The sequence below is a fragment of the Caloenas nicobarica genome, chromosome 1 (assembly GCF_036013445.1).
Source record: "Caloenas nicobarica isolate bCalNic1 chromosome 1, bCalNic1.hap1, whole genome shotgun sequence".
Lineage (NCBI taxonomy): Eukaryota > Metazoa > Chordata > Aves > Columbiformes > Columbidae > Caloenas > Caloenas nicobarica.
The window spans coordinates 173,640,583-174,217,298 of record NC_088245.1 but is presented as its reverse complement, the minus strand read 5'-3'; the positions used below and the strand labels follow the sequence as shown (position 1 = coordinate 174,217,298).

Here is a 576,716-nt window from a genome sequence, read left to right as displayed (position 1 = left end):
TCAGCGACCTGCTGGGCTATCAGATGCTGGCTCCAGTTACTGCTCCTGCCAACACAGGACATACTGAGACCCTGTCTGGCTGCTGGGTTGGCCCTGACTGTGGTACTCTGCCACTGCTGCTTCTGCCTGGTGTCCATTCAATGGCCTGGATTTCTTGCTGCATCACTTCGTTTGTCTCAAAAAAAAAAAAAAAAGACCCAGAAAATTTCTGAAAATACCTGTGCAAGGAGTCTATATAGTGAGATACCTTTGGTCATCATGTTGGACTAATTCATGCCTACCTTTCTATAGGTCTCCTCTGTATTTGGTTCTTGATATTGGCTATGCACCGCATGATCTCCTGATCTGAACAGAAATAACAGCATGTTTGGACTTTCACTAGAATTTAGCACTGCTAGGCTAATGTAGCTGAAAAAGAATTGGCTGAACACTATTCCAGCATGTGTATTAGCCACAAAACTGCTATTTGCAATAAGTTCCTTGTTATAATTTTATGTTGAAGAATCCCAAAACTACTGTTTCCCTTTCTGCTTATTAAAACCAGAAAAGTTTCCAGAGGCTGAGAGATCAAGCAGATATCTATCTTCAGAGTAACTCTACTGTTCACCAACAACAAGCTCACTCCTCCAAACAGTTAAAATGTTGAACAGACAAAGCTACAGCTTGGTACACATTGCATCAATATACTTTCCTACCAAGTTCTGTATTCAGTAGAAAAAATGACATTTTCCTGGACCTTATGGAACACAAAATCATTTTTTTTAATGAGTCAGATGCTCAGTTAGTGATTGTCCAAACTACATAGGACAACATGAGAGGGCAGAATAAACAATTTTCTGGAAAAATTTACTTGTACAAATATTGTTTTACAAATGCTTACCCTATAGATTAGGAAAATCAGTGATAAAGAAAAATTTATGGAATAACATATATTTGTCTATATATATTCACACTCTAATTCTGTGTCTATATCTAAACACATTTATTTATGTATTTATTTTTATTTTAAGAAATAATTTCCTCAGAGTTTAACTATGTTTTTATACTGTAGATGTTCATAGAGTGTGCAGTTTATACAGCATATAACCCAGTGACAGATCACAGAATATATTACTTTCGAAACCCATTGGTTCAGGAAGTTAAACAATTTAATTATTAATTCTAAAAAGTTACATGGCCACACTTTTCCCCATAAATTTGATTCAGTCTAAATAACACACCTGTTGCTCTCACTGTGTGGTTTAGCTAGGTTTATTGCTTCTTGAGTCCTAGCAATATATTTTATGCAGTAAAGATAGAAGAGGAATATGCCCTAAGATTCTATTGCAAATTGGAGTTAGTGTTGTCCTAAGGCCTTAAAAATTCTTTTTTTCTCTTGAGAGGGGATTTTTTTTTTTAATGGGATTCTGTGAAAAAGCCCTGCTGGACATATGGGTCTTATGACTACAGGAATCAGAGTTGTCAACAGCATGCATTTTAAAAAATACATTTTCAATTCTCTGTGTTTGTGTAACGGTTTTGAGCCTCCAGGGTTTACATTTTCACAGGTTTACTTCTTCTAGCCTAAGCACTAGAAACCATACTCTTTTTTCATGACAACAGAGATGCTTCTATAACTAAATCATCTAGAAGCTAGGAATTAAGGAAGACAAATTCGTATATGTGTTTATGTATTTTACATAAATATTTATATAAATAATATACATATGTATGTATATATCAATCCTAAATATCCTAAAAATATAGAGCTACAGGCCATAAATATTAATACTACTCTCTCTTCCTTAGTGATAAGTTACTCATCAACACCACCACCACCATCACCGTGGAAATACCCTTGGTTCATAATAAAAATGTTTTCTTCAAAATCAGTAAAAGCAACTGTAATGACAAACTGTAAACTTTAAAATTTGAGAGAGAAAGATATTTATGTATTTTAGAAATTTTCAAACAGTTTTTCTAGTGCTCTAGGTTTACATTATTCCCAAATCATATAATGTACACGAATAAGAAAAATCTACAAAACCCATAGTGTATCATTGTCATGAATGACAATGATCATGATACTAATCGTGACTGCTATTTGATTATGTCCCCTATATACTCTCTGAGCTCAGCCAGAACAATCCTGTTGCTGGAGTATATCTATCAGCTTGTTCTGCGTTATGGCAGAAAGGAAACTGTTTTCAGGGAAAATTACTATTTGACACAGAGAACAAAATACTGGAGTTTCATTACTTGCTCAACACACAACAAGTCATAAGTTTTAATTTATTTTTTTCCTTTTTTTTTTATTTCTCTTCTGAGGAATAAATATTTTGGTGTCAGCTTTATTAGTTTGTAAGAGTAGACAAGATTTCGAGATGCAAGGGTTTTGCTTCAGCTGTAGTACTTAAACAAATAAAAGATAGTACTCATATTTGCAAGCTTCATTTCCCTACATCCCTTGATCATCATAGATACATCCCTACATCATTAAATCATGAAAACTGCAATAGTTCAAACTTTCTAAATGTAAGTAGTCACCTTTTTACATTAGGATATACTGTTCCCAATATGTAAATCAAGAGTGAAAAGGTTTTCTTTTCTGTGACTTATTAATAATTAACAGAAAGTAAAGTATATGTGTATATATATATCCATATACACATACACAATTTGGTATATCACAGGTTCCTATAGAGCTTTGGAATCTTTTTATTCCAATTTGTGGTTTCTGAAAAAGAATTGACTTCAGGTCCTGAAATCATAATAGTTTGACTAATGTTGTATACAGTATGCAGACTATCAGATGGTGTCTTCCATAACTGATTGCCTTTCCAAAATTTCTTCCAAAGTAGGTTATAGTATCTGATAGGCAATAAATTATCATGAAGTCAGTTTTGTTGCTGAATTCAGAACATGTCTGATCCTTTTGTGTATAACTTTACAGTAAGATGCCAAAGGATCATTTACTTGAGGGCCAACATTTTTGCTAAAAATGTCTTCATCAAAATGTATTGTTTTAATTTATGGATTAAAATTACACATTATGTAGAAACGAAATTAAACTGAATAGCTGGTAATGCTTGATTGTTGTTTTATTTTAAAGGTAATTATAAATTTGGGTTTTCACTGATTGACTAAGTTGTGATGTAAATGTTAAATTCACTAAGAGTGAAGCTCTTAATGCTCAGGGCCACTCTGGCACATGCTTTGTATACGAGCAGACCTCAGTGTCTCAAAGCTGACTGCAAAGAGCTGGGCTACAACACCAGAAGGAAAAATAACGGTAAGCTTGCTTTATACATTACTATCTCAGTAGATTGCTCAGTCTCAAGACCCCCAGAAAGGCTTTTTATTGGCTGTGAAGAGTGCAGGCAATGGGCAGTGTGTTCCTCTCCTCGACTGGCTATCAAGGAGCACTGAGTGTGGTGCTGGATCTCAGTGAGGCAGCTCCTCTAATCCTCCTAAATGGTAGAGTGCCATCTTTTTCCAGTTAGCTTTCATTTCTTTCAAGCAGTTGATCTTTGAACCCATGTTGTTGTACTTCTAAATACTAAGTAACATGTACTAGTTTAGACTATAACCATAGGGGTAAAATACTCATACACAAAAAACAAAGATGGTTTGGTCCTTGGTTTTGAAGATGAAGGAAGAAGAAACTGTATCACCTAAAAGATACTCCAGGAAGGTCTTAATTTCTTCCATCTAGAAAGATCCAAGTTACAAAATATAAGCTAATACGTATTAATTTGATGTTATCATTGGCAAAAAGGAAGCTGACTCAGTACTAAATGTTGTGTTGACTTTTCTGTATTATTTTAATTTAATCTTTAAGTCAATATATCTCTGGTAATAATGTCTGATAATAAATCTCTGATGAAAACAGAGCAAAGCTCTGGTGATAGCTCTGACTGATAACAGTATTTCAAATGTATTATTCTTTTCCTAATTATCACTGACACTGATGAAAATCATTCCAGAATAAACTTTAGTGATATTTTGAACATGGAAAATTTCTGCAATTGCTGGCACACTGCAATGCAGAGACGTGCACACGATATTGGATACAACTATACGTAACAACTTGTCATTAAAGCACTTAATCTAAGGTTTGCTCTTCATTTAGCCTATGGACTGAAAATCAACTGTCCTGAGATGTATCTAAGATAGACAAGATTACTGAAGATGCCAATGCTCTATTAGCTACAGAAAGATCTAAGAACAGAACAGACATTTAACTTTCAGCTGGTTAAGCCAAAATAAAATAACCCATCATCTTCTATTTAACAAAACAATAATGCAAAAAGCTTCTTGCTAATTTTCTTCACAGAGAACTCTGCATTAGTGCTCAGGAATAGTTGTTTTCTCAGCAATGCTCCTGGGAAAATCCATTCACTGCTTTGTGTCTCTTTTTCTGTCTTCTGCTTTCCATAAAATCTGGAGAAATTCAGGTGCTAAATAATTCTGGTTACCAAATATCATTGTAACTCACATGTAGTCCTACTTAAGAATAATAAAAATACTCTTACGTATTTTTTTTTTATTCCAACATAGAAAGCAGTCTTTTTGTCCGAACAACATGAATTTTCCAACTCGCTAATTCAAACACAGAGCAAATTGAATCCCCCTTCACGGTGCATACTATGAGGGAAAAATTAATATATAAAGTGGTTGAATTCCAAATGCTTTGAAGGCAGGAACAGGAAGAATTTGCAGTTAAAAATATCTCCTTTAAAGGTAATGTGAATAGGTAATAATAGGATTAAGGATTAATTTTCACAAGGTCAAATATTACAGGTATGTGATTTATAATGAGTCTTTGTTTCTATTTCAGACTATCCTGTCATTGCAAACTGGGCCCCAGACCAGGTTTATCATTTCTTATTGTCTTATTATCTTTCTTAGATCAGTAGCCTTTGTTCTTCATTCCAATATTTAATTCCAAATTCTTGCATTTTTCTCCAGCTACAGCTGATGCATATCATGGGGCAAACATAAATATTTTAAAAGCTTCTAAATTTGAGCTGTCTGAAAAAAAGGGGGGAAAAAAAAGAAAAAAAAGAAAAAGAGGGTAAAGTCCAAGAACAGACTGCAATTATATATTATTTGGTTTTTATTTTAAAGTGAAATCTTCCAAATGCCATCAAGGTTTTGTGGGTTTTTTCATGGTGTATTTGGAAGACATGGTTTGGAAATCCTTCTAACTGTAAACTAAATTAATAAACATAGGAATATTTTTGTACAGAACCATGCAATCAGCAACACTATGAAGATACTGTCCCGTGTAGATCTGGAAGATGCAGTGTTTTGAGAAAGCCGAAAGGTCTTCAGAGCACCACAAGAGAGTAGGTAGATTGCCTCACTGATTGATGAATTTTGACAGTCTCCTCACCTCAGGGAAAATAGTGCTGGTATGGGGAATAACCTCAAGTAAATAAACCAAAACAAAACAAACTTGGCAATGGGAAAAATCAATTAGAAATCCAAAAATTAAGTATGCAACTTTAAGCAGCGATTTCGTTTCCCAAGCAGCTCTCTGTTATCCATTAACAGCACAAGAAATTATGAAACAATAAGGAAAAGGAATATAGCCACCAGGCTTTGCCATATACACATCCTGGGATGATATCCAATAGATTTATAGCTATGATTCTTAAAGTAAGTAATCTAAAACCTATTAATGAGAGTTAAACCCTTTTGTCTGTTACCACAGAATAAAATAAAGAGTAGAATTTTTTTCAAATGTTCATGTTGCATGGGAAATGATAAATGTTAAGAATGCCTTACCTCTGTTTGGAGAATATGAAATTCTTATGCATTTGACAACAACAAACCACAAAATACTGTTGGGAATATTTCAGTATTTATGCATTAGCTCTTCAGGGAGAAGGGTTTTTTTTGTTTGTGTTTGGTTTTGGTTTTGCTTTTTTTGATATATTTTTGTCTATTTTAAAGACTAAAACTGAAGTTTTAACATTCAATTCTTGGTTGGTTTCTCTTTTGCTTTCAAGACACAACACATATATCTCGTCTAAACAGAGTGTTATTCAGTATGGAAAAAATTACAGGAAAGATATATGTCATGTCAAAAAGGACAAGAGGCAATCATTTTACACTGAGAGTAGATTTAGACATTGTCCCACCCCACATTGGTGGGCTGAGGGAAAAGGTTAAGTTTTGAATACTCTGCATGGTAACACAAAATGATGAGAATCACCCGAGAGGTTCAATTAAATCACAAATTTACTAGAAAGCACACAGTGGAATTACAGTGAAAAGTGGCTTCCCAAAAGCTGGTATCTGTATCATAAAACTTAGCAAGACTTTAACAATAAAACATGCAAGATATTACTCTTATATGCCCAGAATAAAGTTAGAAAGAGAGAAAGAGAGAGAAAGAGGAAAAGGAGAGATAGGTTAAGATATCAGAAGAAAGGTAAGATCTCACCACTCCATTGTTCCAGCTTGTGATGGGTACGAAACTTCGTTAATGCCACGCAGCACACACACACACACAAACACACACACAAAAACACACACCAAAAAAGTGTCCCAAATGAAGAGTTTTAGAACACAGTCTATTTGCATGTGAGATAGAAAAGGATGGTTTGTCTCCTCCATCTGCTTGCTCTTCATGCTAATTAAGAAGATTGTTCTAGAAATGATATGGTGGTCAAAAAATTAGAGGAATTGTTGCAGTGCTGACCAGAAGTGAATTGTTTTGTCCATTAGGAGTAGGTGGTGGTTCGTGATTTCTCCTAGCAGTTGATTGCCTTCTAGATGACCCATCTTGGTCCTCCCAGTTAACCAGGAATGAGGACTGAGACCTTGGTAGACTTCAGGAAGAATTGTCTTTATCTCAAAAATTTATGCCTTTGTTTGTCAAAGATCTTGAGGGAAAACTATAGAGTATCTGCCTTCCCAGACACCTATCTTTTCCTGTCCAAAGATGCAAAAACCAGCTGTTTAAGGCATAACATATTTAATGAGTCCTTTGTTTTGCAAAGGATGGGGGGGGAGGTGCTTCATGGCTGTCACAGACATAAGGCAGAAATACTTTACAAGGGTGGTGAGACATTGGAAGGTTACCCAGAGAACTTGTGTATGCCCCATCCCTGGAAGCTTTCAAGGTTGGATGGGGTTTTGAGCAACCTGATCTATTGGAAGATGTGTCTGCCCGCAGAAGGGACACTGGAACTAGTTGAACTTTAAAAGTCCCTTCCAACCCAAACCATTCTATGATTTTATGAAATGTACTTTCAAGAGGAGAAAATTGGTTGAAATAACTGAAAAATACCAAGGAAACTGAAGGAAAATATCTTCCACTCTGAAAGTTGGTCTTTTCATTATTTTATGATATCTCACAACTTTTCCCATATGTTGTACTGGCTGTTTCAGCTCCAAGAAAAACAATAGCTGAAGGAAATATCTGAAGGGTGTCAGACAGCTACTGTTAGATAAATCACAGTATTTTAATTGAAGACAGAATTCAACACACTATCCTATCCCCCAGCTCCCAAATGTACCTATATTTCTTCCGTACCCTTCTCCTGGTCTTAAGCAAAGTTGTGTGGGGACTATGTGCTATAAATCACAACATTAGATCAAGGTTTGTACCCAGTTCTGAGCACAAAGACAGAATCACTAAATATACATCTAAGTATTATTCACACTCAGATGTCTAATTCTCTTTGTAATTTCTCAGTGTTCTGAATTGCACGATGTATAAATATTTACAAGTAAAAGCATATCTACTAATAACAAAGAGAATGAAGACATGCCAAACTTTGAAAGATTGCTTCTCGGATTCCAAAACTTAGATAGCAGCCACAAAAGATTCATTGGGCTTTAGGTCTGCCTTTTCATATGCTTACTAGTCTTAAATGTTTTTAATCAAAAAAAGTAAAAAAAAAAAAAAAAAGCTAAACTTGCAATCTAGCAGATGCTCAATACAGTTGTGAGATATTTCACTATGGTTACAAGATCATTGCCACCTGTTTCAACATTTACATTTGCCCGTAAGTATGGAGTCTTCTTCAGTAACAGTTGGCGATATCTTAGGAGCAAGACTTCGTGTCTTACTTTTTTCCAAAGCTGGTTGCCAGCTAACGAGGCTAAACTGGCATGTACTGCTTACAGCAAAAATGATTCTGCACTTATGTTGTACTTGTTAATGTATTCAACTTTAATAAAGTAGACTGAAGTGTTCAATACAGTACGGATCTCTAAAAAGATCTTAATCTGTTGATATTTAGATACAATTCTCACCTCTCAAATAAAAACTTTAGTAATTAAACTAAAAAGGTTATTAATCAACAATTCAAAACCTAAAACCCAACAACTGATAGCTAAGAACATTCTTGCCAGCTTTGTGTTTAATTTTAGTAATGGTCTATTGGAAAAATTTCTGCTGGCATTGTTAATTCAAAAACTATGTTAGAAAACTTCAAGAACTTAACTCTGAAGTGTATGTACTCTGATATACATATATGCATATAATTTTCTATGAGTCAAATATATCCAAAAAAGTAATACAAGGAAATCTGAATTGCAAAAAAAACCAATATATGGTATGGAACACCTTAATAAAACACAAAAGTAATATAAAAATTAGCTTACTTTTATGTTCAGAACCATAACATTTATCAAGTTTGCTATGGAGAAAAAGTAACAACCACAAATTTTACTAATATTTTGTGCATTTCATAAAAAAGGAAGTATTTTGTAGTGTGTTTTTTATTTTTATTTCTTAGTAAATTATCTTGGATGAATGCAACCAAGAATAGTAAATGTTTTCAATGTAAGTTATCTAGTTACTGTTTCCATCTAAGGCAAGTGAAGAAAATAAAAGACTTTAAGTTCCCCACATAAGCAGATTTTGTATATGAAGTAGCTATTGGGCATATAATTGAAATTATTGAACTCTTCCTGTTACAAAAGCTAGGTTAATATGTAACTTTGCTAACCATGAACCACTTAGAATGAAAATTTCCATTTTGTGTGAAAGTCTCCAGCTGAATTTATTAGGAAGAAGACAGTACTATGTGCCCTGAAGCAACCGACCAGATAGTTCCCATGCAGATAGTTTCCTCCAGCTGAGGAAAAGCTGACCTTGTAACAAAGGCATTTAACCATACTCAATGACAACATAAACTGGATCGGGGTAGTTTGAAAACTGCAGTAAGTTCATTGAAATGCGAAGTGAGGATTGACTGTCTATGGCACGTCTGAAATATGGTTGGATAGTACAAAATAACTCTAAGTAGTGCCTAGAAGAATAAAACAGGCTGACTAGCAGGGACAGAAAAGTGGATGAAAAAAGAAAAGCCCTGACCTAACAGCACTGATCAGTCTCCAACAGCAGGGAACGCCAGAATTAGTAGCAAAACAAGAACCTGGAAACTATTCTAGAAATGTATGACATAGTCAAACATTGCTTAATTGTAGCCTTATTTATTTACTTGTTGATAACGATGTCACAAATAGAATCAGAGACATAAAGAGTTCATCTATTAGTGCTTTAAAATGTCACAATAAGTTTTGATTTCACATAAGAGAAGCCCTTGCCTATGGCTGGTAAGCAATATAAGTTTGATGTTTTAAGCCTCATGTACTCACCAAATACACTTTCATATACAGTCCATGGCACATAGCACACTTTCTTGTCCCACTTTGACAAGGTAGAGACAGGTAAAATACGTTATTTGGAATGCTTTTTTAAAATTTTACAATTTCTCATTTCTACTTTGACATCGTATTGTTTCAGGGCCAAATTAGAGTCTTGCCTAAGAAGTCTGTAATATGTCATTTCTTCTTGTAACAGAGTAAATCTGCAATAAAGAAATTGCCTTCATTGCAAACATCCAGATTTTAAATAGAATTTCACAGACAGCTTTGTAGAAAGTAGGTCTGGAGGGAGGCCTGAATAGATTGCTAGTAGTTGAAAAAAACATAAATATTTTTTTCTTTCCTGTAATACCATCTAATCAGCATTTGTTATTATTTATGTTAGAGTATGATTTTTCCTTTAAAAATATATAATTTTATTTCTTTTACTTCTCACTCATAATTTCAGAGGCCAAGCTATCACAAAATATACTGTCCAAGCAAAACAAGGTTTGGATGGGAATTTCTCTTATTTAAGATTAGAGGAAAAAAAAAAAGTATTTCCAGTTAGTATAACACAAACCATGCTATTTTCTGATGAGTTTGCTGCTATAAATGGATTTCCCTATAAATGTTACTACATGTAAACAAATTAAAACAAGCCTTATCTATTAATCAAGCTGAAATTCTGCCATATAGGCAGACATCTGATTCATCATGCAGAAGACATGCACTCTCCTCCTTTACCAGATATTACCACACTTCCAATTACTAAAGAAATAACACAGATGCAATATCTCATCCTGAATAGCCTCAAACTTATTTAAAATAAAAATTTTAATTTGTCAGCAATATTCTACATTGAATTTACACTAATTTCCAAGAGCAGTATGAAACTTAAAATAGATTAAACTAACCTACACTATTTTTTCCCCTTGGAAACATGCTAGTAGGAAATTATGTTCTTTGTATATCACCCCAAGCATGGCAGGTTATATATTCCAACATATGCCACGAAATTCATTAATATGGAGAGTGTGTGAGGATTAATTTATCTTTTTATATTTTCTATGATTCCCATTGGTATAATGTTATTATTAAGTATCTTTATTCTTGCACGGGATTGAAAAAATGTTGTAACCATTCTGTACATTTTATAACAGAAAGTTGAATGTACAGACAAGTTGCACAGAAAGCTTGAATTTCAAGTAAATACTGACAGCTAGGGAATGTCTTATATTTAATTTTTCATTTATCTAATTGAAGTGACATGTCAAACTTTTCACATGTAGCTGATATTGCTGTAATAAAAAAAGTTTTCTTGAAAATATGATTTTGCAGTCAGGAAATGCATTTTCTTGATTTTAGTCCTGTCACATAATTTAAAAAATAAAGATAACCTATTTCCATTTTCCCCTAAGATTGCATAAGGTTTAAATGAACCTGTCATGACAGAAATGTAAACTGTGAAGAATTGTCTAAAAGATTACAAAAAGCTTTCACTTATGCTATGGCTCTGCCATCAGAGGCTATTTGTTCCAATTTTCATACTAGTAGATGATACAGTGTATGTCACCGTGAGTAGAAAAAGAACAAAATGGATAGGAGACTGTATGGGACAGAGAAAAGAAAAATATTGTAGGATTGATCTAAAAAAAAACCCCAAAAAACCAAACCAAGCAAACCAACAAATAAACCATTTAAATATAATAGCTTCCCCTCAAAAATTACACTGTTAGCTGTCCCCAAATTTGAACAAATAAAATCACAATGGAAGGGTGTGATTCTGCCACCATTAGGCAACTGTCAACAGCTCTTTATTTTTTTTTTTCTCTCAAAACACAAGATTGCATGTCTAAACTGTGTTTGAATTTGGGATGTTGTGATGAAGGACAAATAAAAATTCTGTGCTTATCTGGGTTGACTTTGTTTTCAGAATGAACTGTCTCGCCAAGTAGCATGATCCCTGATTATACCAAACTGACACAACCACTCTTTTATTCCATGCATCAGATGCAGCTGGTCCATAGGTTATAGCATTGACTAAAATTTGTGAGTGTGCTGGTTTTAGCTGAGATAGAGTTAATTTTCTTCATAGTAGCCAGTATGAAGCTAGGGTTTTGATTTGTGCTGAAAACAGTGCTGATGACACAGGGATGTTTTAGCTGTTGCTGAACAGTGGTTACACAGAGTCAAGGCCTTTTCTGCTCCTCACACAGTCCCACCAGTGTGTAGGCTGGGGTACACAAGAATTTGTGAGAGAACACAGCTGGGATAGCTGACCCTAACTGACCAAAGGGATATTCCATACCATATGATGTCATACTAAGCATTAAACTAGGAGGAAGATTCACTGGGGAGCCACTGATGGGGACTGGCTGGTCATCGGTCAGTTGGTGGTGAGCGATTGTTTTCATTTGCATCGCTTGTCTTTGTTGGGCTTTATTTCTCTCTGTTACTTTCCTTTTCATTACAATTTATTATTGTTGTTGTTCTTCTTATTACATTTAATCTATTAAACTGTTCTTATCTCAATGCATGATTTTTCTCACTTTTACCATCCCAATTCTCTTTCCCCGTGTCCTGCTGGGCGAGTGGGGAGAGGGGTGCGGTGTGAGCAAGAGGCTGTTCTGTGCTTAGTTACCATCTAGGGTTAGACCATGACAGTCTTTTTTGGTGCCCAAACAGAAACTCAAAGCGTTTGACATAATAACACATTGACCAGAGCATTTTAGAAGGGATTTATATCTGTCAATGGTTGTGGGTCAAAATATTGATATTTATTTACTTGATCTGTGCCATGCTCTTCTTGCTGTACATGTTAAAGATTGGTGTTGGCTTTTGCAGTTTGTTGTGCTCTTTAGTGATCAGTAATATTTTTCCTCGGAGATTTGCTATTAAAATACTGACCTTGAGCATTGTCTGGTATTTGGGCTCTGTACTGAAGCCATTACTATACCTCATCTGATAGAGAAAACTAAATATTACACTTCTTCCTCCAAGAGCGTTTTTGTGGAGGAAATACAGAATCACACATTCACCAGCTTCTTCTGTGATGTTTTCTCCCTCATTACAATAACGTCTCAGTAGGTTGAACATCCTAGTTCAAATGCCTCTGTTGGTGTTTCTTAGGAATATTCCTTCACTTTTGTCTAAGGTTAACAAGCAATTCAGGAATACGACCCAGGCTTCACAAGAGTATGGTCATGGGTGGCACAGCTGAGAGAATATGGGCAGGTATTTAGAGAACTTCTCACCTCCAATTGTTTGGAACTTCATTCCCAAACAACTATAAGATCCTGATAGAACGTCTGAAAAAAAAAATCCCATGGATATCCCAAAGAGGCACAACTTACTGCACTGTGTTGGGCCTTGGCCGGCATCTTCCAATCACTGCTTGATATTATGCAGCACCCTCAGGGAAAAGAGAGAGAAAACAGATCAACAAACACTATGGCTAAACCAGACATTATATCTGTCACCACAATAACTAAAAAGAAACCATGGAAGCAGAAGTCAGCTTGTTTAGTAAGGGTAAAAAGGGTAAAAAAAAGGGTAAAAAAAAGTAAGGAGAAGTAAGAAGCTTCTCCTAAGAGGAAGAAGAGAAAGAATCAGAAGAGGCATCCTATTCTGCAGCAAAGCAGTCACAGGAAGAGAAGGGGAAAGAGATTGAAATCATAAATAAGACAGAAACCACCCAATCCCTATCCCTAAGTGAGCTGCGAAATATGCAAAAAGATTTTAGCCATCAACCAGGCGAGCTAATTCTCAGGTGGTTGCTGCAATGTCAGGGGTATTGAGGCCAGCAGTCAGAAATTAGAGAGTAAGGAATCAAGACAATTAGAATCCCTTGCTAGGGATAAGGCCATTGACAAAGGGACTGGAAAAAAAGGCAGGAGTCCTCAACCTTTGGCAGTGGCTCCTGTTAAGTGTGGAGGACAGGTATTCCTTCAAGGAAGAATATGGAAATTCACGGAGCAAACAGATGAACCTTGAGGGAGGTATCCAGTATCCAAGGGAATTAGTTGTGTTGGAAGTGATCCGTAACAACCTGGATAACAACCAGGCATCCAAAGACCTGGATGAAATTCGATGTATGTGGTCCATTTGTTGAAAGTTTGTAGAAATATACCCATATCATACACCCTGGAGATAATGAGCTGGACAGACACAGAGGCACCAACTGTAGATGAGCTGGCCAGACAACTCTGAGAATATGAAGATAATGTCACTTCCTACATGTGAGCCTATGTCTTGGCTGTGGACACATTGCCCAAAAAATATCTGAGCAAGCCAAGAAGGGTGAGACTACCTCATGCACTCTAACCAAGGCCTCAACTATTAAGAGTCAGCCATTTTTGGTTCAAGGGAAAGGGTACTGGTAGGGCATACCATGTGCAACCCTTTGGTTCTTCCTGTGTGACCAGGGGAAATCACAAGGAAGTGGGATGATGAACCAATCTGGAGACTAGAAGCTTGGGTACAGGAACTGCAAGGAAAAAACAGCCAAAAAGCATCCATCCAGGAAAACTGGTCTGTTGAGCAGAGTAGAAGGACTGATCATACTTTTAACCCTGATGAAGCGACTTCTGTTTTCCAGTTACAAAAATCAAGTAATAGAGACTCTGGCCAGGTGGAGGAAAGGGACAACCCATTTTACCAGCCAGTGTCAATTCAATAGCCTGACACATGAGCCCCATGGGATTATAGCACTCTCGTGGATACCAGTTTGCAGTATACTCTAATACCATCAGATTACAATGGGGCAGAATCCATCTGTTTTTATGGAGCAAGAGTTGTCTGTGTTGGAGACTGAGGTAAGCCTAACTGTGAATGAGTGGCAAAAGCGTCCTATTGTGACTGAATCAGGGACTCCATATGTCCCTGGCATAGTGCACCTCAGGAGAGGGTATTTCAAAGATCCCAAAGGCTACCAGTGGGTTTTTGGCATAGCTGCCTTGAGTACGGAGAAGATTAAACAACGGTCTACCTTGCCTGATCTCTCAGACAATGTCTGTGGTGGGGTTGCTGAAGGTTAAAGAACAGCAGATGCCAGTTGCTACCATGACAGTACACCAGTGACAATATCTCACCAATTGAGACTTCCTGCTTCCCATCCATAAGTTGATACAGTGACTGGAAGCTCAAGGAGTGATCAGTGAGACTCGTTCACTCTCTAACAGTCCCATATGGCCAGTGAAAACACTCATCTAATGGAGAGTGGAGGCTGACAGTGGACTATCGAGGCCTGAGTGAAGTCACACCATTGCTGAGTGCTGCCATACCAGACATGCTAGAACTCCAATATGAACTGGAGTCAAAGGCTGCCAAATGGTACGCAACAACTGATATTGCCAAAGCTTTTTTCTCCATCGCTCTGGCAGTGGAGTGCAGATCACAATTTGCTTTCACATCCAATACACCTGGAATCAACTGCCCGGGGGGTGGACAGTCCTACCATTTATCACGGTTGGATATAGACTGCACTGAAACAAGGTGAAGCTCTCAAACACCCGCAGTATACTGATCATTGTGTGAGGCAACACAGCAGAGGAAGTGTTTGAGAGGGGGAGAAGAATAATCCAGATTCTTTTGAAAGCTGGTTTTGTTATAAAACAAAGTCAAAGAACCTGCACAGGAAATCCAGGTTTTAGGAATAAAATGACATGATGGGCATTTTCATATCCCAATGGATGTGATCAATAAAGTAACAGATATGTGTCCACCAATTAACAAAAAAGAAACACGAACTTTCCTAGGTGTCATGGGTTTTTGGAGAATGCATATTCCAGACGTTATAGTCACGTCATAAGCCCTCTCTAAAAAAACCTCTAAAACTCCAAACCCTAAAAACTACACTGTGATACAGTGGGTGCTGGGACACTAAAGCATTGGGATACACATTTAGCAGAAGCCACTTGGCTAATTAAAGCTAGAGGATCTGCCAGTCAACTTGTCCCTGCCTAATCAAAACCCCTGTGCACTGTGGAAGGAAAGAAAATCCCCGCAGTAACTTCAAGTAGTCTGTAATAAATACTCTTTATTGTGTATCTGTTAAAGTTACCCACCAGATCATTCTCAAGCCTAAGCTATCCTCTTTCTTATGGAGTCAGTTTCCAAGCAACCTCAGGAACAGTTTTCCAGGAAAGTTTTCTGGATCATGTGGAATCAGTTCAAAGAGAGCAAGAGCTATCTCCTGTGGTCTTATCGGCATGATTTGTCTACTCAGGCATTGTATATGGTGTCACCTAATTGTTCCTGGAGCATCTTGGGCATTGGCACGAGACTGGTAGACACAGTACCTTAACTAAAGGAGGTTTGTGTCCTCCTGGAGCAGTGGCTGTCCTGTCAAATAAACCCTGTCTTTGGTATTTGAAGGATGATCTAACTAATATGTACCAATCTATATAAAACCAACTTTTGTTTTTTCTCTAATATACACACAGGAAACATCAATTGAAGCATAACTGCCACTACTATAGAAGTGAAATTATTGAGTGTTCACTTAGCCCAACTGTAGAGGGGTCTGTGTCTGAAGACAGTTCCTTAAACTGGGCCTATCTTGCCTGTATACTCAATGCTTTACCGGAAATGTTACATTATTCATTTCAGGTAGTTCATTAGAATGGATGTCCCCATGGAGATAAGTTTTTGATATTAATTGTAGTTCATACTGCTACCATTCTATGAACTCTGTGAAAAGAATCAGTATTAATTATACAAATTCTTTTTTCAAATTCTTTGATAAATGTGTTAGCTTGGTAATGCTATTCAATTTACAAGCAAGTATTAGCTACCTTCTTCCAGACTATGTTGCGATGACTAGTGCCAGGCATTTAGTATGTTGTTTCTTTTGATTTCTAAATAGCATAAGCAAAACTAGTGCAGGAGTAAACATCGAGGTTCAAAGAATAAGAATGACCTCTCTACAGGGTACGTGTCTAAACCTACTTCTACTGCAATATTAAGTTTCAGAATTAAAATTTACAATTATTCGATAATATGTGGAAGAGCAGCAAATGCTCCAAATTGTTTGGGCTTTGTTGAGGTCATGAACTCCATGAACTAGAAGAATGTAAAATTCAACTCTGCTAAAATGAAATTAGGCCATCATGTTTCAAGGGATGAAAATGGAAATACATAGGGTATAAGTCAGTGACAACTACTTTTGAGACATTAAAAGAAAGGCAATATTGCACTATTTTGTTTTCTTTTACATATTTTCATTTAGATTTGATATATAGGGAAAATTCTTAATAAATTGGAAAGTCAAAGCTTCACAGGCCTCTACTTGACATGTACACAATACTAGAGCTAAATACACTATTCAGTAAATTAGGGGTCCTCATTCTGCAAAGATATTTCTTTGCATTCTTATAGATATTAACTTCTCTAGTCTTCCTTATTCTAACCAACTAACCATATCATTGAAAGTGGACAGGAATAGAAATCTTTACAATGAAGTTGGATTTTTTTTTTTTCTAATTTGTCTGGGTATCACGTAACATGTTGCAGGCACTATTGTAAAGGACATACATCTAGAACTTTTAGCCAAGGGCTCAGAAGATAATAATTTCACCTATTTTCTAAAATGTATGCAAAAGGAAAAAGTAAAATAAAAACTAAAATAACAATGTATTGGCTTAAATGTAATAATAATGCTTAATATGTTACTATTGCCATCAACTCGAGCATAACATTTTGCCATCATCAGGCCTTACAAACAGATGTGGTGTCTATTTCCTCTGTTGTATCATTTTTGTCTAGCCACAACATTTCCTGAACTGAGCATGGAAAGATTGAATAGCACTGCTATCCATCTCTACTTTCATTTTATAAGCATTAGAAACCAGTAAAATCAGCTTAGAAATGTTATTTATTCAGCAGGGACACTACTAAGGAGAGTACAAACATTACTGTGAGTGAGAGGTTTTATAAAATGTTTTTTCATTCAACACCAATCTCATTATGACTTCTGAAATTCAGACAAAAATGACATATTCTTCAGCAGAAAGAATATCCATCAGGACACATCCTAAACTGAGTAAAAGAAAATGCATGTGGCTAGTTTTCCCTCATGCAATTAAAAAAAATCACCCCTCAATATTTTATTTACTTTTAGAAGGGAATTGGAAAAAAAAAGTCTCTTTACCAGTACAAGAAGAGTATTGCATTGGATAGGTTTCATGGAAATTAACTTGTACCAAATGTGAAATTAAGCACAATTGGTATGTTTAGTATTAACAATGAGAACCACCTGCTTTAAATAGGCTGATACACAGTTAAATAATTTTCCATTTTGATATCTGAAACAGGATTTACCGTTATAATTATCTTCTTATAAAGAAAACCTGCAAGAAATACTGAATGCAAGGAAGGCGAAGAAATTTCTGCTGAAATTACAGCTGAAACACATCTGGGGGAAAAAATAATACTGCATCTTCACAGCACACACAGTACCCAAACACCTATAATTTTCTTAGTTTTCATAGATAGGTAGTTTTTTCTCATTCAAAATCTTAAAGGTTTCTTTAATGTATCTTTTCAATCAGAAAAGTAGACAAATAGTAGAAAAGCCACTAGACATCAGATCAGTCCTTTTATTCACAGTTTCTCTGTTTACTATATTACTTTTAACAAAACTGTGGTATTTGATAATATTTTTGGTATCACCTTCTACTGGATAGCATAGTACAAAGTGTGCCTGCTGCTTTTGTTAAATAAACTAAAAGGCCATTACCAAAAATATCACTTTTGGTGAAGCTAATATCTATTTCAGTTATTATACTGAAAAATTACGACTTAAATTAGTCTTGATTATTCTTCAGCTTATAAATTAAAAACTGGGCCTGTCAAAAGGGTCTTTGTGAAATTTAAGGTAACACTTGAAATAACTTTATTGAGCTGTATATCAGTGGGAAGTAACTATTTAGATATTTACAGTATAAATGTGTGTGTGTGTGAGTGTGTGTATTTGCGTATGGACTGTTTTTGTATCACTGATAAAATATTGTATATGTATTTATTTAATTGATAAAATACAGATGTACACATCTGGCTTCTAACAATAATTCTTTTATAGACACAGCCTGGGAGCTGAAGTAGAATATTACTCATTCAGTACTCACAACTGCTAGATAAATTTACAGCTTGAGTATAGGATTAACTACTGTGGCATTTATTTAAATTAAATTAAAGTCTTCTAAATGTATAAAATCAAAGAACCAGTATAAACTATAACCAAAAAAGAACTTTTTTTTGGTACAGGCTGCCTCCACAGATGGAGAGTTTTCTTCTACTGCAATATTTTTAGTATGTTCAGATAACAAACATATACTAATCAGAAGCCAACTAAATTCTAAAATTTGAACACTAGGAATTTTAAGAAGGTTTTGGCTCCAAATCATAAAAACATAAATTTAGTTTTCAAGTGTAGGTGTCTATGTGGGAGAAAGGCAGGAACTCCCGCACTGTAATCAGTTGATGTCTAGGGAAGAATCCAACTGCACAAAGTCAGCCACGCTTCAGAAGTAGTCCCTTCTTTTTCTGACTGTCTCTTTCTCAGTAGTTAGTATAGGTCAATGTGCTGGTTTTACTGGGATCATATTAATTTTCTTCATAGTAGTTAGAATTTCTCCTTTTTAGTAGCTAGTACTAGCTGTTCTTGACTGGGGCACTCTCTTTTTTAGGACAGATTGTTTGGCACAACTGTATTCAAGTGCAAGCTGCTGCCTGGATCTCCACTCTTCTGGAACGGCTATAAAGGAACAGCATTCATGAGACTTGTGCATAATGTATTTTCTATATGCATTTTTTTCTCTTCTTTTTTTCTGTCTTATTAAACTGTTCATACCTCAACCCATGAGTTTCTCCCTTCCCTTTCAATTCTCTCCCTCATGCCACTTGGTGGGGGGTGGGGACTGTGAGTGAGTGGCTCCGTGGTTCGAGCTGCCTGCTCGGTTTAAACCATGAAAATCAACTATATGAATATTTAACAGTTAAACTTCAGGTGAGTTTAGTTGTGAACATACAGAAAATAATGAAGGTGAAGTAACATCTGTGTTGCTCATGTGTTCACTTTAAGTGACTTCTTCATTTGTCATTGAATTAATTGTAAACAATATTTTCACAGTATAAAAATTATCTTCACTCGATTTTTTTTTGTTGTTGTTTTTCTTCAACTGAAAGACTTTAAACTGAAATGAAATGTCAATTCTGTTTAAAACGCATTTTGTTCTAGAAGATTAATTTTTTAAATGTGAGAAAAGAGAGAAATTATATATCTTGTCCAAATAACTTCTTCAGGAGACATTTCTCTTATAGAAATTCTTTTCAAAAACTGCAAAGATTGCCATCCATTGAAAATCTGTATTTTTCATCAGTTATTTTCTTTTTTTTTTTTTTTTGCTAAAAAGAATGAAAGGCATTGTAATTTCTTGTATTTTTCTATACTTTCCTCCATGTGCCATATCTGCTAACTCACTGTTTCTATGATTCCTTACCACAATTTTTTTTTTCCATGAAAAAGGTATAGGAGACTATGGACATAAAGTATTTGAATGGACAATCTGTGAGACGTCTCGACTTCATTTATTCCAGGGTAAACCTAACTTTTTAATCAAAACTCTTCAATAAAAAAAGTTTTCTAAAGTTCTAAAATTTTCCAATGAAAATGGAAAAAAACACAACAAAACAAGACAAAACCTCAATGACTGTCCCAGACCATGCAGGCTATTATGGTGTCTCAGTTTCTACATTTTTATACATTTCTTCATATTAGTTCCTATATTTTCTTCTGGATCATCTTTACTCTTCCTTAACAGAAAGTAAGGTGACTACTTTGTCCTCTTGACTGAGTAGTATCTTGTGGCTATGCTGTACTCCACTAAAGTATGGATTTTAAGCCACACTAACGTGCAATTGCATAAATGCAAACACATGAAAATACTACTTAAGAAGCAATTTCAACTATTGTCCAAGTGAGGACTAGACAGAAGGTATCTGGATACGCAGCACTGCAAGCCTAATTGAATAGACAATTGCCAATGAACCTTTAAAACTAGTTCTATTGCACATATAAAATAATTGCAAATACAATTTCACTTTGTCTTGCATTGTGCTTCACAGATTTATTTTTAAATAATAGCCCACTTATTACGTATTATTTTGCTTTGAGGAAAAAATATTCTTTCAGGTTTATTTCTGTGCATTTGGATTTATGATTTCTTTCTTTTCAGTTCTGATATGACAGCAATTTTCTTCAAAGTTATGGAAAAAAAAATACTGATGGGGAAGACTGTACTAAATATGTATGTGTGTTTATTTTCATCAGTAATATTGTCGCAATCTTCTAAAAATCAGTATATTTAGATAGACTTTCACAATTGGTCCATAGGTAAATACAGAAAAAAAAAAATCTATATTTTTGCCAGAATATATCTTTTCTTCTATCAGAACACATACAAATCCAAAGAACAGAAACTCAAAAACACTTCACATTGGATTTTTTGGAAAAAATATAGGTATCGTCATCGGAGCAGTAGGAGCTCTTCTTGACAATAAGTAGTTTTAGTCCAAAAGTGAGATGTGGAAAGTAGTCTCAAAAAATGTTGTTTTGTGGCACGTACTGAGACAAACAAACAAAATAGCTTAGCAGGAGGAATGCACTAGCCTGTACCAAACTGTCTATTTTGCCCTGTCCAATGCCTAATCACAACATGAGAGCATTTACAGAACTGGTAGACTAGATTTAGCTGTTCAGAACTAGTCTTAAATGGAAATTCCCTGTTGCTCAAGCTTGTTTTTTGCCAACACTAGTGAGTACTTCAAATTACACTACTTTAATATTTTAATTTAACTTTAACAGAGATACCTTGGGTAGATGCAGATATAGCCGACTTAACCTGCATTAAGGTAATTGAGAGAAAAACAATGACTGAGAGTTCTTCACCCCTCTTTCTCTCCCCCATGTCCCTTTGACATGCACACCAATGTCATATGATACAGATGAGGCTGCATCTATTCAGCCTTCCCAGTAACATCAGGACTGTGTCTATTCCAGGTTGAGCAATCTGAAAAACAAAGATGTATTTTGGTTCTGCCTCTTAAGTTCTTGTTTAAACATGAACAAATTAATCAACTCCCTCTTTAGGCAGGAAATGTTCCATTCAAAATTGCCACTGACAAATGTGCTTCAGGAAGCGTGATGGTAGTTTGGGTTGTTTTTCATTTCTTGCTATTTGCAGCTAAGGAAGACAGGGAGAATTAATTTGGGGCAGAAGAGATGGGAGATATGAGATGGAGCTAATTTAGAAGCTCTCTAAAACTGTTTCTCTCTTTTCCTTATACGACTTACAACGGGAAAGCAAATGCATACTCATAATAATGCTGCTGGCGTCAATGGAGTTATTCTGTGGAATAATTTGACCTTCAAAATCCAGTTTTCCATTTCCTTACACTTTTTGATGTCACATATACACGCCCTGAATAAACACAGAAATTCTGGTATTTTGGTGGTTTATATCTGCTCCCCACGTAGGCTGAATTAAGTTATTAAGTGGTGAGTTTATTAAAATGTGGGATGGGGGTGACTGGACCACCTCAAATCACGCCACTCAATGCTACATTGCAATTAATATTGTTTAAAATATTGTAGTTCTGTGACACTGATTAAATAGTGGCAAGGCGTTACATGAGATTAATAAATGCACTTTGAAGGCTTCTATTGTCATGTGACTCAGTCGTCGAGGTCAGCTGATCGGAACCAGCTCAGCCGGAGCCGTTAGAGCGATCTCGAGGTAAGGAGAAGCGTGGGGGTGGGTTTCGGTTTCACGACCTGGAAGCCCCGGGCGGCCCTTGCGAGAGCAGCTGATGTGGCGTGGGCGTTACCACGGGGACGGCGATCACACCCCTGCCCCTCGCCTTGAAAAAGCCTCTGAGAGGGCAGGGATGCAGGGAAAAATTTAGTGAAATATAACAAGAGAAAGTGTAGAGTCTTACATCTGGGCAGGAACAACCCCAGGTTCCAGTATAGGTTGGGGAATGACTTATTAGAGAGCAGTGTAGGGGAAAGGGACCTGGGCGTCCTGGTGGACAGCATGATGACCATGAGCCAGCACTGTGCCCTTGTGGCCAGGAAGGCCAATGGCATCCTGGGGTGTATTAGAAGGGGGGTGGTTAGTAGGTCGAGAGAGGTTCTCCTTCCCCTCTACTGTGCCCTGGTGAGACCGCATCTGGAATATTGTGTCCAGTTCTGGGCCCCTCAGTTCAAGAAGGACAGGGAACTGCTGGAGAGAGTCCAGCGCAGGGCAACGAAGATGATTAAGGGAGTGGAGCACCTCCCTTATGAGGAAAGGCTGAGGGAGCTGGGTCTCTTTAGCTTGGAGAAGAGGAGCCTGAGGGGTGACCTCATTCATGTTTATAAATATATAAAAGGTGGGTGTCATGAGGATGGAGCCAGGCTCTTCTTGGTGACAACCAACAGTAAGACAAGGGGTAATGGGTTCAAGCTGGAACACAAGAGGTTCCACTTAAATTTGAGAAGAAACTTCTTCTCAGTCAGGGTGACGGAACACTGGAACAGGCTGCCCAGGGAGGTTGTGGAGTCTCCTTCTCTGGAGACATTCAAAACCCGCCTGGACGCCTTCCTGTGTAACCTCACCTAGGTGTTCCTGCTCTGGCAGGGGGATTGGACTAGATGATCTTTTGAGGTCCCTTCCAATCCCTAACATTCTGTGATTCTGTGATTGATTCAATTTTTTATTAAAAATACAGGTTTCAAATATACATACTGATGTTCTGATTTATCTTTGATACAAATGTAACACTTTATTAGGTTATTGTTTGTCACATATTAAGGTGGAAAAGATTCTGGAGGCCACATAGGATACTGCTATGTCTTTTCAGATACCACTAGGTATCTGTCCTCCTTCAGTTGAACCCCAACATGACAGTATTGTTAGCATCTCCTGAGGAACCCACCTAGCTCTTCAGCTGCACAGCCTGTTCAGTCTCAAATCAGCTGACCACAGTGCAATGTCTAGTGTTATTTGAGGTTCCCCTATAGATGTCCCATGACTTTCAGCAGTTGCACCAGTAATGCAAGGGTCTTTCCAGGGCTCTGCACTCTTTCCACCACTTCCATGTCAGTATGTCTGGTTATCTCTAGAGCACCTTGACTGGAACTGGACATTGATGTTTAAGCGATCAGCAAATGACTAAAGAAAGGTTTGTGTACAGGCAAAGTATCTAGTTCAAGGTTTGAAATCCCGGTAATTTCTGAGTAGCCACCACTATTTGGTGACAATCTCTTCCCATTTAACTAAAAACGTCTCTACTTACATAGGATACCTCTGCTAATAGTTATTTAGACCACAATTTGAATATTGAGCTCTAACCTTGATACAGTCACAAATACTTGGCATTTCTTCTGTAGCCCATCTAGGGTATTTCTCCACTTGTTCTCTTGAAGGTCATTCCATTTAGCACTATATCACCAGAGAACTCCTAACATATACTGACAAGCTGAACACAATTTGTTTGCATTTTTGTACGTAATTAGTGACGTATAAGGTATTCTAAGGTATCTTGGTGTCATGGTCCATTCGGTGATGGACTCGTGATGGTTTGTTTACCTTGATCTTGAAGCGCAAAATTAAGGCGACCAAAATGCCAAGAGGTTATAATTCAATCAAACAATGTTAACTTTATTATTTTGCCCATAAAGTGGCATGCGATAAAGAAAGTGGAGAAAAGGGAAAGAGAAAAAAAGGGGGAAAAGAGAATTAGCTACCACCACAGGTCCAAAGGAGTCCCTATGGTCCCAGGTTCCAAAACAGCGTCCTGCCAGTCCTCCGTCGTGATCTGTGATCCTTTGGTGGGGAGATCTCAGTGATGCTCAGTCGGGAACCACCTTTTATGCTTCTTCAACAGCGCTTCACCCCTCCTCTCTCCCATGGATTGAGGCCAATCTCTGCCTTTGTTTCGCAGTCCAGACTTAACTGCGCAGGCCCAAAGAGTCCACGCTTCACTTGCCAGAACCTGTCTGCGCTTGCGCCGCATCGCATTCAGGGGTCTGTTACTTGTCTGCTGGGTGACCACGAGACCCTCTGTGAGCCTCTGCACATGCTCCTCTTCGTTGGCCTTAGTAACAGGGAGGAGGTGGGGGCAAGTTTGGCTGAGGTAGCAGGTGAAATCCATCTTCTGGACAGAAGCTATTGTTACCTGTAGTCCCAGGTCGGAGAGTCCTGCACAATTCTTTCTCTCAGGGAATCTGTTCTCCAAGTCCCTGATGACAATGTTGAGGCAAATACTGTTCTTTGGACCAACTCTTACACTTGGTATCGCACCTGGCTGTCACTTTCCACTCTAGTAGGTCTTAGTCTTCCATACAACTAGCACTCTATTGACCACATTTTTGGTGAATTTCTTGTGTATAAGAAGTCCCATAAAAATGTGGATTTCAAATCTACCTATGTTCTGGATTTTTTTTTTCTTGTTGGCTAAGATTACATCATTCTCTTGTAGCTTACTGATATTTTGTACATAGTTACAGCCCTATTATACAAGAAGCCAGATGTACACATTCCCAACAGAAGTTGGTAGCTAGAAGAGAAATAGAAGAGTACATCAATTCACTATCTGATCTTTGCATTTTCCATTCCACATATAAACTTTTCATGACTTCAGTCTACTTCTTCCTAATGTTTACCTTGCATGGTGAATGAGTATTGCATTAATTGTTCATGTACAAGCTGTTCTGACACCTGGAGAAAAGGAGATCTCTATGGCAATCCCAAATGATGGAAATCTATCCAGACTCCTTAGGATTTGACAGACTAGCACTTCAGAGACTGGATAGTTATATTAAAATCTACCATTGTGATTCACTCACTTTTTACACTAACTTTGCATAGAAGTGGATAAATATCTGGACTGCAAGTTATGAAAGCAAAATAAAAAACTTAATATTTTGTTTAACAGCTTTTGCTTATTGGGATTTGCCAACAGAAGTAAAGAGTTTTCAATGTAGAATATTTTAGAAAAATTGTACCTTTTGGAAAATTGTAGTTATTCATTTTTCTCAGTCCTCCAAAATAGTATGTTGAGGAACTATACTAAACACAGCAGGAAGAAGAATACTTGTCAAAAATACTCTCTAAAGATGATGTCTTATTCACTCCCTCAAAAATGACATGAATAAATGCGTTATGTAATCGGTAGATAACAGGTCTTTACATTTCTTGTACTACATGAGAGTTATATTATGAGGTATTAATAATTATGCAAAAAGATTTTATGTCTGCTTCAAAGATCAGAGTTGGATAATTTGAAATTCTGGATACAAATGATTTCTCATCAGTTAGTGACTCTGCTTTGCTACCACTGTCTCAGTACACTGCCATTCAGAACTATTTTACATGGTTTGGAGGAATATAAAGATTTTTTTTAAACCTACAAAAATGTATGCTATTTATGTAGTTTGCAATTACTGTCCTTTGTAAAGTGAAAAAAAAATGCAGCTGTATAAATATGTATCATTTGAACAGAAGAATTTTGTTGTTCAGGGCTGTTTGTAAGCAATGAATTCACTGCATTCATAGAGCTCCACAACATTATACCTTTGTGCTACTATACAGAAATTGTGAGCAGGAAGGAAAGATTTTGCAAAATAGTATTTTAGTTTTCTACTAAAATGACAGAAACCACATCTTTGATACCTTGAAAGTATATTTATAACATGAGACATTCTACTACACTTAAGTTTCTCCTAATTCAATACCAAAATACAGTAAAATCTTTTCTTAAATATTCCAGTTGACCTGTGTAATAATTTCATTTTACAATATATGTAGCACACTCATTAGGAAAAAAAAATCCCAAACTCTTCATAAAAGGTCTATTAAACATTTAGACTTGCATCAAGTATTCAGATGTTCACAAGTTATCCAGATGTCTGTATGCATTTCCACCATAATTGCAGCCACATGAGCTGTGTTTGGGTGTTAGGGCACTAGCTGCTCAGAATCCATGTCCAGTACAGACTGCAAATGAAGTCAAGCTAGATCCTGAAGGCCTAGCAGATTTTATGGGACTTGCTGTATTTCTAATTCCAGTAAGATCATTGCCCAGAGACAAACTGACCCTCATCTTATTTTTTATGCTATAGCAGAATCTTAAAAACACTAACGAGAAAACAAACAAACAAAATTTATTTTTACTGCACATGCATTGTTGTTTAATAGATTTTCATTCTTAAGAAGCTGTGAAATGCTAAGTTGCTGGAAAGAAGTATAATAACAGTTTGAAGATGAAACCAGATTCATATTGTTCTATGTTGCTCCATTTACGGCCATATAGATTCAGAGTATTGAGATCCACTAATATTTTTACATATGTGTTTTTTCTACTGAAGTACCAATTTAAACAAGACTCCTTTTTAAAGTGTGCTTACATCACACATTTTTATAGATTAAATGAGGAGACAATTAACACAAAGAGGATTATGAGACAAATTTTAGCTACTAAAATGAATGATAGCTGACAAGGACTGGCATTGAAAGACCAAATAGGTCAAACAATTTTAAAACAAAATTTAAAAAAAATATATAAAAGAAGAAAAAATCAGAAGCCAAAGGAGAGAGAACATGTTGTAAAGGAAACAGTTGATAAAACATGGCTTCTGACCTTTTGGGAGGACTAAAGGGGAATGGAGAAAGATACAGTCACTCACTGTTTCTGCCTCTGATAATAGCAAAAAGGGGAAAGTGAGACTGTCAGTACAGTGTTTTCGGTAAATAAATAATAAATACAAGCATGTTGGCAGCAGTCAGGATGCGTTTGATATGTTAAGCCATTTTAGAGGAGACTGCCACTGAGATTTCCAACCTGCTCTTCTGCCTTACAGGGCTGAGATAACATTTATTAACATATCCAGACTTTGGCAGGCTTTTCTAAACTAAAAGGCCAAAAGGAACCTGTGAAACTTTAGAATATTACCTGTTACTGCTTGAATGCTCTTCTTCCCATAGATTTTTAAACTTCTTTATGTTGATTTCATGTCTGCAACTCAAGATTATTTCACCTAGCAATTCAAGGGAACAATTAGGGTGATGTCATAAAGTCATATAGCACCTTTGAAACTACTAAAGTGTACTCAACACACCCATGGGGCTGGCAGACATGACACAGGTCCTGCAGAACTGGGCCATCTGTGGATGGCAGGTATCAGCCACATGCATTAACATATGCTATCTAACATGTCACCATGTTCAGGCACTAGAATTACACACCTTACTCACTTTTAGTAAGACTCATGTAGGTAACAGATGTTAGCCTCAATTACTCCCCAAAATATCCCTCAAGATTAGATTTTTTACCCATGGTAATAGTGACTATGCTAGGATGGCTCTGTGTTTGGATTTTTTAGCACAAGCAGGGCCAGAAGATAAGCAGGCTGCAGTATAGCACTAGGACCACAAGGTTTGCCCAGGCAGGGTGGTTGTTTGCTGTCTGCAAGGTTCTTATAGGTAAAACACCTCTCTTTAGAAAGCTGTTTGGACTTCAGCTCTGAAGTCTGTAAGGCAACCCTTCAGACAGGCATGATGATAGCGTGACTTATTGCACAGCACTGTAATTTAGGGGTGATATCACTGAAGTTATTAAGGTCACACATATCCAAGCCACTAGCAGAAGAAAAAAAGAAACAAGCCTAATGAATTGTGTAAAAGCAGTAGTTCTGTTGCAATTGCTGTTCCTCTGTTTTCTGAGTTAAATATTTCTCAACAAATTGAACATAGTTCAAGATTTCAACAAGACTGTATGCATTCCAACGTACTCCTTTTTGTAGAGGAAGTATTGAATTTATTACTGAACAATTTTCCATGTTCAGAACTATATTGAGCAGGTTATCTATAATAAGGAAAAATATGACCCCAAAATAACTAATTAGTTATACATTGTGTCACTCTGATGATGAATATTCTTCCAGAAAAAAAAAAGTAATAACACATCAACAAAATGTATAACATTTTCAACTGGCAATAGATCTATTTTTGGATCCAAGCATTGTACGTCATCTAGATAATGCTATCATTCAATCTTGATAATCAGATGCAGTCTATTCTGCCCCAGCTACTAATGTCATCAATTTGATATCTCCTTTTTAAAACACCAGTTTTCCCAGGAGAGTTAGAGTAATGTCTTTGAAGATTGAATTTGACTGAAAAGTTTAGAACAACAAAAAGAACACAAAGAAAATCAGAGAAGTTTGCCAAGATAGCTATCCTAGATGAGTTAATGACATTAATTTCCTTCTGGAGGTGCATTATTTGCTCTAACCTACGCCAGGACCAATCTCAAAATTATGACAAAGTCCCCATTTAGAAAATCATAAGGAAAGCATCTTTAACAGCAGGACTTCAGCCTGAAAGAGTAAAAGAGATATTTTTTCACTAGAATATTATACTATTCCTTGTTACAACTTAGCTTTTGCTTAGCTGTCTATGACTCCTATTCACAAAGAGATTTTGGCACAGAGTTGAATTTACAAACACTTTGGATACCTGTAAAATACAAGGAAAGATTTTAGTATCTATTATTGTGATCGATAAAGCCTAACTGGATGAGTTTGAAATCAAAATAAAACACAGAGAATAATCTAAATACCTGTTCTCGAATGAACAGAATCCAATTTTCATGGAAGCTGTGTGGGCTGCATCTGTGCTAGCAAAGTAGGCTAGCACCAAGGCAACGTAGCACAGAACAGCCTATGCTGATAGTATTGAACTCTTTGAATTTCCAAAACAAGAACTACTGCTGCAGGGCCCATACCTTCTCCTAAGTTATGCTAATGAGCAAAACTCATCTTAAAGACCCTCATAAGAGTGCAGAAGGGTAGCTGATCAAATTTCAGGGCCTGAGAAGATTCTCTGCCACTGTCACAAAAATACTAAATTTCTATGCTTTTTATTTTGATAACAGGTAATGGTAAACATAGTCTGAACTCCTACAACAGTGACTCCTTTTCTGGAATTAGACATCATGACTTTTTCGGTCCTTTCTCACATTGCAATGATTGATCTTACTTTACATAACATTCAACGTGTATGAGCATAGATACCAGGTCTAGTCATGCTGGTCACAGACCATTGTGTATCAAGGAATTAGTGATCCATGTAACAGGTAACCTGAGCAGGTCTAGGTCTGTGCTGTGCCAGCAATTCTGACACCTGTGAGGTCTTGACTTTAAAAACACAGAAATAATTTCTCATGTAAACTTCCTTTCTATTTGACAGCAGGGATGATAAATAAAGTTGGTTTATTGTAAGAAAAGCTTAAAATAGCTCAAAATATCAAAAAGGAGGAGGTTCCCTCTGTGGACGGGATCTGCTCAGCATGCCATGGGTAAATCCATCTAGGGTCTGTCTGAAGCTGCATGAACATGGGGCTCCCAGCATCTGAAGGGACATAAGATTTACTCGCTCTCTACACAAGATTTACTCACTATCTGCATTCCTCTTTCAGTCTGCTTTATTAAAGTGTCTATTTTATTAAGTCATTTGTTAGTGGGCCTTTCTCAATCTATTTCCAAGATCCAGTAAGAGCCCTGCACTGTCTCTCTCTCACACCACGGCCCCGCTCTGGGGCAGAAAACCTTGTTTCACAGTCAAAATTACAGTCTTGACTACACCTCCAGTGCAGAAAACATCAAAATTACCATAGATACCATGTCAAATGTTTTATCATAGCCAAACTACCTTGGCTGAGGGGCTCAGCTGTGCCCTGTGGTGGGTGAGTTGAAGCCGGCTGGAACCCACCGTGTCTGGCACAGGGCAGCCCCGGCCTCTCCTCACAGAGGCCACCCTGCATCACCCCCACTACCAGCACCTTGCAACCTGCAACCAGAGCTGTTGTAAACACCAGTTCCCTCAGCTGCAGTACACACAGCAATGTGACAGTGGATGCGACATTCAGGACGGTATAGGACGTACTACCTGATCCTTCATAGGAAAGGGCCACATATATACCAAGCCTGCAGGGTTAGACTGAGGAACTACATGGGAACTTTTTAAATATAGATGTGCTTTCCAGTATGGTAATTTTTTTTTTTTTTTTAAAGGCTATGTAAGGAAAAAAATTCAAAGTTGTCATGTCATCTGTTTCAACTCCCTCTCCTGTGAGCCACACTGAAGGCTGGCAATGTCCTCAGAAATATCTCACTGAATATACTTGAGCACCCCAGAGATAGAGGGAACCATCTGCTGCAAGTTCTGAGCCTGACAAAGGAGCAGGAACCGAAGCAGAAATTTCACTGTATTTTCCTTTTCGCCTTTGTAATTACCGCGTTGTACTTCCTCCTAGAGACAAACAACATCCCTGTTCAAACAGAAATGACGGATGTCGGGCCTCTGAACACATAGACAAACTTCTACTGAACCTTTAAAAAACAATCTAGACAATTTTTCTGGAAACTAAGTTGATTTAATAATATCCTAACACTTCAGAAGGAGTTTTTTTTGCGTATACAGTATCTCTATGCTTCTTAAATCTCTAGTACAAATAACAGATTGAAGAATGTACCTCTGCTGTTATTAACCACTTAAAAATCTTTTCAGAAATGACCTAAAGCCCTTCTTAGATGTTTGTTATTATGTGGAAGGTGTGTTGTTTATGCAAGAGTAGATGATTTACCAGATGCCTACAGCCTGTAACACATTAGGACAGCTAAAGAAGTGCTCTAGAACACACTTGCTAACAGTTGCCTTCTCTTCAGCAGCAGTAAAAGGAAACTGTAGAAAAAATTATAAAGGACTCAGGAGTATAAAGGTGTTAGGCTAGGCATTAAATTATTTAGATGTACATCTCTGATTTCTCTAAGTTTACAGTTGTAGACTGTAAAAGGTAGGTCCTTTATAACAAAGAGCAAATAAGAACTAGTTTTTTTGTTTTCTTTTTTTTTCAAAAGACTGTTATGGAAAAAGAGATCCTTAACTAAAGGAAAGAGGAGTTGCTTGGTTTTGTTTTTTTATTGAGGAAGGAAAAAGGAATAGAGAAGGTCCACTTCAATTATTTCGATGTCTGAAAGTATTTTCAAAATGTACAAGTCATAGAAATTTGGTGGAACTAAAAGATTTTTTGTAAAATACTGACAGCTCATAAATCATTCCTGTTTTTAACATGAAACAGTCTACTTTATGGAGGAGTTAAATACTATTTTTCCCAGAATTGCAATTGAAATATTGAATAATTGAAAGGTCCAATTTCAGATCTAAACTTTCTTTACTTTAAACAGCTTGATATGAGAAAAACGCATACATGAATTAATGCAGCAGTTGCAGGCAAAGTAATTCTATATGTGACTCCATGCATATAGATTTCATAGGCTTTTCTAAAGATAAAGAATGCTCCTTTGTGTTTTCTCTTAGATGTGAGCAATAAAAAGCACTGGAAAACTGGAGTAGGGGCATAAAAACAACACAATAAGTAGTACAGATTGCATTTGAATATAATTACCATGGGTTTAGGTATACAAGGGGTTTTTTTTAAATAATATCAATCCAGCATAAAACAGAAGAGTTCAAAACATGGAATCACCTTTACAAATACAGTAATTTTCATCCCTCGTTAAAGCTTTTAGAAGTGGCCTTGAATTGTCTGCCAGGAGTTTCCCTTATGTTTCATCAAATTTGAAACTTCTTTCAAATATTTTTTTTTTAGAAAACCTTCATCCATGAGCTTTCTTAATAAAACTTAGACTTCTATGCTGTCTGTATACAGCATATAAATTCATTCCGCTGTATACAACCAAGCCTGTATTTTCTTGGTCCCATGTCTGAATGTCATCTGAAGAAATTTAAATGAAATACTGATTTAGCAAACGGAATGTCTGATATTCATTTTTATACTATTCAGGAGAGCTGGGGCAAAATTCCAAGCATATACCTACAATTGAGCAAGTCTGTTTAGGCTTCTGTATTCAAAAGTGAACAATTACTGAGGAACAATTGATACAGTCTATTTTAGAAGCCAAATTTAGGATATCATGAATTGCATCTTGTAAGTACTCATTTTACTGTGAAAGGATCCTATGTAACTAATCCGAACGTAGGGTATGTATCTGACTTCAAGTTCTGTCATGGTGTTTATTTGGAAAGGCAGAAGCAAATGAAGAAGTACTATCTGCTCTGAGTGTAGAAAACTGTTAATGATTCCTATAAAAGTTGTGTGTCTTTTTAAGGAAGTATTATTAAATGAGGACTTTGATTTCAGGTGTGTCTTTGAGAAAAGGATCTTATGCTATTACTAAGAATGATGAGGAGAGCTACAGTTTCAGCCTGTCACAGACTGAACAGGTAGGAGTGGAGGCATGACATGCTTCAGGATGTTAATTCTTCCTTCATATTTATGTCAGATCAAGTTAGGAAGAGACTGTAAAAATGACTTTTCTCTGTCAGATACTGATTTGGTATGTTCCAGTAAATTAGGTCTTTTTCTCTTACACGACCTGTGTGCCCATTACTATGAATTTCACAAAGTCATTTTTGAAGGAAATGAAAAATGCTATCAACATTTAATTTCTTGATCTTTTATTACATTTTGTCTTATAGAAGAGATGTAATAAAAGAAATTTTCACATTTGAGATGGATTTGGAGATGTTCTCTGATAGCTGCTTTCTACCTTTGTCTTACATGATGCTGGATTCAAACTACTTTATTCACCTGAACTATAGATATCTAAGTCTTAGATAAACAGCTTGGATTAATGAAAAAAGCAAGCATATCCAGGTGATAGTAATGATTCATTTTACTTCTTTCAGATGCCTACGTTAATAGGAGATACATCTCCCCTTGGAGGTATGTATTTCTCTGAAGTGACTATGGGGAAAGTCTAAAGTGACTTATTTGGATATAAATGCTTAGCTATTAGACAGCAGAATTTAAGTGGGATGAATTTCATTCCGTGTGAGATGAAAACAAAAAATATTTACAATGAAAACACCAAATTTGTCAATTATCACATTTATATATATATTACATTGTGTGTATTTATAGTGTATATATATATAAATAGTTTTATATAAACATATACATACGCTTATATAAATAGTTTGCAGTTAGCAACTCAGAAGATAAACTTATTATCTGTTATTATTTAGGAAGATAAATAGATGTCTTATCCAAAATTAGCCATGTTAAAGTACAGCTAAATTATTGTAATATTCCTTGCACTGAAATAATTTTATGGACAATGACATGACTATGAGTTTCCAACAGAATAACACCTGTCCAATACAGCCAGTGGCTTTAACATACATGTTTCTCACAGCTGTAATTACTCACAGCTGCACTCAGTTCTTATTTTTCAATGGAGAAAGCTGGCTTCTAGAAGCAGGCTCTGCTGAGCAGACTCTGCAGGTGTGCTAGCAGACACACATTAGGTTATATGTTAAGAGCTTGTCTGCAAGCTGACAACAGAGCACAGAAAAATAATATAGGGAGGGGGACCCCAAACAATACTCTGCCCTGGCTACTGTCTGACCCATCACAGGACCTGTCAGCCCATCAAAGGCCATCCCCCACAAGCCCAGCAGAATGCAGGGACACCATGGCAGGCAGGAACATAATTTAAGGACTCAGAGGAAGAAACACCTTGTCTGGCCCTGTCCCAGTGCTATCCCAGGGGGCCCTAAGACCTCATGTTTATGTGTGAAACCTCCAAAGATAAAGACAATGTTGGAGCTCCTTTTGGACTGAGGTGGATTGCCACCTGGGGGTGTGGGACACATGGGTGCAGGAGAGCATTTCAGGCATGCACAGGACTGATTATGGGACGTTTTGAGGAGGAACCAAAGGAAGGAAAATGGATTTGGATGATTTGAGGAGGAACAAGGCTGGGAAAATAAATGTATAAGTGGGTGAAAAGGGCCCAGTCATGTGTCAATAGTTTGCTGGCCAGTAAACTTGTCTGACCATGCCCTGTTCCTGGTCAGCACAGTCTACCCTATTTATTTATTATTTGCTTTCTAACTCCTTCCTTGATGAGAGACTGGGGAAAAGGAGGGCAGGGGTGGAGGAGCGTATGAGGGTCTTAGTGTAGCAACTGGAGTCAGGCCCATGTGTCCTTAGTAACAGTGAAGAAGCTGGACTGAGTCGACCTGACTGTCAGCCACTAGAGTAGGACCTCAGAGCATGAGGCTCCTGTGGCAGTGGTGCCAGCACCTGCAGAGAATATGGGCGTGCAGGTGAGTGTATGATCGCTAGCAAACATCATGCTGGACTAACCAGTGTGTAGGTAAAGTGACCAGGACTCTGTGTGTGTGTCTGTGTGAGTTAGGAGGTCTATACCAGCAACTAACGTGGCGCTACGCCCTCAGAGGTTCATATGTCCAAATGCCAGCACTCAGGGAGACTGGGATCCAGGAGCAGCTACTGAGGTGACTGTATCTGAGCCCACCTGCTGGAGGGACCCACCCTGTGCATATATATAGACATACATACTGAATAGCAGACCATTCTGCTCAGCCAAGGAGGGGAGCAGGATGAGTTTCCTGGTTGGTGTCTGTGTTTGTATGAGTGCTGAATGTCTCTCTGTCTTGATCTGCGCAGTCAGCCATATATAAATATGTACATATGTAGTGAACATATGTGCTCTGTATGCATGTGCCTACTAGGAAAGTGTGCTCAGCCTCGCTACAGGTTGCACTTGGGAGCACGGAGCCACAGCAGCCTCTGTCAGGTTGTTGGATCTGGCCTGATATTTTTCCCTTACAGTGCACACTTGCCTACATATGTGCTTCTGAAGTCCAGCTCAGTGCCACACCTGACTGCTCAGGTACAACCCGGTGAAAGCATAGAAATGCTATTAGAAGAAAATGCCCAGGTAAATGCTCACAGCTGTAGCCCTTCACTGGTGGATCCACTGTTCTTAGAACACTTGGTGTGCAGTATTTCATCAGTTTTCTAAGTAAATAAAGCAAGGATAAAGCATATTGAAGTATGACTCAGTCTTTCTGACATGTTAACGACATTGCACTGTATTGTGTTTTCACATGTTTAACAAAAATAGCAGCTTAGATTTCCTGTCACTTTTTACAATTAAGGGCAAGTATTATGTTGTCTGTCCTCAGGATGAAAAAAGTATCCTATGAAAAGTATCCTTTCCTCATGCCACTTCCATGCTCTTTTAACATTTTAAAATTCAAATATTGGTTCTATGAAAAGATTCTTCCAAAATCCAGTAAAATGATAAAAGTTCAAATTTTAAAATGTCATGTGAATCAATTCACTTAGAGGATTTATTTCAAGTACCATATGTCTCTTGAGCCATTGAAAACACAGAAATTTTGTTCAGCATACATTATAGCTTCCCAAAAATCCAAGGAAAATAATGCATCAACTACAACATAAAACCAACCCATAATTATCAGTTGTAGCTGTTATTATATACTTTAGGCTTAAAAACATTGGATGTCTCTTACACATTTTATAGTGGCCAATATTATCTCAGTATTTATGAATAATAAAAAATAGGCATAATTCCAATGTGAACTACATGAATTCAGTTACTACTGTTGTTCGAATTTGAGTTAGGAACTCACTCAGAAAGCTGATTGTGATGTTTCTTTTTTTGTGTTAAGTGAATATGTAGGGATACAGCAGTCTGGGTTTAAGGCCTTTATAGGCACTAAATAGAAGAACATTTGATACAAGTCAAATGATTGGTGGACAGAAAATATGTTTTATTACTCTCTCAGTTTTTCCTTCTAATGAAATAGCTTCCTCTCTCCCTCAACTCTCTCTTTCCCTCTTACCCCTCTCATTCTTTTCTCTCTCATACTAAGTGGCTACATGGAAGGAAGGAAGGAAGGAAGGAGGGAAAGAAGGAAGGAAGCATGGAAGAAGGGAAAGAAGGAAGGAAGGAGGGAAGGAAGGAAGGAGGGAAGGAAGGAAGGAGGGAAGGAGGGAAGGAAGGAAGGAGGGAAGGAAGGAAGGAAGGAAGGAGGGAAGGAGGGAAAGAAGGGAGGAAGGAGGGAAGGAAGGGAGGAAGGGAGGAAGGGAGGAAGGGAGGAAGGAAGGAAGGAAGGAAGGAAGGAAGGAGGGAAGGAAGGATATCCTAACTGCTTTCAGGATCTGACATAAAACTCTGTATTTCTTCCTCCATCTCATAAAGCCAAGAAGGCACAGGATGCGAAATCCATGGTTGTTGCCAGTGGAGTCACTGATCTCAAACAGGCCCTGTTTTTAAGCAGGGCCAGTTACGATGAGACAAGAGATAATAGTTTTAAACTAAAGGAGAGAAGATCCAGGCTAGACATGAGGAAGAGATCATTTAAAATACTCATGAATGAAGCAATGCACTGTTAGAAAATGAATCGGCATTCAGGAGCACTCCTCAGTGTTGTAAACTCAAATAACTCATATCCATTAAAAAATAATGTGAAAGGAGTATTTTCTAGTGTTTCTAAACAAAACCAAAGCAAAATAGCTGACTGGAGATTTAAGTTTGAATTTACAAACTGTGGAATTTACAATCACTAAATAGTTCACATTTTTATGGTTTACAGCTGTGTTTAAATAAATCTGTCTAATTATATTGAAGGCTGCATTGTAATCACAGCCTAATTCCATTTGCCTGCCTAGAATGTGATAACAACAAGCTCCATTGGGTTTTTAAGATTTACAAATGGAGTGGGTTTTACATTCATCCTAAGGTTCCTTTCTTTCTTTTTTTTTTTTTCCCTAAATGTGATGGGCTTTCTGCTTCAAAAGAGTCATGTTTATGACCTTAAACCAAAAGTAAGAAAGACAGATAAGTCAATTCGTGACACTTTCCCACAAAGAGCAGACCATCTGGACACTTTGTATTTGTAACAGGTGCTTCTGGGACTTAGAGCCTAATTCTGGCCCGGATTCTGTTCTGTATGGGTGACTCCATCACTGTGTGCAACTGCACATTGCATTAATTGAAGGGACTCAAAAAGGCCAAGTACAGTAATTAGTCAGTTGGTCATGCAGAAAAGAGACCAGTGGCTTAGTGCCACCAAATGTTGAATGCACAGATGTACAGCACCATCAACTTTTGCTCTCTGTGGTACTCTGCTAATCTCTGGCAGGTAGAGCAAAGATCTGTCTTAGTCCAGGTTTTCAGTCTCCTGGAAGCAACAACATACATTTTATATCCTCTTGGGAGAGAAAATCATGAGCTTGAATGACCTAAAAAAGAAGCCACATCAGCATAAAATTTTCAGAATAGTAAAAGTGCCAGATGGGCTAAATATGCTAGTTAGGTTTTTAGGTTCCAGTCTGAGTTTTTAGGTTTATCCAACAGTAACTAGCATATGTAATAGAAGCTATAAAGTGTGTGTGATTTCAATTTTATAAGGTTACTTTTTTTAACTATATTATTTTTTTTTGCAGGTACTTGACTTTTTTATATGCTTAGCTATTCTGAGATAGTGGTCAGAGATTGATCAGAATTATTAGCTAGGGTCACCTGAAAAGTTGAGAATACACCTGCTGTGCTACGCATTTCCACAAAGCAGTACAGCTAAACGTGGGTGGTGGTGGCATTCAAAAAGGATATGATTGAAACTCATTTGTATTTGAGTTTTGCCTGGTTCACAACAGGAACTCAAATCTTTTTTTTCTGCATCTTTTGTGGATGCCATGTATGCTGTTGCATTTTACGTATACTCAGAGTGGGTTTCATAAAAAAGTCTGGATTGTTGCGTTTTACTGTAATGTAAAATTTCTAGACTAAACTTTTATTTTGAAAAACATATTTTTTTATGTTCTTGTCAGAACAACCAGAACTAAGAACTTGTAAATTGAAATAATAGTTTTCTTAGGCCATTATTTTCATGATTATATTAAGTCTTACATACCTTGTCCCCTCGAAATCAATATCTGCACCTTCCATTGCAGGGATATACTTCCATTGCCTTCAGTCAGAATGGTCACTACAAAAATTACTTATAATAGTAAAATGTAATGTCTGAAAGATTATAAAAACTGGTTTTAAATTTTTTATTAATTTGAGTAATCTTAGAATTCTGCTATATTTCACATCTCCCATGATTACCAAACAGCAGTGTGATCATACAGGTATCATACAAGACTGGTCGGGGAAAGCTTTTAACAAAAAGGTTTTAATCCCCTTTTTTAAGAGAAAGACTTTAAAAAACTATTGCAAACTTGCCTACATTTCTATATTTTCTGATAAATATTGATAATTTGTGGTATACCTAATACTTGAGTCCTTTTGTTTCATTAATGGGAAAATATTATCAAGACTTTCTAGTGTAGTAAATCATTATTGGTGCAGTTATAGCTGCATTGTTTTACTCCAACTATGGACTGGGTTCATAAAATTGTCTCTTTTCCAAGCTCAGAAGAACATTTCCTTTCCGAAGTAGGGTTCTGAGAAGTCAGGAGTGTAAGATTCAGGAGGTATTGAGGAGGAAATATTGCCTTATTCTTTGTCACTTGTTGAAATAGACAGCTTTTTCCTACTACTTATATTCCTCAATTATAAAGGGAAGTGACCTACATGTCAAAATAACCAGTGTTACTTAAACTTTACATTTCGACATGAAAAAACCTACAACAGGTAGTGACTTACCTGAAGTGTTTTTGCTTAATTATAATGATATTTTTAAGGGATCAGAAGAGAAAATTAATGGAGCTATGATGTTCAGACTTATACTGGTGATAAGCATGGAAGATATAAGATTTAAATTGTTCCTGGGGAGCTAAGGTGAGGAAAAGGACTAAAAAAGATACATGAACCAAAGATACTGATCTTGTTCAATATTACAGATTTCATATGCTCATATGCTTTGCCTATTTAATTTGCATGAGCAGGCAGGGGAATCAAATATCCTGGAGAAAAGAATTCAGAGGGCTGATCATCCTGCAGAGTTTTCAGTGGGAGTTGTATGTATTCATCTCCTGGGATTACTAGAGCATTTTACATGCCATATTTCAGTCCCACACCTAATTAACATACAGAACAGAGCTGAGAGACAGCAAATACTGATGCTGTGATGTGTGCAGTGATTTAAACAAAACTATTAAATCTTATTTTAAGCTCACTGGACTTGAAAGTGCCTCATCCACTTCTTTTTTTTTTTTTTTTAATATCCTGAGCACATAGTGTATTACTAAAAAAACCATATTGGTTGCTTCAATCTGATAACAAATATTGAAAACAAGTTTATACTTTAGTTGAAATACAGCATTCTTCTGCCCCCAAAATTCGTAAAGAGTGGACAAGTTACTGATGTAATCTAAATGTGCAGGTGTCTTAAGTAACTCATCTTCTCATTCGAACAAAGCAAAATCATTGTCATAGAATGCATGGATTTTGTTCGAGTTGGAAAACAGGGACGTTTTCTGTGGGGCAATGAAGATTGCAGACAGCCTGCCATCACGCTCTTCTATTATTTAATTCTCACTTTCCATGTACATTTACTCAAACATTTGTAATCCCCAATACTAATGCAAGTCTTACTTACATAACATAAAGACCCTATATATTTTCATTTATGGAATTTCTGTAATTTAGAAATAACTCCAAGTACATCTATCCCAAATTTATGCTTCATAGTTAGGAGTAAAAGCTCACTTTCAGAGTCTATATATGAACATATTTAATGGCATCCATCAACATCAGTGGCAAGAACCATTCAGCCAGCTAGACAATAATATTTTGAAAGAACATAGTATATGAAGAAACGTGAAAAAAATATTGAGAAGTACAAAGAGTGTCTTGCTAGAGAATCTTAACCCTACAAATACTTATGCTTACCTTCAGATGGTCACAACTTTTATGCTCACCAGTGCCATTCATTGTTGGGTCACTGATGCTATGCATTCCAAAATGACATAATTGAGGACAGTGTCATCAGACAGCTCTGCCATGAGCTGCCAGGTGGCAGACCGATTCAGGGATAACACGACAGCAAGTACTGTATGATTTCCTTTATTTATCATAATTTTCATAGAATCATAGAATGTTTTGGGTTGGAAAGGACCTGCTAAGGTCATCTAGTCCAAACCCTCTACAATAAACAGGGACATCTTCAACTAGACCAGGTTGCTCAGAGCTCCATCCAGCCTGGCCTTGAATGTTCCAGGGGTGAAGGAATCTACCACCTTTCTGGGCAACCTGTTACTTTGTTTTACCACCCTCATTGTAAGAAGTTTCTTCCTCATGTCTAGCCTGAACCTTTCCTCTTTTAGTTTAAAACCACTACCCCTTGCCCTGTCACAACAGGGTCTGATAAAAAGTCTGTTCCTATCTTTCTTATAGGCTCCTTTTAATATTGAAAAGCTGCAGTAAGTTCTCCCCAAAGCCTCTCTTCTCCAGGCTGAATGCCAACTCTTTCAACCATTTCCTACTGGATACTCCACAGATATAATGTAGTTTCTCTGAACATCTGGTAGTTTCTTCATTATATATATATACAAATGTATATGTATTTAGCTGTATATATGAATTATATATTTAAGTGACATAGTGGCTAATTTTTTAGAGTTTCTTAGAAAACACCAGGCATATATCAAAAACATGCCTGATATTACAGTGTTGTCCTGTGTATAGAAATTAGGCTCCTAAACATCCTACTTAGCCTGTACTTTTACTCCAATCTGAACAATGTAACATTCTTCCAGCAGGGTAGAATAAGGAATAAACAACAACAAAAAGTGTTGAATTGCCCCTTATCTCAGTTATAGGATGGAGTCTAAAGAGAGGAGCTCATCAGCTCTAGCTCTGAAAGGGTTATAGATAATTTTTATCACTTTATATATACATTTTATTGGTCTTTATTTCTCTGAAAGATAAGGTAAGCTCAAATTCAAGGTTGTCCCTGGCCTAGATCAAGATAGTTATAATAGCAACAGCATTAAGAGCAAATTCAAGTGTAAGTAAGGTGACAAAGGTCACCAGTTCTAGAAAAATAAATACTTAATGACACAGTAAAAAAAAAAAAAAGGTAAAAAAGAAAAGCAAAGAAATTTACAACTAAAGATATATGTTAATGATCTGGATTCCTCCATGAATGCATATCACCTTGCTATATGTCCACGAGAAAGACTGTCAAAGTTTTAAGACTCTGAAAGGAAATATCCCTTTTTTCTTCATTATAATTAACTCAGTCTTGTGAAATTTAATTTGCTGTATGTATTTCAGCACACACAAAAATATACAATGCTTGTCAAATATCAGTATTCTTTTACCATTATTTTCATTTCACATTTAGTGTTACATTTATTTATTTATTTACTTATTTATATGTTATTCTGAGCAGAGTCTTATGAGCCCTTAACCTCTATTCTCAGTTCCATGACTACTGAATATGAAAGCTGGAATCACCCAGCTACACCACAGCACAGCCCCTGAGTGGTTCAGCTAAGTGACAAAATGGCTGACTTAAAGGAAAAAGATCCCTCAAGGGACGTCAGCAATCTGTCTCTGCCGCCTGCATCTGCCATCTCCTCTTGCATCACACGATTTAGCCGAGCACTCTGGAAGGAGAATCAGGCCCTTCGAGAAGAGAATCAAAACCTTCAGCAAAAGAACAGAGCTTTTCGTATGGAGAACAAAGCCTATTATAAGGAGAATGAAAGTATCCAAAGAGAGAACAAAGTCCTTTGGGAACAAAATAAAGTCCTTCAAAAGAAGCATAGAGACTCTCCAGAGGAGGAAACAAAGCACCTTGAGAAACAGCAAAAGGCCCTCCAACAACAAAATAAAGCCCTTAAAGAAGAGATTAAGGCTCTCAAAACACAAGAAAGAGCATTTGCAATGGAGGAAAAAGCTCTTCAGCAAGAGATTTTAGCTTTATGGGAGGAAAACAAGGCCTTCAAGGAGCAGCTTAAGGCTCTTCAAAAAGACGACAAAGCCATTCAGGAAGAGGAGAAAGCTCTTCATGAGGAAAAACATGCCCTCAATGAGGAGAAACTTGCCCTTCAAGAGGAGAACAAGGCCCTTCAAGATGAGAAAAAGGCCCTACAAAGTCAGGAGGAAGCCCTTCAAGAAGAGCACAAAGTCCTCCATGAATGGCAAAAGATGCTTCAAGAGGAGGAAGAAAGCAGTATAAGTAAAGAATCAGATGCTTAGGGAGATTTAGCAGGATGAGTAAAGAGTTTACAAAGACAGGAATTTTCATTGTTAGTCAGATATTACGGCCTCGTCTTCATTACAGAACATCAGCAGCAGGTGATGGATAAACTGAGCCATAAAGCAGTCTGTTAGGCTTAGTGCAAAAGCCTAGGAAGTTGGAAACTGCTGAAACATGCGTGTTGGTATCTTGAATCCCTGAAGCCTAATAAATTACTGCTGGCAATACAATGCATATCTGCAGATGTCTTCTTTATTGAAGTATTGAATACCACAGAAAATAAGTGTCTTATTATAGTATTTCAAAGTTTAGATTAACATAATTTTTTTATTATAGAATTCTGGAATATATTCATAGAAAATGGATCTTGATAATAAACGCTTAAGTCATATACAAGTAAGACTGCATCAGACTTCCAATTTTACATCTAGATTTAACCAGTAAAACAATGTTTCTGAAAGTACTTGGTATGAAACACTTTCAGATTGTTAATGAATCATTTGCCTCAGAGTTTTTTCCTTCGAAGATCCAGTTTAACATGAGTTCGGGAGAAAAATTCAATATGTCTGTGTTACTAAACAAAGAAGATTGGGAAGCAAGCTTGAATGCAGTCTTCCTGATCCGTCCACAGTGCTACTTTTCGCTATTTCTGCTTTGTGCAGCTCCAGCAGACAATTTCCAAGGCTATAGGTATGCACAATTACTCCCAAAAGCAATGGTTACATGAGCCAGGGTTTTTCTTTAATCTTATACATTCCTCCAACATCAGCCTTGTAGGCTTTGTACCCTTGGACACTTGCACAGGCGTTTGTGTCACGTTCCAGTACCCATAAACGAAAATTTTACTATCATATGATAAAAACACTGCCCTTGTGGTGTGAAAAGATATTATTTCAATATCTTGGAACTGGAAAACCACACCAGAATAAAAACAGCACATTAAGACTACCTTGTGTGCACAGGAAATCAGGGACAAGAACTCACTGTGTGGATCTGGCTAGTCCACTCTAGCTGCACATACCCACAAGCAGATTGCCACAAATGAATATTTGAAACTTGGCCTTGGGTCCAGGTCTCTGGAAGATATTTCCTGTTCTCCCAGGAAATCAGGTTACCAACAAAATGCAATAAAATACAGAATATTTGTTAGTGTAGAAACAAAATTTCTAGAAAAGGAAGTTCTCTAGTCATGGCTCCAAAATCTCAAAGAGAAGTGATATTGCAGGCAGTGGAGCAAAGACATGTATAGGTAGCACCTGAGACAAACAAGTTAATATTTCTTTTCTTTTGCCAAATATTAAACTCTTAATATAAAGGCCAGAGAGGTTTTGGAAAGCTGAGCACAGTGATGTACTTGTGGACATCTAGCCTGATAAATCTAATGCAAATTGGAAGGCATATTGTCCTGAAGAAACATTAAGAGGTTTTTTTCTTGTACAGATGGTTTCCCAATTAGAGCTCTGATGCATCTTCAGTTTAAAGGTTTGGATTCATACCCTTCCTCTTGATTCAGGTACTTTGCATGTTGGAAGCATTCTTGGCAGTCATCTGTCACACACATCTTTATGGTCAGAGAGAGCTAAGAAGAGACATACAGTGAACTACAGTTCAGTACATGAACATTTTCTGGATGCAGGCTAAATCACATTACTATGTAAATATCGTATAATAATTGTTGAATATGTCGTGAGCTAAAAAAATTTAAAATGCTGTATGACCATAGAATGATTTAGGTGGGATGTGACCTCTAGAGGTCAACAGGTCACTCACTGAAAGCAAGGACAGATTTCAAGTTACCTTAGAAGGAAAACATTAGGCAAGGTTACATCAGAATGGGGGAAAGACAACGTCTCATATTTGCCTGGTTCCCCTGCTTGGTTCATCCATCTAGTGTTGGACAAATCAGATATTACCAGATCATCAACCCATGTAGGTCTGTATTACTTTGTTTTCTGCAGCAGGAATGTCAAACTCATTTTCACCAGGGGCCACTTCAGCCTCATGGTTGCCTTCAGAGGGCCGAACATAATTTTAGGATCGTATAAATGTAGGAGTAGTTACATTTATACATTCCTAAAATTACGTTTGGCCCTTTGAAGGCAACCATGAGGCCGATATGACCCTCAATGAAAATGAGTTCGACACCCCTGTTCTACAGCCTCATGTTACTTCACATGTTCTTGAATGATTCTGCTGCCTGATGGTTCACATTACTAATTTCTGGTTCCACCTATGACTAGTCCTGCCTCACTCATAAAGAATATATTGGACCCAAAATTTGTTAATGAATGAAACAGTTTGTCTTTCTACCAGTTCAGGTGTCATTTCAGCAACAGTCTTGTAGCTGTTTCCAGATTTCTCTCCTCCTCTGCAGTGTGCATGGTAGGCCAGGCACCTCAGGTATGGTGTGACAGATGTTGTGGACAAAATGATCTCAACTTGGGGAATTTTACTTGATTGAATTTATTTCTAATTAATACAAAATTTTCATTTTTATTCACTTATTGAAAAAAATGAACAAAAACAACACATAAATTAACAAAGAAGTACCTTTCCTCCTTGTGCTCAGCTTGAGAACTCCGCCTTCCACATCTCAGCCTCCCTTTGTTTTCATCTCACATTGCACTTACTCTTCTCCAATTCTTGTGGCCATACATGAGAGTGGGGTCAGTGAGTAATGTTTTCTTTCTGCTGGACCTTGCTTCTTCCCCATTTGTATGCATGGATTACTCATGGCTGTAGTCCCTTGCTGGTCTCTCTGCCCTGATGTGTGTTGCCTGCAGTCTGCAGTCTCTCAGAGGTACCTTCTCTGGCATAGAGTGTTTCTTTGCAATAGTGCAGCTCTGGCTGTGTCCTCGATGACGTCTTCTTCCATGTGTCCCCTCCATTTCTCTGGAGATATTTTCTCCTTCATTTTATCATGCCTTCAGTAACTGCTGTTTGTGGGAGTGGATCGTTAGGACGAGCCTCGTTGGACGGAAAGAGTCGGCCAGAGTAACGGCACCATCCCAATGTGGGTTAAATCATTCACCTTTACTCAACATAACAACAAAGTCTATATAGAAGTTTTTCCCTGAGCACACGCTAAACAAACGGTAATGATTGGGTACAATGCACCGATCACGCGTCCCATCCCCATGTGATCAGCCGCTGTCCACGCGCCGTGATGTTCCATGTCTCTGCCAGTAGAGGACGGCAAGTGGCAGCGCAAGTCTAAACCGCGGCCATTTCAAGCCCTGGATTGTTCACCGCACATACACGTTATGCCCTCTCTCTCCTAAAAGTTATCCACAGCTGTTCTTTCCTACACAAGTGTGGATCAGGGCATGGGAGGCTCCCCTGCCTTGCTGTAGTTTTGGTGCAAGATGAGGTATCTACAGCAGTGTCAGAAGCCGACAAATCCAGCTGTGACTGGCCCAGAGCATCTCAGAACCTCCTCCACAGAGGCCATCCTGCAGCTATCAGCTTCCCAGCCAGCCTAGCAGTTACACCCAGTACAGTGTCCCTGTAGCCAGTTTGTCATACCACCAGTATGAGTGAATGGTCCTGTCCCTGAGCCTGGATCTTGTGTCAGATAACTCATGCAGCTACATAAAAAATACATATGTGGGTACATTTTGATTATGCCTTTTTATTCCATACTGAATTTATAATTAGCATTTCTGTGCCATTCAATTTCCAGCTACCATTTTTCACCTCCCCTTTTCTCCTATTCTGCCCACTCAGAGCTGAAGTGCAACTGATTCCTTGAACAATGCTTCTAACTAGCATTTGCAAAGCTCAACGACTCACAGTTTGGGGTTTTTTGCACTGCAGTAGGAAGTCCAAAGAAATAATTCCCACAGTAGACAAAAGAGTTTGTGACTGCAGTGGAAAGACTTTAAAATTTCCATGCAGTCAAAAATTGTTTTCTGGACAAGGAAGCAGGGTAGTAAGCTGGGGTAGTTAAGGCATATTCTGAGTCAAACATGAGACTCATGCACGTTAGACAGCCCTGGTTCACATATAATTTCTGTGATAGCCTGTGCTTTGGCTGTCAGATGGGGCATGTAAGGAGAAAACACTTATGCACACATAGGACAGTTTGCTGTCATGCAGGAGAAAGTCTCTACCTTTGTTTTTTAGTGTGGTGACCAGCTGATGGACAACCACTGCTTTCCTCTATGGTAACTTGTTACACCTTCATATGTTCTGATAGTCTGATATTCTGATATATTTCAGCCTCTATTGAAGTATATGAGGCTGCTCTCCCCAAGCTGCTTTCTCTAATCTTTTGCTTCCCTTGGTTCCCTTGGAATTTTATTATGTGTTTACTCAGAATTAGGAACTATAATAACTTGGCAAGATTATGTGCTAGTGATGGTAATGTTACTTGGGGAAAATGCTGCATTTACTTCTAATTACATTAGGGGTTATTTCAATTCAGAGTTTGGATATTTATAAAATGAAGAAATGCAGTGCTTTAATTTGTCTTTATAGCATTAATATGATTGAATTTACTTACAGATGAATAAATTAATTATTCCATAAATACATTATGTTTAAAACATTACAAAATTGTTGTGTGCAATTAGATACTTCAAGTATGATCAACAGTGTTTCGAAGTATTTTGAGTTAGCTGTTTTTTTCTTGTGAAAAATGAAACACCTGTGGCATTAGGAGTGATGATAGAGCTTCAGCTAAATGTATATAAGCAGCTATATACTGACTATTGTGTGATGCTGAAGCTCTTGTGTTATTATCGGCAGAATTAAGTCTTGTTGGAGGCCAGTCACCAGCAATGTGTGTAAGGGATCGATATTGGTGCCAATACTGTTTAATATCTTCATTAATGACCCAGAAAATGGGGTGGTATGCACCCTCAGCAAGTTTGCAGATGACATACAACCAGGAGGAGTGGCTGATACACCCAATGGATATGGTGCCATTCAGGAGGACAGGCTGGAGACTTGGGCAAACAAGAGTCTAATGAAGTTCAGCAAAATGAAATGCACATTTCTCTAGGGAAATTCCTGTAGAGAAATAACCTCATGTAACAGTAAATGCTTATTGCTAACTGCCTGGAAAGCAGCTTTGTAGAAAAGGACCTGGTGGCACTGGCAAACACCAAGTTGAACAAGAGATGGCAGTATGGCCTTGCAGCATAGAAGGCTAAGGATATCCTGGACTGTGTGATGGACATGATATGCACCTTGTTATGCCTTAAACAACCGGTTTTGCAACTTCTGGCAGGGAGGAAAAGATAGTGCTGCGGAGGCAGGAGGGTATCTCTTCCTTGAGGCCTACCTATTCTTTGTGAAACGAAGGCACCAACCTTTGAGATAAAGGCCTTAACTGGACTTGCACAAAAGCAGGGCCACAGAGTGATCACTGACCAGCAAGGGGGAAATCACGAGTCACCAGCTAACCCCTACAGGACCAGCCGACTCACTTCTGGGACCAGCTGACTCACTTCTGGGACCACCAGCTCATTTCAGGAGCAGTCTCCTTAATTAGCATGAGGAGTGAGCAGAGGGAGGAGATGAGCTGCCCTCTCCTATCTCACATGCAAATTAACTAAAGAATAAAAAACTTATCACTCGGGACACTAGCGGCATGTCATGGAAGTTGCATCACACTCACCACCTTGAGAACTATAGAATGCGTTGCACCTACCACCCTGAGAACTACAGAGATTGTCACTGGATTGACTGACCTTTGAAATGGTGAAATCTTAACTCTCTTCTGATATCTGTCTCTCTTTTTCTCTCTTTTTCTGTCTTTCTAACTTTATTCTGGGCACATAAGGGTAACATCATTGTGAGTTTTGTTGTTGAAGTCTTGTTAAATTTCATGATATAGTTACAAACTTTTTCCAAGCCACTATTCACTGCAATTCCACTGAGTTTTAGATAAATTTGTGATTTGATTGAACCTCTCAAGCAATAGTCGTTACTCCCAGTTACTGCACAAAGTATTTAAAAGTTAACTCTGCCCTCACCTCACTGAGTAGGATGGGACTGGCTGCATTAAGAAAAGTGTTGCCAGCAGATTGAGGGAGGTGATCCTTCCCCTCACTGTGGGTGAGGCCACAACTAAAGTGTTGCATTCGGCTCTGGGCATCCGAGTACAAGAGAGCTATGGACTTACTGGAGAGAGCCTAACAGAGGGCCACTAGGATGTTTAAGTGACTGGAGCATCTCTCACATGAGGAGAGGCTGAGAGAGCTGGCAATGTTCAGCCTGGAGAACAGAAGCTTGAAGGAGGTCTTATGCATGTGTAGAAATACTTGATTGTGGGGCTGGGGGGAGGAGAGCTGTAAAGAATTTGGAGCCAGACTGTTCTTTGTGTTATCCAGTAAAAAGACAAGAGACAATGGACACAAACTAAAATACAGGAAATTCCGGTTAAACATAAGAATAAATTTATTGTAAGGGTTGTTAAGCTTTAGAATAGGTTGTCCAGTGAGACTGTCGAGTCTCCATCCTTGGAGATATTCAAAACCTGACTGAACATTGTGCTGGACAACCTCCTCTAGCCGTTCCTTTGAGCAGGGGATCGGATGAGACAATCTCCAGAGGTCCCTTCCAACCTCCGCCATTCTGTGATTCTTTAACTTACTGTACTAGATATCAAGTTCATTGATGAATACTAAGTACATTCCACTTCTAAACTTACATCGAGGATTCATTTCCTTTTGTAGGGTTTCTTTAAGTTTTCTGTATGAAGACAAAAGAATCTCAGAAACATCAAAGAGAAGTTTTACAGAGAGGGTACTATTAGTATTAGCATTAGCATTGGTATTGCTATAGCTATTGCTATTGCTATTACTATTATTATAATAATCATCATTATAAATCAGCTCAGATCAAGGTTAGGAAAAAATGCCAAACAACTATTTCTGAAGATCATTTCAATTGCGCACTTAGCATATATCTAAATGAATGGGACCTGACCAAATTGCAACCCTTAAAAACAAAAGAAAGCAAACAAACAAAACCAAATGAGTCTCTCAATGCAATTAAAATGTGTAAGGCATTCACTCTTAAGATAAACCCTGTAACAGGATCTTTTTAAATATTATTATTTTATCCTTTATCCCTTATCCTTCTATCCCTCTTAAACTTTTCTATATTATCCTTTAAACACGCTTAAAAGTTTAAGATGTTTAAGTATCATAAATTGAATCTGCCTTAGAACAGATACTTTTAAAATTTTGGAAATCTCCAAGATTGAAGTTAAACAACATGCATTATATATTTCCATTGCCACAATGACAGAAGCGAGCAATTACAGGGAAAGTAACTGCAGTGTAATAGTATTGCAATTTTCCTTTTCAGGGAGGAAAGTTTCTTGCTCAGTTTCTTTTCTCCTGATTGTTCTAAGTTTTTCATGTGTTTCTAAATGACTCATGAGTATGTGATTGTGAATATTTGGTGTTACCTGCATAGACACTTTTAACATACAGAAAGGACATTTTTTTGGTTACACATTGCATGAGCTGTGTAAAGGAGGATGCTAGCTGTAGAGACTGCAGGCACATAAAACAGAGATAGATATGCTGCAGGTATAGGACACAAGAGGATCAGTATCAAATGCTAACATTGGAGGTAAAGGTGAAGTGTAAGCTGAAAGTCTTATTTACGAACATTCAAACAGATATGTTTGTACTATGAATTCATTTTCATAATGAAATACATCTTCAAAGAATGCTTCCAGATAAGGAATATTTCTGTAGCATGAAAACCATCAGATTTGAGTGTTGTGTCGTGAACAAAATCATTATTAAGAGAGGAAAAGTAGACTAAATTTCAAATATCAACAAAATGTTATACATCCTGAAGTAATCTTGGGATGTCAGAAATTATGTCACTATCTAGAAGTCTTTGAGAAATAACAGAAAAGTAAGAGAGCTCTTAGATCCCAGGAAAGAAAACTGCTACTAGCAGAATCACACCAAAGATGCAGAGAGAATGCACATCCCTGGGACTTTTTGAGGCAGCAAACATGCCAAAGAAGATGAAAGTACAGCAATGAAGAAGAGGACTTGTAGGCGTCTTACAAGAAATTTACAGGAAAAGTACATCACCAAGATGATGAAGCAGATGATCTGCAGGGAAGAAATCTTCAGTCTCAGTAGGGCTTTACCGAAAAGCCGCATCTATGGACATTAGTGAGTTTTAGCCTCACGCTACTCAGTGTCAATACCCTCTTGGTTTCAGCAGCAGAAGAGCAAACTGAATCCTCAGCATGGTACCCACTATGGATGGACTTAGTTCTGCCAAATGTTTTCCATGCAGTAGTGAATCCAATAAAAGTCATAATCTACCAAAAGTGAAAAATAATTTCTAGAAGAGTCTGGAATATCAGCTTGGAACATTTTCCTCTGCATAAAAATTATATGCCTTTCACTGCACTGCAGAATAGACCTTCTGTTCTCGTCAAATGTTAGGGAAAGTTGAAGTTACCACAGCAGAAAAGTGTTTAGCTCTATATGTAGCTCCTACAAAGTAGTCTTTTTAAGAAAGTTTGTGCAAGCTTAAGGCAAATTTATGAAAATATGGGTTTGTGTTAATTGTGTGGAAAAAAAATATTGCTAAGCTTTGAAAATACTACATTTTGATTTGCTCCAGGATTTTTTTTTCAACTAAGTAGATATGTCATTTAGACCTCCTCATGGTGTTGATTTGGAATGTTAAATATAATATAAAATAAAATAAAACACAAAATCAACAGGAGGTCCAGGAGGCAGAGCTAGGTGCTAAAATAAGGTTTTGATGCTTATTAAAATGGTCAAAACATTGCAAGCCAATAGAATGAAAACTATTGATGTATAAATTTATTATACAAAGTTTTTGTACTAAGGAATACATATCTCTTGTTTGACATAGTAGTACAGCTTCAAAACGCTCTTAGGCAGAGACATATTTTCTCTTTCTCCGCTAGAACTACAGATCTTGGATATGCTTCAACTCAATGTAGCCAGGAGTTTGTAGACACATGAATTAATGGCATGCTCTTAGGCAGAATTTTAGGAAGATGGAAAATACACTGGGGTAGCTTTCACTGGATTTCCACATGCTGATTACTTTACCTGAAGCATAATATTAACAATATTTCTGAGTGAGGAAAGCTGTTTAGAAGCAAGCTAAATTAAAAAAAAAAAAAAAAAAAAAAAAAAAAAAGGAGAAAATAGAAAAAAAGAGTGCTTTAGTCTAAGGATGCCCATAGGGTGAAACACTTTTTCTTAAATCTCCTGTGTGAGAGCAGGAAATTTTAAAAGTACAGTTCTCTTGCACAATGAGAGATAGTTTGATCAGAAAAATATCTAACAGACCCAGGATACTCTGTGTCTCTACATGTATAAAGAGGAGCGTGAGCATGAAACAAGAAGAGGAGAAAAAAAATTGATAACCAATAACATTCATGATCAGATTCCTCAGAGTGGCAGACTGGAGCAAAACTTAAGATAATCCTAATACTGTGTTCACAGAGGGTATCAGTGTTTACACAGATTCTAAGATCAACTTAAATCCTCTAGAGTGAAATATGACTAACAAACAAGTCTAGACTAAATTGTAGGTGATAGATCATTCTATATTACAGTAATTAGATATTTCCTCTAGATCATGTCTCTGTACCACTTGCTTGAAGGTCCTTTTCACAGTAAACTGCAGTTCAATCCAGTATTCAGTTCATATTGATTTTCCCTCAATATTTGATTCACAGAGTATATGGTCTATTGTCTTTTTTGTCTTCATTATTGGGGTCAGAAAATTCATGCTTTTAGCTCCAGAGGTATCCAGTTCATTCCTCAATGTGCTGATCAAGAAAATAATCATTAGCCGTCAGAAAAACACTGAATTATTATATTTGTATACTGCAGATTAATGATGTGTATCATTAGTAGTAAGGTGTAGTAAGGTGGTTCAAGATTAGTCTGAGAATAATAGTATAAAACTGAGTAGTGGGAAAAAGAAGCTGAAAAATCCAGGAAACTTTCCAAATTAGAACATGTCTAGAGAATTTTTCTCCTAATGAAAACTGTGGAAATATCAAAGCTTGAGTCTCATAAAACATTTCAGTCACTCCAATATGTACTATACTAAATAATTGTTAATTTACAATTTCATGAACATGCTAGCTGTCAGAAACTGGTCTTTCTGAAGTTTGGTTCATGTTTTTAATCATTAGTAAGTTAAATGAAAGAGCTACTATCCAGCCATTAGAAAAAAGTTATTAGGAGTCATGGGAGCCCAATAGTTTACAAAACAACTGCATTTACAAGTCAGTCTGCATCCAAGCTTTTGCAGGGTTCATTCAGGAATTATATCCGTTCTCAGCCAACCCAGTAGGAAAAAATTTGTACCTGAGACCTCCTTATAATATGTTGTTCAGGGTTTCAAGATGCATTTAACTCAGGTTTACTTTATTAGTATGTGTAAGAGTCTTTGCAGAGATCACTAAATGTGTACTAAATGTGTACAGAATTTACTGTTTACAGGATTACTGGGAGGAATAAACAATTAAAAAATAGACTAAAATAGATAATCTGTAATGAAAAGATAAATGACAGAGATTATCCAGAGTACCTGAAGCACTCTGTTCAGTTCTGGAGTTCCCAGTACAGCGCAGAACTGGCCATACTGGAGAGACTCCAGTGAAGGGCCATGGAGATGATGAAGGGACTAGACCATCCCTCCTATGAGGAAAGGCAGTGAGATGAGTGAGATGAGACTGCTTATCCTAGACATTAGTAAATCCTAGAGACATGCAGATCCTCCACCTTAGGAGGATCTTATCAATGTACATAAATACCTGAAGGAAGGGTGTAAAGAAGATGGGGCCAGGCCCTGTCTAGTGGTCTCCACTGAGAGGACAAACTGAAACACAGGAGGTACTGCTGAACATCAGGAAACACTTTTATTGTGAGGGTGACCAAGCACTGACACAGGTTTCCCAGTAAGGTTGTGGAGTCTCCCTCCTTGGAGATATTCAAAAGCCACCTGGACATCGACCTTGGCAACTGGGTCTAAGTGTCCCTGCTTGAGCAGGGTGGTTGGACCAGATGACTTCCAGAGGTCTCTTCCAACCTCAACCATTCTGTGGTTCTTTGACTCCTTGAGTCTATGGTAGGACAGCTGTATCTCAGAAGTTCAACAAGCAAAATTTGAAGGAAGAACTAAAGAAAATAGAGTAGAAAATAGAAAATAGAGTAGAAAGATTCTCCACAGATATATAAGGAAAGAGGATGAAAAGATAAATGGACCAGAGTCTGTGGAGGGAAAAATACAGATAGGAATTATATAGGTGTTGCCAGCATACTAAATACATATTTTGCTTCTATGTTCAATAAGGATAATGATGCTTATAACACCAATGGAAAAGTAATCTAAATACCATGAGAAAAGGCTATTAGAATATCATAGTTGAGCTGTGAATAAAGTTTGGACTGCTTGTAATGATTGTGTTGGATGTCTGAAAAATCTATATCCAGACTACTAATAAAACTAACATATTAAATAACACATTAGCAGACCCAAGCAATATAATAGAAGAATAGGGAAAAAAATACTCAAGTGAAAAAAAAAAAAAAAAGGCAGATTGAATCATGTATAAGTCTGTTACTGTATTTTAAGGATCATTAATTTTTTTGAGAGAGAGTCAAAGAGACACCTTATCTGAGATAAGGTTAATACAAAAGACTCGATATATAAAAATATATAATATTTTTACAAATATTATTCAATTTGGAGATTTTCCATGGGTTAATAAAAGAATTATGAAATTAATAAAGAGACTTTTGGTAGGTATTAAATGCAGGTTACTGAAATGAAAGTGAGATTGCATTGTTCCTTAGGTTCAGACTTGCAATAAATATTTAATATTTTCATAATTGGCTATGTTTCCAGGCATAAGTCATGAAATCCATGTAAAAACATAAGGCTGAAGAGTTTGATCAATACTGTGGAGAGCAGATCATGACTCTGGAAGAAAGAAATTACACTGAAAATTGGGATAACATAAATTGTGATGCAATTTCAAGTACATAAGATATATACAAACTAAGGCAGTTTTCTCAGTGAAGTTCTAGAACTTCAGAGTAAAACAACAAAAAAAAACCCCAACAAACAAACAACAACAAAAACTGAAAAATTGAAATTCTAGTGTTATCTTTGTAGACAGCATTGTTAGTCTACATGTAGTTGCATTCAATTCTGGTCACCTATGGTCAAGAAGCACAAGTTTGAACTGGAAGATGTGAAGATGAATAGAGAATCTATTTTACAATATGAGAGTAAAAATCTACGTCTAGCTTAGTCTAGCAAAATAAGTGTTAAAAACATTATTCATGTGAATGAAAAACACAAGGGAAGGTGGTCTTTTTTTAGTACAGAATCTGTGGACATACATTGCTCATAAATTACTACCAACTATTGCAAAAACACTTCTCACTATAAAATTACTAAAATTACTGAGTACCCCTTCAACCGTGATAATTACGAGCAAGGAACTCATTGCTTCACATGACCTAAGATATACTTCCTGTAAAGGCTCTTATTTGTTATTTATATTGCTCTTAATATCTAATACTTAGGTGATTCTTCTGGTTTCCAAACAGGATTAAGAGGTTTTCTGCTCCATACCTCTCAGTGTATTACTTGGCTTCTCTTTTACTACACTTACGTAACCAACTGCTGCATTACCAAGTGGGAAGGACCAGTATCTGACGTGACATCATAAATTATAGTTCTTGGATGATATGTCCATGTGGCATGCTTTCCAGGGATGCAGTCTGTAACAGTTGTATCATTCCCAGGAATGACTGATACATCCAAAAGAGCTAAGCTCTGGAGGACCTTGCATTTATGTTGCTGGTGGTATGCCCTAGATATGTCCCAGAAGTGACTTCAAACATGACTCCACCAGGAGGGAAATCGCTTGAGTGCACCACTGTTGTTGTGCTCAAACACCTACTGTAGAAGTACAGATAACAGGTGCAAGGCATATTCACCCCTGAAAACAGCCTAACACAGATGCATGTGTTGAGGATAGAAATACCAGGGTCTAGCCGTAGCCAGGATTTGCCGACAAAATTCACTGTTGTTATTTAGCACTACTACAAGCATGTTTTCACACATTTTGGAGGTAGGAAGGAGCTTGACTGACTGATACTCAGTGTTCTGAAAAGCTGCTAGAACTGAAGAAGAACCTTGAAACCAGACACAAAATAAGTAACCAGAAAAATAAACTAGACATCCTGTAACTCATCATTTTCAGCATAAATTTTAGCAGTTACCATGGTTTAGCCTGACTAGCTTCAAAGATTTTTAAGACTCAGTATGTGATCTATAGAAGGCTTATACTCATGTTAAGAGACTTCAAGCAAATGTGCAATTGCATTTCTGAAAAAGGGAGGCTGTTTCCTTAAATTAAACCCAAATGAAAATAACTTTTTTTTTTTTTTTTTTTTTTTTTTGCATTAATCGTGTATAAGAATATATCATAAAGATTTCTGGGAAGAGAAAGGAAACCTATATTACAGCTTCAGAGGATAAAAACAGTCCATATATGACCAAAATATCTGAGAAGGAGATGACAGTTAATGAACAGTAAAGCATACAGTGGCAAAAAATTATGCAGCTTTGATGACAGGTACATTGAATATCTAGTAACTTTTGGCTTTAGTGTCAGCAGCAGATTCTCAGTAACTTTGAAATATGGACAATTTTTAAGCTGTCTGGACATGGATTTAAATGGACAATTCCTTCTGCTTTGGCTAGACACTGAAAGTTTGATGTCAATAAATCATACAGTCTGAGTTTTGTGTTTGATAATGTATTCAGTGATGTACCTGTGTTTTGGGATTTATACATGTTCTATAAATACCTCTAATTAAACATCTACTTTATTGATGTCTGTAGTTACTGAATATCATAAGCCATGCAGTCTTTTCTGGTCCTGTGATTCCATCTGCTATTCAGCATCAGTTATGGAGTGAAGGGTTTTATTTCTAGACTCAGAATTTAGTGATCTGTATTTAGTGTGATGTCTCTATTAGGGAAAGTGAAGTCTGGTGATGTTTTATTTAAAAGAAAGAAAAATATAAGAAAAGTCTTTCCATTCAAATAATAAAGCCCTCAGAAGTCAATGTATGGAACACAAATGTAACTTTAAATACATTCCTAATTGCTGTGAAATTATTATACATCATTAAGGAAAAGCATCTGTTTAAGTACTTGGGTGAATTGTGGCTACCTTGGTCATAAAGGGAATGTTGACAGTATCTGATCTGTAGATTAAAGGTGCAAAAGTCTTTTGTGTGTTGCATCAAATGACAACAATTCTCCATCATTCCTGTGCAAAAGGGCAAAACTACAAATTAATTCCTGTCTAGACAGAAGAAATAATGGTTTTTACCTAAATTGTCTTGGGCCACTGCTGGGACATTCAATAAAAAGCTCTACTACTAATGAATAAAAAGACAATTTTTTTACAACTAATGAGTCATAGATATTTTAAGCACTGCAATTCAGGGACAGAAAGCTATTAGATTTAGAGGAAGAATGGAAGAAAATAATGAGATCAGAAGAGTGAGCTATTTTGGTACCTGAGAAAGGTTGTTATTCTAATTCAATATTTATCATGCAGTAGCAACTTTAAAATGAGGAATCTAAAGAAAAGATGCTTGAATCTTGGGTACCATCTGGAAAGTTTAGATGAAGAGAATCATGTGTAAGGAAACTAATAACATTAGTAACTGAAAATATGTCTGTAAAACACATTTTTTATTCAAATCAGAAAAATAGAAAAAGCAGATGGTAGAATTTGGAAGGGAAGATTAGAAATTAACATATTAATGGCCAGATCCCACAGTGACTGAAATAAACAGAGCTTTGCCATTGATTTTCATGAGAGTAGAATAAAGTATGCCATCAAAAGTGATGGAAAAAGGTTGCAAGCATAAAAGACCACATTCTCCAAGTGATGCAGTTTTCTGCTTCATAAACAGAAACTGGACTTCAAGGGGCTAAACATAACCACTGTCCAAGTCCTCTAGTCAGGGAAACAGTTCTCTGGGAAAAAAGTTAACAAAAGTAGCTTCATTCCTTTGGATATAAATGAATTTTATGAGGGCAAGATGTGGCAGAGACAGATACTTATTTATACTGGTTCAGTCACAGACACAAACTAGGGCAGCATTGTACTTTGATCTTCAACAAATCTAGGTAGCTCAAATCAAGAAGGAAGATCTAGCTCCCCTGTGATCCTGTGCTCTCTCTACAAAGTTCAGTTTGGTTTTGAACAAGGTAGGATATCTTTCACAAAGATATAATAACTGCTAAATTGCAGAATTCCGTTCGGTTACGTGATTATGTGTATCATGTTCTATTCTACATTTACAAAGCGTCCTCTGCTAGGACATTATGGAGAGGTAGGTCCTTCCAAGGTCTCAAAGGTGTAAGCCTGTATTTAAGCACCCAAAAAGGTACAATTTAACCCACAAAGGGTATGAGGAAGAGTTTATCTAATAGAAATCCTTTTCTATAAAGCAAATACATTATTGAGTTTGGAGCTGCATTTTCATATTGAATTGATATATTTTATCTCTGAGGATCATAGTACTGTGTAAGTGAAGAGTAAGGGATGAAATGTTAGAGAAAATATTATTGTGTAAAAATACTTTGTTGTCATGTCAAAAAGAATGTAGGTACATACATGTTATTTACTAGTTCCTGGCTTTAATTAAAAACAAATAAAAAGGTGAATATAAATGGAATTGGGAATACCACGCTCATTTACATCAGTGTTTAATCTGATGAAATACAATAATTAAAGTAAACACTAATTACTAAAACTATTTTCGTTGTTAAAGTGCAAAATGTACTTATTTCTCAAGCAGTCATATGTTTTTACAAGAGCTCTCTCTTGTGGCTATAACAGTTTCTGCATGGTAACTAGTTCAAATATTTTGAGGAGTTTTTTAAAAAGAATTCTATACTACAATTTAAGGTAATAGGAAAAGCAATAACCTAACTTTGTTCAACCATGCAGTAGATAATGATAATATGACTATAGATTTGAATAAATCATGTAAAAATCTGTTTATTCACCAAGGCGTAAAGACTGTTGAAAATACATTCCTATATTTCAACCTAATAGGAAGGTTTAAGATGATAGCCAGCCTAGAAAAGAAGGCAAGAACCAAATATAATCAAAACATTATGCTGCAAAGCAAAGGTAGGATAATCAAAATAAATATAACATATGGGAAGGAGGGCTGGTCAGTAGTCACACAGCACTGGAGAACTCTTTAAACATGGTGAAGGAAAATGACAGAGATGAAATTGCTTCTACTTCTTTTGTGTAGTGATATACTTCTGTTTATCCACTCTCTATAACAAGAATATTCTTTTAGCAGGTGAGACATGCTCAGAAAGAGGTTTGAGCCAAGTTGTCCAGTGGTTTCTCTGTTGCTGTTTTTGGTAGCGGCCATCCTATAGCAGGTACTTAATAAAGTGAACTGTGCTGAGGACCTGGTCCACACCATCTTCTGGCTGCATTCATGCCTCACCCAAACCTTCTGCCTGCACAAGGGTGGCATCTGCCTCATTCCCCTGGTTCTTCTGGGAATCTCTTACTGGCCTGGGTGTTTGGACTATCTCCTTTTTCCACCTGGAACAGAGAGATTTTCAATAGTAGAGTGTGTTCATCAGGAGAGAATACAGAGCAAAACAGCTTTGGGAAATGATGCCATAAAGGAACTGTGATTGCTATGAAGGATTAGACACCTCATCTTTAATGCAGAACTTGGACATATTAATAACGGGGACTAAAGCTCTTTAATAGGGAGAAAATAGCAGTCTGGAGTATAGTACTAATGGGAGTTACACTCACCAATGTTTGACAAGTAGATTAATTACACTTTACTAACCTGCTCTCATCGAATGATGATGAGATGCCTCTTCAGGGAGGCTACAGGGGTTTTGTTTGACACTGCTATTCTGCTTCACAGAGCTGTGTACTGATATGTAGTTGCACAAATAATTAATAAATCCAGCTCTCAGTCTTCCCTGGCTCACTAATATGTTACAAAGTTTCACTGACTCATTTATTGATGTTTTAGCAATACTTTAAAATCCTCAGATGGAAGATGCTGTATCAAAAGAGGTTATTTTCTCATGAAAGGTATCTGAAGAAATTAAGTTAAAAATATCTGCAAACCCTTTTATGATTTTAGTGTGCTTATAAGTTTCCACATAGCTAAAACAGATTTTCCTACACTAGAAACTAAAAAGTTGTTCCTTCAAATTTGTCAAGCTGTCTAAAGTACACCAATCTGTAGTTCAGATACCACTAGAAGAACATGATAAAAGAAAATCTTCAATCTCAGAAGCTAAAGCTATGTCAATAGCAGTAAATTAAACAGAATTCAGAAACTTCCTGAGCACAGGGTTAAATGTAATGACCCACATCTATTAGTAAATGCTTTCAGCCGCAGAAAGAGAGTGGCTTCATGCAAACTGCTGCCTGACATTTAGACACAGTAGCTGGAATATTCAACTTCCTAAAACATATCTGGGAATTAGCTAAGAGCTTGCTAGTTGGCCCAGGTCAAAATTGTTCCAGAGTATGCTCTCAAAGCTCAGAAACAGAGACAAATGTATTTCAGACCTGAAAGCATTGCCTGCCTGTTTAAGTTACTTAGATGTCGAGTACAAAGTGATTGTGTATGGAATAGATCTAAAAGCTGAGGTCAGATGAGAGAGTTGAAAGAATTTATGGTGTGATTTAAGTGGTTTTTTCTAACCACTAAACCTTTATCAAGCTAGTTTGAAAATATATGTCATTAAACTCTTGGCTTGAAGTAATTCCTTTATCAAAGTTGGAGAAGAAAAGACGAATGGAGTTAAGCCCAACTGCTGTTGAGTTTCCCAATAAAGGTAAAATTATATGCAAAATAAATGAAAGAAATGTCACAATTCTCAAAATATGTTGTGATTTGACAATAAATAATAGCAAATTGTCAATAGCTTTTTTCAAATGAGTAGTTTGACTGACTTCAGAGGATATATGTCTATGGATTTAAAATGTTTAAAAAGTCAGACTGACAAGCCTCAGTCCCAAGGCTATGCAAACACAATACAAAGCCCGTGGCTTGATACTACCAATGGCATGACTGTATATACTGAGCTACAGGACAATGCTCTCAGACTCCACCCTCTGGCCCTGATCTATCATTCTTCTACTGTACCTATACGTGGAACCTGCTCAATGTGGAGAAATAATGCAATGTCCTGATCTCTTCAAAGTGGCAAAAATTCCTCCAAGACCCTCTGGTGGCAATAACAGCTTTTTACTGACCTCCACTATTTCTACAAGTGCTTCTGATTCAGTTTAAAACTGGACCATAAACCAGGGAATAAGAGCAGAGAATGAATATTTCCTGTGTTGAAGCCATTATGTACATTTTGAAGCTACATCCTTAGTAAAAAGCAGAGAAAAGGAGTACTGGGCCTCATCAAGGGAGGTAGCATGATTACCATTTTCAGTAGGGTTGAAAGCACATGAAAGTACAATAATCAGTTGTCAGTGTTGTCTGTGAGATTGTACTGGAATTTCATTTTAGGTTATATATCACACCTTTTAAAAATTCTTACCACTTGATCTGTTTTGTTGGGCTGGTGATAAGAGCTATACTCAATGCCCTCTTTGCCTCCATCACTACTGGTAAGATTTGACCTTAGGGACGTGGTTTCTTTGGTTCTTAGGGACAAGGTTTAGTGCTAGAGTTACGTTATGGTTGGACTCCGTGATCCTAAGGGCCTCTTCCAACCAAGATGATTCTATGATTCTCAGGTGCTACAAGCAACTGAGACCAGTAGAAAAGTCTAGTACAAGGAAGGCATATCTTTGATGGAGGAGGATCAAGTAGGGAAATATTTAAACAAATTGGACATACACAAGTCCATGCAGCCCAGTGAGGCAGATCCATAAGTGCTGAAAGTACAACAACATGAAATGCATGCCAAGATTTTAAGCCATGTCAATGGTAGTCAGCAGCAGTCCTGCTTGTTTTTCACATGTTAGGCAGATGTTCTGAATTTCAGAAGTGTGCTGCCTATCCAGAGATGCTGTATCCTGCTTCTTGCTCTCTCTGATCTGTGAATACCTGATCATTGCATGAGGCAGCATGGGTAGGAGCCTTTTCACAGAATCACAGAATGGTTATGGCTGGAAGGGACCTCTGGAGATCACCTAGTCCCATCCACCTGCTAAAGCAGGTTCACCTACCGTAGATTGCACAGAAATGTGTCCAGGTGGATTTTGAATGTCGCCAGAGAAGAAGACTCTACAGCTTCTCTGGGCAGCCTGTTCCAGTGCTCTGTCACCCTCAAAATAAAGAAGTTTCTCCTCATGTTTAGATGGAACCCCCTATGCTTCAGTTTGTGCCCGTTGCCCCTCATCCTATTGTTGGACACCAGGGAAAGGAGTCTGGTCCCATCCTCTTGACACCCACCCTTCAGATATTTGTAAGCATTGATAAGATCCCCTCTCAGCCTTCTCTTCTCTAGGCTGAACAGACCCAGTTCTCTCAGTCTCTCTTCATAAGAAAGGTGCTCTAGGCTTCTAATCATCTTTGTAGCCCATCCCTGGACTCCCTCCAGTAATTCCTTGTCCTTTTTAAACTGGAGAGCCCAGAACTGGACGCAGTACTCCAGATGTGGCCTCATCAGTGCAGAGTAGAGGGGGAAGATAACCTCCCTCAACCTGCTGGTCACACTCTTCTTAATGTATCCCAGGATACCATTGGCCTTCTTGGCCACAAGGGCACATTGTGGACTCATTGTTAACCTATTGTTGACCAGAACTCTCAGGTCCTTCTCCACAATGCTGCTTTCCAGTATTTCAGGTCCACCCCTAAGCTGTACTGGTGCCTGGGGTTATTCCTCCCCAGGTGCAGGACCCCACACTTGTGTGGTGGGTGCACATGACCCCCCCAGCCAAACCACCAGCAATTTGGTTCAGGCTTCAGAGGAGGCCTGAGGTGCAGCCAGGCCAAGAACTCCTTTTAGGAAACCCACAAGAAAGCAGAACGGCAACTGAACACAGATAAGTTGTGGGCACAGGGAGTCTTGTGCATATTTTTCCCACTGTATGCAGGTTGACTATGAGTCAACCACTTTATTCTATAAATATGACAGCCTGGGTGAGCCTACTTTGAGCTCTCTCTGCTAAATAAGCTGGCTGTATGACACTGATTTTACTACTCACAGTTCAGTGGATGAACCCAATTTAAGTTTCATATAAATCATTTAGCTTAAGTAAATGCATACTAAATATAATGAATCATCTAGAAATATAAGGTTGTATGATGTTTAATATTCTCTCTGCTTCATGTTGCTTAGTAAGCTGTATTTGCTAAAATCTTAAGCTGTAAAATTCTGCTCATATTTGCCAAAAGCAACTACAAACTATACTGAACACTTGCAAGATAAGGCCTAGTTTGCACTTTGCTGGTAAGAATGGAACTGACTGGGGAAAAATAATTATTTCAAGGCTAACATGCAGACATTACAGACATCTATAGAACAGGGCCTGTTTTGCGCTTTGCTGAGAAGGAAAGGATTTTTTTCAGACAAAACAGCACCTGCAAGGCCATGGACCATAAACAATGCCTGCAGCCAAACAAAACAGAGGCATATATGAGATCAGTGAAAAATATCCAATGAGAAGCAAGAAGAGCCCAAAGTGAAATATTGCTATTGGACTGAATCATGGTATGAATGGTCTGTAAAGATATAAAAGTCTGTGTTTTTCCATGCTCGGATTGGACCTCTGTGCAGGTACCCAGCCTGAATCAGCCCTCCTGCTATTCTACTCCAATAAATCTTTATTTTTCTAAGAATTTTGTTTCCTGAAAGTCTGCTCTGCATATGGTTATCAGACCTCCCCTGAAAGTTAGCTTTTGGAGCTCTAAAATACAGACTCCAGAGCGAACAGTTATCAAGGGAGGGAAGATGCCTCAAAGTTCGCTTTGCAAATGGGTACAGGCTCCTGGAGAGAAGGTCAGCAGCATTCAGCTTGGCATATTTCCCCCATGCAGTAAATAATAGACTAAACCCACTACCGAACTCTTTTAAGTTGCATTTCTCTTTGGGAAATCTAAACATTGTTCTACAGTAAGCAGAACCCTGAATTACTCTGCTGTGACAACTTGCCCTTGTTGAATTTCATCAAGGTATTTTCTGCCCAGTTCTCCAGTTTGTCCAGGTCTCACTGAATGGCATCACAGCCTTCTGATCTGTCAACTCTTCTTCCCAGTTTGGTATCATCAGCAAACTTGCTGAGGGTGCACTCAGTCTCTTCATCCAGGTTACTGATGAACAGGTTGCAGAGGACTGGACCTAATATTGACCCCTGGGGAACCCCACTAACTACAGGCCTCCAATCAGACTCTGCACCATTTATCATAACTCTCTGAGCTCTGCCATCCAGCCAGTTCATGATCCATCTCACTGTGCATTCATCTGATTTTTGATGTGCCTACTACAGATCTGAGTCTTACTTAGCCACTCTGTGCCTCCTTTTTTTAATGGGATGAAAAAGTCACTCTCAGAGTACCATTCAGTCGCCCAAACACAAATGTTCATTTTATCATAGAATCATCATACGATCATAGAACAGTTTGAGTTGGAAGGGAGGTCATCTAGTCCAAATCCCCTGCAATGATCATGGACATCCTCAACTTGATCAGGTTGCTCAGAGCCTCATCCAGCCTGACTTTGCATGTGTCCCGGGATGGTGCATCTACCACCTCTCTGGGTATTTACGCTTCCCTTAGCAGAAGTAGTTATTCCAAGACATGTTGAAGCTGCCCACATGACACACTGGAAGCATGGACAATCTTGTATGACCTTTCTAGTTTTCTGAGAAGGTAAGAAGCCGGAGTAGAAGCACAGACAACAGGCAGCCTTGAATAGCTCTTAAACACAGTGTCTTCAGCTTCTGCTGCACACAGAGTATGAAACCCACCCTGAAGCTTGCAGTAATAATTGAAGAAATTGCAGAATGGCAGTAGAAAGTGCAGAAAATATACACTTATGGTATAATTTAAAGCAAACAAACTCCTACTTCAATTCAAGGATTATAAGATCAACTGCTCTATGTTTTTCTCCTTAATTTCCAAACTAAATCTAAAAAGAAATATATTTCCATAATTTTTTTAATATTGATCAAAAAATCTTTGATTAATGAGTTCATGAGTGAAAACATCCACAGCTTTACTGTTAAATGTAATATAATTAAAATTCTCAGCATACAACTAGGAACATATTTTTTCTTTCTTGAAGTAATTGCAAGTAATTTAGTTGCTCAATAATATTTTTTTTTTCATGTTCAAATCTGACCTCGTGGGTCTATAATAGGTTTTCATTACTATCTAAATAGAACTTTAATTAGCTTCTTCCAATGTGGTCTTCATAGTATACCTTATACATTTTTTAAAATTACTTGTCTAAACCCCTTTCTTTTTTACTTAAAAATAAATTAGTTTTGTTAAGAAGAAAAATAAATAATTAAGCCAAATGAAATATAGGTGGCATCAGTTAGTAACTCTGACTTTTTACCATCATCTGCAACTTTATTGTGCTATTTTACATATCAAATGTATTTAAATGTTTCTGAACAATATGGAAAATCTTTTGTTTTGTTTTGTTTTTAAAAAGAGATCACCTACAGAGATGTAGACAGATTTATTAAAAAAAAAAGAGACAAAAAAAAGATTATATATAGATATAGAGTATTTCCTGCAAGAAAGATTCCACCATCTCTTAGCAATCTATTCTAATGTTGTTTTCATGGTGAAGAATTTTTTTTCTCATGTTCAGAGCTATTTCCCCTGAACAACTTTTGTCCATTCTCTCTTGTCCTTTCACTGTTGGTCCTTGTGAAACGATCATCTCCATTTTCTCTATATCTACTCAGCTACTTTTTTGTGATAAGATCCCCTTGAGCTTTCTGCTTTAACATTTTTAAGCCAGTTGCCCGAATCCTTCAACTTTTCTTCAAATATAAAATTTTTCAGACCTCTAATTCCCATGGTGGCCCTCCTCATGAACCATCTCAATTTCTTCAGTGTCATTCTTGAACTATGTGAGACCAAAACTAGGCACAGTGTTCCAGGCATGGCCTAACAAATGCTGAAGTAGATCCCTTGACTTGCTGGATATATGTACGTCTACTATTGCGTTATATGGTATTTCCAGGTCCCATGCACACCAAAGGAGGCATAAGGCATGTACTACCACATACAGTATTTCCAGCATATGCACACAAAGGAATGTGAGGCTACAATTGCTTTATATGGTACTTCTGTCCTCAGTTCACACCGAGGACAGACCTGGCACAAAGAGGGAGCAGAGGCAGATTGTGCTATTTGGTTAAGAAGTCCAGATAATATTTCAGTGACTCAGCAAAAAAAAGGGCAGTCTGATCAGGGAATTCAGAATTCCCTGATCCCATCAGCTGGTCCAAGTTGCTCTTCTGAAGAAGAAGCTATGCCCTGGTTCCCGCCTGCTTGCCTGATAGCCATGATCATATAAGTCTTTGTATGTCCAGATGTTGTGTTTAGCCCAGTATTGGTGGATTTCTCTTGTTTTGACCTGGATAATTGTACTACTGATCTGTATTTGTTACTGTACTATGATTTACAGATAAACTGTGTATCTCTGAAGCTTTTGGTCTGTGTCTATTGACATATCCTGAGCCCATGAATCATTGGGGCAGCCTTAAGTCTTAGTAAGTACTATATGCTTAGCAATGCTGCTGAGAGTACATCGAGTGCACTGGTGACTCATGTTCTACTTGCTGTCCATCAGGATCCTGAGGTCTTTTTTGAAAACCTACACCCTATCCAATTGGACCCTAGCCTGTATTTCTGGTTTGGACTATTCTGTCCTAGGTGCAAGGAGCACCTCTCCTATGAAGACAGTCTGAGAGAGTTGGAGTTGTTCAACCTGGAGAAGTCTCTGGGGAAACCTTATAGCAACCTCCCAGTACATAAAGGGGACCTACAGGAAAGATGAAGTGGGACTTTTTATAAGGGCATGCAGTGATAGGACAAGAAGTAATGGCTTTAACCTGAAAGAGGGTAGATTTAGATTAGATATAATGAAGAAATTCTTCACCATGACAGTGGTGAAGCACTGGAACAGGCTGCCCAGAAAAGCTGTGGATACCACATCCCTGTGTTAGAAAATAGACTGCCTTAGCTTATTGAACTATTTGGTACGCTGCTTCTTACAGAACTTGTTTAGAAACTCCTTATATAGAACTTAGCATAGCTTGCTTAGCATAAGTAACTAAGTTTCCTTGAGCTGCAAAATGTGAACTTTCGAACTTTCTGCCTAGAAGGGCCCCAGAGTCAGGTCAAGCTGGAAAACAGAGGAGCTTTTGATCATAGAATCATAAAATTGTTTTGGTTTGAAAAGAGCTTTGAGATGACCAAGTTCAACAGTTAACCTAGCACTGCCAAGTCCACCTCGAAACCATGTTCCTAAGAAACATATCTATACATTTTTTAAATACCTCCAGGGATAGTGACTGCACCACTTCCCTGGGCACCCTGTTCTAACACCTGGCAACCCTTTCCATGAAGAAATTTTTCATAATACCCAATCTATACCTTCCTTCTTGTCCTATCACTTGCTACTTGGGAAAAGAGACCAACACCCTCCATTCTATAATCTCCTTTCAGGTAGCTGTAGACAGCAATAAGGTCTCCTTTCAGCCTGCTTTTCTCCAGGCTAAACAGCCCCAGTTCCCTCAGCCATTCCTCATAAGACTTGTTCTCTAGACCCTTCACCAGCCTTGTTGCCGTTCTCTGAACACACTCCGGCACCTCAATGTCTTTCTTGAGGTGAGGAAATCAAAACTGAACACAGTATTTGAGGTGCAGCCTCATCAGTGCTGAGTACTCTTTCAACCAGCTGGTTATACTGTGTTTGGTGCACCCCAGGATGCAGTTTAACCTCTTGGTTGCCAGGACAAACTTCTGACTCATATTGAGCTGTCAACCACCACACCCATTTATTCTTGAACAGCATGTGTTGCATGATCAGGTACTCCTTAAACACAGTCTCATGGACTAGCAGGCAGCAAATGCTATAACATGGGGCTTTTTTGAACTAGAGATGTGCTAAGCTATGTCATATACTTCCAGCTGGAACTACATGAATATAGTCATGTCTCCAAATGGTCTGACTTGCTGTTGTATATGTTTTAAAAGGTGCATTTTTTTACAGAGGAAAATAGAAAATAATTAGACTTTGTTTGGAAATCTGTTCTTCCCAAATGGCATGACAGAAACAGAAATCTTGTCAACAAAATCTTTACTCAGGATTTATTTTCTCGCATAAATGTTGGAAAGAAAACTCAGAACTTATGCTATGAAAAAAACTGCAAGCACTTTCTTTGAATGAACAGGACACTAGCATGTATTAACAGTAGTACCACTTTCTTTGAGTGTTCGGTTCGTCCACCAGATGTCAGCACATACTTGCATAATCGTCTAAATTGTGCCACAGAGATGTTTCTGATACAAATCTGATCCTTCTGATATGTAATGCGGAAGTGCAAAGTTGCATGTCACTGATGGTGCTGCCAAAAAGTGCAAAATAGTGCAAAAAAATTCCTTATACTTCATAAATGACAGACAAAAATAAGATACAATTTTGATTTGGCATTGTTCTATATCTAGCACTTATTTGGCTACTGCAATAACTAGTTAAAAATACTCTTTATTTGTGAAAACAGAAAATAAGAGGCAGAGAACTACATTGCAGACTGTGACCATTCAGATTCTTAAATGTGAGGAATGATGAAAAATTGAGAGATCTAGATTTCTTCAGTCTTAATAAAATAAGGCTAAGGAATAATTTTATTGCTGCCTTCAAATATCTCATAAGTTGGTATAGTGTAGAAGGAGCCAGACTGTCCCCAGACAAGCACAGCTATAGGAGATAGGACATTGGGTATAATTTGCAATAAGGAAAATTCTGATTTGACATCAGGAAAAAAAAAATCAAAACCAAACCCACAAAAGAAAGTAATCTAAAACTGAAATGGATCACTCAAAAGCTTGAGGAATCTGTCTTCGGAGAGATTAAAAAATCCACTGAACAAGATCATAAACAACCTCATCAAAATTCAAAGTCAGATCCACCTTCAAAGTGAGTTTAACAGGGTTTAGACCAGATGATCTCCAGATGTTCTCTCCAACTTAAATTATTATCTGTTTTTTTCAGTAACATTTCAGAAAGAGGATACATTAAGACATATTAAGACGTCATGAGGCTCCAATCTACTGGCAGTTGTCGTTGTTTGTTTTATTTTGTTTTTCTTTTTGGGTTTGGTTTATGGTTTTTGGTTTGTTGCTGTTGGGTTTTTGTTTGTTTTAAAGCTAGTTTATAAAAACAAGCAAATGAGCCTCCTGACTATCACACTCAGATATTTCTTTCCTCTCAGGCATGTTGGCAGCTGTACTAAGATGCCTCAGTGATATTCTGTGTTTCTTTGTATGAGGTATCTCCATATACAAAAATCAGTATCAGGTAAACTCTTCTCAGCGACAGCTTAGCTTTTGAAATGTAACCATTTGGTTTTGTCTCATTATAAAATTGACAGTTTTATTTCATTAAACAGCCACAGTATTAAACAGCCACATAAATCCAGTGATTTTTAACTATGACTTCAGTTAGGAAGTTGTTTCAAGACATAGTTTCCTTGTTTGATGAGTTTAAGAGTATACACTGAAACTTCACAAAAAACACAAACAAACAAACAAAAGCTTAAAGTTACTATCTGCCTTAAGTAAACAGATATTTTCACTGAATGTAATGAGAACAACTAAAAAACTGTAACAAGACTTTAATAGGAATGACTTTATGGATGCTTAATGATGATCAATACATTTTGCACTGAAAATCTTTGAAAGTATTACAGAATTTTTTTTTCAAGTTACTCTTAAAATTCTTCAGATAAAAGTTAAAATTCTGAGTATGTAATTAATTTCCCATCATTTCCCTAATTTTGTGAATGATTATTTCCTGCCATCTTCAATATTTCTTACAATACATCATGTACAAATTAATATGGATTAGTTATCATGGCTTTGAAAACTTTGGTATGTGGCCCAAGAAGTTTGGCAACAACATCGCTATTGGTTTTGATTTGCCTTTTCATGTCATTTTTACAAGAAAACACTATTTTACCTGTAAGATTTATCAATGCTTTATATGACCTGAAACCAGATAAAGGCTATCAGATACACAACGCTTAACTGAAATGTGAGACAGACCTTAATCATTTTCTTTTAGAAGTAAATGGAAATTGCATTTTTTTATATTTTTTTCTAAAACAATAATGTATTTTTTTTGATTCATGGAAGACATATACTGTTTTCTGATGGTGATCCCTGGAGGCACAAAACAATCTCCATAGAGGCCCTGAACAGTTGCAGTATTGCCCACTACTGATTTTCTCCACAGAGGACAAGAACTGCTCAGTGTAGCAGTCAAAATGTTTAATAGTGGCTGAGAATAGAGTGTGTTGTATTCCAGGGATGTATTGATTCAAAGTCTAACAGCTTTTGTTTGCAAGCCTTAGGCAAAAATTAAAGGTATTAGGATAGTGTCCTGACAAAACTGGAGCCTGCTTCCCCACAGGGATGGGTCCTCACTGGTTCAGTATGAGATGACAACCATTTTATCTCATTTATCACATTGTTCTGATTCTCTGGATTCCAGCTAAAGCCAGTCTGCTGATTTTTGGCAGTCAGAAGCAGCAGACTTGAGTGTTCATGTATTCTGTTTAAGGAGGGAAAGAATTTTTTTTTTTTTTAACTACTCAACAGTTCTCATTGCTTTCAGCATCAGGATAATTGAAATCCCATATGATTAGTGTTCCAGCCATTTCACCGTCTCTGCTTATCTGCATACACAATTCATAGTCTACTTCCTTGTTTTGCCCTGGAGATATAACAGGTTTTGTTTGAAACGCCTCTACAAAATCTGCCTATCTCTTACTTCAGTCCAGTTTGCCATTAGAGTTTCCAAGAGCATTCTGCCACATAATGAGGCTTTCATTTACTTTTTATTATTTTATAAAAATAATCAGATCTACAATATTTTTGTTTTCTACCAGAAAGTACATCCATTGAAGAATTTTACAGCATTTGCGAAGACAATCATCTAAGCTGTGAAGTACAGTTTAAGACCCTGGTTTTCAGATATACCTTGTACCACATAGGTACAACCTATGTGTGTTTACCAGTAATTAAAAATAAATACGTGCATTTCTTAGCGCTTATGTGAAATGAATTAGACTCAATAAAATAGGCAGTCTAATCAAAACATTCAAATTTGATTAATTCATCAGAGTGTGGCAGTTGCACATCCCCCTGAGATCCGAAGCCTTCAATGGGGCAGTTGATGGCTCTTTTAGCACCTTTTGTGCCCCACTGTGCCTGTGCCCACATACACACCTGGGGTGGTGCTGACAGTCACGTTCTCCCCACCTGGGAACAGGGTGACTTCACCTCCCCCCAGCTGGGGGGCACAAGGGGTGGGACCCTCAGTTGATTGAGAGGGTCCTCAACAAAGGAGGTGCTGAGAGGAGCGGAGAAGCTTCTGGAACATGTTGTACGCCCACAGCCAGACGCCCTTTGAGTGGTCTTCTCAGAGAGGCTTGTCTGTGAACTGAAGGCCTCCCCTTAGACTGGGACACCGTCTTAGGAGACTTATTGGGACTGATTGTGCCTAACCTGCTCATCTCGTGAGTGCTTATTTTTCTCTACTGGGTATATCCTTGAATGAGTCCTTGCCTAACCCAGGCAAGTGATTATTTCTTCTGGGTACCCTTGAGTGGTCAGTCCCATCTCTTTCTCTTTCATTCTCCTGAATTCTTACTGAAGTTATTGTGTGTGACTTGTGACAAAGTATTTTCTTCCAGGAAAAAAAAAATACAAATTAGTTCAAATCTTGACATTTTGAGTTCAAGTTAATATGTAAATACATAGACATATTATAGAATTCTTTCATAAGCTCTATATGCACTATGCATTTAACTTATGCAGACTAGATTAACCCAAGTGTTTCACATATGTATAATGCAGAAAATGCTTCTTCCATTCAGAATTCCCTTTTGTCGACATTTTTGTAGAATTTAATAGCTTTTTCATGAAGAAATCCCACCAACTGTATTGTGTGACTCAGAATTAAGACTACCTTCTCTGTAATGTAAAACTCCTTGTTGTAATATAAACTAAATTAAACTCAGTTCCAGGCAAACTTAAGTCTTTGCATATTTATGAGGGCTCAAACTGTTTAGAAAAAATATTTCAACCTGGTTGTTTTCTATATTTTAAGTACCTCAAGACAGCAGATGTTGGCAGTACACAGTGAGCATTGCTGCAGGACAAAAGCATGGCAGTTTCCTGACACGGCTTGTGACTCTTTCTGTGATTTTTTTCAACAAGTTTTGCACAATCGGTTTTCAAATCTCAATTCAGGGTTAGCTAAGAATTGAGCTTGGGTTTCCCCTGAGCCTATCAGTGAAACAGACATTTGAAAGCTGAGAAACCACTTCTTGAAAAACTCTGCAGAATTAATTAGATGGACCTGCGTAACAGGAGAGATTGAAGGTTGGTGCGAGAGATTATGCTTACTCTTAGGACAGTATGGATGGAAAAATGATACTGTTTCACAATACAACATGCTCATTGACATTCCAGCTGTATAACAGCATAATAACTGGAGCATTTGCTTACAAAACAAAATACCTGCTTCCAGGTCTTCCAAGCAGGCAGATTGTTCATAATTACAACCAAAGTTAAGGTCTTCCCAAACACCAGTGTGTCCTCCAAAGCGTCACTGGGTTTTTTCATTTATTTGCTCTGGTTTCCTTCAGGCTATGTTATAACCAGTATTAGTAAAAAATCTGGAATCACTAAACAGAGGGGAAAAAAAGTGCGAGGTCACTAGTACTGATGCTAGCAACAGCTTGTCAAAAGGACATTTTAAAGTTCACTGTTTTCATTTTCAGATCTATGGAAACAGCTCCAAGACTGTCCTTGTTTACTGTTTCTCATTGAAGCGATTTTATAGTTATTGTTCTATTTCACATTTTGTTTCAGGAGAATTGCAAAGAATGGAGAGATTAAATGGAAGCATTCAAGTAACGTTCATGCTACACAGAAAATTGAGAGAGAGAATGAAGTGCAGTAATGGGTAACAGAAATACCATTTATCGATACCAGATTGGATATAGCTATAAATTATTACAAAAAAAAAATAAAAAGAAACAGAGAAAGATAGAAAGAAAGAAAGAACCAAAACACATATATGATAAAAGACAGGAGATAAATAACATTCATTCTGGAAAAAATGCAGCAAAGACTTATATTTCACAATGGTATATATACATGCAGACCTCTAGGTTCACGTGCGGATCTATTGATTTAATTGACACATTACACAAATGTAGGTGTACCCGTTTGGGTAGATCTGGGACCATTGCAACCTATTAATGCAAAATAATATCCAAAATCTAAAGTGATAGAATTAAAATAAAGCTACTTATATGTTTAGCTAACTCCACCTATCAGTGCTTTGATTGCTTATGAATCCTAATAACAATATCCACACACAACTATTTGCTGAATATCTTGTCTGCTAACACTTCTTTTTCATTCTTCTTCTTCAGTGAAGCATCAGAAGTGGTTTTCACCTAACAAATTTTCTTTTAATAAATCGTCCACTGTGTTCAGGCCTGTAAAAATATTTCTTTGATGCTGTGTAATAAATAAAAGCTAATGAAAAGTGAAACTAAAAGAAATAGCAAACAATTTCCAATGAATCACACAAAAAACTTATAAACACTGTTTTAGTTTATTTAAATATCATTCTTTCTCTGAGCAATTCTGTTCAGACAGGTCTAAAGATATTGAGTTCCAATCATTTCATTACCAGATAAGTATAGACAGTTTAGAACATAAGTGCATGAGGTTGGAGAGATCACTTACAGAGGAATTATTTCAAAGTTATATATCTGGGATAAATAAGAAACAACATTTCAGCATCTTGAGTGAGAAGAGAGTGGCAATTAAGATAATAATAATAATAAAAAAACCTCCCAGTGATTTATAGAAACAACAAATATCAGACTAAACTTAATAAAAACTTCCTTGCAATAAGCTCTCACAGCCACTACAGTCTCCTGTGGGAAATAGAGAGAGTTATTTCTCTAGAACATTTAAAACTAAATTAGGCAGAACTCTGTTGAAAACACGACAAGGAGCAATTATGATTCACCAGACTGATGAACCATATGACATAATACATCTTTTCCCCTAGTTAAATTCTATGATTCTAGTACTTAAACTGTGTTCTTCCTCATCTCTAAGCAGAAATCTTCCTTGCAATGAGTGCTTTGTTCACAATGGAGATGTCAATCATTTTTGTCTGAAATGGCAGCTTTTCTCCCGAAGCCACATTCTTTCATTTATGTGTTTGGACTTCACTGCAAATGTTTTTTATCAATCTATTCATTTTGCAAGGCTCAGCAGAGAAGAATTCACAATGCTGCATCATACATGTATGCAATAGCCATCCCTGTTAAGTATATTGTTTGACAATCGTAACTGCAAAGACAGCAAAATATTAATGCTTAGTCCATTTAAATGAGAATTACAAAACACATATTTATTTTTGTTTGTTCTTTTGAACATTGTACTAAACTGTGATACAGATATTAGTAATTTATATAATTTCGTGATGATTTAAAATCATATAAGCAAAACTTTTATAACAGCCATCTTATTTCTTCTGCTCTCACAAAATCTTTATGATATGCTGCTAATTATTCATTTCAAATAAGTTTCAGTTTTTAGTAAAACAGCGAAAGTCCTTCAGAAACGGAACTTTAAATAAATTGAGAACAACAGATCAGTGTTTGTTCACTCCAGCCAAAAACTGAGTCTATTTTTTTTGACCTTTCATTTCATAGATAACTTCTAAACATTAAGACAGCTGACTAAATTATATCTTTCTGGATATGAATTAATATTTCATGACCTTAAATATTTTCAGTGAATATTCTACATTAAAATCAGTTGTTCTTTGCTTCCTTTAGAGTTACTAAGTAGGAGGGACCTATTTTGATATGTGATTCATTTAATCCACTTTAGGATCAAAATAATAATATTTAGATCTTTTGACTATTAAAATCAAGCAAGGTAGTAAGTTCAGGTGTACAGATTTATATTGAAAGCTCCTGAAATTAAGGGAGAAACAAGAAAATAAATGGTCAGATGGAGCACTGTTCTTGTCATATTATTTCACAAATCTCAAAAACATGCATTATGAGTCTATACTTAGAACGTTAGGATCACAGGCAGGAAAGGACCTCAGGATGCCTGTTGTCCAACCTCCTGCTCACTGCAGGTCAGCTGTGCAATCTGACAGTGTTTCTCAGGACTTTATCCAGTTAAATCTAGAAAATCTCCAAGGCTGGATACTGCATAGTGTCTCTGTGCAACTTATTCCACTGCCTGACTGTCCTCATGATTAAAGAAAAAAAACCTTCAGAGACTTTCATCTAATTTTACGCCCTTTGTAACTCATCTTCTTGCTGTGCACTGCTGTGAAGGTCCTAGATCTGTCTTCTCAGTAGCTTCCCTATAGGTAATGGGGAGCTGCTATTAGGTCTCCCTACAGTGGTCTTTTCTGCCAGCTAAACCAGTCCCCCTCCCTCAAATTCTTCTCACGGCTTCAGCCTTGACCATCCTGGTCTCCCACTGCTGAACATGTTCCATCCACTCCACCACTGTCTTTCCTGTAGTGGGGGTCCCAAAACTAGTTGCAATGCTCTAGATGTGGTTCAATGAGTGCTGAGCAGGGGGATAATCCCTTCCTTTGATCTGCTGCTTGTGCTTTTGTTAACACAGCCTTGCATGCTGTTGGCCATCTCAGCTGCCAGGCTACGCTGATGGCCAACATTTGTCTCACTCTCACCCAAGGGTCCCAAAAGCCTTTTCCACGGAGTAGCTCCCCAGATGATCTTTCCACGGATTGTGTTGTGGCCAGGGAATCTTCTTTCCCTGGTTCAGGACTTTGCTTTTGTCCTTGTTGAATTTCACAGTGTAACTAGATAGAAAAATATTGTGGAAGATTGTGTTGAAAATCTTACTTTTCAAGTGACATCTGCTTCTGTCCTGTAATGCACAAATCCAGTCTTTTTGCCTTAGAAGGCAGTTTGGTCAGACTAATGCTTGACAAATCCATACAAATTGTTTTTAGCCATTATCTTCTTCATGTGCCCCAAACTGTGTTTGAAGAGGATTTGCTTCATGATTTTTCCAGGCAACAAAGTGAGGCTGCAAACAAAGGAGTAAGAATATGCAGGGAAGTGGAAATACCTCCCGTATAGATCATATTGACTGAAGTTCACCTCTGTGCAGAACATATATATTTATCTAACCTGGCTTTAGGTATCTCTGGCTAAGAAATCTCACATCTGATTTAGTAACCTTTACAGCCAAGGCCTAAAAATAGAAACTCTAGACAGTTATTTTCTCTACAATGCCTCCAGAGGTTTCTATTGCTCTCCATTGAATATAAAAGGACCTTATGTTTCCTGTGTAAGGCATCTGGAGGGGATTTATCTCATAAATTTTCAAATGTATGGTCAATGAAAATTTTAGAAATTGGTATGACTGTCCTGATACAGGGTTATATTGACATTTAAGATGCCCTAGGGTATCTGAGATATTCATAACCACCTGTAACACAGGACTTAGTGGAGTTATTTTTGTATTCGTGTCCTTCTCAACTGGTAGTTGAAGGCCAGACAGGATACCCCAAGGCATCTCAACTAACACTGAATAACTGTGTGGAAACTGAAATGAGTCACTAATCAACAGTTAAGGGGTCCAGAGAGCCAGTAACTTAATCTAAAGTGTAGAAATGTATATGCAGACATTGACATTTAAGTTTCTAAAATCTAAAGCTGCATCTAACCCTTAAGTTTCTCATGTCAAAGTTGATGCAGATGTATCTCAAATACAGATTCCCCCAGGGGCATTCACATCCTACGTCAACCTTCTACACTTCTGATCATGACGTATCATTGAAGAAACACCATAAAATGTTCATCTTGAGATAAAGTTCTTCCCCTTACTTCTCTCTCATGTAAAGGACCAAATTGGGATGTACCTGGAGCTACCTCATGGGGAAAACCATCATAATCTGAAATTCAGAAAAGGAAAGTGTCATATGTTTAATGTCATGCTCATTTTATGACAATGCATACAATTGTACGGGTATTTTTTGCAAAATACTATTTTTATTTGTACTTACAGATCCACCTTGACTTCAGTGGTGAGTGTAAATGTGCAAATGTGAATGTAAATAACATCAGTGCCCACATTTATAGTACCAATATAAACTGCAGTGTTCTATGAAAACTTAAATTGGAAAAGTGCACTCATTCTATATGAACAACTTGTAACTAAGTGTGATGCATCATTGTTTTAAAAAATAAATATCTTATCTGTTAAAATCCAAGAAAATAAATGCTTTAGCAGACGATTCAATTAGAACTGATTTGTCGTTATAATATTTTTTAAATAAACAATAGTGATATTATAGTGATATTATAGGCAAAAAAGCACTTCAAAGAGAATCTGTTAAAATCTCACATTTTTTGTGTACATTAAAAATTAGATTGTTACTATCATAGAAGAAATAATAATAATAGTAATGGGGAAAAAAGGTGAAACATGAGGGAGGGAATCACGCGAGGTCCTTGATTTTACAAAGTGATGACATATTAAGAACCCTACACTTTCCTGGATACCTTGATTTCCAAGCCACATCTATTCAATAACTAAAATGTTCCAGCGTCTAATCTCCAAGTTGTAGGTCAAATGGCACAGAGTGGCTCAAATCTATACATTTAAACTCACTTCTGTGTATATCTCTTATTACATCTTGCTAATAGTTCCAGGTCTCTGTAGCCACCTAAATTGAGTTGAAGCATCATCTGAGTGCCAGCTGTCAAGGAAGAGACATGCAGTGCTGGAGAAAAGCAGCATGTATGACTTTAGGTCTGTTCTCAATCACATTCCCCGACACTCTTTAGTTTATTAGTATAAATATAATTCCTCAGCACTCTGAGATTCCAGTGTATTGATTTGGAGAAAAGAATATCAGTAGAACAGAATCAAGAATATTTACAATTCATAGGAAATTTTTACATCTGGAAGGTTTATTCTGATTCAGAATGAAAAATATTTTTTGTAACATAGTACAGTCCTCCACACAGGAGAAAAACTGTTGTCTGTATTGCTTTCAGAAACATTTCAGGGACATTCACTACAAGAAAGTTTGTCTGGATCAAGGTTCAGCATTGGCGTTTAAAGGCATACTTTGGTACTAATTCTAGCAGAAAAAAACATTGTACTTTTACACTTTACAGAGTACTGAATTTTAGGTTAATTACTAGAACTACTCCTTGAACTTTAGAGGGAATCCAAACTATTTGAAGTTTCAGATTTCAGATCTTCATGTCATTTTAAAATCACTGGATGATAGTATGTTTTTGTAGATACTCGGTCAAAGATGGTGAACTGATACAGAAAAATGTATATCTGATACAGAAAAATGTATATCTACTGATGGATATTTTCATATTGCAGCATGCTGTGGCAGAAAACAATCTAACTCATCATACTTGCAGGATGTTGTCTTATGGGATACCAGATGTAATGGTTCAAGGTGCAACTGTGAACCTCGTCAAATCAACACAAGAAATAGTCATCAATGGAGCCCAAATTTAATGCTCAAATGGTGTATATATTTTGTACTAGCAAGTAATTGATCAATTTCTGAAGTCTCTCAGTTTATGTTATTTTTTTGTCCTTGTTCTCAGACTCATGCATTTCAGTCAGGAATGCTGTTCTCATTGCCCTTCATGAATGTCAGGTTATCTCTGTAGCAGAACTGTTTGGTCTTTCCTCTTAAAAGATTCCAGGAAGTTGGAGACTAGATCACAACAGGAACTAATCCAATAGGATTATGTGTAGAACTGGAAAAATGGCAAGCATGCCTCCAATTGTCTTCTTTATTGCAGTAGCACTAAAATACTCACGTGTCCTTCCAGACCATTTCTCTGCATGCAGCGCACATCTTTGATGGGTGAAAACAGAAATGCTTTTATCTGGAAAAAATCTTTTGCTATCTTGAGTGCATTATAAAAAAAGAAGAACATGAAACAAGTCTTAGGCCCAAGAAACATCTTGGCAGGTCCAGCAAAGACCCAGAATTTTGTAGCAGTTTCAATTTGGTTACCAGAGAACTGGACAGGAACTTAAGAATTTGACAATCATGTAGAGCTGCTTTCTGCTAATGCATTCAAGTGTAGACCCAACCAATGCTGCTCAAAATCTAATCAAAGAAAACAGAAACAACTTTTTTTTTTTTTTTTTTTTAATATACCTAATATAAATTGTAGAGTAGTTAAGAACTCTTTGTAACACGCAAAATGTATTACAGAAAGTAGTGGGATTAAAAAAGTTATGCAATGCAGATATAGCCAATATATTCCCAAGATGTTATAGCACTGCTAGAGGATGTGAGCATCCCCCTACAGTCATTTAAAAAAAAAAAAAAAAAAAGAAAAAAGTCAAAAAATCATTTGGCAACATATTTTCAAGTTTATTGTAGACAGTGGAATCAATAAATCACAGGACATACTGAACAGAGGAGATTTATGGATCAGCATTACTTAGGCCATGGTGGCTTAGAAAGTGTGTTGATATGACTAATAGGGAAGGAAACTTATTCTCAGAACAGTATCAATCTTTATGAATTTACCTCAATGTCATGCAAGATATCAATTTATTCTGAATCTTACCTTCAGCAAGCCTGAGTCATATCTATAACAAACAGTATAGAAGGCAGTTTTCCTATAGTCCAGATCTCTCTGAAGAAGTTAGTGAGCATGTTGAAGAAAACAAGGTATGATAGGGTGAAATAGAAAATTGTTCTCAAATGACTAGTAAAAAGACTAGACACAAATTTACAGGAGTGGATGGCAGGCTTCACAGTGGGAGAAATTCACCAGTGGAATCCTATGAGGATATCTGTGTGTATCCTTGCTAAAAATGGATACATTTGGCAAAATATGTGAATGTTGTCATTTATGACCTGGAAAGGGGCCATAAATGACAAAATTTATATATTTTGCCAAATGGTAAAGAGATACTGAAGGATCTTATACTATCGATTCATCAGAAAATAAAATGGAGGCAAATTTTTTTGAAGGTAATTCCAAAACTGTTCACATAGAAAAATACGATCTTTTTTTCCTAAACACACGGTGAGGAGTTCTGAACAGGCCTTTGCCACTGAAAAATGACTTTTTCAATGTAAAAATCCCCGATTTTATGAATATGCTATCTCTATATTCAAGGTTGACAAAAAATATAAAAACAAACAAAGGACACAGAATGTTTGGAAAAGAATAACAAACATAGTAGAATAAATATTGTTGGCCTGCTGTGTGAAACATATGTCTATGTTAGTGTATACTACAGTGTATGCAGCTCTGATCCCCCATCTCAAATAGGATCCAGAGATATGAAGAAAAGTATTAAGAGTAGCAAAGTTGACAACAGATTGGAAATGGCTTCTGTGAAAACAACAATTAAATAGAATAGAACTCTTAACCCTGAGCAGAGATAACAAATGTGAAATCCATAAAAGCCTAAATAAAATGTTGTCATTCATTTTCAGGTTAAAAAAAGTTAGTTTTTATTCTCACTGAAATACATTACCATTTGTGGTGCATAAAAACAATATCCTCATCCTTTTAACTGAGAAGAAGAAAAATATCTTCTTATAAATACTACATTTTGTGATATTTGTTTGGGATTTATTTTTGTAATATAGTACAGCATAGTCTCACTAAACATTTTTGGGTTTTTTGTAAACTTGGTTTGCTAAGAAAAAAAAGTTTGCATATCACTGCACTGTCTGGTATAGTGATGTACTTATATTCTACATAAATCTGATAAGAATTAATTTGATATCATTTCTTTATTAAGCAGGCATGGTCCTATCACCCTCAAAGAAGCTTTCTGCTTTTCTTACACTACAAAAAATTAGGCTTGCTTTGTCTGTTCACTGACTATTCAGCCCTAAAAAAAGGTTTTAATAATAACTTGTTTGAACCAAGAAGCCAAAGATCCTTTTTTTCTGTTTTGTGTAAGATATAGTTCAAATGACAATTTATATGACTGTGCCATGGGTCTGGGTTTTTTGTCTGTATATGTTTTTTAAAAAACATGACACCAAATATTTAATGTATTTACTAAATTAAAGTTTAATTTGACCTAAAGTACCAATTTGTAAAACTGTAAAAAATTGACCCTGAGATTCAGACTCAGTGTATGAAGAGCCAAGCATTATTCTGGGGGGCTGGAGGGAGTGTGCGGGTGTGCTAGCAAAATCAGATACAGTAACAGTCAGACTTAGTCACTAGTGGCATTAACTACCAAAGAAATCAGAAGAGAAAACATAAAAATCTTAGGGCAAGAGATACAACACATGACAAATATTTTGTCAAAGCTTTTGTACTCACTTCAAACTGAACAAAAAGTTCTATAAATATATGTTTCAGATGACATTTTAGAGATGTATATAATTAATTTGAAATAAAAGAGAGAGAAAGCCTTTTGCCTTGAAATATCTTCTGATCTGGTGAATTTGTGTGCACTTCCGCGCTTCCATGCTTGGGAACAGCTGCATCTTGATACAATTTCAGTTTGAGACTTAGGAACTACCTCCTTATGCACAACTTAATTTACGTTGAGAAGAAAAAGGCCCAAAAGTGAAGGCTGTAAATAGATGCATGCATTACTAAAGTCAGTTGCTTTTTCTGGACAACTGAAAGACTGCAACCTCAAAGTAGTTTATAATATATATCCATTCTCAAGCTTATTTAAAATACAAATTTTCTAAGGGAAAATGGATTTGCTGTATCACTAAATATTTTTTTTTTCTTCTAACTGTTTACTTCCTAATCACTTGGACTGTTCTTTTGAAGATACTTTTACTACTTAAGGGTTTTCTTTCCTCAAGAGTTACTGTGTGTAAACACTTTGAGCTAGCTGTGTGTCAGACAGTCTTGCTGTGGCAAGAAACGCAGAATGACTAAATGCTTTACAGAGTATTTCAAAATTTTCTTCCACACAAATTCAAGAATGTTGTATCTTACACACACTTAAATTTCGTATTTCTGTCAGGTGAGATGCACCACTTATATAGGTATGTTAGTGTGCACACAGGAGATTTATGAGGGGCACAGGAGAGTTTCTATCTGACCCCACACCATGGGAGACATAAGTCTTTCCCATTAAATAGTCCTCCGAAGTTGTTCTCATGCTGAAAACATAAAAAGAATTCTGGTGTATTTTTTGCTACTGAAAGCACATTTGGAAGTTATAATGAGTCATTATCCTCCACTTGGAATAAAGCATGGCTTGAGTTCACAAAGCTTTTATCTTATGTGTCTTTACACAGAGCTCATTATTCCAACAAAATACAAAAAGGTAGCACAAAATAATTTTCTTCTTTGAAAAGATCTTCTCTATTAGAAAATGGAATAGGACTTCAATTAAAAAAAAAAAAAAGACTGCATTTCTTTTTTTAGATTGATAACTAATTGACTATTTTATCGTGGACATTTTTCTTTTGGTTCCTGTAAAAGACTATTCAGAAAAATGGTAGTACAAAGCAGACCTCAGAAGTTATCTAAATAATAATAACATTTAAAAAAATCTGATAGAACTAATTTGTATTTTACTTGTTTGACTAAGAAAAAAATATGTAGAAGCTGATTTTATAGAGAGAACCATTATAAAATGTTCTGCTGATTTATGATAGGTCTGATCTTTGTGTTCTTGCTATAATAATTTTTGACAATTTAATATCTTTTTCACTTCCTTTTGAAAGTACAGTCTTAAACAACTCACTGAAAAAAAGGAACTCTGCTAGATCGTGCTATCACAACAGGAAATATTACTGTGATAATTTGTTACACACTGAAATGTAAACCAAGAAATGCTTATAGCTTGTGGTATTCTAGGAGGTTATATTAGATAAAACCAAGAGTAACAGCATGATCCTTCGATTATTTGGTTATTAAAAAGCATACCTGCATGTTGGCTAGAAATTTCATATGACTTTATTTTCCAAGTTCTGATTTTGGTTCTTTCAAAAGTACGTAAAATCATACTGGGAGATGACAAATTCAATTTAATCTATATAATCCTTTAATTTACATGATCCCAGTTCTATGCCTCTCCCTCTGTTTTTCCTTTCACTTTCTAATTGCGCAAGTTTGGAAGTCAAATTGGCTATGCTGACACAATAAAAAAGGCTTACCCTTTGTCAAGTAATAACAAAGTTTTCAAGTTGTTACTAGACAAAAAGAGCGAGTAATATCACCAAGCAGTCATACATTTCTAAGAAAGCCAAGAAAAGGCTGCAAAAGCAATTGAATCATTTAATAGTAACGCTTAATGTACTACTTTGGCAGTCTTCATAACTAAAAGCATAGTAGGAGGACCCCTGGTCCTCCAGTCAGAAAAATGTAAAATTTCTTGTGTCTGCATTCGTCAGTTAAAGTCCACCAGGGGGACTGGCCACATTTAACTACAAATAACTTTCCCAAAGGCTCTCTGTACCCTCAGAAACAATCAACATTTCTTCAGTACTTTTTCAGCTGGGTACCTGTAAAAATTACGGGATTCTGTCACAACTAATTAAAATATTATTATCGTTCCAAATATGTACATAACATGTCCTGAAGTGACTATTGAGAGCATGTAGTGATTCCTAAGGGTGCATAGCTTGCTAATCTTTAGGGTAAACGGAATATCTTGAGGCAAATTTATCCATACTGTTTATATGGGGAGTGCCCGTGGAGTAATCTTTCCTGAGAATTGCAATGGTGTTGTGCCTTAAAGATAACATGTTGCTTTAGTCCAAGGGACAGCTTTGGACTAAATAAGCATCCACTGCAGCTGATCAGGAGATAAGGACCCAAGAGCAGACTGTAGATTCATGCTATCTGATGGTACAGACACACTCAGATTTATTTTATGAAATGCTCAAGTACTAAGAAATATAAGAATGTTATCAGTTTCCCTTAAGTGGTATGAAATAATATATAATTTCAGTTAAATTATTTTTAAGACTATTATTTTTACTATGTTATATTTTTCTGTACTTTTTCAATCTTTAGGTTTCACTGTAAAGGAGGATGGTTTCCAAGTATCCTGAAACTCACCAGTGGGTTTCATAATTTAGGTCTGAAAATATTTAAATTTTTGATATTAATACTCACCATCAAAGAAAGAAAAATTGCTATTCTAATTTCAGCATTGTGTTAAGAAAACTCAGCAAAAAAATATGTGACCTTATATTATGAAATTACAGTTTGCTTTTTAAACATGCTATGTGAATTTTAAGAAACTTTTACATTGCAAACTTAGACATTATTTAGCATTTTAACTATGTCACTATTTCTTCTGACAATACCATATCAAAATTTTAAATAGCCACGTTTCTTTGTTTTGGTTTTCCTTCTTTTTGCTTAAATAAACAGCCATAGGGAATTTCAGGAAGATTCATCATTATCACCTTCATCTAGCAAAGTAAAATCATTATTCACCACAGCAGGAGGTGTAGAGCAGGAAAACTTCTGAAGGTTCCCCCTAAAAAGATGACAAACATTCAGCATGCCTTGCAATGACTTAATCAATTACAGGGCTAGCAACATTCTCAAATGTATTTTGAAAACAGAGAAATAGGTACCTCAGAAAAACATGGTGGAAAACATAGTGTTTGAACATGGTCTGATTTTCTCCTCAGCTGAAAAATCATACCTCAAACTCACATATGTGAAAATTATGCCCTTTTTTTGAACTTTAGATCAGCCTGCCTGTTATAGATAACACCTGCAAAAGTAGCACAGCACATAAGAAGCACCCAATACAGCCCTCAGAGTGATTGTAACGTATACATCAATATTTACTTACCTAGTTCTTTTGTGTACATTTTTAACATGACAAGAACTCCAGATAAGGACTAGGAGTTATCGTGTATGCTAAATTGTATGAAAATGTTAAGTTGTAGCAGTAAGTTTATACAACCTGTATTGAATAGGGAAGTGTCAAATGCATGACAAATCTGATTCATTCAACCTTTCCAGTGCAACCTTGAGAACTTTCTGGCTTTTCGTATCAAATGGTTAGACTATAGCTTCAAGTATGTACTTACATGCAACGTGTCAAATGTATTTTTTTTTTCCTGAGCACCATAGTGAAATGGATAATACGAAATGACTTGCACTGATGGAAGAAAAAAAAGGACTGGAAACTTAAAATGCTATGGAGCTCTTAACTGTGCTGTTTGACACCTGCAGCTCCTTGGGATTCTCACATCAGCAGGGAGCCTCTCAGAGATGTAAGGCACTTCTTCAATGCTTCTCATTTTGTCATGACAAAGAAGTCAGGTTGAATAGATACTGCCTCTGTATATCTAATAGACCTGGCAGAAGTACAGCTTACCCAAAACTTGGTGACAGAACATTTTCTCTATCTCCCCAAGCTGGGGTAAGAACATCTGAAGGACTGATAACCTATTCTCTTGCCTGTCATCTCTGTCTGCGCTGCTTTTATGTTTAAAAAGTGGTAATATATAAATCTCTAAAGGAAGCCTTTCTTCAGTTAATTTGTTGAAATAATCTCTGAAAATATTTTCTATTAATAATTATCCCCAGGCAATATTCCCTATAGCTACATCTGTACTGATAAATGCAGTGAACCTGGGGGCACACTCTGTCCTCAAGATTTCCAAAGAAGAATGGTTTCCAGACACATTTTTCAGGTTTAAGCTCTGAAGTCAGATGATCAAACTACAGAACATTTGGTCCTGAGTCTTCTCAGCCCTCATGGCATTCCTGGGACCTTAAGGCATAACCTCTTCAGTTAAAAATGTCTGAAATAATGTAAAACATTTCCTCCCTCCCTAACTGCCTTTCTACTTTCCTTCCTCTCAGTCTGCTCATCTGCCTGTCTTTCTTTCCATCCCTTTCCCTCTTTCTTGCTCTTTTTGTCTATTTTTCTTTCCATCTTTCTCTTCTCTTTCTTTCTTTCTTTCTCTCTCTCTCTCTTTCTCTCTCTCTTTCTTTCTCTCTTTTCTTTCATCTTTGTTCATCTGCCTGTGTCCTTTTCTTCCCTTCTTCCTTTTTTTTGTTTTCTGTTCTTCCTTCCCTTCTTCCTGCACAGCACTATTGCCTGAGGAGTAAACATATGTTTAATCTCCTGGAGCAGTTCCTTAATGTAAATCCATTTGTTTATTAATGACTTTTCTTAATGCATCTCTAGGAATTGGTGAATAATATTGTAGAGAGGAAAGAGCCCACATCAGGTTGAACTTATTTTTTTACTGATTTTAGAGAATCATTCTTGGTGTGAAACATGCCCTCAAAGTCATCTTCTTGGGATTTGTTTTGTGTGGAATTAGTTAGTTCACAGCATTCTCCTGGAGAAGCTGGCAGTTCATGGCTTGGATGGGTGTACTCTTTGCCGGGTGAAGAACTGACCGGATGACCAGGCCTAAACAGTTGTGGTGAATGGAGTTCATTCCAGTTGGTGGCCGGTCATGTGGTATTCCCCAGGGCTCAGTATTGGGGCCAGTTCTGTTTAATATCTTTATCAGTTATCTGGATGAGGGGATTGAATGCACCCTCAGTAAATTTGCAGACGACACCAAGTTGTGTGGGAGTGTTGATCTGCTGGAGGGTAGGAAGGCCATACAGAGAGATCCGGACAGGCTGGATCGATGGTCCTAGGTCAATTCTATGAGGCTCAATAAGGCCGAGTGCCAGGCCCTGCACTTGGGTCTCAACAACCCCATGCAATATTACAGGCTCTGGGAAGAGTGTCTGAAAAGCTGCCTGGCAGAAAGGGATCTGGGGGTGTTGATTGACAGCCATCTGAATATGAGCCAGCAGTGTGCCCAGGTGGCCAAAAAAGCCAAGAACATCCTGGCTTGTATCAGGAATAGCGTGACCAGCAGGCCTAGAGAAGTGATTGTCCCCCTGTACTTGGCACTGGTGAGGCCACACCTTGAATACTGTATTCAGTTTTGGCCCCTCATCGTAAGAAGGACATTGAGGTGCTAGAGAAAACTCAACGAAGGACAATGAATCTGGTTAGGGATCTGGAGCACAGGTCTTATGACGAGTGGCTGAGGGAACTGGAGCTGTTTGGCCTGGAGAAAAAGAGGCTGAGGGGAGACTTTATGACTCTCTACAACTACCTGAAAGGAGATTGTAGCATGGAGGGTGTTGGTCTCTTCTCCCAAGTAGCAAGTGATAGGCCAAGAGGGAACTGCCTGAAGTTGTACCATGGAAGGTTCAGGTTGGATATCAGGAAAAATTTATTCACAGCTAGAGTTGTGAAGCACTGGAACAGGCTGTCCAGGGAAGCAGTTGAGTCACCATCCCTGGAGGTGTTTAAAAGACGTATAGATGAGGTTCTTAGGGAAATTATTTAGTGCTAGAGCTGTGGTTGGACTCAATGATCTTAAGGGTCCTCTACAACCAAAATGACTATGATTCTATGAAAAAAGACACATGGGTGCATTATAAGTTGACGTTGACCTGAAAGACAATTGTAACCAAGTAACTTGATGGTGAGTATGTGTCAAAAGTCATTCCACCCTAGTACCCTGCCAGTAGAGTATGATGTTTTCAGCCGGGGCGCACTGTTACTCTTCAAATGTAGTTTTCCTTCACATACAACTTGGAACATGTGAAAAGAGAACTGGATAATGGAAGATGTGAAGTCAGGGCACTACCAGAGAGTGACAACACTTAATCACAGACACTAGGAAGCCCTATGTTTGTTTTTCTGTACTTCAAGGTGAGATTAATGCACAAAACAGATTTACAAAAACTACATAAAATAATTTTATTCCTTCATACTAATATAATATTCGGTACTGAAAAATCAAGCTGCTGTCTGAGGTAAGTATTTGACATTTCAGTGGCCATTGGGGGAAGGTAAAGGAGTGGTAAACATCATCTCAACATTGCCAGTTAAGCTGCATGGTTTCCCTGAATTATTTGATTGGTCTTTTAACATATCTCTCAGGTAAAGAGGGGCTCAAGAAGCTCAGCAGGAAAGATAGCATAATGCATTCACCCTGGCTCATTAAACTTTAGAAAGAGTGTGCTTTTTTACCCACTCTTGGGCATGGATTAGAAACTGTATTATCAGTTCTGCAGATGTCAGACACTGAAGCTACTGTTCTATTCATACCTTGAAGCTTTCTATCCCTAAGGATACCTTCTTTACTGAAACTATTGATTTCTGCCATCTAATGTACAGTCACTCACAAAGTATTCTAGTTTTCTGTTTGCCTGCATGACTTTTATGGAGGCAACCATTGATTTTTGCTTTTTTTTGTAATAGGTTATTAAAATAGTTCTTTAAAAACTTACTTTTCTTCCTCTTTGATGTCAGTAGAAAGAAAAAAAGTGAAGAATATAGAAGGGGTGCCTTGTCATTTAATCCATGATGCGTGTGGGGTGCAAATATGCATATTTTATAGGACTATTACACACTGTAGTTGTAGTTCTCTGAAAAATTGAGCCTATTTTGTGTGGAAAATCTTCACTATAAAGGAAATTAAATTGCAAATATTCTTTTTATTTTGTTATCATGTAGATTTCATGGCAACATATTTGTTCTTTTATAAAAACTGCTTTGTGTAGCTCAGGCATGCTCATTATGAATTTCTCCAAGTGAAGTTTTACCTCAAGATGCTTATTAGATAAAGCTCAAAACTGTAAGCTTGTATTCCGTTTTAAGTTAGGAAGATCTCAACCTTTTTTTTCTTTGTTTTGCTCTTTAGAATGTCTCTTTAGAACCAGTAACATTTATTCTATTGGCTTGACAGACATTAGCAAAAAGGTAATCAAAAACTCTTTAATGAAATAAGCTCTATAGGGAATTCTTCAAACCATGAAACCAACAATAATTTAACACGTTTTGGAATATAAAGACCCTACCAATGAAATTATTTCTGTCTAAAGTCATTTTAAGCTCCGGCCTGTATGTACTGTAGCCTTCTTAAAGATCTGGAGGAATAACACAATAGGAGTTACTTGGAAAAACACACATAGAAACATAAGCAGAAATAGCTACATTTAACAAAGAAGTTGACAAATTAGAAAAATGTAACAATGAAAAATGACAAAGGAAAAAAGTCAAAACACTGCCTCTCTTTTGTGCTTCAGAAGGGTACAACTGCAGCTTCTGTCACGTACCTTTTTAAAAGTGTTGGTTCTGTGCTGTAGGATCATTGATCTCCTCACTAACGAGAAATCTAGAGGTTGTTTGGCCCTAAATGTTCACTGAACTGCAGAAAGACTTTATATTCATAGAATATGTTGAATGTCCATGAAAATGAACAGGATGTTATGTGATGAAGAACAATTTATTCAGTGGTTTAAGTCAGATTAAAACCATAATACCATTCACCTGTCATGTAGATAGATGAACAGACAGACAGATAAGACAGTAAGTCTTCTTACTTGCAGTGAACCTTGCATAAAAGCAGAGTTCCATAATCAATTTTAGGACACAACCATCCAAAGTACTGTGTGATTGGAGAATAATCACGCAAAATGCTTAAACATTTGCTCAGCTTTCAGTGTGAGAATATTTACTAATGACTGGAAAAAGAAGGAGATATGTTAAATGATGAAAGAGCCATAGTATGACAAAAGTAATGGTTGAGTTTTCAAAATACTTATATTCTCCTTCAAATTAAATTGCATTTAATTGTAAAATTTGTAGCCATCTTTTATTATGAGAAAGTTCCATCCCTTTATTTTGCTTTCTGCTAGATAAGTCAGCTAGTGTTTTAGAGATAAGAGAGGAAGGGTCATGTCTCACAGCTGTTTATCAATTTTTGTCTCATTGAATATCAGCTAAAAAAGGAAAAAAACCTAGATATTAGACGTCTGTTTTTTCTCAGTTTTTCCCTTGTGTTTTTATTTTATTTAAACATGGCTTATATCATGTATCTGATTCTTCCTGACTTCTTGTATATGCCTTGTGGGCTTAAACTTTGAGTTCTCTTCACACTATACTCTGTATACTTAGTATTTCATTCTCTCAATATTTTGGAGACATTTTCCACTTTGTACAATTTCATCTTCCATTCTTACTTTTCTGACTGCAAAATATGTGTGCACATGGAAAAGTTCCTTCCCAGCAGACATTATTTGTGGAGGTGGATCTGTGACACCCTGAATACAAGAGAGGTTTTCTAGTAATGTTATTATTTGTCTTTACTAAGGAGAAAAACTGAAAATGAGTACGTTCTTATCTTAATGTGTTCTTTTCCTTATGTTGTATTCTTCAAGTCCAATATATTGGGGTCTTTAAGGTGAACATGGCAAGAGGATTGCCCTGTAAGATCTTGTAGATTTACCATTATACTCCTTTTTCCCCATTCACTGCATTTTCTAGTTTTGCCACGACTGGGAAGTCTCTGATGCTCCCTCATGGCATGGATGACCAGTATTTTGTTCAAGGCCTTACTGTACCCAAGGGACATAAGATTCTGTTATTAAAACTCCCAGCAAAATGCTCACTTGAGGGAGTTTAAAGAGGCAGAATACCAGGTCCTCTCCACAGTTTTCTAGTATGACTAGAAGGGATGGTGCAATAACTTCGGGACAAACTACATACAGGTTTCCTCAGTATCCTCATTTCTTGTTATTATTTCTCTGGCAAAATGGAATTTTGTTTTTCACTCCATTTCTTTTCTCTCTGTAATGTTGGTGTAGAACAGGTCTTTGCTCCTGAATGTAGAGAAATGGCAACTGTAACAGAAAGGGAACATAACCTTGACACACCAAGCTTAATTAAATGCCCAGTTCTTTAGGTCAGATTTAGGTATTAGTCAGATGACCTTGCTCTAGAATGCTGATAGATCAGATTTCTATTCCTTTTTTTCTGGACATACGGGTGAAAATACAGAAAGCAATGATTTAAAATATCTCGGTTATATGGAAACGAGTTTGCACAGGAACATTCCAAGTACTTTCATAGTGGCTATCTCAGTGCTTTCAGCACTGGAGGGTTGCATAAGAAGGCTGAAGGGTCCTCAGGAGGTCACTTGAGCCACCACTCTCTTTCCAAGAAAGGTTGCCATACTCTTTGACTCTGACAAATTTTGTGTTTAGTCTTGCAGATTAACAGCTGTTTGTCTTTGAAGAAGTCCTGGCTTATTACCACAGCTTTGGAAGTTTCTTCCATATCCTTAAAAACAAATTAATTTAAAGACTGTTTAAAGGTTAGGCATCTAGTTCAAACCTGGAAATGCATGGTCTGTTTAAGCAGTAACAGGAACCTTTAGTATAATAGTTCTTTTTTTCCCATTCTGAGACAGAACTCTTTCCTTTTTTTGGCTAAATACATTCAGATAAGTCAAATATCTTCTTTATCTAAGTAATTTTTCCTCTTGAATGCTGAAAAAAATCAAAGTTGATATACCCTTAGTTCTCTCCAGGTATATTTGAATTTTCTATTACCTTCTAAAGGTCAAGAATCAAGTGTCTGTGAAGTATTTTATGTTTGATATAACATTATTTCTATTTTAATTGGTACTTAACACTACCAAGACCTTTCCATTGTGTAGTGAAAACCTGTGTTTGATTATAATTACCATCTTATTGTGAATAATCATTTCATCCACTCAAAAATGCAATTAGAATATTCATATTTGATTAGATATTTGATAAGAAGCACTGGACTAATTTCATATTCTTTAGGATGAAATCTTATAAATCAGACAAAAAGAGTAAATTTAAGTAAGTTGTATGTAAAATAGTTTAAGCTTGTACAAATGTTCAAGTTCAAGTATTAGACAGCATAATAATGACCAAAGATCTTGATACTATTATTCATCAGTTTTTACAGTATCAGTATCAAAAAATTACCCAAAGAAATATTTCTCCCTGAGGAGTGGGAATAAATATAAATAGATCAAAAACCTAAATATTTGCTACCTTTTGGTTCTGTGTAATGTTTTTTATAATAAGAAAAGTAAAATATGGAGGCTACATATATACAACTGTAATGGTTAGAAGGTATAGTCGTAAATTAATCATACTGTTATGTTTCAGTAATTATTTGTAACATATGCCTTACCTTTGTGTTTTGGTTTAGTTCAGGACAAACTAAACATGCATTAACTGCTATGCAATAATTTGGTCTGCGTGAAGGAGTTTGGATATTTATTGCCGCTGTAACAGAGTGATTAATAATAATGCAAAGAACACTGCAAAGTTACAGGAAATTGTCTTTCCCGACCTTCCTTGTCCTTGATGACAAAAGCTGTGGATGTGAGAGGCCAGGAGAAGCAAACAGCTGAACATGAGAATATCACAGCTACAGCCATGAGAACTTGGTCCTGGGAATTCTCGGAGGTCATTCACGCTCAAGTATACCCAAAGGCAGAGTCATAATGCTCCCCTTTGGGCTGGGCCTGGTCAGTTTTATGGGGTGGAGAGCACCTTCCAGATAGGTTGACCTTTGCTAGTTGCTGGGCCATTGAGTTGTTGCTAACTGGCTGGTTGCTGCAAATTGCTAGGCATATATTCTTGTATAGCTTTACTTCTTCAGTATCTACCAATTATTTTGTTTTGTTTTTTGGTGTGCTTGGTTTTTTTTTGTTGGTTGGTTAGTTGATTGGCTTTTTTTTTGGTTTGGTTTGGTTTTGTTGGTTTTGGTTTTGTGGGATTTTTTTGTTTGGTTTGGTTTATTTCTATTTTTATTTATTCGTATTTCTTTTCCCATAACACCTGCTTTTAAAATTCTGATTAATTAGTCATGCTTTTCCTAAATATATCAGCTGCAGCTAAACCTTTTCAGGAAAAGTATTACTAAATCTATGGCAATGTTTCTGTTTAAAACTAATGATAGAAACTAGAACAACCAATAACATATAGCTGTGCTACTTATGGTATTGGAAAGACACCTTTTAGATCCATAGTTTGCCTCACTCAGAGCCATGATTTGACATGGATCTAAATTTCAAGTGTATTCCTGTTACATGAAAATGCTTTGAAACACCTTAATTTTTTTCACTGATTTTTTTTTTTTTTCAAATTGTAAAAAAAATTCTCAGCATGGAAAGCCATTTCCCATTAAGGTCCGCTTATAATTGATTGATCTAAAGGCTATCACACTTCCGAGCTACAAAATATCCAGCCAGTAAAACAGCTGACATCCACCTTTTTTGACAGTATTGTTTAAGAGCTCTTCAAATAAGTTTCACTGCTGTCCTAGGCAGATCATCTCTTCTTTTGCAGATACAGCTCACCATCATCTTTAAACAACTTTAGCTTTTCTGTTTAAGAAAGCCAACTGAGATTACACTTCATGTGACATTTCATATGCACAGCAGTTCTCACAAGAGTGTTGTCTCACTATGAAGAAAGAGAACGCTGAACTTATTCCTGCAAAATTGCTGTTGTTTGGGGAAAGATGTGTCAGATAGAATTTAATAAGAGCTAAAATGAAACTCCAGAAGTTTTATATCCTTCTCCACTACCTTTTTCAGCCATTACAGTTCCAGACCAGAACAGCTGAGAACGTTTTGTTTTCATATTTTTCTTTACCTAAGGAAAAATAAAGAATTATCCAAAAGATTACAGGGATATATGCCATAAGCACTTTTCCATCTTGATGCTTCTGATTACAGAGAAAGTTTAAATCTCTTGGGACCGTAAGTAATTTTCTTTTTAATAGTCATTCTGCAAAAGGAAGAAAAAATGTTGTGTAACTGATTCTTTGATAAATACACACATGTAAAATAGCACCAGAGAAAGAGACACATGATAATTATTGCTAATTGAGAGAGGGATCAATTCAAACTGAGACTGGCAATACAAGTTGCCTAAAAGTATGAGATAATGTCTGTAGTCAATAGTGATCTGCACCCCATTTCAGCTGCATAAACATGGATATTTAGTACCATCTGTGATGCCATATGAGATTATCACATAGGACTGGAGATATGACACATCCTAGAGAAGCTGTGTATTCTGTGGACTGGTAGCTACTCTAAATGAGACAAACGAAATGGCACTACAGACCTCTCAGACACCCAAATATACGTGATTACCACAAACAGAATAGCATTCCAGATTCCCCTTACTGTATCAAATGGATGTCTACGATTTATAATGGAGCCCTGCTCATTTTAGGGTTCATGGACAATACATCTTCATGTCTGAGTTCGGAGTTGATTCCCAGTCTTAACCAGAGGGTGAACTCCATAATTAACTTCAAGTATGCAGATTACATGGAAACAAAATATTTTGCAACTCAGTAGTATATTTTCATATGAAAACACTTTAAATCCTGGAGTGGCATTTGAGATGCCTGGAGGCTCAAGAAAACAGTGGCTCATTAAGAAAAAAAACCAACAATAAATATGAGGAACGTGGATAATGAAAAAGAACAGCAATCAGGTTTAATGTGTACATAGAGCAAAGTAGGAAGAATAGGAAATACATTCTGAAAGTCAGGAGACTGCAGTTGTATGAAAACTTTAATGTCCCATAAAAATTGCACTAACATAAGAACTTATTTTAAAATGGGACTATATTACCTGCTTTGTTTTAGAATGGAAAATAAAGTAATAAATAATTTCTACATAAACGAGAAAGAGAAAATGTATTGAAATAAAAAATTACAGGCTATTATCATTTGACTAAAATAAGGACTATTAATTATAATGAAGACTAAAGCTAGCAAAACTGAATTACTTTTAAAAAGTCTTTTTTCATAAATAGCTAGCAGTAGGAATTTACAAATATTGTTTCAGAGAAGCTTGATTTATTTTAAATATTTCTGTGTTTGAAAAAAATAAATGAGCTAAAATGCAGTTTGTGGATTCTTACTGAACACAGATTACTTATTTATTTATTTTGTTTTATAGGCCTTGATAGTAAATTCTGCATGCAAATGTGCGGGATTTTTTTAATTATATTGCTTGTGAAATGATATATCAATGTATTTATCCACTGCCCATCCTAATCATAGTCATACAACTTTTTTTCTTCAAGCTGATCTCTCTTTAGTCGATTCTTCATCTAAAGCTTATTTATCAATGAACAAAGTCCCAGTAATTTCAATATTGCTTGAAACGGAGCATTAGGAAACAAAAAAAACACCCTACAGTTTTAACAATATTATTGCAGATATTAGTTATCACTTTAAATAATAATTTCAATTTCTCCCTGACTCTTTAATTTATGTATGGAACTAGTTAAAATGAAAAATACAGAGTATTACTACCTGATGAGCTTTCTATGACATAGTCTAGATCCTACTTTGTGCTTTATATTTTTAGCTATTTTGTGAATACTAGAAAAAAATAAAGAAATTAACCAATCTCTTTTAAGCATTTCTGTGTAAACTAGTTCTCCATAAGTATCCTTTATTTCACTTATGTAAAGAGTTTCAGAGTGCTACTTACCTCATTATTCTTGACTCTTGAGTCTCCCTGGGTGAGTGTAATACAAACTTCGAGCTCCAATTGTTTCCCCATGTATAGATTATAAATTTCTGATGAGTAAATTTATTGTATAGGTACAGACTGGTCGTGAACTAAATTGTACCATTATAGATGACCTATACTAGCCTTTCTGCCAGTTCTGGCTTCTGCGTCTTTGACATTCCAGCAAGCTTTTCCCTCCCTTTTCTACCTACAATTTCCTTTTTACTGAGGCAACTTTTTACTTGGTTTTATGGTATTCTTCAGCTGTGTCCATTATATACATCTATAGCCAGGTTATGAGAGAAATATCTAACTTTGAAGACCTCCAGAGGGTGATTTAATCCACCTAAATTAGTACTTCAGCTGTCAGTAAGTTAAACATGCTGAGAAGTGTTTTCTGCCACTGAGGCATCCAGCCCCATATATCCACACTATTAAACAACTATCTTAACCTCAAAAACATTTTGGCAACATCCAAACTTAGTATGGAAGATGACCTTGGCCCATAGCAGATCCTGACATCTGCCCAAGAATATTCACAGTGTTATTTATTTCAGTCCAAAATTGTGCTAGGGTTTGTTCAATTTTTTCCCAAAATACAGATGACTGAATTACATTCTGCAGAAATGTTCCCCTGCTCTGTTAATGTACTAAGATAGAAAATCTGAACCTGGAACAACAGTTTTGTATTTGCTTGTTTGCTTGGGAGGTGTCAATGACCAGAGTCCAGTTACATGGATGAATGGCATGTATGGCAAGATGTAAAAGTTTGTTCAGTGGCACTTACATGAAGGGCACAATAGGAGAAAGGCTATTTTTCTTCAAATAAAAGGAAATACTTATTTGGGATTAGTCCTTTTAAATCAGAATTCATAACTAATTTCTGCTAGTTATCTGATTACTGTATCCCCCCCACAGCACCAGTATAATATCACCATGTAATACCCCAGAGGATCTGAGAACTCAAGAATTCTGTTCTAAAAGCACCAAGTGAGACAAAAGATAGTAATTCCTCCCTGTCTCTGAGAACTAGTGTCATTCTTAATGCACAGAGGAGAGTGGCAAATGTCAACCGATGACAACTCATATATTGAGTGGCGGCAGAAACAGATAGCTGAAGTGGTTATTCACACTATCTGCTTTGGGCTACTTTAAACATGTAACTGAGATATGATTGAGATTTGGAAATTAGTTCTTCATTCCCTATGTAACTAACAGTGAAAGAGAATTATCAACAAATGTGTCATCAGAATACTACAACTGGATGATTAAAATTATATGATATGGATCTCTAATACAAGTCAGTAAAAGTCAATAACTTCTAAACTTAGTGTGAAAGGGAAAAGATTTTCTATCCATTTTTAAATACATTGGTCATGTTATATTAGTCATCCTAATCACTGAAAATATGCTTTCACTTGCAAAACAGATTTGATACTAACCACTTGTGCAGAAGGACTGAGTAAGAGAGATGTGAATAATGAGAAGAGGCATTCATTCTGACTGAAAGTATTGACGTCTGTTGCATGGGTATATTCAAGGGAGAGCCAGAAAATAAATTGCAGTAAGGGTAATGCAGGTGATTTTTCATTTAGTAATACTGGACAAAGCCCTACAGCTTTTGCACTTTTTCTTTTGCTGAAGGAGGAAATCAGAGGAGCCAACTTAGGATGAAACACATGACGTCTAAGAAAAGTCATATAGGATTAAAATAAAATCAAACAATGTATTTTATTGTGTTGAAATATAAGCTGTTTCTGGGTGCTTACCCTCTCCTGGAACAGAATTTTAGGATAAGAAATGGCAACACTTCCCTTCGCATTTTCAGTTGGTCACTCAGAGGTTTTTAGGAAGATACTAATTTTATCCTGGCAAAGACTACAAGACTAGGATAAAATATGATCACATCCCTTTCCGGCACTGAGAGCCACCTTGAGAGGAATTACCCTCCAACACATGTTTTCACTTGTTGAATGATTTGAATATGCATTTCAGAATTAGTCTTGTAACTCAGAAATAAGTTGAAGAAGAGTTCTTGGAGTTCCCCAGAAGATTTTTAAGATTTCTTTCATATGTGAAAAACTTATGATCAGGGTAGGATTGCTCTAGGGGGGACAAAAGACTTCTGATTCATCAGGGACTTATGAAGAAATGAAATAGGAAACTTTGGGGATTTTTAATTATTTTTTCAGATATCTATAAATGTCTTTATGAAGCACAGCTACTAGAGCTGTTGTGTTGTTGATTTTTTTTCACTGAGGGTGTCTTTTATATAGACACTCAATCCACAGTGAAAACAAGAGGATACAAAGCACAATTTGATTTTGTTCTAAGTTTAAATAATTCCAAAAAAATACTTCTTACAAGTGTTACTGAAATATGGCTTCTAAGAATATTACTTCAAATCAAGCCTATCCATGGTCCAGTGATCATATGGAAAAGAGTTTACAAAATGTTAAATGACCATTTCACAAATCTGAATAATAATTTTTTTATACAATCTCATTGGCATTACTCCAGCATAGGACAGCATCTCTAGGGCAGCTCACACAGCCCATTACTAGCAAAAACAGCTGTTAAGGTAGAAATGAGGGTAAAAACTAGAGTGTGAATTAAGCACCCAAAACTCTCTGGAGGGTGTCTGCCCAAAGACAAGTTATTATATGTAGAAAGGGAAGCTGGCCAGTTCACTGGATTAAACCAGGCGATTACCAAGAGACTCCATTAACAAAAAGAGAGGCAACTTGAAAATAAATCAGAGACCTTGCAAAGGAAGAAGAACCAGTCAAGGAGCTGGCTTGACACTGCTGGAAGGCACCTTGCAGTGCACCAACCCTTGCCCACGCAGGACAGAAGAACCATGGGATGGCGTGAACAGCTGCACTCTGGTGGCACTGAGGGGTACAATATTCAGAGTGACAGTGCAGACACCACACCTTGTTGTTCAAGCATGAACTCACGGGGTGCTTTCGCAGCAGTGTGTGCATCGACAAGATGTTGGGAGTGTCAGAGGTGAACTTAAGGACAGAGCACCCTCATGTCCCACAGGAAACTTGTGCATGGATGAGAACCCACCTTCTTATAGTGGTTGAAAATATGTTGCCAAAACAAACAGCAAAACAAAAGTTCTTCCGTTTCTAAATGTCTTTCAATCTATTTGTTATGGGGCTTTTCCGCAACAACTGAAGAAAAAATTGACCTTAAAATTTTAATTTTAGAGTAATAAATACTATTATTAAACCACAGAATCATGCAATCATAGCATGGTTTGGGTTTGAAGGCACCCTTAGAGATGATCTAGTACAACCCCTCCTTCATGGACATGGGCATTTTCTAATCAGGTTGCTCAATGCCCCATCCAACCTGACCTTGAACACTTCCAGTGATGTGGCATCCACTTCTCTCACCTGGGACATGGCAACCCTGACTGCACATACAGATTAGTGGACAGGATGCTGGACAGCAGCTCTGTGGAGAGGAATCTGGGAGTTCTGATCAATGACAAGTTGAACATGAGCCAAGAGTGTTCCCTGGCAGCCAAGAGGGCCAACCATGTCCTGGGGTGCACCAAGCCCAGCATTGCGAGCTGGGCAAGGGAGGTGACTGTCCCGCTCTGCTCTGCACTGGTGCGGCCTCACCTGGAGCACTGTGTGCAGTTCTGGGCACCACAGTATATGGATATGAAGCTACTGGAGCACATTCAGAAGAGGGCAACAAAGTTGGTGAAGGCTTTGGAGAGGAAGCTGTATGAGGAGCAGCTAAAGTCACTAGGTCTGTTCAGCCTGGAGAAGAGGAGACTGAGGGGAGACCTCATCGCGGTCTACAGCTTCCTCACAAGAGGAGGAGGCGGGGGAGGCTCTGATATTTTATCTCTTGTGACAAATGATACGACTCGATGGATTGGCAGGAAAATGTACTAGGGGAGATTTAGGCTGGACATTAGGAAAAGGTTCTTCACCCAGAGGGTGGTGGAGCACTGGAACAGGCTCCCCAGGGAGGTGTCACGGCCCCAAGCCTGATAGTGTTCAAAAAGAGACTGGACAAGGCCCTCAGACACATGTGTGAACTGTGGGGTTGTCATATGCAGGGACTTGGTGATCCTTGTGGGTCCTTTCCAACTCGTGGTTTTCAAACTCTTTTTCCAGTTACTGAGGATTTTCCCTGACTACCATGACTTTTCATATATGATGGAGACTGGCTCAGTTCCCTTTGGACCCTGTGATTCATCTTGTCAGGTCTCATGGACTTTTGTATGTTTAAGTTCCTCAGGTGTTTTCAAACCTGATCTTTATTTATGATGGGAAAACTTCATTCCCACACTCCTTGCTTTGAGATTCAGGGTTTTGAGAGATACTGGAAGAGACATTACAACTGAAAACTGAGGTAAAAAAAAAGCGTTGAGTACCTCAGGCATCTCTATGTTGCTTGTCACTAGTTCTCCTGTCTTATGTGTCAAGGGGGAGTACATTTTCTTTAATCTTCCTTTTCTGGCCAACGTAACTATAGAAGCAGCCTTTCTTATTATTCTACACATCACTTACTAAATTCGGCTCCAACTGTGCCTTAGCTTTCCTAACCCCATCCCAGACAGTGTCCATATATTCTGCTCAGGATACATGTTCCTGTGCATTTCATTCTTCCACTTTGGTTTTACCACGAGGTCTTTACTGAGCCATGCTGGGTCTGCTGCCTTCCTTGCCTGATTTCCTGAACATGGGAATCCAGAGCTCTTGCGCTGCAAGGGTAATGTCCTTAAAGAGCTGCCAGCTCTGTTCAGATCATATTCCTGTGAACAGATGAAACAAAATACTCTGTTTAAATAACACACAAACAAGATGACAGGACTGTTTTATTTTCTTTCAAGGTTAAATTTTGTTACACAGACATCCTGTTCTTTGTTCAGAATTTTGTGGATTTTTTTTTTTTTTTAACAGAAAAGTACATAGGGATTAAGCCTCTGATTCACCTTCAAATCCAGTAATAATACCAATAAATCCCCTTGGATGCCTTTGGAAACTCAGCCTCTAATCTTACGTCATTAAAAACTGAGCTGTGAAGTAGCTGGCACCTGAATTGCAGCCAAATACTCATACTTCACAAGTTTATGGTATCACAAGATATATATCCCAAACCCTCAAATTTCTACAAGGTTGTCATTTCTCCTCTCAAAGTATAAAGGAAGTGAATTTGAATGAAACTGAAATGCAAGATTTTTCTTCATTTACTGAGAAAGCCTGATCTCATGACACCTGTCACACCAAAACATAAAGTGCGCTATTAAAGTATGCCATTAGAAGCAAGCAAGCAAGCAAGCAACCTAGAAGGCAAAATAAATATTTTACAAAAGATTCTTTATATAAGTCAGCTGATGCTAGTGATGAAAAAAAGTGAATTTAAAGAGTTTTAGTAGGCACTGCCCAGAAACTAAAGATTCAGTTGATAAGATTTTGAGCATCTGATTTTAAATAAAATATCTTTTATTTAATTTTTCTGATATACTATTTTAATATCAATACCTGTTAATGTTCCATGTTTTAAACCTATTATGATTTTTATGGCATTTTATTATCCGGATGTAAAAGACATCTTCTGCAATAAAAAATACAAATTTGCATGTATGTATTTGGCATTTGGCCATATGCACTTCATCTGGATCTGCCATTTTACTTCATAATCATTGCTACAATAAAAAAAAAATAAATCCAGGTCCCACCAGCAGTGACAACTCTTTTGTACTTTTGTAGATGGAGTATTGCAATGTTAAAATATGCTACTCTCAAATACATTTTTGTACAGATGGGTTTTGTCTGCTAAGACATTTTGTTATCTTCATTTGAGAGACTTCTTGAAATACAGAGAATACTGAATTAAAATGAGCTGAGTGCATTCTGTATGTGACATCTCTACAGCAATGGAAATAACTAATTATTTGTTTGAGAGAATTAATCATGCTTGACAGGAACAATCGATAGTAATACATTTAGTTTCCACATTCATCTAGTAAATGAGGCTAATATTACCTTCCTTAGTAACAAAGCAAAACATTTAATATATTTGGCTTAGAATTTATCACTAGTGAGCCTAGACTAAAATAACTTCTAAACTTGAAAACCTGAATTGTAGAAAATCTTGACATATGATCCTATTAAAACACTGAAAATATAAAAGCTGTGACTGCAATTGAACACACTGTTTTCATAGGAAAATTTGGTTTTCCGGATTATATTTGTACATAACGTACTTCTATATTTGATTAGTACAAATGAAAAATAAATGCCCAACATAATAACATTTATATTAACTGCACTGTGTATTAATCCAAACAAAGTGTTTTGTCACAACATTTCATTTGTACTGCTACAGTTGGGGAAATAAGAGATTGTATCTGCTGCAGGAAATACATTACCAACTCCAAAAACTTTTTTTATCTCCAATTTATGGCTCTTTTACTCTATTAAAATACTTTTCAAATACTATCATATTATTTAAATGTCCTACTTTCTTCTGTGGATTGCAGTAGATGTTGCTGTCTCACTTGTCATAAACTCTGACTCAATGGCCTAATTATGCGGATGCAGAGAGCGACGTTTTTGCAAATTCTTAAGCTCTGAACAAATCTAATAGACTGCAGGACCTGAGGCACTTGTCCTTCCTGTTGTCCTACCACACAGACACGTGCACACACACACACACCTTCTACAGACATGGTCAAATGCCCATAGACTAGCAAATAGCAGTGCTGTTGGTGACAGCACATTGCACCTAAGCACCATTAACATAAGCATGAACAACAGGAATGGCCTGTTCTTGCTCTTACTTGCTGCCTGGTCAAAGCCTGCTAGCAGATATCAACATTCCCCAAGGCACATACACAAGCATGGGTCTCACCGGACCTCGGACCTATCCCTCCAGCATCCAGCCCTCAGAACCCCGGTCTCTGGATCATATAGCTAAGGCCTTTCTGGTAACTCAGACACCTCAGCTGCAGGACAATTACTCCTCTCTTGTGTGTCTGTGCCACCAAACACGTTGCATCAATTCATACTTGTAGTGAAGTAAGGAGACAGTTGCTTGTTTATCAATACTAGAGACAGACCAAGTTCAAATACAGGAAGAATAATTTGATATCATTAAAATTCCTCAAATGACTCCCAATTCTGCTAATTCTCTGCTATCTGTCACCATCCTATAGATCAACCAGACCCATAAATATAGCCAGGCCTCTCAGCTGTTAGAGGAATCTCACTATAGGTACGAGTGCCTTACTAGAAATCCACTTGGCTGCCCTATTGGCTATTCAGACTTTGTTATCACATACTCTTCTGTCAGCACTGCTTCAGATGCTGAACTTTGGGCATATTCTTTGAACTGGCCAGCTACAGTATGGCTTGTACATGAGGTTACTAAAGGGTCTAGGGCTGTAGGAGTCCTTGTCTATGGCAAAACGTGATTTTATCATGCTTTCTTTCAAAATCTTCTCTCACATGCCATGCTTTCATTGAATAGCTATGCAGTCATGCAACCTCTAACAGTATTATCTTTGCCTGCCATATCATTTTGCCTCCCTTTTCCATTTCACTTGCTGCCTGTTATAATCAGCTGTCTCACTGGTATGAATGGATAGCAGAAGAGGTTAAATGCAGGCTGTGCACTTCAGCTCCTTCTCCATCTGCCTGCACTGCAAACATGATGGGGAAAATTGTAGTAAGGTTGACTGCGCAAAAAATCCATATCCATTTATTATTCATTTCAAATCATGCAACTTTGTTATTTTGTGACTTGCGTTTGAGTGGGCTTATAAAAGAAGTAGGGTGGGGGTTTTGTTGTGATTTTGTTTGGTTGTTTTTGTTTGTTTGCTTGTTTGTTTTCCGAACTGCTCTGTACTTCAGTCAATATAACAGATCCCTGCTAAGGGGTTAGCTGGTTCTAACCACTCCCAAGAATCAGGGAGAGCCCTTGTGAAGACGCTGTCAGTATAAACACGTTTTGCCTTCCTCCAGTAGAAGTACATTAAAGCCAGCTACCCAAAAAGAGCAATAGTTAAATCTTAGTTGTACCCTAGGGGACCGGTATTTCCTATGGAGCTGTATCGTCAAAATACTGTACTCTAGAATTTCAGTTCTGGAAGTTTGAACGGACTTGATGCTTTCCAGAGATCACTCTTCTCATCACAATCATATTACTTTAGATATAGTGAGGTCCCATAGGAATAAAATACGATCAAATATTTTTTTCTAGTTTTTATAGTTCTTTTCTGTGGCACATAAGGAGTGAAAGTGAACTGAACATTTGGTTTGCCTAAGGCAATCTTATGAACACAGCTTCACACTTTTTGCAGCTTATATTGTCTTCTGTTTGGATCTGATAACTCTTCAAAACAAGCCTAGGTTCACTTCTTTAGTGTAACTCTCAGGTTCTGTAGTGATCTCCTCTGAACTGATTCTTTTCAACAAAATGATATGGTGTGAATTCACAAAACCATATGTTCTTGGAAGAAATAATGAGGGTGTGCTTCAAAGAAAATTAGTAAATTCAATCATAGAAATAATTTGGTTTACATTCAGTCTCAGTATTTAGACTCTAATGTTTCTACTTAAGTACCAGGAAAAAAAAATCATCATCTTCCATATTAATTATCATGTCATTATACAGCGTAAAATTTTTCTCTTTGGTATAGAATAAAAGAAAAGATTGACAGTTTATTTTTCTGCCTGGAGCTTAAGTTTCTTTGCACCAAACTTCACATTAAATATTTTAAATGTATAGTAAATCCTCACGCTTCTATGGAATGAAATATATCTTTTAAAGGACTTAACCTGGCTATATTTTCAGCTTGATTTCCAATGCAAGTTGAGCTAGGAATGAAGTTTTAATTAAATAATTTTGCTCAAGACCTGGAACACTGATCACAAGGGGTTTTTTTGCCTTGTTTTGGGGGATTTTTTTGCAGGGTGAAGAGACATGGGAGGGTGTTCCATTTTATAAAAGAACAAAGAAAGGGAATATTATTTGAGGGAAAAAAAGATCTCTGGAGTCATGTCCTGTGTGAGGTTTTTCTTTGCATTACTAAAATGCTGCATTTGTAGATATATACACGCACATATATATGTTTACATATATCGTTATAGGTACTCCAATTGCAGTCTCTGTGATTAAAGAATTATGTCTCAATATTTGATTTATCATATAAACAGAAATACTAAAAGAAAGAAATAAATTCATAACATATAATATCACAAACTGAAGGCAACTTTTTGTCAGGTTTGTATCTATCTCAAAAGCAACAAAAATCCACTTATAGGGATTCAGCCGTTTGCAATTTACTAATATTATACCAAGTAAACCTTTCTTATCCTAAAGAAATGTTTCATACTTTGCATTTTTTCTCAAAATATATTTTAGTATAATTATTCCATGCTGTGCCAAATAATATTTTATGTTTTAATTTCTTTGTGAATAAATTTCTATTTTCAGTTCATATACTGTCAAACATTGTGAATTTCTATGGTATCACTTATGTATGAGAATTAATGACAACAGCATATGACAGTGCCATAAGAAGAACTGTAAAGTCCTACACCTAGGGAGGAACAACTCCAGGCACCAGTATATGCTGAAGGCCACCCAGCTGGAAAGCAGCTTGGCAGAAAAAGCCCTGCGGATCCTGGTGGACACCAAGTTGAACATGAGCTAGCAATGCACCTTTGCTGCGAAGAAGGCTAACGATGTCCTGGACTGTACTAGATAAAGTATTGCCAGCAGGTTGAGGGAGGCAATCCTTCTCCTCTATTCAGCACTGGTGAGGCCATGCCTGAAGAACTGTGTGCAGTCCTGGGCTCCTCAGTACCAGAGAGACATAGACATACTGGAGCGCGTCCAATGAAGGGTGACAAAAATGACGAAGGAACAGAGCATCTGTCCCATTAGGAAAGGCTAAGAGATCTGGAACTGTTTGACTTTGAGAAGACAAGGTTCAGGGGGGATATCATCAGTGTATATAAATACCCGAAGGGAGGATGGAAAGAGGATGGAGCCAGGCTCTTTTCAGTGGTGCCCAGTGAGGGCCAGAGACAACGGGCACAAACTGAAACACAGGAGGTTCCTCCCAAAAATCAGGGAACACTTTTTTACTCTGAGGGTGAACAAGCAATTGCCCAACGGTGTTGTGGAGTCTCCCTCCTTGGAGATATTCAAAAGCTGTCTGGACATGGTCCCAGGTAACTGGATCTAGGTGGCCCTGCTTGAGTGGAGGTTGGACCAGATGACCTCCAAAGGGCCCTTCCAACCTCAACTTTTTTGTGATTTTGAGATTCTGTTGCATCTTTCCTCTATCATAGATATTTATTTTTTAAAACTAAATACTACTTTTTGATCCAAGACTAAAGATCCTGTGAAGCTGACAATATTCAAGTTGTTTTCAGAAAAGTAAAGGAGTTCATACATGTGTTTGAAATCAGCAAAGCTGAGAGTGTGGCAAGATAAAATGTGGGTGTAATTTTTTTTTTTTTCAGAGAACAAGAAATAACTACTAACATATACTTCAAAGAAAATTCAGGATGTTAGAAGTAATGTCTTTGACTCATCCACCGGTTTTGGAACAGTTTATCCCCAGATTGTGAAATACAATGAAGACTGAAGTGTAACTCGTGGATGGGAAGCTCTGGTACAGCTCAATGGCAACCTCAGTCAGTGAAATGGTTATGCAATATGGTTGTGAAATTTAGTCTCTAATGGGAGGCACTAAGGAGATTTACCAAAATGCAAAAGAACTCAGTCTCATGCAGGAGAGGTTCCTCATGTGAACTATAGAAAATATATATTTTTAGTGCCATTTTTAAACAAAATTACTGTAAAAGAAGATGAGTGATTAAAAAAGTAACGTATAGATTAGCGAATAGCTGCATGACATGACAATATTGGTGGAATTTTCAGAAATTCAAGTTATTTTATGATATTAGTTAACCAGGCTTCATCTCAAAAATTACAAATGTGAATCAAATTTTACAAATCTTTTGTGACTGGAGAATTCCACTTACAAATAAAGAATAGAATTTAGAATAATTCAGGGCTTCAAGGGTGGAGGGATGATAAAATCTACAACAGCATTGTGAGATTTTTGGATTTTTTTTTATCGTTTGCTACTGGCTGCTCAAGATTCGGATGGGAGTACTCTTTGCTGGGTAAAGAACTGGCTGGATGGCTGGGCCCAAAGAGTTCTGGTGAATGGAGTTAAATCTAGTTGGTGGCCTGTCACATGTGGTGTTCACCAGGGCTCAGCATTGGGGCCAGACCTGTTTACAATTTTTATCAACAATATGGACAAGGGGATCAGTGAATCCTCAAGATGACATCAATACATAAGAGTATTGATCTGCCTGAGGGTAGAAAGGCTCTACAGAGGGATCTGGACAGGCCGGATCAATGGTCTGAGGCCAATTCTATGAGGCCAAGTGCCAGGTCCTGAACTTGGGTTACAACAACCCCATGCAACATTACAAGCTCGAGGAAAAGTGTCTGGAAAGCTGCCTGGCAGAAAGGGATCTAGGGATGTTGATTGACAACCATCTGAATATGAGCCAGCAGTGTGCCCAGGTGGCCAAAAAGGCCAAGAGCATCATGGCTTATATCAGGCATAGTGTGGCCAGCAGGACTAGAAAAGTGATTGTCCCCCCTATACTCATGTCTGGTGAGGCCCCATCTTGAATATGGTATTCAGTTTTGGGCCCCTCACTATAAAAAAGTCTTTGAGGTGCTGGAGAGAGTCCAGGGAAGGGCAACAAAGCTGGTGATGAGAATAAATCTTATGAGGGGCAGCTGAAGGAACTAGGGTGGTTTATTCTGGAAAGAAAGAGGCTCAGTAGAGACTTTATAGCTCTCTGCAACTGCATGAAAGGAGGTTGTAGCCAGGTGGGTGTTGGTCTCTTCTCCCAAGTAGCAAGTGATAGGCCAAGAGGAAATGGGCTCAGGTTGCACCAGGGGAGGTTTAGGTTGGACATTAGGAAAAATTTCTTCACCAAAAGGTTTATCGGGCATTGGAACAGGTTACCCAGGTTGAGTTACCCAGTGGTTGAGTCACCATCCCTGGAGGTACTTAAAAGACGTGTAGACATGGTGTTTAGGGACATGGTTTAGTGCTGGATTTGGCAGGATATATAGATCCTAAAAGCAGGCGTGTACAGTACAGAATGTAAAATAAGAAATGTTTTCTTTTTCAGATGCTCTAATTTCAACAGCATCTTCTGACTTGTGTTTTCTTCATCTCAAAAAATGCTAAATCTCAATGAAAGCATTAAAAATAAAGATTAAATAAATAATAATACAATAATAAACTCTGAAGTAATTTAGAATTGACATCCTCAGAATTAATTGTCGGTTATTACAGATTATACAACTGAGTGCAAAAAATAGAGAACTGGAACCTGAGAACCAAGAGGATTTTTCCGTCTGATTTTCAGTATTAGCTGGAAAGAATACATAAAGCAAAATGAGAATGAATTGTTATTTTTCTGCATAGTTGCGGTCAAAATGGTTCAGTTGATTTCAAGACTTTCAATAAGTAAGGGAAGATCACTGAATTGGCTTCCTTGCTTTAATTTTACAAATTGTTTGGTGAATTCATGCAACACGTATTAGACCTTATGGCCTTACTATATATTCCTGATTTATATTCTAATATTGGGGGATAATCAGTACAGATCTGCTGAAACTGTACTTTTTATGTTAAGTAGGTGCCAAAAAGAAGTTCTAAGTTAAAATAGCTCATGGTTTTAAAGATATGAACTCCAAAGAATGATAGGGCATTTCTTTAAATGATAGGTCTTTACCACTAAAGTATATTAGGTCATAATAAAGTTTATCCCTATTAGGCGGTTAAGTATATGACTAAAAATAGATGTTGTTCCTGTATTCTGTAAATGTTCTCTATGTCACTGAGTCTCTATTTTAGCAACAGTTTAATTAGTTTTGAAATTGTAACATTCACATAATTTTCCCTCACTGAAATAAAATATTAAAAGATCTCCAGTTATGGCAAGAGTTTTGACAGCCAGTACAGTGGGCCCTAACTGGTAAAAATATGAAGAAAATCCAAATATGAATAATAACTTTTCCAATTTTTCTTTTTTTTTTTAACAGATAAGTATCTCCAGTCCTACTAAAGACTGACATTAATAGTAGCTTCTCTTTAAAGATCCGGTCCCTAATATCTACCAAGCAAAGTACTATATTTTGAAATTGTGACATTTATTAATGAAATAAATTATTATTGACCTAAGGGAGCATTTTGCTGGGATCAATGTCTTCTCATTGCAGGAATTTTTTGCAGCATGAAAGCAATCAGCTATTACAATAAATGTCTAAAATAATAATCAGGATTCAGGAAGGGTCAAACAAAATCTTTCTGAGGGAAGAAAAAGTCTGTGACTAATAATTGCAAGTTGCTTATTCACCTCACCAGTAGGCTTAGAAATCCATACATTTCCATGTTATCCTCAAAATGAAAAGGATGCAAACAACTACTAAGAAAAATGGCAGTAATAATTTCTGATGCAAGACAGTGGTTATTGTTGTTACTGCCCTAAGACTAAGAGTGGTAGAGATATTTAGCTTAGACTCTGCAAGGCAGCATTCTCCTCATTCTGTCAGCCACTTCTATGCAACTCATAGTAGTTTGAAACATCCTGGAAACTATACTTGCTCCCAGATTATTTGAGAACTTTTTCAAGTTTCTCCTCATTCTACTTTGTAAAATTCAGAAGCAACGTAGTAAGGAAGAATAATTTGCAAAATTAAAGCCTAGGATCAAAAAACAATAACAAGATGCTGAGAGTCTCTCTTTTATAGAAGAACAGGTTAAGAGGAGAGGATATGTACTTTTTCTTGTTTCTTGAGGTGTACAACAAACAAGGCTTTTTGACTGAAAGATTTTCCAAACTTTTAGGGTCATCCCTGAAGATGTATATCTGTATTGGAAAGGGAAGTACTGTGAAATGTAAGTCTAATGCTTCATCAGGCTTGCAAACAAAAGGTATATGGTCATGTCAAAATGCTCTGCAGTGACTGTGACACAGACAGCAGTGCAGATATAGTAGTAATTCTTTCATCACTTGTGATTGTCTTTGACTGAGTAGATGGGAACTTCAGTCTTCTTGACAGTTCAAAGAATGTAAAGTTCAAATTCATGCCACAGAGGCTAGAATACTGTATGTCCAGCCTACAGATTTTTCCCCAACTGGGACTCCATACAGCATCTTTCTGTTTTCACAGAAGAGAGACAATCTTCTGGATCTCAGCCTGAGCTGCTACAGTGAGTGTATTTGATAGGAGATATTGCTCATCCTGACTGCTCACATTGTACCTGCTTATCGTCCTTTCTTTCTATATAGTTTGTACCACAACTTCATTTAACACGTATCAGAAAATTCTTCAAATGACAGGTTTTTTGAATCAGTATCTTCACCATTCCTTTTGCAGCATCTCTTTCTGATCATTACTGTAGGAGGCAGTAATGATTTTCTCAGCACCTTTTCCCTTAATGATGTTCACAGCGTTTCAGCCTCACCATAGGTCACTTGCATCAGGTAAACTGAACCACGTATATACTGAAACAATGCAATTCAACTGTTGAATTCAAATTAATATTATAGGCTATACACGATAGGATGTTAAATTCTGTTTTAGTTTAACGTGCTAAGGAGAAAAGGTAGTAACTTTGTAAGATAATACCTCATGGAATATGATATTTAAATAATCTAAAAAAATACTGTGAAATCCATATTCTTATATTTAGTGGCAATGTTTTACAGAATGTTTGCATAGAAATAGTAAGCTTAAGTGATATGTGAAATAAGCCTAGCCTTCTGAGACTTGGATTGCAATATATCTTGTTAAGGTTGTTCACCCACTACTTTAATAGATTAAAAATATGCCAAATTCTTTACTTCAGAATAATCTTATTTTACAGACTTCTACAGAAAACAGACAAACAAAAACCAAACAAACAAACCACAGTGGCAATTCAGAATGTACAGAATTTAAGCCTGCCTATGGTAGTCTTGACTTTCTCAGTAATGTTCACAGGCCCTTTAGAAGTCATTGATCAACCCCTGATAGTTCACACTCCCAAATCTGTAAGCCACTGCCCAGAGGTCTGAAATGAAATAGCATATTATTTTACACAACATTTTAATATGGGCTAGTACAGCAATTGTTTTCTATTCTCAGCCTTTCTTGCTGCAATGCATCACTGACTTTCCCTGAAAGGCTGTTGATTTCCACACAAACAATGAAGGAAAAAATATTGGAGCTTGACAATTTGCTGAGCATTTCTAAAAATATTATATATATATATATGTGATTTATATATGTCTGCATCTTCATACATATATAAATAAGATATACTACAATTTCTATCGCTACCCTTTGCATTTTAAGAACAGGAACATATATTATTGCTATTATTTTGAAAAAATAAGAACTCCATTATTGAGTGGACTAAATATACCGATCAGAAGTATATCACCATGGAAACAATTTCTAACAATGACAAAAAGAGATTTGCGAATTTAAACACTAGGTTTCCAAAGATAGGAAGAAATCTTAAAAGAATTAGTACTCATTTTGCCAGTTATTTTATAAAATTTGAAATGTTTGAGAAAATAATACATTTCTTTTTAATGTGATGGCCTACTTAAGTGCATTTCCAACTTAGTGCAGATACAAAGAAGATGTATAGATTAGCCAATAGCTATTCTGAGAGATACACATGAAATACATTTCAGGAAAACCAAATAAACAAGGAAACAAACAAAGATTTCTATCCAAACAAATCAGAGAAACAATAGATTAAACAAAAACTCGGGCTGATATTAAAGCAAGAAATAGGAACACCCTGCAAATAGTTTTGAAATGGTTACAAAACACCAGAAGTAACATATTGAAGTAGATTTTTTGCAGATTGTACAAAAGGTTTTAGAAGCACATTAAATAAACATTAGAATACTTTATAGAGTCAAGTACTTAGCAGACAAAAAATGTCAAAATTAATGTTAAATGTGAAAGGCTGTGAAACTTGAATTCACTGTTTTAGTATCCTTGTGTTTTACATGAAAATGAAGACTTTGCTTACTGAATTGACTTAATTTCTTCAGACAGTTCACAACATGTTCAGAGCAGATGGAAGTGTCACACTCAAAAATTAACAATTCCTTATTTTCATTTAGTCATATTGATTAATATTAAACATGATTTCATAGAAACTTTACCACTTCAAACTTCCCATAGAAATTGCTCAAAAACGAAATTGAAAATTTTATTCTGAGTTTTTGTGTGGCTTTCATCAGTAAATGATTAGAATCTATTTACATATCTTAACAACACTCATGTATGCTCTTGAAATAACATTGTTCTGTTTTTACAGAGTGGAAACTGAGGTGCGGACAGATTATATTCCTGAGTTTCCACTCAGTTTGGTTGAGATACAAACAGGACATTATTTTTTCAGTAAATTTGTGATTATTTAGTAGCAAATGCATTGATGTTGCAGTTTTCAGCAGTTATATCAGTGAATAGTCAGGATTCAGACCTGAAAGACTCTTCCAGAAAAGAAAGAACACAATACTAAGGACAACTGATTAAGAAAAGTCTGGAGTGACTTGCTTCATATGTGGGAAAAGGAAAAGAGAATATAAATTATTAAGGCAGCAAAAGGTTACTCATGGCTACTCATGGATATACACAACCTCTCTGGCCAACTGTTTCAATGTTCGACCATTCTTGCAGCATCCTTATCTTTAAGTGGAAGCTCTTACATTTCAATATATGCCCCTTGCATTTTTTCCTGTCGGTGGGCATCACTGAGAAGAGTTTGGCTCTTCTTCAGTCCCTCTCAGCAATTATGTTTTCCAGGATAAACAGTCCCAGCTCTCTTAGACTCTCTTCATGTGACAAATGGTCCAGTCCCTAAAGATCTTATTGTCCTTTTGTTGGACCTGCTCCAATATGTCCATTTGTCCTTTGTGCTGGGAAACTGAGGCCTGGACTCACCACTCCAGACGTGTCTCACCAGGGCTGAGAAGAGTAGAAGGATCACCTCCCTCATCCTGCTAGTAATGTTCTTCCTTAGGCAGCTTAGTTTGCTGTTGGTCTTGTGTGCAGAGGCATTTTGATGACTTACATCCTTACGATCTTAGCACTTCCAGCATCAACAAATAGCATCAGGTTCCCATGGATAATAACCTCCTTTATTCTGCAAGGACAACATTTAAGAAAGAAAAACAAAAACAAAAACCCACAAACGAACAAAAAATAACCAACCAACCAACCAAAGTAGAAACACACCCATTTCCTCCACTGAGGACTCCTTCTTTCAAAAGTAAATTACAGTTTTTTAAGCATGAGGAGATGTACCTTGTCACCCCAATTAAAGATTGTATCTTTTAATATTTGTGTGTACAGAATTCAGCTTTGATTTTTCAACAAGTTCTGCTAAAAATGAAATTGTTCTTTCTTACGACTGATGTCACTAGCAACTGAAAAGTCTGAAAGAAATTTATTTTGAAACATTTCATGTGGAACACAAAGTGTAAGTAATACGTGGGTCAAAACCATTTGTGCTTATGACAGAGCAGCTCTATATGATGTGTAAATTTGGGTTCCATGGATCTATAAGGGCTGGTATTTGTCTGGGCTGCTACACTGCCAAGTGACTCATTAATTCTTCAGTATGGGATTGAGACATCACCTGTTCCAAACTCTAATTCTCTGGTGAATCTCCTCTGTCCTTTGATCATCTGATTATCTAAATCTTGTATTGCTGGAAGACAGTGTTGATCTTTTTGACTACCCACACATTTCCTAGCAGTGAAAATCAAGGTGAATAATAACCATAGAGATCTCCTTTGTTGTGTGAGCTGGAAGTGAATTTTTGAATCCCAGGTGTTAGAAAGTGCTCCACAGCTCTAAGGTTGTACAGTATTGATGTCTTTATATCACCTTAAGAAAATATCTAACTTCTTTTCAATTCAGTTGCTCCCTTTGTAGCATGGACAAAACATGGGTATGTTATTCTCAACCTCATTTATCTCTGCTTCAAAAAAGTTTTAACATCCTTCTGGCTTCCTCATTTCCTTCACTCCCAATGGATGGAAAAATAAGTTGTTCAAATATGAATGGTCCATAACACATTGAACTATGCTGCAATCTTTCAATGTTTTAAGTGGACTTTGAACATGTTAAAAATTGTCTTGAATCTCAATCTGCAACAATATTTCAGAAAAATAAGTGATTTATAGGATTGCTAGATAACAATGTGTATCATCCATGTACATAATCACATAATGACATACCTGGCTCCTAAGGTGATCTGAGTGAAGCATATGGTGAATGTTTACACAGATACATCTACAATTTAGTCAAATTTTCAGCTTAAAAAAGAAAAAAACAACCAAACAAACAAAAAAACCACAACCAAACAGAAAAATCACAACCAAATAAAAAACCATAAAATCAGCCCCCCATGAATATTGCTTTATTCTAAATAAACTGTTTGTTTTCAATGTAATATTGGTCTGTATATGGAGGCCGGGGGAAATACCATAACATTGCTGCTTAAATAAATAAAACTATTATTTTTAGTTGCATCTGTCAAGATGGAGGTAAAGTTGCCCTATTCAATGAGCATATTCTACCTTTTGGGACTTCGATATTTGTGGAGATCTGATTTGTATTGGAGAAACTTTGACGTTGTACAGCTGAAAGCTTGTGGGATTTTTTGTTTTGTTTTGTTTCTTTTTTTTTTCTCTTTGTGTATGACTCACAAAGTATCTCCTTCAAACAAACCTGAGGCATGGGCGTGGGTGTACTCCTCTGTGATCTGAGATTTCTTTTCCAGTAGCTATGTCTGAAAGCTTTGATGGATCATCTACTGGGAAGTCCTGCCACTAATCAAACTGCAGTCTGGAATGCTGACTTCTTTTTTGTATTTGTTTAATAGAAGTTTGAGTAACTTTAATAATGACAGAAAAGGGATAATTTCAGAAATATAATTAATAAAATACCAAATTAACCTGGTAAAAAACGTCAAGATGCTTTAAAAAGGTTTTGTAATACTTAGAGTAATATGGAGAAGAGGAAAAAACCAAGCATCTGAAAATACAGCAAAATATCTTTTGCTTAATAAATATTAGCCACAAAAGAACAGAAATATAAAATGAGAAAATTGTATGTAAACATTTACTTACAATTCCGTTTGTAAATAAGCATCAATGGTTCGTTTGCAGCATGACTCAAAGACAAGCAATCATAGAATCATGGAATTTTAGATTCATAGGATGGTTTGTGTTGGAAGGGCATTTTAAGATTCTATAGACCAACTTCCCTGCAATGAGCAGGGACATCTTTCACTAGATCAGGTTGCTCAAGGCCCCATCCAATCTGGCCTTGAACACTTCCAGAGATGGAGCATCCACAGCTTCCCTAGGTAGCTTGTTCTAGTGTCTCACCACTCCCATAGTATAGAGTTTCTTCCTCATATCCAACCAGATCTACCCTCTTTTAGTGTAACACCGTTATCCCTTGTTCTGTCACTACAGGCCCTCATAAAAAGTAACATCAGGAACCCCTGGACAACAACCTCCTTTATTCTGCAAGGAGAACCTTCAAGAAAGAAAAAAACCCCAACACCCCCCCCCAACAACAGCAACAACAACAACAAAGAAAACAAAAAACCAACCAAACAAAAACCAACAGCAATAACAACAAAAACACAGAAACCACAAAAAAACCCAAAACCAACAAACCAAACCAACCAACCAAAAAAACACATAAAAAACCCCCACCTGTCCAGTCCATTGGCTTCTCCAGAAAAATTTTTGAGAAACCTGGTACCATATTTGGTGTAGAATCATGTGAAAAATGTGATGTACAGTTACACATTATATGATCTTTTAAAATAAACTGGACAAATAGTGTCTATACTAATATTGATATCCACCTAAGCAGCTTATGATTTTTACAGGTTTGTGTAAAGAAAACTTAAAATTTTCACTAGTATTTCTGAGTTTATTTGGGTTTCAGTGATCCAAGACCACAGGTCAAGTCTACAATATTCAATAAGAGAAGGAAACTGAATGAATATCTTCTGTAGCTCAGTGAAGAATCTAACCTACGCATAGTATAGGTGGGAGCCTCACTAAATGTAAGCCATCTAAATGTAAATCAAGTTGAAACTAGTCACCTAGTCTTTTTTATCAGCAAAGGAAGGGGATAAATACCCTCAAAGAATGATGCAACTACTGTCCCACAATTCAACTCCACACTGTAGCAAAAAATACCTAATATCAAGCTCTGACTCAGCAGTATACTCTCATTACAAACTCACAGCAAACCTAAGAGGCCAGGACTGGAGTCTTAGCACTTTGCAAAGTTAAGATGCAGTGTAAGGCTTATAGTTATTTTACTAATAAGAGCTGGCCATACTGGTTTTTTCTGAATCACTGTCCAAAAAGATGAATCAAAATTTCTGTGATTACAATTTTCATTTAAGAATTACATATATAAGACAGTGTTAGAATCAAAACTTCCGTAACAGTTTAAACAAAAATAATTTCTCTCCTTCCACTACCAGTGGAAGAGTTGCTATTAAACCTAAATAAGATCACTTGCTACCATTGCACAATTCCAGTTCTTTTTGGCTCTCATTCTCTGCAAATGGTGGTAGGGTGCTGGAGAAGAAGGAATTATGGCATTCTTAGAGAAATGCAGAAGCAAACAAAACTGAATCAGATTTCTTTTTTACTCAGGTTAAAGCATGTCTTTCCTTTTCCAGCTATACAACCCCTCAAAAAGGGTATTGAACAAAACTATATTCTTCACAGTGAAGTGAAAGTTTGTCCATCAGTATTGCAGAAAAAGATTTTTGGAAGCTTCTAGAAGAACAGACTTGGGTTCTGATATTGACTGGATCCATTTGGTGCATGATTTAGTACAAGCATTTCTTTGTATAGAGTTTTAGAGTAGATAGTAAGTTTTATCCAAGGCTTTATTACTCAGAACTGCTGATATAAAGTCAGTGTTTTTCATTAGGAAATATCAAGCAAGCATTGGTGTTTTAAGAATTTTCCAACTTACGATAGTTCGAAACCTTTCTATTGCTAAAAGCAAAAAATATTGAAGTGGCAGTTTAAAACAATGCTGCATACAAATGCAAAAGTCAAAAAACTTACAATAAGCTGATCAGTGAACACTGTAAGTTGCTTTACTGTCAAATTTGTTATTTGTAAGAGTTCATTTCTAGCAATTTACCAGTCTGTGAGACTCTCTAGAAAACTGTATTTTTTTTTCTTGACACGCTATTGAAACTACAACAAAGTTAATGAAATGCTGCAGTGTTGCCTCTCCAATGAGACATAATTGTATGGTTGCACAAGAAATGCATGGGACTAGAGCTCAATAGATAAAATAAACCTCAAATTCATCCCAATTAAATTAAGTGCTTAAGTAATGCAACTGGGCACCTTATATAGCAGTCCCACAAATTCCATTGAAATTCAAAGCAAGACAGAAATGAGAAAATCTTCCTTTATGCGAAGTGCGACAGTTAAACTGAAGTTAATTGGAGACAGATGCATCTTTCAAGACCTGTGCTTTGATTGCAATTCATAGTACCAGTAGGTACCATTTAATATATGAAGATATACAAAATGCTGGTAATACTTTTATTTTTTATTTCTTTTTTTTACTGAGATAAAGTGCACATTAGCTACTTCCATGAGATTCAAAAGGTATCAACAAGGTTTCTTAGTGCTATTCCTATATGCACATTTTTTTCACAAACCAGCATCAATATGACAAATGATTTCTTTATTTGTGTTCCCTTAAGGAAAAAATGAGAGATCAGGTGGACCTCCTGGGTGTCCAAGGAAGCCTGATGTGTTTCTACAGACATTTTAGCATGCTTGGGGGAAAGGTTTTCCTAGGGCAGTGAGAGAAGAAATGGGGAAATTTTAGCACAGAACAAAGAGTTTGCCCATCATCCACAAACTGAGAAAGAAAGCAGACAAAGGGGCTTTGGAGAACCAATTGCAAACAGAAGATGGCTTCAGGAGAAGCAAGTGGGACTGCGTAGAGTTAGCTTCCATGCAGGAAGCCACTGACAGGCTAATATTAACACCAAAGCTAGTCTGGAAACAGTGATTTCCCTTCCCACAATATAGTGAAAATTGTTTCTTAGACTTTTACTCGGGTGTTTCGTTTGTTTGTTGTTTTTCTTGTTGTTTGTTTGTTTGGGGTGCTTTGAGGTGGTGGGAGGGGGGTTAGTTTTAAAGCCTTTTTGGTAATTTTGGAGTACTCCTCCAAGAAAAAATCTGGACAGATCTCTTTTTAAAGATCCAGCTAAGTAAGATTCTCATTGAAATTAGTCAAGATAGTGTCACTGTTCCAGAAGACATGAATCTGGTCGCCTGGAAAGGTTCAGAATAAACATGATTATTTTGCCTAGAAAGACTTTGCTTACCCGTAGATTGGCCAGCCATCTAAATGGATTTCTCCAACTCAGAATTATATAGGGAAAAAAAAAAAAAAAAGCTATGTTTCAGTTATTCAAGATTGCAGTCAGAAGAGGTCACCTAGGGTAAAAAGTAAGAACCTATGACGTACTGTAAGGTCAGCTGACATGACCAAATTCTGCTGAGAAGTGGAAAATTCTGGATAACCTTTCATAAACTTACAGTATATTTTCCTTGGAAGAGAGATAAATGTTTGTCCAGAGAAGTCCATGAGTCATTTTACTGCTAAAGAAAAAAGACACCCAGAATAAAAGTTCACGAGGAAGTATTGTCAAACATAGTAGTAAAATCCTCTGCAGAAGTATTAATCCATCCCAGAAGTCATATGTTCTTGTCAAAGTACAATTATAATGTTTAATCCTTCTTTTGTCTCCTCAGTGAATGTCACTACTGGGGAAATGTATGTCCAGCAATGTCAAAGTCACCACAGTAGTCTATGCAGGGAACATTTATCTTTTCAGATGTTCAGCGAAGTGCAGCAGCATTAAATCTACATTTATATATAGGGTTATATCCAGGATGATCAGGAACTCACAAGGACTGTATTCAGTTTTTACTCCTTATTAAAGAAGAATGTGCTTCTCTACAGAGATAAAGGGTCTGAAGGACAAAAGTAATAAAATGTAAAATTAAGAGAATTTATGTGGCAGCAAATGAAGGGAGGTGAGGACAGAGCTGCAGGGAACTGTTCCACTGCAGTTCCACTGGTTTTACTGTTTTTGACTTTGAAAATCTGATCTATTTGTGAGCTATTCTCCTATGGAGTACAGCTGCTTCTCAGAACTTACTAAGCATAATACATACAGAAGGAGGAGGGAAATCCATAAAATAAAAACCAGCATAACTGAAGATCAAGTATTCATGTTAAGAAGTGTATTACTTTAGTAGTTGTCTGTCTTGCTTGAATACAAATTTTGAATGACATGACTGTTCAGAGTAATTATCACAATTTGGTTTTCTCTGAGTTACAGAGAGTTGTAGTATTCCTATCTGACATTGTTAATTTTTTTCTTTTTTTGTTTGTGTACTGTTCCTGAGTCCATTAATCTTCACATATTATGTGATATAGATACAACATCATACCTCAGGCAGTTAGAGAAGAAAAACAAACACCAAAAAAAAGAAGTTAACAAATATTACTTGCCTTTGTAATTATGAGTTTGAAGGCTCTAGAATTTTCACGCCTGTTGCCAAGTGAATGGAACTACTGTATGTTCTATATATGTGAACACAGAAGGCTAAATGCGGCATTATAAAATATTGTCAGTTATTAAGTACTTACTGAATAACGTATTTTACTTATATATCCTAGTTAAAAGGCTTCCAAGACACATCAAATCAATATAGAATCATAAATCTGTGGGTTTTTTCATAGTAGATTATAATCTGTCAGTTTATTTACCAGCCAACAGGCCAAGAAGAAAAAATCCATCTTTAGATGAAACCTGATGTCATAGAATTTAAATAAATTATTTTCCCAGATAAGCAAGAGTTCTTGTTCGTGGATGGTTTCAGAATACCTCCAAAGGATTGTGTTCAGTTCTTTCTAGGAATTCAGACAATAAAATTGAAGATTTCCCTTAAAAAAATCTTATGACACAAGCATTGGCTTTAATTTGATGGAATTTGTGTAAGAAATTCAAGTAAGAAACAGACACAGTGGATCCATCTTTATACACTTAAAACTTTCTGTGCTAGGTCTTATGAGGATGCCTATTAGGAGTCATTGAAAATTAGTCAGGACAGTTTTATGGCTCTACTCATCATATGATGTGTGTTAGTGCATGATATCCCTCAAAGCTGACACAGGGAACCATGTGAGATTACCTTGGAACTACATCTGCAGCTACTCAAGTTTCAGCCAGCACCTTGGAATGAGTATAGTCTATATTCTTATATATATACATATATATATGTGCACAAAGAGTAGTTGTATACAAAACAATCATACATCTATAAAAATTGTATTTAAATATTCTGTAAATCTATACAAGAAAAGTGAGACATCACCAAAATTCAACTAGGAAAGTTATTTACGAAATCCAAAATACTTGGCATTAATCTAAAGTATAGGTCAATTTAAGCATGTTTTTTTATCATATACCCTTGCATCCATCTTAGAAACAAATATTTGTCTGATCTGCGTTTGAGTTCTGCAAATAAATTACTTCTTTACATATTTTATTTAAAAATTTTGCTATTAGGTTAGGTTTCAGGGATATTAGCAAACCCCAAATAATTCCAGACCAGTGTCTGAATTAACACCAGTTCTGGCCTTTTAGCCTTTTTCAGAGGGTGTCCATGTGAACGGTACTTCAAGGTCATACTGAAGGCATAACAAGGAGAAACTCCTGTATTTTGCTGCACAAGTTTTCAAGGCTTCTGGTCTTGTGAGTCTCCATGGCATTACAGCAGTGGGGAGAATGAGACTATTACATGAGCAGTACAGAAGTTATGTCTGCTTTTCAGACTGCTTTACATAACAACTTTCTCATCTCTGTATTATGGATGAGTAGCCATGCTTGAAATCCTCTACTGCTGGTTGTCATCTTCATTCTCCAAGTGAAAACTTAATATGTGGTAACCATAGTTTAAACCGAAATTCCAGAGCGGGTGAAAGCTTTTAAACTGAAAAATTTAGTTTCCAAATATTCTCATCTTTCTTGAGTAAAATGATAACATCCTGATTCTTCAGAACCTATGTGGGTCTCACATGTCTGCATCTTCTAGGTTTTCACTTGCAGGCCCTAAACATTGTAATTTCCTTCCTCTTTCTTCCCAATGGGATTTGTGGTTTGTCACTTGCATGACTGTCTCTACCAATGCAGAGTGTCTCCATAAAGGAGTCTGACTGTTTCTGTCTCTCTTACAAGAAAAAAAGGACTGTTTTGATCCCTTCTCTAATGAAGTGATACAGCATATTGTCCCTGTTTTGGAAATGTAATAATACTACACTCTAATTTTATTTTTGAGGTACGTATCTATTTTTTAAATACTCCAATTTCATGTAATAAATTTCCTTGCCGTGGCAAATTTTTTCATCAGGAGTATTTGTCCTCCAAGTGGAGCAGCTAAGCCATTCATTGCTTGGAAGAGGAAGTAACATCAAGGACAGAGAAATACTGGGTACAACTCATAGAAACATGCGTTTACAAATAATTGCACAGAAATTTCCTGTTGCCATTATCTTATTGTAATGAACATTTCTGGAGACTAATTTTATGACTGTCAGTTTTCATTACTGTAAATGATTCTGAAGTCATAAGCTTCTCTGACTCAAGAGATTTACTATCAAATTTAATGGATTTGATTATTAAAGATAGCCACTATATTGGTTTTAGATTTGAATCTTAGGATAAAAGTTGACATTTCATGCAGTATTGATTTCACTTAGGTTTAGTTGTCTACAGCACAGCTCACATCTGAGCTATTTAATTAGGCTCCCTATATGACTAGTAAAGAGAAAGAAAGAATTCTAATATTATTCCTCTTTTCCTAATTAGCTAAATTATTTAGCCTAATGCAAGAAAGCACCCTCAGACACCCTTCATAAAATATGAAATATTCTTGTTACTATGAAATACTCTTATTACTTCTTCCTTTTCAGCTTAAAACAGTAGTTTGCTTAGAAAAATATATTTTCCCTCCACACCTTAACATTAAGGAACTAAAATATAGCTGAAGAGAGTTAAACACTAGCGAAAGGAACAGGAAAAGAAGGGAGAATTTTTGCGGAATATGGAGTGTCAGAGCAGAATATAAGTTGGAGGAATTTGAATACAGGAACTTTACCTTTAGTGGTAAAGAGGAACTGCAGGAATGGAAGACTGAAGACCTAAGGGAGGGAATGACAGAGATAATGAACATAAGACTGAGAATGACTGTGAAAAGTGGTCATCTGCTGAGGGCTGCGTAGGGAGTGGAAAGAAATACAGTCATTGAATAAAATAATATAAGTTTACTTGTTTGCAAGCTCATTTCTCTTTTTCTTCTTCAATAGGACTCTCACCATAGGATTTTTAAAATAGCAAACATGCGTAGCTATTCGATTTTTCATTTACATTTTAAAATACTTAATTTATTATATTAATTCCTTAAATCATTTTTGTCTAGGGCCAACATGTCTAAAAGGTCTAAAAAAAATAATTAATTTGTTTAATATATAACTATTTGAAATAACCATACTTCCTAATAATCCACTGTAGCTCCTATAATGCTTTCTCTACTGTCTGTAGTCAATACAATGTTTCAAGATGATTCAGAAAGTCTCAAGAAAAAGGCTGTGCAGAAAGAATTTTGTTTTTCTGAGGTCTGCTATGTATTCCACAAAAGTATCTAACAACTGTTCTAATGCTAAGACTTCTGTTTGATCCATCAGACCCACACTTAGGCCAAAAACATGACCTATTTGACTCTTCCTCTACTGTGCTGGTACCAGATGTACCCCTATCTGATAGCTTACTATTCATTTTAAGAAACTGGTCTCAAAGTTCTGAAAATACAAGCTCATTTTTATGGTCTTACAAGTTTTTACGTAAGCATATTTATTGAAAATATTCTGATAAAATGTCATACTCAGCTCATATCCACATACAGGATAAGTAGTCAGCTTATCTTACTCAAATTACATTTTTCTTTTGTTGGTTCAAGTCAACTGACTGAAATGAGATGAAAATTCTATGTATTGTGTGTTTCATGCATCAGAAGTCTTTTCAACATTCATTATTAACTTTGATAGCAAAGGCTATCATAACTATGCTGCAGTATTTGTTTTGTATTAGGGTTTAAAAGCCTTCAGCCATTCATATTACATTGCTAGTATGTTTTTAATATTTTCTGCTTAAATAAAATTAAATAAAATACTTTCTTCTTTTTGATCCAATGGTTTATGGAACCATTGCAACTATTACAGTGTTCTGCCCCTTGAAATCAACATACACTTGACCTAATATTAAAAATACACTTTTTCCTTTGAAACAGTAATTGTCATTGCTAGCATTAATGTCATTAATCTTAAATTAGTACTTATGTTTTACCACATTTTTGTAAGTAAAGCAGAAGTGTAAAAGATAGCATAATTGAAGTCTAAAAGAATGACATAATTGAAGCTATACAAGATTTTCAAATGCATATCATACTAATTTGAACCAAGTAATATCTTCTTCATTCTACTGGAGATTTTCACACAATTGCAAAGAAAAGGAAAAGCACTAACATGGACAGAAAAACTCTATTATATGACTTCACAAATTACAGCATGCTGAGTAAATCTCATGAAATGAATATACAAATCACCTTTTTATCTAATTTCTGTTGACATTTTGTAAGTATCTCATAGGTCATGTGAAGGAGCATCCACTAGTCTTGGTATTCATCAGCCCTTTGTGGCAGAATGAGAAAAAAATACTTTCATAAATTATTTTGCACTGACCTAATACCATATAATTAATGAGAAACAGCTAGGCAAGTATGACGGCTTTGAACTTAAAGTCAACATCCTTAAAAGGAAAAAAAATCCTCTACTGAATAAAACCCTAAGCCACATATAAGGGAAAGAGAAAAAAAAAAAACAAAACAAAACCAAACACAAACAGACAAAAAATTCCCCCCTCCCCCGAAAGACAACAAAGCAGATAAAAGAAAATAAAATGCAAAAGCCAAAAGGATAAAATATTGGTGAGTGAAATATATTATTAGAGACACTACCCTGGCATGTCAATGGAAATGTTTACTACTCGTATCAACCAACTCAAAAAATCTAAACTGGTGAAACAAAATAATTAAGTATGTGTGTAAAGTAAAATAAATCTTCGTTTAGTAAAAGATACAACGGAACAAAGAAAACAGCAAAGACAATTAAATCTAAATCTCTAATGAATGTGGTCAAAACAAATTTTGAGAAAGTACTTGTCAAAAGTTTAAAACTATTAGTAAAAACAAATTTAAACATCTCAGAGTAACGAAGAATGACAAAAATAATAAAAATAATTTATTGAGTGTGCAGATGATCGTAGTATAAAATAACATATAAGAAAAGTGAAAGAAAAACAAAAACAAAACCACACCACACAAACCAAAAACAAACTAACAAACCACAAACCAAACACTAAACTTGTAGAAAATTGAACTATTTCAATGTTTTACATTTCTTGCGGAAAAGTTCTAGAAATTTGTCACACTGAATTCTTCATTTACTGGAAGGGAACTGTCATTAAACATGTGTCATCAGAATAGAATAAGTGCTAATCAATAGAATAAATCACTCAGATTCCCAGAAGCAAGTGGTATTCATCCGAGAGTATTAAATGAATCCAGATACAAATATATTGAAATATTAAGTGTGGCTTTAACTGACCTTGGGGAATGATGTGTGAAAAATAAAACATGAGCGACTGAAAAGACTTGGGAGCATATGAGTATCTGCACATCATTAGGTCTGAGTTTTGAGTGATTGAGCGATCGTTAAAAATTGTGCTAAAGGATAAAATTATTAGATTGACAAAAAAATGAGGAAAAGTCAACATAGCTTTTTTTAAAGGAAGTCACACCAGACAAATAAATTAGAAATCTTTGACATAAAGTGTACCCAGATTTCCAAAACCTTTTGGGATGATCCCGTAAAACTTACTAAAGAAACTAAATCATCATGGGATAAAACCAAGAACCTGACAGGCATAAAAAGAACAGTGAGTGAATGATGATGATATTGGCAACTGATAAAAAAATTATTCTGGACAGTAAATCCAAATCCTAGCTATTTAGAGTTTTAATGAATTGGTAAATGACAGATAAAATTAAAGGTGAATACATATCATGGATGTGCAAAAAATGGCCTTAATTACACACAAACAAGAAAAGTTTGCAAATTAGCTAGTCTTAGGGAAGAAATCTTATACTCTTCATAAAAAACTCTGTAGTAGCATCAGCATAATGTGCAGCCATAGGCGAGAAGTAAATATGTTATAGATTCCTACTAAAATAAACAAGAAAATGGTAAACGTACTGATGCTGCTGTGAACCTTCAGAACATACTTAAATTTTGAATATTGAATATGGTTCAGGAACTATGATATTTAATATGATAGTAAAACATCCTTTGAAAGAGTAGTACAAGGCCGACAAAGATAACTGAAGTTACAGAACAGTTACTGTACAATGTAAAGAAAATATATCTCTTTAGCCAGGAAAAAAAAGATACCAGGGATGAAAGATAGTGAATTATGGAAAATAATGAGTGCTGTAAAATGAAAAGAGACTGAGAGGACAAGGAAAGATTATTCATTCTTTCTCTATTATAACTCAGGAATTATTCCTTTTTAACAACACAAGAATTTGGATTGTCCTCTGAAATTATCAGGCAGTGGCAGAGGTTAGGCAGGAGTAGGTGAGAATATAACCCTATAAACTTTTTTTTTTTTCCTGAAGCTGCTGCTGGTGGTCACTAGTCAAAGATAAAATTTGGAGGTCAATGGTCCTTTCAGCAGAACTGGTGCAGCTATTTCTATGTTCTTATAGGCCAGGTTTTTTTGTTCTTTTTTGAAACATTCCATACCATTGAAGGTCAGTGATGGTGCATTTCTAACTAATTTCCACCATATGGCCTATATTTTTATTTCTGAAACAACAGGAAGCCCTTCATTTCATTCTTTCTTATACACTTGAGCCACTGTATAAGGAAATTTTGTTGTATTTTACCAGTAATACAGATGTATCAGTAGCAGATGTGTTTTGACGTTTATTGTAAACTGTTCAACACAGGCCTGTGTTACTCAGTAAAGGTCTAGACACCTTCCTACTGTCATACTGAGCAATTCTGACATAATTTAGCAATCACTATTGTGTTTATGTTATACAATCATGGGATTCTTCAAACCCTTCAAAAGTAGTTTGAGGGAGTCTGAACTTTGACTGTGTTCTTAGTTTGTCCTGCAAATCTATTTTGGTGCAATGGTACCAGGCATCAGATGAAGGCATCTGTCAAGGTCTGGAGCATTCCTTTGCCTGTGGTCAGACAACCTCTCTCTTGTGCCTGCCTGTTTGATGAAGGTCCTTGACGTGCAATAGAATAATAAAAAGGGAAAGAAAGTGTGGCAGTTGCACATCCCCCTGAGATCTGGAGCCTTCAATGGGGCAGCCGGTGGCTCTTTTAACACCTTTTGTGCCCCACTGTGCCTGGCCCCATGTACACACCTAGGGTGGTACCGAGGTGTTGATAGTCACATCCTCCCCTACCCCAGGGCAGGGTGATTTCACCTCCACCAGCTGGTAGGACAGGAGGAGTGGGACCCTCGGTCCTTAACAGGACCCTGAGTCAATTGACAGGGTTGTTAGCAGAAGAGGTGCCCAGAGTGGCTGCAAAGCTTCTGGACCATGTTGTAATGCCCACAGCCAGATCTGACCAGACTATAAAACGAGGTTCCCACCGAAGGCCCCCTTTGGAGTGGTCTTTTCGGAGCAGCGGGTCTGTGAACTGGAGCCCTCTCCTTAGACTGGGACACCATCTAAGGAGGCTTCCTGGGATTGAGAGCGTCTCACCTCCTCATTTGGTTGAGTGGAGATATCCTTGAATGAGTCCTTGCCTATCCAGGCAAGCGTGAGTTCTTGACTAGCCCAGGCGAGTGATTATTTATTGTGGGTACCCTGGAGTCAGAGGGCTCTGGTTTTATTTCTTGTGAGTGTGTGCATGCACTCTGCGGATCCTCATTATTCTTATTTTGCTGTATCCCAATAATCTCCTCAACTGATATCCGAACCTGTATCTTATGTTGTCGGAGCACTAACTAATTGTATAAACCCTGTTTCCAGTCGGTTTATTTGCTGCACTTTTCTGGCTAGACTAAAATCTGTTTTGGAAATTGTTGTCCACCTAAAACTGACTTTGGGGTGCCTCTGTGACAGAAAGAAAGAAGGAAGGAGAGACACACCAATTTTCTGCCCTTTAATGCTCTGAATTAGAAGAATTGGCTTTGTTTTAAAACTAACACAAATAACACCTGCATGAGTGAGGAACATAAGTACTTAGGCTATATAGAACACAATACAGAACCAAAAATAACCCCTATACCCATTTAGCCCTCTGGCTCACTGAGGGTCACAGGGCGCCATTATAGATGAGAGACATCATATTTTTTTAATACAAAGAAATTAATAACTTCCATTTCTTCCATTAACTTTTTTTTTTTTCAACTGCTACCCAAGTTTTATAGTTCATACAATCTTTCTTTGCTTTAGAGATTTACCAGTTGCCTGGTGGTAGGTTAGAAAATGCATGAAAGCATAATCAGTGCAAAACACAGTCTTACCTTCATCTAGTTTGGATAAAGTCAAGGAAATTTATTTCCAGCACTTCAAAGCTAGCATATTTATGTTCAGAACTCTAGCCCCAGTTTTCTTTTCTTAGGCCTTTAAAATTCTTGGAAACTTCCTTACATGTGTAAGAAGACTACTTGTTGCCAAACTGCCATTTTTACCTTGTGTTCATCCATTTATGAATTTGTCAGGCTACTTAATATAATACTATACCAACTTTAAACCTCACATCTACAGTGAAAGACAGATTTTTTGGATGTCAGTTGCTAAGAATAGATTTGTATAATATTTATTGGGTATACATGAAATTTCTCTGATCAAGTGCAGGTCTGTGGGATTGTGTTAGAATGCCTTAGAATTTCTACCAATAAATCTCCTGAAAGCCAAATATTTGGTTTCAGGTTCATCAACTTGCTTTAAGTAACTTGTAGAAAAAGTAGAGCAAGAACATATCTGTCCAGGCAGGTGTAAACATAAGCTCATGAACCTGGAACTGCCCAGGACCAGGAATCTAGGCTAAAAACGCAGTGTACAAAACCAATCAGCATGCAGGTGAGAACTATCTAAATTAGCAGAGATGAAATGCTGAAAATGGGAAGATCCAGGACTTTGTTTCATTGATGGCTATTTTGCCTAATATCTTTTTAATGTTAAAGGATCATAAACTACAAAATGTAATCTATAAAACATCTTATGCAGAGCCAAAACTCGGGAATTTTGTATGATGAATGCCCAGATTAATAGATTAGAAAGCCATATTTCTTCTCACACTTGTGCTTATCCTCTTTTTCTCTGGCCCAATGAACCTTTCATTCTTTACTGCCTAATGACACATTTGCAGCAGTGTATAGATTCTGTTCTCTGAAATCCCCTAATCATAGTTTGTGAACCAAGTACAAAGCTGATGGGTATAGCAACTCTAAAAGTTAAACATGAGGTTATAGGGAGAATGTAACTTCATGAATTCACAAAGTAACACATTTTTCAGTCCTTGGGCCAAAGGAATTTGTGGATCAAATTCCCAATGTAATTTGTCTCTGTTTTCTTCGAGCAGAATTAATATGTTGCTGTGAAAAGAGGACAACAGAGAATTTTGTGGAGATTACTAGCTTTTATATTTATTTACAAATCTTGATTTAATTTTGCAATTTGTAAAGAATGGCATCAGCTTTAGGTACCTCTCATTCTCATAATTTACTTTTCAAAGTTGCTGAGTGATAAGAGTACTCTCAGGACATTTGGGGGCCAGGCCAAAATGGTAAGAAATTGGCTTAGTGGTAGCAAGAGTAAGGAGCTCTGAGACAGGAATAGAGTGTGTTATATACCCTATAGAGTTGATGAATCAATTTTCCAGTTAGCTTCTAAGCATTCTTGTTAGAAGGTAGTTCCATATCTTTAGTCTTCTCCTACTTAAACTTCTTGTTTTAGTTTCCCTCTACAGTTTATTCTTAACCATTCTAAATATATTTCTTCCATGCCCAATATGATCCTGTAAATAATAATTTTCTCTTTGTTGTTTATCCATGTTTCCTAATTTCCCTTTGCAGTCCATGGTCATAGTCTGTCTCAGTCTCACTGTACTCAACACTGATCCCTTATACAGTAGATTCTGAATCCTCCCGTCCACCCCCTTGCAACTGATCCAGCATGAAATAATACTTTGTTAAACATGAACGATCAGATGGGGAAATGTACAGATACAGTAATAACTGTTTGTTCTTTACGCATATTAAATCTTTCTGACAGGGAAATTATGCAATGTGTTGTGCAATATGGGTCCTTGACCTCTGGACAGTAGGAGAAAAAAGAAAAAGCCTGTATGATGGCATATTTAGCAATTATTTTCATTTTCCGCGGGTCAAGACTACAAATAATTCATCTTCATCAAAATAAATATAATTCTCAAATGCTTATAATAGGACAAAAGGAAAGGCTTTTAAAGGATAAAGAGCTGTAATATCCATTTCTGATACAAAGTAAGCAGGACTTCTTAATGAAGTATATATACACAAACAAGAGAAAGTTAAAAGAAAAGTACTGAGAGGAAGAAAACTATGAGTTCTAGTAAGCAGTAAGAAAATTTAGGTTCCTGGAGGCTAGGTAAACCACAACAATAAGAAGAAAATTGGAAAAGAGGAGGGAAATAGAAACCAATATAACTTATTACGAGGAAGAAAATTATGATATGAATGGGAAAGTGGAAGTGAGAGCAGGATGTAACATGGATAAAGAAAAAGAAGAAAAGATTCCTAAAGGTGTAAGTCATAAGAGAGCATAAATGTAATTTTTTTCCAGGTCTTACATTTCTATGCAAGGATTCAAAACTTAGTCTTGAACCACAAAGTATTAAATAATGTAATATGTCTTGCTTAATAAATAAAACCTTTCCTCCAATAACAGCATGATTTTTGATTCTAAGACTCTTGGTATATGATTTAATTTATGATCTGCAATTCAGTGTTCAGGGCTCAAAACCTATCATACTACTTTTGGAAAGTTATGTTAGCATGCCAGACAGGTTTCACCATGTGGTTTATTGGTATATCCAAAATTACACGAAATAGCAGGATGTAGAATGTAGCTTATGGCCACTTTTGTTCATTAGTTTGAATTATAAAAAATTACCCATTGTTTGACTGTATATTACTCAAGAGAAATGTTGAGATAATGAGAAAAAATATTTCTTTGGCAAAGGTTCATCATATCAAAAGTTAAACTCAGCTGATCACAGAGACAATTCCTTGCTTAAATATTTGCTAACATCTTTTATAAAAAAAAAAAAAAAAAAGACACTTCAGCCCTCATCTATAATAGATTAAGATAAATGTTAAAGAGAAGTATGTTCTCAGCAAAGTTTCCTCATTTAAACTGTTCACCTTAGAAAGTCTGATATCCGTTATTTAAAATTCATGCTTATTGATGCAGTCATGTCTAAAGTATTTGTCCCTCCCAGGAGTCTGAAATCCCTTAATGCAAATTCAAGTATATGCATTCTTCATGCTTCAGGAGTGTCTATTCAAATGTAACTTTAGCAGAACTTTTAGCCTATCTGTCATGCATCTCTCTCATATCTTCGTCAACATATTTTAGAATATCTTCTCATGAATCCTTTGTATGTGAAGTATATAGTATGGTTCATGTTTCACGGGGTGGGGGATTTTAAGAACAACGAATACATGATTCGCCCAGGTTACACATGAAAATAGAGGAAACAAATGTATCGAATCTTGGTCAGTCTGAACTGTCCAACCATCAGAACTGCCTACCCATACAGCACAGAGTGTAGCTGGCTTTCACTGCAGGATGAAGTCAGAATAAATCTGGATGGTACAGGTGGACCAAAGAAATGTGAAGTACTCCTACATCCTGTAACACAGATTTTGTTTATACTCCAGGTTAACATTTTTTACACTAACCCATTCCAACTGTACGTGATTCAAGCTAGCTCTTTCGCCTGAACAGGTATAATTTTTGCCGCTTAGAATTTCTTTTCTTATTGATCATCATATTAAACAGCATCCAGACTGACTTGCAGTTCATGTCTCTTACTGTAATTAAATTTTGGACCACATAGTCGTGCATGTAGACTTTTTTTTTTCTTTTTGAGGAGTTCTTAAATTATATTTCCAGTAAAAGGAGATAAAAAAAAGTTGAAGTCTGAATTGTTGATGACATTACGTGTCATTCCATTATACTCTTGATAGTCTAACTTAAGAAACAAATAAATTACTTAAATATTAATGTTTATGAGCATTTTAAGGTTCCTGACCTTTGAATTTACATAAGGGAAACCCTGTATGGGCAATTTTAAAACACACAAGATAAAACTCTAATTGTGTTACCATATCCACGTAAAAGAATCAGCTCTGCAACACATAAAAACAGGCATATTTATTTTTGCACAGTGACATTTTCAGGATTCAAATTCCTTATAAACAAGTTGTGTCAAACAAAGCCAGGTTACAAGTTTAACATTGTGCTCTATGTTTTCATTTGCATTCTATACACACATGTCCAAGATATAAGGGAATCATGGTAAAAGCATAACATTCAGTAAACTGCTCTGCAAATATTGCAAAACTTAGGACAGCTTAATTTAATATATTTACAACCATATTTGTACATTTTCATAATCTATTTATTCTCTTACATTCCAAACCATTGTACACTTATTTTTCTCTGTAGTTCCTTACCATACTAAGTATACCCAAGATACTTCTTAAATACTAGTTTTGTTTTCAACTAAAATTTCAAAACTTCTGACTGGACTAGTTTGACATGAAAGTCGTATAATACATCTGCAAACAGTTGCACTGTTGTATGACAGCACTGGGAAGTTCGTATTTATGACAGCACTGGGAAGTTCGTATTTATGACCTTGTTAACCACATCATTTCTACTTCAACTGTGTCTCACTTGCAGGATAGACTCAGTCCTCAGTTTCCAGCCTCTTACACAGAGCAAGCAGCCATCATCTGATACAAACTCTTTTGATATGCAAGGTGAGGGCAGAAGATCTTCAGTTAAAAGATAAATCATTCATTAGCATAAACCTGCTGACACTGTATGTTGATTTGACCATTCTAGAAAAAAATATTATGCACATTTTTTGTTTGGTTTGGTGTGTGGTGGTTTTTGTTTGTTTGTTTGTTTTGTTTTGTTTTGTTTTTCCAATTAATGAAATTCTCCATTCTATGTATAACAGTTACTTCTCTGCCATTTTAGTTACTGCTCTTCTTCTGTCTAATTCTAATTTTGCAATTAATTATAACTTATGACAATATAAATTAGTGAATATACACTGAAATTAAAAAGGACTTATTATTTGGTAGGTCTTTTTGGTTAGTTTTTTTATGGTTGCTTTTTAGGAGGAAGAAGGGAAAGACAGCAGTCAAGCAAGTAAAGACGTTGGTTTCATTATCTTTATAATTTAATACCTCTGATTCAGTTCCCCAATGTCAACTGAACATAAACAAAAATATCTTAGTTTCCTGCCATATCAAATGTTTTTAAAAGATTATGTGTTCTTTTGCATGTCATTTGGCAGTTCAAAATTATCCACTCTCTAAAGACCATAATGTTGCTTTATTTCAAGAGCAGGGAAATGGTATTTGTTCAGTATGTAGCTGAGTCTTGCAGTTATGTTCTAAGTGGAATTCCTGTCATAGTTATTTGAAATAAATGTTTGTGTGGCCAGTTCCTTCTAGGCGTTTATCAGATTTTATAGATTCATATCACCCAAGTTAAATATTTATCTTGAGAAATGTAGGTGTCCACAGTGTGAATGTCTGCATCTGAACTAGTCATTTTAGGCACCTTTCACAGTCAATGGAGAGAAACACACTTTTAAAGTGTGATTTATTTCACCTTTAGAATGATATGAATCGTGTCCGAGAAATACTGATTTTGCTACTCTAGCTATTAATATAAGAAAAATCTTAGGATGTATAATTCTTATGTGGACATTTACACAGTACATATCTATATTTGAGAACACTATTTATGAAATAAAAAACTGGATATTCATTTAGCTTGCTATTGCAAGTCTTCTTTCTCTTTTATGCTTTCATATGCGACAAATGACCATTTTAAATTCATTGATATTCTGGAAAGTATACAGATGTAGAAATAAGAAAAAAAAAATCATTCAAAAACATACACAAAAACTCCAAACAAATAACAAAACCAAAAAACCTAAAACTCAATATACTCCCTTTCCACACTATGCCTACATATGAGATTTTTCACTATGTGACTGAAATAGGCCATCCAAATCTTTACAGAATTGCACTGAGAAACATTTTACTATTAAACAGAAAAATAAACAAAAGAACTCTACATTAGGCAATAGTAACTACTGTAGTAAATTTTTTTAATAACTGCTGAGTAAGGGTAATTTACCCATGACTTTCTTACAGAATAAATTTCTGACTGAAGTGATGCACAAAAGCTAATTTTCATGATAAAGAGAATATCTCCAAGTTAGCATTCCCCATACTTATCATGCCAGTATTAATAAGTTAGTTGACTGTGCTCTCACAGCTATGTTCACTATATGTGTCAGTCACTGGATCATCAAGGTTAATATTTTCAAGCTAAAGCAACTGAAGTAAAACATCTTTAAATTCAGCCTTTCTTATTACCGAAGTGGGTTGGAAATTGCCACCTTCAATCTAATGACATTGGATGCATCTATAAAAAAAAAAATATATATATGTATATACATATATATCTGAGGGATCATGGATTCTAATTGCCTACACATAAGCCTACAATGGATTCTAATTGCCTACAACTTAATATCATCTGGTATACATTAGAGCTTCCCATTTGAACTTCTGTTGCCACTCCAAAACTTCATCTGTGTCACACCTGCCAGCCTGCTGGTGATGTCTTAGATAATTTGGGGCATCTCAGATGGTGTTAAACACTTATGTAGGAGTAACTAAACTGAAAGTTCAAACACTTAATTTAAACATCTCAGTTTTGGAACAATATTTCTTCCCGGAGGCCTTCAAAGGCAGCCCTCTCCAGTGACTTTTTTAGGGGACAGGCATCAGAAATAATTCACTATGAATACCAGACTTTACACATAACTTAGCCTTCCAAGGGAAGAAGACTGAATATGATCCTGGTTCACAGACCTAATTCTGAAGAGTACTAGAATTTTGCAAGAACGGATTTTTAAATTTTATTTATTTATTTATTTATTTATTATTTTATTTATTTATTAAGCATCATGTCATCATGGAAAATCTGGGAAAATATGGGGTGGTGGAAGTCTAAGTTACTTATACCTCATCTTTGATTGCTTTTGAAACCCTTAGATCAGGGGTGTCAAACTCATTTTTGTTGGGGGCAACATCAGCCTCGCAGTTGCCTTCAAAGGGCCGAATGTAATTTTAGGGTCGTATAAATGTAACTACTCCTGCATTTATACGGTCCTAAAATTACATTCAGCCCTTTGAAGGCAACTGCGAGGCTGATGTAGCCCCCAGCGAAAACGAGTTTGACACCCTGCCTTAGAGGGTGATGGATTCAGACTCTCCATAGTTCTGCAAGGGGAAGCTGTGGATAGCCAGTTATTACAGGCTGTATTGATTCCTGACACTGCATTTCTTACCTCTGCTAGTAATTTTCTTCATGGTTTAATTTCCAACAGCTGCAGTCCTGCACATGGAAATCAAAGTTTTGCTGATTTAAGGATTTTGAGCAGTCTCTTTACCCCTAAGTGTACCTGATCCCCATGTGCTATGAAGCAGAACTATAATGAGGGAATTTGCAATGAAACGTAAGTTTATGCCAATCTGAGCAGCTTTACACTGGATTTAGAATAAGGCTGGAGAATAATTATTCTGTTGAATATTTTATACATTCTCATTTAAGTTAGAACAGATATACTGCAAGGATAATCTATTTTTAAACATAAATACTTCTGAAGTTACTTTCACATAATGAGATTCTTTTCTGAATTGCCAGCGAACTTGTATTAACTAGTATATGTACATCTGCTTGGAACAGTAGATGCAAAAATGTCTGAGAGCCTGATAATCTCCAAATTTTAAGTATGTAACTAGTTACTGAATTCTAAGATATATTAGAGCTGCTGTTTTTCAATACTGACATTTTAAGTTTTACTTTGGCATAAATAACAATTTTTCTTCTTTTATGGTGAATGTACAAAGTCAAGACCCAGTTTTACAAGAAAGAATATAAAAAATGACTACTTTCAAATAGCATTTTAATTTATGAGCCAGTAGATTGGTTGTAAAGTTTTTTCCCTAAAATCAAATTGCTTCTGTTGGGAATAAAATATAGTACCTTTGGGGAACGTCTTCTTGCAAGTAACAAACATATTTTCCCTATTTTTTTTTTTTTTACATTTCTGAGCTACTGTTTTTCTACTTATTATCCTTCACATAATATTTTCTATTCTGATAGTTTGATAAACATTATACTGATTACACTGGATGCTATATTTGGTAGAAAAGCTAACTTTGAAATAAACTCCTACCAAAGCTGAAAACATGCTCTATGAGCAATCTGAGATTCTCATTTCTGATTTGTGCATACAATACAGAAGCTTCAAATGTGAGCTGTAAATATTGCATTTGATATTTTATTCATTCAACTGGAGATGTGCTTTGGATTAGAAAAAATTTGGAGGCAATGAGACACATTCACAAACATGAACATCTACAAGAGATCTGGATGCCAGCACTGGGATCATGATAACTATGCATGACTAAACACACAGTTTTGTAAAGTTGGAGTAGTGTATGAATAGCTAGAAGTGCTCTATCAAAAATCTTCACATTTTTAGAAAGTTTAAGTTTCTTTTTTTCAGTGTGCGGATCTTCAAAAGACTAAAGACATATCAAAAAGTTTTACTTCGGAAAAGAAAAATAACCCTTTCCGTTTTATGTCATGCACATCCGCTCTGTATATAGTGGGGTAAGGAGTTGTTTACCAGTACAGTGTACTATTATACTTGCTGCTTCCACCAGAAACAATTCTGTGAGAAAATGTGCCTAATGGTAGAAAGCCTCTGCTATATCAACAGAAACTGGAGGTGGGAGGGAAGAAAAGTCAGAAAGTGGTATTGTACAAAGAGCCAATGTGAAGTGGGATTGTAAGAATACAAAAGTCAAGTGTATGTATGGGAGATGCTAACGGCAACAAAGTGCACCATTTTATATCCAGAATTTGAAATAGGTAAATAGTTTTATACCTGGTTTTGTACCATCAGATTCCATACATGCACATAGTCAAATGTCTACATGCCCCACAATATTACAGAATTATTCATCTAATTTATTACGGCTGTTTGATTTTTTAAGCTTTTGCAGAAATGCCTTCTCTATTTATTCCTAATAAAATAACTAATGCAAAGTCATACATAATGGATACATTTTGTTATGCCCAGTTCATTATGAGCACAGTAATAAGGAAAGAGTGTGAATTCCATTGTGGGAAACCTGTTTTTCATTCATAACCACAGTTCACAGTGTTTCTGCTGTTTGCTCACAGACATAAGGTCTCAGCCATTAAAACCTGCATAACTTTAAAATTATGTGTGAGTTATTTTTATTAGTCATTGAAAAGTGTTTAAGTTATTGACAAATATATTCAAGAGAAGTTACTTGTGTCATCTAAACATACAAAACAATCTGAATAATGTATAGAGCTTTCTAGATACATTATAACATGAGTAACTTTTTAAATAATGGCCAGTTGATGGCAGTTCTCTGCAGAATAGAATGACACTAAAGGAAATCATCCTTTGTCTATGCCAAAATGCTTCCCTTATGACAATCAATGTTAGCTTAACAGAGTAACATTAGGAGACAGGCAACTCCCTGAAAGAATCCTTAAATTGCCTTAATAATTTGAGAAGTTTCATGTGATTAAAAGTCTGTTCTATGTGCAACAGGATTTTTTTTAAATTTACTTTTGCTTTTAAACAATATTGGTATTTTGATTGCAAGGACACATATACAAATATATGTTGAACAAATATTATTGAAGTCAAAGTAACAAGTCTTAACTTCAGATCTTTTTGTTGCCTTATATGTAACTTTGATTTCAGTGCACAACTTTTGAATAAAATTGGACCAAAAATTTCAGTAACAAAGAGGTCTATCAATAACGACTATTACATTAATTTTTTCTTTCTAGATCTTTACTAATACTGGTTATATTTCTAGCATCCCTCACTGTCAATAATAAAAACTGTAAATGTAAAAGTAACTCAAGGAAAGGTCCAAAACTTCAAGGTAATCAACAGTTCCATAAACAACAGAGGATCAAAAGATTAGTCTTTCTTTTGCAAAGTGGATTTTTTAACACTACTATATTTGTAGAAAAAATGGCACCCTTAGAGTCATAGGAAAATATTTACCTATTTTGTTTGTTTAGTTTTTCTATTGAGTTCAACTTCTATTATATCGTGTTTATAAAGCCTCTAACGTTCTCCAGAAAACTATATTCTTGGAGTTTAACTATGTAGCATTTTGAGAGGACTTAAATCAGGAAGACTAATTCATTTGAAAAACAGAGATATATGTTATGTTTCTTGATTTTGTTTTCTTAAATAACCAATCAAAACTCTGCAAAAATGTAATTTCTTCTATGATTTCTTTAATAATTGTACTAATAAACATTAACAGAACTGCCACAGCCATTCCCTCTTGTGAGGAACCCACTTGTTTTATCTTTTAGATATTACTTCTATTAGCAATTAGGAGACTTTTGTCTTTTGTGCGGCTTTTTTTTTTTTTTTTTGGTTTCATTCTCATTAGAGAAATAATCAATAAAAAGAAAAAGAGAAAACAAAAATTCTGCATCACAACTGGCTGACACTGACCTGTAATGTTGCAGTGCATTTGAAAAGAGTTGGGGAGGGAAACTGAAGAGCATAGACTTCATTTCTTTGCATCCATCCAAGCTTTTGAATATAAATCCTTAGGCAAAAGAATGACCACTTTCTGCCAGTATTGTTTTCTTTATCTTCATATAAAAATATGTATAGACTCATCCATTTAAAAGTAGCTTTTCTAACATTCGTGTGCTTAACCTTGCTCCTATCTCAAAACTAGTAGCAGCAATAAGAAAATTAATAAAATATCTAATAAACAATAAAAACAAACAAAAAGGACTTTCTGACACATGGAACAAAGAAATGTGAGGCTTCTCAGTAGTCCCAGAGGATCTTAATTTTAATTACCACAGAGGACCTTAATTTTAAATATTTTTACTTATGTTAGATTAATACAGAAGATGTTCATATATAAGAATGGGCAACAACAGGAAAAAATGGATATAACAGGCTAATGTGAAACAAAGACTTTCTAGTAAAACTGGTTGACGTTTTGGAAGAAAATAAAGTTACAATGAATAAAAAATTGGAACTATAGAGAAAATGCTAAAAATTTAGAACGTACTTAGAATATTAAACTACAAAATTTACAAGAAGCATTTTGAGGAATTCAGTTGTTGATTTCATTAAAATTAATACTTCTTGCAGATCTGATTCCACTGTTATTTTCATACTGTGAAACCAAAGGAACTATTGGAGAGAAAAGGTACCATGCTAGATTAACAATGATGAGATAATCTGGGTTTTGAAAAGACAGCTGGTTTTCCTGTAAATGTAATACTGTTTAGCACAACTTAGCCTATCAGAAGTGATTGTAAGTCATATACATAAAAAGGATCTTAATGGATCACAGAAACCAAGATTAGATACCATTTCAATTTAAATCCACTACGTTTGAAGTCAGAGGTAAAAGTTTGTTTTTTTTTTTTTTATATAAGAGCAAACGCAATGGTAAGAAAAAATTAAAATTTAATTAAAAAATGATCCCTAAATTCTGTTTAGAAGAAACTCCAGAATCTATTGATGTAGGTGTATAAAAATAATCTGAATGACAAATTTAGCTCTTATTGTGGCTAAGTTTTACATAATCTAAATAAAACAAGTTAGTAGTTCTATTCTTTCAGCATAAGAGGAGTAGTCTGAAATTTTTCACATGACAATATTGTTTCATTTTGGATAAATAAAGGCCAATTGAAAATGTGTAAAAGGAAACTGAGAATAAAAAATAAAATTGAGGATAAATTGAAGACAAAAATGATCAAGGCACATAAAAAATCTGCCATGGATTGCAATTAACAGAAGTAATCCTTTTTTGAAGGTCAGTATATAAGTAAAATAATCATAACTACTGTGTGTGAATGTAATCAAAAGGAAGTTCTGGGAACAGAATTAAAATTCAATTTCTAAGTTCATTAGGTATCTGTGTAGTAGAACTGAAAGCTACTGTCTACATTTAACTGCAATTATATTATAGAATTTTCTTGGTTTGGTCTCAGAAGCTTATGTTTATGTGAAGCAATATTTGTAGAGAGAAACATCTTTTATTCAAGAAGTTGTAATAGCTGGGTGAAAATGGACATGCCTGTCTGTGGAAGAAAGACTAATTGCAACTCAAAACCCAACTGACTGTGGAAAACTAGTATTGAATATTTTGCAGCTGATTTCTAATTAGGACAGAAAAGCATATAAAAAGATTTAAACCAGTGAACTGAAGTTCACTTTATGTCAGGAAACAAAGATCTCCATGCATGCTGATGCTGTTAGAAGGAAAGACATCTTCAAATCAAATGTCCCGAGTAGGAGGCTATATGTATTTTTTCATCTCAAGTGGCTTCAAAAGTTTCCACTAGGAAAACGCTTTTAATTACAACCAGAATTCCTTCCCAAAATTGCTAGTCATAGAGGACTGTGAGATTTCTACTTTTGGGCCATGAAGTTTCCTAAAGGATCAGCAAGACTTTAAAGAACAGGTACACTTGGTAATCCTGTTCCCAGAGCCTGTGCCTCCCTGAGTAGCAGAATTTCATAATCCATTAGTGTCCTTAGGATGCTAACTGACTCAGCTGAGCAGATAGAAAGCATCAACATCAAATCTATGGCCAAGGCAAAAGTTCAAAGTATCATTACTGCCAGAAATTATCAGCCCTGAAGGGAAGCACAGATGACACTATTTACCATACGAACTTCAGTAGATCAAACGGTCTAGTTTCCCTTATTCCACTTGCATTTATTCTGAATTTCCTACTTGCAGCTATTCTCAGACATAAGTGGAAAGTCTAATTAGGTGAAGTTGTGTACGTATAAGCATCAGAAAGGAATAAAACGTAGGACTTGTATCGCTCTTGACATGTTAGAAGAGGCTCTATAGACTGTTCTGGTCGTGGTTCATCTGTTACACGATGCAGTGAAGGAACAGTATCAATTTTCTAGCTTTTCATGAGCTTCCAACATGCAGAAGATGCATTAAACAATGACATCATAGCCCACATGCTTAAATTGAATATAAGAAAGAGTTAGGAAACTTCTTTTGACTCCCACATTTGCAACAAAAGCCCAGTGCAGCCAAATGATAGTTTTGTGTATCGTTAGATTAACACAGTCTTCCTCTTCAATGGACTTACTTATAAGATGTATTAACACTGTCAAGGAGGTACAATCTGAAGTTACAAAAAAAAGTCATCTTAGAGGTTTTGTTTTTCTTCGTGCTGTAGAGCAACAGCTCAGTCATTATGAAAGAAACTTGAACATCCAGACTTTTCTACCTCTTCCCTTCAGGAAGAACGAAACTGCCTGATAAAATGAGAAGGCCATAACCCAGTTGAAGACAAGACCTGAACAGAAAAAAATTGTATTATTATCTACTTTTCTTTATTTTAAAAAACACAGTTTAAAAGTAACTAAATGTATTTTGATGTTTCTGTAGTTAAAACTCTTGCAGTCATGAAAACTGTTCTCGTATTCCTTCACACTCCTTTTGTAGAGCTGTCCCTTGATTATTGAGTTCTCCAGGACACATTCATGAGAACAGTACCTGAACCTACTACTCCACATTCACATATTTATGCCTAGAACAGCTTGATTTTTTTTCTTGTTCACTGAATGTGAACAGTTTTTATGACTTTATAGGACATAAATACTTAATCCGTCTCACTTCCAAACTTCTTCAAGTTTGTGATCAACAGAGTATTCACTGTGTAAATCCTTCTCATGAAGTTGTCATTCTTGTTGTCTGATTAAAAAAAAAAATAATTTCACAGCCAGTAAAATCCTCAGCAGTACTGACATTCACGGCTGTTTGATGACTACAACACAAGCACCAGCTCTTCCAATATTTAGAGAAGCCATCTGCAAAAGAAAAAAAAAAAAAAGATACAAAATAACTGAACAGGAACAAGCCATGCAAGAGGTTGCCAAAGTAATGTGTCAACATTATTCTAAAATGGTCAAAACTAATGGGAATATAAACCGCTAAAAATAAATACAACCTACAATATCCTAGTACTGTACTTTAAAAGTTACTTAATCACATCTGACATCTTTCACTTGAAAGTGTAAGAACAGGAAAAACAAAGTGATTTTAGACCTGTCATCAATTTTGTGAACTCTTGATATGCAAGGAGTTTCTATAATATCTAGACTGTAGCTGTAGCTGATACTTCCGCTTTGGTCCCTGAGGCAAGGTCAAAGCCACCAACACCAAAATTGTATGGTTCCCATATTCCTAAACAACTTTGAGTGTCCTTTAGAATAATTTTGGTAGCTTTAGACACTATTCAAGACAACACAAGGATTCATTACTTTAGGAGAATGTATCTTGCTGAAACTAGCACAGCAGAGTAAGCTTATACACTATATAATAATAGTAACAATAATACACTGTAATTAATGGTACTATACATATCAAAACAAAGTTGTTACAAGTTTCGTAACTATCTGACCAAATGATTTTTCATGGTGGGTTTTTTGATTGTTTGGTTGGTTTTTTTCATGTGGACTGGTGGATATGGCAAAAGAGTCTTTCCAATTTGATTTCTTATTTCCTACAGAATGTCATAAAAATGCTCTCTTGTCATTTAGTTAATAGTACAAGAAAAGGTGGGCCTCTGCATTAACTTTATACCATGTATGTCTACATTTAAACTTGACAACAGAATCATCCATTTACAATCATAAAAGAAATAGGCATTTTTGAATAATACATCTGGCCTATTTGAAATGCTTATTTTAGGATAAATTCATGCTTTTGAAGTATGTATTTTTCTTCATTAACTTTAAAGGGAACTTAGAGTGACTAATTCAGACGTACTTTTTCAGAAAGTCTTAAAACATAATTAGTAAAAGAAGGTGTTGAACAATCCTTTGTTTGAGTCCTTACTATAAATCCAAATCTTTCCAAGCACTACTGTGACATAATAAAATACCTTCCATCTACAACAAAATCACTAGTCCCCAGCTTCCTGGGGGAGAAAATGGAATTCAAGAATGAAATTAAACGAGAACTTGTTTCTCTACATAAAATAAACAAATTTTCATATGAAGGCTTTTCAGGATATGCTGGTTACCAAAAAAAATTCCTGGTCCATTTTGATACTTTTAATGACATTTCTTCTGCATGAAGAAAGATGAAAAAAACTAATTTGCTATAGAAATTGATTAGAACAAGAATTTTGTCTGAAAAGTAACAAGATAATATTTCTAATGACTGCTTATTCTGTCTTTTTCAAGTCTCTTTGGATCTAATTCTCTCCTGTCTCCAGAGGAAATTCCTGACATAGTACTTGATAAAATACTAGGACTAGTTTTACAGTTATGGCAACATCAGATACTACACTTTTTTTCAGAAAAGTAAAGTTTTTATGTACAACTGGCAAAATATATTACAGACAAAAAAAAACTTTATGATTACCTGTGTCCATTCATTTGTTTGAGGGTCATATGCTTCCATAGTGTTCAGGTATGTTTGGCCATCATAGCCACCTACTGCATATAACCTGTCACCAAGAAGACAGACACCAACAGCATCTCGAGGCATACTCAGCGGAGCCACCATTGTCCATGTATCAGTTTTTGGATCGTACCTGAGGAAAGAGAAAGGAAACTGAATGTCTAGGGTGAAGATAAGTGTCAATTAATGCTCACCTTCACTTGAATACAGTCCTTTTATTCTGGGGAAAAAAAAATAAATCCTTTAGCATTGTATCCAAAAATAGTCTTCCTAACAGCAAAAATAAAACATTCAGATTTATTGCGTTACCAATTCAAATCTCTACATGTTGACTAGGAACTTTTGCTCAGCTAACCTTTCGTAATAAACTAAGGTTTCTGTGGGATAAGGTGTCATAAAAATAGATTTTAGAAGGATATAAGAGCAATATCCCCATGTGTATACATTTTAATGTCTATATTTTAAACATAATATATTCTTTTTAAAATTATATTACACTATATTTTAATTTATAAAATTATGCTATACAATTTTCACAGCCAGAAAACCTCCTAAAGAATTCAGGGGTTATGCTTAAATGCATTAGAATTAAATTCCCTTTCTGATATTTCATAAAGTGAAGAGAGTAGTACTGTTTTTAAGGCGTAATCACCAAAGAGTTTTTAAAACTGAGGGCAAAATTCCTTTTGAATAAAAACAGTCATTTAAAAATTAAACATTTGGCTTAAGCCATTAATTTAGATATTCATTAACAATGTAAAAAATAGTTAATTTCAGGAGCCATTTTATTTTATCTCTTTTAGACATCTGTAAAATAGAAATGAATTGCCTTTTGATAGTGTCACTCAGTTTGTTATGAAAGATGTCTGGAGTATAAGGTTAAACTAGCTATCTCATTATTAGATGACAAATATTACTAAAATAGAATACTGTATCACACTGTGAGGGAATTAATTTCATCTGCCCTTAAGCATCTCTACTATGTAGTAAAATAAATTGACAATCAGTGTAGGTAATAAACAGTTTAAGGATACAAATCCTTTGATGACTTTTGTCAGTTGCCTAAGTGTAAGGTAGAGCACACTTCGGGCATGATAGTTCCTGTAAAATAATTATAAAGGAACCCTACAACGGATAAAAATCTTATTTATTTAGAAGTCCTTTAACTATATACTCGTATAAAATTAAGCATGAAACCACTTTCTTCTGCACCTTTAAGAGACAGTGTTAGCTCTAAGTTCATTTTTGGGCGGGGGAGTCAAGTTCATTCAAAATATTTTCTTGTAATCTAAACTTTATTTATTTATAAGCTTATTTATTTATTTAGAAGTTGATCATCCTACAGAAAGTTGTATATACAAATGCTTTACAAAAAGGAAAATTCTATACTTCTACTATGAAGGCTGACTGTAAGAACACCTGTAACTATTTCTGTAATTTGTTTTTTCAAAAAGCAACTAGTAGGAATACTGTCTGAAGTCCAAAATTATATTTGAACAATGGATTTTTAAAAAGATGTTTTAATATAAATATTGCAACAACAGTGTTACAGTGCTTAGCTTGTAACTGACTATTGGTTCATAAATATGACCTTCAAATTGAGCAACAACAGAATTGGTTTTAGCCTTTATTAAATTGTTCTTGACAGCTAAAAACATTTTGGGAGAAAATTGTGCTCATCTACCAGCTGCTAATCCTTCTGGCTTTATAGCAACTTCTCAGAAAACAAGATTTTAAAATGTTGTGTTCAACTTTTTATGTTCAAAATCCAATTAAACTGATTGTGTTGTTATATTTTTAAAGCTTGCTTTATTTTATTTATTCACATTCTTTCATTTTGCTGTTTTTTCCCAAGAAGATTTGAGTAAATATCTAGATATGTGGAAGGGAAATGCATAAGTAACAACCAAAAAAAAAAAAATTTCACGTGGATTTTTTCAAAGACTGTATGACTTTTTCAACAATAGCGTCATATGCCTCTGAGTTTCCCTACCAGCAAAATGCACCAGCATATATTTTATCTTCACCTGTCTGAAGGCAATCAATTCTAACAGGCTTTCTGATACATTGCTTTAGAATTACAAGGGCCAAGGTGAGGAGGTGAAAAAGCAGGTAAACAAAATACAATTGACATCTTTGGCCTTTTTTTTTTTTTTAATAAACAGGTATGCAAGGCTAAAGAGAATTCTTGTAACTCTATGCTGTCAACAAAACGGAACTGCACAAGAACTTGTTTTTTGTAATTGCCAGGAAAATATCTGAGATAGCTTATACCCTTTTGTCTGCTAAAAACGACTGTGTATTTCATCTTTATAATAACCAGGTATGCACTAGAGTGAGAAGGGTTATGATGAAAGGTCCTGAATCTGGAAAGAAGTCAATTTGAAATCAAGGTGAGACAGAGGGGAAAAACTATACATCACTTCCTTATGTTTTTAATAGCTGTCAAGCTTTGAGTAACATTCGGAAAAGAAAGCTAGTTTATAAAATCTTCCAAAATATCTAAAAATTTTTGCGATTATTAAAAAGGAAATAGTTAATTTATTTTTAAAAAAGCATACAATGATGTACTTTCCCAGCTTGTGAAGAGCAAACAAACATAACATTTTATTTTAGAATGTTTGAATCCATAGGAAATCCATAGGATTTCAGCACTAGCATTTAAAATACACAGATCTGTCCTCATTAGATCTACATAATCTCAAAAACAAAATTTTAAACATTATGTCTGGTTTGACAATCTTCCAGAAACAAATTGTTACTTGAATAAAGCACATCCTATCAGAATGTATCAGAATGACAAAATTACTGAAGCAGAGACCCATTCTTGAAGAACAAACTTAGTTAAAAAAGATGCCCTAGATATTTACAGAAAGTAAAACTTTGAGAGAGAGATAAATTAACTTACTATAATAGACCTCATTATCACTTAGTAATCTTTAATTTCTTAAGTTATTGAGATGTTTTTATTTTTTGAAGATGAAGCATTATTTTTGAAAGTAAAAATAGACACACTAAGTCACATCCCAGCTACCTTATAAACTTATAAATCACTGGAGGCCCATGAGAGTTTTTCATGTTTTAGTGGAGGCCAGTGGTTAATTCACATCCACTCTATGCTAGCTAATAGCCTTACAAATTCTGATTTGGTAGTCCCAACTTTTGGTGTGTAAGCTAACTGCCCATGCAGTACATTATGCACATTTTTTGCTATAAATGCAAGAATACCTAGAGGAGGAACACTGTATATTGTCATTCAGATACAAGTACATAAAATAGTTTAAGGATATGTGGTTTAGTTCATTGTTATAATCCTCTCTGAGAAGAACAAATGTGATGGGATGTGATTTGTCTTCAACACCGGAAGGGTTTTCTTCTCAGAGACTGAAAAATGAAAAAGTATCTCCCTTACAAGTATCAATTAGCAGAAGTAGTTGGAAAGATTTCATACTTATTAATATTGTCACCAGTAGTCTTAAAATATATTTATTTAATTGAAAATTCTGATTATTGTTCCTTATAAATGTAAGCCCATGAGGGTAGGACCTGTAAGTACAGACATCATCAGATTTCTCTGATGAATTTTCCATCTGTTGGAGATGAGAATTATTTGGCAATCTGTGATCTTTGCTTACATAAGTAGAGATGGGAATGAGTCTAAGACGGAGCAAAATAATGTGGATAACATAAGGAATAAGTTTTAACGTATAAATTTTGGATCGCATATTGGGTAATCAGTAAATGACAAGCCAGATTCAGCAGAAGCAGCAACTGACATTTAATTGAAGTTTAACCCCTTCAGAAAATAATTAAATAGATAAATCTCTCTCAGTGCCTATCTTGACTTGCATGTTAAGATAAACCAACTACTCAAACATACCTACTTTAAACTTTGCAACATGTACATATTTAGAGAGTATATTTTTTTATTCTATTTTCAAGCACAGAGAAACAGAAAAATGTCAAGCCTTCATAAAGCATTTGAAGAGTACCTTCAAATTGAAAGCTATAATCACTCCAACTGTGCCCTAATACCCCACTAGGTATTCTTGAATTTGTAGAATATCCACTTGCAAAATTCAGGGTACTATAAATACAGTGTTTAAGGCTTATATTTACATGTCAGGAAGTGGCAGTGTGGCTAAAGGAAGCAATGTCATGTACGGTAAACATCTATCACTTAAACAGTTCTCTATTTCTTCTTCGCTCAGCTATGTTTTAAGAATTACAAAATACTGGTGTTATAAAATTATTTCAAAGCTATATTTCTCTCTCTGCAAAGTTTAGTTTATGAGTGTGCAATGTCTAATATTATGTCTTAAAACCAAAGATTTCTTAAATGAGATGTGAAAACAGTGAATTTTTGTATCCATGGTAATATATAATAACACTGTTGAAAAAAAAAGAAAAAGAAAATAGCCTTCAAATAAACTGTCTTCTGCAAAACTTTATGAAATTTTTCAAGTAAATAATGATTTGGCATTTCATGGGGTAAAACATCTGTTTAATTTTACAATTAACTGTCTAAAAAAATGATGCTACTGGACATAATTCTATATTTGTCCTGGTTTTGTTAAAAACAAGACAAGTTTCTCTTTTAGTGAATTTTCCTTTCAGCTAAAGTCTTCTTAGTAACTGCACTTTTCTAAAGTTGGATACATATTTTGGTAGACATAGCAAGGAATGCAAGGTCGCTGATAAGGATGCACATCTTGTAAGTGAGAGGGGCAAGAAGGAGCGAACTGAACAGGTGACTAAAACTGACCAACTAAGTATTCCATCCCATTCATGTGATGCTTAATATAAAAGTGGGAGATCACAAGGATCTTGTCCCTTTTTGTCCTCTTGGACTATGGCCAACATTAGGAGAGGACCTTGTGAGTTGTCCCTGCGAACTGAGGCCTAGTGACAGACTGAATCCAGTTCCAGTTTGCTGCAGAATCCAGTCCAGGACTGCCGGAGCAGTTGCCAGGGTTTTCAAGATTGGTTTTGTATATTTTGTATTATTTTCTCTATTTCATTAGTAGCATTAGGAAAACATTTAAATTTTTTTCCAACTCTGTCTCTCTCTGTCCTTTGCCTTCTAATAGCCTGTACTTAGTGGGAAGGGGAGGCCAAGGGGGTTGGGGAAGAGAGGGGGTTAACAAAGCATCTGCCACGGTTTATTGTCACCCTGCAATCAAACCTTGACAGTATTCAAAAAAATGCACATATAATAGGATACCTTTCTACATAGTCCAGCAGTCGAGAACAATGGTTAGAAGCAGGAGCATCATGGCCTCCAACTGCATAAAGAAAGCCATCACATGTAGCAACTCCTACACCTCCTCTTCTCTTACACATAGGAGCACACATATTCCATTTATTTGTGTGAGGATCATAATATTCCATTGAACTCAAACACGAACTTCCATCCCGACCTCCAACTGAATATAACCTAGGGAAGTCCACACAAATAAAAATGTTAATAAAACAAGAGCTCAGAACTGTAGAAGTAAAAACAAGTAGCATCTGGGGGTTTTTATCTGACATCAGCAAATAGGAAAAAGAAAAAAATATAATCTCTCAAAATCATACAAATTTCATATGGTCAGCAAACATAGATGATTCTAATATTATTACCAAATTCACACACTACTTAGTGCTTAGCCCACCTGAATAGAAAAGGTGATATTTTCTTTCTGGTAATGGATATTTTCATTCTTCAATTACTGCGTATACTGCCAAGAGTGCCATAAGTGACATGCAGATTTGTCTCTATAGATTTATAAATCATACAAGCAAGGTTGGTTCCTAACCACTCATCATCTGTGAGGTGGAAATGAAAATGCTAAGCTGTAATTGGTAAACCAGACAAACAAGAAATATGCAATCCATTCATTATAGTTTCTCTGTGTTTTTATTGTGTATCGAAGTAGTGGGAATTAGTCTGACAGCTGCTGTCCTGTATTTTAATATTCTATCTTGTACAATTCTTCAATACTGAATAGATTCACAAGCTTCTGACTCTCCCATATTATAAAAAACCAAAAAAACCAGAAAAACAAACCACCAAAACCAACCAAACAAACAAAAAAGAGGTACTGCACAAGCTCTGTATGGTTAAGTGTGTTTGAAAAACTGAAAAGTATAGTCAGTCTTTGCTCTAGTATTCAGCCTGTTCCACACAGAAAACCGTTAACGGGACACTCATGTCCAGAATGAATTTTACACTTACTGTAGAGATCAAATATGTAGTGTATTGCAGAAAATAATATCCCATTATGTTTTAAACATGGATTTTTAAAAAGGTACTACCTCAGCTTAAGGGATCTTGGTTATACTGAAGAAAAGTCTTGCCCACACTAACATTAACATGTCTGCTCAGCAAGTAAGATAATTACACCCCCAGGCACTGCATGTTGGTTTTCTTCATCAGAATATATTATGAGGATTGAGTTCTGCAGACAAGTCATGGAAAACTTCTGAAAATATTTTTAATTCCAAATGGTAAAAATGTGGTTTAACAAAAGAAAATGTTATATTTGTAACTACCTGCAGGCAGGAAACTTGTTTCCTTCCTCCCTTTATAATGTTTTCCATGAAGAAACAGTTACGATTATTCTTTTCCATTATTACCATGTTGCATTCATTTCTTATACGAACTCTTTGGCAGTCTGTTGCCTTTCCTACAGTGCCTGGAGATTAACTAATAGAAACACAGGCTATTTTCACGTCCAACCACTGAACAATTTAGGATGCAAAGGCTGACTGTGTGAAGCAATAATTTATTTGGAAGCTTTTACTGTCCTAAGCACTCCATGAATTCAGATCTACTTAAATGTGCATTTACCATTATGTTTTGTTGGCATGGATGCTGATGAATAAGGATGTACTATTACAACAACTGAATATGTCACTGAAGCCATAGAACATTTTGGTATTGCCTGACAGATATACTTGTGCTCCAACTAAAGTAGCCAGGAGAATCCACACACCTCTTTAAGAGACGTCAAAGCAAATACATTTTTTTGCAACTATTTCTGTGGACCCAGGTGGGATGTAGTTAGAGGTTAAGACACTTATATGTAAGCGTTAATCCCTGGGTGTCTGCAGCGTCTAAATTGCTGTTATGCTCAGGGTAGTCAGCCTAGCCTAAAGAATGACTGGGTTCACCAGCCACAACTATAATTTTTTCTTCAGCAGAAGTGCAGAATAGCACTAAAAAAAATTAAGCACGTGATCCAAATACATCTATTATACATTAACAGTAATGTAAATATAAGCATTTACGTGTAGGTGTTTGCAAGGATATTATCTATATTTTCAAAGATGGGACTTGGTTCAGATGGCCACAGACAGTGATCAGATGTTAGTTGTGACATCTAGGGTATGGTGACATTCCCAGCAAGCTGACAGATATGACAAAGACTACACAGGAGAAGCAGGAGCGATTGTGGGAAGTCAAGCAGGCTATCCTAAGGCCATCCAAATGGCAGTAGACAATTACATGTAGGTAAGTGAATTGATCCCTGAAAATGAAGATCATGGTTAACAAGCCTGAGGTTTCCACGTAGACTTCTAAGTAAATATTTGGACAGCTAAACACTTCATACAATATGAAAAAATGTGAAGTGCCAACACTTTTGCAGAGTTCAGTGTGAATAATCATGTATTCCCCTAGTCTAAATACTTGCCACTTTGTTTATTTATTATGGTATGAAAAGTTCTTAACTATCGAATTATCTTTCAAATGAAATAACTCTATAAGCTGAAAGTGAAGCACACTTTTTCATTCATCTATTTCAACTAAGACAGCTAGTAAAATACAGCTAGAGGCATTACTGAGTTGCTGGTAAAGAGACAGCAAATACTATTCATAAGTAACAGATACAAATTTCATCCAGTGATTGGGACCTATGCTATTCAGAACAAAATAAAATTAATTTCCAAAATCAGATTTTTGAACTATCATTTTAGGATTTGATTGTGTTTATATCTCAGCAAGGAATAGCTCGTAAGACTAAAAATAAAATTTTATTTCACAAAGGTCTAGTTCAGTCAAATGAAAGTTGGAAATTGAGAAATTGTCTTAAGGCTATGGTTGTGGCTGAACCTGAACACCTCAGTCAGGAATTGCTTCCAGTCTTCAGCTGAGTTTCCCAATACATAGTCACAAAGGCCAAAAATTGCTGCAGAACAACTCTGCAACCAGTGCTGAATATTCAGGATACTGTACAGCCGAATGAAACTTTTGCAATACTTGCATCCAAAGATATTTAGTAGCCTTACTTCCATCTTAGTGTTCAAACTCCTACTTTATTAGACGACTTGGAATGAATCCATTTTTTCAGCTTTGTCTTTCTTGGTAACAGTTTAGAATAAAATTTTCTAAAGGGAAAATTATAATGTGTTTCTCTAGAAAGTCTGAAAATCTTGAATTACTGAAATCAGATATCAGTCCTGCAAGTGCAAGTGCTACTCTTAGGTCTCTTAACTATATTCAATTCTATAACTTCAGTTACCAGATACTACCTCTGCTCTGAATGATCTGTTGAAAATACTTGTAAGTAGACTTCCATTTTCTTGTGCAAGTACTTGCAGAATTCAGACATGATAGATAATCCAGTAAATCTGAATTTAGCAAAGTCAGGTTCCTCAAATTTTGCTTTGTTTGTTAATCTGACATTGTTAATTTACAATATTATCTTAGTAATTTTACCTTAACTTACATACTGCTTCTGTCTGTTCTTTTACTGTACATCTACCATCAGGATAGTATATATATGATCCCCAAAAGTCTAAGTTAGCATCAAACACATAGCTGATTTTTTTCTATTTCTCACTGATTACTGGTGTCTGTAGACTTCTTGTAGATGTCATCTCTCTTAATAGTTTTCAGGACCTACAATATTGTAAGACTTTTATTTTCAAAATTGTGCAATTAAAAAAAAAAGAGCTTGAGAAATAAACATAATCAAGATCACAGGATAGTCATATCTGCATTCATTTTTGACTTGGGAATATTCTGTTAACTTCATTGCACCTCCTTGTGTATCCCATCAAAATTGTTGGGATTTCTACTATAATTATCACTGTTTAGAGGGGAAGAACTATAAGGAAAAGAAAGCATCCAGTAGTGAGTACTGATCACATCAAATTTTTTGCCTGGGGAGATATTATAGATTTCTATTCCCCAATGGTCTATATTTCATCTTATTCACACACCGTGCATAGATATTAATTCAGACCAAACTCAGACTCCTCTGTGCTGGAAATTTGTCTTTTCAGGGTTTGGTCACTCCTTTTTGTATTAAGATGGATACAGATTCCTAAATATTTCTGTGTATATATATGTATAAAACGGTTAGAAAATGCAAGAGATGTTTCAAAGTATGAGACATTTGGAAAAATCATCACCAGCTGGATCAAAAGCACTTATCTCAGTGCTACCATTACAAAACTTTGATAACTAATCAGAAAAGCCATTTTTAAATTCAGTTTGACAAGTCAACCTCAAAAGACCAGACTGCCTTTGATGTGAGGTAGTATGGCTTGTGAAAACAGTTGAATCATCCCTTTGCTGCATTTCTTAATGAAGTTTCACCTTTCAAAATTCTTTCACTGTGAATATCAAAGGGCATATCCAGTCTTTTCTTTAGGCTCCTTTGTACCCTTTTCTGCCCTTTCAGCGTGCCTGAAAGAGCAACAGAGAATTGCTCTTGCACAAAGGATATCTGCCTGGTAGAAGTGAGGGAAAGGTAATAATTGTAATTGGTGCTGGACTTCTGTATTGCTCAATCAGTCCATATCTGATCTAGGAGTCAGACTGTAGGAGAGGAAAGATATCCATGCTGCCTTACTTATACCAATAAACAGTAGTTCACTGGCAAAAGTTGAAAAAAAACAATAATTTGCCAAGTCTTGGGAAACGGGAGGGGTGCCTGAGGACTGGAAGAAAGCAAATGTCACTCCGGTCTTCAAAAAGGGCAAGAAGGAGGACCCGGGCAACTATAGACCGGTCAGCCTCACCTCCATCCCTGGGAAAGTGATGGAACACCTTATCCTTGGTGCCATCTTAAGACATATCAAGGATAAGAGGGTCATCAGGGACAGTCAACATGGCTTCACCAAGGGGAAGTCGTGTTTGACCAACCTCATAGCCTTTTATGAAGACGTAACAAGGTGGATTGACGATGGCAGAGCAGTGGATGTGGTCTACTTTGACCTCAGTAAAGCATTTGACACCGTCTCCCACAGCATCCTCACGGCAAAACTGAGGAACTGTGGACTGGATGATCGGGTAGTGAGGTGGACTGCAAACTGGCTGAAGGAGAGAAGCCAGAGAGTTGTGATCAATGGGGCAGAGTCTGGTTGGAGGCCTGTATCTAGTGGAGTGCCTCAAGGGTCAGTTCTGGGACCAATACTGTTCAATATATTCATCAATGACTTGGATGAGGGAATTGAGTGTACTATCAGCAAGTTTGCTGATGACACCAAGCTGGGAGGAGTGGCTGACACGCCAGAGGGCTGTGCTGCCATCCAGCGAGATCTGGACAGGCTAGAGAGTTGGGCGGGGAAAAATTTAATGAAATATAACAAGGGGAAGTGTAGAGTCTTGCATCTGGGCAGGAACAACCCCAGGTTCCAGTACAGGTTGGGGAATGACCTATTAGAGAGCAGTGTAGGGGAAAGTGACCTGGGGGTCCTGGTGGACAGCAGGATGACCATGAGCCAGCACTGTGCCCTTGTGGCCAAGAAGGCCAATGGCATCCTGGGCTGTATTAGAAGGGGGGTGGTTAGTAGGTCCAGAGAGGTTCTCCTTCCCCTCTACTCTGCCCTGGTGAGACCTCATCTGGAATATTGTGTCCAGTTCTGGGCCCCTCAGTTCAAGAAGGACAGGGAACTGCTGGAGAGAGTCCAGCGCAGGGCCACAAAGATGATTAAGGGAGTGGAGCATCTCCCTTATGAGGAAAGGCTGAGGGAGCTGGGTCTCTTTAGCTTGGAGAAGAGGAGACTGAGGGGTGACCTCATCAATGTTTATAAATATATAAAGGGTGGGTGTCACGAGGATGGAGCCAGGCTCTTCTCGGTGACAACCAACAGTAAGACAAGGGGTAATGGCTTCAAGCTGAAACACAAGAGGTTCCACTTAAATTTGAGAAGAAACTTCTTCTCAGTGAGGGTGACGGAACACTGGAACAGGCTGCCCAGGAGGGTTGTGGATTCTCCTTCTCTGGAGACATTCAAAACCCGCCTGGACGCCTTCCTGTGTAACCTCATCTGGGTGTTCCTGCTCTGGCAGGGGGATTGGACTGGGTGATCTTTCCAGGTCCCTTCCAATCCCTAACATTCTGTGATTCTGTGATTCTGTGAATAATTTTCTGAATGGGAAGCATTAATGAAGTCTTATTTCTGTGTGTAAATGTGGAATGGTATTTCATGCACTTGGTGCAGTAATGCAGTAGCAGAGTAAATAAAAAATATATACAGTTTGGCCCATGGAAAAAAATGAAGATAAAAAAGCCATAAAGTAAGCACTTGCAATTAAAGAAAGAGTAACCATTGAAAGAAAATATTGACAGAAAAACACACATTGCATGGATAATATTTACACAAATTTCTACTTCCTACACTAGATGTAAAGTATTGTTTCCTAATAGAAAGAACCTGTTTCAAGTAAATGTAATTCTAATCAAACTTATATGGACTAAATTATCTCTGCAAGACTAATTATTGAATGCAGATTTTACCAGTTAAAAATGTTCTTGACTGTATCAGGCTAAAAGACAGTTAGGCAAAATAGTCTTGGTAAATTAAATATTTACTACAGTATGAGTTTAAGGCCTTTTATGTGCTCTCTTATTTATTTAAAAAATAGTGAATCTGTCATTAAATAACAAATTGTTATTGAAATAACAGAATTACTCTGTGCTAGACTGAGCTGATGTGTTTACAATATTCATCTTCTTTGTGAGTTTAATAATTTTAGACCACACAGCTGTTCCATTTTGCTCTGTCTCAGTATCCATTTATTGCACAACTTTGACCAAAATGTTAAAAAATTTCTACATCTTTTTGTAGTTTCTACATCTTTTTGTAGTTTCTACAACTAAGGAAAAATATTTTCAACATATGTCCCCTCTTCCCTGCAGTAGGAGGCAGAATATCTGCCTTTTGAGAAAAGAGTTTGATCAAAAGGAGCAGTTAATAAACAACGTATTTATAAAACAGCAGCAGTGTCAAAACTGTCATAAAAGAACCTGAAATAACTTCTATAGGATTTAAATTAATGTATAAATTTTGTGTATAAGTCAAGTTATATTTAGAGTAAAAGTAAGAACAGAGACAAGATTTTTAAAAGTTTCTACAAAAACTTTCTAAGGCTGATGAGTTAGTCCTTGAAATTTGTTTGCCATTCTTCCCATTGCAAAAGGGTTTGGTAAAATTAATTACATTTATAAAATACCTGGTAAGTAATTATTATTACTGTAAGTCAAACTTCATGTTATCGTCTAGTTGAGTAGATAACATATGGAAACACGTGGAAATAGGAAAGCATTATTTTTTTCGACAAGAGAAAGCACTGATATATTTCAGTGTAAGGCAAAATATTCATTCATAAAATATTGATTTAAAAGTTATTTGTAGTCAGTAAGAATACTGTGAGCAAAAAGCATGCAGCATGAAACATTTTCTCTCTTTACATGACTAATTACGCATGCCAAGTATAATATTTTTCTTAGTTCAAATGGATTACTAAAAGAATAACTGGATCATCGATAAGACATAAAAGCAAAGAAACCCTCAAGCAAAAAAAAAAAAACCAAACAAAAAACAAACCATAAAAAACCTGCTCTGATGGGAAATATAATTGTTTCAGTCATACTTTTCTATCTTGTTAGCTTGGCATGAAATTTCAAAGTGTTACTTCAGCTTTAAAAATCACAATTACAGCATATTAACACTTAATTTATTTAATAATATTAAGCCAGATCCCTAGTTTTTACTGAAGTATGAAAATTATCAGTGCATTGGAATAATATGGGTGACTTGAAAAAAGACTTAGCTCATTTAGTTTGTGACCTTCACAATGAATAAATCCTTCTCAATTCAATGAATTCAACCAACAGTGAAAGATTCAGCTGAAGCTGGTCTACTGAATAAAAAGGCGTTTCATTTTACCCCAATATTAGTTATTAAGAAGTTAATCAAGTTTCAAATTAGAAAAACTGAAATATCAGTTAACAGTGGAGATGACAGGATATTCTGTTCTGTTGAGTACAGTAGATATTTGATAGCTGCTGTAAGGGCTGTTGTCCATAAAGATACTTAGTTGACTATCAAATTAGATATCTAGCTTTCTTCAATTTCAGTAAGATTTAGATGTTTAAATAACCTTCCAGATTTACACACATGTGGAAATAAGAAAGTAAGCATATGCGCATGTGTATACATGCACATGGATGTATGTGTGTATGTAATTTGAGTAAATGCATACATTTGGTCAGAGGAATATCTCTAAATTTCTCCAACTGCACTGAACAAGAGCTTCCCTCAGGACCTAGTCAATAGGCACTAAGTGCTATTTGAGACAGGCTGGGATTCTCATACTGCATCTCCCACAAAAGATAATAGTTAAAAGCCAGACTTTCAGAAGTCTGCATATGTGTCTGCCTCAGACTATAGGAAAAATATCAGTTTTACTGTAAAGTTTAATGATTTTTCATTGTCCTTTTCTAAGAGTCACATATATTTACCTAACTCATCTCTGTTCTAGCCCTTGTTAAGGCTAGTCTAGCCACATAAAAAGAAGCCTCTGTAGAGACTCCTAGTTTACAGGCTGGATGTAAAAAACAAAGTTAAATCTTGTTTGAAAAAGAGAGAATATGATGCATATTTAACTGAATTGTATGTTCACCGAGCTGCATGGGACTCCCACATAGGAAATATTAATTTGTGTGCAAAAGTACAAAAGATCAGACCATGACACTGAATAAGTAATAAGCCTTAATGATTCTGCTAAGAGAAAATGCCACAGATAGTTTATTATATGATGCATGAAAGGCAAAGAAGCAGAACTCCTAGAGGAGTATGTAATCAGCCACGCAATCAAGTTTTGTAGGTGGTTATATGAATGTAATACATTGCTAATTCTCTTGTGCCAAACACTGAACTGCTATTAAAGACTTTGTGGAATTATTAACCTATGCCTTTCTGAGGTCAGTACACAGCGAATATATTCACCTGTGAGTGACTTGCTACAAGACAATTTTGAGAACCTTTCTTGTGCACCTATTAATTTAGCTCGAGTTTTGCTATTTTCTTGAAAATAAAGGTTCAGCAAGCTAAATTTTCTGGTATTCACTTTGTAATAACGCATAATAGTCATAAGGGACATATTAAACTAAAGCAATTGCTATTTACCACAGGCACAATATTGATATAAATAACAGAAGTTTCATTTCATCTTTGTTTCATTAAATGACCTGAAAACAAAATGCTCCCTTGCACATTTGCTGACATCTGCATTGGCCAGCCCTCTGTGGTTCCCATTCAACATGAAACAGAGAATAGCTGGAAAAGTGCTGCTAAGACAATAATCAAATTTATGGAAATCCATTACTAAATGAATTAAACTATTGCAAAACTGGTGGAACTGAATGAATGTAACTGAATTAAATAAAACCTTTTTTTTTTAAATAAAGCTAGATGTTATTAAAGCTTCTCCACATAACAAGTGAAACTGAAACCATAACAAATGAATTTATATGGATGGACAAAATATGGACAAAATGGACAGAATAGTAAATATGTATATGCATATATGTTCTTTTTAAAAAAAATCATTAGTATGCTCTATTTCTATGAATTCTTATGTAGAATCCAGAGAATGTGGACACCATTTTAAATTGGATCAGCTATAATCAAGCAACAGACAAAATCTGACATTGCCAATTGATAAAAAAATGATTTCATAAAGGACAAAACACCAAATCACATTTTAATGTTGGATTATCTTTCAATAAAGATATGAAAAGGGAATACATTCAAATATCGGCGATGAAGATAAACAGGAAAAAGGAAGGAAACCTAATTGATGGAGAAAGATGAGGCTTCCCAAACAACTCCAATGTTAAATGTGTTGGATTGGATTAAGAGTATCTGTGTTTAGGGTTTTGTTCCTATAAAAGAAAATACCTCTCAGTCAGTTTAAGCATCTTGCCTTTAGTACTTGCATTGCATTTTTGTGCTTGAATAAAAAAATCATGAGTCATAATTTTGACATCTTTCTTGAAATTATAAAGTGTGACTCCTCTTCAAGAGTTTTTGAGCATTTGGTTGTTTTCTTTGGTACCAAATTTATGAAACAAGAATCACTGATAGAGTTTTGGCACCAACTTCCTGAAAGCTCCAACATTTTGAAAGTGTTCAACTTAGCTTTTTTCAAAATTGCTATAAAAATAAGGTGAATCCTGGTGAGAGCTGTCCATTTGACCCAGAGTAGACTTGCTGCTTGGGTACTTGAAGCCCATCTCCATTCTTCTTCTTTTACTTTTGCCTAATTTAAATGGCTTCCTTACTCTTTTCTAATAATCCTTTATTTTCCAAGCTCTATCTAGACAACATTTTACAGGAAACCTGATCTCCTAACTCAACACAAAGATGTCCAGTATGTGGCAACTACTTCATGACTTAGTGTGGAAAAATCAATATTGCAATTTTACTGGCTGTAAGTGCCCAGGTGCTGGCAGGGGGGGCTGCAGGAGCCCCTATGTGAAGAGGCCAGGGCTGCCTCATGCTGGTGAGGGGTCTGGAGCACAAGTCTGATGAGGAGCAGCTGAGGGAGCTGGGGCTGTTCAGCCTGGAGAAAAGGAGGCTGAGGGGAGACCTTATCGCTGTCTACAACTCCCTGAAAGGACGTTGTAGCATAGAGGGCGTTGGTCTCTTCTCCCAAGTAGCAAGTGATAGGACAAGAGGAAATGGCCTCAAGTTGCACCAGGGGAGGTTCAGATTGGATATTAGGAAAAAAATTCTTCACGTAAAGGGTTATCAGGCATTGGAACAGGCTGCCCAGGGAAGTGGTGGAGTCACCATCCCTGGAGGTGTTTAAAAGGCATTTAGACGAGGTTCTTAGGGACAAGGTTTAATGCTAGAGTCAGGTTAGGTTATGGTTGGACTCGATGATTCTGAGAGTCTCTTCCAACTGAAATGATTCTATGACACAGCTAGTTCCAGCCGGCTCCAATCAATCCAGCGCAGGGCACAGCTGAGTCACTCGGCCAAGGTGGTGGTGCCTTGGGGAAAAGGTATTTAAGAAAAGGCAAAAAATGCCACACAGAGTGAGAAGGGGAAAAAGAGAGCGAGAAACAGCAGAGAGAACACCAAAGTCAGAGGAGGAGGAGGAGGTGCTCCATGACAGCAGAGCAGATATACCAACTGCAGCCTATAGAGGACACCACGCTGGAGCAGCAGGATGTTTCCTGAAGGACTGCAGCCTATGGAGAGCCCATGACAGAGCAGGGGAAATGTGAGAGGAGGAAGGAGCAGCAGATAGGAGCAGTTGTGGACTGACTACAACTCCCATTCCCCATCCCCCTGCACAGCTCAGTGATGGCAGCAGAGGAATCAAGAATGAAAGACTTGACTGAGCCTGGGAAAGGGGAGAAGAAAGATGGTGTTTTAAAATTTCTCTTTGCTTCTTACTATCTGGAATCTATTTTTATTAGCAATAAATTACATTATTTTTCCCCAAGTCAATTCTGTTTTGCCTGTGATGGTAATTGGTAAGTGTTCTTGCTGTCTTTATCTTAACCCACGAGCTTTCTCATCCTGTTTTCTCTTCCTGTCTGATAAAGGAAAGTGAGTGGCCAAAGCTAACTCACTATAATAATGCATAAGTACCTCCCAGTTTACAGCATCCCCTTTCTCCTTCCCTTATTGTACAGTGCCTAAACACAGATGGAGACTGTATAAACAATTGCAATAGAAATACTAATACTATTGATAATAAAAAAATACATTGCTGCTTCTCTGTTACGGGAATCAGATATAAGCCAGATAGATATTGATGGAGAATAACGTTCTTCTGAAGCATTTCTCATTTCTCTTTTGCTTTTCTTCAGAAAAAAAACCCCAAATACTTATAAAGCTTTTTTTTTTTTCTCAAATAAAGGAAAAGATGATTTGAAAAGGCACTTAGAATAGTTCTATTTTTAAAAGCTAAGATTAGACAATTCATTGTTTTTTATCATCTATCATTGATCAGCAATAGTGTGTGATATTTGATATAAAAAACAGCAGCAGGTGGAAATATCAAGTTCACTTAAGCACATCTTTGAGGATTAATAAAGGGCAGAACTCCATTCTCCTTGGTTCCGCAAGATGCTATCCTGTGAATGAACTGCTTCCCAATGTGTGCCGAAGTCATTATATTTGATGCTTAACTCAGTGTGCTGCTGTGATGTTCTACCATTTAAAGTCAATCCACAGATCATATTAATAGCTGAGTAATTTTTCCTTCTGTAGCACAGACTTATTGATATCTGTGAGAACAAAACTAAAGGGCCAAACTTTCTGCTGGGAAAACTATAGTTAAATAAAAAGAATGTTGATAATTTCCAACATACAAGTAAAAATTCAGAAGTTTATTTTTATAATTTCATTTTTAGGGCCATATAATAGGAAAATCTAAAAAAGATTCAGTTGTGCTTGTGTCACACAATTACTATGATACAGAAAGCCTCTTTTAGGTAGATATTCCAGAGGAGAGTTTGTAAACTTAATTTCATTTTTATTTACAGTTGCCCCGTTAAGAATAAAATTTGTTCTGAAATTAAATTGCATGACAAAGTAGTGTGAAGGTTCAGTATTCTTAGGGAATGCATGTTTCATATACTAAAGACTTCTTAATAGAAAGCTAATAAATAGCTACTGCAGTCTTGGAGGCAGCTACATTTTAAGTTACTGAAAAGATTAGTGTTTATTGGATTGAAACTGCCAACTAGATTTTTGTTGTTGTTGTTCTTGATTTTAAAAATGAAGAAATGAAGACATAATCTTGAAACAGTAAGTGACAATTTTTAAAAGCTTCTGGAAAATACAATTTTTTTTTCGGTACTTCTGGTTCCTTCGTGCTTCTAACTTACCCTGCAGAAAAAGTACTATGGCTTTAGCATTATATCCTGTAAACTGTAAAATACTAGCACTACATAGTATATACTGCATACTAGTTATATGTTGTTTATGGCGGTCCCCAAAGAACTATTCTAATAAATCATTCCAAGTTCTGATTCGTCCTATTATCATATATAAAAAGCACCATCCTTTCCCAATTTGTTTAAACTTCTAAGTTAGTGCAAGTCTCCAGTCCACAATTAATGTTGTAACACCCGTATCTGTTTCTGATGTGAGAGAGTTTGTGCACTCTTTCTCTTCCAATCTATATAACAGAGTTGTTAACAGTAACAAGGCAGAAAAGATTGCATTTCCACATCAGGAGGAGATACTGACCATGTTTCCTGCCAGGAAATTCTACAGTCATGGCAAGTCCTACAGTAGCTACTGAAATATGTTAAAAATTAATATTGGCATCAAGCTTAAAAAAAAAAAAAAAAGATAAAAAAATATATATACTAAGGCTAACATCTTTAATATCTTTCACACTTCCCTTATTGTTTAACTATAAGAAACGTATGAAGATTGAGGAGACAGATTTTCCAAAGGCTCAGTACGATCATTGCTACACAGCACCAATTGCTGATTTGGGAAAACAAAGACATGTTACTGAAAGGGAAAATTATTGGATTCCAATCTTTGATGTCACATGAAAACAGATGACAAATCCTTTCTATGAACCAATAAACATACATTCAGAACTCGAACAGAGTTTTGTGTACACCCTCTTTACTCCCTACCATTGTTATTCTATCTCTACTTTCCCATCTGAATTTTACCTATTTGTATCCATGTGTTCCTTTGCTAATTGTAATACTTCTGTTGCTTTTTTTTTTAGGTATGACAGGCATCCTTTATAATCAACTATTCAAACTTTGCAATTTCAGTTAAACTTTCTTTGATACGCATGACCAGAATTGAACACAGTAATCCAAATAACATAAATATTTCCACAATGAAGAAAATGTTATGTATTCTTCAGCTGCATTTCCTTTTTTCACAGACTTCTCCTACTACTTTTTCTATACTAACAAGGTACAGAGCTTTTTTCCCTCTTCTGCCACTTTATACTATTAGTTTTCTTCAAACACAAGACTTGTTCATTCACATATAAACTATTAAATATCCCATTTGTGTTGCTTCTTAAGGTCATCCAAATATTTCTGTAGAATAGTTCAACATGCCATATGATAATGTTCCCTTTCTTGTCACTTTGAATGGCCTGATAATTTAACTAGCATGATCCTGCTCTTAGACTCCTTTATTCCAAGGCTGATCTTTAAAAAATTCCAACAGTAACTTTGTGATGTCTTAGTTGTCATATGCATTTCTTTACTTCTTCAAATTCCTGTACTATTCACCTTTTTTTCTGTCTTAGCTATTTTTTTCCTTCGTAACAGCAGATCAGCTGCTTTACTGAAATTCTGGTAGAATAAATCAGCTGTGTGTCGTACTTTTATCTAGAAAACCACCTATCCCTTTTATTATTTGTTCTAGCTGCACCTTAGGTTTAGAAATCTGCTTAAGAAAAGGAATATTGTACTGCAAGCTCAAAGTGTAATAATGCAACCTGATTATACAAAATAATGTTGTCAACTGGACTAAACTTTTGAAAATAAACAAACAAACAAAATACTTCAGATATTTATTTTTTTCTGAATAGATCAAGATTTTCTAACTTCAAGAGTTAAAAGGTTTTTTTCAGATTGGATTATGATGCATGTGTTGACCAATCCTTTTCAGGTTTTTCGAAATATTTTGATAGTATTTTCAGCTTAAATTTAAAAATGTATTTTGGTGAAACAACATACATTTCTATTTGTCAAATTCAGATAGCATCATTTTCCATTTGCTTGAGAAGCAAAATAATTGATGATTTACTTGCACAGACTATATAAGTGAGCTTCAAAAACATAAATAAGCATAAAAGGTTGAATATATTAAGAACGAATAAGCAGTTACTTACAAATCCATCATCCCAAAGCCTAAAGAGATCAGAATCTTAAAGTTTTTATTTGTTTTTATTTGTTGTTTACTTGTTTATGGGGGGGTATTTTACTTTGTTGTTTATTTTTTTACATATAAAAAATGCAATTTTCATCCAGTTTTATGGTAAAATGTTTCCATTTTTTCTGCTTAAAATGGTTTCAGCTGGAAAACCAATGAAGCAGTCCACAGAGGTATAGGTGATCACAAAGGGAACAGTTTTCATCATTAAAACACAAAAGAAGAGACTATATTATTCAACTATTTGAGAAGTTCACATCTGAGATATTTGGCATATAGTATCCTTTTTATGTAAAGTGCCCAAAGCACTGTGGGAGATACACACATAAAATAATTTCTAGCTCTCTCACTTCAAATATAGTCTAACTCTTCTGCATTTTATTTATCTACTTATTTAACTCAGTGTAGAAGAAAAGAAACATAAGGAATAACCATGAAAAGACTCCTCAGAACTCCCATATTAAAACAGTTTCTCCTTTGTTGAATATTAAAGACAACATCTTTTTTTGCATTGAGACATCCATTTTTAATATTCCTAGAATTTCTTTTAAAAAAATCCATAACTGTTTGCCTATTTCTAAGTGAAAAGCTCAGATGAGGAATGCAGCATATGTCAGTTGTGTGAAACAGCAGTGTAGTTAAGAATAGCAATAGACAGTTGAAAGGTTTGGTACTTAGACATGTTTTCGAGGTTCAGTTCTTGACATATGGGATGTTTTTTAAAGATGGTTATTCAGATTAAAAAAAAAATCAGTAGTGTATTTGCTATTTGCTTCAGTGAGACCGCTGCTTTTCCGTTTTCAGTGATGTCCATTTCACCTTTCACAGATAACTCTCTTCATTTAACAGTCTGCTATGGAAGTAATGCAAAATTCAACCAAGCACTTACTAACTGAGAAGCATTAAACGCATGCTAAACTGTGAAAAAGAAACATACCTAGAATATATATACATAATCATATAGAGCTCTTCATAATTTTAGATCTATATTTGCAGGGTTATTTGTCTAGATCTTGTCTCTGCTAGTTTGTTGCATGGCCCATACACTATTGAAACCAGATTCTTTCAGAGTAACAGGGTTATTAAAACAGCTTTGTCCATTTGATGCACTCGAGAACATTTCAATGCCACGGTGACTGGCAACAGAAAGCAATGACAATTAAACTTCAGTGGTTTGCAGATGATTTCACAACATAAAACTAACTCCTAATGTCATGGATGAGAAGTAGATCACCTGAGTATATGATACCATGAATTAAATAATTTAATATCAATAATGCATGAATCCAATAAAGCCTATCTAATTCAGAGCTACTCTGCAAGTAGGGCACAACTGTAATACGATAAACTTATAAAATTAGCTAATACTTTTAAAGCCTGTAGTTTTAATTAATATGAGATTACACAGACAAAAAAAAATCTGCATATTGTCATAATGATAGGACTATAGATATTCTGTCAGGCATCCTGCTGCTGCTACAGAAAGGTACACTATCTCCTATAGGTCTTGTAACAGTTGTTTGTGGGCTAAATTAAGCTCCTTGTTTGACTTTTATATTCAGCAACTTGTACAGTCAGTGGAAAGAGTCTGACAATCCCAGAAATCAGTTGAGCCTACTTATTTCAAGCTTGTACCTTAGGTGTATTAAGCGCAACCCAATAGAAAAGATTTTTGAGAGTTTATCCAACTGTATAATCAAAGCTGAATGATTTGCAATTAGAAGAAATCGAGTGGGCAAAATTTAGTGGGTTTTTGAATTGTGCAATAGCATGGTCTACTATGAAATGCAATAGCCTTAATAAGTCCTTCTTTTTTTCCCTAGGTACATTTAACTTAACTTTTATCAACTATTTTTAAATGTCATTTACTCTCATTCCATCCCACATCTGCAGCTGTTTCTCATCCTTTCTTCCTTGCTGTTCAGTAGCAATAAAGTATGTGGAAAATAATATTCCAGAAATTTGCCTTACTCCATTGCTCCTACCATTCCCAAGGGATCCTTTACGGACTGCCCTTTACTTATGTTTAGTTGTCTACAGGGGTTTCATCTTCATCACTTAAAATATCACAGCCATAGAAGTCAGAATTTGAGACAGAGTCCTCGGGTTTCCTATATAGTTAATGGAGACAAACAGGCACTTACAGAGAACATTTCGTGTTGTCCTAACATAAATGTCTCAACTAAGTAAGACAAATTATATCCTAAAAGTGTGTATTTCTTCCATTGACCATAAGGCAAGCTTAGGACTATTGGATCAGTTGTAGATGTCTATATAAAAATATCTGAATTTAGGTGTGATGAATTCCTCCCCTATCTCTAAATTATTGTGGTTCACGTCACATTCCTTTTAGCTACATAGTTAAGAGCAAGTACTTCAAAAGTAATAAGCAGCAAGTAGCACATAATATCACATTACTGTAAAATGAGTTTTAATAAATGCCACATTAAAATTTTAGAAATGGAAAGTTAAAAAAGAGAAACTTAGAGTCTGAACACAATTAAAATTATATGTTTAATGCGGTCTGACTGGTTTGACTAGGATCAAATTTCTGTTTAATTCCTGTGTGAATGCGGTTGCCTTCAGACAAAAAAGGTTTCATGGGTCAATGTTTAGCTGAAATAAGGTGCAAGATGCATATACAACAAATCTTATCACTTGGTATATGACTATATGAGATGGATAAAATCAGTTTCTTAACTAGAACTGACATATACAACACATAAAAGTCAGACGAATCAACTGAAAAATTGTCCTGAATTGGTTTATACCATACACAGTGAAATTATAGGTCTATATTCTTAAGCATTTGATATAAATATTAAACAAAAATAATGTAGAAAAATATCTATAAGTTATTTATTTCAAATGAATGTAAGAGCCATGAGATATAGGAAGGTATGCACAACTATTTTAAAAGATACACTTTATTACAATATGCTAAAAGTTACTAACTACTGTGTGTCAGTTATTCATCCCTCTAAGAAATATGTTTCAACTGTATAAGAATACCCTACTCACTTGCCATTTAATGCTGCTACTCCAACGGTGCTTCTGGCAATTGACATACTTGCCACAAATGTCCACTGCTGACTTTGAGGGTCCCACCTCTCAACTGTATTCAGGTAACTCCAACCATCATGTCCTCCCACTGCATAAATAGGCCCTTCAAGCACTGTAACTCCTGAAATGGAAGAGAGAGTGAGAGAAGGTAAAAGTAAGTTTTCTCTATAAATAGTAAAAAAAAAAAAAAAGATTTTCAAATTGCAGTGAACAACTTGCATATTCAAAGTCAAAATGGAAACACCGATTTCAGATTTGATTAATTAAGGATTAACAAACAGGAATAAAATGAATTCCACTCCACATGGCTTTATGAAAAATAGCTCTTGTCAAACAAAACTAATTTCATTCCTTCAGAAGATTGTTTGTTTCACATAATAACCTGTCAATGATGTGATAGTCTTAGATTTCTGTATACAGCAGGGGTGTCAAGCTCATTTTCATTGGGAGCCACGTCAGCCTCGCGGTTGCCTTCTAAGGGCCGAATGTAATTTCAGGACTGTATAAATGTAACTATTCCTACATTTATACAGTCCTGAAATTACATTCGGCCCTTTGAAGGCAACCGCGAGGCTGACGTGGCTCCCAATGAAAATGAGCTTGACACCCCTGCTGTATACTATTTAACTCGATATCTCCTAACATTTGGATCATGGATTAGCTCTTTAGGATATCAGTAGAGCACATTCTAAATAAATTATGGACTGGATACCTGACAGATCTCAAATTATTGTCAACCTACGGGGGCATTTCACTGAATGGAATTGCCTCTATCAGAGTTCCACAGGGAAAAGAAAGAAGTCTGATTTTTTCAGCTTTTTTGTCACTTATGTAGAAGAAAATATACAATTTTTCACTAGCAGGAAGCTTAGTGGACTGACACAAAATCAAAAAATATATTCAAAGGCTTGATCAAGTAACTTGCAGGGAGCAACTTAAGCTGCTTCATCAATTTCCTTACCAAAAAAAGAAATAACAAGAGAATGGGTACCTTCATACGAAAATAATGTTGAATATATAAGGATTCTTTTATCTAGTGAAGAAAAGTAAAACAGAATGGAGTGGAAATTGAAGTAGGAAAAATTTAAATAAGAAACAAATTTTTAACTATGAGAGTTTTTAATCACCCATTCAAAGGAACTGATGAATTCTTTATCTCACAGTATCTTCAGTTCAGCTTAGGAGGCTCTGGAAAATAAGTTATAGCTAAGCCTCATTTGTTACAATACAGTGAGCTCAGTAATTCCACTCTATGAATCCAAGATTTCAAATGAGCATTGTTCTGAAAAACTCAGGCTAAATCCGAGCCTATTCTGAAGTCAGTGTCTTTTTTTTTTTTCCTACTCCATTTCACATGATTCAAATACATCAAAAAGTCAGAAAACAGTAGATCATTAAAGTTTCAGAGAATGGGTTTATTTTTTTCTTGCAGAAAAGTCTTTCATTTAAAACAATGTAAAGTTTCTACTTTCTGTGGAGAATTGTGTTTTCTTCTATTTCAGAAAAGTCATTTGTTCAAAGCTTGATTTGACATTAAATGCTGTATTTATCAATGAGTTTGGACAAGTCTTATCTCAGTGTTGACAGAAAATGTTCTTGCACTTTCGGTGTTGGTTTTGTTTTGTTTTGTTTCAAACTTGGGAACAAACAAACAAAAAATACTTACCCTTACTGAAATTTTCTTTCTTATAACGACTGACTCTCATCTTTTTTCTGTAGAAGCTTCTGCAAACTCATTCCCCAATTTCTTCAGGTACAAAAAGCTTATAAATGCTTTTTATTCAATCACATGTTTCGGCTCTCATTTTTCCAGAATATTAAAGTGGATATTAAATTGAACTCGTGATCTATATAGCTCAATATCTTATCTCAGAACACAACCAGTAGCAAACGTGGGAAGATGTATCTATGTTCACACAGAAAACCAGGAGATAATATGTTATAGTTGTGGGATGTTGTTTGGAGTTTGTTTGTTTGTTTTTTCTTTCTGTTTGTTTGTTTTAGTTTTGTTTGTTTTATTTTTACCCTAATATCTGATAGGTATAAATATACTTAAATACTGAACCAACCCATTTACATTGTCAAAAAAGTATTTGCTGCAATTTGTTTTAATGACACTGTACTCTTTAGCTTTTCATGTATATACTCTTCACTTAATGCAAAGTTAAATAGAAAATCAGATTCTTGTTGGGATAAAAAATTAATCGTATTCAAATAAAGTTTAGGTATGTGAATGTTTCTATACACATACATGCATATATAATCAGTGTCTAGATAAACACACAAACCCTCTCTCACCTTCACACACAAGCAAAGTTGTACTCTTATGCAGTGAATTTCAAAGTGCAACTACGAATGTCAAAACATGTAATCAGTTTTGAAATTTTCACTTTTGCTTCCTTGAACAGCTTATTTGCTCTTTCATTAGAACATGAAGACTTGTCCTCAATTTACTCTTCTTATCTCATTCACTATTTTACACTTTTTGTCATATCCTTTCATATTTGAATTTTATTCCCAGCTGTTTTCCTTCTGTAAATTAAACCATCCCAATTTTTCCAGTCACTTTTTGTAGAAAATATGCTTTCTTCTTAATACTGTTTTTCCTGCATTTTCATTGATTTTTAGCCTTATTTTTTAATGACAATGAAAACTGATAAGCTCACTGCATTGATACAATGGTTTTCTCTCCACATTTCCTGTTGTGCTCTTTAACCAGGCTTCATACAGAAAACAGTTCATACAGAACTTCACTGGGTTTGTACAATGCATGTAGAACCCTGTAAGATGCACGATTCTTTTAGATTTTTCCCCTTGTGCCTTTTACTTTGCATTTACCACTTGCTGTTTTGTTGTGAATTCAACTGGCTTTTAAAGTTCATCTGAACTTGCCTGAATAACTTCCACACACTTTGCAATGTTGATGTTCAATTCCATTTCCACATAAATTAATGTTACACTGACACAAGGAAATGTTGTAATTAGAAAACTGTCAAAATAAGAATGTTAGTTTGATGTGAGATTCATGTCATGGTCCTCTCCCAAAAGGTGCGAATATAGTTACAGCTACACCTATGAAGAAATCTGGAAGTTTATTTTGCTTGGAAAACTTTAAAGGATTCAATATAAGATTGCCTGTTTGAGTTTGCCAGTTCACATTGCTTCTATAGGAGGAAAATTTACTGGCAAAGCTCTAGGAAAATTATTCTTTCCATGCAGGACCATGACAGAAGGGCTTCTGTACAAAACAAATCTATGCTGCTGACTATAGTACATACTAGCTTGCTATGGGTTTACACTTTTCAAGTCTCTTCTCTATTGAATACCTAATACACTGACATCCTTACATTTGTTCCTTAAGAGCTGGTCCAAATCTGGCTCGCTGTGCTTTAAAATTCTGGACAAATACATTCTGCAATATTGAATTTTATTCTGTTTTGGTATATATGTGTACATATGGCTTTATAGAGAGGGCAAATAATAGTTTTGGACTGCTCTAATTCAATATATTTGTGTTTGAAGTCTGGTTCTCTAATAAGTAAACAAAACAAAACATAACAAATCCACCAAAGTGCTGCATTCTATGAAAGTAGTATTATGTCTATTCTATTTAGTCTCTTTAAAGAAAAAAAAATGAAAAAAATGCTTTGATATTTGTAGATATATGAGAAGCATAAATGCAAACTGTAACAGATTTAGAAACCTGTAGCCACAGCTGGTAGTGAGTTCCTCTAATGGTACACCCATGAAAACTAGTGGATGCAGATGTTGTACATGAAAAGAATGTAAATAGTATGGAGTAACTTCAGAAAGAATTAAAAAAGAAGCATTAAAAATCTGGAAAACCTGCTGGAAATGCCATAAAAGATATAGGGTTTATCAAGATATTTTTTTCCAAGAGATAACCCAATCATATTTATAAGTATGTGCACTAAAAAAAAAATTAAAATGTATGATTAACAGGCTAGATTTAAGATGAATGGTAAGATCTAATGACTAGAATTAGCAACCTGATAAATTTAGCCTTGGAATAATATTCTATATTTTAACCAATCCTGGTACGGTTGTATTGGAATGATGAATTTAGGAGTGTGCTAGTTTCTGTGTTGCTTGAAATTTTCATATCTACACTGATACATTTTTAGACAGACACGCTCAAACTCCTTGAGGTGGCATGTCCTCAAGGCAGAAAGCACAGGGAGATATTCTGTGTTTCTCTTGCTGAAAGTCAGTCTACATGATCACAGCAGTACCTTCAGGCCATAAATTTATGAGTCTGTAGAAATTCGCTAGATTTTGGAATGGATATCACAGTCTCTTTAACTTTGGTATAGACTTTCTCTGTCAGTATTTGTTCTGGATGGAATCTGTCTTGTTTTCCCAAGTTAACTACTCTGAAGGCTGGATAGACAAACCCGTCGAGCTGATAATTGCAGAAGGACTATTGATGACAGGTTGAAACGACAGAAATGTAAAATTTAGCACATAATTTAATATATTATGACATAGAGAGTGAGATTCGAGGCCTCTATAGTGAATCTAATTGCATAATATTTTTTTTTATTTCTTGTTATTTAACAGTCGATCTTACAGGATAACTTAGTGACTCATAGAGACAGCTCTGATGTTTCCAAAGAAAAAACATTGTGCTTAAATTCTAGACATCTTTATGAGAGTCAAGTAAATAAATAAATTAATATGCACCTTGCAATACTGGTGAATCAAGTACTCTTGATTAGCCTTTGCAACATTTGGAAGCAGCCAAAAAAAATATTTTCAATAAATTTTCCATTGATTTTGTTTAAGATGTCTTTTTTTTAAAAAAAAATAGTTCCTTTTAACAATGGAAAATGGAAACTGAATAATCACTCTCAAAATATTGCCTTCTCAGGTCATTGCTACTGCAGAGCTGTTGTAGAGTTTGCTGAATGTATACAGATTTTTGTTATTAATGCGATATGCATATACAGGTATAATTAAAACTTACGAAAGTAGAGTTGAGTGTTCAAGAAAAATGTTTCTTCCCTAGTATATGCTTTCATTCCTTTAAAGAACCAATAATTTGCTTTATGAATAATGTATAAAATACATGGTTTCAACCATAAAATAATAATTTTATGAAATAACCTGATGGTCATTTTAATCAAATAAAATCAATAAAGGCTGTTATGCCTGTGCTGCAATACCAATAAAAAGCTTTCATTACCTCTTCACTATTAAAGCGATATTCAATATTTGTTAATAACAATACACAACGGCATATATATAGTTTTAGAGGTGGAAAAAAATTACTTCATACATATGTCAGACATCTATGCTTGTGTGACAGAAAAAGCAGCTAAAAAGCCCAGAGTAAAATCCTAGGGCAAATATAAGCAGGCAAATTCTCATCAATCAGTAACTTGTTTTGATAGAAATGTTTGGGTTTTTTTTCTCTTCTTTTTCTAGGTACTCATATATTTTTGGTTTTGATTTGGTTTGGGGTTTTTTTTACAATTATTAAAACAGTGAAAACACTAATCACACACTCATTGAAAAGTGGAGACACAGAAGGCTAGACTTACAAAATTTAAAAATTTGTTTCCTTGTAAGTCATGCTACGAGGCACCATTAATTTCTTCAACTACTTTTTACTCAGACTCTTGTCTCATAGGTCACAACAGTCTGTTTGACTTTCCCCCATTCTTAGAGTGAAGCTGATGATATTGATTCTGTTTTGCTGATGATTTCTCCTAAAAGGAAGAATGCCCAGAAAGAGACATTCAGTCTTGCCTGAAATGATGATGATAGGAAGCAGGAGAAATACTAACTGTGATCCCTTAATATGCTCAGCTTTCTGGTTAAGAAAGTAAAACATCTCCAGATTAGGCAGTTACATTTTGAAAGACTGGACTAACTGGACCAGTTTCCCTTTCTTCTATATGCAGCAGCAGCTTGTTTACTTTCAACCACTTTCAGCTTACTTTTCAATACAAATAGCATATGGGAATGCTAAGATGATACCAATTTAGTCTTAAAGAGTATGCTGAAAATGAAAAGACCATTAAAGGCTCCTGAAATAAATCTGTATTTCCTCTCTAAATCTCTCTGTCAATTGTATAACCACCATCATCCTCTCCACTCCTTTTATTTCACCTCTTTTCTATCATCTTTCTCTCATCCATATCAGCTAGCAGATATTTCTACACATTTCTTGGGTAACGACACATTACCTGACAAGATACAAAATCCATTCTGAGAGAATGAAAATATAATACTGAAAAAATCAGCATCTAAACTTCATTTCAACTGATGAATCAATTTTGATTTAAAATGAAGAAATGAGGCCAACAAGTCCCTCAAATTTTACAAAGTCAGTTTCACAGATTTAGTGAAACATATGGTTTTGGTTTTGTAGTTAATACTTTATAGAAAATATACCAAAATGCAAATTATAAATAAATACATTTTAAAAATTGCTAAATGAGATGACCCTTTTTTAATCTAAATGTAGAACTGCTTAAATTAAACCATAACAGTGAAATAAAGCAATGCAAAAATGGAAATCTCAATATTACTGATGACATCCATTTAAGAAAACAAATTGGTTCATTGAATCATCACCAACTGACTAGATTCAGTGATGCACTTCAAAATGAAATAGTTATTTAAGAACGGCTGATAAGCATAAGTCACAATGACTAAAATTTATGAAATGTGTTAACTGATTGTCTTCAACAAGCAATATCTGAAGTTATTTAAATATACTGTTAAAACTGACAAAAAATAATCATTTGGTGAAGTCCTGTCTGCTATTGTCTTCTGATCTTACATGGTGTTCAGTGGGCTTTAGTTCTGTTCCCATTGTCCTATGGTAGTTGAAGACTCCCAAAATCACTTACAGTAGATCTGTCACAGAGTGGCTGAGGTTGGCAGGCACCTCTGGAGATTGTCTAACCAACCCCACTGCTCAAAGTCACCTACAGCCAGTTACTCAGGACCACATCCAGATGGCTTTTAAATAGCTACTAGGATAGAGACTCAACAGCCTCTCTGGGCAATCTGTGCCAATGTCTTTTACATTTATATGGCATTTCCTGTATACAAGTCTCTATTTCACTCGATATCACTGAAGACAACCTGGGTCCATTTTCTTTACTTACTCTCATCAGGTGTTTATATACATTGATAAGAACTTCCTGAACCTTCTCTACTCCATGCTAAACAGTCCCAGCTTTCTCAGATTCTCCTCATGTGTGAGATGCTCCAGTCCCATAATCATCATTGTGGCCTTTTGCTGGACTCACTTGAGTAAGTCAATATCTTTTTTGTACTGGAGAGCTCAGAACTGGATGCAGCTCTCCAGGTGTGTCTCATCAGGGCTGAGTAGCAGGGAAAGATTGTCTCCCTCATTCTGCTTGCAACACTCTTCCTAATGCAACACAAGATAATGTTGGCTGCCCCTGCTAGAAGCATGCATTACTAGCTCTTGTCCAACTTCTTGTCTACCAGGATCCCTGAGACCTTTTCTGCAGACTGCTTTCCCATCAATTAGCCTCCAGTCTTTACTTGATCCTCCCCATCTGAGGGTGTTTTCCTGCTTTCAGACATCCCCTTTGGTTTCAGGGACCTGGGATTCCCAAATCCAGTCTTAAAGACTGAGGCAAAGAAGACATTGAGTACCTAAGCCTTTCCTGTGGTTTCTCATCAGGTGCCCTGCCCCAGTCAGGAGCAAGACCACATTTTCCCTAGTCTTCCTCTTGCTATTGAAAGACCTGAGGAAGCATATCTTGTTGGCCTTCCAGTCACACACCAGATGCAATTCAAAATGAGCTTTGGCTTTCCTAACCTGGTCCCTACAAGCTCTGTATTTCTTCTGTGTGACTTGTCCATTTTCCACCTCTTGCATGCTTTCTTTTTTAGTTTTAGTTTAATCAGGAGCCCTCAATCCATCTATGTAGGCCTCCTGATACCTTTGTTTAATCTCCTGCACATCAAGAGGGAACTTTCCTGAGCTTAAAGGAGGGGATCCTTGAAAAATCTCCCAGCTCTCCTGGGCCACTCTTTTCCCCAGGGCTGTATTCCCTGGAGTTACGATCGCAGAGCCCACATATACTGCCCTCAGAAGAGTTTCTGGGCCCCTTTTGTGGAAGCTGCTGCACAAACTGTTGCATCTGTTGGCTGCTTCTATTACCTGTGCTCAGACCTGCCTATCTATGAAATCCCACAGTCTAATTCTTGCATAATGTCTTCTAAAAAGCCAGGCTGGGAAAGTTCTAAGCAATGCAGCAATATTCAGTCTCACCATTAGGTAGTGCTTACATCATATGTTTAAAAAAAATACATTGAGTAGTAGCGATAAGGTAATAACCACCCCCAAGCAAATAAACAAATAAATATACCCTTTACATTACAGCACACTGTGTCATATATGAAGAATTCAAGACCATATTGTGTCTTGTAAGAGGAATTCAATATTCAAGCATTACTGGTACTTATGGTTTGGTCTCAGAGCTTAGATGCCAGTACTTCTATGTGATTTTTATGTCACATATATAGATTTAGGAGTAGTCCCAAAGATGTTTCTTTTAGACTTTCCGTCACACAGAACCATGGGCAGTACATCTCACGTCTGTATCAAAACCTATACAGAAGTTACTGAACAGTCCATGATAACTGCAAATGGCAATACCACAACAGAAATCTTGAGGGACACAGCTTACTAAGCTCAGAAAGCAAAATATTTTCCAGTAAAATGAATGAAACAAGACTATTCTCTTTTTTGAATGTTCCAGGTCATTTGTTTTAATAGAAAAAAAAAATCAATTTCATTTTAAGTAGTCTGTGTTGAAATGTCAGAGTTCCAATCCTATTAGCACACTGTACATTTCCTCCTTATTAAAGAGCAAAGGTACTGAACTCCATATACATTTTATTTTTTCTAAATGGTGCAGCCAATTTCTGCATGGTCTCTTGAGATGAGATTATTCATCTTGTAGTCAAGATACCGACCAGTGTGTTAGAAGATCAGAATTTATCTTGACTTTAGGAAACAGGCTCCCATGTTCACTCTAAGTGTCCTACACTAAATGGATGTCAGAGTACATAATTTTATTTTCTGTGTTCTACACCCATTAGATAGTAAACATCCATCTAGATTTACACTCGGAATGTATATAGTGGTTTTTTTAAAATATATTTTATAGACCAGGTTTTCCTGTTCCTAAATGAGAAAATTTCCAGCTGACACTTGAAGTTTTATTGTCATTAAGCAAAATACGCACAAGAATATTGTCATCTCTTTCACGACTGTTTACTAAGAGAAGAGAAAGGAGACAAGGCCCTCACAGCTTTTCTTCCTGCACCTCATCTTCAGCAGTTTGCCAAAAACAATTTAAAGAAAAAAAAATCCTCTTGGATTTAATGTTCCACATGATACTCATGCTGTATTGTTGTTTGCTGAGAAAAGGAATCATACATCCAGAAAGGGAGGCTTTTATTGTAAGAGAATTACATTACATTTATCTGAATAAAGAAAATGGAAATTGGTGGAATCAGATCTTACATTTTTTAATTTGTAGAAAATAATACTTCTAGCAATGAGGGACTAATTTATCCTATCCAGCTTTTGATGAATTTTTTTCATTTTCAGGACATTCTGAACAGTTTGGCTTTGCTAGTTTGCACACAGTGACTGGAATGCTGAGACTGGAAACCCAGCTTCTAGGAAAGGAAATAACATTTTTTTCTTAATAGGAGATATGTTTTCAGTAATAAATTGAGCTGTTAGGTGCAATAAGTACAGTAGAAAGAAATCTTAATGTTTCCCTGAAAATAGTGAAAACCTTAATAGCTCAACGTTTGTTATTTATCCAGTCATACAGAAGTGAGTACCTATTAAACTTTATTTCCAGCAATAAAGATGCTTTTTTTGAGGAATATGTATAATTTGATTAAAAAGGGTCCTCGCAAAATTGTGTGTCAACGTATTGCTGTTCATTGATACAACTGGAAACTGGCAGATTCCTGAACTAAAAAAAATGTTGAAAATAGTAACAAAAAATCAAATTGTACAGACAAAAGGAAAAAAAAACCCACAAGAAATAAGGATAATAAGTTGCAGCACCATGGTAGTTACTATATACTGGGAAGAACAATCTTTTTTTTAACCTAGAAAATTATTCTCCTAAGCATTTAGACAAAGGAATTTATGAAAGCAGTGTTATTTTTTAGCTAAATGGGATCTAAAAATGAATACTGTCCAGTATGCAATGTCAGGCATTTTCCTTTTGATTGCTTTCACAAAACTATGTAGCAAAAAAACTATTATGTCTAATTAGGTGCTAAGATCTGTACAGTTTCAATTATTTATACTTGGAGATTGGAATGGGATTTTTAAATTACTTTGCTGTGATGTTACAAAACATTGGAACACTGCCTATCATATTTCTAACTCTGCATTTCCTTATCTGCATGGTAAAGCTAATTTCACACACTGAAATTTTAAAAAGTGACAGGCTTTATAAAATAACAGGAAGTATAGTTTCATACTGACAATTTTGGATACGAAATGACAAAGAAAAAAAATTCTACGGTGTTAGATTTACTGTAGTCTCTACATTTTGATATTTGTAGAGACACAGAATTTTAACTGGGGAGGATAAACTTGTATCCAACAACTAATATTTTAAATAAGAAAACTACCTTTTAAGAAAACGGTAGACATATGCTGTATCATGACATTGAAGGTATGGAGACAAATAAATCAGTGACTAATTATCCAAGTACTAAACTTGATTAAGTAACACCCAGTCTTTACTCCACCATTTTAAGCTCTGCAGTTATTTAGCTTCCAGGTATCTGTAAATTTATAAAAATCTCCTTTCTCACTCACATCCACAGAGCATACTTTGACAATTCTGTACTAATTATAACTAACATTGCTGCTTTTCCCTACTCTGTTCTTGCCCTCTCTAAGTCTTAAACCACTTTTCTTCCATATTACTGTTGTCAACAAAAATAAAATTTTCACAACCATAATCGTAACTGGGTGTGAAATACAAGTATAGTTCTTTGAATGCTACATATAGGGCTGCCATAAGCCAAGCTGGGTATTTAGTATGTGATAAATTGGAGAATTAGACCTGACCTAACCCCCTTGGTGAATATTCAGTGACACATTGTTGAAAATACCTATTCCTATGTTTATTCACAGGCAGGTATCAAGGCTGATTAAAAGAATTATAAAAATGCCCCTGCCCTCTTGGGCCAGATGGTATTATACTGACATGCTAACATAATGCAAATGTACAGAAGTAAAGATCTGTCTGCTGTTGCCTCTTTATTTACATTCAATTTTGTAGATCAGACACCAGATTCTCAAGCCTGCCATGCTATTATCCAGAGAATCTGACTCAGAAATTATTGTAAGTGTTTCTATTATGATTTGTAGCTCTTTAGTGAATTGGGTCATGATCTACTACTTACTAAGGGTGCAAAGTACAATGACAAGGTACTTAATAATTCAGAAAAAAAAAAAATCCCTGTAATACTCCTGATGATTAGGAGAAAAATCCAAAGCAAAAGCCTAATATACATGCAAATAGATATTGCAGAGAAAACACTTTAAAAGACACTGGTCTTCTGTCAACAGACAGAAAAAGCTTGAATGACATATTTCCCCTGAGATTTCAACATTAACAAATAACAATAATTTAACTATGTAGAGGTACATGGTACTAGTCAATATTGCATAAAAGAAAGATTCTCAAACTAATCTCTAAACAGCTGCTTCTGAAAGGGTAAACAATACAGCTATGTCATAGCATTGCTGTGCTGTCTATGTTGAAGAACTCTACTTAATGCTTAGGTCGTTATAGGTTTGGGGTGTTTTGTTCATTTGGGGGTTCTGGGGTGGGGTTTTTTGTGTTCATTTGTTTGTTTGTTTGCTTTGGTTTGGGTTTTGTTGTTGGTTTTGGTTTTGGTTTGTTTCGTTTTCTTATCTGTGGCAATGCACAGGTATCACCACATAGAGAAGGAGAACACACATTTCTGGCATAGTATTGCCTTGTGAGATGTTGATGTACCCAGGAAGATTTACCACTGCATAAAAGCAAGATATTTCCAACACATTCTTGACTCAAAGAACCTTTTTGCCACAGGACATGAGTCTGTTCTGTCAAACTGTTAAATTAAAGTGGATAAACTTTTGTACAAGAATGTAAATGAAGAAAGGACAGATTCAGGATAGGAACTGTTTCTTCATGTTACACAAATAACAAAGTGGCAGACATTTTTCTTTGTACTCATGAAGCAGATACACAATATACACATGTGTTCTTCATGACTGAAAGTATTGTTTATGACTGTCAATATGTCAAGGTCCAAAAGCATCTCAGGTTTCCTGCATGAGAAGAATATACTGCAGATTTAACATGTATAGAATAGATCAAACTCACAGCTCTGTTGAATTAAGCTTGATTTGAACAGATATGCTCATTTGCTCAGACTATTTATGTGTCCAACAATTGAGCTGTATACATCTGAAAATACGGAATGTCATTGCCTAATGCAGTAGAATTTGGTCTGTACTATACAGCCATGAAAGTCTGTATTATTTTCAGGGTGATTACTGAGGTTGGTTGATTTTTTGTTTCAAAATAGACAACATGCAATGAGCACATCTAGAACTATTGATCAAAAGCATCTGTGGAATTATCAGTCCAAAATGATGCATATTTTTTGAATTGATCACAAGGAGTTTTTGATCATGGTGCCATCTCTGTTGTCAAGGGAAAATTTTTTCTCTGTCAAGAACTCCCTAATGTTTTAATAATTCTTTCCTGTGTTATGAAGTTTTTTGCACTTTTATCACCCTTGGGAATACCATTGAATCTAATAATAGATTCTGTAAAATTCTGAAACACTGGTAAAAAAGACATTATATGTGTTTCTCTAGCATTATAATTAAATTTAAACAATTGGAACAATTTCCAATAAGAGAGCTGTTTAGTGTCCTGATGCCATTGGACACAGATTGCCATCACTACTTTTTATTGTAAAACAAGTTTAATAGCAAAAATGCATTATGCCAGCCACTGTACAAATGCATATTATGATGTAAGTGCCAAATGGTGGGAGGTGGAGGGAGGGATGGAAAGCACCTTCATTTTGTGAGATACTGATACAGTGGTATATTAAAGGACTTGCTGTTGATTGTAACTCAAGGGAATGGACATGATAACCCAGCATGTCTTTTCCATATCTATTTTTTATGATGTTGTAATCATTCTATCACACCAGGAGATTTTAGCAGAACAGATAATGTACAGTTCCGTTTTCTATACCTTGTACAAGTTATATTCTGGTGGGTATGTTCTATAGATTCTAAGTTCCTTTCTTTTTAAGCAAGTAACTCTCATAGTTAAAATAAAAAAGGGTATTTTTTAAACATCAAAAAATTACTTATGTAATTGAATAAGTTAGACATTTTTCCTATTGTATATATATGATACAGATAACAGAAAGATTTTTTTTCAAGGAAACAACATAACATTGTTTTGCTTAGTTTAAAAACAATTAAAAAAAGAAATAACCAAATGTAAATTTTTTTGAGTAGAGAACAGGGACACAACATATCTTAATTAATGCTGACAGTGGTATGGATAATACTATTAAAAAAATAAATAACACCAAAACTTATCTGAAAACAGTCTATGGAGAAATATGCTTTCAGTCATGATGAAACTATTGCTATATATATTTTGTAAAGTTCATCAGTCCATCATTGACATGGTGTTTATAACCTTTATTTCCTATCACACTGGATAAATGAAAAAACATAATGTTTGATTAAAAGCAAATAATACCTAGATTATTTGATAAATAGAGATGTCCTTTTTCAAAATCAGCACCTACAAACCTGAATTTTCTCACTAACCTGTGTAATCTTCAAGGTTTCTTTCCTTGTTCCTCTGCCTTTACTGCTTATTCATTGGTGGTGGTGGTTTATTTGTTGTTGTTGGGGTTTTTTTGTGTGTGTCTGTGTTAAGTCAAAAGTACTGAGTTTTCCATCACAAATTACATATTTGGAAAATTTGCTGTCTTTTAAAAATATTTTTTTTCCTTACCTAAGCCATGCCTGTGTGTTGACATTGGTGGTAACACAGTCCAAGCCTTGGTCTTTGGATTGTAACATTCAACAGTGTTTAATGTCTTTAAACCATCCCGGCCTCCAATGACAAACAGCTTGTCATCGATGACAGCAACACCAAACTGAAGCCTTCTGCCATTCATCACTCCAGCCTGGATCCATATATTTGTTCTGAGATCATACTTTTCAATAGTTGTAGCACCTAATGAGACAAAATAATAGGATAATATATTTTAAAAAGTATGCAAAATTGGCATTGGCTCACTTTTTTTTTATAGAAGAGTCAAAACTTTAATATTATGTTTTTATTACTTCCAACATCTTGACAAATATTTTCTGTTTCTCTAGATAAAGTAGTCCCTGGAATATATATGTTTGTGTATATATATACTTAAATATATATATATTACTTTTTTCCCTCACCAAGAAAAGTGAAAAAAAAGCTAAATGGTCCCTATAAAATCAAAGTTTTGCAAATCTGAAAGTATGCTCTAACTTTATGACATTATTTTTACATTTCAATGGAACAAATATCTATGATAACGAATCTTGTTGCAGTTGATTCCAATCTCCCAAAAAGAGTAAAAAAAAGCCTGTGAAATTACATGATATTTTCATCAAAGATTAGAAGTTGTCTTTTAATTTAGGTTCATATTTTCTTTCTTATTTTAGGTACTCGTGTAGTTTTTTTCAGACATGTTTCTGCTGGAATTACAGAGTGTTGTACTTACAGTCCCAAACCAATAATGTTTAAAGAATGTTTCCACATACAGTCAGAACCATTTCCTTCTGAACTTAGTCATTTGGTTTACTTTCAAGGATTAATTCAAAAGCTATTAAGAGCATTATGTATAAAATAACTTACCGGTTATTCATGAAAAAGTCATTAGGAAGCCTCTGCTATTATAATAACTTGCATGTAACATACAAAAACGAAATACAAAATGGAGAGTTTATTAACAAAAACAGAGTGTACTGGGTTTGCTTGGAGAGGTTCAGGTAGCGCGGTGTGCTGCAGGGGTGGCTTCTGTGAGAAGCTGCTACAAAACTCCCCTGTGGCCAATAGAGCTGCTGGCCAAGGCTGAGCTAGTCAGAGATGCTGGCAGTGCCTCTGTGATAATGTATTTAAGAAGAGGGTCGGGCAAATGCTGGGGAAAACAGCAGCCAGAGGGAGGAGTGAGAATATGTGAGAGAAACAACTTTGCAGACACCAAGGTCAGTGAAGAAGGATGAGGAGGTCCAGGCACAAAAGCAGAGATTGCCCTGCAGCCTGTGGTGCAGACCATGGTGAGGCAGGTTGTCTCCCTCCAGCCCATGGATGTCCACGGTGGAGCAGATAACCACCTGAAGTCTGTGGAGGACCCCACGCCAGAGTAGGTGGATGCCTGAAGGAGGCTGTGACCCTGTGTGAAGTCCACGCTGGAGCAGGCTCCTGGTAGGACCCATGAAGGGAAAAGCCCATGCTGGAGCAGGTTTGCTGGCAGGACTTGTGACCCCATGGGAGACCCTCACTGGAGCAGTCTGTTCCTGAAGGACTGCACGCCATGGATGGGACCCACACTGGAGCAGTTCATGAAGAACTGCAGCCCATGGAAAGGACTCACATTGGAGAAGTTTGGGGATGACTGTCTCCTGCGGGAGAGACCCCACACTGGAGCAGAGGAAGACTGTGAGGAGTCCTCCCTGTGAAGAGGAAGGATCAGCAGAGACAATGTGTGATGAACTGACCGCAACCCCATTCCCCATTCCCCTTCCACCACTGCAGGGGAGGATGTAGAGAAAACTGGGAGCAAAACCGAGCCTGGAAAGATGAGAGGGGTGAGGGAAAGCTGATTTAAGGTTTAGTTTTAATTTCTCATTACTGTAGTCTGATTTGATTTGTAATAAATTAAATTAATTTCCCCAAGTTGTGTTGTTTTGCCAGTGACAGTGTCTGTCTTTATCTTGACACACAAGCCTTTAGTTATATTTTCTCTCCGTTGTTCATCTGAGGAGGGTGAGTATTTAATAGAGTGGCTTTGGTGGGCACCTGGTGTATAGCCAAGGTCAAAGCACCACACAGAGTGATAAAGGAAGCATAATTAACTTAACTAGATTCCAGAAAGTGAAAGAGTAATGCACCCCATTAATTGTAATATGACTGTGGGAAATGTTAATTTAAAGCAAAAGCACGAATATTTATGATGAGTTTAAACTAATCCTTAAGAGAGATACTTGATAATTCATCTGAAATGTAACTCCTAGTTTTACATACACGTAACAGTGCTTCATTTCTAACATTTAAATATCCCTACAGAAAGAATCAATACAATTATTAAGCCTTTCCAACTAACAATTTGGATTGTAATAAAAGGTTAGAATTCCATGGGAAACAATTCTTTTAGAGTTCATTCATTCTTTGGAACAGAAGAGCAGTCAACCAAGTGGAAACAAACATCATGAAAGCAATACTTTTGTTAATTGAACTAAAAGAGATATTATTTAAATTCAATCTGTATCTAAGTGGAGCAGAGTGGCAATAATGTACAATTCAACAGCATGTATTAAATCCCCTGCTAGTTTTATGAAGCTATAAGACATATGAAGCAATTTTTGCATTCGTTTGAGAGACGTATTTATTTATCTTCCTGCCCATAATTTAAAACTGAGAACTGTGTAAAAGCATTAATCTTTAGGTTAGAAAGAATAAAAATACAGATTATTTGATACAGTTGTCTGGTGGTGCTGCAGGGCATATTATAATGATGCATATTAATAAAGTTTTTTTCTAATGCTTAAAAAAATTTATATGTGGAATCTATTACTCTTGAAAGTTAGAACTGTAGTGTAAGAGTTCTATATCACTGTCTACTTCCGTGGTAAAGAGCACAGTTTAAAAGCTTTGTCATTCTGATTTCAGAAAATCTTAATAACACAACAAATACAGTCTTCGAATTATGCTCGACTATGTATTTTCTAATATTGGTTAAGTCTGAATTTTCCACAATGTTTTATCAAATTACATATTGAGCATCTAATCCAACAGTTCCTGGAGTTCCCGAATTCTGTTTATTCAGTAAGGTGCCTTGCTAATCTATAATAATAAAGAATAAGAATAATACAAAATGGAATAGGTACTGGTCCTATGAAATTGTCTTAGTATCTGGAACATGAATATAATACATTCCAGACTGAAATGTGGACAAGAACAGAAGGCGTCTCAAGCTACCTGGATGAAATCAGCTCATGGATGAAGAAGAGATAACTGAATCAGCTAAAACATTGTAGAAATCTTGTCAATGGGGTAAAAAGCATACTTTCAATCTTTTTTTTGGCTGAATTCTTCTTCATTTACCCCAGTCAGTTCAGTTCCCAGCACTGGAATGCCCATCTCCATGGATGCTAAGATCACATGAAGAAGAATTTGGAAGTGACATCTTTTTAACTATTTGATGACAGTCTTCCTACAGGAAGAGCTCTAAGACTAGAATTTCTTATCAGAAATCATTAATTGCTACAGGTGTACATACCATCACTGTATTCAGGCCAGCTGCATCATTTCATACGAGTATTGCATTCTCCTGACATTTTTCCAAAAACATTGACCCAAGTTAAAAATCTCATTCCTTGACTTCAGTGACCCTCAGCATGACTGATCAGTCTGCAAGTTTTAAAGTGAGTAAACCTTGCAGAACAATCCACCAGCTGCAGCTGTACACAACAAAGTCTAAACAGAAAATAGCCATGTAGAAAACACATACAGTGTCTCTCTTGTTCCTGCAACAAATAATGAAGCAGCTGTGACTTCTGCTTATAGCTCCAACCACAAACTTCAGTAACATCTATTCTCTAAACACATCAGTCCTGTCATAGAGAAGTCTTAGTACACAGATGGATATGGGCTTGTCTAAACAAACAAACTAATGAAGATGGTCAAGCAAATTGAATGGTTCTTCCATCGAGGCTGGGCAGTCTTCATCCTTGAAGGCTTTCAAGACCAAAATGGAAATGGTGGAAATGGTCTGCTCTCATAGCTGACCTTGCTTTGAGAAGGAGATTGGACTACAGAATTCCTGAGATCCCTTCCAACCTGAATTATCCCGTGACTTTCTGATTGCGCAATATGGAATGGAGTCTGTGGCCATCAATTTCTTTCCCTAGGCATGATTATCTTTCAGTAAGAGAAAACCTCATCTATGATACAGTTTTATTTAACATTGTGAAATCAAATATTAAATAAAAGGCCATTGAAGTCCTCTTCATCTTCCACTATATTTCTTTGAATTTCTTGTTATTTATTTACACAAACAACTAAGCTTGAAAAATATGCATAGTCATGAACTAAAACCTTAACAATTCTTTTCCGGCTTTCACTCTCAACAGAACTACTTTAAGTCCTTTGCTTAACTTGAAGACCCTATGTAGCCATTGCTACATTTTCTTGTCACGTAGAGACATGCAGGTAGGTGAGAATTTGAACGTGAATGCAAACATGAGTTCAGGTTAATATTCTATATATATACATATGTTTATATATAAAGCACACATTTTATATAGAGATATATGCATATATTTTTTAAACATACATGTCAAATTTTCATCTGTAAATAAAACAGGGAAAGTAGAATAGAGTATTTGTCTACCTTTAAGTCTCTATTTTAGAGATATATAAATTAAGTAATATAACAACAGGGAGTATAAGAGTTCCTAAAAGAGAATATCATAAGAGCAACTCCTGATTGCCATTTTTTTCTTCCAAAATTGATAGTGGGTGTTGATGTCTAGTCCCTGAGATACTAGAGTGACTAGAGCTATCAAAAAAAGGATGAATAAACAGAAAAGGAGTCGCTCATCAGTCCAGTTGACAGTCAACTTGCAGCATAACACTGCAACAAAAGCTCACTGCACAAAGCTTTATGAAAGTATACCAGTCATAAATACATCCTTAAACATACAACAAAATTCCAAGTCATAGTCTTTGTCATCATGGATTAAAGTGTACCTTTTTTCCTAAAAAACTTTAGATAATAATAAACTAACAAATATTTACGAAAGACTAGTTTTTCACTTAAAAGAGTAGTGGGGCAGTAACCACAGACTGCAAGTGTACTTAAACAAGTAAAAATAATGTAAGAATTTCAGACAAATATGAAATATGGCAGGTATTGCATCATTTTACCGTGAGGGACATTCTTCCATATATATTCTCAATAAAGGACGCTCAGTGACTTTAGGCAGTCAGTGGTATTATAAGTATTACAAGATTATGCAGGTCAAAATGATTATGATGGACATCTATCTTTACAGAAAGCAATCAGTAAGTAATTAAGAGTAAATTATGAGTCACATTAAACTTAACCTTTGTATGTGCTTCAATTTTTTATTGATTTTCCATCTCTCTACTTGTTAGTAGAAAGTTGATACCATTTTACTCCCTTGTTCATCTTTAAATATGTTCCTTTTTTGTTTTTAGCAGGAAGCATGTCCTTTGCTTGGTTGCCATGTCAACTACCAAATTTGTTCTCTAGAAACTGATAAAATATTTACATAACTGGAAAAAAAGGAGAAATCAGTAAGTCCTTTATTAAACTAGTATGATATCAGAAAGAAAGCAGGAAACTGGAAACATTACTGAAACAGAGAGACCATAAATGGTCTAACATGCTTACAAGTCATGAAGGGTCTATAATTGTCTAACCAACTTTATAACTTTTTTTTCTCTGCAGGCTTTTCGCAGTAATATACACACACATATGTGATCTCATAGGAGTCTTTTCATAGTATAGTTAAATAACTTAGGCACACATCACAGTGATAGTTCTGTTGGAGGCCTCATGACGTTAGATTAAGCCACAGGTTCAGGAAACTATGACTTTCTAAGATGTCACAGAAATCTGTCAGAAGCATAGGAAAAAAAAAGAGCAGAAAGAAGAAACAAACAAACAAAAAATTTCAACACTACTGTGTTGAAGCTGCAGAAAACCAAAATTATCAATGAAGAGCTTATTGTTGAATTTACTGTAATGCTGATCTGACTTTATTGTCTTAATAACAATATGGTGGTGCATTTAGAACTGTCAACAGTCATAAACTCATTACTTTTGATTTAAGTAAATGAAATCAAATAAATGCAGGATTTAAATAGGCTGTGGATTTCAGGGACAGAATAATCTACATTAATAATCACCTTTACTGTGGTAGCACATAAAGAGCTACTCACAAATACGTCCCGTTGTGCTGCAACAATGAATGTAAAAGTCAACTCCATATATTTCAGACTGAGAACCAGACATAGGCAGAAGAAGTAAGGCATACAAAAGAAATAATGTGATAGCAGAAAATATTGGTTTATTCTATGGTCATATGTTTATTCACAAGATTTAACTAGGTAGAGGTAAATTAATTGGGGAAAAAATGAAAAGGATAAAAGCAGATAGATGAAAGCGAGATTGTGCAAAGAAGACGATGGTGGAAACAGACATGTATTTTTGCAGAGCAGGAATGATGTCACACAGAGATAGGTAGAAGATGAATTTAAAGAATAATAATAGAGCAGTGATATTCCACTACAGCCAGAGTGCTATAATATTTTCTAAACAGACACGGTTTCTTCCTTTGTTTAATTTCCTGTCTGTGTTTGGTAACTAGGATGGATTCTGTTCATCCCATTAGGAGTGGGAAAGGATACAGCTTCAAACATGAAATGGAGGTATCTGCCGTTTCAGGTATTTGTAAACGCTCACAAAGTACAAATTGTTAGATAACATTTTTATGCAGTATCATTGCTGGATGTTCCCTAAAGTAACTAACTTAACTTTTTCTTTCAGTATTCACAACCCATGATGATTCCATCATTAGCACTTATTGCAGTTTTTCATTTTCTTGTTTGAAACAGATACAATGTGTGAAAATAAAATGTTTCTTTGTCAAGCTCCTTAACTGTCTGCTATTGTACCATATTCCCTCTTCCTGTGCTGCTATAGTTGAACACTTCCTTTGAAAAATTAATAAGATACAAAGATGAATCTTCAAAATACATAATTTTAAAGGAGGGGTAGTTATTTGGTTTAGAGAACTTAAATGTTCCAGACTATATTTTGTATATATGGGTTGTAGTATCCTCTCCAGGTAAATTCTCCAAGGTACCCAGGTGCCAATGGACTGTTCATTCCCAGTACCTCACAGAGCATTTGGAAGGTGCTTTATAAAGAACTTGAAGATAAACTTTCTGTCCTGAAAAGCTGTTATTCTGGAAAGTTTAACCCTGCCTTCTGAGTGGTAACTATAATAATTACTAAATTTTAAAGCAAGTATGCAATTTGCAAAGTGTGATTCATAGCAAATTTTAAAACATACTTGTTAATATTTCACAATTCTTCTACTTTCAAATTAATACCACCCTTCATAGTGATGGTCCTACTTGTGCTTTAAAGTGAATATGGCTTTGAATTTAACATTGTTTTAAACATTACTTAGAATTATCCCCAAATAAAATTATCATAGTCTGCACATAGACATTTTTCATAAATTACTGACCCACAGTTTATAATTTTTAAATTATGCAAATCTATGTGGTTTGATTAATGACTGGCCCCAAAACTATATAACTGTAAGTTGCATATGGCTGTCTAACCTCTCTTCCCATCTGTTTCTTTACATGCCGTGTCTGTATTTTCTCTCTTACAGCAGCCTTTGCAATTGCCCCAGACACTTATTAGATTTTAGCAGTCTTTCCAAGTTCAAGTACCTCTACGCAATTTTAAACATCCAAAATCTGATAAAAAAACCACCATTCCAGTTGTCTATGATGAAGGCTTCACTTTATTTCACTAACTCTGAACAAGTGTATACCTAACCAACAATTACATTGCAGGGCCATAAGGCTAGTTTTGTGGTGTGGTATGCATCCTTGAGCTGTGAGACACTTTTTGCCTCCAGATCTGAAGTTACTACACAGTATCCCTTAGACAGACAGCAGATGGAGAGGAGGAATCCTCTCTCCATTCACATTCGCCTCTTCTAAGGTAAGATCAGTACCTAGAGTCAAACAACTTTTTTTTTGTTTTAAACCACTGTGGCATTGCACAGTGAAGGAACAGTCACTCAGGGAGATGCTGGTTCCAGTGACAAGCAAAAGTTAACAGCATCACATCCCAGTTAAGATCAGAAAGTCGTCTCCTCTCTGCCATTACTAGTAGATGGCAGTCAGCAAAGCCTACTCCTAACGGAAGGGCTTTCCAAGCTGTGCAAACTCAAAGAAATGAGCAATGTTGCTTAATACTGCTGACCGCAGTCTACACAGGCTGTGATACGCTGTCTCACCAATGTTAGAAATCTGTAGAAAACTACTTTTTCTTTTTTTAAATCCCCATGGACAAACCAAAATAATTATGATTAAATGTTTCAGAAAACCAGAAAATCCAATTTCCTAATAACAGGAGGATGGAAGGAAGCAGCTGGGAAGACACTATGATATATTTTCTTAGGGAAGTGGGTTTAATGTGAAGATATGAATAAACTAAGTACAGCAAAAAATCATTATTCATTTTTGGCTGCAGTGTATGTGCTGATTATGCAGAGCTAGACATATTTTCCTATAAAACAAACCAGATGGAATACCACAGTATAACACACAGAGGCTCAAATTAAAATAATGCTAACTATATAAAGAATTATGTGAAATTACATTAAAAAAGTATTCTAGTATAGTTTATTTCATTCATGTATCACTCCAGTGGTTTTTTAGTCATCTAAAGATAAAAGGAAAAACATGACTTATTAAACTGTCTTTAAGCTATTGGATATGAAAATGCAATGATAAATGGAATGCAAATACATAGAATATCGAGGCTCTTATTATAAATATACTATGCCTTCAGACAATTCCTCTATACACACACATGTACAAACTCCTAGTTTTCAGATGGACAGATCTCTAAAAAAGCCTGAGTTATTTTAGTTAGCAGTACTGAAGACAGGGTATATGAAAAAGACATAGACACGTGAAACAGAATAGATATAAGCATGATAAACAGCAATGTGCAGTAAATTTAAAACCTATACCATGACTGTGGCAGCACGAATGATTTCAGATAAGAAGTTAAGGATTTTACTTGATGTTCTGGATACTTTTCAACTTTTTTTTTTTTAACTTAAATTCTACTTATGATTCTGCTGGGTATTGGATGAGATTAGTTCTGTGTATTGTGCACACTTTCATGGGCATTATAAACTCTGATTAATCAAGGTTTATGTAGTAATGAGAGATTTACAAAGAAAAACTTTAGAAATGAAAGTACTGTAGATGATGAGGGTAGTTTTGCATGAAGGTCCAACTGCTGCTTAGAACTCCCATGTGTATGCAGCAGGGATGTATGTGATTCTCCCATCCAGTGTTTATGATGAAGCAATAAAGTATCAGATTTCATAATTCTGCCTTCATCTACAAATCAGTACACCATTGCAAAATACAAATTTATATTCTTTGTTTTAGTTATCATTTGTAAGGTTATGAATTGTGAAATTGTTTTGGTGCAACCTTTTCAAGTGATCTTTTAGTTATCTTTCTATAACACTCTTTTTATGAAGTTAAGCATATTACATTTCCTTGTTAATGATTTGTAAATCAAGAATTTTGTATAAAGCTCATTGTCATTCTCATATTTTTGCATAGTTGATTATTGAAGAGTAAACATATAGCAAAGTCATTGCATGAAAAAGAATAAATGCACCGCAATATTGTTTGTAATTCAGTGTTTTAAGTCAAATGCAGAAATATCTAGAGCATGTGTTCCAATTATGTTATTAAGTATTTTTGAACAATCTGTTGCAGGCTGCATGAAGACAGATAAACTTCATGAAGTTTAGTCTGCAACTACAAGAGCAATGTATTCATTTCAGTTAAGTAAAAATGCACCAATTTTTGTATAAAAAAAGTGAAATTTTTTTCAGAAGCATATCCAAATGCTTAAACATCTCCTCCTTGCCCCAGACCCCACCTTTGTATTCAATGTAGACATTTCCACTGTAAAGGTATTATTTTTTTTTCTCATAGTTAGAATGATTCAGTATTTAAGCCCTGGAAGAAGGGTGGGAGTTCTATATTTACCATCACAAAATTTCTACTTGTTTTTTCCCTGTAAGACTTTCTGATGATTTTGCTATTACTAAAGCCGTTGCTGACATGTACTTTGACCATTTTGTTCAAGATTTAGAGCTGCTGCTATGAGTAGGTGTGAAACAATGACCTTGATCTAGTGATCTGCAACATTACATTTTGAACTGAAAAGATGGTTACTCAAGAGAAATGAATGTGACCTAAATAGGTTACTGACACAGATATCAAGCAGAATTTCTTGGTAAAGAAAGAGTTATACAGAAAACAGGGTAGCAGTTAAATACTCTTCTCTTTAGTTAGGCTGTAAGAAATTCCTTTAAGCACTCCAAAAAAATTATAATTTCTACACAAGAATTTTTACATTTTTTTACTAAAAAAAATTGAACTAACACAGGGATTTGCTATAAAGTAACATGAACAAATATTAGAAAGCCTTTGGGAATATTCAATTATTCAATATTATCAGAACTCTCTAAAATTAATACAAGTGTTTTCTACTAATGTTTATATTTTAAAAACTACTGGAAATGACAGCTTTTTGACAATGATTTTAGGTAACGCCTTTAGTGTTGGGTGTTCTGTTTTATAATATAGTGTTATGTTTAATAACATAAACATTCTTGTTTTATTTTCTGTTTTTGTCTGGTCTAAAACTTACAAATGTCCCTTTTATTAATGTTTTATATAATCCAAAATGCTAGTCTACCTTTGCTCATCAACATAACACATGCCTCTTCTTTAAAAGCGGTTCTGTTCCCATTGGAACTTGTGCAAATAAGTTGGTCTGAACAATAAAAAAAAAAAGTTCTACATGTGGACAGCAGCAAATGCTGGGGCAACTGCATCTCCTGCAGGAGGGGTGTGCACCCTGTGGAGCTCCCACTGCTGGGGAGCGGGTGATGGTAACCTGCACAAACTGTGAGAGACACGGGGCATATATCTGTGTTTGTGTGTGTGTGTATGTGCACAGGTGTGTGTGTCTGCGACTAGAACTTTTGGAGATTTTGCTCAAGAAGGGTGTCCAGAAATTTGAAGAAGTTAATTCATATTTTGTAAGTGTTTAGGACTGCAGTCTTTCTACTGCATGACTGATATTGATCCTACACACATAGTTCATCTGATTGCCGGTCAATTATGTATCATAGATAAATCAATAAGCTGTTTTGATCATGATTTGGTTTAAATGATGTCAACTGAGCAGTTTGGCGCTGCAACAGCACCAATTTCCCATTTCTCCTAGCTTTCTTTTATCATTTATCATTATAGCTGTACAGATGCTCATCCACACTGCTTAGCTCTTGGCTCATTCCTGGGAGATTCTGTTTTGTTGCAACTACTTCCATCTAAGGCAAATCTGTTGTAAAGGGTGCTGTCCCTAACTTGCATAAGAGCATAGGAGCCAGGCAATGCCCAGTATCCACTGGGCTCTAAATGGTGCCTTCTGTAGCCTGAAAAGATGTGTTTGTTTATTTCATTTTCCACTTCAGAGTGTTAAAAACAAAGCAAAAGGTGTACCGAAGCTTGGACGTTCTTATGCCTGAAACCACAGCCTTTTGAAGTATTTTCTAGAATGTAGCATGAAAATTTATGAGGTGGTGGAAGGTGAAAGACAGAGCTGGAGGATTTCACAAGGCAGGAGGTGCCAACATTTTTGAAGCCTTATCCATGGTGGCTATTGAGGGTGGTTACAGCGGTGAACTGCCTCCAGAACAACATCCAGGATTTGTGCTGGAAGAAACCATTTGGTTTACTGCAAAGCCAACTCCAGCAGTAACAGTGATTAATGAAACTTGAGTGATCAGGGAACATAAATTGGTTAGTGTATGGAAAAAGCTAAGGTTTCTGACAGTGTAGAAGTTCTCTACATCACCTAGCTGCCATGCATGTGTCTCCTCTAGATCATATAAAATGTTGGTTTTGTGGGGGTTTTTTGGTTTTTGTTTTGTTTTGTTTTGTTTTTTTCACTGTATACTTTATTCAGTGATAAAATATCTGCACTGGAAATGTCAAAAAATAGTTAGTGGGGAAGTAATGAGGAGGGACACAGGGGTGTTCTTGGGAGAATAATCCCCCAAATATTCTCAGGAGGGCAACAACCTTTTGTACTGTCTTCTTGACTCCATAGGTTGTACCAACAAGTGTGAATACCAAGAATGGCAAGGTGGGGAGTTTGTGGGATGACAAAATTTATCTTCTGTGTGGTAACTTTGGCTCTTCCCTTATATTTGAAGATGTGGAGGTTTCAGAACAGATCACTTCAGGTTCTTCTCTTTATTTCTAACTGTAAATGAATCAGCAATTTCAGAAGTCAACTACACTGAAAAAATGACAGAAATGAAGGGATGTAAAATAAGTACTGAAAAACTACCAGATGGTGTTACAATCTGAACCTTTTTCTATACAGAAATGCATGGGTAAATCAAAGTATTGTAACTGCAAATTGGCCTATGAGGCTGAATGTTCTGGAACATATTGAAATTCACAGGAGTGAAAAGAAGCAAACAATGATGTTAATATTTACAAGAACTGTGAGAGAATTTTAGTGTGATGTATACATTTACTTATCTCATTAGTCATTAGCCAGTGTGCTTCATATCCCTCTGGTGAAGCAATTAACCAAGCTCCACCTTTACTCTAGAATTACACAACCACGTTATCATGTTACAGAATCACAAAACAGTTGAGGGTAGAAAGGACCTCTGGAGGTCGTCTGGTTCAATCCCCCTGCTCAAACAGGGACACCTACAGCCAGTTATCCAGGATCTTATCTAGACAGTTTTTTACTATCTCAAGGACAGTGACTCCACAAAATCTCTGGGCAGGGTCATAGGCTCAGTCACCCTTACAATACAAAAGTGTTTCCTGATGTTCAGAAGGAAACCCTTGCCTTTCAGTTTTTGCCTGTTGCCTCTGGTCCTGTCACTGGGCACAACTAAGAACCTGTTTTCTGTCCTCTATGCACTCTCCCTTCAGTTATTTATACATATTGATGAGATCCCCTCCTTGAGCCTTCTATGGGTCAAACGGTCCCAGCTCTCTCAGCCTTTTCCTCATAATGGAGATGCTCCAGTCCCTTCACCACCTTTGCAGCCCTTCACTGTACTCTCTAGCAGCTCCTTATATCTCTTATACTGGAAAGCCCAGAACTGCACACAGCACTCCAGGTGTGGCCTTGCCTGTGCTGAGGAGAAGGATTGCCTCCATCCACCTGCTGGCAATACTTTGCCCAAGGCAGCCCAGGATATCATTTGCTTTTTTGTGGCAACAGAACACTGCTGAGTCCTGTTCAACTTGATGGGACCAGGACCAGGACCCACAGAAATCACAGAATGGTGGAGGTCGAAAGGGACTCCTGGAGGTCACCTTGTCCAACTCCCCTGCTCAAGCACAGTCACCTACTTGTCAGTGCTCAAGCCCATGCCCTTAATTTACCAGTGTACAGGGATCCTTGGTAAGGTCCTGATTTTTCCATCTCCAGAGGCTGAATCACCCATGTAGTTTCCGTTCACTTGAACTATCTGAGATGTTGGATGGCTTGTGGTTCTTGGCACATGAACACGATTTAGAGGGGCAAGAAGGTTGGCTGTAGTTGGTGAATCCTGTTTTGGCTGGGAGTATATGGGATACACATAAATAGTTCGCCAAAGATGCAATTAAATACCTCTAAATATCCCATGAAAATTGCATGACTAAATGAGCACTGATGCTCATCTTAAAGGTATCTAAAGACCCTTTCAAATCTCTCTGTAACAGAAGGTGTAATGAAATGCATGTAAAATAGCTTAAGGCCAACTTTGGGGAGTTTCTTAAAGACTTGAGATTAAGTCAGATCTGTTAAAGGAATGACTAGTATTTCCAGTGAGATCTGACCAGACCGGGAAAGAAGTAAGTTTTTTGGTGGCTGAAGAGAGAAGAGAGAGAGGGATCATTTCAAGCTCAGTTGGAATAAAGGTGTCAAACTGCATAATGAAAGGCTGATAAAGAATAATCTTAAGAGCCTTACACAAAGAATATGCTGTGATCTTATCTCTGATGTCCACATGCTATGGGTCTTGGGCGTTGTGCTTCAAGCTAGAATGGACAATTTTGGTTACTACTTTGACTCTCTGACAGTGGAATTAAGTCAGTAATTCCCAGAATATGTGAATACATGTCCTCTATACCCCTCACTCAGCAGAATAGGCCAAGCATCACCCAATGCCTCTGAAAATAGAGGTATTTTGCACAACATTTTTTTCTGATAACTACACAGGAAAAGATTGATTCCTTACTCTTGATTTAGTCCCAGCCACCGAAGAGATGCACTGCATTGTGTAAATAGGGAGGTATGTAAAGTCACCTCACATGCTGCCACATGCCATTGGGGAAATTGCTAGGAACACCTATACAGTGAGTATCAGGGCAAATCTTTGTCAGTGTCTTGAAGAGAAACCAATCCCCCCATGTCTCCCTCTCTGAAGGCAGCAGATGCTTTAAAATTCACCAGGCAAGTTCTGCCATGTCTCAGACAGTGGATCAGAGAGGGTGGCTGCTCTGTGTGGCTTGCTCTGCTCCCTAGGCCTGCTACCAGGGATCACACCTGAATGTGCAATTTTTGGCATTTCCATTTATCTGAACAACTGCTATGCAGGTCTTAGCTACAGGGGGCAAAAGGACCTCAGGTCCTTTTCTGTCAAACTGCATTTCAGTTGGGTGGCCCTCAGCATATATTGGTGCCTGAGGTTGATCTTCTCCAGGTATAGGACTTGCACATCCCCATGTTGAACTTTATGAGGTTACTTAGTATTATTTATTTAATTAATTATGATTTCTCTCTCCAGAATGTTGTGTTGCCAGCTAAATATAACATATATATAGTTCTTAGGATTTGAAACAGTTAATTTCGGTTTCAGTTTATTATTGTGCGAATTGAACTAAAAATCATACTCTCTTTGTAGTTTATCAAACATATATCCAGTGATGAACTCTTGGAATATATTATCTGAAATGACTGAAAATATCTGCAATAGATAAACTAAGGCTTCTAAATTCAGTTGTCTTGTTTTCTGTTTTAAAAAGTAGTGGATTTTTTTTTACAAACAGCTAATTTTTATCTGTTCCGCTTAAGCAATCTAAAGTGAAAAGTAAGTTTTAATGCACAGTTGCAACATAGACACTGAAAAAATCAGTTATTCATACTGATAGCCTGCTTTCCTCTTAATCTGGTGTTCTAATTTTCTCAATAAAACCCACCATGATGACAATCTCATTACTGTTATGTTGATGACTCTGATGCAAGACACTTTTTGTTGCTGTTTATATATTGCATTATTCTTTTCCAGAGATGGCCATTGGTACACAGTCTTGACCTAAAGCTAATGCAATATTACTTGTTTATTAGTGCATTTTACAACTGAGGTAAATTATGCTATAACTGTTTCCCATTGCTAGTTAGAGAATGGCTGGGAAAACACTGGATTATACCAACAACTATTTCTATTTAAAAACAACAACAAAAAACCCCTCAAAAACCTAAATGTGTTCGTTTTTTGGAAAAAATGGACTCCAGAAAGTATAAGAAAGAATACTAAAATATATTACATGCAACTGAATAAATGTCACATTACAATCATCTATCAGTAAAATCACTCACTTAAGATATTTGAAAACAGATATTTGAGACAGAACTGTTACTTAAATAGAGCAGGCAAGATTTCAGAAGACAGCTGTAGATATCTGAATAAAACTTGTAGGCAGACAGCTGCTTGGACTGTCAGAGGCATAATTTATTTTGGCTTATCATCCTCCGAAGGTATTTGAAAGCTATGACTACATGATTCTTTAATTTGACATAACAAATGTCCTCATGGAAAACACACAGGTGAAAAACTAGCACTAAAGGCAGAAGAGCCTCATACAGTGGACAGATATATGATGTTATCAATAAAAAGAGTGGGATTGCAAAAGGGACAGTTCGTTTCTCACTTGTCAGTTCATCTTTTGTGAACATCTACTTATCTCATGAGTAATAACAGCACGTTTATGCTCCTGCTTCATAGGGGCTGCTCCTAGAGCCAGACTGGGACTGTGGACATCCCTGGTCTGTGGTGTCAGCTACTGGAACCAGTTGGGCCTTTAACCTCCAGCCACTGAGGCTGCATCCCAAAAAACAGATGCTGGGGGGTTCCAGTGTAAGTGAGGAGGGCAGAGGGGCTGTGCTGGTGCTTGGGGGATCTGCAAATGTGCATGTGCTTGTGAACCTGGAGAGGGTGGTGTGTGTGCTGCGCTAGTGACCTTCTGCCTCTGCCAGTCGAAGAGGAGGAGGGGATGTGGTTGCCTGTGCCTGTGTCTGATGCGAGTCCTGAATGTGGGGGCTGCTAGAGGCAGCACCTTGTCTATGGCCACCTGTATAACTGGCCGTATCCATGTCCACTTCACTTCTGGTTGAACCCACTAGTGGGAAAATAGCAGATGGATGCACTCCTCAGCCCAACCAGAGACCCCAGGTACCAAGAAACACCAGGCTGGGCTCCAGCAACAGGGCAGGAGGGTCCTGGGCTGGGGTGGCTGGAGCCAGTGGCTGTTCCAAACTTCCTTAACCGTTTGTAAGCATGAGACTATTTACTTGCATTCTAATATCTGAATTGGAATAAGAAAACGCACTATTTTCTTATTAAAAAAAAAACTTAACAAAAATATATTATGATGTATCACTAAATGCAGGAAGCCTGAGCCATTAATTCATTTGCATGCTACATTAAGTACAGTACAGTGCTTAAGTACAGCACATAAGGTGGTGTGTTTTACTATGCTACAGCCTCAAACTTTTAAGACAACACCTCAATAATTCATATTACTTATACATATGAATATATATACACATACATCTATGTATACTTACAAGAATTCATACTTATATAAAACTTTTTGAAAAGTGCATTGAGAAGAAATGTTCTGTAATAAACACATTGGACATTTTTTCCTTTTTTTTGCTTTGAAAAGAAAATACTATACCTTCTTAAGTAGGTTTTGCTGTTTGTACACGATACAAATACAAGGATTATAAGCACTCACATTCTGAAAATTAAACTCAGTTACCGTACATTGCATATTGTGAATGAAAATGCAAGTAAGGTGTAGATAAGATGTTTTCTCAAGATAGATAGTTATGTACATCAAATTAATAGATAATCAATGCTCTCAAGTGTTTTATTTATGTGAAGGCAAAGGGGTTTGTAGTAATTTCCACAACTTGCAAGGTGCCACAAAAATCTTGATTAATTTTACTTTTTACACTAAAATGAAGATGAAGGAGGTAGATAGATTTTCAAGTTATGGACATCTCAGACACATATTTTAAACAGCAAGAAGAATTACATAAGAGGAAAAACATGACCTTTCCCTATTTTTTGCCTTTATTTACAATACTTACAAAAGACTGTACAATATTTCTTTCAGTATATAAAAAGTATGCCTATATGGGAATAAAAAATATAAAATTAAAGTAGGTTTAAATGAAGTGTGCTCTGACAAAATAAAAAAGCCCAGTAAAATAAGGACATCTTTGAATCACCAGAGCAAAAGAGTAGCTTCATGTAGCTATGTTAGATGACATTCCTGTGAAACGATATATAAGTAATAAATGACATTTGCAAAGATAGTAGATTTAGATTAGATATAGGGAAGAAATTCTTCACCATGAGGGTGGTGAGGCACTGAAACAGGCTGCCCAGAGAGGTTGTGGATGCCCCATCCCTGGAAGTGTTCAAGGCCAGGTTGGATGGGGCTTTGAGCAACCTGGTCTAGTGGAAGGTGTCCCTGCCCATGGAAGGGGTGGCAGAACTAGGTGATCTTTAAGGTCCCTTCCAACTCTGACATTTATATGATTCTATGATCCTCCTAAAACACGTATAAATAATAATGAAAGGACTTTTACACTGCTTGATAAAGACTAATGATGCACCTCACCTATTCACCAACAGAGCAATTTTTGTGATAGGTTTTATATCTAGACACAAGTTTAATGAAAAACACACATTTAATATCAATCTTTCAGTAAATCAACTGTTACTTCTCCTGTTAATGACCTGTCACATTTTTATGGAAAAGTTTCTTGCTCACATAATTTTTCATTTCTTTTTTCCCTTGTATTTATGTAAGACTGTAAATAATGAACTATTCTAAGACTTTGATGAACTAATCTAGGACTATTCCAAAAGTAGGATATACTAGTGGTTTTGGATCATGGTTAGCCTGACACTTTTGTTTTCTTTTGTTTTCTTTTTCTGCAGATCTCCTTGTCCCTTATTATTCTACCTGCTAGCTAGTTGTGCTAGTTTGACTGAAAATGGGTTAATTTTCTTCCTGCAGTTAGAAACTTTTATTTTTCATAGCTAGCACAGTCATCATTTGGACTTAGTTTGAGAACAAGAGATAACACCCTGGGACAAAGTTAATATTTTTAATTGTTCTGGTCTGAGAACCAATGACATTCTGAGTGCTCTGCCCACAGGTGTGAGGCATCAAAGAACAGGGGGCATGGAAGGGGCAGAGCTTGACTGACATCCAGGCTGATCAATAAGAGTATTCCATCCCACTAGCATCATGCTTCATATTTAAGGAGAGTCGGGATCTTCTGCTCTCTCTCTCACGTTCTCTTAGCTTTATTTGCTCTTTTTGTTGGAGCTGGAGGAGTTCTGTTTGGGACGTTTAGATTGGCCTTTGCCATCCTGCCATTTTGCAGAGGCCTCTAGGCCTTTCTGCCTTTTTTTTTTCCTTTTTTTTTCTCTTTGGGATCAGCTGTTTGGGACCGGGTGCTGCTTCCTGAGAATGGCTGCTTGGTGTGGACGGAGTTTGTGAGGAATTGCATTGAGTATCTTTCATATTCTATTTCTATTTTATATATATATATATATATTTACCAATAGTGTATTAGTATTTTGTTATTTTATTAAACTGTGTTTATCTCAATCCAAGTTTTTCCCTTCTCGTTTGATTCTCTCCCCTGTTTGGTGGGTGGGGAGGGGGATAAGTAAGTGGCTATCATGGTTATATTGCTGGCTCAGGTTAAACCACACCACTAGTGAGACAGGTTAGAAAAACTCATGAGAGACCAATCAGTATTCTGCCATCAGTACAACACTGCTCAAATATTTATACCAATCTCCTCTTGCTGTGCAAGAATATCTTCCTCAAGATAATTTTCCAAAGCACTGTCTAACATCTAGACTATATACATCATGTTCTGTCACATGGCTTTTGTTCTGCATTTGGGATTCCAAGATGGCTGCAATAAGTCAGTGTTTTACCATTCTAACAAGTTGGTGTATGTGCAGTTCTTGCATTTACTCATTTATTTCAGTCTAGCATCCTCCTTTATATGTAGACTTAGACAGACTTTATATACTACTAGATTATTAAATCCTGCTAATCGGAATGACAGAAGTCAGTGTAATGATATGAATGGGTAATGTGAATGGAACTTTGTCAGATGTATATACCTCTAACCTATTAATACATCTCATTCTATGAATGTAAAAATATAGAGAAAATCTGTTTCTTATATATGCTTTTCAAAGTAAATAAATAGCAAAGGTGTGTGGAAACAGATATTTAAATGTGGTTTTGTACATTTAGAAAATTTTTTAAAATTACTTAACTTTCTTCCTTTGAATTCTATCCAGTTAGTACTATGCTGCATTAGCTTTTCAGATGTCAGGAATAATCACTGACTGCTGGAGTTTAGTTGTCACCTCTTTTTTTATGGAAAGGAAGATAACTACAGAATAGATTACAAAACAAACTTGATTTAGTATGCTAGGCTACTTTTTATGTGATGGCGCACATAACCTTCAAATAATTTCATAATACTAGCACTTAGCCACTGTTTTATATGCCAGCTAATAAATTGCTAATTTCCTCAGCTCATCTAATTCTTATATGTAACTGTTTCTTACTTGGTAGCAAGCACCAGGAGGCATTAAAAATACATCATTGTGCAACTCAGTCATCGATGTCAGCATTTCAGTGGAGAAAGTTGTGGGAAAAAAAAAATGAGGAGAGAGAATACAGTGTCAGTATCATCTCATGGCCCAAATATTGAAGTGTGCTTTATGGACTCAGTGACTTTTAAAAGCGTGCAACCAGCACTCAGGTCTCCTGAACTGACATGTGGAAGCAAGACTCACTGGGCATAAAAGTTAGTCAAGGACGCAGCAGCATTGCAAGATGGATGGGCTGAGCAGATGCAAGTTGAGGCCACACAACTGCAGACCCTGAATTATCCAGAATGTCACACTGGCTGTAAAAGAGGCTCCTACTATGCACATGCTGCTATGCCATACCAGGCCCCCTCGCAAAGCAGGTTTTTTTCTGCCGTAAATGCATATAAGTCTCGTTACTTTTCTTTTCAGTCAGTTTGCACTGACAGAGGGCTGAACCTCTGTCACGCTGCATTCCCTCCTGCTGCTATAGAAATGAACTGGTTCTGCCTGACCTGAATACGTAAAATAGGCTGTGTGTTGACACTGCAATGGTGCTGAACTCTGTGCTGTCTCCCTAAATATTTCTATATTTTGATTTGCTATACAAACAAGGAACAGATCTGTATAGAAAGCTAGAAGAAATACAGCTGCACCTAGATTAGGTTTATGGTCATTTCTACTACCTGAATACTTAAAGTGTTTATCATAAATTGTCCTAAGTAAGAGAAAAATTGTATTTGAGGTATTTTATGGTCCAAAGGCAATTTTCTGTACAAATCCATGCCTAACATTTAGCTACACAAACATTTACAAATGTTAAAAGAACAAAAATAATCCACAGCTATAATAAGAAAATATACATATTGGTTCTTTCCTCAACATTTTCAAATTGTCATACATCATTCTCATTGGTGTAACTTTATGGGAAAAAACTTACAATGTCCTTTTGCAGATCCTGTCATGGCTCTTTAGTGAAAAAACCCTGCAATAACTATATCTAGAAACAGAGTTGTGAAATGCTGAAGATCTAATTTTATATTATACTTTTTTTTTTTTAGAGTGTAACCTATTTTATATTAGAACTAATTTTTCTGAAGGCATATTCTTCAGTATAAATATGGACATGAAAATGTAAGAGACTGTAGAACTGTTAGTGAATTTCAAGAAAAAAACAGTCTTTCTGAGTATATAGGCTTATAACACAGCTAGCTTTTAGTTCAAATGTTTTATTTAATTCCATTCAAGAAATCAGTGGATTAGACTTCTTACCAGAGATTAAAGCGCATTATCATAATTCTTATTCCCAAGAAATAACAACAAAAGAATAAAATTTCCACTGTTTCCTACTTTTCTTCACAGTAAAATGGGGATAACTTCACCTTCCTTTAGCTGTTGACGAAATAGTAATCTAGTTTAAGATAGTTGTCTAGATTTTTTCTCTACAATATTGATAAATTTCTGCATTGGAAGACCATGAATATTGCATGATATTTCAGATGGAATACACTGCATAACAAAGTGCCTTTTTTCATTGATTAGAAAAGGTTTATATCTATTTGACTTACTTATAAATGGAACGTAATTTCTAGAAGGCTAAAATTAAGGTAAATGAATGTCACTGTTAAAATTCTTTCTGGAAATTATAATCATTTTGAACAAAGAATGAACACAAAACTCAGTTTCTTTTCTCTAACATTATAATACTTTTCCTTAACTGTCAGTAGATTTTAATTGGACCAAAGGTCTTGGCAGCATTTCTTGACTGATTTAGACACTCCCAGTCAATTATTGGAACAGAAAGTTATTGCAGTATTTACTAATAAAGAAAATGCAAAATATAACTTTTATAAAGTAAGTAATATCCTCTAATACCTTTGTTGTTATCCATTCCTCCAACAGCATAAAGTGTCCCAACTGTAGATTTTCTAGGTTTAGTTCTCGGACTTTGCATGAGAGTTCTTCTCTCTGGTAAAAGATGGTATTTCATGGCTTCCAGAATAAGCTTTTGGCATTCTAGGTCATCCTTAAAAAGCACATGGTTTTCCAGGTCAGCCAATATCTGTGAACAACACGATCATGAATCAAAAATGTTAGGAATTCATAGAAAAGCAATACCATGCAATGAGAGATCATGAAATTGGTATCATATCACTTCATTGTAGATTACAGATGTTTGCAGGACTGTTTTTCTTAGAGAAGGGACAGGAAGTAAATATTTAGTTGATTTTTAAAAGAACTTTTAGATCACTGTTTCACCATCCCCTAAGACTACAATCTGACTACTCTTTTACTGAAGACATTGAAAAATATTAGGTATTGACCTGTAGGCTACAGACTGACTTATTTTAATGGTTCCCAACATAATGCTGAAAGGACCCAAAGGCATCTCTTTGCAAGCATCTTGAATGCGAAGTCATATAACATAACAACATTCTACAGTATTTTACATAACAGTTTCCAGGAACACTCCTTACTTCTAAAACCAAACCAAACAAAAAAAACCCCTAACAACAACAACAATTACAAAGACAAAAACAAAGGAACCTGCTTGTGCAAAATTTGAATCTATTTTTCTGCTGTATTATTGGAAAAAATTAAGGATTAATAATCCAGATAATGTACCTATCTTTACAATTGGCATAAAAAATCCCCCTATAATCAGTAGTGACCAAGTGAGATGTTCAGTGCACACACCTGAAAGAATATTCTGTTACTTTTCCAAGGAAGAAGGCTGCAAGTTTTAAATGTTTGATTCACTTTCCTGTATGTACCTGTCTACTGGCTTTTGAGATGCTGTAAATCACCCTATAAGCTTGTGAGATCCCATTGGACTAATCAACCTGGTCTAGCCTCTTAGCTGACACAGCTTTGAGCAGGAGGTTGCACTAGAGACCTCCTGAGGTCTTCTCCCACTGGAATGATTCTGTGATTCTCTGATCCTACTGATGTCAGGCTGGAAGAGTGCAATGCTTATGCAGATTTTGTGCCATACCTGCCAGACCCATGTAGATATTTCAGATATCCTAAGGCATCAGAATTCAAACTCTCAATGTTTGTGCTTAGGCAGGAGAGTATCACCCCTAGATGCTGGTCCTTATATTCTGCTGACCGTCAAATTAGAGCACATTTTAATTGCATATGGCAGCATATCTGTACAATAGATTTCTAGATCTTACAGAACATCTATTTGGGACACCGAATCATTTTCAGAGAAGTGGCTGAAGGCCAGGAAACAGGATAATTTTAATTTCCAGAGTCTACGAGGAAGTATCTCCCTCATGGACACATATATGCAAACCTATGCAAACTGCTTTGCAGTTGCCTAAACACAGGCATCTAGATTCCTTTTAAGGACTCTCAGCTACTTCATCTGGACTTCAACAGCTGCTGAAGAATGCGTGAATGTCCCTAGCTAGGGTCAATAGAAGAACAGTAGAACAACCACTTGATTTGTTATGATATTTCTTAATCTAAGTTCTGGACCAGGAAAACTGAGCCTATGATCAAAGTCCAATTTATTTTCAATTTTATTTACTTTACCTGGTGTGTAGAGGAATACACAATTATCAGGAAGTTATTTAAGCTATTATTTTTAATAACTTCCAAAGAGTGTATCCTTATAATCTTGTCACCCATTACATCAATGGAAGGGCTCAGAAATTTCAGATTATCAAGAAATAAAAACCAAGCGTTTTTGTATGGTAGATATGATAAGGATTTGTGTGCATGTGTGTGTCTGTGTTTTGGTGTTGGTTATTATGCAATTAATGTTACTAAATAAGAATATTAAAGTATCCTAATAAGAAATGGTATTACGCATATTTCCTAATACTAGGTTAATTTATATTTTATAATAAGATTTTTAATATAACTTTTTTGTGGTTTTTATGTGAGCATGTTCAGGGTTTAGGCAGGATGATTTCTTGTCTTGCAAAATGATTTAATGTACATTTAGGACTACTGAACCAAACAGTATATTCTGACAACAATTAATTTAACAGAATACAGGCACGAGAAAGCTGAGAAATCAAATTAAGTTTCTCCTGCACAAATTTGAGGTAATATAATAATTTATCTATACTTTCTAATGCTTAGTGGAATTGATGACACTTTTTTATGGCAATCTTATTACATTAGTGAGGATCAAAGTCATATTTGGCAACTTCCTATCAGACAGCTACTTCCTTATTCTGACGTTCCAAACTGTGCCTAGGCTCTTAAAGCAAATATTTATCTCTATGAGATCTTCTAACTGAGTTTTCAGGTGCTTCAAATAAAGAAGTATTGATCAGTGAACACTGTCTGTTCCAAAATTCTGAGATTTCATGTACCGACCACAAATAAAGGCAGAATCTCATTTTTTTTCCTCTTAGAAATTAATCCTAGAGTTAAAAATAAAGAAAGAAAGAAACAAAACTTTAAAAACATACAGAAACCTGTTTTCATTTTTCTCAAAAAAGAAAAAAAATTCTCAATGGCCAAATCATTTTTTTTTCAAAAAAACCCTCAAACCAACTAACTAACCAAAAAAGTAACAGCAAAAATAAAAATAAAATTAAATTAAAGAAAATCTTAGGGATTATTCCAAAGCCTTTTCCCAACTGTGAAGATATGGGAAAAATAATTTTGGGAAAATTATTCATCTCTCCCTCCTACCTACTTATTTTAACACATGAGCTGACTTGCGATAAGTACTCTATTTCTGAATGTCCTAATGGCTAAACTCTGTCAGGAAAAAAAAAAAAAAAAGAAGAAGTTGAAATTAAAGCTGCAGTTTAGAAACAAACTCATATAGAGCTAACAGTTTCATGTTGTCTAAATGTTTTTCTACTCCATAGTTATCTTTTCTTATTACATCAAAATAATCAATATATTTTTATTAAATCAGGATGGACTTGATCAGGAAATTCGGTTAATAAGGACGTTTCCCTGGAAACCACATTATGTTTAGCTTCTCTTCCATGGCTGGACATATATCGTTAAGAGAGAATTGTATCTAACACTAAAAGAAGATTTCTGAGGTTTGTAACCCTCAGAAACTCACAGAGCTGTCGCTTCTCAGAAGATGCATGTCATTGCTACTTTAGCATAGTTACTTCTAGTACTGGTAGAACTTCTCAGACTAGCAGTATCCTGAGAATTTTTAGCAACTTTGTGTCATCATGCTCCTCATTTTCCCCAGTTAAAACCCCCACCAAGGCCTTTCTGAGCTGTATTTCTAAATTACTTTCAACACCATGCTGGAGAGAGCAAGCATGCTTCAACTCTAAGTGACCCTGCTTTAGCAGGTGGGTTGGACTAGATGATCTCCAGAGGTCCCTTCCAAATCCAACCATTCTGTGACTCCGTGATTCTGTAACTCAGTGAAGCACATGCAGTTTGAGATCTGGAGTGAAAAGAACTCAAGTACTGCCAAAGAGGAAAGTCAACTCCAATGAGCACAAAAGGAGTTTGGTACTGGTGCAGTGACTGATGGTCGGTGCATCATGGGACTGCAACCTTATTGCTATGCCTTATTGCTATTGCCTTGCTATGACCCTCAGCTCCAACCTTCTCTACTTCTGCTACTTCCTGACGGATGTCCCGCAGCCCCTCTTTTATCCTATCGATTTGCAGCTACAATGCTGTTTACAGTATAAGTGATTAGATTACTTGATTTGAATGATATAAGGTTAAATTTCAGATATTCTAGATAAATGATCAACTGAGAGATGTGGTAGATCTCATTTTCCTCTGTTGAAAATGTGGTATCTAGGATGAAATTCACCCACTACTAGGGAAAAAGAGGATACCTCCTGCCTGAAAAGGAAATAATCACTCTCCTCTATCCTGCGCGCCACTCTTGGAAGAACCTACAAGACAAAGGCGGAGCCAGAGAACTGCCTCACCAAAACATTCATAGTATCTCCATCCTTCTGAAGAGGCACAGAACACATCCAGGTTATTTAGGTAGGGCTTTCTACCTTGTTAAAAGTGTGAGATGTGACAAAATTTGCTCAGTTGGTATGTGCCTCAGACACAGTAGCTACCCAAAAGGGGAGAGGAGAAAACAGGTGTTTCTTCAGGACAGTGTTCCTCCAGAACAAGTGTCAGGGCTATAAAACTGAACAAAGTGAGAAAGTGTTCCCTGCATGCCAAAGTAAGATACTAAGCACCTGCAAGTTTTTATCTTCTTTTTTATTCAAAGTGATAGTGCCAAAAAGGGCACAGCACCATTCAAAATCATGGTTACGTGTTCTCTGTTTGCCCGTGTCTATTTATTGTGATTTAGAATTCTGAATAGCCCTTAACAAAACATAATTATTCTCTACTCTGAACAGTATTAAAATTCAAAACCCAAACACATTAGTTTTATCATAGACAGAAAGCAATTTCCAGTTCTTTAAAATTTTTCCCAGTATCTGGATGCATTCTCCCTGTAAAAAACCTTAGAGTCATGTGTCCTCAGAAACTTACATGCCAATGTTATGTGGATTAGCCTTATCTTAATAGTATTAATAATCATAACAGAAGAACAAAAAGCTTAAAATCCCTTAAATGAACTGTGAGTAAATGAAATGTGGATTTTTATGGCACGTTTTGTTTAACGAAGCCCATGAGTCTCTTTCTTGATCCAAAATGCATCTGAAGTCACTTGACAACCTTGAGTCAGAGAAGCACATTACCATATGAAACAAAAATCCGAAGAAGGAATGACCTAAAGTTTGCATATTGAATGGTTTTCAAGAGAGATATTTGATTAGCCTTCACTGTCCTTTTATGTGTCTTCTCTGTACGGATTTGTTACGGCTGGTTATTGATGATGATCACAGTAATGCAGCTACCAGGAAAGAATAGAGGCTTCTGAAATGTAAGGTCATGATTGTTCTTTGTACAGATTAAAATGAAAAACAAATAAAAGGTTTGTATTAATTCCTGGTAAGTATAAAAAAAAAACCTAACCTGCTGTAAAACTCTATTTAAAAAAATTCTCGGTCCACTTTCCAAGTCTTACCATGCTGCTGTAGCTCTTTAGCCAGAACTCTGACTGGAATAATTTTTATCTGTCTAAAGCTCGTAGATGAAGCCATTATTCCTACATCATTTCATTGGTCAATTAATGGAAGTATTTTAGTTATCTGATGTGGTGAAAGGACTAAATTTTTTGACCCTTTGTATTTTCTCTCTATAAGACAACTGCAAGAAATGCCTGTAAATACTACCGTAACTGCAGATTTCAACTTAGTTCATTGTTATTCTGATTAAAATTCTATATACCCATTTTTAAAAATATCAGTTAGGCTATTTATGCTCCACTGCAAACATGAAGGAAAAAAAAAGTCCCCCATAAAATGCTACTTGTTTTTTACAAAACCAATAATCTCTGAGCTACTTCTGTTGTATACAAACCCTATTGTTATAAAGACTTATTGTTTAATAATGTTTAAACTTCATATCGTTATTTAAAAGGTTTTGAATCTGTGATAAAAAATAGCGAGTTAATTACTTTCTTTCTTTTTTGTTTTATCTTAAGGGTTTGTTGAAATGCTCCATTTTCGAAAAATTTATGTAGACTTCCTTGAGAGAGCTGAATGTAGGTTCTGCAACTGGCAGCTGATCTGCAATCTTCATGTACAGTTTTAATAGGTAAATTGATCTTGGAGATCGTATGTTTCTCAGGACAATTCTGCAATGATTGTAAATGGTTTTCTTATTTATTTTTCCAAGAACAGCCTGATGTCAGACTTAATTATTACCACTTAAACTAGAGATAATAGGTAGAAACAACAGTATACTGAGCTAATATCATTACCAGCATACCAAATGGATCTACTTCTGTATGAATACATTTGGTCATGCAACAATTAATTCAGGATTCTGGCTGAATTGAAATATCCATGCCTTCTCTAGGATTAAAATGATGGCTGATGCGAACAAGATCTTTGGTTTAGGCCACATGTATTGAATAGATATCAGCCATTATTAAAAACTTAAATGAAATTGATGGCAGATAATTTAAATGCTAATCTCCCTAAGAAGGTTTAAATCAGGAATAATAGGGTTTCATTTAAATTGTGATTTCATATTATTATGAATCTCATTCAAAACTAGCTAGAAAAGAATGAATGCTGCTCATCATGATCTAGGTAATAAAGCACTTTAACTTTCTTTTCTAGAAGTGATGGAAGTTTTTGTTTGTTTGTTTTTCATTAAAAGTCCAATAAGGTTGAGAAATGAAATGGCATGTGAAAGGTGTTGCCTTTTTTCTGGAAGGCATGAGAGGTTTTGCTCAAATTAATTTGATTTGCCTGATATAGAGTCCTAACTTTTTACCTAGATTAACACATTCCAGATGATTCCCAAACCTCACTATGTTAAGCTTTATCCTAATAATTTTATCTACTTAGTGTCACAAAATATAGTAGGAAAATCATACTGAAAATTCTGAAAATAAACATAATATGGACAGAGAAAAGTCAGCACCTCCTGCTGGGAAGTATGATACTATAAGTAATCTTGAGTTAAGAGTTACTAATTAGTCTTCACAAATGTTTTTAAGAGGCCATGTAAGTTTTTCACATTTATGGTGATTATGTACCAGACATTACAAGCAGATTCAATTGAATTATTTGACTCTCTGACATATACCCAAGAACAAAAGTGTACATGCAAACACTCTTTGTGGGGCTCAGAAAGATACATGAATAGGCTTCCAATGACAAGAGACACAACATCAAAAATTATCAAACTCTGCCTGCCTAGTATGTCAAAATAAAATAAGTTATTTTCCTTTTTTACTATCTCTTTCATAGACAAAGCCTTGAAAACATATACATAGTACTCCATACATTACAAAAAAGAAAGAAAACTAATAGTGATTTTTTCTTTTCTTTTTTTTTTTTTTTTTTCCTCCAAGACAGAAAGCATTTTCTACGAAAAAATAGAACTTTCAAATTAACAGTTTTTTGGGGTTTGAACTGATATCTTCAGAATCAAAACATTTTACAAAACATGTTTGTTTGTTTGGCTGGGCATTTTTTTAGTGGGTGAATTGTTTGTTTGTTTATGTTTTCTGCAGAAAATATATCACAGTTTTTAGTAATTTTTCTTACTTATCCTATTTCATTTGAAAATTTACAGCCCATTTTCTGACCAGTTTCTCCGATACAAAGATCCTTACTGCACAGCTTTTTGCATGAAGGTGCCTATATGCTTGAAAAAGTGAATAAAAGCATCTCAGAATCAACAGTTCTCCAATACTATGGGTTAGTTTTAAAATAATTTTCTTCCTTTGTCCAAGGTAAAAATGAAGGATAGCTGTGAAATTAACTACGCAAATGTACTGAGGAATGTAGCTAAAGTTTGGCTTTCTTCTTTCAATTTCACTTCAATTTTTGCTCTCACAAAATTTAGTGAATTTTCTGCTTAACATCTGTACTTGAAAATAATAGATTTAAGTAAGCAAGAATTACGGCTCTCTTGACAATGCAAGATATTCATTTAAATGTGAGCATTAAAACTTAAAATGGTTTCCATTAATATTACTATTAACTATTCTCAAGTAAAATAAGTAAGATATTTCAGTCATCAGTAATATTTTCTAAAAAGAAAAAAATATTTTTATTCATAACAAGTTAATTTTTCATGAAAAAATACTAAGACAGCAAGAATGAGAGCAGCAGATTTGCACTGTTCATATTGAAAGTATTTAGGGCTATTGATTAAGCATGCATTATTACCATGTTTAAAAATTATATTCAGAGAAAAACAATATAGTAAAAGAAAACTTTTACATTTCAATTAAAATTTAGAGTAGTGCTTAGAAAAAGACATCGGAAATTATATATGAGTTTGAAAATTGTGCCAGTTTTGTACAAAACCAATTAATTTTGCATAACAAAATGAACAACTTCAGGAATAATATAATTATTAATTTATTCCAAATACATTTTAACACTTCTTTTAATTTTAAATTAGTATATTTTGAAAGGAAAATAAAAATGTACTGCAGTCATAAAATTATTTTCCACCATTTTTTGTGTCTTTGAGGATATGCTAAGGTGTCACCAACAGTGTTATTCTTTATCCAGCCCTTGATACTCAAATAGATTTTAACTAAAGTAGATTAAATCACTTAAATATTCCCTCAGTCTCTCCTTTAAGTCTTTTAGAAAATGCAAAGTTTGTTATCTTATCTGGACTCCTAAAAGTAGAGATCACAAGGTCATGAACTGATCATGCATTGAGCTGAAGTTTAAACTCCTTTTCTAAATCCCATTTTATCCAACTGAACCTTAGTGATATTACTTAAAGAACTTTTTGTTTTGCTAGAAACTGAATGAATTGAGCTAAATCCAACATAATCATCTGCTTTACTCACTTGATATTTTTGTAATTAGGAGGCTTACATTGAAATTTTAAAAAATGCTTATACCTAACTTATCAAGTTTTTACTTATTTTTCAAACAACCATTGTCTTAGAAATACATTGTCTTAGGAATAAAATAATGAAATGTCTTTGCAATTAGTAAGTTCTCTAGTCTAGCATGTCTCATTTTGCTTTGTTTTCTACCATTTTCTTTCAGCTCATTGAATGTTCTGGATCTGTTTGGAATTCTTTCTCACTTATTCATGCTTAATTAATGATTTCAGTAAACCTGTTTTAGCTCAAAGATGATTTCTATGCATTTTTCTATAGTAACACAAATATTCAGTACCTGAAAATCAATATTTGTGTTGCTCATGGAGTTAATTATTCATAATGTGTGAGTTAGTCAATGCAGCTGCTTCAACCAACTCACAAAAAAGAGACTATACTAAATCCCTCTGATTTCTGTATTCTCAGAGAAAGGTAATTTTTTCCCCAGCAATGAGATGCAGCAGACTTCAGGATCTTTAAGAAACTCTAGGCTAGTTCTTTCTTGAAACATACTGCTAATAATTTCTGTCACAATCTACATTAAGATTTACCACTTAGACACAACAGGCTTTCATTAGACTGTAAGTCTGTGATCTGTGTATGCATGCAGGTGATAATGTATTACAAAGAAATCAGTCACACAGCAATAATAGTGAATGGTTTTGGACTGGAATTTTTGAAAGAAATCTGACCGTGTTATCTGTCTAACAACTGACCTCTGACACCTACTAAGCTGGTATTTTTGGTGATCGCAGTCACTGGCAGACGAAATGTATTCAGTGTTTAATTGATGTGTAATTTCAGCTTTTTCCCCACATGCTTAAAATAATTTAATACACAGAAGAAAGTTTAAACTGGCCTTCTACCCTTCAGTCATAATCCTGAGTACTCATTATCCCTCCCCAACATCAGGGTACAAAAAACAAAACAAACCAAAAATGAGATAGCATAGTTTAAGTTTGTTTTCCTTAACCTATCGTTAGGCTACCAAAATGAATACATTAGATAAACAAATAATCATACACACACACATTCTCTAAGGTTTTACCTTTGATATAAAAATGAAGAAACTTGATTTTTTTACCCAAATCTCTTGAATAAACTAAGTAATGGGATTGGAATATTCATTGGTAGCATCTGTGGAAAGTAATTAAACTGTGGTGTTGAAATCACTTCCACATCATTAATGCTTCCCCAAACCTTATGATTTAATGAGCCCATTTATTAAATTTTTCAATATTATTTCCTATAAGTGGTGCCTTGTTATTATTTATCATCCTGTTAAGAGTTTTAACTGAATTTATAAATATACCCACACTTTTTTGGCATACATACTGACTTTTGTTGGACTACTAGTACTACTGGGCCTGTCTTTGAGACTGGTACTAATTTGACCAATTTACTTATCACCCTGATGTGTTACTGATTCAAGTGTGATTCAGTTTAGGAAAACAGTAATTGTTTTATTTCCCTCTCCAGCCAGCCTTTGCCTCTAGTGATGTCTCTTCACCATTCTATCCATCTATGCATTTTACATAGTGGCAGAAATAAGGAGTGCAAAATCTAAGATACAAGCTTTTTACACAATTATACTGATGCAGAGATCTACATTTAACCTCATCATGGTAGGTTCTCTAGTAAATTAAGAAAAATATGTTTATTTCAAGATAAATGCCTTCTTAAAGCAAATACCTATCTCATATGTTCGATGTTTATTTTCCAGATGTCTAAAGTTAGGTGAGATGAATCTCAGAGTATTTGTAATTTTTCTTCTCTAATCCTTGAGGAAAAAAGTGATATCATAATTCTGAGACCCACGCATGTTTTGCAATAGTGTTAAAATACTACATAACAAATAAGAAAAGTTCTAAAGGTCAGATTGCATTCATAAGGAAGACGATTAAAAAAAAAAAGACATAAAAAAAGAAAAAAAAGGAGAGAAAATTAAAAAAATAACCCAACACTAGAGGTAACACCCAACACTAGAGGTAACAGAAAGGTTGAGCTATGACAAAATATTCTTATTTTCTGGTGTCCTTTCGTTCAAAGGCAGATATTTTTATTTGAAGCTCCACTGAATCAAATTACTTTTTTTTTTCTTTTCAAAGTGATAAACTGAGTAGAAGATTAGGTAAAAGCATGACAGATGCCAACAAATGGAACACAAATGTTATTAAGTCAATAATAGGTAATAGCCTACATTTGAAAATTACTGGTTTCTATTTTTAACTGTACATAACTGAAGTCTACCAAAAGTGATGTCATTTTCATAAAACTCCTATAAGAGAATAAGTACGAAGAAATGAAATACAAAACAAGCATCTTTTCCCTAAATAATGTTCTCCTTTTTCAAATAGGATCTTCAAGTCTTAGAAACAGTGAAAAGGATGGATAAGAAATCCTCACATGAAAAGCTGTGTGGTGCAATTGACACACTGGATGGAAGGGATGCCAGCCACAGACACAGAATCACAGAATGTTAGGGATTGGAAGGGACCTCAAAAGATCATCTAGTCCAATCCCCCTGCCAGAGCAGGAACACCTAGGTGAGGCTACACAGGAAGGCGTCCAGGCGGGTTTTGAATATCTCCAGAGAAGGAGACTCCACAACTCCCCTGGGCAGTCTGTTCCAGTGTTCTGTTAACCTCACTGAGAAGATGTTTCTTCTCATATTTAAGTGGAACTTCTTGTATTCCAGTTTGAACCCACTACCCCTTGTTGGGGTTGTCACTGAGAAGAGCCTGGCTCCATCCTTGTGACACTCACCCTTTACATATTTATAAACATTAATGAGGTCACCCCTCAGTCTTCCCTTCTTCAAACTAAAGAGACCCAGCTCCCTCAGCCTCTCCTCATAAGGGAGATGCTCCACTCCCTTAATCATCTTCGTTGCCCTGCGCTGGACTCTCTCCAGCAGTTCCCTGTCCTTCTTGAACTGAGGGGCCCAGAACTGGACACAATATTCCAGATAAGGTCTCACCAGGGCAGAGTAGAGGGGGAGCAGAACCTCTCTCGACCTACTAACCACCCCCCTTCTAATACACCCCAGGATGCCATTGGCCTTCTTGGCCACAAGGGCACAGTGCTGACTCATGGTCATCCTGCTGTCCACCAGGATCCCCAGGTCCCTTTCTTCTACACTGCTCTCTAATAGGTCATTCCCCAACCTATACTGGAACCTGGGGTTGTTGCTACCCACATGCAAAACTCTGTACTTTCCCTTCTCACATTTCATCGAATTTTTCCCCACCCAACTCTCCAGCCTATCCCGGTCTCACTGGATGGCAGCACAACCTTCTGGCGTGTCAGCCACACCTCCCAGCTTGGTGTCATCAGCAAACTTGCTGACAGTGCACGCTATTCCCTCATCCAAGTTATTGATGAATATATCGAACAATACTGGTCCCAGTACTGACCCTTGAGGCACTCCACTAGATACAGGCCTCCAACTAGACTACGCCCCATTGACCACAACTCTCTGGCTTCTTTCCTTCAGCCAGTTCACAGTCCACCTCACTACCTGATCGTCCAGACCACAGTTCCTCAGTTTAGCAGCAAGGATGCTGTGGGAGACGGTGTCAAATGCTTTACTGAAGTCAAGGTAGACCACAACCACCGCTCTGCCATAATCTATCCACCTCGTTATGTCCTCATAAAAGGCTACGAGGTTGGTTAAGCATGACTTCTCCTTGGTGAGGCCATGTTGACTGCCCCTAATACCCTCTTATCCTTGATATGCCTTGAGATGGCACCAAGGATAAGTTGTTCCATCACTTTCCCAGGGATGGAGGTGAAGCTGACCAGTGTGTAGTTACCCAGATCCTCCTTCTTGCCCTTTTTGAAGACTGGAGTGACATTTGCTTTCCTCCAGTCCTCAGGCACCTCTCCCATTTCCCAAGATTTGGCAAAGATGATGGAGAGTGGTCTAGCAATGACCTCAGCCAGCTCCCTCAGCACCTGCGGGTGCATCCCATCTGGACCCATGGATTTATGGATGTCTAGATTGCTTAATTGCTCCCTAACCCAGTCCTCATCAACCAAGGCAAACTCCTCCATTGCCCTGCCTTCCTCTGGGGCCTCAGGGGTACAGGGCTCCTCAGGACAGTCTCCGTCAGAGTAGACAGAGACAAAGAAGGCATTCAGTAACTCTACCTTCTCTGTATCCTCTGTCACTGGGGCACCCACCCCATTCATCAGTGGGCCTACATTGCCTCCCGTGTTAGTTTTATCTGCTATGTATTTGAAAAAGCTCTTTCTATTGTCCTTGTCCCCTCTCGCCAGGTTTAACTCTAAGGAGGCCTTAGCTTTCCTAGTTGCCTCCCTACATCCTCTGACAACAGCCTACTATTCTTCGCAAGTGGCCAGCCCCTCCTTCCATGATCTGTAAAGTCTCCTCTTCCACTTGAGCTTACCCAGCAGTTCTCTGTTTAACCATGCAGGTCTTCTGGCTCCCTTCCTTGACTTCCTACGTGTCAGGATGCTCTGATCTTGAGCTTGATAGAAGCAGTCTCTGAATGCTAACCAACTATGTTGGGCCCCTTTACCTTCAAGCAGCCTTGCCCATGGGATTTCCCCTAAAAATTGTTTGAAAAGGCCAAAGTTCGCCCTGCTCAAGTCCAGGGTTGCAATCCTGCTTGTATTCTGTTCCCGCCACACAAGGAATATGGACATGTCTGAGAGGTGGGACCATGCAAAGCTTATTAAGTTCCACAGGGCCAAGTGCAAAGTCCAGTACATGGGTCAGGGCAATCTCAAGCACAAATATAGGCTGGGTGGAGAATGGATTGAGAGCAGCTCTGAGGAGAAGGATTTTGGGTTGTTGGCTGAGGAGAAGCTCAACATGACCCAACAATATGAGCTTGAGCCCATAAAGTAAACCATGTCTTGGGCTGCATCAAAAGAAGCATGACCAGTGGGTCAAGGGAGCCGATTCTTTCCCTCTGTTCTGTTCTTCTGAGACCCAACCTGGAGTATTGCATGCAGCTCTGGATACCCCTGTATAAGGAGGAGGGCCATGAAGATGATCAGAGGGCTGAAGCACCTCCCCTATGAAGATAGGCTGAGATACTTGGGGTTATTCAGTCTGGAGAAGAGAAAGCTCTGGGGAGACCTTATAGTGGCCTTTCAGTACTTAAAACGAGCCTACAAGGCAGGTGGAGAGAGACTTTTTACAAGGGCATGTACTGACAGGACAAGGGATAAGAGCTTTAAACTGAAAGACAATAGATTTAGATTAGATAGAAGGAAGAAATTCTTCACCACGAGGGTGGTGAGGCACTGGAACAGGCTGCCTAGAGACGTGGATGCTCCATCCCTGGAAGTGTTCAAGGCCAGGCTAGACAGGGCTTTGAGCAACCTGGTCTAGTGGAAGGTGTCCCTGCCCATGGCAGGAGTGGCAGAACTAGATGATCTTTAAGGTTGCTTCAAACCCAAACATTTATGTGATGCTATGATCCTTCTAAAACACATCTAAATAATAAGCTATACAGAGCAATATAGAGATTATCCTACAAGCTTGCCCAAACTCTCCTATTTTTATGGACTGACAAGTTACTAATTCTCATTGTAATTAATTTATTTCTATTTACTTGAAGTTAACATAAAAATTACATTAAAAATATTGTCAAACTTCCTCACATTCCCGAATTTATATTATTCTGATATCGACTGACATTCAAATCGAGTTATTGCTTAACTCACTTGCATTAAAACCAGCATTTAGCACCATCCGAGAAAGCACATGGCATCTAAGAATGCACACAGGGCCAGTAAATAAGGCACTGGATTTATGTGGGAGGACTTCTAGAAAATTTGCCGGGAGCCGGGCAGCATGATAATCCATGGCACTTCTCAAATCAGCACGTTTCTGTTCCTATGTGCTGAGAACCGCACTAGATCTTCATTGCCTACAGTGGAAGGTCAGAAATCTAGCTGATGTGGAGAAACCTACACCCACAGGTGAATAAGAAACTGAATCATGCCTTCAGTCCTTTCAGGTGCAACTTTTAATCTCTTGCCATCCAATTCATTTAAAAATTATTCAAAGAATTCACAAAATATTGTAGAGAATAACTGAATATATGCACATGCTTAGCACTTACCCTAGACCTATAGGTGAGAACCAATCTAAAAAACCTAAAACTCTGGTCTGATGTGAATTCATATCAGCTGTGCTTCTTTAGTGATTCTACAGATGGTCAGAGAACTGAAAAAGGTTATAACTTCATATTATCAATCACACTGCTCTGAAGGAGAAAGTTAGACTGACATAGAGTGGATACTCTCTGTTTCTGCTAAGCAAAGGATCCTTCAATTGTTTCATCTAGCCCAATATATATCAAAAAGGTCAGAACTTGATCAACCTCAGTCTGACGTCTGCCTGGTTGGTTTTTTAGCAGTACAGAGAAATATCTCTTTGACAAATGACAGCTGAGCTGTGGAAGGAATTCACAAGTTTGTCTCACAATGTCGATCATCCAAGCTAGGATTTAAAGGGTTGCTACTTGATTATTATATGCAAATTCATATACACCTTAAGAATCATGTATATCCAGATGCAACATGTGCTTTCTGAGAGGATTTAGAGGCTTAGCATTTCCTACAGGTTCCCTACAACATCTCTGTATAAATAAGACAAGAACCCAGGTGGATCAGTTCACTTCGTCTCCAGTGACTTACAGAGTATTTAAGCATTTCACTTTATAAGGCCTGGATTGTTTCTGCCCCTGGGCAAGAGCCCTAATTTAGATGCCTATATTAGTTTCACTGGATCTAAGCCACAGTGTGTTTAATAATCAAAGACTATGCAGTATCCTACTGATGTAATTTGCAAGCCTCTGAAACTGAAATTATTAAAACTGTTGCAGAGAGAAAGTCAATAATATCAATGCTTTACCCTATGCTATTTTCTAGCTTTCATAGTTAACCAATGATTTACTATTACAAGCAATTGCAGAAAACATCCATTATAAACACAGCACACTGGTGGAGTACAAGTTATCTTTAACCATTTCTGCAAGTAAATATTTGTTCTCTTTTTATCATGCACATCTTTGCTGAGAAACATTAAAACATAAATATAACATGCTCATTTTTTACTAGTCATGCTATTCTAGGCACTCAATATAAAGTGTTAACTCCTAACTCTTGCATTTAAATGCCTTTAGCAGCCTGTCATTGGCAACTTCTCACACTCTTAAGAAACACCATAAAAATAATGTTTTGCCCAACAGAAGCTGCACACATCCTTAGCTCATGCTGTGGCCTGAACATTAACAGATACATCACACTCTGTACAGACAATCAGCAAAATAAAGCTTTTCATCTTTGTAGGTATAATCACAGAATCGCAGAATCACAGAATGTTAGGGATTGAAAGGGACCTCAAAAGATCATCTAGTTGAATCCCCCCGCTGGAGCAGGAGCACCCAGATGAGGTTACACAAGGAGTCCAGGCTGGTTTTGAATGTCTCCAGAAAAGGAGATTCCACAACCTCCCTGGGCAGCCTGTTCCAGTGTTCTGTTAACCTCACTGTGAAGAAGTTTCTTCTCATATTAAAGTGGCACCTCTTGTGTTCCAGTTTGTAACCGTTGCCCCTTGTCCTATCATTGGTTGTCACCGAGAAGAGCCTGGCTCCATCCTCGTGACACTCACCCTTTACATATTTATGAACATTAATGGGGTCACTACTCAGTCTCCTCCAAGCTAAAGAGACCCAGCGCCCTCAGCTTTTCCTCATAAGGGAGATGCTCCACTCCCTTAATCATGTTCATTGCCCTGCGCTGGACTCTCTCCAGCAGTTCCCTGTCCTTCTGGAACTGAGGGGTCCAGAACTGGACACAATATTCCAGATGTGGTCTCACCAGGGCAGAGTAGAGGAGAAGGAGAACCTCCCTCGACCTACTGACCATCCCCCTTCTAATACACCCCAGGATGCCATTGGCCTTCTTGGCCACAAGGGCACAGTCCTGGCTCATGGTCATCCTGCTGTCCACCAGGATCCCCAGGTCCCTTTCTCCTACACTGCTCTCTAACAGGTCGTTTCCCAACCTATACTGGAACCTGGGGTTGTTCTTACCCAGATGCAAGACTCTACACTTGCCCTTGTTATATTTCATTAAATTTTTCCCCACCCAACTCTCCAGCCTGTCCAGGTCTTGCTGGATGGCAGCACAGCCTTCTGGCATGTCAGCCACACCTCCCAGTTTGGTGTCATCAGCAAACTTGCTGACAGTGCACTCTATTCCCTCATCCAAGTTATTGATGAATATATCGAACAATACTGGTCCCAGTACTGACCCTTGAGGCACTCCACTAGATACAGGTCTCCAACTAGACTACGCCCCATTGACCACAACTCTCTGGCTTCTTTCCTTCAGCCAGTTCACAGTCCACCTCACTACCTGATCGTCCAGACCACAGTTCCTCAGTTTAGCAGCAAGGATGCTGTGGGAGACTGTGTCAAATGCTTTACTGAAGTCAAGGTAGACCACAACCACCGCTCTGCCATCATCTATCCACCTCGTTATGTCCTCATAAAAGGCTACGAGGTTGGTTAAGCATGACTTCCCCTTGGTGAAGCCATGCTGACTGCCCCTAACGACCCTCTTATCCTTGATATGCCTTGAGATGGCACCAAGGATAAGTTGTTCCATCACCTTTCCAGGAATGGAGGTGAGGCTGACCAGTGTATACTTACCTGAGTCCTCCTTCTTGCCCTTTTTGAAGACTGGAGTGACATTTGCTTTCCTCCAGTCCTCAGGCACTTCTTCCATTTCCCATGACTTAGCAAAGATGATGGAGAGTGGTCTAGCAATGACTTTAGCCAGCTCCCTCAGCACCTGCGGGTGCATCCCATCTGGACCCATGGATTTATGGATGTCTAGATTGCTTATTTGCTCCCTAACCCAGTCCTCATCAACCAAGGCAAACTCCTCCATTGCCCTGCCTTCCTCTGGGGCCTCAGGGGTACGGGGCTCCTCAGGACAGCCTCCAACAATGTATACAGAGACAAAGAAGGCATTCAGTAACTCTACCTTCTCTGTATCTTCTGTCACCAGGGCACCCACCTCATTCATCAGTGGGCCTACATTGCCTCCAATGTTAGTTTTATCTGCCATCTATTTGAAGAAGCTCTTTCTGTTGTCCTTGATTGCATTAGTAATAAACAAAAAGGGGCTAGGCAGAGGCTCAAACATACTGAATGCATTTAATGTTTCCAGGTATAGCTTGAGTCCGGGAACAGGAAGTACAAGCACAGAAAAAGAAAAAAAAAAAGAAAAAAAAATCTGTTTTGGGAAAAGAGGAAAGAAAGATAAGGAGAATTCAGTGATTTAAACTCTTCTATATTGTTTGCCTTGAGGGTCAGAAGTTAATGTGTTAGCTTCAACTGCAGACAAGGTTAGGCTTTTGCCTATATAGAATTAGTGAGGATTCAGATTAATCATTTAGCCCCCTGAGCTGCGAGGATGGTAATCACTGGATCACACATCATAAGGAAAGTAATGATTAGATGATGGGTCAGGACAGTCATCAGGGAACTAGGAGAGAACATCTTTAGCTATTCCAGCCAGACCTTAATGTGTATATCTTTCCACAAATATAGATTTTCAGACCTAAGTAAAAGGTTCACAAGAACATTCTACTATAAAAGAATGAAATAAATATTTTCATGTTTATGTATATGCCCATGTGCAAGTGCATGCACCAATATATGGTGGAAAGGTGGTTCCGTCTGAACATCAGGAAACGTCTTTATACTGTGAGGGCGACTGGGCCCTGACACAGTCCTTGGATGTATCAAAAAACATTTGGACATGGTCCTAGGCAACTGGCTCTAGGTGGCCCTGCCTGAGCAGAGGTGTTGGACCAGACGACCTCCAGAGGTCCCTTCCAACCTCAGCGACTCCGTGATTCTGTGATTATGTATGTGTTTATCATATCATGTCATAAAAGAGATCCACAAACTGTCTTTAGTGGTTTTGGTTTTGTTTACATGTATTATTTTTGTTTGATTTTTTAAAAATATTAAAATGATTTTATTCAAATTTCATTTAAAAATACTGCTGAAAATTGAGGGCAACTGTGGTACCTTTTGGCCTTTTAGCCACAAAAAGTAACTTCATAGAGTTTTTGCACAACTGAAAAAATGTCAGCTTAACGATATTTTTTATTTTTTTCTTAACTTGTTTATTTGTTAAGTTAGTGAAGAATGTTATTAAAAATCACGAGAAAAATATTTATTATAAGTTTGTAAATGAAAAATTCAAGTAAATAATCTGAAATACTTGAGTATTCCCAAATGTTTACTCCCCTGAATCCTTTAAGAGTGAAAATGAACATAATAAATTTGTATGTTTTCTATATAAATCAACACAAAATATTTGGAAGACCTATTGAAAGGAAGTCACCAAATCTCACCTCTGCTAGTTTCACTTGAATGAAGGAATATGAACTGGTTCAGTTTAGCAGATGGTTTCAGGCAAATCAAAGGAGCAAAATTAAACTAAAGTTCTATGGCCACGTTGTAAGTTCTATTATTTCATTTTCAGCTCCATGATACTTTTCTTTTAATATGTTAATACTGATTGGCATCTCCTAAATTATTCTATTGAATTCTGAATTACACTATTTGATATCCTATTATGCAAGTCTGACTACATCGCCAATATCATTCCTGCACCTTGACAGTTAAATGAGGTATCATAAAAACTCATGCTATAAATTTAAGCCTTCATTTTAAGGGGATCTCAGTACAATATTTCCAATCTGTTAGTAATTATTGCAGTCTATGACTTCATCTTTTTTAGTGAATTTAGAAGTAAGGAATCCAAGTGGGTTTTTTGTTTGTTTTTTTTGTTGTTTGGTTGCTTTTTGTTTTTTCTCAAAGGCGCAATGAATAGCTTTTCATTTTGACCTGGCTTCTCTCCAGAGAGCTCTTCAGTTAATTTTCAGTACAATGAAAATGATAGTGTGTTTTATTTGATTTATACTTAAATATAAACTATAGGAGGAAAAAATTCACCTTTTGGTAATAAGTAGTAAATTTTTACCTCCAGCTCTCGATAATTTTCTGTTGAAACTTTGTTTTATCTTAATTTGGAAACACTTTTAAAATACTTTTTTAGCATTATAGAAAACATTTCTATGACACAGTACTCAATTATAGACAAGCACCAGTGCATAAGGGTCAATTTTCAGATAAAATTGAACAAAAAATACATAGAATTGCCAGAAGTCTATCACTCTAAAATAACTATTTTTGAAACTCCTTACAAACAGTTTTGAAACTACTATTAATTTGGGGTTTGATTTGGTGGGGTTTTGTTTTGTTTTGTTGGGTTTTTTTGTTTGGTTGGTTTTGGCTTTGGTTTTGTTTTTTGTTTTGGTTTGGTTTTTTTCATCTACTCTACTCACTGGTTACCTGCTTCCTGACTCTTCAGAAAGAAATGCGTTCTCTCTGAAAGTTAGACTTGAATCTGAAGAAATAAATTTTATGAGAAATTTCTAAAAAATACACAATGAAATTACGTTTGAGGTTAACACAACTGTTTTAGCAATTTATAGGTGGGTGTCAATGATGTGAAATACCAATGATACACGTTTACATTTGTGATGCTTATCTATGATAGGCAGTGGAAATCTAGGATTTAAATCTGTTGCTAAACATGGGATACAATGATATTTCATATAACTTAAGGTATCCAGGATGATGTATAACAAAGTGGGCACAATTCAGCTGCAGAAATGAGGGACATCAGTGCTGTTGGCAGTGTCTCAGAGTATCCTTATGCATTAGGGCCACAGAGGAAAACCAGAAGCAGGTACTGTGGAGTGTGGACATAGCTACTCAACTACAAAGGGAATTGCCTTTAACACTGTGGATTAAGAGCTGCAACACTCAACTTGGTAATGTGGGGATCACTGGTTTACATGCAATTAGGAGTGCAGAGGCAAGCAAAGTATGTGATGCCTAGATTAAGTAAACTCCCTATTGATTGGAGCAATGCAGATAAATTTATGAGCCTATGACCTACCGGCAGTAGCGGTGTAGGGAAGAGAGAAAGCCTTGATGCTGTGTAAGCACTGCTCAGCAGTAGCCAAAACACTGGTGTGTTATCAACACTGTTTTAGCCACAAATGCAAAAGTACAGCACCATACAGGCTGCCTTGAAGAAAGTTAACTCCACCCCAAACAGACCCAGTACACCAGCTGAAAAGAGAATGATTATCTAGAGGTATTAAACAGAAGAAAATGACTATTTGCTTATCTGAGAAAAAAGGAGGTAACTGAAACCTGAATCACAGAATCATAGAAACATTCACAGGAAGGCAGCTCCAAAGGACTTCCAGTGGTCAACTAGTTCAAACTCTCACTCAAATCACGGCTAATGCCAACATTGGATTTGTTGATCATCTGATCTAGCTAATTCAGAAAAACCTTCAACGAAGAAGATTGCTTAACCTCTGAAAAATTTGCTGCAGTGATTCAATGCTTTCCAAGTGATCCCCCCGACAGTCAATGTCAAATCTGAAATGTCCATGCTACAAGCTGGTGCGTTTGCCCCTTCTTATACTTCGTGGTGCTCTCAAGAAGAATTTGATTCCATGATCTTCGCTTCAGAAGTCTTAAGGTGCCACTAGTTCATCACTTAGCCTTCTCTTCACCAGATTAAACAAGCCCACTTCCTCAGGCTCATCTCTCCTAGCTGACATACCATCTTGGTAGCCCATCACTGGATCTTCTCCAGTTTCTTCCTATGCCTTTCAAATTGTAAAGTGCAACATTGGAAACAATATTCCAGCTGCAGCCTTAGCAGCAGCAGGTATTGTAGGTCTAACAACTTTATGTAGATTGCTGACAGAATTTTTTCTGACGTAAATCAATACACAGTTTTCCTTGCTCATGTTTGTGGCTCCTACTCAGCCTGGTATCTGTCATAATCCCCAGCGATTTTTTTCTGACAATATTTACTATTCTGCCTGTCTTTCTTAGCATGTTATGATAGCTGTAGTCACTCCTCTTCAGTTCGACAGCTCTGCACTTCTGGAGTATCTGTTGGCCCAATCCTCAAGTTTATTGAGGTCACTCCAGATGAAGGGCTGTTATTCATTTTTTTCGAATTCTGAACAGTTTTGCATTTAAACACCCACAGCATTCGGCAGTCACAGATTATAAATTCATGAGCATTTTCACAATAATGGTGATATTATTACTAGGAAAAAGAAAAAAAAGAAAAAAGAATACCTGAGGTGGAAGCAGTGGTAATCTGATATAAGCAAGTAGCATACTTAGGTCATTGCATCGCCTCTGCATGTCATACTTCACCCACATCATTAAGGCATGGAAAATGGTCTCTTCATCAGGAACATTCACATCATCACTAGCAAGAAGTTTATGGAGTTCTTCAGCAGGTAGAAGTAAAAATTCTTGATTTCTTATAACTTCCATTATATTCTCCTGAGAAGAAAAATGTATGTCAGATTCAGTAATACTGGAAGAAAATAAAGGCAGCTGTTAAAGCTAATAAACCCATAGGATTAGTCAATATCTTCTATAATCAGCCCTCTTACATCTCATAAGAAAAATAAACCAAAGATGATTAGAATTTAACAGGTGTAGCTGTAATTCATATATTAATATATTCAGAAAACAACATGAAGATTATATGGCAATATTGTAATTAAAAATTGTGAGAATTAACAAAGTCTAGGGCAGATCTGTATATTATTTGTAATTTTAATAAACTCAGTTGTAATTGAGTACATTCAATACATTGTAAATCTTTACATACACATACTACCTTTTCCTGGTTTTTTTTCACTATCTGATCTATTTCTTAAATAACTTGTCAGTCATATACAGTTATATTATTGATATCCAGGTGGTGACTGTCTATACACATGACAAGCCTGAGAGGAATATCAACTCCATGAACTTAGCATTACTTCTTGAACTTGTTTAGAACAGATTGTTAAAATCCACCTAACATGTAAAATGTATACAGCAATTAATCTCACAGTATTGAAATTTATAATGCTTATAACTATCAAAACTATAAAAAGCTATATAAACTATATGAAACATATAAGCTACATAAACTAAACAAAAATGTTTCATTTAGTTGGCTGAATCGTAAGGACTGAATTAAGTGCTCTCTGAACTACCTACCCTACATTACCAGGACACAACAGAATCATAGTTCTGCAGGGAATCATTCTCCAAATATTTCTTTTAGGGTACTCGATCTCTGTGGAGAAATAGCAAAAGCGTTCTCATATTCTTGATTAATAGACAATTGTAAGAAGAAAGTAGAGTAGGTATAGACTGGAGGCACGAGACCCTCCTCCTGGAAAAATATATTTAATTTTTGACAAAAAACAGAAAGTTACAATTTCTGATAGACAAAAGATAATAATGAATTTCATCATGATATTTTGGATATATTTTGTGAGATCAAGATGAGAAGCAGAGAAGGAATGACAAAAGATCAGTCAAGGCCTTAACTGTAAGAACATCAAAATCAAGGGAAGCGGATAATTCTACTGCTACCCTCACTAAATTCAGGTCTTAGCATATCAAAATTCAAACTAAGGCTGTCTATAATTGCTTGTTTGAGTCTGGGCCAGGGGAAAGACTGACTGGTCATCAGGAACTGAAATATAAGTAACAGTATTACTGAGACAATATAACTGCTACAGGAAAAAAAAATGTTGCAAGACTTAAAAGATCAGAATTATACTCCAGCCCTAGAAAATCACATGTTGTCTTCCCCCTGCCCCATGCAATACAAGAAAATTATGTTTTTAATTTTCGAACGTTATTTTTTAAATTTTTGCTTAAAAGGATCCATTGAAAATCAACTGCATAAGATTTTGTAGAAGGTAGCAGAGATGAGTAATAGAGACATAGACATGACAAAATCATGACAAATACAAATTCATTGAAATGTGTAATGCAATTACACATCAAAAACATATGTGCAAATAGAATAAACTAGGTAAAGTTGAAACTGATGCTTATTATTAGGAATGTGAATACATTTACATGTAAAACTTAACTTTCAATGAGTAACTTTTTAACTCTACATAAATACCCAAAACAGCATGCTGACACAACAGACAATCAAAGGTATATGTATGGTCATGGTCTGTATTAACCATGCTGCTTAGTTGTCTTTACATGACTGATAATTAGATAAAAACTTGAGTCAGTTCTTTTTTAAAAATTGCTTGATTAAATGTCAACAGGTACCTAAAAAGATTTTTATGGCCTAAGCTGATGACTCCCGATAAAGTTTAAATTGTGTGACTAGAACATTTTACAATGGCTTGGAAATGTAAGGGAACTAGTTTGCAGGCACCCAATCACAAATTGGCTTAATTCATTTTAACTAAAAAGCTGTAAAACTCAGAAAATTTCATTGCACTTCTCAATAAAATTATTTATAAGCCAAAGTTTAATTAAAACTGGTTAAACTGACAATAAATCCCTCTATGAAAAAAAAAAAACAACCCTCTAATTCTTAATAGGAACCAGCATCAAACTTTGCAATAGCATATTAATCCAAAGACCTAATATTATTGAGAAGCATTGTGATGGTGGAATACATTTTATGAACTCACAGAACTTAATTAATTTTGAATAACACTCAGAGCAGGGGCTGTACATTCGGAATAATATTTTTAGGTTTGATTAAGATTTTATATCATTTTTAATTGTTTTTTCATTTGGATACATGCTTAAGGAGAACATATTCCAGTCTCTGTACTGATTTACAATTGACTGAAAGTAGAATCCAACAAAGTTTGCAGACAAAACATATGAGCTCAAGTCTGTTCTTCTAAACTTCTGGTTTGATGTTACTCAGAGTCAAGTATTGTAGAAAATGTTATTTAATAAAAACTATGTAACTGTAATTTCTGTATATATATATATTTAGATGGTATATTTATATATATTTTATACATATAAAATAGCAACAAAATCCAGGTTCAGTGCTAAAAACCCTGTCCTTCAAGTACTTAACAGTCTTGCTTTAGTGAAGTGCTTTAAGAAATGTTTAGGTCCTCACAGGCTGAGAAACCTTAGTTTTGAGAATAAGGGTACTCAGCATTTAAGCATGTCCTGGCTTATGTGACATAGGTGTGTGAGTTTTGAGGACCTGTAACTTTTGACTCTGATACTTAAGAAGCTTTGCAGATCTGCTCTTCACTGTCTCATAAGTCCCATAAGATCAACTGAGCTGTGAATAATGCCTCTCCTGCATGGGTCATTCACTTAGCCTTTCCCTTCAGCAAGAATTGTAACATTTTAATTAAGTGGAGTAGTGGATTTTCTTTTAAATTACAAAAGGTAACTTACAGTAGGAAGTATGAAAGTCTCTGAACCCACTTGGAGAAAGCTATGTCTCACTTGGTTGCCTTTCCACTTTCTCAAAATGATCATGTAATAACCATTGCTGTGGGGTCATAGCATTTCCATGGCAGAGCTGTTTCACTTTTAAACCTTTTCAGGAGCACACAGGATTAGAATTAAATGACCATAAAATATTAGCACAGTAGAGTCACGTAAACAAAACATATCTGTATTTAAAGGTAGATAAGCAAGTACCTGAGTATCTGATTCTGACAGATTATGCGTCATAGGAACATAAATGCTCTAATGAAATTAAAGTTTTCTCAAATGGAATTTAATAAAAATAAATTCTACTATATATATCCTTATAATCATGTTATCAATACAAATTAATTTGATTTTTTTTAATCAAGACTTGTAATGATCATTATTTCACATGGAATCAAATTATCTTGTAAAAGTTAGTTGTCATTGATGTTTATGTCACTGATTTCACTAATCAGCAGGTACCAATTGTAAGGAAGAACCTAAAAATAATTTTTTGGTATTACAAAAAAAATGAAATAATTCCACACCTTGAGAAAGAATGTCATCTTCCAAGGGTGCTATTTAGAATGTGCTACATCAGACTTGCCATAGCAATGAGATTCTTGGCAGTTTTTTTGGTTTTGGACGTTGAGGCCTTCCTTAAGAAATGTAACACTTTATTGATTTTGATGACGTGGCCTTTCCAATACAAAAATGAGGAATGCCTAAAATAATGCTGAAAGAAAAAGGTATCTATACTCTAGCCTTTCACTTAAATAGTACATGACTAGTGTCAATGAATATTTTAAGCCCACACTGCTCTTACTTTAGAACCTGAGTTTTCATGAGAACATTTAAATGAATGGATAAACAGAACATCTAATTTCCATATTAAATCATATACTATACTTTCTAACATGCCAAGGACCTGAAAGTCAATTTTGATTTTGGTCAAGCCTCAGACTGTTTCAGTTTGGAATTATTGTTGCTGTGCTACATTGAATTCAGCCCTCCTGTTCTGTACATACAGTTTCCTTATCAGCTGTGTATCATACAAGACCATATACTCTTTACAAAAGCTATCCTATTGTGTCTTCTTTCCCAAGGAGAATGGGCTTTTCAGGTTCCTGAACTCTCATTGAACAAAGGACTAGTACTTATCCATATGCTTATGGTCTGGTTCTCTAGCAAAATCCCAGATTTTGTCTGAGAGTGAGCTCCATCTGCCCTATGTAATCCAAAGATCTATATGTTTCTTCCAGTACCAGATGCTAACCTGACGTCACCATTATGAAAGGGATATAAAGGCTGGGGCATTCAAAGTATTGGCAGCTATTGGAAAGAGATCATGTAGATGTACGCTCCTCCGCACTTTGTCAGTGGGGAGATCAGCAACTGCTGCTTTTTGGGGAGAGCACACAGGAAGCTGAGGACAGAAGAGACAGTGACTATGGATACCAGCAAAGTTAGAATACCAAAATCTAAATATTTTCCTTTTTTACTTGCAACTTTTTTTTTTCAAAATTTTCAGATTGTAGGATATTAGTCTGCAGAATTAGCCAGATTATAGTCTAAATCATCATCAATATCATGCGGCATTCTGAGATATCACAGCCTAAATGTAGTTCACAACCAGTTGGTCATAGACGTTTGCCAATATGCAGGTTCGTCGTAATAAACTGGTTAAAACTTTCAAGCTAGAGAGCCTTAATCTTGCAGATTTTCCTAACTGTGTCAAACTGGTTAATGTTTGTTTCTTGTTTTGTTGAAGGATCTTGGCTGATACATAATGCATGTATTCTTCTTCACATCTAAAAGATCCAAAAGCCTAAACCTTTATACAAAACAGACACAACTTGCTAAATGGATGAGGACATCTACACCTTTCTCTCCCTGATTGAAAGAGTCTTCCAACACTTTTCTGGAAGGTCCTGTATTCCATAAAGCCTGGAACTTCTAAGTGCTAAGCCCCAGTGCATACATAACATGTTCATCCCAGCATGGTATCTAGGAAAAGCTTGTAGCCTGTAAACCAGTTCTCTTGTTATTTATTACTCCATCTTCCTTTTTTCTTCTTTTTTTTTTTTTTTTACTTTTTTTTCCTTTTTTTTTCGTATTTCTAAATGCTATTTTACCTTCCCAAAATAAAGTTAATAGAACCAAGGCGGACAATTTGGGGACCTAAAAAACTGGAACGTTTCTTTTCCATGACTTGAATTGTCAAAGATTGAGATATGTGTCATTGCAAGGGTTCTCAGCACACTTTCAAGAAATAGCAAAAGAGTCTAGCACTGTGAATATTTTGTGGTGTTTTGGACTGAAAAAGCTAAAAGTGGCAAAAAATAGAGACTCACAGTGCAAACTGTCACACTGGTGCAGTATTGTAAAGTGTGGATACACACTTGTGCTGACTCTGGTGACTGTCTTGTTTTGCTTTTAATTGTATCAGATGTACCCTTGACACTCTTCAAATCTGGAAGAAATGAGCTGCCCAAACTTTTTCAATTGTGCTGTTTGCACAGCAGGAATGAAACCCTTCTCACCTAGATAATAGAACAAAAATTTTTCCGGGTTTAAATTACAACACTCCAGGGAAGTGGTCATGATGACACTCTCACTTTCTCCCTCTCCTAGCATGACTTTTCTTTCCTCCCCACCCTGCTCCTATAATTATGTTTTGGTACAAGTTTGCTGCCCCAATCCAGTACCATAATCCAATTTACAGTCTGGCAACAGTAGCTTCCCTAACCTTCAGGTCACAGAATCACAGAACCATTTAGATTGGAATGGACCTCTTGAGACCATCTAGTCCAATGCCCTTGTTCAAGCAGGTTCAGATAGAGCAGGTTGTCCAAGACCGTTTAGTTGTGTTTTGAATATCTCCACAGAAGGTCACTCCACAGCCTCTCTTTGCAATGTATTACAGTGATTGACCACCCTCTGAGTAAAAAAGTGTATTCTTATGTTCTGATGGAATTCCATGGTTTTTTATCTTGTGTCCATTCCCTCTTGTCCTGTCAGTGGGTGCTACTGAGAAGAGTCTCCCTCCCTTATCTTCAAACCATTCCTTCAGGCATTGGTACACATTGACAACATTCCCCCTGAGCTTTCTCTTCGCCATGCTGAAGAGTCTCAACTCTCTCAACATCTCCTTACATGAAAAATGCCCCAGCAACCATTGGAGCAACCACTGGAGATAAACCACTCCAGAACTGGTACTGGGAGGAGAAACAGAACCATTTTGTAGGATAGGAGGACATAAGGATCATTTCTTACAACATCATGCCGGGAAGGATAATACCAGGGTAAAATAATGAGCTTAGGGAAGATGGATATCTTCCACTAAGGGCCTCATGAACACTCCCCACAGCTTCTGGCCATTGCTGGAATACTCTATCCATGGATAGATTAAAACTCACTCAGGATGGGAACATACATGAATGCACATTCTGTAGTAGGTACAGTAAGTATTAGCCCATATTGATCAAATTGGGTCAGGTAGCACACTGTATCAGATCACTCATGGCTGCGGCCAAGAGTCAGGAATTGTGGTTTATGGCATCTTAAGCAAGATAAGTAAAGACAAAATTACTGTTAGAGAAATCTTAGAAGCAGCACTGTTAGGCATCGGGTTGTTCAACAAAGGTTACAAATGTTTCTCAAGATTTAATGTAATTTGCTGTGCATGACCATGGTGTATACCAGAGCCAAGGCCTGTGGATTAATAAAACCAGTCAGTAATACTTTCAGACACTGTGCTATAGTTTACTCTGCTCATTATTCAGAATGTACAACCAGGGAGGATGCTGGTATTCAGCTACAGAGATGTGTCACAGCCTGTGTAATCTGGCCTCTGAACCATATCACAAACAAAGTTTGGATGCAGAAAAGCACAAGAGTAACCTTTTAATGTTCATGTCAAGATAAGCACATATATTTAGGTCCTAATGGAGGCCCCATCTTGTTTACTCTTATTACAGGCATAGAAAAGGAAAACGAGGAAAATGGAGGGTAACAAGCCTAACAGGAACCTCGCCAAAATCAAATCTGATTAAAAGAAAGCTGAAAATCAGAAAAGAAAAGAAAAAAAAAATAGGATGCCGTTTACAAAAGGGATTACATGAAGTGGTTTCCCCGGACAGCACCAAACTGCCTTGGAATCTCTTTTAGTTTTGTTTTAACCCAGTTACCCTTCTGTTGAACCTAATAACATCTGATCCACTGAAGATTGCTTCCTATAAAGGTATCATCTCAAAGACATCTGGAGATGGATAATTCACCACTTTTGCAGTAGCTTTCAGAAGTAATCATCCTCAACACTAAAATATGTGTCTAATTTCCCATTTGAACTCGTCTGTCTTCCACTTACACGTATTGGGTATTTTCATGCATTTCTCACTCTGATTAATGAGTCTATTAGCACCAAAAGTTAAAAAAACTCAAAATAATCTCTTGGGTCTTTAATAACTCAAAGGAGTCGAGTTGTTATGGCCTTGCTTTTACAATTAATTCACAGTACTGTGTCCTGTAACACCCTGTTGTAACATTCAGGAGTGAAAATAAGATACTTAATCATTAGGTGGTAGCACCTACAAATTCAGTGGTAACCTCATAATCATTCAGACCTATCCTGACCCTACTTAGCCTGTGAAATGTGATGGAATACAGCACAAAGCAAAAGCTGAAGGCATATGCAAGATCATATCTATTAAAAAAAGCTTCTACTTTCATAAATGATTAATAAATACTGTAATTAAGATAACATTCCAAAAGGCAATTGAAACCTCAGTCAGAGCATTAGAGTGAAATCTTTTCTCATATTCCTGTACTCCAAATTTGAATTAAAAATAAGGAGCCATTTAAATGAAAATGCATCTAACGAACCATGGGGAATTGCACGATCACATGATCACATGATGCCTTGTTCTATTACTCTTCTGTCCGCGGTTTGCAGCAAGTGTGTTTCTTCTATCTTAATCAGTTGTCTCAAAGCATATATGTTCTGTGTCACATGCGGTATGTGCTGTTGCTGGAGAATGTTTTAGTTACAGTTTTGTTTGAGGAGTGAAATGCTTAAAAATGGAAGTTTATGTTAATATTAATATTTCAGATTCAGTAGTAATTTTAAGTGAAAGCAAATATTTAAAAAATCACATCAGAGACATACGAAAACTTCAGCATTTCTGATTAATTTACAGCAAATCAAAATATTGAAAAAGTAAATACCTTCCAAGAACATTCTAGAAAACATATAACCCATTATAGAGAACATATGAAGTTCGGGAAATGCCTGAATCATTCTCTCACACAGTTTGTTTCTCATTGTCAAACTTTAATCTACTTTTCACTAATATCCAGCATAACTTGAAGCATTCCTGACAGTCTTAATTACTATGAATGAAGAGAATATATTCCAAATTAGAAAAACATTGGAACACAAAAAGGATTCTGAGAACTGGCTCTCTATGTAAAGAGAACTTCCAATGACTTCCACTCCATAAGCAAGTTTGAAGAAATTCATATGGTAATTACTTTCTGAAGCACTTACAGCCTTCAAGCACATTATTAAATGCAGATTAATTCTAAAGACACAATTTTATCCTACAAAGTTAATTAAAATAGCCACACATACCCATCCCCTCGACAACAGAAACATTTTGTAGTCCACAGTATTTCAAAAAATAGAATAATTCACACAAAGATATCTGATAATTAACAATGTTGATTTCCATACTCCTTCCAACAAAATAATGGTATATATTATAATGTAAAATTACCACTGTATTTAGATATTAAGTGATTTGTCAAGATGCAAGGCTGCTGAAAACTTGTCACATTAAGTTGTTGTCTTTGATAGAACACTTAAAAAACCTGTTAAATGAATGTTGAAAATACGTTAACCTACTGTGAGAATCCCAAAAGGTGAATTTCAGACTGAAGTGAAATTGTAAAACATTTGTCATCCTGCACATAGTATTGATTAAACTGACAGTTACTCTCATCTTATCGGTGTTTTGGAAATTACAAATTTGGAAGGAACAGACATTATGTTTCGCTCTCTCTAAGACTTCATGTTGCCATTAAATAATCTCATGCTGTCAACTAACTATAATATATAGTAATTTCTTAGCGTCAGTTCTTTGTCAGGAAGGGTGAGGAGGCAGAGAGAACTTTATAGCTGTGTCTCACTCTTGGTTGTTTTGTGTTTTTTCTGTTTTATTTCATTTTCATTAGCTTGTGTTCAAGATCTCACTTAATTCATTATCATTATTTTCTTTTTAAAATCCACCACTTAAAAAATAATCTGTATTTTTAAAAAGAATGATCTGAGCAAACTGTACCCAAACTCAACTTCCCAAGCTATTTACTACAAAAGCAGTGTTTCCTTACATAATTAAACGTTCCCTATATAATAAATAAATAAAAAAGTAACATCTAGAATACTTTTCACTCTTCTAAAATCTAATTTACTTCTTGTCTTTTTTATTAATCAACACAAACAAACAGATAATTTCTTCTGGAAATAAACAGAACAGTACTAAAGGAGATTTATATATGAAATTATGCTGCTTCACACAGCTGACTTTGAAGCAGAACAGAATTATAAATATTCTTGAAGATAAAGAATTTAAAACAACATGGGGATTTGCTAAATTTTTAGGATTGGATTTCCTGATACCTGAATGCTTTAGAAAGTACTCATTACATTAAAAATACGGTATTTATTCAAATAAGCATATTGATAGCTGATACAGTCTTGCACAGAGTTTAGGTACCTAGAAGTTACTTAACAGAAAAAGAGCTGTACTGGTTTAGAACAAGCAAAGGTCCATTTGTGACCAGTGACCAGACATTGTCACTTGACAATGATTAGAAGGAATTTTAAAATGTAAATGTTATATCTTCTCTACATATCATAGATTTTGGAAATTTTATATTTTAGGTATTTTCTATATGAGGTGTTTAGAAGGCCTTTGTGGACTTCTCTTCAATTTATTTCATAGCACTTTGAATCTATCTAGGTTTAGTCTCCATAGAATCCCTTGCAGTTAACTACACAACTTAAGCACACACCTGTAAAAAGTAATATTTCCTTTTGTTTGCTTTTAAATCTTTTACTCAAATATATTTAATGCTTGGTTCTTGAATTGAGGGAAATATCCCACTCTCTCTTTCTATGCCATTTGTCTTTTGCATGTATTATAACCTCTCTAGCAGTCATATCTTCCCATTACCAAAAAAAAAACCCAAACAAAAAACCAAAAAAAACCCCAAACAAACAAAAAACCCCACAAAAAAACTAAAACGAAAAACTTCAAAAAACTGAACAACCCAAACCAAACCACACAAACAAGACTCCCTCCCCTCAAAAACACAACCAAACAAAAAACCACCACCAACAAAAAAAACCACCACTACCATGAAAACATTTTTCTTCTTGTAGAGATAGGAGGCTTTCCCACATTTTCAATCATTTTTTTGTTATTATCCTTAACTACAACTAAACAGAGAGCCCTGGTAATGCCACTCCAAGATGACTTTATTCCAGGTGATCCAAGGAGAGAGAACATCAACCAGCCTCAACTCACATGCTTCCCCCATGAAAAGGAGATCTAGGATGCAGGATTTACATTTGGTTTGTATGGCAGAGGATTTAGACAATCATCACTGATGCTTTTTTTAGTGGTTTTTAGTTTTCACACTTTATTTGTGAGATTAGATAACTAGATCTACAAGCAGTATTAAAGGTGCAAACAAACAAGGGAGTAGGATTTGTCGTTTCCTCTTTCATCGTGTTTCTTTCCTAATACTCGCCAGCACTCCGCTTCTTTTGTAACCACCCTAAGTGCTCAGCATACATTCTCATAAATAGACAATTGATCTCAAAGAATATGTTTGTATTTTTTTCCCTCCCTGATAAGAGATAGTTAAGATTCCATCATTAAATTTCTACAGATTATCACTCCACCTGTATTACTTTTACCTTATCAATATTTTATTTGATATTATATGATTAGCATCACAAGATCATTTTGCAACTTCTTAGAGACAGTTTGCGGCTTTTACTATCCTCAGTAATTTTATATTGCCCATAAAGCCATTTTATTTCATTATTTACTCTTTTTTCTATACAATTTATGAGAAAGTTTAACCGAGTAATTCACAACATACTTCCCCTGTGACATCTGTACATTCATTCTGATACTTCATTTCCTAATTGTTAACCAGATATTAATCCACAGCAGCATCTTTGCTCTCATGCCTTTAAGGCTACATTTCTTTAAGAGTTGCCAATAAGAGACTTATCAAAAGACTTTTGGAAATGCAAGTACACAATAAGAAATTTCTCCCCAGATTCTCATAGACTTGTGAAATAGGGTTTGCTCTACCAAAATTTCTTTCATTCCTTAACACTTTTTAATCCATCTTTCTGCCTGTTTTCCTTTATTACGGTATAACTGATTTATACAGAAATCAAGCTAACTGGTGTCTGGCTCTTTGTGGGACTTCTCTTTCTTTTTTTCCTCTATGCTCCCTCACTGCTGTCACATTTATCAGCTTCCGTCTTTCTCTTACCAAGGGCAACTTAGATGTTGGGTTACACATCATAGCTAACACTTCCTTCAAAATACTTAGCTCAGTACCAAACGGTCTTAGTGATCTGTCAGCATTCGTATCATTTTGAGATATTCTGACTTATCTACTTAGAAAAAAAAAAAAAAAAGTTAATTTATGGTCTAAGACCCTTGGTAGCAAATATGAACATGAACAACTCATTTAAATTTCTGAATCTTGCCTTAGCTACCTTGAACATTTTTTTGAGAAGCACAGAATCCAAAAGCCAGACTGGTTGCTCAGGTTCCCTACACAGTGCATGTGCAAAGTCAGTCACTAAACGGCAAGCCAAAATCCTGTACAGTACAGAGGATGGTACTTTGAACCTGCCAAAAGGAAATATGGCATCTAGTGACAGAATAAATTCTATTGGAAATTGAAAATTACAGAATGGTACAAAAAATTAAATCTGATTATTTTGAGAATATTACATTTTGCCTTGATTGGACAGCAATGAAATATAATAAATTCAGACTTAATGCATCAGGTCGACTGATGCAACAGAATCATAAAATTATTCAGGTAGAAAGAAACCTATGGAGGTCATTCGGTCCAACCCTTTCTCAAATCAAGGCTAATTTCAAACATAGGTCAGGATGCTCACAGCCTTGTTGAGTCTAGCTTTGAGTATTTCCAAGCACAGGGACTCCACAGCCTCTCTGAGAAAGCTGCTACAAGTACCACTATCACTGTAAACAAATGTTTTTCACATGGAAATTGCAACTCAGGACTGTTGCCCAGTGTCCTCTCATTGTGTACCTTCAAGAAGAAAATGATCTTATCTTTTCTACAACCTCTGATAGGTAGCTGAAAATACTGTGTCCCTTTTAGATTTCTTTTCTTCATGAACATCCCCTCAGGTTCTCTTCATATATTATGTGCTTCCTGCTTCAGCTGCATAGCTGGTTCAATTTGCTCTTGAATTGAAATGCCACCAGCTGGAAAATGCTTTCCAGTTAAGGCACCATCAGTCCTTGGTAGAGGGGAATAATTATTTCTTTCAATCCACTGGCTAATACAACTGAGTGTATGGTTAGTCTTCGCACAGATGTAGCACAAAATTTCATCAGAAGAAAAATTCTGAATAGTTTCAGTAGAGAGCCTACACAGTTAAAAACCGATAATGTTGACTAGAGCTGCATATCATTCAGATGGTCTGCAGACTGTGTTGCTCTTCATTTGGCAAAATAAAGACCTGTATAATACATTTTTGTTAAGTTAAAACTTAGAGCAAAATAGTTCATGTAATAGACTAAGATAAACCCCCAAAAACTGAGTATGTTTTACCAACATGAGGAATGGGAACACTGATTAACCTTTAGAAGCATTCCAGAAATTCCAAACGAAACCCAAAACAACAACAAACAACAACTAAAAAAGCATAAAAATACCTGAGATATAATAAAAGAAAACCATCCTCAACTCAGCTAGAATTTGTTCATAGCAAACTACAACATTACTGCAGGGTGATTAACAGCCTGCTGTGTAAATTAAATATATAGGGGGAATGATGCATCAGCACCTTCCTGGCACATACTGAAAGTTTAAGAGATGCTACAATAAGGATATATTTGTCTGAATAACAGGAGAGATTATACACGTCACATATTTATGTAAATACATATAGTGTATGCAGAAAGGAATTAATCCAAAACACGATTAAGGCTTTGCAATTATTAATTTACTTAATCCATATCCACAGTTCTGTAGTATTTTCCCTTTTTTTCTATTTCAATAACGTGAACCATATCACTATATTTTCTTTTGGCTTTTCTGCTATCCATATGAAAACTAAGATATTTTTTTAAAAAGTAAATTTTCTTTACTTTCACTTTACAAAAAAGTAAACCAAAAAACAGCAAAAAATCATAAGAAAAGTTTCTTGTGATTTTTCCTACTTTTTTTTTTTGTCCTATTTTGATTTTTTTCCTAACATCTTCAATCTTCACACATTCACGTAAGGAAACAAACACCAAAAACTTTAAAGAGTAACCTGAACACTCTTGTTTTCCTTTTTAGTCAATACAATTTTCAGTAGAAATCTTTGAAGGTAAAACACCACCGAAATTATTAATACTGCAAAACAGAGAACAAAATAACTGACCTGTATGGTTGCAAAATGAATGTGTGCCAAATAAGCTCATTATTTCAAGTGCAGTATAGAGAGAAATTCTCTATTTACATGTTTATTCCAAGCAGATCAGTTCATGTCCATCTAAAATAGAAGTTAACTCTCAATATTACTAAACAAATCTAAAAAAAAAAAATCATTGGAAAGGAATTTTAAATCAAACTCGTCAATCTTTTTATTTCCACTAACCTTCTCTTAAAATGAGCAAAGTTAAAGAAACTGTGCCTGACAGGTCCCAGATGCCAAATTAACACTGGGCCATTAGAGTGAGCTCAGAGCTACCCTAACATAAGCATGCATCAGGCTGCTTAACAGATGGTCTTGCCATTGAAAACACCCTAGCAACCTTCTTTCATTTTCTTTTTCATTATTTTCTCACTCATTTTAAGAAAGCTCTGATGTGCTGGGTAAAGAGAGCTTATCCTGTTAAGTCAATATATTTTCCAATTACTCGCTACTATTTGTAGTACATCAGTGAACTTAGAACATTTTCATGAAGGTATGCACGTAAAAAACCCACCATACCAATGACTAATTCAGGGCTCTTTTAAGACTGTTATATACAACCTGGAAGGCAGTCCCCAATATTTTCTGTACAGAAGGTCATCTAATTTAAATATATATATATATCTGTATTACCTGAATTTTAGATTACTGCTATTAAAAATATTAAGTATACTTACGTAAACAATTGAATGTGCAATGGATTCTGTTGTTATGAACTTGTAACTAAAAGTCTTAAAAACCTAATTCTGTGTAGAATACAGAAGAAGGGGATTGGACTATACTACCTGTAGGGAAATCTTTAATGAAATACAATTGAAACTATTAATCCTCTTTAGCCTTTATATTTTTGGGAGAAGCAATTTTCTCACCCATCTAGCTGTGATAGCAGCATCATAAAGGCTTCGCTCTGCTTTGTTTAACCCTACTGCAAACAGCAGCTACACTGACTGGACATAACTCTGACGAAAGAGGTTGAAAAGTGGGATTTTTTTTTATTAATGTTAGCAGTCCACAGTACTTCATCTTCTGAACAATTATGTTTCTGTCAAGCACAAAACATTGTTCTTACAATGATGAAAAAATCTGACAGGTCTAGACCTATTGAAGACTTTGCACTAGGCTGTACTAATCCATCACTGCCACTGGCACAATTCGTTTTTGTGAAACCGTGGGTCTAAACAAATACATTCTGCTAATTTACATGACTTCATTTTTTTTGTTTGTTTTTGTAAGTTATCTAACATAAACAGAAGTCACACCCCAACTCCTTAACTACAATAGGAAGTAATGCATAAAATAGCCAGACATACCTTAGTTTCACAAATGGAAAAGAGTTTCTGCAATTCTATTAAACTATCCATTTCTGGAATGACTTTGGAACAGAGCTCTGTCTTGCCACACCCTCCCAGAGTGGATAAAAAGAATTCCCCAGCATGTTCCAAAATGCAATTTTGCACATCAGTACATAAGAACATCTGTAGTTATGCCAGAAGTTAAGAGTATACATGTGAACCCTCCTGCATTTAGGAAGATCAATTTAAATTATTGAAAGTATAAAATAACACGTCACCATTAACAGAACATCAAATTAACGTAATAAAAATAGATGAAAAATCTTGTGATTTTTAATACGTGTCTTCTCAGTAGGATCTATTTTATAAATCATGTCAGATTAATTTCTTGATCAGCTTTGCCTAGGCAACTCATTTAAAGTAAGGAAGACTACAGATTTCTATTGCAGATGTAAGAAAATAAAATACAACAGACATTGATAGAACCACACTTCTTAGAGGGGGTTCAGAAAGGTGAGTTGAATTTGCTTCACATTTTCGTTATCGTCTTCGCAAATATTTACAGACTTCACTAAGTAAATCATTGGTGAAATGAAATTTTAAAAAAAAAAAAAAAATTGTGATATCAAAAAGAGTACTTTTAAAAATAATTTAATGAAGATGTAGTCACAGAATAAATTGGTAGAATTTTGAGTCCTTTTTCCCTATTTAATCTAAAGATGATGAAATATTCCAGTGGACAGAAAAGCTTAAGCTCTGCACCAGGACTGTAGATTGGATCCATAATAAAAAGAATTAATGAAATGAAAAATTTTGAACAGAATTTCTGTATTTACAAATTAACACTCTTAATCTTGCACAGAATAGTCCACAAATCTGATTAAAGTAAAATTCTACCTGGAGTCAATTAATAAATTAAAATTAAACCAACACTGGGCAATGTAAAAATAAAATATTTTGTTGGTACAATCACATTGAAGAAGCACCACCTAGAAGAGATCACAGCCTACAAGAAAGAAAATTATGAAAAAGAACAACTAGGAAATAAGTTCTTGTTTACATTTATCTATTAAATCTACATTAACATGAACTAATGCAGAAGGTTTTGTCTCTTGCATTCATTAGTTAAATAAACCCATAATCTTCCTTCCTAAAGCTTTCTTATCCTAGGCATCTCTGATCTCAGCATGCTAGAAACCTGTTAGATAAAATTTGCATAATTATAAAGCGTATGACAGTGTTATACTGAAAAAAAAAGAAATCTTATTAATAATAAGAAAAGAAACATTAAATAGCTGTACATTTTTCAGATTTACTGTATTCTAGGTACTGGCTAACATTTGTGTTTATTTAAAGTATGTTGTGTAGAGACATATATAAAGGAAATGAAAAGGATATTTTTTGTTCTAAGCTAAATCAATGTACAGTCTTTACACACAGCTGTTGACAATTGAAAATGTAATATACATGACAGTGTTTACACCTCACTTTTCTTAAATCAATCCACAAGAACTCTTCTATTACAAAAATGAGTGAGTGAAGTTATAAGCTGCTCCCTTACAAAACAAATACATGTGCTGAATAAATATTAAATTACACCAGTGAAAAAGAAATCGCTGCTTACTCAACTAATGAAATGGAGTACCCGTCCTTGTTTATGTAGAACTATATGCACCATGAGAATTTAATATCTTTGTTTCAAAGAATGCCCTTTTCCACCAAAATCTGAAAACATTAAAAAGAACTCAAGTACTTTGGCAACTTCTTAGATACCCGGGACCTGGAGAACAATCCAGAAGCTTGTGTTTGGTGCTTAGGATTCCTATATGTACCTAGCAATCTAAACAGTGAAATCCAAACAGTTGTAGTGAGTGGGGCTATATCTTGCTGGTGACTGGTCACCAGTGGTGTTCCTCGAGGCTCAGTTCTGTGGCCAGGACTCTTCAACATTTTTATCAATTATCTGGATGCAGGCATTTAATAAACCATTAATACCAGGAGAAACTACCAGTGCTTGCTTGTCTCCATAAATTAGGGTGTGGAAGCCACCTTTTATATAATAATTAGAGTATCCATTGATGATCTTGGAGACTCAATGTTAATTGTGGTTTCACATCCACATCTACCAAATTCTAGAACCGCACCCAAGCCAGCTGAAAAAAACTAGCGTAACTCCAAACATATGCTATGTGGCTTGGTATTTGAAGGTTTTGCCCAAATGCTTAAATTATGCAAAATAAATCACAGAACATTACACAGAATCACAGAATCACAGAATCACAGAATCACAGAATGGTTAGGGTTGGAAGGGACCTCTGGAGATCATCTAGTCCAACCCACATGCTAAAGCAGGCACACCTAGAGTAGATTGCACAGGAATGTGTCCTGGCAGGTCTTGAACGTCTCCAGAGAAGGAGACTTCACAAACCTCTCTGGGCAGCCTGTTCCAGTGCTCTGGCACCCTCAAAGTAAAGACATCTCATATTCAGATGGAACCTCCTGTGTTTCAGCCTGTACCCATTGCCCCTCATCCTGTTGTTGGGCACTACTGAAAGGGGTCTGGTCCCATCCTCTTGACATCCATCCTTGAGATATTTATAAACACTGATGAGATCCCCCTCAGCCTTCTCTTATCCAATCTGAACAGACCCAGCTCTCTCAGTCTCTCCTCATCACAAAGGTGTTCTAGGCCCTTAATCGTCTTCATAGCCCGCTGCTGGACTCCCTCCAGTAATTCCTTATCCTCCTTATACTGGGGAGCCCAGAACTAAATGCAGTACTCCAGACACACAGAATCACAGAATCACAGAATGTTAGGGATTGGAAGGGACCTCAAAAGATCATCTAGTCCAATCCCCCTGCCAGAGCAGGAACACCTAGGTGAGGTTACACAGGAAGGCGTCCAGGCGGGTTTTGAATGTCTCCAGAGAAGGAGAATCCACACTCACCCTGGGCAGCCTGTTCCAGTGTTCCGTCACCCTCACTGAGAAGAAGTTTCTTCTCACATTTAAGTGGAACCTCTTGTGTTCCAGCTTGAACCCATTACCCCTCGTCTTACTGTTGGTTGTCACCGAGAAGAGCCTGGCTCCATCCTCGTGACACTCACCCTTTATATATTTATAAACATTGATGAGGTCACCCCTCAGTTTCCTCTTCTCCAAGCTAAAGAGACCCAGCTCCCTCAGCCTTTCCTCATAAGGGAGATGCTCCACTCCCTTAATCATCTTTGTGGCCCTGCGCTGGACTCTCTCCAGCAGTTCCCTGTCCTTCTTGAACTGAGGGGCCCAGAACTGGACACAATATTCCAGATGAGGTCTCACCAGGGCAGAGTAGAGGGGAAGGAGAACCTCTCTGGACCTACTAACCACTCCCCTTCTAATACACCCCAGGATGCCATTGGCCTTCTTGGCCACAAGGGCACAGTGCTGGCTCATGGTCATCCTGCTGTCCACCAGGACCCCCAGGTCCCTTTCCCCTACACTGCTCTCTAATAGGTCATTCCCCAACCTGTACTGGAACCTGGGGTTGTTCCTGCCCAGATGCATGACTCTACATTTTCCCTTGTTATATTTCATTAAATTTTTCACCGCCCAACTCTCCAGCCTGTCCAGATCTCGCTGGATGGCAGCACAGCCCTCTGGCGTGTCAGCCACTCCTCCCAGCTTGGTGTCATCAGCAAACTTGCTGATAGTACACTCAATTCCCTCATCCAAGTCATTGATGAATATATTGAACAGTATTGGTCCCAGAACTGACCCTTGAGGCACTCCACTAGATACAGGCCTCCAACCAGACTCCGCCCCATTGATCACAACTCTCTGGCTTCTCTCCTTCAGCCAGTTTGCAGTCCACCTCACTACCCGATCATCCAGTCCACACTTCCTCCGTTTTGCCGTGAGGATGCTGTGGGAGACGGTGTCAAATGCTTTGCTGAAGTCAAGGTAGACCACATCCACTGCTCTGCCATCGTCAATCCACCTTGTTACGTCTTCATAAAAGGCTATGAGGTTGGTCAAACACGACTTCCCCTTGGTGAAGCCATGTTGACTGTCCCTGATGACCCTCTTATCCTTGATATGTCTTAAGATGGCACCAAGGATAAGGTGTTCCATCACTTTCCCAGGGATGGAGGTGAGGCTGACCGGTCTATAGTTGCCCGGGTCCTCCTTCTTGCCCTTTTTGAAGACTGGAGTGACATTTGCTTTCCTCCAGTCCTCAGGCACCTCTCCCGTTTCCCAAGACTTGGCAAAGATGATGGAGAGCGGTCCAGCAATGACCTCAGCCAGCTCCCTCAGCACCCGCGGGTGCATCCCATCTGGACCCATGGATTTATGAATGTCCAGATTGCTTAATTGCTCCCTAACCCAGTCCTCATCAACTGAGGCAGACTCCTCCATTGCCCTGCCTTCCTCTGGGGCCTCAGGGGTACGAGGCTCCTCAGGACAGCCTCCGGCAGAGTAGACAGAGACAAAGAAGGCATTCAGTAATTCTGCCTTCTCTGTATCTTCTGTCACCAGGGCACCCACCCCGTTCATCAGTGGGCCTACATTGCCTCCAATGTTAGTTTTATCTGCCATGTATTTGAAGAAGCTCTTCCTGTTGTCCTTGACCCCTCTCGCCAGGTTTAACTCTAAGGAGGCCTTAGCTTTCCTAGTTGCCTCCCTACATCCTCTGCCTTATATTCTTCCCAAGTGGCCAGCCCCTCCTTCCATGATTTGTAAACCCTCCTCTTCCACTTGAGCTTACGCAGCAGTTCCCTGTTTAACCACGCAGGTCTCCTGGCTCCCTTCCTTGACTTCCTGCGTGTCGGGATGCACTGATCTTGAGCTTGGTAGAAGCAGTCCCTGAAAGTTAACCAACTATCTTGGGCCCCTTTACCTTCAAGCAGCCTTGCCCACGGGATTTCCTCCAGCAACTGTTTGAAAAGGCCAAAGTCGGCCCTGCTGAAGTCCAGGGTTGCAATTCTGCTCGGTATTCTGCTCCCACCACAGGAGATTCTGAACTCCACCATCTCATGGTCACTGCAACCAAGGCAGCCCCCCACCTTTACTGCTTCGACCAGACCCTCCTTGTTAGTGAGGACGAGATGCAGCAGCGCACCTCTCCTAGTCGGCTCCTCCACCATTTGCATCAGAAAGTTATCGTCAATGCGCTGGAGGAACCTCCTAGACTGAGGCTGACTGGCTGAGTAGTCCTTCCAGCAAACATCAGGGTAGTTAAAATCCCCCATAACAACCAGAGCCTGTGACTGTGAGGCCACGCTCAGCTGCCCGTAGAAGGCCTCATCAACTTCCTCACCCTGATCTGGTGGCCTGTAATAGACTCCCACAACAGTGTCACCCCTGCCAGCCTGCCCCTTAATTCTCACCCACAGACTCTCAACTTGCTCCTCAACCGCACCTGGACAGTACTCTATACATTGTAGTTGCTCTCTCACGTAAAGAGCAACTCCACCACCACGCTTGGCTGGTCTGTCTTTCCTGAAAAGGGCATAGCCATCCATGACCACATTCCAGTCATGTGAGCTGTCCCACCATGTCTCTGTAATTGCCACCAGATCATAATCTCCTGACCGAACGCAGGTTTCCAACTCCTCCTGCTTATTCCCCATGCTTCGCGCATTGGTGTACAGGCACTTCAGGGAGCGAGCCGAGTACACCAATTTCACCCTAGGGGCCTGGGGGGCCTCCCGGTCTTTATGTATTCCAGCATGCTGCCCCACTGATGCAAGCCCAGCTACAACCCATCCCCCTTCGAATCTAGTTTAAAGCCCTGCAAATGAGCCCTGCTAATTCCTGTCCCAGCATCTTTTTACCCCTGTGGGATAAACCTTTCCCACATATCACTGACCGGACTGGTGTCTTATAAAACCTGCTGTTATCAAAGAACCCAAAGCCCTGCCTGTAGCACCAGTCCCGAAGCCAATCATTTACGGACTCAATTTTTCTATTCCGTCCCACATCATCATCCGAAAATGGAAGACACGGCCTCACCAGGGCAGAGTACAGGGGGAGGATAATCTCCCTCAACCTGCTGATCATACTCTTCTTAATGCACCCCAGAATAGCATTGGCCTTCTCGGCCACAAGGGCACATTGTTGACTCATGATCAATCTGTTGTTGACCAGAACTCCCAAGTCTGTCTCTGCAGAGCCACTTTCCAGCAGATGCGCCCCTAACCTGTGCTGGTACATGGGGTTACTCCTCCCCAGGTGCAGAACCCTACACTTGCTTTTGTTAAACTTCATTAGGTTCTTCTCTGCTCCGTCCTCCAGCCTGTCTAGGTCTCGCTGAATGACAGCATAACCTTCTGGTGTATCAGCCCTTCCTCCCGGTTTGGTATCATCAGCAAACTTGTTGAGAGTGCACTCAGTCTCTTCATGCAGGTCATTGATGAGCAGGTTGAACAGGACTGGACCTAACACTGACTCCTGGGGAACCTCACTAACTATAGGCCTCCAACCAGACTCTGCACCATTGATCACAACCCTTTGAGCTCTGCCATCCAGCCAGTTCATGATCCATCTCACCGTGCATTCATCCAGCCCACACTTCCTGAGCTTGCCTATGAGGAGGTTGTGAGAGACGGTGTCAAAAGCCTTGCTGAAGGCAAGGTAGGCAACATCCACTGCTCTTCCCTCATCTACCCAGCCAGTCATACCATCATAGAAGGCTATCAGTTTGGTAAAGCACGATTTCCCTTTAGTGAACCCCTGCTGGCTACTCCTGATAACCTTATTTTCTTCCATGTGCTTGGAGATGATGTCTAGAATGAGCTGTCCCATCACCTTTCCAGGGATGGAGGTGAGGCTGACTGGCTCATAGTTTCCTGGGTCATCCTTCTTGCCCTTTTTGAAGAATGGAGTGATATTGGCTTTCCTCCAGTCCTTGGGTACCTCTCCTGTTCTCCAAGACCTTTCAATGGTGATGGAGAGTGGCTTAGCAATAACATCTGCCAACTCTCTAAGCATTCATGGGTGCATCCCATCGGGGCCCATAGATCTGTGTATGTCCAGATTGTGTAAACGATCTCTAACCTGTTCCTCAAACAAGGGAAAGTCTTCCTTTGGCCAAATGTTCTCTTCTATCTCTAGGGTCTCTAAGGATACCTGAGGGCCAGTCTTAGCAGTAAAGACAGAAGCGAAGATGGCATTCAGTAACTGCCTTCTCTGTTTCATCCGTCACCAGGGCAACCCCCTCATTCAGTAGGGGACCTACATTTTCCCTAACCCTCCTTTTGCCACTGATATACTCGAAGAAACTCTCCTTATTGTCTTTGACATCCGTGGCCAGATTTGCTTCCAAGTGGAGGCTGGCTTTCCTCACCGCATCCCTGCATACTCTAACAGCCTCCTTGTATTCCTCCCAGGTGGCCTATCCCTTTTTCCACATTATATAAACATCCTTCTTCCACCTGAGTTTTGACTGGAGTTCCTTACTCATCCATGCTGGCCTCCTACTCCCTTTACTTGGTTTCTTCCTCATAGGAATGTATCAGTCTTGAGTCTGGAGGAAGTGATATTTGAATGTTAGCCAGCTCTCTTGGATCCCCCTACCTTCTAGAGCCTTATTGTTCTAAGCAGGGCACTGAAGAGGCCAAAGTTTGCCCTGCTGAAGTCCATGGTTTTAGTCCTACTTATTTTCCCTCTTCCTCTACGCAGGATCCTGAACTATACCATCTCATGGTCGCTGAAGCCAAGGCTGCTCCCAGCCATGACATCTCCAACCAGTTCTTCTTGGTTTGTTAGGACATGGTCCAGCAGCACGCCTCTCCTTGTTAGGTCTTCCACCATCAGTGTCAAAAAGTTGTCATCAATGACCTGTAGGAACTGCCTGGACCATACGTGCTTAGCTGTGTTGCCTACCCAGCAGGGGTCAGGTTGATTGAAGTCTTCCATGAGAACAAGGGCATGTGATCGTGAATTTACTTCCAGCTGTCTGTAGAAAGCCCCATCAACTTCCTCCTCCTGGTCAGGTGGCCTGTAGTAAACACCCACAACAGTGTCCCCCTTGTTAGCTTGTCCCTTAATTTTTACTCATAAGGACTCAACTCGTTCGTCATCCCACCCAAGGCTGAGTTCAAGACATTTGAGTTGCTCTCTCACAAAAAGTGCAACTCCTCCACTTCGTCTTGCTGGCCTGTCTTTCCTAAAAAGTGCATAGCCTTCCATGACAGTATTCCAGTCATGTGAGCTGTCCCACCATGTCTCTGTAACAGCAATGAGATCATGGCCCTGTGAACGTGCACAGATCTCTAATTCTTCCTGTTTATTCCCCATGCTATGCGCTTTGGTGTACAGACACTTCAGGGAAGTACTCAAGCATGCAGGTTTCTCATGAGGGGTGCAGAAAGATCTACCACAGCCATGTCTATCCTTGAGGTGGTTGGCCTTCTAGTTCTCATCTTGGGAGGCAGCTAAGAAATATTTGTCACTGCTCTGACTGGTCTGGCATGTTCCTCAGTTGGACATGATTATGTGATCATCACCACCACTTTGGTTCATAGTTTTTTGCTTAATATGCTTTGATATTTTCCACTCTCAGAAATACTGATGTTTTATTTACGTAAAAATCAATCCTTTATTCTCTGGAGAGGTAGTAGCCTTATGTGGATTTATATGAATTTACATACATCTGTAAAAAAGTTTCTTACCCCATGTATTAAATTATTCTTTAAACTGAATGAGATTTTTAGCTTATTTAAGGCTACATAGGATATGCATGAGTATCATACCTTCATGGTACTGAAAGCTTGGCAATCAAGGCTTCAAAAGAATGGTCATACACTAAGAAAGGCTAGAGAATCAGCAGAGCATTGAGTTAAATTCCTTGCATCTTTCCCTTAGTAAGCACACCAAAATAAAATATCCTTCTGTTGACTGAACTGCAATATATGTGCTGCAACAAATTCTACATATCTCCTGTGAGAAAAAAGGTTTTTATGCATTGCTTCAGGTGACTATCTGCTTCCTATTCAGCTAAGGAATTTTCTGTCCTCTCTGATACTGTTGATTCCTTGTTTTGCAAAATCTCTCTAATGACATGTTGGATTCCAAAATGTTCACTCTGCTGAGCTACCTGTTAAGGAGAATTTGGCCTTTGTCCCACCCAGTTCCACTTTATTCAGTTTTCAGTATACATTTCATATACAAAAAGGCAGCCTGCTTTTCTGTTGCACCTTTTTAACAGGACATAAGATATATCAAGTGCTAACAAGGAAACAAATAGATCAGCATGTCACATATTTAGAATTAAAGCCAAGAAGACTGATTGGATCATTAATCTAATTTATTGTGTTTCAAATATATTCTGCACATAGAGTTTATCAATTAGTCTGAGCCTAAGCATAATTTTTGCTTTGGCTAGATTTTATTCAGATGCATTCAGTTTTAAGATTATTATATTTAGATTTGGAGAATTCAACACTTTTCTCTGCAGCGATTCCCATTTATTCCAGTGTTTAAATATTCTTCTTGATGGAAAATTGTACTTTATTTCCAATCTGTCTAAACTGAATTGGCTCTTGCTAAGATTTCTCAGCTACATTAAACAGCTCGTTAGTTCTCAGTAGTTTCTCCCTGTGGAGATACACTGAAATCAAGTACATTGTCTTCTCTTCTTTTTAATGAGCTGAAACAGTCTGAGCACTCTAAGACGTTTGTTGCAAGACATTTTCTCTTGTCCTGTAATCCTTTGTGTCTCTTTTCTTCACAGCATCTAAAGGTCAAGCATTATTTAAAATTGGTGACATGAGAACTACACAAAGTATTTCGAAATCCACTGTCACATCCAGACATAAGCCCTTTCTTTTGCCACAGCACCACACTTGATCTTCTGCAGCTAAAATGTCCAGACAGCACATATTGTGTTTTACCAAAATCCAAATGCATTATTGCTATTTTTTTTCCAGTTTTTCAAAGAAATCTCAGAGACAGATGTTGAATATGTCTGGTGTGATCTCACCTTGGCAAACCTCATGTGTTTGTACATTTAATGTGTATATATACACACACATAGATATGTCTAAAGTTATACATACACACATCTAAATATGTATATGGCATGAGTATACGTACGTACGTACAAACTTTAAAGATCTTAATCTCCTCAAGATCTTAGTCCTTAATCTGCTGGATCCAGTTAACTAGTTTATTACAATAACATTTTTCCTTTTGCAATTCAAAAATGTTAAGTACCACCCACACTTTATCTTTCATTTTAAGTAAAGTTTGCTCATCATCATATGAGTCAATCAGCTTGTGTTTCAATGATGCTCCTGCATCATGAGGTCATGAATTTACTTGCCTTGTAACTATTTGGTAAAGAAACCTGACAGCTACTACATCTAGAAATGACTGGCTCCTACTTTTATCAACTATATTTATTTCCTACACTTTGTACATTAGTGAATTTCAAATCTTCCATAATGAAAACCCCTAGTAACATCTCTCACTTTTACAATTTAACAGACAACAGCATCCATTTACAAATCTAGTCTGTTAGCCTCTAACAGACACTTTTCTCTACTTTAATCTTCTTCCCTTTTAAGTGTATCAGAACCTGTTTTATATGTGCTATCCCTTATTATTTCCCTGCCTATAACTCCATTTATCACTTTTATTTCTCACTTCCTTTCTTTAATGAACAAGCCATACCCTCCCACACTTTTGGAAGATGTGCACAATAAACAAGTTGTGTTTACCTATATCAAATCTAGTTTCACACATGAAGTAATAAAAGCTTTTCTAGTGAAATGTTCTGTCTTAACACTGGTACATAAATAATTATGTATCACTAGAATTTGAGTTTCTTGTCCATTAAAATCCCCCATGTTCTAGCTTTCTTCACTTGGCCCTCCTTATCTACATTTCCATTTCAAATTCAGACCCTTCTTTCTTCATCTTTCTGCTCTAGGGTATATAACACACTTGTGGGAACATTAAAAAATAATTAGTTTGTTAGTTCTAAGTAATCAGTCCAGGCTATTCTCAGTGGTTGCTGTTTCTCGTGATTATTTATTGCCCTGCCAATTTTGTATCATCCATAGACTTTATCAGCAGTGATTCTACTTCTCTTCCAAATTACAGATGATGAAGATGTTGACTAGAACCAAAATCAATACAATACTATAATAATACCATAGGATAACCAGATGGACTTTCTCTCAAGGAACTTACTTCTCTATTGACCTTAGAATCATAAAAATGTCATGGATGGAAATCGTCTTTCTGTCAATGCTCTGCTATCTGTCAAATCAGGCAAGAATGGAGACAAAATTGTATGATGGGAAAAGGACAGAGAGAAACAGGAATTTGGCATAAAGAGTAGGCATAGCCTTTGTTTTCCTTAACTAGAACAAATAATTAACATCAATGTGAGATCAGTCTTCATCAAGCTTTAAACATTGTAGAGAGTACCTCAGTTTACTTTCAGGTTACTAGAGTTAGACTATTCTGTTTATTAGAACTGGGGTTTTTTTGTTTGTCTGGTTTTTTGTTTTTTAAAATAAACTCTCCTTTGCATGGTAGAGGATATCAACATTATACATCTGCAAAAAAACCCTAGATGTATTCTGAGAATTACTATAAAGGTAGATCATATGTATAACCACTAACAAGATAAATTATATATATATATATATAAAATGCTAACTGAAAACTTCTTAGTACTTAAAGTCATAAAATTAGCCTCTAGAGTCATATTCTTTAGAGATTTTTTGTTATAACAAAAAAAAATAAACCAAGTATGTTCATATTTTAAATAATCCACTAGAGGGAGTTCTATTAATAAAATAGGAGTACTGACAACAAACATGAAGCCTTTGAAGAAGAGCTTAAATATGCAACTGCCATAATTTGCACTTTTTATCAAGCGCTAAAACTTTTAGTTGAGCTTGTGTTAAGAAAATGGGAGTTGAGTAACTATGGATTCACCTTGAAGTTGAAATTTCTAGTGTTCCAAAACTGGTATAGGTGAGAATGAAATGCAATTATCTGATACTGAGTCTAATGTTTGGTGGCATGAGTATTTTTGAGTAATTACTAAAGCAAATTAAATTTAATCTAATCATAAAAGTCAACTGTCAGTCTTTTATCATGGGCTCTACAGTGGTACAGAATATCCTCCTATGTTCCTATTTTAGCACCATCAGTGCTAAGTGGCAGATTTCCCAAACATTTTCATCCCAAAGAAAAGCCACAAGAAATGTCCCCACAATTCTCTACATCTTCCTCTTGGCAGTGTTTTCCTTGTGGAAGACGCTCAGATTATACCAATAAACTGAACACTATAAACCACTAGCTAAATAAGTTAGCAGTAAGTATCATGTTTATATGGCACCATTTTGAACAAAAAATTCCAGGGGTTACATACAAAGATAAAATATATGAAGAGCTATGAAGGAATAAATAATACACAAAAAAGTTGAAACAATCTTAACAACAGAGTGATTCTAGAAGTACAAATGTTTGATTGCCAGCTGGTTTTAACCAGCATAGGTCTAATGACTTTAATGAAATCAAGTCGGTTTAAACTCGATGGTTTTTGCTACTCTAACTACTTTTTTAGTAGTTGATGTAATAGTGACCTCAAAATCAAGTAAGGCTATTTCCTTCTAAGAAGCGACTGATGTTCCTTCTTTTGAAAAATGTTTTAATTTCTGAAGTAATTCAGAAGCAGTCATCTTCAAACAGGGTTTTGGAAATGCAATTCTGAATTATTAGAAATCATTTAAGGGCATCACTCAAACACAGAGAGATTATTTTCTTCTGTCTTGTTTTTCTTCTTTTCTTTCCTTTTATTTTTTTGAGTCACTTCTCTTATGCTATTGAACAGTTTCTCTTTGCTGCTAGGCTACAAGTCCACTGGGTGTCACAAAAGTGGGGTCACATATAAAGCGGATCATAAAGTGATAAAACAAGCCTCATCACGAAGAAAGACAACAAATCTCCAGACATGGGAGGAGGGATTAGCTGTAATTATCAGTTGAAAAGTGTCTTCTCTCCCTAAGGGAATGCGAGCTATCTCTAACTGATAGAAGTTATCCATTCTCTGGAAAATGTAAACCCTTGCAAGAGAAATAATGACTTCTTTCATTCCAAGTCAGAATGGGTCATATTTACAAAAAAATTGAGAAACATTTTTATGAGCGTTTTGAGTCATGAGGTTAAGCAGTTTCTCACATACATTTAGAAACTAAGAAACTTCTTGGTTGTACTGGTTTTGGTGGAGATAGAGTTAAATTTCTTCATAGTAGTTTGTACAGTGCTGTGTTTTGAATTTGTGCTGAAAACAGTGTTGATAACACAGGGATGTTTTAGTTACTGCTGAGCAGGGCTTACACAGGGTTAAGGAATTTTCTGTTTCTCACACCACCCCCCCAAGCAAGTAGACTGGAGTTGCACAAGAAGGTGGGAGGGGACAGAGCTGGGACGGCTGACCCAACTGACCAAAGGGATATTACATACTATATGATGTCATGCTCAACAATAAAAAGTTGGACAAAGAAGAAAGAAGGAGGATGTTTGGAGTGATGGCATTTATCTTCCCAAGTAACTGTTACATGTGATGGAGCCTGACTTTCCTGGAGATGGCTGAACTGGTGGGAAGTGGTAAATTAATTCCTTATTTCACTTTGCTTGCATGCACAGCTTTTGCTTTACCTATCAAACTGTCTTTATCTCAACCCAAAAGTTTTCTTACTTTTACCTTTCTGATTCTGTCCCCCATCCTACCAGGGGAGAGTGAGCAGCTGTATGGGACTGAGCTGCTGGCAGGGGTTAAACCACAACAGGTGAATTAAGTCACAGTAGAATGAGAGGTCATATATCTTTTAAAGTGTGTGGTTCTTCAATAGAAAGAACATTTGAATTCTTTAGTATTTGATGGGATTAGGTCAAGTAATTTCAATTACTTATATCTTGGTTTCATCTTCCCTAAGTTAAAGATAAAAATACCCACTTGTATTTATATTAATTCATTGAGAGTTTTACTAAATACTATTAAGGGCGTAAGGTAAGGGTGTAAGGTTCAGTTATAATGGGGAGATGCAGTAATTTAACACCTTTTTATAATACTATTTGGTTTCAAGTGTACAAGTTGCAAATAGTGATAAAGATTAATATTTGCCCAGAAAATCTCAAAATAAGGCATCATTGCTATTGAGAGATATTTGAAAAATCCCACTGATTTCATTTGGATTCCCAAAGAAATTGATGTAGGCAATGAAAACATACCATAAAGAGCAGAAGAAAGGAGAGGAGGCAATTAATGTACAGCATACCCAAACAGTGAAGTTAGCAAATATTGTAATTGCCAGTAATCTTTATTGATTTCTCTGTATTTTCTGCCTTTCCAGCTTAATCTTTAAGTTTTCAGTTACATATTCTTTTTGTAACACACAAGTACTACACATAATTATCAAAGTGTGTTGCTACTTTAAAGTGACCAAGAGGTGAAACATCCATACAGGATGTATGGAAGCAGAGTAAAGACAGGAAACCAAAAAGAAGGGGAGGAGGGAAGGAAAGAAGGAAGGCAACCAGGAAGAAGGGAGGGCAGGAAGGCAGGAAAGCAGGAAGAGAAAGAAGGAGAGAAGGAAGGAGGGAGGGACACAGGGAAGGTGAAAGGGAAGGAGAGGCAGAGAAAGGGATAAAGGAAGGAAGGAGAGAGTAAGAAAGATATTGTGAAAGACAGGGAGAGGTAAAAAATGAAATTATGTAATTCATTAGATATAGCTAGAATTCTTGGTCTACCCTTGTCTCATATTTTAAATGTTTTTATATAAAAATCACATGTTGATCTTATTGGTGCTGTCTGTATACATTCATTGTTTCCTTTCCAGAACTGGTTACATGAAGAAAGCAAATGCATCAATGCAGTTGATGAGTTTCTTAATAAAGAGGTAATTGTGCCTTTCTGATTTTTAAATAAAAGTACATGGTTCAGAATATGTCAAAATACATTTTTTTTCCTATGGCACACTTTGTCAAAGGTATCCGCTATTACATCTTTAACACCTTTAAATCTAAATAAGTTCTAAAAATGTAACAGTTTTTTCATCATATATTTCCACAAAGAAATAAAAAAAAGAAAAAAGAAAGAAAAAAAATTATTTCTGCTAAGGAACATTTCCAGTCAAAATAAGACAATAAGACCTACTGCCAAGGAAAAAAGCATGATGAACAGTTGTCAAGGGGGAGGGGGAAGGGAGAAGGAGCACCAGACAGTGTGATGCTGCGAAGTTCAATTTAATAACTGAACCAAAGCAGTGGATAAGCTGTGTCAGGAAAAACTTCACACTCCCACACATACAACCCACACACAGTTCCAGTTACTGAAGCTGGCCCTAAATGTGAGGTGGCACAGTGGAGCCTGGGGAAATGCAACACTTGCTCCAGCTCACTGTTGGATCTCTGCACAATACTCCCCTTCCCCTGCACTTGTAGTCCCAATCTCTGTTACTGGGGAGGTGTCGCAGAGGCTGCCAATAAAATCAGTCCATGATATGTTATGCATCTTTCCAGCAATTTGAGGTTTTGCTCTCCTCTTGCTTGCGGCCCCACAGCTTGTACCATGGCTTATCACACTCTGTGTTGTATTGTCAGCCATAGCTCATTATATTCAGTCCCACAACTCTTTATTAAGGCAAGGTCGTGATGCTTCCATGACAAAAGTTCAAACTCTCTGAAAGTCTGCAATACCACAAGAAATGTTCTAAATGGGAATAAAATATTTTGTGAACCAGCATTCATAACAATTTTAAGGCTCAGGCTGGAGTACATGCCAATGAGATGGAAAGATACATGTCTAGTCTATTAATAATGAATATATATACATATTTTTTTAATATAGATTGTCTAAGTGAGAACATGCACCTTTCTGTTCCCCTGGCTCCAGTTAGGAAGAAATATTTGCAGATGATATTTTTTCACCTGTATTATGATTCTCTAATATCTGTCACTACTGTATTGAAGGGCACCTGTACTTTGACAGAGCACTGCAAAGCTTCAGTTTCTGATTCTGCTTCAGGGAAGAGCAAGGCTAACCTTAAGTTTGAACTGTTCTCTCTTTTTTTTTTTTTTTCCTTTTTTTTTTCTTTTTTTTTTTTTTTTTCCCCCAGAACTGAAAGCATAAAAAAATATCATTCTTTGGAGACTTTATTGCCTTTATTTTTCTCAACTTGATCAATAGAGAAACAAGATGTCTGTCCTGCATTGTACTGTAAACATTACTGTCAGACATGATCAGAATGAATACTCTATCACTCTGAAGTCTTTGCTGTTATCACCAAAACTTAGCCATTGGTACGTCTTATCCTTGGAAATGAGGAGCACCATCTCTGAATCAGTAACTCAAGATGCCTTTTCGCATTTGAAAGAGAAATCACACAGCCTCACCCATCACTGACAATAAATACTCCTTAGTATACCACCTAGTGCTTAAGAGATAATCTTGTAAACGGTGAGTGTTGTATATCAAAGCTTAATGAAAATAATAGTAAAACTAAGTTGTAAGCTCTCAAGATGCACCATTTTAAGAATGGGAGTCACTGATGACTGCAGAAAGCAGAGCAATGACTAAAGATGAGAATATTGGTGATGGAGTTTCTAGAGAGTAAGATTTCTACTGGTCATATACTCTTCTGTTTACTTCCTCAAGCATCACCTAATGCCTAAGACTGACTTTTCTATCGTGTCCCACTCTTGTATCTTCCCTTCCTTTTCTTCCCCAGGTGCTCCTCCATAATATGTTTGAGGCCCTGGATCTTAAAGAAGAGGTAGGTGATGATGTCATGCAAGGGCCGCCTACAAGGTCTCATAGAAAGAGGCAGTTGACTCCACATCTCAAGACTGCCTCTGATAAGAAAGAAAGAAGGGTAATTGTAGTAGGCAATTCCCTTCTGAGAGGGACAGAGGGCCCAATATGCAGAGTTGACACTCATCACGTAGGGAAGCTTGTAGTCTACCCGGAGCCCGGATCAGGGACATCGCCAGGGCACTCCCCAACCTGGTGCACCCAACAGACTACTACCCACTGCTGATCTTCCAGACAGGTGGGGAGGAAGCTGCATCCCGCAATCTGAGGGGAATGAAGAAAGATTTCAAGGCATTGGGAGGGATGGTGAAAGAGTCTGGGGCTCAAGTGATTTTCTCGTCCCTCCTTCCATTTTCGGGTGACGATGTGGATGGAATAGAAAAATTCAGTCCATAAATGATTGGCTACAAGACTGGTGCTACAGGAAGGGCTTCGGCTTCTTTGATAACGGCTGGTTTTATAAGACACCAGTCCAGACAGTGATACGTGGGAAAGATTTATCTCACAGGGGCAAAAGGATGCTGGGACAGGAATCAGCAGGGCTCATTGGAGGGCTTTAAACTAGATTCAAAGGGGGCGGGGTTGTAGCTGGGCTTGCATCAGTGGGGCAGCACTCTAGAACTGATGAAGACCAAGAGGCCTCCCATCCCCCTAGGGTGAAATCGGTGTGCTCGGCTCGCTCCCTGAAGTGCCTGTACACCAATGCACGCAGCATGGGGAATAAGCAGGAGGAGTTAGAAACCTGCATTCAGTCAGGAGATTGTGATCTGGTGGCATTAACAGAGACATGGTGGGACAGCTCACATGACTGGAATGTGGTCATGGATGGCTGTGTCCTTTTCAGGAAAGACAGACCAGCCAGGTGTGGTGGTGGAGTTGCTCTTTACGTGAGAGAGCAACTACAATGTATAGAGTACTGTCCAGGTGCGGTTGAGGAGCAAGTTGAGAATCTATGGGTGAGAATTAAGGGGCAGGCTGGCAGGGGTGACACTGTTGTGGGAGTCTATTACAGGCCACCAGATCAGAGTGAGGAAGTTGATGAGGCCTTCTACGGGCAGCTGAGCGTGGCCTCACAGTCACACGCCCTGGTTGTCGTGGGGGATTTTAACTACCCTGATGTTTGCTGGAAGGACTACTCAGCCAGCCAGCCTCAGTCTAGGAGGTTCCTCCAGTGCATTGACGATAACTTTCTGATGCAAATGGTGGAGGAGCCGACTAGGAGAGGTGCGCTGCTGGATCTCATCCTCACTATCAAGGAGGGTCTGGTCGAAGCAGTAAAGGTTGAGGGCTGCCTTGGTTGCAGTGACCATGAGATGGTGGAGTTCAGGATCTCATGTGGCAGGAACAGAATAGCAAGCAGAATTGCAACCCTGGACTTCAGCAGGGCCAACTTTGGCCTTTTCAAACAATTGCTGGGGGAAATCCCGTGGGCAAGGCTGCTTGAAGGTAAAGGGGCCCAAAATAGTTGGTTAACATTCAGGGACTGCTTCTACCAAGCTCAAGATCAGTGCATCCCGACGCGCAGGAAGTCAAGGAAGGGAGCCAGGAGTCCTGCGTGGTTAAACAGGGAACTGCTGGGCAAACTCAAGCGGAAGAGAAGAGTTTACAAATCATGGAAGGAGGGGCTGGCCACTTGGGAAGAATATAAAGCTGTTGTTAAAGAATGTAGGGAGGCAACTAGGAAAGCTAAGGCCTCCTTAGAATTAAACCTGGCGAGAGGGGTCAAGGACAACAGGAAGAGCTTCTTCAAATACATGGCAGATAAAACTAACACCAGAGGCAGTGTAGGCCCACTGATGAACGGGGTGGGTGCCCCAGTGACAGAGGATACAGAGAAGGCAGAGTTACTGAATGCCTTCTTTGTCTCTGTCTACTCTGCCGGAGACTGTCCTGAGGAGCCCCGTACCCCTGAGGCCCCAGAGGAAGTCAGGACAATGGAGGAGTCTGCCTTGGTTGATGAGGACTGGGTTAGGGAGCAATTAAGCAATCTGGACATTCATAAATCCATGGGTTCAGATGGGATGCACCCGCAGGTGCTGAGGGAGCTGGCTGAGGTCATTGCTGGACCATTCTCCATGATCTTTGCCAAATCTTGGGAAATGGGAGAGGTGCCTGAGAACTGGAAGAAAGCAAATGTTATTCCAGTCTTCAAAAAGGGCAAGAAGGAGGACCCAGGTAACTATACACTGGTCAGCCTTACCCCTATCCCTGGAAAGGTGATGGAACAACTTATCCTTGGTGTCATCTTAAGGCATATCAAGGATAAGAGGGTCATCAGGGACAGTCAACATGGCTTCACCAAGGGGAAGTCATGCTTGACCAACCTCATAGCCTTTTATGAAGACACAACCAGGTAGATAGATAATGGCAAAGCAGTGGATGTGGTCTACCTTGACTTCAGTAAGGCATTTGACACAGTCTCCCACAGCATCCTTGCTGCTAAACTGAGGAACTGTGGTCTGGACAATCAGGTAGTGAGGTGGACTGTGAACTGGCTGAAGGAGAGAAGCCAGAGAGTCGTGGTCAATGGGGCGGAGTCTGGTTGGAGGCCTGTATCTAGTGGAGTGCCTCAAGGGTCAGTACTGGGACCAGTATTATTCAATATATTCATCAACAACTTGGATGAGGGAATAGAGTGCACTGTCAGCAAGTTTGCTGATGACACCAAGCTGGGAGGAGTGGCTGACACGCCAGAGGGCTGTGCTGCCATCCAGCGAGATCTGGACAGGCTGGAGAGTTGGGCGGGGAAAAATTTAATGAAATATAACAAGGGAAAATGTAGAGTCATGCATCTGGGCAGGAACAACCCCAGGTTCCAGTACAGGTTGGGGAATGACCTATTAGAGAGCAGTGTAGGGGAAAGGGACCTGGGGGTCCTGGTGGACAGCAGGATGACCATGAGCCAGCACTGTGCCCTTGTGGCCAAGAAGGCCAATGGCATCCTGGGGTGTATTAGAAGGGGGGTGGTTAGTAGGTCAAGAGAGGTTCTCTTTCCCCTCTCCTCTGCCCTGGTGAGACTTCATCTGGAATATTATGTCCAGTTCTGGGCCCCTCAGTTCACGAAGGATAGGGAACTGCTGGAGAGAGTCCAGTGCAGGGCAATGAACATGATTAAGGGAGTGGAGCATCTCCCTTATGAGGAAAGGCTGAGGGAGCTGGGTCTCTTTAGCTTGGAGGAGACTGAGGGGTAACCCCATTGATGTTTATAAATATGTAAAGGGTGAGTGTCACGAGGATGGAGCCAGGCTCTTCTCGGTGACAACCAACAGTAAGAAAAGGGGCAATGGGTTCAAGCTGGAACACAAGTGGTTCCACTTAAATATGATAAGAAACTTCTTCTCAGTGAGGGAGACAGAACACTGGAACAGGCTGCCCAGGGAGGTTGTGGAGTCTTCTTCTGTGGAGACATTCAAAACCCGCCTGGACACATTACTGTGTCGCCTCACCTGGGTGTTCCTGCGCCGGCAGGGGGATTGGACTAGATGACCTTTTGATGCCCCTTCTAATCCCTGTCATTCTGTGATTCTGTGATTCCTCTGTTTTTCCTACCAGAGCTCCCCGTATTTGTTTCAGTTCAATCATTGCATCCAACATTATTTCTTTGTCCTCACCAAACCTCTGTGTGTTCCCGTTAGGTTATCTCCTCTGTTATCTGAGAAGCCCACAGAAAGCAGTAGTGGGTCTCCTTTTTACTCTAAAGGCCCTCTTCTCAATCCTAAAGTATTGGGAATAGCAGACAGAAAATGCATTCAAAGGTTATGTCAATGTTTTCTTGGTACCTCTGAATTGGAACTTCAATATATTGTCAAATAATTTAGCCCTCAACTTCTAATTTTCTACTATAAACATAACCTAAGTATTCTAGAGGGTTTTTAAATTTAACTACTCTTTGATATCCTTTTCTGAAAACAAAGAATTTTTATTCCAAGTAGTGGGACATATCCTTCACTCTTACCAAAGACATGTACAAATGTCAGGTATTTGATTTTACACTAGTTTGTGAATTCAAAGGCTTTGAATTTACAGCTACAGAGTTCAGCTGTCTCCATTCTCATCTTTGCAGTTTTCCAGGAATGCCAAGAAAATCCCTTAAAATTCACTGTCTTTGGAATGCTTTTTAAGTGTGAAATATGTGCTGACACAGATTCATGCTAACTGATTTTAGGCACCCACCCAATGCTTTTTAGTTTAAGAGTCTGCTTGCCCAAAGCTACCTCTATGGACAGTAATTTATTTATGCCTACAGTTCAGTGAGATGAAGCAGGATTCATAAATTGATGTATTCTTCACTTGAGAGATTGAGATGTAGATCTGCTGACCTGACAGACAAACCATCACCAGAACCACTGATGAAAGAACAGAAATACCAGAGTAACCCTAACATGAAATTACATTTCTGCTAGCACTCTGAAGCACAGTAAGTATTAGTTTGATGAGATACTAATGTTGCTGCTGAATATTCACGTTTTAGGAAATAGAATAAACTTGAAAAACAAATTAAGACCATAGAGACTGTCGAGTCCTGTGTACAATGTGAAAAGATCATTCAGATGAGAGTGCTACTTTTCATAGCAGCACTCTCTAGGAATAATACAGCATTCTGCCGTACTAACCTTTTTAATGTGGCATTTAGGCAATAAAATGGAAGTTCCTGATGATAAAGAAGCTATCAAATTGTGATTAATGCACTATAGACTATTTGCTTAACTATTTTTCCTGTAGATTTCACAGCATTTTACTACCAGCAGTTGCCCTCTCTATTTCCTATTAATTATCTTGTTGTCCATATGCTAGTTCTTGAAATGCTCTTACTTTCGTCTTCTCCTACTGTGTCTTGATGGAGTGGTACTGTAACTTGCCATGTCACAGCTGTATTAAGGAGAACTTATAAAAAAGCAGCACACTGTGCTAAGTGCTGATTATTACTTTCAAGCAAGCATCTTAAAAAAGAGCAGAAATATGAAAAGTTATCTATGAAGTACAATTTCTTCTCAAAGAAGAAAATGAGCAAAAAGAAATTGGAAGAAAGAGTCATAATAATAATCATAAGAAAACTTTAATATTATGACTTTAAAAAAAAAAAAAAGTACGATGGGTAATGTTTTAAGAAACTCATACTATCCAGAAAAATAAACAAGTCTAAGCCTAGTTTTGTATCTAAAGATCATTTTTTATGTTTTGGTTGAAAGCAAGATCATCATAAGCATTTTAAGATTTGTTTTTGTTTGCACTGTTTCTGTCTTTTTCACTTTTATTTATTGCTAGTACGGCTTTACTGGAGAAAATTCTAAACCTCAAAGAATATACTTCCAGGTAAGACCTAAGTGATACAGTGAGTTAAAAATGTTTTCCTTTCTCATCTCTGCATCTCTGGTTTTATTATTTATTTCAATTATTCTGAATATTTGTCTGAATATTTTCAACTTAATTTTACTAGTCCAAAGGATGTTAGAGAGAGAAAGGAGCTTAAAAAAAAAAAAAAAAGTGTAAAAATGACAACTATAATAATCAAAATTTAACTAGAAAAGTTAAGGAATCTGATTTCTTCTATTAGCATTCTATGTAGACCTAAGAAGTAGAGACATAATTAAACTTTTTACTCCAAGCTGGTGTAGTTAAAATTAACTCATTTGAAAGGAAAATATAGAAGCAATTTGAAAACAGGAAGCCATACTTTTCTGTGTCCATATGTCAAAATGTATAAGATTCATAACATATTTTCCAGGGACACCTTGCCATGTGTAAATGAAGAAGGAAAATTACTAATTTAGAAAGAGTCCCAGAGACCCAATGATCAGTGACATTTCAGAAAGGTTTTGACCCAGTGTCTTCCCACTTCTGTTGTCAGCGGTGCAGAAACTTTGTGTATGTGCACAAATATGTAACCTTTAAGAATACGTGTAACTTTTTACAGTACATGATCTTTTTAATACTGAATATTCTAAATTTGTGATTAGAATTCACAAGGTAAAAAGCATAAGCCTGAACAATTACAGTTTTCTACAGTTTGGTTCCAATACTCTCTTCCCTTGAAAATAGATTTGTATGTCCATTTTAGTCATAGGTATATGGAGTAATTTTATTTTCCAATTAAATTACACTGATTTTTTTTTTAACCAGCATGTCCTAAGATAATTTCTTGCACATATTTAATTTATATTAAACTTGAATCGAAAATCTCAAAAGCTTAAACGGTTCTTACAACCCCAATTCACTTTTAAAAGTGCATGCATTGTGCACTAAAACCAGTGTTCTCACTGCACTACAGTAGCTGAAACATTTCCAGTTGAGTAAGCAGTAAATTAGTCCAAGTAAAAAAACCAAATAAATACTGCTTTGGATGGAAATGTCTTTAACATGTTTGGTACTTTTTTGGTTTAATTTGTTTTTTCCTGTTTTGTTTTTTTCTTAAATTGTTTAATTATTTTCCTCAAAACATTCCTTTTTTTTTTCCTCCAAGTATTAATAACATAATGTATTACATTTTTAGGCAAATAAATGTTCAGCAATATGATTAACAATATCACGTTCCTGCATGTGACACAGTCTCTTCCATAGTCACTCAAGTGCAGTAATCTATCACAATATCCTCTCAGAAGGCTGGACAAATATTTAAATAGGTCTTTTGAAGAAGCAACAATAAAATACAAAATAAAACAAATGAGAAAAAGTTCTGTTGTTGTCTGGAGTCACTTTAGTTTTCAATGAACACTATCTATCTTAAGAAAAAACATCTTACAGATCATCCATTAAGTGTAGGATGTCATAAAGTCTGAACACAGCCTGCACAGGCCTTCTTGCAGATTTATATTTGCTATTTACAGTGCAAGTAAGACATTTTGTACAATAATATATTTCGGAAATGTATGCCTGACAGAGCATAAGAAACAGAAAATCACAGAACGTTTTAAACTTCGGTATGTTACTGATACGTTGTTGTTAACATGTTACAAATAGCTTGTTGATAATAAAAGTCAATTAAATGTTAGCTCTGGTAATCCCATCTGTTGCATATTGCTTAAAAACAACATTAAAAAAATAGAAAATACCTGAAGTTTTGCTTCATGTTGTCCCTGGATACACAGCTCATATCTAAGACCACTGAAAATGTACTGGAGACATATTTAATAGCCTCATAGAATAATTTTGTTTCAAAGTGATCTCTGGGGTCATCTAGTCAAACTCCCTGCTCAGTGCAGCAACATTTTCTGTCAAGTCTTGAATATCTCCAAGAACAGGTCCCAAAAACTCCACCGGTTGTATTTGACTATTCCCATGGTTAAAAAAAAAGAAATCCTAATATCCAGTCGGGATTTTCTATGTTCCGATTTATGTCTGTGTGTTGCCTATCGCTCTGCAATTCCAACAACAGTCTGGCACTATCTTACCTGTATCCTCCAATCAGGCATATACAGAGAGCAGTAAGGTCTTCCTCAGCCCTCTCTTACCTAGGTTCAACAGGACCAGCTCACCCCACTTTCCTCATATGCCATGCACTCCAGCATCCAACAAGCTTGGTGACCTCCACTTGACTTACTCCAGTATATCCACGTCTCTCTTTTACTGAGGTACTCAAAAGTAGACACAGCACTTCATACGTGGTGTCATGGGTGCCAAACAGGGAAGGATCACTTTCTTCAACTTGCTCGCTCTCACTAATACATCCCAGGATGTTGTCGGCCTTCTTTGCTGCCAGAGTACATTGCTGGCTTTTATTCACCTTGGCATTCATCAGGACCCCCAGGTCGCTTTTCGCAGCACTGCTTCCTGGACAGTTGCTCCCCAGACTGCACTGGTGCATTGGCGTTATTTGTCCCCAGATCGCAGGACTTTGCATTTCTCTTTGATGAACTTCATCATGTTCCTGTCGGCCCATTTCTCCAGCCTGCCCTTTAAATAGCATCTCTGTCCTCAAATATTGATCATCTCCCCCTGCCAATTTGGAGACATCTGCAAACTTACTGAGAGTGAACTCCATCCTGTCACCTAGATAATTAATAAAATTGTTTAACAGTGTTGAATCCAGGAATGATCCCTGAGGAACATCACTATTTACTGGTCACCAGCTGGACTTTTTACTACAGATCATGACTCTTTGAGCCTGTCTGTCCAGTCAGCTTTCCACCCATTTTATTGTCTATTTATCCATATGTCACAAATGTGGTGATAAGGAGGTCGAGGTCGTGAAAACAAAGCATGATATGAACTTAGCAAAGTGGTTATCTGGTCACTATCTATTGACCAGTATCTGGTCAGCTATTTTAAATAGTATAACGCCAACTGATGATCCTGTGTATAAATGCTATTAAACAGTATATGTTAAAGAACTCTTAAATTACAGTACTAGAGAGTTTGCTTGCCCCACTCGTTATATGACCTTAGTTAAAGCCATATTAACATCGAAAGAAACCGCAGATGTCTGAATGTACAACCACAACTCATTAATGATTGTCACCACCATCTATCAATATCTCAACAATATTTTTCTTAATTTCAATATGGAGTTTTGCTACAATATTTCAATATGCTTCAGGATGAGCTGTTGTAAATGGAACTGGATAGGAAAGGTTTTCTATATCACTCCTTCCCCACCCCACCCCACCAAGTTTTAACTCTGAAATTCTGCGGCTTAGACAATAAACATAACATGATCACTGAAGCTTTTCACCATATAAGACCATTTGAAAATTTGCATAAGGCACACACTTCACATAAATGAAATGGTCGCTCCATCTGGAGTATAATTAGAATTCTCAGTAAGTTAAAGGGTCTATATAGAGTCAGTACATGTCACTGAGATTACTCATGTGCTTATAATTAAGTTTGAATAATATTTTGCTGTGCTGAGACTAATGACCCTTGCAGTGTGAAGCACAGAACTGCATCTATGAGAGATTAAACATCTTCTACCACTTCATTCAAAGGCACTTGAAAACATTCTGTATCTCCCAGGCTTGGAACTGTAACATACATTAGGCTTCTTTATATTGCTAACATTTTGACTGGGTTACAGACACATCATTCACTTTATTCATATATGTTCTTCTGCACAAGGAAATTTTACTTATGGCCATCCTCCTACTTGATGTCTCAAAGTAACTTGAAAATTTTCCAAGTTTATGTTTGGCAATTCATCTTGGAATATGGTGAAATAAAAATGTGGAACAAGCTCTATAATCTCAATTGTCAAACTGCAGCTTCAAGATGCAAAATGATCACTGAGGTTTGAGTTTCCTGAGAGGTAAAACACTGACAGATTAAATAGATGTATCTATGAGGTATTTCAATTTCCCATTAAAAAAAAATGGCTGCAGTCAAATGGCTTGATATTGAGATGAAGTAACAGGTAGCATAACTTGGAATGTCACACCGTAAATTTCTAAGCATAATCTATATGTCATAAGACAAGCAGAACCATGTTCTTTATGGTAAGAGAGAAAGCAAACTACAGTTGTAATCAAAACCTTACCAAGTATCAATATTTTTTTTAAGAATTTCCCATGTTTTAAAATCAAACTGAAATTATCTCTTTAAGGAAAAATATGACAAACTTTTCATGTCTCAATATTTACTAATGTAGAAAAGTAGTTGTTATGAGAAAGGCTAATGGTACATCAACGTCACAGAGTTCATTAAACTAGCATGGTCTATTACAAACTTCCAGGAATAAACACATAATGGTTCAAAGTACGTTGTAAGAAGTCATATATTCTAAAAAGAATTGAATCTCAATGAGGTTGCCATGACAATCTTGAATTAGACTTCATGCTGTTTTATAAAGAGACAGGTAAGATCATACACTACAACTCTAATTTCTAGCAAGTATGACAAGCAGATTAATTGTTGACTTTAGAGGTTATCTTCCCACAGATGAAACACCTGATAATTAGAAGAATAAAGAACTGTCACTAAAAATGCGTTAAAAGAATGCATTTGCTTTACCTTATTGATGTTTTCAATTTTGCTGTTTTTTATTTAAAGATATCACATGTGCATTTCACTGTACTATCATATAACTCTGACAAAATATTAGGAGGTTAATGTTATCAGACATATGGTTTTGCAGATTGAAAATTTACAGAACTTGAGAAGCTAGTAAAAACCCAGATTGTAATTAAGAAGTACAGAAATCTTAAATCAAGTGATACATGGATATTTGTGCTGCCATTTAAATTACTGGATTCATTTAAACAAATGGACAAATAAATAAATAAATAAACAAATAAAAAATAAAATTTGAAAAAAAACCCACACCTAAATGCCTAAAAGAATAAACCAATGAAACTTTGTATTTTTTTCTCTTGTTTTAACTTCTTGCTTCTAAGGCTCTAACTTAAAATGTTGATATCCAAGTTCCATTTATAAAAAGTGCAGGGAATGCAAAGATAGAAATCTCCAACTTTCTTTGTTCACTAACTTTTTATTAAGTTTACATTCCCCTCATGCCCCACTACCGTCATAACTTGTTATTTGGCAAGTGTATTTTCTAAAGATTTTTCAAATGTTCGCTGGTTTTCCTTCACTGCTGTTCTTATCTTCATTTCCTTGTTGCCTCTCTTCCTCCATGCACACATTTTATTTTCCTCACTTAGATTTTGCATTTCAAAAGAACAATATGATATTTGACACCAAAGACCAAATATCTCAATAAATACCAGGGATATTATGCCTTTGTTTACGGAAAGGGTTATATAACTGTACAGTTAATTAATTTTACTTCCATTAGAAGCTTTCTCCAGGCTCAGCAATGACTCTTTGCATTTTGAAAAAAGTTTGACACATCTGAATTAAATCCAGACATACCTGTGTCAACTATGCAAATAAAAATTTGTATTCATGGCTACCACAGATTTCATGGTTGAGCAGAATTGAACAGTTATCTAACATGACAAAAACATGTGTTGGAAATGTCATATCTCCTGAAGTCAACAGGATTCTTAAATTCAGTGGTCTGCTCTCCAGCAGCTATTTGTTCTTCAATATAAAGAAAATTCCAACCTCAAAAGTCTTGTCCTCATAACATGTTATGTGAAAGCCCAAAGCAAACTGAATATATATATAGATATATAAACTATTTTTTTAATGAACAACACTGTAATTTAGATTTCATAAAATAACAAGTCTGACACTAGGCAAGGGAATTGCTTTGGAAAAATGAAGAACATTTATGGAGATTCAATGAAGCAAACCATTTCCAGGAAAATACATTGGCATTCACAAAAATGCTAGTGCGAAGGCAACTATGAATGACTTTCTAATTAAAAATAATTGGTGGAGGAAAGGTGTAAGATATTTGCCAGGTACGATTAAGTCAGAGACTTATGCTAAGGTTCCAGCCACTTTAAATGAGTACCTCAGCTGCGGGCTGCAGAGAATTAGTCTTTTTTTTTTTTTTTCCCCAGGAATCAATTAATGCTTAATTTCACCTATGTAATTAACTAAGAAGCAAAATTATTCCAAGATGAGATTTGAGTCATGTCTCAAAACTATTACACATTCTATAGCATACGCAATGTCTATAAATCTATTTTTGCAAGATGTGTAGAATTATTGTTTCTTTGATTTTTTTTTTTTTTTTGTCTCAGAAAACTTTATGGTACAGCACTATTATTTCTGATCAGGCACATCTGTATTTCTCTATAGCATTATGGTTAGTAGATTTTTTTTGACAATTTTTGGCTACAATATTTAACTGACATATGATGGGGTCAAAAATAATTTCTTGTGCTTAATATAGTGTAGATATTTTTGTAGATGCACAGAACAAGATGAAAGGTAAATAATTTCAGTCACTTCCTTCATTGTTTTTCTATTTTGGGGACATATATATCTACTTCATTTAGCTTCGTTATTTGTACTCTGTTAAAAAAAGGTTTGTTATGATGATTAGCATTATAGAACAAGCTATTCAGATAGTCAGCTATAATTCCCTATTCACTGAACTAATATATCACTAAAAGACTCTGGTGCTATAGTTCTAGATACCCAGAAACTCAATAGCACTGAAGACTGAAAAAAAAGTAGAAAGAAACAATATTATTTCACTCTTCAAAAACCACTAGAGTTCACTCAAATGCTGTCAAAACTTCTCTCTCTCCTCCACATTTTTCCCTAAAAGTGCTTTTCATATATCAGAGAGATTGATTTTCTGGTAAGTCCACTATTTATATGAAAAATAATTTAAGTAACTATTTAAGAAAACTGGCAAATTCACTTTGCTTCTTTTATATTTCACATTTTCATGGACAAAAATGATTTTTCCTTAGAAAGCAGAAACACTCAAAATTTGAAAGTTGCATTCACTAATCTGTTATTCTGCCTTCATACCAGAAACTTCTTTACTGTTTATTTTGCACAGCTTTCAAAGAATGGTAATTTTTTACAAGCAAATGACCACACAATATGACAGAGTTGAGGGAGTACCATTATTTCCTGTTCACAACAAATGAGCTTTTGCAATGACACCTTGGAAGAAGCTCCACAGAGCCAGAATTTGAGATGTATCACTTGCAACTCTTGAAGAAAGCACCCTGAAAATCTTTAAAGAAACAGCCTTGAAGTTCTCTTGAAAGCATAAGGACTTTTTTAAAACAAGGATTTTCCCATCCTTTTTAAAGAGACCTTCCCCTCAAATCCTCTGCATAAGACAGGAGGAGTTTGTTAACAAACTCCCCCTTGCCCAGTTTTAGGTTTGCTCTCATCACAGTCTGTACTATTTCCCCGGAGTCTGAAGGTAAAAATAAAGCTTTCTGTCACCTCAGAGACTGTGCATCTGCTCTTGGCTCTGCTCATCACTTTCCTACCCTTTCTTCACATTACAAGGTCTCTGCTGTTCCTTACCACACTCTCCAGGGTATATACCTCACACTCCAGAAGTTTTTCCCAGTTATACATGCATGTAGAAGAAATATTTACTTTTCTCTTATGTAGATTCTCTCTGATCTAGAGTGTTGTAGTCACGACAGGCAATAAGGCACCCTTCCTCCACTCACAACTGCTCATCCACAGCCTTTGACACCAAACAGTAGATCAAATAGATGTGAGCTGCCTCACACTTAAATTCAATAACATGCTGCCTATTAAAATATCATGCACTATGAAGCTTAACTTTTAGGATTATGTTTTGACTGTGTCAGAAGTTTAAACCTGTAAAGAAAAAAGATCGTAACTGCATAGTTCAATAGATGAGAGCAAAAAGAAAGTGTGACTATTGTGCATGCTTGCAAATGTAATTGTAGTTATGTCAGAACTTGCTTATTAATTTCTACTGACTTCCATCCTACTGATCCACCATCTTTTACTGGTGATTTTTCCATTACACATAATTCAGATTTTAGACATAAACATTAAAACCAATAATAGGTTATATAGTACAACTAATATCTTAGAAATGGGAACAAATCTTTGTGATACATCAAATATCTATGTCACAAGTTTTCAGAGGTACTGTAATAAGTAATTTCATTCACCAAAAAATATTTCAATAAATTGACTTAAAGAATAATGAGAATTTTTTAAACTCAAGGTTTTTCTCTATTAGCTGTTTTAATTTTTTTCTTTGTTGTTTCATTATCTTGAATATTGTTTCATTATATTGCTTTTCACTCATAAAAAAATCAAAGTACTATATAAACATAAAAATATGTTGATAAATAAGGCTGAGTTTTTTCAGCCCATACCTATTCACTTCAAAAACAATCTCATTCTAAGGTAGATCATATGAATTCTGCTCTGACAGCTTATTTTTCTCCACTGACAGAACAAGGTTAAACTAACTAGATTGGACCTGGGAAACTACATTTTAGATGGCTAAATACACAAAAAATTAAAACCAGCCACAGAACTAGCTCCATAAGTATAACATGGATATAACTACCTGTGCTGTAGTGGTAAGATAAACACAGTTAAAACTGTGAATCACAATATGGTATTAATTACTGACAAGAATAAATAAAATAAGGATATAACTGCTGGACAAGCAAAGCAGATTCATTGAAACTTTCTACATTGCTTCAATAATAACTTCAGTATAGACCTTAAGGGACTATTATTTCTTAGAAATTATTTGCGATCTACTCTATATGTAAGCTTAATTTCATGAGCCAGATGTTTGTATTTTTGTCAAACTACTCATAATCAAATGGCTACCAATATGATTTAGTTTCTGAATAAGTAGCATATTCTTACTTCATTGATTCTGATTAATTTTCAATATTAATGCCATACCTGTTCTGTCAGGTGTAACTGGAAAAAAAAAATATTGTCAAATAAAATTCTTTATGTCTTCAACTTTCTGTCTGAATTTACTTCACAGATGAATATAAGGTGGGATAGTTCTTGACCAAAAAAAAAAAAACCAAAACAAAAAAACCAAAACACCACAAAGCCAACCAAAACTTCCCTTTATATTGTTCCCAGGCACTACAACAGTTAAAGACCTTCCCTAAAGATAAACAGAAAGGAACAGTGATTAAAATATCCTAATGATTTACAGACAATTTTCCTATTATAATATCACCTGTATGTGACTATGCATCTAATTAAGTTATATACTCTTCTGACTCAGCAGATGGTGCATTTGGCATAGCAAGCCAATTCATACAACTTCACTGGAGTTGAGGGGAGTCACCACTCCTGCGGTTTCAAGAGGACCATTTATGAAATAAAGTTCCAAGTACAGAACAATTTTAAGCAGAAAAGTAACGAGGTATTTTTACTTACAGAAGATATAGAGGATTCAAAAGTTCATAATTTAGATCTTCTAAAACTGCCTTACCATGGTGTAGTTGTGAGCCACCTTCATAAGCTCTGTGCATCCTTGCGCATCAGCAAACGCACGTATTCCCAAACAGTTGGACGGATGCAAAAGCTTCATTAGGAAATGGCAGCAAACCTCTACTACTTGTGGGAGCTGGAGGAGGCAGGCAGCTGCTAGAAGATTTTCAATGGTGTCTTCTTTCAATTCCAGGCAGCCTAAAAAAAAGAGAGATTGATAACACATGCTGACTTACTTGGTATTTACAAAACATGCAGCATCAAAAAAACTTTTATAAATAATCCTATTTTATAAATAATCCTAGCATTATATAAATAACTCTAGAAAAAAGTGAAGAGATGGGGCATTAGTCTCTCTCAGGTTAGAGACCATTTACACAAACTGGACATCCACAGATCCATGGGCCCCAATGGGATGCAGGCATTAGTGCTGAGAGAGTTGGCAGATGTTATTGCAAAGCCACTCTCCATCACCTTTGGAGAGTGAATTGTCTTGGAGAACAGGAGAGGACTGGTAAGAAGGACAACCCAGGAAACTACAGGCCAGTCAGCCTCACCTCCATCCCTGGAAAGGTGATGGGACAGCTCATTATAGACATCATCTCCAAGCATGTAGAGGAAAATAAGGTTACCGGTAGACAGCATGGGTTCACTAAAGGGAAATCATGCTTTACCAAACTGATAGCCTTCTATGATGGTATGACTGGCTGGGTAGATGAGGGAAGAGCAGTGGATGTTGTCTACCTTGCCTTCAGCAAGGCTTTTGACACCGTCTCTCGCAACCTCCTCATAGGCAAGCTTAGGAAGTGTGGGCTGAATGAATGCACGGTGAGATGGATCATGAACTGGCTGGATGGCAGAGCTCAAAGGGTTGTGATCAATGGTGCAGAGTCTGGTTGGAGGCCTATAGCTAGTGAGGTTACCCACAGGTCAGTATTGGGACCAGTCCTGTTCAGCCTGTTCATCAATGACCTGCATGAAGAGACTGAGTGCACCCTCAACAAGTTTGCTGATGATACCAAACTGGGAGGAAGGGCTGACACACCAGAAGGCTGTGCTGCCATTCAGTGAGACCTGGACAGGCTGGAGGATGGAGCAGGGAAGAAGCTGATGAAATTCAACAAGGGCAAGTGTAGGGTTCTGCACCTGGGGAGGAATAACCCCAGGCACCAGTACAGGTTAAGGCAGACATGCTGGAAAGCAGCTTTGCAGAGAAGGACTTGGGAGTTCTTGTCAACAACAGGTTGACCATGAGTCAGCAATGTGCCCTTGTGGCCAAGAAGGCCAACGGTGTCCTGAGGTGCATTAAGGAAAGTGTGACCAGCAGGTTGAGGGAGGTTATCCTCCCTCTGTACTCTGCCCTGGTGAGGCCGCATCTGGAGTACTGTGTCCAGTTCTGGGCTCCCCAGATTAATAAGGACAAGGAATTACTGGAGGGAGTCCAGCAGCCAGCTTCGAAGATGATTAAGGGCCTAAGACACCTTTCTTAGGAAGAGAGACTGAGAGAGATGGGTCTGTTCAGCCTAGAGAAGAGAAGGCTGAGAGGGGATCTCATCAATGTTTATAAATAGCTCAAGGATGGATGTCAAGAGGATGGGACCAGACTTCTTTCAGTGGTGCCCAACAACAGGATGAGGGGCAACAGGCACAGACTGAAGCACAGGAGGTTCTATCTGAATATGAGGAAAAAACTTCTTCACTTCGAGGGTGCCAGAGCATGGGAACAGGCTGCCCGGAGAGGTTGTAGAGTCTCCTTCTCTGGAGACATTCAAGACCCACATGGACGGATTCCTGTGCGATCTGCTTTGAGCGAACATGCTTTAGCAGGTGGGTTGGACTAGATGATCTCCAGAGGTCCCTTCCAACCCCAACTATTCTGTGATTGTGATACTGTGATTCTGTGATTCTGTGATTCTGATTCTGTGATTCTATGATTCTGTGACTGGACTCCTCAGTGTCCTGAACATTACAGTATTAGAAACATTTATTTTTAAACTGTTATTAATTCAAGTATATAATAGGGATACAAATAAAGACTGTAAGATGTTGAAAGGAAGACAAGCCTTAGGAAAAGTGGTCTTGTTTCTACAATGAGACTAAAATCTGGGTATCTGCCTATCAACCAGGCTGTGATTTTTTTTTCCTAAAAATTGGTGACAAAATTTGCATTATCTACATTGGTACAGAGCAAAACTCACAGCCATTTATCTCCCTGCAAAGAATCAAATAACTGGCTAATGTAGTATGACTAAAACCATGCAACTATCTTTAAATTACACTTAAGATCTTCAAACTTTGTATTGCTTATTTGTAATGTGACTTTGGGATTCATTTTATCTGAGTAATGTATGGCAGGCCCCCCATAGCATATAGGTATTCAAAAAGACTTCATACTAGCTAAAAAGCCATATGTGGATGCATAATATTTATATTCAATTAATTAATACTTATATTTAATTTTGTAATTTCACAAATTATTATATTTATCTTGCAGGCTGATACATTTTAATAAACTGAAGGTGAAACAGACAAAATAAACTTTAAAATAATTTCTTTTAGTGAGGAATAAGTGCCATTCTTGTCATCACGATCACTCCCCAACGTGTCATTTTTAAACAATTTTTTTTACATAATTAACTCTTACAAATCTCTTACATTAATAACTTAGGAAACTATAAATTAGAGATTACAGAAATGTCTTGGAGAACCAGAAGAAAAACAGGAAATTATGATGTGCAAAAATAATATAAATTGTAAGAAACTAACACTTCTGGTTTTATTTTGCTGTGCTTGGAAAAATAATTTCAAACTATAAGAGGATTAAGTGTATAGTGATCTTTCTATTCAAAGTAATATAGTTCAACTGTTAGATAAACTCGATCTTTTCCTCACACAAATTTTGTATCTGTTGACACATAAAGAGAAATCTACTCATCTTAATAGTTCTATCACATGGTATTGAGCAGTTCTAAAATCCTCAACTTCACAACAGAATGTCATTGAAAAGAAAAGCTGCTTTATATTAATATTGCAATACCAAGCCCAAAATACAATAACCATAACACTGAAGATCTGACCTTTTCTCCTTCTTTCACTGTATCTGGAGCTTTTAATATAAGATGGAAACTGGGAAGTTACATTTTACTATATTTAATTATAATACACCCTTTTGGAAAGGTTAGAGCACCAGATCAAGTACACAGCATAATTTCATGGTTTTCCTCTGGTCATTTTTATACATCTATTAATGTCACATGAGTTTCCCTTTATGTTATCTGACATTTTCTCACGATTTCTTTTCACCATATGTTTATGCAATGTGGGCAGAAAGCACGCTTAGCAGCTGATTCTTGGCTGACCTATGTATTTATCAATGACACTCCCACATTTGTTGCACGCTTGCAGGTAACCACTGGCTCAACACACTATTATCTAGAATGTAGTTCCACTGTGTCATGTGGAAGCTATCAAAACCCAGTTGTTTTCAGGTTTAAACTGATCGTCCCAGTACCAAAAGGGAAAAAAATGAAAATATGCAAAAAAGCCATGAACAGCAGATTGACCGAGAAATGTGTTGATGGAAACAAAATTAGAAAAAAAAAACCTGCTTTTCTTATATGCTCTTTATTTTTTCAACAACAAGCTCAGAGAAGTTTCTGGCCATACAAAGTTGATCGAGATAACATTCGCAGAATGACAGAAGTTTTAAAAGAGTAACCATCCTTTATGAAAAAAGGTAATAATGTCACACTTTGGCTGTGACAGTTTGGCTCCTAAACGTAGCCTTAGGAGAAGAACACAAAGGAAACAGTTGAAGCCACATCAATCTATTTATTTTCAAATTGAAGATTTTTTCTGTTATCTGTGAGGAAAACTTGGGTACTAGTAGTATTAAAATAAGTTTAATTCAATAAAAATTACTATCTGCTTTATAAGTTATATGTTTCTTTGTGTAACCAGCATGACCATTTTGAAGATGATCCTTCACATTTTTATGGAAGAGAGTGAAGTTTATGCCTTACATGTTAATCAAGGGAGCAAACATGCAATGGTTTCTGGGACACCTGGGGATATGAATACATTATAGCTTGACTTATTCAGAAACACCAATTTATTACTTAATATATCTAGGATAAGAGCTAGAAAATTACACTCAACTTGAGTTAGAGAGGAATTTACTGTGATTTTTTCTTTCAGTACTGTCTAATCCTGCTTTTTTTTTTGTTTTCTGTACAAACATTATAAGAAGTAAGATAGGACTCTCCAGGATCCTGTTTTTACAAAGTATAAGCTTCAACAGTAGATAAGTATCTAATCCACCTCAGTGCTTTCCAGGTCTTAGTTATCTTCATTTTTAAACATCAAGACACCTTCGCAAGTTTGGTCACAAGGGCTGTATTCACTTTTTCAGAAGAGCTCTGTGACGTTTTTATGTAAGTTCTCTGGGATATCAAGTGTTTAGCATGGTAAAAGTTTCTAAAAAAAGCTGTTAAGAGGCTCAGTTTATACAATGTTAACTCTTCAGACAGTTTCATATAGACAATTAGAAGATCCATACATCTGTTAAAAATGTTTATTAGGGTATTCAAAGGGGAATTTTATTACTGCTTCTTCAGTTCACCTCCCCTTCACATTTTTATGCAATAAGGAGCTTGCACCAGTACTTCAGCCTGAACAAAATAAATTAACCAAAGCTTAAAATCTCATTTTGTGTTACATTAATTAGGATTAAAAAAAAAAAAAAGAAGGAAAAAAACCCAACCAAAATAACTTTAATGGATGCTAATTGTTATTCTAAATTATAGTTCTATTTGTGACAAATTTTATGTGTATTGCTTATGCAGAAATTTAAATGTCTATATTTAGGATGAATTCTTATAATGAATATATAAATTTCATTACCTAATTACCAAAGGTGAAGCAGAGATAATATATAAAAATGCATGACGTTAATAAGATCAGTGTGTGTCACAGGAATCAGTCTCCCACAGCTGTTACCTAATAGGTATCAATACAAATATGGTGGGACCACTCAGTAGGTACTGTTCACTTTCTCTATACATAAGCAATAAATTTTAACCCAGATCTGTAACACATGGTAATATAATTTTACCTCATGTTCACAGTATTTTTTTCTCTCTTGTAATTACACGTTTATGCATTCCTAGCAAGCCTCTTCAACATACTTAAGAGAGCTGTAAGGTTGCTCCAGTGAAGTCATGGGAAGTGTCGAGGAATTAGAAATAATGGCTAGTACTAATTCCTTTTAATCAAGTATTTATCATTTCAACCTTTATGTTTCATGTGTCTTGATCAGTTGTGTTGCAGTTTTGAAGAGTTTTTGAATTGAATTATTTCCATAGGCTAACCAGTCATGAGAATGTACTTGATCTATGAGGTCTCCATTTTTAAAAAGGAAGGTAGTAAATGGTATCAAGACAATATTTATTCAGATTTTTCATAGTAGATAAATCTCTTACAGTTATGGTTACAAGAAAAAGTTGCCTTTTGGAAACAGAATCAAATTCCAGTGAAGACTAGAAAAAGCCTATAAAAAGGTGCTATGCTTCATATTGTTATAATAGACCTTTTTGGCATTGCTTATCATTAATCTTACCAAATCTTAGGTATCTGCCAGGCAGCCATCTGAGCTAATAATCTGAGATATCTTTCTACAGTCTATTGAGAGAAATATGAGGCATTAGAGCAGCCTTCGTCTGCCCTGGTTTAGTCAACTACTTTAGAATGAGATTAATCACTCCCAAAGAGTGGCTATTTCTTGCTTTTAACTCCAAGAAGAGCACCTTCATTTGACTTACTGTGACACTGTTGATATTTATATTTGCTGATATGAATTCAGTTCATCAGCTCCCAAACATACAGCACTGGAATAATCAGAATCATCAGGTATCAGGTGATGAAGTGTCTGGAAACACTTTACACCCTTTAAACACTCGTTGGGTCCAATTCCGATGATCACTCTCTCTGTTACTGTCAACTCCTAGTAATGACGTAATGTGTACTAATCACCTCTTATGTCCATCTCTGAATAGCAGCCAATGAAAAACACAATAGAAGGTTGAGGGGTTTTTGTGTTTGGTTTGTTTTGTTTTGCTTTTGGTTTGTGGGGTTTTTTTGTTTGCTTGTGGGGTTTTTTTGTTGTTGTTAGTTTGTTTTGGTTTTTGTTTTGTTTGTTTGTTTGTTTGTTTTTGCTGTAGTAGAACATTTTTTAGTCCCCAGCTGACTTCTGAAGTGAATGTTAAGGTTTTGATTTTTACCTATGCCTTAAAAGATAAATTCTACATTGTATCATCTCCAACACTTTTCGTAAAGGTGAAGTTATTTTCAGAAAAGAAAACATGACCGACAGTATATTCCCTTTGCAAAGGTTTCTCTTGATCAAACTCTATTTTTTATTAATTATTTCCTGCAGACCATGGTCATTGGCTGCAAATGAGGAAGACGGGCACTCTATGGCTGATTGTATTTATTTTCTTACAGTTTGGCATTTAGCATCAGTAAAAATTTAGAAAGGCAGCTCATTTTTTTCTGTAGAAATTCAAATAAACAAATAAATACTACCCCAAAAGGGAGTAAGTAGTCTCCTACACAAACAAATAGTGCAATTTAAATGGAAAAAATGCCTACTCCCTCTTATCAGACTATTCAATTTATTTACTAGCAGCCAAAACTTAAATCAAATACAAATTAACACCAAAAGCATGTATGACCCAAAGATGTATCTACTTGAGGGTGCTGATGAATCACTTGATTTCTTTGGCAGCAATTTTGGCATCAGCCACCATAAATAAAAAATGAGTTACATCATATGATTTAACTAAGAAAATTATTTTTTCCCCAGTGGAAAAAAAAAATTTCTTAACAGAAAATTTTGCCTGTCCTGAACAACTTCAGTCCCCTTCAATTCCAAAGTACACTGGGCCATCTTATTGGAACAGATTGATTTTCTGTTCATACAACACCTCTTTTTATAATCCCTGTGGGTAAAATTCAACTCTTGAAAAGGACAACTTATTTTGACTCCTCTTCACACAGGAGAATTAATGCAATTTTTTTTTTTAAAGAAATTTTAATTTACATTTCTATTAAATAATCTCTAAAAACATTTAAAGTTAATACCAGGAAAGCATTCTCTTGATTCGGATATATAACTTTTGACTATGATTAGATACTCAATTACATTGTCAGTTATGGTGCTATTTTTTAAACTCTTCACTACCAAATATGACTTCAAAATTATGAGAATTTGCAATTTGAAAGAATTTGTATGTGAATTTTGTATGTTAGTATTATGTGTAAAAATAATTTCATAAATTATTCTGCAGCCATAAAAATATGTAGTTTGCCAAAAATGAAAATTCCTCAATCACAATAATATGAGAGTTCCTATAAATTAAACAGCTTCACTTTAAAAAAAAAAAAATGAAGATACATTTTCCAATGGCTATGGAAAAAATGTTAAAATATGGATTTCGTTGTTGATATTATTTGCTAAAGACTACTAGTTTGCACTTGCGTAGATGATCAATATATTAATAATTACATCACCAATGATTCAACTAGTATAGTCATATTTGGAAATTTTAAGCTTAGTTTTATATATAAATAGAGGAATACAAACTTACAGGTTAAAACAAAGAAAAAGATCCCACAATAAAGGTTACCTCAAAAATGCACAAATATAAACAGGATTTAGTAACTAAATTTCCAACAGTGCAAATCTTGCACTCATTTGACAAATAGGGAGGGAGATGACATGAATTATTCCCAAAAGCTCATTTCAGATGTAAGGCCTTAGTTTCCCTTAATTCTTTTTAGTCCATGGACTTCAATACTTGGGTTTGCTTCTAGACTGTAGGTCCTGCCCACCATGCTGCATGCATTGAAAACCACTCCAGGAATTCACCTGCTGAGGACTGCAGAGGAATCTTGTTCCAAAAGACCTGTACCGAACAGCAGGTACATTTCAGGGAGTTTTTATTCCAATGATCACTTTCTGTTAATGGTGTGAAGGGAAGCGTACCACCTTTAGCTTCCAGTCGCACTACCCAGGTTTCCAGAACTATCCCAAACAACCTGCATCACACAGGACCTTTTGCTACAATCAAAATAACACAGTACGCACTCTCAGTATCTATATCTCAATGAGATACAGCCTTTCTACACACTGAACGCCACCAAGCCCTGACCTCTGGAGAGATTAAAAAAAAAGAAAAAAATGTCTCAAGGACAAAGGAGCTCAGCTTTCAGGTTTGAAGAAGCAGTATTTTATTCTCCATATCTGAAGCTATGTCAGAAGCAGGAATACTCATCTCTGCCCAAATAATCTTCTCAACTTTTCAGGCAATGATTTGGCAGCTCAAATCGACATGCAAATAACAAAAGGTTACAGAGATGGAGGCATCAGGTGCCAACAAAAGATTTTTGTTTATGAGTCCACCTTACAGCCTAATGAAGTCTGCTTTGCTTGGGTCTGGATTCCACTGCTGGGAGAAGTGAATACTACAGTTGCATCCTGTTCTGTGGATACATTTCCGCACAGTCGTTCTGTGATGGGCACAGAACAGAAAGGGAAAGAAGGTACATTTTAAAATGGAGTGACAGGAGCAGAGAAATGTGTGAAAGGAGAGGACCTCTTTCACGAACTGCATTGTGATTTTCCTGAATTTTTTTCTTTCTTTTGGAACTGTGGATACACAGCAAGGCAGCTGAGCTCAGAAGAGTGCATGTGGGCCTGTCTCCACTGCAGGAACTCCAGAAATGCACATTAAAGAGGTAGCCCATGTTGTATCAGCCGGTCTGATCACTTCACTGGTGCTGTTTAGGTAAGAGCATGGCATGCACCACACGACAACACAGGGGCATAGCACTTCACTCAAACCCTCTCACTTTTCAGGCGCGTCCTATATTAACATTCAGCACTTGGTTTATTCCCTCTTTGGAGACGGAGGCATTTAAAAATGCACCTTGCGGTGCACTCAGCCTAACTGTTCTCCCTCTCTAGACTCACTGCTTCCCTGAGTCTGCCTGAATTTATTCCTACTGACTTCTTAAGAGCAGCAGGTTTCACCACAGTACAAGGAAACAGTCATTAGCTATGTCACCATAACAGTCTCGATCATTCTAAATACTCAAAATTTATGGGTATCCAGTTCAGAGCTCTTTTCCAAGTAATTCTCATACACGGCATCAAAAGACTGAGAAAACAGCTAGTCCCTAATACATAATTGCAATCCCTAATTTTGTCCCATAATTTTGTCCCTTAATTAAGTATCCCGGGTAAAAGGAGGAACAGTAAGAGTTCATTCTACTGCATAACTCCAGAAATGAGCAAGGACTTAGTGTATCAGTGACAGGACTGGAAAACACCTGCTCCAGCTGGACACAAGATTCTCAGAGCAGGGATTGCTCAAAACAAAACAAAACAAAACAAACCACCACCACCAACAAAAGGCAGTCAGTCTCTGCAGTTCTTTAAGCTAAATGGATCTACGAAGATCTTTCCCACAGACCTGAATTACATGAAAGCCCATCGTTTGTTTCAGTATCAGAAAGCCATTCAGTGTAGGAAGGCATTAGACTCCAAGCAAGCTGATATCCACAGGTGGGGGAGGATGACAGTCTAATTCTATGGTTACAGTGAGGAACTAGTATTGCACATGTGGACAGTATAGCTGATAATTCAATCCAGGAATAATCCTTGATGTTGTGCTAAAGCTTTGTTGATAAATAAATAACGCCTCCAACACTAGTAAGAAAGTTAATCAGAGCAAAGGTATGTTACGATCTTGGAAGTGTCCTTTTATCACCCATTCTGGGTTTCCTGGAACAACTGATCTCTCATCTGAAATGAATTGAAATGTGAAAGTGCAAAGTCAGTCATCAAGTACATGGCAGAACAAATATAGTGGGACAGCAGCAGGTAACAGTCTCCTGCAAAAAGTGTTAGACAGAGGTGGTCCATGTTCCCTTGAGGTCTCTAATATGATACCACAGAACAAACAACTCTTGGATTTACTCAACATGTCACAGAGGTACAGGGAAAGACCTTCACAATACACACAGTATCAGGGGTCACTCCAGTTCTCAATGTGATGAGTATCTCCTAGAAAGGAGTAGCCTGACATACTGTAAACAAGCTACCATCACCTAAAAGCCAAGGACTGTTTGAGAAGATGCCTTTAATAATATATATACAGCCTTGCATTATATCTATTAAGTTAAGCTTGTCTGGGACTTCCCTCTATCACTGAAGCTAACTGTAATGAAATTACCTCAGTTTGACTAAATTGTCATCCTATTAATTGTGTTAGTTACATTCAAACTGCATGTTGAAGAACAGCCCTGCGGCTACGACAACCCATGGACTATATGAACAGCATAAATTGGCACAGGCAAAAACCATTAAGTATCATTCTCACTGTTTATTTGTATAGACAACTGAGTCTCAGCAATAAAAGAAAACAAAACACACACACACAAAGAAACCACAACAAAAATCCCCAAACCAAAGTAAAAAAATCAAACCTCCCTGGGATATTTAATTAATAAAGCTTCTGTTCTGAAGGAACCCAAAGGTCCTCGTGCTCAAAGGCAGTTTCTTTCTTGCTACATCCCTGCTGTCTGCCCTGTGTGTTATTAGATATAATACTGACAGAGAAGACACTTGACAGTCCTTTAATTAAAGAAACCACCAAAGAAAATCTAATTAAAATCTATGCAGTGGGGCTTGAACCTCTTCCATGTAGGATCCATACTGTTTTTTTTTCAGATGTGCATAAATAAATCAAGGACATTTTGTTTTCTATTAGTTAACTGATTTTTGCTTTTTCAGTTTCATTAATGGTATGAAAGCACGAGCCTGTTCTTCTGATCACTGTTGGGAATGCATACTAATTAGATAGACAGATGCAGTCTGAGGAAATCTACAGTAGCTTCACAGCTCTGTTTTAACTTCAAAGGAAGGCTCCCAGAGTCACCAATTGCAGTAAAATGCCAGAAGCTCAATATCTAGTTCCAGTCCTACCTAAAACATTTAAGCATAACTGAAAATAATGAAAACTCAAGTTTTAAGATCAAGAAATAAGCACTACCTAAGAAAGTGAGGTAAAGAAATACTCCTCTGTATTACCGTTTATCTTGAATTCTAAAAGTTCAAAGAATACATATCCATGTATCCCAGGGCACTAGGATCTAAATCCTAGATTTCATGCCATCGGTAGTCTTGCTGCTTGAAAAATGAAACATACTTTAGCCACTGCATAAAAGTGTTGGCTTCAGAGTTTCTGAGCTGGCTCACATGAAACATTTAACTGACATGCAAAAGAAGCAGCTTTGTTTCCTCTAAAGTTATAGTTCTGTTATCTCACAGATCAATCATCCTTTGTTTATTCAAATAACCCAGCCAAATGCAGCAACATGTGGAGAGACTAAAACTCTACCTTGTATTGAAATTGTATCTTTTTTACCGGTCAAATATACCCTTCACATAAAAACAGTGGGAAAACCTTTGTGGTTTACCCATGTGAATCTATGCAAACTACAAGAAGCACATGATTTTGATGCTGCATATTACTTATAAATCTACATCATATATATATCATTTGAATAATGCAACTTGTAATTACATTCTAATTTAGCTTATGTAATTACAAAACTTACTTCAGATAAAACAATATGCAGCCACTATCTTATTAATTGATTCACAAATTTAAGTCATTCAGTTATAATACAAAACAAAAACCACTTCCAAAAGAATCCCAAAGTTCATCTAACATAGAGTTTATACTACATATTTTTACACATCTCATTTTTTTCAGCTTTAATCAAATTGTGTTTTATGGGTACATCTATCACATCAATTTTATAATTAGTCATGCTGCCTCTTCACAAAACTTTAGCACATTTTACTATCTTTAAATCAGTATTTCTGGTAGTCTAATTGTCTGTCTTCCTGTTACTACTCTTGGATGGACACCTGTACAAGAACTGATGCTTTACTGGTCACCTTGTAATTCTACCTTTCCAATTATTTAGAACTGTATTTGCTTATACATGGGTGAACACAGTCCAGCTTCACAGTGTGTCATGACTCTGTCTTCTACTTATGTAGGAGATACAGAGAGGACAATTTACCATCGTATAAAGTCTTCCATAATATAATTAATTACTGTGACTTTCTTTAACAAAACAAAACAAACAAACGAACAAATAAAAAGAAAAAAGTCCAAAAGCATTTCCTTTTAATCTGTAACCTGAAGCATAGAGAGTCTAGACAGAATATCTGGCACTGAAGAGAGACTTCCGAAATTCTGTCCAGAAAATCACGCCCTTTTGGAAGCATATGGATATTTCTGGAAGGACAGGTAAGAACGGTTTTAATTAACAGGAGCGAAAAGGAAAGACTGAAGATACACAAAGCAATGTGTAACTAGTTACCAAACTAATATTATTCCCTTTTTTTTTGCACCAATGGATATGGCAGATTTTAACAACTCTCCTTTCAGATAAATATACCTATTTTTCTTCAGGTCTCTCATGTACAAAACTTCCCCATGTCTCAACTTAAATTTTGGTGTTTTGCAACAGTATTTGATCTTACTGCTGCAACGGAAGGGTCTGGTATTGGTACAGGATACGTTTATATATAGCAATACTTTTCATAATTATGCATATTTTACATTTTTGAACTATTACTTAAAATGTATGATTCATAGTAAAAAATAAACAATTTCACTAGATTCCAAAAATTCTAAACCTGACTGAATTAGAGTTAATATAAAGTGGAAATTGTTTCCTTTTTAAAATCACATCTAAAAATATTTGCAGTATAATACTCTTAACTTCTAAGTTTTTGCAAACAAGCCCATGTTCAACTGTATTTTCCTGAAATGTTCATTTGTCTCCAGGGAAAATTTATCTCTAACAGCAGCAACTATATGTGAATTTATTTATTTATTTTAATCTCCTTGAGCCAGAAGGTAGTGACAGGAGAAAGAAAATGGAAGAAGAGTGAATAACTGTCCATTGTCAGAATGTTTCGCTGTTCCTTGGGTAAAAGTACAAAAGCACTAAACAAGCCACAGACATGAGCTGCTGAAAACTTTTCACATATTATGAGGTCAGTAAATGGAATTTGGTAGACAGATTCTCCAGATATTCTGTCTAGACTATCTATGCTCCAGTTTACAGAATAAAAGGCTGAACAGGAATTTCTGCTGGTTGCTACATGGTTGGGTATGAGAATAGTGCCTGTTTCCTTTACTTTTCAGTGTTCTACTGAAGAAAGTGAACTGACTCAAAGCAAAAGGGGGCATGAACTAGACTGGTGGTAAATAAGGAATCAGAGGGCAAGAAAAGAGATAAGAAATTATGTAGATAAATCATGAGAGATGGTTGAAAAGAAAGGGAAAGGAAAAAAAAAATAAGGTTTAAAGGGACAGGTTTTGATCTGGCAAAGAACATGGGAAAACAGAATTATTAACCAAGGAGTAAAGACTCTTTAATTTCAATAAACTGAACAAGCTTGGGACCATGTTCTAAGAATTCTCTGGTCACCTGTGAGTGATCACTGAATTGTCCATAGAAGTGTTGAATGCTCTGGCCCTCTGCACAAGGATGGCCACATTCATGACAAGCCTGCATATCCAGCCTATATCCAAGGTTTCTTAGGGATTACTAGTTATACTTGGCTAAAACTGCCAGGATCAATACAGATAATTCCAATGCCTGAAAATGTTCCCTAGAACTGTTTAATTTACTATCATAACTGTAGCGAGGAAATTTAGGAGTTTCATAAGACATCCGATGTGGAGAAAAGGAATAGAGAAAGAAGCAATGTAATATGAACCTGAATTTATCAAACATGATGCTCAAAAAAGTATTTTTAACTTTAATTATGTTTATTTGCAGTTTCTGTTTCCTGTTAAGACAGTAGAGTTATTATGGCATAAAATAAACAGCAAATATCCTGATTAAATATATCAAAGCAAACAGCAACTTATGGTTAAATTAATATATGTGTATCCATTTAAATTGAAGCTAAATTCAAATATTCACTAGAAACATTATGATAAAATATTGTTAATTTAAACATATGAGGATGTCTTTTAGGAAACAGAATATAAAACAGCATATATTTAATACTTTTGTGATTCATAGGCAAAGGGAGAAGAATTCAGAGTGCAAATCTTATTATTGGCATTTCTTTTAGTTAATTTATTTTGTAACTTTAGTATTATTTCATATTAATGCACTTCAGATATATCGTGCATAAGAGCTTGTTTAAGATGCATAAAAGCCAAATCTATTACGCATTAAAATATAATAACTATTCAGAAGGAAGTTCTGAGTTATTAACTCTGCATTATGAGTCATTCATAAATTTACACAACAGAGTAAGAGCCTATAACAGGAAATGAAAGTGAAAAAGTCCAGCTCAAATGTTTTATTATTTAAAATTTTAAAATATTAATGTAATTATTTAAACTGAAATTTCACTAAGACAGTAACATAGGGCTATTCTTCAAAAAATACAGCTGTTCCTTCAATGACCTCATGTAATCTGAATCACATGCATATGGGGAAGTCTAAGTATTTGAAAACCAAGAAATATATATCATTTCCTGGACTGTCTTCTTGTACCTACCAAGTCTGAAATATTTAACAGTTTGGAAACAAAAGATAACAATCTGAATTCAGCCCTAGAAATGGTAAATAACTGTTTTGATTGATTGAGACTAAAAATAAAAACATTTAGAAAATAAATATAATTCATTGGCAGTCAGCAAACAAAACTACCAACATATTTCTCTATACAAAGTATAACGTGTGCAGTACAATACCTGTGTATGCAAACTGAACAAGATCCCACAGTGCATTGGGGTCTATGCCTTCCATTTTGATCTCTTCTTGCTTGGCTTCACAAACATCACTTGTAAACATGGCAGCAAAGTAGTCAGAGACAGAACTGAGGACAAGTCTGCAAAAAAGATAGAAACTGGTGTCATTTACATTGATTTATGTGTTATAAATTTTGTATATACATTAAAAAAATAAAATCTTTTCATAGTAATTATAAATTAACAGAAGCAACATATTATCAATGCAAGCAGGTAGCAAAATACATCATGACATTTAATTCTAATTTGGTTTTGCTTTCCGTGATGTGAACCAAGCGGCACATTTGCATATGACTGTAGAACAGACATAGAAATTAGTGCTCAGTCTTTCTGCTAATTTTCCAGTCATGCAGATGTCCCAATTATTAACCAGATAACCTCTTGGTATCAAAGACAAGTTATTAGTGAAACACATTTCATATTCTAGAGGTACTCTTCATTTCTCTTAAAGGCCTATTTTTTATAAACTTTACTAACAGCAGGTAGCTTTACACAATCCTTCAAGCTTCTATAAAAGTGTTAGTAGCTTAACATGCTATTCACTAGAAAAAAGAAAGTCATTGTCTAATGCAATGTTTTTGTTAAGAAACATTTCCAAAAGAAAATAATTTCAAAATTCTTACAAAATGTGAATGACTTCTGTAGGGATCTGATTTAGATAAATTAAAACCACAGCAAGTACCAGGTATGACTGCCATTACTGGGACCTTAAGCTAAAGCATTCTCCTAAATACCACCTAGAGTAATATTATGATTTTGTTAGGAGAGAATATTCACAGATGATCTTGAGCTAGAAATGTGGTACAGCTATAAATAGTGTACCACATGCTTCCATAAAAGACGGTCACATTTCTGGCTTCATTTGAAAAGATAATATATAAACACATTGAGAAAAGACACAAGAATCACAACTGGAGAGCTTGGAAACAAAGATAAAATATTTAGCCATTTCTATACAGTTAACTATTTTATACAAGAAAAACAAACAAACAAACAAACAAAAACAACAACAACAAAAACCCACCAACAAAACAAACCAAACCCAAACAATAAACAAGTTACTGCTTATCAGATTGTGGTAATTGATTGCTTTCGCTCTCTTAGCTCATCCCAATAGCAAAGTGAAATATGACAGTTTGAATTGGCTTCATAATTTCGCAGTGCTTTAAGCTATCATATTTTACCTGCAAGTAGGGCAGCTTGAGAACAGATATATGAACTTTACTCTGGCACGAATTATGGACAATGACTAATTAGGTGTAGTAGCTTTGTCACTTCTCATGTTGTGTTAAACTCTAGCAAAAACAAACTTTAGAAGTAAAAATCTTAATTCACAAACAGTTAACATTTATGTTCATGTAATTAATAAAAACAGGAGATGTCTACAAAAAGATTAATGTAGAAATATACTTCATTGCTACCTTCAAAGACATCCAAATCATTATTTATTTATTTATTTTGCCACTGAGGAACATTTACTTTTATGTGTGGTTTATTTATTACCTCAACTGAGTATCACAAGCATGTCTTTAGTCAACCAAGATAACTGTAGAATTCCAGAAAACTAAAAATCTCATAACACTTCCTCAAATACTTGTTTTGACCACTTATTTAAAAGTGACTTGATTCACTGTTATTAAATGCTTGATTTGAATTTAAAAAAAAAATACCACAGTAAAAACAAAACCAAAACAAACAAAAAACCAACTACCAAACAAAACCATAACAAAATTATTATTTTCTATGAGATACAATCCCTCACAGCTAGCAGAGATGTAATCTAGGTCTCTGATAAAGATGTCTATTTGAGAGCATTTTGCATCACCTATTGCTTCAGATTTATGATGACTGTGGTACTCTCCCTCACCAGGTTACCCAATACAGAAAAAGCTATAAGAGCTTTGCAAAAATATAGCTAACAGTAAATTTAATCTAGTACACAGACTATTTCCTGCTCAGTACCAAAGATCCTTACAAAAATTGTCCAGATGCCTGTATCTTTTTGAGAACAAATATTCCCTGCCAACTTTAAATTGGCATTTCCTATCTCAGAATTCTAATTTGTAGTTAATTGGGATCACTGACTTCCGTGTTGACCATAATTCAGAACCAGATATGTCATGTCTTTCCTTTTTTTTCACTCAGTCTTTCCCTCACACACTATTACAATTGGCTTTAATACACATGAAGTACAAAACGGTGTCATTTTCAACTCAGATTCAGTAATACAGCACAAACCTAAATCTTATTGCTCCATACTCCCTAACAGACTGTGCAAAAGTAAGTACATAGTGTTTGCTGTAAAAGCTATTCATACCTTGAGGAATTTTGCTTGTCAAAACATCCATTCTATGTTTTAACAATGGTAATTTATTTGTTTTGCAACATTTTCATTTTGATTTTCTTATCTGTTAACTATGTTCTTTAGACCCTATTTCACTTAAGAACAGCATGAAATGTGTACTATCCATTCTCTGTTGAAGAATTTGCCACTGCATGTACCTTCTACCTCCACCTGTCATCTAGTCAGCATTTAAAATCTAGAATTCTTTGCCATCTACCTTTCTTCCTTTGCAGTCAGGAAACCGACATGTTAATTTGGTTTTATTACTGCTATTTATTACTGCTCTGTTTTCTGAATTTGTAAGTACGCAAAGAAAGACATGAGATATAAATTATTCCTGTCCATAAAATTCTAACAAGATCCTTCAATCACGTTGTGTATCTTGTCTCTAAGAAGAGAACAAAAATATCCCATTGACCACTTATATATTGCAAGATTTTCTTTTACTTTGTACCAACAGACATTGTTCACAGACTGTTTTCTCTCCTTCTCCTGTAGTATAGCCAGTTTTCATTCCATTAACTAATTTGAGGATCAGAGACATTTTCAGGAATTTCCAAAGCGACAACACAGTAAAAATAAGGTTAAAAGAGTGTCCGTGTTGCTTTATGCAGTCTCTCCAGGATTCCCATTTTGCTTATCCTCTCTCAAAACCAAAATTGTACTCAATCTCTAGGGAAAAACAACATATTCAGGGGAGGAATGTTATATACAATAATAGGGAGGTACCACCTCTGTTTTGGAAGATGCTGAGACAAAATTCACCAGTGGATGATGAAGTGTTTATGCTCTCTATGTTTCAAGATGTGGAATTCAAAAACTACTTTTGGTAAAATAATATTGGGAACTAATAAAGCATCTCTTACTCATTTCTATTGCCTGTGAAGAGTATGTACAATCAATCATTGTCTATTCTGCCCATTGTCTCTGGTTTGCTCATGAACAACTCCTTCCCTTCTTGAATCTGAGTTTTCCTCTAGTCTCAGACATGTTTGCCAACAAACTGTCAGCTACATCAATTTTCTACATTGTCATTACTTGTTCCTTCAAAGCAGAAATAATCTACTTTTTCAGAGTAAACAGGCGAAGGACACAGGTGCTATCTCAGGGCAAGAAAGAAAACATGGCGTTTCTAATATATGCTATCCCATTGCAAGCCATGAGAGTATTGAACATTGAGCAGTTAGAAAGAAAAGCTGATGAACTGCCCGTTCTAACTTTGTAGAATGACATTAGTTGATGAAACTATGTATCTATAGACTCCAAGTGAATAATAGGCCCAATTAGTAGTGACAAAAAGCTCAGATTACATATCAATCATCTGAACAGCACACAAAAGCAACTAAGTCTCAATAATAACATGCATTCAACTGACTTCTCAAAACCACGTTTTATGTGAATCATTACACCTTTCACTGAAAATGATTTTTTATTTCTTTCAGAATTTGAAACTTAAAATTGCAGCTTTTTTAAATGTTCATATTTATGAAGGCATATGTATGACTGTGTCCTGGTTTCAGCTGGGATAGAGTTAATTTTCTTCCTAGTAGCTGGTAGAGAGCTGTGTTTTGGATTTAGTATGAGAAGAATGTTGATTATACACTGAGAGGACACACAGTCAGGACAGCTGACCCCAACTGACCAAAGGCATACCCCATACCATATGATGTCATGCTCAGTATATAAAGCTGGAGGGAGAAGTCTAAAAGGGGCGATGTTCAGATCGATGACATTTGTCTTCCCAAGTAGCCATTACATGTGATGGAGCCATGCTTTTGTGGAGATGCCTGAACACCTGCCTGATGACGGGAAGTAGTGAATCAATTCCTTGTTTTACTTTGCTTGTGCATGCAGCTTTTGCTTTGCCTATTAAACTGTCTTTATCTCAGTCCATGAGTTTTCATACTTTTACTCTTCCGATTCTCTTCCCTCACCACGGGAAGTGAGCAAGCAGTTGTGTGGTGCTTAGGTGCTGGCCAGTATTTTGAACGCTATGCTGTTTTGAATCAGTAGAAAGATTAAAAAAAATATTAATCCAAGCAGCTTCTCAATATTTGGGAATGGGCGGAAGAGGCAAAATGTGGCAGTGATAGAGATAAGAGTTAACGAAGATCCATCATAATATAAATACAAAAGAGAGCTCAGTACTTTTCTCCAGAAGAAAAAACATATTCAGACATAGCATACACATTTGAATGTAGAAAGAACACAATCAACTGCGATCCTCTATTTGTGGGCTTAATGATTTTGTTCATTCACTGTAACTCCACAAGAAAAAGGAGGAAAAAAGCTTTCAAGAGGAGGAAATTTCAGTTTTAGCTCCTTTGAACTATCAGGAGAAATGTCAGAAACACAGGTTTGGTGAAAGTATAGAGGTAGATATTTAAAGTCATTAGAGTAAGTGACAGCTTAAATATCAAGACTTTTTACAAGGTCTATTTGTCATTCTTGTCTTTTATTCTAGAACTCCTTTGTACAAAAACAAATAACAGAGCATCAATATCAATTTATCTTCACAATGCATTCCTCCATAGAGCTCAGTTTGGTCAAACCCTTGTGTGTGACCTTCAAGCCCTTTTTTGATAGTGGGCTGTCAGTTCTTGCTGACCCAACTGACCCAAGCTATTCTTGTACAACCTCCTTTGTCATTCTGATTTTATTTGTTTGCTTGTTTTATTTATTTTTTTTTAACCATTCAATTTGAAAGGGGAACCAATCCCCTAAACATAGATATCAAGGGCCAGTTTCAGAGATTTTGGAGTATCTGATTCATCAGCATAGGCCTGATGCAGACCACTGAAAACTTTGGACTCTTCTGGACCACATACAGAAAGCCAGGCATGGTACTCCAAGGCATCTCAGGAGAAACTAGGCAGCTGAACACTGCTTTTTACTTTCCTCCTAAGACATCTCACGCTTCTTTCTTTCACCCTTCAAGGTTCATTTCAGTTACTGCACCTATGTCCACTCCATAAAGTAATAGCATTAGTACTCTGGTTTAATAGAATCATAGAATATCTCGAGTTCACAGGGACCCATAAGGAGCACTGAGTCAAACTTCCTGCTCCTCATAGGACTACCTAAAACTAAATCATATAACTAAAAGCGTCATCCAGACACTCCTTGAACTCTGACAAGCTTACTGCTGTGACCACTTCACTGGGGAGCCTGTTTCAGCGACAGACCACCCTCCTGGCGAAGAATTCTTTCCTTATGTCCAGTCCGAACTTCCCCTGACGCAGCTTCATTCCATTTCCTTGTGTCCTATCTGGAGCAGATCTCCACCCTGCAACCTGTGGAGGACCCCACACTGCAGAAGGTTGATGTGCCTGAAGGAAGTTGTAGCCTGTGAAGAGCCAATAGTGGAGCAGGCTCCTGACAGGAGCTGCGGACAATGCAGAGGAACCCATGCTGGACCAGGTTTTCTGGCAGGGCTTGTGGCCCACAGGGGATCCATTCTCCAGTCTGTTCCTGAAGAACTGCACCACATGGAAAGGACCCACGCTGGAACAGTTTGTGAAGCACTGCAGCCTGTGGGAAAGATCCATGCTCCAGAATTTAGCGAAGGACTGTCTCCTGTGGGAGATATCCCACACTGGAGCAGGGCAAGAGTGTGAAGAGGAAGGAGCAGCAGAGACAACATGTGACGAACTGAACACAACCTCAATCTCCTGTCCCCCTGTGCTTCTTGCAGGGAGGAGGTAGAAGAGTCAGGAGTAAAGCTGAGCCTGGTAAGAAGAGAGGGGTGGGGGGAATATGTTTTTAGTGTTGTTTTTTATTTCTAACTATCCTACTCTGTTTTTAACTGGTATTACATTATATTCCCTCAAGTCAAGTTTGGTTTGCCCCTGATGGTAATTGGTGAGTGATCCCCCTACCTTTATCCTGACCCATGAATGTTTCCATCTGATTTTCTCCCCTTGTCCTGCTGAGGAGAGGGAATGACAGAGCAGCTTCGTGGGCACCTGGTGACCAACCAAGGTCAACACACCACAATCAGACACAGGTGTCTATGTAACTTAAGCCATAGATCTCCACTGATTACAAGATTAGACACATGGCCACATCAAAACCAAAACTCATCTGGATAACCAACTTCAAATTATCAGAAATTATCTTCAAAACTCAAGGCTCATTTCTGCATGTGCAAAATATTTAACTGGTATATACTCAAGAGGTACAAATAAAACCAGAAGAGTTCCTTGTGGCAATCACAGAACTTGCCTTTAAAATATTAATCCCATTCTCAGTATCAGGAAATATTCTGTACCTATTACTCCTTCTTCTTAAAAGGAAAAAAAAAAAAAAAAGTTGTCCATCCAGGTTAATATTAAAAGCTTATCTAAATTGCCTCACTACTTTCCTACTGACAGCAGGATTTTTTGTTGTTGTTGTTCTGTCCTAACCATACTACTTGAATAATTTGTTTTTAAACTCATGGACAGTAGGTTGTGTTAAATACCACAGTTTAGATGCAATGTTTGACTCGGGAAGTTCCTCAAACCCTAATTACAGATATCCGGGAGTGAACACAGGGCAGTTGTACTGTTTATACATGAGCATCTGTTACTGACTAATTCAAGAAAATAAGCTGAGTCTTAGAACCACATATTGTGCACTCTGCTTCTTTCACCCCTGCCTTTACACTGTCTTTCCTTCTCTTCCTGGTTCTTTATCCTTTCATCTCTGCTTTTAGCTTAACTTTGTGTTCATTTTTTTCATTTTATTGATACTGTTTTTTTCTTAAACTGCACTTTTCTATAGTACAAAATACATTGAAAAAAGATGGCCTCTGTTGCCTAAAAAAGGGAACATATATTATAGTTTGCTGAAAGATTTTTATTAAATTTATCTGGATGTGTGGTCTTCCAGCATTTATCAAGATGCTGTACGTCAGGTGCCCATCAAGCTGCTTTATCACTCCCCCTTCTCAGCTGGACATGGGGAAACTAAAGAATGTATTTGTTTTATACATAACTGGTAATTTTCTATTCATTTTGTGCTACCTTTTCTACCACAGTGAGAATCCTCCCTTACCTTTATCTTGAATATCACAATGAACAATAATGCCTATGTTTCTTTGATATTAAATGAAAACAGCAAATAAAGAACTCAGATTTCTCATTATAAACTCAGCTATACTTGACAATATTAAAATAACAACAACAAAAGTAGATTTCTTAGTTTCTTCTCATTCACAATCTTGGGTTCTCACCAAATGCAATGAAAGTCAGAATCGCAAGTTGAACATGTAACTCTTATCCTATATTTTTGCATTTTCTGTTTGTATTGAATTTTCTGGTTTATTGTTCAGTCTCTGCTATATAGGAGCTTTTTTGTGTTTCTTGAATAGGGATAGATAAACTCTCTGCTTATATAACTTTTTTTTTAACTCCAACACTGACTTCCTATATTGATTCATGCACATTCCTAGTCAAAATCCAACTTATGGTTTAAACCTTAGTCTGAATTTAGAGCTGCGTATATTTACACAATCCTGGCTAGAAGTTTTAATGAACTCTCCAGCGCAAAACTATTATTTGCATTGACTTCGGCCATTTTCTTTGCAGCATTTTTGATGTTTATTCAGCAGCTGTAGAATATGGTATTTCAGGTATTGTACTTAAAAACAGTGCAACTCAAGTGAGTTGTCTTCACTCAAAACAACCAAATTATTTGTGGCAAAGAAATATATTTAATTTCATTTTATTGCTTGATTAAGAATTTTCTTCTACCTTGCTTTGATCATGTCACTATTGTTCTCAATAAAATTTACTTCCATGGTTTTGTGCTTCACACGTCATTTACTTCCTGCAGATTAGTTAGATTTCTAGATACAACTACATGTGGCTGATTGTAAACTGGATAGAAGAAAGAAGAGTTAATTATAGTGGGTTGGGTTTATTCAATTGTTTGTTTTGTAACAGCAATGCCTGAGTTCCTTCTGTTCCAGGCATTGTGAAGTTACAATGTTTCTTGTCTTAAAAAGGTTATATTCTACATGAGAGGTACAGAAAATGAGAAAAATATACATAGCATGAATCTCCAGAGTAAGTGGAGAAACTACAAACTCCATGTTCATAACATTTTAAAATTAGATTGGTCTGCTACTAGTGCAACAGCTTAACTGAAGGGAAATTACTATTTTAGCATTTTTCTCTCTTTAAGGTATTTTACATTTTTACATTTGATTGTTATCTATACATGTTACAGCAATATAACGAAAAAAAACCCTGAGGCTTACTTAATTTTTCAAACTAATTAAAATGTCAGCTGCTTTACACCTTGGAAACGCCTGCTGCAGAGGTCTTCCTGTTTTCTCAGTATCCTTTTTGGTTGCTTGTTCATCATTACAATACTTGGTTGGTTTGTACTTCCTTTTGCTATTCTTTCTTTTGAAAGATTACACCTGCAACCTACTTAGTGGAAGATTAGATTACACAAACACAATGTTTAGAAGACAACAAAGGTCTTAAGCACATTATAATTTCAAAGCTGTTTGAGTCACCCGAACAGTGAAAAGCAGCTATAATAAGATTGAGAGTTTGGCATGGTGCCTCCAAGTGGGGAGCTAAAGCTCAGTGATTATGTTTTATGATCTCCCTTCTAATTTGGGAGATCTACGCAACTACCAGGCGTGCATAAAGTGCCAGATGCATAATACATTTAACAGTGGCAAAAACCCTGGAACACAGAAGTTGTGTCAGTTGCCAAGTCAGTGGGTAGAAATTGCTGGGGACTTTGCTGGCATCTGAGAACCCAAGTACATCAAGGCAAGGGAGCAACACCAAAACCAGAAGCTCCTAGAAGACAGGAGAGTAGAAACAAAGTCTTAAGAATGAAAAACACTGAAATAAGAGAAAGATTTCTATGGTTATTACAGCTACTAATCTGAAACCAAAAGGACTCTGCTTCACATGTGCTGCGAACTACCTAGATCAATCTAATTGTTACTGCTTCTTAAGTGGAGTTATTTTCTCATTTGTTATAATTATGGGAGCAATTTCAATATTGTAATGAAAGTTTCTGCCTGGTTTAACTTATTAGTATTCAAACAATGGCTTTGGATTTGCAGTCTTGCATATTACACATTCACTATTATTACTGGAATTTGAATTGAAATAGAGAATATACAACTTTTCTCTAAAACAGAAAAAAAAATAGTCTCCATGTCCATCTTCACTTATGGCAGAAACACTTTGTAATGTCCAAGCTGCCAAGATGACCTTATAGTATTCCTCTACACCAGAGAGTTAATTTAGTAATTCAGAAATACATTGGCTGTGTTTCGGTTTTCTCGTTGGGGAGCCATAGCCCTGTTCTGGATTTAGTACCTCAGCAGAGAAACCAGGGCACCAGCAGGTAATAGGGCACCCTTAGTTTGCAGCCTTGTATGGAGTTCAAATGCAAAAAGGCTTGCTAACCTGGAAACTCAAAAGTATTCTCTGTATTTTAATCTAAACTTTAGGACTGAATCTTTTATTTGCATGCACTAAATCAAAGGCTATAATTAAGACCAAAATCTCAATGAAGAATAACTATTTTAAGCTCTAATTCAATCCAAAATCAAGATTAGCTTCATTTATACTGGCCGCTTTAACACCCGACAATGTTATAGTGTTCGGTATCATACCACTATAAGTGTCTGAGAGACTCTGTATGACAGATCAATCAGAATACCATGAAAAGAAAAGATGCTGTGTGTAGTGTAGCTGTACAGCATCACATTTCAGAAGTTTCCATTCTCCTTACATATGAACAGAGTCACAGCAGAGAGAAATGTTTGGTACACCCACAATAAAATGTCAGCTAGTTGAGTGCTACTTGAACTTTTGGAACCTGTACAAAAAAGAAAAAACACATTCAAAGGCCCAGCCTTCAAATATCATCTTTGGCAGCTACTCACATTTGTGATGTTTAAAGCAAGAGAGAAGCAGGCAGACGGGCCCACAGAAGAGCATTGTTCTAGGAAATAAGCATACCCAAAACATTTACTTTCATAGTTTCAATATCTTATGTCTATATCCTACCTATGCGCAGGTATCTTGCGATTCCCAGCGATCAGGATAACATCACAGAGCTGCTGTTGCTTCAGGTAGCTCTCCATCTTTCTGAAGGTTTGTTCCGCGTGGTGAACAGCCTGGTAGAACTCCTCAGAGCTACATGAATCCATGTCGCAGTGCGGTGGCAATGGGTGGCTGGCTCCTGACAGTCTGTAAACCACAAGAGAAACTCCACGTTGATAAGATGTGGCCAGTTGTCTAGACTTCATCGCAGGCTGCTAGAAACTGCCATAAGTAATCAATGCATCCTTCCCAGTTCCCATAACTACATGTACGAGATGGAAAAATCTTACTGCATTAGTAGGGATAACTAGAGTTGTAAGCCTTGTAGCAATGAAATGGGGTTTTTTTAATGTTTTTTTTTTTTGGCACAGACATGGAAGTAATCAATTTCTGTCTTCTTTGATAATGTTATTAAAATATAAATATGAACAACTAACAGAAATTAGTGTATTCATGTTAAGGTTAATAGCATAGCTATGTTTTCATTATTAAACTATGATTGAGCTTTTTAAATTTTTAGCATTTTAGAGTAAAATTATTTTACAGAATTAAACAAAATAATAATAATAATAATAATAATAATAATAACAACAACTTCTTCAAATTCACATCTATTTTCCACCATTTGGGAAAGAAAAATAAAGCTCTAATTGACTAAATTTGTAATGATTGGGAATATTCCACTATGATAAATTGCATGCTTTTTAACCAAAAGGCTCATTAATACAAAGTGTATTTAGCCTACAAAGATAATAATGTCTAAAATTAAAAAAAAAAAAAAGAGGAAAGAAAAAAAAGAAACAGGCGAAAAATACAAATATATTTTTTCAATATATTTGTCTCTATATTCTTAGTTCAGATTTACTCTGTTCAGTATTTCTCATTCAGACTTTTACAGAAAATAAGAAAATGTGTCAGCAAGTACTAGCCCTTGAGGAAACTAATGCTATTGTTTCAAAATAATTCACGACAAAGACAATACCCTTTTCTTTTACAAAACTGTCATGAGACTGTTTCAAATGAAAGCTATAAGATTTTATTTATCTTGTACTGCTGAAAATGAAGGATTTCATAGAGGAAGCTGATTATGTTTTTACTTCAACTAGGTACATAAAAAATGGCTTATATAATCAATAGCAGAGCATCAGGGAACATATTTTAGTCCAGCATCTCAGATGACATTATCGATTCATTCAAACCAATCTTTTTTATACATATTCTATTGAAAGATAAATATTAAAGAGCACGTTTTGTTAATTCACAGTAATAATACAACGGTTTCATTATATAAGGTTTAAATTCAGTAGGTACTATATTCTAAGAATAATATTAATAGATCTGTAAGATAACACAATCTGCACTCCTTGTACTGGCGGGGGGGGAGTTCATAAAGATAATATTAAAAAATCAGCTATTGAAATGAAATGCCATTACCTTAAAAAAACCAACCAAACAAACAAAAAATAAACCAAACAGCTTTAGTATTTTTTGTTGGCTCTTGGTAAAGTAAAATATAGTTCAGAAAAATAGTATTTCCTTTTGACATATCCTAGTGATTTACTTTCGAATTAGTTTTTGTCCAAAAGTGTTCCACATACTCTCCTACAGTCATTGTACAAAGGTCCAGAGGGAACAGGAGAGGCTAGTCCATCTTTCTATCACAGTAATTGCCAGGCTTCACAGCATGCCTTTAAAGTAGCTAGAAGCCTGAATAATTGAAGGTGGCCTGCAGATAATTTTACAGAGAACCAACTCAGTTACCTTGTATCTCACTCCACCATCTATACTATGCTATATACAGGTACTAACTTACTAGAACAAGTCACCTTTTAAAATTATTACTCACAGTAACTTCACTTGTGCAGCATTAAATTGGATCCCAAGAAACCATCAGCTGGTTTAAATTAATCAATATTGCCATTTGTATGCTGGTAAGGTTACAATACGTGTGAGCCTGTCTATAGGAAATAGAACTGGCAGAATTTTATTAACCATAATTCCTCAACAGAAACAGTTATGAATTGGTGATTCAGAAAGGAACATTTCCTTAATTCTGTTATATTCAATCTTGTTATACAGTAAGTAGTTTATGCTAGCTGCCTCTTGCAAACTCCTCCGAAAGGATAAAACAAACATGTTAATTCTGTGTGACACAATCCACTTGTGTGTTCCTATCCAACCCGGACTACCAACCATGTTGATCAGAAATCCAAGTTTATTTTCATATCTTTGGATGATCAACAAATGCTTTCACATAAAATTATAAAGATGGATCTAAGCTCATTAGTATGGGTAGTGGGTAGATATTTCAGCTTTTTTCTTTCATTTCCCCCCTGCCCCCGTCCCCCTGCCTTTGATTGTAGCCCTACACAGACTGCGTTTATTGCTGAAGAAGTAGAATGACACATAATTTACAAGAAATAAATCAGCGCTTAATAAACGAGGTTGCTAAGGTTAAACAGACACATTTCTTCCCTTCCCCTGGGGAATTCAGAAGTGACAACAACAGCAAGTCTGAATGGGTTCATATTGTTTGTTAATTGAGAACTTAGGTCTAAGTCAGTCTACATTTGAACAGATAAGGTACTAATTATGCCTCTTCTTGGCTATTCAAAACAGGCTGCACTTTTCAGGTCAGAGAAAGACAAGTACCCTGACAGAATTTATACTAGTCCTATAAAGATTGGGCTGAAATGAGCTTAGTCTATTTTGTTCTTGAATGACTAGGCAGTGTTCGCCAGAAATTTTGCCCTCTTTCCTGCTTGCCATTTATAAAAAACCCTTTCCACCCTTAAACTCATCGGTATATCTGTCACTTAGCAAGTCATTAAATGACTATTCAAATGCAAGCCCTGAAGGCCCAGCACATTTTAAATTATTGTCATGTAAACGGGAAAGTAACAAGCTTAGTAGAACACAATAAGTTAATCTTGTATTTATTTTCTAAGAAAGCCCAGTTAAAATGTCTTCTACTCATACTATTCAGGAGCTACCTCGTTTTCATCACAAATGCTCTGTCTGCATAATCAACACTTTAAATTCAGTCAGCAGCTTGTTAAAATAGGAATTAGCTAACAGAGCTTCAGCCAGCAAATACCAGCTATTTTCTACCAGTTCATGAAAGGCACATATGGGTACTTAAGACCTATTAGCAAAATGGAAAATAACACTTTCCGCTTGCATATATCGAGGGTTTTTTTAGGTGCTGGCAACTTGAACCACACATGCTGTGAGATGCTTGTTGAGCGCATGCTGCAGGAACTCCAGCACAACTTCACCTGAAGATTCCCTGAGTCTTTCAAAACCCTTTTTAGCACTTGTGTACCTTGAAAACCTGTAATCAGTGAATACAACAGACTCCAGAAGGGCTTTTTCCATAATCTTTCTTAGTTGGCAAATGCAAACCCACAACTTATTGTAAGAATTTCAAAGGAACCACAGAATCACAGAATGTTAGAGATTGGAATGGACCTCGAAAGATCATCTAGTCCAGTCCCCCCGCCTTTCACAAGATTACAACAACTTTACTGAAGAGTAATACTACAGGATGAGGCTCACAAAAACTATCAACATCCCAAAAAACCAATAATCTCAAATGTTCCTTTATGAAATAGCAAACCAGAGTGCATGTCACATTAAGAAAAGAAAAAAAAAAATCCACCTCAGCAACTTTGTAGAGGCTAATTTTCAGTGTTAAGAACACCATATTGTCATAAATAAAGACATGTTTTAAGAAGAGCCCAAAAGTACTGATGAAAAAATTCAGCCTTTGAGCCTTTATCTTAACCCACAAGGTTTAGCTTTTTCTTTTTTTCTGATTCTTTCCCCCATCCCGCTGGGGAGGGGGAGCAAGCAAATGGCGGTATGTGATGTTTAGCAGCCTGCCAGATTAAACCACAACAGCATCTTATTACCAGCCTCAATAGAGAAAGTATTATCTACCAGGTTATCACGTGACCTCAGACAAATCAAACAGCTCTTCAGAAACAGAAGAAGGACAAAAAGAAGGAACCAAAGTGCTACACTAAACTGCTTCTATAGAGAAGAAATATTTTTCTTGTTTATTAGCTGATAGAAAAAAGTAGAAGTAGGGTGAGAGAATGAAGAGTTTGTTCAGACTGTGATTTTTTCAGGTTACTAATAAAATATACAAGGCAAGACTTTTGGTTTGATTAAGTTCAAAATACTCTCAGTTGGAATTGTTCTTATCTATTGCCCTTCACTAGTTAATTATCTAACGTAAGCTACAAGCATAGACCTTTCTAATGTCAGTGTTGAGAAACTAACATATGTAAGGATTCTGTAGGCTCCTTAAATACTTGTGGTTTATTTATTAAATCCTTTTAAAATTTATTATTTTTGCCTTTTTTTTTTTAGAAATAAAAGGTTAAAGAAAAATAATTCAATTATGGACGATTAGTGAAAGATCTCATGATTCTGCAAGAAACTACTTACTGTATTCAGTTAAATTATTGACAAATGCTTTATCTTCCCTTCAGTCTTTTTCCAGAATTTACTACATTTATTAATGACATGAGTTCATCCTATGTCCTATGCCCTTGGAACCACTTAAACTGACAGGGAGTTTGTGTTTTAAGTATTCTGTTCAACTGATCCTTTCTTCTCACTTTCCCACCTTTCATCCTTTACAGTCTTTTAGACAATGACTTCAGGCTTTTTCTATTTCATCTCTTCTTTCTCCACAGTCATTTATGTACAGTCTTAAAAATTACTTAACGTTTTGTTTCTCTCTCACTAGTACTTCCAGTACCTGCCTATCGATATTGTGCCCTACCTTCTGTCAATTTTACTTTCAGCTTCTCTCTCCAATACTTACAGCTTCCAGCAATTTAGGTGCTCTTACACGGATGAACAACTAAATGGGCTCAGCAGTCCAACACAGCCCTGACTGAGAGTCAAAAAATGGAATTTCTAGATAAAGATTGAGATTGAGCAGCCACAAATATTAACAGACTGTTATTAAACTTTGGGAAAAAAATACGGAAATAATGTAAACTACATATAATATTATTTGTAGAAAATTTAATTATTTTTTTTTTTTTTTTAATCAAGAAAAAGATGGGGAGTGGGTTGGGATGGTGGGGGTTTTTCCCTCATAGACAGAAAAATGCAACATTGTAATGCTCTTGTTTGACAAAGTTAGAAAGTTTAATTTTGATATCATTGTCTTACATTATACCTATACTGTCTTAAAAGGCATACCAAAATATTTATCTCTTAAGGAAAGCTTTGTTTCAGTTATATCCACTTATGAGAAACTTTATGTATTCCATTCTTGTGAAGATGTAATACATAAAAGTATCCTGACATAGAAGTTGCCCATTGAAAAATGCCAGATCTGTGCTACTACTGGGTATGTTTACTTTCCTGAATAGCTATTCTAACAGGTAAAATGAAAGGTAGTTCAGATAGAAATGGTGCCATTACTGACAAAATATCCATTTTATATACCCCTCCACATCAAAAAACCTGTTAGCAACTGGTTTTCCTGAAGTTACACAAAATTCCCAACAAACCATACTTTTATTTAATAATAGGTTTGCAGAACTGACTTAACTTAGTTTTGTATATGTTAATTTATTTGCATAGTTAACTTTTTTTTAAAATTTAAGAATGTCAGATCTCTTTTTAATAGCTCTTGAAACACGTGATTTTATTTGTATGAGATGACTAGTTCATGTTCTTTCAGATTTTAGTAACTGATAGTTGTTAATTTAAAAGTTATTTCTTCAAATCCTCACCGTCTGCAAATAAGAACTGCATATTTATTTTAACAATTGTAATTATAATTTTATATTTGTTGTAAGTATTAATTATAAGTATTTGTAAGTGATGTTGATATTCAAACACTTTCAGTAATGTCCATGTATACAGATAACGTCAGTTGGAAGGTTAATGATTCTGCTTCAAATAATATGCCATTCAGAAAAAAACTACAAAAAGAGACAACATAGTAATAAAACAACTGAAAGGAAACAGTGGTGCCATAACAATGAAAATTTATCAGATGATATACGTTAAAAAATGTCAAATCACTCAGTTAAGTGCAGACTGGAAAGTCTGATTCCTTAGTCCATTGCAAGAGGCCTGGCTGGGACAGGGTAAGAGTAAAGAAAGGTCTGGTGCCCTGAGAGCCTTTGCAATGGCAAAAGGCAGAAAGAGACCACACATCCTGCACCATACAACAGTAAAACATTTTATACTGTTTCTATTTTCCCTATCAAATCCAAAATCTCCATTAGTGACTAAAAAATAATAGATAACAGAGAATAAAACTTTTTTTTTTTTTCCTAACAGCTGATTTGTCTCACGGTCTCTATGTTTTGTACAACCTCCAACAATCAAAGCAAGATACTATCTTTTCCTTTTTAAAAAATTTTTAAAATCTATTTTGTTCATTTGCATAGGATAAAAAAAATAATAATGATTAAAAGTGTATGCATTTCTTTTCCAAATCTATATATTGCTTTTTAAGATGTCTTTGAAACATAACTAAGATGTCCTCCTGGTTTTTATCATGTCAAAATACAACAATTTATTGCAGTGTAACACAGTGGAAAATTCTTTCATACCTAAAATCAGTCTCATTATCCTTTCCAAAACTGATTTAAACATACAGATAGTCCTTATATAAAACCTATTTCAAGTTCCCATCATTTCCTCAAAGCCAGAGCAAATTTTTGAAGTAGATCTGACTTTTTAAGGTTCATCATCCCAGTCACATGAGGCGCCTGGCAGCTATAGTACTAAATGTACCACTACAAACGACTGCCATGAGTTTACAGCCTTCTTACTTCCTTGACAAATTACACTTTTTTTTTTTTTTTTCTCCATATCTTTGACCTATTCTGCCTCTTAACAATCTTTCTATGCAACAACAGAGAAAAAATGCTCACTATCTGCTGGACTGCTCTCTACGACTCACAGCTAATTTTGCATCCAAGGAATTTTCAGCTTTGCATCCCCACATGTGGGGAGCAGTTTGTTCCAGCTGTTCTTGGAAAACCGATGATTAACTTAGATGAACTTATAATTCTCCTAGATACATACAGACATATTGTAATGACTTGGAAACTTACTGGTATATTTTCCACATTCACATTGCTAACAGAGCTTTTTGTCATATTGGATCTTGCTCTCTGAATTTATTTTCTGTATTTTGGAGGATACAGGAGCTTATAAAGCCCTGCAAGCAGATATTAGGTGCATATAAATATACACGATGAATCGGCCTCCTGAAAAGAGGCGAGCCATTCTTCTTGAAAACAGAAACCAGGAATAATGTCACAGGAGATCTCGATTTTTAAATACATATGCCTTTGGAGAACAACCCAGAAGCATAATCACCTTCTCTTAAGTTACTGTCAGTAGTTCTTCTCTATTTGTAGCTCAAGACTCCAGAGAGCCTCGTTAACTAAAATATGACCCAGCTGCTCTGCTTTCTTTCCCCTCCTCTCTTTCCTTTATTGTTGGAGAAGCAGACAAAATTCCTACTGCAAGGAATCAGCCTAGCCTCAGACCAGGATTAAACTTACTACTTTTTCAGGTAGCCATTCTTTTACCCTTCCTTCTTAACCCAACCAAAATAATTGTCCTTATTCACTGTGCATTTTCAGTTAATGAAGATTTTTACTCCAAGTAGAAATAGTAAAACACTAAATTTGTGCCACTGCACAAATTAAACCCCTCATATTTCTGAGACTGCTTGCTCCCTAATATTAATAAAAAAATAAATTTATTTTTATTTTCTTATTTATTTTATTATTGTTCATTTACAATCTTCCAAGCCTCTTATTGCAGATAAACACAAAAAAGAGGAAAGTGTCTTGCATTCGTCATAAACATCAAGCAGCTGTAATACATTTACAGTACATTCATATTTTAATTATGCAATTGGTAATGCAATAGGGAAATACTCCATTATGAAGACAGATTGTCATCACAAAACTTTTTTAATACTTTGGTTAAATATTTTCTGGCATACATGATTCCACGTTTCTACCAACTGGAAGTTGAATGAAAAATATTATTATGACTCAGAAATTCAAAACTGCAGTTTTAACCTAAGCTCTACTTCCCTGCAAAAGTTGAAGTCCTCCCATTTCTAAAATGTAACATCAAAATTATATCCTTTCTGCGTTGTTCATGACATACATGAAATTTTCTGTAGTTTATTTTAATATTTTTTCCTAATAATAATCTACATTAATTCCTTTAGGATAGATTATCCACTTTCTTTGATCCTATCCATTAATGAATGTAGGCAAATAACAAAGGTTCATGAGGCAGCTGTTCATAGCAGACAAAGCCACCAATGAGGTTTAAGTTGGATGAGAAGGAACTTTGTGTGTGCTGTGGCATTTACAGTGGGAGTTATTAGCTGGGGAGACTGAGACAAAGGGTAAACACTGTTGGAAAGGAGGCTGATGTTACCAGCCTGAGCAGTTAAACAAGACAGATTGGAGATGTATTTTCCCATCTTCTTGCAGGTGTGAAGTGCTTATGATAACTACTCATTCCTCTGGCTGAGATGCAGCAACAAGCAGACAGGTGCAGGAAGAAAACAAAAAAGCTGATGCCATAGTGGGAATGAGAGAGGTGTGATTCCTTTTATTTTCTTAATAGCTCAAGAAATTTATGATGTTGTATTGTGTATCACTGTGCACTACCAGCTGAGCAGTTCTAGCAAAAAAACAGACTCTGCACTCTTACAATACATAGACTTTCACAGTTTCCTTGATGTCCAGTTGTTATAATGCCTTATTCCAGGTGACAATTCGTACTGAGACTTTTTGAACTACTTAAGTAGCCAAACATAATATACCAAAATAGTTCTCCTACATCTTACAATAATTCCTTTATTCCTCAATGCTACCACTTACCAGGTGGCAAATGCCAAACGTGTCGGCACTTTATAACTTGGCTATAAAAAATGCACTAAGTGTGCATAGATATTGTTACATACATCTGTCTTAGTACCCTTTGTAGAGGGGGAAAAATTGTGAGCAGCTGGGAGGACTACCCTGGATTCCAGGTATAAAGAGACTCAGGTCATATGCCTGGTACCAGATGTGCTTCTCATTAAAAAAAATAAACTCCTGATGATGCTAGTTAAAATCGAAAGGTTTTTTTTATTTGTTTGGTTTTTGGGGTTTTTTTGGTGTTGTTTTTTAGGAATTGGTATTTCAATGAATGGTAAAAACTTTCACAAAGAAAAAACAGCAGCATTAAAATCAATGTGGATGGGCTAACTTTGGTTCATTTAATAAATACAAAATCCTGCTGAGCATTTCAGAATAATTCTTAAAACATAATCTTTGTTCACTGATTCTATTTTTTATTAGTCAGATTTACTTAGTCATAGATAAGATTAAGACTTTCACTAAGTGTGACTTTAAGTCAAGTAAGTGAATAGAAAGAGCACAAAAGGCTACCAAGGTGAAAAGCTAGAAATTAAAAGACATTCACTGCCTTTGATAATAAGGCCTTAACAATATATATTGACCATACAAAACGACATTCACTGACAGTTTTTTAATTTCAAATCATTCAAATATTATGATAAATGCAACTTTATTAAATTGATTTACTTTTCTGATTGTTATCATTAAAATAATAAATATTAAATCGTTTCCTTTCCTATACTATACAGGTACATGACAAACATAAAACAGTATAACTCTGAACTCAATTTAACTGAGGCAGAGCAATTAAAGAGGATGGATTCAGACAAGAATAACAAGGAGCTGACATCAGCTAGCATTTTAATTCAGAAGTGATGTACGTAAAATAACTTGTCGTTTTATCATTTCATCATTCATGCACAGACTTCCACACAAAATGATAATTTTACAAATACAGGCACTGAAGACTGTACATTCAGAAATTGCTGAAGCAAACAACAGAAAAAAGACTCCTCACATATACTATGGAGGGGGAGCTCCCATATCTGTCAGGTGGCTCTGCCTGTAAATCCGTTAGTTGCTGCTGTCAGTGGTGTGTAATTCTCCAACAATTGCTACTTCATAAACTTCATAAAACTGACGCCAGTGTCACTAACATAGCAGCCCTCTTCTACTTTATTCCCATAACTGTTCTAGGAATAATGCGACTTCAGAATATGAAAGAGCAGTGTTGGATTTACCAGTGGGATGGCTAAGAGAGAAAAGGAGGAGGGGGAAAAAAAAAAAAAGGAAAAAAAAAGGGAGGAGAGAGAAGAGGTGCAGAGCACACTCCATGTTATCTGACAGGAGAAAGGCTTTTCCACCCCAGCCCCAGCCAATGCCTTTAAAGCTGTTTTTACTTCCTTCCTTCCACCAGTGCTGTATTTTCTGAATGGATGGCTTGCATTATGCCTGAGAGGGATGCTAGTGTCATGTGTTAACTATCTTGTCATGACAAATGGCCATATCTATTTGGAGAAACCAAGTAAATTAGCTGACAGTTACTCATTCAGAGTGTGTGCACAAATATATACAAGGATGTAGATCTCTCTTTTTATTAAGAGACATTTTCTGCCAGCATTTAATTTATGATATAGGCACTTTATGTAAACGGAAGTCATATATGTGAATGATGCTAATGGCATACAAAAAAGGACAAGCAAGTATTTTATTACTATTGCATTTAGCATATATTTCAGTAAGATTTCTGTGTGTTACTGTATTATGCACTGATATTCCACCGCATAGGTAGCATCTCAGAGCTTAAATCGCCCTATGACTGCAATGGAAATCATGTCAAAGACCACAGGAGGCTGAACCTTTAAAAATCTCAGTTTAAAATTCTGGTTTGGTTAAGTACTGTGGTTGGTGAGGTGGGAGATCACAACATGCATGCATGCACACTCAGCCCTCCATGCCCCCATTCAGTAGGCTGTATGAATGATGCTTTGATCCATCTCCTATTGCAAGACAAGCTTTTAGGGAGCTTGCACAGCATTCAGTAGCAAGCAGTATACAATTTCTTACTGTTATTTGTTATAGCCCTATCGAGTGTCTCATATCTTTCAGTGATGCTCACGAATTTCATGGTCCTGACATGCTTGCCTGCCTCTGCAAACCATTGGGAAACATACATCTGAAATAAAGGAATAAATGGTAGGCCATTTTGCCACACTGTTTTGAAGTGTCAATACATTTTTTGGTAATCTCGAAAACAGCAATTAAGACTGACAATTTGTTGAATCCTGTCTAAGATGAATTTGACGGATTCAGTTTCTACACTACAGAATCACTACAACCCTGGGAACTTAACTAGCAAGTAATTAAGAACTACATATTCCATAACAGCCGTCACTCATTAACCCTGCACATACCCAAGCTATGTTCTTCATACTCTGTTCAATATGAAAAAAGTCTTCTAACAAATTTTTCATACACATGCATGGTAGCACAAAAACCTAGCCATTAATATTAGTTTGATCTGCCATAGTATCTGTAAAATTATTATCTATAGAAGCTGAAATCAAGCAATAAGATTTATATATTAGACTGCTGTATTAAAAAGGTAGGTACACATACATCCAAGTTAAATACTGCCCCTAACTGGAAAAATCGTAGATATAGAATCTCCAGCCAAAGCCACAATGTTATGTACATTTACAGAGTGCTACAGGGCAGTCTGTGGCATAATTAGTGCTTTACCTTATAGAACAGAAAATACACTATTTTTTCCATATTTCTGTTTGTGATTTAAAGATTTTCTACATATTTTATCCAAAGTGTGACACAAACTTAAAATCAAAACCTGGAATTCAGTTGGTTTTGGTTTGTTGGTTTTGTTTGTTTGGTTGGTTGGTTGGTTTTTGGTCTGTGTTTTGTTTGGGGTTTTTTTTCTGTCAAAGGAAAGTTAATTCTTTGTAACCCTCTGCCTGTGGCTTAATTGTTCTTGAAAGATGAAGTAGCTGAGACACTTTCACTCCACAGACTAGTCTGTAGACCCCAAAGTGGGTAAGACCTTCCCCTCCACAGACAGAGGAAGAATCAAGTCCAGACCATGAGTGCTCTGACCACAGAGCTAACTGCAAAAAGCAGAGAGAAGCCAGACCTTTTTAGGCAGGCACTTTGCACAAGGCATATGCAAAGGTATTACAAGAGACATGAATGTTTAGCTTCTTTAAAGAGCTACAAGGATTACACACTCTTGCTTGTGACTCCCACGGAGATGAAGATTCTTCCAGAAATACATATGAAGAAAGCAAGATTTAAAGAAAGGCATTGCTTTTCTTCACCTGCCCTACATTGGCTAGTTTACAAGGACTCACACTCAGTATGATGGCTTTTATGGATCACCCTTTCGTGATACTTAGCTTTTTGCATTAAACATTTAAGGAACCTAGGTATATTTTTTTAATTGTAGGTACCCAATATTTAGGCATTGTAGTACTTAACATTGCAGCAACAAAGTCTCCTTTGGAAGCTGAGCTCCAGGAACAACAAAAGGCATTTCTAGATTTCTCATCTATGCTTATATCTATATTCAATTTAATGCAGCACTGATGTATATGAAGTGGGGTCTTCAGTAGTATTTTGTAACAATACTAAGATTCCTGCTTATGCTTCCAGTTTTTTTCAGAGCAATATTTTTTAGGCCATTGTCATTCTATTTTTCCCCTACTTTTTATTTAGATAGAAGACAAGAGAAACAGACTACAAGTCATATTTATGGAGATGAAAACTATTCACATCTTTTGCAAATTTTTGATGACTGTGGACATAAAAGAAATGCACAAATTCCCTTACTGTCTCAGGTCAGTGTTAAAGAATGCCATCAATGACTAGTTGGCTATATTTTACATGTGGAATATTCACGAGCTTGTAAGAAGTTAGAAAAATCCCCTACTTCTATAACAAAATATGTAATTGCTTATTTTTTCAGGTCTACAGGATTGTAAGCATGCACTTCCAACCAGTTTCAGTGAACCCCACAACACTTCAAAATTAAGACTTTATAATTAGAAAAATATTTATTTTAACCAGTCTTGTTATAAACCAGGATAATCTATCCTGTCACTGTTTGCATCTCAAAAAGTGCCTGCCTACTCAAGTGTAAAGCCTACTTGATTTTTTTTAATAAATGTGCTTGATTTAGCTCTCTGAACATGTGCCTTCGAATGCCAAGCTAATTCCAGTCCATATGTACTAATTTGCAGAGCCTTCCCTTTTGTAATTATCTGAGTATAACTCTAGTTTATAAAGAATAGTGTAGCTGTGAATTATATTATTATTCAAATAATAGTTAAGACCTGCTATTTGGCAGGTTTTTTCCTACTTATGTATTTCTTTAACTTTGGGGTAAAAATAAAATTCTAGTTGAACCATACTTGAAAAGACAAAAATTTAAATTTCATGTCAGTCGTTTAAAAATGAATTTAAAAAATGACATCTTCAAGCACACTGCAACCTTCCTAAAGGTATCAAATAGCATCAAGATAAGATTACCAAAGCCAATTTCTCAATAAGTTCTCAAACTCTTTATATTATTCAGGAATCAATTACATAGTTTTGTCATGGGTTATTCTTTTAACATAATTAGTGTGATATCCATCAAAATCCATATCTGTGGAAACATACTTAAAATGACCAATTATTGCAGATTATATCTTTAATTACTTCTACAATTTAAGAAAAAGGTCTGAAAATATGCAATATCTTATACAATCATTATTCATGAATGTTCTTCTCATGACAAGATATTAAGTTATATTACATTAACTATATTCTATTATAATAATGTCATAAAAGAAAATAGTGCATTTGAATATGTTAACTTACATAGTCTTTCTTGATCAATCTAATATTAATTGGAAAGGTGAAGAATAAAAAAAATAGATAATAGAAATGTCATTCTAAACAAGCTACTTTAAAAATATCTGTAATGCTGCCTGCATCTGCACCACCAGATTAGAAAGATTTTCATCAATTTATTTGGCATTCTCCACCTAAAATGCAAATACAACAGCCAACATCTGACTGCATTAAAAAAACGTACAAAGGCAACTTAAATTATATTATAAACTAAAAGTTAATGTAAATGTTAACTGAATTAAATGGAAAATTCCATTTTAAAGTCTATTTAGATTAAAGTATATCTTACTTAGATAAGTGAAGTCCTGGGAATACAGTAGTGCTGTTGCTCCACGTGAATAAGAAGGTATGGAAAACCTTGCCTACTGCAAAGAGCACATCTTCTGTGTCTCAGACTTTTTGAAGAAGCTACTCCACACTTCCTTCTGGACTTAGAGAAAAATCAGAAAGAATGCAAACAACTAGGTACTACAGTCTTTTAGATTTATATTTAGATTTTTTTTCCTACATTAGTTTAAATAGATGCTAAGCATGTATACTGGCTTCACTTGTGGTTTTTAGTACACCTTCACAGCTCCCAAAATGGTGATGAAAAACAGTTGTTCTACTTATATAAGATACACAGAACTACATAAAAATTGCTTTTTCGAAAAATCGAACATGGAAATCTAGAGAACAGGAATACTGAAGCTCAACTAAAATTTTTCTTCCATCACTTTAAATCCAGTCAATCCACAGACATAATACTATAAAACTGCTTTCATTACAATGAGTGAGCAACAAAACCAGTCATAATTTCATGCCTGGTATCACCATGTTTCATATAGAGCCCAAATGAGTGTGTTTCCATAGGGTATCTCTGAGAAATCTTTTAATCTGCAAAGTCATTGGGACTGTTCACTTCTAGACTTAAATTTGAATAGTTCTAGGGCAGTCTTATTTCAGCAAATTTGAAATGGTGGGTTTAGCTTCTCAGGAGTTTTGCTTTGAGGGTTTTTGGTGTTCTTAGCTCGTTTGGTTGGTTTGATTTGGTTTTGTCTATGTTTAAAAAAAGAGGAAGGGAAGGGAAGGGAAGGGAAGGAAAGGGAGAAAAGAAAAGAGAGAAAAGAAAAAAGAGAAAAGAAAAGAAAAGAAAAGAAAAGAAAAGAAAAGAAAAGAAAAGAAAAGAAAAGAAAAGAAAAGAAAAGAAAAGAAAAGAAAAGAAAAGAAAGGAAAGGAAAAGAAAATAAAAGAAAAGAAAAGAAAGGAAAAGAAAATAAAAGAAAAGAAAAGAAAGGAAAGGAAAAGAAAATAAAAGAAAATAAAAGAAAAGAAAAAAAAGGAAAGGAAAGGAAAGAAAAGTGGTATAGATGCCTTTCTAGTCCTGTGCACTGTCTTGGTAGGTTCATTTTTTATTTATTTCAATAGCTAATATTCATTAACTATTGCGAGTATTATCTGTTGCCATATATCCTTATTCAGATGAGATTATTTTGCTGAAAAGCCATTTCCATTCATGATCAAACGTTTCCATATTTTTGGCAGGTATAAGACAAAGAGAAGGCATTAATGCCGTAATTACTAGCCTACCTCTAAAAGCAATATAGATGTGACAATTTTTCACTAGTGAAATTACTGCCTGAGATGAGTAGTTTACACAAGGTATAGTTAGAGAGAACTTAATTGTGGAATTAATTTCATTTAGCTGTCACTTAAAAATCCAATTTGTATAAAAAGGTTTTATAACTGGAATACATCAAACTATCCTACACATGCTTCAGGGCAGAATGTGACAATTAGGTAACGTTATAGCTTAGTCTCTTGGCCAAAAATGTCTGCAGGCTAATAGAGTTTTACTGTTGGCTTTTTTCCTACACCTGAGCAACTTACATAAACGAACATGGAAGGTAAATCAATACCTATGAGCATGCCTTGGGTTTCATCAGGGGTGCTGTAAAACAAACACAAAGGTTTCCTCCAATCTACTTGTTCCAAAGTCAAGGTAAATTTTCTACCACGTTGCACTATGCAATATTTTTTTTCAACAGGAAACCATGTTAACGATAATTACTTGATTTTGCATTTCTTTCATGGTTTCTTAATAAAAGACTGACACTTTCAGCAAAAATTCAAGAATCTTTACCCCACATTAGTAAATTCCGAATTAGACCTTTTTTTTCTCACTTCATGAAGATCTTTAACTCCTCACTAATGAAAGATTAAGGCAGCACACCTATACTTCTTAATTTATGCTACGGTGGAGTACAATGTCTTTATTTCCAAATTATTTTGACAAACTTAATATTAATTAGCATTACATTTTAGTAGCCACACACTAAAGTAAGAGCTACTAGCAAACAGGGCAATGAACCTGTACATCTTCTCTGTAGACTGTGTGAGACCTTAATAATGCAGTTATTAATAAATGTGTGTTGGATAATCACAATCGTTACTTAATGCATATCAGTTTTGTGTGAGACTGATTCTTATTAATGAACTACACCTGCTAATGACTTTGATTTCTGCCAAGCTTTGCTATGATGGAGTGTTCAATTTAAAATGTTAATATGTGCATGCACACTAATTTCTGGGATTCTCAGCTGTCATATTTGGACATCTGTCAAGTATGCATTATGCTATTGATGGGCCACAGATTTCATGGAAATAATATTTCATTGAATCTTTTCCATTGTGCTTGACATAATCTTTTTTCTCACTGTCAAAAAGAGGGATCCATTTATCTTACAACAATATGAAAACTCTCAATTGTAACATGTAATCGCAGCACATCGCAAAATATTATTCATTCCTCTTGGACAGACCTTTCCTATTTAAAACACCACCATTGACAGCACATCACCAGAGGTTATTTCAAAGGTATGTGTTATGCTGGGGAAAAAAAAAAAAAAAAGTCCAGCCTGTGAGTCTGAGCACCTTTCAAACTTGTGCTTATTCGATCTTATTCTATTTGTGGTTCTCTGGAAGAATCTAATCCTTGAAACACCATCAGTACACCTAAACTCCCAAAAAACCCTGAGTTACAATGGTTATGCTTGCCATTATATGCCGTCTCTTTATCAACTTTAATTTTCTTAAAATTACATTTCATTAGCACTTTCCTTATTTTTAAAATAGTATGGTACCTTCCTTAAGCAACTAGTGATATCTTTACCATTATGTGTTCAATCCAATGTAAATTTATTATTATGTCATATATGTGTATGGCTATGCACAAGTACGTAACTAAAAAAATATCATGCACAATATCATCCTGTTTACAATAAAAAGGACTAAAAGGGTATTTGGGGTTTTTTACTTGTTTGTTAGTTTTCCTGAAAATACCTCTTTTGATTTATAAAACAGTCGAAATAGAAATTAAGAAAAATCTATTTAGTGCATAATTTCACAAGCATTTCAGATTATGAAAATATTCAGGAAATAATGTAATCCACTAATGTATTTAGCAAGAAGTCACCCTCCTACATGACAGAACTCTTAATTCTCTGGTAAACATACTTTGGTGTTCCTGAAAAGCAGATTAAGTTTAAACTAAACAATGAACTCAAAAGTGTAACTATTCTATGTTCTTATGTTGCAAATCACACATCACAAATTTACCTTGATACTTAAATGCTTTCAGTTAAGCTTTTTTCAATTCTCATGCTGCATTGTTACATTTAGGATACAACTGCAACATCTGGAAATACTTTGGTTCTAATACTAAAGTATGTTTTAAAATTTAGATTGAAAGAAGAAAGTAATTCCTACCACACAGAATGCAAAAATAGAAATCAAGTGGGCATATTTATATTTGAAGTAAGGCAAACATATTTTTTAAACCATAAGATTCACATGGGATAGAGCACAGGAGACTAGTGTATTATTTCATAACTTTAACTGTGAAACTTCAGAAATAACCATGTTGTAGACAAACAAATACTCTTAGGAAAAATCCCAGGGCTTAAAAACTTTAAATGAAAAATTTAGCTTTCAGAGCAACAAAGTCTTGACAGTAATTAAAATCAGCAAAAGCTTTTTTTCCCACAAGAGGCAGCTAATTAAAGATAAGACAATGGTAATCACACTCAAAACTCTTTGGAAGATCAAATTGTTGCTCACAAATTTGGAAAAATGTTTTGATTATGTTGTAATGCAGTCTTAGTAAAGAGATAAAACCAAAATTCTAACAGAAAGCTTTTAATATACACTGAATTTATCAAGATTTCAAAACAATCCACTACTGTGCTTTGTACTTATGATATTTTTTGAAAACTATTATTATTATTAATATTACTGCTAAAAGTGCTAATTATTATTACAACAAATAATAGTAAACCAGACTAAACAATAAATACATTGTATTTTTTTTATTAAGAAAACAAGAGAATATTTTATGGTTTTCTTAGAAGTACAGCATCCTTCTGGAGAAACCAGCTGCTCATGGCTTGGACAGGCGTACTCTTCACTGGGTAAAGAACTGGCTGGATGGCTGGGCCCAAAGAGTTGTGGTAAATGAAGTTAAAGCCACTTGGTGGCCAGTCACAAGCGGTGTTCTCCAGGGTGCAGTACTAGGGCCAGTTCTGTTTAATCTCTTTATCAATGATCTGGATAAGGGGATTGAGTCCACTCTCAGTAAGTTTGCAAGTGACATCAACTTGGGTGGGGGGTAGGAAGGCTCTACAGAGGGATCAGGACAGGCTGGATCGATGGGCTGGGGCCAATTCTATGAGGTTTCACAAGGCCAAGTGCTGGGTCTTGGGTATGCTGATTAACAGCAGTGTGCCCAGGTGGCCAAAAAGGCCAATAGCATCTTGGCTTGTATCAGGAATAGTGTGGCCAGCAGGACCAGGGAAGTGATTGTGCCACTGTACTTGGCACTGGTGAGGCTACACCTCAAATACTGTGTTCAGTTTTGGGCCCCTCACTACAAGAAAGACATTGATGTGCTGGAGTGTGTCCAAAGGAGGGCAGCAAAGCTGATGATGTGCCTAGAGATCAAGCGTTATGAGGACTGGCTGAGGATACTGAGGTTGTTTAGTCTGGAGAAAAGGAGACTGAGACCTTATTGCTAACTAGCGAGGTGGATGTCAATCTCTTCTCCCAAGTGATAGGACAAAAGGAAATGGCCTCAAGTTGCACCAGGGGAGGTTTAGATTGGATATTAGGAAAAATTTCTTCATTGAAAGGGTTGTCAAGCATTGGAACAGGCTGCCCAGGGAAGTGGTTGAGTCACCATCCCTGGAGGTATTTAAAAGACATGTAGATGTGGTGCTTAGTGACATGGTTTAGTGGTAGACTTGGCAGTGTTAGGTTAATAGTTGGACTTAATGATCTTAAAGGTCTTTTCCAACCTATTTCTATGATTCTATGATCCATTGAAAAGATAAAGGGAATATAGGGTTCAATCAATGCTTTTAAATAAGCATCTTCTTAGATATCCTAGACCTGAATGCCAAAACTTGTCTTTTAATGAAATAATTTCACAACATTTTATTCTGTTTTCCTTCTTCTATCTCAAATATAGTCTAAATATACTTAAACACGTAAATACGTAAAAAACCATGAAGATGGATCTTCTTTTAGTAGTACTTCATATTATAGTACCTAAATGCCTTGACCACAACCCAGAAGTCTATTTATAAGCACTTCATGAGAAGATTTTTGCACCGACAGACTACCTTCAAGGCCTCAAGTTGCATGCCTGAATAACACAGTTGTACTATTTTCTCCACTGAGTCTATTCATTGACAGTTGTATCCTGCCAGCTCAGAGATTTTAGGGTCATGTAAAACAGGCTGAGGTTTTCAAGAGTAAATACAAAATATTGCGTTACGTGGTCACTAATTTAGGTGTCTGTCAGCTGTTCATTTTGCTGAGGGCTTGGCTAGCTAGCTTTATTTTAACAGACATCCAAACACATAGTACATGATGAAACTATGAAACTGTTAGGCCTCTAACTTCTACATATTTTTTTTTAATGTACCTGTTCCACACACCAGATTTCCTCATATTGTACTTAATGGAGTTCCTCATGCAATAGAGGAAAAGGTTTACCAACATAGCATTAACATTATTCTTACGGTCTTTCAGTGTTGTCTTGAAATGTGGAAGCTACCAGCTGCATTTTCTTAAAAGAAAGGTAGAAACCTAGCCTTGCACCTTTGATTTTTCACACTTGTGACAAACTATTGAATGGAGAGAGAGCAGCCTGGTATATCTGGTGAGCCTGAACACTTCTGGTGTTTTCCATTGACTCGAATCCATTAGGCTTTTGTTATTAATTTTATATATTTTGTTAACATCTATGTTTATATATTTGTGTGTGTGTAATACCTATACATTTTGTATGTGTGTGTTTTCATATTTATATATATGCATATGTATGTATATATGGGTGCACACATGTACACACACATACAGATACATATATACAATTAACTCAGCAAAAGTTTTTGCATTTCAGATTTTTGGTTTCTAATTGTAACTGTTATTGCACATCATTCTGTTAAATTTAAATTTAAGCCAAAAGATGATCAGTGCAATTAAAAAGAAAGAACTAAAGTAAAATTTTGTCAAATACTGTGCTAGCAGCATTGCTGAGTTACACATGTAGGAGAAATTCAATAAGAATAAGGTCAGTGATCATCTGTGAAGTTTCTAGTGATTCACGGCTAAGTTCACATATTTCACATGCATTTTGTGCAATAATCATGATCACAGCTGTCAGATTAGAGCATGGCTTTGTGACCTCCTCTAGACTGGATAGCTGTAATTAGTTATTCTTAACAATGCTTTGAAAGGCAAGCAAAAACTTTCAAGGATACACAGTACACTGTGACCCAACTGCTTTGTGAACTGCATCATCTGCCTATTGACTTCCTGGTACAGTTAAAGATGCTATTATGGATCTCAATGATTGTATGGTTAGGGCATTAGTTCTCAGAAGATACCAGCAATTCACTGTACATCAGTTCAGTCAAGTTCAGCTAATGAACTCATGGCAGCATTATCTAGATCAGACTTTAAGTCAAGCTATTCTCAACCAGAGATTTTTGCTTACTTACTACTGAAAAAAAATTAAAAATGCACATAATTTCATATAATGCATTTTCATATGTGATACATTTAGGAAGGACATAAATATGTAAGCAACTGTCTGCTTTAGTTTTCTTATTCGTGAAACTAAAACAGGTTAACACTAGTGTAGCATATCGAGACTTCATATGACATTCCTTAGCACTCTACTCTTACCATTCTAGTATTTCCATTAAATGTAAATATTAGATATATTTTGCACATTCAGCATCACTGCTCTTAAATGGATGTTGTTGTTATTAACTGCATTTTATTAATGAAGAAACTGTCTCATCAACATATGAAGTGGTATTTCCAAAAATCCACTGCCTGGACAATAAGAGATGAAGTAATAAAAGCCAGAATGAACCAACTGGTATTTGGAGTTTAGCATAATGCTGTCTTTTGTGTAAATAATCTAATTTAGGTAACCAAATGTAATAAATTACAATGGCTTAATCTGAACTAGTAAACAAAACATATCAGAACCCATCCTTGGCATAGCTGATACCCACCCCAAAGCATGGTCATTTTCCCTATCAATAACCACCCCTGGGCTCTTTTCCTTAGATCATGCTGAGACACTGGGCCATCCTTATATCACAAAATTTGCTAGCAACCAAATGGCATAGGTGATGATATAAAGCAGCTTGAGCTTGCGTCTTGATCTTTGTTGTTTACAGTACAGACGTAGCCAGATGCTATTGTTCCCCACTAAATCCTAAATTCGTCACAGATCACACAGAAAGTAAAAATGTATCTACTGAATTTGCCTTTATATTTTAATGTGATTTTCAAATAATATGCTAAACGAAAGATCCCACAAGTAATTAACTTATTAGCATGTGATGCTTTTTAAAAAGATTCAAATAAGACAAATGAGAGGTATTTCTTTTAATGACATCCTCTTTTTCTTACCATAATTTTGATGAACAAATTGAATAATTATAGTATTAAACCTCTAAAAGTGCTATTTATATTTGGAACAATACACTTGTCTTGTCTTGCAAAGCCTTGTAATAGTTAAAACACTGACTCAAAACACTGATTCTTCATGTTTCAGCATGCCTTGAGGTGAAAAGCAATAGGGTTTGGGTTTTTTGACAGCAGGATGGATTGTATTTTGAAAGTTCTTTGAGGGTGTTTTACTGTAAGAAAAAGGATTTGTCTGAACTGTCATGTTGTGTGCTCTTGAAAGCCCATGTGTTCAAACACACTGGTAGATTATTTTGAGTTGCAAACAAACTAGCTTCAAAGCCTACAAGCAAACTTTTAACAGCTTAAGCATATTAAGCTGAGGAACTAATTTAAAGAGCAATAATACAAAAAAATGTATGGAAAATAACATTTTTAAAAATCAAAACATTTAAATAACATTAAAATACTTAATTAGTTTATTTACTCTGTACCATTTAAAAATAGCCTGATACTTGAGTGTTCACACTTCTTCAGAGGCAGTCTGTCATTCTTCATGCAGGGAGCCTCTCCAAGAAAGGAAGGGAAAAAGAGAATGCTACAGTTATCAGCAAGGGGGAAGGAAAGACTCCCGTCTTCTCAGAAACCATAACATTAATCCATCTAGCAAGGCTTTCCTTTACAATCCAATATGCACTTTTCACTGTCATCCTTACTCATTAGCACAGGTATATCTGACATGTAGATTCATGGAATAACTTGAAAACGGCATACTCAGAATAGATTTTTGCATAATTCTAAGACCAACACACAAACAAAATTCCAATATGTCAGAGTTGCAAATCCAACAGGATAACTTGTAGGGCACATACATTTTACTTTTAAAACTAATTCACTTAGTATCTTTGGAAAAGGATTTGACTTCATTTTCAAAGGATGATAGAGTTACTTAATCTATTTAAAGGTTTTGACATGAAAAAACAATTATACACAAAACATTTCTACTCTTAGACAAAATGGATGTGCATTCAATTGCTGGTGGCTTTTATAATATATATATATATGTATGCTTTGAAATATAAGGTATTGCTTTTTAAGAAAAAAAAATATTAAAAAGCTCAACCAAAATGAAATACCTATATTTTCCAATTAAAAAAGACCTCAAACCTGCCTATTTCTTGTCATAACAGTGTTTTGAATACATATACACATTAATCATGGCATAGTACTTACATATCAAATCATCAGCTATTGTGCTGTTAGAACCAAATGCAACAGAAGAGTACATTTATGTTATATTTTAAGATTAGCTTTGCACCTTAATTCAATTCCAGTTCACACTGATAAATTCCTAACTCCAAATTTCAGTGCTCTCTAGATTAGAGCTTTAAACTCTTTGAACATAAGGCACACAGAAACAGAGCCAATACAGGCTTCTCATCAAGCTCTGTTACGCTGTCTAAATGGATAGTCATTCACAGACGAAACCTGGTATACAAAATGACCCCTAATGATCTTAACAGCTGTTTGTTGCCATGCCCTAGCGACTGCCAAAACAAACACAAATTTACCCTTTCTCTTTACTCCTGGAAATACTGTCTCAGCAGTGACTTACTCTTTATTTAAATTTTGCAAATGTGTGCAACAAGGCAACCCTATTCACCTATCAAACAACAGATCTGGCAGATTTTAAGGACCAAGATAGAAGATATTGTAACCTTTTATCAGTTCATACTTGATTGGTTGAACAGGGCTATAGTTGGGAAGAAAATAATACCAGGTAAAATCTGCCTCAAGGTGAATCAAATCCAAGGGATATAAGCCAACTTAGAGTTCAGTACAATCACAGATATTGCTAGATTCCTAATAGAATGGCTATTAATTCTAGAAATGAAAGTAATGCAGTGCACGTAATTTTCCTGTAGGTGGAGTGGTAAAAAGCAAAAAAGCTTTGCTTGTTTCATAACAGCTAAGGTACCGGAGGCTATCAAGCCAGCAGAGAGGAAGCAAGGAATGAGATTGAATTTTCGTATACTGTATGACTGGAAAAAGCCTCGCTCGCCACTGCAGACTAGCATAAATATAGAGACGAAGGGATACATATCCATTCTGGAGTTATTCATCTACTTACTTGCCCTTGGGAAAAGTAACAGTCCTTAATGCCCCAGGGGGAACCAGTTCAGACAATGGGAGGTCTGGGTCCTGTATCTAGAACCCTGGATCCGGTATCTATAGCTGCCTGACCCAGGAAAGCTTTTTATTCATTTGATAACACATATTCTGGGCTGGAAGCCCTCCCTACACATCACTCACTACGCCTTATTGTGGAACTGAAATGTGTCAGTTATGGCTTTAGAGAAGATCAGGAAGTAGGAAGAATTTCAGTTAATGGCTTGATACAGTCTTAAACTAAAAATTAAGTATTATTCATATGTGATACTATAGCTATCTGAATAAAAATGTAACAGCACCTGTTCTGTGGAACAATCTTATACTGCTATCTATTCATAATTCTCCTACTTTATAAATGGACAAAGCACATAAAGCCTGTTTCAGTGTATTTCACCCCACATTTACTCACTATACATTTCCAAACGATAACCATTTGAAAGACAGTCTTGAGTCAACATAAATTCTCCTTTCTAAACACATTGTTGAAGATTTTGAAATTAAACTGTTATTACAGTGCATTTTTACCAACTCTACCGTTACATATTGTCTTGAGATTTTAATGTATACAATGCCAAGATTATTGTCAGCAGAAAACTAAAAATAATGACAACAACATGGTTTTTGGGATGCTTCATTTCAAGACCAAGGACCTGAAACAGTGCGCATTCCCCTCATCCCGCCTCACCCCAGCTCATACATTACTTTCAAGTTGTGTAGAAATAAAGCCTTAGCCATCAGTTGACTGGTTTAATTTTCCCAAAACTTTTTATGTGTTTTTAATAGATGTTTGTTTTGGGCATTTATTTTATGTATATTGATGAGCCGCATATTCTAAAGGATTCAAGCTTGTATTCACAATTAATCTCTGAAAGCTCTTTAAGTCGTTCCATGCCATCTTGTCAATAGCAAACATATCTTTGATGGAAACAATTAATCCAACTCTTTTTACAAATGCTGGAAATACACATTTATTGTTTAATATACTGGGCATATTTAAATATATTTTAATCCCTTTAACCAAAGACACTTTTTTCCCAATTACTTTTTTTCAAAGTTATCTGCCCTTCAGCAGATATGGCTTTAGTATTTACTTTTCAGCACAGCTGCCACATTACACATACATATTTTTTTTCTTCTTTTTTTTTTTTTAATTACCTCACATTACTTGCTTATTACTGTATCATTAACTATGTAAAAATCCTAAGATTCTTTGGCAGAATGCAAATAATTCAAAGTTCTGTTTTAATACATTAGTGGATACTCTAGAAAAACAAAATAGACAATTATCTTTTGGCATAAACATTGAATTACATGGCTTAGTGGTAAAGATCTTCATGGCCTCTTTGGATGCACCCCTCAGGGTGTCTGACTTCACACCTTTATGAAGCGCTCTTGTTCAACAGACCAGATTGAGCTAAACACTGGAGAAGGTGAGGTTTGAGCAGTGTTCCCCATTGACTGAAATGTGCGTTTTAAAATTAAAAAAATATTTTTGTAAACCAAAACAATAAAGCAAACAAACAAAAAACCCCTACTTTTTTAAAAAGGCAAACAAAACATATTAACAAACGAAACAATAATTTAGATGGAGAAATGGATTTATAAACACTTGCAAGCATCTCTCTCAGTCCAAGCAGATTACTTTATTCCTCCCAAATAATTCCTCCCCTCCAATATCCTTCTAATGTATTTCGGTGGATCTTGAAACACTCTGTGTTGTTTCTCCAGTACAAGCAAGGATGCAGCTCATGTTACACCAGTTTTTCCTTTTCTAGTTTATTTTTATTTATGACAAACATTAATTAGACAAATTCATACAATACATGGACAAAAATCAGGCAAGCATACAGCACTTAAAAAATACGACAGTGTCCTCTGGTTATGTTTAATCATTGTCCTCAGTTCCACTGGTACCAGACTTTCATTCTCTGTCACGTTTGAAAATTACTATATTTTGCTAATTTGTTTGTAAGTTATAAAGAGTAATGACAAATAAGTAAAAGATGACCAAATGCAATTTAAACCAACAACTTCCTGGAGACAAATTGGTTTTGGCTGCATAATGACTTAATAATGTTTCTCAGTGTTAAGTCATCTATTAGAATAATTAACACTTTCACCAGTAATTCATAGAAATCATGATGTCACCATCATGGATTCTCTCTCTCTCTCTCTTTAAAATAAACTTTAACAGATCAGCTGCAGAAGAAACAAGATGCCTAACTGCATCTACACATCAGTATTCATAGCTGTATCCTGAAGAAATCCTCTGATATGAAAAGAAGGATTTACCGGTTTGCAACTGCTTCTTACATAACTGTTCTTTTCTAGTAATTTTTTACATATTCTTTTTTTTTTTTAATAGTACAAAAGGTTACCAAAATGTAAAGAGTTTACAAAGATGTAGAATTTTTTTTGCCATAATTGGTACATCGAAACCTGTTCTCAAAGAGCCAAGTATCACTTACTATTAGAATAATAACTTCCTTGAAGCATAATACAAAGAAAATGAGAATATCTTTATATTAAAGATCATGTGGAAGCCTGGAGATTAAGTGACTTGTCCACAAAACTATATTGAAAGCTTGAGGTAAAGCCCAAAACTGAACTTTAATCTCCTGTGTATTAAAACAATGTTTCACTGACAGAACCATCTTTTCTATTCTTTTCTTCTAAATCTTGTATTTCACAAAGCTAACTAAAATCAAATAAGAATAAATAAGTCTAGCTAAATATTGTTCTAGAGTAACAGAAGTAAAACTCTTTAAAGTACAGTGGCTGGAGACCCATGTTTTTCATTAGAATTATGGTCTCCCAATAAACGAATGACAAGAATCAGAGAGAAGTATGAATTGTTCTCTCTCTATTTTTTCTTCCCCCGCTTTGCATTATCCCATTACTAGCAGTGATGCCGACTTAGCTGTACCACTGAAATTTCATAATTTAGAATAATTTGCAGATTACATCAATAAATTATTTATATCTTTTCAGTAAGACTAATTATATATTTAAGCATGGTGACAGCATAAAGTCCAGAGCAGCTAAAAGTAATGAAATAAATGTAACTTATGCTTCATTTATCTGGGAAAAAAAAACTATTTTGTGTTTAATTTAATCTTATGAAAGACTAATCTAAAATCTTAACAGGTGTCAAAATGTGTTAGTGTGTTATCAGATTGTGCCCATCTCCTGCTTTCAGCAAAGATAATTAATTGATGTAATAAGGCTTTTCTTCCATGAAGTCCTATTGTTTTGCATTAATTCATTTATATCAACTTTTCTATTATTTTCTTAGGATTAATGTGAGACTAGCTAGCCTGTAGCATCCTTTTTAAATATTAGAAGAAATAAACTTTTCCTTAGACCACTGGATCTTCCCCAACATTCTGATTTTTTTTTTTTGTTAGACTAACTCAAAGATTTCTTCAAGGAATTTCTAATTCAGCTATCACTTTTAATAAAGGTGCATATTGCTAACGTCTTTTTTCTAAATACCTACTTTTAACAGTTCATGAGTAACATCCTCACAAACCAAAATCAATCAGAAAACATTTCAATGAAAAAAACTTGCAAGTGTACGACATCATGCGTAAGATTTTTTTTTGTTTTCAATCTGCAATATCAAGTTCTAATGTTAGCAGAATACATTTCTTCCTAGTTTTTAGAAGAACGTCTGCTTTTTTTCTTAATCTTCCTCAGAACTGTTCACAGATATCTTTAAGCTTCTTTATAGGCCTGCAGTTCCTGACTACAGTTTTCTATTGTCTCTGACTGTATGCAAATCAAAGGACCCACAAGCACCTTTCAAGAACATTTGAATGATGGCAGCATTCTTCCCTATAATGTCTATGGAGACTGGTGGTCAAATAGGCTTGATTTGAGATTCCTGAGTTATTGCTGATTTTGCAGGCATGTGGGAATAGTAAATATTTTAAAAATAGTTAAAGATGAAATTGTATTGTTTTAGAAGGAAAACACCACTGCTGTCCACTTTGTAGCCTTGTCTCCAGTCCTGTCTCTGACCTCATCTCCTTTTGCTTCCGATCCCGTGGAAGGATCCTGGCCCTGGCTCATTGTTTGCCATGTTGGGAATGCCAATAGTCCCAGCTCCCAGCCCTGGGCTCTGCCTGCTGTGCTCAGGTACTGCAGGGCTGCATCCCATCAGTGGAGTCACTGCCTGTGCTGTGGTCACCCTTGGCTCCCTCTACACCTTCCCTGATCTCACTTCTCCCCAAAATATGAGATACACCTTCACAATAAGACCCTTTGTGAAGACCCATTCATGAAGTTAGGTGAGAATTTTAAGATAATCCATTGGTCATTTTCTGTTTGAGTTGAAATACAGTTCTCTGAAAGTGTTCTTTAAAGGTTACTTTTATTTTCTTCTTCTCATTCTACTGTCCCTTGTTCTCTGTTGCTACTCCACAGGGAATTTCATACACTTAAACTGCATTTTGACCATGAGAAAGTAACTACTCTGAGAGAAATGGCAACTCAGAGCTGGAGGTTGTTCTCCAGTGCATGTTCTTATTACATCCTGTGAGTTTGTTCTCATTATCTTTCTATAGGAAAATTTCAGTGTGGGGCTTGGGAAGGGAGTAGATATGAAGCGCAATTTTTTGTGAGAATTTTTCATATTTCTGGCTAGAGAGAGGGATGAAAGACTTTTCAAGTAATGAGCTTGATGAGAACAAGCAGTCTCATAAATTACTTATGACTATCTACAGTTGTTAATATGATCTAGTTATAAAATTATAGCCTATCAAAAAAAAGCATTTATGCCACAAGAAACTAAATTTCTAGTTGAGATCTGCATTCTTAAATGGTGACCAACATTCAGCATAGATATAACAACAGCAGCAACTGCAAAAATACAGGTTTGCTCAACAGTCATTGATTTTTTCAGAAAAAGATTTTAAGCTTCTGTAAAGTTCATTGCTTGATACATACATCTATACAGACTTTTTTTTCTTCTGATAGATTTGGCCACAGTTGAGCTTTAGTTGGAATGGCCTACTCACCAGTGGCCAAAATAACAATAAATAGAAGGACTTTGAAGTACTGGTTCATTAAGCACAGTTATGGCAGGAACCGTGCTGATTCCTGAGAAAATATGCTGAACTGAGAAAACAGTTGATCCAGAGATTGATTGTTTAATTAGCGATCTAACTGTATCTTAAAAAGGAGAAACCTATATGTTTATTAAAGGGTTGCTTCTTGCAAAGATTTTAGAGATGAGTTAAAAAAAAAAAGGTAAAAAACTCTCTCTGATCTTAAAAAAGCTGAAAAATGTCAATAAATAAGAAAAGCTAGCTATAAAAATTCAATATACTCTTGATAAATATGTTCCATCATCACTTGCTTTATGGAACGAGAGAGCAGACGAGTAGACGAATATACTCTCAAAGTTGCAGCAGAAGTTTTTCACTTTATGGTAAATAGTTTGGTTACATAGAGTGCTCTGAACTTCTAAAGAACAAAAAATATAATTTCAGGGTTTTTTTCCTTCTTTAAAAATAACCCACAACAGTACAGACCACATCCAGATGGAGAGAGCAATTTTTGCCAAAATGGTTTGTAACTAGTTACAGTTACACTGCAAGGCTGTCTCTGTATCACACTTGTGTATACATATGTACATAGATACATATGTGCTGAACTGCACATTAAATTGGGAGAGATGGTAGACTTTTAAGGATGATCCTAGGACTGTATAAATTTTGAGGGAGAATACATTTTTCATTTTTGAGATTCTGTGTGGAAATATCTTAGCCTGAGAATAACAACACTAAATATTTTTATATCACTTTTTAGATTCCAGCTGGTCCGGTGTCTGGGTCCTGCTCAGTAAGGTGAGCTCTTCTTGTTTTTCATGTATTTAATGGCAAGTGCACATAGAAACCCAGCATTATGGAAGAGGACAACTGAGTAGCAGCTTGCAATCCTGAGAAGCAGACAGTCAGGCAGGGAGCAAGTTGAGGCTGCAGGACACATGCTGAGATTTCAGAATGGAAGATGGCTAATAGAAATAATGATAGCTGTGAGTTTGTCACCTGTGGGTCAGTTCTTGTGAAATGTGCACAGCACAAACTAATCAAACTAGCATGTAATGCTAGTTGAGATGTGGAGATGAGAAAAGACACAGAGCAGAGGGAGGCTGCTATTGTGATCTCAAAACAAGCTACAGTAAGATACTAATTTGTTTTGCCAGTCACATTTCCTTATTTTCTCACACATGCTATTGCTGCAGCTCATTTCTTTGCATAATGATACCATCAGTAAATAGAGCAATTCTAAATTGACCTGAGATTACTAAGGAGACATACATGCACATTAGCTGTGCACCAGGAGGTACCACTTTAGAAGTACACCACTCACAGCGTCCTTGGATAGCAGGTTGTGAAGGCTAATGGAAGGCACGGGCAGAATAAACGAGTCATAGCAGGTTGCTTAGGAGACCTGGCATGAGCTTGCTAGGGGGAGTGGAGGGTTAATATTTTTCAAAAAACATTGATATCAAGTCAGTATTTGTACACAGATGTCATTCACAAACACATGGCAGATTAGTGTAACTGCACACTAAGTAGTCTGAGAAATTCAGAACAGGGGTGACAGGGGTGATGCTACCGTTCCTGGTGCACTCTGACATTGTAAACTACAGGAGGGTAGGAGGAAGCATTCCTTAGGAGTGACTCGAAAGGGGTTCTGGTGAACAGACTCAATGCTAATTGTCACGATACATTTGGCCAAGCAAGGAACATGAGATATGGTCATTATCTTAACTGTAGTGAGAAGACATATGATTCCAATATAGGGGACAAGCAGCTAAACTGTAGCGTAAATAATTCTTCTATTTGCTATTGCTCATACAAGATTTTATTAAGATATATTAGCTGTTTTCTTCCTGCTTATTTCCCCAAATCCCCATGCTAACAACAGAAAGGTATAGACAGGCTAGCTACAACTGTTTCTAATTGCAACTTAGAAGGGAGAAGCCATAGGCTTATTAAAGTATTGCTTGAATATTCCCTCCTATTAGTTTTTCAAAGATGTGAATACATAATATACAAATGTTAATAAAGCTGAAAAGCATCTTGAGCCAAAAAAGCCAACTAGTAACATTCTGTGCCATCTTACTGATAACAAAACAAAGAGCTGTTCTAATTCATACTGCCATGTCCATTCAGCCTGTCACTTAATTATTCAGACACTAGTTACAAAAATGGTGTAAAGGTGAAAATGCAGAAACAGATACAGCCCTAATTTTGAGCAGTGTACAGCTTGGTGACTTGCTGCTCTCCTGAGATAGACTAAGCGCCAAAATCATAGCAAAACTCAGAAGTTACCATCATCAACTTTCCAGATTTTTTTCCCCCCATGCACTTTACCAACGTTCAAATGTTTTCTAACTAAAATCTGAACTGGAAGACTGGATTATTCTGAGGGACGTTAGGTTTCCATGAGGAGAAACAAAAAGTTTTAACTGATCAGATTGTATTCTATAGTAAAGGCATCCAAAACCACAGAGTTAAGCACTTAAAAGTAAAAAATGCAATACATGCTTAAATGTTTAATCTGAAACTATTGTGAAAGTGCTATAATACAGTTTTGTCTTAAACAAAGTTCCATTTCTCACTGCAAAAAATCTGACTTGACAGTTGACAGAAACTTGACAGCACAGTTGTATGCTAAGGGTTTCAAACATAATCATGAGGATGAAAAACTAAACAAATAAATTGCTAAAAATAATTTACAATGAAGCCCATAATGAGAAATATCATGGTGGTATACAAGTGATAAACAAGGAAAGACGTGTAATGACTGGGCTGTATTTAGTATTATCTCTGAAGATGCCTGTGGGTCACTGAATCCACACTAAGGTTTACAGGATGAACACTGCTAAACTGAGGGTTTATACAGTGTGAATTTAGCTGTTTTCTTCCAGAGGAGCTAGCCATATACCTGATGGGAGGATACAGGGAACAGAGCCATGCCCAGTATCAGGACCAGAAGGCAGGGGGCACAAACTGAAACACAGGAGGTTCCTCCCGAACATCAAGAAACACTTTACTGTGAGGGTGGCTAAGCACTGGCACACATTGCCCAGGGAGGTTGTGGAGTCTCCATCCTTGAAGATATTCAAAAGGCCTCTGGTCAGCCTGCAGATATTCAAAAGCCCTCTGGGCAGCCTGCTCTGGATGTCCATGCTTGAGCAGGGGGATTGGGCCAAATGACCTCCAGAGGTCTCTTCCAACCTAAATATTCTGTGATACTGTGAAGCCAGTGTACACAAGGTGTTCCAGAAACAGAGATTGTTCCCTGAGGGAAAGCTCAAGAGTACCTGTGCAGCTATAGTGTAGGTGATGAACTGCTTGGAGGCACGAAAGAAAATATCTTCCTTTTCCTCGGGAATTTCACAAAGGAAACTCAAAGAGAACTGGAAGAACAACTAACCAGAGAATGATGTAAATATCAAAATGGAATAAATTTTGAAAAATTATTTAACCATCTACCTCGTTAGAATTAAGCACACCTAGACAGTACTGAAAGAAGTCTGCCTAATTCTCAAAACTCAAAACTTAGTGAATGAGATTCGCAGATATCTATGGTAATCTTTTTCAGTGTTTAACTATGTCTCTCTAGGAAAACATGTTCCTGAAAGGCAGTGCACATCAGCTGGTCAAAATTTCTACTCTTAGCCACAGATACTACAAATCTGAAATAGCTTGTTCTTTACTGCAAGAGGGATAAGTTAATTCAAATTACTTTGCTGTGGGATATACACATCTGTGATTACTAAAGCAGTACCCATAAGTAATTTGCTTGTGTGACTGAACCTTGTGTTTCGACCTGTAGATTTCAATTTTTTTTTCTTCCCAAATTATCCAAGATCTATGTGTGCTCAGACTTAGGTTTGCAAACATTTTTGGAAGGCTTTTTTCTTTTACCTGCAGATTGTATGCAAATGTTTTTTATTCTAGTATTTAAGCAATTAAAACAGTGACTGAAACAAGCTTCAGGACATAACTGTATTAAAAGTTCTTACAGCTTAACAACAAGCCTTTAATAACTATTCTATGAGTGATTTTTAAGCAGTTGAGCACTCACCAGAGGCTGATTATACCTCCATCGTATGTCATTAGTTCATTTATAAGTATGCTTAAGTACCAAAATATTTCCTAGGTTTTAATTCATTGGAACAGTCAATTTAACAAAGAGATTGATTAGACATGATTTATTCTTCACCTATTGATGATCGGAGGATAGTTTTTATCTCTTGATCTCAATCTTATAAGACTGATGTTTATTTATTCTGCATAGAGGTACCTCAGCGAAATTCTGTGTAGGTGCTGTATATGACTTAAGTCAATGTAATGGTCCCTTCTGGATTTAATTCTTATAAATCCATCACTTCTTCACTGCTTTTGAACTCCTGATGTAAGAGATGAGAGTATTTTCAAGCAACAATTTCAATGAATGTCCTGTTAAATAAGCCCTTCTAGTGCAGTGCCTCTTGAAAGTGAAAGGGTCCCACCCAAATCGTGTTCCTTAGATTTGCAGTCTCAAAGTATCTTAGGTGACTATATAGCATGAATAATGTTCAATATAGTCTTCTTCAAATAAATAAAAGACAATTCTTTCAGGTTGGACTGATCAATTTAGGATGAACAACTTAGAAAATTTAAAAAACTGTATAGCAAAAATTAATTAATGTCTTTGCTCTCTGGCCACAAAACTGCAGAAAATATTTCAGAATATAGGAAAAAACATAAGAAATAGAAATAGGTATGATATTTGAATCTTAAATATTTTCAGGAATATTTTTTTTCTTCTCATCAATACCAATAACAACTTGTCTTTCTCCACTGAAATGTTGTACCTGATTCTGGTAATTAGCATGGATTTTTGTTACTATAGTTGTGGTATTTGGGCATAAATCAGAATATAATATGGTCCATAACTTTTTTCCCCCAAATAAATTAAAATAGTCAAAAATAAATCACAGTACAGTCTATCTTCCCTCTGATATGCCTTTTTTTTTTTTTAATTATTATTAGCAACAGAGGCTGCTGTGTGTGAGTAAGGAATGAGGATTTTGTGTAACTGGCAGTTACGTTGTTACCTTATTATCATGGTATTTTAATAAAGAGAAATTAGTAAAACATATCTTGTTACACTCAGGATTATGAGAGGATCTTTTCTGCAGTGCATTTGTGAACTCTCTGTTCACTAAGTAAACATAAGAAAATCTGTACATTTAAAACTAGTCCTCACTGACAAAAGTCTTTATGCCTTGAACATAAAGATTTCACGTTATGGCATTCTTTGTGCTTTAAGATACCAGTTCAGCTGCCCACACACAGGCATCTTGAAGCGATTCAAGGTGTTCTCACGTACCTTGTCTAGTCTTCAGACAGCAACACATAAAGCATGGTCTCCTCTAGATCCAGTGTAGCATCTGTTAACCCCGTGGACGTATCTTAGACATCTAAGTGCATGTCAAATGACACTAACTGTCTATGCATGGGTAACTGAACTAAGCTATTATGGGAGCCTAAAGAACTATTTATGCAGACATTTACAGGGACTTACTTTAGCAATGAGATGACTAGCTCTCTAGATGTCTTAACTGTTCTTCTGACAATAACGTGTACTTCAATTGATACACCGCATTCATATATCTACATTACAGGCACTGAATTCAGGCAAAATGAATCCCAGTTTAAAGTCTACTCCTGAAAAGCCTGTAGAAAGATTTAAAAATACATGAAGAAAGAATTGGAGTACGTATTGTTTTGACCATTAAATGTAAAAAAACCATGTTTGTTTTTATATTCCTTCAGTTTAATAGTTAGATTGCTACAGCTTATTCTTTATTATACATTTAATAAAATTAACAAACAAGGACAGCATTGAAGAGGATTGGTACATGCATCCAGCTATGCAATAAGAATTATAACTACTGAAATACATGCTCAGAGCTTTGGAATTGTGTAAAGCCTGCAAAAAGTGTGAAGCCTGCAAAAATATGTAAAGCCACATTTCATCCTTTCAACTAAGGAAACTGCTGAATATAGGGTTTATACTAGCTACATATAGGGTAATCAATGGACAAATGTTCTCTTAACGGCTCATATCTCATGAATGTTCTTTAAGATATGAGATGCCTTTTCTGCTGAAGCTGAAAGGGTCCCACCAAATCTGCTAAGTGGGAGTAACACAACTGTATTCCTCAACAGTTATTTGCATGGAGTTGGTAGACAGTGGCACACAAACCATCAGCTGTCTCATATAATAAGCATATGGCAATATTATGATTTACCATGCATCATTTTGTGGGAGTGATAAATAAATGAATATTTTTAAGGTATAACCTCTCTGTCAGAATCACAAAGCTGATTTTCTTGCTTAAAAAAAACCAAAGCAAACCAAAAAACCACCATGAAGTAAAAGAATAGCAATAAATGTTTCAGTGTTTAATTCTGCTGAATTAAATATTAGTGATGTTATTTTGAAAGCCTCCTAGCGGAGATGTTTGAAGAGACTTAGATGTATCAATGCCTGCCTACCAAATCATGTTGTTGTGTAGCTGGCTAAGAACAACACTGTGCAATTCTCGCAATGCTCAAGTATAAGCAGCTTAGTTACAAATGGTATTGTAATGAGGTATTGGCAATACTTGTTGACTGATTAATCAACAATCCTTAAGGCAAACAAAGTAGTAGGAGGGAAGGTAGAATTCATGTGCCTCAATCAATGAACAGAAAATTTTAAGAAATGAATTGACAGCCCTTATTCAAAGATTTCCAACATGTGGAAGTTTAGGTTTTCTTGATCTAGAATTATTAACTCAGTAATATTTAAGTCCACATAAACCTGTTTTCTGGTTTAAAAATACTTAATTGTGGGTGCCAGCCTGTGTTTACACAAGCAAAAACCATTGCAACATTTCAGGACATCTCCAAAGAGTGCCTTTTTAGAGTCGTTCTTTGGAACACTCTGTGTATGCTCATGTGTGAGGACATCAGTTTGCTTTTAAATACCTTTTCATTTGACATTAGGCACACTGACTCAGTTTATTCTCATATTATGCTAAGAATAAACGTCACAACAGATGACAGCTTTGCAGCATTGAACTCATATACATGCAGAACACTCTCACTTAAACGTAGCTGACACACCGAATTTGTTCCATTGAATTAAAAGAAAAATACAAGATTGTTTCTGAATATCTAAAACCTCACATATTTTTAAAAAAGGTATTTGAAATCCCATGAGTAACAGTCTCATTGAAGGTCAGCAGATTTATGCTTCTAAATTAGTAATGCAAAAATCTATATCTATTTGGATTTTTGTCTATAATAAAAATAAAGCTGTTTCCAAATGCCATTTAATCTGCCCGATACTGAATTCTACTTGCACTACTACCTCCTTTAATGTTCAAGTCATACGTTTTTCTGGAGGTAGAACAGAGGGAAGAAGAGAAGTCTACAAGATATTTATTGCCCCAGCAAATCCAATTTTCTGGAATAATCTTGGACTTATGGAAGTATACAAGTATACTTCCTTTAGGTAGGATTCTACATGGTGTCCCATCTTATGGCCTAATAGTGATCTGAGAGTAATGGCTTAGAGTGGGACAGACTTGCAAATGTCTGCTGGGAGTGATTTCCCAGATCTCCATAAATGAAGGCTGATCGCACACTTTTCTCAACACAACCATATGTTCCCCTATTTTTCTTTTGGCTCCCTTTGAAGGAATCAGAATAGTGAAGGTGCTAATGAGGAAAGGCTAAACTAATCACACTGAATTAGTGGCATCTAATGGATCTAAAATGAGTTAAATTACCTAGACATACTTTTCCATACTATCACTATGGGAAGTTTTCATGTTACCTACCTTTATGCCTCAACTAGAAGACCAAACTAAAATAGCTGGGTGTGCTTAGTTGAGGCTAAGAACCACGTACGGGCTTCTTTGTGAACATAGTGGGGAGGCACATCATAGGGAAACATCTTTTGCCCTTGCTTCCCTATTTCGCAGAATGAGGATTGTCAGCATTCCTTTTGGTCTTCAAACTTAAACACACATCTTATCTTACTTACTGACAACACTGAAAACTACTGGTAACTTTTAACAGCTCCTAGACCTTTTTTAGGATAAGGGCTTCCAGATGTATATTCATGAGCGCTCTCTGGTAAAGCCTTATTTCGGTTTTGTTTACAGAGTACTCTGAACATTAGTATCTATTTAAAACATTAAGCAATCGATTATTTGTTCCCTTTTTACACTGCTGTTCCATAGAGCTTTCATGAAGGAAGAGGACTGGCTTCTTCAGTTCTGTTTGGTTCAGTGGTCAGAAGTTGTAAGTAAAATTTTACTTTGTATTTTTGTGGCAAAAATAAAAACATTATTGTTGTTTTGTAAGAATCTCATTTAGAAAGAACAATAGGTGTTGGTTTTTTCCTGTGTATTAGTGCAGAGCAACCAAAATTAAGATATTATTAATGTAAGATCTTATTAAGGAAAGCAAATACTTATTTAAATTGATGGGACTTAAACATCAAGTTTGCAGGAAGACATTCTCTGAATGAAGCCTCAGACTTCAGAAAGAGGGCAAGCACAGCACTTTTCTGCTTTTTGATTTCTTTTCAGTGATGGGTTTGAAAGGTATACGTAGTTAATATTAATATCAAGCAAATATTGTTTGAAAGAGAAGAAAAGTGGATTTTACTTATTGGAATTCACATCTTTTGAGTCTGTCCAAAACACAAGAACATCTACAGACAATCACAAAGATGACTTTCCTTTTTTAAAACAATTTGAAGTTTAGAAACAAAATCAGGTTGTGCAGAACAGTGTAGTGTAGCCTTATCCAAGTTAATATTGTTCAAGTTGCTATTAACAATTCATATGCTTTTAAACCAAGAAACAGTGGCTAGGCTGAAAAATCATTGAATATTTGGGTGGGAATAAATATATCCTTGAAACTGGAGATTTACATCAGTCAAACCATAGTTTCCCATAGATCAATGGTCACTGCTCTCCTGGGTACACTTGCATGTGTCCATTCTCCCATCATTTTCTTAAAAGTTGTAGTTGACTTCTCCAGTTAATATAATATAAAAAATATAATTAACATTTTATAATTAAAAAATAGAACTATTGTAGAGGTAACAATGTTTATCAGAATGAAGTCAAACTGATACTTTAATAGTATTGCTTGGCTGGCATAAATTCATAGAATAATATCTTTCTGAGAATCAAAGCAATTGGGGTGTTATTTCCAAACATTCTAATTCATTATCTAATATAAACTAGAATTTTTCAAAATGTAATAGATGTTATGTGATTGTCACCATTTAAGGCTGGTCTGGCAATCAAAAAGACAACAGATGCTCTCTATTAACCCTTTCCTCCCCAGAAGTGAAAGGGAAAAGAGAAAAAGGAGGGAGACTTCTGCGCTGAAAAATTTTAAAAAGCTTTAATAAAACAATAACAATGAGAAAGACTATAATAACATCGATGCTATTACTAATAATACTACCACTAATAACATCAGAAATAATGAAAAACATACAAAACCAATATTGAGCTTTCCTGATGGTGATCAGGGAGTTGCACACCATGGTGCTGGGCACTGCTGATGCTGAAGGACAGGCACCCAGAAGTCCTGGAAAGGATTTAGCAGCAGGTGGGAATCAGATTCAGGAATGCATGGATTGGGATCAGAGGCAGGAGAACAGGCAGAGTCCTCCACAGATGCTGGGTATGAAAGAAGAGAGCACAACCCCCACAATCTCTCAGCTTGAAACTGAGTAGGACATATACGGGATGGAATACTCCACTGGTCAATTTTTGGTCACCTGTTCTGTCCATTCCTCCCCACATGTGTGACCATTCTATGTCCTTTCATTTTTGGAACATGAGATTTATCAGTGACATGGGTTTCTATAGGAATAAGTATAAGCATGGGCCTTTCTGCATACTTTTCCTACTGTTACCTTAGTAACCACTGTAAACATCAAGCATTATCAATTCTAAGAGCAGACACTGACTGGAAAAAAAAATGTAGTCAACTTCAGAATGTTCAGTTACTTAGAAGAAATTTAACTGAAAGGAAAAATTACTGAAAAGAGAATTGGTTCTGTCCTAGTTGAAAACAGAACAATAGTGAATGATATAAATATTTTAAAGTATTTTAATATGTTCAATAAAACATGTTGATATCATGTACTGCACAAAAGCAAACAAACACATTTCCAATATTTTATGTATATATTTCAGTCTTTTAGAACACCGCTATTTTAAAATATGAAATTGATTTTGAAATGACAGTGCTTATGCTCTTTTGAAATAAGTGAGTCTTTGTAGAGATTAATTCTTAATTCAAAACTTTACAAGGCTTGTGAGACTTTTTGCATTGAATGTAATTGTCTTTTTACCAGATATAGAAATAGTTCACAGTATTATTGCATTGCATAGTCTTCAGAAATAGTTTTGACTATAATTGATTCATTTCTCAAGTTATGGGTTATGGGATGTACTTGAACTTTCAGGTATTCTCCATAGAACCACATGGGGCTATTCAGTCTCCTGTTCATCAGCCTTCCAGCCCTCCATTCCCTTTCAGTGGAGGAAAGACCACTAGTGGGCAGAAGTGAACATTTAATGCATCCAAACCTACTTCCCGTCCAAAGTTTTCAGACAAAGAGTGAAAAGGTATGATCTGACCATATGTACACATATGGCCGCGCATACATATACATGCATATAAGTATATAACTAACCTAGAAAAAAATATTTATATTAATGAGATCACCTGTGCCTGAATACATGCTTCATGTAAGCTGTCTGCTACAAGCTAGTCTGAATTTTTCCTAGTAGGTGCATTTAAAAGTGAGCAGAAAATGAGGTATGATTATATAAATGCCTAATTATGCATTTAATCTGGTCTATTATGTTTATGAAGACCTTTACTATCCCTTACTCAGTACAAATGATATTAAAAAAACCTATAAAGAATAAAGGAAAGCTTTCACAAATAATTCAAATATTCCTTAAAATTTTCCTAAAACAAGAAATTAAATTAAAACGGAGGGTCTTGATTTTTATTTAAGATTTTTTAAAGTTCAATTTAGCTAAAATTAACACAGCAAAATCTTGATCATATAATTCATTAGCGGCTTAACTCACCATCATATTACAAGTTCTTATAATTCTGAAGTTGTTTATCATTGTATTATACAAACATAGGCATCGAAATATTAACAATCAAAGTAGTTGAACTGATCTCTTCAAAAGGGAGAATCTCTTTCTCAAACTAATTTCATGCATTTGTAAGAAAAATCAGAAGCTTCTAGAAGACTCAAGAAACAATATTGTTAAATAGTAGTATCTATAAGAATTCTGGCATAAAAGGAGATTTATTTATGTTAAGTAACTTAAAAGCTAAACAAACAAACAGATAAAGCAAAGATTTTTTAAAAAAATAGATACACAACCTAGTCAGTAATAGGCACGCCTATGTTCTGATTGGATGACCTGAGCTTGGACTGTCTCCTGAACTTTGGCATTTATCTTAGGAGACAGTATACTTCAGTAGATCTTTCATGTGGAGAACAACCAAATGCTGAAAACATTTAAATGGCATTTAAATTACTCCTATTTTCCTCCCTTCTGCTCTTCCTTTCCAAAAGATGCTTTGTTATGTATGAGTAATGTAAAATCATGAGGAAGCTAATCCTTTCCTTTTGTAAATAAATGGTAAAACTTCATTAGCTCAAATGAGCTTCACTGAGCATCAAATGATCTATATGTGAGATGTCACAATATCTCTTTGTACTAATGAAGGCAGAATGCTATTTGCTGAGCTTTTAACAGTCATTACTAAACATCTGATAAGAGGAATGAAATACAACTAATTTCATAATTATGCATTTCTACAAAAAATGAATCTTTAGATTTACTTACTAAAAGACTATTTTTATCATGTCTCTCACTTTGCCTTGTATATGATAGGAAAAAGCCAAACTTCCTATTCTATTTTTTTTTTCTTATTACAAACTGGTATTTTTTGATGCATTTAAAAAAGCTTGACAGAATCAATGTACAAACTGAACAACCTTTCAGTTTTATGTGCTCGGATGCCTGTTACTTTTTTTTTTTTTTGAGACTAATTTGAAATAAAGATAACCCTAGCAAAGAACAAGAAATTCATAGCAGAAATATTGTAATAACCTACACTGAAAGAATGGATCATACCTGAAAAGAAACTGCACAAAATCATGTGTTTATCAAGGTTTTAAAAATACAGAAAGTCTCATGCTTCATTCAGTTTTGGTTTGTTGTTTTTTTTTTTTTTTTTTTCATGTATTCTATCTCATTTTCTATTTACAACAGAGTTGAGCCACAGAGGAACACATGTAGGTTCTCTGACCAGATGTCTTCTTTTTACTGGAAACAAAATCTGACAAGTATATACAAAATGAAATTGCTAAAAGAAAATGTTCTGGAATAATGTATGAAATGGAAAATAATAACTTGTCTGGCTAATTTGATACTCACCCACTAATTTGCTATGAAATATATAGCAAACTGCTAAACTGCTAGTTCTATAGTTTAAACTATTACTTAAATCTGCTTTGGTATTAGAATAAGGGACAGAAGCTATCGGTGTAACATCAGCGCTAAAAAGAGCTCTAGGCATTGTCTGAATTCTATTCCAGGGAAACTGACATAAAACACAGGATATCCTTCATATACACTTCAATACATAAGATACATCTGGAAGTCTCCAGCTGGCTTCCATGGAACAAATCTTGCCCTTACAAGTTGTAGTTGAGTCATGTGAAGGAATCAGTAAGTATGTGAATATGATATTAGCAATTTATACTCTGTTTTCCAATAAAACTTTAAATTCTTCCGCCAAAGCCTCTGAAGGAACCTATCCATTTTTAAAGGAAGAGGAAGACCTTTAATGAATTAATAACAGAAAAAGGATTGTAATGAATGGCCATTTTTCATAATGAAGAGACCTCTACAGAGGCATCCCTGAATAATCTGCGTTGCTGGGTTTGTTGTTAATTATTTACCCAAGAAAAATGAGAATGTAAAATCTTTTATTTAAATTATTAACAATAATCAAATCTAACCTGATCAAAGAGGTAGAAGAAAGATCTCACATTTCTGCAAGACTGAGTAATATTTTTGAATGTTAACAAAAGTAAATTAAATTCTGTGTTAATAACTGCAGACTCAAATAGACTGGAAATGAATCACCACACATGAAAAACAGTAGGCTCTAAATTGGCTATTACCACTTAGAAGAAAACTCTGGATTCATTGTGGATAGTTTTATTTTTCTTAAGAAGTCCAGTAAAACATTTAATACTCTTTCCTTATGTTAATATATGTCAGCAGCCACTTCTTAAATTAGATGTTAAGATCTTTATTTGGCATCAAGTTTTTGTCTTTAACTTCTCAAAAAAAGGTGATGTAATAGTGATTTAATTTTGATCCTATTTGTTTCAGAATTCACATTTTACTTTCTTAATAAAGATCATTATGTTCTTAAAAACTTAAAATACAGGTACAGTTTCTTCCTGAGAGTTTTTCAGTATCTTTATTTTGTGAGAATGGAAAATTAATCTCTTTGTGTACGTGTCTATGTGTGCTCTATAATGCATAATATACCACCACACTGATTGTACTTAACAGAAACATTTCTTACAATCTTCTCTTGAATCACGTGCCATAGACTTAAGATGATGCAGAGCAGATGCCTTGGTGAACATCATATCCCTTGCCCCGGTTTTCCTGCATTGTGTATTCCTTTAGTAAGTCAGGTACTGCTAATAACTTTCAACTCCGCTCCTTACACATGTGAAATGAAAAGTCAATTTTTAATAATTTTATTGAATCAAATCTTCTGAAAGTACCCATGAAAACTTGTATGCAATTAAATTAGAACCAGACCTTTATAAAAGAAAAACTAGTACACAGAAGCTGTGCAGGGTGCCAGAAATCTGGATAACTTTTACCTCCACAGAAAGCTCACAGTAGAGACTTCATGAATACTCTTAAAGATGAAGACAATTCGTGGTTGTCTGTTTTACTTGTGCGAAAACTGGGTTGTATAGTTCCTGTAGAGGCTATACTCTTTTATTTTCCAGTACAGCACAGTACATACTACAGCCATTATATGGACTTAACAGGAGAGACTGACTTGGGTCATTTGGCATGACTAGCAATTTTATTATGTTTGCAGTTTATAAAGCAGTATTTTCATGAGGCAATGACAGCAGTACAGCCCAATGCTGTAGAATGTGAAGAAAAAGGAGAGAAAGGGTGAGAGGAAGAAAGTAGGGAAGATCATTTGGAAAGCTGTTTCCTTTGTTCTTCAAATTAATGCTTGCCACAACTTGCACAGTCAGAGGAAAGGTGACCTGTATTTCACACGGCTGTAAACCACAGAGAAACTGGGGCATGGAGAGGAAGCAAAGACAAGACAAATCAAAACAGAACATCTCTCATTTCAGTCCTTGAAGCTATTTCTGAGCTGAGGATTGGACACAAAAACATCGGATACCCACCAGTCATATATACTAGCTAGGAAAGATTTTATTAATATAGGACCACCAAACAGTTTTAAGCAGCCTACTTGTAGCTGGCAGGATCTGGCATAACTGGACTACCTCATCCAACTGTGACCAAATCCTTTTGGTCTCAGCGATGATTCTTTTGGTGGACTTCCTTAGAATTTTTTTGTTGCTGTTGTCATCATTTGTGGTTTTGGTTTTTAATTTTAGTGGGACAATTGCAACCAAGCAAAATCGCATTGACAGTTGGAATAAACTGAAAACTTGTTCAATTGATATCCTTTAACCCCCCATGTCAAAATGGAATTTGCAAATACTTCAATCTGAAATACATATCAATCATTTCACCCTCATACGTTTTCCATAAGAATTTTTTTTCTGGAAGGCAAAGCTTTGATTATAGCAGTGCTTATTCCAAAATGTATTTCTCCTTGAGTGATGATGTTTTTAATTGACATCAGTAACATGCAAAATGAAAAAAAAACAACAACGAAAGACTTGCAAACATTTCATATGTTCTATGCTTGGTATTATTAAAGTAACCTTTTCCAAAGGCTACAACTAACCTTTTGACAGTCTTTTTTTGTCAAAAAACTGAAGGTTGACATTGAAGGTGGTTCTTGTAACATAAAATATTCACAAATGACTCCACTCTTTCTTCTTTGTGCTAAAGAACCCCTTTCAAAACATTCTTATTCAGCAACTATCTTCTGCTGATGTATTAAACTTTTATATCAGAGTTAAAGTTTTATAAGGCTTAAGGTTATAAAATATTAAGACAAGAGTTGAGCTTGTGATAAGTTCTGTTTTAAAGAGAGCAAGTGTACCTACCAAAAAGGAAAGAAATGTACATTTTATTACATTGCTGCTTTAAAGAGATGCTTTTCTGATTCTTCTTTTTTTTTTTTTTCTCTCATGCTGTATTTATTTTTGGTACATGCATAACAGTAAAAACAAACAAACAAACAAACAAACAACAACAACAACAAAACACCTTTGAGTTCCAATAAAATGAAATTGTTACAAACTTTCTTTCAAAACTTTCAATAGCTGATCTTGACCAATCCCAAAACTTAATCAGGCATTACTGGTTGCTAGAGCTCAAATGTATTTTAGTCAAAATTAGTAGAGGAATTGTCAATAGCTATGGGGCTCTGTAAGACTGAGCCTCCACTTGAATGTATTCTCTTTTGAATTCAGCAATGTTCAGCCAGTATCTCCAAACAGTACCTTTATATGAAATTCATATATGTTGCTCTTAAGCCCATTTAAAAATAATTCAAATGTGTTGAATGCAGATGTTTCAGCCATGTTAAAAAGTTTCTCTTGCCAAATGAATATTCTGCATCAGATCTGAGAATATTCTAAGAAAAAAAACAATAAGCATCTGTAGACAATCCTGGTTTCATTCCAGACCAATAATGTGGAGTGGAGCCCTTCACAATAAGTTTCGGAGCAAAGTAAATAATCCATTCTTTCCAAGACCAGCTCCTTTCAGATAACTTTTCAGACCTAGATGTAAATCAAGAATATTGGATAATAAAGGACAACTAATATCTTTCATTCTTCTCTTTTATTGAATAAAGTTGAACTCTTAACATTTAAAATTTTCAGTCTTAGGACTTGCTGCAGATGGCAGCAAGTGAATAAGTTGACCTATCTTAAGATATTAATATAACTGTTTCTCAGCTGACATACAATAACTGTCCCTGCAAATGCTCCTAAATTGATGCAGCTATAAAGTAAAATGAATTAAACTGCCATGACAACAATAGCAGTTCACATTCTCTGTACAACTATTTTTTCAGCTGTTTTGTTTTATACTTCCTCAGATCTATTTTTTTTAGTTAAAAAATCATTATGCTGATTTACAGTCACTTACAAATTAAAAGATTAGAGTTCTAACAAACACCTGTGACAGGTTAGTTTTTAAGCAAGACTTGTTTGTTAATATTTAAAGTCAAAACTCTTCTATATACAGGGTAAATTAAACAAATATGTGAGCATCAGAATTAGTGAGGCTTGATTTTTTAATATGTTTTTGTTCTTTGGGTTGAATTAGAACAAGATGTTCTGTTATCTCTTCAGAGATATATTCTACCCTTTCACAAATCATTTTGGTTGTGGTATGTAGGCTGCCATGTTCAAATGATAGTGTTTTACAGAATTTGTATAAACATAATTATTTTGGGTACTTATCCTAATCCATCTCTTTTTTTTTTTCTTTTCCTGAGGTAATAATCAGAAAAGGTTGGGATGCAAGAAGTATAACACAAAATTATACTGAGATGGTATAAAATGTGATTTGAAGAAAAATCACACTTAAAACATGCACACACACACAAATGTTAATGTATTATGCTCATACACTTTTATTTCATAAACTTATCTCGCCACCTTCAATTCAGTGGTGAATCTACAGAGGTTATCAGTAGTATTGTTTGAGTACCAGTAACCAAATCTCATACAAATAGTTGAATGTCAGACACTGGCTGTTGCACAACCATTTGAAACTATCTTTGGACTGTATAATAAATTTCTGTTTTCACTTTTTAAACTAATGCACATACTTTCATCACGCAGATAGAGGACTCATTTTTTGCAGCATATGCCACATTTTTGCTCAGATAAGCTATATTCAACTGTTGAGTCCATTAGGTTAGCTAGGTAACTACTGGACTAGATGTCTTTCTTTAAATGAGTAAAATTAAATTGGACAAACTCTTATTAATAAACTAATACCTCACTGTAAAAACAAGGCTAAAATAGCTTCATCAATGCTGACTGCCTGCATTTTTAGGAAATAAAATTTGGCAAAATTGTTAAATTCTTTTGGACCTGATAACACAATACACAAAAATAATACTAAGAAATGTTATGGTAGTCTGAAGACGGTTACTAAAAATTTAGTAATCTTCCTCTTGCTTGCATGCTGTTTCTCTTCAGTTGCCAATTATAATATCTAAGAATTGTTCTTTTATTTTCAGAAACTATTTTCTAATACAATGTAGACATTTAAAAAGAAATCCCATTTTAAAAGGTCAAACAGCAGGGACAATACTCAGAATGTGGCAAAAAGCTTAGTAGAAGAATAACACTGGGTTTTTTTCCTTATTAAGCTTTTAACAAAAATGGTATTTCTGATATAAGACTGCTATGGTTCATTCCCCTTTGACACTACATCTTACTGAATACTTGGCAGTAATGGAAAACAAGGTTGAAATATTACATTGATAGTAAACTACAAACTTTAATATAAGACTAATTGACTATATTTGTTAAAAAGGCAAGGCATACCATAAAGTTTATCCATTTAAGCTGATTATTGCTATATAAGTCCTTGGCTGTTTTCAATGGTATACCAAGTATGTATAAATGTAGGAGAGTCTAAAAAGTAAAAGATTACTGAAGTGAGATAACTATACACAGAGAAGAACTTACATCAACAAAGTATGCATTTCAAAAACATTCATGTGGTTGCAAAATTCCCAAAAATAGGATCTGTGATCTCAGAATTAATAACGAAATATATTTTTTCTTATTTCACTAAACTTGTAATCATTTCTTCAGCTATTTGATAGGATTTTGAGATTAATAATTTTCCAAGATTCTGACAATACAGTCAGAACCTTGATGATTTCATGAACCAGAATTCAAAAATTAGTAAAAAAAGGAGTCCCAATCAGCTCAATTCAACACATTAATTTGAATCATTTAGTATCAGTTTTTGTAACACTTTTCAGGCTTTTAAACTACCTAATTATGAACTTTGAAGCAAAAATATTTTTTTTAAATGAGACTGTAGCCTTTTTGTCCATATGCCATACAGGATGCTTCAGTAATTTTGAAAATCTTCTTAATTATTCATTTTAAATCAATAAATCATGCAGTGGAATCACATTTTCCCACTATTTTTTTATAAAACATTATTTTCTTACTAGAATAGATTCATGGAAAATTTGTGTTAAACTCTGCTTTTGTGTACAGAAGTGAAACATCAAATCTTTTTTGCCTGACCATTCCATAATGAACTGAATTAGTAGAAAATGATCTCATTGTATATACAGGGATTATTTTTTTAACACGTTTTAGCCTGGATTAATTTTAAAACAAGCCTAAAGGAACTTGCTATTAGAACTGACTTTAAAAGCACACTTTAAAATCAGACATTATTATAAAAATTAGCATTAGAAGCAATTTGAAAGATAAAGTAAATTAGGGAATGAAAAAAATAATAATTTTGTAAGTTTTTTATCTTCTGTTATCATTTACTACACGAACCATAAGTTTAAAGTTTTAAACTTAATAACATATAGCTGGCCCAAATAAAAAAGTTTCCGAATGTTTAAAACAGTTGTCAAGAATACAATTAGTGGAAGCTGTCAGAGATTTATTTTTGAAGCTCTTGCTTGAGATTTCTGGTATGTTGTGTTTTGGTTTTCCAATTAGATCCATGTTTCCAATATTCTGAAACTTCTACAGTTCAGTGTGGAAATTTTTCAGACTTAAACTCTGAAACTTGTCTACTGTACATAACATGAGACGTGTGTGTTTGGTTAATTTTTTAACTTACATTTTTAGGCAGTTTCTGTTCCTTAAGAGAAAAAGAAATCTACAAAAGTGGAAAAGGAGTCATTAAAGCTGCTGCTTACTCTGAAAGGATGCTGGAATTCACTCTTTGACAGAAAGATTGCCTGTTATGGTAATGGTAAGGAATCTTAGATAAATAAAGTTTCACCTGCCTGTGAAGAGGAAATGTATTTTTCTGAGCTCCACCAAAGTCTCCTCCAAGGTAGTGTTTGTATGAGAAGACAAAAAGCAATATCATTATCTGTATTTCTTCCAGTAAAAAATGAGATAAATAATGAAGAAATAATAAAAAATGAAAATCAATACAAATTAGTGAGGTCCATCTACATGGTATTCGAATATGCTCAAGCATGCTGAGATACAGGTTTCATTACAGTGCTGTGGCCCCAACAGAAAAGTTTGGGACATATAATCAAAACATGACATTTGAATAGAGGCAGCACTACTTCTGAAATGAGAATACTTCATGGTTTCCCAGCTTGTCTATCTATATTCATATGCATAGAAACATACAAATGTGCATACGTTGAAATACATAGATTCTTCACCTTTTAACAACAAAAAAAGACATCTTGATATTTTTCTGCTTAATTTAGGACACAATCATACTTCCTTCAAAACTTTTAGCAGACAATGTTGCCTCCATAATACTAGTTAGAGCACCTATCATCAGCTTGTAACAGAATGCACAAACCATCTGTTCGGTGGGTTTTTTTTTTCAACTGCTGTTTTCATATGCTAACATAAAAAGCAAAACAAAATAAAAATCCTGACGTATATTTGAGCTTTTCCTATAGCACAGTAACCATGGGTGGCTCTGTTTAGACTACACAAGCAGGCCAGAGAGAAAAACAAGTCCCTGAAGAGTGAAGTTATTTGACTTCACCTTGCAAAATAACATATGCCTAGATACGCCTCTGTTGTAATATAACAATTAGTCTGCAGGGGAAAAAAAAAAAAAAAGAAGAAGAAAGAAAAAAAAAAGGAGTTCTTCCCAAGATTCATTTCTGATATTAATTAATCTGACTGGTTTTTAGTCTTCTATATCTTGAACTTTTTCACTGATCTTTTCAAAATGTTCTTGTGTCATGCACAGAGGAATTAATTTTAATACCAGACAAAAGATTTAAGAAACATCTGTATCAATTGTTAGCCACTGGAATTTGGAAAGAAACCTTCTGATGATATTTATCCTTCAGAAGGAAGCCTCTTAGAAGGAGATTCATAAGACATGGCAAATTCCTTCTTTTCTTAATTACTCACTGCCTTTTTTGCTATGTAATTCCCAATCACCACTACAAAGGAAACAAGACACTTCAGACAGTAACCTCCTTTAGTAGAAAACCATGTTTGATTCTGTGAGTTACACTCTGAATGCTGTGTACTCTCTCATTATGAAAGTATCAAGAACCCAGCACATAAAAAGACCTTATTTCAACTCTGAGCTTTAGTAATGCTTGAAGCCTGTCATGAGAACAGTGTCACCTGAAGAGAAATTGATCTAACAACTTAGATGGTGGTGAGACAGATGGTACTAAAGAATACTTAGTGCTATTAGGAAACTATACAAAACTATTTTTAAGTCTTTATTTGTATCTAATATACTATTTGTTTCTGGAAGCAAAAAAATCTAGTGATATTTTTTGCAGTCTTTTTAAGATGATACAAGGAGAAATATGATATTAAATGGGCTCATTGGGGGAATAACAACGAAGATGGCACACAAAAAAGGAACACACTAAATTTCATATAATTAAAATTTTAGAGTTTGAGGAACTAAATACACAAGTTTTGATTACACACTTTAACATCATTTTTATGAGTACTATGGATGAATTTTATTTTATGATAACATTTACTGGAGGAAGGTATAGGGTCTTGCCTTTAAGGACTCAGACTCAAACCAGCTAGTTTCACTTTATAAGTTTCCTCATGTAATTCAGTTATTTTTCCTTCAATGTTCTGTCTCAAAAAAACAAAAAACAACGACAACAAACAAACAAACAAACAACAAATACTAACCAGGTAACAATACTTGCATTTCTTTCCAATTAGTATAATTTCTTTAAACTCTAAGATTGTCATGAGTATGACTGTATGTTAAATGCCTGATATGATGGGGATTGATTTTGGTTATGTGTAGTTAAGAGATTCAAAGAATGTTGTAAAAATGGGATGGTAACAAAAAAACTTTTAATCCTTGCATGAAAGGTTAGAGTTTTTTTAAAACTCCTTGTCAGCATCTGTAGCCAATCTTTTCATAGAAAGATACTGACTGATAGTTTGTGAGAGATTATTTAATGCACTTTTCCTTCTTCAAGGCAAAAGGGCTGTCATGCTTAAACATGTCATGCTTGACAGACATATGTCTAACCCATTCTTCTAATCCTGGATATCAAATAGTCCACACCACCCCCAGGAAATTTGTGCCTGTGTGTAAGTATCCATAGAATCAATTTTTTACTGATCATCTCATGTGTGATTTAAATTCTTTAGATCTTTTCCAACTTTCCTTTCATAGGAAGAGTAGATGAATATTGTTATCAAATCTTAAAAAAAAAAAATCTCTTTCCTATGTTAATCTTTTTTTTTTTCTTGTACAATGTTTGCTAAAATTCTAGTGATTTTTCACCTAGAAGTTCTCCAAACAATCCATACCTTTCTTGACTGTCATGGACAGTACAGTAGAGCTGAGGCTCTACCAAAACTAGTCAGAGAAGATGAATTATTAAGTTATTTTGCAGGCTATGTATCTGTTTATATATTCCTATGACTAAATTTTAGCAGCAGTGTGGCTTTTACTTGCTATTTAGTAGCTGCAAAACTTCTGCAGAACTGCTACATAAACATTTGATCTCAATGGGTATCTCTGCTGATTATTCTTGTGACAGGATAGCAAGTTGAACTAGTCCATATTCATTTTTTCAGAGAATGTCTCTGGTTTTCCAGATTTATTAGTATTAGGGATGTTGGTTGATGAGAAGCTTAACATGAGCGGCCAATGTGTGCTTGCAGCCCAGAAAGCCAACCATATCCTGGGCTACATCAAAAGAAGCATAACCAGCAAGTTGAGGGAGGTAATTCTCCACCTCTCCTCTTGCAAGACCCAATCTGGAGTACTGCATTCAGGTCTGGGACCCCCAACATAAGAAGGACATGGACCTGTTGGAGTGAGTCCAAATGAGGGACATGAAGATGATCAGAGGACTGGAACACCTCTCCTATGAAGAGAGGTTGAGACGGTTGGGGTTGTTCAGTCTGGAGAAAAGAAGGCTCTAGGGAGACCTTAAAGCAGCCTTCCAGTACCCAAAGCGGGGCTAAAAGAAAGCTGGAGAGGCACTTTTTACAAAAGCATGTAGTGCTAGGACAAGGGGCAATGGCTTTGAACTGAAAGAGGGTAGATTTAGATTAGATGGAAGGAAGAAATTCTTCACCATGAGGGTGGTGAGGCACTGGAACAGGCTGCCTAGAGAAGTTGTGGATGCCCCATCCCTGGAAGTGGTCAAGGCCAGGTTGGATGGGGCTTTGAGCAACTTGGTCTAGAGGAAGGTGTTCCTGCACATGGCAGGGGGGGTGGAACTAGATGATCTTTAAGGTCGCTTCTAACCCAAACCATTCTACGATTCTATGATTTTGCATTCTAATTCTCTCCAGTAATGTATTTATGAATCCTCTAAGAATCTTCTCTTCATTTTTAAGAAGCACATGCTTTATTTCATTATTTAGTCATTAGTGACTAAAACGAAAGTACTGGGCCCAAAAAAAACATATGAAGAATGCCAACTGACACAACTATTGTTTCTAGTTTTGCATGTGAACAAGGCTTTCCTCTTGCATCCCTTTTATGACAGTTTTCATAAATTCCATCCCAGATGAACGGTGTACAGAAGCATTCACTTTCATCTAAATTTCAGTCCTCTCAAAGACTATTATATTTACAAATAAAAGTAATTAATCTTCTAAACTAAAATAACCAGATTCAAGATATGCAAAACTCAATTCAAGAGCATTAATTATAATCAAATACGTTGGTGAAGGTATTGTTGATTAACAAACAATTATTTATTGACGCTTTTTCTATTAAAAATCTTCTGAAATGTGGCAGCAGTTTGAAATCTTCACATCTGTCAATAGGTGCCTAAAAAGATTTTTAAAATTGTTCCCACTAACTGAAAATATTAAGAATTGTTTATTGCATATTCTTTACTTCTCTCTCCCCTCCTTTCTCCTTTCTCTTTTCTTGTTTAGAATCTTGTATATTTTGAAGTTGTGCTTACTATTGCTACTTTAGGGGTGTTTTTTTTCATTTCTTTCAGAGTTTTTTTGTTCTGAACTTCAGATAATGGATATAAAAAGTAGGTTGCAATTTTGGATAAATTAATAGTTAAAATTAAGACAAAACAACTGACAAACAAAAATTCAACTTGCATAAAATAAGCCAGCAGACCTTACATATCGAAGGTGCCTATTTAGCATGATGATTAGTACTATAAAATTCTGTGATAAATTATGTCATAAAAAATAATCTTTCAGACATTCACAAATTATCATATTTCAACTGCGAGCATAAAAATATAACAGTGTGTGTGGAGATTATTAATGAATGGATGTATGCTAATATTATTATAGATTTCAATTTATAAGTAGAGGAATAACAAGGAATTTAAGAAAAAGTGGTAAACCAGGTTGGCCTGAAGGCCTGGATTAGTGACACACCTAATCTGTCTAAAACATAAAAAGAACCTGCATCTCCATAGGCAGCTGGAATCTATCTAAAAATAGAAAGTTGAGTATCAGAAGTTAAAGTGTCACATATTCTTACAAATACAGAGGTCTTTTTTGCATGTTTTCTCCATACTTGAAGAAGAAATATAACACAATTTCTATGCCCTTAAAGAACTTCTTCATTGCTAAACTATAAGACATTCTGGGAGGAGACAGTTTCAACAAAACCACTCAGTACAACAAACCTACGCATTTGGTATGCATCCTGTATCCTCTCTCTTTACCTATTTCTACATGCTATATATAAGTATGAATCATTTACACACTTGAAGAATCACTACAAAGAATTAGGAGCAAAAATAGGATTCAGTCCTAGGACTATATTCAGCAAAGAGAGTATGAGTATGTGATTATACCTATTCAGATCAAAGGATCTTTGATTTGATTTGGTTTTGGGTTCCTCTTCCAGCTTTGGACAAAGCACCATTACAAAAATAGCAATAAAGATACCATACAGTCAAAGCAATGTTGTTTGATCATATGCTTAGAGACAGAGGAAGGATAAAAGCAGATGACAGGCAAATCCAAGTGTTATAAAAGGTTGAACACTTTAATGTTGATAAGACATAGTAAAACAGAAAACTTGGCCGATGCAGTTTGAAAAAGAATGAATGGCAGGTGATGCACTCCACACAGTGAACCCAGACATTTATTAGACAATAAAAAAACACCTTAAGATTGGACAAGCAATTCCGTGTGATAAAGATTACTGGTTTAGATTCAATAAATAATTTTTAAATGGCCTTTTGAAAAAGATTTTTCCATCTTTAAGACTTATGTTGAGATAATGGCAAATGCTGAAACAATGCCAAAGATCAAAATAAAACAACTCTTATTTTCAGTCAGATCTAATTTTAAATGTTTAATTTCTAATGTTCAGTTTTATTTTAAGCTGAAGCAAATATTTCCAAACTGTAGAATACACACCACATTGAACTGTCTTAATTCTATCTGCACATTTCTGTTGGTTTCTTTCTGAGAATCATATACTTATGCTCATCCTTTATTTTCCATTTTATTTCATTAATTAAAGTCAATATTTTTCATGTGAAAAATATAATTAGCATGAACTCCTGTAAATGTATATCCTTGGTCTGGAGTAAAAGCAGCTTCTGTATAGACACAAGCTTAGGATAAGTGCCTTCTGATTTCTGTAAGTTACCCTTAGGACTTACCATAAATCTTTTACTTTAAAGCCTCCAGACACATCAATCCAGGTGGGCCAAGTAGAATAGACCAAATTCCACATGAAGTAGTGAAAACAGAAATATAGAGATGAGATGTGCCTAAGAGAGTGAAAGGATGGATTCTGGATCCTAACTGCTAGAAAAGGTATATGTGAGACAACCAAAACATGGCAGGGAGATATGCAGTAAAGGACTGAAGAGTGAAGAAATAGGAGGTGTGATTAGCAATGCGGTGTGGTAAACCAGGCCACACATGACAATGACCTGCGTTGCTCTGAATACATATCTTTATGGCTATATAACTGTAACACTGTCTAAACTCACAGTAATCCTCAGCATTGCTAGTACAAATACACAAGACTTAAGGTGGAAATAGGACATATGGAATTATATACGTTACAGATAATATGGTATTTCTTGTAGTAGTAAAACAAATGAAAACCACAGGCAAAACCAACCTGATTACATTGAAAATATGTATTAAAATTTTCAGATAAATCTTAACATGAATTTTGGAGAAACTTACATTGTTTTGTTTATTATGGAGTGAAATGCTTTCTCTTCTTATTTTCTAATAAATTAGTGTTGTAAAAGTGTACATGATTATAATGTTCTAATTTGTTATTACAGTTAAAATTAACATTTTAAAAATATTTAGAAAAGCTAAAAATATTATTAGAAAAAGATCTAAACAAAATTTCAGTCTTAAGTAAAAGTTACAAAAAATCATAACATTTTAATATTTTGAATCTGCACTTGGCTTAAATTATTGGTAAGCTATGATTCTTTAAAATAAAAATCAGAAAATTTAGGCACTACTGAAATTATACTTTTGGCAAAGTTTAGGTTTGGGGATGTTGGTGTTTTTTTCAATATTATTGGGGATGACTCCATTGTTACTTACCTTTCTGTGAAACCTGCAGCAGTTCTCAACTTTTTAAAGGATAGATTTCCTTTCAGAAACTTTTGATGGCATACATCAAGCTATCTCCCTAGTGCAAATAGTTTATTTTAGGTCATCAGTAGTGTATTCTCAAGAATTTTTTCAAACAATACTGGGAAATTTGTATATGAGGAAATTCTACCAAAACACCACAGCATAATATTTAAGGAGCAGTTTTCACCTAAAAAAATGTAACTTTGAGATATAAAAGGAAAGAGCAATCTCTTAAGCTGCTTGCGACAAGGCATAAAAAAATGTGTCACAAGGATAAGAAGTAGCTTTTAGAAAGCAATGATCACGTGCTAAGAATATGTTAACCTATATGTAGTAGCACTGTCCTTATGAATTTAGCACAGATTCCAACCATATGCCCTAATTTTTTTCCATGTATACTATTTAAGTGAACTTCACTGCTCACAAAAATAGAATGGGGGAACCAACTATAATTCATTTATTAATAACTGTGCAAGAATTCAAAGATTAAAAGTATATGTATATGCATAAATATATAACATATGCATACGTATATGCATTCTACATATATATGTATTATGTTGTTTATATAGAGAAATGCAGTTAATACAGATTTAGATGTCTGTGTGCAAATATAGACCTATATATGTCCATACTATTATTATTACAAAATTGTTTTAATCAGAGGGGAAAAAAAAGATATTAAAGCCACCAGTATTTCTGGAGACTTACCTATAAAGATTCAGCATCAATTAGATTTTCCAGAGATAGCTGCTCTTCTCTGTACATGCTTTCTCTTTTACTATGGAAAGGCTGAACAGCATTTCTTTTTTATAATGCTGTTTGATGTTACCCTTAAGACAACCATAGTTTCAGAGGTATTTTAGTGATTTAGCTACTCTCTGTGATATTTCCATTGCCAATTCTTTTCTTCATGTTGAATCTTTTGGAAATATTCTGGCAAAACAGTGCAAGCATTTCTCAAAATAAGTCCGGAGGAAAAATATGTTGGTTTAGCCAATGTTTAAAGTACATGGATAACAGCAAGAAAAATAACTGTCAAGTCTTGCTTTCTAGTGGGTTTAGTGGACCCATGTTTCAGAGAAGCACCCTTACCTTTATTGGGATTGGAGATATGCTCTTTACTAATGCTATGAAAATCTACCAAGATTTAATTAATTCTGTCTGTCCTTTTATAACAGTTTGAATTTGCAATGTAGACTTCAAATTATGTTCATTTTGTCAAATTTATTTGAACATTAAATAATTAAATTGGACATTTACATCTGAACTAGCCACTTTAGACTCCTGTTACACTCAATGAAGAGAAATAGGCGTGTCTGGAAGACAATTCACCTTATTCTAAAATGTACACCTAAGAAAGAGATAAGATAAATCTCCATCACTGACAGAATGAATTACTCAAACTTACGTGTCTTACTGACCCATTAAACATAGCAAATGGTACCATTAACTTGGCAGCAGTGAGGAAACAGGTCAGAGGAACACAGTAAAACTGGGAGCTGGGGAGAAAACATAGGAATGCGAATTCTATTAAGATTCCATTAAAACTGACAAAGGAACTGGAAGAAGGTGTAAAGGACACTGAAATTCGAACATTAGGAAATTATGGCAGAGAAACAAAAAAATGAGAGGTCTGACAAGCTGTTAAGAACTGGGGGATAATTGGACTTGATTTGTGAAAGTATCTAGGAAAAGACACAGGAAAGAATGGACAGTTCTGCATTAAAGTAAGTAACCTGGTGGCAGATTGTAAGAGAAGCCAGTAAAATCAAGTAACACTGTCTGAATAAGGAGTCTAGAATTTGAATAAGGTGGCCAGGAATAGCTTGAGACTGTGGAAAGGAGAACAAAGCTAGGATAACATCCAGAAGAAGAATACAAATTTAAGTCAAAAATAGTTTAAAGAGTATAAACCAAAATGAAGTAAGTTTGGGAGCATCAAGAAGAAAAATGTATGAGTCTGTGTTTGCCACTGAGATCTCAAATGTAGCAGAAGATTCTGTAGACTTGCTATCCCTTTAGCTGTCATGTTCCCCAAACTTTCTGCAGAGAGAGTATACAATCACTGTTGTAATTATCCACACGGGAAATATGAACTTCCTTTTGCTCTCAGTTTTCTATCCGTGCAAGTGGCAGCGATTTATAGAGTGAATCCTCGTTTCAGTCCTGCATCCTAGTGGTGGACAAAAGAAACAACAGCACATGAAGTGACGTGTGTTCTGGAAGTAGTAAAGCCAAAGCCTGAACAATTAGGAAATTCAGGAATTAGATTTTTTTTGTAAATTTAACTGAATTCCATCTATATATACATACAATCTTTAGCTATATGATCATGCACTATTTTTATCACCAGATTCTTTTGCATTTCATGCACAGAGCATACATCCCCTGAGAATGAATTAGAACTTTAGAGGAGAAAGGTCTGTGGTCTGTGTTGTGTAAGAACTCTGCCTCTTTTCTTGTGAAAGGCAAAAGTATAAGTATAAAAGCATAAAAATTATATAACCATTTTTAAATGTTTCATAATCAAGTTGAAAAGATGGCTCACGGTAAAGACAAATGAATTATTCTCTTCGGATTCCATAACCTAGAAATGCAGAGTTGCATGATCTGTATTCCACCTCTAGCATTAAATTATATTCCTAACACAGCAGTCCATATGAGACAGCCAGGTCAACGGAAAATGTAAGCAGCCATAAATTTGGCATCTATAGTATCAAATTCTAGGATCTGGCTATCACAGTAGTAGCCACAGTTCATGTTTTGATACCTAAACAGTACCAAGAGCATAGCACCTCAGAAAGGCCATAGCCATGTTCAGTCGAGAAAATACTTCAAGGTGTGAGAGTTCACAAGGTAGACTAGGGAAGGTGTCTTGATTCCCCTCTGTTTGCAGCCTCCAGTACTGAAGTCAAAGCTGTAAGCGGGAAACTCCATTTACTTAGAAACCAGAAACCTCTCCAGATTAGACACATACACAACCGTAAATCAAGCACTTAAACTGTAAATTTTGATATCAATTTTATCTACATTTTCTAAAATGATCAAAATATTTTCTCATTAAATTAGAAAGCTGCGCTGAAATTCTTGTTCATCCTGATGGGTTTCAAACTCTTAACTTTCTACAGCACCATTCTAACCACAAGGTGGTGGATTGATAAGAGAAAAGGAGGAAGACTTGGAAGTGAGAAAGACTAAAGGGCAAAAGCATCAAAATGCAAGATTTGAGGGGTCAAAATGGAAAAATACAATAGAAATGCTTATCCAACAGTTTTGATTCTTTAGCTAAAAATATACATTTTTATGTTCCTGATCCTACCCTGATCATTACTATTATTTCTTGTCAAATAATGATTTGATGTAATTTAAATAAATATTTTTGAGCGTAGAGTCTTGTAAACCAAATTGCTCAGTTAATGTTGGGATTACAAAATTATGTTCTCACTTTTTAACCTTTTGGACTCACATTAATTCTGATTTTTTTATTTCCCAGTCACAAATTCAACAGAAACAGAAGAAAATGCTTTTTCCTCATTAATTTTTCCAGTGAAACAAGATATGAGTGTGAAACTCTACTGTGTGAGGAAGGGACAGAACTCAGCCCTTTCACTTCTTGCTTTACAGTACACTATTATACAATATCTAATAGAGGGAGGACTTGCCACCTTCTTTCAGAAGCTGTATTTTCAAAAACTTCTATACTGCCAGTGCTTGTTTTATGTGGGTTAGGCATATCTACCATATCCTTCCTGGAGATGTCTCTTAAACAAAACATTAACTGAATCTTGTGTTCATCATTCCTCCTGCACACAGGCAGAGGAGTCTGCGACTGGTTTGAGGAAGGGCTCATCATTTACGGGTGTACCTGAGAACACAGAAAGTAGTAGGAGCAAAACGTTACATGCTCTGAAAACAGCAATTCAACTCTCTTTCACTTTATCTCACTCTGTTTTGCTCCTCCATTGTAAAACAGGGTGGTTGTAAGGATAAACGCATGAACGGTTTGTGAGGCATGTACTGAGTGTACCTCATAGCCTTTTATGAAGACATAACGAGGTGGCTAGATGACGGCAGAGCGGTGGATGTGGTCTACCCTGACTTCAGTAAAGCATTTGACACAGTCTTCCACAGCATCCTTGCTGCTAAACTGAGGAACTGTGGTCTGGATGATCGGGTAGTGAGGTGGGCTGTGAACTGGCTGAAGGAAAGAAGCCAGAGAGTCGTGGTCAATGGGGCAGAGTCTGGTTGGAGGCCTGTATCTAGTGGAGTGCCTCAAGGGTCAGTACTGGGACCAGTATTGTTCAATATATCCATCAATAACTTGGATGAGGGAATAGAGTGCACTGTCAGCAAGTTTGCTGATGACACCAAGCTGAGAGGAGTGGCTGACACGCCAGAAGGCTGTGCTGCCATCCAACGAGACCTGGACAGGCTAGAGAGTTGGGCAGGGAAAAATTTAATGAAATATAACAAGGGCAAGTATAGAATCTTGCATCTGGGCAGGAACAACCCCAGGTTCCAGTATAAGTTGGGGAACAACCTGTTAGAGAGCAGTGTAGGGGAAAGGGACCTGGGGATCCTGGTGGACAGCAGGATGGCCATGAGCCAGCACTGTGCCCTTGTGGCCAAGAAGGCCAATGGCATCCTGGGGTGTATTGGAAGGGGGGTGGTTAGTAGGTCGAGAGAGGTTCTCCTCCCCCTCTACTCTGCCCTGGTGAGACCTCATCTGGAATATTGTGTCCAGCTCTGGGCCCCTCAGTTCAAGAAGGACAGGGAACTGCTGGAGAGAGTCCAGTGCAGGGCAACAAAGATGATTAAGGGAGTGGAGCATCTCCCTTATGAGGAAAGGCTGAGGGAGCTGGGTCTCTTTAGCTTGGAGGAGACTGAGGGGTAACTCCATTAATGTTTATAAATATGTAAAGGGTGAGTGTCACGAGGATGGAGCCAGGCTCTTCTCAGTGACATCCAATGGTAAGGCAAGGGGCAATGGGTTCAAACTGGAACACAAGAGGTTCCATTTAAATTTGAGAAGAAACTTCTTCTCAGTGAGGGTGACAGAGCACTGGAACAGGCTGCCCAGGGGGGTTGTGGAGTCTCCTTCTCTGGAGACATTCAAAACCCGCCTGGACACCTTCCTGTGTAACCTCATCCGGGTGTTCCTGCTCCCGCGGGGGGATTGGACTAGATGATCTTTAGAGGTATACAAATCTAAATTAATAAAGTAGAATACACTTGTTACCCAACCATCCTCTCTCATTGAATAAATTCCATAATATCTAACAGAATATCAAAAGTCAAATTAAGAATTCAAGTTCATTCAGCTAAATGTTTAACTTAGATGTGAAAACAGAGTAACTAGAAATCCACAAATAGCCAAAACCAGGAATTCTGCACATGAAATAGGCTGAAAAAGGATTCCAGTACAGAATGAATGTATCAAGCAGATGGGAGCAACCAGAAAACAAACAAACAAAGAAACAAACAAACTCCACCTCTTTTGGGGATGCGAGGATCCCAAGCAGAAGCCAAAGAAACAGAAAAACTGTGATTTCCACTTGTACATACATATTAATAGTAGAAACAACAAATTTACTAATGCCAAGTATAAAAGCAAAGCTGCCTTGTTGACTTGCTCCTCATATTACGTCCTACTGCTGGGTTACTAGCTAATACTGCCCAGAGATCTCCTGCTCACGACATCTGAAATATTGTGGATGTGGTCTGTATTGGGACATATCCAAATGTTGAATTCTCATCATTTTCACAAAACAAAAATTTGTTTTCTGAATACTCCTAAACTATTAAAGTAGTTGTTAAATACGTACAGGATAAAATATTAAGGAGAGCCAGGAGTTAACAATTTTACACTCCCTGTACCAAATATCCAGGTGTATGCATAAAGGCTTGGTGGAAGTTCCACATATTTGTCTGTTTATGTATTTGGCGGTATCTATCATTCCAGATTGAACAGTAGTTTACATATCCTATAGCAGTAATAAAGTAAAGAAGTAGGCACCATTCACAAAAAGATTAATTTCTACAGAAGTAGTGAGATATAACTTGTCAGGGCATTCATTAGAAGACTGTTGGACTACAGAGCTTTCAACTACAGCACTGCCATTTTTGCAGCACTTGGCCATCTCTTGCCATAGCATTCAAAATTCATACACGTGAATGAAAGCTTAACATACTCAAAAGTTATACGTACATGTATGCTTATCTATAGCTATACTAATGCAAGCAAATGCACAGTGCTATCTTTTTAACTAACAAAATATTTAATACCATATGCTTTACTTTCACTATGAAGAACACAAACTATTCTTTTCTGTTTAGAAATAGAATTATACATTTTCTCTCATAGAAAAAGTAATATATGACAAGGGAAATGAAATTTTTTTAACCATAGGGAGGCAGGGGTAAGCAGAGTTAAACCAATGAAGCGTTTTATCCTCAGGATTATCTGCATCACTGTATTTCTGGAAGCTCTATGTTAGCTACATTTCCCTCTTCTAATGATTTCAATTTATGTTTGGGCTGCAGGAGAGCAGGGGAGGGGGGCAGGGATCGAGAAAGAAAAGCAATTCAACATGAAAATAAGTTTCATATGAATCACAAGCACCTGGATGTTTCTTTTTCTTAAATCTTCTCTGGTGTCATTCAGTTCATGACTCACAAATTCTTATTTTTCTCTCAGATAGGCTGTGACAAGATTTAGTAGCCGACTTCCAGGAAAGCAGGCGTTTTTACTTTTGAGCTTTCTCCTGGCATCCCAACACTCCGAACACCACCACCTCCCGCTAGCATTTTAATGAACTTCTGAGAAAGTTGGGTGGCGACGATCCCCAGCGCGGAGCGCCGGCTTTGAGAGGCGCTTTGAGAGGTGCTCCGTGGGCAGGGGCAGGGCAGGGGTGGGGGCACGGATAAATGCAGGACAGGGATAAAGGCAGGGCAGGACAGGGCATGACAGGGGTAGGGGCAAGGCAAGGGCAGGGGCAGGGGCAAGGGCAAGGGCAAGGCACGACGGGGCATGACAAGCATAGGGGCAGGGACAGGGCAGGACAGGAGTAAGGGCAGGGGTGCAGCATCCCCTGCCCGCGGCACCCCGACCCTGAGGCTTGCCGGCCTCACCCGGGACCCTCGGGCAGCCCTCCCCGCACAGCGGGGCGCCCCTCCGCCCCCAAACTCTGCCATTTCAAACGGAAGAGCCCTCCTGTTCCCAGGCCCCACTACCCTCCCGCACACTTGCCCATCTGCGTTCCCACTCCTGTCACTGTCCCCCGCGGCCGTGGGGCGAGGACCTCCCAGCGCTCCCCCGAGCCGCGGACGCCGCGCAGGTTGCGCCGGGGCCGCCGCGCTTCCCTACCTGTGCCCGTCTCCGTCACCTGTTGCCCGGCTGCCTCCATCCGCGCAGCCCCCCGGCGCCTCCTCCCGCTCCGGCGGCGCCAGAGGCTTCTCGGGCTCCCGTGCCACCTCCATCCCGCCGGGCACCGCCTCCTCCTCCTCCTCCTCCAGGGACTCCACGTAGAAAACGGTGCGGGGCGGCGGCGGCCCCGGCCCGTGCCCGTGCCCCAGCCCGTGCCCCCCGCCCGGCCGGCCGCCGGCGGGCAGCAGCGTCCCGTTGGGCGGGCTGGCCGTGGTGGCCGCCGAGGAGGAGGCAGAGGCGGCGGATTTCTTCCAGAAGACGCTGTTGCCTCTCTCCTGGCTCTTCAGCAGCCGGCTCTGGCTGGGCCCCCAGTGCTCGAAGCTGCTGTCGGGCGGCAGGCAGCCGCCCCCCGCCGGGCCGCCCGCCGGCGAGGGGTGGCTGAACAGTTTCCAGCGGAGGCGCAGGATGTGCTTCACGTCGAAGTCTTTCCTGCCGGAGCCGGACATGGTGCCGCGGCGGGCGGGGAACGGGCGCGGGCTGAGGCGGGACTCACGGCGACCAGGCAGGGCCGGGCGGCGGCGGCGGCGGCGGCGGCGGCGGCGGCAGCGCGGGGCGGCCCCGCTCCCGGCAGCGGCGGCTCCTCCGGGCAGCGCTGCGCCTGCAGGACGAGGGCTGGTAGCCGCCAGGAGGAGGGAGATGCGCGCACACACCAGTGCAGGAGAGAGGGAGGATGGATGGAGTGATGCTCAGCGCCGAGAGGAGGTAGAGACACCCGGCAGGGAAGAGAAAGAGGGAGAGATGCCCAGAGCTGACGAGAATTGCACGGTGATCAGTGGAAAGGGGAGGAGAGAGAGGCAGAAATGAGAGACACCTCTCAGGGGAGACAGGCACTTGCGAGGCAAGAGCGGGTGAGGGATGCTGCGAAGACACGCTAATCTGATTAACGGGGGAGCTAGCGGAGCTACAGCCTAGAGAGGACCGGCGGCGGCAGCAGCCACATTGCGAAGCAGGTGGCTCTTCCTCAGTCTCTCAGAGCTCCGTGACCGAGTGCTGCCGGAGAGGGAAAAGTCACCTAGCAGCCTATCTCCACCTCCCTCCTTCCCATCCCATTTCTCAGGGGAGTCCCGTGCCTGCAGTTACCTGGGATGGCAAAGCCTGAGAGCTGGCACGGAGAGAAATCGGGGCTCCTTTATATACACTGTACGTAGGAGAAAAAAAAGAAATCACGTCCGTGAGGCTGTCAAGGTCCTCACTGTACAATTTTCTATCTATCTCAGTGCCTCTCACCAAGCCGCCCCCTCCCCTGCATGTGACGCAGATGTTCTCTGGGGCCGTCAGTGTGAAGAGACGGAAAAAAAAAAGATGCTTCAGTCTTCTTCATGCAAGTAAGTCGGCAGGTCACTAACTGTTCCTCATAGCCTCCTACTCCCCTTTCTCTAGTGCCAGTCTTCTCTTCTTGGTATTTTGGTTCTGAGTCTATGTAATGCTGGGAGCAAAATAAAGAGACACAGGAAATGCAGCAGCAGCAGTAAATACAAGAGCGTGAATTATAAGGGTACAAACTTAATAGACTGCATGCAGACTGGATGAGGTTACAGGTTAGCGATTTATTCTGCAGGCTCCATTCATTAGCCTGTTGGCTCAGTGTTGCTGTACCAGTAGAAAACATTGGGTAGAGGGACAGTGTGTCAAGCAGAAATAGCACCGCACATCTGCTTCTTACCTTTTATATCTGCTCTTAATGCAGTCTGACAGTGCTAAACCCAAGGGAAGGTCCTTCACAACAGAGAGATCTGCTTAGGAACATCTGCCCACTTGGGAGAAGTGTCATGAAGTACACTGTGCACCTGGGACATAATTACAGAATTAAAAGATTCATAGTGAAATGTACGAGAGAGATAGAGGGGCAAAACTGCACTGCATGTGATCACCTGCTAGCTCATAAATCCCCATGCATGAAAAGTTGCTGGCAATAAGATGATATACAGAATGCCTGCAATCCACCTGTACCTTAGAAAAAAGTGGTTTAGAAGATTTATCCTTAGGAAAATGGTGAAAAAGATTGTATTTTCCCCTAGGTACTCTTTGCATTGACCAGCTTTACCCATACACTTGTGAGCTATTAAAAGTTTGTTATACTGACTCTTTGTGAATTCAGGAAATAAAGCTGAAGGAATTCTTTCCTGCAAGCTGGAATGTTTTAATTCCTCATCATAAAACACTATGGCTTGGAAATCCCTCCAGAGAAACACAAAAGTCAAAGATTAAGTCACAATTTTATTACTTTTTTATTTAGTTGATCACTGAAGTATATTGCTGTTTTATTTAGTTTATCACAGAAGTAGTGCTTCTGGGTATAAACCCATATTAGGTTTCATGGTTTAATGTTGATAAAGTTCAAGATTTAACAGAACAAGAATTTCAGACACAAAGTTCTACTTTCAAGGGAAGAAAAATTGCCACTGTGCATTTTAAATATTGATTTACGCCACAACAGTTGGACTGCAAACTCTCTAGTGTCTTGATTTTGCTCTCAGTATTCAGTGATAAAAAAAGACAAAAAACATTCTAAAGCAAATAGAAGAGACAGTTCATTTTTATCCAGGATCTGATCTGAGCAAATATGTGCTGCTTGGGAGAGCAGTGGGAAGAAAAGCCATAAACATATGACATAAACGTATGAACAGAAGTGAAAATACACATCTCTAAGTTGTTGTAGGGAAACATCTTGATGCCTAACAGACTTCTATCTGCACCTTGCATGTCCCATGAAGTGTAGCCAAGATAATAATAAACATGGGTAATCTGTCCCGTGTCTGCTGATTGCACACTGGAACATAGTATATGGCATTGTGGCTTTGTTTATTAAACAGCATGTTTTTGAACTTCCTCACCTGTTGTAGTTTCCCCAGATTATTCATAATCACTCAAATCTTGAATAACTTTACGAACTTTGCTGGAAAGTGCTCATGGCTCTTTTTTCTTTGCCTATTAGTTAGGCAAAGGGATGAAAGTGGTTCATCTTTATGTCCCTGTTATGAGTCAGGTTCCTGACACTTTCTCTTTGTATTTTTATCTTTCTAATGCTCTTCAAATGAATTAAATTCACATAGTCATGTCCCTAAGGAAGTCTCATACTCATGTTTTGTAGGAAAAGTTGCCTAGGGATATATATCATTTTAATAAATTCTCCAAGCTCTTTCAAAGCGAAGAACCTTGAAGTAGGTAACCAAACTAGTCAGATTTTATTCTTTTTCCCTTCTTTCCTTTGTAAAGCTTTCGAGTGTTGTTTATTTTTAGGTTTCAGATGTTTACATTAAGGTGTTTACATGTCATACCATGTACCCCAGGGAGAGCTGGTGGATCAGGAATAAAGTTAAGTTGTTCCCTGACATAGGTGCAGTTATCGATAGGTAAAACAAGCAACAGAGGAACCATAATGCAAAGTAATTTGGTAACTGTACCCTTCAGGTTATGAATAGTCCTTATCTATGTGAGTCTTCACCTTACATTTACATAAAGTCAAAAGATATAAAGCAAGACTGAAAGTGATAAGCATATGCGTTACTGTGGAATGGTAGCTATTAATAAGAGAAGGGATATACCTCTTAGCAAGTTAAAAGTATAACGGGTAATTTTGTTACTGAATTTTAACCTGATGTATTTTTAATTCGGAATATACTACATTTTGATGAAAAGAAGAAAAAAAGAGATATCATTGTGCTTTGGATAAGGATGATACTAGAATGAATGGTTTTAAAACAATTCCCACCTGAATGTGGTAATTCATACTTGAGTGAATGAACATGTACTTCAGCGATAAAGATGCTGATTTTGTGAGTGGTTAATTATACATTCAGAAGGAAGAATCTGAGGGTGTTAAAAAGATGCTGTGAAACAGATCCATAGAATACTCACACCAAAGAGAGCAGAGAAATAAATTGATGGAACTGGACATCCACTGAGAGATCAAAACTTACTGAAGAAAGTGTCAGTATGCTAAGTGATACACAAATAAATAATGTATTAGACTTATTCTTTAAACTTTTGTTGTGTATAAAGCCTTTGAACAAGCTTTATGAAACGTAGATATATCCTGAATTGGTTTTGATAAGTAAACTATGAAACACTGGGAAAATATTGTACTAGTAAGAAACTAAACTGTCATTTTGTATATAATGTATACATATAATATTGTGGCCTTATTGTGAGTCTGGAAGGGGAATTTCAAGTTGTTGAGCTGATTTTCCTCCCATAACAGTATAGGTAGACAAATTTAAAATACTGCAACTATGTCTACAATTATTGAATATGATTGTTTTCTAATGCAAGAAGGGAATTACGAAAACAGACAAACAGTAAACCACTTGCCAGCTCTTGTGGGTTTTTTTACTTTGTAGTGAGTTTTCAACTGAGATTGAACTTTTGAGAATGATTTTGCCTTCTGATAAGATAAAAGATCAAATGATGTTATTTCTCAAAATTAACGACAAGTTAGAAAAGCACAGGATAGATTTCTGTAAGCATGGTGACATGACCAGCTGCATTTATTTCAGAGGGTAACAGAAATTACTTCCCCATAGTTGTTGTTTACTGCCTCCTTAGCAATGCCAGATAAAATAATGATATATGAATTGCCCGCAGTGGTGATTTGAACATATACATTTCATTCTTCATTGCAGGAGCCTAGAAGAGCACAGTCAGTTATCTTATATGTGCTTGAGGGACAGTCACTTCTTAAACCATTTCATTACAGTAACAAGCAGTTGTATAAACAGACCCTAAAGCAGTTTTTAAATGATCAGAGAATTTCACTTAAGAAGTGTGAATGCTGCATGATTTGTCATGGATAACGATTCACAACTAAACTAAGGCTAGAGAACATAAAATTATGAAACCAGAGAAATAAATATTAAATTTAGAAAAGTAGGAGAATTATAGAATATTAAGGTTCTTCAATTACAAAATCAGTCGCCACAGGTTTTCTGTTTGCAACGGTTGTCAGCTCTCTTGAGAAACACATAATTTTGATCTGCAGTTCCCAAGCTGGCTATAGACTACCCTTATTTGAAAAACATCATGCTTTCTTTCCCAAATTATGGTCAAGAGAAACAGCTGAACTCCATCTCATACAGGTATGTCAGAGCACATACCTTTGTGCTCTAATGCTTTATTCCACATTATGTCCTCAGACTTCACCATTTGGAAGCTGCTCATCTGTCCCATTTGCTGATTCATGTAGAAACTATTCCTATCTATCTTAGGTCGTAGAATTTCTTATTAAAATCACTATGTTGTTTTGTTTTGATTTAAATCTAACACTTTTAGCAGTGCTTCTGTCAATGATAACTTATCAGTCTCTCTTCTCTGTGGAATTTCTGGTGATACAAAGAAAATAAGATCTTTTTTTCCTAGCTAGATTCAATAATAGTTGTGATCATTTTTTCTGTGACTCAGAACCTTCTTAGAACTGGTTTACTTTCATGTTCTGTTCAAAAAAGATGCAGTTTCGTGCTGATCTTTTATTTAACATCTATTTTTCAATCCGAAGTAAAAACTTCTTTCAAATATTATATATTAGCAAATGACAACAATGGAGATACCCATAGTTTGCAAAATGGGCTGTATAAAAAGAGAAATATTTACCAGAGATATGATTACCACTGCACATATACTAGTAAATTAAATTAGACTTCATTAAATTAAACAGGGCGAATGGAACTGGCATAAGATGGTCAGTACTGATAAGGCATTATCACAATCTCTAAAATGGTTTTGAGTTGTACAAAGTAGCGTCTCGTGAACTAGTTCAGGAGTTAGCAAGTCAGGACACATACTCAATAGGCACTTTGGGTGTAGCCAGTGTTTTTGAGGATAAAAGCATTTAACCATGTGGATGTAAATTGTGCCATGCCTTTTGGCCTGAGTTCCAGAGCTGAACAGAGCAGAGAAGAGCCACTGGGTGATTTTGTTTACTGTTCTAGACATGACCTTATGATGCTTGTATTTCAGTTTATAGGCTCTTTTGAAGTTAAAAAGTGAATTATTTCAGGGGGTTTTCACCCTTGAAAACCTTTTAGTATTTGAAAGAAAACAAAAGACTTCTAGACTTCTCTTAAGAACAGACATCAGTTGGGATAACAGCAGATTTGTGATGCCACATCATTGGAGAAGTTAACTTTTGAGTAACTTTGTTTTCAAGTTGATATGTTCTTCTCCAGCGTTTGAATAAGCAGCAATCTTAATTCATGTCAGAAGACACTGGGATGTAGTAAAGTGAATACAGGCGAGTCACTGAGAATGAAGGGAAGAAGTTGGCTGATTGATATGAACAGTAAATATGTTTTTGGTATTCACCCACAACTGATAAGAGGTATTTTGTAATGTCCCTCTGTGGATAGGTTGTTTTAAAAGGAATGTGGTTTTTGTTTTTTGTTTGGTTGTTTGGCTGGGTTTTTTTGGTAAATCTGACTTATAATTTAATTTATTGCTTTATTTTATAAGAAAACTTACTATCCCTATAGAATTTAGCTTTAAAAACCAAAATGCTTTATCCAGGTAACAGGATATTGGATTATTTTAAAGAATCTTCTCTGACAATATTATTTACCTTCTAAATGACAATCTTCGTAATCAGAGTAGAAAAACAAATAAGTGGAAAGTAGAAAATATCAACTGTACTACAACATATATAGGCTGTTTTATTTTGAGGAATACTAAATGAACAGCATGTAATTGCTCAGATTCACACTCGTAGTAACAAGTGTAATAATCTTATAATTTTCTATTAAAGTTTTACTATTTCATAAATAAACTGAAGAACAAAATACTGCTATTCGAGTGTTACTGTTGTATGCACTTCTAAAAGAAGATTTTCTTCCTGTAGCCTACAAGTAAAATATTTTGAAGTACAGAACAGCAATTAACTTCTATTAATGTTACAAATGAACTTCTATTTTTTTCTTTACCATTGAAAAGTATAAGAAAAACTTCTGTAATTTAGCTGCATGAGGATAAAATCAAATAATGTAGACATTCCTGTACATCTCATTCACACAGAATTACCCAGGCAGTAAATCTTGTTACTCTGTTGCCTGTTATTGAGACCAAGTATTAAAATGAGCAATATATGATGATCATGATGTCTCCTCACTTTTTCTCCAGCTCAGAGTCTCCTTGCCCTTTGGGTGTAGCTTCCTTTCCATACTGCTTTAACTTCTTATGAATACACGCACTTACAGGGGAAGCATTTCTGTATTTTCATGTGTGTCTCATGGTATGTAACACCCCTGTCCTCACAATGGTGTGTTCTGTTGCTTGAGTTGTTATTTAACATCAAACTTACACTGTCTTATATTTCACATATTTTCTGGTCTCAATAGATAGATCCCTAGACTCTGAAAAATTGTATCCCTCTGGTTTAGGTAGCTACATTTTTTTCCCACAAAAATTAAACTTTCTAGTTGCAATCGAGGTATTTATTGCTTGTGCCAAGTGACTTGTCATTATATTAGTAAGATTAGTTGAAAATTTTACATTGCAGTGACATAGACTTTGCTTCAGTTATTCTCAGGTAATGATGAATGTTCGGGCGGCTTCTGACTTCATAGTGAAATAGAGCAATCTTCCTTTCTGGGAAACCTAACAAGGAAACACGCATATAGTAATGCTGGTGGAGATCTCTGAATGACATTTTAATTTTAAAGTAACTGTTAATGTCACTGAAATCTTTATTTACTATGCATATTATTGTTTTTTGGCTTACATCACAATCATGTAACTCATTCAAAACTGCAGAAAGAATTTACAGTATTTCTTGCAGAAATGTGTTATTTCTTTAAAAGGATTCTTCAGCACTTAGTATAAAATAAGCTCTTGCTTCTCTTGTCCTTCCTTTTGAACAGGAAAGATGGGTCTTTGTTTATGATTATGCGTACCAATGGTCTTTTATTTATTTACATTCAGCATTTCACCACATTAACAAATCAGATATTTGAGAATGTAATTTTTTAATCTGATTATTTACACTTTCAGTTGACCTGAGTGTTCCAGAGAGTATACTGTTGATTTTGTTTGTGATTTGGGTTTTGTTTGTTTGTTTGTTTGTTTCCCTTGAAAAATGTTTTTTAATTCAGATGAGATTACTGTAGTTGCTTGAACAATTTGGGAGGATAGTTTTCCATCGAAATGCCATGAAACCTTCAGTAACAAGTGTTAATATTACAATTTAAGATCACAGACTGGTTGAAATTTCCTCTTTCAAACTATATAATACAAAAGCAGAAAGGGTATGGACACTTTATTTTTTTATATATTTTATAGTATTACATAGCTGATGTTTTACATACTTTTAGTTGTTCTTGTATGCAGATTTGTTTTCCTGTTGTGTTTTCTCTGATTTTACCTAATGAACTACTGTATCTTTTTAATCCCTTAGCCACAGTTTTTTACACTGGCAGAATGTAACAGATTTCAGTGTCATGAGACTGTAATTTCTGACATGGCAAGTGTGTTCTAACTTTATGTTCTGACGATCTTTTTGTCAAGAAAAGTATAGACATAAATTACAGTGTAGAATTAGAGAACAAAGAATTTTCAATCCTTTCTCCTCAACGCTAAGTGAACTATAACTATTTCTGACAGATATGTTTGGGGTTTTTTTAATGCTTATGATAAAAAGTCCACATTTTTCCTATTTTATTCCAGTATTTCTTGGCAGTTACATAAAGCTGCATATAAATTAAATATATATGTAAGGTTGAGACATGATACGTTGTATGTAGCTGCAAGTATATGAGATAAGGACTGACAGAATTTTATTTATCTTGGTATAACTTGAGTCTGGCAGTTAGATTTCTACAGCATATAACCAATAAGGAGGCATAATTAACAGTGAAGTTCAGTAATTAGGCTGCTGTGATTGCCAGAACATGTGCTACCTGTCCAATAGGAGTTATATCAGCAGTAGAAACTATCTTCAGATATGATTGTACCTGATCAGGAAGAAACCTACAAAAAATAAACTTTATTTCTGATAATCTAAAGAAGGGGACTGAAGAAAATCCTAATTGATAGAATCATTCTGATAACCTTCTGGGCAATTTTCTTGTTTGCCCCAAACATTCACATGTGCTGTTTGGCAATCAGGCTGTAGTTTTTAAGTGAAGGTAACGACAATCTTTCATGCTTTTTTAAACCAAAAGAGTATTACTGTCAACGAACATTCTGTTTGGGGTTTTTTTTGTGAAAGGAAAACAACTTCAGTTTCTCAAGATCATTTGAATTTTAATGCGGTCTCCAAAGCCTAGTCTGAAGTGATCTGCAAATTGAATGGTGTACTCTCATTTTCTATTATACAATAATAAATGTATCAAATGGTACTGAAGTAAAGACAAATATAAACATAAACATGTTTAATGTTTTTTTCTTATTCTACTGTGAGCAATGAATAACAGCTGAGTCCACTTTTCCAACCATTTATACACTCACCTTGCAGCAGTTTTTTCTTCACTGTAATTTTCTACGTCATTTAAGAAAATACAATAGTACCAGGCACTATCTGAAATATCTGTTATTTTTAAGATACTAATGAGATGAGGTGCCCTGTTGAAGGAAAGTTGTTTGTAACGGAATTATTTATTGGCTGACAGTAAACACCTTTTGATTTTCCATATCTTTCTACTAAGATGTATTTCATGAACAGTAGTTAGATAACTGTGGCCTTTTTCCTCCTTTAAAAGAAATAAATAATTACGTTTGCCCTTTTCTAATCTTTTGGAAGATCATTTTTTCTCTTTGTGTTCTCAAAGGTAATGCTAACATGAGATTTCATCAGCCATTTTTCTAAGTACTCCGTGGAAAATTTCATCAACCTCATGAAATTTCATCTAAGATAAGTAATGTTTTTTACTTCTGTGTTGATGTGATGTCCATTCATGCATAACCTCCTTAATGAAAACTGAAGCAGGAAAGCTGTAAACACTTCATCCTCCCCAGCATCGATAGTGTTTGGTGCTCCTTAAGTAATGACTCAAATCTTTCTTGACTATCCTTTTGCTGCTGATAAGCTGACAGGATATTTTCCCTTCCTGGTTGGATTTTTCCCATTCCTCAGCTATCCTGGCTACTGTTAATTTACTGAAGGCAAGTGAATGAATACTAGCCCAGTGGTCAAATGGAAAAAGACTGCTTAAACTTAGCCAGACTAACGACAGATTAGTCTTGAAGATAACTGATGACAGATGTGCAAAAAAGAGCAGTTAAGCATTGTAGACATCCAGGAGTACAAATCTTTCCCCTGTCCTCTTTCATCCATGAGTGTAATTGACCCTCCTGACTTTTCCCTAAGGTGCTTTTTTCTGTACCATTGTTCATCTGTGCAACCCAGGTTACAATATTTTCTGATAATATCTGAACCAGTCACTCTGAGTTTTCTTGATAATCAGTAGGAAGAAGACAGTATTTCCAAAGGGTGGTTCTTCGTAGCTGTCTCAAACATCTGTATGGGGTGATATGAACCAATCTCTGGAAGTTATCACTGTTAACTGCAATAGTACACTAAGGTGAGGAGCTGTTACTTAAACATCTACAATATAGATGTCAGAATTAAAGAAAAGTAATTGTATCCAAATTTCCAACTTTATGATTTTTTAAAAAAAATTCATATAATAGAAAGCTAATTCGTTTGTTCAGCTGTACACAGAATTATGAAGAAGAATTATGAAGAAGAATTATGAAGAAGAAATGATTATGAAGAAGAAATAACATGGAGTTCTAATCCATTTTACTTGGTCTTAGAAGTCTGAAAATGGACAGATAAATATCGTTACTTAACAAATACTGCTGACTTTAATAGAACTAATCGTGTTCTCTTTGTGGCTTTAGGGGTTTTGTTATCATTTCAGATCAAAACAAGTGAATAACGGTATTCTTTTCTTACAACTGCAATTCTTAACTGTGGTCAAGACTTTTCAGGAAAATGAAATTTTTAAATTTCCGTTCTACTGTTGTTCTACGTATGAAAGCAACTCAATTATTTTGTTCATGTTGTTCTTATTTCTGTTTAATGCTAAACATGAGTCTCTGATAATGTTCAAGGAATGTATTATCTTAGGTAATATTCTGAGTTTAAAGTTTATGGTGTACAAAATCTGAATAAAATTATAAATTTGGAGAAAAGGCATTTGAAGTTATATTTTAGTAGTGCATGACTCATGTATTTATCCTGGAAGTTTGGGTGCTCTTGTCATCTTTTTCTCAACATTATTTTTATCACTACTCTGTCTTCAACAAAAAATATGTCCTACAATCACAATTTTATGAATTACATACAGACAAAAATTGATACTTAAAAAAAAATGTTAATAGCAAGAGGAGGTCTAAATAAAACATTGGACCAATACTTGTTGAAGGTGGTCGTCTGACTAATAGGGATGAAAAAAAAAGCAGAGGCATTCAATGCTTCTTTTGTCCCAGTCTTTAATAATGCTGATAGACCCCAGGCATCCTGGTCCCCTGAGTCAGAGGACCACGAGTTTGGGAACAGTAAATTTCATTTTGTGGACACCGAAATTGTAAGGAACCAGCTCTATCAGGTGAACGTTCACAAGTCCATGGGGCCAGATGGGATTAACCCCAGAGTACTGAAGGAGCTGGCAAATGTTACGGCAGGACCCTTCTTGGTCATCTATCAAAGGTCTCAGGAATCTGGGAAGGTCCCTGCTGACTGGCAGCTCACCAATGCTGGCACAGTAAAGCTGGTCAAAGGACTGGAAAGAATGACTTATGAGGAGCAGCTGAGGACTTTGGATTTGTCTAGTTTGGAGAAAAGGAGGCTGAGGGACGACTTCATTGCTGTCTAGAGCTTCTGGAGGAGGGGAAGTGGAGAGGGAGATGCTGATCTCTTCTCCCCGGTATCCAGTGATAGAACGGGTCGGAATGATTCAAAGCTGTGCCAGGGGAGGCTTAGACTGAACGTAAGGAAGCATTCATTTACTGAGAGAGTGGTCAGGCACTGGAGCAGGCTTCCTAGAGATGTGGTCAATGCCCCGAGCGTGTCAGTGTTTAAAAGGCATTTGGACAATGCTCTTAATAATATGCTTTAACTTTTGGTCAGGCTTTACTTGATCAGTTGAACTAGTTGATCACTGTAGGTCCCTTCTGACTGAAATCTATTCTATTCTATTCTATTCTATTCTATTCTATTCTATTCTATTCTATTCTATTCTATTCTTCTCTGGCAAATAAGTTACTATTTTATCTATTTGGAGAGAGACTCTTAAACCAGTTGAACATATGAATTTACATGCAACAGTGGAAAATGATAAGGGGGGTTACTGTGCAGACTTTGCTTATGCTATCAGTATGTATTTTTGCAAATATATGAATGTCAATACCTAATGCTGACATGCATGAATGTAAAAGGGAAATTGAAAGAAAACTAACCAAATTCAGATATTCCTATTTATCAGTATTGTGGCTCACATCAAGTATATTGTGGACATCCTTGTCAATTTAAAGAATAACGAAAAAAACCCAAAAACAAACCCCAAAATGCTTTTGACCTTCACGAGTATAAAAGCTGCAGCAAGATACATGATATTCTATCAAAAAATGTTATTGAGTGGTATTAGATCAAATTTGTTTTGTCTTTTGTTCATAATGTAATAGCAAATAAGTTTATGAAACGTTGTTTAGTGAGGTATAAAAGCATAGTTCAAACAAAATCAATTATACTATTATAATTTAATTTTCATGTTATTTAGGATACATCTGAACAAACTGTAAACCTAAAACAAAATAGACGAATACTCAAAATTATTCCAAATTGAAATGTGTCACCATGACACTAACCTATATTCAAGAACTTAAAGCTCTGTTAAATTCTAATTCGCATCACAGTAATTCTTCAAACAAGGTATTTTTTATAATTTGAATTATCTTAAACTACAAGTCTTGAAATGTTAATTATGTTAACACATTTTAAAGGTAGAAAACCTTAAATAGTTTTCATCCTTGTTTGTAGAGTTCTTTCAAATTTCCCTAGCATGATGATTATGCAGGCTGGGTTAGCTTTACTCTACCAAGGGTAACCTTCTTTTTCTGGGTCACTTCATTTGGGATCCTTTTATCACAAAGGAAGAGACTGTCAGTAAGAGATGAACAACTTAGGAATGAAAAGCAATTATTTATTGGCTAATACACGTGGCAGATAGCTGCAACCAATAAGCTACCATACAAAGCATTAATATGCTTGCCATCCCTAATAGTGATCCCTGATGAGTCTCAGTTGATCGGGTAGTTTGTAGTCAGATGAGGAAGAGCCTTCTTGTTCTTTGAACAGGCTAATCCTTGCTGTGGCTGAATTTTTCTCAGGATTTTAAACCTTTTCTCATCAGCATTTTGCATACTGAATCTCTGACCTGCTGATACATGAATCTCTGACCAGACATGATACTGTCTCAACACCTAAACTTCTCACCTCCTCCCCTCCCTTTTTTTTTATCTTCCAGAACTTTAGACCACTTACTTTCTCACACTTAAAATCATTTCTTTCAGCAAAACAGTGCCACAGTCACACAGCTGTGCTGCAGGAAACTAAGTCTTTGATCACCAGCACCTGAAACCATTGGTCAAGGGTTACACTAGTGTACTGTAATTTGTTGTATGTACATTTGTATAGGAGCTATTGATTTTATTATATTAAAATTGTAATAATTATCAGTTAAAGTTCAAATTGAGTCCATCTTTTTAAAATAACCTGTATTTTTTTTTTTGAGGGGGAGTTTATATGTCTTAAACATTTTTTTTAATCTGCCTGCATATTATCCCTTTTTTCTTCAGCTCTTGAAACAATTAAATACTATCCTATAATTTGATCACATAGTGGCCCTTTAGCCCTGTACTGTGTGAAATTTGAAATACTCTATGTTCCATGATTTGATAAAGTTTCATTCTTTATTGAGTATACAGAAGTCCTAGAGAACCAAATTCTTCATTGAACTTCATAATATTACAAATGGGGGATAAATCTATAGAAGCTGAGATGGGAACTTTCCTTTTCTTAAATATATATTTTAACTGTTTCTAATCAGGAAAGAAATTATCATTAATGGGGTAGATTTCAATTGCTTCCTTCTGGAAGTTTATGTTCTTCCTACTCTGCATTCATCAGGTGTTGCTCCCTAAATTTAGTGTCTTCTGTGGAGTTAGATGTAGGATTCTGAGGTAAATGAGGTGAAATGGTTTAGATTAATAAAAAATTAAAACACAAGTATTTTGTATAGAAGGTATGTGATTAAGAGAGAGAGGGAGAGAATGTATGCAGAATATTTTTAGGATCTGTTGAAGTTTACTTGATAATAAAGATGAAGATAATAAATATTTAGTCTTCTTGAAGCAATAGATTCTATAACAGGTGTAGCACTTGATTCTCAGCTCAATATATCACATTTTTTGCAGTTTATTCTGTATTTTTTTCAAAGTACTCATTAAATGTTGAAAGCTCTCCATGTAAATCATAGAGTCCATGAAAAAAACAACCAACGAACCAACATCATCATCAGCAACAACAGAATGAGGAATTTAATGGATACTTTCGAACAGAATTTTCTGTCATCTGTATATTTTATGTATTCATATTTTATAGCCTTGTTGCTGATACCACTTAAGAGAGTTGCGGTCCAGCAATGTTGTATATGTGTATGTATGCATTACTAAACATTAATAAAAGTGTCATTTAAGTACAATAAATTCAAGATAATAATTCAAGTTCTTCCTCAGGTACTGGAAATGAAGTGTCTGACATCTCAGATCTCAGGCTTTTTTTTTTTTTTTTCCTTGCAGTTTAATATATATCATGTGCATACACATTCTCTGCTGATATCTTTTTGCTTGTTTCACATCTCCGTCTATTTGAAAGTCAAAGAAAGAATCGTCATGATACTATTAGAAGTACAAATTTTTAGTTGTGCTTGGAGAAATCCCAAACCATGAACAGTAGTATTTTTTAAAAATAATTTAAGAAATGTCTTGCTTTGACCTCTCCAGATCAATAAACATTTATATCACTTTTCCAGTGAGTGTCATTGTCTTATTTGATCATATCAGCAGCTAAAAAAATGAAGTCTGAGTTACATGAATTGTGTGGCAAGGTTTTTTTCAAAATGTTATACTTATTGGAACTGACGGGCAGATGTGGATGCTGTTAGGAACAAGACCTGACCTGGAGATGCTATTGATTTGCCTGTCCAGCTGTGCCCTGGTTAGCCAGAGAGAAACCCTGCTCAAGACGTCCTGCCTGCAGGGTTGACTTCTGTGTCATGCTTATAGTAACAGGCTTCATCTAAGGTCCTGAATTATGCTATAGTGATCAAGTGCAGGGCTGCCTGCCAGGTACAGCCAGACAGCACCAATTTCAAGATTAAGATATCTTATTACTGCTTTTCTTTTATCTTGACTCTCCTTTTTGCCACCCTTGTACCTCCCTTTATTTGCCCCAATCTCCTCTCTACTGCCCTCAATTACTTTTTCCCTACTCATCCCAGTTTTGCTACATGCTTATCCAAATCGGATATTTCTGTTACTATTACTTAGGTAACCTCAACCTCATAGGTTATTGCTGACGTGGTTACCTTGGCACTGCTGGCCTGCAAGATCCTGCCTTCTCAAAGGTCACCAATACTCCCTCTAATTATCTGTGATTTTCAGTCATTTCTCAGGTTGTTCTGCTTTAACCATGTGCACCACTGCCGTGCTTCATGGTGCTCTCTCTAATTTATGTCAGTTTCTCACACTGTTATCTGTCACATCCAGCATTTTACCATGTTGTGTCATGTCCTGCTCAGTTAAGGTAATCTCAGGGCAAGGTCTAGCCAACAGCCTAGTCATGGTCTTTCAGCCCTAACAGTATTCCATCTTTTATGTAACTTCACAGCTATTTCAAGCCAATCTTCATGTCTATGGACACTTAAGTACAGACTTTTTATTATACTTTTAACACAGGTAACCACAAAAACCAAAATGCCAATGAGAAAAGGTTGATTATAGCCGAAATAGTGATAAGTGCCCATCAGTTTTGTGCTCCTCTTCCTAACGTATCCATTGTCAGCTAACATTTCCAGTAACACCATTAACAGTATTTTACATTGAGAGACTTCAAATAAGTATTATATATAACCTTCTCATTTTGATTCCTTTTCTCAAATGCTTTAACCCTAACGAAAAAAGTTTACCTCTATGTTGTCATGTCTAGTCCCTCATCATTATAGTCTGTCATGTTTCACTTATCACTTGTTTCTTTATGAACTTTGACATAATCTTCTCACTGAAATTTATCCATACTGTAAAACCATACTTTAAAATCTCTCCTATTAGAAAAAAATAACGCCTGTTTTCAGATTTTGTTAGACTTTTACATTTCATTTAAATGATCCTTATAAAGTTTAATTGACTAAGAAAAAAATTCTAATTACAAAGCTGTGTCTGAAAATTTTACAATCCATTGGTTTTGTATTTTCTGTTTGAAGATTTGCCATCAAGTAGCAGAATGAAGGACTTCAGCTAAATAAAAAAAGTCTACGTTTGTGAACACTACAAACAGAATAAAAGATTACAGTATGTTAAAATATTATTAAGAGCAAATTGTGATTTTAAAAGTTAATTAAAAAGTGCTGTCAAAGCCAATTCCAGTTTCATAGGTATTGATTATTCCTTCTGAGCTCCCCATTTTAGCTATACAGAAAATTACTACCAATTGTTAGAGTCTTACTTTGAGAACTGGAAATTGATATGTCTAATTTAGCCACATATTACTCCTGAAAGAAAGTCTGAAAGAAAAGATATCTGAAACATTCTTGATAATTTAATTATTAAAGATCTGTACAAAAAATATTTATATGTTTTAGAAGTGTGAAAGTAGCACATCAGTGAATCTGGTACAAATATTATCCAGAACTTGATCTTCCTGTGAATGTGCCTCACAGTTAAAGTCTTTGGACTTGCTGCTCACATACAGAGCAAATGCACACACTACGCTCTCTACTTCATGTGTAATCCCTTTGGGTCTCTTTTCAAATATAGTTTAGGTGTTAAGACAGATTTTTAAGGATAAATCTGCATCCAGAATAATGGATTTGGTAAGAACATAGGATAAAGTAGATGTTGTGTTGCACAAGGTAGGAATTAGCTCCAGACTACAGACACTAAAATTTCCATGCGCTTAGATATTATATGTGATTTTGAAAGCTAAATACTGTGGTTTACATTCTAGTCAATGGTAAGATTGGGCACTGTCCAGTTGCCTTGACATTCAAAGATATATGACAGATATGATAGATACGGCACAGTCGCTGTGCCCTTCTCAAGTGACAGCTGCATAAGATGATACCTAAAGATGCTTCTCTTCTGCTGATGACTATTTTTTGATATTTGACATATTTTATTAACTAGTGCAGATTAGGAATTTTTTATGTACTGTTTCAGGTTATTCTTGCTGTAGCGTATTCAAGACCTGTAGAAGTTTCTGATCTGCGTGTGCATTCTGTTTATGTGTTTACACAACAAATTCTTAAATGCTGTGTTAGCTCTCATAACTGAACTAAGTGTAGCATATGGACAGAGAGAAATGTGACCTCTGAGTCCTTTATGCACTTGAAAGTTGAATGGCACCACAGTCACTAAGTTCCCTTGTCAGTACCTCTTTACCTGTAATTTAGTAACCTGTATGTTTAGATTTATATGGATGCTAGAAGGAATGCCTAGCCAAACAAGTCAGGTAAGTTTACTTCAAAAGTCAATGAAATTAATGTCCAGCATAAGTTGTTGAAGTAAAGCCATGTCATGTCATTCCTTCTTGATAGAAGTCTGGCTGAGTGGATAGAGATCTAACTTGACAATGTGCCTTCCAGAGCATCATGTATGGACTAGTTTTGGCCAAGTGAAACTGAGAAGTAAAAGCTCTGTAAGTTTGAAAGCCTGTGATGCTACAGAAATAGTAATATAAATGATGAGATGGAGAATGCCTAAGAAGTTAAATGAAAAAAAAAAAAAGTAACCTACACTTAGTTTGTCATTTGACAATGGTTTTGTTTCTTCTGTTATTCTAAAAGTTCTTTTTGGTCTTCATGCAATGGAAGAAACTAGAAGAATGTGCCAACAGACTTGAGAGAGAAGAAATCTTTTCACCATTTTGTGTATGATTTCTGTTAAAGTTGGTCATGAGGTCAATGATGAAGATTTACAGAATGTTATTCCTTCCTGCTATTTTAATTTAATTTAAAGAGTATGGTTTAACCTATAAAAATTTCTAGCCAGAAGGTTTCAGAAATATTTTTAGGAGTTCTTTTTAATTAAAAACAGGATAACGGTTTGCAATATGTTAGCCTGGCATTTAATAAGATGACCTAGAATCATAAAAATGCACTCAATTCTATTTTAAAAAAAAATTCCTCTTTGAGCTGCCTGAAGATTTACTCTGTCTGTATAGAAATTTAAATTAATTATATAACATATAATAAATACATTTTTCTATCATACAACTGTTTCTCATTGTGACCATCACAGACAATTTATCCAGAGCTGTATAGTCCAAAGAAGAACTCAGGACTGACTTCTGAGCTCTCAAAGAACTCAAATCCCTTTTCATGCTGTCATCCAGATAAATCGTGTTTGTTAGGTCTCTCTTCTTTCTTTTACCAGATTGCTTGGGTAGATTAGGAATTATTTTTCTTGATTGTTTGTTTCATTTTTTGTTTAATTACTTGTTTTTACAGAAGCAATTAAGGCTGTGTACTCCAAAATATGTCAATCCAATTTCATGACATAAATTAGTTCAATTATGTTAAAAGCAAAATCTCTTCTACTGTAGTTTCAAAATTTGTTGTTTGACATAATTACTTCAGATATACTTTGTTTACGAATAGCTCATTTTGAACCAATAAAAAATACTAGTCACAAAGTATTGCTATAATAAACATGTTTCTAGTATGATTAACATGTTCCATTAATAGATAGAAACAAACAATGTAAGTGTCTGAAATTAATGTGGGTTTAGATCCCAAAAGGAATTTAGGCACTGCAGCACATTATTTAAGTACCTCATTTTTAAGTCTAGTTTTTAGACATCTTCGTTGCAGACTGAAATCCCAATCATTTTTGTTAGACTATTAGCTTCCTAAACAAAGCTCTATATTTGAGACTGACTAGAAGACTAGAGTGCTGAACAATGAGCTGATAGTTAGCCAATAATGAGAAGCGTCTACTCAGTGCCATTACTCTTCAGACAATACTGATCGCCAGGGAGGCTGTTTTCTTCACTCATGATTAACAGTCCTTCTTAAAATACAAGAGCACAGCAAGAAGAGTTTTGATTCCTTTTCATGCAGCAGTTTATTAGGATATAGTAGATGGAAATTCAGAGTCCTTCATCTCCTGGAAGATTTAAACATACTTTTTTTTTTTTTTTTGGCATGTTGTCCTCCAAGCTATGGGCTATTGTGGAATAAAGCTGCAACTTGAAGACAAGATTTAAAGTATTTGTTTGTCTTGATTGAAAGAGAAAAGCATGAATAAGCTACTGGATGCAGATGATCTTATTTATCCACTTATCTATTAATCCTGTCCTTTGCAGTGTCTTAATTTGTTCAGTATAAGCCAATGAGTTATTAAGATATGGTTCTCTGCCTACCCATGAAAACTTCTTTAAAAATTAGCCATGTTTACTCCTCTACAATCACAGAATCAAAGAATGGCTGGGGTTCGGAGGGATCTCTGGAGATCATCTAGTCCAACCCACCTGCTAAAGCAGATCCACCTAGAGCAGATCACACAGGAATACATCCAGATGGGTTTTGAACATCTCCAGAAGAAAGAGACTCCATAACCTCTCTGGGCAGCCTGTACCAGTCCTCTGACACCCTCAAAGTAAAGAAGTTTGTCCTCATAGTCAGATGGAACCTCCTATGCTTCAGTCTATGCCTGTTGCCCCTTATCCTATTGTTGGGCATCACTGAAAAGAGTCTGGTCCCATCCTCTTGACACCCACCCTTGAGATATTTATAAACATTGCTAAGATCCCCTCTCAGCCTTCTCTTCTCCAGGCTGAACAGACCCAGCTCTCTCAGTCTTTCCACATAAGAAAGGTGTTCTAGGTCCCTGATCATCTTTGTAGCCTGCCATTAGATTCCCTCCAGTGATCCCTTGTCCTTCTTAAAGTGGGGAGCCCAGAACTGGAAACAATACTCCAGATGCAGCCGCACTAGAGCAGAGTGGAGGGGGAGGATAACCTCCCGCGACCTTCTGGTCACACTTTTCCTAATGCACCCCAGGATACCATTGGCCTTCTTGGCCACAAGGTCACATTGCTGACTCATGGTCAACCTGTTGTGACCAGGACTCCCAGGCCCTTCTCTGCAGTGCTGATTTCCAGCAGGTCAACCTCTAACCTGTACTGGTATCAATGCCGTTTGAGATAAAAGATCACATGCCTTTGATACAAAATCATCTGATTCGTTCAAGTGAGGTGATTTTTTCTTGTTTATTTATGCACGTGCCATAGCTTCTCCTGCAATCCCTTCAATTTTAGACAAATCCTCTGCAGAACCCTTTCCAGAAAGGATTCTGCTGTGAGAACTGATCTCTTGTGTTAGCTAAATAGATTTGAGTATACAAAATTAAGTAATTTGAAAATACTTAACATTTAGTAAGCAGATTGGAGCCCGTTACTTCTGAATGGAGGGGTTTATAAAACATAATTTTGGCCTATATCAATGCATTATCAGAGAAGAACACGTAGGACTATCTCCTAAGCTTAAAATTCTGCTTGGTTTCCACTTGGACGTAATATGTTCAGTATCTCACCTATTATTACTCTCTTCTGTTTCTCCTCAACTTGTCCCAGGAATTACTAGTAAATTGCTATGTCTAAATAGTAATAAGAATGGTATTCCGAGACAAAATGTCTTTTATCTAGTGCACCTTGATGCAAGATGAGCACTGTCAAGGTGTGCACACAACCCTGAACAGATTTAAGGCTCCTGAATTTCTATTATTTCTTAGAAGAAATCAGTAATATAGCAATGAGGTATTATTATTTTAATTATTATTTGTCAAAATAGTGGTCACCACTGCAACATGAAGTCCAGTTAAGATATAGCACTGGCTGTTGAATATCTCTGGGTTTTATTTCTGTAATGAAAATAGTTAGAGCTACCTTTTTAAAATGTTTATGGTTTTAGTTCATTGTTCAGTGGTATTTTAATTGTTATGAAGTGACTTGTTTCTCAGTTACTGAGAAAGATTTTTTTTTAAATTTTAGATGCTGCTGATATCTGTTATTGAGGTAATTTTTATGTTCATTCTGACTTATGAAGCAATAATATTGATTATCTCTGTTAAATGGAAGTTATTAACTTGTGGAATTATTAACCTCTGACATGAATGAGAGGTAAATGTGAATGCTTTATTTCTAAGGGCACTGTAAATTCACTTGTTGAACTTAATAGCTCATTACCTAAGGAATATTTGGCTAGTTACTCTTGCCAAGAACTATATATAAATAGATATAATATGAAACATGACAAACATAATACCTAACATAAATCATTTCTATATTGGAATAGTACTGGAGAATCACAGAATCACAGAATGCACAACCCACTATCCCTTCAATAATTCACATTCAGTAAAAGGATGTAGTATTCATAAACAATAGGACTTTTATGTTACAAGGCATTCAAAGAAAACAGGAGCTCAGATAATGATGTTGGCTGACTGTTTTGCTCATATAATTACAATGCAGTGATAGTTTATCCTAAGATTAATAAATTATGACATCTGTTATGTTTTTTGGTGACACTGCTGGTTCTGCAAATGCCATATGTTCATTGGATTTTATACTGTGTTGTGCTTAATAGTGTACTTGCAACTATAAACAGCATTTGTGTGTTATAATTAATCCTTGATAAATGAATGTCCACATCAGATTACAGTTAGATCATTTTAATTAAGTAGATAAATTTTCTTTTCATTACAATGGTAGAGGTAAGACACTCATTATGTTCTCACCTATTCACATTTTTTGGTACTGAACACAACTTAATCATGTTTGTCAAAATCTGCTGTGGGAAGTAGCTAAAGTGGGCACTCTTAGATGTCTTGCTGGCATACAGATTTGACTATTCCAAGCTGATACAGAGATCCATGTGTCCAGGCTGGAAAATGCTGATGGTTTACAGAGGCTTTTTCAAAATACTAGTAACTATGTGAGTAACTGATAGACCTAACCTGAAGCCAACCTCTGAAATATGATTACAAGCAAGACTCAATAGATGTCTTGGAAGCTTTAATTTGGGTTTGAGAAATTTGGCTGTGCCCAAGCCCAAAATCTGGTTACAATATGTGATGCAAAAATAAATATATAAAGCCCACCCTCAAAATCATAGTATCACTGTGCTTTGTTTACATGCATGCCTATAGGCAGTCTCATTCTGATCTGTTTGCACAACCAAGCTCCTGAACCTCAATGCTGCACACTGAATCCAGTGCCTCTTCCAACATCTTCTGAATGGCCATATAGAAATCTCAAGCCAAAACAAAAAAACTTTATCACCATACTTGTCCTTCATAAATTTCATTAATAATCACTGTCTCAAAAAGTGTTATCAGTAGCGTATTAGTTGATTAATGCACAATAGTAGTGCAGTTGTTGAAATGCTGAGAGAAATGCAAAATTTACAATTAATTTATCCCTTCTGTTTCAGAAGCAACAAATTCATATCATCCAGCTTTCAGGAGATACAGGAGTTATTTCCACACTTGTGTATTTCTCCTGACACATTAAATATTCTTATTCTTATTGCATAACAGCACCATTTCAAAAGGAGAAATCAAGAGAATTTATCTGCTCCAACCCGCCATCTGTTAGTGTAATGTCTAAAGCTTTTTCCTGGGAAGTCCAGGACGTTTATTTTACCCTCTTGATGTAAGATGTGAATTAAATGAAAGTCTTTGACAGCCTGGACCAGTCTGCTGACTCTAAAGAGTTTGTCTCCTAGCAGTTGTTTTATAAAATTAAAGAAGTCACAAGTCTTGCCAATGGCTTATAAATAAATATACTTTTTTTTTCAAGGTCTGTGGGATGTACATGCTGCTCTACCAATAGTTTTCCCAGGAGATAACACCAAAGCACTTCTAGGGAAATTCAGAGCTAGAGAAGCACATGGTGAGTTTAGATGATTTATTCACAGAACTTGTGAATCATAAGGATGGTACCTACTTAAAAAGCAAGATTCACTACAGTTATTGTCAGTACGCTAGCCTGTAGTTAAGCGAGCACAATGCACCTGTTTATAGCAATTTGTGTCTTGCAACATAGCCATGGTTCATAAAGCATACTTCTGCTGGAACTTGACATAACTGAATGAAAATCAGTGACCCAAAAGAGCAAAGGAACCAGTGAGCAGCAAGGTGGAGGACATACAGTGAACAAACTGTAGCATACATTCCAGGTGTTTGAAACAGCTTCTGCTCAAGACATATCCTTGACTATACCTTGAAGAGTTCCTACTATTTGGAGATTTTTTTTTTTCTTTCATAGCTGAATGTCTCTATTAGGATAATACTTTCCCCTTTATTCTTTTCTAGGGATGTATAAGTTTTTGTGAGAAAATGTTAACAGAAAATAAAGAGAAGTTTGAAATGAAGAGAGTGAAAAGGTAAATCTTGACTTATAATAATCACCCATCTCTGTATAAAACCATATTGACCGGCCTGTAAATCAGGCAGATTGTGACTGTCAGTACCGGAATGAATATTCTTGGGTGGTATATATAACAGATATCAATTCTTTATATCTTTTCCAAGGTATTATTCACCAAGATATTATTCACAGAAGCTTATTGGCAAAGTAGTTGCCAAAACATTTTCTTTCTTTAAGCTCCATAAAGAGGAATCCGAGAGTAGCAGCAAAGAGGAGTCTGTTGTCAGAGAAATATGCAGAAAATATACATTTACTATGGGTCATCCAAATATTGCGCAGTTTTTGGCCTTATTTACAAACCAAAATTATCCAACAATTCGATAAAGGAGTTGCATTTATACTAATTTTTCCAGCAGTAGAAATAAATAAGAGGAAGCCTCAGAAGTCAAAATTCACAGATTCCAATGATTTTGTTCTTAAGTATACATACAAATTTACATTCTTAGAAATATCAAAATGATAATGATTTACATCCATATCCTGCAGCTGCAAGTGACTGCATGATCAAGAGCACTATAGAATTGGATCCCTTTCTGTTTGACTAATATATTTTTCCAGACTCCATTTCATTAGGCTGATTTCTAAGCATTTTTCAAGTACTCTGCTTTTGTTTAACAGAAGTCTTTCAACTCTTAATGAATTCTCATATCCTTCTTGACAGTTCTTAGAAGCAAATTTCCATTTTTAGATATAATGTTTTATATAATGATAAGTGTTGATTTTGATCATTGAAAGCAGATGCAGTACTGAAAATAATAATAAAAAGCTTTTCTTGATAGAATAGCCTCAAGTGTTTTACTTTATTAATATTAATGCTGTTAATAACGTATTAATGATAGAAGGCCAGAATCTATTGCAATGCAAATTGGCATGGTTCCCTAAATTTGGTAGGACTATATCCTTAAGTCCGTCTAAGAAAATGATGCAATTTCTAACTGAACCTGGGTTTTTTAAGTGTAATTTTAACATTTAGGTTAAGTAAAAATGCATGGTTTGGGGTTTTTTTTCCAATTTCTTATTCATTTTTGTAACATTGTTGCTTCTATACATTACTTCTAAAGATCATTAGTGATTATGAAATTAATATATGTCGAAGGCTGTCAAAAATGGATGACCTCCTTGGTGAAAGTATCTAGTTTTCTATCCTTCTGAGGACTGTAGAGTTTCTGGAAGTTTTGAGGTATTTCTTATATTTTCTTTTGTTTAAATAAATGCAATATTTTTAATCTACGATTTAATTTACCCTTTCAATCTGCTTAAATTTACATTTAAAATCAGTCTTCTCCTTTATTGAGACAGACTTGTGTACGACTTCTTTGATTTTAAAAGGTGTGGTCCCCATTGATTTTGAATAGGTTTGTGAAATCAAGACCTCTTTTTTTGCTAGTAGCTGTCTGTATCACCCCAGGGTGCAATCATGCACAATTTAGATAAACATTGTAGAGTTTGTAGTAAGCGAGCTTCCATACTAATACAATAGAAATGGTCTTTATTTGTAATCAAATTGAATGTCAGAAATTGGCTACAGAAATATAGCTGAATTTTAGTACTTAAATGGTACTTGAAAAATTAACCACATAATCTCAGAATATTTTTCTAAATTATTTCAGTAAAATGTCATGCTATGTGTAAGTTAGCAAAAGAAGTTATAAAACAAAGATCAAGGAGGAAAAAACTTGCAGCCTTGTTTGTTCTCCAGTATATGCTGCAAGATTTTCACTATAAAATGTATCTGGAGTGAATTTAAATTATATAATTAGTAAAATGTTGGAAGGGGACAGAAATTGTCCTTTTTTATGCATGAAAGAGATATACATGTCTAATTTCCCTTATCAGTGATGAAGAAAGGAATCAAAATAATTATTTAAACTTAATAATTTCCTCCAAATTTCAGAGCTGCTCTCATTTAAAATCAATAATGTTTCCAGGTTAACACTGTACTCATTTACTATACTGAGACCCTAGGGGTAGGGGACATTTACATGGCAGCTTTTAAGTGATTTCACTTGCTAATTCTGCCAGTAAAATCAGATGATGTCCCAAATGGGGAGAACTAATTAAAAATTAGATGTCTTCATGACTTTTTCACTTAGAGTAAAACCTCAAAACTAGAATGTTGCAGTCATTCTGTAGGGAGGATTTGTCAAATCTCTTTTCTTTAGGGTGGATGAGCTTCTGAGTATGTAAAGTTAACATCTTCAATCCACAGCTTAAATCTTCATGAGATAAATAAGAGTTTCACAGAAAGATGAAGGAAAGTTCATATAGTCATGTGTCTTAAGCCTTTCTAGGAAACTGGAGTGAGTCAGAAAGACAGGAAACAGAGACAAGCATTGCAAGACTACTTCACATTAACCAATTGTTTTCTTTAATAGATGGACTCAGACATCTTAGAATGATAGAATCATTTCGGTTGGAAGAGACCCTCAAGATCATTGAGTCCAATCACAAACTAACTCTATCACTAAACCACATCCTTAAGATCCTCATCTATACACCTTTTAAACACCTCCAGGGATGGTGACTCAACCACTTCCCTGGGCAGCCTGTTCCACTGCTTCACAACCCTTTCCATGAATAATTTTTTCCTAATATCCAATCTGAACCTTTCCTGATGCAACTTGAGGTCATTTCCTCTTGTCCTTGTCATTTGCTACCTGGGAGAAGTGACCAACACCCTCCATGCTACGACCTCCTTTCAGGGAGTTGTAGACAGCAAGAAGGTCTTCCCTCAGCCTCCTTTTCTCCAGGCTAAACAGCACCAGCTCCCTCAACTGCTCCTCATCAGACTTGTGCTCCAGGCCCCTCACCAGCTTCATTGCCTTCCTCTGCACTCTCTCTAGTACCTCAATGTACTTCGTACGATGAGTGGCCCAAAACTGAACACAATATTTAAGATGGGGCCTCACTAGTGACAAGTACATGTCCTGCTGGCTACACTATTCTGGATTCAAGCCAAGGTGCTTTTGGTCTTTTTGGCCACTTGGGCACACTGCTGGCTCATATTCAGCTGAATTTTGATCAGCATCCCCAGATCCATTTCTGCCAGGCAGCTTTCCAGTCACTCACTGCATCTAAGAGTAACAGTTTCTTGAACTTTGTCAGAGGTATTTGTTGACCCTTGAATTGGCTTTATACATAATCTCTGTAGAAGGGTTTATACATAATCTCTGTTTCATGGGTTTACTCCCTATCATGACCTTGAGCTAATCCGTAGAGAAAGTCCCAACTGGAACTTAAATAAGTGTAAAAAGAACCTGACAGCCATTTACAGTTTCTATAAGCTGAACATTAAAAATAAAACAGATGCCAGAAACAGAATAAAAACAACTATAAAGAGCAAGAAAGATCACTTTTTGAGAAAAGCACATACTATCCTGCTTCTTTTGTTTTCATTTTCTCTGAGTTTGTTGTTCATAAAATTATAAATAAGAAACTAATAAATATGGTGATTATCTAGTAATAATATCACAATCCAATCAAATCCTAACAAGACTTTTCCCCTTTTCCTTTTTTTAAAATAAACAAAAAAAAAACTCACACACAAATTTTATAAGTAAGAACCATCTGATATGATTAGGAAATTAAGAAATGCAATGTAGTACTGCGCATGTCCAGGTTAATCTTACTCCCCCAAAAAAAGCCAAGATATCCCACTCCAGTATCTGCAAAATAGTTAATGACGATAGAAACCTTAACAATCTACAACCTATTGCCCTGGTTTAGATCTGGCTGCCAATATTTTGCCCTAGAGCACTTCTTTAGTCAGTCTCAGAAAGTGAAGATTGTGTCCTCTTAAGGCAAGTTATATGTTTGGAAGGAAAATAAATTAAAAGAATAAAGCCACCACCACCACACCAAAATAAAAACAAACTCACAAACAAGCAAACAACAAACCAATCAACCAACCAAAACTAGCCAAAATAGTCCTTCTGTTTCAGATCAGGAAGTAACCAGTTTACAAGTCAATAAAAACAGTAAACTTGACTACTGGTAGGAAAAGGTATGAATTTCACATGCAGTAGAAACAATGAAAAAGATTTTCCATCAAGAAAGTGTTGAATCAGCAGCAAAGTATGAGAGTGAGCTCTGAAAAAGTGAGAAGGGAAGGAAAAAAGAAAGGAAGATCTGATGCTAAAAGTCCATGTGCCAGACCAAAGTGGCAGGTTTGGGTAGCTGGGAGCTGTAGGATGCCCTGAGTGTAGGAGGCCCTGAGGGTCCAGTGGCTCTGACACCAGTGCAAACATCCAGTTTCACCCCAAACTGAAGCCAGGTGAGGGGCGGGGGCAGGTCCTTGGGTTCACATGTACTTAAGAAATACTGGCAGCTGGGAGGCACAGAAGGGACATCAAAAATAGGCAGTTTGGGAGACCTGTGAGGAAAAGGTGCCTGGGGAGACACACGGTGATAGACTCGTGGGGGGATATGTAGGAAGCGACACATGACGAGACACCTGTAGATGGTGTGCAAGGTGCTGTTGGAGACACGCAGAAAGACAGACATTGACAGAAGAGAGAGTCCAGGAGCAGATGGGAGAGGACCTAAGGCAGGACCAACAGTACTGAAGAAGAAGGCAACAAAGTGATACCCAGGGGACTCCACAGCCCAGGCCCCTGATCGTGCACCACACAGATGCGACCACTGAGCTGACCCATCTGACCTTCTTCCTAGACTGCACTGTATGCCCCATGAGACATTTTGAGCTCTTATGAATATTTGGTGATGAAGATTTACAAAAATAAAATTTAAAAACTTCATAACTCTTATTTTATTCCTGTAAAAAGTCCTGTTACAGAGCATTCATAAAATTTTATATGAGTTTTTGAAAATGCTGGGGACACGGCTTTAATAAGGCTCATAAAATGTTTTTGAAAATTACACAGAAAAATTATGAGGACTAGCAAATGAATGTCCACTCAGCCATCTTTCAAACGTTAATATCTTGACCTTTCCTAAATAATTTTTTAACAAAGACCCTAGGACTGAATAACAGTGCATAAGGAAAGGATGCCACTTGTTTATCAGTCATGTGCTAAAACAGCCTGCTTGCAAAACAGGATTTATTTGCCAGCTCTTGGCTATTCCCTATCCCACACTCTATCACAGATTGCTGCTTTGCCCCATAAGTAAGGGAAGTGGGATGGATGTCAAGGCAACCATCAAGATACTGTGTACTTTAAATACATTGTAGTCTGTTTATCCTAGCAGGGCTTTTCCTTTAAGGGACTCTCTGCTTGATCTTGTATTTATCAAATACATTAGGAAGGATTACACAGAATCTATCCTGAGGAGTCTCTCAAGTCTGCATTTGTAAGAACAGAAATTATTTCAGACATGAATTTTCAACTCATGATCTGTAGCTAAACATTTTAAAAGTAATGGAGGAAGGGGCTAAGCATCATCATTCCGTATCCTCAGAGCACTGAAAGAAATGAATGCAAGCCATATGCTTCTTAGAAATGCTATATAACAGACCTAACACTGGGAAGAGTGTGTTAAAATATATTAAGGATTCTTAACTAACATATCTAAGACTTACATTTTCATAGAAGTTCATTCTTTTTTTTTTTGTCAGTGTAGTATGGGTATCTATGGGTACAGAGATACCAGAAAACGGCTGATTGAAGGGAGTAGTATCTGCTGAGGGAGTAGTATGTGAAAGTCTCCCAATACTAGCAGACCTATGGAATCTGCAAGAACTGAAAAACTTGGGATGCCATGAATCTGCCATGTCTGTTCAAGGCCACCAGCACATACTGGTATCAACAGTGGGCTGGATAACTCAGACCACATCCAAGAGGGCACTGGTTATCTTATGCAGGCAAAGATATGTGCCTCCCAGCTGTTGCTCTAGCTATGCAACTACGAGTGCAGGAAGAGTGAGGGGGGCGGTTAGGGGTAGGCGTGGGGAGAGGGAACTTTGTGAGAGAATATATTGTGAAAATGGTTATCTACTATGAGTAACCGCTTGGTTCTATTAATAACAACAGCTTAACTAAGAAAGGGTGTTCTAATAAATATTGGTTGTGCTCAGTTTCTGATCCCCTAATAGAAAAAGGAATTTAAAACACTAGATGCTTCTTACTGACCACATCCAATTTCCCAGTTGAGGTAGATGCAGTATTTCTCTTAGCTGCATTGCCTATATGCAAGTTTATCTTATTAATATTGACACTTTCATTTTTTGGTTATCTAACCCACTATTTTCTGCTATTTTTTTTGCCAGCACCTGCTGGGCAATCTTGTTCTCCTTATATTCTTCCATGCCACACATGGAAACTATATAAATCTACACACTTTCTCTTTTTTGTTTTATATGTTTAAAATAAACTTATTATGTTTCAACCTCTATCACAAAAGATTATTTCCATCAAGTGCTTCAAGAAACTCCAACTACTAGGAATAGTTTTTTGTTTGTTTGTTTGTTTTTCCTAAGCAGTTTCCTATTATTCATTTTCTTGTTTAAATAACATTAATTAAAAAAGAGAAAAAAGGTCAGATAATCACAGAATCATAGTATCCTGTGATGGTTCAGGTGGGAAAGGACCTCAGGAGGTCTTTAATCTAACCTCCTGTTCCAAGCAGAGTCAGCTGTGAGGTTACTCAGGGATTTATCCATATTCTTCAAAATCTCAAAGAACAGAACATCTTAGGGTAGATTATTCCTCTTCCTGACTGTCCTCATAGTGAAAAAAGTTCTTAGATAAGCTAATACTTTATTGGTGAAAATTAAAGAAGATTCTAAACTCTTCTTGTTTCAACAGATGTCTGTGGTCCCTTGTCCACATATCACTGTGAAGAGCTTGGCTGTGTTGTCTTTGTGGCCTCTGAGTGACTTCTCAACATGCTCTGTAGTTCTGAATAGTAGGAATGATGGATGGACAATTCAGTCCTCTGTGAGGATTATTCTTGGACATAGGCACTCACACATTACATTTTTGGTATGGAAAACCAGCAAAAGCTGCACATCTGCAGAAGTTTTGCTACCAGTTAATAAAGCTGATCAAGCAAAGCTAACCTCAAATATAAACATACATTTAAATAGAGCTATTCTACTTAAACTTCTATTAAAACTAAAAAAAATTTTGTTGAGCTGCAGCTAATTAAAGGTTATAAGGTAGAGAAAGAACTTGATTTAAAAAAAGAGACAATAAAAATAATGGAGTAAAAGGTATATAAAACTCCTCTTGTATTTTCTTAAGATTCAGCCTTGAGAACAAGCAAATTTAATATTTTTATGACTGATTTTGATATAAAAATGGAAATGTTCTAAGCAAATTTTCTCATGACACAGAGTTGGGAGACATCATTAATAGAAAACTGGACATGAATATCATAAGGGAATAATAAGATTATATTCCTGCATAAAGTAATAGAAATGGGACAAAATGTAATAGGGTCATGTTTACAGGGACCTATAGAGTGAGTTTCTTCTAGATTATCTAAAGCTTATCAGTAGAAAATCTCTTCAGTGACCATGACTTTACACTACCAAATTAATACAGAAACAGAAAAAGTGAAAGGAAAGTTTAAAATGTGCCATGCAAAGTATTCCTACTAGTGCTAGAAAGGTATTAAAATTATTAATACTAGGAGAGGAGAGGAGAGGAGAGGAGAGGAGAGGAGAGGAGAGGAGAGGAGAGGAGAGGAGAGGAGAGGAGAGGAGAGGAGAGGAGAAGGGAAGGGAAGGGAAGAAAGAAGAGAAGAGAAGAGAAGAGAAGAGAAGAGAAGAGAAGAGAAGAGAAGAGAAGAGAAGAGAAGAGAAGAGAAGAGAAGAGAAGAGAAGAGAAGAGTTTTCAATTGGAAGTGACCTACAATGATCATCTAGTCCAACTGCCTGACCACTTCAAGGTTGACCAAAAGTTAAAGCATGTTATTAATGGCATTGTACAAAAGACTCTTAAACACTGACAGCCTGAGGGCATTGAGCATCTCTCTAGCAAGCCTGTTGCAGTGCCTGACCATCTTCTCAGTAAAGAAAGACACCAACGCTGTATATGGCAGGATAATCACCTCATGATTGGCTGTTATGCTGTGTTTGATGCACCCCAGGATGTGAGTTGCCTTCTTGGCTGTCAGGGCCCACTGCTGACTTCTATTGAGCTGCTGTCAACCAGAACCCCCAGACTCCTTTCTGTAGGGCTGCTCTCCAGCCACTACTCTCCCAATTTATACTTGTGCCCAGCGTTACTCTGTCTTAAGTGCAGAATCCAACATTTGGACTTGTTAAATGTCATGCTGTTGGCAAGTATGTTCCCAATGCTCCAATCTATCCAGATCCCTTTGCAAGGCATCTTGTCCCTCGGAGAGCATTGGCAGCACCTCCCAGTTTATGAGTCATAGTCTAGAATACTAGTGATAACTCTGCTATTCCATGAAAGAAGAAAAGAAATAAATGTGTAAGACACTTAGAGATGACTTGGGTGATTAGGAGACTGTAAAACTTATGTTAGTAATAGCAGCTACAAGAGCTAGCACTGTTAAGCCAGATAAAATGAAGCTTGAAAAGACACTAGTAAAAAGTAGAGCATAAAAATAAGAGTGGTTAAAGCTAAAAGATGAATGTTGATGTAAGAACAAATGGGCATAAAGTGGCTATGAATAAAGTTAACATGTAAATTTGAACTTTCTTTTAATAGCAGAATCGGTGGCCCATTTTATATTGGTCCTTGCTTCATCACGAAGAGGTAGGATGCTTGGGGTCCGACAGTTTCCTTTATTTGCAGGAATGGGGGCTGAGGAAGGAAGAGATTCCTCCCAGTCCTGCGTTCTGACTGTGGTACAGCTCTCTCTCAGGACGTGAGCTATTTTGATATCATTACTTTCACGTTGGTTTTTAGGTTTTTAATTACTTTTGGATAGTTTCCATTTCCTTCATGGGGAAACACTGTTGAATATAAGCCTGTACTTAAAGGCCTAAAGCCAAGTGCAGATAACAATTTGTTCCTGATAAGATCTCTATGCGTTGTTTCACTAACAGAAAAAAACCCTAACAAAACAAACCACAAACCAAAACCTGAACACTCAACAAAACTTAAACCACAAAAGAAACCCCACATCAAACAGGATGCAGTTTGGCTTTGTATTTTACTTGTATTTGTCTGAATGGTGAGACAATATTGCTAATAACAGAGATGTATGAAATTATAGAGGAGTATGAAATCTGTTATGGACATACTGTGCCATACTGATAAAGGAAAAAGTAGGATAGGCTTACATTGTAACCAAGACAGAGTTTGTGTTAGTTTAACGTATTATTTGAGACTTTCAACTCTATTTTTAGTCTATGGATCAAAAAGAAAACTTTAATAGACTTGGAAGGCAATATAAATTCTAGTCATTGATACCTGCATGCAACTTTAGCAAGTAAATTTGAGAGGAAATTTGGTTGTGTTAAGTGATTATTATTCAGTTTTCTACTTCCATGTAGGATCTATTTGCACAGCTTTATAACAGGCTTAGTAATACAGCATACCAGTAACCTTACATAATTTAGATATTATTGAAATCTTACCTTAAAATGTTGACTGTAACAACCTCATCATGGTATACTTAATTCAGAATATGAATTATTAATATAATTAATTATCTTACTAGCAATTTATGTTTCAGAAGTTTAAATAACTTTTATTGGTGTGTCATACCTTCATAAAATCCTTTATTTGTTAATTTATTGGTTCACAGGATTTAGACTGAAAATTATACAATTTTTTATCCTAAGATGGAAAAAAATTGTCTAGTAAAAAATAACATAGAAGGCTAAAAGCCTAGCAGAAATAAAGAATCCCTAGTTCTCAGAAAGGATGGGGAAAAATAAAGAAAAAAATAGTTGAATATTAATTATGAGGTATAAAGACAATCAACAAGCGTAAAAACAATCAACATATATAAGCATAAGGAAATAAATATAGCTATTAACAACAAATAAACATAAATAAAAGAAAGAACAAAAATACCTTAATCTTTTTCTTCTAGAAGCAGATCTGAAAAGCTATAAATACTTTAAACAAAAGTCAGGTTTCTTCTTTATACCTACAGCTAGTTAACATCATTAATATCTTACTGATAGCATGTCAGGCTTTCTCCAGTGGGTTCTTGTTAATACCCAATGCTGTCTCTGATAATGCACTTTATTATAGAGCAGCTTTTTCAGCAGTGATGAAGTGTTCCATAGACAGTCATAGAGTATCTGTGGAAGAAAAAAAAAAAAAAGAGAGGAAAAAATAAATAGGAAAAGGGAAAGAGGAAAAAGAAAAAAGAAAAAAGGAAAAAGAAAAAAAGACTGATTATTGCAGTCTTTGCATAGAGTAACACTTACATGGGGAATCAAATATCTCAGACAGGATGGTCAATCACTGTTCTGACTGTGATGAGTGCTTGTAACAGGGTTTTCAGGTAAGATTCCCCAAACTACTCTTCTGATAAATCTTACACTCCAACCGGCCTGTGTTCCTATGTAATCAGGCTCCTGAGTGTACCAAGTAAGCATTGATTGCCCTGACAGCATCATCTGCATCCTCCAGCAATGCACCCACCCTATCACTGCCTTTGCTTTGTTTGCCCAGCTCAGAGCTTCAGGACCACACCTATCAAGATGTGTGTTGACCAGGGCCTGTGCTGGGGCCACCCTTGGCTCCCAGTTTGTCTTGCCTCAGGGAGCAGCCCAGCTCTTGATGCTCCCTGACATACGTGACCACTTCAGCATGTGTATGCTCTGTTACTATTGATTACTTTAAATCACATGCAAAACATCTCCCGATTATCCTTAGTATGTGCTAAAGCTTGTCAAATGTGACCATTTCTGTATCTGCAGGAACACTTTATACTAACTATTTACAAGAGTCTTATCTATGCAAAAGCTGGTCAGTTCTGCACAGGAACCACCTGGGGGGTTTCTGAAAGGGCCAGATTTTCCACCCAGGATGTCAGTCAACACATTGAACAGACAGACTGGTCTGGCCACAGCATTTCACCTGAGAAAATCTTAGAGACAGTTTGACATTCTGACCTGGAGAGCTCCTCTGCAAATAACTCAAGCGCTGTGTTGATGACTAGGAGTTCAGCTAATAAACTCATCTCAATCCAGTCCATTATCTCAACCAGGCAGACAACTTCACGGGGAATTTCTGGACGACCCTTAGAATTAATGACTTAAGTGCACTGGGTGTGCACAAAGGCTCAGAACTCATACTCAGCTACACAGCAGTTATAGATAAAGGACAAACTTGAATCTAACTTTCAAATTATACTCCATACCTTTTGCCACAAAAGAGATAACTATCAAATGAAATCTTCTGTTGATGCTGCGGACATGATAATAACAGAATGAGAACAGTTTAACTGGAGTCAAATGCTCTGTTAATATGTCATAGTGAATATGTCTCCTCAGTGAAGATGAAAACAAGACAGGATATTCCAAAAAATAAGACAGGAGAAACACCTACCTGCCTAGAAGTTTCCAGGTCTGCAAGGACAAGACTTGTATTGACCAAAAGTTGAAACGACTTTTTAATGAGAACAGTCCCCCTCAAATAAATCCCATGGTTCCCTATTGCAAGGCAATTTTTGCTCATCCTCATTAGCATAAAACTTTGCATAATATACTAATATAATTTGTAGTGGTCCATCTTAAAAAAACCTCAACCCTTCAATCCAGTGAGTTATCACCACATCACTAAATTTGCAAAGGCAATATGAACAGTGGTGTTTTTTTCTTTAAAAAGAAATCATTTGAAGTGCAATATTCAGGAACATGAATTCAATCATACAAATAATTAAAAATGGGAATTTATCATAGGTATGAGTTAATGAGTATAGTATAATTAAGGAACCTTTGTTTAATCACATATTTAGATGCTAGAAAATATCATGCTTCCCAACTGCACTTCTGAAAGGTATGCACACAATTTTAATTTTAGTCTTGGAAGCATCTCTCCCAATAGATTAGTTTTAAATGTCAGTGTTCCAGACTCTAGCCAAATGCAGCAAATGAAAATGTGATAAGATATGTGATGGCTCTGCAACATCTATAATGCTTTAGTTAACATTGTCTTCTAACACTTCTTACATGCAATATCTAGGTAGGATGCAGAGGCTTTACAAAGCCTCTATCAGTTGCTAATTATTAAAGTCATAATGATTATTTTCTTCATTTTTCTTTTCCATTATCCATTTCCTTGAAATCTCCATAGCAGATCAACCATAGCATATTTTTGTGATTCTATAAAGTATTCTCATATTCTTTGTAGAAAATTTGAGAGAGGGACTGCAGGGTGATACTTTGGCTCACAATGACCACTCAATGCACTTCCACAATTCTTTCTTTTGGGATGTGATTCAGGTGCCTAAAAATAGAGATGTAAATTTAAGCTAGTGCTTCTTCCAAACTGCATTTAATCATGAGATATCTGCCCAAAGACAGACACCCTATTCCCCTATTTACATAATGGAAGATATTATGGATACACAGCCTTCAGCTGGAGTGATTCAGGTGACTCAGCTTTAACAAGATGACAGTACAGCAACACGAAGGAAAAGTGCTGCAGGGCACCACACCAAAATTCCTTCTTCCCACTCTTTCCCTCCATCTTTCTCCTCAGTCTTGCTCCTTTTTGAAAGCTGTCATTACTCTGTTTTGCAAAAAAAACCCCAAATCTTGGAGGTTTATTTTCCCTTCTCTGCTAACAAGACTTGTTTCCCCTTATCCTAGAGGAACTACCTAGAAAATAGAAGGGATGGTTTTTATGGACATTAAATATATATATATGTATATATATATATACATGTGACCTCTGTAAGACTGTTCTGAAAGAAAAGTCACAGCTTCTAGTCTCACAGAAGCATCAAGCTTGCAAAAGCTAGCACACTTGGACAGTAAAGTTTCAATCAGTCACTGCCAAAACAAAAGCAGATAGATCATGTACATATCATGTATGTTCAGCCTATAAATATTGCAGTTGTTGGCTGCAATGCTGTGTGGTTGACGATTTACGTGCTTAGTTTCTTGCTGTGAGGGCATATGGACACTGGTAGCTGAAAATTGCTCTCCCACTGAGTGGCATATAGGATGGTAGTGTTTCCCACTTTGCCCTGCTAAGGTGGAAGATCCTCTATGCTATAGGACAACACAGAGTGGAGGAGCGGGGTCTAACTAGGAGCAGGTGGGGGTGTCAAAGAAGGACATATAAAGGATGTTCTGAGAAGATATATAGACATAGTTCCCCACTTTCCTTGTTGTCTTCACACATTATACGGGATCAGGATATAGGAGCCAGGAGTACCGCTTGCAATGAATGCTTTCATGCAAAACACTTATTGCAAGGAGTCAATACTGACAGGTTTCTACACTGACACAATCTTTTCACAGATCTGACAGCAATGCCTAACCTTTCTTGTAGTAGTGCCGACATCTTTCCGACTGGGTAAGTTGCTCAAGTTCCATGGCTAACCAGAAATATGGAACAAGTTCCCAGGGACACATCAATGCAGACAGCTGTCCATGAGCCACAGAAGCCATTGCTGAATCATTCTACCCTAAGCATGAAGTGTTTGCTTCAGGTAGTCAGCAGGATTAAGTTTACATGAGTTCACTTGTCGTACAGCAAAACCAGTCAGAATTTATAGTAACACAAAGTATAGGTTTCTTTATCAAGATAGAGAAGTAAAAGTCAGAGACACAGGCACAAGGCTTAGAAAGAAAAGTGGTATTGAAGTAAATTCTAATTTATGCCTTTTTTTACAGTAGCTATTAGCAATGAATCTATATCCCTCTGACAAGCAGAATACCTAAGGAATAAAGAGGAAATATAGGTTTATGAGAGGCTTAATACTTCTATGCTTTTTTGTCTCTGCTTCACAGTCCTTTCCATATCATCAGTATAAATTTGTGGAGTGTGATAGCTGAACAGTATAGTGTCTTCTTCTGATCACTGTCTTCTGTTGCTGAATTCAGTCTTGTACCATATAAAAAGAGGCAGAATAATTCAAATTAAACTTCCTCACACTGTCAGTGAGTACACTGAATGGACACCTGAGATGGAGATCCACAGGAGTCATGTACTGAGAGGGAAGTTTTTGAAGCCAGCTGGAAACTTTCTGTGCCTTAGAACTGTTCATTCAGAGCATTTTTTCCCAGGCCTATGCAAACTGTACTTAAAAGCATCGAGGTTCCAGCTGGATGCATAAGGGAACTATAAATGGCGTTTATCAAAAGGCAGTCAAAGAGAGGTATGACATTTGGTCTTTGTTTCAAAGCAGCTGATAATCACATGCTGTCTTGGGTATAGTACTTCTGTGGGTGCTGCTGCCAGACTCCAGATGAAAGTAGACATTGCCATAAAGAGATCATTTCAATAATATTCCAGGATACGATGCAGGATCTGTTAGTATATCCTTGCAAGCAGATATATATGCTTGCACATAAATATGTAGGGCATTCCAGAAAACTCAGTCTTTGATATAACTATTCAAATTAAAACAAATTTAAAATGTCTTAAATTTCAAGAATATGATATGTAATTGAGTCTATGCTGTAGAGTAGTCCCAGTGGGTGATGTGTCCAGAACTCTACAACTTCTTATTTATGGAAATTATACCAATGTGAAAAAGCTGGACAGCGTTACAAATGGGACTATTATTAACTCTCAGAAATTCTCTTTCAGAAAAGTATGAAGTAATAACTAAAAAGCACTTCAGGAAGTTTACGGGACCAATGGATGGATTTTTTTGTTTGGATCCTTCAGTCTACAACTGTCATGATGCATCTTTTTCTCTTCTCCTTTTCTAATTTCTTTTAAATCCATTCATTCCTGACACCATCTTAAGGTGCACAGATGCACAGACCACAATGACATCTTCACTCTTACTAATGATCAGTGCACAAATAGACATGTATGAACAAATTCCTGAAAATAAGTTTAATAAAGGTATCTCTTTTTATGTAGATCTTTCTTTCAGATATCTCACTCTTTTCTTGATTATCAGTTTTGCCTTTGCAAAGCATTTTGCCAATCTGTACACTGGGATTGATACCAGGGAAAGGTTGCTAGGCAACATAAAATGGAAATCATGTACTGGACCTGCAGGCCTTTCTGATGTAGGCTTCCTGAACCATACGTTAGTCTTCACACCGCACCAGTTAGTCTGGGATTATGGGCTGGTGTAAGAGGTAAGCAGTGGTTTTCAAAGAGTATACCCTAACGTACAGAGAAGTAACATGTCAAAATGAATGTTATTAATGAATGCAAGATAAACATTTAATATTCAAAGGCACAGGACTCAGAAATTACCAGTTAGAGAGGTTTATTGAAAACACAGTTATGCAATACTATATAACAAAAATTACATAGCTTATAGAATCATGGAATAATAGAATCATTTTGTTTGGAAGAGACCCTTAAGATCATCAAGTCCAACCATAACCATGTCTTCAAGCTTCCTAAGCTTGAAGTAAAGACTTAAAAAATAAATGAGATGGTAAACAACATCAGTAATGTAGCCTTTGGATACATTTATATTAGTAAATAAAACAGTTTCTGTAAATGACCCTGGACACTGTATTGCATATTCTGTTAGATCAGTAGAATGATCCCTGAAAAGCTTTTGCCTTGTGCCAGTGAAAGTCTCCCAAAGCGTTTCTTGGGACAGTCTGGGAGTTAACGCTGACTGTGGATGACCCCCAAAAGGTGGAGGTATTCACGATGTTCTGGAGCATAAGGGAGTTTAATGGTTTAACAGTGTGAATGCAGATTGTTCCACAGAGTTGCCTTCAGTGATAGACAAAAGTCTGCGTCACACTTAATTTACTGGCATAAGCTTAACTCATGAGGTTTCGGCTGTACATTTTCAGTCTTGACAACTTTCTTGACCTTTAGATCCTGATACTCTATCCAAATGTTCTGATTTGCATTTTCATACTTCCTTACATGACATTCAGAAACTTTTGGTCACAACTATAATCTTCAGTTTCCTACGAATTATTTCTGAGTACAAGTGATACACATATGCAGTTTACCAGATTGTCTATGTCTGTTACTTTATAATATATAAATGGTTATTTGAATAATTTACCACATGAATTTCAATTATTTAGAAGGTTTTATTACTCAGTTCTGTTATTCTGTATATTTCTTTTTATTTGCAATGTTTCTTTGACAATTATAAGCATGCACAATATGTTCCTGTGGTGTGACATCAAATGTACAAGCTCTTATAATTTTGTCACTGATTAAATAATATAAAATTCCAGTAGGAAACTCATAGGATGTCTCTCATTGTCACCATTTCTGTTAAGTTTCCTTACTCTTTAATTATCTCCCTGCATTCCTACTCACACTCTGCATATCTCCTTTCCAATTTTCTGTGCTGAGTTCTCCGCCTCCACACCATCTTTCTCTGGATTGAACTATTTTTAGTTAAGCCACGCAAAGTTAAATAATTGTAACAGGAAGGAATGAGAAATTCCAAAATGTTGTATATTTTGTTTTCTCATTCATTGAACAGATGAAAGACGTGTGTTCAAATCTTCCTATGTGAAGAATATCTCTTGAAGAATATGTTGTGAATATCTTGAAGAATATCTGTGTGCAGGTATCTTGCAATCTCATTAATTCTATAGTCATTGCTTTGGCAAACTTTACAGAAGTGATGCATTTTGAGTTTAACGGTTTATAGGGAGGGTTTTCTAGATGTTGAGAATGGGCTTCCTCTCAGCTAACTTTAGACATCTGAAAGTTATCTGTTTCCTAAACAGTCAATAGAAATACAAATATCTTCAAAGAACAGGAGGTGGGATTCATCTGACCATGTGTCTTTAATGTATCTACATGTGAAGTGAATTATACTCAGAGTTCAGCACAGCTGATGAAGTTTAGAGAGTTGATAATTTTATTCTATTATATAGCCCCAGAGGCTGAAGGACTCTCCATACTCCAGTGCCTACTAGTGATCTCGACATTGGTTATTTCAATCTTTGAGCTGAATCCTAGCAGAAAAAAATAATCTGTCAAGGTGAACTCTACCCAAAGAATCAATGTTAGGTGGAACAAATCAATTACTCTTTGTTGTGGTTTAACCTGGCAGGCAGCTAAACATCACACACCACCCTTTCACACGCTCCTCCACCCCCGCAGTATGATGGAGGAGAGAATCTGAAAAAAAGGTAAAAATCATGGGTTAAGATAAAGATAGTTTAATAGGACAGAAAAGGAAATAATGATAACATATAAAACAATTGACACAATTATTCACCACTTGGTTATTGATGCTCAGCCCGTCCCTAAGCAGTGATTCCCCTGGCCAACTTCCCCTAAAATATATAAAGAGCATGATGTCATATGGTATCAAATATCCCTTTGGCCAGTTTTGATCAGTTGTCCTGGCCCTACCCCCTCCCAGCTTCCTGTGTCCCTGGCACAGCGTGAGAAGTTGAAAAGTCCTTGACTACTTAGCAACAACTAAAACATCAGTGTGTTATCAACATTATTCTCATTCTGAATCCAAAACACAGCACTATACCAGCTACTGGGAAGAAAATTGACTCTATCCAAGCTGAAACCAGGTCACTTTTCTGTCAATTTGATATAAAGGAAACCTAAAGATTAAATACATTGTTAGGTGGAAGAAATCATATTCTTCATAGATGGCATGAAGTACACAGTATTGACTACAGGAAGAAACAAAATGAGCATGCAGATGAATGTGTAGTGCAGTCAGTAGAACTTAAAGAGAATCACAAAGAGAATATTTGCTTTATATATGAGAGGAATCTCTGATATATATATATGTACAGAGTGCTTAATTGTGTTTTTCATTCATGTTTAAAATATCAAAGTGGATGAGAAACATGATATAAAGAATTAAAGGCATCTAGTGTTAGAGGATTCCTTTAGAGGCAGGTACACTGTGGATACATGTCTAGCCACTCATTAACTTCCCATTGGCAAGTTTTGCATTTTTAATTGCCTTTAAAATCTATAATTTAATGCTTTTTAGATAAACTTTCTTAAAAAATATTTTCTTTTTTAATATTTGTGTAATATTTTTAATATTGCCACAAATTTCCAGAAATGGCCTAATTGCATGCTCTAATCATTTGTGGTGTTGTGTATAGGAGGCAAAACCACAGAATAAGTCACGGTTCCCATTATGCTTACGCTGTTTCTCCAGCCATCAATCAAAGACTGTTTTGAATTAGTTTCAGCATCCCAGAACACACTCACACTTTATCAATGCAGAGCTTCTCATCCAGAGTTTTGAGATGAACACACTAATAGGTCCCACATAAATTAGAATCTAGACCTTGAAAAAATAAGTGCACCTCTTAATCTCCTGTCTACTTCTTTTTTCTGGTGCATTCATTTGTAATGCTCGGACAAGGCTTGTTATAGATTTTGATATCCATTAATCTTCAGAAAAGCCAAAGTATTTACAAAATACAATTTGCAAAAACTTGCTGCATTTCCAAAGCAAAGAATTCTACTGTAAATAAATGTTTAGTCCCAAATATCTAGGAACAAAGGGATCCAACAATTACTTAATGACATCTGAAAAAGGTGAGAAATTTAATTTCATTGAGCTTTTCTCTAGTGATCTAGATTATAGTGCTCTACTAAACACAAGATTCTGAAACACCATTCTCCTTAAAAGGGTTCCCTCCAAATAAAAAAATCCTTAGAGCTATAGAAACAAAAAATTCCCAGTTAAGTAATTTGTACCTGTAATCCAAGGTTGTGTCATGTCTTTCAGTGAAATACTTTCTTTTTGAAAATCTGAAATTAAAAATGTGTTTCCATATAACTGCTTCATGTTGCATGGTAATTACTAACTTCTATGACAACTGTTATAAATTTTATAGTTTCCAAACCAAATCCTAAATATCTTCTGTTATTGTTATTTAATATTATAAATTATATATACATGTTGTGTTAAAAAACACAAACAAAACAAAGACAAACAACAACAACAACAAAAAACCCAACCAAACAAACAAATTGTTCATGCAGTTCCAGCTAATTCACTCATCTTCCAGAATGTACGGGTACCTCTTAGCAGTTTAAGGAGGAGAAAGTATTAAAATCTGTTTGAAACAATATAGCTTCTAAATGTATTTTGGTCTGAGCATTGTTACTAACATGATTTTCTGTACAAGGTAAGTGGTAGTGTTTGCTTCTATGAGTTGTAATGGAAAATATTTCTTATTAGTAATATTTCTATGGTTTAAACCAAATTAAATTGTGTAACATGGAATAAAATGTATATATACATACGTGTATATATGTGTGTGTCTGTGTGTATTCACTGTTGTACAAATCAGAACAAATTTGGAACTTAGAATCAAAGGTGTAAAAGTTTCAGTATTTGTTGATTCTTATGACAAAATTTTAAAATAAAATATCCTTAAATACCTCAGATTGCAGATTTCAATTGCTGCATTTAGCCTGAATAAATAAGCATCACTATGCTGTAGCTATAAATAAAAAGTCTAACTAAACAGTTTTAGTATTATAGGTTTAATGCACTTTCCAAACACATAGCAAACTCAGAACCCTAACTGAGGCTCACTGTTTTTTGTCCCTCTTTTTCTACCAGCACTAGATAGTTCCAAAGAAGGAAGAATAAACTCTAGTTTTTTACTTAGCACGTAACATTTCTATCTTACAGTGAATGGCCTGTTGTCCAAATCAAAGATGCACACTCTCACAATGAATTCCTAACAGTTTGCTTTTTAAAAGTGAAGAACTTAATTTTCACTAAGTTTAAGTACAGCCAGAATTTTCCCACTGAAAGGCAACTTTTTAAAAGGATAAAATAAGGACTTTATGGAGAACTATATTTATTCTACATAATTTATAGGAAATATTGAATATTGTGATGGATGACCTCACTATTTCAGAGGAGTTTACTAGCTCAATAAACAAAATTTAGATTTTCCAAAGGAAAAGGAAGGAGAGATGGAGGGAATTTTAAAACATTTACCTTTAAGTAATTGATAGGCAAGTTCTCTTAGCCATGGCTTGGTGTCTCTGCAGCCTGTAGCTTAAGTTCTCCCTACTTCAAAAGAGCATAGAAGAAACAGAAAGGCCTGAAGAAGGTTTATCAAATGTATGTGCTCTTAACCACTGCTTGAACTAAGATCACGTTCAAAGGTGGATCTCCCATCTCACTAGTTAGGAGTTCTGTTGAAGACAAAGGAACTGTAGCAATGTGCTGCAGCCCAGCATCTGGTCTGTTCACTTCGGTTATCAGCCTTTTCATTTTTAATAGATCCTAAATTCTACCTGGATTTATGGTGCATGTTTTGCATAGATGTTTCATCTGTTGTAATTTGTATGGTTATAATAATGTCTATTTTCTTATTTTGCAGACAATAAAATTTTGTCTGAGTACCATATACACGCAACATATTTTTCATGCCAAATTACTTTAAATTATTCTATGGTCCCTACATTTCAGTAATTTATAAGTAGTAATCCTGAAGACCTGATATGAATCTTGATATACTGCTGGTTATTTAAATGCTTCCTATGAAAACTGCTGTAGTTAAACTAAATGCAATAAAAGGTATTTACTTTTAGCTTTCCTGATGGTAGTTCTAGTTGACTGAAGCACTGAAATATGATCTTGAAAAAATATACAACATATTTGCACTATTACCTTTTAATTAAAGCAACTTGCATTCCATTTATTACGTATATAATTTCTATTTTAATTGATGTACTGATTATCAGGAGGATGGATTTATGATTTGTCCATTGAAAGGTATATGTCTATAATTTAAGTGTGTATTTATTACATACCTCTTACAAACAAAGCCTCACTTGGACGTTTTCATGGGTCTGAAGAATCAATATAAATGTATTTCACTGTATTTGTAGTGAGTATGTTTCTAATATTAACCTTCAGAAATCCAACAAATGAGTGACTGTGCTTTCTTCAGTTGAAAAGCTGTTTGATCAAACTGTTTATTTACTAACATCACTTAAGAATTTTCTAAGTTCATCAAATCAGGTCATATTAAACCAATCAGTAATTTTTGAATGGGTTTGTCACCAGGTTGTTGGCTAAGTTCCAATTCTTACAAGTCTGTCTTAGAGGGAATGAGTTTAGGTAAATTTCTATAATAGATTTTTTCTCTTATTAGCTGTCAAAATATATGGAATCAACTCTAGAAATATGAACATTGAACAGTATAATTATTCAATTCCTTTAACTTGCCATTTTCAATAAGATGTTTATATAAGGATGATATTTGTAAAAATGTAAACTCTGATAAAATTAATTCTATTTTCATAGTTATGTCTCTAAATTACATAAATGGGTAGGTATTATCCAGACAGAAACCTTATATATTTATGGCAGTACATATTTGGGAAAGAGAGGTCTTGGTTTTAATGAGAGTTTTTCCACTTATTTTGATGAATCCAGGATTCTATAATAGGAAAAAATAAATCTAGAGAGACTTATTGAAAAAATCACTATAGTAAAAAATGAATGTCATTGGTGTATGCTAAACATGCCATAGATGTGTTCTTGCAAAAGATGAGATATCGTTGACATACATATTATTTAGTTGCTATTTTATATTCAGAAAAGCATTGTATGTAAGCAGCCCAATTTAGAGTGTTTCACGAGGAGGTGTAATTTGCATTGTCTTTAGCAAATATTTTAAGAATTTTATTGACATCAGATCCAGGAAAAATACCTCTTGATTGTGAGAACAAAGACAGATTGAACTGGAAAAAGAAAGGCCCTTATTTGAGACCCAAAATCACAGAACGATTTGCTGGGGCATAGGGGAAGAAGTGCACTCACCCACAGAGCAGAGCTCATGTTTAGTAATGAACATATATTTAAGTGTAGATGTATATGATTTTCTAATCTTTATTAGTCTTTTTCGAAGATAAATTGGTTTTTTAGGATTTCCCAGTCAATTGGAAAACCCTTCTATGTGTCTGTGAAACTACAACTCCCCGTGAAGGTTATTTAAAATGTGTAAGGGTAATCCTTTGTAGTGGATGTTGAGTACTTAGAGTATATTATATTCACCTGAATAAATCAACTTCCTTATTTGGGAAATATTTTTTGTTATCTAAAGAAATAACTTTTCAGAAGTTGTGTTCTGTAAAAATTGAGAATATAATCTATATCACAGAAAAAAATAAATTAACCCCCCCCTTTAAATGGTCTGTTCCATAGTTTTAATTTGCATTTCTGAATTTTTAACATATAACCTGAATTGTCACTTTAAACCCACTGTATAAGCCTCTGTTTTCCTAAGTTTATTATTCATCCATTTTTATACTTCAAAATTATGTTTAGGGAAGAGTCATTGTCTGTCATTAGTTCATAGTTTGCAAGGGAAGGAAGGAAGGAAGGAGGGAAGGAAGGAAGGAGGGAAGGAAGGAAGGAAGGAAGGAGGGAAGGAAGGAAGGAAGGAAGGAAGGAAGGAAGGAAGGAAGGAAGGAAGGAAGGAAGGAAGGAAGGAAGGAAGGAAGGAAGGAAGGAGAAAGGAAGGAGGGAAGGAAGGAAGGAAGGAGGGAAGGAAGGAAGGAAGGAAGGAAGGAAGGAAGGAAGGAAGGAAGGAAGGAAGGAAGGAAAGAAGGAAGGAAGGAAGGAAGGCAGGAAGGAAGGAAGGAAGGAAGGAAGGAAAGAAGGAAGAAAGGAAGGCAGGAAGGCAGGAAGGCAGGAAGGAAGGAAGGAAGGAAGGAAGGAAGGAAAGAGTGAGGGAAGGCAGGAAGGAGGGAGGGAAGGCAGGAAGGAAGGAAAGAAGGCAGGAAGAAAGGCAGGCAGGCAGGAAGGAATGCCCAAATGAAAGAACACTTAAGAAATTATGAAACTCCTGTAATATCTGATGTTTAAGTGCCAGGACTGCCACTAGAAATAACAATGCTAACTTAAACATATATATGAAATTAAAACAGTTAAACACCTTGGACTATGATTTCTCAGATCCAGTACTTTGACTGCATTGAATGCAGCCCTGGGAAACATCCAAGATTTGGGAAATTCTTTGACTTCTTCCACTCTGCAAGAACTCAGAGTCAGTGGCTTGTGACCATATTGTCCTAAAGCATATATTTAGAAGTGGCCAACTGGATTATCATGTTCTTTTAAATATGACTAGGAAGAAGACAAAAAAAATTACTAACCTAAAACTGTGTTATTTTGCAGAAAAGCATTATATTTACTTCTGATTCCCTCCTTGCCTCTGCCATTCCTCAGTCTTCACCACTACAAAGATTTGGGGGGCAGGGGCAAGGTGGGGGAGTATTTTGCGTATTTGTTTTTGTAAACTATGTATGTGGCTCTAGTAGGACTATTTTAATTATAGACAGCTGTTATTAAACAAACAATAAGAAAACAAACAAAATACAAACCCATAAACCCAAATTAAGTGCTGTTGCAAGTTCATGAAAAAGGAATGAGAGATATTCATATCTATTAGCCCCACATGGACATTTCAGATAACTCAGGACATCTCAGTCAGTGCCAATATGTTAAAAAGTAGTAACTGAAAGGCAACACAAGACTTAGGTGTCTTAACTGCAAGCTGGAGATCATTCTTAAAATTAACACATAAAGTCTGGAACTGATTGTCATTCATATTGTTTCAAAGCTCTGGGAACAGCAAAGTTTAGTTCTAGAACAATAAATAATTTAAGAATAGTGCCGTGCAACAGACCAGACCTGGACTTCTTTGAAAAACACAGACAATCCAAAGCTCACAGTTTTAAATAAATCTTAAAATACTTCTATGTTATCATAAATTTAGACTTAAGTAAGAGGACTTCTACCACAAATATTTCCTTCTTTCATTCTGCTATATCACATTTGACCTTGAATCAAACTGTTATTAACATATATTTTGTGACATATGGTGTGCCTAATGGTATCAGAGCTATTTCCCTATTTTAGAGAAGATTGTTCCTGCTTGCTCATAAAGCAATACACAATTCGTGACTGTAGTATACTCACTCAAAATTTTTTTTTCTGATGCCTTGAGTACAGATGAGTGTCAAGGTGTCCCTCTGGTTAGCTTTCCAACAGCTATAGCACACAGCACAGATCAACAGGATCAGATGTCTTTGAGCTACCTTCAAGCCACCCAAATTTCAGACTAGCAAAAGTCATGAAATGTTTTAATTGAATTGTATTTTTATGTGGCTATACACAGACACACCAGTCTATGAGCACTATGATAAATATATATCCCCTACTCTGACTATTTTCCTTGTGCAGGAGCCTGTGGCATTATTTCTATCCTAAAACTGCTTACTACTACTGCACAGTACAAATATTGTCCTGAAGATCTGTGGCTTAATTACAGGCATGATGTGCTACACTAGGGGCTCAGACCGTTATTTCTATCAGAATTGTTGTGTGATGATCAACCACAGGATGCTGTTTATTGTTCTTCATTGTGGTACGTAGGTAATAAATAGTTGATTGCTTTAATAAAGGCATACTTGAAATATCAACAACTAAATTCCAAAGCAAAATTTATTTGAGAAAGAATCCCAAATTTGTGGTCAGTTACCCACTGTGTACATTTATCGAAAACTACTTTCCTTGCAGATATTGTGATCCATGAACCAAAGCCAAGTGATTTAAATTATTTAGTATAGAAATTATGTTATAGTTTCTTACTGGAATATGTTATTACAGTTATAAAATAATATTCTGAACATTAGGAAGAATACATTTATATCATGAATTAATGAAGGACTTTGGTTTGAAGTAAAATTCATTTTGAAGGAAATGAGTTTGGGGCATAGCACAGCAAGTTCTCAAAAATTCAGTGCTAGCTTAGCTCTCTGGTTCAGTAACAAGCAAAGTAATTCAGGAGTATCCTCCTGTGAAAATAGTTTACAGATTCTTCTGCACAACAGTTAACCAGCATCAGAAGTGTGCACAAATAAACTACCAGCCACTACAGGTTTGTCATCCGTGACTGGTAGTGCAACATCAGATTCATAGCAGTGTTGTTGCTGCTGTGTCTGTTAGAATAGACAGAAAATAACAAAGAAAAATATTATTTTCTCGAGTAATTTATTTCAGGGTTGGTGCAAAGACTATTTTCCTGCCCTCAGGAGACAGTGAAAACTGTCAGCAACTGGAATGCTTCAGAATTGCAAATGATCTGAATGCTAAATATTGCTTTTCAAATAAAATCTAAACTGTAAGTCATAACTATAAGGCAGATAGAGCTATTTAAAACTGAATGTACTATACATATTAAAATGTTGTCAGAGGTAAGCATTGTGTTCTAGGTCTGTTTAAAAGTTTTGTGTCCTGCTAAAGAGCTTGTACAGAGCTCTTCATTCTCATCACCTCTACCAGTGAAGTGTTTCTTAAATCTCAAAACAGTGATTTTAATTTTGTTCTGTGAAATGAAAAAAATTTAAAGCAACAAAAATCATTTGTACTCCCTGTTTTCTACAGAGCCTGAACCTCAAACATTAAGAACTTTATGTTGAATATTATTTCATATATAACTAAATCTTTTAGGGGGTGGTGAGAGTGGGAGCCTCAACATAACTTTCTCTAAATATTTAGGTTTCTAAGCCATATATTGTCTTCTTTACTTACCTATGATAATAACTGGAAAGAAAGTAAATTAGAGTTAGCAGTCCTTGGACATTTGCACATGTTCTTCCCTAATGTGTTAAAAGTCAAGTGCAGCTTTCTGGTCCTCTCCACGAGCAGGAGCTTCCTTCAGGGCACATCCACATATTGTGGTATGGGGTCTTTCATGGGCTGCAGTATAGGTATCTGCTCCACCATCATTCTTCATGGGCTGCAGGGGAACAATCTGATTCACTACGATCTCCTCCGGGGACTGTAGAGGAATCTCTGCTCCAGCACCTGGAGCACATCCTTCCCCTCCTTCTTCTCTCACTTTAGTGTCATAGGGCTGCTTCTCACACTTTTTTTCCTCACTTGCCACTGCCCCTTCAATAGTTTTGCCCTTTCTTAAATATGTTTTCACAGAGACACCACCACTTGGCTGATCGGCTCAGTTGTTAAATGTGTTTTGCTAGAAAATTACATTCTATACAAAAATATAATTTTTAATAAAAGGGTGGTGGCAGTAAAAGCAAACCGCTGAAGAACTAGAAAATCCACCAATACTTCATTACAGTATGTGCCTTACTTTTGCCTTCTTTCTCCTGAATATTTAGGAGGAATAGTTAGCATTAGGCAGTGTTGTTTCAAGGAAAAGATTTTTTTTATGATGATGGTACGTGTGGCCAAATTTCTGCTGTGACAAATGGCACTTGTCTTTGTTGAGTCACTATCTTTTTGTGATAAATGTCATTGCCTAGTGTATGATGCTACAAAATATCACTAGTGACAAATTCTGAAACCAATAATAGTAGATGAAATTCTGAAGACACGATAAACTTTCACTGGTCAGGTTACTGGCTAGTTACAGAAATTAGCACTCCATACAAACGCTTCATCTTGTTTCTTGGTGAAGAAATTGCAATAAATGTCTTCTAATTGGTTTCTTTTATACCTATGCAGAGATCTCCAATTATCCCAACAGCAGCTGACTTGACATTTACACATAGAGCAACAGCATATTTTTCCTGCTGTTACCAGACTTAACAGTTTTACAATTTGTGAATCAATGACCTTTGCAACAAAGTCCAGACCTTCAACATTTCTCATAAAAATAATAAAATATCCTCAGAAGAACAGAATACTTTGCTTCTTTCTCTCCAAGCCAGAATATATGATAATGGTGTTAGCAGTAATTTGAGTACAGACCATATACTCTAAAAGGGAAAATTTGAAGTAAGAGACATATTACACAGCAACACATCTGAGAAACAAAAGGACTAAGATCTTCCAAAATATTCCCTGCAGTATGAACATACCTGTAGGAAGACAGAGCTGATGCATGTAGTTTTGAAAGGCTAGATCCTAGGTAGGTTAAATTGGAGTGGGTTTCCTGTAGATGAAAGAATAAGGAGCTCAAAGCGGAGATAGGGAGAAATGTCTAGATAATGAGAGATAACCAAGCATTTTAAAAATAATTAAGGATCCTGGTGGACTGGGCAGAGAGGTTAAATCTGACACGCTCATTGAATCTGGAGGACCTAATTGTGAAGGTCTATTAAGTCTGCTGCTGTATACGGTAAAAGAGATCCATCAGTATTTTGTTGTATGGTTAAAGTGTGAACATTCTCACTCTCTGTTTTATAATTTTTCATAAGATATGAAACAGCCTTCATAACAAAATTAAATGAAAACGCTGTAGCATCTTGGAATGGGAAAGTAGGTTTGGATTTTTTTTTTTTTTTTTTCCCCTAACAAGTAAATAATAATTTCAACAATTCTGGATTGTTTTCAACACGTGATATCCAGCGTGTTGTTTTTATTACAGGCTCTTGATCCTTACACACATCATTAAATTTTTGTAATGTACTGTTTTTTCTCCACAGACATTACATTTTTTCATCTCTTTTCCAAGCAATATCTTTTAAAGGACCATGTAATCCCTATAAATAAAATTTGCTTATACTTTCTCAAAGATTTTTCAGAGTATTTTTTTCAAATTGCAACATTCTCTATGGCATCAGATCCACTAAAACCAGAAGTTAAAAAAAAAATCTTATCTCAAAAAGACTGTTAAAGACAATGAACTACCAATCTTGGTCTTTGTAGATTCCTAAACCATTTTAATTTCAAGGTTGCCTTCCTGAATTCTCTGGTTAATTATAAAACATTATTTTTATATAATAGACCTAGTTTAACTGCTTCTGCAAATTCACTTTTATTTTATATAATTGAAAAAGAAATGGTGTTTGGTTCGAACTTCAAAAGTATAGATTTGACATCATACATGACCCTTTAATCTCTTTGAACTGTATTTCAGTGTATGAGCTTCTCAATTGCTGCAAATAAGGACAGATTCCTTTCAATTCACATAGCGCTTTATCTAAAGAACTCCCGCCTGCTTCCTTAACTTTCTTTAATGGGAAGTTAAGAGAAATACATTCTAAATGGTTTTTTTTATAGTCTACTTCTACTTACCAGAGAGTTTACATCTTCTAGAACCACTTTCAGCTTGAAAGACCATATTACAAAAGAAAATGTGTTTATTAGAATGGACAAAAGAATACATAAAATTTGAAATTAAAAAAAATACATTGGAGCAATATCATTCCAGAGAATACCATATATCTACTAAAAGCAGCAAAAAATGCATCTTTCAAAAGGAACTTCAGTATCACCCTTTTGTATCTGTTATTTGTTTGAAAGCGCTGACACTTGTCTGATTCCTTGGTGAGCTAGTTCATCTCACTAAACAGGTGGGAAAGCAGTTGAAAAAAATTAACACAAAAAACTGCAGGGAACAGGATACAACTTCACATGCATACATTAAACTGTTAGGTCAGCCTTCTGTATTGTGGAAGTATGACTGCCCCATATGAAAGTCAACCCTTATCTCATTTTGAACTTTCTCATTGCTACAGAATACCTGAATGGCTAAGATTGTTTAAAACCAAACAGCACCCACCCTTCTACCATACTTCCAAAACTGTTGGAATGGAATAACTTTATCAGGTGAAGAGCTGGCTATGCACAACCTGAACATGGCACTAGGGATACTTTATCATGGATTATCATTGTTTGGAATTGTCTAGTCATACTGTGCCATGTAGCTATGGAAAATAAGACTGAATAACAAAGATTTTACAGCTATTATTGTATTTTGGGCTATTGTGTTTTGAGATAGTAAGGATTTAGGTTAGTAAGCAAAACGTTGGTGAGTTCTAGTATTGACTTTATTACCTATTTATTTTTTATTAATTGCTTCTCATTTCATTTTACTCATCAGTAAACTGAGAATAATAATATCTTCCTTCCTGAACAAAGGATATTTAATTAGTGTCTGTGAAGTCATGGCCTAAAAAATGAAAAGTACGATTATTTATCAGGGTCAAAAGAGAGTACTGGGATGCCACAAGGTAACTGTAGTGATCCGTGTTCTCTCCCCTACTTCATTGTGGTTGTAGAATTTTAATTAGTAGTTCCAAAAAATTTTCTTAGCGTAGTCTGACGACATATCTCTATAGAGCAGAGTGTATGGCTTATGTCGTTGCTAAATGCTTTGCTGTTTGAAGAGAGCATATCGTTTATCTGGTAAACTTTGCAAGTATTTGTGTCATCACATACATGTCCATTGCATTAGATGGGAATATAAGAAGATATTTATAGAAATAATCAGAATGAACATTAAGATAGGATGTTTGCATGATTAGTCCTTCTTCCTGATTTCTTCAAATGAATTAATGCTATAAATTAATGATTGCAATTGTTACTGTTTTGACCATTCTTGCTTTCTTATTAATATATTTTTTATTGGCCTATGAATGATACTTGGGGTTAATTCACATAATTTTTCAAATGAAGACCAAATGTCACTGTTGCTTAAGCTAGAAGCAGAAATGTTTTCCAGAGTCCTCTTTAGTATACACTTTGTTTTACAAAATCAGTTCACAACTTGGTCCCATTAGGTTCAGCAGTCAGCCAACATCAACTGAGGTATCTCAGTTTATGCTAATAGGACAGCATTAATATGCCCTGCTTGATGCTAACAGAAAGAGAACCTTGGTATGCAGCTGTAGCTTACAGTAATTGCATGCAGTTGTACATTCCCACTACTGACTGGGGCTCATCACAACAGCCTCTCGAGTTTTGCATAAGGTTTCTCAACTGCTTGCATTCTCTGGCACTCTGTTGGTACCCTGCCTACACCCTTGGTGTGCCCGGTTGAAGTCTACATTTTAGATGTCTGACAATGCAGTCCTTTTAGAATAACTTTAGAGGTTTAAGGTCTCTGGGGGAAGGGACCTTAAGAACACAGCAGAAATTCCATCTGTATATACTTTTACTGGAAAAGATTTATTTGCCTTTTCTCTGCAGACTACATGTGACTATGTGCATTAGAAGTACTGTTCCACTGTCACAGATGAGTGATTCAGGGTTTTGCTTGATGCAGAACAATGTTTAGATCACTCAAACAAAAGTGTGACTTAACAGAGTTCGATGACAAGGTTCACTCTATTACTACACGGAGGAAATATGCCAAGCAGAATTGGGTGAAAGTCATTTTAGAGTAATTTATATGGGGACAGGAGATGCAAAAGCATAGGGAAATGCCCCCTCATTGAGTCACAAGGTTCAGAATGGAGCCCCCAGCTTTCTAAACTCCTTCTCAGAGAGGAGCCTAGGTACAGCTCAATCCAAACTTAGCCCCAGACTTGATCAGCGGTTTAAATTAAAGAGACATAGAGGATAAGGGAAAACAGGTAATGGATTATATGTATTTATGGCCAAAGGATTATATGTGCACACCCAATTCTTTATATCGCTTGGCTATGATTTCAAAGTGTCACTATTCTGTATCTCAACCTGCTTACCTCCCTTCCAGGGGCTTGGTGTCAGGATGCTCCAAAATCTGGATCATAGGTCTCTCGAAGCAAACTCTCAGGCATTAGGGTTTGTAGAAATAAATAATTTAATGGAGAAGTATATCAGGAGGGTTGGCTCAAGCTGGGTGCCTTCACAGAGGTCCCAGCCAAGCATAGCAATCCCTGGGTATTTATACTTTTACAAACTATTTACCTGCGTCTCATATCATGATTCAGTCCAATAGCAATACTTGAGTCTTAGGTCTTCTTGCTTATCATTGAATCTTTTTCAGTGATCGCAGATGAGCCTTTGTTTTGTTTAACTGTAGATATTTTTTATAGTTCATAGCCTTGAAGGTGTTATTTTGTCTGAATGAATTATATTTCTTCCCAGTAAAGTGCAGGACGGGCCCTATCTGGCAGGTGTCCATAATGTCTTCATGTTAGCCTTGAAGTCATTTTCTCCCCAGCAAATTCTATTCTTCCCAGCAAAGTGCAAACCAGACCTTATCTTGCAGATGTTCACTGTAATATGTAGCTGCTTTTGTTTACATAAGGTACATGCAAGTTTGGCAAATATGAGCAGAACTTTACAGAACACAGCTTAGGATTTCAGCAAATTCAACTTACTAAGTAATACGAAGCAGAGAGTATATTAAAAATCACACAACCTTATAATTCTAAGTGATTCATTGTATTTAGTACACATTTACTTAAGCTAAATGATTTATATGAAAATTAAATTGGACTCATCCAGTGATCCGTGAGTGGTAAAATAATCATTGCCATACAGCCAGCTTGTTTATCAGAGAGAGAGAAAAGTAGGCTCATCCAGGCTGTCATATTTATAGAATAAAGTGATTAGCTTGTAGCCAAATTGCATACAGTGGGAAAAGTATGCATGAGACTCCTTGCACTCACAACTTACTGGTGTTCAGTGTGCTGTTCTGCTTGCTTGTGGGTTTCCTAAAAGGAGTTCTTGGCTCAGCTGCGGCCCAAGCCTTTACCTCCTTTGCCGCCTGTACCAAACTGCTGTTGTTTTGGCTGGGGGATGTTGAGTGCATCTGCCACATCCATTGAGCAGATAAAACAAAGATGAGTTTAAGTGCACTGAATCAGGCTTCAAAAGCAGTCAAATGCACATTCAGATATACTTACTATCCAAGTCCTACAGAAACTGGTGTGCTTTTTATATCACGATAATTTTATAAACAATGTATAAGTACTTTAGCCACCTCACATTTTTGTACTGGAATAGAAGGAAAGTTTTAACCACTGAGAGCAAAGTGTTTGAGTATTTACTTGTGAAAGAAACCTCACATCCTTCATAGTTTGAAGCTTTGTTCTTAAAATTTTTCCTGTTTTCCAATTCACTTATACAATTTATTTTATGAATTAATGAGAACTCGGGTTGTCTAAAAATGTTCAGTGCTGTAGTTTCAACTTAATACTACTTTTTTTTTTTTCCCTAGGATTGTTTCAAAGAATGTATACCTAGATCCTTACTTCCTCATAGTCATTATTATATGAACAGATTTTAAATATGTATTTTGATCTTAAATTGTGTCATTATATTCAGAAGTTCAAACCTCTATTTTTAAATTTATTATTTACATGGTTTCCCTGCTGTTCTAACTTCACCTAACCACTCTTTTCAGCTACATATTTTTGCAGTGAGGTGTCACAGGGCTCTATGGGAAGTTTTAATGCGGAGGAGAAATAATGTGCAAAATACATGCATGACATACTCTACACATGTCACATCAGAAAGTTACAGTATGCTTAGATGAACTGAAGTATATAAGTTTAACACACGCAATTCCAAATCTCAGAAAACCATTAACCAAACTTTGTCCATCATTACATAAGTGACTCTGTTTGCATGCCTATGTGTAGATATGCAAATCCATATGAAGTCCAAGGAAAGAGCAGAAGATGTATTAGGCAACAGTGCAGAAGATTGCTCTGGGGAGTGATAAAAGCAAGATTGCATCCCGTAACAGATGCCAGCTGCTTCTGATAGTGTGAAAGTAGAAAATTTGTGCCACCAGCTTTGTTTTCTGGAGACATATAAGCCTGAGCATTCTCAAAGGCCTGTAGACCTCAATGAGTTTGTCCTTTGATAGTTTTTTAATCTGTATGATCTCATCTGGTATTGTGTACTGTATTGTATAGTTTTATAAACTGACATGTTTCAGTTGTTTGAAAATAGTATTTAAAAGTTAGGCTGGAATAATTCAAATAGCTAATATATTTAAATCACATTAGTCAACAAAATAATTTGTTTTCTCTTTTAAGCACAATATCAATAGAAAAATTCAATCCACTCCTGTGAGACAGATTTATTTTGAATTTTCAGTGTAATTTGCATTAAGGGTGGCATTGTGTGTGCAATAAATATTACCTGTTTAGTTTCTAATGATGCTTATAGTTCTCTGTGTATTATTACAATGAGAATTGAATCTGCCATCGTTATTTGCCTGTTATTATTATGCTGTACAGAAAAACTAGTTTTGCATTAACCAATAAATAAAATGCATGACTGTATTTAACACCATTCTTGAAGGTAGTCCTCACCTCTGTAAATACCTCTTAGAAACTGTATCAAGCAGGAAAGCTAGACAGATGGTAAAATACAGTACCTGCCATTCAGGATATCTAGAGAACAAAATAAAAACCAAGAAATTCTCCATGGATGCTGCGTAAGTACAAAGGCACCACTAATTAAACTTAAAAATAGTGCAATGAGAAAATTCTTAGATGAACAAAAAACTATGCTAAACAAAAGACTAACGTGCCAAGTGTACTACAAGGCATTATTGTAATTAACATAATTTCCAGCATGAGAAAAATACTTTTTTTATTATAAATTGGTTTAGAGGGCAAAACAGTTTGAAAAAAAAATTCTGCCTGTAATAATTGTCTATCATGATAACATATATTGTAAACCTTGACTTTTTTAAACAATGTTATTTTAAAGGTGAATTATATTCATAAATACTTCACACAAAGTAATTTATTATGCTGTTAATCCTGAAGAATCTTAAAGGAATGCACTCTGATATCTTCAATACAGGTACACAGTCTTACCTGCATTCTAATGCTTTCATATTTTCCTTATGCATGGCCCGAGTATCCTTAGCTCCATTACCAGGAAGATTTTCATGTCACACGATGAGAATTTCTGCTGATGATTAGTGAAATTATTCATCATAACAATCATTCAATGTCAATTTGAAGTCTTTTTTCAAAAGGAAATTCTTTCTTCCTAATGAAAAACATAATCCACAGTGAACCTACTAAGTTATTAAGGAAGATAAATAATAGGCCTAGGAAGATAAATAATAGGCCTACACTCTTCAGTTTCCTCAAAATTTTCATGAGAAAAAAAAAATGGCTACTTTCTCCTTGTTATTATATCATGTCAGACTTATCTATAAATATAAATTCAAAAATTTATAACTATTTAGAGTAAACTAACTTCACTATGATCTATAGCATATGTATAAAAAAGACATATATACAAGAATACATATATGCACCAGAAAATAAATTGAAACATTCTGTGAACAAACCCAAAATTTGTAATTATATTTTTTTATCTTATACAAAATTTAAAGAAATACTTATAAAACTGAGACCAGCAACTGACAACTGTAAGACTGTTGCTGCTGGTTTTTTTCCAGCACAGTGTGCAGTTATCCCCAGTGCTATTTCTCCCTCTTTGATTATTTCGTGTAATAGTGCTGATTCTAGACAATTGTCTCAGAGACACGTTTATCCTCAGAATTTTCTCAGATTTTTTACTTTCTCCTTTCTTGTCGGATATACAGTAACACTTACTGAGAAAGAAAATGGAGAATTTTAAACTACAATTTCTTTTTCCGTCAAAAACTATGTAATTTTCTGCCTTTTTTTAAAAAATTTCTTAGATGACACTGTGTTTGAGTGGAATGTTTCAGGTGAGGCTTAACCTATGCAAGATAAAAAGGGAAAATATGGAGCAGAAGTTCACTGGCTCCTCTTGCTGAGGTTATCTATTTTTGTCCAGGAGATGAGCAATTTGAACGTGCTTTACAGGGTACTCCAAATGGGCAGCCTATGATCTGTACACGACTCACGGAACATTTCCCCTTTCACACTGACCTCCCAGGAGTCTTATTGCTTGTTTACAGGAATTGCCCAGGCTAAAGCTGGAAGCTGGAAGCTTTTAAAACAGGTTTTCTGCAAAAACTCTCCACTGCTCCTGGACCTAGTAGCATTTAGCAAAGAATGACACTACCAACAAATTAAATATTTATTTAAGTACCTGTATGTTTTTTCTTTACAGAATCTGTGTCTGCTTGGGCTCAGTGCCAGAACATTGAATCCATCATATAAAACGTGCGCAGCATTCCCCTACAACTTCAAAATCTTCTACAGATCAATATTCATCTCTTTTTTGCCTTGATCTGCTTAGAAGTTTTAGATCTAGTTCTTGCTAAGTTGTCTGCAACTTTGGCTTCTGGTCTGGATTCTTCAATATAGACTGCATGGTCCTTTTCTGACCTTCTATATACACAAAGCTACTTCATAGTGTTGCTTTCTTGTCCTGGAACGAAACCAAATCAGGATGATATCATACTCCCACCGTTGTAATTCTGAGTGAGATTCAGTGTGTTAATATTGATCTGTAGGACTTGTTCTGTGTGTCTGTCCTGGAACTGTGTGCTATCATGGCCCATGAGACCTAAAGAAGTACCCAAGTTTGCAGTTTACAGATTTACATTCCTGGAGCACATGAACATTCTCAGTGAAATAAAGGTTTCCCACTGCCCTGATGCAACTGGTGACTGACAAGACAATGATGTATCTTGGGTGTTTTGTATAAAAGAAAGTACAGCTGAAGAAGAATCAGCTGAGTGGTTCTTCTCTGAGGACTCATTTGGCAGGACAGACAAAACTATGCAAGGCTTCGAAGCTGTTTTCTTTCCTGCAAAAATCTGCAATGGAAAATTTACCATAGATAGGGATTGTGATACTATGTCAGATATGATTTGTTCTCAAGTGTAAGGCAGTTAGAAAGGCTATATACTTAACCTCAAGAAAGCAAGCAAAGTAAAAATATCCCTTAATCTCTGCCAAAACCAGGAGCTGAATTAGAAAAGAGGAAAGGCTGTTAGGGTCAAGGGGAGAATTAATTCATGGATTGCCATTGAAATCAATGTCAGAATTCCCATCAGCTTGTGAAGTGCAAAATCAGATCTTCAGTTTTTAAAGTTTTCTCTTAGTCCTTAGACTAAAAGAAAATCTACAGGAAAGCAGATGGTGTCAATTTCCCTGAAAACCGATGGACAAGACTGATGCATTTTTTGTTGCTCTGAGCCAGCAAGAGAACTTAATTTCTAGTATGATTAGTATAATTACTTTGTATGTGCAAAACTTAAGGCATATTAGAGCGAAGACTTTAAACAATCTAAAACTTGGGCACACAGATGAACACTGTTGCACAATCTTCAAATGCTGGCGTGTTAGTGCTCATGTAGAGCATTGCCATGCCTGCATTTGAACTGGTTGTATTTTAGTCAAGTTAAAATTTGGTAGTGGTATAAATTTTTCTAGTGGACATGCTTTAGCAAACACAACAGCCATTTAGCCTTTAGGTGCTAACATTACTCTCAGAGAAAGATGCCTGAAGGGATAATGTGTCCTGTAGTCAGTGAAGACTGCTGAAACACTTATTTCTTGGGCTCAGTCGTCATACTCATGCAGGAAGTGCCCAGGATGTGAGGCACAACCTTTACCCTCTTTGCACTAGTGACTTGGAGACAGAATCTGCCTCAAGCCTTTTGCAAAATACCCTTTTTGTGCCACTGTTAACCAGACAACCTCTCGGGGAAAATTTGCACTGGCAGGAAACAAGCACTTCTTTGAAAACCTGAAATTTTTCAGAAGTTACTTCATTCACTGCTACTAACCTTCACTGTCTATCTGTCAGAAATGTTTGGAGGCATGTTAAAAGTTATAATATTTATAAAAAATGTACTGAGTAAACAAAAATATTTACACAGTTGCCATGGAAAACAATCTTTATATTGTTGAAAAGGAGTTTAGTATAATAAAATAACACGACAAGGTAGGAAACAAACTAAAAAATAAAGAGCAAACAAAAACTTTACCTCAACAGGATGACAATCTCTAAGATATTTATTTTAAGTTAAACAGAGTGGGCATTTTATAAGTTAGTTTGTGAAAGTGCATATGAGGTCATAATACATTCTACATAACTGGTACATAAGAATTCCAGGTATCCAACTCAGAGTTGGAAAAATCTGCGTTTGGATGGGTTGATTATTAAAAAACAGAAAAAACACAATTTGTTTCCTTGTGGAAAACTAGACAAATACCACTTCTATCAAAACCAGAATTCTGTCAAGTATTCCTACAAGGCAGTACCACTATCAGCAAAAGGTTTTTGGCATGCATTTAACTACAGGAACATTGAGAAAGTGAAGCACTATAGCTCTTTTCTTACAAGGTTTTTGCTGTAGCAAGTTGTACTACTTGGTAATGTTGAAAGATAGGCTAAAGAAAACCTGTCAAAATAAAAAGACTGCAATATAAGCTACTGTAAATACTGCATAATAGATTCAGCTCCAGCCAATTTTAACTAGCAAGTATTGGATACATATTCTACCTGCATATTTTAGTGCATAGATGTCCTATATTATCACTATCAAATGGAGAACCTGAATACAGGAGTAAATGTACATGAACTTCAGGTGAGGAAAGTATTTGAGGGCTAACTGCAATCACTTGACCTCACAGGAAACTGTGCACGATATTCCCATCTGTAAACATAAATAGCTCCATTTTGAAATAAGTTGAATTTGTTGTGCTCTTTTTCTTTTTCTATATGGAGGAACTGTGTTTTCAGCTAATCTTCAAAATGTCATGACAAAAGCCTTTAAGATGCCTCCAATCTTCTTTCTCTCCTAGAAACAACTGCCTTGGAGCATCTTTGAGGCTGATGTCTTCCTTTAACATGCAGTGTTTAAAAAAAGCATCTTGTCATTGAACATGGTATTCAGAGTATTGTTTACAAATTTAGATTAAAAGCAACACTTTTCCTAGTAATCTCTCTTTTTTACCGTGCAGTGCTACCGTGGGCAGTGAAGAAATGAACAGTCTGCAATTCTTCCAGGCTTATCTTGAACAAATGCCATCGCTTATGTTCTAATCATTCACTCCACCAAAGTAACTAATGATGAGAAAAAGGTTTCAAAGATATCACTAGTAGTAACATATGGCAAAGTGTTGGTGTGATTTATCAAGTAGAATTCATTTCACAGAGAATGATACCTGGCAAACGACAAATTATGTTTGTTCTTCAGATCTCAGACTGATGTTACATGGTTATGATTTAACAAAGAGATAACCAGAATATTTCTAAGAGAAATTGAACCAGTGAGCAAGCATCTTAATTATGACACTACCATGAACATCTGGCAATCATGAATAGACAGTGGCTGGATTTAGAAAAATACAGAGGAATTATCACAGTTTAAAGAATCATATGACCATGAACACTTCCTAGTGCAATATATCGTATTCATCAACTGAAAAGAAGCTAAGATAGATATGAAACACATAGTTCAGATCAAATTTTTTTTTATAAGTGATGCTGACAGTCATTACACAAAGTTACGTATTGTGCAGTAGGTGAGGGTACATGACTTGATACAATTTCATGAGGAATCATCAGGCTTTGACAAAAGGGAATTTTTCCCTGCATCTGTGAAAAATGTGACAACCTTTTGTGCAATCCTTTTACAACTGCATGATTCAGTCTGATCAGCTAGGATGAAGGGTGAATCACCAGAAGCAAGACAGCTGACCAGGGAACTTTAGTTTAAGGGATTTTGATCTACAAGGTATTCTGAAGGTCTGTTTCAGCCCTGTTTTTCAAACAGGGTCTTTAGAGAGAAGAAAGAGGAGGGGAGAGGAGGGGAGAGGAGAGGAGAGGAGAGGAAAAAAGAGAGGAGAGGAGATGAGAAAAGAGAAGAGAGGAGAAGAGAGGAGAAGAGAAGAAAAAAGAGAAGAGAAGAGAAGAGGAGAGGAGAGGAGAGGAGAGGAGAGGAGAGGAGAAGAGAAGAGAAAAGAGAAGAGAAGAGAAGAGAAGAGAAGAGAAGAGAAGAGAAGAGAAGAGAAGAGAAGAGAAGAGAAGAGAAGAGAAGAGAAGAGAAGAGAAGAGAAGAGAAAGAGGATCTCATCAATGCATATAAATACTTGAAGGGAGGGTACAAAAAGTACAGAGCCAGGCTCTTCACAGTGGTGCTCAGTAACAGGACCAGAGGTAATGGCCACAAGCTGAAACACATGAGGTTCCCTCTGGACATCAGGAAACACTTTTCTACTGTGAGGATGACTGAGCCCCTGCACAGTTTGCCCAAGAGGTTGTGGATTCTCCATCTGTGGAGACATTTAAAAAGCATCCAGACACGATCCTGCATAAGTGGCCCTAGGTGTCCCTACTTGAGCAGGAGGTTTGGACCAGTTGACCTCCAGAATTGCCTTCCAATCTCAACTATTCTGTGATATAAAAATCATGTTGGTCAAGAAACAGTGAATTAAAGGAAGATGGCAAAACCAAAAGGCTCTATTATTCCAAGTTATTTTGTGCTCTGTCTGGAAATTATGAAATGTGTTGTGCATATTCCTGGGGTTATAATGGTTGTGCTATTGTGGTTTTGTTTTGTTTTGATTTTGGTTTGGTTTGGTTTTAGTTTTGGTTTTGGTTGTTGTTGGTTTTGTTTTGTCATTTTTGTTTTGTTTTTAAGTTTCAGAGTTGTTATGGAGAAAAATGTAAGTGCATGGGTACTGAAAAGAAGTAGAAAGAAGCAATAGTTAAGCCCCAAATAACATGCCACTTAAATGTAATCATGAGACAAAGGTCAAATTCAGACAGATTAGGGCAATCAAAGGATGAGTGAGTCAGCAAGTGAGCACTAGTCAGAATCCAAGTGTTCTGTTTTCTGTGTATAACATTGTACAAGTTCTTGCTTCTTGACTTCTATTCATATTCTGCAGTCGTTCCATGAAAAAGAACATATATTAATATCAGTGGGAGATCTATGTACAGCTGTAGAATATGCTATTAAGAACCACAGTGTAGATTGGAGAAAGGAATTTTATCTTTTGTTAAGGACTATATTGCAGTACTTCTCATCCTTTAAATTAGACTTGCAAGTGAAATTGTTCTACTCTGTGTTCTGATTTCTTTCATTGTGTGTTTTTCATCGATGCATTCCCTTTAGCCCTTTCTACAATTTCATTTTTCTTCCTTGCACGCTTTTGATGCTCAACCTTTTTCTGTCCTCCATGACACTTGAAATTGAAGACTAATAAAGAGTGGTCAAGCATCTTTGTTCTTGGTTTGAAAAACAATAACTGAAGCTCTTCTATCTCACCGATTCTGATAGATGTCATGGTTAAATTTATTTTTATAGTTATCTATGTTGTTTATTACTACACTTGATTGTCATTTTTTCTGACTATGATATAGCCTTAAACAGTTATTGCTATAAAAAAACACCTGCCACTTATTCGGATGAAAAAGTTTTGAAGCATTGTGTTCAAATAGAAGACTGCTGAGATGACCTGTACATACTAGACTGTTCATAATAGAAGTGAAAGAATGCCCGCAACATGCTAGTCTAACTGAAGCTAATTTCATATTGTCAGCTGAAGAAAAGCCAAAAGTCTCTCTCACTTGCCATTTTATAAAGGACTTGTTATAATTATAATCTGTAAGTTAGAGCTCAGTATGGTACTATGTAGTATGAATGAAGAGTGGACCTGTGGAAGCACAGGAATAAAAGAAGTTTAAATAGGGAATTCACGGGTAAAAACTCCAAGCTGTACAATTACATTCTATTCATAGCTGTTGAGAAGAGTACAAAATAAACGTAAAGATACTTAAGGCAATTTAAGTCTTAGAAAGAATGAAAGGTGTATATTTTATTGGTCTTATGTGAGAAAACAAAAAAGAATAGCAGCTTTGAGTCTAGTGAGAGAACTTTGGAAGGTACCTAGAATCCCAGTAAACAGGGTTATAATAGTTATCCGAGACTCAAAACTGATGGAAAGGCTATTAAGAACTTGATTTAAACTTAGAGAAAGCAATTTGTATTTTCTAAGACAGAAAATAGAAACAGATCTGTAAGCAAAACCAAACCTAAATTGACAGAATTTATATATCTATAAGGAAAAAAACCCCTACCAACACATTCTACAAGAGCCCACAAAGAAGGAGTGAAAGTAACAAAGAAGAAATAAGGTATAAACATGCTGTGTATAGTGAGGATCTTGCATGGGAAATTGCTGAAGGTTTAGCTTTGTCTAATGATGAGATTTTCTCAGACACAAGCAGAGCCCTTATTACTCATAAATGGATGCTAGCGGAAAGAATAATATGTCAGAAGTTATATTAAAGTTTTTGAAGGAAAAAATATTATTTTGAGCATAAGTAGAATTCGAATGACACAGTGAGCAAATTATTCTGACTCAAAGTACTGCAAGCCACTGTAGAACAAAAATATCAAAACACAATTAGAAAGTTTATGCTTCATACTTCCCAGACAGCTGATCAGTAGGAATTAGTGAAAAAAAAGATTGATAATGATGAAATGCTCAGAATACGTAGTTTTATGTAAGTACCTAAAATACATGTATGTTTTTAAAAATATGTATTTAAGCTACATAAAATAACATTTTATATTCAACATAGTTTCAGAGCAGAATAAACTGTCCTTTCCTCTGCCTTTTTTCTCTCTCTGTACCTTAGAAAGCAGAAACAGAATTTAAGCCCTTTGAATATAAAATCTTACAAAAAAGGAACTTGATTTGTTGTTGTTGAACAATCTATTAATTATTACATTTTTCTGCAATTTAAGAAAAAAAAATAAAAGGTATTTAAGATATCAAGCCAGATGAAGGATTTTGATTTGGTAAAATCTTGAAGGGTTTATGTTATCTAATAATAATTAAACTGCTTAATATGAAATACCTCCTACTTTTAATGCAGATATAAAACTGTGCACCTTAGGTCCAAAAAAATTATAATAAAAAGATTCCTGTTGATCTTGAAGAGTGGTGAATGAACAAAGCTTTGTGTATGGACAGTTCTGGATGAATGCAGTTTGTTACATTGTACTTTCTAAGTCCTCTAAGCCAACCTAGCATAAACCAGTTTAATTCGAGAAGCCAAATAAATCGTATTGGCATTAGCAACTCGATATATTTAAGGTCACAGGCTTCAGTTGCTGGAGATTGTCAGATATTCCCACTGGCACACCAAAGCAGGCAAACACAGGACAGCCATGTCCAGAAGAAAATATTTTCACAAATCTAAGCCTAAGTTAACATTCCTTGCCTCTTAGCCAGGCCTGTCAGCTCGAGTACAATGACAATGTCACTAGCTTTTAGTATATTCAGAGCCCTACTTCTGGTGATTGCTGAAGACATTTTTGTCAAATACAGTTTGTCATTCATTCTTGCTTATAGGCAACATCAACAAGAAGCAGGCTGGTGCAAGAAATACTTTGCATTCATGTAATATTTTTCTTTTCATTTCACTAGCAGTGCTCTAATAAGTCTTCAGAAAGATCTCACTGAATTAGATAATAGCAACCCAAAGTAAAACTGAGCAGATTAGATCACAGAAAAGTTGTCTGAGGTTATAGAGCAAATCAATGGCAGAGAAAATTAGAGCTCAGGAACTCTGAATTTGAATAAGCAGTCCCTAGGCCACATTAGAGGTGATATCTTTGTGCTGTTAGAATTATTTTATGCAATTTGCAAGAGAGGATGGTGTTTTACAAATAAGTGAAAAGGACAGGTCTTCTAGTTAGAATGACTTCATTTTCAAAGGTCAAACGCAAGGACAGTTTCTCAACAGAAAAATAAGGTTATTCAATATAATGTTGTGAATAGAAAATACTACGTCTGTTCTAATGGCAGCTATATCAGAGCAATAGATGAGGCATGGAAAAGGGTGCTATGGAGTCTGAACAGGAGATTATTTAGTAATTTCCGAAAACAAAGAAAGAACACGCTTATTATTTTCCAAGGTGACCCCAGGATCCATGGCAACATGGGCAATTCAGTCTTTATGTGACGAGGTTCTATACAGCATGGAGAATAAGATAGGCATATCTCTTACATGCAAACTCCTGAAAGTACAAATCTCGGCTTTCAGAGTTGCAGCACATACAGAGACAACAGCACATACACAAACAATAGCACAACACATTACAGTAGATACAATGCATATGGTACTGGTTAGGTTTTCTATGCATACTCTATGGGACCCATTCAAAGACCTCAGATCCAATCATAGTCATGGACTGGAAATTAAAATCGTCTCTTCTGTCAGGTATGCATGCACTCCTGTCCTCTTAAGCATGCAGAAAAAAACTCTTGCATAGTCACAAAAAGCTTGCTTCTTTTCCTGCTGGCAAATATTTTGGCAGCTGTCTTCAATGAATACAACACAGCCATTCTTACCCTATTATCTTCAGTAAGTAGTAAAAATAACATCATAGAATCATAGAATAGTTTGAGTCAGAAGGGACCTTCAAAGGACATCTAGTTCAACCCACCTGCCACTGGCAAAGACATCTTCAACTAGATCAGGTTGCTCAGTCTCATCCTACCTGACCTTGAATGTTTCCAGGGATGAAGCATATACCACCTCTCTGGACAACCTGTTCCAGTGTTTTAACACCTTCATTGTAAAAAATTTTGTCCTCATATTTAGTCTAAATCTGACCTCTTTTAGTGTAAAACCATTACCCTTTGTCCTTTCACAACAGGCCCTGCTAAAACATCTGTCACCATCTTTTATATTACGAAAGGCCACAATAAGGTCTCCCTGGAGCCTTTTCGTCTCCAGGCTGAACAACCCAAACTCTTTCAGCCTGTCCTCACAGGAGAGGTGTTCCATCTCTCTGACCATTTTTATGACGCTCATCTGGACCCTCGCCAACAGGTCCATGTCTTTCCTGTACTGACAGCTCCAGAGCTGGATGCAGTACTGCAGGTGGGGTCTCACCAGAGCAGAGTTGAGGGGCAGAATCACCTCCCTCAACCTGCTGGCGATGCTCCTTTTGATGCAACGCAGGGATTACATTAATATCGTTATCCTTTTCTGTGAAACTATAAATTTCTTTTCATTTAGGTGTTGACGAGGTTCATGTCAATAGCAAACTCTATTGTCAGAGAGCCTGTATTTGAAATCCTCATTGAGCTACACAGGCATTGTTAGTTATTAGATTTTTTTCATTAAACACAGAGCAGAAAGTCTGAATGCAGAGGATGAAGTCACTCAGGATACTGGGCACAAGACAGAAAATAAATTCCCAATAGAATCTTGTGGACTTCAACTTTTCAAGCAAAATTAATTAAGGTTGAACTGCAAAATCTGATCAGAGAAAGGCACTCAAAATCACAAATACTTGGAAAAATACTTTCTCACACAGAACATATCACCTTAAATTATGTATCTGACATTCAAGTGGTCAATACTTCTTTAGAAGGTATTGTCAAGGTAAACCAGAGGGCAGTTTTTAAAAGTAATTGAAAGAAAAATAACTCTAAATCTAAAACCAATATATATTCACTTTCTTTTTTTTTTTTTTTCATTTGCTACTGGTGCAAATTTATTCATTATATTCTCTATTTGAGTTTTTGCTTATGTCTCTGGTATATTTTTCTTTATTTAATTAATGTCCTCCTTCACATAGCTTATTTTTCACTGCCTAACCAAACTTAATTCTTTCTCATCTCAACCACAAACCAAATATATTTTAATTTGGATTTAAGAAAAACAAGTAGTTGATTCAGAATATGTCAAAAGGCAAAGAGATTTTTTCCTCTCAGATCAGTTCTAAAATGTATTCATTCATTATGCATACTATAAATATAAAAGTGGAACCCAGCAGTAATAAGGACAGAATTAAATTGCAGGGTGCCATGTGTGGTTCCTTTTATAGCTGCATTCATATTGATTACATGTAATTTTCATAGCAGACCTCTTTTAACTGTATAGGTGAAGATGGCAATTAGGTGTCTGTTGTTTTTCTTTCTGTTGCTGTAAGATATCCAGGGTATGATAGGTTTTTATGTAATTCTTTCCATTCTCTCACCCTTTTAACCTTCAGATTAAATGCTAACTATTAGCAATTCATTCACTTTTTTTTCCTGAAGAACTATAGCAACTTCAAAGTGCATGTGAATTTACTGTTTGCTGCTTTTTTTTTTTTCCCCCAATAGTTTACAGTATACATACAAGTGTGGACATATGAACATTATTTTTAAAAAAAAATTGTGAATGGTTACTAAAAGATTTTATGGTTGCCCTTAAATGATACAGAACCAGCAGCACATCATTGTTCTTATATAAACCCATTAGAAAACTTCACACCTTGCTCATGATAAGGACAGAGCCAGGACAGAATCACCTCTACTTTCACACATGCTATTTGCAGCAGAGCTTGCAAGATTTACAGAGTCCCTATGGCTTGTGTCCTCATTGAAATAAGTCACTACAACTATTTTTCATTGTCACTTCTGTTGACAAAGTCTATTTTTGTTGTCAGCTCAAGTGCTGGTCTCCACCTTAAAGACTCTCAAGAATCCATGCTTCATAACCCCATCTATGATATACAGTGTTTTTCTGAGGCTATGTAACTCACAGGTGGAGCCACAACAAGATTGTATCAGGAGGGAGAGATAATTCATTTTTTAAGAGATCTGGATAATGGAAGCATTTCCAGTTTATCTAAAAGATTGTGTGTGTGTGCGTGGCAGTGCACATGAGCATGTGCTCTGCAAAACTTTTGGTGGCAATTCTTTTTGTCTGCACCATCTAAATATAAATTAGAAACAGTACAGAAATAAAAAAGTATCCCATACAAGTGTGGTTTGAAAAGGAAAAGAGCTTAGCTCTGTGAAGTCCACTAGTTTTTTTCTGTCTGTGTAATTTATCTGGGAACCACATGAATACTATAATCGTGTCTGCTACAGAACATTTTAAAGCATATGAAAGTGTGTTTTGTTTCCTAATAGCAAGCATCCCTTGGAATGGTCTACATGTCTTATTAAGGAGATTTTTGCAGATGTGTTAAGAAATATTTTTTTGAGTGCCTCAATCAAAAACATGGCTGTGAGTATGCGTATATGTTGCTTATAGTTCAGTCCTTCTGGGTGTTTAAATCATCTGCCTCAGCAAGTAAAATAGACACTGCTAGGGGTATTCTGAGCTCTAATTATCTTCTTTTCCAGGGGTTTAATTGTATATTTTATGCATAGATATTCTGTAGATTTAGGATTTTTTAAATTCTTGTTTTTCACATTACCTACAGTGACATATTTTCTAATCTACTGGAAATATTTTCCTTTAAAAGCCAACTCCTGTTTCTTCTGATATGCTTGTATATTTTGTCATTGACATCAAGATTGTATACTTACCATGCATATCTTCTCCATGGAAAAGGTGGAAGTTCTTCTTTGCCTCAGTCTTTGTTAGCAAGACCAGCCTTTTGGAATCTCAGCTGCCAGAGACCAGAGAGAAGGGTTGGAGCAAGGAAAATGTTCTCTTGGTATAAGAGGATCAGGTCAGGAAATACGTAAGCAAATCAAACATACATTAGTCCATAGACACTGTTGGGATGCACCAGCAGTTGTTCTTCTTGAGCAGGGGGTTCAGATGCCCTCCAGAGCCTCCTTCCAATCTCAACCATTGTATAATTTCTCTATGTTATAGCTGCACCCCTCTGGTTGTCAAACTCGATAATTTATTTTCTTCTGAAATAAACCTGTAATTTGTAGTTAGAGGTGGAAAGTGGAAAATACTGAGCTATTCGTCTGAATAAAACTAAAGGTTTAGTTATTTGTCCTGATGCAAAATAACTTATATCAAATAAAAAGTGATGCATTCTGAGAAAAAAAAGTGTTATGCTCTTAACTGTTTGGGTTTTTCTGTTTCGTTTTTGGTTTTGGTTGGTTGGTTTTTTGTTTGTTTTTGTTTTTTTTTTTTTGTGAGGGGTGTAGTTTTTATGGGTTTTTTTGTGGTTTCGTTTGTTTGGTTGGTTGGTTTTTTCTCTTTAAAATGAAAGTCAAGAAGAGAGGATTCCCTGAAGATGACATTGAGGTCTAATACCTGGTATACTTGTAGTTTTGTAAGAAGTTGCTCTGTAAGAAAGCTATTTTGTTTTTTTAATAGCTGAGCCTTTAAACATTGTGTTGCCCAGAGTCTGAGGTAAAGTACTGAGGAATTTCTTGTTAACCTGAAAATAACACCTCCTCTAACATAAAATTTCCATATAAACAAAATTAGATAACATGCTGGAAAGGCTTAATATTTTAGTCAGAATATAGTGCTATACCTTAGAACAAATTTGTAAAGTTTTAAATGCTCTATAGCCTTGGAATATCTGTGACGCGACCCTAAGAGTTGGGACCATGTGCCCTTCTGTCCCGTAGACTTCAGTTTTTCATGAGACTACAAAAGACAAAGGAAACTTTGCCTTTAATCTTGCATAAGAGGTTTCCTGCCAAATGAGCTCCCTTTATCAATCCACCCAGAGGTAGAATGTTCTTGAAAAAAGGAACAGATGAGTAAGATGTCGTGCTAAAAGTAGGTTAAGAACTACATGCCCAAGCTAGAAAGAATTGCAGAAAGACAATTTTCCTCTAATGGTTATCACATCTGATTTTTTTCTTACACTCTCAGTGAATTACATAGACCACCCTAGAACTCAATTGCTGATTTGACACAAGTAATTTGAACTTCTACTGATTTCATAAAGAATTATGACTGTTCACCACTCTCAACAAAGTACTTTGCACCTTCACTGTTTCATATGTTAATTTTATTAAAATATTTTATTTTTATTGTATCAGTCTTTATTCAACATTGCATTAACATGTTAATCTAAATAATTTTGTGATTATATAGCATGTTTCTTCTTTCAAATATTAACTTGGAATTTTTAATTTTGTGTTGACATGCATTAATAGTAACTCTAAATTGCTAATCTGACTCTAATAAAAGATAAATTTGACCATAATTTTGAAGTATTTTGGGGATAAGATTTAAATTAATTAAACTTCCTAGGGGAGAAAAATTTCATCTGTTGCATTGTTTCTACCTTCTACTTTAGTATATCATGAAATGCACTGAAACACGTAAGCCTTACAAACATTTCAAGAAACACTCTTTTTACTAGTTTAACTTTTGTGATCTCCAACAATTCTTTAGGGTTGAAAAGAGATGCATCGATAAGGGAAACAACTAGAAGAAGCCTCATGTTCACAGGCCATGGTTCTCATGGTGACCTTTACCACTCTGGTATTTGCCTGAAGGACAACGCAGCAGAGCTCAAGAAATATGTATTTCTAGAATGTGTTGACAACAATGTCCTGACACAGGACCCAATGCTTAGAAACAACAAAGAACTTACCATGGATGTGAAAGTTGGGTACTGCCTTGTCTACAGTGACCATGAAATGATAGACTTCAGAAACAGGCTGAAAAGCAGGAACACAACCCTGGATTTTAGGAGTGCAGACACCAGCCTTCTCAGGGATCTGTTTGGAAGAATCATATGGGTTATGTTCCTAGAGAGAAAAGAAGTCTAGGAGAGCTGACTAATATTCAAAAATGGCCTTCTCCAAGCTCAATAAATGTTCATCCACCAAAAAGGAAGTCATACAAAGGCAGTAGGAGGTCTGTATGGATCAACAAGGAGCTCCTGACTGAACTAAAACAAATTAAAAGAGGTGTACAAGAGGCTGAAGCAGGAGGAGGAGGCCCAGGGAGATTACAGAGTTGCTGTTCAACACATGGAGTTCTATGGAGTTCAGTCATGCAGTTAAGAGATTAAGAAAGCCAAGGCTGACCTGAAGTTGAATCTAGCAAGGGATGTGAAAGACAACAAGAAGTCCTTCTACAGGTACATCAACAGCAGTAGGAAGAGTAGGGCAAACACAGACCTGCTGCTGAATAGGACCTGATAACAAAGGACATGGAAAAGGCTGAGGTACTAGATGCCTTCTTTGCCTCAGTTTTTGCCAATAAACTGACCTTCAGAAATCCCAAGTTCCTGTGAGGAGGGGAAAGTTTGGAGGGAGAATGTGAAGCAGGACCATGTTAAGGAGCACTTTAACAAACTGGATATACAAAAGCCCATGCAGCCTGAAAGGTGCTGAGGGAGCTTACTGATGTATCACAAGGCCGCTCTTATCTTTGAAAAGTCATTGTGATCGAGAAATGTTTCTGAAGACTGGAAGAAAGCAAATGACGCTCCCATCTTCAAGAAAGGCAAGAAGGACCTCGGAAACTACGGGCTTGTCAGCTTCCCCTCCATCTCATAGAGGGCAATTGAGCAACTAATTCTGGAAGCCATTTCCAGACAAGGATATGATTTGGAGTAGTCCGTAAAGATTTATGAGAGGGAAACAGTGCTTTATCAACCTGATAGCCTTCTACAACAAGATGACTAGCTTGATGAATGAGACAAGAGCAGTGGGTGTTGTTTACATTGACTTCAGTAAGGGTTTTGACAGTATCTCCCATAACATTGTAATAGACAAGCTGACAAAGTACAGGCTAGATAAGTGAACAGTGAGATGGATCAAAAAATGACTGAAAGGCTGGGACCAGAGAGTTGTGGTCAGTGGAATAAAGTCCAGTTGGAGGCCAGTCACTAGTGTCATACCGTACTAGAGCCAGTACTGTTCATCATCTCCACTAATGACCTGGATGCTGGGGCAGAGCGCATCCTCACAAAGTTCATAGATAACACAAAGCTGGGAGGAATGGCTGGTAGACCACATGGTTGTGTTGCCATTAAGAGGGACAAAACAGGTTGGAGAGCTGATCTGACAAGAATCTCATGAAATTCAGCAAAGGAATATATAAAGTCCTGCACCTGTGCACGAATAATCCAAGGCACCAGTACACACTGGGGGCCAACCAGCTGGAAGGCACCACAGCAGAGAAAAACCTTGGAGTCCTGGCCATCTGCAGAAGCTGACCATGAGCCAGCAATATGCTCTTGTGGCAAAGTAGGTCAACAGTCTCCGGGGTTGCATTAGGAAGACCATTGCCAGCAGGTTGGGAGACATGATCCTCCCCTGGTGAGACATATCTGAACTACTGGACCTAGTTCTAGGCTCTCCAATACAACAGAGATATGGGCATACTGGTGAAGGGCCATGAAGATGATGAAGGGGCTAGAGCATCTGTTGTACAAATGGAAGCTGAGAGTGCTGGGACTATTCAGCATGGAGAAGGAAGGAAGGAAGGAAGGAAGGAGGGAAGGAAGGAAGGAAGGAAGGAAGGAAGGAAGGAAGGAAGGAAGGAAGGAAGGAAGGAAGGAAGGAAGGAAGGAAGGAAGGAAGGAAGGAAGGAAGGAAGGAAGGAAGGAAGGAAGGAAGGAAGGAAGGAAGGAAGGAAGAGAAACTTATCAGTATTTATAAGTGATAGAAAGGAATAAAGAAGATGGAGACAAACTCCTCTCAGTCAAATCCAATGAAAGCACAAGAGACAATGGGCACAAACTGAAATATAAAAATTCCACCTTAACACAAGAAAACACATATTCATTGTGAGATTGCTCAAACACCGGAACAGATTGCCCAGAAAGGCTGTGCAGTCTCCATCTGTGGAGACATTCAAGACTCTACTGCATACAGTCCTGGGCAACCTGCTCTAGCTGACACTACTTTATCATTTGGACTAGTTGATCTCAACGACCACTTCCAACCTCAGCCATTCTAAGATTTTGTAATTTTATCCATTGTATGAATTTCACACCACACACTAGCAAGATTTCTAGTGTTAATATTCATGACAGCAGCTTTTGGGAACCAATTTCACAGTGACTGTTTATTTGGGGGGTTTTGTCCCTCTTAACTTTATAAATAGTTCCTGTCTAGCTGCCTTCAACTAGCAGTGTCAGTTCATTTTAAATTTCAGTGAAGCATGCCTCCAGCTTCAGCTGCTGTTCAACAGTAGTCTGTCTCTACAATGAAACAGCAGTAAAATAAGTGCCCTCCCAAATAAGTTTGTCATATAGATAGTACACACAATAGGTTGTTTTGTTTGTTATTACCCTTTTGGGGAAAAGGAGTGAGTAGTAAGACAGGATAATACGCTTCATTCATTAACTTTTGGGTGACTAGCTAGTTTTTTTAATATCTATCATATCCAAGTGGCTCTTAATTGTTTTTCAAGTGCTTTTGGTGAGTTTGTACACTGTCAAATGAAAAAGAGGTTCTGCAGAAAGCAAGCCCTGTCTGATATGGAATCTTTCAGCCACTGAATTATATTTACAAATATCTAAAGTACTTTCTATGCTTTTGTGTAGTATAGGTTACCTAAATTTTGAATTTATTCAGTGACATATGGAAGGAATACAGATTACAGATTACAAGCCAGGAAGGAAAATAGTTTTTGGCAGGAGAGATAGATTATATGGCACACAGTATATAGGAAACTGTTAAAGATAGAAAAGAAACTGTGGACACAAAGTTTAAGGCTTACACAAGAACAGCAAAAGTTGTACATTTTTCTTCCAAGAATGAAGCCACAACATCACTATCAGATTAACACTGATTTAGTCATCCTTCAGTTTTTTCAATTTATATGTGACTTTGAAGAATAATTTGGTTAACATATTTGAGCAATAACCTTCACACTTGCTGATTTGTGTAGCTTCATTTTTTCCATATGTTCTGACCATCATTAATTAATACAAGCCACTATGACAAGGAATACCATACTTCACATTTTAATCATTTTTAATGCTTTATTTCTTTCATATATAAAAAAAGTCCCAGACTTTTAGACATTGTTAACTGTTTCACTTATTTTTTTGTCACCTTTGTAATGTCTGCTTTCACTATTGTGCAGATATTGTAATCATTATAAGATATTAGAAGACTACTGCTATTACTAAGATAGTAACTCATTACCACTAATTTTACCTCCATTATATCTTAATACCTTTTGACCCTGAAAAACCTGAAGATCTCTATGTATACGTTTTAATATATCTAGTACAAAGTAGGTTTTTGGTTGGTTGCATGGTTGGTTTTAATAGTAAAGACTTGAAGCAACATTTCCTGAAGCAATGTGTCTTGCTTTGTGTTCCTCAGTAGACTATATTGTCTTGACATAGCTGATGGCATTATGCTTGATGGCATTATGCTCCATGTGGAACAGGCCAACAATCCACTAATGTATTCCCTCTGTGGTTCATTACTAGACCTGAAAGTTTGAATCAATATCAAAAAGTCTGCTTTAAAACTAGAACATTTTGATATATTTCTTTTTTTTTTTTTTTCAGAAGCAATTTTTATCATACATTGAACTCCAAGAGATCACATCCTTACCTGGGTCTTATTGGAAGTCAATGGAAAGACTCCATTGATTTCAGCTGACCTACTGTGAGAGAAACATTCAAAATACAATTTTGACCCTGTTTGTCTGTAAAAATCACAACTGACTTGGGTTAGTAAATATTTATTACTCAAGCTGAATACATTTACATGTGTGTATATATATATAGAATACAAATATAGTAGCACACACACATATATGTATATAAATATTTACATACACCCATGCATATTATATCTCTCAGAGAATTAGAAATCACTGTGACAATAGTCTGGTCCATCTGCTTTCTTAAATAAAATTTTGTTAGACTGACTTCTAATAGGAGCACACTTTGAAAATTACTGCCACTACTTATAAATTCATATACACAACTATTAGTCTTTAAAACCTATATCCCAAGTTAACTGCATATACAATACAATGGAGTTGGTGCCATACAGTTAGCACTGGGGGCTGTGAACCTTTGTTATTCGTAGTTGCTAAGATCAAGGCTATCAGACTTGAGAACAAAGAAAGTTGAACTGAAGCAGTTTTCTTTTTACCTAGATTCGCTAGCTCAAGCCTTGCGTTTTCATGCTGCTTGTCGCTCTTCAAAGATGAGGAATCTCATCTGCTTCCACTGCTGCTTATCTTGGTTTTCATTTTCCTTTCATCTTTCTCACACATTTATGAAGATGCCTTGTTTACTTGCAGTCACTTTTACTAATCTTGTTTTTTTGTCCTCTCTCTGGTGTATCTGTTACTCAGGTCACTGTTTAGAAGTTTTTCTATGGCTCCCACAGAAAACTGTGCACTTCTTTGTCCCTTTGTTGGTCACACCATTCACATATATATGTAAAATGTTCATATATATACATTTTGTTTGGCAGTGTTACAAAATATATACTATATTTGGTCATTACCACCATTTTGATTGGGTTCTTCTCGTAGATGGCAGGGACAATTTTTGCACTATACAGCACATTAAGAAAAAGATAATCTTTCTGGTTAATGTTGACTGTCAAATGATGCTTCTTTTATTAATTCAGGAAGGGTTCCAGATCTGTCCCAAAGTGCAAGAATTTCATCCATTTGTACTTTCTGAGTTGCAAAGATTCTGTTTTATGTCATTATGATTAATAGTTAATTAGTATTAAAAATATATTGCTAGCATCAAGTAGCTATTAAGCACTTGTTCTCAGTGTATTCACATTTTGGACTCACAGTACTTCATATGCCTTATTTTATTTAAATTTATTTATTTCCTAAGTAAATGGATGTAGAGAATATACTATACACATGAATAAACCATGGCAGGGAAGGTAAAGCAAGGTGTGGCACAGACATAGCCTAAATGAAGCAGAAAAATAAACAAGCCATGAGTCCCACAGTTGCTATACTCTGTGGTGTTAAATATAGCACCCAATACTAGGACACTTTGAAAGTACATGGAGAAACACACAGCCAGAAGTTAGAATGTCACTGTGTGACAGTGGTTACTTTTGCAGTTGCAAAAAAAATTTAGTGCCTACAAGCAGAGGCAGTAACCTGCTTCTATTTAAAAGTTTCACTGGCCCAATTAAGTCCTGAATTGCACAGTTACTGCAGAAGACCTAAGCGCAGATAGTTTTCCTAGTTTCCAACAAAACAGCTGGACTGTTTTGCTGTTTTGTTTGTTTTGTTTTGTTTTAACATCAATCCACCATCAGTAAATAAGTATATTACCATGTCCTCAGAGAAATTTAGCACTTCATAATACAAATGAAAATGGATCTGTTCAGGTTCATATTTAGATCTGCAGCCTGAAGTCACACAAAGTTAGTGTCTAACCTTCTAATTCTTTTTGGTCCTCCATTTCTTCTTTCCATCACTAGTGCCCCCACACCACTGCACAGCAGTGCTCCCTTAGCATGAGAACATCTCAAGGTTGAACATGAAGAACTATATACTTGTTTTGCTTTTTACACTGCAAGTCATTCTGCTACTGTCAAGCAGTCTGCTGACCTTGCAGAAAGCAAATGTCTGCTGAGGCAGATAAGTGATTTTGGGTAGTCTTCATACCACTCGACACTCATAACAATTTAAGTATCTGTCTTATTTTTTATTACTTGTATATAAGTAATTGAAAATCAGGACTATATGTCTTATATTAATACTCCAAAATACCAATATTATACAAAATGTGTATAATATAAATTTCCTAATCAGATTTGCTGTCTCTTCATTGTTTTTTGTTATGTTCTTTCCTAACCATCAATTCTTGTCCATGCTCAGGGACAGGATTTTGTGCTCAATAGTCATTGTTCTGTCCCAGAACAGACATTTTTATGTTCCTTAGCTATTAAGCATTGTCTTGCATGGCTTTATAATCTGATAGTCTTCTCATCCTATCAGATGGGTACCAAACAATGGCAGAACTTCTATCCATGTCAAGAAACTTCACCATAAATTATTTTAAATCAGTAATGGCTAGATAGCTTGTTTTTTTCTACAAGAAATGCTACTAAGGTAATCTTCTTACAAGTGTCTTTCTTCATTATTTTGTGCTAGTACATTATACACCATTAAACTCTTTGTCAACAAGGTAGCGACAAGAAGAATGACAAAATTGTAAACTGAAATTGAAATTCATTAATGAGGGAGAAAATTCTCCAATTTTTGCCTGATTAAGGTGTTTTTATTAAATAAATGTGGAATGTTTGCATTTTTTAAAAGTGCTGAAGTGCTGGATAAGCATTGTGTATAAAATTTTCTTCCAAGCTGCCTACTTAAAAACAGTTATCTGTGACTTTATTGTTAGTAGCCAAAATATATTGCTCCACTGCTATAACACAAAGTAAGCTTTGACTTTATTACTTCACCACATTAATTAATTTATTAAATATTAATGATGAAAAAGCCATTTAAGTGATGTTATATAGACAGCTTCAGCATTGCTAACATGTTATTACCCCATTTGTCAGCAGCTATGCATAAGATGTATGAAGTAATATAACTGGTAGATAAGATATGTTCATACCATATGTTGTTAATCTTGTTAATGGAATAACAAATACATAGCCAGGTCTATTAGATGTGTGACTTAACAATATACGGTTACGTTGAAATATTTTATGTTCCACAGATGGCATGAGTACACTGCCTTTTGGTATCAGATAAAGAATGGTGCATGAATAAAAATCTTTTCAGAATTATAATTATGCCAGGTTTTGTTTACTGTCCAAAAATGTTACACTGACAAAAGCTTTATACTGAAACAAATATTTTTAGTAATATTTTGTAAGGTTATATTAAGTGTAATTAAATCTTCAAAATAATTTATAAATCTTTACATATTGAATTTTATTTAACTCTTTTAAATTTTCTTCTTTGTCTTCCATTTGTTACCATTTATTGCAATGTATCAATATAAATTGTCATTTTCCCTCTGTTCCCCTGAAGTAAATGTAATGGAATGTTAAACTTCCTAGCTGAAACTTTACTTGACTGTCAATTTTGGAAGTTGAAATATGTTTTTCTAACTTCAGTATGCCATGGTTATTGACCTAAAGCTTGAAGGCCAGAGATTTAAATTCTGCTGTGTTTTTTATTCATTGTACTTGTACAATTCCTGAAACCTTGCTTTTTTCCTTTCCTTTACAAATATTGTCTCTAGTTAGTTTAAAAAGTGATATATTTATGAAGCTATGATTTATAAATGAACATATTTTGTTAAATAAACTTGCTAATTATTTTATTTTTTCTTTTAATAATTTAAACCATAGGCAATCAACTCTATTACATGGAAAATGTGATATTTAAGATTTCAGATCGCAACTATCCTTTTGAAAGCTCCTGCAAAAGTTTTATTAATTTAAGCAAATAAACCATTCAAAGGGAATATCAAAATCAACACTGTAAATATTTTAAGGGTAATCTTATGTTCTGCATATTCCAACTAATTAGTTCTGCTTATCCTACTTTCTACGGGAATATTGCAGTACATGTAATGTGACATGTTTTTTAAAAAGGTATCTGCATTCTGCAGTGTAATAAACCTGATCACGAGATGTAGGTATGCATTTTTTTAATCATTATTATTTTTTTTTTTTTTAATTTTTATTTTTATTCTAAACTATATTGCATATAATTTTAGAATCTTTTACTTTAATTAAAATGTTAGTTGGGCTTCAATATCACTCTGGTACTAGTGATACATTTTGTAACATTTTTCTAAATAGATACATTAAACTCTCTTGTACTCTTACTTCTGGTGTAGTATCAACACACATGAAATGGAGAGTTATTACAGATATGGCTTTGAATATTTTAGTAGGGGTCTTATTTCTAAAAGGAATAGTTAATGTAGTGAAACTTGCAGTGGCAGAATTCTGCTTCAGATACATAATCTTTTTGAGAAACTTCACAGGGTCTGAACACAAAACTTAACATTAACTAGTGACCAATGACAGAACCCGAGGGAACGGCAGGAAGATGTGCCAGGGGAGGTTTAGGTTGGACATTAGGAAAAGGTTCTTCACCCAGCGGGTGGTGGACACTGGAACAGGCTCCCCAGGGAGGTGTCACGGCCCCAAGCCTGACAGTGTTCAAGGAGAGACTGGACAAGGCCCTCAGACACGTGGTGTGAACTGTGGGGTTGTCACATGCAGGGACAGGAGTTGGACTCGATGATCCCTGTGGGTCACTTCCAACTCAGGACATTCTGTGATTCTATGATTCTATAACAGATTAAATCCAAAATCACTCATTTTACTCTGTCCTGCAATTCGTATGCTCTGTTACATATTATCTTAAACATCTTCATGTTTTCAACCCACATGAAGAAATGACAATGTGGAGAACCCCTGAAATGCAATGCAACTTTTATGCAAATAAATTTTCAAGAAAACCTTTATTTAAACCTTTTTGGTTTGGTTTGGGTTTTGTTGTGGTTTTGTTGTTGTTGTTGTTTTGTTTGTTTGTTTGTTTGTTTTAGTTTGTTTTGTTTTGTTGTACCTGGATTTGAAATATGGCCCGTGGCAGGAGTGGTGATGGTGTCAACCTTTTGGTTTTTGTTGCCAGAAGTTGTGCTGAAGGATTGTATTCTGTTTTGACCAGTTACTAAACAAAATGCACAAACACCTTTAAAATTCACCTTGGGTCTCCTCATTCTAGGAGACTGCTTCTAGAACCAGCTTGCAGACTCAAGCTCACTCTTGTTCTCTGTTTCTTTTTCTTTCCAATTTTCTTGGCTTCTTTGTCACACTCTACACAATCTTATCACTTTTTTCCTACTACCATTTTTTCCTAGTCTGGTAATTAAGATGCAGTTTTACAAGGAATTTTTAAAAACTTTTTTAGAGTTAAAAAAAAAGTGTAGGACTTAGGTCTTCTCTTTCCCTTATGAGCATTGTCATGAAAGTGTTACATAAAGACTAATTCTTTATTTTGAACACAACTAGATATTTCCAATATGTTTTGTGAACAAATAACCCTCATTGTTATACAAGATGTGACCTTAACCTGCATTCTATGACTGTTCTGCCAGCACCTACTGTGAAGATCTTGATTGGCCTTAGGGTCACATTGGGAACCGTTTGCTCAGACTTACAAGACAGCATCAGTCTTAAGCATGTGCTTCAGACGATCTTTAGATATATAAGGAATATTCCCATGAAAGTGATTAAATTATGGAAGTGAGAATTTTCCTAGTGTTTTACATTCTTCTTGAAGACCATTATAGAAACTTAAATCTCATGTTGATTTGGAACTAGCTGTGTAGAGAAGTTTGCAATGTCAGTCATTGCAATGAATTTCCGAAAGAATTCACAATCATAGAACCACACAATCACAGAATCACAGACTGATTGAGGCTGGAAGGGATCTCTGGAGGTCACCTGGTTCAAGCCCCCTGATCAAACAGGGATACCCAGAGCCAGTTGCCCAGGATTGTGTCTGGATGCTTTTTTCAATACCTTCAAGTACACAATCTTCCTGGTCAATCTGTGCCATGGTTCTGTCACCCTCACAGTAAAAAAGTATTTCCTGATGTTCAAAGGGTATCTTCAGTGTTTCAGTTTGTGCTCATTGCTTCTTGTCCTCTCACTTAGCATCACTGACAAGAGCCTGTCTCCTTTCTCTTTGCACTATCCCTTCAGGTATTTATGTACATTGATAAGATCCCCTCTGAGTCATAAATGCCAAAAGCCTTACTGAATTCCAGTCCATTCCCTGCTCTCCATCTACCAGGCTAGTTGCTTCATCATAGACGTTTGCCAAGTTGATCAAGCATGACTTCCCGATGGTGAAGCCATGCTGACTACTCCTGATGATTTTCTCATCCTTAATGTGCCTGGCAGAGGTTTCCAGGATTTGCTGCTCCATCATCTTCCCAAGGATTGAGATGAGGCTGACTGGAATGTGATTCCTTGGGTCCTCCTTCTTGTTGTTCTTGAAGTTGGGGGTGACATTTGCTTTTGTCTAGTCTTTGTTTGGGCACTTCTCTCAGTTGCCATGATTGTTCAAAGATTATCAAGAGTGGCCTCACAATAACATTTGCTAGCTCCCTTGGGACTCATGGGTGCAGCCCAACAGGGCCAGTGGACTCAATTACTGCCTCCTAAATAGATAATAACCTACGAGCTGGGTATTTCCTTAACAGATGAGAGCACCTGCTTGATGTCCCTACTCTGTTAGTTTGTGCATACAAGAAGATTATTCTAATTACGCTATTTGGGTTGGTATTACTGGTCTTTGAACTTTTATTGCTCTGTATAAAAATTTCAAATATTCACTGAAGTGGGGACTTGAACAGGAAACTTTCATTTCCCATCTGTGTGTCCTAACCTCTAAGTCTGTAATGCCATTTTTTCTCACCAGTTGAATAATAATTTATTACTACAAAATGGAACAGCTCCAAGAGGAAAGGTAAAGGGTGGACAATATTATCTCTTGGTAAAGCTATTCATCTCAAATGAAAAGTGCTCAACTTCTAATCACTCACTGCTCTGAAGATACAAGGAAGGGGAAATGGACCACGTTCTCTTCCACTGCCTTTCTCACTGTTACTTCAGTGATCAGTACAGATAAGCAGACATTCAAAGATGTAGTTTTGCTAGATTAATACATTTTGCTTAAAAAAAATTCTTCAGCAGCTGAAATGAAAACAGCAAAATAGAGGTAATGAATTCCATGGCAGATTGAAATGAATATTTATTCTTTTCATATTGTATAATGCTGCACATTGCATAAGCTTGTGTTTCATCATTATGTGTGAAGTCCTACAGGTCTTTTAACTGGCACACCTCTCCTTATAAATGCCCTGCCCTTAACCAAATACTGTGATCCGGAGGACCACATATTTCTGATGAAAAGAGCACAAGGACGTCTTCACTTGCCTTTTTATTTTTACTGATATTTATTCCCCTGAAAATAATATTTTCTTCTTTTGCAATATGTTAATATTGTTCCCACAGGTCAATCCCTACACGGTTCCTGTCAGAGTTGTCACTAATCAGCTATTCTCCTATCTGCCTTCGAGCAGTTGACTGTTCTGTTCCAAAAGTAGCACCTCCTATGTAATTGTGCTTTAGTTTTCAGTGTCATCTTGAATTCTAATCCCCTCCTCCAAAATACTGATAGTTGTGTACTTCACTGATGGAAAAAAAATATCTCTGTCTACACTGACTAATTAAAAATATTCAAGCATGCTGTACCTAGACAAGCCTCTGCAGCTTTCCACTACATATCTCGGCCATGTTTCTCCAAGTAAATTGCAAGACATTTCTGAGATAATATATTGTATGAATTGCTTAATTTGAATACAATTAAAAAGGGTGTCTGTATGTGCGTGTGGCTCTGGCATGAAAATACTCTTCAGATCCATAAAAGCTTCCTGCAAATGCCATAACTTGTACCTTATATACATGGTGAGCTACATAAGAAATAAAGGAGCAAGTTAGTTATTAATAAAATTTTCTAATTACTAGGAGAGCATTACTAAAATCCATAGCATGCTTGCAGACTCTATTACACTAGAGGCTTTACAGAACAGGTATCTGTCAGGAGTGTCATGGGTATAATTGTGCTTGCGTTGGACTACGTAAATGGGCATATAAAGGGAGAATGAAGTTAAATGCATCTCAAAAAGGAATCAATGAAGGTGAATATAAATTCTTTTCATCAAAAGACATTCCAGGACCTGTTCTTCTTTTTCACTTGAATAACCCGATTGATTGAATACATTTTACAATTTGATAGTATTTTTACCCAGGTAGAGGACTTTGCTGCTGTGCAAAAGAAGTGAAATACATCTTTATTTATTTATTTCCTACTGTACCAGCAATATTTCCACTATGTTCCTGTCCAGAGAAAAGCTCTTTAAAAAGCTGGTTTTTGAATTCCTAATAAGGGAAATGTGTGGATTGACAGCAGCAAACAGAGGTGAAATGAAGGAGATGTATCTTAATGAAGGGTATGTTTGGAAACTGGGATTTGGGCTGCATTAATAAGAAGGGAATTATGCACTGAGCTTGCAACTTATTTAAGTTTCTCAATGGCTAAATTGTATAGAATAAAAGGTTCTGCCCTATTATTACTTCAGTAGTCTGTGTATTCTACTTAATCACTTTATATGAAATCAGAAAGAAAAGGACGAAAATAATGAAGCAAAATAAATATGATAAAGACAGAACTTGTCTCTTCCCAACTGACAGATATTTAAAAAAAAAAATTATTTTGCTGAAGTGATGCTGCAATACAGCACAGCTGAAAACAATTTGTGCAATGGATACTTTTAAATGAATAATCTTCTGTAGATGCAAATTAATCAACACATTTCTTCAAGCAATATAATTAGAACTTAATAGAAATTATCATTTAATGTAGCTTGTTGAACTGCAGAAGAGGAATATAATTGCTAACAACTTAGGGTATTTTTAAAAAGCTTCTAAAAATATAAAGTATTTCTTATATAATACAGAAAAATATTTCTGGTATCCTTTGTATAACCATATTAGTTTCATCTGTTTGACACTCTTCTGTAATTTTCACTATTCTTCTGCTAAATTTAAGGCAGTATCAGGTCATATATATAAGGTAGATGAAGTGTCAAGGTGAATAGTAGTCTGTTCTATCAAAGTCAGATTTGTCACACTTTGCCAGGTATTTATGACACCAAGGTTTGATTAGCACAGCACTGAAAACTAAGTTACAAGCCATAAAAAATGTCAGTTGGTAATAAAACATTGTCTCCTGAACAAACCGAGCCATAGTAAGCATAGCTGTGCAATCTATATGGAATCCAGCTCATTTTCTTAATTTGTAAATTACTTCCTGAAGCAGTCTTTCCCTTGTGGCTGTATCTTCTCTTAATGTCTTATAACTTCTGGAAGTGTAGATATTAGCTGAGACAATTAGTCTCATGAGCTCAATGAAAAGCAGATTGATCTGTAATTTGCTATTTATTACTAATAATGATGTAATATAAAATTGAAGAATTTACTAATTTTTCAACTTTCTTAGGTATTTCTTGTGATGATATGCATGAATGGATTATTTTACATGAAATTGGGTAAATTATCTCCCCATAGACTTTTAAGTTTGTCATATTTTGAATTACATGCAAAACTTTATTTTGTTGAGATTGATACACGAACTGCTTTACCATCTGAGGTGGGTGCGGGGGGAAGAAGAAAAAATGTATTTCTATTTGAGATCTGCAGGGTGTAGTAGATGAAATGCAGAGGGGTATGAGGAGAGAAGAGTAAAGAAGTCTTTGAAAAACTTGGTTAGTACCTAGGGAGTGTGAGTATAGACACCAGTGTAAGTTCATGGAGACAGATGGAACCTTTCGCCTCCCATCCCTGGTCAGGAGACAGCAGCATGATGGCTCTCCTCATATGCAGGGAAAGCAAGACCTCACCAAACCCTCTTCTCAGAGTGAAACAAACATTTCTTCAGACCATGCTTCTCTTTTCTGACACTGTCCAGAGCAGCTTGCCAGCTGCAAAGAAATATGAAGACTACGTCTCCTTCTTTGGTGACAGAGTGGCCTTGCTATGGACCTTGGAGTGCAAGCAAGCCTTGCTCTGGCCAGGAACACAACCCCACACAGTGGCTGCTAGACTGTGCATGTCTATGTGTCTCAAGAAGACAACAGACTCAGCAGACCTTACAGAAAAGCAGTAAAATTAGTTCAAAAGAGTCTTTCAGATAACAAACACAGGCTGCAATTCATCAAGTCAACATACACATAATATATAAAGGAAATTAGTGTGAGAAAAGCTGATGTGCACTTAATTTTGCTGTGTGGACACTTAACCTATATTCAAATTTTAATCCTTCACTTTTTTTTTTTTTTTTTTGCTGTAAGATCTTCCTGAATTGGACGTTCAACAAATCAGTCAACTTAAATGTCATTTAGCTGAAATTTACTTTAGTATGATGATATTCATTGAAGCAAAAATTAGCTGGCTTACTTAGGCATTTGAGTTCATGCAGTGCCTAATGCTTCAGACAGAAAGTTTGAAATAGCATATAAGCATATAACTTTCTGAAGGTACTTGATTTGATAGGCATATTCAGAGTTCTCCTTCCATACCCCAGTTGCTTTGATTTCTGTCAAACACAGTGAAGGAGAAGTCAACTTTCTGCATAATAACCTAATCATGAGAAAATTCACCCTATCCCCAGAATGGTGATCTGAACTCTACTTCTTATTCTTATAGCATGAGGACTGAGACTATATTGCAAAAAAAAAAAAGCTCTAAGATATTTTGTTTGAAATTGCTCTCTAGTAATTGTTTTGAAATTGGGACCCTGTTTAGTTTATAATAAAAATGGACAGAGCAAGGGGGGAAAACAAACAAACAATTTAAAAAACCCTTTAAAAATAAAATCAAAAACCACAAACCTCAAAACTGCTGAGTCAGTGGAATTTGTTTTTACATTCCATTAGTTATGTTTCAGAGTATTAACCAGAAGAAACTCCTTACATTCTTCGCATTAGACAACAATTGATGCAAGAAGCAGAAATTACATCCCCAGGATTTATTCCTCCCAATTTATGACTTGACTTTTCTCTAGACGTCTAAAGCAATAATATTTTTTCCCCTAGCTCTTAATCCTGGCTGAGATAGGTGTCTAAACTGAAATAAGAGTTTCAGGCACATATGGCTCAATACATTTCATTCTTACATCTGCCACCATGTGAGATGCATATCTGAGACATATGCCCAGAATTGGTAGATAGAACATGGAGATCCTCAGCCTTCTTAAGCAGCACTTGTAGGTGAGTTTATAGACCTTAGAAAATATTAAATGACAGTTTAGTTGAGGCAACCCACCTGAGTCCACCCTTTTCTCATTTTCTGGTTTCTGTCTTGAGTACTCCAGTGTTTGAGCCTCAGAGGAATGTCAGTTTATGGGAATTTAATCATCTGCATTGTAAATTCTACTGCTGGAGCTGAGCAGCTACATTTCACAATTTTGAGCATCACATAGCTGAAGTCCTTTGGTTGAATGCTTGCCTAGCTCAGCAAGTTTAATACAACTACACTACAGAATGCTAATGCTCCAAAGAAAAGATATGTTGAAAACAACAAGCAAGTCAATGTGAACTCATAAAGCAAAATGATATTTCAACCCAACACATTATTTAATAAAAGTAATCTATCACTATAATTACCACACGGTATACAAATATAACTTAAATTAGAAAAGTATATTAAAAGTTATATGCCATAAATTTTAAATCATAAGGCAATCCATAAATCAATTGCCACATCCAGGCAGAAATGTCAATGAATTAATATATACTTATGATATTTAAAACTGATAAACTCAACACTAGATACTTCCTTAAAGCAAAAAAGACATAAAATGGATACTTCCTTAAAGCAAAAAAACATTTTTCATGTAATTATATATATTAACTGATCCTTTATTACTCTGACTATTCTTTATTATGGTTAATAGTCCTAAAGACTTCAAAGTTTTCACAACACTACTTCATATTAATAAATGATTATTCAGTGATTTTTCTTGTTTTAGTATTTTTTTTCAGCCTTCTGACTATAGAACTGAAAGATCAAGGTGTGAAATATGAAGGAAGCTACTGACAATTCAGGCATATGCTCGCGGGAGAAGACAGTTTCTCTTATATTTTCTTTTGGCATCCCCTACTGGTGTGCAGCTGCAAAGACTCCTCCATGAGACCAAAGATCTCAAAAGGGCTTGATGTGCTTCTTTGTCTCTATGAGTCATTTTAAATGTTAATAATAGCAAAAGTAATGGCACATTAATGTGAACATGCTCCTCAAGCAACATAAATTCATTGCTTCAGCGAATATACCATGTCCTTAAACAGCATATCTAATTATACTACTGATTTTGTTCCACAAATTTATTTCACTTCCTTGTCTTATAGAAGAGGTTTGCTGAATCTGGATATGTTGTGGGGGGTTGTTTGTTTGTTTTGTTTTGTTTTGTTTTTAATCTTAATAACAACGAAATGTGTGTCAACTTTTTCATTCAAATTATGTCATGATAAATATGATTTACGATGATGCAGTGAGGCAATATATACTTTTCCATCCATTCACAAGTAACTTGAAGATATGAGGATATGTCTGTATGAATATTCCAGCTCCATTCTTTGAGAGTTGGGACTGAATTGTTCCTCACTATTAGAGTTACACTATGACTTCTAGTCTGTCCTCCTAGAAATAGTGGAAAGACATCACTAGCATCTTTGCATTTGTCCAAGCCATAGCATATTTTAATGTGGAAACTTCCCTATCTCACTTTAGACACCTGCATATCTGAAACCATGATCAACTGAGGCTCCATAAAAAGTCAAAGGAGATAAACTAGCATCTCAGATTCATAATCTAGAAATTCTCTATTGACAACAGAAGTTTTGGGCAGCTGTACTTCTACACTAAATGTCTAAAGTCTACCTTGATGTCTAGAGTTAGGGTGTGTCTGCTGACCATGGAAAATGTTCTGAGCAGAATAGCCAGATAATAGTGATGTAAGTCTGTTTGTAACATAATTTTCTACATTTTTCTAGGAGATCAAACATACAGTGTTTTATCACTATTATTAAACAAGTTTGTGCGAGTTCTCTCATTAAAGGATCTCAGAAGTGGATGACATATAACTGGTCTATCATCATAGGGTGTATGCATGAACAGAGGCTGAAGGGTCTTTCTGTGGATACTTATTAAGCATAAAAATGAAATAATTTTAAATAGAAATCAAATAGTACACTACTGAATAGCTGGGTGTTGGTCAATGACACTTTCTAAATGACAAATTATTTCCAATTACACATTTTGTTCATTCTTTGAATGCTCATTAATCTCTAGTGAGGATAAGATGAGATTATGTACCGCTAAATATTAATACTTCCCATTAATCTTAAAATGCAATTCTGATTTTCAGTTAGATGGAATAATATTATCAATATGTGCCCTTTCAGTTTATCTATTAGACAGGAGTAGCCTCTTCCTTCTCTCATAGACTACTTCAATTATTTGCTTACACATACACTTCTTTCACCAAAATCTATGATTTCTTCCAAGATAAAGTTAAATCTTATATTTAAATGTGTGTATATCTATCTATCTATCTATCTATCTATCTATCTATCTATCTATCTAAAGGGAACACCACATTTTAACCTCTTTCCCCTTCTGGACTGATTTTATATATATACTATAAGTTATTAGTATTTCTCTAAAGTTAATGAGTAGAATATGCCTTTTTCTTCAGATGGGAATTATAAGGCACAGACAGCTCAGTGACTTGCTGAGTTGGTAACACCTGCCTGCAGCACCAGAATACTAGAGTCTTTGTTCCCAAGTGTATACTTTAATCATATGCAATGTATTTTCTTCCAGCTATAGAATATAAATTAATGTGATTTATTTTCATTTATAGTGAGTATACTTGTCATGTACCTCGACTGTCAAATCAATAAAAGTCTTAAAGATGTGCCTTATACTTAAATAAGGGATAATGCTAACACCAGTGGTATTACTTAGGCAACATCTGTGTGTATGAGGAACACAGGGCCAGGAAGAAGGCTTGTCATTGTGCCAGCACCATCCCAAACATTGTTTTGCTGTATGCCAGCTGATCCCCAGAAAACCTCTGGGCCTGAAAAAACATATCACACTAGGCAGTATGGAAAAACAAATCCTGTCTGGGGATGAGAGAGTGTTTAAGCAAGTGGAGACAATAAGGTTTTGCCACTTAAGCCTGAGGCCAAAGAACTGTCACTGTCCTGCTTCAGTCACTTGCAGAAAGTAACATTTTAGTACATCAAAATTGATTTCTTAAAATATGCTGCATCTTTGGCCATGAACCTGTGTGCTAGTCTATATAGTTCTCTTACCTCCTGCAGTTCTTAGACTGTACTAAAATAAATTTCCTTGTATTTAGGTGGGTCAATCATTTCATTAGGTATGTAGGACAAACTATACTGCTAGGTAGAACAACATCCACACTGGACCCAAACCTTGTCTGGTTTGGAATTTTTATTGAAACCAGATGCATCTCTTCTCTTGATGTTTAGACTGTTCTATAATATTCAGGAAACAACACAATGTGATATCAATTGTGTACCTTGTTACAGATACAGTGAAGAAGACACTTCTGCTTTTCAACTTCAAAGTATATCTGATTTGTCTGCCATGCAGGTTCAACATTTTTGTCTATGCCACTTGGTTAAACATTTGTGTCTCTGAAATCATGTGAAATGTCTTTATTATGCTGTTTAAAACCTTATTTCAGTCCAAAACCCCCACTATTTATACAATCTATGTTCAGCCAGATGACATAACATAGGTTGTTGGTTTACTGTAGTCTAGAACAAATATAGTAAGAAGTTCTTTTTCTCACCTTTATTAGAGAAAAAAGAAATAGACAGTTGGAGGTCCCACCTCTCTTCCTCTGAGAGGATATGGAAAGGTATTGAAGTGAAAGCATACAATGCGTTGAATAGTAGCTTCTGTGAAGACAAACACGGCACTGCAGAGTTCCAAAACATTCAAAAAACATTTTGGGTTTAAATTGTATCACTCCATAAAGCAAAAACCAGTCCAAATCTTTTATCCCACTTCAGGGTAACAGTCACTCAACTGAAGGTTTCTCAAACAGTATAAATTCATTCCAGCTGCCTTTCTTGCTTTTAATACCTCCCCCACAGTAAACAAACAGCTAGTATCAGCAGACTTCTTTAAATGTTATGGAAAGAAAAGTTATACATACATAATAAATAATACAAACATATATTCCTTAAAATTCCAATGCGTCGTACAGTTAATATGTAATTATCACACATTGCAAGTTCATAAAACAGACATTCACATCAGGTATACTCAATTAATTAGAATCAAATAGGACTTAGTATTGGTTAATTTAATATAATAGTCAAACTTAAAAAGCCAAACTCTATTTTTTACTTCTGAGTTTCTGTTATTCTTCTCCCAGACTCAAGCAAAGACTGTCTACTCCACAGATATTTTCTGGATGTGGAAAGAAAATCCTGGAAATGGTTGCTGAAGTATTTTTAGCATTTCTCAGAAGCATAATGCTGGCTACCTACCTGCTGCCGTTCTTTGGCTTTGATTACTGGCTTTCCATTCCTTTTCATTCCTTTCATTCCAAACAGCACAAGGCTACTGTACCATCTTTTATAATGAAACAGGAGTAGGACATTTGCAGCATGTTTCCGCAGTAACCAGAACACGACATTCTTCATATTTATTGAAACAGTCAAGTAACAAAATCCTGTTCAAGACTTCTACCAGTAAAATCAGATCCAGTACAAAGATCTAGGTTTCAAAACTCCCAGTGCTTTGTGTGGGGCAGGCATAATCATTTGAAGTGTCTTCCATTTTTATTGTAAAGAAATGGATTGTTAGTACCTCCTAGCAATCTCTCATGGTCAGAAAAAATAATAAATAAATAAATAAATAAACCTTCAAGTTATGAGTGTCTCTCAGCCATGACAACCTCTGATTCAAAATATTCTCAGAAAAGGACTCCAATCTTTAGCATACCATATGCCCAGTCCTGAAGGTTTTAATCATAAAACCTGCAGAACAGAGTGGCAAAAAAACCCCAACAACCACACAGGGTAAGTTCATGCATTTAGTATTTAATAGTCTTCTTTGCATGCACAGGGGAACTATTAAACTGATTGTAACAATGGTGTAGAGTCAGCAGTGTGTTTCTGGCCTGAATATGCAAACTGCTGCCTATTAGGCTGTACTATGCTGAATGTTGAAGCCCAGCTCAGCTTTTTTCTCCCCTTTTATAAAGTAGTTCATTTTTAAAATATTCAGGTTTTGTCATTAGAATGTGAAATACTAATTTTATTCTGGCTCCAGTTTAACAAGCAGTGAGTGCATATGTATGTATGCATATATTAATTGTATAGGTACAACAAAGTGTGAGATCTAGACAGACAAGACCAAGCCCAAACTTCTTAATTGTACAAGCTTTAGCTGTACAATGATTTGGTTTATTTATTAATCCACTGCAATTAGCAAAATATCTTTTATTTAAATGCAAGAGGAAAGATTTATCCACTTATAAATAAACTCTTCATATGATGCTTCATATAAGAACCACTGAAACTGCAGAAAATCTTCCAACGTTTCTGACAGGCTTCATATAAATCTGATTGTCAGCAAGTATCTGCAGTGCAAAAGTAATTATCTTGCCTCATATATGTGACACTTGTACAGAGACTTGCTTATACTTGTGCCATTGTGATCCAACAGGAACTAACTCAACCCAACTCATGTATTCTTCAAAGACTGAAATTATGCTTCTTGTTAATGATGTACATATGTTTCCATGATTACAATGACAATGAGTGTGCTGCTTGATTTTGTGTGTACCCTCATTTCTCATTTTACTCCTGCTCAACTGTTAACTTAATTGAATGTGTATACCTGACCAATCTAGGAGCCTTCTATGATGGAGTGACTGCATCAGTGGACAGAGAAAAAGCTATGGATGTTACCTACCTGCTGTCCTGGTTTTGTTAAAAACAAGACCAGTTTTCTTTTAGTGATTTTTCCTTTCAGCTAAGTTCTTCTAGAGGGCTGTACTTCTGAGTTTTAGCTTGCATGTTTTTCTTGAACACTGTGTATGGTGCTGATATCATCAAGGTCAAGACCAATGGAATGCTGAAGAAGCCCCATGTTTAGATTTATTGCTATGACAGCCAAGAATTCCACACATCCAACTCCATATCCAGCATTCAAGATTGGTTTTGTATATTTTGTATACGTATTCCCTATTTATTAGTAGCATTAGTAAACCCCTTTAAACCCTTCCAACTTGAAGTCTAAGTTTCTCTTCCTTCCCTTTTATCTTCCTTATCGTCTTTTCTGATCTAAAGAAGAGGGTGGAGGGAGGGTAAAGAGGGTAACAGGGAACGTCTGCCACGGTTTACTGCTGCCCTGCCTGTAAGGCCTTTGATATGGTGCCCCACAATATTCTTACCTCTAAATTTGAGAAATATGAGTTTGATGGATGTACTGTTAGATGGATAAGGAATTGACTGGATGGCTGTATCCAGGGAGTTGCAGTCAATGGCTCAATGTCCAGGAGCAAACCAGTAATGAGTGGTGTCCCTCAAGGGCCTGCACTGGGACCAATATTATTTAATATCTTAATCAATGGCATAGACAGTGGGACTGAGTGCACCATCAGCAAGTTTGCAGATGACACCAAGCTGAGTGGTGCAGTTGATTCACTAGAAGGAAGGGATGCCATCCAGAGAAACCTTGACAGGCTTGAGGAGTGGGCCCATGCGAACCTCATGAAGTTCAACGAGTTCAAGTGCAAGGTCCTGTACCCGGCTCAGGGCAATCCCCGTTATCAACACAGACTGGGACATGAATGGATTGAGAATAGCCCTGCTGAGAAGGACTTGGGGGTACTGATGGATGAAAAATTTGACATGAGCAGGCAATGTGCGCTTGAAACCCAGAAAGCCAATCGTACCCTGGGCTGCATAACAAGAAGTATAGCCAGAAGGTGGAGGGAGGTGATTCTCCCCAGCTGCTCTGCACTTTTGAGATCCCACCTGGAGTACTGCATTCAGTTCTGGAGTCCTCAGTATGGAAAGACATGAACCTGTGTCATGGTTTAACTAAGCCCCATGCAGCCACTCACTCTGCCTCTCTCCCCCCCCCGCCACATCCCGCCCAGTGGGCTGGGAGAGAGAATCAGAAGGGTAAAAGTGAGAAAACTCAGGGTTTGAGATAAAGACAGTTTAATAAGTAAAGCAAAAACCATGCATGCAAGCAAAGCAAAACAAGGAATTCATTCACCACTTCACATCAGCAGGCAGGTGTTCAGCCATGTCCAGGAAAATGGGTCTCTATCGTGTGTAATGGTTACTTGGGAAGACAAACACCATAACTCTAAATGCCCCACCCTTTCTTATTCCTCCCCCACCTTATATACTGAGTATGGCATCATATGGTATGAAATATCTCTTTGGTCAGTTGTTGGGGTCAGCTGTCCTGGCTGTGTCCCCTCCAAAGTTCTTGTGTACCCCTAGCCTGCTTGCTGGTGGGGTGGTATGAGAAACAGAAAAGGCCTTGACTCTGTTAAAGCACTGCTCAGCAACAACTAAAACACCCCTGTATTATCAACACTGTTTTGGACACAAATCCAAAACGTAGCCCCATAATAGCTACTATGAAGAAAATTAAGTCTATTCCAGCCAAAGCCAGAACAATCTTCTAGAGCTGGTGCAGATGAGGGCCACAAACATGATCAGAGGACTGGAACACTCTCCTGTGAGGAAAGGCTGAGAAAGTTGGGATTGTTCAGCCTAGAGAAGAGAAGGTTCCTCAGAGACCTTACTGAAGTCTTTAAGTACTTAAAGAGGGCTTATGTGAAAGATGGACAAGAATGTTTTACCAAAGGTCTGTAGTGACAGGACAAGAGACACAGTTTTTAACTGAAAGAAGGTAGGTTTAGGTTGACATAAGGAAGAATTATTATTTTTTTTTACAATAAAGGTAATGAGACATAAGAAGACGTTGTCCAGAGGAGCTATAGATGCCTCATCAGTGGAAGTGTTCAAGGTCAGGTTAGATGGGGCTTTGAGCAACCTGATCTAGTGTCAGATGTCCCTTTGCATGTCAGGGGTGTTGGACTGGATGGCCCTTAAATGTCTCTTCCAACCCAAACCATTCTATGATTCTTTGTATAAATCATATAATCATAATTGCATTGATACAAGTATGAGAATAGAATGGAGACAATTTAAAATCTCTTTACATTGAATTTACCGTTGTGTGATTTTGATCCTTAATCTATGGTGTATAATATGTATATTTGTTATTTTATATATGCAGTACTGAATAACACATTTTAAATGAATTCTAACCAATATGAAATCACAGAATATAAATGGACAATCCTTTTAGCCTGTAGGTGTTACCACATTACTTACATAATGCATAGAATTTCAAAATCACGAACAGTTCTACAGACAACTATGCTGTTATTTTAAGTGTGATTCCATTGTTTTCAGATGTTCAGGTTTCTTCAAAAACATGCAAATAGATACAGGTAAATATATGGCTAATGGCAATTTTAAAACCTCCTAAGATGACAAATGAAGTCCTCCTAACACTAAGACCTTGATCCCACAGACCTTGTGAGGTGTATACTGCCCAGTGTACACACAAAACCAACCCCCACCCATGCCAACACAGACATTATTGCCAAACAACAGTAAATTTCAGATTCCAGAGCACAGTGAAGAGGCAGAGAGCAGATGTGCCTATGGAGACAGAGGCTTAATTACAGAGCTCAGTGGTACCAGTAAGATCCTGCTTAATTGTGCATCCTCCTTTGATAATTTAGCCCAGCTGTTGTGCAGCTATAAGAGCCATACGGCATAATACATTTCAGAATACTTCATGCTTTTAATAAAAAGATGTGCAAAATAATGCGTAATCCAGCCCAATATATAGTTGCACATGGTAAGAGAAATCAGTTTCTATTTATTTATTTTGTCTGCTGAGAAAAGCAGATTCAGTAACTTAAATAATAGGCTCACTTAGATGATGCCAAAATCCCTTGTTCCCCCAGTAATGTCAAGGCTCTGGCTTATTAACAGATGAGCTGAGCAGATATTTACATTTTTAAAGGAACACTTCAGTTAAAACCAGACAGACAAACAGTTTGCAGTGTATTTTCCTTCATCAGGAAGGAACCTACATCCATGTCATTTGGCTGTGGATGAGTACAGGCTGCTGAAATCTGCAATGAAAAACCTTATATTTCAGCTATTGTCAAGCTTAGCCACCTTAAAAACTTGTGATATCCCTGAGGAAGAGTTACAAGGTTCTCATTAGATGAGAAATTGGTGTTTTCTTCCAGCGTATGGTACTTCTAAATGATTAACAGAAGCAAGTTAATAAAGAACAAGCACTGAAGATGTGGAAATCTCAGACTTATTCTTTTCCACTGTCTCTTCTGTTAGCTTTCACTATTAAAACTGTGCCAGGACACACAGCCCTGTCTTTTTGCTCCTGTGCTTCCTAGTCTCTCAGCTGAATTAAATTACTTAAAGGGTGGTGATAAAACCCCATGTCTGCTTTGTCCTTCAAATCAGCCTGGTCTCCCTGTAGGGAGGTGTCAGAAAAGTCATGTGAAGTAACTGTGTTTGCTGTTCCACCTTCTGCTCTGCACTGAATTCAGATTATTCTACCTCCAAATTAGGATTATTAATTCCTTGCCCTCACCTTTTCCATCTTTGAAGTTACTCAAGGGGCAAATTTATATATATATATATATGTATATATATATATATACAAGGCAAAAACCATGAGAAAAAAGACCCTTAAGGCTATGTCAATATCACGGCAGAAATTATAACCAGCAAATCTGGCCTACGATATGGTTTTCCCACAGTCCAAACAGCATTTTCCTAAGCAACCCCATCATGGTTTGATGGATACAAGATTACAGGAACTGTTACCAAATAGTGGTAGAAAGAGTCAAACCTCCTGAGGGGTGGAGTGTTTGAATGCATGAAATTAAATACTCTGTGCCACTTGATCTTGGCATCAGAGGATGTTTCTTGATCTATTTTATTTTTTGGTATGCAAAAGGAAGACCTAGATAGGAAGCTATTGTAGGGACAAAGTTGGCAGTACAGCTGAACAGAAGATGCCCAGGGATCCTGATGTTTGCTGGAAGGACTACTCAGCCAGCCAGCCTCAGTCTAGGAGGTTCCTCCAGTGCATTGACGATAACTTTCTGATGCAAATGGTGGAGGAGCCAACTAGGAGAGGTGCGCTGCTGGATCTCGTCCTCACTAACAAGGAGGGTCTGGTTGAAGCAGTGAAGGTGGGGGGCTGCCTTGGTTGCAGTGACCATGAGATGGTGGAGTTCAGAATCTCCTGTGGTGGGAGCAGAATACTGAGCAGAATTGCAACCCTGGACTTCAGCAGGGCCAACTTTGGCCTTTTCAAACAATTGCTGGAGGAAATCCCGTGGGCAAGGCTGCTTGAAGGTAAAGGGGCCCAAGATAGTTGGTTAACATTCAGGGACTGCTTCTACCAAGCTCAAGATCAGTGCATCCCGACACGCAGGAAGTCAAGGAAGGGAGCCAGGAGACCTGCGTGGTTAAACAGGGAGCTGCTGGGCAAACTCAAGTGGAAGAGGAGGGTTTACAAATCATGGAAGGAGGGGCTGGCCACTTGGGAAGAATATAAGGCTGTTGTCAGAGGATGTAGGGAGGCAACTAGGAAAGCTAAGGCCTCCTTAGAGTTAAACCTGGCGAGAGGGGTCAAGGACAACAGAAAGAGCTTCTTCAAATACATGGCAGATAAAACTAACACCAGAGGCAATGTAGGCCCACTGATGAACGGGGTGGGTGCCCCGGTGACAGAAGATACAGAGAAGGCAGAATTACTGAATGCCTTCTTTGTCTCTGTCTACTCTGCCGGAGGCTGTCCTGAGGAGCCCCGTACCCCTGAGGCCCCAGAGGAAGGCAGGGCAATGGAGGAGTTTGCCTCAGTTGATGAGGACTGGGTTAGGGACCAGTTAAGCAATCTGGACACCCATAAATCCATGGGTCCAGATGGGATGCACCCGCGGGTGCTGACGGAGCTGGCTGAAGTCATTGCTGGACCGCTCTCCATCATCTTTGCCAAGTCTTGGGAAACGGGAGAGGTGCCTGAGGACTGGAGGAAAGCAAATGTCACTCCGGTCTTCAAAAAGGGCAAGAAGGAGGACCCGGGCAACTATAGACCGGTCAGCCTCACCTCCATCCCTGGGAAAGTGATGGAACACCTTATCCTTTGTGCCATCTTAAGACATATCAAGGATAAGAGGGTCATCAGGGACAGTCAACATGGCTTCACCAAGGGGAAGTCGTGTTTGACCAACCTCATAGCCTTTTATGAATACGTAACAAGGTGGATTGATGATGGCAGAGCAGTGGATGTGGTCTACCTTGACTTCAGCAAAGCATTTGACACCGTCTCCCACAGCATCCTCACGGCAAAACTGAGGAAGTGTGGACTGGATGATCAGGTAGTGAGGTGAACTGCAAACTGGCTGAAGGAGAGAAGCCAGAGAGTCGTGATCAATGGGGCAGAGTCTGGTTGGAGGCCTGTATCTAGTGGAGTGCCTCAAGGGTCAGTTCTGAGACCAATACTGTTCAATATATTCATCAACAACTTGGATGAGGGAATAGAGTGCACTGTCAGCAAGTTTGCTGATGACACCAAGCTGGGAGGAGTGGCTGACACAGCAGAGGGCTGTGCTGCCATCCAGTGAGGTCTGGATAGGCTAGAGAGTTGGGCGGGGAAAAATTTAATGAAATATAACAAGGGAAAATGTAGAGTCTTGCATCTGGGCAGGAACAACCCCAGGTTCCAGTACAGGTTGGGGAATGACCTATTAGAGAGCAGTGTAGGGGAAAGGGACCTGGGGGTCCTGGTGGACAGCAGGATGACCATGAGCCAGCACTGTGCCCTTGTGGCCAAGAAGGCCAATGGCATCCTGGGGTGTATTAGAAGGGGGGTGGTTAGTAGGTCCAGAGAGGTTCTCCTTCCCCTCTACTCTGCCCTGGTGAGACCTCATCTGGAATATTGTGTCCAGTTCTGGGCCCCTCAGTTCCAGAAGGACAGGGAACTGCTGGAGAGAGTCCAGCGCAGGGCCACAAAGATGATTAAGGGAGTGGAGCATCTCCCTTACGAGGAAAGGCTGAGGGAGCTGGGTCTCTTTAGCTTGGAGAAGAGGAGACTGAGGGGTGACCTCACCAATGTTTATAAATATATAACGGGTGGGTGTCACGAGGATGGAGCCAGGCTCTTCTCGGTGACAACCAACAGTAAGACAAGGGGTAATGGGTTCAAGCTGGAACACAAGAGGTTCCACTTAAATTTGAGAAGAAACTTCTTCTCAGTGATGGTGACAGAACACTGGAACAGGCTGCCCAGGGAGGTTGTGGATTCTCCTTCTCTGGAGACATTCAAAACCCGCCTGGACGCCTTCCTGTGTAACCTCACCTAGGTGTTCCTGCTCTGGCAGGGGGATTGGACTAGATGATCTTTCGAGGTCCCTTCCAATCCCTAACATTCTGTGATTCTGTGATTCTGTGATCCATCCCTGTTCCTGAATTCAAGGGGCACCATGTACTTAAAATAGAAAGGGCATACACATCATTTAATAGGCAGAGAAAGGAATCTGTCCAGATGATTTTCCTAGTCTTCTACCTCCTGTCATCTCTGTACATGGCTCTTTGTCACATTAAGATGCCCAAAGTCAGTGTTCTTACTTGTTATGTTCAGTAATTTGACTGAAATGCACCATTTTTGTCAAAACAGAAAATGACAGCAGCAGAATGAGAAAGCCTATTCTTTTACTATGTAATCCAGTTTTTTAGAAATGTGTCTTCCTCCAGCTTTACTCTGATGTTTCCACCTCTTAGGATATTCTTTTTTTCTTTGTTTTAAGATTTTGGTTTAAATTTTGTGGTCACAGACTTTGTTTTTCTATGACTGTCGTTATCAGCCCTTACTAACGTTACCACAGGCTCTCCCTTTCCCAACACTAATGATGAAGTAAAACAGGGAAGCAGGAGATGGGGTACAGTGTTTTAATAAAACATTACTTTTGTTACGAATATGCATTTTAGAAGGGATGAGGTAAATTCTTTATGAAACCATAAATGTGCATATCTTTGTGGAACAGGAAAGCCCGACTGGAATATCTGAAAATGTGAGCTGCTTAGATTCCTTACCCAATTCATGAGTTGCAGTCTAGTAGTCACAGTTCATATTCCTCATATTGATTCCTAACTTCACCTCACTCTTATGCAGTGAAAACATGGAGGCCATGAAAACAATCCAGATACAAGGTTTATAATTTGAAGTCATATGTAGTGAAAAACCTCTCCATGCAATCTCAATGAAAAAGATACATCAGCTGGTAAAAATAAAATGCTTAAAAAAATCAAATGTTCTGAATAAGGTATTTAGGGTTTTTTCCTTATTCAAACAGATTTTTTTGGTACAACTGGAAATATTAATTGTGGCAATTAATTATTTTATTATCTGACAAGTAAATAAATTACAATGAGACAAAATGTCTATAGTTTAATCATAAGCAACCTTACCATATAATGCACATTTTTCTATTCAGTATTAGTTCTTTCACTAGTTTCAGCATCACAGTATCTAAGTCTCTTTTAGTGAAAATTATTTCACTCACCTCTACTGCATATACCTAATATATGCAGTATATACTTCTGAAGAAATAAAGATATAAAGGGAGACATGAGACACAGAAAATAGAAAGCGAGCAATTTAGAAGAAGGTGAAAGAAGGGAAGGACTAATGAAGCAGAATGTCTGGAGCAAATGAACATAAAATCAGCAGGCTGCAGAATCCCCAACTCAGTGGATGGAATATAGAAACAGAGAAAGAAAGAAGAAAAACAGAGTTTCAAATAATCTCAAGGAATTAATCTGAGAGCATTTACTTATATTTGTGTCCTTTGAAATAATTGGATTTGAAAGAACTTGATAAAAATAACCTTTTTTTTTAATTCTAATGAAAATACATTAGTAAGGTTATGGTACTTGTTGTGGATCAGTCATAAATTGATCCTCAGTCCCAAGTTCTGGAGTTGCTGAATTATGTGTGTATATATACATATATATATTTTCTTAAACTAATTATTTTTCATTTTGTAAATTAGTGTCTTTATGTGAGTATCTCTGAAGCTTTCAGGCCTTTCTTCTTCATATTTCTGCCATTCTGTGTCTAGTTCTGGAAATAATATAATAATGTCAATATATTGTATTCATAGTCATATGAAAATGTACATGAGGAGACTATGCCCAAAAACTTTCTGTTTTTTCCAATCTTATTATCTGGCCTAATAAAAATATTACATCTTCTTTCCATCTCACACTTTCAATGGCATAAATATTGGAATAAATATGAAACTAAATTACCTCCTCAAATTAATTTTACTTAGCAATATATCAAAGTTAGACTGAAGGCTAAAAACACAATTAACAAAATTAATGCTTGTTTCATTTTGTTACGCTTTTGTTAAATGTCATTTAAACAATAGGAATCAGTACAATTTTATTGCATTAATATATTATCTTCAATATTTAAAACATTGCAGAATTTTCTTTTTATGATAGACAAGAAAAGACATAAAAAGAAATACTCTATTTTTCTTTTCCTGTCACATACCAGCAGAGGGAAACAGAGAACCTCTACCACCTTAGATGCCACATTCATTGACTTAAAGTGGTCAAACCATATAATTTTTTTTCAGTATTGGAAAATTTTGAGCAAAATGAGTCTGTCACAAACTTTAGGAAGCCAAAATAATTTAGACACAAGTGCATCAAAGGTGAAATTCACCACATGCAAAGGTCTGCTTAAGGCCCATGAAGAATTTATTTTCTGCCTCATTTTCAAGGTTTCAATGTTTTTGAGCTGTTTCCTAGACATAAAGCTTTTTAAAAATCTTTTTAGCACTACAGGGGTATGATATCCTACATAAATCAGTATTTCACAGCCGACCATATAAACACCTGTATTCAGCTTTGAGTTTTGCCATTGCTCTTGTAAAATCAGATTTCAATTTCACTTTTATTCTAATTTGTTATCAATCATGAGTAGCAAACAGATTTTTTTAAAAAAATATATATTTTATTTGGTGTTCCAGATAGGATAGTAATCATGAATGGACACTTTATTGTGAAAAAGTAAGTTTATAAACTGTTTACCTTTGATTCTCATTACTGTACTCCCATACATGAGATTAGAAATTTATAGGAGTTTCTCTAGGACTATGGGGGAGAAATATCATGTTTTTATGTTTCTAGTTTGTCTTGCCCAGAAATGTGCTGGAAGCAACTGTAACATATCAGAGTGGGAGAAATGTAGCTGACGTATTTTATTTTAAAGCAAATCTGGAATGCAAGGCAGCTCGGTGGCAACCTAAAAGCTGTTGTGAGTACCAGCACTTACATCAGTCCTCAGAGCAGATAAAATCAAGGCAAAAAGACACCTTTGCCTCTCCTTCCCCTTTGATGTGTTTCTCTACCTTGTGTCTTAACAGAAGCAATGGACAATATACCTCTTTGTCAAATACATCATCATGTGAGGTGTATTTTAAGCATTTCAAACTGGAGAAAACCTTTGCACTTATGAAAGTATGTGACGTGACTGCAGAGTCTGAAAAATGAATATTCAGATACCTGTAATGTAACCTGATACCACCAAAGATACTGCCATCTTCTATTCAAAATCAATTTTCTCTTCAAGTCTCTTATACTACTTGAAACCTAATCCATTATACCTCGCGTCCTGACTAAATACTTACAGACGAATTTCCCAACTTACCAAGTTAGTTATATTTGATAGGTATAGGTTCGAAATTATTAAAAGCATAGGGCTGATAAAAGAGTTTGTTGTGATTAAAAGGGTTTTGCAAAACTTGCTGGTGTGTATCTTATGGGTTTTCTTATACTGAGTTATTAGGATCTCACCTTTGTGGGGAGTCGTCCATGTTTCTCTGATTTTTTACAACCTGTCAAAATTTTATCGCAAATTTAAAATTTATTTTCTTTTTGATACTTAGCTTGTGACGTATATCACTACAGGGAAAAAACCATTAAATTCACCTATAAATCATTCCGCTTTTATCACAACATCCCATTGTATTGTTCTTTTTTTTTTAACCTGCGTAGCAAGTTTGTTCCACAGACTGGTTTGGTCATGCTGATTTTCTTCCTGGCATTTCAACAATAAAGTTGTGACTCAATTTCTCAGTAATTTCTTTACATGAATCTGTATCCAGCTGAGAGTTCTCATTCTGCAGGAATCTTTCTCATTGTGTGTAAATGGTCCTATTTTAAGCACTGATAGAGAGCTTGATGTAGTTGTCCAAATGGAGATGTTTAACAGTATTTGAAATACTACAGTGTTTTCAAGAGATGCAAATAGAGCTATAATTTATGACACCTCTGGATTAGTTGGAGGCCGGGCAGGATGCCATAGGGCATGCTATTGAATTAGACCTGCAATGAATAACACTTTTTCTTAACAATATTGAAATACAGATCTGTGGAAGTAATAGTTTCAGAAACATCAAGAGTTACACTTTAAAATATTGGGGTCTGATAGGGCAGACATATTTGCATCTGTCACCATTTACTGCAGAGTGACAATAAACTATGTCAGATGCTCTCTGTTAACACCCTGCCCTCCCCAATAGAAGGAGAAGTGAGAGAGACAAGGTGGAAAGTTAAAAATGCTTTACTAATAATACTACTAACAAATGAGAAAATAATACAAAATGTAGAAAACCAATCTTGAATTTCCCAGCATAGCGCAGCTGTGGCCAGCAGCGGAGCTGGCCGTCACTCCAACAACTGAAGGGCAGGTACCTGGAAGTCCCGGACTGGACTCAGTGGTAAACCAGAACTGGATTCAGGGATGCATGGCCTTGACCTAGGCCTAGGATTGCAGGCAGAACTGGGAAGGTCCTCTTCAAATGCCAGACATGAATGAAGAACATGAGATCTCCCCGTTTTATATGGTGTATGATGTGTATGGCATGGAATACTTAGTTTTTTAATTTTGGTTGCCTGTTCTGTCTGCCCCTCCCTGCGAGTATGCCCCTCTCTCTTACAGAACATACAAAATTTGTCAGCGACCCTGGCTGCCATAGCAATAAGGATAAACCTGGGCTTCTTCTGCATACCATTGCTACCGTTATCAGCTCCCGAGTGAACAGTGTCTGAAAAACATGCAGCCAACGTCAGAAAAATGCAGTTACTTAGAAGAACGTAGCTGAAAGGAAAATTCACCTAAAGATAATTGGTCTTGTTTTAAACAAAACCAGGACAAAATCAAAATGCATTTTTAGAGGCAGAAAATTAAATAGGTGTTCCAGCTGTCCACAGCAAAGACCTGAGAACCTGAGGATATCTATCACAAGTAAAAATTTCTCAGTTCATGTAATTTAAACAAAATCATGATCAAAGTGATTTATTGACAGATAATTAACAAGCAATTGGTGAACTACACATTCAAGGTCAATAAGAGCAATGCAGAAGATAAACCACAATACCAGACATTTAAAAATGTCGATAAACACCTACATATTTCTAAACACCCTTCTGTAGCTAATGACCTTCCCTCTCTGTCACACACAAGCACTCCCAGACACATACACACACAGTCACTCATTCACACACATAGATAAAGGTCACTCCAGTCACCAACCCCCTGCTGCCTGGAGAGTGGGGGTGCCCCTCCATGCCCACCCTTCCTGCGGGACATGGGGGTGCTCTGGCTTCGAGTGCATCCCTGCCACTGCCAACATCTTGCTGACGGATACACTGCTGAGAAAGAACCCCACAGGCTCAGGCTCACACAGCCAAGATGTGGTCCCTGCACTGTCACCCTGAGCATTGTAACCCACAGTGCTTTGTTTATGCTTATTTCAAGCTGTCTCATTCTTTGTTTCAAAAGAGATTTTTGAAATCCAATTTAACTGAAAGAATGAGAATTTACTTCAGAAAGAGATATTTAGGAAATTTAATTTACTTTAAGAGAAAACTTAAATGCCTTGGTTGATCCACAAGTCCCTATGTTTTCTGTCAATGCTTCCCAAACCACCAGATTATGACCAGCATTTATATTCATCTCTATTTATAAAATAATACTATTTTTAGGCAAAATAGAAAGTAGTTGGGAAATCAGACTGCTAGAATGGGGCTAAATTCCTGTCTTTGAAATTAAGGTTCAGATCTGGGTTGTAGACACCTGCAATTAATTGTCTAAATCTGGGTTTCTTAAAGTGAACTAGGTGGCTAAAGTCTGAGTATAGTCAAAGGAAAACCAATAATACAGTTAATGGATTTCATTCAGTTGTCCATACACAAGGTACCTATTGTCACTTGAGAGTACCTTAGCTATCCTGCCTCTCCAGCAGCTGCTACTGAAGATGAATACAGATTCCCCATATATCCTCTGAGAAAACTGCCAGTTCATGTGGATACTGTCAATAACTTAAGGCATATTAGGTGACATTAGGTTCCTATGTGTGGGTCACCGATTAACACCAGTGGAATTTATAGAGCTGTTTAGCAGACATGATTGGACTAGATGATCTTTCGAGGTCCCTTCCAATCCCTAACATTCTGTGATTCTGTGTGAAATAATACATATATAGACTTCTAAATTGTGAACATTCACATGTCAGTCAACTGACTCTGGAACACAACACCAGAGAGGTTTGTGGGTTTGTTTATTTGTTTGTTTAGTTTTTTGTGGTGGTGGTGTTGTTGCATTTGTTTTAACATAACACACAAAACCAAACCAACCAAACAACCAAACAACAACGACAACCCACAATGAAAGATTCAATGTAAGTAATGTAAGTTATCCAGCACTGGAACATGTTTCCCAAGGAGGCTATGAAATCTCTGTGCCAGGAAATTTTCAAATCTCTAACAGATATGACCTGAGTGGTCTGATCCGACTTCAAAGTTTGACCTGCTTTGAGTAGGACGTTGGACCAGTGTTAACATTCTAATGATCCTTCCACCCTATATTCTGTCTGGTTCTGTTTATCCACAGCAAAATTCCACCTGGGATGTTTTAGTGAGCAACAGGAACAGGCTACTACAAAGGCAAGACTGATGTCAAGGGTGAGAGCATAGGCAGGGCCAAGGGGCACAATTTTAACTTAAAAGCAACTCCCAAGAGAAGGAGGGGCAGCCGCTGTTTCCAGTTTTTTTCTCAACGGTACTTAACAAGAAGTAGCTCATGTGCTTGGACTCAGTCAGCTAAATTTTTGAAGATAACTGAGCAAAAGTGTAGAAGGATGCTCTGAAAGGCCATCAGGGAATCTCTAAACATAGTTCTTCCTCTCACAGATATATTATTACTATTTCTGTGACCACTGTCATTTAAAAATACATTCATGTGCTACGTAGGCCTGAAGTGAAATTTTGTCTCTGAAAGTTATACTCAACATTACATTGGAAATGAAGAATATAGTCTTTATTGCTGTAGGGCAAATTTATCAGTAGCCGCAAAGAAATCCAGCTGATCCATCTGATATAGTCTATGTAGATTTCCAAAAAGCATTTGATAAGGTCCCTCACCAAAGGATGACCAATAAACTAAGCAGGACCAGGATGATTTAATCTAGGCTCCAAATAATCTCATTTAGTTTATCTTTCTGATAATCTCATCTAGGCTCCCTTTCCCATAAAAGATCAGACCAGATAACCTTTTGAGGTCACAGCCAAGCTTGACTGTTCTATAAATCTATGAGGGGTAAATTAATTTACATATGTAAAAGACTGGCTTAATGACAGAAAACAGAGGACCTAAGTGGTGAGTTTTCACTCTGGAGGGAGACCTAGGAGTGAAGTCTTACCAGTGCTATAAAAATAGCATCTCAGGATCGGGAGTTTTGCACTGAAAGATGCTGGGTGATGGGACAATATAATTACCCCATATACATTCTGTTCTGTCAGCATCTGATGTTATCCATTGCCAAGCACAGGATACAGGATAGGAATATTTTTGGTTTAATCTTCTCTACTAAAGTTTTTCTTACTTTTCAACATCCTTAACTCCCATAGTTATCTGTGCTGGTAGTTAAGCTCTTCAACGTATTCATAAAAATCTGGAAAGAAGGACTATGAAATCATAAAGTTTGCTGATGATATTAAATTATTCAGGTAGGTAGTAAAGAATGTAGGGAACTATGGAACGATCTTACAGTTCTGTGTTACTGAGACAGAAATGGCAGATGAAATTCACCACTGATAAATGTAAAGTAACATATGTGGGAAAAAAAAATTCTATGCTTAAATATTAGGCTCTGAGCTGACTAATAGCTGTCAGAAACAAAACCTTGGAGTTACAGAGGGTTCTGTGGAAACTTCATCTCTACTATCAATAGCTATTTCAAAATAAAAAGAAAAAAAAATAAAGTTTACTGGGAATTATTAGGATTTAGAAATATTAGGAATTAGAGAAAAACAAACAAAATACCCCAAACAAACAAAAAAGGATTTGCCATTGTGGATATTCTTTCTGAATTCTATTTGCTTTTTAGATCCCCTCATATTAAAAAAAAAAAAAAAAAAAAAGTTATATCTGAGCTCTAACAGTACAAAATAGAAAATATGGACCTGCTTCTGTAGGGGAAAAAATAAAAAAAAAAAGGCAAATAAACTAGAACTCTTCCATCAAAAAAAAAAAAAAAGAAAAAAAAGACATTGACTAAGATATTAAAAATGTAAGCCATGAGTAGTGTGGAAAATTTTCATAGAGAACATGGGTGCAAGAATAGGACAAGACGTCTAAGAGGACATCTAGTCCTACATTTAGCCCCCAATAAGGCATCTAGTTATAAGAATAAAGATTCAAGGTAGTGTTACAGATGGCAAGTCCAAAACAAAGGAAGAGAGATGGTTCTTCTCATAACAAGCAATTACATTGCAGAATTCATCCTTGCAAGATGTGGGTAATGAAATTATAGATGGGGTTAAAAAACATAGGAGCAAAATCTGTGAAGCTGTGTTAGCTAAAATTATGCTACTGGATTAGAATGTTTTGAAACATGAGCTACAGAAAAAAAAAGTTATTCTGAGAAAATATAATTTCATGATGGATCTGTTACTGTGTTCTTCCCTAAAAATCTGTTCTTAGTTACTTTTGGAGAACAAATATTAGACTAATTTGAGCTTTGGTCTGACAATATGTTTCCTTATATGCCTCTATACCTTATTTATTTATCTGATTTAAGCCAAAAATAGTCATAATTTCCACAGTTTGACAGCTGGTCACTTTTTTGAAACACCAGGCTGAATATGACACTAAGAAAGGCTATTTTTTATTGTCATTTGTGATGGCTCTATCCTAAATGTAGGCTTTATTAATAGCTGTGAAATCTATATCACAAATTTCTACCTGAATTACTAGGAATCGAATACCTTAGAAACACTTCTTTTTCTGATTCCAAATATTCCATATGGATACTTTCTTTATTTCTTTATTTTTTTTCTTTATTTTTTTCTACTGACCCACTTATTATTTAAAAGGAGTCATTTCTGCCATAAAAGGTTAAATAGAGTGGACACAAAAATTGCTGGTTTGGGGGAGAAATATAGATAAACTGAAAAGTTTCAACAGTTCTGAGAGATTTTACTAGAGAAATTACCTCTTAAATATTGTGCTTGTCCTAAATATCTAGATGTATTTTATATTTTGAAGAGCATAGCAGGCTTTATAGTGGATTATTTTGCATTGCATTTGACTTAAAGAAAGATTTTCACAATGCTTAATGACAGGAATCTACTGAAAGCCCAAAAAATCCACCCTCAAAAACCAGGCTGCTACCTTAAAGATACCCAGATGATACACTGAAGAGGTAGGAAGTTTATTTAGGTGTATGACTTAGGTAATGTCAGTAACTCTCACAGTTGCACGTTCATGGTTTTGTAATAATTAATGATAAGAATTGCACACTAGATATAGTGTGAAAACCGCACCATTATAAATTGATTAATAAGGTGTGGGATAACTATGATAGACATCCAGGAAAAAACAGTATTAGAAAAATTTAATTGCAGGTACTTTGCAGAGGTCTGCCTTAAGCCATTTTATTAGGCTTTGAGCAGTTTTCCAGGCTTTGCCTGATGTTTTTTTGTGGGAATACTTCTGGCATTCTGTTCCTATGAGCAACTGGAATGAGAAGGAGAAGACAGTCCTGAAAATATGTGCTTTTTGACTTGTCTGTGATAACTTTCATTTACACTGGATGTCTAGTGTTCATGTGGCAATTATAATGTCTTCTTTCACTGTGGAAAAGGATAATATTGTTTCCAGGCAAGGAAGTTTTGTTATAATCATTAAAGTGATTTATGCAATCCCAAAAAATATATTGCTTTAAAGGACTTATTATCCTGTTTGAAATGAATTGTTAGACTGACAGAGGGAGTGAGAAGATGGCAGGTGTGGTCTTAAGATGGTATTTTACAAATACACAGAATTTATTCATCAATATGGAGGCCATATTGAGTTAAATCTGTTTACAGAGCATATACATACAAGCATATCTACTTGCTCTGAAAAGACAGCTTCACCTCCAACTGTCACCTTGTGTTTACAAAGAAGGCTTTTCCTTTTCACAAGCAGATGGCCTCATATGCATGCTTATGAGAGCCAGCGATGACTGTAATGCTGCAGGACCATGCTTAATAATACCTTGTAATACCTGTAGTAAAGCAAATCTACACATTTAGTATATTTGTCTTTAACTAAAATAGAGCAATTTGATTTTGTTCAGGAAAATAAATTACATGCTATTGAAATATGTAGACTGGAAATTGAAAAATAACTTATTTTTACTTAACCTACAATGCCTATCAGAATTCCAGCCTAATAGAAGACTTGAGTACCCTTATGAAACAGCTTCTGCTAGGAAGACATCTGCAATGAGATACCAAGCTCAAAAGAACTGCACACGGTGAAAAATAAAGACAACTATTCCCTGCTGATAAAAGATTTTATCCCAAAACTCCAGATAACATGAATCCCCACAAATGGATTAGTGGAAAAAAAAAAGGGGCCAGGGGATATATAATAGCTTTCAGAAACAGATTTCCTAATGTACCTGTAAATAACAAGAAAAAAACAATCAACCAACCAACCAGAGAAATGTGAGATTTTATGTGATTAAATATTTTCAAAAAGTTTTAATAGAAAAAACCACAATGAATAGAAACAGACATCATGAGTAAAAAGGTAAGAAGTATATGTGGAAAGAAAATAGAGAAAAAATATTAAAATCTGTATAGACTAGGAGAAGGTTAGACAGACAGTCAATTAAGTGTTTGCTAATTTAGTTGTAGTTAGATTTCTTACTTTCATTCTAGTAAAATAACTTTTTTAATAAATGTGTAGAAACAAAGAATGTGATTAAATATTAGGGCAAAAAACCACTACAAAAAAGCAATTGATACCCAAGGGAAGGAAGAATACAGTAACTGGGATGATAAAGATTTATTGGAATGAGGGTACTACATTATTTACTTTCTCTCTCAAAGGATCTTAGATAAATGGATTATATATTCTTTAAATGACCTTTCTGACACCAAAAAAAGTGCAAAGGGAAACAATAATCCCACATAACCCCTAGCAAAACTGCAGAATATAATTATTATTATTGTCCAAGGCAGGACAGCTGTGAGGCTAAATAAAATTAGCCACAATACATTTTTCGTCCTTTCTTTCTGTGAAAATTGATTCTGTAGAATTTCAGTTCAATATCTGACTGATTTATATATTGTCTGGTTCTTCCATATACTCAGTAAGGTAACTTGAAACATGTTTTACTGTGGAAGGAATTAAGGAAGAATAAAGACTTGTTGGCTGATAGGGGTACTGAGGGGAAAATGAGAATGAACACAAACCTAGAAAGCTAAAATAATGCCTTTTCGTGTTTTCTATGTTTAGAAGAAAAAATAATGTAATTCATTACTTTTTAGTTTCGATTACTCTTCTTTATCAGCAGTTCACTCTGCTTCTTCTAGTAGAGATTGTCATCCTCATAGTAGCTACAGGAATTTGTTACATACTGCATTGCCTCCAGAAGGTTCACAACAGAAATTCAGTGAATTAAACTGACAGTCCGTGTAAAAAAAAAAAAAAGAAAAAAAAAAAGGAACAAATCCTAATTTTCTTCCAAGAAGGTTATGTAAATCTACCTGTTAGTTAATTTTCTATATCATTTTGAAATCTTTTGGGGATAATATGAATTACATGCTAGTATGGTTTCTTTTCTCAGTCCTCAGGAAGAGAGACTTGAAGAGCTAGTTCAGCTACTAGTATAGTTAGTTACTAGTTGGGTAGTTCAATTTGTTTAGTCTAAAATTAGATGAATACCACTTGTTACACTAAAAACTACCAAGAATTAAACACTTCGGAACAGATATTTCATGATTATTTGTGCTGAAATTGTAAAAAAGAGATTATGAGAAACTTTTTGTTGTTACGTTGCCACTATGTCCAGCTGCAAAAATGTGTAAAAAGGAAAAAGGAAGTTGGCGGAATAGTTAGTCACAACGGTGTAGAGAGATACATGACTCTTTTTTTCATGCAAACTTTGCTACAATATGTGTGAGTACCTTTTTCTCTACAGGGAATGAACAATTGTATTGTCTGACATCCAATTAAGTGTATTTCAGGATTTTTTTCCCTTTTCATCTCTCTCTCTTTCATTTGAGATTCAAGCTCCTTTGCATCTTTTCAGCATTAACAAAACTGAAACAGTTGACCTTCCTATTATAAGGAATAAACTCGTTTCCTATGAGCATTAAATTGTACACTGAATGCATTGAACTTTTGCCATACCTACACCTAATAATCTTTTATTTTTCTACTGTATGGTGATATGCAGAACATGTCTGTTGTGTCTTGAGTAAAAATGAAGATGAAAGGTCTTAACACATTTGCATTAATATACAAATGAATGAGTGGAGACTTGCCAGTTTACCTCTCATTGAGATGCAAAAGCAAGAGGCAAAAAGGGAATAAAGATTAAAAATGTAGCTTTATGTAGAAAATAACTTTTCTATCTTCTTTCAGGAATATCTCTAGTGTGAGTAAGAGACTTCTGGAACATAAGTTATGGTATCGTTTCCTGACCATGCATTTACCTGCTAATTTTCTCCTTGTCTCTTGTTTTGGACCACCACACCTAGCTGTTTCCAAGATAAAGACTGGGCATAACCTGTGGACTTATTTCATTGCAAAGTCTTCCCCCAAAGGCAGTATGGATGAAAACTGCTCCAAGTTTACCAACAAAATCTTCCAAAGGAATCCACTCCAGGCTTTGCCCCTGTAAATGCCCTCCATTCTCACCCAAATGTGTGGAATGAATTCACCAGAGCCATGAAATAAACTGACCTATTATTGGGGTACAATATAGCACTTCTAGTGTTTCATACACTCTGAGTTGAAATGCATATGTATGTATAATGTTTCAGAGTGCCACACAGTAACTATGTTTCATAGGGTATTAGACCTTGCTCAAAGGAAACCCAGGGCCAAGCACAACAAAGAGACTGTGGGTAGCCTGCTCTGGAGAGAGAAACTCCCAAGCAGTGAGAACACAGACCATGCTATGCCATTTGTTCTTGGGGTCAGAGATTGGTCTGTACCACTTTATTTACCAATATAGACATAATTGTTGTGTTTGCAAATTAATTCAAATAATTTCAGTACATGTGAGTAAGATGTCAAAATGTTATCTTAGAAGGATATAACAGCAAGACTTAAAATAATACTAGACTTATTTATTTCATGTTTGTCAAAATCAGATTCTTATATTTAGAACCCCTCAGCTGCCAAGGAAAGAGATTCAAATCTGTGCAAAATTTTAGTTAGAAAAAACTTGACAGCTTATGTTCTTAGTACTCAACTTCACAGGCACACCTGATTCACACACTGGAATGAGCTTCTGTCTCTTGGGAGGCCATATTCGAGATAGCAGCTGAAAACAGTGTGACAGCTTGAAGTCTACTTGGCTTTGTAAGATAAATGACTGGTGAACAAATTCAATAAAAGTGAAAATGTTCTAGTTAAACTTACAAAAAATACTTTTTTTTTTTTTTCAGTAGTCCACACTTGGTGCTGGTACTGCTGTAATCCTGAAACCTAATAATGCAAATGAATGGCAACACTCAATTTCTACCTGTATTCACACTGTTTTCTCTGCACTGCATATTGGTGGTAAATTAGATAAGGGTTAAGGTCTAAATCTCGACAGAGGTGCCAGGAGCAGATATTTAAATTATACTTAATGATCCTAGCCCAAAATTCCAATTTGACTTCTAAGGTACTTAATTTTAAGCCTTATTTGAGATTACATAGTCAGCTGGATTTTTTTACGTACTCTGAGCAGCTCTCCAGTATACATTCACATGTTGGGTGCAGGAGCAAGGAGGACTACATTGGAGCGGGCATCAACACTGCAGCCCATGGAGGATTCCACACTGCAGCTTGTGGAAGGGCCCTGAAGGAAGCTGCAGCCTCTGGAAAGCCCGTGCTGGAGCAGGGTCCTGGCTGGAACTGTGGCCTGCGGAGAGGAGCTTATGCTGTGGCAAGTTTTCCGGCAAGAACTGTAGCTCATGGGAGACCCACACTGAAACCATCTGTTCCTGAAGGACTGCACCCCACAGAAAAGACCCGTGCTGTAGCAGTTCTTGAAGAACTGCAACTCATGGTAAGGACCCACATAGGACCTGCTTGTGGAGGACTGTATCCTGCAGGAGGGACCCCAATGCTGGAGTAGAACAGTGTGAAGAGAAAGGAGTGGCAGAACCAACGTGTTATGGACTGACTTCAACCCCAGTTCCGCATCCTTCCTACACTGCTCAGGGGGAGGAGACAGAAGAGTCAGGTGAGAAATTTAACCTGGGAAGAAGGAAGATGGGGGCAAGGTGTTTTTACTTCTGTTTCTATTTCTTACTATCCTACTCTGTTATTAATTGGCAATAAATTAAATTAATCTTCCCCAGGTTTCATCTGTTTTGCCCATTACTTTAACCGATGAGTGATCTCCCTCTCCTTATCTCAACCCACAAGATTTTTATCTTATTTTCTTCCCCTGCTGTGCTGATGGGGAGTGAGAAAGTGGCTTGATGGGCACGTGGCAGCCAACCAAGGTTAACTGATTGCAGTTAAATAGTATTCAGAAACCAGATAATTTTCTAGTTCAGTTCTTAGAAGGAACTCCACCTCTAAGCATGCTGGAACCTCTTCAATAGTGCTTACTACACTGCAGAAAAAGTCAGTGGAGATCATTGTTTTATTTTAAATTATAGAATCAAAGAGTGATTGAGAAGACACCTGTTGAGACCAGCTATTTCAATTCTCCTGCTTAAAGCAGGGTCTGCTAGAGCAGATTAATCAGTCAGGTTTTGAACATTTCCAAGAGTAAAAACTCCACAACCTCTCCAGGCGATCTGTTGCGGTGTTTAAGCACCTTGAAGTATAAAAATCTCATGTTTAAAGGGAAGTCCTTATGTCCCGTGCCTCTTTTCTTTGCTACAGTATGCCCTTGTTTATCTTTCATTTGGAAGCCCAGACTTAGACCCACAACTCAAGATGTGTCTTACCAGGACTGAATAGAGCAAAAAGATCACCTCCTTAAACAGCGTTCACCCCAGATTCAGTCCCGGGGGTACACCACTGGAGACTGGTCTCCAGCTAAAGTTTGTGCTGCTGTTCACAGCACCCTGAGCCCAGCAGTTCAACTACTTTTCAGTCTACCTCGCTGTCTAATTATCTTGTCCATACCTCAGCATTTGTCTATGAGGATTTTATGAGACACACTGTAAAAAGCCTTTCTAAAGTCCAGATAAAAACCCATCTGTTGCTCTCTCTTTGTCTATCACATCAATCATGTCTTTACAGAAGGCTACCGGGACGATAAGGAATGACTTCCCTCTTTGTAAATCTATTCTTGCTCCTCCCAGTCACCTCCCTGTACTTCATATGTTTTCCAGAATTATCTAGTCTGACACCTTCCCAAGCACCAAGATGATGGTGAACAGACTGTAGTTCCCCAGATCCTCCTGCTTGCCCTTCTTGAAGACTAGAGTGACATTTCCTTTCTTCAAGGCTCAGTAACCTCCCTCAAACTCCATGACCTTTCAGTGATTTTCATGACTTCGTATTCGTGTTGTTGTCAGCAGTTGACAATACTCACTGTTAGAGGAAAGTATACCACACCTGATCCAAAAGCTGGGGAGACATGAGCTTTCTTCCACTCCTTGCTCCCAGGTGCAATCAGAAGTGAGGCAAAAGATGTATTCTTGTCAGGCATGCATGCACACAGGATGCACACACGCACCACATATGTATGCATATGTATATAATTGCACAAATCACAGGCAAACATTCAGAGCACCCATGGAAACACAAACAACATCAATGGCCTCAATCTGCTCCCCCTCCGGCAGAGCAGGATGGAAGTTCACTAGCGAGGAAAAAAAAAAAAATTAAATTAAATAAAAAAAAAAAAAAAAAAAGTACAAGGTGGATCTCCCCAGCGCCTGGTCTCAGACAGCCTGCCCTGTAGCTGACCCTGGATCCCAGTCTCTCCAGTTGCTGGCACCTAGATATAGGAACCCCAAGGACACAGCCCAACTCCATTTGCTGGTATAGACTTTCAGACATGGCTAGTCTGGCTTGATCCTTGTTAAGATTGTTGTCCACCTCTTTCAGTCACTGAAAGAAGAAAGAGTTGGATTTGTGGGGTATTTATCCTTTTATTTTTTTCCTGAACTATCTAATTCTCTAATGAATTGTGCATCCAAACACAGCGCTTTAGACAAGTCTTTACGTGAAGCATTTTAAAATCAGGAATTTGGCTTCTAGATCCTTTACTGGACTGAGTCTTAAATTTCAGGCTGTCAGATAAATCTAACAACTGAGAATGAAAAGGACTGGTAAAGTAGATTCTAAGGTGATCAGCAAAAAGTAGAAGCAGTCTATGAACTGACAAGAAACCACCTGTTTATAAGGAAAACTTGAAAAAAAGATGAAGGAACCTGTTAGGTTATTACTTCATAAAACATATTTGGGGAATGAATATGATTAAAGGTTTAAATTTGGCACTTTGTATTTAAACACAAACCAAAATTTAAATTCTATACCTTAAAGTTTTTGTTGCAGTCAAATGATAGTAAAAATGATAGAAATTGGGTTAGATTAAAACTGAGAGTGAATGAAACAATAAAAAGTTATTTTGTATGATGTTCCTGTTATGCTCATATAATTGTTTTTTATTGTTTTATTCTTGCTGTTATCATTACCTGAATCAAAGACTCCACAGAAAAGGGTATATTAAAACATCATACTGAAAATTCAATTCATCCATATAAACACAGTCACAAAAACAGATAACAATCCAAGAAAAATACCAGTAGAGCCTTCCAAGAGAAGGAAGTTTACTGAATGGCCAGGAAAAAAAATCCCACAGCTATTTGGTCATTTAACAGCATCTGCTTACTGACTGAGCCAAGATATTTTAGGGTTTTGAAGAGCAAAATTGTAGTCTGGGGGGAGATGAATGGAATTGGAGGAATACTTTTTGAACCAATAGTGACTAGTTAGGGAAGAATACATAAATAGAAGAAAAATACTGAGCTTGAGCTTTACATGGCAACAGTATTTATTTTGTGATAACATCATTTACTTCAGCTCAGTGAACACAGTTTGCTCTAAGAAGAACAGAAAATGTATTGAGAATGCAGGGTCTCCATCTGGAGAAGGAGCGCTAATGTTTCCTAGTTCTCTCTAGTGTTTAGGTAATTCTATTATAAAAAGAAATAAAAAGCAATAGTAAAAAAAAAAAAAAGGAAAACAAGAATGTAAGAAACATAAAAAACGGTCAAATAAGTCAGAGGAAAGAATATGATGTCTGTTTTAAAGAAGTGACTTACAAAGCTTGCCTTGAGTTTTCTTTCGAAAGTTTCCTATCAAAACTGATAAATTTTGGTTTTAAGCCTAAATAAAAGTTTTCATTAAAATCATATGAATTTAACAGAAATCTCAAGGTTCTGCCAAAATATTTTGGAAATGGAAAAATGCTGACTTGCATACTACCTTTTGCTGTTTCTCAGCTGACTTATCTTTAACGTTACACCTCTGAAGATACGCTGCGGACACAGACCCAATCTGATAGATTCATGGAGGACTGGGGCTGGCTGGCTGTATCACAGGACAGAACATATAGCCAGGAAGGGTCAGAAAAATTAATAAAAACCTCTGGTAACTAACCAGGTACACAATAACTCTTTCAAATCACAGCAGCGGCATTTTTGAAGATTATTTTTTCTCTTTTTTTTTTTTTTTTTTTACTTTTGTTCTTTAATAAATTAGCTCAGTAAAAAAGAACTAAGCTGGATTTCCTCCAACAATTCTATTATAGTATCTCTTAGTCAACTTTTTGCTCCTCTAATGAACTGCAGCCACCTGAAGTATTTGAAGTATTTATTCTACACTATGTTTAGGGAAGGTAGGGAAAAGTCTCCAAAAAGTGTGAAGGCACTGACAGCTCTCTGTTGGGCAATGCTACTGGAACTGTAGTTTCCTGACTGTTCTTAGCTCCTTTTCATTAAGACAGAAAAAGACAATGAACAAAGAAAATACGATTGTGTGGGGAAAATGGGGAATTCAGGAATATATGGAAAGTAAAATAAGAAAATAAAAGAGGACAAATATGCAGGACGGAAAGCACAGAGGAAAAATTCCATTTAATATAATAAATATATTATATAAAATTTAACATAATAAAAGAGAAAAATAAGATAATCTTTATACTTAAGGAGAAGATGGTGTAATTAGAAACAGAACAAATGAAATTGTCAAAGTTTAGCATACTTCCAGGATCAGAAGCTGAAAGGTGATTCATAGCAGAAAAGAGCTGAACTTATAAATTTGCATATTTACATTTGAAAACGTACATCAGATAGTGCTTTTTTCCCTTTGACTTGTCACTTCTCTGTTCTATCAACTTCTTATTTGGTGGGAGGCTTTTGCAGACTATATTACTATTCTCAGTATAGCTTATGTCTTTGTTCAACTGATACTCAATATATACAAAGGAAGCTTGTGAAGAATAAATATCATAGACTTTTTTCCCACCTTCCACTTTTTTCTACTGATCTGAAAGTCCAAAAAAAGCTATCAGCTGATCAAAGATGAGTGTTGACCCTTGGTACCAGATAAAAACAAAATAAATAATTTATGCTTCTTATTTGGGTAGCTCTCTTGAATACATAAATATGCAGACTGAGTTGCTCAAATCTGAAATTATAATGTCATTTTTAGAATTATGAGTTCCACTTTCGGGAATAGAAGTAGACTTCTGTTTTAAAAGAGTTACATATATAGAGAGGAGAAAAGTTTGGTGGTTTGTTTTTGTTTTTGTTTTTTTTGTGGAGAACAATTCAAGTGAAAACAAATAGGGAACTAGTGCTCCTTCAGGTGAGCTGGCAAACAAGGCCCTTTCCAAAAAATCAAGTTCAAAGTCTGTAAAGTTTTGCAACTGCAGGAGCTAGAAACAGATTTTTTATTTATGTATAGGTGAACTTCTGAGGGTTTGAGGAGCTCCCATACAAACACATGGACTCAGGTATTTTGTTGAAATTACAATATTGCTCGTTGATTTCTGGACCTCTTTGTGAACTTTTTCTTCTTACGGGCCTGTAGAAAATTGTATATATAGCATTTCTCTGAAGCTTCACTCTGAATCATGGCTCCATCCATACTCACTTTTTCGATCCTGTAGACAATAACAGTAACAAAACGCTGCTTCTGTAGGACTGAACCAATTCCTATTTAGTTCTTCCTAAGCTTCATGGAGTAGGCAACAGCCCTAGTTACAAACCTCCACACAGCTGCCTGTTCATAGTAAATATTTATCTGTTTCTAGACTGATTTGGGTTCACTAAATCTACTGACATCCAACAGAGCAGGTAAGTGATATTTCTGTAGTCAGCTGTAGTCCTTTCCAACTAGATTGCAATGTGAAGTGCAAAAGGCTCAATAACGGCTCTCAGCCATTTTGGACTGTCTGACAGATTTTTTTATGACATCATACTCCTGTTAAATTTGAATAGCAATAGCGTCTATCTGCAACACCCAGTCACACTTGGTGAGGATGGAGGGAGGAATGTGCCAGCTGCAGCACAATGCTTGCAGAGTCTGAGGCTCCTGGCTTACAGAAACTGTAAAGGTGGGGGGCTGCCGTGGTTGCAGTGACCATGAAATGGTGGAGTTCAGGATCTCGTGTGGCAGGAGTGGAATAGCAAGCAGAATTGCAACCCTGGACTTCAGCAGGGCCAACTTCGGCCTTTTCAAACAATTGCTAGGGGAAATCCCATGGGCAAGGCTGCTTGAAGGTAAAGGGGCCCAAGATAGTTGGTTAACATTCAGGGACTGCTTCTACCAAGCTCAAGATCAGTGCATCCCAATGCGCAGGAAGTCAAGGAAGGGAGCCAGGAGTCCTGCGTGGTTAAACAGGGAACTGCTGCGTAAGCTCAAGTGGAAGAGGAGGGTTTACAAATCATGGAAGGAGGGGCTGGCCACTTGGGAAGAATATAAGGCTGTTGTCAGAGGATGTAGGGAGGCAACTAGGAAAGCTAAGGCCTCCTTAGAGTTAAACCTGGCGAGAAGGGTCAAGGACAACAGGAAGAGCTTCTTCAAATACATGGCAGATAAAACTAACACCAGAGGCAATATAGGCTCACTGATGAATGGGATGGGTGCCCCGGTGACAGAAGATACAGAGAAGGCAGAATTACTGAATGCCTTCTTTGTCTCTGTCTACTCTGCCGGAGACTGTCCTGAGGAGCCCCATACCCCTGAGGCCCCAGAGGAAGGCAGGGCAATGGAGGAGTTTGTCTTAGTTGATGAGGACTGGGTTAGGGACCAGTTAAGCAATCTGGACATCCATAAATCCATGGGTCCAGATGAGATGCACCCACGGGTGCTGAGGGAACTGGCTGAAGTCATTGCTGGATCACTCTCCATGATCTTTGCCAAGTCTTGGGAAACGGGAGAGGTGCCTGAGGACTGGAGGAAAGCAAATGTCACTCCGGTCTTCAAAAAGGGCAAGAAGGATGTATGGGAATACAGCGCAAGATTGGCGAGGAGGTTAGTTAAATGTAAATACACTCAAAGTGACTTGCACCTGTCTGTAGAAAAAGCACATACATCACACTAATTGTTTTACTGACCTTGTGTGCTTGATGAGTAGAACCTCTGTGTTAGATAACATAGGCCTGTGAGAAATTCTGGGCACCTTATCACTATGTCTGAGATTCCCGCTTTGTTGTGAGAAAGAGCAGGAGGCTGTGCCTGCCTGAAGCCTTGAAATACAGGCAAGCTCAGCAGGCCCAGTGATCTTCCAGCAGGGCTGAACTTACCAGCGCCTGCATCCCTGCTTCTGTCACCTCTGCCTGGGAGCTCAGGTGCAACTTCGGAGATCCCCCAGTAGAGAGGTAACTAAAATAAAACTTGGTCTTTGCGATGCATTCGTGGCCTCTGGCTCTTCTTGCGATGTGCCTGCGTACGTGTACACAAAGGAGGACCCGAGTAACAATAGACCAGTCAGCCTCACCTCCATCCCTGGGAAAGTGATGGAACACCTTATCCTTGGTGCCATCTCAAGGCATATCAAGGATAAGAGGGTCATTTGGGACAGTCAACATGGCTTCACCAAGGGGAAGTCGTGCTTGACCAACCTTATAGCCTTTTATGAAGACATAACAAGGTGGATTGATGAAGGCAGACTGGTGGATGTGGTCTACCTTGACTTCAGTAAAGCATTTGACATCGTCTCCCACAGCATCCTCACAGCTGAACTGAGGAACTGTGGTCTGGACAATCGGTTAGTGAGGTGGACTGTGAACCGGCTGAAGGAAAGAAGCCAGAGAGTTGTGGTCAATGGGGCGTAGTCTAGTTGGAGGCCTGTATCTAGTGGAGTGCCTCAAGGGTCAATTCTGGGGCCAGTATTATTCAATATATTCATCAATGACTTGGGTGAGGGAATAGAGTGTACTATCAGCAAGTTTGCTGATGACACCAAGCTGGGAGGAGTGGCTGACACGCCAGAAGGCTGTGCTGCCATCCAGCGAGATCTGGACAGGCTGGAGAGTTGGGCGGGGAAAAATTTAATGAAATATAACAAGCACAAGTGTAGAGTCTTGCATCTGGGCAGGAGCAACCCCAGGTTCCAGTGTAGGTTGGGGAATGACCTATTAGAGAGCAGTGTAGGGGAAAGGGACCTGGGGGTCCTGGTGGACAGCAGGATGACCATGAGCCAGCACTGGGCCTTTGCGGCCAAGAAGGCCAATGGCACCCTGGGGTTCATTAGAAGTGGGGTGGTCAGTAGGTTGAGAGAGGTTCTCCTTCTCCTCTACTCTGCCCTGGTGAGACCTCATCTGGAATATTGTGTCCAGTTCTGGGCCCCTCAGTTCAAGAAGGACAGGGAACTGCTGGAGAGAGTCCACAGCAGGACAACGAAGATGATTAAGGGAGTGGAGCACCTCCCTTATGAGGAAAGGCTGAGGGAGCTGGGTCTCTTTAGCTTGGAGAAGGGGAGACTGATGGGTGACCTCATTGATGTTTATAAATATATAAAGGGTGAGTGTCATGAGGATGGAGCCAGGCTCTTCTTGGTGACAACCAACAGTAAGACAAAGGGTAATGGGTTCAAACCAGAACACAAGAGGTTCCACTTAAATTTGAGAAGAAACTTCTCAGTGAGGGTGACAGAACACTGGAACAGGCTGCCCAGGGAGGTTGTGGAGTCTCCTTCTCTGGAGACATTCAAACCCCGCCTGGACACCTTCCTGTGTAACCTCACCTAGGTGTTCCTGCTCCGGCAGGGGGATTGGACTAGATGATCTTTTGAGGTCCCTTCCAATCCCTAACATTCTGTGATTCTGTGATTCTGTGATACATGAAAATGTAGTAATGGTGAGGCTACAGACAGCAGAAGATAATACTGGCTGTATTCTGTCCAGGCACATTATTTTTATGTCAGTCTTCTGATAGATTTCTTCCATGTTTTATTTGATACATTGTAATTTGAGGAGGAAGCTGGATTATACCAGGAGATTCTGGTAGGTAACAAAAGAAAAACAACTGCCGAAATAATCCTCATTAACAAAACACACTGAAGAATAGGCAGCTGTAATGACCTTTTAAATATTGACTCTGACATTCTGAAGTGAATAACAGCTACTGTCTCTGCTTACAGCAGCTGCCAATTGTGTGTGTAATAATTTTTCAGACTCTGTGGTGCCTTCAATAGACAGCAATTTTGTGGGTGCTAGGGAATGTTCCAAGGAATTTTAAACAAAAACCTTTTTATTTTTCCCCCATAGCATTTCTCCTTATTATGACAGTCATAGCAACACAGTCGAATGCTTGATCAGAGAGGTGATGGCTGCATATTTATAAGGTCCAAAGCTCTTGTTTCCCAGTGGATTTTGTGTCATTTCAGTCAGAAAATTGCCTCCAGAAAAGTGCAATAATAAATTGGAGAAATAATTTTCTGCCTTTTCTTTCACTGTGATGAGCCTGAACATGTAGGAAAGTGAGAAGTTAGAGGTTATCATGAAGTGTTTACTTTGGTAGCACCAAATCATCTAGCTTGTGATTGTTTCATGATGAAGCAGAGTCTTTCCAGGAATGCACCCCCACTGCCCCAAACAATTAGTACATGCCATGACCTTAAAAGAGAAAGATTTTTTTCTTCGACGTTAATAAAAAAGAATTAATGTCTTATAAATGTTAAGATTTGAAAATTATAAATGCATTTCTGAAAGTCAGATGAATTACATATATTTAAATTATCTGAAGTCATTAATGCAAGATCCATTAAAGACTTGCATGTCTGTAATGTAAGGTTGCTGAAACTTAAAGTAGTTGCCTAGATTTTTTTGACATCTTATGAGGAATGATTGCTAATTTTTTGAGTTCAGAGTTACATAAAGCTGATCACGAAGGAATGCCAGCCACCAGTTTTTGCCCCTTTCTGGTGACTGGGAAGTTGAGTCGAATTTCAAGAAAGCTTGTTTCAATTACTTGTATTTACAGTGCAGAAAATTATTCTGGGGATAGAAATAGAAATGTGCTCTCAGAAGAAAGGATTAGCATTCTCTGTTTTAAGATATTAGGGCATTTACATCCTGTGTTGCAAGTGCTCACTTTTAGAGGCTTTCTCTCCTTAAGTATTACATCTGGAGTAAAAAACTCTTTCTGCAGGTCACTCAGAGTTATGTTCCTGCTCTAAATCTGGAAAACGAAACAGAAAGAACATAAACAACATACTTTTTTCACTAGACAGAGTGAGAGATACTAGTTTTGTGATTTAGAGGTGTGAAGAAGATAGTGTGATGCCTGTCATTAAGGGTGAGTACTTACCAAGGAATTCCAGCTTTTCTTTTAACCTGAATAAATTCAGAAGAGTACATGAGATGCTTTGATTATCTAATTAGTACTAATAGGACACCTTCTTCTCCTACTGTTGAACATAAGACCCCCTGTAGAAAACACATGATCTATAGAATCTAAGAATGCCACTAGGCCTAACTACGATTTGGCGGTGAGCACATTCATCTGGGATGGAGTAATGGAACTATTTTGTTGCCTCCAAGAATTCTTATAAATTGAGCTTCAAATAGTCTTTGGATATAAATTAAATGAAATGTAATGAAACAAAAATCTTGAAAACAGGAAGTTGAGCTATAATTTTCACATGTATGCTAATAGCCAAGCTCCTTCTTGTACTGTTGCTGGCTTCAAAAGTCTTGTAATATGATGTTCATTCCTATGTAATTATTAATAAGAAAGATGTCCTAACTGAGAACAACTGATAGCCTTGAGATTATGTTTTCCTAATAGCTGAGGGAGTAATTCAGGTATTCTCCTTACTGGATAAATGTCTGGTTTGCTGCCTATAATATTAAAAATTGTAGAAAAGAAAATTGAGAGCACTGTATCTGACCTGTCAAATGATTTACGTTCCATTCTTCTTAGTTTCTAATTTGAACTTCTAGCTTTTCATGCAAGGGTAATTCTGAGGAAATGCAAAAGTAAAGAATTTATTACATTGGGAAATTTTAAGTAGATATTCCTTTGAGCTTCAGTATTTCACCTCTAACTGTTTCAAGCACAGTCCAGAGAACTGGGACAAACCATAGCCTAAAAGGGCATCAGCTTTTCAATTAGAAGCTGTTCTTCATCAGTTTCAGCCTGTCAGAAAAAAGGATGATCTAGGTTTCTTGGGTAAAATTTTATACTTATTATACTCCAGAAAGTGCCTTTGAAAAAATCATCTAAGTTCAAATGTTGATCAGTTAACCAGATCTTGATCTGTGGGTTGTGGACACACAAACCTCCCACTGGCTCCAAGCCTTTTGGAAATTAGTTTGTGTAGGAACAACATAGCTTAAATTACTTTTTATACCATGTGATATTTGTAGGCCCCAAAAATAGCCAAAAGAAACCTAATTAAACTAGGTAAATAACTCTCATTAAAAGGCAGTGGACATTGCATGTCCATTAGTGGTAACCAGAGAATTTTCTATGGTAAAAATAGTTTTTCAAGGCACAAACTTACTGTTTGATATTAAAGTACTATTTACTGTGAATAAAATGATCAGAATATTTATTGTCAAACTGTTTTTCAATGTCTGCTTTTATATGAAGAACACAATAAGAGGGAAGTGAAAAATCAATTAAAAATACAGTCTTAATAGATTCTGGATAGGCAAGTAGCACCAAACCACAGTAACTTCAAAGTACTCTTTTTATTCCATGGACATTGTACTCTAGGTGGACAGAAAATTCCATTTTACACATTGTTTGTGCCTTGCTAAAATGATTCTAAAAAGTTGAAGGCATTGGGAAGTTACTAAGAAATAAAAATGGTGTTTTTCAAGGTCATTTTATATCAGAAAGTTCTGTAATGTGTAGGGAAAAGTATAGTACATTGGGAAAAATGAGTTTTCCTCTATCACAAAACAGTAATTCCATTTCTGTCTACAATTCAGGACTTCTGTGGACTAGAAAGGCAGTGTCACAACCCTATCAGATATGTAAACTTATTGCTATAAACAAAAAATAAAGGAATGGAAGAGCTTATTAATTCTTCTTCCTAGGTAAATTCTAGTACTACTTTAATTGCATTACTTAAACATTTAGCAAACACAGTGCCTAAGCTCCTGGTCTTCCAAAACACAAATGCTGAGGGGTGATGAGTGGGGGAGTTTTCACACAAAGCATGCCTAATTACTGTTTAGTACCTTAGTGAAGTTTCATTTCCCCAACTACTGCCACAGGCTAATGGTTTGTTACATTCCTCTCTGAAACATATCACACTAATAAAAAAAACCAAAACAAACACAGAATACTGGGCAGAATTTTCAGCTTAAAAACCACAGCTATATCATTTCATGAGAGGGCAGCCTGCAAAAATTGAAAGGGACCTCTTGTCTGCTTAAATGCAGATCTGCGGAGCAGAGCAAAGTCAAGTTTCCTTTTCTTATTATTAGTAATGTTTTAAGATTTGAAAACAACACTGCTTTTATGTTAATGCTCATGACAATTTGCCATCATTTTTCATGAATTTTATGGGTTTAGAAAAGATCTTTATTATTTTGTGTGATTTTTAAACATTTCTTCTCTGAGGGATAACCTTAAATAAACAAAATGCAGGCTACATTTGCTTAGCAAAATCTATCTACATGTAGAGCTACATTGTTCTGTCCATCATCAAAGCTGTACAGGAGTACTGTCCTGAGAGCTTTCATTTGACTTGCTCATGCAAAATTATCATGAGAAAATAAAATTCATGGGAAAAACTTCACTGAACTTCAAGTTTATATTGTCTGGATTTAAAACTGTGATAATTTTTCAGACCAAAGTTTTTAGCCAGAGTTATCTTGCTGAAAACTTTTACTATTAAGAAAAATCAAGGGTAAAACGTATATACACACATATATATATATATAAAAAAATATACCAAGAGTTTGGAATATTTACCAAGAATGTTCATAGAATCCTGTTTCTGTTAACACAGGATAAACTGCACTAGAGGAGACGATTTGTTTTCTCTAGATTTAAGCTTCTCTTTTTGATATGTTTTTACAATATTCATTTTTCTCACACTTTTCCTTAGAGTCAAGAGAGAAATTATTTTTTCACCGTGTTTCAGTCTGCTTTGTTTCTTTCTTGCTCAGGTTTCAAATTATTTCACTGAGAACAGGGAAATATAATTGTCCCCTTATCACTTTTACAAATGAGAACTGATGTATTCAATATAGTCAGGAAAATAACTCACAACAAAAAAATCAGGTTGCTGATTTTTAGTGGATGAAGACAGTGTTTAAAGTCCTTGAATTTTTTTATTGAGGCTCCTTTGTAATTTCTACTACTTATGTTTGAAGGATTGCGCTGTTGAAACTTACATTGTTACAGATATTAGTGAGACAACTTTCTCTGTCACCAAGAAGTGATACACTTTTTATTTTTTGCTTTTCTGTTCTATGAACCCTCTTCTCTTGTATAAATGAGATTCACCAAATTATTGTTCCTTTTAAAAATTTTTTTTATTATTATTTTTTATTCTATTGAACTGCTCTGAGAAGATTCCTTATCTAGCCTGGATACATATGTACAGTTTTGTATCACTTCAGCTAATAAGAGCAGGTCAATGCCAACTAATCTGAGTGAAGGCTTTTCTTGAACATATTGAAGTTAATGGGAACTTTGTCATTCACTTTGGTGAAGCCAGTATCTCACTGCAGTTGGAAAGTTATTTTCTGTCTCTCTGTGGTAATGTTTCATTCTGTCATGACAAACAAGATCTGATAAAAGATACTGGGAAACACTTTTTCTTGATGAAGAGCTATCATTTTGAAGTAAGCAGTTTTGTACTAATATGTATTTCTGCAGCCAAGGAATTCTATTTGTTTTATCCAGAGATTAGATTATTTGAAATATATTAATAAAATTTTACTTTCTCCAGGAATTTTAATGACTAAAGACTAATTCAGGGAAAAGGCTCTACAAAATCAGTTTGCCGATCCATCACCAGTGCTGTCTAGTTATACAAATGTATATTCAGGATGTATATGACTTCCTTCTGTTGACTAATTATTATGCAACTTGATAAAATTTTAATGTCATTTCAGCTGATATTAAAGGACATTCAGATATTCAGAAATCAAAGAGTCAGACAATGAAATTGTATTATCAGTCCCATGTAAGTGATTATTAAGTCCATCATTGGCCATATAAAAAGTCTGAAAGAGGAAAACATAAGGACTGGAGACATTTTCCCTCTGGGAGTGGAAAAACTAAAATGATCATTGAAAGCATAGAGGGTGAACACTTTGCAGTAGAAAGAAATTGCCATTATTCTCTTAACTAGGACAATATTTTGGTTGCTGATAGAGAAGCGACTTTCAAAATACTGAAGCAACACGTGCAAGAAAGCAAATTAGTCACTGACACTCTTTATTACTTTTGGGTCAGTCACAGGTTGTTGCGTCTGATTTTGTCAGCTTTTAACACCATGCAGAACGGAAATTTGGGAAAAGGCTGAATGTACCAGGTTACAGTGTAGACACCTAAAGGGACATGTATTCAAATATTCTACATGTAGCTCAGCTAAACATAACCAATAGTTAAAGTATTTTATTTTGTCTAGAATACCAGTGGTAATGGATTGATTAAAAGAGGAAAAAAAAAAAAAGAAGACAGAAAGGAGATAGAGTGTAACCTTGTGTTATGGTTTCAGCAAAAGTAATATACTGAAATGACACTTTTTGCCAATGTCAAATTTATGCAAATCTTCTACTGGCACTGATCTTGTAGTAGAAGCTGGTTTTAACAACTTGGCATCCCCGGGGGAAATGCAGGTATATGAGCCACGTGAATGAAACAAAAATAGCAGATGTTCAGTGAATATCTAGTCTCTTTATTCTGTTCTATTCTTCTCGTTAATTTAAAATGAATTATTTTTAATCAAAGAAACTCATTTTGCTGTTTGTACATCAGACCACAACATCTGTTCCTTCAGATGCAAAGATATAAGACTGAATTCTGTGTCCATTTCTATATACTAATCTGTTTCTAGGATTTACTGCATATTCTCTGCTATGGCATTTTAGTTTCACTGAACTGCAGAATAGATTTGATTTATATTACTATGGCAGTACTTTTATGCATTGGTAAATTCTTGACCCTTAAAATTCAATGGAAAATTCCACTGTGTGGTATCTAACAAAAAATATCTGTCTAAAACACATTCACTTAACACGTGTAGGGAATTTGCACAGCACTTACTTGTCTTTGTTCTGTCCCTTTATTGTAGGGCAATTTAGGGAAAGCCCCAAGAATCAAAGTCTCCCAGATATTTTCCTCCTGAATATACCCCATCTACTCTCTGTTTCCTAGGTGATGTAGTGGTTCATGCTATATTCATAAAAAATACACATTTCCAACCCAGAGCTCTGTATATTCTTCATTTGTTGCAGTTTGTGCTGGGTAGCAGAAACTAGCTGAATATTACAGCTTTAGTGAACACAGAGGATTATTTTTCTATTTTTCTGCACGCAATGTTCACAAGTCTTTTTCTATCCACCTCAAACCATAAAATACACTCCAGATAACCTGCATTATTGGCTTTCAGTTCAGAGGTAGTCTGTCACAATGGCAACACGTTTGCTGAATGTTTCAAAATACAAGAAGAATGAATGAATGGTCTGGAGAAGATGGATATCCAAGACTAATGGTATATTATTAATATCTACCTTTAGCATAGAATCTTCCATATTATTAGCTTACAATTTAAGTAGGTATTACCTATTGTCTAAGTAGGAAATTCAGTTGGAGATGGAGAGGGTCAGTGCATTAAAGTGTTTGGTGGACTGGTTTCCTGGACCAAATGTCCTCACCACATTTGTGCTTCATAGCTGTCCATAAGCAATTTTATGGTCCCACTAGGTGTTATGACATATAGTATTCACCTTAACGAGAGCTTGTACATTTTTTCCAAGTGTAGGTATTTGAGACTAGTTGTCAGTTGATAAGGAGCTCTCAGAAGCTTCTGTTTAAATTCTCTTTTAGATTTCCTCATCCTTCATTTAGCAGCAGGAAGACATTATTATAACGAAACTTTCGTTTCCTGTAATGATGCTATGACCCATACAGAGAAAAGGTAGTATACTTATTAAAAAAAAAAAAAAAAAAAAAAAAAAAGAAGCAAACCTACAAGGCCCTTTAATTACTAAAAGTATTAAATCGATCTGGAAGATAAACAAAAGGCAGTATAGACATTTAGGATCATCTGTAACTTTGCCAATTTTCTCTATTGTGCTATTTTTAAAATTGTTAAAAAGAATTATAGGTATTTTCTGTCAAGGATTGGAAACTCACAGGTGTCCAGAAGATGTTGCAATAATACAAGTACCCTGCTGGGTCCAGCCAATGCTCCCTTTAGCCCAGACTCCTGCCTCTGACAGGGGTAGTAAGATAACGCTGTTTAGCCTGACTATAATAATTTCTGCAGCAGGTTTTCCTTATGCTCCAAGTGCAACTTCTGTATTTGATGTCTGACTAATTTTTTTAGGATCTCTTTATCGACTTGTTCATGAATTTGTCTTGCCCATTTTTTGCAATTTCTGATACTGCCTGCTTCCCTATTGTCTTGTGGCAGCAAGCTAAAGTTCATTTCCCACTGTGTCAAATACTCTGTTATATTTGTTCAAATCAAGTCCTTGGTTCTTTAATAGAATGTTTCCAATTCTGTTTGTGGACAGCTAATCAAGGCTCTTAGAGACCTGGTAAACCTCTGTCATAATTCTCTTCAATTTTTTCCTCTCTGAATTGAAGAGTACCAGCCTTTATAGCACTTCCTCACAAGGCAACATTTTCACTTCTTATGTTGCTGTTCTCTGTCCTTTCCCTAACTATCGCATACACTTCTTCGAATGAGAAGATCAGAACTACAAAAGATGGTAAAAAGATTTTACTTCTATAAAACTTAATGTGCACACACCTTAAATATTATACTACATTGCTTTTATGAGGAGAGCCTAAAAATCACAGAATCACAGAATCATAGAATCATTTTGGTTGGAAAAGACCCTTAAGATCATCAAATCCAACTGTTAACCTAACACTATCAGGCCCACCTCTAAACTTGGTCCCTAAAAGACTCATCCATGCATCTTTTAAACATCTCCAGAGGTGGTGACTCAACCACTTCCCTGGGCAGCCTGTTCCAATGCCTGACAGCCCTTTCAGTGAATAAGTTTTTCCTAATATCCAATCTAACCCTCACTGGTGCAACCTGAGGCCATTTTCTTTCACCCTGTCATTTGCTACTTGGGACAACAGACCAGCACTCTCCATCCTACAACCTCCTTTCAGGTAGTTGTAGACAGCGATAAGGTCTCCCCTCAGCCTCCTTTTCTCTGGCTAAACAACTCCAGTTCCCTTAGCCATGCCTCATAAGATTTGTGCTCTAGACCTTTCACCAGCTTCATTGTCCTTCTCTGAACTCTCTTCAGCACCTCAATATCTTTCTTGTAGTGAGGGGCCCGAAACTGAACACAGTGTTTGAGGTGCAGCCTCACAAATGCAAGGATTCTTCATGAGCCTGTGTTTTCAGGGCTGTGTTAATTCTGTGTTCAGGATCATGTAGGCGTGGTATCGTTTACTTTACCTATACATATATATATACATATTTATCCAAATTGAAGCTCATCTTTTAGTTCACTCAGTTTTCTGATGTCCTTGTGGAAATCTTTATCATCAGCATTGCATTTGACTACCCAGCAGAGCTTAGTATCATCTGCAGAGCTGGAGATCTATTTGTTCACTCCCTTTCCCAGACCATTAATGCCCATGTGTTCAATGTTTTGTCATGTTTGATTACCCTCTTTTCAAGACCAGATTAGACAAATCCTGACTGTTATGCTGCCAGGCAGAATTTGAGCTGGATGGCATCCAGAAGTCCTGGATCATCTCTTGTTTTGTGAATACAGCAAGGTCCAGCATTGATTCATTGCATGCTAAAGAGCATAATACTTTAGATTTGTAGGGGTTAGCATTATAATCTAGTAAACAATGTTTTTAATATTATTGCATTTTAACAACCGTATCACAAGACAGAGACTTCCTCCTACTGCTGCAATTTATTTTCTTAAAGGTCAGCATCAGGATTCTTCTTTTCAAGTTGCCAGCAGCCTGTTGCAGGGGGGAAAAAAAAAAAGCATCAACAATATCAACATATAACACTTATATAACACTGATATCAAACAGAGTTACTGTGCAAGGAATTCTAATTTGGTATACACCATGTAATAGAAAATAAATTCCTAATAATCGATAGCTAGACATTTTTTTTTCAGTCATTAAGAAGAGCAGAAAAATCAACAAGGTTCCCCTTCTAATGCTGTAATTCAAATTTTTAAGGCAGGGGTTTGTTACAGACCTGATTAATGCTGATAACATTCTTTAAATCTCATATATTTACTTCTTTTTCAGAAGACAACTGGAATAATTTTAAGATGACAAGGATCAGAGTCATCTGTTGTCTGTTTTTGAAATATAAATCATACATGGCTGTCAGAAGTTGATGAACAAGACCAAGTGTCCCTCACAAACTGTCTTCTTTATTGAGAGGAAGAAGTATTTTGTCTATAAATATGGAAAATATGTTCTGAGAGAGGGCCAAAAATGATTTCTGCTGCATGCATTAAAATTGTTGGCTTTTTCAGTTTTGTTTTGTTGGGTTTTGTTTGGTTTTTTTGGTGGGGTTTTTTATTTGCTTTGTTTTGGGGTTTTGGGGTTTTGTTTTTAGGGAGATATTAGTCTACGTGTGTTTGATAATAGGCTCCAATATGGTTCACTTATTTTTAAAAAATTGTGTTTACTGCTAAGAAGCTTATTCAGAGCATACAAAGAGCTTCTAGGCAACAAGTTGTTTCCCAAAGGTTTCATATATAATTTATTTTTTTTAAGCGGAACACACATAATATAATGCTGGTGATTTTTATGTAAAAAATTGAAGAGTATTAAAGGAAGATTTAGTGAGTCACCTTATTTACTTCAAAACATAACAAAATACAGAACAAACAGTTCACTTGTTCTCAATTATCTTTGTAATTACATGGCATTCCTCAATTTATTTCTACTATGTTTTTGAGTACACTGAAATATTTATACTTCCTTCAAGTAGCATAAATCAAATTGTCCAGTCATTCTGCTTTTCATACAATATCAGAAAAACAAATATACACAATTTTTTTTAGTTTTGATGTCGTCTCATTTTGCTGGATATTTACCACAACAAACAACATTCTAGATTACTTTTTGCACTGCTGACAAAATGATATGGTTATTTTGAAAGCTGCAGCTACCACTGACTTATCTGTGGCTTCTAGAATGCATTCTAAGTATTTTCAAGTAAGAAAATGCTTGATTTTTTCAACAATATGTTAAATCATTTCATATAAACGTAAACTGAGAAAGGCTAAGTGATTTAGTTTAGGTCAAACTACAATAACTAAACAAGTGATGTCTAAGAATAATTTTTTTTAAGAAAAATATACTTTACACATAATATTATCAACAGAAGCAGAGACAAACTGAGCCATATTCATAATATGGATTGGAATTTCAGAAAACTTACCTACATTCTGTACTATCATTTAAAGATGTCTTTAAAAGAAAATTTATTAAAGATGAAGAGTTTATATTAAGACAGCATTAAAATGGTGAAGCATGAAGTACTGTGGACTGATTTTTATCAAGTTTTAAACGAAAGGAAAAAGTCTAATGTGATATATGTTAGTATTGACACAATCACTGTATAAATGTCTGTGGATAGTTTCAGGGGACCTATGGTCATCCAGTCACTTTGAGGAATTTACAGTGTTTATGTGATTATTGAGAGGGTAGTCAAGCACTGGTACAAGATCCCCAGAGAAGTGATTATGGCCCCAAGCCTATTGGTGTTCAAGAAGTGTTTGAACAACCCTCTTACATATTTGGTATGACTGTTAAATTGCCCGGTGTGTGTTCAAGAGTTGGATTCAATGATCCTCATGGATCCCTTCCAACTCAGGATATTCTATGATTCATTATTTCTGTCTTTGGTACGGTCACCCATTCAAAGCCAGATATGCATTTGAAGAGTTGAATACAATGTTAAATAGTTAATTTGACTGAAATTCTATTTATTATCTGGTTAGACAGACATTTTCTTTCTCAAAAAAAAGAATATGGCGATGTCTAGTGGTGAAAACTAATGATCCCCCAAAGTTAGTTTCTAGAAGCATGAAAAAATGTAAGTTGCTGACTAGAACATGAAAAGTGGAACAAGAGTACAAAAGCTCAAAAGGATCTTGCAGATCATAAAGGAAACAGTAGCTGTGGTCAGAAACCCTGACTTTCAAAACTCCAATATCAATGACAGCAGTCTTACAGCTGCAGTGTTATAAAAAGAACTGGAAAAAAAATACCTCATTTGCTCTGGACATAGAAACAATGACCTTCTACAGGGAGCTGCACTTACTGTAACAGGCTCTGCAAAGTGATGATTTCACTGGCTTAAGAGTGGAAGGGGATACACAGTGTTCTCTCAAGGAATACATTTTTCTAAGTGAGTCTGTAAGGATGACAGAAACCTTAGAGCTTCTAAGGAAAACAGGACAAGAATTCCAGAATGGGATTAATGTCATCTGGCTTTCTCCCTGTGTTGGCCTACTGTGCTGACATCACTTGAATAATCAGGGCGATATTGGAGGCATGTGGTATGGTGCTAAGCAGTAACAACTGCTTCTGTTTGGTAAAACACAATTATGAAGGTGTTACTAAAAACAAACAAAACCAAATAAAACCTCACATGTAAATGGCAGAAACAGCAGAACTAAATTTGTACAAGAATATGTGCACATTGACTTGTGTTGTGTACTGATAAGGATAATGACCGAAACATTGTGGCAAAACCAGTTCATCCAGCCACAGGAGATGATACATCCAGTATAAGGTGAACTGCGATTTACATATCAATGACAAGATAACAAGCCACAGCCCAGGCTGGCTGGCTAATATCAGAGGTGAGTGACATGCCCGAGGGTACATAGCTCCATCTTCTGATAGGCCCAGCATGGCACACAAAGGGGAAAAGCTGAGACCCTTCAACATGGTCCAGGACTTGTCGAGACTCATCGAACTTTCACAATCACCCCTTCCCCCCAGACTTTCTTGTACTCGGAGAGCTATAAAAAAGCTCACCTAAAAAAGCACTGGTAGAGAACCCACCACCCTGAGGACCCCTCCGCCCACCAGCCTCACCATAGGAACCGGACCAGACAGAGGAGGACACTGCGCTCCTGAACTACAAACCCCAGCATCCTCACCGCGGGACATCATCAAACAAGTCTCATCATCCACACCGCAGAGCCGGAAGAGTGGCTGAATCCCTCACCTTTTCTTTCTTCCTTTTCTTCTCTGCTCTTTCCTTCTCTCTTTTTTTTTTCTATATCCCTATTTCTTTGTCTCTCCTTCCGTGAGTGGTGATATCTTACTGTCTTTCTCTCTCTCTTATACCTTAGTTTTCCTTCCCTCTCTCCCACTCTCTTACTCTTTTTATTTTTCTCTTGAACATATAAAAGTAGCATCATTTTAAGTCTTGTTAAGTTTTGTATCATAGCTACTAATGGTTGCCAATCCATCGCTTGTAGAAGGACTTTTACTGTTAATGTATTGATAAGTTCTGTGATACCATAAAATACTTTTGCCAAGTTGCTAATCGCTATAGTTAGTATTTCCACCATGTGCTTTTAGTAAACTCATAATTGAATTGGACCCCAGGAGTGATTGTCTGTCATTCACTTCGCATAACGGTGCAGAATTATCCGGAGTTAATTCAGACCTGGTCTCATCTGTTGAGTCAGGGCACGTGTTGCATTCAGAGTTAACTCATCCCTCACCCCATTTGTTAGGACAGGACAACTTGCTACACCCATCAACAAGCAACATCTTGAAGCGGTCTACCAAAGAGTAAGGAACAAACAATCTAGAATATGCTCCCCACCTCATAAAGTTTGTCCATCCTCCATCATCCCAATTTGGGGCAGCATGACTTTACCTTCGGGGACACCTGGCCATGGGCCTCCAGGGGTGCCTGAGACCAAGTTTATGCAGCCAGAGCCACAACACTCAGCTCCTGGCTCCCGCCAGACTCTGAAGACTAAATTACTTATGAGCAAGAAAAGAGGAAGTAGAAATAACCACTTTTGTATAACTTTGTAGTATTTTTTGCTTTATTAATCACTCTTTCACAGAGACAACACATTTCAGAATTCATTGACACAGATCCAATTATTGAGTAGCAGTTAATGTTTAGCTTATGCTAACCTAAACCATAACTATATCAACATGCATAAACATACATACACACATGTAGATATATGTGAATTCCATAAATCATGAATTTGTCATAAATTACTTGTTAAATAAATTGTTCTCAGCATTCACTCTGACTCTAGGAAATAATGACAAAATACAGAAAACTGAGGTTCTCATACCTTCAAACAAACATATACTTATCTTAAAGGAAATGCTCAAGCGCTTTCAAGATTTTGATTTAAACTGATTTACTTGGCTCTAAGAATTTTTACCATTCTTAATTAAAAATGCGTTTGCTTGTTTGTTTGTTTTTCCATTTTTCCTTTTTTTTTTCCTTTGGTTTAGTTTGGGTACTGCCAGTACTACCAGCCCAGTTCTGCTCTGATACCTCAGTTTGTACTGTACACTAGCAACAGACAGAGACAGATTCCTACAAATAATTCAGCATACTGTTAATTTAAAACTGACCTAGCTGTAAATTAAATTATACTACATCTAGTAGTTTCACACACTCTTTGACACCCTTACACTAAGCACACAGCAGGTTTAATATTTAATTGCTTTTGGAAACCTATCAAAGCAAAGTTTTAAGTTAGATTTTTATTAAAGTAATTTAATAAATAGTAGAAGTTCAGGGAAAACATTTGGAATTGTAATTTAATGTTATTAAACTACATGTGTATAGACATCTGACTTAGTTCTAAAATCATATGTGTCACCCTAAAAACAATGACTGTTTTGCTCCAAGAGCATTGAAACTTATGAAATCTGATGTTCTATGTCCCTACATCTCTCCTGACTGCAGTAAACTTGTCTTACTGAACACAGATATTATAATATTTCCCCCCATGGTAATTTAACTTTCCTTAGCTTTTTCTTTTATTTGCTTTTGTAGCTGATAAATAACATCTATGTAAGAAACATTACAGTTCTTTGGTTATTATGAAGCGATCACATGCTTTCTTCTCAGCTGAGGTGCACATAGACCAACTGTTCCCTTTGAACTTTGAAATAAATATACATTTTAAAATAACCTCATGGATTGCAGAGAAGTAGAGCTTTTATAACTACAAAATACCATAATTTCTTAGACCTTCACAATTCCATACAAGGAACCACACAATGTTCTTTACAGGATACATCCATACCTCAGTTTTCCTGTCATGTTAACATGACAGGTCTCATACATTAATTGTTTTTCTGAGCAATGAATTCTTTCATTGCCACATCAAATGTGATAAATGTAGACATTGTCCTTAAAATTACAGTTTCTTTTCCTTAAAATTGCAGTTCATAATGCTATTTCTACTACTTATGTTTTTGTTTTGATTTGGTTTGGTTTTTCTTAATAGTTTTAGAATATTAATACTGAAACTAATACATTATTTTGGTGAAGCTGTTTTAAAGTTTGCATAGCTCTGTTAAAGTGTTATTACTACACAGAGAAATCCTTGACTAGGTTATTTTGTACTAAAAAATATTGGTTCAGCATCCTCATGTGCTATTTCATGCTCTCTGTAGACTTTCAAGTTTCTAAACAAAAGTAAGTAAAAGTAACACAAAAGAATTCTTCAGGAATTTAAAAATATCAAAGTTGAGAAAAATATCTATATTTCTGGGGGATTAATAAAACTACAAGAAAAAAATATTTTCTCTAAGGTGATTGTTTTATTTTTATCTCTGTAATTTATCTGTCTACTTATGCATATACCTGCATATATTATATTTAAAATAATTTTCAAAAACAAAGTATTTTTGTCTGGTGACTCATATCACATAGCAGTGCTCATGGTACCTTTGGGCTGTTACCAATATCATGCAGCCAAACCATCCCTTTTAGGAGCCCTCTTCTGACTCTTTGAAATAAACAGTTTATGACAGGGGCTTAATATAGTCTTGTGTTGACATCCTGAATTCACTGAAGTCACTGCCAGAATTCACTTTTGAATTCTTATTTTAAGCTCTATCACTAGAAGAATTATAACTTCTATGCAGCCCTGGAATGGAGCAATTTATTTTTTTCTACTTGCTAATCCTCAGTGCATACGACCCAGAACACAGGAAAAGTATAATTGAGGAAAATATTCTTATAACTCCTATCAGTTTTGTTTCTATTCCATCACCAGCTGATTGTGGTATGATAATTCCTGGCAGTGTGCAATGCTAATGCAAATATAGGTCTTAATTTTTTTTTTTTTTGTCTTCTTTTAACACCATTTCTTCTCTGTTTTTCCTATGCAATATTCTAATAGGAATTTTCTGTAGTTATCTGCTCTGGTAGATATCCAAAGAAAGCTGGTGAGAAATATGGTTTACAAATATTAGGTGGTGAAACTAGAATATTAAAGAAATGTAAGACGAAGACAAAAAAAAAAAGTAAAAAAATTACTTTTGTGAAAATTCTGAATTTTATTCTGCTTCCCAGTTTTGAATTCCTTTAGTGGATATTTTTTCAAACTTTTTTCAGGACTATTAGCACTGGAAAAGAAGTTGCCATACTGTACTGGATCTGGCTGGGATGGAGTTAATTTTGTTCATGGCATCTTGTATGGTGCTGTATTTTGGATTTGTGGCTAAACCAGTGCTGATATACCAATGTTATAGATGATGTTGGACTGTGCTTACATAGTGTTGAGGTCTTCTTTGGTTCTAAGTCTGTCCCTACAGTGAGATGGAAAAGATGGTGGGAGGGGACACAGATGGGACAGCTGACCTGAATTGACCGTGCCATATTATATCATACTTAGCAATAAAATTGTGCAGTAGTCTTTCCTCGTTCCTTGGAGACTGACTGGGTATTGGCCTGCTGGTGGAAGATGCCTGTCCATCACTTGGGTTTTTTGGTTTTGAGGTGAGGTTTTTTCCTTCTTTCCTTCCTTCCTTCCTTCCTTCCTTCCTTCCTTCCTTCCTTCCTTCCTTCCTTCCTTCCTTCCTTCCTTCCTTCCTTCCTTCCTTCCTTCCTTCCTTCCAACAATCTTTTTCTTGACCCACAAGTTTCCATGCTTTTGTTCTTCTTGGTCTCGCTCCCATAGCAATAGGGGCAGAAGAAGTGAGTGCATGGCTGATGGATGTTTAGCTACTGGCCAGGGTCAACTCATCACAAGCTCTTAGAAAAAACAGGTGCCCTGGGACAAATGACTAAAGATCAGGCATTCTTAGGAATTATATTGTATGGTATTTAACTACCTGCTGAGGTTTATTCTTACATTAACCTGGCAAGTTCTGTTAGAAGAATGAGGAAAAACATATAAATTCACACATAAAACACACAGTATACAAGAAGACTTGGAAATTAAATATAGAACATACATTATGTAAAGAAAATCTAATATTATTCAGAAAAATTCAGACAGAAACCTGAAGTATGGATTTCTGTGGTGATTTGTTAATATTTCATTTGAACACAGTTTGATGTATAAAATTAATTTCTTTATTTTTATATGTTCAGTGTAAGAATTGTCTATAATTTGGAAGTTAATTTTATGTAAACTATTTTATTATATAAACACAAAACATTAATAGAAATATATTTCCATTGATTAAATACAGCCTGTCAGATTAAGATGCAATATTGTACTATAAATGTTGGCCTTTTTTCCTAGTTTTGAGATTGCATGTGATGAAACACAAATGTACTTACTAAATAGATACACAAGGAAAGAGGGAATTTGAAATGTTATCCTTATTTTTCCTGACAGGAAAGGAAAGGGCTGGATAAGGTGCGTAGACAACAAAATCTTAGTGTAAAAATAAACACACAAAATCTCAAGAATATTAGGTTATTTTGACTACATATATGAGATTTTCAATTTATATTTATCTTTTTCAGTGTATACTGGTATAAAGTTGAAATACAAGTAATGCTAGAAGCCTGCTGAATGACAAATTTTCACCAAAATAATTGATCAAATATAAAGCTGTCAGAGACACAAGTAGAAAAGTCTGTCTTCCTGCTTCTTCAACTATGAAATGTAGGATATCAGAGAATAACACTTGCAAGACCATGTTGAGACAACAAACTAAAAGACAAATGCTACAATAAGGAATAACAAACAAGGAGCCTAGGAATGTGAGCAAGGCATTACTAGATTTTCTAAGAAAATAGTGAAAAATTGTAGGTTTTATACAATCCCTTATTAATTAATGCAGAGATTATAGGAGGGAAAATAATATTTTTCATTAAACCTAGTGATATGTTAGACAAACCACCAAGTAGATAAGCTTATGAATATGGCATAAACCTAAGAATTCAGGGTATAAATTGCTGTGGACCTTAAGCTTGTGCTGAAATAGAGCCAATGTGTTCTTACTGCTTCCTGGCTTACTTCTCCAGCAGAAAACATCAGAGAGCAATGAAACCAGGCAGGAAACTGTGGCAGTGTTTTAATGGAAAATGAGACTTTCCACTGGAAATACCAGTTTATACACCATGGCATTTGCTAATAGGTAAGTGATTTATGGCATTGCTGATCATTAGTCTAGTTTCACTATTTGTTTTAATAAAAGCACGTTTCTAATTTGCCATGGTATATTTTAGCCTAGCACACTTCATCCTGTACTTGTTTGCATGGGCGCTGTTATAAGTGATAATTATATAGGAAATAAAGACAGAGGGTGGGAATATAATTTAAAGAGCTGTATGTTCAGGGAACGCACGGACACAGAAAAGCATGAAAGGTACTGGGTCTTTGCTGAGAGCAGATCGTTTTCAGCTGCTAATCTAAGTTCATGTGGATATCCTGGCTTCATTTCACATGCTGTTACTGGTAACACCTACACAGTAATGAGACAGGAAGAAAGCTGTAATAAGAAAAGAGTGTTAACCCTTTATATATCATCCTACACTCTACTTGGTTTCTTACAGAAATATAGCTTAATATAAATTAATTTCATGTCGATATTATATCTATATCCGTTTAGTAGGCAGTATGTGCTAGTACTATTTCTTAGTACAAACGCAGCACAATGTGCATATGAGGTGCAAAATCAATGATGGTTTAACATGAGTTTTTGGAATACAGAGACATGTAATTGCCTATCAGGTAGGAATCTGAAAAACTATTTAAAAGACCAAATCTTCACCTATCCCTCAGAGCAGTTTTCCTTTTTGATGGCCAGTCATCCTTAGAGAAAACAGGAGTTCCTATCTGACTTCTTGGAAAATAAATGCATGCTTGCAATCTGCGTTTTCCAATATGTATTAGATCTGGCTGAAATGGAGCTAATTTTCCCCATAGCAGTTCTCATAGTGCTGTACTTTGTTTCAGTAGCTAGAAAGGTCTTGATAACACACCAGTTTTGGCCACTGCTGAGCAGAACTCTCGCTGCATCAAGGCTGCCTCTCCAACATTCCCCTGTATCACCCAGTAGACCGGGGGGTGGGCAAAATCTTGGGAGGAGATATAGCCAGGACAGCTGACCAAACTGACCAAAGGGATATTCCATACCATATGACATCTGCTCAACAATAAAAGCTAAGAGAAAGGAAGAGAAGAGGGTAGCATTTGTTATTATGACATTTATCTTCTGGAGCAACCACTACATGTACTGAAGCCCTACTTCCTGGGAAGTGCCTGGACATCACCTGCTGATGGGAAGCAGGGAATAAATCTTTTGTTTTCCTTTACTTGCACATGAAGCCTTAGCTTTTGCTTTATTTACCTACCTTTATCTTGACCCACAAGTTCTTTTTCATCTTCTCCCCATTCTGCTGAGAAGGAGTGATAGAGCAGCTTGGTGGGCACCTGGCAGGTAGCCAAGGACATCCCACTACGCAATACAAATTTTAAAGCCAAAAATGGCACAGGGATGTATTGATCAGTGGAGAAGTCAAATAAACTTGTCATAAGCAGGGATATACATCTTGGCAGCAAGAACTTCTTTAATTTATGGACAATTACACCTTTCAGCAAATTAAAGTCATTATTTTCATACTAATGGTGAGTGTGAAAGGGCTGTCTAAAATATAAAACATTCTGAAACAAGATGTGCTTTTTCTTCTTAATGGCAGAGACACAGAATGAGCAAATGTCACCAGAAAATAGAAAACAGAGAACATAAATTTTAAGTGTCTTTAAGGAACACCTATATATCAAACCCAGTCATTTAACCTCTCAATAGAGAAAACCAGGCAACTCTAAATAAAGATTTATTAAATTCTATGGTAGATGTCTAAAATTGATCAGATAAGCATTTCCAAGAAGTACTATTTTTTCTCCATCTGTTATAGAGAGAGTCTATTCAATTGGCTCAGGTATTGACATCTATGTTATAGATACCTCAGGAGAATTTAAATGAATCTTTTCCCTATATGTGGTGGTGACATAGGTTTCCAATTTAGAAGCAAAGTATAATTCTAATTATGCTTTACATACACATCTCAGACTGTGTACACTCAATAAGATTATTTCCTATATAAAAGGTAAATAAAATAGATTTAGCAGAAGGGAAAAAATAGGTTATTTTTTTTTGTACAGTAAAATACTGAATTGGTATAGCATATACAAAATATATACCTAGAATTATTCTTTAAGTGTAACAGAATATACTGTGGTAATGATTTAGTCAGGAGTTATATGAGAATAAACAAAAATCCTTGCGCTAATGTCTGGAATTTATGCATTCCACAGTATAAATAACTGTTCTACTATCATGTCATGATCCAAATTACAAAACTCATAAAATACCATATCTTTCTAATAAATATGTATTATTATCCGTACCAAACCGTAGGCAAATGATGTTGGTCTAAAATTTTTGGTCTTCTTACTTTGTTCCAAATGCTGAGTGCACGAACAACAGATTTGGCTACTGCTGGAATAATTAAATGGTACAGTAACTACTTAAGTGTTGGATAACCTTGACAGTTGAGGTACAGCTTTAACCTCCTAGCAAGGATTTTGAATAATTAGTTATGGAGATATCTCTCTTTTCAGCTGACTGTAGAGGAGCCTGCATGACCTTATATGTAGATGGAGAGTGTGAAGTGAGATGAACTCTGCTCTCAATAGCTTATTTCATAATGGTTTTAAAATAAAAGACAAAAAGCTTTGGTTTAGAGATTAGCAGTTTTATCCACTAAAAATCCTGCTTTTGCAGAGTTCTTGTCTGAAAAGGATGAATCTTGTGTATGGGGAGCAGAACACTGTGCCAGGGCCTGTTTTCTCTCCTACTTCTTTACTGCAAACCAGCAACAGCTAAGCAGACAACTTAGAAAAGATAACTGTCCTCCAAAAAGAGGTGTCAAAAAGTAGTACTTTCAAGACTAGGGCAGACTAGAATCTGACATGAGAATAATTTAAAAAAATATGATGAACTTCTAATACTTGGACAATTATTGTTTAAAACTGGTGAACTCCTATGAGATATCAACACTGGAAAATAAGAAAAATCTAAGGACTGCTCTGTGCTCTGAGACAAAGTGTCACAGCACGCTTCACATCCATATAACTAAGGTGTCTTTTCCCCAAGCAACAGAATGGCCTTGCTCTTACTGTCTACTGGCATCACTCACTAGTTCAAGCTCCCTTCCAAGCTATGTTTTTTCATCGTTCCAAGAGTGCTGGTTGATAGGCATCACCACCATGTCAGAGGTCATCTTAAAAATTTAAAAGAAAGGAAAATTCTTTATACTTTCCCAAGTCTGTGTTCAGGTCTTGTTACTATCATAGGCATAACCTAAAGATGACAATTTGAGTTGCTCAGTTTCTCATAGACAGAAAAACAACCAACCAACCAACCAACCAAACCAACCAACCAACCAACCAACCAACCAACCAACCAACCAACCAACCAACCTTTTGCCTAAGTCACTAGTACTTTTCCTTTTTCTCTAATTAAGAAACTTAGATCTGGCAAAAACTGCATACTTTTTAAAAGCAACTATCAAACGATTAAACTTCTAAGTTGTCTTGCAGTATCAACATGTAGCTGTAATGGTCCTAATACTTCAGCCTAACAAAAGTGCTAATAAACTTTTGTTATTTGTCTGCTGAGTATTTCTAATATGCTCATTAAAATCACTATTCTAATTAGTTTATTCTCCTGCTACCGGAAGACAGGGACAATATTTTGCATTTGATTAATCTTTGCCTCAGAAGTAAGGGTTTCTGAGACACAATATTAAACTATACACTCCCATTCATAATGTTATAAAGAACTTGTTTGTAGGTATCCATTGCATAGAATAGATGCAAGCATTAGAAAAAGCACATGGCTAAGAATCAGAAAGAATTCTTATCCTGAAGTTGCTTTGACATTTGATTGAGGAACTGTGTAAGAATCTTAGTTTATAAGCAGCTTTAAGGGATTCTTAAACCCTGAGGGCACCTCTATACTTCCAAATAAATAAATAAATAGATAACCACCAGGATTGAATTCAGGCACTGAACCTTGTATGATATATACTGCTTATGGGATTTAAGCTAAGGAAATATTAAACTTCAAGTATTCCCAAACCTGTTCACAGCAGCCTAGTCACAGTGGCTTAAAATGCTGTAGGAGTTTCGTGGTGTACTCAAAAGCAGAGCAGGAAAGTTCTTGGCTAGGACTGGGAATTGAACTATATGTCAGTACTTCCTTAGTGAGTAAAAATTTGCCAGCCAGCCAAGTACTGCCTGATTCCATGTGATGTGCTGGTGCCTTCATAAAGTAGATTTTGAAGCTTTTTGGTGGATTTGGACTACAAGTGTTGCATGCTACAGAGTGCTTGAACTTTGTTGTCTCATAAGATTCATTCAAGGTGCTCATCAGTACAATCCACAAAACAACTTTATCCACATGCTAAATGCAAGGTAAAAATAGTTTTGTCAAGCTGGTCTCTCAAGGTCTGTGTTCCTGGTCTGGAGACCTGTCTGTGACTGTGGAAAAGACCATGTAGTTAGTGACCTGCCTGAACGGCTGAAAGGAGACTCTCAAGGGGAGAAGTATTTTCTCCCTCTGTGATGATATGAGACTATCTCAGCAAGGTCAGGAGTGTATTCTCAAACATGGAAAGGAAAAGTACCAAAGGCTGACTGAAAAACACAGTCTTGTGCCAGAGTTTGTACTTCATACAGAACAAATATTTTCCTATACATCTTTTTTCAACAGCCATTTGCACTAGTGGCATTCCATATTAATACTTTGAAAACATTTTTCCTTAAAATGGAAAACATAAGCAAAATTTTATCCTTGATTTCTCATGCTTATGTAGAATACATAAATCTGGAGGAAATGTTATTATTAGATGCTATTTTAGTTTTGTAATTTTTTTTTAATCTGAAATACATAATCATTATGCTACTCTACCTTTTCTTCATTCGAAGACATTAGCTCATTTTTGGTAACATATGATACATTATTGATTTTCTTTGTACAGACTAGAGAGAGTTCTTTCATCATACTCTTTCCTTGGGGGTATTGAAGGTATTATCCTGCAATTTATATATGCTTCTTGTGATTCTTAGTTATTGATTTTATTAGATGTAAACATAGCTAGAAATTTACTGTATATGAATAAACTTATATCTATAAAAGTCACCTGCTTTCCAGGGAGCAAATCTTTTCCTCTGATAAGGACATAACAGAAGAACAGGAGGATACCAAAATCTGTTTATGACACTTTATCTTATTTGTCATGAGTACTGAAATGTCTTTCCTTAATAAAAGCTAAAATAACTTTTTCTTGAAGATTAAATTACACATAACTTCATCTTCTTTTATTTCTGTATTTTGGAGCTGCTTTTACAACCAATGAATAGTTTCAGTCTGAATTGCTAACCCATATTTTGTCTCTAAATATAGTTCACTGGTCAGTGTGCACATCCGAATTTCTGGATCAATCAGTGAAGGCTGTGACTCTATTATAGGTTTAAGTCGAGAGGATTCTGCCTTTATCCTGTAATGATACAAGCTTTTACCTCCTAAGGCCTGTACTTCAGTCCAAGTGTTGACTAGCATCATAAAACATCAAAGTTTTTAGATGGAATTCATGCAAAGACAAGTAGTAAAAGTTAGATTGTGACATTTCAGCTACAAGCCCTATTCAAAAATGAGTGGGAAAATAGGATTTTGCACTATTTGTACATACACCAAAAAAACCAGAGACATGGTTGTAGCAGATGAATATAGGCAAACTGGAATTTTTCAGAACACAGAATATAACCTTTTTGCCTTCTTTTAAATTCCCATACCCAGTCACCCTTAACTTCTGAGTTACTACATCAGTAAAGCAGGTGTAATGGTACCTATCGCCAAAGACACCTCTCACAAGTATTGCAAAGATTCACATCTTGGTTAGCACTGGTAGGATATTTAAAATATGAAAGAAAGTTCAAGAAAAAACACTGTTCTAAGCTATGATTCACCTCGTTGCACATGTTCCTAAATACCTGCGATAGAAATCTCACTGTTGATGTGTATGTTCCTATGTTCCACAACATTCAAAACACTGTTGTTTGGTTTTTGTTTTTTTGGGGTTTTTTTCAATATATTTGTTGTTTTTTTCTCAATGCATTTGCTATTTGCATACGCATTTCTCATATAGCTGGGTGAATGGGAAGAATTTAATGAGGAAAGGAAAGAAGGATGGGAGAGAGAGGAGAGGAGAGGAGAGGAGAGGAGAGGAGAGGTACCATTTGCTAGCTTCTGTGTGTATACATGGGCCCATTCGTGCAAGTATGTGCATATTCATATTGGGGCCAGTATATGAGACTGGAAACTAGTATGTAATCTGAATTAAGTAATAAATGAACTGCAGCAGCGTCTCTTGTAGTTTACTATCCTTCATTGCTGAGTATAGATTATATACAAATACTTGGATTTATTAATGTAAAAATTTTCCTTGTTTGAAGAGTACATGGCATTTACATACAAATAATGTCGATATAGGACATGAAAAATATTTTACTAGAAATTATGACCAGGCATCATGCACCCTCAGCAAGTCTGCGAATGATACAAAAGTGGAAGGAGTGGTTGATACATCAGTTAGATGTGCTGATGTTTAGAGAGACCTCTATAAGTAGGTGAAATGGGCAGGGAGGAATTCTGTGCAGTTCAAGAAAGGAAATGCAATTTCCTACATCTGCGGAGGAATAATCCCGTGTACCATTACAGGCTGAGGACCAACCATCTGGAAAGCGGATCTGCAGAGAAGGAGCTGAGGATACTGGTTGACAAAAGTAAACACGGAAATAATGTATCTTTGGAGTAAAGGTGGCCAACAGCACCCTGGGTTGCATTAAGAAGAGCATTGCCAGCAGTTTGACAGAGAAAAACCTTCCTCTCTTCTCAGCCCTGGAGAGGCCACATCTGGAGTGCTGGGTCCAGTACTGTGTTTCCCAGTACAAAGGACATGCAGCACAACTAGAGAGAGTCCAGTGAAGGGCCACTGATATGATATTAATCTTGAAGCCTGGAGCATCTGTTATAGGAGGAGAGGCTGAGAGATGGAATAGTTCAGCCTGGGGAAGAGAAGGTTCAAGGGATTCTTATCAGTATGCATAAGTGCTTAACAGGAAGGAGTAAAGAAGACAAACTTTTCTCAGTAGTATCCAGTGAAAGTACAAGAAACAAGAAGCACAAAATGAAATACTATCTAAACATAGGGAAAAATTTGTTTATGATTATTGAGGTCAAACACTGGAAAAGGTTGCCCAGAGAGGCTGCGGAGTCTTCATCCTTGGAGATATTCAAATCCCACCTGGAGACAGCCCTGAGCAAACTGCCCTAGCTGATGATACCAAAGCAGGAGTTTGGACCAGAGGGTTTCTAGAGGTCCCTACCATTCTCAACTACCCTATGATTCTGTAAAATAAACAATTCATAATATGCATATACACATCCGTCACCGCTTTTAATAAACACAATAGAAAAGCCTTGTCATAAGTAAGGCAATAATCCTGAATATACTACAAATATTTAACTCTAGGAAGATTTCCCACTAGCTCCATAAAATGTTCAGCTCTAATTATATCATATTATTTTACTTTATTTCATATTGTATACAATTATACCTTGGACTGGATATTCTCTGAGGCATAGTGAAAAATTATTTTTTTAGTAACTTATCAGGGTAGATGCTGTTGCACATACAATTTCCTTTCCCTTCAGCAGTTAGCAGTGGCAATATAGGTTTTATACTTCTTGTATACTTCTTGAAATGACCTAGTAAATGTTTTTATGTTGTGTTTAGTTTTTTGGTTTTTAAAGGTGCATTTTAGTTTCTGTAGACGTCAATGTTTATTGTCTAAGGTTTTTAGTGTCAGTTACTCCTGACTTCTTGACATGTGGAAATTAGGAAATCTTCTTTCAGTGTATGCAATAAATTCAGATGTTGGGGTGATTTCACATGACAGGTTCAAAGAAGTATAAACTACATATCATTAGTTATTACTTTGATATTCAAACACAGAAGAAAACTAACTCTGCTGGAACTCTGTTCTTTCTACTGAGGGCTATTTGAACAACATTGAAGAGGAAAATCTTTGGGAGTATATTTATCTCCTTGTTAGTATTTCCTCTGTTCTGGCCTGCACTCAGCATTCCTGTTGGCTTAAGGGTTTTGAAAGTCATGTACAGTGTTATAACATTGTATCATTTCTGTTGTCTTTGCCAAAGTAGAGACATCTACATATGCAGTCAGAGAAGACCCAGCAGCATGGTAAAGTGACACTGACTTCCTCTAGCCCATACTTCCTGATTTCCAAAGAAAAATATCTAGACTCACATACTGGTTGAAGCTATTGCATTTTCCACCCAAGAGTCCTATCAAGACTATTGAAGTAATGCGGAGCAGTGAGGGCAGAGATGTTAGATACACTCACAAGCCAGTCTGCTGATTAATTTCAAATATGTAACTGAGAGAATCATTGCAGTCATAGAATCACAGAATTATAGAATGTCGTGAATTGGAAGGGACCCATAAGATCATCGAGTCCAACTCCTGTCCCCGCATGTGGCAACCCCACAGTTCACACCATGTGTCTGAGGGCTGTTGTCCAGTCTCTTCTTGAACACTGTCAGGCTTGGGGCCGTGACACCTCCCTGGGGAGCCTGTTCCAGTGCTCCACCACTCTCTGGGTGAAGAACCTTTTCCTAATGTCAAACCTAAACCTCTCCTGGCACATTTTCCTGACATTCCCTCAGGTTCTGTCATTGGTCACTAAAGAGCAGAGTTCGGCACCTGCCCCTCCTCCTCCCCTTGTGAGGAAGCTGTAGACCATGATGACGTCTCCTCTTAGTCTCCTCTTCTGTAGGCTGAGACATAATTTAGAGTTCGGCAGAGTTAACTGAAGGAGGCAAGCATACCAAAAATTGAATTCAAGTTTTTGATAGCCTCTATGGCATAACCTATGTTTCTCCAATGACCTCAAAAGGCCTAAGGCAAAGAAATTGACTTACATACCTCTATTAAAGCCTATAATTAAGTGATATGATGTCATCTGAAGAATGGTCTTCAGCACCTAAAGCTGACTTTTTGTGGTAATTTGTTCATATGATTATGTTTTATGAAAATAATACTTGGGCTTAAAAAGATCAAAACCAGTTTATATTTTGTGGGGTTTTAAAACACATTTTGAAATTAAAATGTCAGCTGCACAATTCAGAACTGGTCCACTATGTAGTTCTGTAGCTTATCAATTCATAACTGCCCTTTAGGTATCTTGACATTACTAACAATTTTTAAGACTTTTGTTTGCTTTCATTTAAATTTATGTTTCAATTCTTCAGGCAGCTTACTATTTCTTTGTATTCCAACTGCATTTTCTTGACTACTGCTAGCAAAAGAATTTTGATTAAGGACATATGTCTACAAAAACTGTAGCTTTAAGTAAATTATTTCATTCTCTCCAATGACATTTCTCATTGTTAACAGGTTAAATATTGTGGGTGAGGTTTATCAGAACAAATCAGTTCTAAAATAGCTCTGAAAGTCCAATTCTAATTCCTTGATTTGACGATAAAATCACAACTTTGGAAAAACCAAAAGCAAAACCAAACCTGCTAGCTCTGTGCTGAATACTTTGAAAATTCCCATAATCAGTCTAAAATACATGAATGATGTTTACATATTCTCTTCAGCTTCAGCTGTATAGGGCTAAAGATGTTACTGGCTCAGCCTAGCCACTGCAGTTTCTCCCGATTATATATGGTAGCCTTGGTTTGTTATGGATTTGACAGGCAGGCATGTAATTTACTGAACCTTGTGCAGTCAAAACAAGCCAGATTATCCTCAGCAGTTTACATAGCAGAACCTTACCCACTCAACTCATTTAGACTAAGAGAGACTAGCATATGGTTGCAGGAAGAAATGAACAGGCGGAGGCATGGGAATATCCAGGAGGGCCAAAGTAACTGACATCCTGTCCCCTGACACGCTGCTCCTTGACCAACATTGTCATGTATTCATGGTACTGACATAATCCAAGGTGACGTGTAGGGCACACTACTGCCATGTAAGGTCTGATTCTCTCAAATCGCACTACCATTGGTGAAGCCGAGGGCCAACACAACTCACCCACATCCAAAAAACATTTGAACAATTGTATTTTACTGTCAGATGATCTGCACACTAAGCGTCCCTGATGGTCTACTGGAGCCATACCATCAATTGTGATCTTCTATTTGTTGGTGGTGATCAGGTGAGTCACTGTGTGGGAGTGTTATTGCTCATCTTACTGCCTCAATAAAATTTGGTTTATAAAGTGTTGTCAGACTCCATTACTGTTCGAACGCCACTAATGATGACTGACATGAGACAATCCCTCTCTAAAGATGGTCAAAAACACAGAAGAGGATGTGAACACATCACTAGACACACTTCAAACCATAGGGGTCTTCTGCTGTGTTTTGTCTCTAACCTGTGGACTACAATAGCCTAGATGTCCCATGAAAGCAAACAAGACAGATGATTTTCTACTCATATTCTATGGTACTTGAAAAACACCTATAACCTTCACAGTAGGCTGGATATATTATTACGGCAGGACAAGCATCCAAATATACGTTCAGATATCTTCTTCTGCCTAGTATTGGAGTCGAGCAATATTTACCGGTTGTTTTTATAGGCTTTTTGTCACAGTTACAAAAAATTTTACATTGAAGATAAACCCAGACACATAATTAAAAAGGCAGTTATGACACAGAACAGGAAATACCTTCCCTTCTAGGCCCCATGCTACTCTTCCTGGCTCAGATGTTCCATCAAATAATTGATACTCTTTGAATTACATCTACTGAATATAAAAGATTTTATTTCTAATTTAGTAATTTCCTTATGTTTTCCACTAGGATAAAGTGTTATGGATTTACCTATCTCTACTTTTCAATTCCATTGAGAGTTTGTGGAAAGCGAAGGTAGCATCCCTGAGCAGTGGCGAATACTGTGTGACCCAAATTGAACTCAGGGAAATTATCAGGGTTCCTCTACAACAGTTTTTGTTGAGTTTTAGTAATGTTTCATTTGTAGTACTGAATTATTAAATTTAGAAAATACATTAGAGATTTAATAAGGCTGTACCAAATACCCACATTATCACCAGTATAACTGCATAGGATAGATACAGAGCATTAACGGGTTTATTATTTAATACTGGGGTTATATTTCTTTTTCAGTTCAAGACTCATATTATTTTGTGTGTCTTGGCAAGCTAGTTACAGTACAATGAGACCTATATTTCTTGAAATAAGATGGTTTCAGCACTTTAGCATTCAGCAGTATATAGACGAAAATATGTTTTACGCTCTCTCTTCAAAAAACAATTGAAGTCTAGAAGAAAAATGTCAGTATTGGAAACTCCTGGAAGGAATATAAAATTCTGAACTCCAAGAATATGATATTCAAGCTTTCCTGCTTGAAATGTCAGTGCTGGTGTTCCGTATTGAAGACCAGATTGATATAAATAGTCAGTGAAACAACTTAGGAGGAAAATGACATGTATTGCCAAAACAAAACTAAATAAAACCAAACAAAAAACCCCAAAACCAAAACCAAACCACACAAACTACAAATATTACACTATCTAAAGCCACTATCATTTTATCAGAAAGAGAATATCACAGAAACAGCGATTCGAGTATTAATGACACTCTGGACAATTTCTACTTTTACCTGTAATGAAATCATGAAATTATGTGCCAAGAAAAATTAAATTATGGCACAATCTGACAGTCATATAAAAATAAAAGAAGCTTAAAAATGTTCTGGCTTAGTAAACAACCTATTAATTCAAGCTACTATTTCAATAGAACAAGCCATATAGAAAAACAATCTTCGATCTTTGTAACTTATCCTAAATTCATTTAGTCTTATTTTTCCTGCTATAAATGCTCAAATGTTCTCTTTTTTTTTTTTTTTTTTTTTTGGTATTTTGAGGACTTTGCGTATCAAGACATAAACCTCGGCTTTTGGATGCAACTGAAAATTAATACCGTGCCTCAGTGAGAAATAGCAATATATCTGTCTTATGTGACACAGAAGGAAATATATCTATCCAATTATGTCCAGTGTTTCTTTTAACATAGTGATACAGAGATTTTTAACATAAATGTCCTTCACTTTGCTTCTCAGAAATGTGGTTTCTGAGTCAACACAGACATAAGCTAAATATGAATTAAAGGTATCTGAGAAGCATTATGTTATGATCTATTGCACTGTCGTATATGTAATGAAAATATGCAAAGGCTGACAAACCTGATATGTCTGTTACACTATCTGAATCCAAGATTATGAAAAAAATTTAAAAAGCCTATGTGTCAAATATTAGTCTCTGTCAGATTATCAATCTCCCTATGAAACTTAGCAAAGTTGTTAAAATAATTTCTCATCTACAAAAAAGTATTAAGGATAATGAGGGGGGGATTTTTTTCCACTTTAGACTCAGAGTTGCTCAGTAATATAAATATCTAAATTGATTTCCTAATTTGTTACATCATAAATTAAAAGCTGCAGAGTATGTGTGTGTGTAGCCTTATTTCTTCACAATTCACTAATCTGAAGGTCAGTTGTAATGCTGTGACCATGACTACAGCAACTTGTGATTTTCTGTTTTTCATAATATATTGCATATTTATTTCTGATTTTCTGAAAAAAAAAAAAAAACAAACAAAAAACCAAAAAAACCCCAATCAAACAAACAAAAAACCCACAACAACCAACCAAACAAAACCACAATAAAACAACAACAAAACAACTCATGGGAACAGAGAACAGAAGAGTCATCCTGAATGACGCATCTAGCTATCAGATGTTTACTGCTTTTATATAGATGAAAAATAATATTCATTTCTGCAAAAGCTTTCAGATTAGATAAGCTTATCTTGATATATTTATATTGGTTCTCCAAAGTTGAATTCTGCATAAAAGGAAATGTATTTATACTCTTGACAAACTTGATATTGTCAAACTTTACCTTATCAAGTAGTTAGTTAGAAATATCTGAATGTATTACTTTCAACTGTATAGCGTTTTATACACATGGATTTTTCTCATCTTCTATTCTGATACAGGTAAAGCAGCTGTGATTAAAAGTCATACATTTCATGTAAACATGTGTGAATTAGGTCTATGTGATGAAATTAGCACTGATATATTCAAATCAGAAATGAGTAGCCTCATCTAAACTGGTATGTGTCACAAAACACTGTGACTCTTACCTCCTTATGGAGACTGCTTAGTAAACACGGACCCTTGGCCTGATAGAAGTTAGTATTAATGCTCCCTGGAGCAGGGTTAAATTACAATAGCTGACAGCTCTTTTCCCTGATGATTATTTGTTTGTATTAGTGTTATTCTAGAAAATTAAGGCTTTTCCACGGATCAAGCCATTAAGGCAAAAATACCTTCTCCAATTCCTTTCCATTTTTGTTCTGCATATATTAAAGTGCACATGGGAGTATGAATGTGTATTGTATTTTAGTGTCAATTTCTAATGCAGATGTGTCTTAATTTTTTAAAATATTATTTTCAAGTCTTTAGTTGTATAGAGCAACACTAGTATTGACCAGATTTTTTCAAAAGTATGGTGTGTAAGGTACTGAGAATGATACAATTGAAATCTACTGGTAATTTCTCCTGCAAATAAAGTATGTGTGCAGACATACTGTTAAGACCAAAACTATTTGCTATTTACATTGCAAATTCTCTCTATTGTGCTAAAAGGCTACTTTAGGCCAAATTCTGCAGCTCTAAGCAGGAGATCTCTTGAACACAAACCTCTGAAACCTTCATCTCCCAGGCCAGACATAGCAGTCATGTTAAACATATTGGAAGTAGCTTACTAGTTTCAGGCATGAATAATAGTAATCAGTCATCAGTAATCAATAAAAATTTATGAGCAATATCTCTAAAGATACTTAGTGTTTCCATATAATCCAGGCAATTATGAAAGCTGGATGTAAACTATCCCTGAAAACAGAAATAGCTATAAGTATTGAATATTTTAGTCACTCTTGAAGATTTTCTCAGTGTTGTGGTTTAACCTCAGCCAGCAACTTGAACCACGGCAACTGTTCGTTCCCCCTCCCCAAGTGGGATGGGGGAGAGAATCGAAAAGAAAGGAAGAAACTCATGGGCTGAGATAAGAACAGTTGAATAATAAGGCAGAAAAAAAAAAAAAAAGAAAATAATAATAACAACTAGATATACATATATATATAGAAATAAGAGATGTATGAGGCAATTGCTTATGAACTCTGACCCTGTACAGCTGATTCCAGAAGAGCAGAGATCTGGACAACAGCTCATGCTCAAACAGCCCGTCCTGGAAATGAGAGTGCCCTGGTCCTGAACTGTTGATCCCGGAGAGTGTAAAAAGGTGAAAGGCAAATGACCAAAACACAGAAAGGTCAAAACCAGAGCTAACAAACTAACACAGAACTCAAATGGAACTAATGGACTGGAAAAGCTGAACTAACCAGCCTGAAAAGCTGGCTCCAGCTATATATGGAGAATGATGCTAATGGTAGGGAATAGCTCATTGACTAACCTGCATGTTAGTCTAAGTGCTGTTCTGTCTGTGCCCGCTCCCAGCTGCTATTTGTACCTGCAGCTGGAAATTTGAAAAAGTCCTTGGTTACCTTAGCAACAGCCAAAACATCAGTGAGTCCTCACATTCTTTTCATACCAACTCCAAAACACAGCTTAGCTATTGAAAAGAAAAAAGTGAACTCTTCCTAGGCAAGCATGGGAAACCCAGAGCATTATCACATTATTCTCATATTAAATCCAAACAAAAGACTGTGCTAGCTACTAAAAATAAAATATTCTAACTGCTATGAAGAATATTAACTCAATCACGGTTAAACCAGCGTACAATATACCCAATGCTGTACTCAACAAAAACATTACCTATTTCTCCCTTATGAATTATCCTTAACTCTGGTTTTGGTATATGATATTGGTGTATAGTTAGGAATACATATTGTACCTTGACAGGATACCATCAAGTTCCCTTTTAAAATTAATACTCTTTCTTTTGAAACACAGAGAGTTTAGATTTTTTTCCCATGTAATATGATTCATTTCATTTTCCTGGAGTAAAACTTTGGTTTCACTAAACTAGTCTGACTTCAAATATATGTAACGCAAAACATGACTTTTATTAACCACGAGTTTATTATCTTCATCACTTAGATACGGGTAAATAGCTCATCCTAAAATATCAGTATGAAATTTCTTTAATGTATCAGCAAAGCTCCTATCCAGGTAGATGTCTCCAAATCTTATTACAAAACTATTTTATATTCTTTGCAAAAACTCATATCTTTGAGTAGTGTAAGGAATTGTCAAAATGAGCTATTCATGAATTATGACTCATTGTCTGTTATTAACTCTGGTGAACAAAGTATGATACACAGTGTGGTATTACATTGCTACTGGATGTGTTCTGCAAAAGCTCAATAGTAGGTCACCATAAGAGGTAACATTTTCCATTTAATGCAAATACTTCTACTACCAACCTTGGACTAGGGGTAAGCAAGAACAATAGGAAGTTCAATTCTTTTTACATAGTATTTGGAGTAATTACCCTGAATATTGTTTTTTCAGTGAAGCTCTTCATGTTGGTCGAAGAGAGATATCATATTTTTGGTCCTATGAGCCCCAAACCAGTCATTTTTTTTATGTTGGAAGCTGAGCTGTTTGCTATATATCAACACATAGTCTTCAAGAAGTTTGACTTTTTAAACACCCTCACACACACTTCAGTTGAAAACAAAACAAAACAAAAATATTATGGGAAGTAATGATGGGATCAAGCTTTCTTCCTTGTCAGGCTCCTATACTTACCTAAGAACATAGCTGACCATGGGAATCTAAATACTTTGGAAATCAGGTTGAATTTGGGCTTATAATAATAATAAGTCAGAATGCTCTTTGTAGAAGTTTTTTCTGTCATATTTATCACAGCATTTTTGTAGATCCTGTAAATTAGAGCAGAAGCCTGTTGTACCCCCAAAGTAAAAGCAGACTGTGTAAGATACAGTTAATTCTTTCTTCTTTTGAAACCAAAACATAATTACACTAAAAAAGATGTATCGATTAGCGTGTATAAGCATTTTGTAACATTATTACACCATTAATTGTATTCTGTAACTGCACTGAGTTTAAATCTTTAATGAATACGTAACTCTCAAGAGGCTAATAGAGACTTTTGTTGTACATGCATGAGTGAGGTACACGACAGCATATGCTCAATAAGATCAAAACACATGGAACAAGTAGAGGCAACATCCAACGGAACCTGGATAATTCTGCAGTGTAAGTGTACTGGGTCTGGCTGCAACAGAGTTAACTTTCTTCATAGCAGCCCAGGTGGTGCTGTGCTTTGCATTTGTGGCTAAAAAAATGTTGATAACCTGACAATGTTTTGCTTATTGCTGAATAGTGCTTGCATAGTGTCAAGTGTTTCTGTTTCCCACCTCCCACAATAAGTGTGCTGATGGTGAACAGGTGGTTGGGAGGGGAGACAGCCAGGACAGCTGATGCAAACTGGTCAAGGAGTATTCCATAACATATAATGTCATGCTCAGAATAAAAAGCTCAGGGAAACAAGGAGGAAGTCGGAAACGTTTGTGGTCATGGTGTTTGTCTTCCCAAGCAATAGTTAACATGTAGTGAGGCCCTGCTTCCCAGGAAGTGGCTGGACATCTGCCTGCCTATGTGAAGTAGTGAATGAACTCTCTTTGCTTTACCTATACACACCACTTTTGCTTTTCCTATTCCTATTAAACAGCACTTTTTTGATCCATGAGTATTCTTACCTTTTGTCTATTTTCTCTCCATTCAGCAGGAGAGGGAAGAGAGGGAGAGGCAGGATGCAAGTTTGGCTGCTGATCACCATCAGCTCAGCACAATAAGCAAGATTCTTGGTGAAACCAGGACAAATCATGATTCCTACAATAAAATTACTTAATGTCACGAATAGATGAGATGACCTTCCTTTTGGGAAGGAGGCCAAGGAATGTAAGATGTCAATGATGAGAGGGCATAAGGGGAAGAAAGAAGATGCCCACTTCAATTCCAGCTTCACTCTTCAAAAATCTCTGAAGACTAATCACTTTGACTTTTGTGAGTAAAAACCATCAAGGACTAAAAATCAGTGTGAACTGTACAGGATTCTCTCTGATATTTTATACTCTCAGATAATTTTCAAGAAGCTTGTTAAGGATAACTTGCTTTATGTATTTGATGATAATGACTGATAATGACTAAAACCCAACCATTACCTAAGTGTACTCCTAATGAAAGTCAGTCCAGTAAATTCTCATTTTGACTGTTGAAACAGGCTTTTACATATTTGCATCACAGCATTTACTTAAGTATACATATATATATTTAGTTGCAACAATGCAGTGTAATTTACTATTTCTTGTAACCTGTGGCTGTATTTTGCAGATGGTTCAGTTATCACTTTTTACCTAGGATATATTTTACATCACCATGGCGATTTCATTATAATTTCCTACAATCTTATATAGATCTTTGCACGGCTGTTGTTTTCTTCATACAATCTCTCAAGAATTTGTGAACTATTTCTACAGGTGCTGTAGGAATCTTAAGAAACCTTATACTTTCTAGTTCTTCTGAGTCTTCTGTTTTCTTCTTCTTTCAGTGTTAGACTTTGCATTTCACCACAAACAAAGAAAGTTATCAGTGGCAGTTAAATTAGAAAAAAAAAAAAAAAAACAAACCAAAAACCAACAGTATCTCTGTGCCAAATCATGTCAATATTCAACAGTCTGTGTCTCATATCTCTCCTGTCATCATCCAGAACCTGTACTTGCTGCAATATTTTACAGTAGAACTATGTTTATTATTCACTTAAAACATAAGCCTCTAGTTTTTTACAGGTAACCCTCCTTCCTCTTCTGTAACTGCCCCATGTTAACCCTCTTCTTCCTTCTGTTTTTTCTGAATTGATAATAGAATTCAAGTTGAAATAGAATAACTACCATTTTTAAGTTAGTAAAGCAGAGAAGTATAATTGGTGTCAAATTTTTATGGAGTACTAGAAAGAACTTCTCTACAGAAGATTGGTAATGGGAGAGCTGATTTACATTTTCTCTAACTAGGATAGATTCATATACATGTACTTACATGCATGTATTTCCAAAAATATCATAAACTGAATAATACTTCACAGGGTGATGTGTCATTTATCCACAGGAATGATACCAATAAAGTTAGTTAAACAAAACAGGCAAATGGAGGTTTGGACACTGTGAGAGCTGAGGTCCAAAATATGTATGAACTGCATCACACATAACATACATGATATTACACAGTACATTATTATCTGAAAAATGTATCTTTTAAAAGATTCACCAATATAATTTTCTTCAATTGGCCAGAATTCTGTTAACCAAACCAAAGTTATAAAAGCTGCATCCTTCACACCTTCAAGACAACACATCAAAATGATTAATGACCATGTCAAACAATTGCAAAATGATGGTAATATAAAATGGAAAAAAGTGAATATCAATCTAGGGATTTAACACCTATAAGAGATATGACTGTGTATTGAATGGACACCTAAAGCCGAATAACGACAATGTACCGTGAAATCTCAGAGGTTTCTCTTCTACCAGCTTTAATTCAATAAGGAAAAGAAGAGTGTATGCACTTTTTGCTAATGGCAGTGTTTACATAATTGTGATTAATGAAGCTAGTGAACAATTGATGAACATGACCTAAAAAGTAACCTGCTAGGATCTAGACCATACATTTTTGTCACTTAGGCTGTGACGGATTTAGAAAGTGGCATGCCAAACCATTGGACTTCAGAGAAGTAAGAAAACTAGAAAGGGGTGAAAAAAAAATCTGTTTCTTTCTGAGGTATTCAAGGTCTAGTAATTTACTTCACTGTTTATAAATACAACCTTATCATTATATTTGGTTGTGTATAACAAAAAAAGAAGGCCAAGTAAGCAAGATGTAAATATCTATTGGGTATGAGCAGCTATGATTTCAATGCCTTTAGCTAGACTATTAACAAGACAGCATTCAGTTGCCTAGTGGATGGGGAAATGCAACTCTACTTTGAAGCCTGTCATGTAATTAAGATTGTGCATACCTTCATGCAATGCTACAAGAAGAAAAAAAAAGGGAACTATGGAGCACAAAAACAAAATATAACAATCCCTCAACCCAACTAACTGCTTCCAAACTAACGGGTAGCTAAATGATTTACATGCAAGCTGGAACATTGAGTCTAGGGATCAGACAGACATAGAATGTGTACATAAGCAATCAAAGGGAAACTTTGCAGACTTTCATTGTTATTAGTACACTGAAATTGACAATTTTTATAACAATTTGGAGAAATGTCATAATCTATATTACCCTGGGTTCCTACAAAACTGTGAGATACAACCTGTCTATGCATTGCCATAGACATAATACAACTTGTGTGAGCCACTACCTGTATTCAAAGTTTCAATCAGCTATGAAAGCCCAGGAGTGCAAGAAAGGAAGGAAATAAATGAAGAAAGATGAATGGCTGGAGAAAACAAACAAAATTTGTTATTTATTGCAGAAAATAGAATACTGTTTGTCGTTGTTTTAACAACAATATAGGCAAATTTAGATTTATTTGTTGGTTTTCCTTGCCTTAGAATTATTAACTTTTAATGGTTAGTTCATAGCTTTGTGGAACTTCATAAACTAACTAGGTCATACTGATGGTGATATGTTAATGTGGCAAGTCTAGCAGTATATTGCAGATATAAGACAATGTAAGAAAATAAAGATAATAGAAATATTACCTCATGGCATCACAAATGTTTTTTGTTTGGTTTTAAAGTAGAAAGAAAAGCAGAGGGGAAAAAAAGAATATATATATATATATATATATATATATAAAAATATCTTCCAGGACTAGTTACATCTGGTAATTGACAAATGATGATTTTAAAATAAGTATAGGAATGAATTAGAATGCTGACAGATAAAAACGAGGAAGATGAATGGGAGTAAGTTCTTTTATGGAAGACAAGTGAAGTGTTTTCTAGTTAAGGTACTGATATGTAACACTGTTAAAATCTCAGAGAAATAATCAAATGTCAACAGAGAAAAATAACAACACTTAAAAGAAATTAGGGCAGAATTAATTTTTATCAAATGGTTTCCTGACAACTGCCAAGAACTAATATAAGGTATTCCTTAAAAATATTGCTTCCAGAAAGCTTTGTGAAACTAATAAATAACAATGGAGATTAAAAAATTCTAATCTACAAAATTAAAATTTGTTAAAAGACTTGGCTATACACAGATCCCCACCACAAATTTACATGCTATGTGGATCCAAATCATGTTCATAGATCTGGCATATACCAGGTATGGATCTTGATCTACTGATCTCACTGGGTTTGACCAGTGAGAACATAATCCCCCCTGAAATTCATTACTGTCAATACATATACTAAAATCAAGAGTTTATAGTAGATTCACATTCAAGGTTTAATAAAAAGCAGAAATCTTCTTCCAAGAAAGGCTATTAAAGTTACAGAAGATGAGAATTATTCCATTTAATAGAATAATTTTAATCGAATTAATAATGAAGTCATATTCCATTGGGAGGCTGTTTGCAGTATTTGTACTGGAGCCTGTCAGATTTAATCTCTTTAACAGTGACTTGAAGGAGACCATGGAGTGAATCCTAGTCAAGTTTGAAGATAAGACTGCACTGTGAATGCAGTCGATACATTCAAGTGCAGAGCTACCATTCAGAGCCCTATAGAGACTGGAGGAATGTGTGATGGCAATCTCAGCAATTCAGCAAAGACAAATGCAGAGATGCTAAGAATGTACAAATCCCCTGCAGGAGTACAGGCTAGGGACAGGTGGGTTGGTGAGCAGCTCTGCAGAAAAGGCCCTGGGGGTCCTGCAGGACCAGCAAGCTGAATATGAGCCAGCAGTACACACAGCTACTTAGCACTCATGAGATCATTCTTATAAGTCCAATTTTGGGCACCTCTGTACAGGGAATTTGTCAATAACCTGGACCAGTTTTAAGGAAGCACCAAAACAATGGGTGAAGGTGGAGCACTTTTCCTATGAGAAGAGGCTGAGGTGCTGGGCTTGTTCAGCCTGGAGAAAAGACTGCTTCAGGGAGATGTAATGACACCCAACCAAAATATGTACCTAAGATTAGGTTATCAAAAACATGGAGCCAGGCTCTTCACAGTGGTGCATGGCAGGAGAACCAGATCCATCTACAGACTGGATATAAGGCAAAACTTTTTTATAATTACAACAGTCAAGCAGTGAAATGGGCTCATGAGAGAGGATAAAAAAGTCTCTAACCTTAGAGATTTTCAAAGTCCTACTGGGTGAAGCCCAGAGCTGAATGTCTGACCTCGTAGTTGAGCCTGCTAAGATCAGGAGATTGGATTACAGACTTCCTGAGGTCTTCCCAGCTGAATTCTTCTATGGTTGTATGATTCTACAGGATTTCCTTATTTATGCCTGAAATATAGATAATATGCTAAGCCACTGAAATTCACTAGGTTGCAACTCAATTCAAATTAGTGAATCATGACTACCTCTGAAGGGTATGCATGGAATTTCTTTACAGAGAACAATACAGAACAAAGAATTTTCATCTTATTATTTGATTTATTGGTAGAAACAGTTATTTTTTAACACTACTTAGTACATTTGATGAGAATTATTTGTAAAAAGTGATGCAAAGTTCTTGGTGCTGGAAAAATAAAAACGTATTATGAAATGTGTTATTTACGATGCTTGAGTTTTTCCTTATATAAATTGAACTCAGTAAAGTAAAATGCAGATTAGATTAAATGTTGTGATCCTAAAGACAATCACAAAATTAACAAAGAATCACGGACTATCCCAGGTCGGAATATTGAATGGTTGGAATAAAAGCAGGAGAAAATTGTTTTCTCTTAGAGGAAGTTGTTATTATTTCATTTCTGACAAATTGAAGTTTCCTATAGAGGGTTGCAAAATGATAACCAAAACACTAAATAGTTGTGGTCTTGGTTTGTTGCTTCTTTTTTTTAAAGAAAGAACTAGAATTTGTTTTCATTTTGTCAATATTAGCTGTAACATCATTAAATTGGAGATATCACCTCTATTATTGTCACCTGCAGAATAACAGTGACAAAAAGCACTGAAAGCTATTATAGTATAGCTAACTGGAGCAAGGGAGTATCAGGCTTTTAACATTTACTGCACTTGGTGAAAGTACATGCACCACAAGATCAAAGATCACCTTATTTCTCTAATTTCCAACACTAGAAACAAACAGAATGTAGATTTCACCATGATGATAAGGTAAACAGAGCTAGCAACTTCAAATTATGTTTCATACAATAGTTAGCAGGTTCTTTCAAAAAGAAATAAACAAATAAAAAGCTTATTGTGTAAATACTGTAAGAGATCTAAGTGTAACAAGAGAAAGCAATGGTATTTTGCTCAGTGCCTCATTTTGTGTTTGACTTATGGTATGAAAAGGTGTACTATATAAACTAAATAAGCAAAGTAAGGTCATTAGCTGCTGATTTTGAGAACTGGAGATAGTATGTTTTAATGAAGAATTAAAGCTTTGGATGTGAGAGTTACTAGTATGATTCCAGTGTCAATTTCTACTTTTGTTTACCATTATCATGGAATCACAGAATCATAGAATAGTTTAGGTTGGAAGGGACCTTTACATGTTAACTAGTTCAACCCCCCTGCAATTAGTAGGGACATCTCCAACTAGATCAGGTTGCTCAGACCCCCATCCAGCCTGGCCTTGAATGTTTCCACAGGTGAGGAATCTACCACCTCTATGGGCAACCTGTGTCAGTATTTTACCACCCTCATTGTAAAGCTCTTCTTTATATCTAGTCTGAATCTCCCCTCTTTTAGTTTAAAACCATTGCTCCTTGTTCTATCTTAATAGGCCTTGCTCAAAAGTCTGTCCCCATCTTTCTTAGAAGCACACTTTAAGTACTGAAAGTCCTCAATAAGGTCTCCCTGGAGCTTTCTTCAGGCTGAACAACCCCAACTCTCTCAGCCTGTCCTCACAGGAGAGGTGTTCCAGCCCTCTGATCATTTTTGTGTCCTCTGGACCTGATCGAACAGGTCCATGTCTTTCCTGTACTGAGGAGTCCAGAACTGGACACAGTACTCTAGGTAGGATCTCACCAGAGCAGAGTAGAGGGGCAGAATCACCTCCCTCAGCCTGCTGGCCACTCTTCTTTTGATGCAGCCCAGGATATAGTTGGCTTTCTGGGCTGCAAATACCCATTGACAACTCATGTCCAATTTTTCATCCACCCCTACCCCAAGTACTTCTCTGCAAGACTGCTCTTAATCCATTCATCCCCCAGTCTGTATTGATACCCGTGATTGTTCCAACCCAGGTACAGGACCTTGCACTTGGCCTTGTTGCACCTCATGAGGTTTGCATGGGCTTTATGGAAAGTGTCCTTAAAGATCTGCCAGCTCTGTTCTGCTCCCTTGTCCCTGAGGGCAGTTTCCCAGGGTATCTTTTTGAATATCTCCTTGAACAGCTGGAAGTTGGCTTTCCCAAAATCCAGGGTTCTGATTCTACTCTTCACCTGATCCACATCCCTCAGAACTGCAAATTGCACCAGTGCATGATCACTGCAGCCCAGGCTGCCTCCAATCTTGACATCATCGCTTAGCTCGCTTACATTGATGACCAGTATTGCACCCCCCACCCAGTAGAGCTGTTTATTACTCAGTTTAAGAAGTTATCCTCAATGCACTCCAGGAGTCTTTTGGACTGTCTACAGCTCTCCATGCTACTTTTCCAGCAGATGTTGGAGTGGTTGAAGTCTCCCAGCCTGCTAGTGTGATGTCTTCTGTAGCTGGAGTAAGAAGGCTTCATCAATAGCCTTCACCTGATCAGGCAGCCTATAGCAGACAAAAACCACAAGGTTTCCTTTGTTGCCTCAGTCTCTGATTCTTACCTCTGCCCCTTCTTCCTCATCTGTCCCTTCTGCACAGCCTTTAGCCATCAATAGCTGCACTCCAGTCATGGGATTAGTCCACCGTTTCAGTAATGGCAACCAGATCATAGCTTTCTAGCAGCATAGTGGCTTCCAGCTCCTCCTGTTTGTTGCCCATGCTGCATGTATTAGTATAGAGGCCCTTGATCTGGGCTGTTGACCATGTCACTTTTTCAGAGGAACACACTTCTTTAATTCTTCTGAGGTATTTCCCTGGTGTTTCCCTGTGAGATCCTATTACCTCTGGCTCCTCTCTGTGAATCTTCAAGTGTACTCCAGTGTACCCAGCACATCTTAGAGCAACAGGTTGAGGGTCCTTGCTAGTACTTCCTTCCCCTAACCTCGGTATGTCATCCCACAGCTTGTCATTGGTCAATTTGGTATTATTTCCCTCCTCCTTCAAGTCTAGTTTAAAGTTCTGTCAATAAGCATCGCTAGCTTGTGAGCAAAGACCCTCTTCCTGCTTTGAGTACAGTGAATCCCATCCAATGCCAGCAGGCCTAGTGTCATCTAGACCACACCATTACCAAAAAACCCAAAATTGTGGCAGTGACACCAGCTGCGGAGCCATATATTAATAGATTGTGTCCATCTGTTTCTTCCAATGTAGCTGCCTGCAACTAGAAGGATAGAAGAAAAAATTACCTGTGCCCCAGATTCCCTTACCAACTGTCCCAAGGCCCTGAAATCTCTTTTAGTTGTCCTTGGACTACACATTGTGGCTTCATCACCACTGACATGGAAGAACAATAATGGGTAATAGTCCGAGGGCTGTACCAGGCTAGGAAGTTTCCTAGTGATGTCCTTAACCCAGGCCTCAGGGACTCATTAACATTAGCAATTTTATTCTATAGGAGTCAACTTTCAGTTGGTAATTAATCAGCTGGATTAACCATAGTGAGAATGTAGACAAGTATGCCTATACAGATAATGATGTACTTAGAGCCATAGACATGCATTTTGAAGCTTTATCTTAGCTTAAGTACTACAGAAATGTCGTAATAACTTTGTGCATTCTCGATTTATTTCATTTATCATTTTCACCTACCCACCTAGATATGCATTTCACCTTTTCTATCACGATTCACCTTTGATAACTATCTAAAGCTACCAAAATTATCAGCTTAGCTACCATAAGCTCTCTCTATGGTCATTAAGGACAGACAAGCATTTCTGGGGGATGATAAATATATATATATATATACATTTTGCTTGACATATCCTGGTTTTCCACAGCTTGGATTCATATCTGACTTCCAATATTCTGACAGATTATTTATCATATCTGTTCATTAGATTTCTCTGCATATATAGACTATGCTTAAGATTTGTTCTTTTGTCTGTGTTAATAGATGAGTAATTGATCCAGTATTTGGAGAATATAAAGAGTAACATGAACTTCGATCTAATACAGGATGATGAAACACAGCACTGTCTGTTCAGTAGAAGGAAGTGCAAGATGGCTTAGTAGCTACCTTATAATGGAAGGACAAAATGGATCCTCTTATATGTACATAGCATATAAAAACAATCAATCAAACAAACAAACAAGAAAACCAAAACCCCTATAACTTGCTGGTTCAAATACATGTTATATTGAAAATTCTGGTTCAGAATAACATGAGACAGTTAGGATAAATGTAGAAATGTACAAATATTTGTCTTTGAAAATGTTAAAATTCCAACAAATAGTAAATATTACAGAATATATTGTAAGGAGCAAATATTTACAAGAATAGGCCCAGGTTTATACTAAAAATGTTTTACTGCTACACCTATGACACCCTTGTCTGTAAATGAAGGAGCTCTATTAAAGAATGTAAATGAAAGAATTTGTACGGAGAAAAAGCTTTTGCTTGTTTGAATGGCTACTACACGTTGATCATGTAACTTAGCCCAACTATCAGCTAAAAACTTCTTTTGACATAACTGACATCCAGAGTAGGAAGCAAAAATTCTACAGTGAATAGAATGTCTAGGTGTGAAAACAGTTTATTTAAGTAGAAGAAAATATGACAGACATAGTCAGGACACTCAGGACATAGATATAGGTAGAGTCACATTTGAATGAATTCATTCCTATACAGTATCTGAGAAAAAACTGTAAACAAAGGGTGAATCTAATCAAAGGGTGAATACAACTAGAGAAACAAGAGCTCTATCCTTATCATTGAGCAGGGTTAATTTAAATTTTGCTCAGGAGCAACTCTTATTAATGTAGAATTTGGGCTTTATCTTGATCATTTCTGTCTTTCACAGTTACTATATCTTGCCCATGGAGCATATGGAACAACATTATCCAAAGTATTTTTGAGAAAAAAATGCTAGTGTCAACTTTCTCTTCTTTCCACATCACAACATAACTTATAATACCATCAGTTAATTTCACTGCATAATTTCAGAACAGGGTTTCTCAATTTGTAGGTGAAAATTCTTAGAAATAGATGCTGGAAATTAGGCACCAAAGTAAGTCTTAGTTTTGAAAGTGCTGGGATATTCACACAGCTTGTATTAGGAGCAATCGGAATTTACATGCCCTAATAGATACTTCTGTGTTAAGAGAATTTTATTTCTAAAGAGAGATATCAGGTGATTAAACCCTAAAGCAAGAAGGCTTGGAGTTGTTTTTGTACATTACATAACTGGAGAGTTTCTTATCTATAAAATATTATCTATTATAAAAGTCTAGTCCTTTGAGTTCTGGTAGGCTTTTGGTACCTTTAGTATCACAGTAATAAATCAGAAGATGTATTTGTCAAAAGAATGAATTAGGAAGAATCGAAAGACACCTGTATTAGAGTGCCTGTACACAACGCTAGAAGGGTGAGAAACAAAAAAAGAGAACTGCAAAAAATGCCATTAAGTGATGGTGGTTGTGGGCATATTTGAAGCCTGGTGAGAAGATTCTTCTAACTGGAATGTCAATAGAGATTAGTTCAATCTATATAAAAAAGAAGATGGAAAGGTATAGTTACGGAGTAAATACAAAATATTTACAATCCCAGCAAGCTACAGATTAGTAACGATAAGTGCCAGGGTAAATTTTTATGAACAGGGATACAAAGACTATAAGGAAAAAGAAATGACAGTGTGTGGTTGATATAGATGATAAGGCTAGGAAGAAAAAGAAAACAAGGTCAGTTGAAACTAAATTTTGCATGCCCAGAAATGCAGGCTATTTTGATACTTAAAACCAAACGTATTTTTTGTGCAATAAATATGAGAAAGCATGAAATATAAAAGGAACTATAATACTGGAATTTTATAAAATGAAAATAAATTAAATCTTGCATCTATTTCATTTAGGAGGAAACTGAATTTCATGTGTGCCCATCATTCAATTATCTGAAACTTCCCAGTGAAAGTAAAAATTAGTAGTGTATATAACTTTGGTATATGTGGTGTATAATGGTATATATGCCTTTATAATTAAAGCATATGAAATACAAAGGCTGTTAGGAAAAAAGATTTAAATCCACCAGAACAGAATACGTTATAATTTAAATATAAGAAACAATAGATGTTTTCAAAGAAGAATATAATGAACAGGAGTAGGTTAATGTGATTTCAAAAATGGATTTTCATGGATTTTGATTAAACAGAAAAATAAGCATTTTGGAAATCACAAAAAAAAAAAAAAAAAGAAGTCTTTTTTTTTATCTGTTTCTTTTCATTTTTTTTATTTTTTTTTTTAAAAAGGTTTGCTACACTTCTGAATTTTAAACATAAAGAAAACACAATGAACATTTTATTTAGCTTTTCTACAGTCTACCTTCCCTGAAACAGTTTCTTTGACATAGACTGTATCTTGGGGAAAAAAAAAATAAAATCCAACTATGTTTTAAAAATTCCACAGCAGGTCTTGAACAGGTGATTCTGATAATTACTTACCATATATTGTTAAATATTATTCTTAGCCACTTCTTTCAAAGCTAGAATTCTTTATCATATAAGTATAGTCTGCCTTCTTCATTTAGAAATGTTAAAATTACCATTTGCCTCCATATTGTTTCCTTGTGACCATTTATATAATAAAAAGGTCCTAAATCATTAAAGTCCTGGAGTTAGTCTATGAACAGTGATCTGGTTTTCATTTATTTCTTCACAAAGTCTTAATATTAGTACACATTCTAAAGTAACAATTTTTTGTTTCTTTCAGGGTATTGAAAAGTATATGGATTACAAATATTGAAATGCTGTGGTTTTCAGTCACTTCTGGAGAAATGATAGTATTGATGATATTTTTTAATGAAACTTGGTCTACTCTTTCATAAAAAAATAATTACACTGTGAAATATTTAAATCAATAGAAACTAGTGTTCTAATTAGATCAAAGAAGTATTTGAGTAAAGCAGGAAAAATATTGCAAGCCTATATATATCAGAAAATCATTCAGAGGAAATGATTAGTTAGACAACAAAAGATTAAAATTAAAAAAAAAAGTAAACGGAAAAACCGATACATGAAAAAAAAAAAAAACACCTTGTTTTTAGTAAAATGAACAAACAAACAAAACAAAAAAAACCACAGAAAAATCCCTTCAGCAGTGCCTCAACATGTAGGCAACTATAAAATGAAATTGATTATTATTTGAAATTCTACTCAGTTAACTTTGTTATCACATTTCCAGTGGTCATCGAGCTTTGGAAATAGATTCTGAGCAGGCTCCAATAGAGTAAAAGGTAAATCCCCCAAAGAACAGAAATGCCCTCAATAACTTTGAAGAATGGAAATCTTTTTAATTTTGATCATTTAAAAGCTAGTTTGTATTCCTAAAATGCAATCGCTTTACTCTTCAAAATGGAGTGCATTTGATGATGCAGAGAATGAGCAAATGTAGTTCCTCTGGCTAAACTTATTTCCTCATGAAAGCCAGCTAATATGAACAACAGTAACAACAAAGAAAGCAAGATATATTCATTTGTTCATCTGCTCTTTTCCTACAAATACTTCTTTTCTGGTGATTCATAATTTTCAGACTGGATGGAAAACAATGGACTTTTGATAAACTTAAAGTTTTTTTCAGTAGGAGATGACACATGGCTTAAACTACAGTAAAAAACCTGTCCTTTGATGTATGACCGAATATTTTTCCCTACAGTCTTGTACGAGAAAAAAAGCAAATTCTGCACTTACTAAATGCTCTGTCTTTATGCAGGCTCATGTCTCCTGTCATATTCTGAACAATTTTGAGTATAGATTATATGGTCATAAACACTGTACCTTTGCTGAAGTAATTTAGATAAGACAGCCAAGAGTGTCCCGTAGAAATAGATTCTGATTGAAACCGAAAAGCAATAAGAAATTATTATGTGTTTCAGTAGACATAGCTACTAGTGATATTAGAACTAAAAAGGTTTAAATTCAAGCTGTCAAAAAAAAAATCCAGGTATGTCTATACTGTCTTTAAAAATGTGCAAGTAAAGAAATCCCCCGTTTCTTTAAAATAGGATGTTTCAAAACAAAATAAGGTAGTAATTTCCTTACAACTTTGTCCATATCTAGAATTGTGCAAAATAAATCATTTTCATGTCTGAAATAATAATAAGTTATTTCAGAACTCATTTGAATGTTATTTCAGGTATGGGATGTTTTTTAACAATATAGTTCAACTATATTTATTAACAAATAAATTAAAAATAATCTTAGAATGCTCTAAAGAAAATGAGCTATATTTAGTTGGCAATACTTTATTTTGTAAGGAGAACATAAAATAAAACATAAAGAATCCTGGATTATCCTGACCTTTTGTGAGGAATCAATAAGAGGCTAGCACGTGAAATGACAGTGAAAAAATCTGGTAGAATTTAGCAGTCAATCTTTCTGTAAGCATTCAAAAATCTCATCTAATCTTTAAACAAAAGCTTTTTAGGCACCTGCATGGTTGACTTTGACAGCTTAAAATCTAGTCCTATAAGTAATTTTTGAATAATTGTCATTTTTTTTTGAAAATCAATGCATCTACCATCCATTTTTCCACTGACTTTTTTTTTTTTAATTTATTTGTTGATTACTGTCTCTCCTTCTATCTACACTCCAGTCATAAATTAGATACTAGAAATAACAAACTCCTTTTTACTTTCTACATGATAGCTAATTATATGATACATGTGCTTTGATTTGCATACCCTTCGTCTTTATTTTTTTCCTAAATTTAAGAACTAATATGTATGAAAAATTTATATTTTGTAATGGTGAGTATGAAAAAGTATAAAGACAAGTCACTTATGAACTGAACCCAGAATCAAAAGAGGAAGCTTAAAACAATTCACTGTACCTATTTCAAGCCAGTTTGCCCATTGCTAACTGCAGAAACACAGACTCTCAGAAGATCCTGAGAAATACTTTAAAACAGACAGACATTTGTAAATGTGGATTTTAATGATAACAGGATTTTTTTTAATTACCCAGGCAACTATGGGACATGGTCCACTACGTCCTGTAGTTAAATTTCTGTGCCTGCCCCAGCAAGACTCTGCCTGAATTTGGGTTAAAACAGGACCAATTCTCTTTTAGTGAATTTTCCTGTCAGCTAAGTTTCTTTTAAGTAACTGCACTTTTCTGAAGTTGGCTGCATGTTTTTCAAAGAGTGTCCATTCCAGAGCTGATAACACTTGTGTGTAATTTTAGCAAGCTAACTGTAGGAATGGAATACAGAAAAGGCCCAGGTTTGTACCTATTACTATAGCAGCCAAGGTCTCTGGTAGATGTATCTTCCACAATTGAGTGGTTGTTAAATGGTCAAACTCGCAGGGAGGGGCAGAGAGAACAGGTGACCCAAACAGACCAACAAGGTATTCCATGGCACATGTGTCATGCTCAGTTTAAAGCTGGGGGATGACAGGGATCTTGCTCTCTTCATCTATGGCCAGCTTCTGAAGAGGACCTTGCCCATTGTCCTGCCTGCAGTCCTGATCCTGATTCCAATCTGTTCATTCCTGAATCCAGCTTCCATCTTCTGCTAACTCCAGTCCAGGATTTCCTTGTATCTGCCCTGCAGCTGCTAGTACAACGCCAGCCCTTGCAGAATACAAATCCATGATCATCCATGAGATTCAATATTATTTTTTTTGTATTTTGCACTATTTCTCTTATTATTAGTATTATTAGTAAAGCTGTTTTAATTTGCCAACTTGTCTCTGCTTCTTTTCCTCTTTTTCCCGTTCACTGATGGGGAAGGTGGGAGTTAATAGAGAGAACCGTCACTCTGTTTGTTGTCACCCTGCCATATATGCTGACAGCATCCCTTTGTAATATCAGGCCTTTTAAATTGTCACAATTATTTGAAATTCACTGGAAGATGAAATCTATGCATAGATCTGAAAAATTACTGAAGCTGATACATCCTGGTTTATTGCCAGAGGCTTGAATTTGAAAAACCGTATTTTTCACTGGAATTTGTTTTTCATTTTGTCTGCTTTGCATTCGAGGCTACTGCTACAATAAAAGAATCAGATTTCTTGTCCTCAGTCTATAAAAATAAACTCTTCATTATGTCAAATCTCTGTATATTTGACCATGACCATGACATGTCATTAAGCCTCTTCTTTTGAGTTATGTGAAGTTTGAATACATTTGATTATGAAATGAAAATGTTTACTGCTAATAGAATTAATAGGGATTTCAATGCTAAAAAAAATGTCTAGAAAGGCTGTTATTCAGTTGATTTTATTGCTACTAGAGTATTTGAGTGACAAGTGAAACTTTCCTACCCACTGAATGGTAGAATAATTTCTACAGACATAAAATATTTTCTTAAGTATACTGCAACCAGGGGAAAAGTGTCAAACTGTATTTGTCATCCATCCTATGAATTATTAAATGCCATCTCCCTCACTGCAAACAGATGGCAGGCAGCCATTCTGGATGGCAGGAGTCTCTAAAATGGCAGGTGGGAATTGCTCTAGTAAAGGAAGAGAATGCTTCATAAAGGTCTGTTCTTAAAGGAAATTGTTGGCAGAAATATTAAGAGGGTTACTGGTGAGTGATCAGATAAGTCAGAAAAATGGAAGCATATTATCACAAACATTTAGGAGAGGAAAAGGGGAACATTTTAAGGGCTCTGGCAGCTAAAGACAGGAAAAGGGTAGAAGCACTGAACTGAGTACACAGCATGTATTCTCTGTAACTTTAGGACTACGTGATACCTTTAGCCTGTCGCAGAACCATCCCAGGCAACGCCTATAGTGGCAGGCAATTTGGTTCAACAGACACAAGCCAGAAAATTGGAATAACTGCTTCTAACATCCTTACATCTACACAATTTTTTAGTTTAGCGTTATTATGTCAAACCAGTTATAGCCTGATTGGTAGGACTGAAATTCCCTGAAACACTTAGCCAAAGATTTTCACAAGTCCAGTCATTGATTCAAAGGTCCTTTTTCCCCACTAGTGTGAGGAGCACCATTTGTATGTATTTGGAGAAGAGCTTGCACTTCCATTTCCTCCAAAAAGGATCTAATTCCTATGCACCAAAACCTTTCCATGGATTGAACATGATAACTGGGGACAATCAGTGGATTTATGACAAAACTGGACCAAAATATTCAGATATGTCCCCGGGCTTCTTCTAAAATCATTGGTGAAACGGAACAAAAAATAGTATAAAATAATCTGTAACTCTCCTTGGATGACTCCATTTCAGCCTGCTGTTTCCAGAGGTACTGTGCAGAGACAATGTAACCTTCTTCCCTTACCACTTCTAACTCCTTTCTTCTGTCTCATCTTTTTCACTATGAAATTTCAGCTGTAGATGATAGTGATTACATAACCATCTATGAAGTTCTGTTATGTTTTATGATGTCATTAGAATGCCTCAGCAGAATTGATTGATTACTTAGCATTACTAACCATTTTTTGAGGGTGATACCTCTGAAAATAAATCAGGTTTATTTCAATTGCTGCTACATGATAGAAACTTATGTTCCATTTTATGAGTTTTAATACATGCAATACCATGCTTTCACACTATTCTGTGAATTATTTTAGTTCATCTTTCTTTTCTGTTTAAAAATACATTGCAGTAGCTCAACAAATCCTGAGCTACAAACTATTCATGAAATCAGTGAGATTCTAAAAGCTAAAGGTCTTCGTGCTGCTGATTAATAAAGACAACTTTAAGATAAACTTAAGCATTTTCTTAGTGTCTCACAAGATAAGATTCCATTAAATAAATTTGCCATGCCTGAGTTTAGAATCTGTTAATTTGAATTTAAAGTATAAACATGTTACATAACCTGGCAAGTTGGTTTTAGGATGCAAGATGAGAGAAATAGATTTAGTTTCAAAAGTGTTCTGATAAGTTACACTGTTGTTAATAAATCTACTTCATATAGTTGAAGTACTTCTTGGAGTGTGAAAAGAGATTACCAGCATGACATATTTGGCTTATGTTGAATGAGTATATAAGAGATTGAATTTCTGACTCTTCAGGTTAATTCTCTCTGCTCTTATAAAACAGGTGGTGTACTTGTTGACTATGTTTGTATATTTATAGACATTTATTCTAACTTCTTACATTACCATTTTTACATTATAAAACATATATTAATGAAGTCTTTCTCAGGGCCTGGAGTGCATTTCTTTTGTTGTGGGCTCACCCTGGATGGCAACTCAGCCTCATGCAGTCACTCACTCCTCCACAGGGGGATGGGGAGAATCAGAAGGGCAAGAGCGAAAAATCTTATAGGTTGAGACGAAGACAGTTTAATAGGCAAAGAAAAAGCCGCATGTGCAAGAAAAGCAAAATAAGGAATTCATTCACCACTTCCCATTGGCAGGCAGGTGTTAAGCCATCTCCAGGAAAGCAGGGCTCCATCACGTGTGGCGGTTACTTAGGAAGATAAACACCATCACTCCAAACATCCCCTCTTCCTCTTTCTTCCCCCAGCTTTTATTACTGAGCATGACATCAGATGGTGTGGAATATCTCTTTGGTCACCCAGCCTACTCACTGATGGGACAGTCTGAGGAGCAGAAAAGGCATTGACACTGTGCAAGCATTGCTCAACAATAACTAAAACACGGGTGTTAACTCCATCCCAGCCAGGCCCAGAACACCCTTGTAAAGAGTTCAACTGGCCAGCTTCAAGGCCAGCTTGCTGATGAGAGAGAGCTGTTTTAGATGCCTCAGCTGGCCTTGGGAGAAAAAAAAATGGAAGAAGCCTCAGGAAGGTCTCACTGAGCTGCTCTGCTAGGAAGCCTGACGAAGAGCTCTCCATTCTTTCACTTAGAAGCTGCTTTTAAGCAGAGGATCTCATGTTCAATACCAATCTGAGCCACATTGCAATGGTGCTACAGTCGTATCTATGCCTGGCCATGTACCCCATTGGTCTGGACCCTGGTCTTGACCAGCAGATTTACCAGCTTGACCTTAGACATGCCACAGTATCAAGGACTTGCCTGGTGACCCCTGGACAGTTTGATCTAGGTTGGTGTTTCTGGAACTGACCTCACTGGCTCCACTTCTGGGCTTGATCCCCAGACCTGCTCCATCAATAGGGACTTGGTTGGTGATCTGGACTCTGCCGAATCTGGCTACTGTCCCTGTGCTATGGGCCTGTTCTCCTTGCTTGAGTGCTATGCGATGGAACCTTACTCCTGCCTGCCATGTTATCACCCACAGCTCCCCTTTGCTGCTCCCTGACAATGCCATACTGACAGCAATTGATGAATATGACGTTCAGCAGACACAGCTGAAAGTACAAAGACACTGAAAAACTTGCTTTTGTGATGACAAACATACATAATGGAATGATTGCTGTAGAATATTAGATGAACATATGGAGAATGAAAAAGAATTTTGAAGAAAAGGGGTGCATGTGGAAGTAACAGATGGACAGATCGATCAATCGACTGATCAAACTGAAGAGAAAATCTGAGCAATGGGAACCTCTCAACAGAACCTCTGTGCAGAGAATACAAGGAACAACTGAAAAAGAGAAAAAAAAAATGAACTACCTGATTTTATGATAGAGTCTGATCTATTTTCTCCAAAAAGCAAAACTGTGATATCCAAAAAGACATAGTGAATACATGATAGTAAATTAAGAACAGTAAATCTCCAGTATAGTTAATATTCAGTCAAAAGATAACAGGGGAACTGAAAAACTACATTGTTGTTTCAAATCAACGATTTTGTGGACATTAGAGAAACATGCAGAAAAGTGACTCAGTTACCTAAGGTGAAAAGATCCTGTGGTACATCCTGGACAGGTTCCCAGTACAGACAAATAGGAGACCAAAATACTGGGTCAGTACTGCAAGCTGAACAGGAGCCAACACCGTGTCCTTGCCACAAAGAAGGCTGATATCGTGGGTTGCATCAAGCAGAGTATTGCCAGCAGGTTGAGGGAGGTGATCCTTCCCCTGTATTCTGCCCTGGTGAGGTCACACCTGAACTGCTGTGTCCAGTTCAGGGCTCCTCAAGTACAAAAGAAGCATGGACATACAGGCAAGGGTCCAACAAAGGGCCACAAAGATGGTGAAGGGACAGGAGCATCTCTCCTATGGAGAAAGGCTGAGAACTCTGGGACACTTTAGCCTAGAGAAGAGAAGGCTCAGGGGGGATCTCATCAATGTATACAAATACCTGAAAGGAAGGTGCATAGAGGATGGGGCCTGGCTCTTTTGAGTGGTTCTCAGTGACAGGACCATAAACAATGGGCACAAACTGAAACACAGGGGTTTCTGGTTTTTTACTGTGAGGATGACTGAGCACTGGTTGCCCAGAGAGGCTGTGGAGTCTCCAACCTCGGAGATATTCAAAGTCTATTTGGACATGGCCCTGGGTACTGGGTTTTGGGTGTCCCTGCTTGAGCAGGGGCTTGGACCAGATGACCTCCCTTCCAGCATCAACCATTCTGTGATTCTGTGATTCTGTTATCAAGCATGTTTTAAAGATGGAAAAAGTAAGCTAAGATTCATATTCAGGCTCAATCATGGGGGTAAAACTGTTTTCCAGTGGCTGGAGCCTTCTAAACCAAACACTTTATTTATTTATTGTTTAGAAGGGGAGTGGATTGGGTGTTAGGGTTTAATTAAAACATAATCTGGTGTGACATAAATGAAAATTGGCAGGTGAAGCAGGTTATCTTTGAGGGTCTTATATAGAATGCTGAACAAGTCACTTGTTGACCTTTAGTTTTTTTACACAATCATGTGACAGACAAAAAAGGTAACAGCTTTACCAGTGGGAACAAGAATTCAGGATTACCTGGCTGCTTCCATTTCATTCATTTGTTGACATTTTCCATGGTCACATCAGAATCTCCGGATAATGTTTGAGAAAGAGGACTTTTATTTTTTTTCTTTTTTTTTTTTTTTTAATACAATAGCATATAACCAGAAACAGAGCTAGAAGATGTTTGTGTGCAGGGTTCATGAACTACTGGTCATAGCAAATGACCTTGAATTTGAAAACATCATTCAGCCAAGCAAGTAATATCGGATTTGTGTCAGAAGCGTAAAATATTTAAAGACAAATAATAGAGGATCACAGGCAATTCCAGCGTAGTGTTGTGGACAGTTTGGCAGCTCTTAGATTTACAACACCACAATTCTATCTGTGTGGGCATAAACCAGTCAAGTTATTCTACAGCAGGTGTCATCGTGGTTTTACAGGACATTTAAAAAGGAATATGCAACAAGGACACATTTTCCCTAGGGAAAGCAATAAATAAGAATAGAACAGTTTTTTGAAGAAAAAATAAAGGGCATTTAGCCTGTCAAAACACATTCCCTTCTCTGTATTTCATTTTCCTCATTATGCTATATAATCACTGTTTGTTGAATGATTTCAGTGTTTTTTCCTTGAATACCCTTGCCTAATAGGCCATTAGATACATTTATTATTTTTCAGAAGCCAAATTGCTTCTCAAAGTCTGCATAATATGAATTTGTTTTGACATCTGTGTATGCTAGCTTATAGTGTTATCAGTCAGGTAGATTCAAAATTTTATTAGTTCTTTGTGCTGTTTCAATTATGTAGTCATTAAACTGATGTTTATTTTCATATATGTGCACAAAACAAACTAATCAAGCCACCACAAAGGTACAGTCACAGTATAAACGGTAAGTTTAAACACTGAAAAAGAGTACAGTGCAAACCTAAGGTGTTAAAAACACTCAAGTCACACACTTTGGGCCTAGTTTCCCATTGACCAACTGCACAGTAGATGGATAACCTAAAATAAACAAATTCCAAACTGCACAATGGATGGATAACGTGAAATAAACCAGTTCTGAAGTAGTCATCTCCATTAGGCTTGCATAAAAGTAACATTGATAGTAATAGAGAGCCAAGCAATGATATTCAAGTCATAACCTCCTGTGCTGGGGAAGACAAAGAAAGTGGTTATTTGAGATGATTGATATATTTTCCTTTCACTGAGATTCTGTCACGTCAGGCTTGAAGCAATGCACAGGAAAAGGAACTCTCTTATTAATTAAGTTAAAATGACCTAAATCATAATTCATTCGTTCATTCATTCAGGAATACTTTAAAGAGATTTTTAAAGGCCCTTGTGCAGCTGTTTCCTTGTATCTAAACCTTCATCTTTTCCCCTAATAACAGTTTTCAGTGATGTTACTCAGGTTTTCAGTTAAGAAAAAGTGTACATTTCGGCCTTTCTGCAAGAATTTCCTTGCATCTCTTTCAGAATCCACTCAAATAGGCACCTTGAGTGGTTAACATAATTCATCTAGTCCTTACATTGTCTTCTCTCTTTCTTAGATAAAGGCTTTTGGGACTTACTGGACTAATTCTTCTTCCAGGTCTATGAGAGTAAAACCTCACTATACTCCTTGGACAAAAATGAGAGACATCAACCAGCAAATAGATTCTAGTGCTGCTTTTTTTGTTTGTTTGTTGTTTACCCTCCATTCTCTGTGCTTCCTTGGATTCAATTCAGGTAGGTTAAAATTTAATACATAAATCAATCATGAAATAATTATGGAAATCAGTGCATGAGTTGTTATTTGTTCGGGTACTACTAAGGTACTACTCCTAAAGATGTTAATACACTAATAGTTCTCAGAAGAAAAGATTCCTCACCTCCTTTTCCAAAGACAATTATCATCCATGTGATTTTTAACCAACCCGTCTGATTTTACTGCACTGTTTCTGAATGAAGGTATTGCACATGTGTAAACATATCTTGACTGGGATAGCTGTCGTTTGCCCTAGAGTGGCTAAGTGGCTATTTATTTTTTGTTATTATTATTTTAATTTTTTTATTTTATCTTTTATTTTAGCATCACTTATTTTTTCAAATTAAGTGGCTTAAACATATACAGTATACAAATTTTTTGAAAGTTAATGATAAAAGCCAGGTATACTGCTTCACAGCTGAGTGCCTCTAGAGATCATGTTCTTCGATTTAACACTCCCTTTCCCACACCAGGAACCTTGTATTCTTCTTTTCAGTGGGAGGAGGGGAAACAAATTGTAGCCTCACATGAGAACTCCTTGACTGGTGGAAGACGAAAGGTTGGCTAAAGTGAGGCTTAAGATCTCCCACTTCTTGAATGACTACTGCAACCTTTTCTAGTTCTTACTAGAGATATCTTCTCAAACTGTACTTAAAAATGAAGAGATAGATGCATGTTCTGCTGTGAAGCTTTTGTATTGTCGGCTAGTTCTAAGGGCACTTTCAAAATGTCAGCCACAATGGACTGGCAAATGGAAATAGAATGTCATCTAGTTTCTACATTATATTAGGCATGCCTGGGAAAAGGAGATTTTCTTACACAGTTACAGGTTTGAGAATGTTCATAAGCAGATGCTTAAAAGACTTTTCCAGTCATACGAGAGGTTTAGACTTTGGATTTTTTCAAAAGACCGTTTAAATGTCTACTGTATACTTAATTCCTGTTTTATATCTGACCCACATTTTTCAGGTAGTTTATGTATCCTTCTTTCTGGTGTGTTTGAAGCCACAATGTATCTGGATGTTTCAAAGCAGTTTGCATGCAACTGTTGCAGCTCTCAGTTGCGATTTCTTATAAGAAATCTTCATTTATTGCCAAAAAGGAAAAAAGAAAATGTGTACTATCTAGAGCCAGAATCCAAAAACTATACACATAATCAACAAGCAGACATTGGTATTAGGCTTCTGTACAAAACATGGAAACCTAAAGTAGTATTCTCCCCATCTCTCCACTTTGTATTGGTATTTTATGCAGGCAGAGAAGGAAATGTATACCAGAGTGGTGGTTTATTTATTTTTTGTTTGTCTGTTTGGTTGGTTGGTTCATTTGTTTGTTGTGCATTTTTTTCCTTTTTTTTGTCTTAAATGACAATTATGGAGTAAGGGCATGCCCCATTTTTATGCACAGAGTTGAAAAAGTACAGGCACAGAAAAGTTTCTGAGAATGTATCAGGCTAGGCTATTGCTCAGCATTAAATAAAGGTAAAGCTATGAGCAAATGAGCAAAAAATAGCCTGCACAGCATCACAAAGGTCCAACGGAGTGTGCGCCAGGCACTTTGTCTTCCTGTTACTCACACCTGATCTACAAATGTGAACACTCTTGATGATTCAGCAGCCCTTAATAGAAGTCCTGCATATTGTGTCACTCCAAAGGGAACTGTACAATCAATGGAAAAGAAAAATGGCAAAGGACTGGGTCATTTGACTGTTAAACACAAGCAAATTACTTTTTGATTTGCACCCTTAGACACTTGCTGCAAAAGTATATCATATGCAGTGGAAAAAAACAGTGAATTTGCCACCAGAAAAGATTGTTCTCACTCAGTGCTGAGATAGACATAGAAATTAATTGCCCTTTATCTTTTCTCTCCTGTTTCAGAGAAGAATCTCAGTTTTCTAGAGGCTTATCAAGAAAGTGCACTAACAGTACTTTTCATCCCCACATCCAAACCAAAGCACCTGAGTGCAAGCTGATAACTGAGACTCTGGCAATCTCTTCTCAAATACTTGAAGTGATTTGTTTAAATGGAGTCAAGTCATAACATCTGAAAGCGATGAGAAGACAATTTCCTATCTCAGTATCTGTGTGAAACATCAGACTTAACGCTGATGAAAGTTCTCAGTTTTTCTCAGTTCTCTCTATAAAAAAGCAGGACAAACCTTTGAAAATAGGCAGCTGAATTGAATTTCAAATGCATACAAGCAGTATAGATGCAATAATTTGTCCTTTAGATTTTCTGTCTGATACTGATTAAAAAATAATCTATTTTCTCTATTATTTTTACAGAATTGTTAGAAATGGAAAAATTTGTAATAATTGAATGCCTGTTTACTGGTTTAGTTTTCTGTCTGGTGCTAGTGGAGGTACTGGTATCAGAAATACCCAACGATATGGTGGGATGCATTTATACATATAGGAAAATATAATCCTTCAGCATCCATATCAGAAAGAAGTATCAAACAAATCAAGCAAATAAAATATGACAGAATACAAGCTTGTCTTATAAGTTATCCAGCATCCACATCTGAAACTGAAACTGAAGGAATATTACACTTATATTAGCTTTTAGAAACAATTTCTTTGCATTGTTTCAGCTTCTTAGAATGTACTATAAATGAATCTGGCAAAATTCAATTTGGAGTGATAACCAAAGAAAAACAAAACTAAACTAAACAACCCAACAAAAAAGACTGATCTAACATAACACAACTGATTTATTTTTGCATTTGATGCCTACTTGCAGGTCAGGTACACAGTGTTTGCAAGAGATGAAGCAAAGCAAATGAGAAAGCACTTCTGTGACATTCCACATTTCACTGACTCTTCCAATTATCACTGAGCAGTTTGATATCCTACAGACAAAGATCCAAATCCTGTAACCCTTCTAAGCTAAGTTCATTAAGAAAGTTTGTACTTCACATAAGATCAAGGTGAAAAGTAGGTATTTTAATCCTTTTAAATTTCAATGGTATACGTTTATCTTTATCGGTTTTTACATATTGATACCATAGGACCTAAACTTCTAAAATGTTATTACTGAGCATACCCATAAGTCATTGAGTATTCAGATGAGAAAGGGCCACTGAATTATTAATTATTAAATTACTCATATATTTAAAATTTTGCCCAGACACCATAAGCCAGAAAAGACAACATAAATCAGAAAAATTATAAATACCAACATAAACATATGCAAATATATGTATAATACTAATATCCTAAGACTTGCTTTCCAAAGAGTATTTCTATTTTCATTTTTAAAAGTGTGTATTGTCTTTGACATTTAGATAAAAGTAAAATTAATACATGGAAAAAATATACATAAGTAATCTGTAAAAATAGCCAGGAATGCCAGATACACATCCTGAAACAATGGAAGTCATCCTTTTCAAAAAGGCTGAACATCTCTACCCCTATGAATAAAGTTCCTTGGTGAGGCTTCAGATGAAGCAATAAAAAATTGTGAGGTGTCTAAAGTGAAAAATGGTATGAAAATATTGATTTATTTTAGAATTCTTTTTACTTGGCCTCTGCTATTTGGTACTTTTACCAAATTCTCTGTACCGTCATAAGCAACTATTTGGGCGTGTTACAGTATACTGCCTCTAAGTTATACAAAATTCAATTAAATTCTGCAAGGCCACGTGCATGCACATGAGTTCATGCATGCTTTTATTGACAATAATTTGTTTTGCTCTTTTATACACCTGAATTTGACTTAATTTCTGTTTTCTCCATGAGAATCTCACCATCTTACCTCTTCAGCACATTTCCACATACAGTCTTTGTGCTTGCGAAGTGAATAAGATACACCTAGTTTTTCTAAGCAATTAAAATTCTACTTGCAACTCAGAATAAATGAAATCTATCTCCCACCTTTAAATTGATGCTGAATTTCTATTAGACACTGTAGATTGGAAAAAAGTTAATAAGTAGGTTTATGAGGTTATTTGTTCTATTATTGTTAAAATTCTTTCATTGTTATTATATTTTCTTGCATGTTCTTAAATATTTATTGACACTAATCTCATAAGTATCTGGACATTTCTTATTGATTTCTCATTTTATTTATCACATCAAAAAGTGGAAAGCAACAGTCAAATACAAATTAGTCAGCTAACAAAGAGTTTCAACTCATACAACACTAGTATCCTAATGGCAAATTGTGAATAGGTTTTTACAATTTATAGGATGATGTACTACTTATAAATGACATCTGTAGTCAGATTATGTATAATTTCTTATCTCCCAGAACTAACTAGCAAACTGCTACACCACTTAGACACACACAAGACTATGGGGATGGATGGAATCTACTCAAAGGTACTAAGGGAGCTGACAGAAGTCCTTACCAAGTCACTTTCCATCATTTATCAGGTGTCTTGGCTAACCAGGGAGGTCCCAGTTGACGAGAGGTTAGCAAATGTGACAACCATGTACAAGAACGACCGGAAGGAGGATCTGGGGAGGTCAGTTTGACCTTGGTTCTGCTGGGGAAGGTTATGAAGCAGATCGTCTTGAGTGCCATCACACAGCATATACAGGACAACCAACTGATCAGACCCAGTCATAATGGGTTTATGAAAGGCAGGTCCTGTTTGACCAATCTGATCTCCTCCTACGACAAGGTACCCTGCTTAGTGGATGAGGGAAAGGCTGTGGATATTGTCTACCTGGACTTTAGTAAAGCCTTAGACGCTGCTTTCTGCAGCATTCCCTTGGAGAAACCGGCTGTTCGTGGCTTGAATGGGTGTACTCTTCACTGGGTAAAGAACTGGCTGGATGGCTGGGCCCAAAAAGTTGTGATGAATGGAGTCAAATCAGTCACTGGCCAGTCCTGAGTGGTGTTCCACAGGGCTCAGTATTGAGGCCACTTCTCTTTAGTATCTTTATCAATGACCTGGACAAGGGGATCAAGTGCACCCTCATTTTGCGTTGACACCAAGTTGGGTGGAGGTTTTGATCTGCTGGGTGGTAGGAAGGCTCTACAGAGGGATCTGGACCATCTGTTTCATTGGGCTGAGGCCGACTGTGTGAGGTTCAATAAGGCCAAGTGCCAGGTCCTGTGCTTGGGTCACAACAACCTCATGCAGTGCTACAGGCTTGGGGAAGAGTGGCTGGAAAGCTGCCTGGTGGAAAAGGATCTGTGGGTGTTGGTCAACAGCCAGCCGAACATGAGCCAGAAGTGTGCCCAGGTGGCCAAGAAGGTCAACAGCATCCTGGCTTGTATCAGCACTAGTGTGGCCAGCAGGACTAGGGAAGTGATCATTCCCCTGTACTCAGCACTGGTGAGGCCCTACCTTGAATACCGTGTTCAGTTTTGGGCCCCTCACTGCAAGAAAGACACTGAAGTGCTAGAGCATGTCCAAAGAAGGGCAGTGAAGGTCATGAGTGATGTAGAGAGCAAGTCCTGTGAGGAGCAGCTGATGGAACTGGAGTTTTTTAGTCTGGAGAAAAGGAGGCTGAGGGTAAACGTTATCACTCTCTACAACTGCCTGAAAGGAGGTTATAGTGAGGAGAGTATCGGTCTCTTTTCGCAAGTAGAAAGTGATGGGACAAGAGGAAATGACCTCAAGTTGTACCAGGGGAGGTTTAGATGGAATATTAGGAAAAAATTCTTCACCAAAAGGTTTATCAAACATTGGAACAGGCTGCTCAGTGAAGTGGCATACTCACCATTCCTGGAGGTATTTAAAAGATGTGTTGATGTGGTGCTTAAAGAGAAGATTTAATGGTGGACTTGGCAGTGTTAAGTGAATGATTGGACTCAATATTCTTAAAGTCTTTTCCAACCTATATGATTCTATGATTTTTTTCTTTATATTGATCTCACTGTATTCTATGAAATCAAGAAACTAAGTTATGTTTATAAGGCTGCTGCTACCGAGCTCCACACTTGACCCAAAATGCCTGACTTCATGAATGTGTCTTCTATTAATGATTCACTTTTTTCTTGCAGATCTTCCTAATAATTAAATAAATTAATATAAATAGTGATTGATTTAAGTGATCTTCTCACCCAAACTGCTGTTTCAAATGATCATTTGAAAGGAGAGGAGAGGAGAGGAGAGGAGAGGAGAGGAGAGGAGAGGAGAGGAGAGGAGAGGAGAGGAGAGGAGAGGCTGCCTTGTGCCAGACTTAACTGGTTCCAGCTGGCTCCAGTAGATCCACTGCAGTGCACATCTGACCCTGTCAGCAATGCTGGTGTTGCCTCTGGGAAAACATATCTAAGAAAGTGTAAAAAATCTGTGAGAGGAGTGAGAAAAGTGGGAGAGAGAGAGCCCTACAGACCCCAAGATGAGAGAAGAAGGGGAGGAGTTGCTCCAGGTGCCACATCAGAGATTCACCTGCAGCATCTGGAGAAGACCATGCTGAATCAGCTTGCTCCCCTGCAGTCTTTGAAGGACCATGATGGAGCAGATGGATGTGCCCTGAGGGAAGCTGCCACCTGTGGAGACCCTATGCTTGAGCAGGCTCCATTGGGCAGTTAAGCAATATACAATAATATAATCCTCCAGAAGCTTAACACCAGCTGCTTGTAGTTCATTTCCTATTATAGACATTAAGCAACTTCATATATCATATCATACATATAATAAATTATACTATTTATTTCAAACCCTCTCACCCCCTTTCTTTCAACTTCTTGTTCTCATAGCATTTTTGTCATGTGTTTATTGCCAAAAACTGTCAAAGAATTTTGATATAGTTGTGTGTTAGTTATGTTAGTACCCAGGTAAAATATAAAAAACTTTAATTAAATGACAATTATAGTTTTTCACTTCTCATACCTATCAAGTTTTCCCTCATTATCATCATTATCCACATTTAACTTATTTAAAAGAGAAGTGCAAGAATCTTCTCTGGTTTTGTATTTGAGTGAATTTGCTGGTTCTTGCAGTCAGTTAAACCTAAGCATATACTCATGCCGGTCACTGTTACTACCTTATTCTACACTTTTCCACAGTGGTTGTTGCAGGGTTTCATACACCAAGGATGTAGTTCTGCAGGTGGGACTCATCTCACCGTAACTCTGAGTGTCTACATGATGGGTGCTTATATATGATTTTGATATCCTAGCTCCCATTATTGGAGGTAGGAATCTAGTCAATATGGTTCTTGGTTTCTAGAGAGGTATTCAACAGATCGAATAGGTAGAGTGAAGCTTCATTGACTGTGCTAATTTAATCACTGGTGACATTAATGTAAATTCAGACATCTAATCTTATGTTCAGACATCTAGTCTTATGCAGACAACTACATTTAGATGAACTAGATTCCTACCCTGTCTACATTAACATTTTTCTGAACTTACTGGTATATTGTGCAGCAATACAGCAGTTGCAGCAACAGGACCAATTTTATGAACAAGATAAAGGACAAGATTTAGCTCAGATAAGTTTCATGTTTCTGATGAAAGTGCCCAAGTTAAAAATATAGTTGGCCTATGGTTTCTATAATGGCAATACAGATATTTAGGGAACTTGAAGGGACATATCCACTTTCCCAGGCTTCCAGAATTTGCCATAGTACTTATGGATATATTATGAACATAGAAAGGCGATATAATAATTCTGTTGCTGCAAACAATTTGTACAGAAATTTTTCCTGTTGCTATCATTGATGTGGTAACAGTAGTTTTTTAAGAGGGAAATTCAAAAACCTAGCAAAGTTATCAAATATAGACATACCTTTGGCATCAGTTTGATTTAGTTTTACAACTTCTACTGTTTATTTTTGCAAAACTTTGGCCAATAGTGTCTTCTGCACTATAATGTCTGTGCACTGTAAATGCCAGGCAAGTAGGAGCAAAAAAATATCCCATGTCCAAATGCAGACATTCCCACATTATCACACAGGCTTTCATATATTGTAGCCCTTATACAGACTGCTACCACCACAAAGGAATTAGTATTCCTGGTGCAACCTTATAATAGGCTTATCCAACTGCTCATATCTGTTTTGAGCAATGTCTTTGTTAGCAAATCACACCACTCGTCCTTTAAAGTGGGTCAGAAGCAAAATTGATCAATAAGATATTGGGAGTAGGGAGACATTGTGACCCTCCATTATGGTATCTGGAAGGACAAGTATAAAAGAAACAAAGCACAAGTTGTTTCTTCTTACATGCTTTAGCCTTAATACTGCAGTTTTTTGGTTTCGTTTGGTTTGGTTTTTAATAATATCTCTACTGGAATCTAGAAGTTTGAAACTGTTATAAGTAATTCATAACCTCAGTAAAAATACATAAAACATTATCTAATTCTTGTACTTGTACTAAAATTCTTGTACTTGTACTAAAAAAAGATTTTTTTCTTTTGAAAACCACAACAAAAATTCACAATGTCTTTCAAGTATGCTATAATGTAATATTGAGATGTAGTGGAAGTAAAATCTTTCTTTTAATTAGTATTTGGCCTCATTGTTTAGATTGTACCAGGTGAACACGAAAGTTATAGTCTGGAGTCTTCATGTATTCAATTCAGCTACCACTTAGCACATGATTACTTTCACTCTGGATGGTTTAATAAACCGTTTCAGTCACCCAGGATCATGGACTCAGACACAATATTCACTGCATGATTGGGTTTTTCACAGATTTTTTTTTAATCCCTTCCTTGCCAGCTCTTCGAAGGACTGCATATGAAGAATTTGTCAGGTTGTCTGTTTTATAGGGAATTTGTTATAACCAAGACCAGAGGTAATTAGAAGTGGAAATGAAACATTTATTGATTTCACATCAAGGTAAGACATTTATATGTTTAGAAGTAGAGAAGAAAAAAAGTTCTAATCTAAACAAATCTCCTATAATAACCTCTGCGATAGAAGACATTTGATCAATGCTGGAGAACAAAGTGGATTCTGAAGGTTGTTTTGTGACTGGTTTTTTAAATTTTTTTTTTCATCTGAGATGTATCCTCATTGAATTGGAAAACTTCAAAAACATATTTTAAAATGGCTTATAGTATAATAAACTAAAATTGGGTCAAATTCCCTACTTTGCTTTAAGGGATCAGAAAACGTTTTGGATAGAAACATGTCAAAGTCTGGAAAAAACAGGTGTAAATGAGGTAGTTACAGTTGCTTCTATTAAACTGTAAAGGCCTATTTAATTATTATTTTTAAATAAACATTGACTTAAAAAGAGAAGCATTGCAGTTTGTATTGTGACTTGCCTACTGTTGCAGAGGCATGTTTCTTCTAGATCTGAAATTATCAGCTGTCATCTTTGTAAGTCTTGCCGTAACTTTTATTCAGGTATCGTTAACAGTTTAGTGGGTAGTGACAGTAGGTTAGCAGATAGTGTCAGAAGAAAGTTTGAGTCAGGATTTTTTTATACTTGTTTAAGGTCTAGGAACATAGAACTGGAAGAAAATATTAATTCCAATTCTTCTTCCATATTTTGGGAGTTAGTTCTTTTTCTAATCATTTCAGACTAGTTTTATTTTGTAATCTACAATATGAGGCACATTGTGAACTCCCAGCTATTTAATTGTCCTGAAATCCTTCAAAAGAGTTTTGAGTCATAACTCAGCTTTGAGGAGCCCCTCAATGCTATATGGATGACTGACTTTTATTTAATACTGTATTTCTCAAATGTCATCTGTGAGCTGGCTCCCACATGCAGTCATCTAGGTCAGTTCACTCTCAGTCAAACAAATCTGAAAGTAGCTTCTATCTCACTGATATTTCAACTGAATCATTGAAGCAACGGAACAGATAAAAAAGCAAACTAGCTATAGCAGCAGCCAATAGGCTGTTTCCAGACTTTTCATTCAGGAGCTTTGCCACTCTACTTCAACACATTCATTGCCACTCAGGTGACTCTATGTTTCCCTGGCATAGTCCATATCTTTTCTTAACCTCCTTGCCAAAATCTAGATATTGCCTCACTCCCTTTGTGGTTTCTCCCTTGAAAATTTCACATGATCCTCATCTTTGTAGTATTTTGACTCATATTCTTTGCCTGCTGTCAGTGTCTGAGAGAAGAGTGAAGAAACTTGGAAGGATTAACAGTAGGCTACACTCTGCTGTTTGCACCCTTTATCTTTAGATAAATAAGTAGTGTTCTAGCCTTAACAGAGCAAGTAATATATTTAAAGTTGATAGTTTTCAAGTTCATAGGCAGTTGGAACAGGTATGTTAAAGTGATGCATAATATTAATAGTATTATGTAATTCTAAGATTCTGGTCTCATTTCTTGAGGGAAAAAACAATTACTTTTCCTATTCCAACTGAGATTATAATTGGGTCCTCAAGCAAGTTTGTGCTTGGATTCTATCTGTGAATCTCTTCAGTCAATCTTTCACTTCCAAGTAGTAATGATAACATTGACATTATAAAGTTTCCCATTGCAAATGCAGGTAGGTTACTGGAAAAAAAAAAAAAAAAGGTAAAAATAAATTCTAATTGACTAAAATCATTCCAACAGCTAAACCAAAATAAAAGCAATAGGCAATTAAACAAATAAATTATAAAATAAGTGACAAAACTGTGCATGTAGCAAAATAATTATATGATCTTGAGAAATACAAGTCTTCTGGAATGATGAACTCAAAATAATCTTCTCTAAAAGGACTCCAGTCATAATCAAATTGAAACAGTAAAAATATTATGTAGAATTGAGACTCAGATACGAGTCCCTGAAATTCAAAGTGTTAGTATTTGAAGTATTGATTCCATTAATCAAAAAATTCTTTAAAGGGCACTAGGAAAGGCTCAACAATATGGAACCATGAAAGACTAAACTAGTGCCCATGTCAAATTAAATGTCTAGTTTCTCTGTGCATTGAATATTTAAAATGCAGTATAACTGGCTTTTTATTTTCATATCCATATTGAACCGGATACATAGATCTCTTAGCAGCTCAGTTATTGAAATCTCATGTAGCTTACAGTAATATTATAATGTGATCCTCATAAAATTCACAGGATACATTTACTAATCTGAATGAACAAGTGCTATGAACAGCAACATGAACAGATGCAATACAGTCAGTTTAGTGTATGTCTACTTGTTATATAGAATAGAACTGTTACACACTAATAGATTTGTTCATACTGTTATGAAAAATAGAGATGCTATAAGTAGCAAAGCATTAACTTCTTAGCCCTCAAGGTTTTGTAGTATTTCAACACTTTGCCAAGAAAGATTAACAAACTATTCTTTTACATTTGTAAATGATTATGCCAATTTTGTATCTCATTCTTTAGTAAGACAGGTGATGTACTACAGAAAAATCAGCTTCCGCATCCTAAAACCTAATGACGCTGCAATATTATGTCTTTGTCTTGTAGTGAAACAAATGGTACAATTACATTCCAGGAACACTCTAGGGGAATACAGGTAATAGCAGACTTATATAAATGATTTCATTTTCAGTGCCATCACAGAATGAATAAATGAAAATTAAAAAGGAGGTTGAGTATTAGAATATCATAGTAATATCCATACAATCCTCCTTGAGCCAGCAAGCAAGAACTTTTCACTTCAATAAAAATTCACATATAAAGAAAGAGTGACATAGTTGATCATTTTCAGTACGCCCCTTAGAATGCTCCGTCTCTTAACATCCAGTGAATAGCTTTGTATTATTCTTAATTAGCATCTTCCCTTTGCTCTTACATTTTGGTGTTATGGTTTAACCCACAAGCAGCTCAACGTCACACACAGCCATTCACTCACACCTGTTCTAGTGGCATGGAGGAGAGAACTGGAAAAAAAAAAGGTTAACCTCAAAGGTTAAGATAAAGACAGTTTAATAGGCCAGAAACATAAAACAGACAAGCAAGCAAGCAAACAAAACCCAAATAAAATGAATAAAAAACAAACAAACAAAACCAACAATATATAAAACAAGTGATGCACAATGCAATTTCTCACCACCTGCCAACCAATCACCAGCCAGTTCCTGAGCAGCAGTCACCCCTCCCTCCAACCTGGCCAAGTCCCTCCAGTTTATATACTGAGCATGATTTCATATGGTATGGAATATCCCTTTGGCCAGCTTGGGTCAGTTGTACTAACTGTGCCACTCCCAGCTTCTTGTATACTTCCTCACTGTCTGAGTATGGGAATCTGAAAAGTCCTTGACTTGGTATAAGAACTACTTAGCAACAACTAAAACATGAGTGTGTTGTCAACATTATTCTCATTCTAAATCCAAAATGCAGCTCTATACCAGCTCCTACAAAGCTGAAAACAGGACATGGACAAATAATATACTCGACTATTTTATGGGACTAAAAACATATGGAAATGCGTGAATGAGCAGACCATGTTGAAACGTTTCTGCCCTAACAATGCTAACTTGAAAAGAATGGACAGTCTAGATGAGACAGCTTTTGGGGTGATTATCAAACCCTGTATTAATAAGTCTACAAAAATGGTAATTTTAAGGATCTTTAAAAAGCTGGGGGGAATTAGGTTCTGTCCCAGTGGGTGATGGATAGAGGAATTCATCTAGCTGATAGATTGTACAGTCTGTTTCTTTGAACATTTGAGCAACCTCACCTATCAAATGAATAATAAATTGAGAATTATATGCCTCATTATGAAATGTGGGCAGATAGGTCTTAGAAATTTTTTACAATAATTATTCATGGTTTACAAGAAGGAATGTCTTGGTATCTCTTTAGTATAATATTACAATGGAGGAAATAAGACCACTGTGAGTAGTTTCTTTCATTTTACAATTAATTCGCAGTCTCATACTGGTTTCTTTTTTTTTGAGTGGAGATTCAAATCCTCTGTACAAATAGTCCAGATTGAAGTATGTATGCAGTCTACACTCAATTATGTCATCTGTAGTTGCTCAGATGTGCGTTTTAGAGTTGAACACAACTTTGCAACTTGAACAACTCTTTTAAACAGCTGCATATACCAGGAATATTCAACCCAGGTGAATAATAGGATAGAATAGGATTGTACTGATGTCTCAACAGCCTTTCTGCTATTTAAGTGGTGTTGCTTGACCAATTTGTTATGTATTAGAATGACTGAAACCTAAAGAAAATGTCTTGACATTTAGATACTTTGACATTTTCCATCAATATTAATATGGCTATAAAAGTCACCCTTGATGCCATTTAACAAAGAAGTAATGCTTATTAATTACAAATATTTTTAATCTGTTTTAGATAATAAAGTTTATGTATTATTTTATTCTTTACTGTGATTAATTCTAAATCTGCAGAAAGCAAAATCTTTCAGAAATAAAATGAAATTTAAATAAGATTTTAACCCTCATAGACTTTTCAACTCCTGGGAATACCATACAAAGAATTAAAAAAATATTCTCTACATAAAATATTCTGCATCTCTTACTCTGAAATCTGTACAATTTTATTTCCAAATCACATTAAGATGAAAATGTTCAGTTCAATGGTATTAAAAAGGTAACACATATGATCAATTAAGTGAATCTTGGAAAGACAATCCATGCTGGGCAAGGATATGAGTCATTTTCCAGGAAGAGTCTTTGTAAATTACTGCATGGTTTGGAGACAGACTGAAAGCACTTCTTGGTTGTAAAAATAATGTAATTTGATAGTGAACATCTGAAATCTTAAAAGATGCTGTGTTTGTGTAATACAGACAGAGCTTAAAAACTGAAAACAAGCAATTTCAAATAAAACACATAATAAACTTTTTTTCTGCAAACTATATATATATTAAAATACTATATCTAGAACAACTTGGAATGCAATATGATTAAAAGTGGTTCTAATTTACTGCAGTGTGAATCTTGATTCCCACATAGTATATGCCACGTGCATATTATATGAACCAATGATTAATTTTCCTATCCCTCCAATATCTGTTTCTTAGTATTGGGAATTCAAAATATACAGAGAAAGATTTAGGATAACCAGGACAAAAACAAATACACTATTCTGACACCATTGCTTTAATTTCTAACTTTGTCAATGAAGAACATTTACACTAGTAATTTCTAACACAATGCCTCAAAAATTCTATATATCTACCTATATATTGATTCCCAAATGCATTAACACAGCAATAAGTGACTAAGTTTATTCTGTTAAACAGTTTTTAACTGCCATAACCCATTCTGCTAACTTTACCTATAAAATTTTAATGCCACAGAAAACTTTATATAGTTTGAAATAATGACAATAAATAATAAGCTTTTACTCTAGATGTTTTGGGGTTTTTTGCCACTGATGACCTGATCTTTGTGTGTGTGTGTGTGTGGCAAATTTCATCTGCTTTTTAGTAAAGAAAAAAGGAAAGGAGGAGAGGAGAGGAGAGGAGAGGAGAGGAGAGGAGAGGAGAAGAGAGGAGAAGAGAGGAGAGGAGAGGAGAGGAGAGGAGAGGAGAGGGGAGGAGTCTGGCAATTGAGAAAAAAATTGTCTTCTGTATTTTTCCATAAGAAATCAAAATCAATCAGTTTAGACCATGATTGAAAGAGTTCTCTGAAGTCAAAGACAATCATCCTATTAATATTAAGAGATTTGAATTGGGCCCTCTCTGTCTGCAAAACAACATAAAACCTGTTTTATTCTTTTGATTTGTCCTTTAATATGTGCTTTAGTAAATGCAAATTTCAGTTGTGTACTGAAATTTACCCTAGGAGAGAATACGTCAACAAGATGATCTCACCATAATAGTGACAACATTATGCAATGTAATACCTTTGGGATTATTTTGTTATTTCAGATTTAATTACTGAATTAACACACATTTCCCAAGCTTATGTTTATAAATTGAATCTATTGTCAATCGTACTTCACCTGAGTAACAGAAAAATAGCCATTGTTTATTGCTGGCCTTACTCTTCATTGCTGGCTCTGTTTTTGCAAAGCATATATTCTGACTCTCCTTAGTATTAAGAAATACGCTGTTGTTGCTTGATACCACTGAGCAAACACAGCTGAAAAATATTTTGTTTGATCATGCTTATTGAAATAGTTTCTAACAATGGTGCAGGGAAACTTGTTTTATGGAACAAAAAAGACTTATACAGTGTTCGTAGCATTTCACTGACCTCCTAGTAAACACATACTGCAATTAAATTTTACAATTTAAAAACTAGTCATGACTAAGCTCAGCTGACTAATTTTAGTCTTAAATAGAGCTAGATAATGTTTCAGTAGACTATATATTGTTCTTTAAATTCAGAAGCTCTCTTGATTAAAAGGAGTAAAATATTAAAAAATCCTTTTTAGTTGTTTTTGTGTCTATAATACTTGAGAGGACATAATGAAAATGTGGGTACAGGTCATTTCTGAACATTGAGCTTCAGCTTATTTATATATAACTGATTAGTTTCTCCACATTACTGCTAGCTTCTGGAGCCTGTATAAGGTTCTGCTGGCCACATTCAGAAGTTATGCATTTACAGGTTTGGGTTTTATCAGTCTAATGCCAGTGTGAAAAACAAGGTCTCTTAGTAGGCTTTCCCAGACGTCTGCAGTATTTTCAGATAGTTTCTCCAAGTAGTCCTGTTTAATAACTTGCTACTGGGGAAGAGAATTTTTAGTGGAATTGTAAGGTTCTAAAGTATATGGTCATTTCAGTAGCAGAATATTAACACCGAAGTTCTACAGAAAACTTAATAACAACTTTAGGTGATCCTATGCAGTGTGTTCTTAGATTATATTTACAAAATAACTCTAATTTCTCTTATCTTAGCGTTACCCTCTGCTAACTCTGAGTGTTATCTAGACTTATAGCTGCTTAATTTAAAACTTTTTTTTTAATACCATGCGATACCATCTAATCTCTTAAGTAACTGCCTAATTCTAGTAAACTTCCTGAAGTCAGATATTAAGATGATAGCATCTGACATTAAACTGGACTCATAAATGAACACAAAACCTATGATTTAGCTCTTGATGCTCACATAGCACAACAGAACTTCAGGAGATAAAGATTTGGTGGAAAGACATGTACTTTTCTTTCAGATCAAACATCCTACATTTTGACCTTAAAGAAAAATTATAGGTACTTGACTGGTCTAAAGGCAAAGAAAGTCTGTATCTAATGAGATGTCTTTGAATGCATTTATTTCAGGATATCACTAAAGTAAACTTATTATAGCTTGGTATTTGGAAAGGTTATGTAGAGGACTGCAACTTTTCATTTAAGTCATATCAGACTTCAAATACTTTTTTTTAAAAGAAGCCCTTAGCCAAGAAGGCAAGATTTTTTCACCTAAACTTTGCATACTATGACCAATGATACAAGCTAAAGGAAGGTTTCAAACCTCTACTGGTATTTTTATCCACTCACTGGATTTAAATGCACTGTAATGTAAGTGCCAATTTGTAAGTGAGAAATAAGTAATGAGAGCTAACAGTTTCTGAGAAAGTCTAACAAGAACTGGAATCATGCATCCAAATTGTGCTGAAGTACTTGAAAAGTAGCCTTGTCACATTTTGTAAGAATGAGACTAGATGTCTCTCATTCCTGGCATTTTTTTAAAAACTATATTTTCAGCATTGATTGGTTGGTGAGAGTGGAGAGCAGTCAGATTCTGCACTTACCCTACATAGCTTGTCTTTTTAAGTTAGCAGTCTGACTGTTTTTAAAAAGTTCCACAAGTAAAGCTTTTTTCAAAGGTGCTTTTGCATGAACTGCCTTCTTGCCAGAACTAGCCAATAAAGACATTTTTGTTTATGAAATATTGGAGGAAACAGAGACTCTTTTTTTTTTTTTTTCCTGAATGTAAAAATTTAAAACACGAACTCTTGTTGAGTGTCCTCTGGATTTGGCCAATCATTAGAATCTCTTTTTGGGGGGAGGTGGTTTCATTCAGCTTACAGGGGCATACGTAGTTGAGATGCCAAAGTAATTACTAAGTAATTATTGATGAACGTTGTAGGAAAGTTGCAGAAACAGAACAAAAGTATCCACACTATGGACTGAACTCAATGCTAAGGTTGTGCTCAAACCCATACCAGATTAATGTAAACTTCAATATCTTATTGAAATTTCTAGATGGCTCTTCCATTGATGGAAGATCTGTTGAAGTTCAGGGGCTCGGGTTTAGTCATCTTGCCAAGTCCTGCTAGAATTTTCTTATAGAAAGTGATTCTTGTCTTCAGGCAGATTTGTGGCACAATTCTCTAACTCTCAGACAGTTTTGAATAAGGAGGAACATTTGCTTTTTGTTTGAAATGCAGAGCAATATCTGACTGGTCAAGGGTTAGAAACCTCATTTGAATCTGTTACTCTACACAGAGTTCACCTTCATAAGTATATAATTGACTTGTGTCCTGGAATTAATCATGAAGTTGTCACTCAACACATTTCTGTCACTAGTTTTAGTAAGGCATATTGCCTATATCAGGAGGCAAGACACAAAATGTCTATTTTGTGGTAAGAAGAGTCCCTCACTGCTCACAAGTGTATCCAATTCGGATTTGTCTTAACAGATATATTAAGACAATACCCTTTTCCCACCTGGTGAGTTAGATTTTGTAATTCTTCTGTTTCTGCAATTCAGCACTAAGAAGTCTGTTCTGGTCTTTGTTTGTTTGTTTGTTTGTTTTTTTGTTTTCTCCATATGAAGGCAATACAAGCATTCTCAATCGATGACACTTCCTGTGCTTTACGGTCTGACTCCTTTCTTAAAACAATAAATGTAATTACTTATTTCCAGGTCATGTCAAAAAGAGTCTCTCAATTTTATTTTTTTGGGGGAACGCACTCTAGTTTGTTATGTCACAACTTATTCTCCCTCTTCTCTGTATGTATTACTTGCAGTATTTTCCAGCTTAGAACAATTTGTAGCTATTAATAGACATAACTATTAATCGGCAGCTTTTTACCTGTTCCAAACTTTAATCAAGTTACAGCAAGGGGGGTTGGACTAGGCGACCTTTAAAAATCCCTTCCAAACCCAAAATATTATTTGATTCTACAAATTTTGCACTGCATATCCAGATTTTACATCTTGTTGGTTGTTCTCCTTCATTTACTGTTCCTCAGACAGCTTTCAATCTGTGAACCAGTTTTAATGTATAAGGCAATTACAATTCATTTTCCAATAATATTTCTCATGATATATATGTCATTCTTTTTAAAAAGTGTATTTCGTTAGCAGTGTTCTGTAATTTTTGTTTTTATCTGAACACAGATCAAGCATGTTTTGGAAGATTTGCTTCTTATTAATCTGCATTGTGCATCAATCATGAAACTGTGTTAGTCCTTCAAAGGTTCACCTTTCTTTATATGCATGCCTTGTCATTTTAGTGGGAATTAAGATTCTCTAAGAGGATAACAAGTTTTGCAGTTGCAATTTTAACCTGAAACTTTCGAACTTAATTGTTTTGAAATTCTGAAAACTGACTTTATAAAAGCTGAAACTAATAATTTTAACTGACATAGTAAATTAATTAGTTCATTAATAATTTCTAATGCTACAAGATGTACATGGAAATTATTTTTTGTTTATACTTATGTTTAGTTTTCTAATCTATGAGGCATATTTATCATTTTGCTTAACAGAAGTAGTAACATTTAATAAAAAACTTCACTAGTTTAATGTTTGTGCATTTTATTTTTAGCTCACAGAATTTTTTTTAAGAATATGTACTATGTACTAAATATTGAATCTATATGAATAGAACAAGGAATAACCTAAGTGCCTAAATATTTTGATCAATGTTTATCCACCAGAGATAGAGACTGAGGGTACAGACGTCTGAACTGTCTGCATTTGCCTCTCTTCACAATCAGTAAAGAGAAAGGAACACTTTCACCATCCAGATCATCTCCTCATGTAAACATTTAACATGTTTTATTTCCCTCTGTTGACTTTAAGAAGCAAACTGAATCTAACTTTGAGAGATGTCTAAAACTGACAGAAAAGAATCTAATTGTGGGATTCGACATTCAGAAAAGTAATACAAGAATTCTTACCTGGTACCTAATGAGCTATAGGTATGTAAGTTTTCTCATAGGGGAAAAACAAACCAGAACAACAACATTCTTTACATTCTTAATGTTTAACGACCAGCTAGCACCAGTGCATTAATGAAGATTCTGAACAGGTTTGGACCCAATATTGACCCCTGGGATTTGCTGCTGATTACTGGCCTTGAACTTGACTTTGTACCACTGATCACCACCCTCTGGGCAGTCATTTAGGTAGTTTTCAGTCCACCTTAATGCCTCTTCATCCAGGACATATTTCACATATTTCATCAGCTTCTACGTGAGGATCTTACAGATAACAGTGTCAAAAGTTTTACTGAGGTCATTACACATCTTCAATTTATCTCCCCATGCTGATGAACACATATGTTTGCTGTGGATTTTTTCTTTTTTTTAAAAAAATTTTTTTTTGTATTTTTCCTTTTTTTTTTTTTTCAGAATGAATATTGTTTTGACTTTATTTTTAAGTGTGAACACATTTTTGTGTTCCATCATTTATTAACGAATGACAGACAATTTTACCCAACTATGTAGATGCTCATAATCCCTGTTCCATTTGATAAACTTGCCTCAGTCTTACTAGTGCTTAAAGGATTCAAGTCTTGGAAAATTTTGGTAAAATGGTGGAGTTTTATCAATATATTTAATAATATATGACTATAGGTTTGGTTTTTTGTTAATTTCCATTGCAGAAGAACTGGCTGTTAATTAAACAAATCATAAAATCCTAAACGTCCAAAGAAAATACTACTTCCATTTATTAAGGAATTTGTAAGTTAAGGCATGAACAAAACATCAGCCAGTATAGGCATGATCCTATTTATTTAGGTGAGATTAATCTTGATTTTTTTATAAAAAGGCTATAAAATATGAACTGTATGTTTAGGAAAAAAATCTACTTCTTGACTAGAGTCTTTACCAAAGTAAACCTACTCATTGGAGTTGTGCGTGTTGTCAACATATGCTTGTGGTTTGTTTTTTTTTTTTAATTCTTCATTTAACAGGTCACAGTTAAAATCATCCTTTCCTATCTTAGGGGACAGTATTAGCAATATTGTTTAAAGTTCAAAGACAAGTGAACAGAGTATCTGAAGAATCTGTCTTTATTTTACTAGTAGACAAAGTAAATTTTTGTATAATATAGGATATATTAGAAAATTGACATTCATATGATAGGACTTCAAGTAAGTATGAAATTTTCTCCTACCAACCTCTTCTATGTTTCATTTGTACATTTTGACTAAAAGTAATTTTTTTGGGCATATTGTTGGAGTAGTCCAAGGCTTTATTTCATCGTTAATGAAGACTCTCGTTACACTCCCAATGTCATCTAGAGACAAAGATTTCTGAAGAGTGAGCAGAGCAGCTGTTGCCTAGTAGGGAGGAAAATCAATGACCTGACACTTGGCAGCTGCAAATTTGTATACAGTTTAATAGTTGAAAGGCATCATACACGAAAACTGCAGGTTGCTCACCTCCTGGGTACAACACACGTAGGTTTTGTAAATTATTGTGGCTTAATGAAAAAGGGATTCTTCATTTTCATAATAATAAATTTTAAAAGGTGCCTTTTTTCCTCAGTCTAGTCACAAATTCTATTTTTTTAACCTCCTGAAGTTTTACTGAATGTCAGACTATATATTTCAATATATGCATACATATATACTTTTAGTTTTGACTTCATTGGGAAAATATAATTCCTGTTTAAAATTAACAAATAGGGCCTGAAGAGTATGCATAAACTAATGTTTAACAATTGTAAGAAAATAAAACTAGAAGGAAGCCTTGATGAAACCGTGCTGTCTACTTCAGTTTTGACAAAGCTGAAGAGACGATTAATTGCTAGAATAGGAAATGCTTAAAAAAAAAACCAAAAAACACTGAACAAACATTTTCATTTATATGAAGGATGCTACTTCTAGTTCTTGTTGATAAATTGTGTGTTCACACTTGGATCAACTTTATTTTGTTCCCTGGGTTGATAAACAGTAAAATGAAGCCTGAATATGAAGGGAAAGTTAATTGTTCAATACTATAATTTTTCCCTGATGCCAGTAGGTGGTAAATTTTAATAATAGTGCAGAAAATATATTACCTACATTTTCCCACCCTCACAGGAAGTATCAGGGGGTCTTACTCAAATGAAAGTATACTTTTGTTATTATGAAATGACAATAACATTGGAGGTGTTGAGTTTTTAAAATATAATATGTGTAAGGACTGGTGCCTTTGAAACTGTGATAATTTTTCACTTAAGTTGTAAAACTTTATTGAAATAAGTGGATTTTCACAAGGGGGATGAAATTGACATAGCATCTGAAAAATGGCCATAAAGTGATGTGTGATATTAAAACCAGAGGATTCTTTAATACATGGTAAATCCTACTACATTGTACTTATTTTGATTACTTTATTCTCACTAGTGTATAGTATGATATCTACCAATGGCCTAATTTAGTTCAGTAATTGAAAATGGTTATGATTCCTATTAGTTTTCCCTTTTTCTTAGGCTTTCTATCAATATATTAGGGTTTTGAGACTGACTTTTGAAAGTTGTTGTTATAAAAATTGTTAAAATCTTTAAGTTATCCTTTTTATATGTTTATGACTCATTTGTAAAATGAAACAGCAAACATCTGTCAATGAGAACAATTGTATGGCTTCTGACTATCCACTTATCAGTTGTCTTCTGCCAAAATTTATAATGAATAGCCTCAGCCTAGTGAACAATGCACTAATATTTTTCTGTAAGAGCATCTTAGTATCCTAAAGGCAGATAGTTGTAAGAAAATGTGAGAGAAACTTGGATGGCTTATAACTTTTGAAATTAACTTGACAGAAACTAATTGCAACTAAAGGTTGTCACAGAGGTTTCCTGCAAGGAGTTCTAAGTGGTGTACATAAAGTAGATAAATGATGTGTTATATAAATGAAGAAAAAGGAAACTACGTTCATGTATTGAAGTGATGACAGCTATGTAACTATCTAGAGAGATGAGAGATAGAAGGATAATTCTTCTCTGTCATGAAGTGATCACCTCCTATGCAGTAGGCGCAATCAAATAGCTATATCACTTCCACTCAATGCAAATTCTCCCCTGAATTCTGCACACACTTTAGCATTTGCATGTCCTGATTTGGGAACTTTTTGTCATTCTCATTTCTCATGTACTGAATTTTCAATACATTGCTCTTGCATTCTCATTCACTGCAGACTTTCTTGTCATGAGGTTTAGACAATAAGAAGGTCAATATATTACTGCTCTTATACATCTCACCCAGTTACCTTCTGGAGATGTTTTACTTGTATATCATTTATAGTTAGCTGTGATATTTGTATCATATATCTGCAAAATTTATATGTGCAGAAGACTTCAAAGTTTTTTCAGCTGGAAAAAAAAGGAAAAAAGAAAAAACCTCTTAGATTTTTATGTCGTTATATACAAATGTCATATTTTTTACTTGTAGATGAATACATGTTTACTGTTTTACCTGCAGCTTCATCTCCAGCACAAAATAATTATACAGCACTCTCTGTTTCAATGTAAAAAAGAAAAGAAAAAAAAAAAAGAAAAAACCCCAAACAAATAAGCAAAGAAAAACAACAAGCCTTACAAATGTGAAAACAGTGAATCTTAGAAGGCTAAGGCCTTTCATGCAAATACAGAGCCTTCAGTTAGTTAAGGCAAAGAATAATTTGGAGTCTGATACATGAACATTTGAAGTTAACAATTTTCAGCCTGATATATTCTTTTCCACTTTTCAAATCCATGCCTCCTCAGATGTGTTTCGCAAGTGTCCTACCTGCACTCACTATCTTTCAGACAAATCAAAGCAGACAAAAGCATACAGCATGTAATTAAAAATATTACAACTGGAAATTCATCTGAGTAACATACAAAAGTATTTCTACTTGGATGACAACAATGAGAGGTTTTTATGTAAAAAAAAAAAAGTATAGTGAAGTGGTCTTCCAAAATTACAGTTTTCCAAAAAAGACTGAAACAATATTGTCTTTCCATTTTTAATATAGCTTGAATGGTAATCCTCGTCTATCTTTAGGCAACTGAAGTTCACAAGAAGACACCTACATTAAGATGTTTACAATTGTAGTTCTGGCCAACACTGGAGTCACAACAAATCCCCTTCCTCCCCAAGATTTCTCCTGGAATTACAGGGAGAAGGATAAAGTTTTAAGCCTAATTTTAATCATGGCATTATCAAAAATTGACTGAAACAAGCCACTAGTATATGCTGAAATTATAATTAGTGAATCAACAGACAGTAAAGATTGAATATTACCAGGGATATTATTCTGAGGCTATGCCAATTTCTTAAAATGTCTTACTGACATTTAGGATACAATACATTTGTTTTAGCATAGGAAATAGCACATATGTATGTATCTCAAATAGATACCCAAGGCTAATTTTATAGTAAATGAGGAGGAAAAAAATCACTTATTAGGTATCATCCATTTTATTCTTTCACAGACATTTAACACACTGGACAAATCATACCCTAAAAATGCCTATTTCTCTTCAGCAGATCTAACAGATGCCTAAGGATATCACCTAAGGTGTTCACATTTACATAACATATTTCTAAAGTTAAGTCAGGGGGATTTCCCTGAAAAATCACCATTACTGTGGACTAATGGTAGTTTGTATAGCTTAACCTTTAAGTCTGAAGTCTCTAGTCGGTGCACCAGAATCTTGTCCTTTCGGTTTTTGTTCAGATGATTCTAAAGGCAAAACCTCTAACAATTGAGTTAGGTGTTCTTACTGGTTCAGCAGAAATACATTTTCTATACACATTGATATTGAGAGGCAAGAAAAATGAAGCAATAAAGTCCAAAGGTTAAATGCAATTGATGATAAAATTGGTAGCAAATGGACACTGATAGACAGTCAGCTATTTCAATTAAATTATTGCTGTTATTTCTAGTGCATTCATAGGCAAAAATCTGATGCCACAGGCAAAGTAACGAATACAGGAAGAAGCTCCGTCTGTGATCATTTCAACACCAGTAATGCTGATCCACAGTTAAATGTATATACTTTCAGTTAGAACACAAAATGTTCCGTTTTGACATTTTTAAATCAGTAAGTCAACACATGATCAAACACAGATGTTTAAGCTTCTATATTTGCTAGGAAAAACCTAGCATTTCTAGAAAGTCTATTTTTACTGTATAAGATTATTTCCTTTTCAGTTGAAACTAGTTTTAAAAATATGAAATAAATCATAACTAAGAATGTAAGTCTTTCACAAACTTAGAACAATAGTTTACAATATATTTTGCTGTGTTCAACTAAAGCAAAAGAATAAAAACCACTGTAAATAAAAATAAAACTTACATAGCAAAAGTCATCATCTTGATAATTTTGTGTTCGTATAATGCAGTATCTACTAAACTGCAGAAATGAGTTCAAGATTTTTCAACATCTGAAGAGCTAAATCTAGCTGCACAGTTTTTTTCTGAAGAATCAGAGTTACAACAGTTGGTTACACAGTAACAGAGAGATCTCAACTATCAATTGTTAATTAAATCAGTTCAGAAATGCAACTTAAAGAAGACCAGATAGCAAGAAATTACTTTGGACCAAAGTGATTATATAGATAGTAAATTTTTTGCTGATTAAAAAAAGAATAGAAGACATCGAAGAGTAAGGTTACTTTAGCTATTTATACCAAGATTAAATCTGAACTTCCTTTCTGTCCAACCGTCTGGCTTACTAACCTGAACCAGAAAGAAACAGTCCCTGTTCTATGAGAGCACATACTGCTTTATGAAATCAAATGTGATCCTCTTGTTGGTGAATTAGCCTGTTCTTGACATAATCAAGTATAAAATTCTGTTTTCTCTTTAGTGACCATACAGTTATTGGTTTTTTTATCAGGTAGATTTCTAGCAAATTGAACAAGTTTAGTACGTAGCTTAACAAGTATCAGAGCTAATTCAAACGGGAGGTGGGGCATGTCTGTCCACACAGTCAGGTGTGGAGGAATGTAAGAAAGACGACTGCTTTTTGTCAACAGGACAACATGCAGATTCTGTCTTCTTATGTCTTAATCTTGCATTTTCCTGTTTGAAGTGTTTCCAACCACTGAATGTTACATTTTCTTTCTCCTGTGCATTGACAGGTATATGTGGCACAAGCACTTAAAACTCCCTGGTTGTGGAACTGGCAAAGCATATGAATTAATTCCCTCAGAAAATTTGTCCATGATTAGGGATAGATGCCTACTAAATTATCCATTCTAAGTCATTGTTCTTTGTAAATCTAGATCTAACCCACATCCCACTTTTGTCAGGATGTTCAAGATTAAGTCTATTTTAAAATAAAATAGAATTAAGTACTATGAATTCTAATTTGCATGAATAACAATACAATTAGAATATTAATGGCATTTGTATATAACATTGTAAATGTGTGACAATAACCTATCTGCCTCCTGGAACATAGCCTCCTTGTCTTCCTTGCCAGCTGTCACAGCCTTCACCCTTTCTGTCACTGGGCTGATGACAGGAGAAGTTTACTCCCCAACTTCCAACTGTGTGATTAATTTTTGCATACTGGTGGCTGCTGGGGCAACAGCAGATTCTCAGCCTGTTTGTATGAAATTCTACTGCATAATGTCAATCAGTTGACAAATAATAAGGAAATATGAATAGCTAATAAGTTGTCAATAGAAAAATACACACACCTACACAAACACTGTGTTTAGCTAATGCATCTGCTCTTATCTCATCAGTAGTTTCAGAAATAGGTAAGAAGCAATCTTGCAATATCTGACTATCTGCTCTCAAAATGAGTCCCCTAACTCAGGGGTCTTTTTTTTCAGTGGCTAAAGAAGACAAGGACTTGGGAAATAAGGCTGACCTCTAGAAAGCAAAGGAAAAAGAATTATATGACAACAATGCATATCTTCTTGTTTTCCTGTTTTCATGCTAATTCCAGCCTCCACTCTTCCTTTTTTTTTTTTTTGATGGAGAACTGCAAGTCCGACTGCACATCAACATCTGACAGTCTCTTTCTCCTACTTCTCTGTTACAGAAATTCTAACCACGCTGAGAAGAAAGCGTGGTGCAGCATGAATATAAATGGGGACAAAATAAGGGGAAATCTGATGTCAATGGCTAGCACCAGTGTCAATGTATTTTAAAAGGTTTTAGAAAGTCTGAAGTAACTCATATATTTCTCCTTTTTAAGTAGTGATGTAGAGCTCTGATTTTTTATTATTATTATTACCGTTACTTTTTTATCTATTATTATTTTTAAGAAGCTTTGATTAGCCTTGATTTAAGTCTAAGTCACGTCACATCGAAGGGGACAGGAAGAAATCAGAGGAGTAAACCAGTTGGCACTGAGGACTTGATATCCACAGTATAAACCTTTTTTGGTTTAAAATCAGGCTAGCTTGATACAGTCAGTCAGAAACTGAATGTCCATATACAGCTGGAGCATATTCTGTGAACTCCTGGGTTGTCTTTTACAGCTTAGTTTCACATAAAATAAATCCAACAAATGTAAACACATTATGTGAAGATTACGAGATTTATTTCAAAACAGTAATTCTGATCCATGTTAAAGCATTAGCACAAAGCTAATGTGCCTTAGCTTCTACTCGTTGAAAGACACTCCAAAATGTTTTTCAATTTATCTTTTTAACTAACTGATGCAGATTTCAGTCCCTGATTTTACAACATGACCCTACAGAAGTACTAACGCTTCATGAAATGAAGAGGATAATGCATAGCTGACAACTCAAATTTTCATAAGAGCTGTCCAGCAACAGTCATAGTCTTCATGGGCCCAGAAACCTAGCTCCACCTGTACTCTGTTGACTGATGAAAGGAGACTTCTGGAAGACTGTGTGCTTCATTATTTTTTTCCAGTCACAATGTTATGCCCAGGGGACTGTGCAAAATCAGTCCTTCAAGTCGTGCAGTCTTCTATAAAGGTTACTCTGTGAACGTGTGTAAGCCACACTATCAACCAGATACCCATAATTACTCATAATAGAAAAAAAAATAAGACATTTTTGTAGTTTTTTAATATCCACCCTATGAATGAATAGCTTTTGTTTCTATGTAAAGAGCCATCACAGTACTATATGCATATTTGTAAGTGTGGCAAAAAGATAATTTATTTTTGATTTTTTGTTACATTTTTATTGCAAGATGTCTGTAAGCTACAAAGATAGTGATTTCTCTGCATTATACAAGTCCCAACGTTCTTTTTCCTGGTATTGACCTGCTCTGGTGTAACTGAATTACCTGATGAGAGCAGTGATTTCTGAAAAAAATGACTAAAGAACTATGCATATTATCCCAATCTCTTCCTATCATTCCAAGTCCTGTGTCTGTACTTTCCACAGTCCTTTGCTACAAGACAAAGCAAATGTAAAATACTTTAAAATCCAGTGATGAGAACTTTATACCCAGCATTGTTTCATTTAGCAATGCAGTTTTAGAAATAATCATTTTTTTAATAAATTAAAGAGAATTTTTATTATTCAGATTGAATACGAATGATATGCACATAGACTACATCCATAGGTCTGAGAAGTTTCTTTAAAAAGCTAAAAACAATTTTTACAGAACTTTTTTCAGAGTTGGCAAAGCTGTTATTGTAGCTTTAAGACTTTTGCTGCTCTTTTGTAGCCACAGGCTTTCCAAGACTGACTTTGTACTTTAAGACTATTTTTGGCTTGGAAATGAAACAGGTAATAGGCAATGACTTGTTGAAGAAGTAAGCACTGGTGACCTCATAAGCTGTATATAAAGCATGTTAATTGAGTTTCATTTTGTGTTTCACCTTCTTCATAATAGTTTTCAAGGAACAGATTTATTAAATCAAAACTCTGGGGATCTGAAACTATTCTAACAGTGCAAAAGGTTTTTTAAACTCTAGTGAGGCAAAAATGTGAGTGTTTTTTTGATGTGTGTGTGCGACTAAGTAATATAAACAGAACTCCATACCATTTCTAAATCAGAATTAAAAGCATTATGGAAAAGGTAAATACTTGCCCTGTGAACTGGAGAAGCGATGCATATTTAAAATCCATAGACATGTATCTGCCTTCAGGCCATAAAAATCAGGATATTCTGTTATTATAACCACATCTTGTATGAAGAACTTGCAGGAAAAAAAATAATTGGGCATCTCTAATTATTATTTGAAAATTGCACAATGAAATTTGAAATACAATGAGAGAAAACTCAGGGGCTTTCTAGCCATTCTGGTCAAATGTACTTTTTGTTCCAGTCTCCTGCTAATGCTTTAATAAAACTTTAAAACAAGTTACTCAAAGGGAAGGAAAGATTTTCAGAGGTGTTTGAGACATTTAATAGATTTTCATGCCAAAAAACACTTGAAACTTGTAGAAAGAATTCCCAGATTGTGAAACACATCTGCTACAAAAATATTGCAGCTTGGCTTCATATTTTTAAAAGAGAACTCAGAACTCAAAAGAAAATCTCTAAAGACAGCACCTCTCTTAAGGAACAGACCAACTCATTTTTGAAAAATAAAATTCAATAATGACATTTTCCCCTAAACTGGAAAAGAGAATATGTCCTTGAAAATTATTTCTGAATACTAAAAAGGAGAAAAAGTAGGAAAAAAAATATTGCAACATAAAAGCGAGTCATATTTTTCTCCTTGAAATCCTTCAATCCTTGGGAAGTAAGTTTGGAGCTCTGGAGTCAAGGGTTCAGTGTCTTCCATTGATGGGGTTCTTGCAGTATTTGCTTTACAAATCCATGCAGCTTCCAGCTAAAAAGTTGAGAGACGTGAATCCTACACCTGAATGCCCAAGAGGGTGTCTCTAAGAGTTATAGGTAGACTACACAAAGCACTAGAGTCGTTTCTATCCCGTGTTCTAGTCAGTGATTTCACTCTCTCAGTCTGCATTCATGTGTTTTCAGCTTAATCACATTTAGGGTTTTATTCCTCTGTCCTTAAATTTCTTAAATGTGTGTCTGCATGTTGAATTCTAGAGATCTCTAGATATTTTTAGACTAGCTTGGTAACCTTCCTAGAGTTTCACTGCATTGAGGAACATTAACATAATTTTTGGAAAAGGTTTGGATTATTCAGTTGAATAAGTAGTACGTATTTAGGGATGAAATTCCTTCATTATGTTCTCTGGTCCAAATCTTCTTTTGTTCAGTTCCTTTTATGCTAGAGTTAGGTTAGGTTATGGTTGGACTTGATGATCTTGAGGACTTCTTCCAACTGAAATGATTCTATGATTTTATATCTACAATGCATCCTGCCAAGAGGTTGACGTGAAATTTGAATCTCAAAGTGGGGGCAGCTCCAGCTGAGAGTGTCCCTCTTCTAGCCTACCTGGAGGATGACAGCTTGGTGTTTGACTACATATTGTCACGCTGTGGAGGACTCAGAATCCTTGTCACCTACCAGCTGGGTAACTAATGTCAACAATAGACCATTATATAAAAGCTGGCTGGTGGTGACAGTGCCAATAGATGTAGTTCATAAAGTGATTGTGACTGCTGTGTATCTTGCTGAACTCAGTGCTGTCACTATACATTAGGAATGTTCTGAACACAGGAGCGATAGGTTCCCCTGTAGACCTATGCAATACCTGGTATTGTCTCTGTATGGCTCTGATACTTAAACAGGATCTGAGTTTCTAGCAATTCAATTTGGAGCACTAGCACAAATATCTAAGTTCAGGTGTCTTGAGATCTGTGCTGTCCAAAAAGGAGCTGCCAGTTAATTTAAAATTCCCTTGAGGCTACCCTGAACTTGTAAGAAGGATGGTTGAGAAATTTATTTTTAATTCAAGAACTTTAATACTGTCTAACTCCCATGTTAGGGAAAGTTTTGATGGCTTAAATTCGTCAATTTATGCATTTATGCTTTGTTTCCCATCCTGTGACACAGGCCACTCTAGGAATATAGTTCATTTTTTTCTCACAGTTTTCTGAGATTAGATTTTTCTAAAATGCTTTTGGTACAAATGGAAAGTCTTTACAAATTCCAATAGGTAAATGCAACTAGAGCTACATCTATGCTAGTAAACTGAAAGAGTGATGATATATTAAACACTTTCAGCCTAGGCAAACTAGCAGCCTCCTAAATAATTCCTGTATATGTATGAGGAATAAGAATATCGCAGGTCTCTTTTTTATTACAGGATTGCACATAGTGTCCTCCTTTTTCAGTCTCAAATAAATTATCATCACAGCTACTGACATTTCTGTATTAGTTGACTTCAGTTCCTGGATGCATTTAATTTATTCATCTAGACAAAATTTAGATCCATCCTCTATCCTTCCATTTTGGACGATGTAGAATTTTAGGCCTTCTTCACTGTCAGTCTGACAGCAAGCAGGGAAGTTTACTGTGTTTATTTTGCCACACTACACTCACATGTACATAACTGGAACAGATTATAACTTAAAACAATGCTCTCTTATAATTGTAACCTTTATAATATCTGGAAGTCTACTTTTTAACTATTTAATTATTTCTTAATTCATCTGTTACAAACAGACAACATACTGCAGGAAGAGTTGGAAAAATTTAATGGTCCTTCAGATTAAAGTCACCTTTATAAATATTTTTGTAAACCACAAAGTCACTTTGTTGGATTCTGTAGAATCTCTGTGGGAAGCTGGAAGGCTAAGGTGCTGCTCGAGTGATAATACAAAACTGGTTTCATATAGTAATGAAAATTGAGTTAACAGTTTTTTCTGCCTCTATCACTTGGGCTTTGTAGTCCTAATTTTACTCAGCTGACGTAATATAAAAATATTGTAAATAATGGATGTGTTTGAATACAGGTAACACTTAAAATTGTGAGAAAGGGGACTGAACAAAGGGATTAACACTCCGTGGCACAGAAGACTGTAATCTCCGAAATGAGACACGTAACCAGACAGAAGAAAAGTTTTGTGGATTTCCTTTATTAAAGGATTAAAAGAAGAGACTATAACTTTTCACAGCAACAGATTTTACGTGAAAATATGATATGCATCTCAAAATCTCAAATAATAAATTTTCAAATAACGTTAACAGATCGATGTTTCTGGTTGCTGTTCAGGTGGTGAATATATTTCCAGACTTTCTGTGTAGCAGATATTTTAGATGTCTGCATTAGACAAATCTTTACTGATATCCTATTTATATATTAGACTGATAACAATTTTATGTTTAAACTAATGCACATCGTACGTTTTCAAATATGTTTACTAATTTCATTTAATAACTTTCTGAGGTATTCAGTTTTTGTGATATTTATAACCTGTTTTTCAATTAAATGTGCCTTTGAAATACACTGAGATTTATATTTTAGTGGAATGCTCAAGGTCATATCCAGTGGTCGAGAACAAAGGTACCAATTTCACAGCCCACTACTCAGATCACCAGACCACACTCCTGATATTTTTGGTAGACTAATAGCAACAAAGTTTATTAGATGATAACAGGATACCATAATGTCCAATTTATTTTGGTATGGATTTCCCGTTACAGTGACAAGATTATCTGGCAAAGTTATATTCCAATTGTTAGTGTTAAATAAATATTACTGCAACTACATATCTAGATTTTCACTTGAATAAAAAATTGGTTTTGTGTTTCATAGATAAAATTTATATACATATTCTTTCATGCTGGTAAGACTAATATTTAACAGATTTTACGGTTTTCAGTTTTTCCTCTAAATCCTGGAGGCGGGGCGGGGGGTGGGGGTGTGTGTCCAAGTTGTGACTTAGAGACTTTAAGTTGTCTTGAACCTCAGCATACTTTTTAATTAAGTCCAAACATTTTATTTTTATTCTGATCAATGAGAAGCATATTTTTGTAGTTTGATCTAACTTTTCCAGTTTAATTTAAGTTACTACAGCTAAGATGTAGAGCAAATATTTCACTAAATGGTTTTATGTTCAATGTTGAATAAATGGGGACATCTCACTATGCTGATTTGTGGTCTGAAAACTCCAGACAAAAGGTGACTTCATTGCACTGTATCTGAACATTTCATAGAATAATTTTATATGTTGATGAATGGATAAGTTAAATCAAGAGATTAAATTCACAGCTCTTAAATAAAGTGAAATTTAGAAGTAGCATCTAGTTTATAATGAATCCATTCATTTTATGTCTTCAAATGCATATGTACTTAGAATGCTTAATAAACCCGAAATACGTAATTCAAAAGGAGTTTGTAACTCTGATTAGCAAATCATACAGCTCTTTATTTTCATTTTTTTTGAGACAATTTCATTTATAAAGAAGTAATCATTTCACAACTATCTTTAGTAATAATTTCTCCTAATGTGGATCAACTACTAAGAGCTAAGAATATCAGTAAAACCAGAGTCAGCAAGGCCGTTATGTCATACCGCCAGGCTAGAAGCACTAGAACAGGATGCATAGGGAAGTGGTTGAGTCATCATCCCCAGAGCTATTTAATAAACATGCAGACCTGGCACTTAGGGACACGGTTTAGTGGTGGACCTGGTAGTGTTAGGTTAACAATTGGACTCACTGATTCTAAGGCTCCCATACTCCAAGAAATGTCATCTAGCTGAGTCTGAAGGCAACTACAGCCTTCTCCTTCCTTTGTTCATCTCTCCATGGAATATTTGTTGCTTTTTGCTGATACAGAAATGTTTTCCTGCATGATGGTCATAGAATCATAGGATGATTTAGGATGGAAGAGACCTTAAAAGATCACCAAGTCAGACCTCCTTGCCATAGGAAGTGACATCTTTTGTTACATCAGATTGCTCGAAACCCCATCCGACTTGACTGTGAACACTTCCAGTGACAAGACATCCACAGCTTCTGTGGGCAACCTGTTCCAGTGTCTCGCCATCCTCACAGTAAAGAATTTGTTCCTTATGTCCAATCTAAAACTAACTTCTTTCAATTTAAAACCCTTGTCCCCTGTTCTGTTACTACAGGCCCTGGTAAAAACCCTTCCTCCATCTTTCTTATAGGCCCCTTTATATATTGAAAGGTCGCAATAAGGTCTCCCCAAAGCCTTTGCTTCTTCAGGCTGAACAGCCCCAACTCTCTCAGCCTGTCCTCATAGGAGAGGTGTTCTAGCCCTTTCATCATTTTTGCAGCTCTCCTCTAGACCCACTGTAACAAGTTCATCTCTTGGGCTGGGGCCCCAGAAATGGACACTGTACTCCGGTTTGGATCTTACAAGAACAGAGTAGAGGGGGTGTCATGGTTTGATTGCGGGGCGACAATAAAACTGTGGCAGATGTATTGTTAACCCCCTCTCCCCCCTCTTACTCCTTCAGCCCCTCTCTCTCCCCCCTTCCCACTAAGGACAGGCGATTGGGAGGGAAAGAAGGACAGAGAAAAGAGAGTTGGAAAAATTAAAAACATTTTACTAATGCTACCAATAAAAATAGAGAAAATAATACAAAATATGCAGATGTAGGGCCGGCACCCGAAGTCCTGGACTGGACTCTGCAGCCAACCGGAACTGGATTCAGTCTGTCACTAGGCCTCAGTTCACAGGGGCAACTCGCAAGGTCCTCTCCCAATGTCGGCCATAAGGAAAAAAAGGGGTGAGATCCTCGTGATCTCCCACTTTTATATGAAGTATCATGTGAATGGGATGGAATATTTAGTTGGTCAGGGTTTTTTTGGTCACCTGTTTCAGTTCACTGCTCTCGTGGGATGTGCATCCATCCTTATCAATGACCTCACTTTCCATTGCTATGTCTACCAAATCATGTATTGAACTTTCAGGAAAACTGCAGTTAGTAAGAAGGCTTTAGCTCACAGGGAAATTCACTAAAAGAGAAACTTGTTTTTTAACAAAACCAGGACAGGGGGTGAATCACCTCCCTCAACCTGCAGACCACGCTTCTTTTTATGCAGGCCAGGGTTTGATTATCTTTCTGGACCATGAGCATACACTGCCAGCTCATGTCCAGTTTTTCATCCATCAGCATCCCTAAGTCATTCTCTGAAGGGCTGCTCTCAATCCATTCATCCTCCAGACTGTATTGATACCTGAGGTTGCCTTGACCCAGATGTAGGACCTTGCACTTAGCCTTATTGAACTTCATGAGGTTCACATATGCCCACTCCTCAAGCCTGTCAAGGTTCTCCTAGATGTCAACCCTTCCCTCAAGCATTTCAACTGCACTACTTAGCTTGCTGTCATCTGAAAATTTGCTAAGGGTACGCTCAGTCCCACTATTTATGTAATTAATAAAGATATTGAACAGTATGGGTCCCAGTACTGGACCCTTGAAGGACACCACTTGTTATTGATCTACATTTGGACATAAAGCTGTTGAATACAACTCTCTGGATGCAGCCATCCAGCCAATTCTTTATCCATGCAACAGTCCCTTCATCATATCCAAACCAATTTAATGGCAAGGATGTTGCGGGAGACTGTATCAAAGGATTTCCAGAAGTCTAGGTAGATGACATCTGTAGGTCTTCCTTTATCCACTGATACATTCACTCCAACCGGGGCTAGTAGACTAGTCAGGCACAATTTGCCCTTGCTGAAGCCATGCTGGCTTTCTCTAATTGGCTCCTTGTCTTCCATATATTTTGACATATCTTCAAGCAGGATCAGATTCATGATCTTACTGGACACCGAGGTGAAGATGATGGATTGATAGATCCCAGAGTTCTCCGGTTTACCCTTTTTAAAAATGGGGGTTATGTTTCCACTTTGCCAGTCACTGGGGAATTTGTCTGATGGCTGTGACTTTTCAAATATTATGATGGTAAAGATATGGCAATGTGGGTCAGTTGATACTTAGTCATGATAATTTTATTTTTTTCCATTTGAAATGTAAACATATGTTCAGATTACTGGAGAATTTAACTGCACTAGTTAGGGATAGGTATGCAAGCTAAATCTGTGTAGGCATGTGTGCCCTACTGTGTCATGTAAAGGCATAAAATGTATAACGTAGAGGAGGTGATAAATTAAGATAATATTTAGATATGAGGTAAAAAATGTGAGTCAGCCACAGGAAGATATTTGGAAGAATGCCTAATCTCCACAACACTGCGATAGTAATATTCTTCTAACCTACCATGTGCTGACTCTAATAAGTGCTCCTATTCTGAAGATGATATTCCCCACACCAAATGAAATAATAAAGTAGCACAAAATTCTGAGGCCGTGGTCTGCGTTGGAGACTGGATATGTTTATCGCAGAAAACATAAATGTATATTAAAAGATGCTCTTGTTTTCATATTAAACAATTCCATTTATCTCCCCTGGCACATCTCTGAAGGAGCACAGAACAATAATAGGAAGTTCAAACAAAGTATTGTCAGGAATGTCCATAAAAATCGAAGAGAATAGATGACATGCATACTAGAAATGCTTAAAATATAACCATACTGCTTTCTTTCTCTTCTTCATGTTCTGTCCATCTGTTGTTTATGCTGTAATTTTTGCTTCAGTAGTGGAATTGCAGTTTTATCTTTGATTTCTGTGGGTTAGTTATGATAGCCTTTCTGGTTTATAATATCTTATTCTTGAGTTGTCTTATTTTATTTCGATGAGACAAATATTTGTCCATATAAGCTAGTACTGAACTTGCTTGGTTTTGAGCAACGTATTTTTTTTAGCTTTTCTTACTACTGTGTGATCATAAGGATTGACCTTTAAGTCCCATCCAGATTTCAAGTGAATAAAATAAAAAATAATAGCATAATTACTAATATCGCCAAGCCTTCTTTAGTTCTACTGTTCTTAAAATCCAAAATGTAACCAAACCAACCTCACTTTATTACTTCAATTGACTAAATGAATCTGGTTTCACCATTTAGTTTAATTTCTAGTAATAACATCGTTACCTTAATGTTTTCTATTTTTTTTTAATGTCGATATCCTTGAAAATTCCTGCTGATCTGTTCATAAATCCATGTGGCAGTCAACACATTTCTGTGTTGTATGAAGAGAATACAAGAAGGATTAATCTCATCCTGAATTCAAGGTTAATGCAGTCTTGCACCAAAAACTGGACAGAATGACAAGTCAGCTTTTCAGCAACAACTTATCACCAAATTAAGACAACAGAGTATTCCCATAAATATTTCAAGTGAAATAGTACTTATTTGTATCTATGAATTTACAAATTTTTATACTCCAATTACATGTATTCTCCAAGTAACTGGTCTTTCCCCTTATAATCATATTTCATATCTGACGAGTTAATCATGTTGCTAAATCAGCTAAATAGTTCCCTTATGTTAGTCTTTATATATGTAAACTAACACAAATATAACTATTTCCCACAGCAGATTTGGATATTAGCACTCTTACCAATCACAGAGAAGCATAGCCTTACTATTTAAACATATATCTTTAAGAAATGGTTGCATTGCTGAGCACTTATGGAAGAATTCTTCTAAGATATTGTCAAAATTGTTTCTTCACTTCATCTCAAGGTCTCTTAACATTCAGCCAGGTTTATAATCATGAACAAATGAGAAGTTGTAGAAAAATCCACCCACAAATTGCGTTGAGAGTTTTCAGACATCCCACCTGTGGTGGTGGTGGGTTTTTTTTTGCCAGCAATTATTATTCCTAAGCAGAGTTCCAAATCCACTAAAATAACATGATTCTCACTAGCTGTCTTTGAAGAGTATTAAGGAGGTCATGGTACAATGAAGGGAAGATTCTATTTTAGCTTCTTAACTCATTTGTCTGTGATTGCTAATTGACACAAATTGCTTGTATTCTTATAAGCTTCAGTGCATTCTCATAAAATTTGCACTTTTATAGAATGGGCATATTCTTTCTCCCAAATATGTACTGTGTTCAGATTTGCTTAACAATTTAAAGCCACTAAAGTAGTTTGAAGTGAAAATTGTTTCAGTGGATAGATTGTCTCTTTTAAAAAGTGTAATTACCTGTTCAGCATAAAGTTTCCACATGATCCAGTTACCATCTAAAAATGGGCCTAAACTAACAATCAGCTAGACACCTAACATAAAGGAGATTTCTACCCAAGACATGGAATACTTCAAGTATTATCTAGGTATGCAAATTGCTTTATTTTCTTGAATTCTTTTGTGTAGAAATCACTTCATTTCTTTAGATAACATTTTACTTAAGAATTGCTTAATTGGGAAATGACAGCATTCTTTTTATTGATATTATTTTCAATTATTTGTATCTGCCATTTCTAAAAAGTGGGATAACATGAAGAATATATTACATGATGTTAAGAACATCAGCAAGATAAGCTTAAAATTTAATTTTGATGGCCCATTTGAATTAATAAACTGACTTTGACAATCCTTAACACACAATAGAAATGACTGACACACATTAACAACTACAAACAGCATCCTGAAGACTACACTAGTTAAAGAAAATACTGGCATGATGTATTGAAGTTAATCAATGCAAGCACTTAAAAGAGGCCCCTAAATTTGCTGATCTGTGCATTTTAACTTAAACTGATAAAGTTTTTTCTAATTTATTCATTGAATTTCACCTCTCCCTGATCTTGAATTCTCTACGGACAAATTAGAATTCTCTCAAACCTATTAATCACTTCACAGTGTCCAGAAAATATTTTTTGTGAATTGTTTTTGTCTGTAAACAACTTAGAAGTAGTGTGCAAAAAATTAATGTTTAAAATTCAAATCAGTCATGTCTGATTAGTTGAGACGTGAATATAAAACCTAAATCAGATTCTTGAATGCCTATAAATGCTTTATTATATCTGTCTGAAATGGTCCAGGCCAAATTTAGGTGCTTAATTTTGCATAAATAGTAGCCTATTTAAGTTATCATTAATGAGTTTTAGGATAAGTGAATATATTAAGTCATTTTCATATTATGTTTTCTGCACTATAATAAAATAATAAGTAAAATTTAAAATATTATGTTCTTAACATTGCTAAGGGCATGTGGGAGTATTTAATTTCATTGTATGTATAAAATGCAAACTAAATATCAAATTAGTCATTCTAAAATATTTTACCCATAATCCACGTATTTCTTATTTTAAATCAAACACACAGAAATATGTAACACATCTCACAGAATCACAGAATGTTAGGGATGGGAAGGGACCTCAAAAGATCATCTAGTCCAATCCCCCCGCTGGAGCAGGAACACCCAGATGTGGTTACAGAGGAAGGCGTCCAGGCAGGTTTTGAATGTCTCCAGAGAAGGAGAATCCACAACCTCCCTGGGCAGCCTGTTCCAGTGTTCTATTACCCTTACTGAGAAGTTTCTTCTCATATTTAAGTCGAACCTCTTGTGTTCCAGTTTGAACCCATTACTCCTTGTCTTACCATTGGTTGTTCACCGAGGAGAGCCTGGCTCCATCCTCGTGACACTCATCCTTTATATATTTACAAACATTAATGAGGTCACGCCTCAGTCTCCTCCAAACTAAAGAGAACCAGCTCCCTCAGCCTTTCCTCATAAGGGAGATGCTCCACTCCCTTCATCATCTTTGTGGCCCTGTGCTGGACTCTCTCCAGAAGTTCCCTGTCCTTCTTGAACTGAGGGGCCCAGAACTGGACACAATATTCCAGATGTGGTTTCACCATGGCAGAGTAGAGGGGAAGCAGAACCTTTCTCTACCTACTAACCACCCCCCTTCTAATACACCCCGGGACACCATTGGCCTTCTTGGCCACAAGGGCCCAGTGCTGGCTCATGGTCATCCTGCTGTCCACCAGGACCCCCAGGTCCCTTTCCCCTACACTGCTCTCTAATAGGTCATTCCCCAACTTCTACTGGAACCTGGGATTTTTCCTACCCAGATGCAAGACTCTACACTTGCCCTTGTTATATTTCATCAAATTTTTCCCTGCCCAACTCTCCAGCCTGTCCAGATATCACTGGATGGCAGCACAGCCTTCTGGCGTGTCAGCCACTCCTCCCAGCTTGGTGTCATCAGCAAACTTGCTGATAGTACACTCTATTCCCTCATCCAGGTCATTGATGAATATATTGAATAATAGATACAGGCCTCCAACTAGACTACGCCCCATTGACCACGACTCTCTGGCTTCTTTCCTTCAGCCAGTTCACAGACCACCTCACTAACTGCTCATTCAGACCACAGTTCCTCAGTTCAGCTGTGAGGATGCTGTGGGAGACGATGTCAAATGCTTTACTGAAGTCAAGGTAGACCACATCCACCCCTCTGCCATCATCTATCCACCTTGTTATGTCTTCATAAAAGGCTATGAGGTTGGTCAAGCACGACTTCCCCTTGGTGAAGCCATGTTGACTGTCCCTGATGACCCTCTTATCCTTGATATGCCTTGAGATGGCACCAAGGATAAGGTGTTCCATCACCTTCCCAGGGATGGAGGCGAGGCTGACTGGTCTGTAGTTACCTGGGTCCTCCTTTTTGCCCTCTTTGAAGACTGGAGTGACATTTGCTTTCCTTCAGTCCTCGGGCTCCTCTCCCGCTTCCTAAGAATTGGCAAAGATGATGGAGAGTGGTCCAGCAATGACCTCAGCCAGCTCCCTCATCACCCCCGGGTGCATTCCATCTGGACCCATGGATTTATGGATGTCCAGATTGCTTAATTGCTCCCTAGTATGTTCTGGGAAATATGCATTTGGATTTTACTTTCCTGTTTGGCATTGTTGATTGTATGAGCAAGATAGATTAGCTTGCTAATAGTGAAACGTTAGTAAAGATTTGTCAGTCATCTTTTAGTTTCTCTTTTTGCCTGCCATAAGTCTACAACTTACCTTCTTTAAGTACGTTCTTATTCAAGATTGGTGGGCACTATATGGTAAATTCAGCAGTACAGCTGTTGCATTGAATATATATTTGTATTGAAATTCTTCTTGTTACATCTGCTAAGACTGTATTTTTGTTAGACTTCTCTTTGTCTACATATTTATTGCGTTACTGTTCATTGTTCCCTGTGACAAAATTGTTTCGTATGAGGAAAAACAAAAAAAACTTATTTATTGTCTAAGCTATGAATGAATCTATTCTCTTTAAGTTCTCATGAGGGAGTGCAAAAACAGTACTTTTTAAAGATGTTCTACTCAGAAATTTTTCGAACATTTTTTATTCCTTTGAAAAAAATCATTAACAATGAAAAATAAGCTCTAAAAAGTTTTGAAACTTGGTTAACAGGATCGTATGTTGAAGTTCAGCTAGTTGTCTAAGAGATATCCTTTCATTTTCATTCTACAGACCCTGGGAAGGGTGGCTGGAAAGCTGCCCATTGGAAAAGGACCTGGCGGTGTTGATTGACAGCTGGCTGAACACGAGCCAGCAGTGTGCCCAGGTGGCCAAAAAGGCCAACAGCATCCTGGCTTGTATCAGGAAGTGTGGCCAGCAAGACTAGAGAAGTGATCATCCTTCTATACTCAGCTCCCTGAGGAAAATGTACTTAAGAAATGGTAAAAAGTGCTGTGCGGCAGTGAGGAGTGAGGAAAAAATATGAGAGAAACAGCCCTGCACACAACCAGGTGAGAGAAGAAGGAGGGGAGCAGGCATCCCAGGCATTGGAGCAGAGATTCTCCTGTAGCCCATGGAAGAGACCACACTGGAGCAGGTCATTTTTTTTTTCCCTTGGACTGCAGCCTGAGGGAGAACCCACATTTGATCAGCGGAAGTGTGAGGAGGAAGGAACACCTGAGAGACTACTGACTCCGTGGTATGTGTTTGTACCGACCCTGATCACCCACTCTCCATCCCACTGCACTGCATGGGGATGGGGAGAGGAGTTGCGACCGAAAAAACAAAATTGGCCATGGGAAAGGGAGGAAGAAAAGTGCCATTGTTTTTGTTTCTCACCACATAAATATTTTTTAATTGGCAAGAAAGTAAATTAATTTTGCTCAGGTCTGTTTTGCCCATGACAGCAATTGATAAATAAACTCCCTATCTTCATCTTGACCTGTGAGCTTTTTCAGCCTGTTTTCTTCCCTATCCTGTTGAGAAACGAAAGAGCAGCTGGGTGGGTGTCTGACCTTTAGCCAAGGCTAATCCCTCACAAAAGCTAATAATTATTTTCTGTTAATTTCAAACTACATTG

The 576,716-nt window shown here is 36.3% G+C and overlaps 2 protein-coding genes across 3 annotated transcripts; one reads left to right on the top strand and one right to left on the bottom strand.

Moving 5' to 3' along the window:
- The first annotated feature begins 42,016 nt into the window (after positions 1-42,016).
- LOC136001367 (coiled-coil domain-containing protein 70-like) lies at positions 42,017-42,715 on the top strand. Its single transcript, XM_065656057.1, has one exon. The coding sequence runs from the start codon at positions 42,017-42,019 to the stop codon at positions 42,713-42,715; it is 699 nt and encodes a 232-aa protein (XP_065512129.1).
- Positions 42,716-140,951: 98,236 nt separating this feature from the next.
- KLHL1 (kelch like family member 1) lies at positions 140,952-358,721 on the bottom strand. Of its 2 annotated transcripts, XM_065643285.1 has the most exons (11): positions 358,216-358,721; positions 295,741-295,923; positions 285,310-285,446; positions 270,447-270,643; positions 223,673-223,885; positions 201,899-202,085; positions 179,946-180,170; positions 165,796-165,958; positions 147,836-148,048; positions 142,573-142,744; positions 140,952-141,011 (listed from the first exon to the last, which is right to left on the bottom strand). In XM_065643285.1, exons 1-11 carry the CDS (start codon positions 358,719-358,721, stop codon positions 140,952-140,954), a joined length of 2,256 nt encoding a protein of 751 aa, XP_065499357.1. The 2 variants fall into 2 exon arrangements, with proteins under 2 accessions (XP_065499357.1, XP_065499366.1); XM_065643294.1 differs by lacking the exon at positions 295,741-295,923.
- Between the last annotated feature and the right edge of the window lie 217,995 nt (positions 358,722-576,716).

Coding starts and splice junctions, on each gene's coding strand:
- KLHL1 (XM_065643285.1), bottom strand. CDS start 358,721: ATGTCCGGCTCCGGCAGGAAAGACTTCGACGTGAAGCACATCCTGCGC. Junction 295,924..358,215: donor GGTGACGGAGACGGGCACAG/GTAGGGAAGCGC, acceptor TGTGGTTTACAG/ACTGTCAGGAGCCAGCCACC. Junction 148,049..165,795: donor GTAGCAGCATTAAATGGCAA/GTGAGTAGGGTA, acceptor GGACTTCCCTAG/GTTATATTCAGTTGGAGGTC.
- LOC136001367 (XM_065656057.1), top strand. CDS start 42,017: ATGGCTGACTTAAAGGAAAAAGATCCCTCAAGGGACGTCAGCAATCTG.